The sequence below is a fragment of the Lynx rufus genome, unplaced genomic scaffold (genome assembly GCF_022079265.1).
Source record: "Lynx rufus isolate CCGP_SWC_20201006 ecotype Redwood Valley unplaced genomic scaffold, mLynRuf1.p SCAF_8, whole genome shotgun sequence".
In the NCBI taxonomy this organism is placed as follows: domain Eukaryota; kingdom Metazoa; phylum Chordata; class Mammalia; order Carnivora; family Felidae; genus Lynx; species Lynx rufus.
Genome location: NW_025814896.1, coordinates 26293640 through 26775488, shown reverse-complemented (window position 1 = coordinate 26775488; position 481849 = coordinate 26293640). Strand labels below are relative to the sequence as shown.

General features: G+C 48.4%; 8 protein-coding genes and 1 long non-coding RNA gene across 18 annotated transcripts; 6 read left to right on the top strand and 3 right to left on the bottom strand.

Annotated features, from left to right (window-relative positions):
• The first annotated feature begins 14453 nt into the window (after positions 1-14453).
• HCK (HCK proto-oncogene, Src family tyrosine kinase) lies at positions 14454-56991 on the top strand. 2 transcript variants are annotated; one of them, XM_047068258.1, is made up of 14 exons: positions 14454-14723; positions 28698-28947; positions 30511-30625; positions 33694-33736; positions 34090-34189; positions 35457-35555; positions 38945-39048; positions 42247-42396; positions 42937-43089; positions 44561-44740; positions 45773-45849; positions 51879-52032; positions 52880-53011; positions 56468-56991. In XM_047068258.1, the coding sequence occupies exons 3-14, from the start codon at positions 30512-30514 to the stop codon at positions 56665-56667; spliced, it is 1506 nt and encodes a 501-aa protein (XP_046924214.1). In that variant the 5' UTR covers positions 14454-14723; positions 28698-28947; position 30511; the 3' UTR covers positions 56668-56991. The 2 variants fall into 2 exon arrangements, with proteins under 2 accessions (XP_046924214.1, XP_046924213.1); XM_047068257.1 differs by lacking the exon at positions 28698-28947 and having other exon boundaries at positions 14455-14723.
• Positions 56992-60381: 3390 nt separating this feature from the next.
• Positions 60382-115029, top strand: TM9SF4 (transmembrane 9 superfamily member 4). Of its 2 annotated transcripts, XM_047068304.1 has the most exons (18): positions 60382-61552; positions 83494-83607; positions 88807-88906; positions 93738-93906; positions 94007-94136; positions 95279-95402; positions 96711-96829; positions 96959-97070; positions 98430-98500; positions 101096-101228; positions 102272-102353; positions 102449-102524; positions 105376-105459; positions 107002-107177; positions 107690-107753; positions 109046-109165; positions 110013-110102; positions 113070-115029. In XM_047068304.1, exons 1-18 carry the CDS (start codon positions 61538-61540, stop codon positions 113217-113219), a joined length of 1929 nt encoding a protein of 642 aa, XP_046924260.1. In that variant the 5' UTR covers positions 60382-61537; the 3' UTR covers positions 113220-115029. The 2 variants fall into 2 exon arrangements, with proteins under 2 accessions (XP_046924260.1, XP_046924261.1); XM_047068305.1 differs by lacking the exons at positions 60382-61552; positions 83494-83607 and having other exon boundaries at positions 88823-88906; positions 93782-93906.
• Positions 115030-131921: 16892 nt separating this feature from the next.
• Positions 131922-135067, bottom strand: LOC124503860 (putative testis-specific Y-encoded-like protein 3). The gene is given in 5 exon segments (XM_047069152.1): positions 131922-132069; positions 132071-132174; positions 132176-132570; positions 132845-132989; positions 134969-135067. Coding segments are annotated over 5 exon segments (891 nt in total).
• On the bottom strand, positions 135065-148583 carry PLAGL2 (PLAG1 like zinc finger 2). Its single transcript, XM_047067580.1, has 3 exons — positions 148490-148583; positions 142753-143129; positions 135065-140195 (listed from the first exon to the last, which is right to left on the bottom strand). The coding sequence occupies exons 2-3, from the start codon at positions 143010-143012 to the stop codon at positions 138965-138967; spliced, it is 1491 nt and encodes a 496-aa protein (XP_046923536.1). The 5' UTR covers positions 143013-143129; positions 148490-148583; the 3' UTR covers positions 135065-138964.
• Positions 148584-148737: 154 nt separating this feature from the next.
• Positions 148738-173514, top strand: POFUT1 (protein O-fucosyltransferase 1). Its single transcript, XM_047067581.1, has 7 exons — positions 148738-148923; positions 150579-150700; positions 154985-155167; positions 156545-156657; positions 167153-167345; positions 169159-169401; positions 172218-173514. Exons 1-7 carry the CDS (start codon positions 148791-148793, stop codon positions 172404-172406), a joined length of 1176 nt encoding a protein of 391 aa, XP_046923537.1. The 5' UTR covers positions 148738-148790; the 3' UTR covers positions 172407-173514.
• A 26216-nt stretch (positions 173515-199730) lies between these two features.
• Positions 199731-241603, top strand: KIF3B (kinesin family member 3B). 2 transcript variants are annotated; one of them, XR_006960182.1, is made up of 10 exons: positions 199731-199816; positions 222989-224457; positions 227477-227578; positions 227793-227915; positions 228034-228152; positions 234032-234145; positions 234823-234928; positions 237099-237277; positions 238164-238489; positions 239705-241603. XR_006960182.1 is itself a non-coding variant. In XM_047068554.1 (9 exons), the coding sequence occupies exons 2-9, from the start codon at positions 223054-223056 to the stop codon at positions 238258-238260; spliced, it is 2244 nt and encodes a 747-aa protein (XP_046924510.1). In that variant the 5' UTR covers positions 199731-199816; positions 222989-223053; the 3' UTR covers positions 238261-241603. The 2 variants fall into 2 exon arrangements, 1 of the variants encoding a protein (XP_046924510.1); XM_047068554.1 differs by having other exon boundaries at positions 238164-241603.
• Positions 241604-259885: 18282 nt separating this feature from the next.
• ASXL1 (ASXL transcriptional regulator 1) lies at positions 259886-336998 on the top strand. 4 transcript variants are annotated; one of them, XM_047069122.1, is made up of 13 exons: positions 259893-259998; positions 265742-265824; positions 266890-266892; positions 268259-268367; positions 325971-326091; positions 326169-326266; positions 326855-326948; positions 327409-327561; positions 328807-328970; positions 329066-329162; positions 330528-330633; positions 330918-331551; positions 332079-336998. In XM_047069122.1, the coding sequence occupies exons 1-13, from the start codon at positions 259942-259944 to the stop codon at positions 334995-334997; spliced, it is 4638 nt and encodes a 1545-aa protein (XP_046925078.1). In that variant the 5' UTR covers positions 259893-259941; the 3' UTR covers positions 334998-336998. The 4 variants fall into 4 exon arrangements, with proteins under 4 accessions (XP_046925082.1, XP_046925078.1, XP_046925079.1 ...); XM_047069123.1 differs by lacking the exon at positions 266890-266892; XM_047069125.1 differs by lacking the exon at positions 327409-327561.
• A 3559-nt stretch (positions 336999-340557) lies between these two features.
• NOL4L (nucleolar protein 4 like) lies at positions 340558-468223 on the bottom strand. 4 transcript variants are annotated; one of them, XR_006960275.1, is made up of 12 exons: positions 467903-468223; positions 418548-418703; positions 412714-412825; positions 403962-404071; positions 369023-369164; positions 352956-353233; positions 350745-350930; positions 350472-350663; positions 350069-350191; positions 349564-349765; positions 344630-345187; positions 340558-344525 (listed from the first exon to the last, which is right to left on the bottom strand). XR_006960275.1 is itself a non-coding variant. In XM_047069127.1 (11 exons), exons 1-11 carry the CDS (start codon positions 468221-468223, stop codon positions 344967-344969), a joined length of 2043 nt encoding a protein of 680 aa, XP_046925083.1. In that variant the 3' UTR covers positions 340558-344966. The 4 variants fall into 4 exon arrangements, 3 of the variants coding, with proteins under 3 accessions (XP_046925083.1, XP_046925084.1, XP_046925085.1); XM_047069127.1 differs by having other exon boundaries at positions 340558-345187; XM_047069128.1 differs by lacking the exon at positions 467903-468223 and adding an exon at positions 426653-427011 and having other exon boundaries at positions 340558-345187.
• LOC124503832 (uncharacterized) lies at positions 403240-407668 on the top strand. Its single transcript, XR_006960276.1, has 3 exons — positions 403240-403514; positions 403805-404003; positions 406893-407668. It is a non-coding gene; the product is annotated as an uncharacterized LOC124503832 (long non-coding RNA).
• Positions 468224-481849: the final 13626 nt, after the last annotated feature.

The window sequence follows — 481849 nt, the reverse complement described above, 5'->3', positions numbered from 1 at the left end:
GCTTAAACGATCAGAAATTGGCAGTCCTATTGGTGTGCCTTCCATTTCTGACTTGTCTATGTCAGACATTTCAGATGAAGGGCAAAGGGTCTTAGAGCCAGGCCAGCCTGTCCTGCCCGCTTCCTGTGATGGTGAGTTCCCTGTCTCCTGTGACAGCCCTTTTCATCCAGTGCAAGAGCTAACAACTGCCTCCTTGCCCACTCACCTCCTATTCCCCACCCCCAGGTCCCAGCATCACCTTTTCGAGCCCTGCATGACACAGCTGCTCCCTTGGACCCCGGGCAAGCTCTGCAGTGATGCACAGAAAATGACACAACCTGCAGAAACTTCTTGTTTATCTGACTCAAAGCAACTTGTTCCAAAAAAAAAAAAAAAAACCCAAAACTTCAAAACCTGGGTTTTGAAGCTTATCATGTAGACAAAGGGATAGGGCCTCTGATGTGCAGAGGATATTCAAATAGATAATAAACACCCATAGCCCAGTAGCAACTTGTACAGTTCACAGAAAAGAAAATACAGGGGTCACTGGGTGGCTCAGTTGGTTAAACATCCAACTTTGGCTCAGGTCATGATCTCACAGTTAGTGAGTTCGAGCCCCACATTGGGCTGTGTGCTGACAGCTCAGAGCCTGGAGCCTGCTTTGGATTCTGTCTCTCTCTCTCTCTCTCTCTCTCTCTCTCTCTCTCTCCTACCCCCTCCCCCACTCGTGCTCACTCTCTTTCTCTCTCCCTCTATCTCAAAAATAAATAAGCATAAAAAAATTTTAATGAAAATACAAATAACTCTGATATGTGGTAAGTGTCAAACTCACCCATAATAAGAGAAACACAAATTAATACTACATTGAGAAAACATTTTTAAAGTGCTGGGTTGGCTAAGCTTGGAGAGTTTGGTAACGTACATGTGGTTGCAGGTGCAAGGAAACAGTCACATATGGCAGGTGGAAGGGTACATTGGTATAAACCCTATTTAACAATATTTTAAATGCACAGACCCCTTGATGCAACAATTCCACTGCCAAGAATTTCTCCTACAAGTATACTCACACAAGTGGAGAAGATGGATGTGCAAGGAAAATCATTGAGATTAGAAATAAACAGGGGTTGCCTGGGTGGCTCAGTCAGTTAAGCGTCCGACTCTTGGTTTCAGCTCAGGTCATGATCTCATGGTTTGTGAGGCAAACGTGAGCCCCACGTGGGGTTCTGCACTGACAGTGTAGTGCCTGCTTGGAATTCTCTCTCTCCCTCTCTCTCTGCCCCTCCTCTGCTCTCTCTCTCTCAAAAATAAATAAATAAACTTAAAAAAAGAAAGAAAGAAATGTTCAGGGATAGGAGACTGGTTAAATAAACTGTGGCTCACGCAGACAATAGAATGTCATACAGCCATTCATAAAAATGAAGAAGCTGTCTATGAACTGATATGAAATTATCTCTAAGATAAAGTAAGTGAGGGGGAAAAGGCAGGGTGTAGAGCAATGCACTTTGAATAGTGTTGTCTTTTTGCGTAAAGAGGGTGGGAAATGTCTTTGTGTATATGCATGGAATAGTTCTGGAAGAATATACAAAACAGTTGTAGTTGCTGCCTCTGAGCTGGAAGAGTGTGTAGCTATATAACAAGGAGAGAAGGAAACTTTGTTTCATGATGTGTCTTAAATGTTGTACCATGAATGTGAATTATAGAAAAGCTTTAAAAAAAAAACACTATTGTGATATTTATCATACTCTGTAACACCATCTGTTTCCATGTCTATCTGATCTCCATCCTCCACCCCAACACACACACACACACACACACACACACACACACACACACACATCTTGTGAGGGGAAGAGGGATAGCTGGTTCTGACTCATTCCTGCACTCCCTGGAGCCCAGCGTAGCACCCAGCACAAAGCAAATGCTCAGAAAATTTGAATACACATTCACAATGACTACCTTCTCCAAGGAGACCCCGGTTAGTCTAGCCTCCTAGTATCTCTGCTCTCGTGCAGACCATTCCCACATTGAACAGGGATGATCCGGAGAACTAATGTGATGCTTCACCCTGCTCTCCGGGATCCCTCGCCCTGGGGGAAGCCAGCCACCGTGTCATGAGTACTCATGCAAGCCTCATGGAGAGGTTCACTTGGTGAGGAACTGCCACCTCCTGCCACGAGTCGTGTGAGTGAGGCATCTTGGAAATGGATCCTCAGCCCCAGTCAATCCTTTGGATGATTCCAGGCCTGACCTTGATGGCAGGCTGGTGAAAAACCCCAAGCCAAACTACTGACCTAAACTGCCTCCAAATTCCTGACCCCCCCCCAAATTGTGTGTGATAATTACTGTTTCTAATGTTTTAAGCTGCTAAATGTACACAGCAATATACACCCAATGCAATCAATAAATCTTTATTAAGCCTTTACTGAGTTTCAGCTCTGGGGCAGGGGGATTGCAAGAGAAAAAGGCATGACTTCAGGGGAGCAGGCCATGTGCACGTTCATTCCTTCAGCTAACATTTACTTTTTTAAAGATTTTATCTTTAAGTAATCTCTACACCCAATGTGGGGCTCGAACTCACATCCCCGAGGTCAAGAGTTGCACGCTCCACCCACTGAGCCAGCCAGGGGTCCTTCTGCTAACATTTATTGAGCACTTACTATATACCTGGCCCTGTGCTGAACGCTGACACAAAATGTTGGCAATTAAAATACCCTCTAGGACAAAAGGGAACTTTCTAGAGTGATAGAAATGTATATCTTATCAGGTTGAAGTTACATTGGTGTACGTGCATCTATAAAAACTCAGCAAATGAACACTTAATCTTATGCACTTTGTTGTATGTAAATTTTACACGAAAAATACTGTAAACAAACGTTGAATTCCAGTTAATAAAATGTGAGCCGAAAAGTGAAAGTAGTCAGAGAAAGACAAATCATATGACTTCACTCATATGAGGAATTTAAGATACAAAACAGATGAACATAAGGGAAGGGAAGCAAAAAGAATATAAAAACAGGGAGGGGGACAAAACATAAGAGACCCTTAAATACAGAGAACAGAGGGCTGCTGGAGGGGTTGTGGGGGGGGGATGGGCTAAACTGGTAAGGGGCACTAAGGAATCTACTCCTGAAATCATTGTTGCCTTGTATGCTAACTTGGATGTAAATTTAAAAATAAAAAAAATTTTTTTTTAATTAAAAAAAATGAAAATGTGACCTGAAGTAATTTACTTTGAAATACATTTTATTTATTAAAAAAAATATTTTTTTAACATTTATTTATTTTTGAGACAGAGAGAGACAGAACATGAACAGGGGAGGGTCAGAGAGAGAGAGAGAGGGAGACACAGAATCTGAAACAGGCTCCAGGCTCCAAGCTGTAAACACAGTGCCCGATGTAGGGCACAAACTCATGAACTGTGAGATCATGACCTGAGCTGAAGTCGGACGCTTAACCGACTGAGCCACCCAGGCACCCCTGAAATACATTTTAAAAAGGGGGGTGGACATGGGGCGCCTGGGTGGCTCAGTCAGTTGAGTGTCCGATTTCAGCTCAGGTCATGATCTCACAGTTTGTGGGTTTGAGCCCCGCGTCAGGCTCTGTGCTGACCGCTTGCTCAGAGCCTGGAGCCTGCTTCGGATTCTGTGTCTCTTTCTCTCTCTGCCCCTCCCCCACTCACATTCTGTCTCTGTCTCTCTCAAAAATAAATAAACATTTAAAAAATTTTTTTAAAAAAGGGGGGGCGGAGTGGACAGATGGCTAGATGGACAGACATGTGAAGAAGCCTGTAGAATATTAATGGCGGAACATAAAGTGGTAAGTCCTGTAGGGGTTTTGTTGTAAAAGTCTTTCAATTTTGCTACATGCCTGGCAATTTTCATTAACAAAATGTTTGGGGAAAAGACCTTCAATAACCATATATGTCAGTCCTCTCATTAATTATTAGTGTTTCAATTACACAAAATAAAAACAAATACAGTCTGGTTTAAAAATGGAAAAAAAAAAAAAAACAACTGAGAAAAAGTCATCCTCTCTTTCCCCCTGATTCCAACTTTCCTTTCTTCTTCAGCGACAACGTCTGTTGTTGCCGGCTGTGTAGTTTCCAGACCTTTCTCTTAGCATCTCCATACATATATGGGTAAATACAAAACCGTGTTGTTGTTGTTGTTGTTGTTGTTTGATGAGTGTGTTTTCATCCTATCCTGCCAATGTGTCTTGGGGATCTCTCCACCTCAATTCACGCAATGGCCTCAGTTTTAAATTGCTGAGTAGAGGACGTGCCGTGTTCAAGACGCGAAGCTCGGGCACGAGGTATTGCTCAAGAGCAGACGGTAAATCCGAATTGCTGGGACACGAACCCATTCTCTTGGTTTCTGGGGCGTGGCCGCACCCTCCGGGAGCCCGGCCAAGGCTGAGGGGGCAGGGCAGGTCTTTTTTTTTTTTTAATTGTTTATTATCTTTGAGAGAGAGAGAGACAGAGAGACAGAGAGCAAGCAGGAAAGGGGCAGAGAGAGAGGGAGACACAGAATCCGAAACAGGCTCCAGGCTCTGAGCTGTCAGCACAGAGCCCGACGCCGGGCTCGAACTCACGGACTGCGAGATCATGACCTGAGCCTTAGTCGGCCACCTAACCCAACCGACTGAGCCACCCAGGCGCCCCTGGGCAGGCCTTTTATGTCGGGGAATGCTGGGGGGGCGGCAGGCCTAGGGGACCTGCCTGGGTTTGCGCATGCGCAGGGGCCCAGGAGGAAGTCAGATAAGCGCTTCCCCTTTTCTTGCCCTCCGGGGACCCTGGGGGAAGGCAGGGGGTTGTGAAACCGAGCTGTCCCCCAATCCCCCTGGGGCGGGGGGGAACCCGTCAGCTGGAGGAGGCCACGCAGCTGGGGGCAGAAAAACAACTTCACGGGCTCCCCTCAGCACCCCCATTCCCACGCCACACCCCTGGGCACAGGTCAGCTGACGTTAGGATGGTACCTGCTGTAGGGATCCAAGGCACTCATGGTGTCCGCGGTCACCACAGGAGAAAGCCCCAGCTCCTTATCAGCGTCTGCTGCCATTTCCAGCCTAATTTTCCACCTGTCTACGCCCGAGGGCTTCAGGCACCAACAATAGGGTTCATCATTCAGGCCAGGCTGTTCCTCCCTCCAGCCTTTGCCAGGCTGTCTCTTCTGTCTGAAATACCCATTGCCATGATCTTCTGTTAGCAACCTTGAAAGGTCAACCTATCGCCTCCTTCAAGAAGTCCTCCTTGATGCAGCCCAGGCTGGACCAGTGTCCCTCCAACTTTTGGTCTTAACAATATCATGGGCCTCACTCTCTCCCACAGCATTTTCCGCTCTGCATCTAAGTTATTGGTTTAAGTTTTTCTCTCCCTAATTGGACTGGATGTGGCTTGAAGGCCAAGACTATCTTGTCCATCTTTTTGTGCTTCCAGCCCCTGGCAGAGACGTACATAATAAGTCCTTAATAAACACTAATAAAATTTATCAAAGTACAAAGGGTTTGGATCTCAGTGCTATCGTTCACTGGCTGTTTGCAAACCTCGAGCTTCAGTTTCTTCATCTGTAAAATGGGCACACGAATAGTACCTGCATGGAACTTGCAAATAAGCAGAAGAGACAGACGATAAACAGATTAACTTATTATAAATAAGTATTACAGTGCCTGGTGGTGACAAGTTCTCTGGAGAAAAATAAGGCAGGGTGAGAGGAGAAGATGGAGAGTGGAGGAACTCTTAAGAAGGGGTGCCAAGGACCTGCTGGGGGCTGTTGTTGAGTTTCTTAAGGGCTAGTCTTCTCAGATTTTCATTTGCCTGTCTTGGGAAATGAGTGCAGCACTGACCTGCCTGGGAGGGTATTGCTGTGAAATGAGCATTGGCTACTTTGCAAATTAAAGGGGAAATATCTGAGTCCTGAAATAATGATTGTGGCTCTCTTCCCCACCCCCCCATCCTGTTTTGAATATGGAACAATCAACAGTGGTCCCAAAGAATTCGAAATATGAAATGCAAATGACCCCTAGAAATAGGAAAATATATTTTTGGAAGAGTCAAATGACTCACTGTAAAGTGAAGCCCATGTTGTTCCCTAGCTCCTGCCCTCCCTCCAGGACTGAACTCTGGGGTGTGTCCTCTGGTCCCAATTTGTCTCTCTATTCCTCAGTTTCCAGGGCACACTTACTGAGTTTGTGTACAGATTACAAGCACCGGCTTTGGAGGTACACCTGAGGGTCCCAGACTTGGGAATCCCAAGCTCTCCCATTTGCTGGCTGTGTGACATTGGACAGGTGTCTATACCTCTCTGAGCCACCCCCTTATAATCATTCCTATCTCAAAGAGATTAAATGAGATGATATAAGTGAGGGCATAATAATGAGAGCTTTTAAGGCAAGTTTTAATGACCTGGTGAAGTAAGTACTCTTACCATTCCACTTTGCAGATGAGAAAACAAAGTCACGGCTGGTTAAAGGCAGTCAGTCCAGCCTTTGCTTCCATCTTTCCTCCATCCTCGACCCCACTGTCAAGTACATACCAAACTTTTCTTGACTTTTTAATCCTCTGGAAATCCTACCCAGCCTCAATTGTATCTTGTCCGTGAAGTCTCTGATTTTTAAATTGACTTAATTTTTGAATAGTTACTATAGTCAAGTGATGCAGAATTAAAGAGTACAGAGGGTCTACCAGGACCTGTAGGTCTCCTTCCCTGTTCTGTCACCCGGCTACACAATTTCCCTCCCTGGAAGAAACCATGGGGACTGTGTTCAGGTGCGCCCTTCCTGACTCAGCCCGACATGTGCTGGTAAATTCCCATGTATGTTTGGTCTCTTGTTTGACACAAATGGTAAAATACAAGAGCTGTTGTGCACTTTGCTCCCTGCCCAATCCACTTATCCACTTATCCCCTAGTAGTACCTAAGGAGTTTCTTCATTCTTTAAAAAATATAAATGTTTTTTTTTTTTCAACGTTTATTTATTTTTGGGACAGAGAGATACAGAGCACGAACGGGGGAGGGGCAGAGAGAGAGGGAGACACAGCATCGGAAACAGGCTCCAGGCTCTGAGCCATCAGCCCAGAGCCCGACGCGGGGCTCGAACTCACGGACCGCGAGATCGTGACCTGGCTGAAGTCAGACGCTTAACCGACTGCGCCACCCAGGCGCCCCAAAAATATAAATGTTTTTATTGAATTATGACTCACATAGCATACATTCATCCATTTTAAATGTACAATTCAGTGGTTTTTTGGTATATTCTGAGTTGTGCAACCATGACTGCAATCAATTTGAGGACATTTTCATTAGCCAACTCCCCCTCAAAAAAACATACCCATTAGCAGTCACTCCTTATTTTACTCTAACCCCCAGCCCTAGGCAACCACTAGTCTACTTTCTGTTTCTGTAGATTTGACTCTCCTGGACATTTCATATAAATGGAATCATACAATATGTGGTCTTTTGTGACTGGCTTCTTTCATTTAACATAATATTTTCAAAGTTCTTTTGTGTTGCAGCATATATCAGTACTGCATACCTCTTTATTGCCAATTGCCAACTAATATTCCATTGTATGGACATACCCCATTTTATGTATCCGTTGAGGGACATCAAAGTTGTTTCCACTTTTTGCTACGATGGATAATGCTGCTATGAAATTTTCATTTACAAGTTTTTGTGTAGACATATATTTTCAGTTCTCTTGGGCATATACCTAGGCATGAGATATCTGGGTCATACGGTAACTCTATGTTTAACCCTTTGAGGAACCTCCACACTGTTTCCCAAAGGCACTGTACCATTTTACATTCACATCAAAAATATATTTGGCTTATAATTTCTTCTTACTCTCATCAACACTTGTGATTGTCTTCTTGATTGTAGCCATTCTTTTTTAATGTTTATTTATTTTTGAGACAGAGAGAGACAGAGCATGAATGGGGGAGGGGCAGGGAGAGAGGGAGACACAGAATCCGAAGCAGGCTCCAGGCTCTGAGCCATCAGCCCAGAGCCTGACGCGGGGCTCGAACTCATGAACCGTGAGATCGTGACCTGAGCTGAAGTCGGACGCTCAACCGACTGAGCCACCCAGGCGCCCCGATTATAGCCATTCTAATGGATGTAAAGTGACATCTCATTGTGGCTTTAATTTGTATTACCCTAACGACTAATGATAAGGGGCATCTGTTCATGTGCTTATTAGCTATTTGTATAACTTCTTTGGAGAAATGTCTATTCAAATCTTTTGCCCACTTTTCAATTATGTTGTCTTTTTATTGTTGAGTTGTGTTACTTATGTATTTGGAATACCAGTCCTTTACCAGATCTGTGATGTGCAACTATTTGCTCCCATTCTGTGGGGTGTCTTTTCATTTTCTTATTATCTCATTTGCTACACATGTTTTTAGTTTTGATGAAGTCCAGTTTATTTTTGTTGTTGTTATTTGTGTCACATGAAGAAGGCTTTGCTTAACTCAAGGTCATGAAGGTTTACTGCTAAGAATTTTATAGTTTTAGCTTATATCTTTAGGTCTATGATCCATTTGACTTATTTTTGTGGATGGTGTGAGATAGGGATCCAACTTCATTATTTTGCACGGGGATATCTAGCTGTTCCAGCACAATTTATTGAAAAGACTCGTCTTTTCCCCATTGAATTGTCTTGGCACCTGTGTTGATAATCAGTTGGCCATAATGTAAGGGTTTACTTCCAGACTCTCGGTTCTGTTCCACTGATAGGTATTTCTACCACACTGTCTTGATTATTGTAACTTTGTAGTAACTTTTGAAATTAGAAATTGTGAGTCCTCCAACTTTGGTTTACTTTTTCAAGATTGGTTGGCTGTTCTGGATTCCTTGCATTTCCATACAAATTCCAGGATGAGCGTGTCTATTTTTTTAATAGATGAGAATTATGTTGATCAATTTGAAGACTATCCTCACCTTAACAATATGAAATCTTCCAAGCTATGAAAGAATGTCTTTTCCATGAGATATCTTTCCCACCCCATGAGATGCCTTTGTTGAGGTCTTCTTCAGTTTCTTTCGAGGGTTTTTTTTTTTTTTTAGGTTTTGAAGTACCTTGCACTGCTTTTGTTAAAATTATTCCCAAGCATTTTATTCTTTTTGGTGATATTGTAAATGAAATTGTTTTCTTAATCTTATTTTCAGATTGATCATTGCTACTCTATAGAAATAGAGTTAGTTTTTTAATTAATTTATTTTTGAGAGAGAGAGAGAGAGAGAGAGAGAGGGAAACAGAGGATCTGAAGCGGGCTTCACGTAGACAGCAGGGAGCCCGATACAGGGCTCAAATTCATGAACCACAAGATCCTAACCTAAGATCAGACGCTTAACTGACTCAGACACCCAGGCGCCCCGAAATACAATTAGCTTTTATACATCCCTATTCTTTTCGACAATAGCTTGGTACTCCATTATTGTCTTATCAGTTATTTTCCCAGTCCCCAAATGATGGATATCTAGGTTCTTTCCAGTCCTTCCCTAGGACTATTCCTTTTCTAGGTTATGGACTAGTCCTTTTCGAGGTTATTTCCAGTAGAAGTGGCACTGTAATAACTTTCCTTGTACATACCCATGAAGTCTCAGGTATTCTGATCTTTTCTCTCTCTGAGTTTTTATGATTGTCAGTTGCCACCAGCTTGTCCCAAGCTCACTGTCATATTATCCTTGGATGACTGCCTCAGCCTGCTCACTGGGTTCCCTGCTTTCCTCGTGCCCCTCCAATCCATTCTTCACCCAGCAGACAGAGAGATCCTATTAAAATACAAGCCAGTGTGGCTTACTCCTCTGCTCAAAACCCTCCCGTGCCTCTCATCTTGTGTCAATTAAAGTTTCATATCAACATCGAGACTTCACGGCCTCACAATCTGGCTTCGTTACCTTTCCAATGTCATCTCCATCACTCTCTTCCCTATACCCACTCTGATCCAGCTACGTGGGCCTCCTTTATTTCTTAAACACACCAAGTGTGGATGCACCTCTGGACCTTTGCCGTTATTGTTCCTTCTGCTTAGAACACACTTCCCCTATATTGTCACATGACTCGCTCTCCCAACCCAGTGAGTCTCTGCAAGTTCTCTCCTCCTGAGGTCTTTCCGACCACTCTGTCTCAAGTCACATCCCGCCCTCTTTCCCTGATTTATTTTTCTTGGAATTCTTATCACCCCTGCGTGTAAGATGTTGATTGATTTTCACAACGACTCGCTTGAGATAAATACTATTGTTATTTCCACTCGACAGGTGAGGAAACTGAGGCTCAGAGGGGTGATTTGATTCGTTCAAGATCACTCAGTTGGTACATGGTAGTGACAGGGTTTGAACTATAGACTGACTCCAAAGATGCAGCATTTAACACCACTTCTTGGGGTCTGCTACATTCCCCGTGGCAATGAATGAATAGGCAAAATGTTTGCCATCCTGAGTACTGGTAAGGATGTGTTTCCGGATAAAATTTGTGATTGTACAAATGTTTTTTTAATGCTAATATGAGTTAGATAAGAAATACTTTTTTTAATTAAAAAAAGAGTGACAATACCAAATTGGCAAGGATGTGGAAAAACTGGAAATCATACGTTGCTGGTTTGAATGCAAAATGATATGCACACTTTGAAAACTGATTTAGCAGTGTATCATCAGGTTAAAACTTACACGTACTATATGACCCAGCAATTCCAGTCCTAAGTATTTACTCAAGAGAAATGAAAACATGTGCAAAGTCTTGTACCTGAATGTTCATGCAGCTTTATTCATGTAACCAGAACCTGAAAACAGCCCAAATGCCCATCACAAGTAAATGGATAAACAAATAGTGATACATTTATACTATGGAATACTACTCAGCAGTGAAAAGGAACAAAATACTGCAACATGTAACAACATGGGAAATCTCAAAAGCAATCCGTAAGTAAAAGAAGACAGACAAGGGATGCCTGGGTGGCTCAGTCAGTTAACTGTCCGACTTTGGCTCAGGTTATGATCTCACAGTTCATGGGTTCGACGCCATATTGGGCTCTGTGCTGACAGCTCAGTTTGGACCCTATTTTAGATTCTGTGTCTCCCGCTCTCCCTGCCCCTCCCCTGCTCATGCTCAGTCTCTCTCTCTCAAAAATTAATAAATGTTAAAAAAAATAAAAAAGAAAACAGACATAAAAGAATCATACTGTATGATTGTGTTTATAGAAAATTCTAGAAAAGACAAAGCTAATCTAGAATGACAAAGAGCCAAACAGTGGTTCCCTAAGGCAATGGGTGGGAGACATGGACTCCAATAGGCATAAGGGAACTCTCTGGAGTGAGAGAAATGTTCTGTATCTTTTTTTTTTTTTTTTTAAAGTAGGCTTTACATCCAGCGTGAAGCCCAGAGCGGGGCTGAACTCACGACCCCGAGATCAAGACCTGAGCTGAGATCAAGAGTCGGATACCCAATGAACTGAGCCACCCAGGCACCCCAAAATGTTCTCGATCTTGATTAGGGTGGTGGTTACACAGATGTATACCTTTGCCCAAACTCATCAAGTTGAATGTTTTAATGGTGCATTTTATTTATAAAACTATGCCACAGTAAAGTTTATAGGCGCTTTGGAAACACATACAAGGATTTTTATTGCAGAAGTACTTCAATAGCAAAAAAAAAAAAAGGGGGGGGCGGGGAGGCAGAATTGGCTATTAAGAGGAGAATGTTTCAGCTATCTGTGGTCCTTTACCATCAGAATAACAAATTTGTGGAAGGTGTAGCTGATGCTAATGATGACACTCTCAAGTCCCCAGAACACGTATCTTTCTTCCTGGAGGCTCCCTGTGGTGGCTGGAGCACACATGGGGCAGGCCAGAAGTGCTGGAGGATTAATACCTCTTGGGAGCATCCCTCAACCAACGTCTGCCAGGAGTTGTTATAGAAATGCCCAGGCTCCCTCATCACCTAGGCAGGATAACTCTGAAGTGAAAATAGTACACCATCTCCAGAGTTCCTGCTCCAGCAGGAGTGAGCTCCAAGAGCCCACAGTTGTAACTTGGTTAACAATGCTCTCTTTCAAAAGAAAAACAAACAAAAAAACCCAACTTTATCTTGAGAGAGAGCAGGAGCAGGAGCAGGGGAGGGGCAGAGAGAGAGGGAGAGAATCCCAAGCAGGCTGCGCTGTCAGCATAGAGCCCCATGTGGGGCTCAATCTCATGAACCATGACATCACGACCCAAGCCGAAATCAAGAGTCAGATGCTTAGGGTGCCTGGGGGGCTTAGTCAGTTGAGCATCTGACTTCAGCTCAGGCCATGAACTCATGGTTCCTGAGTTTGAGCCCTGCATCGGGCTCACTGCTGTCAGTGCAGAGCCCACTTCGTATCCTGTCTCTGCCCCCCTTTCTGCCCCTCCCCCCAAAAAATAAACATTAAAAAATTTAAGAAAAAGAAGAGTTAGACGCTTAATCGACTAAGCCACCCAGGCACCCCAACAATGCTCTCTTAGTTGGCTTTCTTCCCTCTCCTGTCTCATCCACCTGCTCCCTACCAGTGTTTTCTGCATCTCCCAGATAACCTACTTTCACTCGAATCTGTGTCTAAGGTCTGCTTCTGGGAAACTCAAATTAAGACTAATGGATGATACCAAGAGTCCGTCAAGATGTGGGGAAATGTTGGAAGAATGTTGGCAGCAGCCCTTCTGCAAGCATCCATCATTCTTGGCAAAGAAAGTCTTTACAAAATTCTTACAAGTCCATAGAAGGCATGGTAGTTGGGTACAATGTAGGTGTCCATGACTAGGGGAATGGGTAAATAAACTGGAGGATGTAGACAACGTGGGCTACTAAATATTAGTAACAGTGATGTTGTGGGGGGGGGGCACAAAACTGAGTCTCATTCAAGTACATTAAACACAGAATTAAATGTATTTTTAAAACTCACACATATGTATTTAAGCACATATACCAAACACGTAAGAGCAGGGTCATTATCTTTTGACTCATGGTTCTACCGCCCCATTCCCCCCACCCCCCACACACATTTGGTCATGTTTGGAGACATTTTTGATTGTCACAACTGGGGAAGGAGGTTAATCTAGTGAGTGCAGCCCAGGAATGCTGTTTATCATCCTACCATTCCCAGGACAGCTTCCCACAGCAAAGAATCATGCAGCACCAACCCACCCCAAAAGAATTATGCAGCCCACATGTCAGAAGTACTGAATTTGAGAAGCCCTGTGTAGCCCAGCACAGCATTGCTGAATGAATGAATGAGTGAATGAATGAGTGAGTGAGTGAATGAAGAGATGGTAGTGGTGGGAACATAGAAACGCACCAGGATTCTTACACATGTCGGAAGTGTGCGTGGTAGAATTTAGTGCGACAATATCTCTCTTTTTCCAGGAACAGGTGTGCTCTGCCCTTGCCGGGTCCTGAGCACGATCGTGTGGAGCCTCCAGCTGCCCTCCAAGCCCAGCATCCCGCCCCCTTAATTTTCGAAGTCCTCTGAGCTGCCGGAAGCCGGCCAAAAATGAGCCAGGGCGGTGCCTGCGGGTGAGAAAATTTGCATGAGGTTTGAATAGCGCAGGGCCTGCGGAGCGGAAACCGCGGACCACAGAAGTACCAGGAAGGCTTTGGACACGGCCTGGGGGAGGGATCTAGGCTGGGACACGGCCTGGGGGAGGGGTCTGGGCTGGAGAGAGTGGATCGGAATGGTAGGGAAAACCGATCAGAATGCTTGGGGCGGGAAGAAGGGGATTAGAATCCTGTGAGAGCGAGGGGGATAGGGGTTAGGATTCTTCTGGACCCAGTTGGAATCCTTTGATGAGAGATTAAAATCTTTGGAGGGTCGGATTGGAATCTTCGGATGGATCGGATTGGAATCCTGGGGCGGGGTGGATTAAAATCCTTTGTGAACAAGATTGGGGTTACCCAGGAGCGGGATTAGAATCCCTGGGGTTAGGGTTATAAATCTGGAGGGCTGGGTCAGAATCGTTTGAAGAGAAGGGTTGGGATCCTTTAGTTAGCTGGATTAGAATCTTTGGGGACAGGATTAGAAACCTCTGGTGGGCGAGATTACAAATTATTCAAATGTGAAATTCAAAATCCTTTGGGGCGGAATTGGGATTTTGGGAGGAGGAGAGGGTGTTGCGGTTCTTGAAGACAGGTTAGGATTCCTGGGGTGGAGTTAAATCCCTTGGGGACCGCGTTAGGTTTGGGGAGGGGGGGATTACAATGCATTGGGGGAGGTGTTGGAGGGGGTGGGGTTAAGATCTTTGTGGGACTGGTTAAAGTTCTTACGGGCGGGCTTATTATCCTTTAGGGAGCGTGTTAGGATCCTTAGGGGCAGGTTTAGAAACCTCGGATGGGCGACGGGATTAGGATGCTGGGAGGTGGGGCCTGGGATTAGAGTCCCTGCGGCGGGATTGGAGTCTTCAGGGGCGGGGCTAGGATACTTGGGGGCGGGGCTAGCATCGCTCAGGGCGCGGCTAAGGAGCCCAGATGGCCTGTGGGTGCCACGGCGTTGCTGGTCCCTGCCCGGGCGCACCGCCGGGGCCTAGAGGCGAGCGGGAGAGGACGCGGGCAGTTCTGCGCCAGGGGAGCCGGAGAAGCCCCGCGGCGCCCGCCGAGGCCCCTCAGGGCGTCATCCTTGCCTCTCGAAAGTCAGCCCGTCTCCCTTAGGGAACGGGCGCCCCGGGACGCCGGGGGCTGCTGAGCTGGGGGGGGGCTCGAGCTGCGAGGATCCGGGCTGCCCGCAGGACGAGGAGCGGGAGCCCAGGTGAGTGCGGCGGACGGGGGAAGCGGGGCAGCCTGAGGGTGAGCGCGGCCTGAGGGTCTTCGGCTGTTACGGAGGGAGGGGGGTGGGGGGCTGGGGCTGCACAGGGCGGGCTGGGGTGCGCAGCTGGAAGGTGCCGTCGGGGAAGCGGCGGACGGGCCGTGGGATGAGGGGCCCACGGAGCGGGGAGTGGGGCAGATGAGGGGCGGGATTGCCCTGCGAACCTGGAAAAGCTCGAGGGGAGGGGAGCTCTGGCCACCGAGTGACTTTGTTCCAGCCTCCACTTTTCGGGGCCGTCCAGGTTCCCCTTCTGCAAAAGACAAGAAAAACGAGAAGGAAGGGATGGGGCTTCGCGGAGACCGGGAGGGGAAGGCCCTTACGGTTCCTGGTGGGGGTGGGTGACGAGTCACGGCAGGTTGGCAGCCGGGTTGGCGACCTTCGTGGGGAAGGGGCCAGCTGGCCGTAGGCGTGACGTGCGAACCACACCCGGGCGGAGCTGCAGCTGGGCCGGCTGTGCTCCCTCCTCCTCCCGCGCTGGGCCCTGATCCCCAGCAGGTCTAGGTCGAACCTCAAAACCTCCTGGACAGACCGCAGGGTGGCTGCCGGTCGTTTTCCTCCTTGTGACACCTTGGGCAAGTCGCTCTCTTTCTCCCAATTCCAGTTTCCTCATCTGTTAGGCGGGGCTGTTGTTGTTTTCCCAAGGCCACAGGGAGCTGGAGTATGTGAAGTCATGTTTACTGTGGTGTAAGGGGAAGGGGGTTTCCGGGAGCAAGCTGCCTGTTGACCTTGAGCAAGGGATTTTGCCTTCCTGTGCCTCCGTTTTTACACCTGTCGGTTAGGGATAATAATGATAATGGCTCCCTCAACAGGGTTGTTTTGAAGGTTAGATTAAGTTAAGCTCTTAGGACACCACCTGACAGGTATGCATGCTTAATACACGTTAACTGTTGTCATAGCTACATTATGGTCTAGCCCAGTGCCTCGCAAACTTCAGCGGTACCCCGGAACCACCTGGAAGGTTTGTTAAGACACAGGTTTCTGGGTCCTGATCCCAGGGTTTCTGATTCAGTAGGTCTGGCCTGGGAGTCTGAGAATTTACATTCTGGAGTAATGCTGCTGCTGGTGGTCCAGGGACCAAACTTTGAAAGCCACCACGTTAGCCTTCGGCCAGGACAGAGAAAGGCCTCAATAGATATTGCTTCCTTTACCCATGGCTTTCTCTTCACTATCCTTTTTTTGTTTTGTTTTGTTTTCCTTAGGAGGGGAGGAGGGAAGGTTAAAATAAAGAAAAGTGAAGAAGACCCTATACCAAATATCCCAGGAACCCCACCACCCAGAATTAACAAATGTTAGCATTTTGTCATGTTTTTGTTTCTGATTTTCAAAAAATGAAATTATTAAAAGTAATGATAAAACGGAAGACTTTCCGCCTTGTATCCCTCTCAGTCCTGTTTTCTCCCTTCCCAGAGGCAACCATTGCCATGAAATATAATCCTTCCCGGTCTGTGCTTTCATGAATGTATTGCATAGAGATGGATGCACAAATTATACATAGAATTGTTTTCTGTGTATTGAAGATCTCCAAAAATGCTATCCAGCTGTGATTCCTCTACAATATCCTTTGTCCCTGCCTTCTCATCATTAAGGTGTCAGGGTCTAGCCAGGATGAGAAACAGAGGGAGGCCTAGTTCATTCCTTCTTTTTTTTTTTTTAATGTTTTTATTTATTTTTGAGACAGAGGGAGACAGCATGAACGGGGAAGGGTCAGGGAGAGAGGGAGACACAGAATCGGAAGCAGGCTCCAGGCTCTGAACTGTCAGCACAGAGCCTGACGCGGGGCTCAAACTCACAGACCGTGAGATCGTGACCTGAACCGAAGTGGACACTCAACCGATTGAGCCACCCAGGCGCCCCCTAGTTCATTCCTTCTAAGTGGAGTGTCCCAGCAGGTGACTGACTTCCCTACCTTAGTACCCGTTCCCCTGCTGCTAAACATTCAGGTGTGGAACAGGTGTTTACTATGACAAACCATTCTGCTGGGACCATCCTGGATGGATGGCTTTGGAGGTGTGGGGTGCAGGTGTTTCTTGGGGAATATGGAGAGAGGGGCCACAAGTCCTCTTGTGTATGAGGTGGACTAAAGCCGGGAAGGGTCACCTGAGGAGTCTGGGTCAGGGACAACAGCAGAGTCTGGGTCTGCTGACCTCCCAGGGCCACTCACTGTTCCATGTCTCCTGTTCTCCAGCAGGAGGGCAAAGCTCTTCATCTGCCCGACACTTGGTAGAATCTCAAACCATGGAATCACGGCTCCTTTATTTTTTTTTATTTTTTTATTTTTTTACGTTTTTTATTTACTTTTGAGACAGGGAGAGACAGAGCGTGAACAGGGGAGGGTCAGAGAGAGGGAGACACAGAATCTGAAGCAGGCTCCAGGCTCTGAGCTGTCAGCACAGAGCCCGACGCGGGGCTCGAACTCATGGACCGCGAGATCATGACCTGAGCCAAAGTCGGCCGCCTAACCGACTGAGCCACCCAGGCACCCCATCACGGCTCCTTTAAAAAAAAAAAAAAGTTTTTGGATAACAGATAGTTTGTTTTTGCATAGTCTTCTTTTCTGTGCCCTTTTTATTTAACATAATCAGTAAACTGCTGCGTATACAATTTTCATCCTAGTGATTTGCTTCGCACTACATTGTAAACATTTTCCTATGTCATTAAGACAGCCTTGGATTTTTTAAATTGTCATTTTATTTTTCTCAGTTTACTTATTTATTTATTTGTTTAAGTCATCTCTACACCCAACATGGGGCTTGAACTCATGACCCCGAGGTCAAGAGCCACATGCTCCTTCGGCCAGGCCCTCCAAAATATCCTTGGATTTTTAATGGCCGCATATCATTCTACTGTTTGGATGCACTATAATTTGTTTAACTGTCCTAGGAGAGCACTGTTAGGTAGTTTGCCATTTTTAAAAAATGTTTATTTATTTTTGAGAGACAGAGAGACAGAGCATGAGCGGGGGAGGGGTGGGGAGAGAGGGAGACACAGAATCCAAAGCAGGCTCCAGGCTCCAAGCAAGGGGTCCGCACAGAGCCCGACACGGGGCTCAAACCCACAAACCCACGGACCATGAGATCATGACCTGAGCTGAAGAGGGATGCTTAACCGACAGAGCCACCCAGGCGCCTCTGCCATTTTTTTAACTGTTCATTTCTTTTCAAGAGAGAGTGAGCAAGTAGGTGAGGGGCAGAGAGAGAGAGAGACAGACAGAAGATCTGACAAGGGCTCCATGTTGACAGCAGAAAGCCCTGATGCAGGGCTCAAGCCCACCAACCGTAAAATCATGACCTGAGCTGAAATTGGACACGTAACCCACTGAGCCACCCAGGCACCCTGTAGTTTGTAATTTTTGAATTTTGAGTCGAAATTCACATAGCATTACAAAATTAACCATTTGAAAACTAACATTTGAGTGGCATTTAGTCCATTCACCGTGTTGTGCAACTGCCACCTCTGTATAGTCCCCAAGTATCATCATCTCCCCGAAAGGAAGCCCTGTACCCATTAAAGCAGTCATGCCCATTCTTCTTTCTGCCCCACCCCCCACCCCCCGGCCCTTGGCCACCACCAGCCTGCTTTTTGTATTTTTGGATTAATTTATTCTGGCATCTTCCACCTAAGATAATGTTTTCAAGGTTCACCCAACTTGTGGCATGTATTCGTATTTCGGTTCTCTTTATAGCTGAATAATATTTCATTGTATGTATATGCCACGATTTGCTTATCCGTTCATCTGTAGATGGAAATTTGGGTTGTCTCAGCCTTTTGACTGTCGTGAATATTCACCTAGTGTATTTGTTTGAGCTCCTGTTTTCGATTTCTTGGGTATATACCTAGGAGTGGAATGGCTGTGTCCTGTGGTAATTCCATATTTAACATTTTCAGGAATTGCCAGATTGTTTTCCACCGCTTTCCACTCCCGTCAGCCATGTAGAAGGGTTCCAATTTCCCCACATTCTTGCCAACACTTGCTATTTTCCTTTTTAAAACATTACGGTTGGGGCGCCTGGGTGGCTCAGTCGGTTGAGCGTCCGACTTCAGCTCAGGTCACGATCTCACGGTTCGTGAGTTCGAGCCCCGCGTCAGGCTCTGGGCTGATGGCTCAGAGCCTGGAGCCTGCTTCCAATTCTCCCTCTCTCTCTGCCCCTCCCCCATTCATGCTCTGTTTCTCTCTGTCTCAAAAATAAATAAACATTAAAAAAAATTTAAAAAAAAACAACAAAAAACATTACGGTTATTATAGCCACCCTAGGGGGTGTGGGAATCTTAATCTCACCCCAACCAGGCTGCTCACTGGGGGCCCTTACCCCTGAGGGTGAGGAGAAAATTACATGCATTCAAGGGATCTTCCAGGCCTTGCACACTTTAAACGCTTCTAGAAAGTAAAGGCTTCTAAACCACTCTGCTGCTAACACATACTAAGTGCCTGGCACATGGTAGGGCCTCAGAAACATTGTAGGAATGTTGAACAACCTCTTCCCTCTCTTGCCTGAGATATTTCAGCATATAGGTGTATTTTAGTTAGCCCCACATAGTGATTCTTTATAATTAGCTGCCAACTTTTTAAAAAATATTTATTACAAAGAGAGAGAGAAGTGTAGGGGAGGGGCAGAGAGAGAGGGAGACACAGAATCTGAAGCAGGCCCCAGGCTCTGAGCTGTCAGCACAGAGCCCGAGGCGGGGCTTGAACTCATGAACCTTGAGATCATAACCTGAGCCGAAGTCTGCTGCTTAATGGACTGAGACACCCAAGCGCGCCTAATTAGTCGCCAAGTTTTAAAGTCAAGAGAACTCACACAAATCTGGGTTTCTGTCTTGTGAAAAACTGGCAGAGTTGGCAATAGTGAGGCTAGAAATTCTGTCTCCCATGCCCGTCTGCTATTCACTCACGGTAGCATCGGTGAAGCGGTGTGGGGCCGCCCTGTAGACTAACCCTGAGCTGTCGGCTTGCACCACCCTTTCTTGGATCACTTTCCTCCCGTGGGTGTCCCTGTGGGCCCCTGTAGCCATTTTAGTTTTCTTTTTTTTTAATTTTTTTTTTCAACGTTTATTTATTTTTGGGACAGAGAGAGACAGAGCATGAACGGGGGAGGGGCAGAGAGAGAGGGAGACACAGAATCGGAAACAGGCTCCAGGCTCTGAGCCATCAGCCCAGAGCCTGACGCGGGGCTCGAACTCACGGAGTGCGAGATCGTGACCTGGCTGAAGTCGGATGCTTAACCGACTGCGCCACCCAGGCGCCCCGCCATTTTAGTTTTCAAGTCCTGCCTCCCTATCATGACAAGGCCTTCCTTTTCACCGAAAAGGAATGTCAGGTCCAGAGAGGGTAAGTAGCTTTCCCAAAGTTACACAGAACATTAGTGCTGCCATGTCTCTTAGCCTCCACCTTTCTAAACAACCCCCGCCCCCGCTCCGTTTGTCCAGTTTCCTTAAATGGAAAGTGTGCCCTTGTTCCTGGCTGGTGCCTGTGGCCACACAGGCTGCACCCGCCGGATGGCACCGAGTAGGGCCTGCATTCCTAATACTGCCCTAAGACAGCCCAAGCTCTCACCATCACCCTGAAATCCTCTGGCCTGGGAGACGTAGGTGCAGCCAAGCGAATAGCAGACTTTCCCTCATCTCTGCCAGAGAAATGAAGAACCGGAGATCGGGCGTGGGAGACCTGAGTTTGGGTGCCGACGGTGCCTCAGATAAGTTATGGTGCATTCAGCCAAGCCGCTCACTCTCCTGAGTCTCAGTTTCCTCATCTGAGAAATGGGGATAAGGAGGATACAACCTCACAAATTCACGAAGCACAAATCCTTTGAGGTCAACACACAAAAAAACAATACTCCACAGTACACAAATTCACGTAGTACAAACCTTTTGAGGTCAATTCACGTAGTACAAATCCTTTGAGGTCAACACGCAAAAAAACGATACTCCGTAGTTTCCATGGACATAGGTCTCAGTTTGAGTTTCCTTAGAAACAGACCTTAGAAAAAATCTCATATGCATTTATTATTTAGTCTCTTTGGGAGAGGGTCCCAGAAAGCCCTGGTAGGAGAGTGGGGAAGTGAGACGGAAGAGAAGGCAGCCAATAAAAGTGTGTTATCGCACCAGTCACTAGTGTGGACACCTGGAGGGCAGGGAGCCCTCGAGCTCTGAGAGCTGGTGAACGTGTTCAAGAGGTGAGGGAGCTGGGGTATTTATGCACCTGCTGCTATCAGTCACTGGTTGAAGGCTGCTCCCGGGGCGGGGGGGGGGGGGATGTCTGTCTAACACTCCCACTTGCCAAGCTCACGGGCTGAGCAGACACCGATGGCCACAGAGAAATCTCTCAGGGGAAGAAACACAGGTGCTGCCAGCAGGAGTGTTCTGAAACGGTAACAGGCAAGGTGATGGGATGTGCATGGACAGGTTCACGTGCGTCAATACGCATAGGTGTAAACACAGAGGCAGAGGCTACCTGAGGGGAAAGGAGTGGCCATGGAGAGCCTGCAAAGGGAGTAATCCAATGGCATCTTAGATTTATCTGCAATGTTATATATAAGGCCGATGTACTGTTTACCAGGCGATGAAAGGTAATTTAAAAAACAAAATACCCTCCAAAACAGAAAAGAAACTGAGATTCTGTCAACTATAAAAAAGCAACTGTAACATGGTCAGAGCAGGCATTATGGCAGCTTCAAGGTTTCCCTCTGGGGTCGGGGGGAAGATTTGGGGGCAGTTGACCTTGGAGCATGATGAGAAGCTAGGGTGAAAAGCTCTCCCCACCCCTGGGGGCAAACTGGCCACCATGTCCTGGGTGAAGGGGGCAGACTCCAGTCAGTCACAGTCAGGGAAGGATGTTGCTCTTCTCCAAGCAGAGAGGAACAAACACGGATATCCCTTTCCAGTTTAAACCTGCATATGTAACTTGTTTTGATGGGGAAAGCTGGGGCTCCCAGGAAGCTGAAGGAGACTTAATTCACTTGTTCAAGAATTTATTGAGCACCTACTGTAGTGTCATTTTATACTGGGATACAGCAAGGCACAAAAGAATCACTGTTCTCATGTGTCTTACATCCTATGGGAGACAGATTATAAACAAATCCCTAGGTAATAAGTGCATTAGGTGAGAAGCAGACTCTCACTTCAGAGATTAAATATGCAAGAAAAAATTTTTAAATGTTTATTTATTTTGGAGAGAGAGAGAGAGCGTGAGTTGGGGAGGGACAGAGAGAGAGGGAGACCGAATCCGAAGCAGGCTCCAGGCTCTCAGCTGTCAGCACAGAGCCCGACATGGGACTCAAACCCATGAACTTGGAGATCATGACCTGAGCTGAAGTCGGATGCTCAACCGACTGAGCCACCCAGGCGCCCTGCAAGAAAAGGCTAGGAAAGCTAGCCAGCACACAGCAAGGCATGTTTGACTCCAAATGAAGAAGAAAGGGAAGGAGGGAGGAAAGGAAAGCAAGAAGAAGGGAAGGAGAGGCGGAAATATCTTAGACTACAGTGCAGTTCCAAGGAAGGCTTGGCAAGGCTGCCTGGACCCCTTAGCCAAAGCCCCCTGTCACAGGCCCCCCTGGCACGGCCTGCCTCAGTATCCCTGCCACACTCCGTCATTGGCCGGGAACAGCCCATGGCAACAGTGATGATGCACTTCAAAGCACAGCAGCTGGGGCCATTGGTCAATGCCACTGTCTGCAGTCAGAGATCTGGGAGACTCATCTTCATGGCCACCACATCAGCTGGTGGTCAAAGCCATGAAGAATTCGGCTGGGAAGGGCTAGAAAGTGATGGGAGTTGGGGGGGGGGTGTTCGCATTCTTAGCCAGGGTGGTGAGGGAAGGCCTCTCTGAGACAGAGAGGTCTGCAAAGAGACTTGGGTGGCATGAAAGAGGCTTTCCGGGGGAAGGACATTCCGGAAAGTAGCATGTGTGATGGCCCCAAGGTGGAAGCGTGGTTGGTGAATTGAGGGACAGCAAGAGGCTAGTGTGGCTGGAAAGGAAACATCAAGGGAGGATGACAGGACCTCAAGGTTGGGGAGAGCCCAGATCATGGAGCCTTGGCAGCCATAGAGGGGACTTGGCTTTTATTCCAAGTGAGATGGGAGCCCAGGAGTTGTTGAGCAGAGGAGGGATATGACCTGATTTACAGTTTAAAAGCCTTGCTTGGGGCGCCTGGGTGGCTCAGTCTGTTAAGTGTCTAACTCTTGATTTTGGCCTAACCCATGATCTCACAGTTTATGGGTTCAAGCCCCACATGAGGCTCTGCACTGACAGTGCAGAGCGTGCTTGGGATTCTCTCTCTCCCTCTCTCTGCCCCCCCCCCAAACAAATAAATAAACTTTAAAAAAGAAATAAACTGGGGTGCCTGGGTGGCTCAATTGGCTAAGCGTTTGACTCTTGATTTTTGGCTCAGGTCATGATCTCACAACTCATGGGATCAATCCTCGTGATGGGCTCCACGCTGACAATGCAGACCCTGCTTGGGATTCTCTCTCTCCCTCTCTCTCTGCCTCTCCCCCACTCATTCTCTCTCTCTCTCTCTCTCTCTCTCAAAAATAAATAAACATTTAAAAATAGATAGATGATAGATAAATAGATAGATAAATGAATAAATGAAAAGGTTTGCTTGTCTTTAAGAGGCAGGATTGGTATTCAGAGTTAGCTCTTTGTGACTTCAACTCCCATCCCATATTTTCCAAACTTGCCTGCCCCCTGCTTACCTTAGAGATAAAAGTATTCCAAGGAGGGTCACAATTGCCCTGGCATTCCGGACTTTAACAGGTGATCCAGAGGTAGCAATGACCATGCTAGGAATCTAGTACATGTTTGGAGCAAACAGGTGGGACAAATGCACCTCAAGGCCAGGCCTCTGGGCGAGTCGGGCAGATGACCAGAGGCCTTGAGTTCCTCTTCAGCGTGTTGCTCTGTCACTCGCTGTTGTGTAAACGTGGGCACAACACTTGCCCTCTCCGGGGCTGCTGTTCTGCCTGTGTAACAGAGGTCTCCCCGCCTCCTTCCTTTTGAAAAGTCCAAGTTTTGAGCTCTTTGATCAGAAAGAAGCTGGGGGTCAGGAAAGGGGAGAGATAAGGAGTTGGGGTGACCCCCGCACGTCCATTAGGGATAACAGTCACTTTGGGTGGTTCATTGAGAAGATCGTCAGGGAACCAGAGGAGAGGGCTCTGCAGGGCTCTGCACCCTTGCAAACTCTTTAGGAAATTGTCCCTGATGGGGGAGGACTTTTTCCCCACCTCCATGGCTGAGTTGTTCCGAGAAGGGAAAGTTCCTCTAGTGAACAGTCTTGAGCCCTGGGCCCCTTGAGGTCTGCCTTCCTGAACTTCCTGTTGGGGTTCCTCGCCCTCACCCTGCAGTTCCCCACTGCAGCCTCTGGGGCTGCCCACTCCCCACCCCACCCCCCTCCCGAGGATGAGAGGCAAGAGAGCTGTGTTCTCATTCTACCTGCCAGTGACCCCCTGGGGAATCTCTGTGCCATGGATCTCCATTTCCCTGTCTGCAAAATGAGCTCTTAATTCTGGTACTGCTGACTTCAACCAAGTATGGTCAGGCCTGTAGAAGGTTGAACACAATATATTTAGTCCACAAATATATATGGAGGTCCTAATACATGCCAGGCACTTCCTAGGCATGGTGTCGGTGCCATCAGCTGCTTGGGGTCCATATTGCATACATCCTCACCTATCCTAATGGGTCTAGTACCCTCTTCTCATCCATCAATACCTGCTGTCTACGAAGTCTTTGCCCTAAGCCATTTACACTGAAGTATGAATTGCAATCCCTTGTAAGAATTTCCTCTGCATGAGGCGGCACTCTTTGAGGTTTAAGGGGGGGGGGCAGAAATCCAACTTAAACTGGCTCAAGCAGAAGAGGGATATTGTTAGAAAGTCCGCAAACACTTCCACTTTAGGAAGGGCTGGATTCAAGGGCTTGGGAATCTGTATTCCTGCATTTCTGGGCTCTGCTTTGCAACTCTCTTCCAGCCAAAGGCCAATGGATGACTCTCCTTGTCCAGGACTGGGTCACACATCCAGCTCTGCTTCCGTTACTGCAATTCTGATTGGCCAGACTTGGTCAGACTTCAGCCAGAGGCTGAAGTCAGCCCTACCCCGCTGCACGAAATGAGAATGCGGGAGAGGTGGTGACAAAAGGAAGACTGGGGAGCTGTTCTCAGAAAAAGGGGGAGCAGAGACTATGTAGGAAAGAACTATAGCTGTCCCCTTCAGACAACTTATCCAACACCTCGCTTCATATTTGGAGAAACTGAGGCCCAGAGAGTTTGGGACTTGCCTGAGCTCACACGGTGAGCTTGTGGTAGAGGCGAAACCAGAATCCAGGGCTCCTCGGCCTCAGCCCTGACAGGCCTCTGCTTGACCCTAAAAACTCCTTGAAAACAGTCTCCCTCCCACTCCACAGGATGCCCAGGCAGTACACTGGCCTCTCTCCTTGGGCTTCACTCTGAGCACGCAGGAGGAGTCTCTAAGGCTCCATGGCCTACATGGAGTGACCGTGGGAAGGTCCCAGGGCAAGGATGCCGACCTTTCTCATATCCCTCCCATGTAGGACCAACAGAAGCTGAATGGGGAAGGAGCGAGTTTCAGTTTCCAGGATTTGGGCAGTGACCTGAGGACGTGCCTTTGTCAGGGGTCAGCAGTTCTCAACTGGTCTGGGGCCAGGCAGGCCACTTCTGCTCTCAGAGCCTGGTTTTGAACCACAATTAGACAAGAATCATGTGTACAGAGGTTTTCAAAAGCCTTTCACATCCCCGTCACACAGGATGTCAGGCCAAACCTGAGAAGCAAGAGCCTCCTATTTTACAGGGCAGGAAATGAAGTTCAGGGGAAGTGACTTACCTGAGGTCACATAGGGTCGGGGCAAAACCGGGATCCAAACCCGAGCATTCTCACCCCAGGTTCAGCCCTCACTCTACTACATTGGTGGATCTCACATCTTAGTGTGGATAAGAATCTCCTGAAGAATTGTTAGCAATGCAGATTCCGGGCCCTCATCCCCAGAGACTCTGGTTCATTCGGTCCAGATCATGGCACAGGGATATGTAAGAAACAGTGAGGACTGTTGGGGTACCAACGATAAAAATCCAGTTCAAACTGTCTTAGGCAATTGAGAATTTATTTGCTCACGAACTGGAAAAATCCTGAGGTTGGCAAGCTTCAGGCACAGCTGGCTTCAGGTGTTCATACATGTCTTCAGGAATCACTCTGTCTTCATTGCTCGGCTCTGCTGTCCTCTGTGACGGCCTCACACTAAGACAGTCCCTCACTTTAGTTTCCTACGTCTACACCTATGTCTGCCTCGACACCTGCACCTACATCTGCATCAGCAATCCTTATAGAAACAGAGTGCCTTTTTCCTAATTTTCCCAGCAAAATCCCAGGGCTAACTTTGATCACCTCAGTCAGGATCACTTACATACCTATAACTGAATCGACCACCGTTGGCTGCCAGGGGGACACAGAATTCTCTGATCGGCCAGACCTGTCTCAAGTTGTCGCTCCCTGAAGGCAAGAGTGGGGTTAGCCTCCTGAAACACCTTGCGCTGAGTGGGAGAAGGCTGGCTTCTCGAGGAAAAGCCAGGTGCTGTTATCAGAAGAGGGATGGATGCCGAGATGTTCACTGCTTCTCAGCTAGAATGATCACGCAATTCACCTGGGCCTTGTTGGAGTGCACGTTCTGATTTGGGCGATGCGGCTTGAAAGTCTGTATTTCTAACAGCTCCTCTGTGCTGCTGCTGCTGGTCCCCACCGTGATCACACACAGTAGCCAGGCATTCGGTTACAATTCTTTTGTTTTTGTTTTTGTTTTTAGTTTCTTAAACGTTCATTTATTTTTGGGAGAGAGAGAGAGGGAGGGAGGGAGAGAGACACAGAGCATGAGCGGGAGAGGGGCAGAGAGAGAGGGAGACACACAATCCAAAGCAGGCTGCAGGCCCCAGGCTCCAGGCTCCAGGCTGTCAGCACAGAGCCCAACGTGGGGCTCGAACCCATGAACCGTGAGATCATGACCTGAGCCAAAGTTGGAGGCTTAGCCAATTGAGCCACCCAGGTGCCCCTATATATCTTTTTGTTTTTAAGTTTATTCATCTGTCTTGAGAGAGAGAGAGAGCATGAGCAGGGGAGGGGCAAAGAGAGAGAGAGAGAGAATTCCCAAGCCGGCACCACACTGTCAGCACGGAGACCAATGTGTGGCTCAAACTCCTACACCATGAGACCATAACTTGAGCAGAAACCAAGGGCTGTAGGGAGGTGCTAAGCCAAACACTGAGGGGCACAGATCTATGAAGGACCAGCCTCTGCTGTGCTGTGATAATGGAAATGTTCTATGTTTGTGCTGTTTGATACATTAGCTTTGAGCCCAGCCACTTGGCTGTTGAGCACCTGAAACATTGGCAAATCTTAACGGAGGTGTGCTAACCATGTAATATACACACTGGGATTGGAAGACTTAGAGGGAAAAACAAGTATAAAGTATCTCACTGATCATTTTTAACTTTTTTTTTAACTTTTTATTTTTAAGCCTAGGCCCAACGTGGGGTTCGAACTCACAAACCTGAGATCAAGAGTTGCATGCTCTACCGACTGAGCCAGCCAGGCGCCCCTCATTGAGCATTTTTATATGGGTTACAAATCAATCATTTTTTACATATTGGAGAAAATAAATGTATCTTAAAATTAATTCACTTGTTTCTTTTTACTTGGAAAAATATGGCTGTAGAACATTTTTTTTTTTTTTTTTTTTTTTGCTGTAGAACATTTTAAATTACATACATGGCTCACATTACATTTCTAGGTCTGGTGGTCACGAAAAGAACATGTCTGAGGCCATTCCACACCAGGGAGTAGAACAGTTCTCCTGATTTAGGGGGACTGTCACGTTTTATGCAAATTTGACTCTTGCCAGCATATCACTTTTTAAAAATAATATTTTATTGTGCAAAAGTTGAACTAATGGGAACTCCAGTTTAACTTCTTTTTTTTTCTTTTTTTAATGTTTATTTACTTTTGAGAGAGACAGGGCATGAGAGGGGGAGGGGCAGAGAGAGAGGGAGACACAGAATCCAAAGCAGGCTCCAGACTGAGCCGTCAGCACATTGCCTGACACGGGGCTCGAACTCACAAACTGTGAGATCATGACCTGAACCGAAGTTGGACGCTCAACCGACTGAGCCACCCAGGCGGCCCTAAAAGGTTAACTTAAGTGTTGCTGTTATCTCTAAGCTTGTGGGTCAGAGGAATTGCCATGTGGTTTTGCTTTATCCCCCAGAGCATGTCCATGTTTGCTAGTAAACGGAATTGGTTATGGTCAACATTTTCTGTAGTGCTTACTGTGTGCCAAGAACCTTTACATTTATCAACTCATTCAGTACTCACCACCACCCTGTGAGGGAGAGCCCCACCATCCGGTCTCAGAGGTGACCTTGGATCATGCACGAATGTGCCCTCAGAGACCCATCCCTCTGTCCCCTGTGGCTATCTTGAATATGTAAATTGACGATATAAATGAAATTCAGTAGGTACTCAGAGAAGCAGAAGGAGCTGTTCTGCATCACAGCAGTGTTCTTCCCAGAACCTTCTTATGTAATCAAAATATATGCAATGTAATATAATTGTATCCCATACAGAACCACACACTATGCGTCTTATTTCCAGAACTGTAATGCATACGTATCACAAATCAAAGAGAGGTGTTTTAAATGCATACAAGTACATTATAAAGCAGTGATTAATTGTGATAATTTTTCAAATTAATGATCCAGCACTCCGGGAGTCTGAACCAATTCCTTACTTTATTCACAACAGACAGGCAAGTGAAGCAGAAACCGCTTAAGTCTTGAAGTGGTAAATTGTTGCCAGTTCCCACCAGGACAGACAAAAACATCCTTGTGATTAAAAATCTTTTTTTTTTTTTTTTTAAAGTAACTCCACTGAGCCTACGAATACGGACTTTTTTCCTTAAACCACAAACATGTGTTTATTTAGCCAGATAAGTATAACTGAGGTCTAATTGCTTTGGAAGAAATGCGTAATTGTGCAGAGATGAGGAAAACAATTACTCTCTTCTGTGGATGCCTATGGCGTGTCTTCTCAGCAAATACATGTGGGCATTTTGAGAGAAGAAGTAAAACATTTCTGCCACTTTCTGCAATTAAGTTTTGACTCTGATCAGGTAAACAGGTTTTAAGTATCTTTAAATTTCATGAACCCATCAGCAAAGTCTGTCATCCTTACCTCCCAAATGTCCCCCTGAATCTGTCCATTGCTTACAGATGTCCTCGATGGTCACCACCCCAGGTCAGGCCACCATCCTCTCATGCCCGGACTCCTGCAGTGGACAGGGTTCCCTGCCCTGCCTCCTACAGTCCATACGCCACCCGGTAGCCATTATTTGAAGTGCAAATGAATCCCATCATTCTCCTGCTTAAAACTTTACATGGTTTCTCATCTTTGGAATTAAATCCAGATTGCTGATTGGCTGTAAAAGATATGGCAACCTTGTGCCATACCACACTCCTCTTCTATGCCTGTGATCTCCAGCTACACTGGCCTCCTTTCAGTGCCTTATTCTCTCCAAGCACATTCCAGCCTCGGGGCCTTTGCGCTTGACGTTTCCCTCTGCCCCGAGCACCGTTTCCTTAGAGTGTTACACGACTTGGCTGCTTTGTGCCGTTCGGGTCCCAGGTCTGACGTCACCTCCTCAGAGAAGCCTTCCCCAATCATCCTGTCTACAGAAGCCCTGCACTGTTGTTTTCTGTCACATCCTTTTGAATTGTCCTCACACATTTCACTAAATTTATCTTGTTACGTATTTGTTTGCCTGTTTTTTGTCGGTGTCTCCCATTCATCTCCAGGGTGAGCTCTTTTAAGGGCATGACCTTGCTTGTCTTATTCGTGGCTTCGAAAAATACTCAATAAATCTTTGCTGAGTAAATGCAGGAGGGAATGACCAAATAAACCCACAAGAGGAAGAAAAGAAGGAAGAAAGAAAGAGAAAGGGAGGAGAGGAGGAAGGAAACTAGTGCAAGGCAATTGTAAAATGATACTAAGGGATATGGTGCCTTGACTATGATCATTTGGCTAGATTGTTTGAGCCATACGATGTGACCTCACCTTGGTCATTTCATATAAAATGATAATTTATTACATGATAATAGTGTGATTTCATTTTACTGTTTGCTCTGAGCCCCACGCTGGGCTGAGTATTTCCCCGCCTACACGTTTTCTCACCCTTCCAACACCCTGCGAGTAGGCTACAGTATTATTATCCCCACTTTGCCAATGAGGAACTGAGACTGGGGAGCAGGGCGAATGACAAGTGTGGTGTCGGTGGGGTGGAGGGGCCACGTGTCAGCTCAAGGCTTTCTGATCCCAGACCTGTGGTGCCTACCACCCACACTGCTCCAAGGCTCTGCATGTTGAATTTTGATGATCATCTGACTCATTGTCTGGATAAGTTCCCCGTGGCAGGGGTCCTCGGTAGCAGGACTGTGACAGCTAGTCAGCCCTGTGTGGGTATGTGGCCGACATGGACGTGGGGAAACCCAGAAGTGGCAAGGGCAGAGTGAGCTCGTGTGGCAAGGGTGGGGTGAGTGGGGCTGGTAAGGGGGGGGTTGGAGACAGGGTAGGGGAGAGGGAGCCAGTCTGAAGGCAGGGGGCCTGGAACTCACCATCCAAGACTCCCCTGTGTGGGGCTCGGGGCAAGCTGGGCTCACTTCCCTTCTCTCTGCCGCAGGATGGGATGCATGAAGTCCAAGTTCCTCCAGGATAGAGGCAAGGTCTCAAAAACCGAGCCCAGTGCCCTGCACAGCCCCGTATATGTGCCGGATCCCACGTCTGCGGGCAAACGGGTGAGTGGGGGAAGAAAGAGGAGTTCAGTAGCCTGTGGGCTGCCCCGTGCTGCCCCAACTCGCCCTCACATCCTCCTATGTTTCCGAGGGTGAGCAGGGTGTGTTGGGGTGACATGGAGCTTACCCTTCACTGGCAGATGTAGCCCCAGCTCTCTGGGCTACATCTGCTCCGAGTACCCAGGGCAGTGACGGCTCTCCCGGTCCCACTGCCCAGGCCCTGGCCTCTCAGCCTGGGCTCCAGGGACCAGGTCCTAGAGGGCACGAGAGAGGCCCCGAGCCTGGGCGGTAGCATGAGCGGTACTGAGAGTTGTGAGTGACCTGACCAGTAGCCAACAGTTAAAGTAGAGGCAGTGATCATGGTAACAATTGTGGTAACAGCAAGAGGGGTGGGAGTAGAACGGCCAGCGCAAAAGCAGTAAATAAGAGAAGCGGTTACACTCGTAGAGGCATCTGCTTGCTTACCTTCTGCTTAAACAGAGCTTACGAGGAACCGAGCCCCGGCCCAAGGGCTATACGGTTGTCAACACCCTGAAGCCTCACGGTCACCCTAGGTCACGATTTTTATCATGCCCATTTTCCAGGTGAGACGCAGAGCTTCATAACGTGCCGGAGGCCACGTGGTTAGTAAAGGGTAGAGGCGGGATTCAAACCCAGGCAGCGCAAGTTCCAACCGCTCGTGAGGCGTGGCGGTAAGGGCAGGAATAGTGGTGATCATGGCAGCCAGTGTAGCGGGAATCTCTCGCCGCGGCTTTTTTTCCAGGAAGCAACTTCATTCGTGCCGGCCCCGCTCAGTTGGGGTTTGTCCCCGAAGCACCGACCACCGAACGTCACGTGGCATCGTTTTTTTAGTGCATTTTCGATGTCTTTGTCTCCCACGGATGATAACGCGCACAAACGTGTAGTCTGATTAACTAGTCGCAGGTCACAGGGTCATGAGGGGTGTTGTCACAGAGGCGCACAGCCAGGTCACCTTGAAGTTGCTTTGTTTTGTCTTGTCCTTCTCCTTAGGGAGGGCACCCTCCCACAAACAGCAGCACCACTAGCGACGTAGTTGTGATGGTAAAATAGGAGACCGGCAATGCTAGACACGGGTGGTGCCAACAGTAACGCCACTGGCAAGGGTGGTGACGGTGGTTATAGCAGCAGGAGCAGTTGTAACAACCGTTACCATTCTTGGAACACCTACCGTGTTCCGGGCAACTGGGGTGAAGTGTTTCTACATCGTTAGTCCCCACCGAAAGCTGTGAGCCAGGACTTATGCCACTTGAAAGCCACTGTAAGTGAGGATCGAAGAGGTGAAATGCCTCCCCGGGGGTCATACAGCTGGGCAGCAACAGGGCCGGGTCGCTCTAACCCCAGGGCCGGGGTTCTGTCTCCTCTGGAGTCCTGGAGTCCATGCCCTTATCTGAGATCATCTAGGGAAGCACAGCTTCTGCTTACGGTCTCTAGAGGTGAGGGTGGACTGCTTCCTGGCCTCTCTCCATTCTGCTTGCCCTTCCCCAGCGTGATGTCTAGAATGGGACTAATTCTGGGAATGGGCAGATGATGGAATAGTCAGTCGCCTCCCTCCCTCTGACACTTGACCTCTATTAATACAGCCTGTGACTGCATGAGCTTCTCACCAGTAATGTCCTGAACTGACATCCTAAACCCTAAGTCACTCCTAGATCTGTTCCTTCCTAACCTGTGTGGCCCTGGGCCCTTTCTGTGGCTAGGGTTCCAGATTCTCTGAGTCCCTCTAGCCTGGCACCTGTGGGAGGCCGAGGGTTTTCTCCCACTAGTTTTTGGTTGTCTCCTGAGCATCAGGTTTAAGGGATGCTATTATCAGCCTTTCGTTGTTCTCTTGCAGAGCATTAGTTCAGTGATGAGTTAGTAAGTGTTCTTCAGACAGAGGGTTCCTAGGCCAAATCAGTTTATAAAACACTGGGCAAAACAGGGTCCTTTCTGGGGCACCTGGGTGGCTCAGTCGGTTGGGTGTCCGACTTCAGCTCGGGTCACGGTCTCACGGTTTGTGGGTTCAGGCCCGTGTCGGGGTCTGTGCTGACAGCTCGGGGCCTGGAGCCTGCTTCTGATTCTGTGTCTCCCTCTCTCTCTGCTCCTCCCCTGCTCACACTCTGTCTCTCTCTCAAAAATAAATGAAGATTAAAAAAATTTTTTTAAAGAAACAGGGTCCTTTCTTGTGGAAGTCCTCAGAGCTTTCATGAATCTTAATGCGCTTTGTGAATCTCCCCCCAAAAAGACATACTTGTCATCGTTTCCCACACCTGTTTCTGTAAGTTCACTTATATGTGCAACACACAAATACATTCCCCTTGAAAAGATAAATCATCCAGCCCCAGTTAAAGCTACAGTTTCTTCTCATCAGTGGCCCCCCTCCCCAGAGGCATCAACTGTTGTCAGTTTGGTGTGGACCTTTGCAAACCTTTTTCTATGAATTTACACTCACACACATACAGTAACATGTGCACAGAACATATTTAGGATGTGTGTGTGTATGTGTTCTTTATAAATGTATCATGTTTATCCTTCTGAAGAACTAGCTTTGTTCACTCAACAATGTATCTTTAAGGTCTATTTGCTGCAGGAATGAAGTCCCTCCCCCTCCTCCCCCCCCCGCCCCCCCCCCCCCCCCCCCCCGCCGCCACCGCAGCGTCTAAGGGCTGCTCAGAGCACCACAGTGGATGCCAGTTCCCTCTGGAGGAACAGTTTCTTTCATAATTATAATGGAGCCTTTATGCATGGGACATACTGGAAGACCTACAGTTTCTTCAAATGTATCATAGAAAACACTGATCTGGACCAACCCCTCACCATATGTCAAGGTGGGGGGAACAGGCCAGTGTCCCCCAGTATACCCAAGGCCAAGGCCACAACCCAAGCGACCTGGATCTTTGTGGTGCCTCTAATGCGCTGTGTGACCTCACATCGGTTCCCAGCCCTCTCAGGTCCTCCTCCCATGACACACAGGGCTGAGATGAGATGCTCTCGGGTATCCTTTTGGACACAGACCTCCTGTGGCTCCCTACACACTATTGGATTCATCCCCTTCTCCCATTTCTTCCCCGCAGCGGCCTGACAACAACAACGACAACCCACCAGGGCCGACGGAGGGTAAGTATTGGGCAGACGAGTGGCGGAGTCTTGTGTAAAGGGTTAGGTTAGGTTCTCAGTCAGAGCTTAAGGCCCAAATCCCAAACAGTCAAAACCACGCTTGCAAATCCTTTCAGTTGCTCCCAAAGTACTTTGTACAGGCTATTTTGTTTCTATTACACTGTCTGGTAACACAGACAAAACACCATTAGCTTTAAACTCCAGAATCCTGCCCCACATGGCAAGATGCTCATACCATGAGACAGATCCCTCAGTGGCTCCGGGGCTGGGTGCTGGTTGTTGGGATGGGAAACACCCAGGACTGTGGCGGTGCTCAGATAAAGCCTCACCATCCCGTGTCTCTCACCCTGCAGGTCCTGACGACATCACTGTGATTGCCCTGTATGATTACAAGGCCATCCACCATGAAGACCTCAGTTTCCAGAAGGGAGATAAAATGGTGATCCTGGAAGAGTGAGTTTCCCACTCCTAAGACGTAGCTACCTCCAACACTCAATGTGCTCTCCTCTGTGCTTCAATAAACAGCCTGATAGACTATCTTTAAAAAAAAAAAATGTCTATGTAGGGGCACCTGGGTGGCTCAGTTGGTTAAGCGTCCGACTCTTGGTTTTGGCTCATGTCAGGGTCTTGCAGTTTCATGAGTTTGAACCCCACGTCTGGCTCTGCACTGACAGCAAGGAGCCTGCTTGGGATTCTCTCTCTCTCTCTCTCTCTCTCTCTCTCTCTCTCTCTCTCTCTCCCTCCCTCCCCGACTTGCACTGTCTCTGTGTCTCTCAAAGTAAATAAACTAATAACAATTTTAAAAATACATTTATTTATTTATTTTTGAGAGACAGTGTGGGCGGGCAGGGGAGGGGCGGAGAGAGAGGGAGTCAAAGAATCCCAAGCAGGCTCTGCGCAGAGATCGACGCGGGACTGAAACTCACGAACCATAGGATCGTGACTTGAGCCCGAGCTGGACGCTTAACCGACTGAGCCACCAAGGCCATCCCAACAGGCTATCTTAAAGTAGGGAGTAAATGGCTGATAAGAACCTCATCATAATAGAGGAGAAAGGGTTTGCTATTAATCTGGACGAAAGCCACCAAAGAGGGCCTCGTGTACTTACTAGTGGTGCACATCCAGGTGACAATGAATGGGCGAAAGGCTTTCTCAAGGAGGCTTTCCTTGGGCTCCTGTAATTAAGGTACAGGTTTATCTATGGACCAGACCTGCTGAGGTACGTTTGCATTCAGGAATCTCCAGATCTCGGAGTTTGCTACCTCCAATCCCCAATACTCTTCACCATATGGGGGGGGGGGGGGAGGGACTGTAGTGTCACTGTGAGATGGGGCTCAAGAATGGGAGTGCTTGTCCTTGGTCAGACCACTCTGGTTCTTGGCCCACAATGAGTCCACCATGGGCACAGGGCCCCGTACCCTGAGTAGGGACCCCTGCAGGTCCCGGGGAAAAGAGTGAGGCCAGAGACCTAGGGCTGTGGGCTGTGGAATGCAGGGATAGGGCTTGATTCCAGACCCTCGGACGCACAGTGGGGACTGTTGTAAAGATCCCTACCCTAATCGTGGAGTGCGTGCTGGGGACTGGGACAGTAGCGGCCTTGCCCCTTACCCTATCAGCTTCCTGGGGTTGGGGGTGTATTCTAGGCCAAGGCTGGGGGGCCCAAGAGGACCGGGGGGATTCCCTCTGCTCCCTGACTCCTTTGCTTCCTCGTGTCCTTCAGGTCTGGGGAGTGGTGGAGGGCTCGATCCCTGGCCACCGGGAAAGAAGGCTACATTCCAAGCAACTATGTCGCCCGCGTTGACTCCCTGGAGACAGAGGAGTAAGTATTCCATTTTTCCTGCCCTACAGAAGGCAGTGTGGGCTCTATCAGGTTTGTTCCTGCCTCAGGGCTTTTGCACTCGCTATCTCCCCTCTCTGACACACTCTTCCTAGGGATCTTGGCTTGCCTGGCTCCTTCTCACCCTTCATGTCCGAAAGAGGCCTTCCTTGACCATCCTGTCTAACGTGGATCCCTCCGGGCCTCTGTCTCTCACGGAGACCTGTTTTATTCCCTTCTGAAAACTCCTCGCTAGCAAAAACAATCCTGTTTCTGTGGTTGCTCACACGTTCACTGCCTGCCTCCCCCTCCAGAATGGGAGCAGGGGCCTTGCCTGTCTGTGACTGCATCCTGGGCACAGGCTGGCATGCAGTAGGTACCCGATACGTGTTGGTTGAAGTACATGGCCTGTGCCAAAGAGGGTCTTCTGAGAGACGAGCCAGCCCACGCTTGTTCAGTCACCCTTCGTTTGGTTCATTCGATAAATACGCACCTGCACGTCACCAACCCTGTGCCGGGCCGGGGACTGCAGGAAGACACAGCCGTGCCCTCAAAGAGCTCCCTGTGACCCAGCGTGCTTGGCTGCAGGCTCTTCTTTGTGTCTGTCTTGACTCTGAAAACATAGACGGTTATATGTCATTTATGCACCCAGCAGCCCCGTTCCAGGGACACTAGGGGACTCGGACAGGGTTTTTCCCTGGAGACGTTCACAGCATGGTGGGTGGGACCGGCGAGTACAAAGATGGCCATGCTACAGGGCGACGAAAGGGTCCAGTTCAGGACGAGCCATTCAAAAAGTTAAGACACGGCAGTCCCTACGGTTTTCTCTCCTCTGCCTCCTCCCTCTAGTTGACGGTTTGAAATACTGACCAGTTAAAAATGACAATGTTTGGGCTTTTTTTCCCCATCTTAAAGTCATGCTCGTGTTAGTGCATATGGAACCTCTTTGCCTTGTGAAGTCTCCCTTCTTGTGGCCGTGAGGAAGGCCCCTCTCCTACCACGGACTCTTCTGTCCTGGACCACCCCCCAGCACACCTCCTGCCTGCTGCAGCTGGGTCTTGCTTCCTTCTTCCTCCTTCTAGGCTTTCTCTTGGCACATCCAATGCTCTGCTCCCGGACTCCAAGATCTGAACACTCACTGAATCCCTGCACCACACCTCCCAGCAGCCTTGGAGGAGGCATGGCTGGTGGTACTCCTCAAGGTCAACACGCTTGCCAAGTGGGAAAGGCAGGGTGCAGACAGCGTGTATGATGGGTTATCATTTGCAAACAAGGGCGATAACCTAAATGGTGGTTCTCAAACTTGAGTGCATCAGCATCACGCGGAGGGCTGGTTAAAATGCTGGTTTCTGATTCAGAACCTGGTATTTCCAGCAAGTTCTCAGGTGAGGCTGCTGCTTGTGTCCAGGTTCTCACCTTGAGAACCACTGACCTAAACAGACACAGCAGTCTTGCAGACTGCACTCACAGGTTCTTGTATCTGCATCAAGAAACTGCTAACAGAGGGTGCCTTTGGGGAGGGCCTTCCCGGCATTGGAAAGCAGAGGGGGAGGGGATCTGACTTCCTCTCCCTCCTTGAAATAAACAATGCTTTAAATGTTTCAAAATGCAAATGGAGGGGGAGGACATAGAAGAGAGTGAAAAGTCTCCCTTGCCCCCTTGTCCCCCCACCAGCCACTTCCCCTCCCCAGAAGCAAGCAGTTTTCTTACGAGTCTTCCCAAATGCTTCCTACCGTGTAAGAAAAATACATACAGCTCCCATTGTTTTTACACAAGTGGAAGGTACCACGCCTGCTGTTCTGCACCTTTTGTTCAGATCCGTTCACAGCTGCAGTGTCCATTGTGTAGACGCCCTACCGCCCCCTGTCAGTGGTCATCAAAACTGCTTCCAGTCTTGTGCTATAATGACTGTCCGTGTGTATATGTCATTTCTTCCTCATGCACGATCCCCTGGGATAACTTCCCCGGTGGGGGGGGGGGAGGGGGTTGCCAGGGAGACAGCTCTTACCGTGTACCCTGTTCCGTTGCTTGAAAATTTTACCACGGCAGGACTCACTCCACAAAATGAAAGCAAAGAAGGCGGGTGGGCAGTGTCTCAAGGTGATTAAGAGTTAGCCTGCCCAGATTTGAATCCTGCCTCCACCACTTCCCAGCTGGGTGACGCCAGGCAAGTAGCTTGCTCTCTCTGTTCCTCAGTTTCCTCATCCATAAAATGAGGATGATAAGGGCCACAGTTCCATGCAGTTGTTAGGTGGATGACAAGAACTTGATGAATGTTAGCTGTCTTTCTCCCCCCCGTTGATGCAGAGGAAACAGAGGCCCAGAGAGGGAAAGCGACTTGCTCAAAGTCACACAGCAGGTTGGTGGCAGGTCTAAGGCCAGCTGACCTTGGGTCTGGGACTCTTTCCTTAAGAGCACACAAACCACTCCTCACCCTGCTGACGGTAGGATTTGACAGCTGCTGCTTGGACTTTCCCACTCAATATCCCAAACATCCCGGGGGAAAAATGAAAAGATCCATGAATATGGGTCCAAGTATAAAATTATTTGAAATCTCCCATTTTAGCTTGAAAATTCATGCTGAATTTATTTTTTAATGTTTATTTATTTTTGAGAGAGAGAGAGCACACATGAGCTGGGGAGGGACAGAGAGAGAGGGAGAGAAAGAACACCAAGCAGGTTCCACGCCATCAGCACAGAGCCTGATGTGGGGCTCGAACTCACGAACTGCACGACCATGCCCTGAGCTTAAATCCAGCATTGGCTGTTTAACCAACTGAGCCACCCAGGCGCCCCTCTTGCTGACTTTGTATTCAACTTTACACACAGAAGAAGATACACCGTGAAGTTTACGAATCTCAGGCCTCCACTCACATGGACCTCTGAGACCCTGAGAGCATGGTCATGTGGCCTTGTGAAATTTGCAAAAGCCAGATTTTGACCACAGTTGGTTAAGACTGCTGTTACCTTACCATTCCCGTCTTTCTATCCATCACCATATCCCTAACACTGGGTTGCATTGGAATGACCCATGGGCATTTTGTATTTGTAATGCTGTATTCTTTTTCTTTAAAAACAGTTTTCTTTTTCTTTTTTTTTTTTTTTAATAGTCTTTTGGGGAGGGGGGCTCTTTCTTTTGGTATCATTTTTCTTAAAGAAATCTCCCCAAATTGCATAAGTTTCTATCTCAGCAAACTGGATTCACTCCTAGTAAAAATGTCTCTGTTTTGATTTCAAATCACCATTTGGGAATGGTGATTTTTCCCAAAAGAATCTTGTAGGAAAATGAACGCTGCAGGAAGCCAGGCACTCCGTCTCCTGGCGCCCCGTGGAGGTGGGACAGGACTGGCCTACTCCGAGGTTCACACAAGGCTCCCACCCCTTTCCACCAGGTGGTTCTTCAAGGGCATCAGCCGGAAGGATGCGGAGCGCCAACTTCTGGCCCCGGGCAACATGCTGGGCTCCTTCATGATCCGGGACAGCGAGACCACCAAAGGTAACACAGCCCTCCCCACCCTGCCCGCCCTGCAGGGGTACCCCAGGCATGACTGGCCACCACGCTCCCTCTGCAAATGCAATTCCCTCTGGCTGAGTAACTCACCCAGCCCACCAGACTGCCAAATTTTCTCCTGCCCTTTGCTCGAGCCTGGTTTGGGTCTTCTTAGCTTCTGTAGTTCCTGGTTGGGTCCCTAGAAGTAAGCCCCAGTGCTTGTGGACCCTTAACAAAAATATTCTAGTGAAGCTTGATCTTTACCAGCTTGTATTACTTAAAATACCCATCGCAGTATATCTTGTCCACAAAGCTGATTGCGCCTCCTTCCATAAGGAAGGGGTAGACCAGCCCGCAGGAAGAGCCCCAGGCCAGGCTCCTCTGAGACTGCTTCAACTATCTCTTTTGATGTTTTTTTGGAAGTTTTGATGTTGGCGACCTGCTTCCTGAAGTTCCTGGGCGGTGAGGTTGGTTTTCTGCAGGGCCGTTGCACGGGAAGCTAGAACAGTACCCAAAAACATCACATCACTCAAACTGGCATCAGTTGAGGCTAACTTTCCCAAAGGAAGGAGTAGAAATAAGGAGTCTCGTGATGTCAGATTTCATACATGGAAGCGTGTTTACTAATATGTTTAGACTCGAAGCTGCTTGGTTCAGATTAGTCAAGTAAATTGTACAAACTGTGACCCCACAGTACCCTAAGCAGTTTTGGGGACATCCAACAAAGGCGTCTGTGTGGTCCTCTAGTCTACGGCTGGATGTCTGAATTGGCCAAGCCTGAACATGGCAGGATAACGCCACTCACAATCAGTGTTTCAGACCAGTGAATATTTAGGCTTCATTTTCTCCTACCCAACAAGCCCCCTTCAAGCCCAGGGACAAGAGAAATAGGACAAAAAGGCAAAGCTGTACACAACCCCCAGCTTCTCCTCTCCAACTGCTCCCAGGGCAGCTGGGGGATTGGTTGAGCTGGTCCATTCTGCAGATAGAGGCTGAGAAGCCAAAGAAACAACCCAGACCTGCAGGGCAGAAAGGTGAGCCTGGTTCCCTCTCACAGCTCTCCAGAGGTAGGGCCGTAGGGACCCATTTAGCCAATTTAATAAAAGTGGCAGCACGAGTGCCCTGAATCCCGTCCTGCTGTTTCTTGGATTCTACCCCACCCCATCTAGCATCAGCCAAGCCAGCCTCACCTTGGCTGGGCAGAGTGGCAATGAGTGGGGTGGGGAGCCAGCGGCCTGGGTTTGAATCCTGGCGCTGCGGCTTACCAGCTGCATGGCTGCAAGTGAGTTAATGCACCTGCCTGGACCTCAGTCTCCTTGCCTGTAAAATGATGGTGCTATAAAACCTGTACCATGTGGGGTTATTCATTCATTATAATAAGTTATGTAATTCATTATATTCATATAATTACAATTCATTGTAGAGGCTATTATTCATATTTATTCATAGTTTATTTGGACAAAGTTCTTAGGACAGTGGCTGGCATATATGGTCACTTGTTATTCATGCAACAATTTAAACCCCTGCAAGATCCTGAGACACAGTGGAGCAATGGAGCTCCCTTGTGATGGAGCAAACTGAGAGACAGAGAGGCTAATAGCATGCCCAAGGACACACAGCTTGCAAATGGCAGAAGTATGGTCATGGACTGAAAGACTTGGGTGTTTCTGGTCTATGCGATGTCATGCACATTAGGTTCTATTCTTGCAGTCACAAATTACCACGAACTCTATGGCTCAAAACAAGATAAATTTATTATCTTACAGTTCTAGAGCTCAGAAGTCTGAAATCAGTCTCGCTGGCCTCAAGTCCCGGTGTCCGCAGGGCTGGTTCCTTCTAGAGACCTCAGGAAATCTGATTCCTTGCCGTCGTCAGCTTCTAGAGGCCACTGGCATTCCTTGGCTCATGGCCCCTTTCTCACTTCTCTCCAACTTTGTGTTTCCATCTTCGCATGTCATACCATTGACTTCAACCTTCCCACCTCCTCTTATAAGGACCCTCGTGCTTCCATCGGGCCCACCTGGACAATCCAAAATAATGTCCCATCTCCAGATCCTAATGGAACCACATCCTCCAAGCCCCTTTACTACATAAGCTAAGAAAGTCATAGGTTCCAGCCATTAGGACAGGGACATCTTGGGGGGCTGCTGTTCAGCCTACCACAATATTTCATGTTTACATTTCAATAATCAGACTGCATTTTGTTGTTGCTAATTTTTTGTTTGTTTCTGAGTAAGGTATTTACCAATCCGATGTGGTGTCTTGGCTTTTGTGATAGATGATAGATAGATATAGATGATAGATAGATAGATAAGTGAGAGCCAACATTTACTGAGTGTTCACATCTTGAGTGCTACGTTGCATTACTTCTTTTATTTATTTATTTATTTATTTATTTATTTATTTATGAGAGAGAGAGAGAGAGAGAGAGAGAGAGAGAGAGAGAACAAGCGGGGGAGGGGCAGAGAGAGAGGGAGACACAGACTCCAAAGCAGGCTCCAGGCTCTGAGCTGTCAGCACAGAGCCCGACGCGGGGCTCGAACTCACAGACCGCGAGATCATGACCTGAGCTGAAGTCGGACGCTTAACCGACTGAGCCACCCAGGCGCCCCAGCATTACATCTTTTAATCCTCAGGCAATGTGATAAAGTAGGGGGAGTGATGGTGACCAATCCCATCTCACAGATGAGGAAGCCGAGGCACACAGCAGTGACATAGCACTTGTTCAGAGTCTGTCTGCTGGACATGGAGGAGGCTGGACAAGAACCCAGATGGCCTGACTCCACAGCCCACTCTTTTTTTTTTTTTTTTTAATTTTTTTTTCAACGTTTATTTATTTGTGGGACAGAGAGACAGAGCATGAACGGGGGAGGGGCAGAGAGAGAGGGAGACACAGAATCGGAAACAGGCTCCAGGCTCTGAGCCATCAGCCCAGAGCCTGACGCGGGGCTCGAACTCACGGACCGCGAGATCGTGACCTGGCTGAAGTCGGACGCTTAACCGACTGCACCACCCAGGCGCCCCTTTTTTTTTTTTTTTTTTTTTTTAAATTACAGCCCACTCTTAACTCGACTCCACTGCCCAGGTGCCCACACAGTGTCAGCAGTGGCCTTACAGGAGTGTCGGGAGGGGGTGTCAGAGTGCTAACACGAGGTGGCAAGGCTGAGACCCCACTCCTGAAGGATTTCTCTCTGGCCAATGCAGGAAGCTACTCTTTGTCAGTGCGAGACTACGACCCCCAGCACGGGGACACGGTGAAACATTACAAGATCCGGACCCTGGACAGCGGGGGCTTCTACATCTCCCCACGGAGCACCTTCAACACCCTGCAGGAGCTGGTGGCTCACTACAAGAGTGAGTCCTGCCCAGGGCTGCGTCCCAACCAGCGTGGACTCGTCTCTCAAGAATCCTAGTGAAGGGTGCCCTGTAGCCTTTAAGGCCTGCCGAGCTCTTCCTGACCCTCCCCAGACAAATAGTTGCTGTGAGGGTTTTTTTTAATGTTTAGTTTTGAGAGAGAGAGAGAGACAGAGACAGAGAGAGAGAGACAGAGCGTGAGTGGGGAAGGGGCAGAGAGAGAGAGGAAGACACCGAATCCGAAGCAGGCTCCAGGCTCCGAGCTGTCAGCACAGAGCCCGACCTGCGGCTCCAACTTATAAACCACGAGATGATGACCTGAGCCAAAGTCGGACGCCTAACCGACAGAGCCACCCAGGCACCCTGACAAATAGTTGCTTTGATTCTCCTGAAGTCTCAGGCTTGTTGAGCAGGAGGGTCAAGGTGGCATCTTGGGAATGTCCCCGATGGTAGCAGCCACAGGCAGAGGACAAGGCAGGGAGGCCTCCAAGGGGAAGCCTCTAGCTGGCTGCCCTCCACTAACCAAGGGCTCTGTTCCAGAGGGGAGTGATGGACTCTGCCAGAAGCTGATAGTGCCCTGCGTGTCCTCCAAGCCCCAGAAGCCATGGGAGAAAGATGCCTGGGAGATCCCACGGGAATTACTCAAGCTAGAGAAGAAACTTGGAGCCGGGCAGTTTGGGGAAGTCTGGATGGGTAAGGATCCAGGGCCAGAGGGTGGAGGGAGGGCAGAAAGACAAGGAGGTCTTTGCTTCCAGGAATGGACTGAGGCAAAGTGGGGATGCCACCGGGTGTAAGGGGAGATTTGAATAATAACCATAAAGGAGCAATTCCTTTGATAGCAACCACATTGTCCTGCTATGCAAACACTGATTTGCCTTGGAGGCCAGGCTTGTTGGGGTCCAGGTCTTCCTTCTGGGAAGGAGGAGTCCTGGATGAGGAATCTGCTTCCTTGTGTGGAGCTGGAACAGTCCACCAGTCTGGGGTGGAGATAACCAGAGGCCTCCTAGGATGATGAAAAAGTGGGGAAATGTAGTTTGGAGATTTTCAGGTAAGTTCAATGTTGCCAACTGATGAACAAGCTGCCCTGAGTGCTCGTCATGTGCCCAGAGCCATGCGAAGGCATCGTGGGGCACCCAAAAGGCAGGCTGTCCTGCCCCTAATAACTCGAGAACATCAGTGCCTTCTCTGCAGGATGTGGGGTAGATGCCTGGCCAGTGCCCGGTGCACTCCACCATGTTCCAAATGGGAGCAAAGGTGACTTACAGAGATGCAAACAATTCAGCCAGAAAAAATAAGTTTAAATTTCATGTATTTCAAATACATTTACTAAGACCCTGTTGTGTGCCAGGTATTGAATAAGAGAATGTGGCAGAGAAAGTATGGAGAAGAATGTAAAATGGATCTGGGTGATAAGGTTAGAAAACCAAAAATATTATGTAAGGCCTTAGACTCTCACCACAGGAAGACCTCAGATCTGGATTCGAGCTTCCTGGCAGCCAAGGCAAAAATGGAAACACAAGTAATTATGAGATTTACAAGATCAACAAGATGAAGCAGGGGTGTGGTGGGTTGGGTCCCTGTGGTGGGAGGGGGAGTTGGGTGCTTGAGAGACTGATTGATAGGCAGGCTGATTGGTGCACAAAAAGGAAGGGGGAGTTTGGTGGATGAGGAGGTGGGCAAAGCGGGCAAGGCCAAATCATGCAGGGCCTTGTGGACCGTGATATGGCTGGTGTTTATTTTGAGAGCAGTGTTAAGATTAAAACATTTTAAGCAAAGATAGTGTGTGTGTATGATTATGTGTCAAAGCAAAAGTGATGTGTGTGTGTGTGCCCATGCGTGTGCAAGTAATAACTAAGCGTTGTTTTGAGGCGATTCTTGAATCCTGACAACAGCCCTTCAAAGGCAGTACTGATCCTTTCCACTTGGCACATGAGGAAACCACAGCTCAGAGAGGTCAAGTGACTTACCCAAGGGCACACGGCCAGGAAATGGTGAACTAGCCTTCAAGCTGCATCTTTCTGAGGCCAAAGCCTTTCCCTTTCTGAGGACTGAGATAAGCAGGGAAGGCTTTCTGGAGGAGGCAGGTCTGCAGCAGGGCCTCCCAGAGCTGTGGGGAAAGAGCAGTGGGTTCTGACCACCTTTCCTGTTCCCTCTCCTGCTCCAGCCACCTACAACAAGCACACCAAGGTGGCCGTGAAGATGATGAAGCCAGGGAGCATGTCCGTGGATGCCTTCCTGGCAGAGGCCAACCTGATGAAGACTCTGCGGCATGATAAGCTGGTGAAACTGTATGCAGTGGTCACCAAAGAGCCCATCTACATCATCACAGAGTTCATGGCCAAAGGTGCTGCCCTCTGGGGGCTGGGGATGCAGGCCATGGCTCATACTAGTCGATTACGGACTCAGAGGTGACTCTGACATGGCTCTTGCTCTCAAGATGCCCCTGGTCTGGCCAGGAGCTCTTCTTGAACTTGAGTACTTGGGCCTCCATTGGCAGTGAGTGGCCCAGCCCTCCTGGTTCATGGGGTAAAATCATGGTAAGGGGATGCCAGAGGACGGGGAGCTCACGGAGCTACAGGAGAGGGCAGTATGGCCAGAGCCCCGCTGGGTAATGCTGGAAGAGGCTTAAGCCTTCGAGGCTGGGGGCAGCTCCCTGCCTCACCAGCCATCCCTCCTGTGTGGACCATGCTCTGGAAAAGAGTTGGCCAAGCACTCGTTCCGAGCTGCCCGCACCCGGCCGACCTGTGATTTCTCAGGGAGTTTTTTTACGCCACCGCTCCACAACCATTTTCAATCCCTGCCCATTTTTCGATAAACAGCAGCACGTCAGCAACCTCATTTAGTGCAATCTGGAAACCTGAAAACGCTTTTCATTTTCTAAATACACAGTTATGGGGCGCCTGGGTGGCACAGTCGGTTAAGTGTCCGACTTCAGCCAGGTCACGATCTCGCGGTCCGTGAGTTCGAGACCTGCGTCAGGCTCTGGGCTGATGGCTCAGAGCCTGGAGCCTGTTTCCGATTCTGTGTCTCCCTCTCTCTGCCCCTCCCCTGTTCATGCTTTGTCTCTCTCTGTCCCCCAAAAAAATAAATAAACGTTGAAAAAAAATTTTTTTTAAATACACAGTTATGCCGGTGCCCTAAAGCCATGGCCCCGGTCCACCAGGCTCAGAAAGCTCTCTCTCCGTCAAAAGAAATAGTGATTGCCCCCTGGTCTAGGAATCACAAAGTCATCTTTAAAAACACTCAAACTGTATGTCTCAAACACAAGGAGTGGCAAGTAAATGTTTTTATTGAAGTCTATCACAACGAACAACTTTAACCATTCACCAAAACAGTGACCGCAGTCCTGTGGCTTCCCCCCCCCCCCCCCCAACAGGAAGCCTGCTGGACTTCCTGAAAAGCGCAGAGGGCAGCAAGCAGCCATTGCCAAAGCTCATCGACTTCTCAGCGCAGGTGAGAGTCCGATGGGGAAGTGGGGGGAGGGGACAGGAATTCAATGATTTATGTAACACGTTCTCATTGGACACGTGCTGTAATAATAGCACGCAATCATAGCTAACATGTACTGAGCGCTCAGAACAACAGTCCAGCTGACCCTCCAACAACGCGAGTGAACTGTGGCAGGTCCACTTATAAGTGGGTTCTTTTTTTTTTTTTTAACTTTTTCTTTACATTTATTTATTTTTGATAGAGAGAGACAGAGCATGAGTGGGGGAGGGGTAGAGAGAGAAGGAGACACAGAATCCGAAAGCAGCCTCCAGGCTCCGAGCTGTCAGCCCAGAGCCTGACACGGGGCTCGAGCTCACCAACCCCGAGATCATGACCTGAGCCGAAACTAAGAGCCGGATGCTTAACCGACTGAGCCACCCAGGCGCCCCGCGGATTCTTTTTTATAGAGTACAGTACCGTAAATGTATGTTCTCTTTCTTATGATTTCCTTAATACCATTTTTCTCAGGCTTGTTTTATTGTAAGAACACAGGATATAATACATATAACATACAAAACACGTATTAACCAATTGTTTATGTTATCGGTAAGGCTTCCTGTCAATAGTAGGCTATTAGTAGCTAGGTTTTGGGGGGAGTCAGAAGTTATATGAGGATTTCTGACTGTGTGGGGGTTGGCGCCCCTGACCCTGTGTTGTTCAAGGGTCAACTGTATACTTAAAAAAAAAGGGTTTTTTTACATTTATTTATTTTTGAGAAACAGAGTGAGACAAAGCGTGAGCGGGGGAGGGGCAGAGAGCGAAGGAGATGCAGAATCTGAACCAGGCTCCAGGCTCTGAGCGAGCGGTCAGCACAGAGCCTGATGGGGGCTGGAAACCACAAACTGTGAGATCGTGACCTGAGCCGAAGTCAGACGCTCAACCGACTGAGCCACCCAGGCGCCCCAACTGTATACTTTTTATGTGTCTTGTAGGTACTGGTTCATCCAGTCCTCACATGAACCTTAGAGAGTGGGATTTTTATGATCTGTTCTTATGGAACAGACTACTCCAAAGCTTAGTAGCTTGAATTAACAGCAATGTATTATTTCTTGTGATTCTGTGGGTTGACTGGGGTTGGCTGGGTGGTTCTTCTGTTCCACATGGTGAAACTGAGGTCACTCATGTGGATGCATTCTGCCGAGGACTTGCCTGGGGCTAGAATGGCCAACATGGCGGCTCATCCTCCGGGATCTCTCCTCTGTGGACCTTCGTCACTTGATAGTCCAGTCAGAGCTTCTTTACAGCATGGTGGCTCGGTTCCAAGAGGGAGTATTCCTTCCAACAGGTCTAGCTCTATGTGCAAGGCCTTATGAATCCTCTCCTCCTATCATGCTTGCTACTGTTTCATTGGCCAAAGTATGGCCCACAGCCCAGTCCAGAGTCAGTGTGGGAGGGGACTGCACAAGGGCATGAGTCCCAAGAGACACAGTCCATTGGGGGCCACCAGTGTAGCAGTCTGGCCACAGATAGGTAATTGTTACCCCATTTTACAGAATAGGAAATTAAGGCATAGAGAGGAAACTGAGGCCCAGTGAGGTTAAATAGTTTGCCTAAATCACTGTGTTGATTTGGGGGGATATGGCAGTGAATGAAATGGAGAGTATTTCTCTCCTCCCAGAGTTTAGAGACATTAAACAACTGAATCTCTGAAAGAGCCATTACCCAAGTGATCCTGCCTCAGCGTCAAAAGAAAGCAGTATCCAGCAAAACAAATAATGTATACACAAACCACAGAAGCACTCTTAAAATCCCAATTTCTTTCTCATCTTCCCTTTACTCTTTGCAGCTCTTCTTACCCGTGGCCTGAGTGCTTTTCACTTCTGTCCTCTGTCATCCTCTCCTCTCTGTGGCAAACCGGGAGGAAAGGGATGTTGTGGGAGTACATGGCTAGAGCATTTATCATGGTCCAGGAGCAACCCAAGAGGTCTTCCCAGAGGAAGAGGCTACTAGGCTGAATCCTTAAGGGTGAGTGGAAATTAGGCAGCTGAAATGGAGAGAGAAGGGTATTCTAGATAGAAGAAACAGCCTGTGCCAAAGCCCATGGGGGAAAAACAAAAGAGCTGGGCCTGGTCAGTTGGAACCTGGGACTGGCAAAGATAAAGAGGGTGTGGTTTGCAGCCTGGAGGGTGTTAAGTGAGACGTGCCTAGGGCCTAGGGCTGTGTCTTCTGGAGATCTTTAAGGCAGAACTCATTTGAGTATGAAAATCCCAATGGTGGGGGAGGGGATGTCCAGAGGTATAAAAAAAAAGAGGCCTTAAATTTTTTTCTAATGTTTATTTTTGAGAGAGAGAGTCAGACAGAGCATGAGTTGGGGAGGGGCAGAGAGAGAGGGAGACACAGAATCTGAGGCAGGATTCAGGCTCTGAGCTGTCAGCACAGAGCTCGATGCAGGGCTTAAACTCACGAACATCGAGACTGTGACCTGAGCCAAAGTCAGACACTTAACCGACTGAGCTACCCAGGCACCCCAAAACAAGGCTTTAAGTTTTGGAGCCTGGAATGCCAGAGGCACATGGAAATCAAGGCCTGATATTTATTTTTACTGTAATGGTCCCTGTCCCTAGGCAAACAATAGTCTGGCCTGTAACTAAATTATAACCATCAGACTGGCAAGTAATCTTGCTGGGGGAGAGTCAGGCTGGGCAGAAGCCACTCTCCCTGTTTCACAGATGGGAAAACAGAAACCAAGGGAGCGAAAGAGGTTCCTGGCCCTTGTATGTCCAGGGCAGAGGGTCTGGGGATAGGAAGGAGGCAACCTGGGGACCTGGTCTTCACCTCCAGTCCTAGAGAGGCAGATTGTGCAGTAGAAGATGCCCCAGCCCTGTCACCAACTGGCCGTCTGGGCCTCAGATCTACCATGAACCTGAGTGTCTTCATTTGTCAAATGAGGGAATTAGACCACATCTGTACTTTTCAAGTTCAAAAGCCCTTTTTTAAGCCATAATTCTGTTGATCAAATGAAATCTTATATAGCAGCTGAATATTTTGTTTAATTTTTTAAAAACATTTTTATTTATTTTTGAGAGAGAGAGAGAGAGAGAGAGAGAAAGAGACAGAGCATGAATGGGGGTGGGGCAGAGAGAGAGGGAGACACAGAATCTGAAGCAGGCTCCAGGCTCTGAGCTGTCAGCACAGAGCCTGACGTGAGGCTCAAACTCACGACCTGAGGCAAAGTCAGATGCTCAACCAACTGAGCCACCCAGGTGTCCCAGGAGCCAAATATTTTAAAACAGAGCGGCTCTGATTGAAGAGGGTGCCCTTTGCTTTGTCCCGTCACCCACAAGACAACCTTGAGGTATCAGTAGGATTCGGTTTGAAGAGCCCGGAGCTGGAACAGCCCTACAGACCCTTCCAGCCCTAATTCTGTGGGTTCCCTGATAACTCTCAGAAGTAAACCCAAGTTTTATGCTCAACATCAAGGCAGCCTGCTTGGTGCTTATGAAATCTCACCCCCTCAGCGACTCCTAGTTCTTAGACCACCCCTGAGCCCAGGGAACCTCTTCGTTACTCATTCAGGTGACAAACCCTTGAGAAGCAACGCTGTGTAGGTACATCGGCGGAGGAGTCACACAGGGTTTTGGTATTGATCCCAGTTCTGCCTGTGTAGCTTTGAGCAAGTTGCTTAACCTCTCTGAATGCCACTTTCCTCAACAGGGAGCATGAATAGCCACTGTTAAAGTGGATACTTACGTGCCAGACACTGTTGTAAACCCTTGATGCAGGCTTGGAGGATTAATCCTCACATGACCCCTCAGAAGCAGGTTCTATTGTCGTCCTCCTTTTACAGAGAAGAAAAGGAAGGCACAGAGGAGTGAAGTAGCTTGCTTGAGATCACAGAGCTGTGGGGCTCAGGCTGAGCTGGTCCAACTCCGGAGTCACTGAGGCATTAACCTCTACTATCTCCCAAATTGGGTGAATCCCACCTGCCCCACTGAGCATATGTGAAAATCAATAACGTGAATGTCTGCCTGTGGGCACTAAAAAATGGTAACTGGTAGCATGAGTGCCTGTTCTTTCAAATCTAAGGCCACAAATCCAGGTAGAGTAATGGATTAGTGCACAGATGCTGAGCTGGGCTTTTGGGGTTCCAATCCTGGTCTCCACTTGGACCAGTTACTTATTTCTCTAGGATTAACCTTTCTTGCCTGGGAAATATGGCTGATAGCAATCGTGCCTCCCCCCAGAGTAAATGCGATTTCAGCTCAAGTATCATCTTCTGATAAATGAATAAACGACAATGTTTTCCATGAACATAATAACCCTTGTTAACTCTTCTGTCGTCTAAGGACTCCTGATAAATGTCCCCCTCCCCCCGCCCCGGCAAGACCTTGTCTCATCTCACCCCTAGCCTGCGATTCCCAACAAAAGCACAGTCTCAAGTTTTTGCTGGAAAGCTTGAAGCCTCACACCTCAGTTCCAGTAGTCATGGGTGCCCCCTGCTGGCCACTTCCCAAAAGTGTGCCCCCCACTTGCCTCTGACCTTGAGTAGGCTTGTTTTGGTTTGGTCTGTCTTGCCATGCCCCCCTATCCCACCCCCAAAATCTCACCAGATTGCACCCAGCTGCAATCCTCCAAAACAATCCTCCAGTTCTGCAGTAATTAGAGGCAACGTGGGGCACAGGTATTGGAAATCCACAGACTGGTTTGAATCCGGCATTCAAAATTTTCCTGGTTGTATGATCTGGAAAGTATCCCCCCTCTATAAAACATATAAACGTATTATAATGAGACCTGGCCCAAGGAGCTCAAAGCCCAATTTGTAAACTGCTAAGTACTGTTTTCTGGGTGTCTGGGAGCTCATTATAAACCTCTTTATGAGAGTTAAACGCACAAACCCTTGTAAGTGAAAAATGTCTCTGAGGAAAAAAATCCCACATCTTTCTGTCAGAGGCTTCCAGGGACCCATTCATTGTGAATAAGAATCCTCCATACAGGGGCACCTGGCTGGCTCAGTTGGAAACGCATGCAACTCTCGATCTCGGTGTCATGAGTTCAAGCCCCATGTAGAGATTACTTAAAAAAGATTTTTTTAACTTAAAAAAAAATATTCCATATAGTCTATTATTCATTCAGCAGGCATAATGGCATTAAAATATGTATCAGGCCATGTCATACTCCTGCTCCAGTCCTTCTACCATCCTCCCATTGCACTCAGAAGACAGTCCAACCCCTCTTCAAACCTAGAAGGTTCTTCACAACCAGCCGCCTCCCTTTCAACTTCAACTCCATGTGGCAACTTCTGCTCAGCCCCCTGTTCCATGAACACCCAAACTCATTCCTACCTCTGGGCCTTTGCATATGATGTTCTTGCTGCCAGGAATACTCTTATTTCACACACTTAGTACCACCACTTGGATCTTTGCCAAAACTTCACCTCCTCAAAGCAGCCTTCCCTGACCACCCAATCCAAAACAGCCCTCTACACTTCATGTCCTGCTACTCTGCTTTATCCTTTATGGCACTTACCGCCACCTGCAGGGGCATTGCCTGCCTCAGCACCCGCTCAAGTAATAGGCCTGGCACCCAGGAGACACTCAGTAGATTTTTGTTGAATGAATAAATGAATTTTCCCCACCCAAGCTTGAGAATGAAGAAGGTACAAGAGATATACAGCAGAGTATGACATTAGCCTAGGTTGTCCCCAGAAAGAGGGCTGGGGATGAAAGTACCTCACAGTATCCTGGTGTGTGTATGGGCGGGGGAGGTTCCTGGGAAAATAATGCCATTGCTTTTTCCTCAAAGTAGTCTCTGGGAGTTTGGGAACCCTAGAGAAAAACCCCCAAAGAGAACCAGGCCCTGAGATTCCCCCCAGCCTGGACATGAAGGTAGAGAAATGCCAACCTGAGCTCAGGACCCTTCCATAAGAAAGGGGGAGCTGCGTGCACACACTTCCCCATTTTCTCAAACTTGGACGCTCCTCTTGTGTTTTGGGGTGGGACCCACCTTGGGCTGGGCCACTTGTGAGGATTAAGGTGTCTCTGTTTTGGGTGGAGATTGCAGAAGGCATGGCCTTCATCGAGAAGAGGAACTACATTCACCGAGATCTCCGAGCCGCCAACATCCTGGTCTCTGCGTCCCTGGTGTGCAAGATTGCCGACTTTGGCCTGGCGCGTGTCATTGAGGACAATGAATACACGGCCCGGGAAGGTAGGGAGCGCCGCCCAGGGACCGTGGGGCCCACTTGGGTGGGCTGTGAGTGCTGAGAGTTGAGACATGTGTCTGTCCTGGCACCAGCTCTTGTCATTAAGCTTGATGGAGTCCTTCTGGATAGAGTCTCCAGGCCTGTAGTCTCACCCAGTGGCTCTGATCAATTTTAGGTTGCACTAGCCAAGTGCATGTTGGATTTAAGGGGAGGGCAACTTTGTGGGTAATAGATGAAAACTGGGAAAAATCCAAATGTCCATAAGTAGTAGAATGGATATATAAGTTGTGGTACATTCGTGTAATATAATGTTACGCAGCAATGGAAAATTCCAAACCAGTGCTACATGCAAAAGTCGTTGCAGGATGGCTCCATTTATATACAATTCAGAAACAGGCAAACTCTCGTATGAATAGCAACATTATTCATAACAGCCAGAAAGTGGAAGCAACAACAGAATATTGTTCAGCCACAAAAAAGGAACGAAGTACTGATACATGCTAACCGTGGATACACTTTCAAAACATCATGTTAAGTGAAAGAAGCCAGACACCAGGATGGCATATTGTATGATTCCATTTATACGAGGCCTTGAGGACCCTACTCTTCAGGAGCTGTGGTTCACTGCAGTATCAGCTGAATCAACGAGGGGGCCCAGAGTGTCAGCTCCCCCGCCACACCCCACACCCCTCTGCCTGTTCCTCTCCACTCTAGATATCTGTCCTGAGGATAGATACCCCTTGCTTCCGCAGAGGCGGGACTGAAGGGTGTGCCCCTGTCCTGTTCCCTAGCACACACCCAGCCCTGACTGCTCCCAGACTCTCGCTGACTCTGCTCTGTCCAACCCCACAGGGGCCAAGTTCCCCATCAAGTGGACGGCTCCTGAGGCCATCAACTTTGGCTCTTTTACCATCAAATCAGACGTCTGGTCCTTTGGTATTCTGCTGATGGAGATCGTCACCTATGGCCGGATCCCTTACCCAGGTAGGGAAGGGGGCATCAGCTGCGACTGCTTCCATGGCCCAGCCTGGGTCCCTTCACTTGTCAGTGTGTCCATTCAGGCAGAGATCTTGATCCTTGCCCCCAACCTCCCCTCACCTGCCCCATCTCAGTTCAATGTACCACCATCCACCCAATTTCTTAGGCTGAAAATCTGGGGGCTTCCTTGGTCCTTCCTTTTCTCTCACGCCTTGCTACATGCAAGCAGTCACAAGATTCTGGCCATTTGACTCCAAAATACACACCCAGGGGCACCTGAGTGGCTCAGTTGGTTAAGCAACCGACTCTTGATTTTGGCTCAGGTTATGATCACGGTTCTTGAGTTCGAGCCCTGCAGTGCAGAGCCTGCTTGGGATTCTCTCTCTTTGCCCCTCTCCTGCTCATGCTCACTCTCTCTCTCTCTCAAAATAAATACACTTTAAAAAATACACATCCACTTTTTTTTTTTAATGTTTATTTTTGAGCATCACGATCTCACAGTTCGTGGGTTCAAGACCGGCGTCGGGCTCTGTGCTGACAGCTCAGAGCCTGGAGCCTGTTTCAGATTCTGTGTATCCCTCCCTCTGTCCCTCCCCCGCTCATGCTCTGTCTCTCTCTCAAAAATAAATATAAAAAAAATTTTTTTTTAAATTTTCCCCACCAGACACTGAGCTCTACGAAGCCAGAAAACACGTCTATATTCCTCATTAATATATCTGCACTGCTCACCTCTGTGCTTGGCACATAGTCGATACTTAATAACTATTTGTTGAATGGATGAATGTATCCCCAATGTCTATGGGCAGCACCCTATGCTGAATAGACCACGTAGGTACAGATATACCCAACATGTAGATTGCCCAAGACTCAGTAAATAATGTCATTTTATGTTCTTTTTTGGTCAGGATGTGTCCTTATGGATCTGTAGCTAGAATACTGGGAAGAAGGTGAAAGGTAGATATAAAGGGTCCCTGACTTTATGTTCTTGCCCCATCCACGATTACACTTTGAGAAATTCACTTCGCTTCTTCTACCCCAGTGTTCTCACTTTTTAAAAATATAGGCAATGACATCAACCTTGCAGAAGTGGTTATGAAGATTAGAAATAGGGGCAGCTGGGTGACTCAGTCAGTTAAGCATCCAACTCTTGATTTTGGTTTAGGTCATGGTCCGGGGCGTGTGAGTTAAAGCCCCGCACTGGCTCTGTGCTGAGAGTGCAGTCTGCTTGGGATTCTTAAAAAAAAAAACCTAATTTTAAAATTAAAAAAAAAAATTAAATGTCTTTAAAAAAATATTAAAGGGGGCACCTGGGTGGCTCAGTTGATTGAGCTTCTGACTTTGGCTCAGGTCATGATCTCACGGTTTGTGAGTTCAAACTCCACATCAGGCTTGTTGCTGTCAGCACAGAGCCCGCTTCAGATCCTCTGGCCCTCTCTCTCTGCCCCTCCCCCATTTGCACTCTCTCGAAAATAAATTAAAAAGACATTTTTGAAAAGATTAGAAATAAAAGATGTAGCTACTTGGTTCATTCATCACTATTGATCAAATACCTACTATGTGTTGGGCACTGAGGATACAGTGAGAGACGAGGTCTCTGCTCATAAGGAGCACATCCTAGCCATGGAGCACATCCAGGCTAGCATGTCATCCTAGGCTCTCCATCTCAGCTGGAGATCACTGCTGAGGAGAATATGAAGCAGGATGTGTGTGAGGGAGTGACATGGGGCACCTGTGAGAGAGGGTGACATGGGGCTCCCCAGCACCTGTCAGAGTAGGTCATATGTGACTTGAAAGACAGCTCAGTGAGGATCTAGAGAAAAGATTCCAGGGAGAAGGCATTGCTTTGCTAGCTCTTAGGCCTGGAGGTGTGCCTGAAGAAAAGCAAGGAAGCCTGGTAGCTGGAGACAAGGAATGAGAGCAGATGGTGAACAATGAGGTTGGCAGGGACCAGATCAGGTAGGGCCCATGGTCATAGTGAAGGGTGTGGATTGTGGATGTTAGTCTAAGTGTACGGGAGCCATTGGAGAGTCTGGGGCAGGGAAGTAGCATCATCTGATTTCCATCTTTTTTTTTTTTTAACGTTTATTTATTTTTGAGACAGAGAGAGACAGAGCATGAACGGGGGAGGGGCAGAGAGAGAGGGAGGCACAGAATCGGAAGCAGGCTCCAGGCTCTGAGCCATCAGCCCAGAGCCCGATGCGGGGCTTGAACTCGCGGACCGCGAGATCGCGACCTGAGCTGAAGTCGGACGCTTAACCGACTGAGCCACCCAGGCGCCCCTGATTTCCATCTTTAAGTGATGCTTTGGTTCAGCATGGAGAGTGGGTTGGGGGCTGGGGAGAAGGTAGCAGCCACAGCAGTGGGGACAGGGAGAGGTGGTGGAGACAGACGCAAGTTGGTGGGTTGATACTACATTTCAAAAGAAGGAAAAAATGTGACTTGCTGATGTGGAAGGTGAGACAGAGAGAGAGAGGGAGGAGAACCAAGGTCGACCCTCTTGGTTTTAGTGGAGCAGCTGGGTAGATGTTGGTCGATGGTCTAGGGATAGAACTTCAAGAGTTCTGGTTTAGCCCTGTTAAATTTGACGTGACTTGTAATATCCAAGTAAAGATGTTCAAAGAAGCACTTGGATGTATGAGTTTGGTGCTCCAGACTGGTAATATAAAATCGGGGATCATAGACATGTGGAAGATTGTTCTTAGGGATACCCCACATTGGGGCGCCTGGGTGGCTCAGTCTGTTGAGCGTCCGACTTTGGCTCAGGTCATGATCTCGTGGTCTATGAGTTTGAGCCTTGCATTGGGCTCTGTGCTGACAGCTAAGAGCCTAGAACCTGCTTCGGATTCTGTGTCTCCCTCTCTCTCTGCCCCTCCCCCGCTCATGCTCTGTCTCTGTCAAAAATAAATAAAACATTAAACAAAAATTTTAAGGATACCCCACATAAACATCAGTTGAACAAGGAAATGGTCCCACTCACAGAGTGACATAGAGACAGGCTGCCTGTTTTTTTCTTGAGAGTACACCAGTAAAAACCAGGCAATCGGTTATGGGACCTGAATCCATTAGGATGCATTAGGCTGGAAGTAACAAAATAACTAAGAGTGTGGAAACAGTAGGCGAGTTCTTAGTCCCCAGGATGAGGAGCCTGGCAGGATCATGTGTCTATGTTGAAGGAAAGCGGAGGGGTATATCTTCCAAGGCCTCTTTTCTCATCAGGGAGGAACACCTTTCCTGCAGTCTCCTGGGAGAATGCCCCTCAGCTCCCATTGGCCAAAACTGGGTGCCATGTCCCTGCCCTGCCTGCAGGGGAGGCTGGGGAAGGGGTACCTGGCTTTCCCAGTGGGAGGGGCTCAGCTCCCAGGAGAGGTAAGAAGTGATGGCTCCTGGGGACGCAACAGTGTCTGCCACCCCAGGATTCCCTGTCCCAGTCCCTCCCTTTTTCACTCCATGGCTCCTTCTCAGGGATGTCAAACCCTGAGGTGATCCGGGCACTGGAGCATGGATACCGGATGCCTCGACCCGAGAACTGCCCCGAGGGACTCTACAACATGATGACACGCTGCTGGAAGAACCGCCCTGAGGAGCGGCCCACCTTCGAATATATCCAGAGCGTGCTGGATGACTTCTACACGGCCACGGAGAGCCAGTACCAACAGCCATGATGGGTGGAGCCCGGGCAGGGCCGAGTACCCAGCTGATGCCCGAGAGGTGGTTCCAGCGCCATCTGCCTGGTGCCTGCTTGTCCTTCCCACTCCCGGACACCCACCCTCGTCCCAGCCACAGCGCCTCATCTGTCAGGTGGGTGGGCTGAACTGGACAATCTCTTTTTGACTCTAGCAATCTCCAGTCTGCCATCCTCAGGAGACCCCAAGTTGATATTTCTTCTAGTGCCTGGGACAGCTGGATTCCGGTTACAGCTGTGGTTTGGACGGGAAACTTTTAAAAATCATGAAATAAATATTTAAATAAAAGATACAAGTGCTAAAGGCTTTCCTGACAGCTTGTCTTGTTCTGCCAGTTCCTGAATATCTATTTGCCTTTTTGCTAGATGACAAGACAGAAAGGGGCAGGGACCCTTCCAAAGACCAGCAGTCTGAAGAGAAATGGGGTCCGATGCTCCAGCTTTTCTAACTGCCCCCCAAGTAGTCGCTGGCTATGTTAGTTTCCTACGGCTTCTGCAACAAACGACCACAAACTTGGTGGCTTCAAACACAAATTCATTATCTCACAGCTCCAGAGGTCAGAGTCTGAAATGGGTTTGGCAGGGCTACGTGCCTTTTGGAGCCTCTAGGGGAGAATTCATTTCCTCGTCTTTTCTGACTTCTAGAAACTGACACGTTCCCTGACTCGTGCTTTTCTTCCACTCGTCACTCCAAACTGCTTGTCGTCACATCTCCTTCCCTGACCGGCTCCTGCCTCCCTCTTTCACATGTAGGGATACCTGTTAGTACATTGGGCCCACGTGGAGAATCCAGACTAACTTTTCCCTTTCAAGATCGTTAACCACATCTGCGAAGCAAAGCCCCTTTTGCCATGCAAGGCAACATCTTCACAGGATCCGGGGATTAAGACAGGGACATCTTGGGCAGGGAGGAGGGGCCTTATTCTGCTAATCACATTGGCGCTGGGATGCTGGATGGGTTGTGTCTCCAAAGAGCTGAGTTTGCCAAGATGATAGGAATGATTTTTCATGACTGGAGCCCGGACTTTCCTGCCAAGCCACAGTGATGCTTGAGCTGGTTAGTCTGGGTCTCCCCTAGGGCTGCAGGGCTGTCCGAAGCCGGGGCATTTCCCATGGCCAAGCAGCCATCGTGGTTGTTAAGATGGTGTCCACCATCGTAGGAATACCAGAGTCTGGAGATGTAGTTGCTGGGACGTATCTGGTTCCCTGCGTGGGAAGTTCTCAGTAGAGGGGAGGGAGATGTGGGAAGGAAGTAGAGAGGACAAGGATCAATGGGCCCTTCCTGCATGTTGTCTCAGTTGAAAGTGCCTGACATTAGCTTTCGTTGGAAGGGGAACAACGGGAAGAGGTGGACAGCGAGATGGGGAGCCAATGACACCTTTCTATATCATTGCATCCCCTGAAAGATTTACTTCACAGCACCTGCCAGGGTCCCCTGGAGCCCTATCCTGAATTGCTTCTGTACCCCCGAGTAGCACAGAGGAACTGGGTATAAGCAGTGGAAAGCACATCTAGCAGTGTTTCAACTTACCTAGTCGGTAACTGAATTTCTCTCCTGCTATCTTGTTTGGGATATGTTTTTGGGTATCTGAAAGCGGAGCTCATCTCCTACAGTAGGAATTTGCACTCATGATTTGTGGTGCATTGGATTGCTGTTCAGTGATCCATAGGAGGGAGCCTATTGCTACATGGACAAGACCAGGGGTCAATTCCTACCCTCCTGCTCTTTCAGTTTAACTGCCCTATACTGTGATTTATCCATCTGGTCACAGGAAAGACAGATTAAAACATGGGGACATATACAACACCAAAGCACAGCCCATGAAAGAAAATATTGATACACTGGACTCCATTAAATTTAAAAACTCTGCTCTGAGAAAGACACTGTTAAGAAAATGAAAAGACAAGCTCCAATCTGGGAGAAAATATTTGCAAAACACATATCTGATAAAAGACCGGTATCCAAAATATACAAAGCATCCTTAAAGGCCAACAATAAGAAAACAAACAACCCAATTAAGAAATGGTCAAAGACCTGAACAGACACCTCACAAAAGAAGATATGCTCAGTCTGTTAAGTGTCCGACTTCAGCTCAAGTCATGATCTCAGTTTGTGAGTTCGAGTCCTGCATCCAGCTCCGTGCTGACAGCTCAGAGCCTGCAGCCTGTTTTGGATTCTGGGTCTCCCTCTCTCTCTCTGCCCCTCCCTGGCTTGTGCTCTCGCTCTCTCTCAAAAATAAAATAAATGAACATTAAAAAAGAAATAACAGATATGCAGGTGGCAAACAAGCCACCTGAGAAGATGTTCACCTGAGAAGACGAGAAGATGTTCAACATCATATGTCATTAGAGAAGTACAAATTGAAACAATGAGATATCACCACACATTACTTAGAATGGCCCAAATCCAACCACTGACAATACCAAAAGCTGGCAAGAACTTGGAGCAGCAAGAACTCTCATTCATTTGCTGGTGGGGATGCAAGATGGTGCAGTCACTTTGGAAAACATTTGGTCGCCTCTTACAAAACTACACATGTTCTTACCATACAACCCAGTAATTGCGTCCCTTGACATTTACTCAAGCATGTTGAAAACTTTTGTCCACATAGGAACCTACACGCTAATGTTTGCAGTAGCTTTATTTACAATTGTCAAAATTTGGAAGTGACTAGGATGCCTTTCTACAGGTGAAGAGATGAACAAACTGTGGTATATCCATATATTGGAATATTGTTCGGTGATCCAAAGGAACGAGCCATCAAGACACGGAAGAACCCTACACAACACAGAGCTAAGTGAAAGAAGCCAACCTGAAAAGGCTACACACCATGAAGTCCAACTGTGCCATTCTGGAAAATGCAAAACTTCAGAGATAATAAAAAGATCAGTGGTTGCCAGGGGTTTGGCAGAGAAGGAGGGATGAATAAAGAGGAACATAGGGGATTTTTAGGGTAGTGGAACCATTCTGTATGATACTTTTAATGGTGGATACATATCATTATCTGTCAAAACTCAATGCATAGCACAGAGTGTATTATAATGCAAATCACAGAATTAAGTTAATGAAAATAAAAATAATAATAGGCTCACCAATTGTAACATGTAGCATACTAAGGCAACATGTTAATAATAGAGGAAACTGGAGGCCAGGTGAGGGAGTATATGAGAATTTTGTGTTTTCTACTCATTTTCTGTAAACTTACAACTGCTCTAAAAAATAAAGTCTGGGAGCACCTGGGTGGCTCAGTCGGTTAAGAGTCCGACTCTTGATTTCAGCTCAGATCATGATCTCACAGTTCATGGGTTCGAGCCCCATGTCAGGCTCCACAGTGACAGCACAGAGCCTGCTTGGGAATTCTCTCTTTCCCTCTCTCTCTCTCTCTCTCTGATCCTCTCTCTTTCATGTTTTCTCTAAATAAATAAATAAATAAATAATAAGTAAATAAACGTTAAAAAATAAAGTCTGCTGGGGTGCCTGGGTGACTCAGTGGGTTAAGTGTCCAACTATTGATTTCGGCTCAGGTCACGATTTTTCATGGTTTGTGAGATCAAACCCCGAACTGGGGGCTCTATGCTGACAGCACAGAGCCTGCTTGGGATTCTCTTTCTCCCTCTTTCTCTGCTTCTCCCCCTCCCTCCCTCTTTCTCTCTCTTGCTCTCTCTCTCTCTCAAAATAAATAAACATTCTTTAAAAAGTCTGTTAAATAAAAAAGCGAAAGAAAAAAAACATGGAAATAAATTTTGTGCCACCAATGCTTTGGGAAGACTTCATGGACTCCTCCCCTGCAAGGTGGCAAAGGAAAGTGTAGATAAGATGCCCCATTCTAAGGGGGTACTTGGGTGGCTCGATCAGTTGAGCATTGGACTCTTGATTTTGGCTCAGGTCCATGATCTCATGGTTCTTTTTTTTAAACAACTTTTTGAAAAAGTCTCTGGTAACACTGGTACTGTATCCACTTTACAGCAATACATGGAATAAATGAACTTTCAGATCTTTCCCAATTTTAACACCATGACTCTTTTGAGTCCCCTTTCCAGATATTGGAAATTGAGGCTTAGCAAGATTGAGTAACTTACCTCCAGTCACACTCTTAGCTAACCAGGCCATGGTGAAGTCCATATTCAAAGATGTCTTCCTCCATGAAATACGCTGCTTTTCATCGTTTAATAAGTAGTGTATTGTATTGGGCACCTACCATCTACCTGAAGGATTATAAAATAAATGTAAAAAGACAATTGTTTATTGCATACCTACCATATAACATTATATCATTAGATCCTCATCATAAGCCTATTATTATAATCCCTACCTATTTTGCCAATGAGAATAAGGTAGTACAAGGTTAAATAAAAGAGCGGATCCTACCCTCATAGGAATCACAATCTATTAGAGAGGATATAAAATAGTCAAGCAAATAATCATATACTTAATTACAAATTATTCTCGTAGTTGGACTGCTATTGGAGCTCTGGTACCCATCCCACTCATTAAATCAGGGCCTCAGGTAACCCTGGCAACGGGTCTTCCTGCCAATAGTAAAGATGGCGTCCAGAGAACAAGCGCGTTTACGCACACCCCCATTACCCACAATACAGTGGGGAAGAAGAGGAGGAGCAGTCTCTGCCAGGAGTTAATATGGCCCCCATAGTTACACCATCCTTTCGTCACCTAATCAGCGACCTCCCTGCCCAGACCAGGCTGCCGATCAGGAGTTAAGTCTTCTCGCCCCCCTGCTGAACACGACTACAGGAGAGATCGAAGCCAGGCAGCACCCCACGGAGTTAAACTCCGTAACCAGGGAAACACCACTTCCGCTGACGTCATTACGGCGACACGTGGATCCAAGATGGCGGCGGCGATGGTGAGTGAAGGAGACTCCGGGAGCCAGAGCTGGAGCGGGGTCCTCCGGGGGCTCCCAGGACCTTCCAGCGCCCCATGCCTGGCCCGAGCCACCTCCGGGACCCCTAGCTCAGTCCTGAGGGACGTCCCTGACTGGGCTTGTCTCTCCCAAACTCCCTCTCCCCGACCCTGGCCCCACACTCAGGCTTGTCAGGGCCCAGAGTTTTGGGGGAGGCAGGCACTCGATAGGAGGGAAGGTCTCGGTTACCGTCTCGGCCGGTTCCTATTCCTGCTTTGGTCTCCACCTCCTGTGACCCCCTTTTTTTCTAATTTTCACTTCCCAGCCCCGACCCCTCTGAAGAGCCTCCTATTATTTCCATCCTTGCTCCTCCTCCTCACGTCCAGACTTTGGTCTCTCCGCCTTCCGCCTCCCCTCTGTCCTGACCGGTTCGCGGATGCGACCTCACCTCTGACCAGCCTCCCAGCCCAAACCCCGTCTCAGATCCTTTCCGGAGCCCTGTCCTCACCTCCACCTTCAACTGTTCCCACCGCGCACAGGTCTTGACTGTCGCTACCCTGGAGCGTGCCCTTACACTGCCCCCCGCCCCCCCCCCCCATCTTCTGTCTCCAGACCCTCCCCTAAACCTTTGTCTGGTCTCCTCTAAATCACCTGTCTGCCTCTCTTCGGGGGAGCTTTTATCCCATTGGTTCTCAAACTTCACTGTGCATAAGACTCGGGGTGTGCTTGGGGGAGGCATGTTAAAAATGTAGTTTCCTGAGCCCCACTCCCAAAGTTGTAATTCAGTAGGTCTAGGTAATGCCCAGGAATCTGCACTTTTAGAAGCACTCCAGTGATAATGATGCAGGTGATCTGTGAACTGCGTTTTGAAAAACACCTTACCAGCCTTGTCTGCTGCCTCCCTCCTGGGTGCCCCTGCAGGGCCACACAGCTCTTTAGGTGGAGGGTTCATTAGAATGGAGCTTGTTAGGATGAAGCCTGTGTGTGGATAAGAGTACAGGTAAAAGAGCTGTGCCTGGAATGTGGGTCAGAACATTATTGGCTCCTAGTACAGAACCCGGGAAGTAGATCTATGAAAGACTGACCTTCCTTCCAGAAGCTCAGCTCACATTCTCCTTGTCAAGAGACCAGAACCAGAATTGAAGTCACTTCATCCAGAGCGATTTTCTAGGTCTTCCTGTATGTTGCTTCCTCAGCAGATAATTTCATCCTGAGAGTAAATGCAAAGGAAGACAGAAAAAAAGGAGCTGACATTTAACTTCAGCAAAAAAAAAAAAAAAAAAAAGAAAGAAAGAAAGGCCGATAAGATTCTTGTGTAAATTCTTTGGTGTTGGTTTTCTCCAAACAATGGTATGTTAATGGCTGACAATGAGTTTCCCTCCTGTTAACCAATTGGTAACATCCTTTTTGTTTAATGAGGGATTCCTTATTTAGAACCTCAGAGGTCAGGTAAAAGATTTCATAGCCTTGCTTGATTTCTATGGTTTCAGACTCCAGTTTAAACCACAAGTGGTGTGTTGGAACTGATTTTTCTCTGGACTATGTTCAAAACAAGAATGGTGTAAGAATGTAACAGAAAAAGTCACACCCTCCTTTGCCGGAGGGGAAAAGTTCAATAAAGTGGCATTTATCACATTGCACTGGGGAAGTTCCTGCCCTGTTCAGAGGTTTTTAAAGAGGTAATAAGTTAGCCATACGTATTTCTGGCACACATTGACTTAATAAATATATGAGTGCCTGCTCTGTGGCAGGAACTAGGGATGTAGTTGTGAATTCGAGGGTCATGATCCCCCACCCTTGTGGAGCTTTTCTAGTTCGAGGAGAGGAGACAGGCAGTGAACGAGTGAACAAGTAGATGAATGACATAAGGTCAGATTGTGATAAATGCTGTGGAGACAGCAAGGTAAAGTGATAGTGTTTAGGGGCGATGGGGTGATGCAACTACTTTGGATTAAATGGTCAGAGAAGTCTTTTCAGAGGTGATGTGAGTTGAGACCTGACTGACAAGAAGGAACCAGCATAATGCAAAGAATGTTCCAGGCAAAGAAAATGGCAAGCATAAAGGACCAGCGTGGGAAAGAGCTTGGTATATTTGAGGAACACAGAAGGCTGGAGGGGCTGAAGCATGGTGAGGGGTGGGGGTGGGAGAGAATGATGCAAAATGAAACTGGAGAGGCAAGAGCAGCTGTGTTTCTAGAAGCACGCCTATCATTGCAGTGGATTGTAGTCTACAGTTTGTAGTCTGTGGGCTGCATTTTGAAATAGACTGTTCTATTAGGGTGCTTCCCTTTCCCACCCCTCCAGAACATTCCATTTGGGGAGCCGGCTTGTTTTCAGCCTGCAGGGAAACCATGAAAAGGAGTTGGGATTTTATTCTAAGTTCGGTGAAAAGCACGGTCAGTGATTTGGTGTTTGTCACATCACTTGGGAGTATCGTCCTGTGCTTTCATGGTGTATAGAGTAACTGATTTTAAGCTGAAGTTGTAATGTATACAGTGACTCACAGAGGCCAGTTTAAAGGGTGCACATGAGAAACTTCATGTTTGATGCAATAGTGAAAATGAGTGGAAGCGAGTGTATTACAGAGGGACGTGCGTAACAGGGCAGAGTGGGGTCACAGATAGACTTGAGTTTGGTCTGTGTCAAGCATTTATTACACGGAAGTCAGAACAGTCCCCACACCCTTGTATAATTAATGTTTCACAACCAGTGGGGATGGAGGTGTGTGGATGTGCTCTGGGGGTATTATATGGGTTTCTGTGGTAAGTCATACAACTAAAGAGGAACCAAGCTAGTGGATTCAGTGACCATGGGAACAGGCTGGGTTTTGGGTTTGTCCTTTTGTTTTGAAAGTTAGGGTTATGGGTGCAAGCTGCTAGAGATGTTTTATGGAATTTTCCCTCCCTCCCTTTTCTTGGTGAATGGCTCTTCTTCCTCAGGGGTTGGGCTGCCACCTCTCAGGTCTGTGTTTGCACAGTGGGTGTTTCCTAAAGCTGCAGGGCAAGACTTCTCCCACCATAGCAGTGGATGGCTGATGTAAATGGAAGTTCTGTCAGTTTCCTGCTTTCCTCGTACCCTGGATTTAGATGACTTTATAAAGTAACAGGATACGGAGTTGTTCTACCTGGGTCTTGGGTGAGAGGCAGGCCCATATCTCATTGTTGCTGGAATTACTGAGCATATGAAATATGTTTTGGGAAATATTTTGGTGGCATTTGGAAAATCCATTGAGTACATTTGTAGGCACCTCAGGAGTGTGGAGACCTCCAGTTGGAGAATAAAACTGTACTTCTCTCACGTGTATCATGGTTCATATGATCTGGATTTTATTGTTTTCCTTTCTTTATTGGATATAATTCATATACCATTAAATTCACCCTTTTGAAGTGGCAGTTTAGTGGTTTTTCATATATTCACAAACTTGTGCAATCCTCACTACCATTGACTTCTAGAACATTTCATCACCCCAAAAAGAAATGCTTTAGTAGTTACTTCCCACTCTCCTCTGTCCCTGTCAACCACTAATCTACTTTTTATCTGTATAAGATTTGCCTACTCTGGACAATTCCTATAACTGGAGTCATAGAATATGTGGCGCTTTTTTTTTTTTTAACATAGTATAATGTTTTCAAAGATCATCCATGTTGTAGCATGTATCAGTATCTCATTCCTTTTTGTGGCTGAATAATGTTCCACTGTGTGGATAGACCGCATTTTGTTTATCCTTTCATCTGTTGATGGACGCTGGGACTTTTGGCTGTTGTGAAGAACGTGGCAGTGAACATTTATGTGCATATATGTTTTTTTGTGCAAACACATATTTTCAGTTTTTTGGGTGTGCACCTAGGAGTGGAATTGCTAGCTCAGGTCACAGTGTTTTGAAGTTATTTGGGTTTGATCCAGTCCAGAAGCAGGGGAATGGGCCGAATGACCACAAGCTTCATTTGGACAGATGGAGGCGGTGTAGCCAACTACCCCCATCCCAGCAGTTCCAGTCAGAAGCACAGGAACTGTTTTTAATGGCTAAATCTGGATGGTAGAGGGCTGGAGTGCAGGAGGCCTGGACTCTGCCAGCAGTCCCATGTGTGGGAAAGTTGCTGTTTTGTCCGGGCCTCGCGTGTGGCTTGGTATCTGCTCGTTGAGAACAGCCCTGGAGCCCGAGTCAGCAGTCTGGGCTTAGTCCCAGCACTGACAGCGATCCACTTTGTGGCCTGAGGCAAGTCACTTTGGTGTTTTTTTGGTTTGTTTCCACAAGTGTCATATATGAGATTAAAGTTTGGACTTAATGGTTTCAAAATTTCAGGTTGAAAATTCTGTACTTCAGAATACTCAAATTTAAGTGTTTTTTTTCCCCCATGATCATAGTGTCTGTAGTCTTTCCCAGCTGCTGTCTACTGGGTGTGCTGCCTCTTTGATCTCTCCAGTTGCCCTACCTGGTATGGATTGGATTCCACAGGAGCCGCTGTGTCCTTGGAGTTAAGGTGCCGACCCCAGGCCCTGGTTCCGATGTGTTTCTCTGAGGAGTCCCTTTAAAGGAGCACCTTAATCCTCTCAGGAAGTACAGAGGAGACTGAGACAACATTAAGTTGCCTCTTGGTTTCTTTTTTACAACTTGGACAAAAGTTCTCCTTTGATCTTGGCATTAAAGAAACAGGTCACAGAATGCTGGAGAAGGTTGAGTTTTGATCTCTGGGCACTGGCAGGAAGGTGGGAAGGACCCAGGATGAGCAGGGCCATCTGGCCACGGACGAATGATAGCCACCTACCACCCCCCAACCTGCTTTGATCCCTGAACCATTTGCTGACACTAGTGTTTCCCAAATGGGGCACTGTTGGGGGACACCCAGGACTTCTCAGTTCCATCTCCGTCCTCTTCATTGCTTCCTTCTCTGCCTTCCTAACATGATTTCTCACCTATGCCTGAGCATTAAACTGACAGGCCTCCCACGGTTTGAAATCCTGAGGTTTTGTGTTCAGAGGATATGCTTAGTGCTACTAACAGTTCTTAAAAAACAAAATCAAATCATAAGTTGGAACTGAATTCTTAAGCCGGTTTAGAAGGAAGTGTGGGTGCCCTGGCAAGTCACTTAACATCTTCGGGCCTTACTTTCTACTCGTGGTACATTAGATGCTGTAAATTTCGCAGTCCATGGGCCACATCTTCACGTGGAGTTGATTTGGGGTGGGGTTTTTTAAATTTGTTTTGTTTTGTTTTGACTGGCACAGGCTTAAAATTTTTTGAGTTGGTTGCCAAAACATTTCATAATTGGGAGATTTCACATTTAAAAGCTTCTAGGTTTTCATTTTCTCTGGAGAATTTGGGCCCAGATTCCCTGTCAAGGGCGTTCTCCATATGGGGCCCAGCTCACCAATCCTCGGTGCCCTCCTGTGTTACTCTTGAGCAGCCTCACCGTTTAGGTCACGTGCATGGTCCCACTAAGTGTTTAAATTTGCAACCCCCGAATAAGTTGGTCTCTTTATAAAGTGTGTCCTACTCTGACATTCTGATTCAAAAGCTATCAAAGGTTTGTAGTAACCACCTATGTGACCTGACTTTAAGAGAAAAATTTCTACTCACATGATACATTTCAGTTGATAAACCATATGCCCATCCAGTATTCCATATAATCCTTACAAAAGTCCATTTTACAGGTGAAGAAACTAAGCCTTGGTCTAAGGACCTGGGCTAGAATCTGACACTGTGATTGATTTCATAACTTTGGGCAAGCTGTTTTTTTTTTTTTTTTTTTTTTTTTTTTATTTTAAAAAAAATTTTTTTTTCAACGTTTTTATTTATTTTTGGGACAGAGAGAGACAGAGCATGAACGGGGGAGGGGCAGAGAGAGAGGGAGACACAGAATCGGAAACAGGCTCCAGGCTCCGAGCCATCCGCCCAGAGCCTGACGCGGGGCTCGAACTCACGGACCGCGAGATCGTGACCTGGCTGAAGTCGGACGCTTAACCGACTGCGCCACCCAGGCGCCCCTGGGCAAGCTGTTTTTTAAACCTCAGTTGCCATTTTTAAAATTTTTGTGTGTGTGTTTAAAAAAAAATACATATATATACACATGTATGTACACATTTATCATTGTAACTTTAAAAAAAAAATTTTAATGTTTATTTTTTGAGAGAGAACGAGCAGGGGAGGGGCAGAGAAAGGGGACAGAGGATCTGAAGCAGGCTCTGCACTGACAGCAGAGAACCCGGTGAGGGGATGTGAGGGGATGAGGGGCTCAGGAGATCCTATCATTGTAATTTTTTTAAAGTATACAGTTAAGGGGCGCCTGGGTGGCGCAGTCGGTTAAGCGCCCGACTTCAGCCAGGTCACGATCTCGCGGTCCGGGAGTTGGAGCCTCGCGTCAGGCTCTGGGCTGATGGCTCAGAGCCTGGAGCCTGTTTCCGATTCTGTGTCTCCCTCTCTCTCTGCCCCCCCCCCCCCCGTTCATGCTCTGTCTCTCTCTGTCCCAAAAATAAATAAACGTTGAAAAAAAAAAATAAAGGGGCGCCTGGGTGGCGCAGTCGGTTGGGCGTCCGACTTCAGCCAGGTCACGATCTCGCGGTCCGTGAGTTCGAGCCCCGCGTCAGGCTCTGGGCTAATGGCTCAGAGCCTGGAGCCTGTTTCTGATTCTGTGTCTCCCTCTCTCTCTGCCCCTCCCCCGTTCATGCTTTGTCTCTCTCTGTCCCAAAAATAAATAAATGTTGAAAAAAAAATTAAAAAAAAAAATAAAGTATACAGTTCAGTGGCATCAATTACATTCACATTGTTGTGCAACACTCAGCACCATCCATCTTCAGAACTTGATATCATCCCATACTGAATCAGTTTCCTGATTTAAAAAAAAAATTTTTTTTTTAATGTTTATTTTTGAGAGAGAGAGCGAGCGAGCACGAGCAGGGGTAGGTGTAGAGAGAGGGAAACACAGAATCCAAAGCAGGCTCCAGGCTCCGAGCTGTCAGCGCTGAGCCCGGTGTGGGGCTCAAACCCAAGAACTGTGAGATCATGACCTGAGCCAAAGTCGGATGCTTAACCAACTGAGCCACCCAGGTGCCCCCAGTTTCCTGATTTTTAAAACGAGAATGATACTGTCCTCAAAGGATTGATGTAATGATTAAATAGACTATGAGATGAGAGTGCCTAGCACAAAAAGAGCTCTCTGTAATTTTTCAGTTCCAAGGTTTGAAGTCTTCCAGAGGGGAACCATTTAAGCCTGTTGGTTCAACTAACTGAGCGTTCTTTTATAAATGCCCAAAGGGGAGAGGGAAGGTGAGTGCATTTCTTGTGTTTTATTTCTGCACTTTATGGCCTGTAGGTTTAGGCCTGGTTGTCTGTTGCTTGGTGAGGGTAGTTATTATTTTCACTTGGACTCTTGCACAGCTGGCTGTGGGTTTTCCCAACTCCCAAAGAACAGCTTTGAGTCTTTTATGTATCTGCTCAACAGCAACTCTGTATCTATGAGCTCTGAAATAAAGGCTACATTTTCAGAGCCTCCTGTGGCTAATTTGGTTCTCCCTCCTCCCTTTTTCTTTTTCCTCTATTAGTTCTTTAGCTCCATGGGGGCTGCTTGGTAAGTGGTCTTAAGCTGTCATTAGCCATCTTGCATGTGTGGTTGAATTCTTAGGGAGCTTTAACTGATTGGGTAATTGATTTCAGTTAATTGTTGGCAAACTGTGCCCCAAAGCCATTTTCTTTTTCTTTATTTTTTCCTTAATCTGGGGAGCAGTTACTACATGATCTTAAAATGGTGACTGTATCTTTGAGAAGGAAATGAAAGAATCTAGCTTACTGTTCAGGAAGGCGCTGCTTTTGCAGCAGGAGAGGTGTGGAATAAGAACCAGAAAAGCTGTTCAGACAGGCCAGACTCGATCACTGGGGTGATGCTATTTATGGGAAAGAAGACTGCAAGGCAGGGGGCTCCAGAAGAGAAAATGTTAACTTATGGCTACAGAGAAGTATGAGTGAATGAACTAATTTTTAGTTCGTAGGGGGAAGAAACTTATTTTCCTTGGAAGAAGTTAATTGTTCACACCTTTCAAACTGGGTGGAGCAAATTTTAGGAGGAAAGGGGTACTTTTTAGTCCTACCAGTTCTTCATTGGGCTCTTGGGAGAGATTTTTCTGCCTGCCCAGCCCCCCAAGAATAAAATAGGTAGGGAGGGCAAGACCTTGATTCTTGGGTCTCTTGAGCTTTATAACTTTCCAGGTCACCCATATCTTTGCCAGTGATGGTGTGTTAGATTACAGCATGAAGGGCTTCTAGATTGCTATCGCCTTGTTTCTTGACATGCTACCTTTGCTGCCTCGTGACTTGGAAACCGAGTAAAGCAAAATAATGTTGAATGGACTGGTTCACATGTTAGGACTCCCACTCCTTTCTTGGCTCTGAACAGACATTTGCTAACTACTTAATTGGCTTTTCATACTGAACCACACACGGAAGTTGCTATGATGATAATTAAAAGTTACAGGAAGGTACAAAGGAATTTCCTAAAAAGCAGGTATTTTGCTACTTCCTAATTTCCTTACAGAAATGAACTGTGGATCAAACATCCTCTATCAGGTTGTCTGGGCTGCAGCGACAATGAAGTCAAAGAGTCAGAAAAAGTTGGAATGGTAACAAGTACAAGGGTCTTATCTCTGGGACGGGTGAACTTCTAGGTCCATGATCCTCCTGGGGTCATATTATCAGATAGTGTTTTGGAGTGTGTTTTCTGGGAACAGGTTCTAGATCCTTCTTTTTTTTTTTTTTTTTTTAATTGAAGTATAGTTGACACACGTGTTGTATCCGTTTCAGGCACACAACATTGTGATTGTTAACTCTAGTCGTTATGCTCTGCTCGCCATCTGTCACCTAACCACACTGTTCCAGTATCACTGACTGCCTTCTCTATGCTGTACCTTTCATCCCAGTGACTTAGAAGAGTTTCAGAGGGGTCTGCAGTACTCTCCGCAAGGTTAAAGATTACTGATCTTGTTTGGTTTCTCACACATCTTTGCACAGGGGCCATGCTAATCACCGTTATCGTTCCAGTTCTAATTAGTACATGCGCTGCTGAAGCCAGCACTGGTTATTCCTACATCTGTTGCCAGAATCCCCTCTGCACCGTCCTTGCCTTCTAGCTCCCGTTTTTCTGTACATCTTCAGAGGAATTTGCCCAAGTATTTTCAGAGGCAACCCATTTCCTTCCCCTTCTTAAAATGTAAATATTTATTTTGAATACGGGTGATCCATGTACCTGGAAAACAGGGTAAATAAGTTATCAATGAAAAAGTCACGCAGCTACCCTCCTAGTCCATTCGTCAGGGGTACATAGTCTTTGATGAAAAAAGAAAAGTTCCTCTAGAACATTTTTGTACACATAAAAATCTCTAAGACAACTTTTTATTATAACAAATGTTCAACATGTACAAAAGAAGAAGACACGGCATAAGGAGCCCCCATATCCCATCACTCAGCTTCAACAACTACCATTCTATTGCCAGACTTGTTTCCTCTGTGCCTCCCTTGAGCTGGTTATTTTTTTTCTTCAGGTTTATAAGGGTGTCATTCAACACCATAAAATGAGTGATGTTAAGTGTAGAATTCAGTAAGTTTTAGCGAATGTATAGACTTGTGCAATCGTCATCACAATGACACAAAGTTTTGGAACGTTTCTGTCACCCCAGCAGGCTCCCTTCCAGCCAAGGGGATGACACTTGGAGACCACTCCTGCTCGAACACCAGCCCGCCACTGATCTTTCTGTCTCTAGATTTGCCTTTCTTGGGCATTTCGCATAAGGGAATCCTATACCATATAGACTTGCATTTGGCTTCATTAACCTAGTGTAATGTTTATGGAGTTCATCAATGTTGCAACATGAATTGGTAGTTCCCTCATTTCTGTTACTGAATGGTATTCCATTGAGTGACTACTACATTTTATTTCTCCATTCACCAGTTGATGGTGTTTGGATTGTCAGCTTTGGACTTTGTGATTGAAGCTGTTAGAACATTCATGGACAAGTCTTTTTTTTTTTTTAATGTTTATTTACTTATTTTGAAAGAGAAAGAGCACGAGTGGGGGAGGGGCAGAGAGAGAGAATCCCAAGCAGGCTTTGCCCTGCCAGTGCAGAGCCTGACAGAGGGCTCCATCTCACAAATCATGAGATAGTGACTTGAGCCGAAATCAAGAGTTGGAGGCTTAACTGACTGAGCCACCCGCGTACCCCCATGTACTAGCCTTTGCATGGACTACTGTTTCCTCTTCTCTTGGGTAAATGCCTAGGATTGGAGCTGCTGAATAGTATACTAGGTTTATGTTTAGCTTTTTAAAGACACTGCCAAACTTTCCCATGGCTGTGCCATTTTACACTCTTATCAGTATATGAGAGTTCCAGTTTCTCCCCATCTTCGTCCACACTTGTTACTGTCTGTTTTTGAGGTTAGCCATTCTTAGGGATGTGTGGTCTACCTCATTGTGGTTTTGGTTTGCATTTCCCTAATGACAAATGATATTGAACATCTTCTCATGTACTTATTAGCCTTTCATACATCTTTGGTGAAATGTATATACAGATCTATTGCCTATTTTTATTTATTTATTTTTTAATTTTTTTTAACGTTTTTATTTTTATTTTTGAGACAGGGAGAGACAGAGCATGAACAGGGGAGGGTCAGAGAGAGGGAGACACAGAATCCGAAACAGGCTCCAGGCTCTGAGCTGTCAGCACAGAGCCCGACGCGGGGCTCGAACTCACGGACCGCGAGATCATGACCTGAGCCGAAGTCGGCCGCCTAACCGACTGAGCCACCCAGGCGCCCCTATTGCCTATTTTTAAATTGGGTTGTTTGTCTTATCATTAAGTTATAAGAATTCCTTATATATTCTAGATACAAGTCTTCTATCAGATATGTGATTTAGAAAGATTTTTCTTGTCTGTGACCTTTCGTTTTTTTTTTTTTTTTTCAAATTTTTCAAATTTGAAGTATAGTTGACCTACAGTGTATTCATTTCAATTGTACAGAATGGTGATATTTTATATACATAATGAAATGCTCACCACTATAAGTGTAGTTACGTTTGTCACCATACAAAGTTATTACAGTACTATTGACTGTATTCCCTATGCTGTGCTTTACATCCCCATGACTTATTTGTTTTATAGCTGGAAGTTTATAGTTCTTAATCTTCTTTGCCTATTTTGCCCATCCCCCTCATCCCATATCCTGTGGCAACCATTGATTTGTTCTCTGTGTTTATGAGTCTGGTTCTGTTTTGTTCATTTGTTTTGTTTTTTAGATTCCACATACAAGTTAAATCCTACGGTATTTGTCATTGTCTGATTTATTTCACTTAGCTTAGTACCCTCTTGGCCCATATCTTTCATTTCCTTAATGATATCTTTTGAAGTGTAAACGTTTTAAATTTTTATGAAATCCATTTTATCAAATTTTTAAATATAGATTGTGCTTTTGGTGTTGTATCTAAGACATCTTTGCCTAACTCAAGGTCACAAAGATTATCTCCTTACTGTTCTTCTAGAAGTTTCAGCTTTTGTATTCAGGTCTAAGATACATTTTGAGTTAATTTTTGTGTATGGTGTGAGGCTCCTTTTGCAGATAGCTACCCAGTTGTCCAAGAACCATTTGTTGAAAAGGCTATCCTTTCCCTATTGAATTGCCTTCTCAACCTTGTTGAAAATCAATTTAAACATATAGCTTTATTTCTGGACTTTGAGTTCTGTTCCTTTGGTCTTTATGTATATCCTTACCACACTGTCTTGATTAGTATAGCTTTATAATAAGCTTAGAATTTGTTCTTTTTATAAGTTGTTTTGGATGTTCTGCGTCCTTTGTGTTTCCATATAAATTTTAGGATCGACTTTTCAATTTCTACAAAAAAGGCTGCTGGGGGGCGCCTGGGTGGCTCAATCGGTTAAGCGTCCAACTTCGGCTCAGGTCATGATCTCATGGCTTGTGAGTTCGAGCCCCATGTTGGGCTCTGTGCTCACAGTTCAGAGCCTGGAGCCTCTTCAGATTCTGTGTCTTTCTCTCTGTCTCTGCCCCTCCCCCGCTCATACTCTGTCTCTCTCTGTCTCTTAAAAATAAGTAAACATTAAAAAAAAAAAAAAGGCTGCTGGGAATTTGATAGGGATTGCATTGAATATATAGATCAGTTTGGGAAGCATTGCTACCCTAACAATATTGAGTCTTCCAATCCATGAATATGGAACATCTCTCCAATTACTTAGAATGTTTTGTAATTTTCGGTATACAAGTCTTTTTTAAAAATTTATTCCTAAATATTTTATTCTTTTTGAAGGTATTACAGATGGAACTATTTTCTTAATTTAATTTTGGGGTTATTGCTAGTATGTGGAAATACAATTAATTTTTATGTTTACCTTGTAGTCTCTGACCTTGCTCACTTTATTAGTTCTAATAGTTGTTTTGTGGGTTCCTTAGGATTTTCTAGATATATAATATGTGATCTACAAATGAAAGCTCCTTTACTTTTCAGTATGGGTGTCTTTAATTATTTGCTTCAGTGCACACTGTCTGCATTTATGGCACAGTGTTGAATAGAAATGGCAAAAGTGGACATTCTTGCCTTATCAATCATTTTGGGAGGAATCATTCGGTCTTTCACCATTAAGAATGATGTTGGCTGTGGGTTTTTCATAGCTGCTCTTAGAATAGGAATAGGAAGTTCCTTTCTATTCCTAGTTTGTTGAGAGGTTTTATCATGAGTGTTGGATTTTGTCAAGTGCTTTTTCTTTGTGAAGATTGTGTGGTTTTTGTCCTTTATTTATATGGGGTATTACATTGAGTTTCTGATATTAAGCCAACCCTCCTGTATTCCTAGGATAAACCCCACTTGGTTAAGATGTATAATTTTTTTTATTTTTTTATTTTTTTTAGAGAGAGAGAGAGAGAGAGAGAGCGCGCATGCAGGAGCAGGGGGGAGGGGCAGAGGGAAGGAGAGAATCTTAAACAGATTCCACGCTCATTGTGGAGCTCAGTATGGGGCTTGATCCCACAACCCTGGGATCATGACCTGAGCTGAAATCAAGAGTTGGACACTCAACCAACTGAGCCACCCAGGTGCCCCATGTAGACCTTTTTATATATGCTGGATATGATTTGCTAATGTTTTGTTAAGAAGTTTTTCCATCTGTGTTCATGAGGACGATTTGTAGTTTTCTTATGATGTCTTTGGCATGCTTTAAAAAAATTTTTTTTAGATAAATGAGATTATGCTATACACACACTGCTGTGCATCATTTTTTTTACACTTCATAACTTATGTGGGCAGTCCTTCAAAAATAGTTCTACCTTCCATTTAAGTATATATTACTAAATTGCCTTCCCTAAAGACTGTACCAGTTTACCTATATCTAGTGTATTCAGATTTTTTAAAGCTTTGTGACTCTGACAGGTAAAAAGTCAGATGTTGTTATTTTGACTTGCTTTTTTAAAATTATTTTTAAATTTCTGTTTGGCCTTTTGAATTTTTTGTTTTAACTGCCCATGCATATTCTTTTCGGTTATTTGTCCTTCAGTGGTTTGTAAGAGCGCTTGGTATACTGAAGGAATTCATCCTCTGTTGGGTGTATGGTAAATATTTTTACCCAAATTGTCTTTTTCTTGGTCTATAATGTATATAATTGTACATTTTCCTTCCTTTTTCCTATATATATCCTTTTTCTTTCTAGCTTCTGGATTTTGTTTCATTCTTAGAAAACTTTCCATGTCAAGATTGTTTAAAAGTATATCTATATTTGCTTCTAACACTTCCGTTTCGTTTTGTCTGTTTAAGTCTTTTTTGCCTTCTCCAGTACCAGTTTGGAGGGCTCTGTATTTTAGTATTTCATAGAACGTAACCAGCATTCAGTCAGTGTTAGCTGCCGTTGTGATCAGTATCATCTTTACATGCTCGTCATCTCTGAATGCAGCTCACCTGCCTGAAAAGAGCATCCCTGTTCCTCTGCCTTCTCAGCTGGGTCAAGTTATTTAATCTCTGAGTCTCGGGTTAACTGGCAGTCGTCTGTGAGATGGTGACAGAAATCCCCAGGCAGTTGTCGTTGTGAGAATGGCACCAGTCAGTATTTGTAAAGTGGAAAGGACTGTGTGCCTCAGTGCCTTGTACTTACTTGGTAGGTGCCCAGTGGCTCTGTGGCTTGTTGCTTTTTCGTGTTGAGTTTTCCACCAGGGTGAGTATTGTTGTGGTTGTTGTGTCTTTTTGTTTGGTTTTGGTTTTGGTGTATGTACTTGTGCTATGGGTTCGAGAATTTGGAATAGAAGCGTATTGAAGCCTTTCAGGATTTGCTTTTCACTTCTCTGCAGCCTTAAGCTCTTAGGGAGCCCCTTAGTTGTCCAGGGCAGTATCTCTGTTTCACAAGAAGGTAGAACTGGAGTAACTTCTTAGATTTAATTGGCTTGATGACTACAGAAGGTTGTAATCCTCTGCCCTGGCTGCAAATCACATATTAGGTAAGGCAAAAAGGTCTGGTATCTGGCTTTCTGAGAGGGGAAATTCAGAACACATATATTTTTGATTAGCAAGAAATACTGATGTTAACTGTGGGCTTTTCATATATGGCATTTATTGTGTTGAGGTAAGTTCCTTTTATATCTTTTATGTTGAGAATTTAAATTGTGAATGGATGTTGAATTTGGTTGTATTCTTTTGCTGTGTCTTGAGATGATCATGTGGTTTTTTTTTTTCCTTTCATTTTATTAATGTGGTGTATCACATTGATTTGCTTAAGTTGAACCATCTTTGCCTCCCAGGGATAAATCCCACTTGATTTAGGTGTATGCTCTTTTTTTTTTTTTTTTTAATATTTATTTTTGAGAGAGAGCACGAGCGTGCGTGCAGGAGTGGGGGAGGGGCAGAGAGCGAGGGAGACACAGAATCTGAAGCAGGCTCCAGGCTCTGAGCTGTTAGCACAGAGCCCGACACGGGGCTCAAACCCACAAACTGTGAGATCATGACCTGAGCCGAGAGACACTTAGACTGAGATCGGACACTTAGCCGACTGAGGCACCCAGGTGCCCCTGGTGTATGCTCCTTTTAATGTGCTATTAGATTCAGCTTGCTAGTATTTTACTGAGAATTTTTGCATCTATGTTAATCAAGGCTATCGGCCTGTGGTTTTCTTGTGGTATCTTTGTCTGGTTTCGGTATCAGGGTGATGGTGTCCCCATAAAATGAGTTCAGAATTCTGCCCTCTTTTATTTTTGAAGAGTTTAAGAAGGATTAGTATGTATTATTTATTGAATGTCTGGGAGAATTCACCTGTGAAGGGAGCTCTTTGATTACTGGTTGAACCTCCTGCCCCCCTTTTTTTATTGGTCTGTTTTAGTTTTCTGTTTTTTCTTGATTCAATTTTGGGAGGTTATGTGTTTCTAGGAATTTACCTATTTCTCCTAAGTTACCCAATTTGTTGGTGTATAATTGTTTATAATAGTCCCTTATGATCCTTTTTATTTCTGAGTCACCTTTTATGTCTCCTCTTTCATTTCTGATTGTATTTGAGTATTCCCTCTTTTTTTCTCTCATTGGTGCTGCTAAATTTTGTTTAGTTTCATTTGTCAGTTTTTAGCTTTTCAAAAAGCCAACACAGTTCTGTTGTGGGTGGGGTTTTTTTTTTTTTGGTTGTTTTTGTTTTTTACTATTTTTAAAATCCTCCTGTTTATTTCTGTGCTAATCTTTATTATTTCCTTTCTTCTGCTAACTTTGGGCTTCATTTGTTCTTTTTCTGGTTCCTTGAAATGTAAAGTTAGGCTTTTTGAGATATATAAATGTATAATGTAGTTGTTTACCCCTGTAAACTTCCTCCTAGTACTAGTTTTGTTGCATTCCATAAGTTTTGGTAGGTTGTCTTTTTATTTTCTTTTGTCTGAGGTACTTTTAAATTCTCATCGGATTTCCTCTTTGACTCCATGGTTGTTCAAGAGTGTGTTGTTTAGTTTTCACATATTTGCTTATTTCCCATTTTTTTGTTAATGATTTCTAGTTTCATTGCATTATGATCAGAAAAGATATGTGGAATGATTTCTCTTAAATTTGTTAAGACTTGTTTTGTGAACCTAACATGTGAACTGTCCTGGAAAGCGTTCTGTGTACACCTGAGAAGAACGTGTTTTCTTCTGTTGGGTGGAAGGTTCCATACATGTCTGTTAAGTCCATTTGGTCTATAGTGTTTTTTGAGTCAGCTGTTTATTGATTTTCTGTCCGGATGTTCTGGCCCTTATTTTAAGCGAGATATTGAAGTCCCCCACTATTACTGTATTGCTGTCAGTTTCTTCCATCAGATCTGTCAGTATTTGCTTTATACATTTATAGGTGCTCTGATGTTGGGTGTGTATATGTTTCTAACTTAGATATAACTGTTATATCTTCTGGTTGAATAGACCCTTTTCTCATACAGTGACCTTCTCTGTTTCTAGACACAATTTTAAACTGTAAGTCTGTAGTGTCTGATAGAAGTATATCTACCCCTGCTTCCTTTTTGTTATGTGGAATATGTTTTTCTATCCCTTCATTTTCAGCCCTCGTGAGTCTTTAGATCTGAAGCGAGTCTCTTGTAGACAGCATATTGCTGGATCTTTATTTATTTATTTATTTTTATCCATGCAGCCAACCTGTGCCTTTTGATTGGGAATTTAATCCATTTACTCCCAGCTTTTTCTGATATGCATCAGGGTTGAGAACCACTATCCTAGATGTACAGATAGGGTATAGGGGTAATAGATATTCTCCAGGAGTCTCAAACTAGATCCTTGGACAGGCGGAAAGGTAGGAGGTTTCAAGAACTCCTTAAATTTAAGAATTAAAAAAAAAAAAAATCAGATTCTTAAGGATACAGCAGAGATTAAGAACCATAATATTCCAGGGTGCCTGGCTGGCTCAGTCCATGGAGCATGCGACTCTTGTTCTCAGGGTTGTGAGTTCGAGACCGATGTTAGGCATAAAGCTTACTAAAAAACAAAACAAAACCCATAACATTCAATCTTATGTGAGTGGATGGTTTTATATTTTTATAGATCAGAGGTTGGTTGATGCTTATTATTAGTTTGAGTACTCCCATAACATGGCTAGACAAGTAATTAGTGCAGGTGGACAGATGGCAGAAGCTTAAATGACCACAATTCAGCATGAAATGTACTATAGTAGTGCCTTAGACAAGTGCAGATTTAAGTATTGGCCAAATAACATAAGCACTAATTCTTGAACATGTACAGATGTGAAAGTTGGGTACTGGGTAGTTTCCTTTCTCTTGCCTCTAGTGACATCATAGAGATATTTACAAGGTACCTTGGAAAGAAAGGGAAAGAATAATTCCACAAAATATGTACATAAAAGGATGTTCACAGCATTATTTGAAATCGTGAAGTTGTTCACTAAAATAGCCAGTATTGGGGCACCTGGGTGGCTCAGTCGGTTAAGCGTCCGACTTCGGCTCAGGTCATGATCTCGCAGTCCGTGAGTTCGAGCCCCGCGTCGGGCTCTATGCTGACAGCTCAGAGCCTGGAGCCTGTTTCAGATTCTGTGTCTCCCTCTCTCTCTGACCCTCCCCCATTCATGCTCTGTCTCTCCCTGTCTCAAAAATAAATAAATGTTAAAAAAAAAATTAAAATAGCCAGTATTATTGGAATAGGTTAAATTATAATGTATCCACTTACCCAGTTATATACTTATTAAAGTAGTATATAACTAGGTAATTAAAAAGGAAATTGCGTATATTCCAGAATTTCACGATTTTAAATAATGCCATGGTGAGCATCCTTTTATGTACATTTTGACATATTTGTGGAGATCTGAGGGTCTTGAAGAACATTTCAACTGGACCTTCAAGTGTAGGTAGACTCGAATAAGGTGAGAGCAGGTGTGAAAAACAGCTTGAGCAGAGGCTTAAAGGCAGCCTCACCTGACCAAGTCTGCTCACTAAGGGCCAAGACAATCTTGGGGTTTTCCAGAAGGCTTAGAAACAAAAGGTGGAAGGTGCTGATGGAAAGGTATCTTGGGCCAGCAGGTGCAAGTCCTTCCATACCGACCTAGAATTACTCTACCCTAGGTGTTCAGAAGGGTGATTTTTTTTTTCTGTGTAATTTATTTTATTATTTTTCTTAATTGATATAAATGCTTTATAATCCCCTAAGAAAAGTTAGAAATAGAGATATAAAAAAAGGAAGAAAGTCCATTACACCCAGAGCCCGTTTTGCCTGCTACACATTTTCTCAAAGGTAACTTTTTTAAAAAGGGGAGAATCCTGCTATGCAGTGTTCTATCCCCTGCTTGTTCTACTTAGATCTAAAGCTTAAATGTTCCCACTCAAGAAATATTTCCTTTTTAGTGAGTATATAAATAGGTAAGTGGATACATTATAATTTAACCTATTCCACTAATATTGGCTATTTTAGTGAAAATTTCACAATTTTAAATAACACCATATTGAACATCCTTTTGTGTACATTTTGGCATATTTGCCATATTTTTCTTTTGTTAAATAATTTTTCCTTTTTATTTTGAGAAAGAGAGAGTGAGAAAGAGAGAGAAAACAAGTAGGGAGGAGCAGACAGAGGGCGGCACAGAATCCAAAGCAGGCTCCTGGCTCTGAGCTGTCAGTACAGAGCCAAACATGGGGCTCTATCCCACGAACCATGAGATCATGACCTAAGCCGAAAATCAAGAGTTGGACACTTAACCAACTGAGCCACCCAGGTGCCCCTGCCATATTTTTCTTAACATGTCTCAAAGTAGAATTGCAGGGTCAAAGAGTATGTGCTTGGGGGGGAGGGGGAATGCTTTTGATGGAGTGCCAGATTGCCCCCCCCCCCCCCCCCCCGCTCCAGAAGGGTTCTAGTTAATTATCCCTCCAGCCATATGAGAATATCAAAACAGTGACATTTTAATATCTAAAACTGACAATGTCATTTTGATGCAGCCCTTAATTCTCAACTGAGCTTCTGAATTGCTTTTGGTTGCCAACTTGTATTATTCAAAGATGATAGCACATTAAGGAAATAGCCTTTGCCATTTTTCATCGGTTGATCCTTCCTCTAAGATCCATTGATGTGTGGTATGTTGATGGTATCTTTGCGTGAGGATGGTCTGTCTTCTGCCTCGTTTTTCAAAAATTCACAGGTGGTTTTTTTTGTTTTTGTTTTTTAAACAACATTTGTGTGGCGGTTTGTGCCAGAACTGCAGGATTTTGTTCTCCTTGCATTTAGTGAACTGGAATTCAAGTAGAAAGAGGAATTAGGGGAAAGAGGACCTGATTTGTTTCTTTGACTCAAAGCACTCACATTCCTAAAGACTGGCCAGTGAGGCCTAGCACAGGGCTCCAAAGAGGAAGGGCCATAATCTTCTCACAACAGGTCAATTAGAGGAAATTGTCTGCTGGAGAGGAAATCAGATGCTGTAGCCAGCCTGGGTCCGTAGGCTTTCCGTCACAAAAAGAGAGAATAAATCCTGTTTGTTGTTGTTGTACTCAAGACAAACTCATACTACCAAACCCTTCCCTTTGTGAGTGCGTAAAATGTCTCTAGAGGGATTTTCAAGGAACTGGTGATAGCAGTTGTCTATAGGGAGCCCAAGTGGGAGGAAGATTTCTTTTTCACGGTATATCCATTTGTACTGTGTGAATTATTTACTGTGTATGTGCTACTTTTTCAAAACATTTTTAAGCTAGTTATTTTTAAAAGCCTTGCCTGCTTGTGGTTATGTAAAATGTTAACATTAGAGGAAACTGGGTGAAGAGTACATGGAACTCTCATAGTATTTTTACAACTCTTTTATAAATCTAAATTTACTTTAAAATTGAAAGTTTCTGGGGTGCCTAGGTGGCTCAGTTGGTTAAGCATCCTGCTCTTGGTTTCAGCTCAGGTCATGATCTCACGGTTCTTGAGTTCAAGCCCCATATCGGGCTCTGTGCTAACAGTGCAGAGCCTGCTTGAGATTCTCTCTCTCTCCCCCTCTCTCTCTGTCCCTCCTCCTCTTTTTTTTTTCAACGTTTATTTATTTTTGGGACAGAGAGAGACAGAGCATGAACGGGGGAGGGGCAGAGAGAGAGGGAGACACAGAATCGGAAACAGACTCCAGGCTCTGAGCCATCAGCCCAGAGCCTGACGCGGGGCTCGAACTCACGGACCGTGAGATCGTGACCTGGCTGAAGTCGGACGCTTACCCGACTGCACCACCCAGGCGCCCTGCGTCCCTCCTCCTCTTACACACACACTCTCTCTCAAAATAAATAAACTTAATAAAATTAAAAAAATTTTTAAGGGACAGAAAGGGGAAAGTATTGTTTTCTTATACAGAATCCTACCCTGTTGATAATTTTCTACCTTCTAGTCTGGTCATTTCTTTTAAATATCCTGCTGTTAACCCCTGACCCCATTGATTACTAAGTACAGTACAGCTGTCATAGTCATCTTTCACTGTTTTTATTGGGGTCGCACTGTTCCTTCGTAATTTCATAATGAACAAGCTGGCAGATACTTACAAACATTTACAGCAAATTGGGAGGGGGGGAACACTCTGAATATATTCTTTTTAAGGCTTTAACCAAGCTATGCATCTACAAAAAGTGCACCAAGCTCAGAACCTTAAATTATTAAAGCCACTTTTTCTCAGCTTGTGCTCCTGGTAAGAATGCAGATGAGGCCACATTTTTGGCAAGCCCCCTGAGCAATTCTGACTCCATATAAAACTGAGTTCCCAAAGAACCATCTGAGTGTGTGTGTGTGTGTGTGTGTGTGTGTGCGCACGTGTGCTGGTAACTTGAAGGATGGAGGGGCTGTGGAGGCAAGGTGATCAGAAGGCTGTGTCCAGTGAGCGGAAACAAGGGTCTGAAATGCTGTGACAGTACAGGGGGCAGAGAGACAGGGCAGATGCAGGAACACTAGTGAATCTGTGATCCGGGTGTCTGGACAAGAGTCCCTTGTCTAGACCAAATGGAGAGAGAGAATCAGGAAACTCTTCTAGTTCTTTGAAGGGGTGAAGCATGTTGTTAAGGGAAAGAGATGTTTCGATGGAGTGCATTTCTTGAGGCCAGTAATTGGTCACTCTTGTCTTTTCCCAGGTGACTATCCTGCAGGTAGGTCATTTACTGAGTGCCTGCTCTGTGCCAGGCACTGGGGACACACGGAGATCACATTCAAGTGGAAGGGGACAGACTGCACAAATAAACACATGCATATTGTACATATCAAGTACATAAGTCCATGAAGAGACATGAAGCAAGGGGGGTGGAGAATGGGTAATGGGAACTGTGGGGGTGCTTATTTTAAATAGGATTGTCAGTGAAGGCTTCTCTGAGGACGTGACGTCTGAGGGAGACCTGAATGAAATAAGGAATGAGATTAGCCATGCATGTATCTGTGGGAAGGACATTCTGAGCAGTAAAGGGGATGGCCCTGCGGGGTAGAGAAGGGCCTGCTATCAAGAGACAACAAGAAAGCCAACATAGCTGGAACTGAGTGAGGAGGAGAGTGGCAGGGCATGAGGCCCATACAGTTTGGAGAAGGCGTGTATGAAGCTGTATTGGTGATATGGGACCTTCCTGACAAAGTAAGCCCATTGCTACATAGAAAAAAGGGAATTTGTGGAACATTGTGGAGCTTAGCTTCCTGCTAGCTATACTGAAAAGTGATACAACATGACATGGTGGAAAGAACATTGATCCGGAAGTGGGGAAGTGTGGCTCCTGTATGACAGTCTTCCCTTTTGTCCCCATGTTAATTACTTCACTCATTTTGTGACTCGTTTCCAGAAGTGCAGAAGTGCAAGATCGTTGCCGTGTGGGACTCTTGGGGGCATGTGGAAGGCAGCACTTACAGAGTAGGGATGACACTGGGTCAGGTAAAGCAGACGTGAAGGTGCTATGACTTGACCTGCCCCAGGGAGATGTTCTCTTCTTTCCCCCATTCTGACTACAGCCTCTCTTCTTCCAAGCAGGATTGGTTGCCGTGGTCCCTGATGCTTCTCTCGCTCGCGTGTGATTCTCACGCCTTCTACGTCCCTGGGGTTGCACCAATCAACTTCCACCAGAACGACCCTGTAGAAATCAAGGTAGGTGCGTTTCTGGACTGTTGGAGCCTCTGTGCTGGCAGCCTGGCTGGAAGGCCCTGGTGAGATGGGCCCAAGCTTGCAGAGAACAAAAGCCCGTGCCAGTCGCCCTGGGAAAAAGCGGGTCTGCTGCGTGCTGCTTGGCTGGAAGGGGAGTGCTGTCCGGAGTCCACCGTTCCGGGCACTCTGCCTCTTCATCTCTCTCTCTTTCCCTGTCTGCAACTCTGCTTGTGGGAGTGTGTTCTCTCTGTGTCCCTTTCCGGCTTTCTCTTTGGTTCTGGCTCTGGCCAGCCTGTGTTTCTCTCTCACTTTCATCCTCACGTGTGTCCCTGTTCCTAGCTGTGAGTGTGTGTGTGTGTGTGTGTGTGTGTGTGTGTGTGTGTGTGTGTGTCTGTCTCTCTCAACCGACTGCCTCCTCTGTGGCACCTCTGCCTCCCTCTTTCATCAGTTCCCCTTCTCTTCTCAGTCACCAGTTTCTCTTGCATAACCCACATTGTCCGCACATACACAGCCTATCGTATACGGCTCTGTGTTTTTGCTTGCAGATTTTGCCACAGCTGGATTCCCCAGTTCAGTTTTTCTAAACTGTGTACTACCTGTCTGAGTGGGGGTATATGAGGTGATTTCAAGTAGTTGACAAATACGATTTATTTTAATAGCAATTTTCTTTTAATGTGTATTAAGAAATATAGCTACTACTTCAACTCATGATTTTATGGCTGCTCTTGGTTTTCCATTTTTAATAGTGATAATAGTATTAGCTTCTTAAATGTATTTCCTTAAAAAATGAATCAGATCCAAATAAATAGTGGAATCAATGGTAAATAGATAAGGCAAATTGGTGCATGAACAATTCAAGTGGAAAGAGAAGCCATCCCACCAGACACCTTTGCTTTTCAAGCTAGATGTCCACCTGTCGGTCAGTCAACTAGCCAGGGTGGGGAACGAGTCTCTTAAAATATGGTTGGTCAGGGGCAGTGGGCAGGCTGGCACTTTGATTAGTGGCTCTTTAACAGTGTACTGGTGGTGGCATTCTCAGAGCCCCAAGTAGGGCTAGGGGTTGGTGGTGGATCTTTTTGGGTCCGTACAAACTCCAAGGTAGAGATATGGTACAGATTTATTGGATAGTCTCTCAGGGTCAGCGCTCGGGAGGGAGTGAGGGAAGCAGGACTAGGCAGAGGGATTCACTGAGGCCTGCGGGAAGCTCTGGAACTGGAATGGCCGACCCTTCAGAGTTGTTCCAAGTTGAGGCAAGAGGACTGGTTCTTTGTATCCCTCAATGAACCAGTCATTGGATATGGACTGCCACCAGGGAGGGCGGGGAAGGGGCGTAATCTTGTGCGAGGGCTCCCAGCCAAAGGGTCTCTCCTCTGTCATCACCCAAATATAACCACTCTTAATACTTTGGTATTTTTCTGGGTCTTTTTTTTCCTGTACAGTGTTGACCGTGTAGGGCACTTGGCATCCCCTCGCCTCTGTAAATCCCCAGTTACTTGACTACTACACTGTTCCTCCCTTGGCAAAGTAACGAATAGTTGAAAGTTTTGAGTAGTCCTTCACATCCTTAGTGATTTTGTAAAAAAGGCTAACAAAACTTAGTTCCAAAAATAAATCCTGCTCCTAAAATAAACGTACATTTCCTGCCTCGTTATCGTGGTGATGTGAACCACATCTTCACTGGTCTGTGCAGAAGCAACTCAGTAAGATTGCATGAAAATCAAGTTTGTATCCTTTCCTGAGCGTCACAGTGTCCAAAAGGAGAAACAGAAGACAAGAAGGTCACAAAGGGCCGTCTACCTGATGTGCCACCATGTATGGGCCCCTTTGTTTGACACCACATTTTAGGTATTAGCAAAATGACATTGCTGTGTGTCGTGCTTATTTGGGGCATCACATACAAGCAGTTTGTGATTGTCCAGGAGTTGTTAATCAGTGAAGAGGGTAAATATATAAATAATACATTTGTTTAAAAAAAAAAAAAAACGAAAACTGCTATGAATCAAGTTGTAAAAGAGCTGGGATCTTATCTGTCTCAGTCACTGCTGTGTTACCAGCTCCTAATACATAGCCTGGCAGGGTGTATAAGTATGTCTGAAAGCATATAAATATGTTAAAAAGCATCTGCATTTAGAACTAAGCAGTAATTAATGAGTAGATGCAACGTTAGGTGTGTTGCATTATTGTGAGCATCTCTATTCCTCGGAGGTCAGACTGTTACTTTCAGGAACAGTAATTAAAGTAACATTTATTGAGGGTTATGTACATGCCAGGCATTATGCCTGATTTAACTCACGATTCCTCCCTCTCCGCCCCCCCCCCCCCAGCCCAGGAACCCTCTGAGGCAGATACTGTATATTTTACAGATTTACCGTATATTTTATAGATAAGGAAACCAAGGCCTAGGGAAGTAAACCAACTTGCCCAAGGTCATATGGAGACAAAGAAGTAGGATTAGTTCTTAACTGCTCCATCTCTTAACTACTGCAGTGCCCTTCCTCTCAGTGCTTTTGTCAAAAGCTGCCTCCAGAGCAAAGCTTGTGGCACAGGGAGGAGAGGGTGGCTCTGGCTTCCAGTCCTGCCAGGCTGGGGATGGAAGAGGGCACACTTTGGGTTGGGGGAGGGAGGGTGGGAGGGAACATAAAGGTGGGGCTCAGTTTCTTTGCAATGTGGATTCTTTTTTGATTATCCAGAAAGAGAGAATGGAGGAAACACAAAATAGCAGGCTGTTCTAATAGACAGTAACTTTTTGGCCATTTTGTCTCAAGCAATTCATGAAACGCTTAATAGATGTCCTCTGTCTCTTAGTCCGACATCTAAAAAGCTCTGAAACCCAGTTTTTGTGAGTTCCTTATAGACAAGACTTGGCCTGAAGTGTTTGACTTTATTTATCCCACTTAGTATGAACATTTTTGCATTTCTTTACACAGATAGTCATTAAATATGGGGTACTGCTCCAGACTCAGCTGGAGGGCATTGTCCACCCTGCCCTTTTAAAATAAAAATTTTTGTGGTTCCTGGGTGGCTCACTCAGGTAGCGGCTCAGGTCATGATCTCGTGGTTCATGGGTTTGAGCCCTGCATCGGGCTCTGTGCTGACAGCTCAGAGAGAGCCTGCTTCAGATTCTGTGCCTCCTTCTCTGTCTGCCCCTCCCCACTCATGCTCTGTCTCTCTCTCTCTGTCAAAAATAAACGTTAAAATGTTTTTAAAATAAATTCCTAATTTCAAAGCATGAGATTTTTTTTTAATTTAAATGCAAGTTTAACATATGGTATAATAATGATTTCAGAAATAGGATTTAGTGATTCATCACTTACTTGCAACACACGAAGCTCATCCCAGCAAGTGTCCTCCTTAATGCCCCTTGCCCATTTAGCCCAACACCCCTCCAACAACCCTCAGTTTGTTCCCTGTATTTTAGAGTCTCTTATGATTTGTCTCCCTCTCTGTTTCTATATTATTTTTGCTTCCCTTCCTTATGTTCATCTGTTTTATATCTTAAATTCCACATATTAGTGAAATTATATTTCTCTTTCTCTGACTGACTTATTTTGCTTAGCATCATACACTCTACTTCCATCCATGTTGTTGCAAATGGCAAGATTTCATTCTTTTTGATGGCCGAGTAATATTCCATTGTATATAGGGGCACCTGGGTGGCACAGTCAGTTAAACGTCTGACTTTGGCTCAGGTCACAATCTCATAGTTTGTGTGTGGGTTCAAGCCCCATCAGGCTCTGTGCTAACAGCTCAGAGCCTGAAGTTTGCTTTGGATTCTGTGTCTCCCTCCCTCTCCGTCCCTCCTGTCTCTGCCCCTCCCCCACTTGTGCTCTGTCTCTCTGTCTCTCTCTCAAAAGTAAATAAACATTAAAAAATTTTTTTAAAAAATATTCCATTGTGTATATGTATATATACACATATATACATCACATCTTTATCAATTCATCTGTCAGTGGACATTTGGGCTCTTTCCATACTTTGGCTATTATTGATAGTGCTGAGGTAAACATAAGGATGCATGTGCCCCTTCGAAACAGCACACCTATATCCTTTGGATAAATATCTAGTAGTGCAATTGCTTGGTCGTTGGGTAGTTCTATTTTTTCATTTTTTAAGGAACCTCCATATCAATGCATGAATTTTAAAAAAGGATTGTGGACCTGGATTCTAAAAATTACTTGTCCTTTTATAGATGATGCATGAGGAATGGTTGATAGTTTCTAAATAGCAAAGATAATTTTATTTACACGTAGACTAGAATTTTTTTTTTTTGCGACATTTTGTTCTGTTTACCTACGGTTTGGTGTTGTCTATGACTGTCACTGTTTTCAGAGCTATAGTCTGTGTGCATGTATCAGTTCCTAAACATTCTCCTTCATGGTCTTCTTAAACCTCATTTTTAATGGTTGCATGATATTTAATTGGATGAGTATATTATGGCTTACTGACCAGTGTGGGGGCTTATACTTGTTTTCCCGTTTTTCCTCTCTTCTGTCATGCAGCAAACATTTAATGAGCATTACTGTGTGCCTGGCTCTGTAGGTCCTTGCCCTCATGAAGCTTAAATCTTAAATTCTAGTGGGGGAAACTGATTTTTTAAAACAGGTAAACAAAATAATTATGTTGTATCAGACCTGTTACCTGGGAAACTACACATGTTGGAGTACAGCAAATGAAGGAATTCCCTTAGATGAAATAGTTGGGGAGAGACTTCCAGACGAGGGGCCTTAAGCTGGGACCTAAATGTGAGAAGGAGCCAGACAGGCACGGGGTCGGACCAAGAGGAGCAGCGGGCGCAGAGCCTGATGGGCTCGAGGAACTGTAGGCACTGTAACCACGCTGTGGTTATGAGCAAGGAGTCGACCTCTTTGTTCCTAAAGTTTATCCTCATTTGGAGTTATTCCTTAGGAAATATGCCCGGAAGTGAAATTATAGGGTCAAAGGACATCAGACTCTCAGCGTATTTGAATTTGGTTATGATTTTAAACAAAATCTGTGATGTAGTCTAAAGCTAATGACACATGAAATCAGAATTGTAGACTTTCTCATGTGTAGTATGCTACAGTTGCATCTGCTGCACTTAGTTTGCTTATTTGATAATGTTGCCGACTATACCAACAATGTGTGGGTACAGGTAGAACTATTGAAACAGCTGTCTTGGTTTCTGGATTGAGGAACAACAAACAGCCTCTCTTCTCCCACTAGGCTGTGAAGCTCACCAGCTCTCGAACCCAGCTACCTTATGAATACTACTCGCTGCCCTTCTGCCAGCCCAGCAAAATAACCTACAAGGCAGAGAATCTCGGTAAGTCTTTTCTCTCACTGTCAGCCTGTCGCAGATGGGAAGCCAGATCTTTGTGTAATGATGATAGCCGTGAACCCTGACTTTACCGTGTGCTGGACACCATTCTACGTGGTTTACGTACATATCAGCTCATTCAATCCTCGTAACATCCCCGGGGAGGTAGTTGCTGTTTTTATGCCTATTTTGTAGGTTAAGTGACTTGCCTCTGGTTATGTTGTTCATGGCTAAGCTGGGCTTGGAGTCCATGTGTTTGGACTTCAGAGTTGCAGGCTACTGCTCAGCCTGGCTCTCCCTTGATTTCTAGATACTCCCTTCTGTCTCTCTTGGCTTCTGTAACCTACTCTGCTTTTAATTAAAAGAATGAGTGACTACCTCTGGCCCTAAAGGAAGCAGAAACATCACCATAGTTCTTGCTAAGTGGTTGTGCAAGACTTGCCTCAAATAATGTGTGAAGCACCCAGCGCAGTGTCTGACATATGTGTTCCATAAATAGTAGCCATTTTATTCTAATTCAAATAATTCTTCATTTGGTAGAATTTTAGACTTAAAGCAAAAGACACTCATTCAGAAGCCTCTGTTCCTGACACAATTATTAGTACTTACTCTGTGCCCATCTTGGTTTTGGAAGGATGCTGTCCCTGACCTCAAGGAACTTAGGAGACTTTCCTCTTTTAGCTGAGGAGGGAGAAAGGAGAGAACTTTCTTGAGCAGGCCTCTGAAAGGGCTGCCTTCTCTGTCAGGGCTACCCATGGCTCAGATGTTTTAGTCAGCTTAACCAGAACCAGGCAGCACCTCCCAGCCCTCAGTCTTGCCTCGTACTGTTGCCTCAGGGCTGATTTCCACTGACTGTCTGGGCTGCCCCTCCTGCCTGTCACTTATGCTTCTTTTCTCTTTCCACACCACACCATGCCACGCCCAACCACCTGTCTCTGTCTGAGAAACGTGACCTGCTTTGTCTTCCAGGCCCCTTGCTACCCGGACCCTTGAGAGCAGCTCCTCCCTTCCCATGAGCTGGTGTGGATTCGTTGGCAGCCCGTGGCTCAGCACCTCGGTGTGACACTGGGTGATCTTAACCTCTCTGAGCCTCTGCCATATCTTCTATGAAGCTGGGGGATGTTCCTGCCTCATAGAAATGGAAACCTCTTGGGGCACCTGGGTGGCTCAGTCAGCTGAGCTTCCAACTTCAGCTCAGGTCATGATCTCATGGTCTGTGGGTTCAAGCCCCGTGTCGGGCTCTGTGCTGACAGCTTAGAGCCTGGAGCCTGCTTCAGATTCTGTGTCTCCCTCTCTCTCTCTGCCCCTCCCCCACTTGCACTGTGTGTGTGTGTGTGTGTGTGTGTGTGTGTGTGTGTGTGTGTGTATGTGTGTGTGTGAAATAATGGATAAACATTTAAAAAAAATTTTTTTAAAAGAAATAGAAACCTCTGTGTACAAAAGTTATCCTGCTGTATTGTATCATTCTGTCTTCAAGGAGTGGCTCCCTTCATGGCCTAGGGGCTCTTAGAGTGGAGGGATCATGCCTTCCATTCCTCTCTCTCCCACTTCTGACCCAGTGTAAGAATCCACTGGAGGATTCAGTCAATGTTAGTGTCCTACCTGAATGGAGCAGAAACCTCCTTCATTATATACCTGTTGGATGGCAAGCCTTGTACTTAGCATTATCATCATCACCACCGTTAGTATTTACAGGGCTCTTCTAGGAGCTGGGCATTGTTCTAGGCCCTTCTCTGCTTTAACTTAGTTAATTCTCACAACAGCCCTATGAAAGTAGCTACCCTTACTATCCCCTTAACATAGGTAAGGGAAGTGAGACAAAAGGAGGTAAAGTCATGTGCCCCAGTCATTCACCAATAGGGTTACCCCCATTTCATAGTAGAGGGAACAGCAGCTTCAGGGGTTTAAGACTTGCCAATAGGTGGAGAAACTGAAATATTAGCCCAGGTTTTTTTTTGCTTGTTTGTTTTTTAACTCTAAAGACGATTCTTTCTGTTGTCCTGGCTGTCTTCCCCAGAAAGGTTCATTTGGGCTGTCTGAGGGCTGTGCTCATGGTGATCGCACTGATGGAGGTTCATATCATGGCGTGCGAGGGAGTGTCTGTGGCAGATGCACTGGAGTACAATGTCAGGCTCTCTTAGAGGGTCCACGTTCATAGCTTGTAGCTCATTCAGCCTGGCTGGCTCTCTGCTCCAGCTATTAAAGGTTGAAAGGAATACTTCTGTATTAGAAATGAGCCGTTCCAAACCAGCATGTCCTCTTTCTTGGTTTAAATTTAATTTCTAAATATCAAGAAATGATACCTGCTGGCTTGGTCTGCAGATTGGTTTCTGTCTGTGTATGTCCTTCCTTTTCTCAAGTGAGCTCCTTGTAAACTAAAAAGAAGTGGGCATTAGGGCATGGTGTAGAGGAAGGGGCCCAAGAGCTTAGCACTACCACAGTCCCCTTGAATGATCATGGGCTAGTTAGTCACTGTCCCTGTCTGGTTCTAGCATGGCCGTCTGTGAAATGAAGAGGATGACCCGAATCATTTCGACAGTGGACCGTGCACGTGTCTTATTGGCATCCTTGTTCTCCACTGGCCAGTCGCTCCCTGGGTTTAATGGACTCAGCTGCCGTTACTAGGCTTCTAAAAGGGGGAGAAGGGGAGTCCCTCTCCTGAGTGGCCTCGTCCACACTCGTCACAGCTGCTACTTTGCATGGCTGTGTCGTACCCTCTGAGGTGGCGCAGCTCGTGCCCTGCCGCACGGTTTACAGGCCAGCAACTCACAGCTTCTATCCACAGCCCTGACCTGGCCTTTGAGCCCTAAATTTGGATATCTCACCTCCTGCTTGACATACCCACCTGACGTCTCCAAACTGAAAAAACGCCTTCGGTCTAAATTTGCTCTTCTTCCTGTTTTCCCCCTAGAACTCGGCTGTGGAAACCTCAGTCTACCTGATGTGCACCACTCCTCACTCATCCCTTTTGTCAGTCAGCATCAGGTCCCCTAGTTTTGCCTGCTCGGTAGCTCCTGAATCTGTGTACATGCTTCCAGCCTCAGCATAGCCCTGACCAGCCACCGTCATCGCTTATGTGCATGACTGACTGGGATCGCCCCAACCAGTCCCTTGCCTCTTCTGTGTTTCCTTGACAAAACAGCCAGAGTGATCTTTCTGTCATCAGAATCAGATACTGTCTTCCTTCAGCTGTTAGCAACCTTTCACTGGCGTTTCTTGCTCCCTGGATAAAGATCGGACTTCCAGCACAGCCCCCAGGCCCTCAGGTCCAGCTCTGGCCCATATCTTGAGCTCACCTTAAGTCACTTTCCCACGTGCCCTCTGCACTGCAACCACACAGGTGTCTCAGACTCACCACCCTTCTCCCACCCTCAGGAGCTTTTGCATGTACTGTTCCTTCTGTCTAGAATGTTCTTCCTCTGTCTCATTACATAGTTAACGCCTCTCTCCTTTTAGAGCTCACTTCAAACATCAGTTCCTCAGAGAAACTTTCCTAGACCTGCTCCCCCATGTCTAGAGCAAGTTCCTCTTGTTATACGATGTAGTCTCGTTATCCTGATGATTTAACCAAAGTCTGTCTTCCCACTACACTGTAAGATCCATGAGTATGTCTGTTCAACATTGCATCTTCAGGGCCCAGCACGTAACCAATACTAGTTAGGAACAAATGAACAAACGAATGAATGAATGAACAAATGAATGAACAAACAAACAACTGAAGGAATGACTGACTAACTAGGCAGAGAGTGCCGTATCCAAGCAGGTCCATGCTGGGAAGCACGTGTTAGACCAAGTGTTCGTGCAGGAGCTAGTCCTGCCTGTTGGCTTTGGTGGGTCTTCAGCTTGCCCCAGTTTCACAATGTCCCAGAAGAACTGTTAGTAGAGTTCAGAATGAAAGTGCCATCGGTTTTAGTTGACAGTCCCTAACTGCTCAGTGCCTGCTAGCATGACATCCGGAGGCCCCTCTGAAGCAACAGGCATGCAAAGGGTGTGCCAGTTCGTTAAGTAAAAACATGTTTTGGCTAAAAAATCTCAGGTGCTGGATTTCAGTCCACTTCCTCTCCCTGCCTGAGCTAGGATCTGAAGACACAGAAATGAATAGGACACATTGTCGGCCCTTAAAAGAACTCAGAGGTCGCAGAAATTTAATATATTAACACATTGTGCAAAGTCGCATCATTGACATGGAAAGGTGCAAAGGTGATGCTGATGATAAAAATAGTATTTGTTGTCTGCCTGCTCTGTGCCTGGTACTTTATTTTTCATTGTAACCCTGTGAGATGGTTACTATTATAATCCCCATTTTACAGGTAAGGAAATTGAAGTTTGTTGAGATTAAGTAATTTAACCAAGACTGCTAAGATAGTGAGTGGCAGAGCCAAGGTTCAATGGCCAGTCCTGTCTTCGCCACTGTACAAGACTGCCTGTATACAGAGGCAAATCAGGGAAGAGGGTGACGGGCTCAGCCCTGAAGAACTCAGAAAGCACTTCGCAGAGGGTGAAATAGAAACAGCTTGAAGAGTGAGGAGGAATTTCCCAGGAACATGGGGCAAGAAGTAGCACTCTGGGCAAAGGAAATGACATGAGGCCCAGAGGCATGGAATGACATGGCATATTTGATGTGCCCTGGAGAGTCTGGGGGTGGTAGAGCAGAACGGGGGTGGAACGTACAGGTGGGAGTAGGATGGGCAAGCTATCTACAGACAGGGCAGAGCATTGAGTGCCAGGTGCAGAACTGCCAGAGGCCCTGCAAGTCAGCCCGGTGTCCCCGTGGCTCTGCTGGCCTCAGCAACCTCAGGGCTGAAACTCTGAGATCCATCTGTCTCTCTTACGGCAGGAGAGGTGCTGAGAGGGGACCGGATTGTCAACACCCCTTTCCAGGTGCTAATGAACAGCGAAAAGAAGTGTGAAGTTCTGTGTAGCCAGTCCAACAAGCCAGTGACCCTGACCGTGGAACAGAGCCGGCTTGTGGCCGAGCGGATCACGGAAGACTACTATGTCCACCTGTAAGTTGTCCTCTGCTCCCTGCAAGCCTCGCCTTGGTGGATGGGAGGGCACTGACGGGAGAGGCGGCCCAGAGGGACTGAGCGGGCCTTCGGTTTCCAGCATTGCCGATAACCTGCCTGTGGCCACCCGGCTGGAGCTCTACTCCAACCGCGAAGGCGATGACAAGAAGAAGGAAAAGGATGTGCAGTTTGAGCATGGCTACCGGCTTGGCTTCACGGATGTCAACAAGGTAGGGTGTCTCGTCGGGCTGAAGGGCTGTGGGAGTTTCACCCTTTAAGGCACGAGCTCTTGGGGCCCCAGGGAAGGATATATTTAGCTAGAGGTTTATCACAAAGGTAGGATGGCCAGGGCAGCTTTCTCTTAGTGCCCCTAGGCATGGCCTGTCAGAGTCCGAGTGCTTTGGGCAAGGCTCTGGCAGATGCTACACAGGAAGTGGAAGGCACAGTCCCTAAAAAGTTAGATTCCACATTTATAAGACTAAAACAAAAGAAAAAACGCAGAATTCCGTCAGTATGTAGGAAAGAGAGCTTTGTAGTGGTCTAGAGCATGCTGGCTTCCTGGGTTTTGGATCTCACTTCCACCACCTACTAGTTGTTGAGTGACCTTGAGCCTACCTGTTTCCTCACTGTGCCCTCGATTCCTCGTCGGTGAAATGTATGTAATGGCCATACCCGCCCTTTGGGGTTGTTACGCAGTGTAAATCAGATAATTTGTGTGTCTGCTTCATAGCACAGCCTCTGAGAAATATGCTGATAATGACAATGGTTGTAATAGTGATTCTCCTATCTTTCTAATTTTCTAAACGAACTCCTACCGCGTGGGGAATAAAAGGCAAAACCATTTCTTTTGAGGCATAATCCCTGTCCTCAAAGGGCTTCTGGTACCAATTAGGAAGAGGACTGACCATGTAGACCCTGCATCTTAAGTCCTAGTTGCTGCTCACTGATGGTGCTGGCGCCATGACGACTGATGCCAGCGGAGTTCAGAAGAGCTTGTTGTGCGTTCAGGTTGTCATGGAGGAGGTGGGCCTTGAAAACTAGGTAGGCTCGAGCTGAGTGGAGTCGGGTGGTGTCCTAGCTGCAGCAGATGTGAGAACACAGCTGCGGAGTGGGGACTGTGCACGGGGCAGGGAGATGTCAGGGGAGACTGCGGGGGAGCTAGGTGTCTGAGAAGATGATAGAAGGCCTTGAATGGTGGGCCTAAGCCCAGGGACCCCTAGAGGGTTTCTGAGTGGGGAGTGCTGTGAGAGCAGTGTTTCTGGCAGGTTGAAATAGCTCGGCATGCTGGACGAGGGGAGGGACCTGCTACCTGGGGTGATTCTCTGGCTATTTCTTGACTGCTGGTATTTTGTTCTCTCCATCGCTGTTTTAGATCTACCTGCACAATCACCTCTCGTTCATCCTTTACTACCACCGGGAGGACCTGGAAGAGGACCAGGAGCATACGTACCGCGTCGTCCGCTTCGAGGTGATTCCCCAGAGCATCAGGCTGGAGGGTGAGTGGGGAGGTGTGACCAGAGGGGCAGGGCTGGATGGGCCTGGGCTTCCACACCCAGGGTCTTCTCACACTCGTTTCTGAGACGGCTGATAGGCCACTGTGTTATATGGGCCCGGCCAAGGTAGGGTCACTGCATTCCCATCAGAAAAGGTGACGAGCAAGGGGAGAGCTGCCATCTGTTGTGTCCTGGCCTGGCACCTTCCCAGTTTACCACCTCCCAGCACCCCCTGGAGGTATGTGGTGATCATAGATGAGGAACCAGAGACTCAGAGAGATTGGTGACCTGGCCAAGAACACACAGCCACTGGGACTTGGCTAGGCCTCTCATAAGAACCAGCCGGCTTACCCTCAGTTGGAAGAACAAAGGGGCAGGCAGAGCGGTCGGGCAGCTGGTTTCTGTGCTTCTTTTCCTCTGTGTGAGTGATTGGCGTAGACTAGAATTGGCCCAGGTCACCAGTTGTGCAGGAATCTGAGAGCCCAACCCTAGCTCTATAGGCCTGATAGGACCTGGTCCAGCTTCTCACCTGTCAGCCTTTGCTCACCATGGGACATACTTGGATTTAGCAGGCCTAGCCTTGGTCCAGGTGGTAGTGGGTTTCTGGCTTTTTTTTTCTTTGTTTTTCTTTTTAAGCTATGGAACCTCGTTTTTAGTCATACCCAGAAATCTCATGTAAGACATAGATCCTGTGCTTTCAGAGCACTGTGCTGCCCCTCCTTCTGGTGAGTGTCGTGAGCACAGCTTTACGTTTGCCGTGGGATTTTTTGACATCATCTCTCCCCTCAACTGTTTCCTTGAGTTTAGAGACTCTGTCTCCTTTTCTCCCCATTTTGTTTCCAGCACAGTACTGGGCACGTAGTAGGTTCTTACTGTGTGTTAAATTAGTGGACAGATAACAGGATGAACAGATGAATAAATGAAGAACGAAGCATCTGAGTGATTGCAGTACTGAAGTGTTGGGCCTTTGGAGACAGTGAATGAGAAAACATGATAGCATGAATCGGTGGTATTTTTCCTGTTTGGTGAGGGTGAGTGAATACGTGAATGTTTGAATTGAGTGAAGGAAGACATTAAATGAGGGTCTCAGACCCCCTCTTGCACACCCAGCACATGCCTCTCTTCATCCCCAACGGCCCTTAGGAAGGTCAGGGCTCTGGGATGCACAGTTTTACAACTGTCTTGCTTCTTCTCAGACCCTGGGTCCCAGCAGCAGGCCTCTGAGGGCCCCCTCCCCCCGCCCCCACAGAACAGCCCATGGGTAGTGTCACTGGCCCCCACAGGAACAGACTGAGTCTCTATCTCTCACAGACATCAAGGCAGACGAGAAGAGTTCTTGCACCCTGCCTGAGGGCACCAGCTCCTCGCCCCAGGAAATTGACCCCACCAAGGAGAATCAGCTGTACTTCACCTACTCTGTACACTGGGAGGTGAGAAGGGGCTGGAGCTCATGACAGGGGAGGTGGGTTCTGGTCTGGGCAGGAATTGTCTAACAAGAGACCTGACTCTTAAGTGCTTCTTTTCCACCCTATCTTCCCCCTCCCCCTGCCACCCTCCAGGAAAGTGACATCAAATGGGCCTCTCGTTGGGACACTTACCTGACCATGAGTGATGTGCAAATCCACTGGTTTTCTATCATTAACTCCGTCGTGGTGGTCTTCTTCCTATCAGGTGAGAGATCTGTGGGATGGAAGGTAGAGAGGACAAGAGGGTGAGGGAGGAAGGTCTGAGGCATCACATTACTTAAGGGGGACTTCTAGGGTGTTCCAGGGGGCCAAGTGTAGGTCAAAACAGACATCAGGGCTCTGTGCTAGGCATCAGGTGTGCAGAGGTGAAGAAGATTCAGTCTCTACCTTGGAGAGCTCCCTAGGGAGAGACAGATACATCTCTTCGTGCACACCTTCCTTGATTCATTCGACAAGATTTTGTTGTTGCCCATGCTGTGCAGGCACTGCCACAGGCCGGGGATGTGGCATTGAGCGGGTCCAGCCCAGTCTCTGCCCCCACAGAGTCTGTTCTGGTGGTAGGAGAGACAAAAAAGCAAAAACATGGTTGAGACCTGAGGGTGATAAGTGCTGTGGAGCAGATACAGGGTGACCAGACGCCCAGCTGTGGAAGGCTGCTTTAGAGAAACCCTCTCTGAATGAGGAGCCACCATTCAGAGACCCGGGGAAGGACTGGTCCAGCAAGGCCACGGCCCTGCAGTAGGACAGGCTTGGTGAGAGGCTGGCGAGCAGGGGGAGGGTAGTGGGCAGAGGTAGAGTAAAACTGGTCATTTCAGTATCATATGGGAAGTAAAGATAATGCCCGCTGCTCTGTATTTCACACTTACTGAGGGCTAGCTGCTGTGTTAATAAGCACTTTACAAACCTCTCATTCCTTCAGATTCCATGAGCTAAGCCTAAAATGTTAAGTTAGCTTGAGGTCATACAACACGTTCTCTTAACCACTATCGTGTGCTGCCCAGAGAGGCAAACGAGCTACTGTGGAGGTACAAGTGAGGGGACCTCCAAACCATTTGGTGTGTTGAAAGGCAAAGATGCCTAGAGTGAGTCTTGCAGTGGGGGTGGGAGTCAGGGCAGAGTGGGGCGTTGCAGGCAAAGGGAGCAAGGAATAGCCCCGGTAGAGGCGTGAGGTGAGAGTAGAGGAGGCTGTGAACGGATGACAAAAGGAGCAGGCAAGCAGGGCAGAGTAAGAGGTGAGTCTGGGAAGAAGTGAGGCTACAGAAGTCAGTAAGACCAAGCCACAGAGCAGCTGGGTGCTGTTCTCCCTGGAATAAAAAGCACTGTGCTTTGGCTGCCCACGCCTGTCCCCTGCCCTCTTTCCTGCCCTTGGGGAGGAAATCCTCCGTGTGCCCTTGTCTGGATAGCTGGGGTAGAGCTCTGCTCAGGAGAGGCAGCTGCATAGCCAGTTCCCACTGGAGGAAGTTCCCAGCCATCACTCAACAAAACACCAAGCCTAGGAGGGCATGCAGCCCAGGAGACCGTATTGGCAGTACTCACAGCTCTTCTCCCCACCCGTTTGTTTCAGGCATCCTGAGCATGATCATCATTCGGACCCTCCGGAAGGACATCGCCAACTATAACAAGGAGGATGACATTGTACGAGGTCTTGGCTGGGGAGGGATGGACTTGGAGAGGGAGGGCAGACTAGCAGTAGGGCTCTGGGCCTATCAGACTCTGTGTGTGTGTGGGGGGGGGGCTGGGGAGGGATGGGCTTGGAGAGGGAGGGCAGACTAGCAGTAGGGCTCTGGGCCTATCAGACTGTGCGTGCGTGCGTGCGTGCGTGCGTGTGTGTGTGTGTGTGTGTGTGTGTGTCTGGGGAGGGATGGACTTGGAGAGGGAGGGCAGACTAGCAGTAGGGCTCTGGGCCTATCAGACTGTGTGTGAGTGTGAGTGTGTGTGTGTGTGTGTGTGTGTGTGTGTGTGTGTGTGTTTCATAGAGTAGTTTGAAAGGGAAAATAAATGTTTAATCCCAAAATGATGGGGATAGGCTTTCTGATTTCCAAGCACAAAAGGATTGGGAGAAATCACAGAAAGAAAACTTAATGGATATGACATTAAAAATCTAAAAACTGGGGGCACCTGCCTGGCTCAGTTGGTAGAGCATGCAACTCTTAATCTCAGGGCCGTAAATTCAAGCCTCGCATTTGCTGTGGAGCCTACTTAAAACAAAAAATCTAAAAACTGTTCTGCATGTCAGAATACATACACACACAAAACAGAAAAGTGGGAGACAGTTGCAACAAACTTGAAAAAAGATGATACAGTTAAAAGAATTAAAAAGCCCCAGAATTTCTAATGTGAGAAGGAACAAAAATGTATAGATTATACATGGCTAGTAAACTTGCGAATAACCATTTTTACCTCAGGGATAACCCTCCCCCCCCCCCAAATACAGAGTCCAACAATAATGAGAAGACAGTGGGGCACTTGGGTGGCTCAGGTGGTTAAGCATCCAACTTCGGCTTGGGTCATTATCTCACAGTTTGTGAGTTCAAGCCTCTCATTGGGCTCTGTGCTGACAGCTCAGAGCCTGGAGTCTGTTTCAAATTCTTTGTCTCCTGTCTCTCTCTTCCCCTCCCCCTACTTGTGCTTGGTTGCTCTCTTTCAAGAATAAATAAACATTAAAAAAAAAAAAAAGTTTGGACCTTCAAATCAGCTCAAGTGTTTTTTAGTATAATACTTACCATTGGCACGGTTGACCTGAGCTAAACACCTTTGCACACCACCCAAGCAAGTATAAATTGGTAGTTTTCTGAAAAGTAACTAATCAGTCTATATACCATGAGCTATAAAATGATTTGTTTGCTTTGACCCAGTAATTCTTCTAGAATTTTCCTAAGGAAAACAAAAACACAAAGGCTTGGTCTAGAAATATTTATTATAGCTATATTTATAACTCGAATAAACTGGATATAGCCTGATATTCCATAATAATGGATTGGTTATGTTATGGTACAATTACACAATGAAAAATTGTGCAGACATTAAAATAGTAATGCAAGGAATATTTATTGGAAATGATGAAATGCTCATGATCAAACAACTGAAAATAACAAAGTACGCAGTAAATACAGTATGATTCCAATCCCATTGTTTAAAAATTATATATACACATGCACATATACGTATATAAAGGGCTAAAGGAAATGTATCAAAACAATGGCATTGTTTTATGTCTTTCTGGGTTTTTAAAAACTTTTGACTGTTCACTTATGAGTTTTATATCTTCTGTGTAGTCTTTCTGGATTTTTAAAAAATTTTCTACTTTTTGTCCATTTGAATATCATGCCATATGCCAAAAAAATATTTTTTCACTTTTTTATTACACAAGAACACATAATTTTTTTAAGTGTATTTTGTGAGTGAGTGAGAGACAGCATGCGCATGTGTGAGCTGAGGAGGGAGGGAGGGAGAGAGAGAGAGAGAGAGTGAGAGAGAGAGAGAATGAGAATCCCAAGCAGGCTCTCTACATTATTAGCGCAGAGCCCGATGTGGGGCTCAACTCAGTGAACTGGGAGATCATGACCTGAGCCGAAATCAAGAGTTGGATACTTAACCAACTGAGCCATTCAGGCGCCCCACACATACTACTTTTATAATCAGGTAAAAAAAGCTGGCGGTGGGGGGGTGGGACACCTGGGTGGCTCAGTCGGTTAAGCATCCGACTTTGGCTCCAGTTATGATCTCACAGTTCATGGATTCAAGCCCCGCATCAGGCTCTGTGTTGACAGCTCGGAGCCTAAAGCCTGCTTCGGATTCTGTGTCTCCCTCTCTCTCCCTGAAACCCCCACCCCCACCCCCCGCTCACACTCTCTCTCTCAAAAATAAACATTAAAAAAAAGCTAAAAAAAAAATTGCTTCTAAATCTCACCACCCAAAACCCCTCAGAGTTAACATTTCATTGTGTTGATGTTTAAATTATTTTTTCATGCCCCAGGCACGTGGAATTTGGAGAGGAGGTTTGCCTTTTATGTAGCTGTCAGCCTCATATTTGTGCCCTCCTTTTCCATGTGACAGTTCTCTGGGAAGTGCTATTTCATTTGCTTACACCCCTGTCAGAGTGGAGGCTGGTTGATACCTGAGGGACCCTCAGCCCTAGTCAGGTTGCATGGGTCCTTGGGGATGGTCCCTGCAGGAGCTGCCTCCTCCGAAGCCCAGGAAGCAGCCTCATTCTCTTACCCTCTCCTGCAGGAAGACACCATGGAAGAGTCTGGGTGGAAGCTGGTTCATGGTGATGTCTTCAGGCCCCCCCAGTACCCCATGATCCTCAGCTCCCTCCTGGGCTCAGGCATTCAGCTCTTCTGTATGATCCTCATAGTCATCTGTGAGTGGGCCTGGTGGGGCTGGGTGTGGGGTCCTGTCACCAGAGGAGCACAGGCCTGAGTCTGAGAGAGGAGTGGAGAAGGGGGGCATGTCAGCAACACAGGGCCAGACAGAGTCAGCCATCCCAGTGGGAAGGCTGGGTCCTCTCAGCACCAGGCTCTGGTGGTGTGATGCCCCTCAGAGTTTTCCAGCACTATTGATAGCCTACCACGCCCACTCCATCAGTGAAGCCGCACATCAGTGCTGTGACATCGGCCTCTCTCTACAGTCAGGCCTTAGTGACTAACACAAGTCCGCAATGGCATTGGGAACGAAATCAGGTCTTTTCTCAGAGAACAGCCCAAAAAACCCTAATATATGGTAATTATAGACGGTTCTTAAGTCAGTCTGTCTAAATTTTTTTTTTCCATTTTAACTATTTTTTGACGTATAACACTGTGTAAGTTTAAGGTAGACAACACAACAACTTGATATATGTATAGATTGTGAAATGATCACGACAGTACATTTTGTTAACGTTCATCACCCCACGTAGGTACATAATTTTTTTTCTTTGATGAGAACTTTTAAGATCTAATCTCTCAGCAACTGATCTGCCTAAATTTGTATCTCAGCCTCATGCCTTTAATCTTTGTAACTTTGGATAAGTCACTTAACCTCTGCGAACGTGTTTTCTCATTTGAGAAATGGATAACCAGCCTCTACCTTGGAGGGCTGATAGGGCAGATTCAGTGAGCTGGCGTTCATAATGCTGTCTGTCAGCTCAGTGCCTGGCTGGTTGCAAGTGCTCTGTGGGCTGGAAGCCACAGTTAAGACGTGTCCAGCCAAGGCCCAGTGCCACTGTGCCCCTCTGCATTGCAGCTGAGACCGGTCTTCCCCTGCAGAGAGGAAGGGAGTGTGCTGTCAGGAAGGCCAAGGGAGAAGGGAGCCTCATTTAGCCTCATCTGCCCTGGGCCCTGTGTGCTATCCTGGGATGGGGGCTGGGGCCTGGGACCATGGCCATCAGCCACCCTGACTCTCTCTCTTCCCCCACTCCCTCCACAGTCGTGGCCATGCTCGGGATGCTGTCGCCCTCCAGCCGGGGAGCTCTCATGACCACGGCCTGCTTCCTCTTCATGTTCATGGGGTAGGTGTGTCTGAGCAGGCTCTGGGGCTGGCATAGGCTGCCTGCCCTTCAGCCAGCAAATCCCATTGGTGTGGATCCCTCCCATTTCCCTGCAGGGTGTTTGGTGGATTTTCTGCTGGCCGTCTGTACCGCACTCTAAAAGGCCATCGGTGGAAGAAAGGAGCCTTCTGTGTAAGTGTCCTAACCTCCTGCCAGTGTTGGTGTGGAGCCAAGAAGCTTCTTCCTAGGCTCCTTAGCAGTGTAGGCAGTCTGTGGTGGGGGTTAGGACCAGAGGCAGAGCAGCAGAGTGATAGAGTTGGGGCGGGGGGGTACTCACCTGAGGGTCAGGAACACTGGGCTGTCGCCACAGGCACCTTGAGACCTCCAAGGGCCTTTTGCTGCATCTGTAAGAAGAGAGGATTGAATTGAGGTGATTTTTAGCTTACACTGTCTGATGGCTCAAACAAGAGAAGAAATAGAAAATTCAGAATAACAGGATTTGGGCATCAAGCCTAGGTGTCAAAGTTTAAGGCCAGAAACTGACCACCAGGGCTGCTGAGAGAACATCCTGCGCCATGGAGCAAAGACACGTACCCGCCAGGGGTAAAAGAGGCCTGGCCGTGGTGCTTCCAGCCTATCTTCTGGACTTTGTTGTCTCCATTTCCTCTTCGGGGAGAACAGGTCCTGCCCTTCTCTGTCCTCCTTGTGGTGAGGACAGTTCTTGGCAACAGAAAAGACCATAGAAACCCAGGAGGATGCCTGGGACTTGACCCTACCTCTCAGGGAGCCCTGAGCCCCCTCTCCCAGACAAGTGAGGCCCTCCAGGACCCAGGAACTCCCTGGTGCCAAACTCAGAGAAGCTTGTGGTCCCAGCTTTCTGAAACCCTTCTCTCTCTCTCTGTCTCTCTCTCTCTGTCTGTCTCTGTCTCTCTCTGTCTCTCTCTCTGTCTCTCTCTCTCTCTCTCTGTCGAAAGCCCAAGGGGAGCTCTAGCTGCGACACCCCTGGCACAAATTAAGCCCTCCCTGTAGAAGAGCTGTGAAGGGGACTGTTCTAGAAGGATCAAAGAAAGGTCCTAAATTCTTGATGCATTGAGTATTTTTCTCAGGCCACGGTGTGCCAAGAACTTAGGACCTATGGAGGCGTGGAACCCCGCCCCACCTCCCCTGGTGCGGGTCTTCCTCCCACAGCACCCCTGGGACCTCCCTCAGCCAGCCCCACACCAAACCCAGCCTCTCTGCTCCGCACCTGGGCCTTGCGTCTGAGGGCACCATCATTCACCTGGACCCCCAGGCCAGACTGTTGCGCCGCTTCCCAGCCTCCTGCTCCCTCCTGCCCACCTCCTCTCGGGCAACAAGTGTTGAGAGTTTTCCTGCCAGACAGTCCGTGAATTCCCTCCCAGCTCCAGCTCTGGCTCTAGAACTCTTGCCCAGGTTTAGGATATCTTTACCTCGCGCCCGGACCCTTGACTATCTTAGGCGCCCCTGGTGTCCCTGCAAGAGATGACCCTTCCCTGGGGCTCTGCCTCTGCCCACAGGGGAGCATGTGCTACGGCCCACAGCGGTGCAGATACTCATCTGCCCTTCTCCAGCCTGTCTTCCCCTGTGCCTGGCCAACCACCCCCTCTCTCCTCCCACCTCATCCATAAGGTCTAGCTCCAGTGTCACCCTCTAGAAGCCTCCTCCTCCATTCTGACCTCTGTGTCCTCCTTGACACCCCAGAGGAGCCTGGGCAGAGCCTCATGCCTACAAATAGTGCCATGGAGCTAGTTCTCCATTTACAGGTCTGTCTGCCTCGCTGGAACCTTCCTGTTCTCACCCCTGGTACCTAGCACAGTGCCCATTCTGTAAATTTCGGCCAGGAGGGCAGATGAATGCCCTGCTGCACAGTGGTATGAAGCAGGAACACGCAACAAGGGAGGAAATGAAGTGGGCCTTGAGGAAGGTTTCAGATGGGCGGAAGCAGCCAGCAGGGTGGTCTGGAGTTCTGGAATCTCCTAGTTCCCAGTCCTGGCTCTGTCCTTTCTCTTTCCCCATCTCCGGTGGCAGATGGTTGCACCTACCCCTCAGAGTTGTTGTGTGGATAGAGAAACTGAATGGAAGGCTCTTGGCACAGCATTAGCACTCAGGAGGCAGATACCCTGAGATGTTGATAACTCTGCTTGCATAACAGCACAAGGGCAGTGACCCGTTATGGAGGGCGGGGAAGTGGGGCTATGGGCCTAAGATGAAATTGGCATTGGAGGTTGAGTGCCGGATTGCAGGGGGCCTCAGGCAATGTGGTCAGTGGCCCTCCTGGGTGCTTGGGCGGCCACAGCAGTGAAGAAGGCTCCTGTAGGCCCAGGGCTTTGGTTCCGTTTGCCTGGGCCCCAGTCCAAGAGATCTGAGTGGATGGTCTACAACGCAGTGGGTCAGGAGCTGGGACTCAGGTTATACTGCTTGTGTTTGAGCCTCTGATCCACCCTTAGCTGTGTGGAGTCAGGGTGTGTATTTAACATTGCTGGGCCTCAGTGCCCTCTTCTTTAAAAAGGGTAATGCTAATTATCCATCGAGGTAGGCATGTAGTGAGGAGTAGGTGAGAGGATGTGTTGTGAGGCCAGCACCCACCGCCCCTAAGATTCAAAGCTTATCCACCACTCTAGGCTGTTTGGGTGAGGCCCGGACATAGGTGTTTTATAGAAGTTTTATTCATTCATTCCTAGGGAGTTGCATTCATTGCAACTAGGGAGCTGCCATTCCTGTTCAGCAAATGTGTATTGAGCAGCTACTGTGTTCTAAGGATTGGGAGCAGCTCAGTGGGCAGGGGGAGCTCCTGAGGAGCTTCCAGTCTCGGGGATAGGCAGACATTGACCAGGTAACAATATATATTCACAGACTGGGATGAGGGCAGGGGAAGGGCAGTTGAGGGAATGTTTTCTGGAAGGAATGGTCCTTGAGCTGAGTCCTGAGGGACAAGGAGGGTTGAGGGCCTCTAGTCTGGGGACCCCACTGGAACGGGTGGCAGCTCCCTAGTTGCAACCCCCAACTTGGTCTCCCTTGCTTCCAGACGGCAACGCTGTACCCTGGTGTGGTTTTTGGCATCTGCTTCGTTTTGAATTGCTTCATCTGGGGAAAGCACTCATCAGGAGCAGTAAGTAAGGGAGGGCCGGCTATGCTCAGTCCCACTCCCACAGGTCACTTCCTGCTGTTCCCTTCCCTTTTCTGAGTCCCCAGCATTCTGTTCCCAGTCCCAGGGGCTGTGGACGAGCTGGGGTTTCCCCAGCCCTGCCCGTCCGGCTGCCCATACTCCAGCCCTGGCCTTCTTGTGGGCTCTTGCAGACAGCTGGCCAGAGCTCACTTCTCTAAAGGGAGATTTCCACAGTCCAGGGGCCAGCTGGGGAATCTCCCGTTGCCTCGGCCAAGGGAACGTTGCCTGCTGTGGGTTTATTAGGTCAGTATCCCAAACAAGGCTCTCCGCCTGTCCCTGTCCCGCAACACCAGCCCCCGCAGGTTGTCCTGCCCTCAGAGCGGGGACCCTGCCAGCCCCGGCCATTGGTAGTAACTTGTGCGGGACTCATGGAGTAGGATTGCAGACTCAGCTGGGGGTGGGTTTTGATCCTGTGGCAGGATTGCAGTGGAGGGGGAGGGCAGGCATTTGCCATCCTGGCCTCAGTGGCGAGAGCCGCCTCCCCTCCACCTGCAGGTGCCCATTGATCAGAGGTCCTTGGGTGAGGCTGGGAGTCCGGGGTGCCAGTGGACTGGCTTCTCTGCAGCGGTTGGGGAAGCCGCCCTCAGGAAAGACAGAGTCATGTTCATCCTCTCACTTCCTCTTTTATACCTGTGTTCCTTCTCTCTTTCAACATTTTCCTCCCAGTTAGTTACCAACTGCTCATTATAAATACTCATTGTAGAAATTTTGGAAAGTACAGAGAAGTTGTAGTATATTTTTGCAGTCTTTTCAGCTATATTTAAAATAGAATGATATAACTTTAAAATTGCAATGTAACAGCAGGCATTTATATTGTGCTTACATTGGAATAAGTACTGTTCTCAACACTTTGTATATATTAATTCACTTCTTCCAGTTTGCATGACTCTTGTAACAACATAATACTGTGTAGAACAGGATAAAGAAAATGAAAAATCACTTATAATCCCTACATCCCATCTGAGGAAGTACTGTCAACTTTTCAGCATAGGCCTCTGTAGGCACATATACATATAAATACTGGGATGTTTCTATTAAAATGGAGTCCTATACATACAGTTTTATAACCTGCTTTTTTGGCTTCATAGTGTATTACAGTGTTTCATTTTAACAAAATTGGGAACACACGATTTGTACACTTTTGTTTTTTCCCTTTTGTCTTCGGTTAACATACCATGTAATTCTTCATCCTGGCCTCTTCACCACACCATTATGTTCTTGCTTCCTGCCTCCTCCCTGGATGACGAGCCCCTCTGGGATGCCGGGGCTCCTTCTTTAAGGTCCTCAAGCTGCCCTCCATGTTTCCTCAGGGCTGAATCAGCCCCAGGAGGTTCTGGCCAGGAGCCTTGTGGGGGATGTGTCTGCAGGATCTTCTCCGTTGTGGTGGCCTGCCTTCCGTGGGACCCATTAGGTCCCCCTCCTCCCTGCATAGCCCCTGGCCTGAGCTTCAGGGCCTTGTGGGGCCTCACGGTGCTGTGCCCGCAGGTACCCTTCCCCACCATGGTGGCCCTGCTGTGCATGTGGTTCGGGATCTCCCTGCCCCTTGTCTACCTGGGCTACTACTTCGGCTTCCGCAAGCAGCCATATGACAACCCTGTGCGCACCAACCAGATTCCCCGGCAGATCCCCGAACAGCGGTGGTACATGAACCGATTTGTTGGGTGAGTCTCTGGCAGGGGTGAGGCCAGGGAATTCTAGAGTGGGCAAGGCGGACACTGCCCTGAGCCATTTCCTTAGAACGTGGAACAGGGTACCCTCCCCTGGGATGTTGTGCCTGGTATTTTGCAGCTCCAACAGGCTCTCGTAGACTTCGTGAAAGCTTAACTCGACGCCACATTAAGGAGACCAAGTTGTAACCAGACTTGGTGTTGGCTTAAGAACCCCCAGGATAGGGAAGGGAGGGATGGAAAAGTGCAGATGAGACAGGGGAAGACCATCACTTAGATCTAGGCAAGTTATGCCACCTCTCTGTACCTCACTTTCCCCATCTATAAAATGAGGAGATTGATGCCCAGCTTGCCTCTCTCTCAGGAGGCTGTCATGGTCCAAAAAGTATGCCAGAGAATTAGAACCACCACACCTGTGTGAGCACCAATCTCATGCTACCTGGGAGAGCCTGGATGCCCAGTGGCCCGGCTCTCCTAGCGGTGTTAACCCTCCCCTTCTACCGTAGCATTCTCATGGCTGGGATCCTGCCCTTCGGCGCCATGTTCATCGAGCTCTTCTTCATTTTCAGTGTGAGTACTGCTTCTCCCCAGGGCTAGGTCAGCCCCAGGAGGTTGGTAGGGTGCTCCCCCGCCCCTCCACACACAACCTTCACCCCTACTAGCCTCGTCCCTGTCCCTCCACTTATGTGCTCTGCCTCTTACCACCTGAGAGATTTCAGACAGGCCCATTTATGCTCTCAGGGTGTCCACTCCTGCCCCTCAGATGGCTTGGAAGGATAAATGAGATAGGCCATCGTATATGGGGTCTGGTGTGTGGGAAGTGCTCAGTAAATAGAAGCTGTGTCAGTAATATGGCAGCCAGTCTCCACCATGACTAACATCATGGCATCTGATTTGATTTCCAGGTCCCTGTACATCTTTTTACCTGTTATGCTCTGAACTCTCAGGAAAGCGGGGGGGAGTGATTCCTAATTCTCAGGATTATTGTGAGGCTAGAATGTGACAATGTCTATAAAAGGCACAGGGCTTGGCACTCAAGCAGAGCTTGTTAAGTAGTAGCTGTTGGGATGATGTGACTCCTGCCCAGGCTTGCCAAGATGGAAGTTGGCAGAAGGGCTCTTTAGAGCCATCTGCACCTGGCTGAGCCAGCTCGGCACTCTGCACCTAGAGTGCCTTGCACCAAATCTATACTGGGCCAGCATCCGCTGCCCTGGAGTGGTCCAGCCCCTCCCTGCTGATATACTGGCCCAGCATCTGCTGCTCTGGAATGGTCCAGCCCCTCCCTGCTGAGATCCCCTTGGCCACCTAGCCCTACCTAGGAAAAGGGTCAGAGGATGGGTTGGCTGCCCCCCAGAAGGGGTACCTTACTCTTTTTGTGTGACCCTGGGCCAGTCGCCATCCTCTCTGAGCCTTGACTTCCTCATCCATGAATGGCCACGCTTTCATAGGCTTATATCTGGAGACGCACATAAAGCATGTAGCACCTTGTCTGGCACACAGTAGGCTGCCCGTAAGTGGTGGTGGCTGCTGTGTAATTTTGATTTGGGTGGGATTCATTATTTTCTACAAGTTGTCAAGTTCAGGCTGGGGCCCACCCATTGCAGGATCAGCCATGCCACAGCTCCTCCCTGAGAACAGCCTGGCTCCCCCTGTGCTCCAGGGAGGAAGGGCCAGTCAGACCCACATGCGAGGCCTACAGGCCCCAATGGTATCATGATGGTGTCTCCATTCCTGTCCTGATGGCAGGTGGTGTGCCAGTTGGAACTGAGGGGTGGCTTTTCGAGAACAGGCAGTATGTGCCAAGGGAAGGGGTCGCTGGGTGGAGGCAGGCTAGCTGAAGGCCAGCTGTGATGTGTCCACAGGCAATCTGGGAGAATCAGTTCTATTACCTTTTTGGCTTCCTGTTCCTTGTCTTCATCATCCTGGTGGTGTCGTGTTCACAAATCAGCATTGTCATGGTGTACTTCCAGCTCTGTGCAGAGGTGAGGGGAACGGGGCCAAGAGTTGGGGGTGAGGAAAGCTGGGTCTGGACTGGATGGGTCATGAAGCTGTCTGGGTTTCCCATGTGGGCCCCCCTCCTCTGGCTATGAGGTCTTAGGCAAGTACATCACTTCACTTAGCTGAACCCCCATTTATTCAGCTGTAGACTGGATTTAAGAATCCCTACCTCACAGCATAGTCACATGGAGTAGTCACTGCGACTTGACAGAAGGACACTTAGATTTGTCAGTACAGAGTCCACTCCAGTAGTGGTTTCTCCAGTAGCTGAGGCAGATGGGACGACCTTCCCTCCCTCTGCAGACTAGCTCTTGGTGGAGCCCCTTGGGAAGGGCTCTGGGACAAACAGCCTGAGCTGAATCCCTGGCTCCTCCATTAGAAGCCCTGGTTGGGCAGTTGGTTAACCATTCTGTGTCTTCTGTTCCTCATCATGTGACAGGATAGCAAGAGGGCCTTGACTCAGCTACTACAAGGAGTAGATGAGCTGATTCATGTATAACACTTAGAATGGTGTCTGGCCTGCAGCGAGCATTTGCTCAAGAAATGTTAGTTGTTATTACTGCTCTTTTGCTGTGGTCCTTGTTGATTTTTTTTTTTTAATTGAGGTATAATGTATGCAGAATAAAGTTCACCGATTTTAGTCTACAGTTCAGTGAATTTTTAGAAATGCATATGGTTGTGTAACCATGATCACAGTCAAGATAGAAAACATTCCCATTACCCCAAATATTACTGTTCTTATCTAGGGTCTTTAGCCCCTCAGGCAACCATGAAACTTGGGGAAGAGAGATTGTGCCTAGAGATGATAACTCTGCTCTGTTTCCTCCTCAGGATTACCGCTGGTGGTGGAGGAATTTCCTGGTCTCCGGGGGATCTGCGTTCTACGTCCTTGTCTATGCCATCTTTTATTTTGTTAACAAGGTACTGCCCTGTGTGAGGGAGCCCCCAGCCCTTTCAGGGCAGGTTGGTGGAGACGAGGGTGCTGGGGGAACGCCCAAGTGTCTGAGTCTTTCCCACCAACAGTGGGAAGAACCAAAGTCATTGTGTTCTAGAACATGCTGCCTTTTAGGACAGAGAGCATCTGTGTTCTGTGTGTTTGGGAGACAAAAGCCTTCAGGATAAGTGGCACAATATTGCATGCGAAACCTGTGAGATACAGCCAAAGCAGAACTTAAAGGAAATCTCTCACCTTACAGCACTGTTCACAGGAAATTGGAGACACTGATAATGAGGTACTCAGCTCAAACTAAGAAAGAAAGAGCAAGAATATGAAAGAACAAAGAAGGTAGATGAGAAGAGTTAATGAGGATAAAAGCAGAACATTCCGAAATAGGCTTTAGCGCCCAAATTTAGGAACTCGGGTTCACCCACTGGTGGCATAGAAGGACACAAGCAGATCCCCACTTGCCACAGTGGTTTTGGTAGGTCTGTGCATGACACATAAGCCAGATGGATGGGCCACTGAGAGGAGTTTGGGCTCACTGTGGTGGACCCCTCCCTTCCAAGGCTACCACCGAAGACGGCCTCACCCGCTGTGCCTCAGGTCTCCAAAATCCAAAAACAAGCAGAGTCCTCTCTGCTTGCAACCAGGGTGTCCTCCCAAACCAGAGTAACAGGTCAGTTGGTGGAGGCTTAGAACACCCTTTGGCCAAATCGTCAGGTTGGAAAGAACTGTGTGGATCATCCTATGGTATTCCTCCCCCGCTTCCGGTTTGCCGACTGTGCCCCTCTTTTCCAGAGATTCCAGCAAGTAACCATGTAGTTCAGGGGTCAGCAAACTATAGTGCGTGCGCCAGTGAGCCTGTTTCTGTAAATAAAGTTTTATTGGAACACAGCCATGCTCGTTCACTTACATATTGTCTATGGCTGCTTTCACACTATAGTGGCAGTGTTGAATAGTTGTGACAGAGGCCACATGGCCTGAGAAACCTAAACTATGTATTATCTGGCTTTTGAAGAAAAAGCTTGCTGACCCCTGCTCTAGCACCTCCAGTGACAGAAGACATTCCCTCCTGGCATTCTCAGTCTCTTTGGTTAGCTCCTGTCATTATCAAAGTCTTCCTTGATTCGCACTGGAATCCATCACCCTGTAACTTCCATCTTCAGGCCATCCTCTTTTTCCTGGAATCATCCAGAAGAAATCTAATTTCCCTCCTCTATAGCCTGTATTCATCAGAACTTTTGAGCGGAAAGTGACCAAAACTCATTTCCAACTGGCTTAAGCAAAAAGAGAATGTATTGACTGGTATAACTTGGGAAGTTTGAGAAGCTGGAGTTCTAGCTTCAGGCATGGTTAGATCCAGCATTTCAAATGGTGCTCCACATCCATTCCTCAGCTCTGTGTGTATTCTTGGTTTTAATCTGCATGCAGGATCTTGCCTCAAAGTGGAAAGATGCCAGTGGCAGCCCTAGAGCTAAAAGAACATCTTTCCTCTACCGTCAAGTTACCAGTCCCAGGGAAGATGCTCATTGGCCTGGGTTACATGCCATCCCTCACTGCTCCTCAGGTCCCATGGGATGGCGTCCTCTGATCGACCTGCTTAGGTTCTGTGTTAAAACTGACAGCCCCAGCAGGGCCACAGAGTAAAGGAGTGGGTACCCCAAAACACTGGGAAGATGGAAGATGGGAGACAGTGTTGGGCAAATGAAACCTAGCTACAGGGCCTCCTAGACTGCCCCCAGGGTCATATCATGATCTCCTTTTCTTCTTCCCTGTGCCCCAGTCTTTCTTCTCTGCTCTAAAAACCTCCACCCCAGCCCCAGATCCTGTCTGTAAAATGATAGCCTTGGCCGGCCTGAATTCTAGGGGCCTTTCCAGCTTTGCCTATTTGCCTTGTACCTTTCCTGGTTTTGCCACTGGGTTTACCTACCACTGTCCTGTCCCCTACCTCCCTCACCCCATCTCCAGACACGAGAAAGTATGAACCTGGGGAGGGTTAAGCCTGAAAACATGGCCTTCACCCCCCAGTTAGAGGATATATTGATTTCTTCCGAGCTCCTGGCATTTTGTGACCATGTGTCTGCCCATGAGCCCCAGCACGGGCCCCACTCAGGCCCGGGTGTGCCGAGTAGGTCTTGATACCAAGGTTCCAGATTAGCTCTGCCCAGCCCAGCAAACACCACCACAAACAGGTCTCTGGCATCCCTGCCAGGCCCCTAAACTCTGCAGGAGAGTCCAGCGTGCTCCAAGATGAATTCCCTGTGAGATGTTAACAAAAGTGACAGAAGCATTCTTAGGAGGAGAGGATTGTAGGCTGACTTAATGGTGGCTCCTGCTCTTTAATCCTGTCTCCCACCACCTCCTGGCTGCTGCTCCAGCCATCCAGGATTGTTGCCATGCTGTTCTGGGGACTGTGGAGGGTGAAGAAGTGACACAGCTGTGGCCATTCCTAAGGCATGCTGGCCCTGGCTCCTCTCTCTCTCCCAATGAGCTCTCAGGCCCTTCTCCAGGAAGATTCCTACCCCTACCCCCCCCCCCCCACACACACACACAAGAAATGGCCTAGGATAGTGGAATTGGGCCTTGGACACCCCAGCCCTCCAGCCCAAGGCTTAAATTCTACCTCCTTCTGCTTCCTAGCTGTGGAACCATGGGTGGTGTTAGACCCCTCTGTCCCCCGTCTGTGGCTGGTTAAAAACCTGCCATGGTGGTCATGAGCACTCAAGGCGGTACCCGGGCCCTGCTGCTGATGAAGGCTCGCCATGGCTGTGAGCTCCGCCTGCCCCTCCCTGCCAACTCGGAGCAAGCCCCTTCCCCTACCAGGCCTCCGCTTCATCACAAGATCAGTGAGAAGGGCGGGGGGGGGGGCGGGGGGGGTGGTGTCCAGGTTGGCCATGGCAGGCTGACACTAAGTGTCCACCCCTCTCTTCTCTCTCCACTCGCCCCAGCTGGACATCGTCGAGTTCATCCCCTCTCTCCTGTACTTTGGCTACACGGCCCTCATGGTCCTGTCCTTCTGGCTTCTCACGGGCACCATTGGCTTCTATGCAGCCTACATGTTTGTCCGCAAGATCTACGCTGCTGTGAAGATAGACTGATGGGGGTGGACCATGGCCAGGCCCACTCTGTCCACGGACAGGAAGCCACTCTGCGTGGGGAACTGCAGGCACGCAAATAAAATAACTCCTGCTCGTTTGGAATGTAACTCCTGGCACAGTGTTCCTGGATCCCGGGGCTGCGTGGGGGGCGGGAGGGCCTGTAGATAAATCTTGGACTTTTCTTCATCAATTTATTCCAGTTCTGTGGGGGATGAGGTTTTTGTGGGTTGTTTTTTCTTCAGTGCTACAAAAGTTCCCTCCAGCAGGAACTCTCAGACCTGTTTATTCAGGTTTATTTTTGGTTGGGGGTTTTTTCCTTAGTTTTTTTAACGTAAGGATCCAGGATGGATAAATCACCAAGACACTGGGTTTGGTCACTGTCTCCACCTCAGTTCCTCAGGCTGTTGGCCACCCCACAACTAACTGGAAGAGGAAACGCCTGGCCTTCTGGGGCTTCGGTGAGGTTTCCGAGCCTCTCATGGCCCATCCTCACCTCTGATGCCGCGACAAAGCCCAGCTCTAGCCCGGACGTGCATCCTCAGTGCCGACCAGCCTCTACCAGCCCTCTCCCTCACTCTTCTCTCCCCCCAGCCTCCTCCCAGGGCTGCCCAAAGCAGGGCTTCCAGCCAGGCCTCCAGGGTGACCAAGTCTTATTGCTACAAGAAAAACCCCGGGAAGTACTTGGGGCCAAGTGCCCCAGGACAGCAGGACTCACCCCTGCTCAGAGCAGCGGGAGTTTGCTGGACCAGAGAAGAGACTTGCAGTGAACTGTGCGTGCCAAGAAACCCTGGATCCAGGGCCAAGTATTTACAGAGTCAAGCCAAGCATCCACGTGTCTGTCTGGGACAAGGGTCCTCACCCCTCAGGATTGCTCCCCAGTTCTTTCCCCGGGGGGTTGCTGCTCTTTGCGAAGTGTGCTGGTAGCGGGCCCTCTCCACTCTCCCTACCAGCACAGAACAAGGCCGGGAGACCTCAGATGCCCTCCTTTAGGTGGCTGGGGAGAGAGGCATTCTATCCCTGACATCCCCCAGCCTCAGTGCTCATGCTCAGCTCTTTCAGCCAGACCCATCCCCTCCGCCTCCACCTCCATCTCCCGTCTGTCTGATTCTTGGCTCCTTGGGTGACACCTGCTTGTGGGAAGGAAGACGGAAGGTCAGTTCTGTCACTCTTTCCCCGATTCCCAGGAATAGGCAAAGAGCCAAGTTAGAGGGAGCTAGCTTTGCAAGCCTGGCTCCTCTGTCAGCACCCAACCCCCTGTGCACCCTGTGCATGTCCCAAACCAAACGTTTGTTCTTAAGTTGCAAGAGGCCAAACCCACCCTGGGGTTAGCGTTTAAGTAACAGCCGCTCACCCTTGCATCAGCCCCTTTGGGACTCCCACCACAAGACAAAGCTCAGGATGCTGGCTAAGCTCGGAACACACCCCACCCCCGTGACACCCTGCACCCCGACTCCAGGTTCTCCCAGCAGCCCCTACCAGCTCCACCAGTCAAACCAGTGGACTTCTCAACCTTGCTCACAGTGACTCCGTAGCGCCAAACGGTGTCCACCAAGAATCAGGTTGGAGAAAAGGGAACCCAAGCGGTAGAGAATGATAATGGAGGCTTTTGTTCATTCAAATCTCGGATTTTTTCCCTAAGAGATTCTCTTTTTTGGGGGTGGGGGGAATTAGGAAATGGACTCTTCATAAAAGGTTCAAACATCATCAATTTTTCTGACTTTTTTAATCATCATCATTATTATTTTTAATTAAAAGATGCCTGTATGCCTTTTTTTGGTCCGATTGTAAATAAATATGCCATTGACCTGTTGTCCTGTCTCTTGAATCTCTTCAAGGGGTTAGGAGCCTGAGGTGAGACATCGTCCCTATGTGGGTTGAGCTGAGTGGTTTCCCTCAAAGCTCAGTCTCATGTCAGGCTTTCGGGAGCTCAGGCCCCTGTTCCCCTGTGTGGTACAAGCCCATAGCGTTTCCCATTGGCTCGGTCCCTCCATCCTGAATCGCAGGCATCTGCCCTGGTCCCACAGGTAGGAAGTGGCAATCAAGTTTGAGCTTGGGTAGCAGTGAGACCTGGTTTTGGATTCCCAGCTCCAATATTTTACTGCCAACTCACTTCACCTCTCTGTCCTCTAAGACTCCTTCAAATAGAAACATAGGTCAAACTGTCTTATGTCCCAAGGGGAATTGACTGGTTCGTAAGTCATCAAGGAAAGGAGTGGTTCGGCTTCAGGTATGGATAGATCCAGGGGTTCAAAGGCTAGCCTTGGGATTCTCCCTTTCTCCATTTGCTTCTCTCAATCCCATTCTGTCCCATTGTCAAAAATCTTTCCTATGAGGGAGGCAGTAAGGGCATGTCACAGATCACACTAGGCTTACGTTAGCCAGTTTGGAAAGCCTAGAGGAAAAAGACCTCCCCTTCCTTGCCTCAGTATATTCAATTTAGATCAATCCCAGAAAAGGTTTCTGATGGGCCTGGATTACTGTTTGCACATACTTAGAGCATCACTCTATCCAGGAAGACAGGGTTCTGTTACAGGCTGCATGCTCCAAGGGTATTGGACACTGAGTTTTAGCCCCACCAGAATCCCTTGGAAGGGGTAGAAAGAATAATTAAGCACAGCAAGGGATGCAAAGCAAACAAAAACAACAATTACCTCATACCCTACTCCCTCCGCTCGTGCCTTGGTTTCCTCTCCTGCGGTGAGAAGGGCGCTGGGTGCTACTCATGGAATACTTCCAGTGTTCCAGATGCTGTTCCACTTTCCACATATTAGCCATTCATTCTTGAATATGATCCTCTGAGGCATGTTCTGTTATTAGCCCCTTTTTACAGAGGAGGTAACTGAGGTATCCTGTGGTTGAGGTAGCCTGCTGGGGGTCCCCTGGCAGGTGTGTACCAGAGTATTTTTCAGCTGAAAACTCCCAAACATGTTCTTCTGACCACTACCATAGCTGCCTTTTAAAAGAACCATCTATCCATCGGGTCTATCCATCGACCTGAGTTTCCTATGTCATTTGGAATTCTGCCCAACAGCTTCTAACCATCCACAAGAAAACACCAATCTACTTTCGGTCACTATAGAGGAGTTTGCATTTCCTAGGGCTCTATATAAATACAGTATGCTTTTTCTCCCATCTTTCTCATTCAGCAGAAGTCTTTTGAGACATCCGTGGTGTCGTGTGTCAGCAGTTGATTCTTTTTTCTTTCCAAGCATCATTCCTTTGTATGGATATACCAGAATTTATTTGCTTATCTCCTGATGAATGTTTGGGTTGTTCCTAGCTTGGGTCTACTACAAAGAAAGTTGCTGTGAATAAGTGGAGAAGGAAAGTGCCTAGACCATGTGATAGGTGTGTGTCAGTTAAACGTGGAAGCTCTTCCAAGATGATCATTTCGCTTTTCATTCCCATCCCAGTATATGAGAGTTCCAGTTGCTCTGTATCCTAATACCTGCTGTGAGTAATCTTTTTAATTTTAGCCATTCTAACAGGTGCATAACATCACACTGTGATTTTAATTTACATATCCCTAAGTGACAAATTATGTTGAATCTTCTCATGTGCTTATATGTCACTCGTATATCTTCTTTGGTGAAGTGTCCAAATCTTTTCCCTTTTTTTTTTTTTTCATTGAGTTGCTTGGGTTTTTAAAATTATTATTATTACTAACTTTTGGGAGTTCTTTATATATTCTGCATACAAGTCCTTCACCAGATCTACGCTTTGCAAGGATTTTCTCCCAGTCTTTGGCTTGTGTTTCCATTCTTTTAGCGGTGTCCTTTAGAGAAGAGCAGAAAATTTTAATTGTGAGGAAGTCTGGTTTATCAATTGTTCTTTTCTGGATTTAGTTTTTGGTGTCATATCTAAGACATCTTGGTCTAACACAAGATCACAATGATTTTCCTCCTCTTTTTTCTTTTAGAACTTCCATAGTTTTCGGTTTTGTGTTTAGGTCTATGATCCATTAGGTAATTTTTGTATATGGTGCAAAGTACGGATCCAAGTTCGCTTTTCTTATCATTTGTTGAAAAGGTCATCTTTTCTCTTTTTGTGCCTTTGACAAAAGTCAGTTGCCCATATATTTTTAGATTTATTTGTGGGATTTCCATTCTGTTCTATTGATCTATTTTTATACCAATACCATACTTTTTGTTACTGTAGCTTTATAATTCTTAGGATCAGGTGTTTTTAGTCCTCCAATTTTGTTCTTTTTCAGGGTTTGTAGGCCCTTTGATTTCCATATGAATTTTCAAATTATCTTAACAATTTCTATAAAAACATATGCTGGAATTTCAGTCAGGATTAATATGGATCAATTTGGGAATAATTGGCATCTTAATAATGAGTCTTCTGACCCATGAACAAGATATATCTCTCCCATTTATTTAGGTTTTTAATTTTCTCTCAGCCATATTTTGTACTCTTCAGTGTTTGGGTCTTTCACATCTTTTTGTTGGATTTTTCCTAAGTATTTCATATTTTTGATGGCATTATAAATGGTATTTTTTATTTCTGATTTTTCATTATACAATTGAATACAAATTGAGTTTTATATATTGATCTTATAGCCTGACAACCTTGCCAATAAATTCATTTACTAGTTCTAGTAGCCTTTTTTGTAGATTCCATCAGATTTCTACAGATACTCATGTTGTCTGTGAATAAAGACAGTTTTATTTCTTTTTAAAATTTTGAATGTTTTTTTATTTTTGAGAGACAGAGAGAGACAGAGCACAAGCAGGGGAGGGGCAGAGAGAGCGGGAGACACAGAATCCGAAGCAGGCTGCAGCCTTTGAGCTGTCAGCACAGAGCCAGACATGGGGCTCGAACCCACAAACTGTGAGATCATGACCTGAGCCAAAGTTAGACACTTAACCAACTGAGCCACCCAGATGCCCCTCTACTTTTTCTTTTTAATGCTTATTTATTTGTCTTGAGAGAGCACATGTGCAAGTGGGGAAAGGGCAGAGAGAGAGAATCATAAGCAGGCTGCATGCTCAGCACAGAGCCTGATGCAGAGCTCGATCCCACGGCTGTGAGGTCATGACCTAAGCCGTGAGTCAGACACTTAACTGACAGAGCTACCCAGGCACCCCATATTCTACTTTCTTAAGAGAGAAGCTGAGTCATTTATTTGAGGCCCTTTTTGTGTATGTATGTCTCTATTATGGGTGTTCAGCGCTCTAAATTTCTTCCTAAGTACTACTTTAGTGACATCCCAGAAATTCTGATATGTTGTGTTTTTATTGTCATTCCGTTCAAGATAACTTTTAAATTTCTGTTTGGCTTCTGTTTTGATTCATTATTGAGACAGAGAAGTGTTATTATTTAGTCTATAAATATTGGGAGATTTTTTTCCAAGGATCTTTCTATTACTGATTTTTATTTTATTTTATTTATTTTATTTTATTTTATTTTAATGTTTATTTCTGAAGGAGAGAGAGACAGAGTATCAGTAGGGGAGGGGCAGAGAGAGAGGGAGACACAGAACCCGAAATGGGCTCCAGTCTCTGAGCTGTCAGCACGGAACCTGATGCAGGGCTCGAACCCACGAACTGTGAGATCATGACCTGAGCTGAAGTCGGTCGCTTAACTGACTGAGCCACCCAGGTGCCCCCCGATTTTGAATTTAATGCTGTTATCGGCAGAGACCATAATGGACAAACACTGTGTATGACTTGAATCCTTTTGAATTTATTGAGATTTGTTTTATGGTCCAAAATATGCTCTATCTTGGTCCGTGTACACTTGAAAAGAATGGGTATTCTGCTGTTCTTGGGCAGAGTGTCCTATAAATGTCAGGACAAGTTGGTTGGTAGTGTTGTTCAAGTCTATGGTACCCTTGTTGACTTTCTGCCTGCTTGTTGCATCAGTGATTGAGGGAGGGGTATTGAAATTTTTTACTGTAATTTAGATGTGTATATTTTTCCTTGCAGGTCTGTTTTTGCTGTATGTATTTTGAAACTCTTTTAGGTGCATATTGTCCTCTGGATGAATTTGTTTCTGGTGATAGTCTTTGCTTTGAAATCTACTTTGATATTAGTTGAGCCAATCCCACTTTCTTTTTTTTTTTAATTTTTTTTTAATGTTTATTTTACTTTTAAGAGAGAGACAAAGCACAAGCGGGGTAGGGGCAGAGAGAGGGAGACACAGGATCCGAAGCAGGCTCCAGGCTCCGAGCTGTTAGCACAGAGCCCAGCACGGGGCTTGAACTCACGAACTGTGAGATCATGACCTGAGCTGAAGTCGGCGCTTAACCGACTGAGCCACCAGGGCGTCCAGCCAATCCTACGTTCTTCTGACTGTTAGCACAGCACATCTTTTTCTATCCTTTTACTTTATTTTTTTTAACTTTTATTTTTAATTCCAGTGTAGTTAACACACAGTGCTATATTCATTTCAGGTGTACAATATAGTCATTCAGCAATTCTGTATATTACTCCATGCTCATCAAGATAAGTGTACTTTTTTTTTTAATCTTTTTTTAACGTTTTATTTATTTTTGAGACAGAGACAGAGCATGAACAGGGGAGGGGCAGAGACAGAGGGAGACACAGAATCAGAAGCAGACTCCAGGCTCTGAGCCATCAGCCCAGAGCCCGACGCGGGGCTCAAACTCACGGACCGCGAGATCGTGACCTGAGCTGAAGTCGGACGTTTAACCGACTAAGCCACCCAGGCGCCCCAAGATAAGTGTACTTTTAATCCCCTTCACCTATTTTTACCCATCCCCTCACCCACCTCCCCTCTGATAACCATCTGTTTATTCTCTATAGGTAGAAGTCTGGTTTGTTTGTTTTCCTTTGTTTTGGTTTTGGTTCATCTCTCTTTTTTTCCTTTGTTCATTTGTTTTATTTCTTAAATTCCACATATGAGTGAAATCACATGATATTTGTCTTTCTCTAACTGGCTTATTTCACTTATCTTAATAGTCTGTAGATCCATTCATGTTGTTGCAAATGGCAGGGTTTCATTCTTTTTTATGGCTGAATAATATATAACTGCATCTCCTTTATCCATTCTTCTATCGATGGACACTTAGGTTGCTTCTGTAATTTGGCTATTGTAAATAATCCTGCAGTAAAGATAGGGTGCCTGTGTCCCTTTGAATTGACATTTTGATATTCTTTGGGTAAATACCCAGTAAGTGGGATTACTAGATCGTAGGGTAGTTCTATTTTTAATTTTTTGAAGAAGCTCCATTTTGTCTACCGGCACCAGTTTGCATTCCCACCAACAGTGCATGAGGTTTCCTGTTTCTCCACATCCTCACCAACACTTGTTGTTCCTCGTGTTTTTTTATTTTAGCCATTACAACAGGTATGAGGTGATACCTCATTGTGGTTTTGATTTTCATTTCCCTGATGATGAGTGAGGTTGAGCATCTTTTCCTGTGCCTGTTGTCCTATCCTTTTGCTTTTAACCCATTTGCATTTTATATTTAAACTGTTTTTTATAGGCAGCATATAGTTTGGTCTTGCTTTTTTTTCAACCTTATAATCTTTGCTTTTTAATTGGAGTGTTTAGACTATTTACATTTAAGGTGATTGTTGATTTGGCTAGGTTTAAGTCCATAATCTTGCCAGTTGTTTCCCATTTGTCCTAACTATTGTTTCCTTTTTCCTCTTTTTCTGCCCTCTTTTGGGTAAATCAAGTACAGTAGTAACCCCCCCCCCCCCCATTTGTGGCTTTGCTTTCTCCAGTTTCAGTTACCTGCAGTCAACCATGGTCTGGAAGCAGATAATCTTCTTTCTAACATATCATCAGAAGGTCAATGGTAGCCTAACACTACATCACAATGCCTACATTATTCACCTCACTTCATATCGACATGTAGACATTTTATCATTTCACATAGAAAGGTGAGTATGGTACAAAAAGATATTTTGAGAGAGAGAGAGAGAGGCTACAATCACATAACTTTTATTACCATATATTGTTATAATTGTTCTGTTTTATTTTTAGTTGTTATTATTAATCTCTTGCGTAACTTTAAAAAAATATTTTTTAATGTTTTCATTCACTTTTGAGACAGAGACAGAGCATGAGCAGGGGAGGGGCAGAGAGAAAGGGAGACACAGAATCCGAAGCAGGCTCCAGGCTCTGAGCTGGCAGCACAGAGCCCGACGTGGGGCTCAAATTCACAGACCGTGAGATCATGACCTGAGCCGAAGTCATACGCTTAACCAACTGAGCCACCCAGGCGCTCCTACTTTGTGTAACTTTAAAATTTTTTTTTTTTTTTTTCAACGTTTATTTATTTTTGCGACAGAGAGAGACAGAGCATGAACAGGGGAGGGGCAGAGAGAGAGGGAGACACAGAATCGGAAACAGGCTCCAGGCTCTGAGCCATCAGCCCAGAGCCCGACGCGGGGCTCGAACTCACGGACCGCGAGATTGTGACCTGGCTGAAGTCGGACGCTTAACCGACTGCGCCACCCAGGCGCCCCAAGTGTAACTTTAAATTAAACCTTATCATGGGTATGTATGTGTAGGGAAGAACATAGTATATATAGGGTTTGTACTCTTCATGGTTTCAGGTGTCCATTGGGGGTCTAGGAATGTATCCCCTGCAGATAAGGGGGAACTACTATATTTTTTTAAGTAAGCTTTACACCCAGTGTGGGGCTTGAACTCACAAACCCAAGATCAAGAGTCATATGTTCTACCAGCTGAGCCAGCCAGGCAGCCCAGGACTACTGTATTTTAATCTCCTTCATTGGCTTATTGGATATTCCTTCCTGGTTTGATATTTTAATGATTACTTTAGGGTTTGTATATATATCTTTAACTTATCACAGTCTACCTTCAAGTGATATTATACCACTTTACATAAAGTATAAGAACATTAAAATAGTATGCTTCCATTTCTCCCTCCCTAGCGTTCATATTATGATTGTCATTCCTTTTTATATAAATCCCACAATATACTCGTGCTATTTTTATTTAAACAGTTGTCTTTTAAGAATTTAAATAACAATAATAAAAAAATCTTAGCTAAGTACCCAGGTAGTTACCATTTCCAGTAGTCTTTGTGCTGTTGTATAGATCCAGATTTCCATCTGGTATCTTTTTCCATCTGCCTGAAAGACATCCTTCAATGTTTCTTATAGTGAGGATTCGCTAATGATTAATTCTTCTAACTTGTGTATGTCTAAAACATCTCAATTGTACTTTCCTTATTGAAAGATATTTTTGCTGGGTGTAGAATTCTAGGTTGACAAGTTTAACCGCCCCCCCCCCGCCCCCCTGCTTCCTAGTACTTTAAAGATGTTACTCTGCTCTCTTTTATTGCTTGTATTACTTCCAACAACAGATCTGATGTCCTCATATTTGTCCCCTCTATATGTAACAAGTCTCTTTTCTCTGACTGCTTTTTCTATATCACTGGTTTTGAACTATTTGATTATGGATATTGATGTAGTCTTCTTCATATTTCTCATGCTTAGAGTACATTGAGCTTCTTAGAACTGTGTGTTTATTGTTTTCAGTAAGTTCAGAAAGTTTTAGACCATTATATCTTCGAATGTTTTTTCTGTCCCCCATCTCTCTCCGTTCCTTCAGCAGTTCTTTTTTTTTTTTTAAAGTTTATTTATTTTGAGAGAGACAGAGATAGTGCAAATGGGGGACGTGGAGACACAGAGAGAGAGAGAGAGAGAGAGAGAGAGAGAGAGAGAGAGAGAGAATCCCAAGCAGGTGCCACGCTGCCAACACAAGGCCCGATGCAGGGCTCAAACTCCCAAATTGTGAGATCATGACCTGAGCCAAAACCAGGAGTTGGACACCTAACCAACTGAGCCACCTGGGCACCCCTCCTTTAGCAATTCTAATTGTCCAGTATGTTAAGCTATTTGAAGTTGTCCCACCGCTGATGCCCACCCACTGATGTTCTTTTCTTTTCTTTTGTTTTTTAAATTATTTTTTCTGTGTTTCATTTTGAATAGTTTCTGTTGCTATGCCTTTAAATTCACTAATCTGTCATGTCTGCTCTGCCATTAACCCCATCCAGTATGGTCTTCATCTCAGACATTGCCTTTTTAATCTCTAGAAACTTGATTTAAGTGTTTTTTATATCTTCCATACGTCTACTTAACTTTTTGTGTAGAATATGCAAAGCATACAATAATTTACCATTCTAGCCATTTTAAAGTGTATAATTCATTAAGTACATTCATAATATTGTGCAACCATCACCACTAGCCATCTCCAGAACTTTTTTTTAACATTCCAAACTGAAACTCTGTACTCATTAAACACTAACTCTTCATTCTCTTCTCACTGTAGCCCCTGGTGACCACTACTCTACATTCTGTCTCTGAATTTGACTACTTTCGTGGAATCATACAATATTTGTCCTGTTGTGTCTGGCTTATTTGACTTAGCATAAATGTCTTCAAGGTTCATCTACATTGTAGCACGTATCGGAATTTCACTCCATTTTAAGGTTTATATTCCATTGTATGTATATACCACATTTTGCTTATCCATTTGTCCACCAGTGGACAGTTGGGTTGTTTCCATTTTTGGCAATTGTGAGTAATGGTGCTATGAACATGGTATACAATGTATACAATGGTATATAAATATCTGTTCAAGTCCCTGCTTTCCAATTCTTTTGGGTATATACCTAGGTGTGGAGTTGCTGGATCATGTGGTAATTCTATGTTAAAGTTTTTGAGGAACCACCATACTCTTTTCCCCAATGGCTGTACCATTTTACATTCCCACTCTGAAAGTTCCAATTTCTCCACATCCTCACCAACACTTCTTTTCTTTTCTTTTTTTTTCTTTTTGATAATACCCATCTTTGTGGGTGTGAAGTGATATTTCATATTTTTTATTTGTATTTATCTAATGATGAGCAATATTGCACATTTCTTTATGTGCTTATTGGCCATTCGTATATCTTCCTTGGAGAAATGTCTATTCACATCCTTTGACCATTTTTTAGTTGAGTTGTTTGTGTTGTATTATTAAGTTCTTTATATATTCTGGATATTAATTCCTTCTCAGATATATGCTTTTCAAAATATTTCCCCCCATTCTGTGAGTTCTCTGTCCTTTCTGTTGATAATGTCCTTTGAGATACAAAAGTTCAATTTTGATGAGGCCCATTTTATCTATTTGTTTTGTTGCCTGTTCTTTTGGTGTGACATCTGAGAAACCGTTTCCAAATCCAACATCATGAAGCTTTCCCCCTGTTTTGTTCTAAGGGCTTAATAGTTTCAGGTCTTACAGTTGAGTCTTTGATCTGTTTTGAGTTAATTTCTGTATGTGGTATAAGGTAAGGGCCCAACTTTATTCTTTTGCATGTAGATACCCAGTTTTCCAGCACCATTTGATGAAAAGACTGTCCTTTCCCAGTTGAATGGTTGGCATTTTTTTGTCAAAAATCATTTGACTGTATTTGTGAGGGTCTATTTAACTTTTTAAATGCATGAAACACAGCTATAACTTCTAATGTCCTCAATCTACTCATTTTAACATCTGAATCTGTTGTGGGTTGGTTTTGATTGCTTGTTTTCCTCATTATGGATCATGTTGCCTGCCACTTCATCGACCTGATAATCGTTGATTAGATGCCAGACACTGTGAGTTTTACCTTGTTAGGTAGTGGATGTTTTTGTAATCCTGTAAACACTCTTGAGCTTTGTTCTGTGACAGTTAAGTTACTCAGAAACAGTTTATCCTTTTGGGTCTTGCTCATTAGATTTTTTTAAGGCAATTCCAGAGCAGTGCTCATTCTAGGGCTAATTATTGGCCGCTTTTTTTTTTTTTTTTTTTTTTTAACGTAGACTTCATGCCCAAGAAGGGGCTTGAACTTCATGACCCTGAGATCAAGAGCCACATGCTCTACCGACTGAGCCAGCCAGGAAGCCCTTATTGGCCACTATTAAGGCAAGACCTTTCTCAGTATTCTCCCCAATACTTCATGATACTCTCCCTGGTGCCATAGCTGTGGGAATAGACACTATTCCCCACTCATGTGAGCACTAGGCACTAGGCACTAGTCCCTTTAATTCCTCCTGATGGTCTTTACCTGGCCCTAGTTAGCTTCCTCACATGCTTGTGCTGGTTAGTATTCTGATGAACACTAATTGGTCAGTGTCCAGAGCCTTGAAAACCACTGTTTCATGTATTTTATCTGATTTTCTGGTTGTTTCAGGTGAGAGGATAAATCTGATCCTTGTTATTCCATCTTGGCTAAAAGCAGAAGTCTACTGCTACTTTTTTTTTTTTTTTTTTACCTGTAAGACCACAGGGTCTCGGTGAAGGACTGTATCAGTTCTGGTAAGTGAAAAGGTCACTCACACAGTAGGTTCTCATTTATCCCCTTTTCACCTACCAAAGGTGATTCTAAAGACCCTGACTCTTAGGAAACTTAGTTAGGCAGTGAGTTGGCTAGACTTAAGGAACTCTCAGGTCCAGAAACCTTGCATTTGGACCTGCACTAGCCCAGAAGTCAGCACCCTTGAACCCGGAGGGCCATCATGGGGTGAAAGTGCCACTGGGGGCATCCCACACGAGGGCTAAATTATGACTGTGAGCTCCTAGAGTTAATCCCACTGGACATCGTGGACATCCATTTCACTTTTCTGCTCTGATGCTTATCCCGAGCAAGCCGTGACATTGTGCTCTCTCTTGCCATAACTCATTCAAGAGTGAACATGTTGTACCCAGCTCTGGACAATTAGATGCAGGATCTGGAAAGTCTGGAAAGATGCAGCATCACAGAAAGTTTCTGTGAAAGGTTTTCTCCATTTTTTAAAAATTTTAAGTGTTTGTTTGTTTTTGAGAGAGAGAAATAGAGCGTGAGCAGGAAGGGGCAGAGAGAGAGGGAGACACAGAATCCAAAGCAGGCTCCAGGCTCTGAGCTGTCAGCATAGAGCCCGATGCGGGGCTTGAACTCGCGAACCGTGAGATCATGACCTGAGCCAAAGTCAGACGCTTAACCGACTGAGCCACCCAGGTGGCCCAAGGTTTTCCCCATTTTAAGGGAGTCATGGGAAGACACAATCGGCCTTCTCTGGAGTTACTGTTTCCTAAAAGGAGTCTTGGAGCTAGTGCAACCATCTTGGCACCACGTTGAAGATGAAACCAACAGGAAAGACAGCAGATCAGAGAAGAAGTCCTAAGTCCTTGAAAACATAATTGAGCTGCTAAATTACACAGCCCCCAAAGCCCATCTCACCTCTGGATGTCCACGTAAGGAAAAAAATCAATTAAGGTCAGAGTTTGTGTTAGATGCCACCAGAAGTATTGTTGGTGAGCCAGCCACCTGGCGGGCTGGAGGTATACATGGAGGTGGGACACCTTAAAGGAACTTTGTCCCTCTACTAAGGAACTTCAAGTTCTTTGTTAGATGAGAAACAGGCTGAAAACTGCAGAAAGACATGCCCAAGGCCACACAGTGAGGAATCAAGAGCACACAGGCCTACCAGCCTTCCAGCTGGTGCCTGGTGCCTACTCGACCACAGCCCTGTGCCCTTGAGATCCTGAGTCAGCATTGATGAGGGGGCTTGTAGGGTGGGGGCCTCAAAGTTCACCAACCCAAGTCAGCGTTCAGTTCTGCTGAGCAAGGGCAAGCAGATACCAGAGACTTCCTTGAATTTTTGTGTTGAAATCACGTCCTTGGAGGAAAAAAATCAAAGTCCCCCAAACCGTAATCAGGGCAGTTACAGGTAACGACTGATTGCAATAGTTTCGGAACAGATTTTTCTGATTGTAAAAACTTGTCCAAAGTTCCTCCCCAGGCCAACAAAGTGGGCGGACTCCTGAGAGCAGCAGCGAACAAAGACCTGAGGTCAGAGGTTCCTGGTGCTCTCCATGCCAGAGCAGGAAGGCCCTCCTCACATTGACCTCCTTCCTCCACCCTTGGAGCGTGTGTGAGGCAGGCAAGCAGCTCTGTAGGAGGAACCAGGAATGAGCCCAGACACTGCCTAGAAAACAGCTACAGTGGCCGCACAGAGTTCCTATCCCCACAGATATCATCTTCCCCTTGCCCATCTAGAAGACCCTTCTAAACTCTGAGGATGTTAAAGTACTTACTGATCCCACAAAGAGTGTCTGAACCCTGAGCTGTGCCGGGTGAGGGGTATCCAGCAGTGAATAAAACAGGTCCTCACATAGGTAGAGAAAAAGGTAGGTACATAAATGAATAAATGCATATAACGTTAGGTGGTTGTAAGTGCCCTAACAAGAGCCAAACCACAGAAAGGGAGGGACAGCCACGGTGGTTTTGAGAAGGGGTCATCAGGGAAGACTTCCCGAAGAGGTAAAATTGTAACCGATGCGCTGAGAGACCTTAATGAATCGAGAGCCAGCCATGCAAGGAGAAGGTTCCAGGCAGAGGGAGGAGCAAGCAACGTTCTGAGCCTGGTTTGAAGACCAGAGGGAGGTGGTGTTGTTGGAAAGTGATCTGGAGGAGGCGAGGCGGAGGAGATGAAGTTAGACAGGTGACAAGAGGTCAAATCATGAGGCTCTTGAAGGTCATGAGGAACATGTTGGTTTTTCCTCTTGCATGAGGTGGCAGCTTTGGAGGGTTTGGAGCAGAGGAAGGACATGGCCCAACCCTGGTCCTGAGCACCACCCTGGCTGCTGTATCCATGTCAGCCCATGGGACATAGCAGGTGCTCACTAAATGTCAGTGGTTGGATTCACTGCTTTCAGCCTCACCATTGGACTCTTGAGGCCACAGAGGGCACAGATCAGAATAGTCCTCTTGTGCCCCCCAGTGCCCCGTATGGAGGGGTACTCAGACACGTGAATGAGTGAGCAAGCAGGAGTAGGTTCTGGAGACAAGACTCAAGCCCCAGATGGGTGGCTGGGACACATGGTAGCCACAGCCCTTTGCTGAGGTCAGTCACAGGGTGAAAGAAGGGTGCCACCGGCTGTGCAGCAGGAAGATCAGGTAAATGTCTACTTTGGTAAGCACCGTCATCTAGGGCCTAAGAATGTGCAGGATGCAACTGGGCCCAAATTTAGGTTGCAGGAGCCAAAGTTGCACCTGCCAACCACCAGTGCAGGGCAGGCAGACGACATGGGGCACCAATTTCTAGGATCACCACGATGTTTAGAGGCTCACTCTAATTCCCCTGGGAGCATCACAGACAGGTGTTTGGCACAAAAAAAGAAACCCAGAGAATGTAACCCAGCCAGGCACTGGTATCCAAAATTTGGGTTCTAGGCTGTACTTGGAAGGTGGCAGATTGTTGTGGTCAAAGACGATCATGGAGGGCTTCCTGGAAGAGCTGCAGCCTGAAGTTAAACCGAAGACACTAGAGAGCTGGAGTTGCAGACACTCCCCTCTCCTTGTGTCCAGCTGCCCTGTGAACTCTCTTACCTCCGAACCACATCTAATATTCCTCCTCACTATCCATGGGCTAATTAATGCCTTGGCTTTGAATTCAAAGTTCCTATTTCCAGAAAATGGCCTTAACTTACCCCCCCTCCCCACCCCAGCCTTGTCTCTTCCAAGCAGCCACACCCAGGGTACATGCTATGCCCTGAACACATCACGCATCTTCTACCCCAGTGCCTTTGGTCAGGTCATGCCATTTGCTCTCTCAGGAATTCCCTCTCCAGCCCCACTTTACCTGAACTATTGCCTTTTCCTCATACCCCAGCTCCTGTGTCCCAACTTCAGGGAAGTCTCCACCCTCCGATCTATCACACACACTTGGGGTGAGCTGCATGCCAAGCTCGACTTGGTTGGGTTTAGTCTCTCTGGGGTGATCATTCTGTACCGGTTAGGCTACAGACTAATAGCGTAATTGTTAGTCGTGCCTCTTTCTCCCCCAGATGTGTTCCAACTCAACAACAAATTACATGGTTACCCTGCACTGCCCTCGCCCTTCTCTGCCCAGCTGAAATCCTTTGGGCAGGAACTATGCCTCATTCTTTGCTCTGTCAGGGCCCAGGGTAATACCCTGACACATCTGGATACAGTCATTCACTCACACAAGTGATTTCTGAGGTGTGATGGGGGCAGAGCAGCAGATGGAAAGGCCCCTGTTCTCCTGACCCATCAGAGGTGGAAGGAAGAAGAGAGGAAAACAAGACCATTTCAGGGAGTGACGATGATAGGGAGAAGGCCACGAAGAGGAGAGGAGGAGAGAAGATATAGAAGGAGGTAGATGACTTTAGACAGGCAGGGTGGGGAAGGCCTCTGGAGAAGTGGCATTTGACTGAGGCCTGAAAGAATTGAGGGAGCTAGAGATGAGAATATCTGCAGGTAGAGAATTCCAGAGAGAGAAAGGCAAGTTCAAAAACCCTGAGGCCGGGACGTGTTCAGTGTGTTTAAGGAACAGCAGAGAGGCGGGTGCAGGGTGAGTGAAGAGGAGATCAACGGGAGATGTCAGCAGGGGCCAGACAATGCTGGGCTTTGTCAGCCATGGCAAGGAATCAGGACTTTTTTTTTTCTGCCAATGGAGGGTTCTGGATCGGGGAATATCATGATCCAAATCATTTTTTCCCCAGACTGAGAGGTCTTTATTTTTCAATCACACAGATAGAAGACCGAAGTGCCATGACTCCTCTCCTGATTGGATAAAGCCACCCCATGAACATTTCTCTGTTTAGAGGCAGACACGTCAGTTACAGCGATGTCAGTTACAACATGGTCACCAGGTACCGAATCATCAAGACCTTACCGATATCTTTCTGGAGGTTACCCTCAGAACACGGTAACAGTTTCTAGTCGTAAGTCCTACAAAACCCTTATTCATACTACTTCTAAGTACAGGGCTATGTTAACAGGCCACAACAACTTGATAACAACCACAAATAGCCATCTGAATTTCCAAATGGTGTGGTGTAGAAACATTACATGGACATTCTTGTAAATGCTCTCAGCTAAAAGCAACAAGCAGGCCTGGACAGCTCAATTTCTCCACTGAGTGGAAAAGGGGAAGGACATGCCTAGGGTCTTACTTAAAAGCAGTGAAATGAAAAACACACAGCATTAACTTTATACATGCACAGGTCATACCTGGGCCAAGAGAACCTCTAAAGTTGCAGTGTTCAGTTAGTAATTCTTCTAATTCAAAAAACATCTTGGTGAATCAGAAAAGTTCAGAAGAATCAGGGGGCTCTCCTCCCTACACCCTGTGGGCTCTCAGCCACCCTGCCTTTCCAGCGGGCTCTGGCTTCGATTGCATTCCCCTGCCTAAAGCATCTGCCACTGTGTTTTGTGTCAAGCCCTCCCCTCCTCATACCCAGGTCCTGGAGAGCAGAGGATAAGGCCTTCCAAGGGAAGGGGGACTCCAGGAGGCAGCTAAGCTCTTCTACCTATACAATCCCACCATGGGGGGTTAGACCCAGTGGAAGGAGAAGAAAGGAGACCGGGGCTAGAGTTGGTCTAAAAGAACCCAGCCCCAAACAAAACGATGAAACAGCCCCGCCCCTGGGGACCCTTGCTGAAGGGGGTAAAGAGGCTGCAAAGATCCAGCCCAGGGGTCTACAGCACAGCCCTCCCTCTCTGGAGCCAAAGAGGGGCAAATTCAACAAGAAAGACAGTCTCCTTAGTTGTTCTTAAGAAGCTTGCTTCTTCAGTTGTTTGTTTTTGAGCTGTCATTTTAAAGAAAATGAGAAGAAATATGTGAGATCTGAGCAGGTATGGACAGGTCCTATGACTAGAAACAGCCCTGCTGTACTGCAACCTGGCAGCCTAAAGACGGGCAGAGACTGGAGATGGGGGCAGGGGCCCAGGGGATTCTGTGTGGGCCCAGTGACTGGGGAAGGTAGGCTTCTGGGAAAGAACCCCCATCATTGCCCCTGCCTTGAGCACATGCCCGGATATGCCAGTGTGGCAGAGTTCCTAGGGGGCTGGGGGTTTTCTTGTGCATTGGCAGGCGGTTGTTGAGGTCCTTACAGACCTGGGAGCAGGCAGCACCGGTGGGAGCCTGGGTGGAACTCAGAAGGGATGATGGCCAAACACTGGCAGGATATCACAGATCTTGATAAGCGGATAGCAGGCCGTGGGGTAGTACCAATGCAGGGGTAAGAAAAGCAGTGTGATCACAAAGAATGCCTTGCACACTGCTTCACAGCCTTGACCTCGTCATGTGGTCCTGCAGTCCTGAGGCCCTGAGGCTATGGAATGTCCAAGACTGGCTGACAGGCAGCACCAAATGCATCCCCTTCTTGGATGATGAGACTCAGCTTGCCACAGCCAATATTCTGGATGCATAAATACGAGCCCAACGTGTTGTGGCCTTGAAGTAGTGGGCCTCCAAGAGGCCCTGGTCCTCCTAGTGCTGACTTGTGGGTGCCCTTGTCAAAAGTGGGTGGGAAGGGGGCGCCTGGCTGGCTCAGTCAGTAGAGCATGAGACTCTCGATCTCAGAATCACTGAGTTCAAGCCCCACATTGGACATAGAGCTTGCTTTAAAAAAAAAAAAAAAAAAAAAGGTGTGGAGTGGGAAGGCCATGATCAGAAGCAGGCTGGGGCCACAAAGATAATGGGAGTACACATCCATAGCACTGGGTGCCTGGGTAGAACTGTGGCATGTGACAGCTATGTGATGCCCAAAGGCCGCATGGAAACAAAAGAGCTTGGCCACGGAGGCCACAATCTTGGAGCAGAGTCCACTGAATGTTCGGAGGGGCCAGGGTGCATGAAAGAGAAAGCAGACAGCAGAGCCATGTCATCGGCTTGAGCACAGGTCCACAAGAGGCAGAAGGCAGTCTTATGTAGCTGCCAGGTCCTAGCGCAGGGCAGACTGGTACCTGCAGGACATAGGAGGGGCCTCTGTGCGCCACCTTGCTAGACCTCTGCTGGCTCCGCGGGGGGAGGGGGGGGGGTGTCTCTCCCCCAGTAGGTAGTACTGCAGGAGTTTGGGCCACAAGTCCTCTAATAATCTGGACAACCTTGTCAGCCTCTGGGAGGTTGTTCTGTGAGAACCCGCTGAAGAAGCTGCGAACAGTGTCCCAGTTCCTGTGTACCAGAACAGGGGGTTCCTTGGCCCCGGTGCCATCGGATGAGACTTGCGACTGACACCACCGGTCCTGAGGATCTGCACTCATACTCCTTCACGAACACCTTGTTCCAGAAGAAGGGATGGTTCCAAAACTTGAAACTGCAGCGCGTCCTGGCATGCCTGAGCTCCCTCACCTCCAAATCCACCAAGTACCAGGGCACGTCTTCATCACGAGGACTGATCATGTCTGACAGATGCGGGTGGTTCAGAAAGGCAGTGACCCAGAAGCCAGACATACTCTGGATGATGAAGCGCCTACGTACCAAGTGCAGACGGCGCATGCGTCCAAACCTGCGCTCGAGCCGCAGGTAGGGCCAGTCCGCCTGGGCACTCACAGCCTCCAGCTCCCACTGGATGGCATCCGGCAGGTCCGCGGCTGGGCGTTCCAGGTTTATGGGCCCCGCTGCACCGCCACTCCCACCTCCGGGTCCTCCTCCCCCACCAGCCCCTCCGCACCTCCGCCCCTTCCAGGAAGATGGCGCCCTGCCCAGGCGTCACTTCCTCGGCCTTCCCGCCGCCTCCCGACCGCGACCCCGCCCCCCAACCTCGGCGCGGCGGGTCTCAGGGGCCTCGGTCCGACTAGGCCCGGTGACAGGCGGGGCGGTCCCGGGGGCGGGGGCGGGGCGCCCGCGTGCAGCGGCTTCGCTGACCCAGCGGCGAGGTCGGGCGACGGGCGCGTGGCGGTTCTAGGCCCCCCGCCGTCTCGTCCGCCATCACCTGAGGTAGCCTCTCGCCTGGAGGGGCTCGGGGTGCGTGGACGACACCGCGGGTCCCGCCGGAGGGGCGGTACGGCGGCTACGGGACCATGGCGGGAGGTGGGAAGGCGCGGTCTCCTCCTCGGGGCGCGCTCCGCTCCTCGCACCCTCCTTCGGGGTGTGATTCTCAGAGGTCCCCCTAGCTGCGAGGGACGAGGGTCTTGCCGGCCTGGCTGAGTGGCACGGGGCTGCCTGAAGGGGATGCAACCGCAAGCGCCGGACGGAACTGGCCCCAACATTACTAGGACAATGGCGATAGAGATGGGGTGAATTGCAGGGGTGTACCAAGCAAGGAATAGTTCCGAGTGGGCACCAAGGATCAGGCACAACTCCGGTCACGGACACATAGAACTTTCCATCACAGCGACCACGCCGGGCGATTACTCTTCCCGGCGGTGGACACTGGGGGCCACCGGGCACCCACACTCGACTGTGGTTTGGGGCAGCTGTAGGAGACTCGCAGCTTTGCACAGGGTAAATTATTCAAGCATATGCAGAAAAGACTATGCAGACTCAAACTGGAAGCCGCAGATGATGGTAATTACCTGGCACGTGGAGGTGCTGGAAGTACTTCTATAGAGAAAGGAAGAAACAAACTTGGGAGTACAAGGATCTGGGGCAAGGGAAGGTCTCAAACGCTGGCAACGGGGAGCATATTGGCATCTGTATGTACAAACTGTATCCTCCTGGGCTTGTAGACTGAAAGATGGACATTGTTTCACCTTGCCCAATGCCCAGAGGCTGCCTCTTGCTCTATACCAGACATTTCACAAAAGTGAACCCGTCTGAAATGCAGGGAATGTGCTTGGATAGGATAAGAGCCTGGATGGACCAGCCTTGCAGCCCTGATCCTGCAAATGCATCTGCACTCCTGTGGTCTTGGCTCCCAAACTTGTGGCTTATGGAGGTCAACACACCTAATTCCCCCTATGCCCGGAAGTCCCTGCTACCTCCTCCAGAAAGCTTTCAGTCTCCTCCCGCCCGATGAATAGGGTGGTGCTGAGCCCCCAGACCCATCCTGGGGTATACACTCCCTAGAGAGCAAGGTGTATTCCCTTGGGGCTCTAGCCAGGGATCTGACCCATTGGGGTGGACATTCAATCTTTGTCAAGTAAATGGAAGGCCAAAGAAATGAAGGGCTAGCCCACTGCCTTTGTACAAAACACCCGTAACACACGTTAACAGTTGTTAACGTCCCATGGACTCTTGGGCTGGACTCAGGACTGTGTGGCTGTGGACAGTGGCTCCAGACCACAGAATAGTTACTCAATCTGAGCCCTGGATAGGAGCATCTCAGTACGAGTTGCAGGGCCTATGATGAGGAGGACTACCTTCGTTAGACTGGCAAAGCAGCAAGGTCAGAAGCCACGTCAGCCTTTCAACAGTTTGAACCCAGTGAGTAGGTACAAGTGTGACAAGGTCAGGTCCCAGCTCTGTCACTTGCCAGCTGTGCACCTCGGGCAATGGATGACATCTTTTCTTGGACAACCAGTATCCGTTCTTCATCCTAACAGAAGCCCCAGTTTCCTTTGAGAAACCACTCCTATCTCAGCCTTGCGATTGCTGGCTGGCTTGGGGGAGAGCACAGAGCCCTTTCAAGGCCAGTGAGACAGGAGATGCCTGGGAGGTGGGGGGCACTTCTGTGAATACAAGGACTCCTCTCTCCTTTCTCTTCCTGGTCAGCACTGAGAATGACGGATATGGAGTCATGGCAGCAATTTACTCCTACACAAAGGGATGAGCCACTTTGTAGGGCCTGAGGATGAAGTCCCGACTACACAAGAGGGTGGAGAGAAATAGGAATGACCAACCATGTTTGAGTTGCTGGATCCATCCTAAAGACTGTGCTAGATCTGGCATTTTTAGTTACATGAAATTTTCATGAGGCCAATGAGAGTTTCCTCTTGCATCCAAGTTTAAGTGATAGCATGATGCCACTTAGCTCAAGATCTTTCATTTCAAAGTATAAAGTCTGTAGGTGCTAATGTGAAGGCTTGCTACTGTCTGCCCTACACTCACCATCCCCTGGGATGCTAAAGATGTCTGTTGTTTCCAGTTCTTCCCCAGGCACTCTCCAACCCTTTCCCAATCAGACAGGTTCACAACTTCCAAACGCATCATTCAGAAGTTTTTAATAAACAACTTCATTATAAAAACTTTTTTTGAAAATGTAATTCTGTAAAACATTGAAAAATCTACTTTAACAAAGATACGCCCTGTGCATTTTCTAATGGCACTTATATTTTACAATTAAAAACCTTGTTTTATATAAAGCCAAAAATACTCCAAGAGGTTATTCACTGTGTTTACAAAGTGCTAGAAGGTTTTTGTCTTGTATTTTTCTCTTTAAATAATCTGGCATTACGAAAGAGTGGCCCCAAAGCCTTGATCACCAGGAGGGAGGGAGGCAAACGAGAAGTGGTGTCTCAGGAGTTCTAGTGCCAAATACTTAGAGGTGGAGAGGGGCAGCTATGGAAGTGAGCTTGCATCTGAAGAAACTGGGCTGGGATACTTCTTCCAGACCCCTCCACAGAAGCACTAAATTATCACGGTGAATCCTTCTCCTGTTAGAACCGGAACACCCCTTCCCTTGCCACAGACCCTCCTCTCCAGTGGTGAAGGTCATAGCCAATTCCTTCCACAGCAGGTTCAGAGCTCCAGGAGAGGCCAGGGTGAGGTCCCAGAGGAATCTGGACTTTTCTGGCCAACACCTGCCTAAGGCAAAGTTTCTTATTACATAAATATCCTTGTTAAAAAGCAAAATATTGATCCTGTACAATATAAACTGTTAAAAAAAATCGTGCTTAAAGACAGCTCCTAGATAAGAGGGAAGGTAGAGGGAATGGGGAAAACAGCTACCAAAAAGAAAGGGGGGGGGGCAAGGATTCAGACTACTAGGAGAAGTTTAGGGCAGTGGAAAAATTTCAACTTAGGACAATATCTACGAGCAAAAAAGTAATCACACCTGCTTCCCGGATTTCCATTAAATGCCATTTGTATAAGGTTGGGGGGAAACTCATTGGTGCTCCTTTTCCCACCTCTTCCCTCTTTAAAAGATGTGCACAGATCCTGAGCTGACACAGCTGGGTAGGTCATCCCCTGGCCCCCAGGACTGCACTCAACCTTGACCAGCTGTGTGCAGGATGCGAGGTGCCTGCCCCCTGTTCAAGGCAACTCATCGCTGACAGAGGTTGGAGGTGGTGGGGAAAGGGGTCATTACCCCTTTTTCCTGGTCCCTGTTTGGTCTCTGCCACATGCCATGGCTCCTGTCGTGGGCAGACACCCCTCAGGCTCTCATGGCCTCAGTAAAGGTACTGAAGTGGGTTTGGTACTGAACGTAGGATAAAGCTATTCTTATCCTTTGAACAACCAGGCCAATAAGGCTTTTTTTTTTTTTTTTTTTTTTTTTTTTAATTTTGGGAAGGGAAGTTTAAGAAACAGCTGGGTGGCTATGGTCCAAAAAAAGGTGAAGGCAGATGTTCCTCTGTACCAGCAAAGTTCACAGTGATAGGGAAATTCCTTGTGTGGGGTGAGAGTACTGACGGAAGAGTAAAGGAGAAACAGGATGGAAGGAGAGGGGAGAAGGGGCAAGGCCCCACTTACAAGGCTTTAAATAGTTGCTCTGCCTGTTCTAGTTTCCCAGCATCACTAATGGGGGAGAGAATTCAAGGAAGGGACAGAAAAGGACAGGCAGGGAAGAGTGGACTCTTTAAGCCTGAGATTTTATACTCCATGGCCAGAGGCCCACTTGCCTCTATAAATGAGGTGTGCACGGAAGGTGGCAGGGAGCGGATGAAGGGTTGCTGGGTCTAGTGATGAAGACCAGAGACAATAAGGAGAATGGCAGCACTGAGTCCTGCTTGGATCCTCACGTACCATTTCCTATAATACGAGTCCCAATAACATGCACAGCATGCAGGAGGTGGCTGCGTACCAAGGTGGACGCTTTTAAAAATAAACCTTAATTAGTCCCTGGGACTCACTGAAACGAATTTTTAGAAGCAAATCACCTAGTCTGATCCTAACCTTGCCAGACATTTTTATATCTGGTTTGTTTTTTCAAAAGTATCCCAAGCTACCCTGCCTAAATCAAAACATGCTTATTCACTCCACATTGCTTCCAATCGAGGGCCAGGGAGCTACATTTTAAGGCTTGCACCTCAAAGAGTACTGGCCTGGGCTGAAGCAAAAGCCTGGGTCTTGGACCTGCTCAGTTCCTGATGATAAAGCAAAGTGATGTCTAGAAGGAAAGAGGGGGTGTGAGGACTGGGCGGAGGCCGAGGCAGTTCCTTGGTAGTTTGTCCTGAAACCCTAGTGGAAAAGCCAGCATGAGGCACTGCTGAGAAAAGTGCCCAGAAACTACTGGCTGCATGTGTAGAAGTTAACAGTAAAGAGGTAGAAGTGTGTTTCTGAATCAGACTGGAGGCGTCTCATGAGGGTCCGACATTGGTGGTCCCTGAGCTGCCTCCCTTCTGTGAGTGGTGAGAGTAAAGCCCGTGTGGAACTGAGAAATGAAGCAGGGATGGGGTTCGGCTGGGCAAGGGCTGTGCTTTCTGTGGCAGGGAGCCCCACAAGCCAGAAGAGTGAGTCATCTGTTGCGAGAAACCCTGCTAAGTATTGGGGGCAAATTGAGGGGGGGCCACAAGAGGAAGGTGGGATTACTTTGATGGGGAGCAGAGAGGCCTATGCACAGTGGCCCTGAGTCCACTGTAACTGCAAAGTAGAGGAGTGGGGAGACTGTGGATAAGAACAAAGGTTGGTATGGGAGCCAATGACGTACCCACAGGTTAGGACTCAACTATCTGCCCAGCCCTAACTTCCTGAAGACTGTTCTTGCAACAATTCCACAACTTCCTGGAAAAGGGACAAGCAGGAGAGACACATCAGGGGTTCATACCCTCTCCTTTGCTAGCCAACCAGCTTAGAACCCGAGTCCCTCCTTCCAAGACTAAGGATAACAGCTCATGATGTTTGGGGTGGGGGCTGGGGAATGGGGGCGATAGAAGCGGGCATGCCTTTCATTTCTTGCCCTCTCCTGTTCAAGAGGAGGAGGAGGGCTCATGATGTACTTGGAGAAAAACAGAATTGCAGACCTGTGAGAAACCTGCTCCAATCTTCTTGCCTGTCTTGCAGACACTGCCGAGGAAGGCAGGAACAGACAGTCATGGAAGATGGCAGAGACTGAAGCAGTCCAAAGTCAGTTTATTTCCCCACAGGGGAAAAATGTGACCTCAAGTGAAGAGAAGTCAGTGAGACCCGACTCCGCCTTGTAAACAGGGCTCCAGTTAACACCAGGTACCAAATGGTTCCGGCTGGTGCCAACTGGACTGGACTGGTGGGAATGAATTCACGGCGTGTAAACAATGTTCACTGCAATCATTCTAAGGCTAACAGCTTGGCAAGGGAGGTGAAATGGTGTGTCTGAGGCGACTGTGTAAACGGTACCGTTGCTGGACAACACTGACTGGAAATGGAGGTGCTGCTACAGGAGGGACGGGGCTGGTGGGCAGGACAGAGGCCCTCTCTCCTGCCTATTGGTGGGAAGCAGGCGACGGAGCCAAGTGACCCTTTGCAGCAGGGCCTGACCAACTGCCGTGGGGTCTGCAGGTTGGGACCAGAAGGCGGGCTTCTTGGGCTATTTCTCTCGAGGTCATCCAAAGTGAAACCCTTTGTGTCTCCAAGAGGCCTCCCCCTTCTCCAAAGAGGAGGAGGTTCTGACACTTTGGAGAGGGAGAGGGCGAAGTGTGGCTCCCGATTCAGATCAAAAAAAGTAAAAGTAAAAATACCTGAAGTTCTATGGTATGAGATCTTTTCATGGGGTTGGGGCTCAAGGCTCCTCCCAGAACTGATCCTGGAGCTTGAGCCCCCAAACCAAGTGCTCCATACAGATACTGGAATTTTTTTCTTTTTGAACCCAGCTCTGAAAGCTCAGCTGCCTTCATGGGAGATGCAGATGGGGTGGGTACAGAGGCTCCCTGACAGAGCCTAAGACTGGGCTGAGGGCCTCCTTGGGGGCTACTGGAATGCCTGGTGGAAACGAGGCAGGGTGGTGGTGCTCAGGCCAGAGGTGAAGACAGGAGGCAAGGAGTGCAGAGGTCCAAAGTTCAGTGGTCCGCCAGCTCCCGGGGAATCTTGAGGCTGAGCTTGCAAAGTGGTGAGTAAGGGCTGTGCCTCGGCCTGGGAGTAGCCCATGACCAGGCCTCCGGTGGCCCCGGGTGGGTTACACGGGGGTAGGTTGAGTGGAAGAAAGCCCAGTAAGTGGGAGAAGTCCACATTAGCAGCGCAGAGGGCCTCAGAGAGGTTGGCGGGGCTCTTGGTGAGCAGTGCTTCATCTAGGAGGGCCGCAGCTGCCGCCGGCTGAGGTGAGGCGGGCTGGGGTTCAGCGGACGAGAGAGACAGGCTTCCAGGAAGCTCCGCCAGAAAACTATCCACCTCCACTTTGGGCAATTTGTCGGGCAAGTATGAGGTAGATCCAAGCTGGTATTTTGGAGGAAGCTGAGCTGGGGAAGAGATAGGTGAGGATTCCAGGGGGTAGCTCATACCCATGGGCAGCGTATTGTGCACCAGGGAGTGTGGCATGCCCGTGCTGGGCATGGTAGGGATGTGGGCGCCATACATGCCCATGGGCAACATGCCAGGGAAGGCCTTGGCCCCCATCACGTCCCGAGAGGCCATGCATAGCACAGGGCTCAGCTCTTCCTTCACACTGACTGTGGAGCTGCAGCTGAGGAGGCCTAACATGTCCACTGGCTCTGTCTTGATTTTGAGCAACTCCTGCGAGTGGCTCTTCTTGACATGACGTGTCAGGTGGTCCTTGCGGCCAAACCGCTGGGCACAGTACTGGCACAGGAAGTCCTTCCGGCCTGTGTGCACCACCAGGTGCCGCCGCACATCCTTACGAGTATAGAACCGCCGGTCACAGTGGTCACAGGGGTGCTTCTTCTCCTTGGCACCACCTGCTACTCGGCGTGAGTGGGCCTTCAGGTGCTCTAGCAGGGCCTGGGTACTCTCAAAGGTCTGCAGGCACACCTTGCAGCTGAGGTCACCGCTGCTGGCGGCATGCATAGCCAGGTGGCGCCGGTAGCCTAGCTTCGTATTGTAATTCTTACCGCACTCAGAACAGTGAAGGGCCTCTTTGTTGGGGTCATGGGTCTGCAGGTGGTTCCGCAGATGGTCCTTGCGGTGAAACATCTTATCACAGTACATACACTGGTGGGGTTTCTGGGCTGAGTGGGTGGCCATGTGCCTGGGGGTAGGGATGGAGGATAGAGGAGAAAGAAAGGAGATCACAAGGGCTGGCCAGACAACTGAGGTGTCCATTAACAGGGAAGTAGATACAAAAATTATGGTAGAGACACGCAATGGAATACTATGCCAACTATATTCTATAGATATCCTCACCCACCTGCAAAATCACAGATGTACTCCTAGTCTTTGCAGCACTGTTTGTAGTAGTAAAAAATCAGCAACAATCTAAACGTCCATCAATAGGGAATCGGTGAAATAAATTATAAGTTCAAAAAATGACTCAAATAAAAAAAAAAAAAAGGCAGCTTTATATGTACCCACGGGGAACAAACTCCTAGGATACAATGAAGTGGTAAAAAGCAGTGGGACAGGACAGTGCATGCAGAATGGTACTACGCATAAGAAAAGAGGGAAAACAGATGTATGTTTGCTTGTATGTGCTTAAAAATATTTCTGGATATATAAGAAACACTGGTTCCTTATGGGGAAAAGAGATAGGGAAGCTTATGGGTTTGATGGAGAATTTTCATTTATACCTTTTGACACCTTGTGAATTTTATGTGAATGTATTTCCTTTTCAAAAAATTATATTTAAAAAATTTTAAATGACACCATAAAAGAAAATTGAAAAGAAAAAATCTAAACTTCTCTATCTGGAACAATCCCAAAACATAATGAGGGGTTAAATCAAAACAGGAAGTTCAGTTTGGTGTGTGTAATCTAATCCCTTGTGAAAATAAAAAGGGAAGGGAATACATATTTCAATGTCTTAGCATGGATACACAAGAAACTGACCCCATTGGATACCTCTGGCGAGAATGGTAGCTTCCAGCATAAGGACAATGCATTTTTCACTGAATGCTCATTTGTACCATTTAAAGTGTTTGCCGTGTAAACCAGCAACATTTAAAAGTGTTCCCATGGTATAGTACCTCAGTGTTCCTTGGTTTACCTGCTCCCATCTGGAGGGACAGGAGCTCAGAGTGCAGGAGTTACAATCCAGAGCTCTATGGGACTTTCAGAATCAACTCAGTAAGACTTCGAGGACCCACCATCTGCCAGGCCCTGTGTGAGTTGTCATTAACCTTGTTCTGCACAGGACAGCCCCACCCACGTCAGTAAGTGGCAGAAACTGAATTTGAACACAGTCCTTGAAACCTGGGTTCACTCAGGTATACCACAGCTGTCTCTAGTATAGCACCCAGTGACCCTTCCTACCTGGAAGGTATCGAACATAGCCATTACCCTCAGGCTACGTGTGAGTGCTCACACCACCGAGAGCTACTATTAACCTCCTGTGACATATCAGACACGGTAATGTACGAGAGGGAGGTGCTGATGGACCCACAGTCCATTTTCCTCATTTTACAAGTGAGGAAACGAAGGCACTAAGAGGTTTAGTGACTCGTCTAAGCTCACGCAGTGACTAAGGTTGGAGTCAGAGCTCCTGCCTCCCAGACCCTATAGGACCTTTCCTGTAGCCTCTCGCAGACACCCAGATTGTCACTAAGGAAGTCTAAGAGGATGGCCCCAACTGGAGTCCACCTCAGACACAGGAGCACACAGTTATCAAAGCATTCCTGAGGACCACAGAACTGTCATGAGGGCAATCCTGGTCATGCTGCCCTATTACCTGCTTTAGTTCCTTCCTATCAACTGTTTTCCAGATAAGAACTGAGGCTTTCTTTGGTCATCTTGTTCATGCATTTACTTGTCTGCGGTCTGTCCCCACTATTAAGATAGACTCAAGGAGCACCCCCATCTGGCTCACTACTCTGTCCAGGGCACTTAACACCATGTGTGGTATGCAGCAGGAGCTCAATAAATTATAGTGGGCTAGATGAGTGGATGAAGCAGTGTGCATCAGGCAGTCTATCTCATTTGTAAAGGGCATATTCCTGTTCCTCTGATGGAAAGGCAAGGATAAAGTCAAAATCACTTTGGGGCAGGCGCCCCTCCCTTCCAAGCTGCTCTGCCATATCTACTTTATACTAGCACTTTCACATTCTATTTCACTTTATGTAGGGCTCTTGGGCTTAAAGTTTCAGGAAAGCTGCTGACCGAGAGGACACCAGAGATTCCACAGAGACGGAAGTAATCATGTGAGTAGCAGGCTGGTTCAGAAGAGGCACTGCAGGACCAAAGATGCTATGGGACTTTGGGTAAGTTACTACCCCACTCTGAGCCTCCACTTTAAAATTTACAGATGGGACCAGAGGGTCTCCTTTTCCTTCTCAAGTTAAGACTGATTTCTAATTTCTGGCTAACATTATCTGGCATTACCTGGCAAAGGTGGGGAGAGTAGTATTGAAAACATCGTTTAATCTAGTTTGTTCATGACGGTTGATATTTCCCCATCAGAGTCTAGTGTCTGAATACAAATACCACCGGTAGCTTTTAGTGAGGGATTTCAAATTGTTGGTGTTCAGGGTACACTTATGGGCCAATAAACGTCTACTCTTCTGTCACAGATAAAGCCTCCCACTCAGTGGAGTCTTTCTGGCTTTGTCCTCTGGGAACCTCAGGGCAGGAAGAGGTATGGGAGCATCACCTACCTATACAGCTTGTACTTGGAGGCAAAAGCCTTGCCACAGTGCAGCTGAGGGCAGCTATATGGTCTCTGCTCTGGATGGGGGAGGCTGTGAGGCCTCAGCTTCTCCCCATTTGAGAAGGGCGTCCCCGAGATTTCGCATTGGCACTTCACTTGACTCTCCGCCTCCCGGCCCCGAGGCCTGGGAACTAGTTTCCAGCCCACTTCCTCCTCCTGCTTTGCATCTTGAATCCAGGGGGGGACGCTGGTGAAAAATGTGGTCATGGCAAGACTAATGGCGAAGGGCCATGTTATTCAGAAAGCCTCCCCATCAGCTCCACACGGGCTCTCTGCTCTGTCACAGCCTCCAACGCAGCAGCCTTCAGAAAACAATCTCTTCACCTGAAACATCAGAACACCTGGTGTTAGGGAGCCCAATACCATGAAAACATGGGCTCTGGAGGCAGACAGATCCCGTTCCGATCCCAGCCCTTCCACTTCAAAGCCACGTGACTTTCAGCCAATTACTTCCCTGAGCTATCTCATTTACAAAATGAGTTTAATAATCTCCTAAATCATAAGGATATTTCGAGGATTAAATGAGATAATGAATACACAGTATTCAGCAGAAGGCTGGGCACCTAATAAGTGCTTAATGGTAACTATTATTACTAGTTCTACCTAGGCTAATAAGAGACGAGATAATCTAAGGAAGTAAAAGCCCTAAACTCCAAATATTCTCTTCCGACTTCACTTTGATATCCTTTCCACTAAATTTAGAGATGGCAGCTCCTCCTCCTTCTCCTCCTCCCCCACTACTTTCCACAATTCTCCTCCTCATGAAGGTGCTAAAGAGCAATAAAATGCCCAAAAGGCAACAGAGAAGGAAGGAGAAGCTTTTGCTTAGGAAATTTACACCCTGGAAAGACAGCCCCTGAGCCAGATGTGTTTCTCAGTAGCACATCAATAAGAGGTTCTGCCTGAGGAGGCAACAGCAGACTCAGCATTTCTCCTAAACCATCCCACCCTCCACCACCTCTCTGGGTCTCCCAGGCCATGCTTCTTTAGCAAAGCCGTCCAACACGCCACGTGCCGAGCAGCCCCTCCTGCAGACCTTTGTAGCACATACATTTCTCCATTATGAGCAGGAAGCATACTAGCATTAGAACTCCTCCACCAAATTGATTCTTTGAAGGCTCAGATCACAGTTCTTTCATTTCCATACACTTAGCATCTAGAAAAGGACTCTCAACTTTCTTACCGTTCGATGAGTAAATTAGTCACTGAATGCAAGTTGATGCAAGGCTCACTTATGCTCACAAAGTTCTGGTTTAAACTGGTGTCACAGCTCTTCCAAAGTGGGGAGCCAATACCTTGAAGTCTGATCCTCTCTCTTGTTGAGGCAGGGGGAGGGGAGGGGTGTGGGAAAGGGGAAAACTGGAGCAAAGATGACAGAACTTTTCTCCTGACATTAATTCAGAGAGGATGGAGATTACTGTACTGACTCTCCAAAGGGGGACAACAGACCCACATTCACACTAATAAGATTACCAACTGCAAAGCAACTTGCTACAACAGGGGGATTCCTTTTGAAGAAGTCATGCCAAAATTTGGTCATGAGGCTTTCCCATGTGAAGGGAGCAAAGGACAGTGGGGACTGTCCACGAGAATCTGGGGAGGGCTCCAACCGCACAAACAGCTGTGGGCCACAGAATGCTTGCTCAGCTCATTAGCACCTGCTGCTTACAGTGACCATTCATCTAACAGACTGGCGGTGAACGAGATGATGGGATCAGCGGGTTCATGCCCCAGAGAGCTTTGCTCATCATTAACGTGAGCTACGTCCTGTTCAGGAACCATTCCTCTTGTTGAAGAAACACTGCAGTGTAATATGATAAACATTTCCCCATCACGAGTGGAGATCTGCCTAGAAAGATCTGCACAAAGGTGGCTGCATTTTGCATGAGTCACATGCCGGGGAGGGGTAGGCAGTGCTAAAAAGTAGTCCCACTTGAGCCTTCGAGTCATCGTGGCATATCTGCCTGCTTCACTATAAATCTCCAAGGCCTCTGACGTCTGCCTTTCATGGGTTAAGTCCCTCCTTCTCAAGGGTGGAATCACCTGTTTATAAAACCAGCGATTACTACACTACCTTGGAATCGGGCAGAGAGCAAGCGTGAATTCGAACATCTACTTTGGAGGGAATTTACCCCACCCTCAAAGTCAAGTTGTGCTCCCCGCTGCTATCTAAAACTGTGCATCTCAGCCTCTGAAAAGCTGGGAACGGCAGCCAGAGGGAAGCAGGTCGCATCACTTTGGCCGACACGAGAGGGGAGCCTAGCCCTGGAAATTCCACACAAACTCAGAAAGAGAACAGTACGTCCCCCACCTCCCACACATACACCTCTTCTGTTCTCCTGAACAAGCACAAACAAGACAGAGCAGTTTAGTATGCCGCTTCTGAAAGAGTGAGTAATGGGCTTCTAGGAAAGAGGCTGGTGGTGGCTAAGGAGAGCTCAAGAGGTTGTAATGACAGAACCAAAGGAGGGAGGCAGCCATGTGCTTGCCTTGATCTGCGTTTAATGGGGCTATGGCCTTAAAAAGAAAACAGCCAACACCCTGATCCTATTCCCCCTATCCTTTCAAAAAGGCACAGGGGAAGCCCTCACCCATAGTCACCGACAGGCTGCTGCCGGTGTTACCTTAGGAACCCTTTTGGGAATCTAGTGTCTCTCCCTCTGTCCTTTGTCTGCAAAGTCCTCTCCTCTAGGAAAATTCCTGGGCCTCTCTCCTTCAGACTTCCTGGGCAAAACTGAAAGAATCCTGCTTCTCTTTCAAAGCCGCTCTTCTTGTCTCACACTCTAACCTTAACAACTGTAGAGAAGCTGACGGAACCTGTTCCCATAAAACAAACACAATCAATCCCTCCCAGTTACTGGTATAACTCGGTGTATTTTCATCCAAAGATCGCTTCTGGCGCCTGATCTGAAGAGGGAGGTAGTGCGGAAAGAACCTTGGACTTGCTATCCAAAGAGCTGCCACTTACTGGCCTGTGAAAGCAGGCGCAGGTTACTTTGTTTCTCTGAATCTCAGATTCCTCAGTTTCTAAGATAAAGACGTCTTCTCCTTACCTAGAATGGTCTCACAGAGGACGAAGCGTCTGACACAAAGTGTGCGCACACATGCAGTGCCGTCTACACTGTGTCTGCCTCTTTTCCGCACAGGGCCCGAGCAGTACTTCTTTTTTTTCCCCCTTTAATGTTACTTCTCAGGCCTCTGAGTGAGTTTCCTTCCCTTCACATCGCCCCAGAACGCAGCCTTCCCCTTTTCCCTCGCCATCAGCCGCCAGCACATCCCCTCGAGCCAGTCGCCCTTGCGCTCCCTTCCTCCAGCACCGTATCCCGGGCCGGAGCTCTCTCTCTGAGTCCCTTCTGTTACTAAGGCTCTGCGCCCCAAACACAAGTGCTTTCTAAAAACTCCCGAAGGCCCTCTTTGGCAGCCGAAAGGAGACAAACTGCTCTCCAGTCTGTCTGTCCTGCTGTGTGCCATGATGCCTGCTGCCCTCTGACGAAACTAGTTTTTATGGTGTTACATCATCTCTATAGAAACTGCGTTCTTTCTCCATTATTAGCCTGTTTCCTCATCTGTAAAGCTAAAAATACTTACCTCACAGGCTTGTTGTGAGGATTATTTTAGTCAGGTATGCAAAGGGCTCAACATAGGGCTTGGCTTGCTGTAAGTCCCCAACAAAAGGCAGCTATTATCTTTGCCTTTGTACTGAGTTGCACGTTCCCACCTTCTGCTGCCACACTAAATTGTCCCAACCCTCCCCAAACCGTGGAGAAGCAGCCCCCCTGCAGCAAGGAAAGCGTTAATCTCTAAGTGTTCTTAACTAGAGAGACCCATAGAGGATTAACAGCTCCACTCCAGTGACTACCCTAAAATAGCTTTTATCCCTCCTGCCCAAGAGCTACTTGGGGATCTGAAGAACTCAATTCAACACCTGCCCAGGAGGAAACGTACCCGGGAACACACCCTGGAACGTTCTTTAGGGTGGACAGACTCTTCCCTTAAGCAGAGCCCAAAATAGCAACTGGGAAATTATAAATAGACCAAGAAAAAAAAACCCAGGTCTTGACCCCAGCACCAGAAACAAATCCAAAAGACACACCGACTGGCTGGAAAACAGTGAGAAAGGGGAAATGAGCATAGCTGCCCCCCTCACTCACTCTCTCACACACACTCCAGAGTGGTGGGAGAATTAAATTACAGGGAGGCTGGAGAGTCTCAATGACTTGCATCATTCCAAGAGACATCAAACAGGATTAGCAGGGGTTGGATTTACTCTCGGGCTGCTAGTTCTTCTGTCACTGTAGATGGGCCCTCTTCGGAGTCCCTTTGATTCACTATTTCCTCTGAATCCCGCTGCCTCCCACTCCTGCGGAGGCCTTGAGCAAATGGCTGCAGCTCACTACAGCCCCATTTTCATTAAGAGGAAACCTGGTTGGACACCCCCTAGTATTCCCAACCTCCCCCCGCCACACACAATCTAGTGGCCTCACCTTGGGGGGCAGGGTTAGAAATCCAAAGCCAGACTCTATCACAGTCCCAAGCTAACAAGATGGAAAAACACACAAGCCAGGAGATGGGCTACTCGTGCAGGTGAAAGCACCAGCAACTCCCCCCCCCCCACCTCCCCAGTTGTCCCCTCATCTTCCACCTTACAGGTCCCTTTCTCCCACCAAGCTGGGGCCATAGCAGGGGACTGGATTTGCAGGGAGTAACCAGGCTCCTCCGGCAGCTTCTATACCACTCCACTGTGTGGTAGGAAAGGTTAAACTCCCCGGGAGCTGGGAGAGATGGGAGTGGACGCCTGCCGGAGAAGGCAGAAGGCACAGAAATTCAGGGAGAAGTCTGGAGGAGGTCTCAGGGATGGGAAGGAAGGGCAAGTGTGATAAAGAATCATTAGCAACTTAACTGGGTCTCTAAGGGACCTCCCCCCCCCCGGCCAACAGAAAGAAAGAAAGAAAGAAAGAAAGAACGAAAGAAAGAAAGAAAGAAAGAAAGAAAGAAAGAAAGAAGAAAGAAAGAAGAGATGGGTTATAAAGGCTGGAGGATTCCAGGGATTGAAGACAGAAGTGAATTCTCTGAATTTCAATGGTCTCAAAACGGGTAACCAAATAGATGATAAGGTTTGGAAGTGTAGTCACTGAGGAAGGAAATATAGGTAGGGCTTATCTGGGTTCTCCAGAACCAGGTATTTGAGGTAAGTCTCAAAATGGGCTATGCGGTTCTGGAAAACGAAACAGAGAGTAAAAAGCGACTATTTGGAGCAGGAAAGGGGGTTATGTGGGTCCGAGTAGGCGTGTCTGAGGGGAGGGAGCAGGTGCAGCTTATCTGCGTCCCCCAGACCCGGGTCCCTGGTAAGGTCAGCAGCGCGTTATCTGGGTCTCCAGGGAGCCTGGGGGTCAAGAGTAGGGGACCCTCAGGGCTGCGTCTCCAGGTCTCGGTAGGGAGGGAGCCAGTGGGGTTTCTTCCGGTCCCCCAACCCAGGTATCGGTTCCAGGGAGAGATTTCGTCACCCTGGGGCCTATCTGGGCCCGAACTGGCGTGGAGGGGGCCCCCGGTCGGGGGTGTAGGCGACCGCGCCGTGGGGCCCGAGAGGAGAGGCGCCGCCGCTCCGGGTGTCGGGCGCGCGGGCGCAGCGAGACGGCCTCCCGCCCCACTCCCCGCCGTCCCCCGGGGCCCTCGCCGGCACTCACCGCGCTCGGGGCCCCGCGCCGCGGGCCGGGCCGCGCTCGGGCTCCGCCAGGCCCGCTCAGGCCCCGGTAGTGGCGGCGGTCGGGCCATTGTGCGGTGCATTGTGGGAGCCGCGCGAGCGGGCGCTCGGGCCGTGGAGGGGGCGGTGCCGCGGGCTCTCTATGGTCCCGCCCGCCCGCCGGCTAGAGAGGCCGGGGCGGCGCGCGGGCGGCGCGCGATGACCGCCGGGAGCGGGGCGGACGCTCGCGCCCCTCCTTCTCTCCCCGCCTGTGGGCTACCCCGCGCTCGGGCTCCGGAGCCGTCATGGGCGCCGCCGCGTGGGCACCGCCGCCCCTGCTGCTGCGTGTGTCTCTCCTGATTCTGATTCTGCCGCTCCCGGGGCTGCCCGCGGGCTCCTGGGACCCGGCCGGTTACCTGCTCTACTGCCCATGCATGGGTAAGGCCTCCCGAGCCCTCTGCTCAAATAGGGAAACTGAGGCCCAGAGAGGAGAAGGCCCTCTTCTGAGGCACTCAGAGATACCTTGACGTGTCCAGGACAGAAACCCAGCGCAGGGCATGGCCTGCTCCTCGCCTCCCTGCCCCAGTTGCAGTGGCCCTGAGGGACCTCTGTGTCCAGCCTTCCAATGTGGCAGATGAGGAAACTGAAGCCGGAAGAGGTGATGTGTCTTGTGCAAGGTCTAAGCCATCCCAGAGTTCAGTAAATGGAGTTTGCTGGGGCAGGACTTGATATGACTGACTCAACGTTGGCTCTGGACGATTTTTTCACCAACCAATAGTATTTATAGGACCCTTACTCTGTGTCCAGCCCTGTTTTCTGCTCTGCGGATAACAGCAGTAATAAGCTAGAAAACGCCGTGCCCCTGTAGAACCTTCATTTTAGCGGGGGAAAGACAGACAATAAAAGATACACAGAAAAAATAAGTAACTATGTGGAGTATCATAGAAGAGGATGAACACCGTGGGAAAATAAAATAGAGAAGAGCAAGGGGGAATCTAAAAGCTGGCTGAGGGGTGCAATTTAAATGGGGCGGTGGATCGTCATCGTAGAAGTCATTTCTTTTTCAGACCCTGCAGATCTTGATGATTTGGCTCTCTGCGCATCATTACCACCACTCCCTTCTCCCCAGGTCCTCCAGCTGCAGCCACTCTTTATTCCCTCTCTGTTTTTACACACATAATCAGGTCCTGAAGCCTGTGCTATTCCCTCTGCCTGGAACACCTTCCCCTTCACTTCTGCCAGATCAACTCCTTCCCATTCTTAGGTCGCATCTTAAATGTCACCAGAAAGGGCTTCACTGACCTCGATGCAAATAATCTCCACTTTATTGTCTATCAATCACCAAACTTTTCCTGTCTTCAAATCATCAGAATGTGTCACTGTATACTTGTTTACATGTTTAGTGTCTCTGTAGCTGGACTGTGATTGCCTCGAAGGCAGAGACCTTATCCTTCTTGCTCAATCCCGTATTCCAGTACCAAGCAGAGAGCCTGGCACATTGTGGCATCTCTCTATTTGTGGAATGAATGAATGGATGTCATGCTAGGGACAAGGAAAAGAATCAGATAGGGTCCTCACCCCAGGCCCCCGAGGTATTTACAGGCTGAAGACACAGCCAGTACAAAGGCCAGGAAGTGAGAAAGGACATTTGAGGAAAAGTGAAGAACCGGAAATAACTCCAGTCTGAGGTGGGAGGCAGAGGAGGGGATTCAGGATAGCAGAGGATTGGTGAAAGGATCCCAGTGAATGAGGCACTGGAGTTGCCCCTTTCACGCACAAGTGAGTGGAGATAGAGGTGGAAAGGCAATCCTGGATGAGAGAACCCCAGAAGCAAAGGCATGGGGTGAGGATGGAAAGTGTAGAGCATGTTTGGGAACACCAAGGCACCTGGAAGGTCTGAGGCAGAGGGGTAGGACCTAAGGGCCTTGATTGTCAGACCCAGGAGTCCACACCTGGATCCTATGCTGCCAGCTCCCCTGGCTCTCCTTGGTGTCCCGGTCCTCCTCACCCCTGGCTCTGCGTCCTTTCTGGACCCTGCATGCCCCATGCCCTCCATGCCCCAGGCCTCACCTCAACCACCATATACCATCCAGGGCGCTTCGGGAACCAGGCCGATCACTTCTTGGGCTCCCTGGCTTTTGCAAAGCTGTTGAACCGCACCTTGGCTGTACCCCCTTGGATTGAGTACCAGCATCACAAGCCTCCCTTCACCAATGTGAGTACCTCCCACTGACCTTAGCCCTTGTCCATCTTACCCCAATCCTGCTTACCTCCTCCTGACCCCAAGTCCTTCTCTGGGCTTTACCTCCCACTCCTCTGAGCCTGCCCTGCTCCCCACCCAGAACTGTCTTCCCTGGCTACCTGGCTAACACTTATCCAGTGCCTTCGGTCTGCCAGGCACTGTCCTGAGCACTGCAGGAGGACTAGCTCTTTTCTCCCTCGTTACATGCCTATGAGGAAACAGGTTCCCAGAGGTTAGGTAACTTGCCCAAGGTCACACGGCTTATAAGTAGTGTAGAGCTGGAACTCAAGCTCATGTCCGTCTGACTCCAGAGCCTGTGATAGGAACTTAAAGCTCCATTTCCACCCCTGATTGGTCCCATCCTCTGGGCATCCCATTGGTCAAAGGGTGATGGATGCTAGTGTCAGTCTGAAGGAGAAACTGAGGCACAGGTTAGTTAATAATGTGTCCAAGGCCATAAACCCAGGCGGTCTGGCTCCAGAGCTGCCTCACCCCATCATAGTGATACTCAACACCCTCTAATTCCTTGCTTTTTATTTGTGTCTTCCACTGATCCTATGTCTGTCTTTGTTCACACTGTGTCCCCCAGAGTCTGGCAGTAGGAATTGAATTAATCTGATGAACTGACTTTAAAAGTTTTTAATAAACTTTAAAAAACGATATTTAGTATGTACAAAACACTGTATTTCATTCTTACAGCTTTTTCTCTGCGTAGGTTTTATTTATTTTTATTTTTTTCTTCTGCATGCCTATATTTAGAGAGGTTTTTATCAGAAGTTAAAAGCCAGAGTACCTGAGATCATAGTTTGGCTTTGCCACTTACTGGCTGTGTAGACTGGACAGAGTACTTACTTGATCTCTTTGTGCTCAGTTTCCTCATCCTTAAAAGAGGCTGATAGTAATTGTGGCCACCTCCCATAATGAGTGAGTGATTGTAGCATGCCTTGAACATTGTATGCCTCTCTCTTAGAATCAACTAAGTTCATAGGGGCGCCTGGGTGGCTCAGTCAGTTAAGCATCCAACTTCGGCTCAGGTCATGATCTCGCGGTTTGTGAGTTCGAGCCCCGCGTTGGGCTCTGCGCTGACAGCTCAAAACCTGGAGCCTGCTTCAGATTCTGTGTCTCCCTCTCTCTCTGCCCCTCCCCCGCTTGTGCTCTGTCTCTCCAAATGAATAAATGTAAAAAAAATTTAAAAAAGAATCAACTAAGTTCATCAACGCAAAGTGTTTAGGACATAGGAAGTCCTCAGTAACTGGGAGCCACTGATGTGCTGATTTTTTGCACTCAGTGTTATAGTTTAGACATTGTCTGTTCATCTCACTCTGGCTTGTTTTCTTTCTCTGGCTTTGTCTTCTCAGCCAAAAATCTTTCCGAGTCTCTACTTCTTGCTTTTTTTGGGTTACTCAACCCGTCCAATTACTCTCCTCTTCCCCACTGGGGCTGTTCTCACAGAGGTCACCAGGGACCTCAGAATTGCCAAATCTAGGTGTCATTTCTCAGTCTTTCCCTCAGCTATTCTCCTGGTGACACCTGGTCCTGTGAGCCTTTCTCCTTCCTGAACGTCCCTACTCTCCTGTCTTCTAAGACACAGCCTATTCCTGCTTTAGCCCTGACCTCTCAGCATTTTCCTCTTTGTGTTGTATTGGAGGCTTTTCTCTCTCCACTCACTGTTTAAATATTAGTGTGTCTCCTCCTCCTGTTTGGGTATTAGCTCTGTGACCTCAGTTGAGTTATCTGGATTCTGTCTGCCTGGGTTTCTTCATAAGTACATTGGAGATAGTTATATTCCTACCTCTTAGAATTAGATGAGCAAGTCCATGAAATGTGATGAGCATACTAAGTCAGCACTCAATAAATATTAGTTGCTGTTATTACCATCATTTGCTTTGTTGTAAATTTCTGTTAAATCTTGTGGCTTTCACTGTTTTCCACGTACCTCCCAACTTACCTGAGGCCCAGATCCTCCTCTGATCACAGCCTGTGTGTCTAATTCCTAAGCCCTTGAGTCTATTTGGATGTCCCACAGATACCTCAAATTCACAAAGCCAGAACTGAACTTGGCATCTTTCCCTCACAAACCTGTGTCACCTTCTATATTCCCAGCCTTAGTTTATGTTACCTCCATTCACCTGGATACCATGCCAGGAATCTAGAAGTCATCCTGAATACCTCCTTTTACCCGCTACTTCATCTTCCTTTACCTCTCCTAACCTGTCCATGCCTTCCATCTTCACCTGGACTTATGCTCAAAAATATATGTTGAATGAGTACTTGAACAAATAAAGGGATCGTTGCAGTAGCCTCCTGATTCCTCTTCCTCCTCTAATCTTACCATCTATATGTTCTCTCCTCTGCCACTAGAGTGATCTAAGAGGCAAATCTCCTATTATTTCTGTTTAAAATCCTTCAGCAAGACCTAGTTGCTAATGGTTAAGTGCCCCAAAGTCTGTTGGAATGCCAATGGCTTGTGAAGGAAGGGTGCAGTGGTTAAATCAGCTTGGGAAATTATATTCTCAATACCCCAGCCTCCCAAACTGGAGATTCAAACTACGTATTACCATACTGCAAAGTCCTGTAGTAAAGAAATCAGCTTAACACAGTGTTTCCCAGGTCTGTGTAACTCTGGAGCCTTTTGATTGCAGAACTCTTTATTCTCCTGAACTAGTAGAACATGCTTGAGAACCCTGAGCTATAGGGTAAAGTCTACATTTTTATTCCATGGTGTTCTAAAAAACTTTTTTAAATCCAGAAAAATACAGAGATTAATACAGTCACCATCCATGTACCTACCACTAGAAGTGATCGTTGTTAACATTTTCTTCTTTGCTTCATCTTTCTTTTTTTTTTTTTTAATAAAAGAAATAAAATATTATTACAGATGAAGTTGTTAAAAGATAAAGCCTCACGTGGCTCCGGAGGCTAGTCCCGCTCCCCTCCCAGTCCCAGAGGCAACCGCTGTCATGGATATAGTGTCTTCAGTGTGACTCCTTCCAAGGTCTTTCTTGTACTTCTGCTGCGGCACTGAGCATCCTTACACCCATCTCCTGGTGCAAAGTGGGAGAGCTTCTCTAGGGAAAATACATAGAGGTGCAAGGAGCATTTTAAATTCTAGTAGATGCTGCAAAATTGCATTCTACGTTTATTTTATTTTTGGGACAGAGAGAGACAGAGCATGAACGGGGGAGGGGCAGAGAGAGAGGGAGACACAGAATCGGAAACAGGCTCCAGGCTCTGAGCCATCAGCCCAGAGCCTGACGCGGGGCTCGAACTCACGGACCGCGAGATCGTGACCTGGCTGAAGTCGGACGCTTAACCGACTGCGCCACCCAGGCGCCCCAAAATTGCATTCTAAAGTGGTTGTTCCAAAACGTATACTTTGACTACCAGACAGGTACAGCAGTCCCTGTTTCCCCATATCCTTTCCAAAAACTAAAGTTAAGTTTTTAGGTCCTGGGTGGCTCAGTCAGTTGAGCATCTGACTATTGATTTCGGTTCAGGTTTCACGGTTCAGAATATTGAGCCCCGTGTTGGGCTCTGAGCTGATAACATGGAGCCTGCTTGGAATTCTCTCTCTCTCAAATGAATAAACGTGAAAAAAATTTTTTAATAAAGCTTTTTAAAAATGTTTATTTATTTATTTTTGAGAGAGAGAGAGCACAAGCTGGGGAGGGGCAGAGAGAGAGGGAGACACAGAATCCAAAGCAGGCTCTAGGCTCTGAGCAAATTATTGTATTTGCCCAGAGCCCCACACGGGGCTCAAACTCACAAACCATGAGACCTGAGCTGAAGTCAGATGGTTAACCAACTTAGCCACTCAGGAGCCCCTAAAGTTAAGCTTTTAAATCTTTGCTGGTCTAATGAGTGAGAAGTGGTCTTGTAATTGCAATTTGTTTTTTTCTAATTACTAGGGAGTTTGTATATCTTTTGAGTGTATTGGCTATTTGGGTTTTCTTTGCTGTGTAAGTTGTTCACTCCTCTCCTTTGCTCACATTTTCTCTTATAGCCTATGTCTTTTTTCATCTAGATCAGCAAGCATTTTTGAACACAAGGGGTGTTACTATTTCTTTGTTAGTTTGCAGATAAATTCTCCCAGCCTGTTTCCGTTCTAAGTTTGGTGTCCTTTCCTAAAAGTTTTTCATTGGCTCACAGTCTGAGTCATCTGGGTCTTGAATGCATGCTTTTATTAAATGTCTTTAAAAGAGCCACTAGGATACTGAAGAGGGACCTCTGCCTCTCCTTTTCCACCTTTTCCTGTAGCTCCATGTGTCTTACCAGAAGTACTTCAAGCTGGAGCCCCTCCAGGCCTACCATCGGGTCATCAGCCTGGAGGACTTTATGGAGAAGCTGGCACCCACTCATTGGCCCCCTGAGAGGCGAGTGGCATACTGCTTTGAGGTGGCAGCTCAGCGAAGCCCTGATAAGAAGACGTGCCCCATGAAGGTGGGTCTGGGGGACCCTTTATGCTTGTTCCACGTCCTCTAGGCCCCTGAGACGCTGTGATGGCAATATGTGGGGGATGGCACTAGAAGGGCTTAGAGTAGAAAGATGGAGATTTAAGTCCCATTTGTGACATTTGTCAGCAGTGTCACTTTGGGCAGAGTACCTTGATTCCCTTGAGACTTTATTTTTCCAGCAAAATAAAGACACCAATCCCTGCTCTGTCTCACTCATAAATGTCATGAGGGTCAGGTGTAAAAGTGCTTGTAAACTGTGAAGTGCCACATCAGTAATAATAACTAATACCCATATGGCACTTACTACGTGCCAGGTACCATGCTTAGAGCTTTACACATGTTAACCCAGTTACTCCTCAAACTGCTCCACTAGGGAAGTACGATTAATATCCCCATTTTATAGACAGGACATGAGTGTAACACAAAGAGGTTTGGTATTTTCCCCAGGGTTACATTAGCAAACAAGTGGTGGAGCTGGGATTCAGCCCCAGGTGATTTGGCTCCATTGTCCACCCTCTTAACTTGTATACTTTCCTGCCTTTCAGTGGGTAAATAAGAAGCTGTCATATTTTATCAGGAGAAATTTATAATTTTCTGGCACTTTGGGAATAAGACAATCCCCAGTATGTCTGTAGGTGCTTATGCTAAAGTCTGGGGAGGGTGGTTGGAGGAGCCACAAAACTTGAGAAAGGAAGACTTGGCTTACAGCCCCAGCACTGGCCTCACCTTGGGCAAGTGTTTTACCCTGTCTGGACCCTGGTTTCCATCTTGAAAATACAGGCATTGAGGGGCACCCAGGTGGCTCAGTCAGTTGAGCTTGATTTCAGCTCAGGACATGATCTCACACATGGTTCATGAGAGTGAGCCCCATATCTGGCTGTGCTCTGACAGCCTGGAGGCCGCTTGGGATTCTCTCTCCCTTTCTTTCTGCGCCACCTTCTCTCTTCCTCTCTCTTAAAATAAATTTTAAAAGCATTTAAAAAGAAAAGAAGAAGGGCGTTGTATTAGCTGGTCTTAAAAGTCTCTGGAAGCTCTAGTCCAAGATCCAAGGCCCAAATCCAAGGTTCACTCCCTCCCCACTTACCCCACCAATGCTGCAGCTTCAGTGGGATATGGCATGTAAAGGAGGAAAGACTCCTTTAGACACTGGTGAACATTTCCTGCTGAAAACCAGATTGGAGGCCCAGCTGCTCTCCTCAGGTCTCCAGCCCAGGCTTTACAGAGTGGCATTCCTATTGGGCCATCCCATGAGGTGTTTCAACCTGTGTGCAGTCCACCAGAGTTCCCTCACCCACAATTCCTTGGCCCCATCCCCAAAGGGCTTTCCCTCCTCAGTAAGCCTTTGATCACTCTCTTTCTGCAGGAAGGAAATCCCTTTGGTCCATTTTGGGATCAGTTTCATGTGAGTTTCAACAAGTCCGAGCTTTTTGCAGGCATTTCCTTCAGCGCCTCCTACAAAGACCAGTGGATCCAGAGGTACTTGGAGGGGGCAGTGTTGCTGGGTTTAAGGGAGGGGCCTGGGGCCCATGAGCATTCAGCACCTTCCTGACCCTCTTCCCCTCCACCACACCCTGATGTATGAGACCAAAGGTGCAGCCGTTCTATCTGTTGAACTTGGGATCCTGTGTGATCTGTTCCCATCTCAACGCCTGACACGGTGGGACGTTGACCTGCCACAAGGTTGAGCAAGAGTTTATCGGCCGATAAAGGATGTCATAAAAAGATTATTGTGCAGTCACATGGGTCCCAATTTCCTCCTCTAGGCGTGAGAATCATTCCCCTCTTAACCTTCCTCCTCACAAGGTGAAAATTGGAAGCAGCGTCTAGAGAAAAGCAGCTTCAGGTGCAGACTGAGAGATGATGTCATCCAGATAATAATTGGATGTGCTTTATTAATTGTGCTACGGTAGGCCCTATTAAAAAAAAAATAGGTTAGCAGGGCACAGGCACAGGCTGTGAAATATTTATAGAGCGTCTGTCATGTATGAGACATAGTGCTCAAAAGCCAGAGGTGATATATAAAAATGAAGAAGACCCAGCCTCAGCCCTCAGGGAGCCACAGGCTGGTTACAATGATGATAACTATCAGAGTGCGCTTGCCTTGATGCTAGAGCATGGCAGGAATGAACGTGGGCTTGAAAGTCAGACAGGTTGAGAGCTGTGAGGGACATATGAATTCACACAGGGTCACAGCACTTGGCATTCAGTAGACCAAGGACAGACTGATGTAGAGAAAGGAGTCATGCCCATGATAAGTCAGACCTGGGCTCTGATTCACCCCTGCCTCTTTCTCAGGCGACCCTGAGCAGCCTCTCCAGCTGTCTGGCCTGAATGGAAGGAGCACTGTGGTATCTGCTTCCTAGAGCTTAGAGCGCATGGCACATAGTAGGGGGCCAACCAATGTTAGCTGTTACTGTTGTTATTCACATGCTTTATTTCATACAAGCCTTTGAGAAACTTCATGAGGTGGGTATTATGATCAATTTCCATTTGGCAGGTAAGGAAACAGCTCAGTGAGGTAAAATAACTTGCCCAGGGTAACTGAGCTGGTGAGAGGGCAGCTGCAGTCCAAATGTAACTCTTCAATAGATGAGAAAGCTACTGTTTATTTAGTGCCTGCTGTGTACCGAACACTGTTCCAAGTTTTCCTTTCACTACCTAAGTCTCCTAAGGTTACTTACTCGATACTTCCACAAGTCTGTATTATGACAGGCATTATTGTCTTCTGCGCTTTACACTTAAGGAGATTGAAGCAGAGAGGAGTGAAATGTGTCTAAGGTCACACAGCTTGAAGTGGCAAAGCTAGGATTTGAACCCAGGCAGTCTAATTCCAGAGCACCCATTCTTAATCACTATGGAGAAAACAGCTGTGCCTGGAACAGGTGGCAATTCCCATTTGGGACTTCCGAGCTAATTAAGGAGCTACTGAGGACACTTGGTCATGGCAGGTTCCACTCCTCCCTCATGGTTGGTCTAGGACATTCCCATTTGATCACCTACTTGGTTCTTCCTCTTCAGTTCTGAGTGACCTGGAGCTATTGCCAAAAGGTAGATCTGCCCTCCAAGGGTGGAGGTTTTTCTCCTATTGACAAAGTGCCAGGAAAAAAATATATGACACCAGCTCCAAAAGTAGCTCCAAAAGCAAATTCCAGAAAACCAGAAATATCACACAAGCCTGGTTGGAAGAGAAGGTACAGTGCTGCATGGATGCATCAGTCAGGGAATGTTGCTAAAACACTTGCTCAGTGCCTCACCATCTTGTTTGAGTTCACTGAGTTGTAGGAATTGCATGATGGCTTGGGAAAGCTTGGGCTTTACAGCCAGATTTCCCTCCCCTCCCCTCCCCTCCCCTCCCCTCCCCTCCCCTCCCCTCCCCTCCCCTCCCCTACCCCTTATTTAAGAAGCACCTGCTGGGTGCCAAGTACTGGTCTGGACACTGGGGATACTGGCAAGAATAAGACAGATAAGGTCCCTGCCCTGATAGAGCTGAGTCTAATGGGAGAGACAGTGAATAATCCTTTACAGAAGATAATTCCAGAAGACAAAGTACTATGAAAGACACACACAGATGTTGTGTGTGAGACCTTGTCTCAGTCAGCTCAGGCTGCTGTAACAAAATAGCACAGACTAGGGGCTTAAACAGCAGGTGTTTATTTCTCGTGGTTCTGGAGGCTGGGAAGTCTGAGACAGGATGCCAGTATTGGGTTCTTGCATTGGGTTCTGGTGATCTCCCTGGCTTACTGCCTTTCTGCTGTGTCCTCACATGTTGGAGTGAGAACAGGCTCACTTATAAGGCGCTAATCTCATTATGGGGGCTCTACCCTTATGACCTTAACTAAACTTAATTGCTTCCCAAATGCCCTACCTCCTAATATTATCACCTTGAGGGTTGGGACCTCAACAATGGATTTGGGGGGACACAAGCATTCAGTCCATGAGAGACCTGAAGAAAAAGACCCATCCGTGGAAAAAGCTGGAGAGAAAGGTAGTTCTTCATGGTGGGGACACGGAGAGCAGAGGCTCTGAGGCAGGAACAAGCTTAGTATGATCAAGGGGCAGACAGAAGACCAGTGTGGCTGGTGTGGAGTGAGTGAGGAGGAGAATGGGAGACTGTGCTGTTGTCTTTTGCTGCATAATAAACCATTCCAAAACTTAGTGGCTCAACAGCAGTGTATTATTATTTCCCAGAGTTCTGTGGGTTGACTGGGCTCAGCAAGGCAGTTCTTGTGTTCTTTGATTTTCCATGTTCTTTATAGAATCCCAACTGTACAAAGTTTCAATTCATGTTAAACATCAAATTTCTTGGTGTAAGTATCCTTTAGAATACCCATCACAGATTTGGTGGGAGATTTTTTAAAATTTTTTTAATAAAGAAGAAAATTAAATTTACTCCTAATCCACCACCCTGTCAAAAAACACTCTTTGCATTTTGATGTATGTACTTCCATTCTCCAGTGCTTTTTTTAAATGTCTTTTTAATTTTTATTTTTGAGAGAGAGAGAGGGAGAGCACGTTGCATGAGCGGGGGAGGGGCAGAGAGAGAGAGGGAGACAGAGAATCCCAAGCAGGCTCCGCGCTGTCAGCACAGAGCTCGCTAACCCTAACTCATGAACCGAAGATCATGACCTGAGCCAAAGTCGGATGCTTAACCGACTGAACCCCCCCAGGCACCCCTCCAGATACTTTTATACAAATCTACTTACCTATACAGATGAACTTAAAACGAAATTACTGCATGTAGTTTGTAATTGAATATTGTTTATCATTTCTGAAGAGTAATTAATATCAGTATTTACTAGGTTAGTAAATATTGCTGGCAGGATTAGTTCTAAACATAAAAATGTGAGATTTCAAAAAATGGTTACCATGGTGTATATATGCGTATTTGTGCCACTGGAGTGTGTGTGTTATTTATTCATTTACCATTGTAACCACTTTTTTAAGTGTACAATTCAGTAGCATAAGCACAGTGAATTGTGTGACCACCACCACCGTCCATCTCCAGAACTTTCTCATCACCCCAGACAGAACCTCTGTACCCATTAAACACTACTCCCCATTCTTCCACACCTCTGCCCATCCCTCTATTCAATTTTTCTGTCTTTGAATTTGTCTGTTCTAGGTCTTGTATAAGTGGAATTATATGATATTTGTCTTTTCATGCCTGGCTTATATCACTTGGTATAAGGTCTTCAAGTCTTGTCTGCGCTGTAGTATATATAAAAATTTTAGTCCTTTTAAGGCTAAATAGTTCATTGTATGTACAGACCACATTTTGTTTATCCATTCATCTATTGATGGACACTTGGGTTAGCTGGGCATGTCTTGCTTTTTGGTCAGCTTTCAGCTGGGGCTGGAGTCTGAAAGCTCAGCTGGACTGCGCGTCCACAAGGGCTCGCTCATGGCTAGCAAGCAGGTAATGCTGGCTGTCACCTGGGAGCTCGACTGGGGTAGTTGATTGGTGTGAGTACACTTGACCTCTCCATGTGACTTGGACTTGTGACAGCATATCAGCCAGGTTGCTGAGGATGCATCCAAGGGAATGAGTGTTCCAAGAGGTGGGAAGTAGAAGCTGCTGGCCCCCAAAGCCTGGGCCTGGTGACCGGGACAGTTTCACTTCTGCTCCATGCTGTTGGGAGGAGACATAGAGCCCACCCAGTGAAAGGCGATTTGAAGAATTGATCTGTTACACACAAGGAGATTGGAGAAGCGGGCAGGGGTCAGACTGTGCTGGGCTTTGTAGGCCCTGCTGATGCGGTCTGATAAGAAGCCTGAGTGCTTTGTAGGGGTGAGCTGGCGAATATACATATTTTAAACATTTTCTAAAATAGCGGACACTTGCTCGCTGTAGAAAGTTGTCCTCTGGGCCCGCGGGTATGAGTGTAGGGAGAACGGCATTGGAAAAGGTCAGGCTCTTCCCTGGCTTACTGTATGAGTAGGCAGATTGCTTCCCTTCCCTGGCCAGTGTTCTAACTGTAAAATGAAGGAGGGGAGCAAGATCAGTGGCTTCTGTACTGTTCCTCAGAATTCTTAAGAAGTGCCTCTAGTCCCACGAGGCTGGCAGTGCAGAGCCTGCTTGGATGGGCTCTGGTCCCCTCCCCCACTGCCTTTAACCAGTAATTCTCTTGTGTAACAACTGACAGTTTGGATGGCCACAGATCTAAGTGTATCAGGCATAATTTAAGCTACATGTTACAGAAAACCCCAAATAACAGCAGATTAACAAGATAGAAATGTATTCTTTCTTTTTTAATGTTTTATTTATTTTTTATTTTTTTAATGTTTATTTTTGAGAGAGAGAGAGAGAGGGAGAGGGCAAAGAGAGGGCAGGGGAACAGAGGATCCAAAGCAAGCTCTGTGCTGACAGCAGAGAGCCCAAGGTGGGACTCAAACTTACGAAGCATGAGATCATGACCTGAGCCGAAGTCGGAAGCTGAACCGACTGAGCCACCCAGGCACCCCAGAAATGTATTGTTTTCTTAAGTAAGAGAAGCACTAGGGTATGCAACCCACGGCTGGAAGGCAGCTCCCGTCTCTCTGCCCAGCCGTCCCAGTACTGACTTTTATCCTCAGTGTCCCCTCACAGGGCTGTTGAAGCTCCAGCCATTACATCCTTGCCACAGGCAGCTGGAAGGAAAAAAGGGCAGAAGGGGGCCACAGCCTCACCTTTTTAAGGAACCTTTCTAGAAGTCCCATACAACCCTTCTTGAATCTCATTGGCTAGTTCTTAGACACATGGCCTATACCTAGCTGCAAGAAGGACAGAAATCTTATTTGGGGCTCCCATATGTCCAGCTAAAAATCGGGTTCTAGGAGAAGGGATAAGAGGTATTTCTTCCCCACTAGGTGATTTCTGAGAATCCTTCTAGCTCTGCTGCTTCTGAGTCTGAATCCCCTGGTGGAGGTTTAATTCAACAGACATTTATTGCACGTCTGCTGTTGGAAGACTGTGGACCATCATGGTGAACCATTCTCATGGCATGAAGGTAACCGGTATTTGGAGCTCTTAGGAAATTCTATCACCATCACCACCATCGTCGGTATATTGCGTGAAACCCACTGCAACTTTTTAGAAATTCGACTTTATGTTTTAGAGATTTGGCCACATTGATTGTGTTAGCTTCTCTTGAAATTTTCCATTTTGCACGAATAAACACAACAGCTGTGGTGGGCACGCCCCTTTCTTCACACCCAACGCAAACACCTCCCAGCTCTCCAAGACCAGTCGCCACTCCCAAGCCACAGCTCCTACAGGAGGGCTCCCTGTCCCACTTCTCCTCTGCTGCCTTCTGCACACTGATGTGCTCAACAGCCGTCTTCCCTGCTCTCACGTCAGCCCTTATTCTTCCAGGCTGCAGCCTTCCTGAGAGGCCCTAAAGAGGTGACATGTAATTGGCAGGTCGGAGACTCAAAGGATGAGGAGCCAGCCAGGCAAAGAGCGGGAGAGAAAGATAGTCCTTCAAGATAGGAACATTAAGAGCAAGGCCCTGCCTTGTGCAGGGTGTCCCTGCATCCTCTGTACTCAGCATGGTGTTCACCCACTGTCCCACAGATGTAATCTGGGCACATAAGTGGATGCTGTGCATACAGAAACCCTGGCTTGGTGGGGGAATCTCAGTAGAGTAGGGTGGGGGGTGGGGTGGGGGGGAGAAGAACCCCAGACGTTTACTGCACCCAGCAACAAGAGCATATGCCTTGTTCAGCTGGACAGTGACCAGGCTAAGGGCCTGATCTAGGGCACTCAGGCATATGGAGCTAGTCAATCTTTCTTTCCAAACAAGATCCCTAACGTTCCCTTGCTTTCCAAACAACGCTTTCCTCTCTCATTGGGAGTAAATAAACACATCATTCTCGGCCTCTTGGTGCTTTGACTGCTCAGAGCTGATGTCCCAGTGGTGCAACCATGTGCCAGTCCAGTTCTAAGGAGAGGGGAGGGACATTCCAAATCTAGAAATCACGAAGGGTCAACTGCAGGTTCTCTCCAAGAGGGCAGAGTGAGCACAGATCCTGATTTATCCTAGTGTTCTAGCCTCCCTGGGAGATCACAAACTCTGGCTTTCCTTTTAAAATCTTTTGAGGTGACATCTAAAAGGAGTTTGGCTGAGGGCCTGGCAGTAGTAGGTGTTCAGCTCATACTCACTTCTTTTTCCTCTGACCCCTGACAGCCTGGCCTGGTCTTTCTGGTAAGACCCTTGAATTCTTCCCATCCACTCATTCATTCATTCTAAAGGTACTGATTGTACCCCCTGTGTTAGGGGTTGGTGATCAGAAACAAGACCCAGACCTGGCCTTTGAGGGGCTCGTTGATGGCACTGGGGGGCTGAGAGAGAGGTGCATAGTTAACACAGGTTCTGGGGACACCTTGGTGGCTCATTCGGTTAAGCATCTGGCTATTGTTTTTGACCCAGGTCATGATCTCACAGTTTGTGAGTCAAACCCCGCGTCAGGCTCCATGCTGACAACTCATCATGTGCTTGGGATTCTCTCTCTCCCTCTCTCTTTGCCCCTCCCCAGCTCGCTCTCTCTCTCTCTCTCTCTCTCTCAAAATAAATAAACTTAAAAAAAAAAAAAAAGGACAAGCCCTACATCAAGGCATCAGCGCAGAGCCCACTTCAGATCCTTTGACCCCCTCTCTATCTGTCCCTCCCCCACTCACACACACTTGCTCTCTGTCTCTCTCTGTCTGTCTGTCTGTCTCTCTTTCCCTCAAAAATAAACATACACACACACACACACACACACACACACACACACACACACACAACCCACACAGGTTCTGGAGCAGACTGCCCAGACTCAAATCCTAGCTTCACCAGTTCCTAGCTGTATGACCATGGGCCTGTTACTTAACCTTTCTGTGCCTCGATTTCCTCATCTGTAAAAAGAATAACGATAGTGCTTACTTCACAGGGCTCTTGTGAGAATCAAATGAGTTCATACATGTAAAACAATTAGAACATTGCCTGTTGCATAATAAGGCTTGATAAATGATTCACATGCACATATGTATAAAATTATTATAACAAAGAGCCAGGATGTCAGCAAACACTTGATTGTTGCTTCCTTGGCATAGGCCCTGGACCAGAGTGTGTGGGACTCACGGTGAGCATGACTGCCCAGGCTCCTACCCTCGTGGGCTGACGTGAGAGCAGGGAAGACGGCTGTCGAGCACATCAGTGTGCAGAAGGCAGCAGAGCAGTGGGACAGGGAGCCCTCCTGTAGGAGCTGAGGCTTGGGAGTGGCGACTGGTCTTGGAGGGTTGGGAGGTGTTTGCAGAACGAGGTGTTTGGGTTGGGTGTGAAGAAAGGGGCGTGCCCACCACAGCTTTTGTGTTTATTCGTGCAAAATGGAAAATTTCAAGAGAAGCTAACACGATCAACGTGGCCAAATCTCTAAAACATAAAGTCGAATTTCTAAAAAGTTGTGGTGGGTTTCGCGCAATATGACAATAATGATGGCAATAGAATTTCCTAAGAGCTTTCTATATGCCGAGTATTGTTCTAAATGCTTTGCTTATATTAATCCATTTAATCTGCTCAAGAGCACTGTGACGTAGGAGCTATTATTAACCCTATTATACAGATAAGGGAACTGATGTACAGAATGGTTAAGTCACTTGCCTAAGTTAGTAGGTGGCATAGTCAACATTAGAACAAGGCTGTCTGGCTCGGCAGCCTGTGCCTTTACGATTACACTGTGTAAAAAGCACACAAAATAATACCTTTTTGTACAAATAGTAAAAGTGTAGTCATGCACAAAACCACAATATCTTCTGGGAAGAGGAAGTAAAGGAGGGAAAGAGATGACAGGATAGACCTTTTATTTTGGTCTTTCTTTTTTAAAAAAACCTGAAACAGAGCAAAGTATTAACATCTGCTAATTTGGGTGGTGGGTATGTGGGTTGTAAAATTATTCTCTGTATTTTCCTGTATGCTTTGAAATACCTAATTTTTCATTGAGATTTTTATGGAGGTAATTATAGAGTCACACATCGTAAGAAATAATACAAAGACAAGAAAACAACAACAAAAAGAAAGACCGCAAAGAGGTCCCAGATCCCGTCCACCCAGTTTCCCCCAAAGCTGGCGTTTTGCAAAACTGTAGTGTAGTGTCACAGCCAGGATGATGACATTGACACAGCCCACCCACTGTATCCGGATTTTCCTAGTTTTACTTGTACTCGCTTCTCTATGTTCATGTTTGTAGGTTTGTGCGTATGTTTAGGTCTATTCAATTTTACACAAATTTTACACATAGGTAGGTTTGTGTGTCTACCATCACAGAACACCTGAACGATTCTAACTTCCCAAGGATTCTCTGTGGTCAGTTTATAACTGCATCCATGTCCCTAAACACGCACGCATGCACGCCCACATGTGCACGCACACCCTAGCCCCTAGCAACCACTAATCTCTTCTCCACTTCTGTTCTCTATTTTGTCATTTCAAAAATGTTATGTAAATGCAGTCACACAGTATGTAAGATTGAGGGCTTGGCTTTTCTCACGCTGCCTAATTGCCTTGAGATCCATCCCAAATTGTTGCCTGTCTCAGTGGTTTGTTCCTTGATATCTCCGGGTCGTATCTCATGGTGGGATATCCCACAGCTTATTTAACCTTTCACTTGTTGGATGTTCGAGTTGTTTCCAGTTTGGGGCTAATAGGAGTAAAGCTGCTGTGAACATTCATGTACTGGTCCGTGTGTGAATATAGGTTTTCGTTTCTTCGGGATAAATGCCCAAGAGTACAATTGCTGGGGGATATGGTAATTCATGTCTGTCTGTCTGTCTGTTTATTTGTTTAATGTTTATTTATTTTTGAGACAGAAACAGAACATGAGTGGGGGAGGGGCAGAGACAGAGGGCGACCCAGAATGCGAAGCAGACTCCAGGGTCCGAGCTGTCAGCACAGAGCCTGACGCGGGGCCCGAACCCACAAACCGTGAGATCATGACCTGAGCCGAAGTCGGACGCTCAACCAACTGAGCCACCCAGGCACCCCGCATGTCTGGTTTTATAAGAAACTGCCAGACTGTTTTCCAGAGTGGCTGTGCCTATTTCATAATTTTAAGAAAAGGTTTTTGGCTGACAGAGGAAAGGCAGTCCAGGTCGAGGCAAGAAACATACAGAGATCTGGAGCTGGAAAGTGCATTCAGACTTGTGGAACCAGCAGGATGTGTCGTGTTGCTAGGACAGACTCTGGGGTTAGCTGAAGAGGGAAAACAGGTTTGCTCCTCATTCAGTCAACAAACACTTACTGGGCTCTTCCATGTGCCAGACACTGTCCAGCACACGGAAGCACCGCCTTCAGAAGCCTGTGTCTAGCAGAGAAGACAAGGTGAAATAATTACAAGGTCCATAGTTGACAAGGGTGAAGGAGAACCTTCGGGAGGGTGTGACGAGGGCATCTGCAGACATCAGGTGCTTTCTGTGAAGGTAGGGACGTGCCTGTCTCGTTCTCCCCCTGGGCCCCAGCACATAGTAGGCAGTCAGCAAATATGTGTGAAATGTTGAGCGGATGCTCTCACGCAGTGTACCCACTCCCTGTGAGCATGTCCTGTCCACGGCCCTCTGTAAGCAGCTGTGTGTCCCAGTCCCGCCATGTGGGTAAAAGGGCAGAGGCGAGGCCCAGACACCCCACCCCGCAGTGAATTACCACACCACAGATTGGAAGCCAGCGTGACATACAAAAGGTTGGAATGCTCTACTGTAAATTTTTAATTGTTAAACAAGCAAAGAGGGTTGTAAATTCCGTGCGACGGGACAGTATTACATATTGTGCCTGTTGTCGCCGCCACGGTTTCTTATCAGCCCGTTGGGGTTTCACAGCCTCTCGTGCTTCTTGCATGTTAGAGGGGCCCCTCCGCAGGGTCTCTGGGGCATGGTGCGACACCATCCTCTTTCCTGTGGGGGTGGCGGCCAGCTCTCTGTGCGTCCTCCATCTGACTTCCCCTCATTCCGTCTCATGTCTAGATTTTCTCCAAAGGAACATCCAGTGCTCGCCCTCCCAGGGGCGCCGGCCCAGTTCCCCGTCCTGGAGGAGCATAGGCCACTCCAAAAGTACATGGTATGGTCGGACGAGATGGTGAAGACGGCAGAGGCCCACATCCGCGCCCATCTCATCCGGCCCTACGTGGGCATTCACCTGCGCATTGGCTCTGACTGGGTAATTTCTCCCTTCCTCCCATGGCTGGCTTGACGTGTCCCTGACTAGGGCCCATGCCTGTGGGCGTTGAACACTGAACCCACTGCACCGAGTCCCAGGCAGGGCAAAGAGGTCTCATTCAGCCAAGTCTGGTACTGTATTCCATGATCCTGCCATAGACACATCAGAAATGTGGCTCCACAGTGCTTACTTGCCAACCCTCATTTTGACAATTGCCATTTTTGTCCATCCTTTGCAGATGGAAAAAGAAACATCAAGGTAGACTCCAAGTCAGGCAGTAAGCCAGAGAGAGACCCGCAGCTCAGGAGTCCTCTGGTCCAGCTCAGCGTTTAGCCAGTAGACTCTGTTGAAAAACAAGCTCTGGAGATTGGGTGGGGCCCCCAAGAAATGAAGATGTCATCCTCCAAATTCAGAGGCTGCTTAAATATGCAGAAACCTCATCAGATTATCTTCTGTGTGGAAATAACAGAGCAACGTAGACAGTCTCCTTAATTTACACCAGAAGATGTATGTGTGTATGTATATTAGAAATGCTCATTGTGGAAGACTTGAAAAATACTGACGAGTATAGAAATTAGATCAAAATTCACTCAGGGTCCATTGAGGAAGTACAGGTGACCCTTGAACAACTTGGGTTTGAACTGCGCAGGGGCACTGAAATGCTGATTTTGTACAGTGCAGTGCTGTACCTGTGTTTCCCTTATGACTTTCTTGGTAACTTTTTCTTGTTTCTAGCTTCCTTTGTTATAATACAGTACGCGGTACGTATAACATACAAAATATGTGTTCATTGACTATGTTATCAATAAGGCCTTTGGTCCACAATAGCCCATTAGTAGTTATGTTTTGGGGAAGTCAAAAATTATATGCAGGTTTTTGACAAAAATTATAAGCATGGGGTCGGGGATAGTGTCCCTAACCCCTGTGTTGTTCAAGGGTCAACTGTAGTCACACGCGTATGCCCTTGACTCCCTTCCCGCCCTCCTTCCACAAAGAAAAGGAGCCAGGCTCGGAGTATCTTGGCCCAAAATATCTTGTGAATGGTTTCAGCCAAACCTTTAAGAAACAGTTTCTGTCCATATGTGCTTAGAACATAAAAAGATATAAGATGCCATTTTTTATAAAGCTAGCATAGCACTAAAGCAAACTCAGATAAGGTCAATTCAGAAGAGTAGATAGTGCCCATTGTCACAAACACAGATGCCCAAATTCTAAGTAGAATATTAGCAAGTAAACTCCAATAACATATTAAAGAGCATGTAACACAAGTAAACTTCATCCCAGGAATGTAATTCACCGTATTAGCACCCAAAGAGGAAAAATCACATAATCATCTCAATAGAGGCCAAGAAAGTATTTGATGAAAGTCGACCCTCATTCATGATTTAAAAAACAAGAAAAGCAAGGAAAAGAAAAACTTCTTAACTAACTGGGAAAGAAGGGACCCACCTTAACTTGATAAAGGCTATCTCTCCGAAACCCACAGCAAACATGTACTTCATGGGAGCTATCAGAAGTGTTCCCACTGAAGTCAGAAATCAGATAAGGCTGCCCATTATCACCACCACGGCTCAGAATTCTGGAGTTCCCAGATAATATAGTAGAACTAAGAAAAAAATATTTTGTAAAAAGCCAGTACGCCACTACACGGCAGTAACCGCTGTTACTGTTTTGATGCGTTTCCCTCTTCCCTCGGTGCTTTTTTAAAAAACACAATGCAGCTTCTGTACAGCCTTTCTCCACTTAGCGGCTCCTGCCCCTGGGGTCCCGGGCCGTTTGCAGCCTTTAACCCTGTCCCCCTTCAACACTGCAGAAAAACGCCTGCGCCATGCTGAAGGACGGAACCGCAGGCTCCCACTTCATGGCCTCCCCGCAGTGTGTGGGCTACAGCCGCAGCACGGCGGCCCCTCTCACCATGACCATGTGCCTTCCTGACCTGAAGGAGATCAGACGGGCCGTGAAGCTCTGGGTGGAAGCGCTGAACGCCCGGTCGGTCTACATTGCCACGGATTCTGAGAGTTATGTGCCCGAGATCCAAGAACTCTTCAAAGGGAAGGTGTGTGTGGGCCCGGTGGGGGTGCGGCGGGAAGGGAATCAAAGAAAGCTCCAGGGTGGCCCCACGGCTCCCTCTACGTGCTTTATGTCCTTCTGACACTTAGGCATTTCCGCTCCAGTTCCTATCCTTCCTTCAAACCCTGGCCCAAACACCTTGGCCCATTCTCTCCAGTTTCCCCTGCATTCTTGTAGCTAATGTGTCCCTACTGGAGCTGTCACAGTATTTTATCACAGCTGCTCTCGAGGCACTGTCTAGTCTGTGTGAGACTAGAAACACGTCCCACTTCTTCCCAAACGTTGTGGCTTCTTGAAGGCAGGATCAGAGGCTGACTCACCATTCTGTTCCTCAGCTTGTAGAGGCCTTGCCGTCACCATTGTCTAGGTTAGTGCTTAACACGGTAGACACTCGGTGACTGTTGAATAAGGGCTTAAAGAGTGGGCCCTTGGGAGAAATCCAGTGTAACAGATTAAGAGCTGGACTCTGGAGCCAGAGAACTTGGGTGCTACTCATTGTGCAGTCTTGCACAAGTTACTTTAGTTCTCTGTACTTCTTTCGTTCTCTGTAAAATGGGACTGAGAGTAGTCCTGTTTCATAGGGTGATTGTGAAGATCAGATATGAAGAAAATAAAACCATTCCAGTGCAAAACAAGTGCTCAATAAAGTTAGCCATCACTGATAGTAGGAGTAGGTGGTTGATGAATAAAGGGAATGCTCTTTTGTACTTCGTAAATGCTTAAGGAAGTGGTGAATAGTAAATATTCAGTGTGTGACTAAAGAGTGGGATGTGCTTGGTGCTCTATCAGTGGAGGGTAGGTAAGAAATATCAATAAAGTGACTGAATTAATACCAAGCATTCAATAAGGTTTTGTGGAATGAATGAAAGCCCTAAACACCTGCACAGACCTTAAAAGGTTTGCTTTCTAACAGTGGGAACCCTTGGCTTTATGTGAGGGGCTCCCTTCTCTCTTTTAGCCCAGACACCAGCAGGAAGCCCTGACTTGAAAAGAAGGTGCCAAGTCAGCGCATCCTGGCCTGCCTCCTTCCCACCCGCTTTTTAGAAGACCATCAGAGCTGGGAGACCTTGGGGCTCCTCCAGCTCAGCCCCTGCATGTTATAGCTGAGGAAACCAAAGTCCCAAGAAGGGATAGAATTTACCCAGGAGGTCTCAAAGCTAATGATAGTGGGTATGACACGGAGCGGGTAAGTTTCAGGGCGTGGGTGGAATTATTCGGGGGATTTTGGCCATGATTATACTAGTATTATTTCTCTGCTACCATCCAAATAGCAAGATGATGATTTTTGTTAGATCAGAAATCTCTGTGTGACAGCAAAGCACTTTCAGCCCCAGCTCTGCCCCCACCCCCACTTCTGTACTAAGTTGAAGCATTTGGAGAGTCCCTGGGAGTTTTTTCGTGAGTTTTTAGAGTTGATATATTTGTTACACGTTAAGTCTCTTGCCATTTTCTATTTCCTGTTCATGTGCCACTGTTGTTGTCCTTGCCTACTCCTCAACCCCTCTGTCCATGGGGTCAGAGCCCACCCTTGCTCCTCCGTTAGGCTGGGCCACTGCTGAGCTGAGGATGCTGATAAATAAGATGTAGTCTTGCCTTCCAAGACTCCCAGTCTAGACTCAGGAAAAGAGACTTTGCACAGAACTCTAATATATGCTGCAAGAGAGGTCCGGGAGCTTGAGGAGAGGCAGGGGCTCATTCATTCCTGTGTCCAGTCAACAGATATTTATTGAGACAGGCCCCAGCCAGCAGTGACAAGAAGACCACCACAGCCTGGCCCCATCAAGTACAGGAGGCTGATCTTAATCAGAGTGAAAACTACAAGCTGAGATACGTGCTCCAAAGTAAAGGAATGTGGTTCTGTGAGAGTATAGAGCAGAGGACCCTGGCCTAGACCAGGGTCTGCAGAGGTGAGACTGGAGCTGCAGTGAGGGTCAGGTAAGAAGCAGACAAAAAGATGAATGCTTCAAGCAGAGGGAGAGTGCATGCAAAGGTCCTGAGGCAGGAAGGGCCTGGTGGATAGTGGCTAGAGCTCAAGGGATGATGGGGGAAGGTATGAGAGGTGGAGAGGTGGCTTGGACAGGGCCTTGTAGGCCACATTCAAGATTTTTCATCTTCATCTGAAGAGAAGTAGGGCACCATTTAAGGGTGTTCAACTTGCAGTGGAGGGAGGGACAGAGAAAAAGTTGCTGCTCTTTGGTTCCAGCTGCTCTGTGGTAAACACACAGAGGCAGTGAGGGGACCCATGAGGAAGTAAGAGATTGTGGTGGCTGGGCCCCTGGAGTGATGGTCCACCAAGAGAAGGGGTCACTTTTGGGGAGTATCTCGGGGACAGATTGAACAAGACTTTGGGGCTCAGAGGCATCCAGGCAGCAGAACAGGATGGGTGGAGCCCTATGTGATCAGATCACAGTTTGATGGGGAGAGCCACACCTGCTGGCCTAGGGCTTCATGAGAATGGTGGAACTCGAGCTGAGCCTTGAACTAGAATAGGAAAAAGACACTCCAGGCAGAGGGAACCACACCAGTGAAGGAACCACACTAGAGGGTGAATGATGCTGTATTTGGAGCTGAGGCTGGCAGTGGGGGAAGGGTGTGCCATGTGGGGGTGTGCTGAGACAGCATCTGGGCAACACTGCCGGCAGAATGCCCGACCCCATGTCTGAATCCTCTGTGCACCTCCTTTTGTGTCTGGCACTTCTGTGCAGGGGAAGAAAGCTGGGGGTATGGCTGCAGGCCTTGGCCAGACTAGCCACCTTTGCCTGCAGCCACCCTGGTGAAAACGTTCTGCCCTCCCTCCTCCAGGTGAAGGTGGTGAGCCTGAAGCCCGAAGTGGCCCAGATCGACCTGTACATCCTTGGCCAAGCCGACCACTTTATTGGCAACTGTGTCTCCTCCTTCACCGCCTTCGTGAAGCGGGAACGGGACCTCCAAGGGAAGCCGTCCTCTTTCTTTGGCATGGACAAGCCCCCTCAGCTGCGGGATGAGTTCTGATCCTGGCTGGAGCATGTCACCAGTCTAAGCTGGTCACACTTGCCAGGCCTGACAGCCAGCAGTGCTCCCAGGACCCATTCCCAAGGATGCAAGCTCTTCCCCCTCGCCAGAGACAGGAAAGCACCAGGGACTTCTGGAGGAGGAGGACTCCATCTCCCGGGGCACAGGGCTTTCAGGCTCCCGAGCCAGAGCGTCTCTAGTCCCTGTGTGCCTCTGCTGTTTCTCCTGGGGATTTCTCACACTGGCAAAGCAGTCTGACCTCCATCTTTTGGTCTGCCCTGCTCTGAGCAGCCTAGGGGGCTGAACTCTTCTCAGTGATTTTTTTATATAAAGAGAGACAGAGGTTCTTATAGTTTTGATATGAGGTCATGACTACCCTAGAACTCTCCCTCATTTTTAAAAATCAGTGAAGTTCATTACTGTAGGTATCTAAAGTGACCTTGAATGAGGATGAGGCCAGGGGTGGAGCGGTTGTATTGACCCCTTTTCCAGCTGACCCCCAAAGTAGCCCTTAGACTGGGTCAGAGCCAACCCCGCTGCCTGGCCAGAGCCATCATCTGCCCCTCTTCCGAGCCCATTTCCATGCTCATTGGGGCATGAGCACTTGTCTCATTATAAACACTATGCAAGTAGAAGTTAGGAATCATGATGCTGTGCACTGCTCTGCTGCAGACACGGAGTGCTGCCCACACAGCACGTTCCAAGTAAGGAGCACCTGCCATCAAACGAGACCATCATGCTATTGCTCTCAGAGTCTCCTGGTGCTTGGTGACCTGCCACAAACCTGGCTCCATCGAGATCTTGGAGCGTATCACCAGGGACCAGCAGTGGATGGCCTGGCGGTATCCTTCTGAAGGCTGCCCTCTCCTCCTTCATCTGTGTCCTAAGGGGCCTGGTTGTAGAATTTTGCCATTAAGTTGCTATCCAAAACCTGTCCCCGCAGCCTCCTGCCTGTGGCTGGAGCTCTGAGGCCATATTCTCACAAGGGAGCGTTTGCTAAGCCTCTGACCAGGTAGGAGATACCCCTGACCCAGAAGCCATCAGATTCCCAGTCTGCCCTTTCCTGTCCGATAAAATCTCTGCCAACCCCATGAGGCTTAAAGTATTACATTGTGCGTTTTTTTTTGTTTTTGTTGTTATTGTTGTTTGTGGGGTTTTTTTGTTGTTTTTTGTTTTTTGGGTTTTTTTTTTTTTTGACTTTCAGATGCTACAGTTGTGATAATCCATGACTCCTAAGATTCTGTGATGTTTTGGCCTTGTGGTTCTAAAATTCATGTCTAACACCTGCTGGTGTCTTCCCTGCCATGTGCCTTCCCTTGGCCTTCAATCCTGGGAAGGTGGAGGAGAGTCTAATGACAGCCAAGCCCAGAGCTCCGTGCAGGGCTTCTCCCTTAAGTTACCTTTGGGAAGAAACATTGTCTTTGTCAAGGCCAGAGGTTGCAGAGCAATAAGGATTTCAAACACCAAAGGTGGCCTTTGCTGCTTGGAGCTGCTGCCCGACTTGAAGCAGAGAAACTAGAGAAAGGGCTTGGGAAATGTGAGATGTTCTAAATCCTGGGTGGACCCTGAGAGATGGCTTGTCTGTTCAGACTTGTTCACAAGCTTCACTCACGGGTGCAGGGGCCTGTGCACGCCTGCCTCTGTGGGGTCGCTGGGGAGGGGCGGCTCACTTCTGGTTTTGTGTGCTGAATTTGTTCGCTGTTCACAGCCTCACACTAGGCACACGCTTTAGAGTCTGGGGCTCTGATGGGCCATCCAGATCACTTTGATTAGCGTTGGCAGTGGTAACAACTCGTGTTTCTGGCGAGAAGATGCCAGTGTTGTAGTCAGATTCAATTGTGTTCCACAGGCAGGCACTCTATTCCTCTTTGACCCAGTTGCCTCACCTATAAAAATGGTGATAAAAACCGATGGGGTTGTTGAAAGCCTCAAATCAGATAAAGCATGTATAAGAGGACGTTGTAAACTAGAAAGAACCAAAGGCGCATATATGGCTGCTGATTAATTTGATGGCCTGTTGTCGCACACCTACTCTGTGCCAACACTGTGCTTGTCAAGTGCTTTATGGGAATTTAGCCCCCACTCCAGCCCTGGGCGTAGGAACTGTTAATATCCTTCTCTTGCTGCACAGGGAAAAACTAACACTCGAAAAAATTCTCATAATTTTCTCGAGGCCACATAGCTGGTGGTGTTAAGCCAGGATCTGACCTCCCAAAGCAATTACCATTAGCCCCACACCCCCCCCCTTACTGCCGCCAGTTCACAGGATGTACTTTACGCAGTGGGGGTGGGGAGCGGGGTTCAGATGGGAGAATGATCAGCCACTTTAGTTCCCACTGGGCTCCTGCTATGGGTCTGTTACTGCCAGGAGGTTTTGGGGAAGGAGAAATCACCCAAAAACAAAGCCCACACGAGGCTTGTAGTTATTTCGGTATTTATTCCCACATTCTTTCATTCGAATCACCAACTATGTGCCAGGCTGTGTGTTAGGTACTAGAGATTCAGCAGAGAATCAGACATAAAGTCTGTTCTTAAGGGATTTGCATTGTAGTAAGTACACGACCCAATGCAGACATGTACTGGGGGAGGTACTGACCAACTGCTATGAAGAAAAATAAAGGGTCTGGGGTGTTCGCAGTGCTGTTCTGGATGAGGAGTTCAGGTAAAGCCTCTCCCAAGAGCTGCCAGAAAGAAGGAAGGGGCCACTCATTCAGATATCTGGAGGCAGCACATTCCAGGCAAAGGAAACAGCAGGTGCAAAGGTCCTGAAGCTGGAACGACTGAGTGAAGAGTGGCAAGGAGCTTGCATGTTTGGAATGGCAGGACTGAGGCAGGGAACAGAGCAGTAGATCAGAGCAGTAGATCAGAGCAGTAGATCCTGGAAGCCAGTGGTAAAGTCCAAACTTTTATTTGGAGAGATGGGGAGCTTTTGCAGGGTTCTGAACAGAGAAGGATCAAGATCTGCTTATAGTTTGAGGGACCCTTCTAGCTGCATGTGGAATAAAGGTGGGAGGGTGGAAGCATGGAGACCAATGCAGGGCTGGTGCTGGGATACAAGCCAGGTGGTGGGGCTCAGGCAAGGACCATTGCATTGAAGGTGATGGGAAGTGGGCAGATACTGGATATATGAATTATTTTTAAATTTCAAGCTTTTTCATTTTTTTAAGGTTTTATTTTTAAGTCATCTCTCTACCCCCAATGCGGGGCTCAAACTTAGAGCCCTGAGATCAAGAGTCACACATTCTACTTACTGACTGAGCCAGCCAGGTGCCCCATTAAATTTCAATCTTTTTTAAAGATAGGAGTCTTTGTATATTTTAATAATGCAATGTATACAATTTCATATGTTGTTTTTCACTTAACAGTATATCACATTTTCCATGTTGGTACACATCCTGAATAAACGTTTTTAATGACAAGATTCTATTGAGGGGCGTCCCATAGTTTAATGTCCTATTAGGAGAACTTAGTATGTTCCCAATTTTTCACTATTATTATTTGAATAATATTTTTATTTACTTTTTTTTCCTGTAATATGTTCATGAAGATAAATTCCCAGAAATGGATTTTATTTTTATTTTTTCATTTTTTTAAGTTTATTTATTTATTTTGAGACAGGGCACGTGAGTGGGGGAAGGAGCAGAGAGAGAGAGAGAACCCCAAGCAGGCTCTGCACCATCAGCACACAGCCTGATGCGGGGCTCCAACTCACGAACCATGAGATCATAACCCAAGCCAAGGTCAAGAGTCAGATGCTTAACTGACTGAGCCACCCGGGTGCCCCGCAGAAATGAATTTTAGATCAAAGACCTAAAGGTAAAAATTTTTATTATGGAAAACCTTAAATCTACATAAAAATTGTGAGTAATGAACTCCCAGATCAGCGATTCTCAACATTTCACGGGTCTTGTGTTATTTGCTCTTCCACCCCCAAGTCCACATGCTGGAGTCTTTCAAAGAAAATCTGAATATGTTTTGAAGGAAGAGCCAACAGAATTTGCTGAGGCACCGAATGGGGGGTAAGAGGGAACCAGAGTCCTAGGATGCGCTAAGGTTTGGGGCCCAGGCAATGGGAAGGAGTCGTCCCCGACTTACAGGCTGGCATTGAAGGTGGGCCACCTCACCTCCAAGTTCCAGGTGCTAATGGTGGTCCAAGCAGTTTCTTCGAGGTGGTCTCCAGAGACTCCTTAGCTGGTTGACAAGGCAGATTCTGGGGACCCGCCCACCTGAGGAATCAGAATGTTTTATAGGTAGCGCCTAGGTATCTGCATCTTTTTTTTTTTTAATGTTTATTTATTTTTGAGACAGAGAGAGACAGAGCATGAACGGGGGAGGGGCAGAGAGAGAGGGAGACACAGAATTGGAAGCAGGCTCCAGGCTCTGAGCCATCAGCCCAGAGCCCGACGCGGGGCTCGAACTCACGGACCGCGAGATCGTGACCTGAGCTGAAGTCGGACGCTTAACCGACTGAGCCACCCAGGCGCCCCTCCAGGTATCTGCATCTTAAGAAGCACCTACAAGTGATTTTGATGCCCAGTGGCCCAAGATCTATCTACTCACTTGTGGTCCTCAGACCAGCAGTATTGACATCACCTGGGGCAGCTTGTTAGAAATGCAGACTCCCAGGGGTGCCTAGGTGGCTCAGTTGGTTGGATGTCCGACTCTTGATTTCGTCTCAGGTCATCTCACCGCTTGTGAGTTTGAGCTCCATGTTGGGCTCCGAGCTGATGGCACAGAGTCTGCTTGGGATTCTGTCTCTCTCTCTCTCTGCCACTCCCCCTCTTGCTCTCTGTCTCTCTCAATATAAATAAATAAACTAAAAAAAAAAAAAGGGCAGACTCCCAGGCCCCATCCCAGACCAGCTGAGTCAGAGAATCTCTGGGAATGTGGCCCAGGATTTTTTTTTTTAAAGATTTTATTTTATTTTTAAATGTTTATTTTGAGAGAGAGAGCACATTTGAGCAGGGGAGGGGCAGAGAGAGAGAATCCCAAGCAGGCTCTGAATTAGTACAGAGCCCCACATGGGACTCCCATCTCATGAGCCATGAGATTATGACCTGAGCCAAAATCAAGAGTAGGACACTTAACTCATTGAGCCACCCAGACACCCTTAGATTTTAATCTGTCCCCCCTACCTGGGTCTTGAACTCACAACCCTGAGATCAAGAGTAGCATGCTCCACCGACTGAGCCAGCCAGGCACCCCTAGCCCAGGAATATTTTAACAATCTCTCCAGGAGCTAAAATCTGAGCAAAGCTGCCTGCAGCAGGATGTGGGGAGGGGATCATGCACTGTGATCAGCCAGCAAGTGTTAATGGAGGGCCTTCTCAGCAGGCCCCTCCCTGACAAGCCTTGAAGTTCCCACCAAGCGTGGTCAATGGGGTAGTTTTAGGTGCCTGGTAGTTCTCAGTTTGGGTTGTGACTAGACAGAATTTGATTTACTGAATTTCATTGTTTTAGGATGGGGTCAATTTATGTAAGTGAAACAATGGGAATTACATTTTTTAAATGTTTTATTATTTTTGAGAGAAAGAGCACGAGTGGGGGAGGGGCACAGAGGCGGCGGTGGTGGGGGGTGGGGGGCGGCCTGCGGGGACAGAAGATCCGAAGTGGGCACTGCACTGACAGCAGTGAGCACTCGGATTCAGGAACTGAGACCATGACCTGAGCTGAGGTTGGACACTCAACCGACTGTGCCACCCAGGTGCCCCACATTTACAAAAAAAAAAAAAAAAAAAAAAAAAAGTAACTCCGGTAGAGGCAGGTTGTAGATTAGGCAGAAATGAAAAAGCTGGTATTCAAAGGAACCAAAGCTGGGAAACGCTGTCCTGATACATCATAAATCCTTCAGAATATATGGAATGGAGTGAAAAGGAAGGGAGGAAAGACAAGGAAGGAGAGAAGGGATAGAAGGAAGAGGTGAGTTCTCATTTCCATGTTCCGATCACTTCAGAGAAGCTTAGTGAATAATAAGATTTGCCTGGCCCCAAAATAAAGATCCCTTTTCCTCCTCAGTTTTCTCTCTTTCATTAGTGGAGTTGACAGAAAAAACCCCATAGCCTAAAGGCAAATCCTGCAGTCTGGATTATGTTGTCAGAATTAATTCAAATTCTTACTTGAAACCTGGTTTATTTCAGAGCTGGGACGTTTCCCTTGAAATAACATTATTTAAGGACAAGCAGGTTTAGTTTGTTTTTACGTCTAATCCTTTATTGATCATCAGCTCAGGGTGCCAAGCCCAACCAGGTGAACAGCGGGACTGGACGGAAAGGGACAAAAGGCCTGCCCCAGAAACCGTCTCCTTCTCAGGTATGGTGACTCAGCACAAGTGGGGAACAATGCCCACCCAGGGGTGGCAGAGGAGGAGCCTGGGAAGATGCCCCATCCCTCTCTGAAAATCTGCCTCTCTTAAAAAAAAAAAAAAAAAAATTGGCAGTGCACCTTGCCATTTGACATGTGTTCTCTCGAGTGTGGGGGATATTTTCCTTTCTAACAATGTGCTCAATGGCTTAGGGGGTACAGGGCGCTAGCAAAAGAGAATTATCTTCTTGTTTTCTCACTCCTGCTAACAATGCCAAAGAGAAAGTCTCAGTTCAGTGCCAGCAGGTCATTAATTTCTGTACCACTTGCTAATAATCTGCCCAGGCAACAGAGAGCAGACCTCAGAGTCAGACATTAGCTAGCTAGAATTTAGTGACACTGTTTTGCTTTCATTTTGTTTATGTCAGAGATGCTTTGTATTTGCGTTTTTTTCATTTACAGATGTGGTTGACAGCTTCCTTTTAAGAAATGTATTTAGTTTACAAAAAGTGAGTTGATGTAGAGAAATGTATTAAGTAAATGATGTGGTGTGGATTATGAAGGTGAAACCTGGGAGACCTCACTGAGCCTCATCTTTATGCCAGGCCCTGGAGACCCTCCGAATGAGACCTACAGGGCTGTCAGAGGGGAGAAGCAAGTGCTGAAATTACTGTGAGAGAGAAACTCCACTGTGAATTCGTATTCCACTCGCCCTTCATGTCTCCGCGCTACTGTTTAGGCTTTCCCTCTGCTTATATCACACTCAGTAGTGTTTCAAGATCTTACTCTAAGAAATTTTCCTCTCCTGAGCTCCTAGGACCTTGAAATTGTAGTAATACCCAATATGTATCGTTTACCACTTGCCAGGCCATGTTTAAGCACCTTATATAAGCAACCATCTAGTTCACAGACTAACCCTATGAAGTTGATCCTCCTATTATCTCCATTTTACAGATAAGGGCACTAAAGCACAGAGAGGTGGAGTAACTAGCTCAAGGTCACACAGCTTATGAGGAACCCTGGAAGTAAGAGATTAAGAACCAGTGTCCTTGGGGCGCCTGGGTGGTTCAGTGGGTTAAGTGTCTGACTTCATCTCAGGTCATGATCTTGTGGTTCATGAGTTCAAGCCCTGCATCGGGCTCTGTGCTGCTCAGAGCCTGGAGCCTGCTTCGGATTCTGTGTGTGTCTCTCTCTCCTTCTGCCCCACCCCCGCTCACACTGCACTGCCTCTCTCAAAAACAAATAAAAAACATGAATAAAAAAAATTAGTGGCACCTGGGTGGCTCAGTCAGTTAAGCGTCTGACTTCAGCCTAGGTCATGATCTCACAGTTCGTGGGTTCGAGTCCCATGTCATGGCTCTGTGCTGACAGCTCAGACAGAGCCTGGAGCCTGCTTCAGATTTTGTGTCTCCCTCTTTCTCTGCCCCTCTCCCGCTTGTGCACTCTCTCTCTCTCTCTCTCTCTCTCAAAGATAAACATTAAAAAATAAAAAAAAACTGAGGGGAAAGACTGTGAAGTGAAAACCAGAAAGAGAGCTAAGTTTGTGGGGAGCAGTGAGCAGTGTTGTGTGGGGATCCAGGGAGTTGGAGAGCAGAGATGAGGTTGCACAGGAAGCCTTAGCCTTTTCCCTCAGGGAGCCAGAGAAGGCTTTTTAACCTAGAGTGTTTGATCACATTTTAATCAGGGCTAGTCTCTGGGTCAAGGGCAAGCAAATAAGGTGATGGTGGAAGGAGGGGCTTTTCAGGGCTCACTAAGGGGCCCCCTGAGCCATCTATGTGCAAAGGGGTCCCCGTGGTGCCCCTTGAGGGCAGAGCTCTGACTATGGAAGTTATTCAAAAATTTTATTGAAAATAAATTCATGGGGGCGCCTGGGTGGCTCAGTCGGTTAAGCGTCCGACTTCGGCTCAGGTCATGATCTCACGGTCCGTGAGTTCGAGCCCCGCGTCGGGCTCTGTGCTGACAGCTCAGAGCCTGGAGCCTGTTTCAGTCTGTGTCTCCCTCTCTCTCCGACCCTCCCCCGTTCATGCTCTGTCTCTCCCTGTCTCAAAAATAAATAAAATGTTAAAAAAAAAAAAAGGAAAAGAAAATAAATTCATGCTCAAGGTAAAGCATTCAAAAAGTACAAAAGAATGTACCTGTAGAGTGAAAAAAAAAGTGTCTGATCCTAGCCCAGAACCCTCCCCAGAGGCAAACAGTGCTAACAGTCTCTTGTAAGCCTTTCAGAAATTTTCCATGCTATCTCTGGAGCTATGTCTATGTATATATCCTCTAAAAAAAAAAAAAAAAAAACCACAAAGTCGTACTGTCTGGCTTTTGCTTTTTTCACATAACACATTTAGAGCTTTTTCAGTATCAGGTGTGCAGATCTTTTTCATTCTTTTTTCCCTCCTCATAATATCCCACAATATGAATGGAGCATAATGCATTTAACCTATTCTGAGATATTCGAGTTTGGTGTTTTGGCCACATGTGCAAATACATCAGTGGGATACGTTTCTGGTAGTGGACCTGGTGGGTCAAAAGGGTGTGTGTATGTGTTGGTGAGACGCCTCAGTTTGTCTCCACAGGATTGTTTGCGTGTCCTATCAACACTGGCTGGCTTCCCCCAGAGTGAGTGATTCAAGAGACCAAGGCAGAAGCTGCAGTGTCTTTTATGACCTGGCCTCATAGACCATAAGTCATACACCATCACTTCTGTCACTTTAATTGCTCACACACGCCGACCCTCTTCAATGTGAGGGGCAGAGGTAGGAGGAGGTGAGGATCATTGTGGGCCATGTTGGAGCCTGACTACCACAAGCTGTTTGTTTGTTTCAGTTAACGTGCAATAAAATTAACTCTTTTTTTTTTTTTTTTTGGTGGATAGGTCTAGGAATGTTAACACGTGCCTTTGTGTAACCACCACCGCAGACAGGAAACAGAACAGTTCCATCACCCCTCAAAAAACCCTTGTGTTTCCCATTGTAGTGACACACTCTCTCCACCCTTAACCTGTGTTAACCACTGATCTATCACTATAGTGTTTGTCTTTTGGAGAATGTCACATAAATGGAAGCCTGTAGCATGGCACCTTTTGAAACTGGCTTCTTTCGCTCAGAATAACGCCATCGAGATTCACCTAAATTGTAGCAGGTGTCAATAGTTCATTCCTTTTCGTTGCTGAGCTGTGTTCCATTGTATGGATGGACCACATTTTTGTTTATTGATTTACATATTGCAGGGTAAATCCAAATTGGGAGGGGAGATGAATAGAGCTGCCAGAAACATTCATGCACCAGACCCTCTCTCCCGTCCTTCTACTCTGATGACGACCGCTGTGTTAAACCTTTTAACATTGTGCCACAGGTCCCATAGACCCTGCTTATCTTTTTTCAACCTTTTCCCCTCTGCTGTTCATATGGGGCAATTTCTACTGACTGTCTTTGAGTTCATAGTTTCTTTCTTTCCTGTGACATCTCCATTCTGCTGTTGAGCTCACCTATTGAGTTTAAAATTTTTGTTTATTGTAGTTTTCCATTTCAAATCTATATTTGGTTGGGGCACCTGGGTGGCTCAGTTTGTGAAGAGTCCAAGTTCGGCTCAGGTCATGATCTCTTGATTCATGAGTTCAAGCCCCACATTGGGTTCTGTGCTAACAGCTCAGAGTCTGGGGCCTGCTTCAGATTCTGTGTCTCCCTCTCTTTCTGCCCCTCCCCTGCTAGCACTCTGTCTTTCTCTCTCTCAAAGATAAACATTTTAAAAAATTGTTTTAATAAAAAAATAAGATAAAATAATCTATATATTTGGTGTATATCCATATACCAAATGGAGATCTTAATGTATATCTGCTACTTATGAAAAAACTGAAGAAAGCCCAGAGTCTCCATCCTTACTTCTTGGAGTCTTTTATTTTTTTTTTAATTTTTTAATGTTTATTTATTTTTGAGAGAGAGAGAGAGAGAGAGGGAGAAAGAGAGAGTGCAAGCGGGGGAGGGGCAGAGAGCACAGGGCCTGACACGAAGCTAGACCTCACGAACTGTGAGATCATGACCTGAACTGAGGTTGGATGCTTTAACCAACTGAGCCACTCAGGCGTCCCCTGCCGCCCCTCACCCCGCTTTTTTTTAAGGAAGCTCCAGCCCCAATTTGGGGCTCGAACTCATGACCTTGAGATCAAGAGTCACATGCTCTACTGACTGAGCTAGCCAGGCCCCTCTCAAATTTACCGTTTTAATCAATTTTAAGCATACAGTTCAGCGGCAGTGAGTACGTTCCCATGGCTGTGCTGCCATCACCACTTAGCCATCTCCAACCCTTTGTCTTCTTCCCAAACTGAAACTCCATACCCATTAAGCACTAACTCCCCCTGCTCCCCCTGGAGTATTTTTACAGCAGTTGCTTTAAGGGCTTTTCCAGATCTTTCCAGCACCTTCGAGTTGGCATCCTTTCATTGTCTTTTCCCGAGCAAGCTGAAATGTTCCTGCTTCTTTGTATTGCGAGTCATTGACCCTGGACATTTTTAATATCATGTTATGAGCTCCGGGTTACATTGAAATCCTGCAGAGACAGTCGATGTGTTTGTCTCAGCAGGTAATTGGCAAAGTGGGTTTGAGCCGCAAGCTCTGCCTGCCTTCTCTGGGTTGTGGTTCCAGTGTCAGCCCTGTTTTCAAACCCTCTGTGACACCACATACATCTGTCCCGTGCGAGTGTCACTCACTGGCCAGAACTCCGGCATCAGCCTAGTTCATGATTCAGCTTCTCAAAGTGTGCGGTGAGCTGTTTAGGCTAGATCCACTCATGCGCGGCTACTGGGTGAGCCCAGAAGTCCATAAATAACTTTGTGGGGTCACTTTCCCAAAGTCCTCTTTCCTGGCAACTTTGTGGTTCCCTGAAGCTTCATTTACCTGACTCGGATGCGCATTTCCCACAGCTGCACCCACATCTGGGGCCAAAGCAGTATGGGTTCATCCCACCATCTTGGGAGCCACAACTCTTGGGCTCTTGGGAGCCACAGCTCCTGCAGTTAGAGAGGAAGGTTCTTCCTCATAGTTTCAGGCTCCTGTAGGCACCGGCCACTGCCTCTACCACCAGGAAAGCCTGAGGGCTAGGATACAAGAGAATGGGGAAAAGAAATGGGAATCAACCTCATCTCTCTGATGGTTAAGAGACCTCATTCCTGTCTCTGCAGCCAAAACTAGAAGGTGTCTCTCTTTTTTCTTTTTTTTTTTTTAAGTTTATTTATTTTTGCAAGAGAGAGAGAGGGAAACAGAGTGTTAGCAGGGGCAGGGCAGAGAGAAAGTGAGACTCCAGGCTCTGAGCTGTCAGCACCGAGCCCGACATGGGGCTTGAACCCATGAACCGTGAGATCATGACCTGAGCTGAAGCCCAGTGTTTCACCGACTGAGCCACCCAGACGCCCCTAGAAGGTGTCTGCTGTCACCCCCTCCACTTGCACTGATGCCCACCTCTAGGTTCGGAGCTTCACTGACACCAGCCCAGGGAACACCAGAAGGAAAACCAGGTGTAAACTCACTGCCAGGTTGGTGGTACTTCTTCCCCGGTCTGCCTGTGACTGTTGACTTTTCAGAGCCTGCCTGAACTGCTCCAGGCCTCTGTCCAGAGTTTGGAGCTACCTTCAGCAGCAGAGGTCGGGTGGAGACTCCTCACCATCCTACTGGAAGTTGAGGCATGACCTGGGTTTCATTACATCAGCCCCTCTGGCTGTCGAGCATACCGTGGACTGACAGGGCTGGGTTGGGCACAAGGAGGCCTGTGGGGCTGACAGGGGAACCGTCACAGAGATGCCCCATAGGTTGAGTCTTAAAGATGGGTGGTTGTTTTCAGAAGGCTGGATTGGGGATAGAGCTTGCAGGGCAGAGGGATCAGTGTGAGCGATGTCTTGGAGGGGTTTAAGAGCAGATCGGGGAGTCTGGGGCGATGTCTGCAGGACTGAGGCAGGGTGAAGGGGGAACACCATGGGAGAGAAGTCTAGAGAATAGGGTGGGACTCCATGTTGGGAGGTGAGTGGTTGGTTGCTGATTTCTATGTGTTGAAGAAAAAGGCCAGGTAGTGTTTTCCACTAGTGTGCACAGAAAGGAAGCCCCCACCCCCAGACCCGAGACAGGATGTGGGGATGTGCGTGGGCGTCTGAGGTCTTGGCAGGGAAAAATGGCATCTAGGCTGAAAAGGCCAATGTCCCAGTTCCTGTGGAGAAAGAAGGGCACAGTCTTACAGCTGCTGAAAGGGGACACCACACTGCTGCAGACTTTCTTGGGGCAGATGATCTGTGAGAAGGGTGAGGGACATGTCTGCTTCTGTCCCCAGGATGATAAACCTAACATTCCCCAAGGCCTTACTCCAAATTAAGTGGGGTTGAGAGGAGAGGATAGAGGACCAGGTGAGAGTTTAGAGGTGATAGTGACAAAGAGTTTCTACTACATCCTTTTCAAAAAATTTTTTTAATGTTATATTTATTTTTGAGAGAGAGAGAGACAGAGTGTGAGTGGGGGAGGGACAGAGAGAGGAAGACACAGAATCTGAAGCAGGCTCCAGGCTCTTAGCTGTCAGCACAGAGCCCGATGTGGGGCTGGAACTCACGAACCGTGAGATTATGACCTGAGCCGAAGTCAGACACTTAACCGACTGAGCCACCCAGGCACCCCCTACTACATCCTTTTTTATATATTTTTTAAAACCTCGAACCGCACACAGTAATATATTGTTGCAAATAAATTACTCAGTAATTTATTAAACTTGGTAGCTTAAAACAGTGGACATTTATTACTTCATGCAGTTTCTGAGAGTTAGGAATCTGGGATCAACTTCATTGGGTGGTTCTGGCTCAGGGTCTTTCATGAGGTTGAGTCAAGATGGCCAGGGTTGCAGTCATCTGAAGGCTTGACTGGGGCTGGGGGCACCTACTTCCAAGATGGTTCATCCATGTGACTGTTGGCAAGAGTTATTCCCCATGTGGGCCTCTCCGAACAGCTGCTCATGATACAGCAGTTGTTTTCCCCAGAACAGAGAGAGAGAGAGAGAGAGAGAGAGAGAGAGAGAGAGAAACTGAGCCAAAGCTGCAGTGCCTTTTAGAACCTAATCTTAGAAGTGGCACACCAACATTTTTGCCATATTCTATTGGTCATACAAGCCACTGCAGTTCGGTATGGGAGGGGACTATGCAAGGATTTGAATTCAGTGTGTGTGAGGGGGTCTTTGAGGGTGTCCTTGGAAGCTGGCTACCACAACATGTGAATGGATCACTAACAATTCAAGTTTTGTTGTTTTTTTTTTTTTTTTTGTAAATTTAAAAAGATCACTGAGACTTTGTTATTGAGGAAAAGCAAGTTGAGTTTTTCTATTTTCTTACTTAAAAAAAACCCACAAAACCTATATCTTTCTATTATACCCACATATGTAAATGTATAGAAAAAGGTCTGGAAGGATACACTTAAAACCGCTAACTGCATTACCTCTGGGGAGTGAGATGGAATGAAATGTTGTGAAAAGAAATGTATCACTTTTACACATATTTTTCTTTATGGCTTGGATCATTGGGTTACTGTTCAAATTTTATGTTGCTGGAGATCAAACCACCCCAAACTTAGTGATACAAAGCAACAATCCTTGGGGTGCCTGGGTGACTCAGTCGGTTAAGTGTCCAACTTCAGCTCAGGTCATGACCTCACAGTTCGTGAGTTCAAGCCCCACATCGGGCTCTCTGCTATTAACACAGACCCTCCTTTGGATCTTCTGTCCTCCTCTGTCTCTGCTCCTTCCCTGTTCACATGCACTCTCTCTGCCTCTCTCCAAATTAAACAAACATTAAAAAAAAAAAAAGAAACCTGCCACAGTTTTATAATTTTAAAATCTATTTCAGGTAAAAAGTGGGAAATAAAACTTGGAGGCTGCCTTTCCTGGGAGCATCTAAGCATATACTCACAGCTGCGGCATCTAGACTCTTAGGTCCTTCTGTTCTTTGTGACCTTGAGCTTGAGAATCTCAGAGAAATTGAGATAACTTGACAGTTACAACTCATACATCTTACAAGCTATACAAGCTATTCAGTGCACAATTCTTTTCTGTTGTTGTTTCTTTTCTATACCGGGAACCAAGCCCGTTATGTAAGTATTTATTATAGATTTATTTCTTCCCCATGCCTTGTTCCAAAAAGGATTTGAGGAAGCTTATAAGAATTCATACAGCATACTCATATGATCAAAATATATAAATAGATCAAGAAACTAAGGTGAAGGGAAAGGAAAGTTGAAACAGTAAGTTGAGACCAGAAGGGGAAGTTAGTTCTTAACAATATATGCTGCAAAGTCGTAAGTAAATATTTGACATTGCAGGGCCAGAAGGGACTAGATGTTATTTGACTCAGTTCCTCAACTGGCTCTTGAAATCCCTTCCCAACACCCCCAGTGAGTAGCCAGCCAGCTTCAGTTTGCACACCTCTGGTGATGGCAAGCTCACTACATCCCAAGGCAAATCCAACTACTAGGAAGTGTGAACCCAGTGGTCATAAACTCAGATGCTTCCAGGGGCTGGACAGGCAACAAAAATGAACGAGGCAGGTCAGTGGGAAGCTGGGGAGCATATGACAGAATGGAACACACACATCAGTTGTCCCTGGGGCAACTGTGACTCCCTCCAGCTAATGATTGACACATGGAAACCCAGGTCCAGTGTGGCCAAGTCTTGGAGATCCCAATTTATATGGGATCTCCCAATTTATATGGGTTTTTTAACATTCATAACTAATTCTCTATTTTATAAAGTGTTGAGTAGGCCAAATAAAACACAACTGCAGGCAGATGTTGCCTGTGGTCCTCCGCTTTGTGAGTCCAGAAAAGGCCAAAGTTGTGGGCTTTCAAGCTGCATTAGAACAGACTTTGACTCTGGCTCTGCCCCCTTATTCATTTGGTAATCGCTCCATAGCCTCAGTTCTCATCTGTAAAATGGGGATAATAATAGGTCCTAGCTCTTAAAGAGATAGCTATGTGGTAAGAAAGATAGGCTGTAAAGTACTTACCACAGTGCCTGGCAGAAAGGAAGCACCCAATAAATGCAGTGCTGTATATAAATAGTTTATAAATAAGAGAGGAGAGGAGGGAGGGAGGTAGGGAGGGAGGAAGAGATGGAAAAAGAAAGAAAGAAGAAAGAGAAGAAGAAAGAAAGAGAAGAAAGAAAGAGGATATTTATAAATAAACACGCAGTGCTAAATAAATGCAATAAATAAACACACTATGAGGGGCTTTTCTGGGCTTCCTTCCATCCACTGATCTCAAGTCTGCCTATGAAGGTTATTTTTTGATCAGGGTTGTTAAGAGGTTTTTGTGTCCAAACTCTGGGGACTTTGTTTTAATTTTAATTTAATTGTTTTTATTTAATTTAATTGTAATGTAATTGTGCAGTTGCATATATTTTCCCATCAGGTGCTAGAACACACAGCATATTCCTATGTCCAGGTGGGGGTGAGGAACGGATAGGGACAGAGATGTGCCGTGTGTGTGTGTTTGTGTGTCCATGTGTAGACGGGGTTCAGGGGAGAGAGCGTTCTGGCAGGGAGAACCCCTAAAACAAAGGCACAGAGAGGCCTGTGAGCTGGTAGAGCCAGGCCAGAGAGAAAAGAGAAGAAACCCACCAACAGTGACAGGAGGGGCCTGGGGCCTGTTCCTTTGGAGAGGAGGAGGCCTCAGAGAGTTGCGGGCAGGGGCCGGTCTGCAGGGGCAGGGGTAACTGAGAATTATCATGGTTTGCCAATCACTGAATGTGCTGAATGTGCTTCCGTGGGCCTTACCTCATTTCGGAGTAAAGCGTTTGTGTCTCCTGTCCACAAGACTGGCAGCCTCCGAGGAGGAGGGGAATAGAACATTTTTTAAATCTTGCTGCCTTAGAAACATGCCCATTACCTGCAGAGGGCTTGAGAGAGTGAAGGGCCTGCATGGGGGCCATAAGACTGAGTGCAGAGGTGAGAGTGTGGGCTCTGGGCTCACGTGGGGACTCTGTCCCCTTGGCCAGTTTTCCCATCTGTAGGGGGGTGATGTAATCATACCTTCATGCTAGGGGATTGTAAGGATTGATTTTTTTTTTTAATGTTTATTTATTTTTGAGACACAGAAAGAGAGAGAGGGAGGGAGAAAAAGAGAGTGGGAAAGGGACAGAGGGGGACAAAGGATCCGAAGCAGGCTCCGTGCTGACAGCAGAGAACCTGATGTGGGGCTCGAACTCACAAACCATGAGATCATGTCCTGAGCCAAAATCAAACACTTAGCTGACTGAGCCACCCTGGCAACCCTGATGTTCTTGACTTGTTGTAAATGCTCCATAAATGTCTCTTCTGGAACTTTCAGAAGCCTTCCCCTTGGTCTCCTTACCATAGGCCACCATCTTGCTTCTGTGGATTATCTGTCTCCCTCCCCATCTCATCTGCTCTTTCTCATTTCATCCCTTGATCCCACCACCCCGAGGTCTGTCTCTGTAATTCTGACTACTTTAAGTACCTCCTGTACATGGGATCATGCAGTACTTACCTTTGGTGTCTGGCTTACTCATTTGGCATCATGTCTTCAAGGTTCATCCTGCTGTAGCACATGTCAGGATTGCCCTCCTTTTTTCTTCCTTCCTTCCTTCCTTCCTTCCTTCCTTCCTTCCTTCCTCCCTCCCTCCCTCCCTCCCTCCCTCCCTTCCACGTAATTTCTAGACCCAAGGTAGGGCTTAAACTCAAGACCCTGAGATCAAAAGTCACATGCTCTACCGACTGAGCCAGACACGCACCCCAGAATTTCCTTCCTTTTTAAAGCTGAATAATGTTTCATTGTGTGTTTATATCACATTTTGTTGATCCATCCAAAGGACCCTTGGGTTGATTCCACCTTTTAGCTGTTGTGAATAATGCTGCTGTGAACATGAGTGTGCAAATATCTCTTTGGGACCCTGCTTTCAGTTCTTCTGGGTATGTGTCCAGAAATCCAATCACTGGATCATATGGTAACTCTATTTTTAATATTTTGAGGAACTACCATACTGTTTTCCACAGTACTGGCACCAGTTTATATTCCCACCAACAGTGTGCAAGGGTTCCACTTTCTCTGTATCATGACCAACACTTGTCCTTTTCTGTTTTCTGGCAATAGCCATCCCGATGTGTATGAGGTGATATCTCATTGTGGTTTTGATTTGCATTTCCCCTAATGATTAGTGATGTTGAGTTTCTTTTCATGTGTTTACTGACCATTTGTACATCTTATTTAGAGAAATGTCTATTCAAGTCCTTTCTTTGCCCCGTTTTTGAAATCTTTTAAATTTTTATTAAAAATTTTTTAATGTTGATTTATTTTTGAGACAGAGAGAGACAGTGAGAGAGAGGCAGATGCAGAATCTAAAGCAGGCTCCAGGCTCTGAGCTGTCAGCACAGAGTCCTTCATGGGGCTCAAACCCACGAACCGTGAAATCATGACCTGAGCCAAAGTTGGATGCTTAACTGACTAAGCTCTCCAGGCGCCCCAGTTCCTCCTGAATTTTTAAACATTGGTTGGAGTTGTACCTTCAGCAGATGAGCAGGAGGGCAGTCAGAGGAGTGAGGGGAGGGAGAACTCAGATTGAGGGCCAGGAACCCCCCAGTTCTGGTTTGTTCTCCACCACTCATTTGTCCCTGAGACTCTGGCCATTCCTCTTCTGTAAGTGAGGAGTTTATCCAGAATGTTCCCTTACATTTCTGGCATTCTTTCAGAGTGCCAGTAATCATGATGAGTTTTTGGAGGGAGGGTGGGGTTCATGGGGTTCAGAGACGACAGCCAAGAAAGAATTCTTGAAGACATTTTTGGTGCAAAAATGTGATTTTATTAAAGCATGGGGACAGGACCCATGGCCAGGAAGAGTTGCCTTAGAGAAATGTCTATTCAAGTCCTTTGCCCAGTTTTTTTTCTTTCAAATTTATTTATTTTTGAGAGAGAGAGAGAGAGAGAGAGACAGACAGACAGACAGAGCGTGAGTGGGGGAGGGGCAGAGAGAGAGGGAGACACAGAATCTGAAGCAGGCTCTAGGCTCCAAGCTGTCAGCACAGAGCCCAATGCGGGGCTCGAACTCACGGACTGGACTGCAAGATCATGACCTGAGCTGGAGTCGAACACTTGTCTGACGGAGCCACTGAGGTGCTCCTCCTTTGCCCAGTTTTTAATCAAGTTGGTTTTTTGTTGAATCATAGGAGTTCTTTATATATACTGGATACGATTTGCAAATATTTTCTGTAGGTTGCCTTTTCATTCTGTTGATTGTGTAACAGACTGTTTCTCAGTGACCACCATGGAACATTGAAAGTGTTCCTAATGGGGGGCGCCTGGGTGGCTCAGTCTGTTGAGCATCTGATTCTAGGTTTGGGCTCAGGTCATGATCTCACGGTTCATGAGTTCGAGCCCTGCATTGAGCTCCACTCTAGCGGTGTGAAACCTGCTTGGGATTCTCTCTTTGCCCTTCCCATGCATGCTCTCTCTCAAAGTAAATAAATGAACTTTAAAAAAAAGAGAGAAAGTTTTCCTAATGGATATAAATACCCTATCTCTCCCCTAATTCTATTTTCATGAACATTTCCCCTTATCATTATATGTACTTCAAAAACATCATTTTCAGTGGCAACCTAATGTTCCTTCTTACTGACAAATCTTAGTTACCTGACCATTCTCCTAATATTGGACACAATATTTCCCTATTCCAAATTAAGCTGGGATGAACATGTTAGTGTCTAAATCTTTAGGAGCATCTCTCATTATTTTCTCAGAATTGATTCCTTGGAGGGGCGCCTGGGTGGCTCAGTTGATTAAGTGCCTGACTTCGGCTCAGGTCCTGATCTCACGATTCTTGGGTTGGAGCCCTGAGTCGGGCTCTGTGCTGACAGCTCAGAGCCTGGAGCCAGCTTTGGATTCTGTGTCTCCCTCTCTGCCTCTCCCCTGCTCATGCTGCCTCTGTCTCTCAAAAATAAAGAAATGTAAAAAAGAAAAAGAAGAAGGAGAAGAAGGAGAAGAAGGAGGAGGAGGAGGAGGAGAAGAAGAAGAAGAAGGAGAAAATAATAATAATAATAATAATAATAATAATAATAATAATTGATTCCTGGAAGTGGAATGGGCTGACTCAGATGGTTCTTAGTCATTGTGTTAATTTTCCTTACAATTTGCCAATTTCATCCCATCAGCAGGGGATAAAAGTAATCCTCTCTCTGTCCTTGCCAACATTGAGTATTATGCTTTTAAAAATCTGCTAATGTGAAATATGAACGTTGATATTATATCAACATTAATTTTTTTAATGTTTATTTATTTTTGAGAGAGAGACAGAGACAGAGCGTGAGTGGGGGAGGGGCAGGGAGAGACAAGAGACACAGAATCCGAAGCAGGCTCCAGGCTCCGAGCTGTCAGCACAGAGCCCGATGCAGAACTTGAACTCACAAACTGCGAGATCATGACCTGAGCCGAAGTAGGACGCTTAACCGACTGAGCCACCGAGGCGCTCCTAGTATGTTTTTTAATAGTGTGTTGTGTGTTGCTATGCAGAGATGATACAAATAACTGTGACAAAACCCAATCCTGGGACTTTAATTCAGGTCCTAGTTCTGTCACCAGACATCTATGACCTCCTTAGGGCTCTGAGATTTTAATTATCATGGTTTTTTCTTTTTTTTTTAATGTTTATTTATTATTTTTGAGAGATAGAGACAGAGCGTGAGCGAGGGAGGGGCAGAGAGAGAGGGAGATCATGACCTGACTAAAGTCTGATGTTTAACCGACTGAGCCACCCAGGCACCCCTGTTTCCCCCCCCCCCCGCCCCGTGATTTAAGGTGCCTTACAGCTGGGAGAGCAGTTTCCCACCCATTCTTACAGCAACCCTCCAGGAGGCAAATGGGGAAATGAGGTCCAGAAAGGTGAACTCACTTGCCCAAGGTCATACAGCCAGTTAAGGGCCTGAGGAAGAAGCAACTAGCAGCCAACTCCATCTGGCTTTCTTCATAAAACATCAAAGATGGGAATTTAGAAGGCATTAGCTTGATTCTCAGCTGACAGAGCCTCCCTCAGGTTGCAGGCCTTCATCCAAACAACCCAGGCACTCAGCCAAGTGAGAACCATCCAGGGTATCTCAGATGCTTGGCCTTGGTCCAAGCCTGCCATCTTATTTCTTCCTGAAAGGGGCCCTGGGATGCCATCTCCTTGCATGCTAATAAATCACTCCCTTTACAGTCTTTTTTTGAAAATTGAGGTATAATTGACACTATATTAGTTTCCAGTGTACAATGTAATGATTTGATATTTGTATATGTAGCAAAATGGTCATCACAATAAATCCAGTTAACATCTAGTCACCACGCCCAGTTACAAGATTTTTTTCTTGTAATGAAAACTTTCAAGATCCTCTCTTTTAGCTACTCTCAAAATGCAATATAAAAATCATTGACTTCACTCATATGAGGACTTTAAGAGACAAAACAGATGAACATAAGGGAAGGGAAACAAAAATAATATAAAAACAGGGAGGGGGACAAAACATAAGAGACTCTTAAATATAGAGGACAAACTGAGGGTTGCTGGAGGGGTTGTGGGAGGGGGGATGGGCTAAATGGGTAAGGGGCACTAAGGAATCTACTCCTGAAATCATTGTGGAACTATATGCTAACTTGGATGTAAATTATTAAAAAAAAATTAAAATTAAAATTAAAGGGAAAAAAAAGAAAAAAAACCACTGACTATAGTCAACTGTGCTGTACGTGACCTCCCTAGGACTTATTCATTTTATAACTGGAAGTTTGTACCTCTTGATCCCCTTTACTCCTTTGGCCCACCCTCCACTCACCATCTAAGGTAACCAACAAGATGCTCTCTGTATCCATGAACCCACACTTTTGTTGTTGTTGTTTTTGATTTTGATTTTTGGTTTCCACATATAAGTGAGATCATGTGGTATTTATCTTTTTCTTTTTGACTTATTTCACTCACTTTTGCAGTCTTTTCACATGACCCCCTTTCAGCCCACTTTTCCAGATGGTATTAAGTTTCCAAAAAGATCAAACTCTTTCGATTTTTTTTTATGTTTTATTTATTTTTGAGAGACAGAGCATGAGCAGGGGAGGGTCAGAGAGAGAGGGAGACACAGAATCCCAGAGCCTGACACAGGGCCCAAACTCATGAACCATGAGATTGTGACCTGAGCCGAAGTTGGATGTTCAACCAACTGAACCACCCAGGCGCTCGAACCCATAAACCATGAGATCATGACCTGAGCCAAAGGTGGACACTTAACCAACTGAGCCACCCAGGCGTCCCAAGATCAAACTCTCTTAACCAGCAGAACTCCTTACATTTGCAATTATTGTTTCCCTGGAGGACACTATATCCCTCACCCAATAAAGGAAAGAAAGAGATCCACCATTTACAGAGCACCTAAGTGCCAGTCATTGTCCCACACCATACCTCAGTAATCTTTACAACAAATCTGCCCAGTAACATTAATAGCCCCATTTTGCAGATGAGGAAACTGAGTCCCAGAGAGTTAATGTGACTTGCACTGGGTCATTCAGCTATCTGGTGAGACGTGGAGCTGGGATTCAAACCTAAGACCATCTGGACCCCACAATCTAGGCTTGCGATTTTTCATAGCCCAGAGCTGCACTGTCCATATAAACTTAAATTAATTCAAATTGAGTAAATAAAATTCAGTTCCTCAGGAACACTAGCTACATGTCAACTGTCAATAGCCACATGTCAGTGGCTACCACATTAGACACTGCAGATATAGAAAATTTCCATCACTGTGGAAAGATCTTTTGGACAGTACTGCTCTAGAATATCAAAGAGCAGAAAGAAAATTTGGTGATTTTCCCCTCACAAGAGGATCCAAGCCACCTGTCATTTGTCAACCCTGTGGGGAGTCCATCAGAAGTTATTTTCCCTGGATGAGGTCACCATAAAACTGTCTATGAGTGTTCATGCTGTGTTTTACATTTCTCCTGGTTTGGAAGGAGATTGCAAGCTGGATCCATTCAGTCCCATCCATGCTAGGTACCAGCAGATCCCTTTCTTCATTCTCCTCCTGCCCCCAAATCCCTAGGTATCCAGTACTCTCCTCTGTCACAGCGCATTGGGATGTCTCCAACCATTAAAATGAGATGTCCCCACAGGACAAGACAGATGAGGACTGAGAAAAATTTCATGGCACAGTGGGCTTAGTTCTGGCTTGGATGGTCACTGGGTGACATCCTTACTCCTGGGGAGAGGCGTCCTTACTCCATAATGATGAGGGGGAGGACTGATGGAGCTCCTTGGCAAGGGGATGTCTGATCATAATGAGATATGTTTCTCCTGCCTACCAATAGAACTCTTTCCAGAGTTTGGGAATTCTCACTTTGTAAATAAAGGCAGAGCTTCCTGCTGTCATAGAAGCCCCAAAGTTCAGATGTTTATCTTTACAGCTTCTACTACAGGTAAGAGATGGAAACATGTGATCAAAGCTGGACCAATCAGAACGTGGGTGACCAAGAAGCCGGGACTTGGGGAGGGTGGGTGAGAGTGGTATTGAGACAGTGTCCATGGCCAGATGTCCATGGTAATAGCTGGGCACCCAGTGTCTTCACCAGCCCGGCCAAGTAGTACATACTCCCACATGACTTGGCCTCCCGCATTCCTGGCCACTTCGAGAAAATTCCTGGTGATTTTTTTCCCATTACCCTTTTAATAAATCCCATCTCTGCTGCTATCAGTCAGAGTTGGTTTCCTTTGCTTATGATGAACAGTAGAACTCACTGGAATTAGACCAGATCATTTCTAGCTTGGAATTTGCTCCAGCAGGCAGGGAAGGGTCTCTGCTCTGGTCCACATGATCTTTCTATAACAGGACCCTTTGTCCCTACCCCATTGGGCTCATTCCCCTTGTTGCATTCTTGCCATTTCTTCCCTCAAACTTAGCAAATCTCTGGAATCAGGAGGTTGGAAACCCTGCTCTGACTTGTCAATACTTCTTTCATTCTGAGTCCCATCTCCAGGAATCTGGGGACTCAGAAAGTCCTATCTCTATTTTCCTGCTGAAATAATTCTTCCCTGAACATTAAATGCCCCATAGTCCAGGTTGGATGGAAAAGGGGTCTCACTGTGAAAAAGGAAGGGAACATACTAGTAATATATCAAAAATATTGTCCTGCCACACCAGGCTCATCAGGCACCCCAGTTTGCCCAGATTGGGGGCTTTCTTGGGACATGAGACTTTTGGTGCGAAAACAAAGAAGGTCCTGTGCAAACCAGGATGAGTTGGTCACCCTACACTTTAGTACTGTTATTACTACTACTAATCCTGTTCTTCCACATAGCACTTTACAGCTTGCTAAGGACAGAATCAAGACCAGACTCGCATCAACACTGTTTTATCAAAGGTATTTTTTCTTTCTGATTAAGTGAAAACAAAATCTTATGGTTGTTGAAGATTTCATTTTCTTCAATATGAGTGAGCAGAAGCATCTTTTCATATGTTTAAAACCATGTTTTCTATTCCTTTTCTTGGAAATGTCTGTTCATACCCTTTTATCCACCTGTTTGTTTTTGAAAATTATAAAGCAAAAAGGACACCCAGTTAAATATGATGGATTGATGATACTTATATGAACCCCACTCATCCGATAATAAGGAATAAAAGAAATCATCAGCTCACAATGCTAATGGTACAGGAGGGAGATATTAATGGTCCAGAAACTTCAGCAAACTTTTTGCAGACAGAGACAGAAGGGCAAGTAGTAACCAACTTAACAGGGAGGGAGTTATAACCTAGAGTTTGCAGAAGGAAGTATTGATGACTGAAAGAGAAGTCCAGAATCCTTCCATAGAAAGGATGAATGCTAAAGTTGAGGAAATCTCCCAGAGAGTAGAACAAAACAGAACAAGACAAAAGCCCAAAGAGGGAAAATAAGAGAAAACCAATGAGAAAAAATTAAGGGCTCAGTCTATGAGGTTCAACTTCTAAGAAAATTTCCAGAAAGAGAAAACAGAGGTGAAAAAATAGGGAGGAGAAAATTATCAAAGAAATAATACAAGAAAATTTCCCAGAACAAAGAGATACAAGTCTCCAGATGGAAAGGACCCAGCTAACACAACAATGAGGAAAATCACTCACTGAGGGGAGTTATCAAATATTATAATGTTAGAGATAAAGAGAACAGCTTAAAAGCTTCCAAAGATTAAAAAAAGAATTAGTCATAGACAAAGGAACAGGATTCAGAACAGTGTCAGGGGTCTTAAATGTAGATACCAAAAGATAGTCATGCAATGCCTTAAAAATTCCAAGAGAAAATACTTGTCAACCTAGATTTCTATACTCTGCTAAACTATTAATCAAGTGTGAGAATAGCATAAAGACATATTTAGGTATACAAGGGCTAAACGTATTTGTTTCTATGTACCCTTCCATACTGAAAGATGTGCTACACAGAAATGAGGGAGTAAATCCATGAACCAGAAGACACTGGGTCTGGGGAACAGGGAGTCCAATCTAGGAGAAAGACGTAGGAAGGTCCAAGTATGACAGACAGTTCTGCATTAAGTTTGGAGAGCACCAGTCTAGATTGGAGCTGAGGTCTTCAGGAGAAAACAAAACAAAACTCATGGACTTTTTGTTGTATTTAAGCATCTGGAAAATTAAATTCTAAGCATTTACCTGATTTATTGACCCTTTAGAAAATAACAATAGCTATAAAGAATATTAATGAAAAAGAAAAAAAACAAGGCAATTTTTAACCTCAGAAAATACAAAAGATATAGAAGAAATGAAACATAAACGCAGTGAAACACAAACACATTATTTGATTCAGTAGAAAATAGCATTTGTAGTCCTTATAGGGTAAACATGATTTACTGACTTTACTGTATTGAATAACGGTGGGTAGGATAGTAGGGTAGGTAAACAGGAGAGAAGTAAACTGGGACCCAGAGGGTGATTCAGAGTTAGGTATCTTAGTTGGGACCAGCTAACTACGGTGACAAAAGCCTCCACATCTCAATCACTGAATCCAACAAACATTTATTTTCTTGTCTACCTTAAGTGATGGAGGTTGGCTGGCTTCCTGGCCAGCTGCCCTTTTTTTATTTTTATTTTTATTTTATTTATTTATTTATTTATTTTGAAAGAGTTCAAGCAGGGGAAGCACAGACAGAGAGAGAGAGAAAGAGAATCCCAAGCAGGCTCCACAGTGTCAGCAGGGAGCCGATCCTGGCTCAAACTCAAATCCATGAGGTCACAACCGGAGCTCAAATCAAGAGTTGGACGTTTAAGTGACTGAGACTCCCAGGCGCCCCCGGTGGTTTTAAAGGAGTTCCTTCCATTTTGCAGCTCACTCATCTCCTAAGCCTTGGAGTCCTTCACTTTTTTTTTAAGCTTTTATTTATTTTTATTTTTTAAAATGTTTATTTATTTTTGAGAGAGAGAGAGAGAGAGAGAGAGAGAGAGAGAGAGAGAGAGCAAGCAGGGGAGGAACAGAGAGAGAGGGAGACACAGAATCTGAAGCAGTCTCCAGGCTCTGTGAGCTGTCAGACCAGAGCCCAACCCGGGGCTGGAATCCACGAAGTGCAAGGTCATGACCCGAGCCCACGCTGGAGGCTTAACCAACTGAGCCACCCAGGTGCCCCTAAGCTTTTACTCTAATTCCAGTTAGTTAACATACAATGCTATACTTGTTCCAGGTGTAGAGTGGAGTCCTTCACTTTAAAGCAGAGACAGTGTGAACAGTGTATGGGAGGTTTTTATGGGTCACGCCTGAGAATGTACACATCATATTCAACTGGCCGGAAATTGGTGTTACCTGCAAGGAGGGCTGAGAAATGTAGTCTAGTTGTGTGTTCAGGAGCAAGGAAAAAAGTTCTGGGGAGCAAGCAGCAATACCTGCTACCGTAGGCAAAAATAGGGTGTGGGATGAGGAAGAGCATCTCAGAGCATTCATGCAGCACTCAACACATATTTACTGAGCACCTACTATAGACCAGACAGGGTTTTAGGCATGGCAGCTGTAGTGACAAATAGAGACTCTGCTCTCATGGAGCTTCTGTTTAGTGGGGAATGGCACATGGATTCTTACTGTGGGGGGGGGGGGCTGTGAGGGGTGCTGGAATCTTGCCTTCTAAACCAATGTGGCTGGAACAGACTTTTAGCAGTTTTGTAGGGATTTTGGATTTGATTCTAAGACCAGTGAGAATTCCATCAAAGAATGTTAAGCCAGGAACATGACATGATTTAGTTTACTATTTATTTGTTTGTTTATTTATTTATAGGCTCCACGCCCAACGTGGGTCTTGAACTCACTGCCCAGATACCAAGAGTTGCATGTTTTACCTCCTGAGCCAGCCAGGAGCCCCTGTTTTACCTTTTGAAGCGATCACTCTGGCAGCCTTGGGGGAAAATGGCTTGGCAGAGCAGGGCTGGACAGGAGTAAAAGCAGACGTTTCAGGCAATCTAGAGGGGAGGGGAGACCTGCCTGGCATGGTGCGGCGGTACTGAAGATGGAAAAAGGTGGAGAGACAGGAGAAATATTTGAGAGGTAGACTAAGAGATACGGTGACTGAGTGCATGTGAGGGCGTGAAGGCGAGGGAAGAGAAAAGAATGATTCCTAAGGTTTTTGGGGTTTTTTTGGCTTGAGTGCGTGACCCTAAGTGGGAGCAGTCTCAGTAGCGGTTTGGGACCCAAGCCAGATAATGGATGTGAAAGCGCTTTAGGAAAGGTCAAGCGGCGGCTGAAATCGCATGGTGAGCCCGAGGCAGTGAGTTCCATCTTACATTTGGGGAAACTGAGGCACGAGAGACCGGCAGGTGGGGTCAGGCCACGTCCCACACCTCTTCCGTGGATGAAAGGACAGAGGCGCGTGAGGTACCTGCTAAGCGCCCGTACTGTGCCCCGCCCCGCCGGCTTCCCTGTCCGCCGCTCAGGTCCCAATAAAGTTATTGAAATTGACACCGGTTGCCAAGGAAGTGGGTCGCCGAGCCGGGTTGCTAAGGAAGTGAGCGGCGACCATCTCTCCCCATCCGGGGCAGCGGGGAATGGCTGAGCCCGGGGCTTGCCGCCGCCCCCGCCGCCGCCGCCGCCGCCGCCGCCGCCGCCCGCTGTCGGCTCGCGCCTCAGGTGAGTCGGGAGGGGCCCGGGCGCCACCGGGGCAGGTCCGTCGCGCCCGCAGCCCGCCATCCGCCCGGAGGCCCGCGCCGGCGCCGCCGCCTGGCTCTGCTGCTTGGCGAGCGGGAGCATCCTCTGCCCTGACTCCCGGGCATCCTCCGGCCGTCCGGGCGGCCTCGCCCCTCCTCCTTCGGGCGGAGGCGCGGCCTGACCCTCAGACCTGGCCGCCAGGGGCCGGGAGCCATCCGGGGGCGTCTGGGGCCGCGGTCAGGGACCCAGCACTGGAGAGAGGCAGGGGAGCGAGAGCCTGGGGACCGAACCTCGACCGCTGCTCCGGTTCACTGTATGACCTTGGGCCAGTCCCTTTCCCTCTCAGGCTGCAGCCGAGTGTTTGTCCAGGGGTCTCCTAACACTTGCTGCTCAGAGTGCTTAAGAGGATGAGGTGGGTACGTTGAAAGAGCCCTAAATGGGGCGAGGGAGAATTCTTAGGGCCCCCTGACATGGGGACCAAGAGTCCAGTTTTAAATCGGGAGTGTCTGCGTTGGAGACCCTGCATCTCCATTTGGTGATTGTTTGGCCTCGTCTTGGGCAAGTTGATCTCTGAGCCTTCATTTTCTGTAAAATGGGTTAATGAACCTCTGTGGGAAGCCAATGAAACAGAGTATTTGTCAGGTAGCTTGGCACATAGTAAGTGTCCCACAAGCCATTAGGAGGCATGTGGGGTGGTGTGGGCAAGGCTTCCAGGAGGTGACTTTGAGACTGGTGGGATTTAGGTGTGTAGAGCGCCAGCCTGTATGTGTACTCCTTCCCTGTTGACACCACCCCACCCCCCGCCCCCAGTTTTACTTCTCCACGCTGTGCAGAGCAGGGAAGGTGGTGTGGACTTGCACAGGTAGCCCTGGGGGTGGAAACCCAGAGGTCAAGTCCTTGTAGATGGCTGAGGTTAGCTGTCATTGTCAAATACTTGGACCCTGTTGGCCCGTCCAGAGCAAAAAGATATCTTATGTCTTTTGGGACATGCTTAAAGCTTAGTAGCTATTTGCAAGTGTATGATTAAGAAACACTTTTCAGGTACATTATCTCATTTGATTTTCACGGAGGCTTTGCCAGGTAGGTGGTGACGTTATCCCCATTTCACAGGTGGGACTGAGGCTCAGAAAAGGGAATGACTTGCCTGGGAATCTTACATCTATTAAGTAGTGGAGCTGGACACATTTCCAGGTGAATCCTGTATTTTCTCCCCTGTACCCTGATGTCTCTGCTTTCTCAACCATAACTGTTACAAAGCCACAGAGTATTCTTTTGTTTCTTCTGATTTCTATGGTTAGAGGCTTTTCTTCCAGTGGCGAGGAGATAAGATCTTATATAAAACTTCATTTAAATAGATGCCTTCCAGGGACGCTTGGGTACTTAGTCCGTGAAGCATCTGACTATTGATTGTGGCTCAGATCATGATCTCACCGTTTGTGAGATCGAGCCTCACGTCAGGCTCTGTGCTAACAGCATGGAGCCTCCTTAGGATTCTCTCTCCCTCTCAGTCTGCCCCCCCCCCCGGCAAATAAATAAACATTAAAAAAATTAAATAGGTACCATCCAAAGTGTGGACCTCAAAAAAGAGCTGGATTTTTTTTTTAATTTTTTTTAACGTTTATTTATTTTTGAGACAGAGAAAGACAGGGCATGAACGGGAGAGGGTCAGAGAGAGGGAGACACAGAATCTGAAACAGGCTCCAGGCTCTGAGCTGTCAGCACAGAGCCCGACGCAGGGCTTGAACTCATGGACCACGAGATCATGACCTGAGCCGAAGTCAGCTGCTTAACCGACTGAGCCACCCAGGCGCCCCAAGCTGGAACTGTTTTAAAATTTTTAATGTTTATTTATTTTTGAGAGAGAGAGAGACAGAGTGCAAGTGGGGGAGGTGCAGAGAGAGAGAGAGGGAGAGGGAGACACAGAATCCGAAGCAGGCTCCAGGCTCCGAGCTGTCAGCACAGAGCCCAATGCGGAGCTCAAACCCATGAACCATGAGATCATGACCTGAGCTGAAGTCAGACGCTCAACTGACTGAGCCACCCAGGCGCCCCTAGAGCTGGAATGTTTAAAAGGCGACTTCTCTGTCCTTCAGTTCCCTCCTCTTTAAAATGAAAGAAGCAGGCTAGATAGTGTCTGAAGGCCCTTTCAGTGTTCTTGTGCAACTCTCCTTGCAAGCTACTGGTTTTAAAAGCATGGAATCAGGCTGTCTGGGTTCAAGTCTCAGCTCTGCCACCTCTAAGCTGCGTGCCACTGAGCAATTTACTTCCATCTCTGTGCTGCAGTTTCCCCACCTGTAAAATGGGGATAACGAAAGTATCTACTATGTATGGCTGTTGTGAGGATTCATTGGAGCCTAATACGTTAAAGTGCGTGGCCTGTTTGATAAATGTTAGCTCTTATTATTTGGGCTTCACCTATACTACATATTATATTTATATACTTTATATCCTGTTTATGATTGGTGAGTGAATAAATTGAAGTATGTGCATACTACCAGGCTTGTCAACTTCAGAAGGTCACTGCAAGCTTGAAACAGTAGTTGTCACGGTAGAATATTAATGTCAGTATTATTATAGGGTCGCTCCAGGAACGTGCAGTCCCCTGCCAGAATGGGTTGCAAAGAGAGATGAAAGCCGGTGGGAGGATGTCAACTCCCAATTGAGTAAATGTGTACTAAATCCCTCTGTGCCAAGCACAATAGAAGATGTGGAAATCAGTCCTGGGGTGTCCGGGTGGCTCAGTCAGTTAAGCATCCAACTCTTGATTTCGGCTCAGGTCACGATCTCACAGTCTGTGAGTTCAAGCCCTGCTCTGGGCTCTGTGCTGGCAGCATGGAGCCTGCTTGGGATTCTCTCTCTCTCTGTCTCTCTCTCTCTCTCTCCCTCCCTCCCTCCCTCCCTCCCTCCCTCCCCTGCTTGCACTCCCATACAGTCTCTCTCAAAATAAACATTTTAACGTTTTTTTTTTTTTTATTTTTTTTTATTTTTGGGACAGAGAGAGACAGAGCATGAACGGGGGAGGGGCAGAGAGAGAGGGAGACACAGAATCTGAAACAGGCTCCAGGCTCTGAGCCATCAGCCCAGAGCCCGACGCGGGGCTCGAACTCACGGACCGCGAGATCGTGACCTGGCTGAAGTCGGACGCTTAACCGACTGCGCCACCCAGGCGCCCCTCAAAATAAACATTTTAAAAATTAAAAAAAAAAACACAAAATCAGTCCCAATGCCATATACTTCAAGGACCTCAGAACGTAGTTTGTAGGTTACTAGGTTTTGAAATGATTCGACTTCTTTAAATGAATTCATGACTTGTGTTTAGCCCTACTGCAGAGTAAAGCTGTTTGTTCAGATCTCTTCTTTTTTGTCCCTAGGCTTCTGTTGGGTGCCTGGGTTAGCAGCTTTGTTTTATCCACTGGTGTGTGGGGCCCTACTTCATAATACAATGCTCTCTGTGTGGTTTACAGAAGTGCTTAAGCGTGCCTTCACTCATTTGGTCTTATTAATAACCCTGTGAGGAAGGTAGGTTACAGATTTAATTTCCCCATTTTGCAGTCCAGGCACCTGAGGGAAGAGAAGCCCTGCTACCAGTAAGTGGCCCATTTCACATGGGAATTGGGTCTTCCTGCTCCAGGTTCAATGCTGCTGCCTATGCAGCCTCAGTTTGATTCGCTCCACATTTGCTGAGCACCTGGTATGTGTCAGGCCCTGTTCTAGCCTGAAGATACGATGGTTTTGAGATGGATGAGATCCTTGCTTTATGCAGCAGACATTCCAGTGGCAGCAGTAGAAAAATAAACCAAGGGGCGCCTGGGTGGCGCAGTCGGTTGAGCGTCCGACTTCAGCCAGGTCACGATCTCGCGGTCCGTGAGTTTGAGCCCCGCGTCGGGCTCTGGGCTGATGGCTCGGAGCCTGGAGCCTGTTTCCGATTCTGTGTCTCCCTCTCTCTCTGCCCCTCCCCCGTTCATGCTCTGTCTCTCTCTGTCCCAAAAATAAATAAACGAAAAAAAAAAAAAAGAAAAAAGAAAAATAAACCAAGGCCACCAGTTGGAAAAGTGGCAGAAGGAACAGCAAGGGTAAACTGCTCCAACAGTGGCTGGAGCAGGTGAGTTGGGGTGGAAGGAGAGAGAGAGAGGAGAGGGGGGCTGATGGGGAGGGGTGAGGCCTCAGATCATACAGGGCCTTGTAGGCTACAGTAAGCACTTGTGGTTTGATTCTAAAAGCTTGGGAGGCCAGTGAAGTCTTTAGGAAGGGGAATGACCATAGTCGATTTTGGGTTTTTAAAAAAATCATTCTGGCCTCTGTGTGGCCAATGGATTTTAAGGGGAATAAGCATGGCGGCCAGGAGGGTAGTTAGGAGACTGGTTGAGAAGTGATGAAGGCCTGCTGCAGGGGTAGCAGTGGAGGTGGGTCCAAGAGGGTGGACTGGGGATATGTTTTGGAGGCAGAACCAGCAGGATGGTGGTTGGGAGAAGAGCTGAAGGAATCAAGGATGATTCCTGGGTTTTTGGCCTGAGCAATTAGGTAGATGTTGGGTGGTGCCATCTGCCTTTAAAATGATGAAAGGACTTTTTGGTAAGGTGCCCTGTGGGGAAGAATTCGCGGTGGTTCACTCCGAACCTGTTGGAGGGGCAGAGGTATAAACATCATACCTTACAGTTCGTGGGGACGAGATCCCAGAGTATGTGCAGGAGCGCAGACAGATGCATCTCTTCGAAGCCCTCACCTTGGACTTCTGCAAGCCCTACTTTTCTTGCACTCTGGCTCTTTGCCGGCTAGTGGAGTGGCAGGCGTGGGCTTTGCCAGGGCAGTGCCCATCTGTCTCATGCTGTTGGTGTTGCTGTCCTGACTCGAGATCTTGGCTGATGAAGGCTGGAAGGAGGCTAGCCAGCTCTGGGAGAGAGTGAAGCTCACTGTCAGAGCCTCACACGGCCACAGTTTCCCTGCCAAAGTGGTTCTTTTCCTTGGCCCTCAAACGACATTTCTAAAGTTTCAGAGCTTTTGATTTGGGAATCCCTTGTGAAAAGCTGTTGTGTTCTGCCAGAATTCCTGGAGGATCCTTGAATGGAGTATCTCTTCTGAGCAAGAGAATTCGAGCCTTTTTTCCCTATAGGCTAATACTTGCACTGGTAAATGTGGGCTTACGATGTTGCAAGTTCCACATGGTGAATAGAAGACTAATAATCCCACCGCCTCCACTCGTATAGCCTTGTTTGCTGTTTAAAATGTTAAAATGTTCTTTCCTGTGTGTTCTTATCCAGTAATGCCAGTCCATGGAGGTCATGTGGAATATGTACCAATCCCCAGTTTACAGATGAAGCATTGAGATGCCAAGAGGTCGTTGTTTTTGTCAGTAACGTTAGGCACCTGCTAGGTGCTGGGTGAGGGAGATTCTTGCAGCTCAGGGAGTGTGTTTTTCATGTCAGAAGTACCCTTGTCCCCTGGAGCTTGCTAGAAGCGCAGAATCTGGGCCTAGATCTAATAAACCGGGCTGCATTTTACCAAGACCCCTGGGTGTCTCCTGTGCAAGTTAAAACTTGAGAGGTGCGCTTATTTGGTACTAAGTGGCAAAACTAGGGCTTGCCTGTGATAACGATAATAAAAGTGACAGGAGGGGCGCCTGGGTGGCGCAGTCGGTTGGGCGTCCGACTGCAGCCAGGTCACGATCTCGCGGTCCAGGAGTTCGAGCCCCGCGTCAGGCTCTGGGCTGATGGCTCAGAGCCTGGAGCCTGTTTCCGATTCTGTGTCTCCCTCTCTCTCTGCCCCTCCCCCGTTCATGCTGTCTCTCTCTGTCCCAAAAATAAATAAACGTTGAAAAAAAAATTAAAAAAAAAAAAAGTGACAGGAATAGCTAACATTCATTGAGCCGAGCACTGTTGTAAGTACTTGACCCACGTTGTCTCATGCAGTCCTCATAGCAACCCTGACCATGGGTACTGTTACGAATCCCACTTTCCAGAAGAGGAAAGCAGAGGCACAGAAAATTCCCATAACATCCCCGGATCCTTTGCTCTTTCTGCCGCTGGGTTTTCCAGGTGAGCAGTCCGTCCCTGCTGTCTTGTCCAGAGCCGTTCTCTTCTGTACGTGATACTAATGTTACATGCTGCTGAGAAAGTGACTTGAAAGAATGTTTGAGGAAATCAGGGGAAGAACCCTTGAGCTATTTTAACTGAATGAGATGGATGTCAGTCACTTGACCCATAGTCAAGAAACAGATATGCAATTTATAAGATAAGCACCTCTCACACTTCTTAACAGTCCAACACTCAAGGCCGTAACAGCTGATGTGGGTAGGAACTGCGAGCCTGTACTGAGTCATTTGACCCTACACTGTTTCTTGATGGTGGTGATAATATCTGTGCGGAGAAGAGGGCAGCCAAAGTCCCATACCACCTGCTGACTGGCTGCAAAGGATGCCTCAGTTTTCCCTCTCTGCCCTGTGGCCTCATTGTTTTCCTTTCAACATCTCCTTATCTCAGAGCTTAAAGTCTTAGAAAGATTTCTTGGTCAAGGTATGCCCGTAGAATCTTAGGTTTCTTGGTCACAGGAAATTCTGGTGTGAAAAGGCAGTGGGATCAGGTGGGGTGGGGCAAGGATTCTGGTAGCAATTCTGCCACTTGCTGTGTGACCTCAGGCAAGTAATTCAACCTCTCTGGCTCTCAGTCACAGTCTCTCTCCCTCTCTCTCTCTCTCTCTCAGTCTCAGAGTCTCAGTCTCAATATATACAAAATAAGGACCTGGAACAACTTTCCAAGGCTGTTCCAGCCCTGCCTGGAAGACTGAGTATGGAGTTGAGTGGTATTTTCTTTCTTGGTGACTTCATGCTGGGCTTTCACCCAGGCCTTCCAGGGTGGGGCTTTTAAAGCACATTTCTGGGCCGCCAGAGATCCTTGATTGCTATCAGCTCATCTTATCAGCCTCACACATCTGCATTGCAGCTGGGGATGTTTCTGTTTAAGGCTCAACTAGTCCTGGTGACACATTGTGTCTCCTCACTTTGTCACACTGCAGGCATTGAGCTCTTCACACACAAGCAGATCTATCTTTAGTATGCTGATTTATTTAAATCAGAGTTTGCATTAGAGAGCACCAGTGATCATTATGGTGGGTGTGGTTTTATTTTTACAGTTTTTGGCAGGATATTTGCAGCACTTGCATTTTGTCATATTTGAACATGGTGTATAAGTGGAAGCGGGTCCAAGGGAACAAGGAATTAGAGCAGATTATCATGCTCTTACCTACTCTGGGGTCCTTCACATCACCTTCAGCAGAGGTTCCAGGAACTGCCTGCTTCGGGGCTGTTGTGTGGGAATAAAGTCAATGGAAACTAGAAGCTCATGGAATGGTTTCCAGCAGTGTAGTGGATTGCAGTAATCATTACTTTATAACACATTTCGGTAACCTAAGCAAAAAAAAAAAAAAAAAAAAAGAAAGAAAAATCTAGCTAGTAAATCACAAAAGATTCCATTCAGGTAAGATAAAATATCAGCTCAGGTTACTTAAGATAACCACAAGAAGATTGTTCTTGGTGGAAATAGTTACTGGTTTTGCAAGATCTGCAGTAACCAGTCAGATTCTAGCCTAAGAAATATATCGTGTTTTTCCTTCCTTATTTCTTCAGTTGGCAGCATTTTTTAATAGCATTTTTTTTCCTGTTTATAAAAATAATGAATTTCTGTTGAGGAAAAATGAGGAAAGTCCTGAAAAGATCCAACTTTTAAGATTCACTTTGGGGCACCTGGCCGGCTCAGTCGATGGAACATGGGACTCTTGATTTCGGGGTTATGAGTTCAAGGCCCATGCTGGGCATGGAGATTGCTTAAAAATAAAATCTAAAAAAAAAGAAAAAAAATGCTTTGAAAGATTCACTTTAGGCGTGTCTGGGTGCCTCAGTTGGTTAAACGTCTGAGTTTGGCTCAGGTCATGATCTCGTGGTTCGTGAATTCGAGCCCTGCATCAGGTTCTGTGCTGACAGCTCAGAGCCTAGAGCCTGCTTCAGATTCTGTGTCTTCCTCTGCACCTCCCCTGCTTGTGTTCTCTCTCTCTCTCTCTCAAAGAATAAATAAACATTAAAAAAAAATTTTTTTAAAAGAGTCACTTTAAGTCCTACTGCCCAAAACTAGCCACTATAACATCTTACTATCCAAAGACAAAGATATCCCTAAATATATTTTATCTAGTGGATGTACAATTCTTACCTATTTCCCCTATTGTCATTTAGGCTAGTTTCAATGTTAAATATTATAAATAATGCCACAGAGAACATCTTGATGATTATCTTTGTGTAAACCTTTGTCTGCATTTCTGATGATTTCTTTAGATTATTTAAAAAATTTTAATTACAAAGGCAGCCTCCTTAAATCACATTTTTAACAAGGCAATGTCTAAATAAAGTTGGAAAGGCAGACATTTTACTACAATTTGGTGGAGAGGAGTTGCCTATGAAAATGGTATTCTAGGGGCGCCTGGGTGGCTCAGTCGGTTAAGCGGCCGACTTCGGCTCAGGTCATGATCTCGCAGTCCGTGAGTTCGAGCCCCGCGTCGGGCTCTGTGCTGACAGCTCAGAGCCTGGAGCCTGTTTCAGATTCTGGGTCTCCCTCTCTCTGACCCTCCCCCATCCATGCTCTGTCTCCCTCTGTCTCAAAAATAAATAAACGTTAAAAAAAAAATAAAAAAAAAAAAAAGAAAATGGTATTCTAACTCAATTTCGGCATTCTTGTCTACTTGCAGATATGTTCTTAGATAAATGTACACTCAAAGCGTTACCTTTCATGTTGCATCTGGAAATGTTCATTTCATATTTCAGAACCATGTTTCCATGTTTAGTAGTTATGAACTAGTAAACTTTCCCTGGCATTGGGCATTTGTTTCCAGACTTTTACAATGACATAATGGGCTCTAATGAACATCTTTGCTTCTCTCTCTCAGCCTCATAAGAGAACAATTCTAATAAATAAATAGATGGTTTGGGGAAGGTTAGAATTTTCAAAGTTCTAAAGGAGAACCGTATGTTTTCCTTCTTAAAATTTTATTGGGATCCTCCAAAAGTGTTAAAAAAAAAAAAACAACTTTATTGAGATATAATTCCCATACCATAAAGTATCTTTTCATAGTTTTTCTCAGCCTTCTTTGCTCCTTCTCCTGCATTTTCTTTTTGATACAGAATTCCCACTGTATAAGACCCGGAACACGGGCCTATGCAAACCCTCCGTTCCCTGAGCAGGCTGTTGGCTGGTGACATTGACTGGAAATACTGTACATACATTATCAGGTTTGTGCACTGCACGAGCTCTCACTATGAGAGCAAGCGTATCAATGTGGAATTGGACAGTGCACCATGACAACTGTGGACTTTTGGAGAGGGATTTTTAAAAAACATTTAACTCATCAATTACTGAAATAAGTTCTTTGATTTATGGGAGATTCTGCTTCGTCAGCTTTGGGAACTGTTTGCTATAGAGGTGGCACATGTAGGGCGAGCTTCTCCAACATGAGTATACACGCAAATCATCAGAAGTCTCAATACAATGGGATTCTGATTTGGGGGGATCTAGATGGGGTTAGATTCTGCAGAGTTAAAGCAGGTAGAACAGGAGAAGATTTTAGGTCGCACTCAATACAGCATCCAAAATTATATTGAATGACATGGATTAGGATGAGGTTGTTAGCGTTATTCCCTTTTAAACTTTCTTCTGGCTATGTCAAGGAGAACATTTGTGTGCTTCCTGTTTGTTTCTTAACACTTGCTAAGTTGGTTTTCTAACCAAGAGAGATCAGAACGTCAGCCCTTAGGTAAGCCATAGTATCTAGCTAGAATTTAGTGACGTTGTTGTGTGTCCTTATATTTATTTTCATAGTTACCTTCTGTGTATAGTAAGTGATACTGATTTTCTATTCATGCTAGTGATACAAAGTTTCTTTGTGTTAGAAGAAAGTAGATTTAAAGAAAAACCTTGAGTAAATAATAGTACAGGTGGTTCATGGAAATGGTAAAAATCTTGAAGAGACAATCAGATGACTGATATTTAGGGCTGGTGTAGGAAAAAGGCCATGAACTTTGGAGCCAGGCAGACCTGGTTTCTGCGTATTTTGCCACTTATTAACCCGGTGTGCCATGTTACTGCCCTCTCCCCTGCTCAGGGCTTTTCTCCTCCAGATTGGGTCAGGGCAGAAGCACCTCCTGTGGGCCAGGCCCCGTAATGCTTGTCTCCTCTGATGCTCAGACAACTCCATGTGGCAGGGTATTGGTGGTCTTCCCATTTCACAGACAAGCAAATAGTCTCAGAAGGAACTTGTGCCGGGTTCCAGAGCTAGGAATGGTAGCACTGGGTTTCAATCTCACGTGTACCTGAATGTCTCTTTTCATTACTCCAGGCCACTTCCCTCTTTTAAATGTAGATTTTGCTCTGGCTCTCTACCCAGCTGAATGGCAGTCTGATTAAAATGAAAGGTCACTGAGGGGCGCTTGGGTGGCTCAGTCAGTTAAGCCTCTGACTCTTGATTTTGGCCCAGGTCATGATCTCATAACTCATGAGTTCGAGCCCCACATGGGGCTCCGTGCTGGCAATGTGGAGCCTGCTTGGGATTCTCTCTCTCCTCTCTCTCTCTCTCTCTCTCTCTCTCTCTCTCTCTCTCTCACAACAAATAAACTTCAAATAAAATAAACAGAAAATAAAATTGTTAAAAAAAGAAAAGTCATTATGCACACCCATGTTCACTACAGCATTACTCACAGTTGCCAAGAGGTGGGAGTTGCCCAAACGTCCCTGGACAGACCAGTGGATAAAGAAAATGTGGCATATACACACAATAGGATATTATTTAGCCTCAAAAAAACAAGGTGATCTTGTCACATGCCACAACACAGAGGCAGAGTGGTGGTTTGCAGGGGCTGGGGAAAGGGGGAAATGGGAAGTTTCTGCTTGATAGGTATAGAGTTTCAGTTTGGCACGATGAAAAAGTTCTAGAGCTCTGTTACAATGTGGATGTAGTTGGCACTGGATTATACACTTAAAAGTGGTTCAGAGGGTACATTTTGTATATAAGTGTAGGGTTTTTTTACCACAATTAAAAATTTCTTAAAAGTAGAAAAAGAAAAAAAGCCATTGGTCAGAAGGCATTTTTTTTTCATTTTGGAAAATGTCAAGCGTACATAAAAATAGACTAATATAATGAACCATGAACCCATTACCCACTTCCAGCAGTTATCAGCACACGGCACTTCTGTTCTACCTACAACCTCCCGTGCACCCCACCCCACTCTGGCACACAGTACGTAACTTTATCTGAAAACACTTTTACGTGTACGCCTAAAGTAAGAGCTTTTTCTAAAGAGCACCATTTTCACACCTAAAAAAAGGTAACGATAATTCTTTAACCACCTAATATCTGGTGTGCAAATTTGCTCGATTGTCTCATACATTTTGTAATAGTTGGTTCATTTGGCTCAAAATCCAAAAAGGGCCCCCATCAAGCACCAAATGTTATATTTGGTTGATTTAACTGTCTTACATCAAAAGAGTGTATACATTTTTATTTTTATTTATTTTTTTAATTTTTTTTTAACGTTTATTTATTTTTGAGACAGAGAGAGACAGAGCATGAACAGGGGAGGGTCAGAGAGAGGGAGACCCAGAATCTGAAACAGGCTCCAGGCTCTGAGCTGTCAGCACAGAGCCCGACGCGGGGCTCGAACTCACGGACTGCGAGATCATGACCTGAGCCGAAGTTGGACGCTTATCCGACTGAGCCACCCAGGCGCCCCAGAGTGTATACATTTTTAGCAGAGAAACAACTTCACTTCTTTCCTGGATGAGTACTTGGAATGAGAAGTTCCTGGAAGGAAGGCTGTTCTGGCTTCATAGTCTAGTGGTGGTTCAGAGTGTAAGTTCTGTGTGTTGGGCTGGTGTGGGCAACAGGGTGCACTGGCGGTGGGGGGATTAGTGAGACAGCCTGGGGAGGGGGTAGATGGCGCCCTCTGTCAAAAAGGAACCTGCATAGCTTTTACAGCTCTAGGAATGGATCCTGCTAATTACTCCTACCTGTAGCTAACGGTGTATGTTCAGGATATTCACTACGGCATCGTTTGCAGTAGCAAAAGACCAGGAACCATGAGAAGACGTCCCGGTAGTGGAATAATCAAACACCTTAAAAATTTATTTTATTTATTTATTTTTTTAAGTAAAGTCTACACTCAACTTGGGGCTGGAACTCATGACCCTGAGATCAAGAGTCACATGCTCTACTGACTGAGCCAGCCAGGCGCCCCATCAACCACACCGTGACGTCTAGGCAGCTGTTTGAAGGAGGGGGGTGGTGGTAGTGCAGAAATTGCTTCCAAGATCTATAAAGTAAGATGGAGAACAGTACATAGTATACTTCCACTTGAGTTAAAAAAAAAAAAAAAAAAAAAAGATGGGCGAGCAATACAGATACATTAATGCTTAGGTATGCATTGAGTATTTCCCCAGGGGTCGGGGGAAGATTACTTGCTCATTACTGTACAGCCTGAATTGTTTTAATCTATGCATATATTGATATACACATGCACATATGCATATATATGTGTGTATTAAGAATAAGTTTATAGGTAGGCCTTTAAATAAGATAAGCCTAGTTTTGAATCCTGATTGTTCTACTTAATTGCTCTGAGACCTTGGGCAAATTAATTTCTCTGAACCTCCCATCCTTATTTTTAAAATGAGGCTAATACCTATTCCTCATAAGGTGATGTTGAGGATTAGAAGAGGAATATACGTTAAGCTCTTGATATACTGTGAATTGCAAGTGTCGAATATGACAAAACCTCAGACCTACACTGATCCTAATAAGAAGTAGCCTCTAGATTTGACTATATTTTTATGAATGTATTTTCTGAATGTTTCACAACTGGATTAAAAAAAGAAAGGATTTCTTTCCCACTTTTTCCCTCTAAATAAATGCTTTCTTTGTCTGCCTGTTTGGGTTATCAAATGACAGGGCATGCATGGTGCCAGTTTGAATTCAGGGCAGGAATTTATTTGTTCAGGGTTCTTGTATGTAACCTTTGTAGGTTTCTTTCCAGATAAGTAGCCTGTCTTCCTAAAACACTTAATCTGAAATCAAGTTGCTAGACTTTTTCCCCCCAAGGAAACAATAGCTTCATTGCCATCCCCCTTCTTGATTATAAGAAACAAAATATATGCAGCTGTCAAAAAGGCCAAAGGAAGCAAAAAAAAAAAAAAAAAATCACTTGCAAACTCAGTCCCAGAGTAAATTAACTTTACTAATCTTGCACTAGGCTAAGCACCGAGCATTAATTTATTAGTTTATTTAATCCTTAGAACAGTTCTTTAAGGTATGTGTTATTAACTGCATTTTATGTAAGAAACTATGACTTAGGTAACTTTGTCAAGATATTGTAACTAAGTGGCAGTGCAGAAATTAAAACCCTGACCTGTTGGACGCTAAAGCTCATGCTTTTAGCGCAGAGCCTGCTTGGGATTCTCTCTCTTCCTCTTTCTCTGCCCCTCCCCAACTTGCACCGTCTCTGTCTCTCTCAAAATAGATAAATAAACTTAAAAAAAAAATAATAAAGCTCATGTTTTTAACCATGACTTTACCCTGTTTCCCTCACGTCTTTTTCTGTACATGTGCGTGTACACATGTAAACATAAATCACGTCACAGTAGCTCTTCTCTTTGGTAGCCTGCTTTTTTTTTCACTCAGCCAAATGTCACGAATATCTTCCTAGATGTAAATACTTAGAGGTTTATTGCCATTCTTAATGACTGCATAATTTCCCATTGTAGAGATGTGTTATAACTTAACCAGTCCTTTACTGATGAGTATTTAGGTGGTTATAGATGGTGCTGTAATAAATATAAACATGTGTGTGCATCTTGCATATATATTCAGGGATTGATGTCCTTAATTAGATCCTTAAAATAATTCCAAGAAATGGAGTTGCTGTTTGAAGGGAGTGTTACGTTTTGACTATTACACTTCAATGGATTGATTGACTGTTTGATTCAAGATATTGATTACTCAACTGTTAGCAAATAATCTGTGCCAGTTTGAGATGCTGTGGCTCTTATACGTACTGTAAGGGACAGCTTGAAAGTTTTTAGACAATTCACACAATTATGTGATTATAAACAGTACTGTAATAACAACAGACTGTATTTTATTAACCTTTGGTCTAAATGCCTTTAGGGCGGAGACTACATGACTTGCTACAATGACATTAGAATGTTAAAGAGTCTAGTACTGTAGACCTCATGGAAGCTCTTTTAGACACTTCACCATAAAGTTGAGATAAGTATTTTTACTCCTAGGGCCCTTTGTTCATCAGTTAAAACATTGCTTTTCCCTTCCTGCCTCTCTTTCTTCTTTCCTTCCTTCCATCTTGACGCCCAGCCTGGCTCTCAGACCCACGACCTTGAGATCAAGAGTCACATGCTCCACTGACTGAGCCAGCCAGGCACCCCAAAACATTTTTACTACCTTATATTCATGGTGGTCAGTAAAACTGGGTAGATGAAAGGAAGAAAATAATGAGTTTTAACAATTGGATATTACTTTACTAATTAATTTCACAAAATTTTTCCATCTCCTTTTTCCCCTAATTTTATTTTTCTGACCACACAGTATATTCCCACTAGTCAAAACCCAAGAGGTCTAAAGGGTATACATGCAAAGTCTCCCTCCTGCTCTTACCCCACGCCGTATAGCTCTTTCCTTATAGGCAGCCAGTGTTGTTATCTGGCTCATGAACATCCCTTAAAATATATTTTATGCACATATAAGCAAATATAGAACTGTTCCCTCAACACAAACCCAATGTCATTTTTTTTAAAGTTTTTTTTTTTTTTTTAATTTTTGAGAGAGAGAGAGACAGACAGAGCGTGAGCTAGGGAGGGGCAGAGAGAGAGGGAGACACAGAGTCCAAAGCAGGCTCCAGGCTCTGAGCTGACAGCACAGAGCCTGACATGAGGTTCAAACTCGTGAACTGCGAGATCATGACCTGAGCTGAAGTCTGGCTTTCAACCGACTGAGCCACCCAGGTGCCCCAAATCCAATGTCCTTTTAAACATTTTTAAAGATTTTTAAACATTTTTTTTTTTTTTTGAGGGGGAGAAAGAGAACTTGCACATGCATGTGAGCACAGGGGAGGGGCAGAGAGAAAGTGGGAGAGAATGAATCCCAAACAGGCTCTGTGCTGTCAGCGGAGAGCCTGACTCAGGGCTCAATGTCACAAACTGTGAGATCATGACCTGAGCCAAAATGAAGAGTTCGATGCTTAACTGACTGAGTCACCCAGGCACCCCCCAATGTCCTTTTAAAAGTTCCTCAGTGATGTTATTTTTCAACAAGAGATGAATAATCTTGTTTCAAAAATTGTGTAAGTCCCATTAATGGGAGACCCAGACTTGGGCTTGCTCTCTGATACTTCAAAACAGCACTGGTTGTGAGAGTAGTGTTGATGGTGATGAGGTAGATACAGAGTAGAAAACAGCCACTTCCCTTGAGAGAAACTTGCACAGGGAGTTGGCTTAAGCCTGGTTAATAGGGAGCTGCTTTATCTTCTTGCCCGAGAGTTGCAGTGTTTCTCAGATGGCCCACGTGATCTGTGGCTTCAGCTGCCTTTCAGATCCTCTGAGTCCTTGAACTCCAGGCCAGGGCGGTTGGCAGGTGGTTGCCTGGTCTGATCTTAGAGGACACTGCATTGGAATGCATTGATTAAAGATGCATTAGCATGCACTCTGTGCACCTGCAGATTGCTCCGCCTTGCAGGGCTGTTTCTGGTAAATTGTCAGACCTTTATTTTTTTCCCCTTTGAAGATACCACATGCTCACTAAAGAATAGATCACTATTGATGTTTTGATGGGACTTATTTTTATATAATTGTGATTGCATGCGTTCAGTTTTGTAAACTGCTTTTTCATTTGTGATAAGCATTTTCCATGCCATTACAGACCCTTGGTAAGTGTCATTTAAAAAGGTGGATTAGGGGAGCCTGGTGGCTCAGTTGGTTAAGCATCTGACTTCGGCTCAGGTCATGATCTCTCGGTTCGAGCCCTGCATCGGGCTCTCCATTCTCAGCGCAGAGCCCACTTCAGATCCTCTGTCTCCCTCGCTTTCTTCTGCTACCCTGCTCGGGCACTCTCTTTCTCTCAAAAATGAATGAAAACATTAAAAAAAAAAAAAAGATAAAGGTCTAGGGGCACCTGGTGGCTCAGTCGGTTAAGCATCCGACTTTGGCTTAGGTTATGATCTCGCAGTCTGTGTGTTCGAGCCCCGCGTCGGTCTCTGTGACGACAGCTCAGAGCTTGGAACCTGCTTCGGATTCTGTGTCTCCTTCTCTCTTTGCCACTCCCCCACTCACATTCTGTCTCTCTCTCTTTCAAAATTAAACATTTAAAAACAATTTAAAAAGATAAAGGTCTAAAGAAAACCTCCTCTTAAAAAAAAAAAAAGACTTGCATGGCTGGCCTTTTTTTTTTTTAAGTTTTTTTTTTTAATGTTTATTTATTTTTGGGACAGAGAGAGACAGAGCATGAACGGGGGAGGGTCAGAGAGAGAGGGAGACACAGAATCCGAAGCAGGCTCCAGGCTCTGAGCTGTCAGCACAGAGCCTGACGTGGGGCTCGAACTCACAGACCGTGAGATCATGACCTGAGCCGAAGTCGGACGCTTAACCGGCTGAGCCACCCAGGTGCCCCCAGGCCTTTCTTAATCAGATCATGTATACGTGAATTTGGTTATAGACAGAGATGCCTATAGGAGCCAGGCAGGAAATACAAATGGGCAAAGCATGTTGGGTGTGACTATAGAGAGCGGAGTTGGGGCAGATTGGAGAGGCTGGGCTCTCCAAAGTGGCAGGTGTTTTCTCAGTTCCTATTGCTACCATTTGGGTCATGGGCTAGGGGCTGTCAGATACTTCTATTCTTTAAGAGAAGCAGAAAACCTGTTTTGTTTTTTTTTTTTAATTTATTTTTATTTTTTATTATTAAAGAAACTTAAGTTTATTTATTTACTCTGAGAGAGAGAGTGTGAGCATGTGTGCAAGTGCGCACATGAGTGGGAGGGTGGGGTAGGGGAGGGAGGGGCAGAGAGAGAGGGAGAGAATCCCAAGCAGGCTCCACACCATCAATGCAGACCCCGACACAGGCCCGATCTCACAACCATGAGATCGTGACCTAAGCTGAAGTCAGGAGTTGCATGCTTAACTGACTGAGCCATTCAGGTGCCCCAAACCTGGTTTGTTTGTTTTTTAATGTGAAATTGGTGTTTGGTTTTTTTTTTTTTTGAGAAAACAAATTTTTACATATTCAGAGAATAATATGGGAAACAATCAGGATTGACAGCAGTTAACATTTTCTCTTATTTTCTTCAAGCCTCATTTCCCTGGGGTTTTTGTTTGTTTGTTTGTTTTATTTTGTTTTTTGTTTGAAGTAAACTCACCTCCCAATGTGGGGCTTGAACTCATCACCCTTAGATCAAGAGTCGCATGCTCCACCAACTGAGCCAGCCAGGCACCCCACCCTGTTCTATTTTTTTAAGAGGAATGATAAAATATTACAGATAAAATTGAAATATCCTTCCCATTATTTAAAATTTTTTTTCAATTTTAGAATGAGCGCATGAGCAGGAGAAAGGGGCAGAAGGGGAGAGAGAGACAGAGACAGAGACAGAGACAGAGAGAAAGAGAATCCCAAGCAGGCTCCATGCTCCAAGCAGAGCCCTCTGTGGGGCTGACCCCACGACCCTGGGATCATGACCTGAGCAGAAATCAAGAGTCGGACGCTCAATTGACTGAGCCACCCAGACGCTCCAAAATATCCTTCCCAGTTTTAATCCCATTCTCCACCTCTCACCCTGCCCAGTTTGGGCAGCTGCTATCATAAATTGTTGTATATCTTTCTATCCCATTTTTTAATACTTACAAATGCAGCTCTATGAACACCATATTATTTTATAAATTTTTTGTTGTTTTATAAATTTTTAATCATAATTATCACTCTGTACTTGCTTTTTCACTCAGCCCGTTTATTTATCCATGTAAACAAAGTCTAATTCAGGCTTGGCAGACTTTTCTGTAAAAGTTCAGGCAGTAAATATTTTAGGTTTTCTGAGCCAGACTGTCTCTGTTACAGCTACTCAACTCTGATATTTTATAGCTAACGCAGCCATAGGTAATGTGTAAACAGAGGAGGTATGGCTATGTTCCAATAAAATTTTATTTACAAAAACAGGATGTGGGCCGGATTTGGTCCCTGGGCTAGAGCTTGCTAACCCCTGCTCTAATGTATTCCTTTTTCCTACTGAATAGTATAGTGTGTATGATATGATTACACCATATGCTATTTTTCAATTCCCCTGGTTTAGGTTGTTTCCAGCTCTTCTATTTTAACATGCTGCAGGAAGCATCCTTGTCCATGTTTCCTTGTGTACACATTCAAAGGTTTTTCACTAGGACATACACATAAATAGAAGTGGAATTGCTGAGGCTTTTTTTTTTTTATTTAAACAAATAAAATGGGCCAAATAAAATGCTTCAGGTAGAAGAATGTAACCAGTTTGAGACCTCTGTCCTAGAATCTCTATAGGAAGCCAATAGTTAGTGAGAATCCAATCCACACTTACTTCTAGAATTTGAGGCAAGAATCCGTGACAACCAGCAAAGATGAGGGTGCATTCACCCAGGTATAAGAGCTGGAGAATGATCTGGAAGCGTGTGACCGCCATGAGAAATGCGTAACTGACTTCCTCAGCGGACAAAAGTGGTGAAGTTAGGAAGAAACTCAGCTTTTCGTGGGTAGTGGCCATTCAGATGGTGGTTGTTAACGTCGGAATGATCAGTTCTAACAGAAAAGCTATTCAGGATGAAGGTGACGAGCTGCTGACCTGTGGTTGCTTCTTTCCTGGCAATGCTGTGTGTTCCTTTAAAGATTTATCACTGCAATTAGACCGGCTAGAAGAAGAGTAAGGAAGGTAATAAAGCAAAGAAAGAGCGTCAGGGCATCCTTCCAAGAAAACCCTCTCCTCTGAGGAGGACCCAGAGCAAGTTTTTAAGCCCTGGTGGCAGGAAATTAAATTAGCCCATCTTCCTGAAGCAGTATGGCAACAATACATGACTCGTGCAGTCGAGCTCAGCGAGCTCAGCAAAGAAATGGTATTATTCTGTGTTCTGAGTTGAGATTTAATTAAGAGGACTCGGGCTTTGGGAATTCCTTCTTTTTGAAACATTTTAAGCATGATTGTAGGTCATTATCGTTCCTTTGTTTTTATCGTTTGGAAGAGCGCAAAAAATATACGGTCACCCTGCGGTGGACCTTTTCATTTTTTTAAACAGGCTCGGGGCCACCTTGTTTTGATAGGTAAAAGCTGGACAGCTCTGCCTCTTCTGTAATGCAGAAAAATTGGTCTCTCCTCTGACCCATTCTCCTCTTACCCCCCTTATATTTCCTTTAAAAATTTTTTATTTTATTTTGTTTAAAATTTTTTTTTAATATTTATTTTTGAGAGAGAGAGAGTGAGAGAGAGAGAGAGGCAGAGCATGAGCAGGGGAGGGGCAGAGAGAGAGGGAGACACAGAATCCGAAGCAGGCTCCAGGCTCCGAGCTGTCAGCACAGAGCCCGACGTGGGGCCGAACCCATGAACTGTGAAATCATGACCTGGGCTGAAGTCGGACGCTTAACCGACTGAGCCACCCAGCCGTCCCTTTTCTTTCTTTCCTTTTTTTTTTTTTTTTTTTTTTAAGTTTTATTTATTTAAGTACTCTCCACCCAACATGGGGCTCAAACTCATGACCCCGAGATCAAGAGCCACACGCTCCTCCCACTGAGCCGGCCAGCCTCCCTCCCTTATGTTTCTTACTCCAAGTCTATGGGATCTTGTCTAAACCATCCCATGTGCTGCAGCAGAGGCCTCCCCATGGGAGGCTCAGGGGCTTGGGGTTTGAGCTTGGCCCCTGACTTTTGCAGGTCTCTGCTGACATGGAGGTAGAGACAGGCAAAGGATCAGCTGCAGTGGTAGCTTGGAGGCCATTGCCCTGGAAAAGAAAGGGAGACCAGACCGGCCATTCTAATGTCTAGTTCTTTCTTATCATCAGACAAAATTGTAATAGCGTATAGAAAGTGATGAACGAGGGACTGTCTTACATGCTTTTCTTTAAATGGCTGGAGCTTCACTTCTAATTGAACATGGATTAAGTATTTGGATCTCAGTTTAATCTGATTTTTTTTCAGGGTGATAACTATAAAACTGAACAAGAGAATAAAAGTTAGGGTTCACTAGTCACCTCTGGAATGATCGTTTGACAAAGGTTTTGGATGAATCTGTATTAGTTAATTTTAATTACGCTTTATGTTAGTTCATAAAGTGCTTCCACCTTTGTAAGTACTGCCTAGTGTCACGATCATCCACCAGGAAGGAACATTATCCGTCTTTTACCAATTTTACAGAAAATGGGTTCAGAGAGGGTAAGAGGTTTTCTGGTTCTTCATTCTAGACATTATTTTATTACATCTAACTAGAGAAGTATGAAAAGTAAATTTTCGTGTTTCCGTGTGCTTAGCAGCAGAAGAATCTTTTATAAAAGCTTAGTGGGGGAACACGTTGACTCTCTATTAACCTGCAGCACATTTACCTAGAACGGCCCGTCACTGCTTCACATTCTGCCACTCCTTTGTTGGCAGGGAATAGGTCATCCTCACAACTAAAAAGAAATTGTTATCACTGTTCTAAGTGTCTATTAATATTACAAATGCATATATCCTGTGAGCCGGCAGGTGCACACCTAGAAATTTAACTTAGAGCTATACTTGCTCACACATGCAAGGATGTGGTTCCAGTTTTTTCACAATAATACCAGAAACAGCTTAATACTAGAACTTAAGCTGCCGTATGGTGGGATATTTTGCTGCTGTCATAAGGAATAAGGCAACTCTGTGTCTACTGAGCGAACAGACTCCAAGTTATGTTGTTATTGAGGAAGGCAAGGTGCTGGACACTGTTGTTCCTGTGTATAACCTTCTACGCTTGTGTTAAAAAGGAAGGGGGCAAGTGGGCGCCTGGCCGGCTCGGTTGGAGGAGCGCGTGACTCTTGATCTTCAGGCCCCACGTTGGGTGTGGAGATTTGCTTGAATAAAGAAACTTAAAAAAGGGGGGGGAGGGTAAGTATGTATTAAACATATTTGCTTGCTATGCATAAACTGGCTCAGGAAGATTAAAAAGCTAATAATACTTGCTGTGTGGGCAGGGACTTGGGTGGCTAGAGAACACGTGAGGCGAAGGGACCTGTCACTGAAAAGCGATTTGAATCAAGAAGCATGAGAATTACCTATTAAAAAAACCCCAAAAACCCACACCAAGGTTTTTGGGAATTTGAGGTCCTCATACATACCTCTTTACTCTGATCTGTTTGCTCTCTTCCCCTTCCCAGAGGACCCACTTAATCATCCTTTCTCTTGTTCCCCGAGTTTTCTGGCACCACCAGATGAAGTTACTTAAAAAACATTCTTTTTTTTTTTTTTTTAACGTTCATTTATTTTTGAGACAGAGAGAGACAGAGCACAAACAGGGGAGGGGCAGAGAGAGAGGGAGACACAGAATCTGAAACAGGCTGCAGGTTCTGAGCGGTCAGCACAGAGCCCGACGCGGGGCTCGAACTCACGGACCGCGAGATCATGACCCGAGCCGAAGTCGGACGCTTAACCGACCAAGCCATCCAGGCGCCCCTAAAAAACATTCTTAACACCTATTTTCTTATTTGCATTCAGATTGTATTAAGTTTGTTGACTGAATAAGTGCTTTCTCTGTTTGAATACATTTTGCACAAGCCATAGTTTATGATTTTAGGGTGGAAGAGAATTATGGGCACGAGATGGGAAATTCAAACAGCACAAACAAGTGCGCAGTGAAGTTTTTTCTCTCTCTTGACCTGAGAGTCCTCTAGGCCCACAGTCCCTCTGCTGAGGCTGCCACTGTTACCACTTTGTTGTTGTGGTCACCGCTTGTATGTGCATACTTCTAATAATATTGTTTTGCCTATCAGACATAAACATGCATCCACGTATCCCCATGCTTACACAGTGTTAACCATTCTGTACACACTGGTTCCCATCTCCTGTTTTCAGTTAGCAGCACATCTTAGTATAGGGTTACATTTAGATTAGCACATTCTTCTCAGTAACTGCATAGGATTCCCCTGTATATACTATTATATATGTTTAATTTATTTAATCAGCCCCTTCTTGATGGGCGGTCCCAGGCAGTCTGTAGCTGTAGTCTGCCGCTACCACAAATGATGCCACAATGAATATCCTTGTATCTGTGGGATAAATTCTTAGAAATACAACTGCTACATCAGAAGGTACTGCTAGATGGTTCCAAATTGCTCTCTGTAGATGCCATAGTAGTTCTGCAGGATGGAAGATCATCCAGGCTTTGAAAAGGTTTTGAGCTGCCACAACCTGTAGTCTGAGACAAAGTGCCAGGTGGAGGGAGGATGAGCTTGTGCGCACTACTGGTGGACTAAAGTTTTTCCTTTCCCGCCACAGCTCGTTAAGACCTGGTGAAGAACTACAGTGTGCATTCAAGTCATCAAAAAAATTAAAAAAAAATCTTTTTAATGTTTATTTTTGACAGAGAGAGAGAAACATAGTATGAGTAGGGGAGGGACAGAGAACGAGGGAGACAGAATCTGAAGCAGGCTCCAGGCTCTGCGCTGTCAGCACAGAGCCCGACGCGGGGCTTGAGCTCACAGACCACGAGATCGTGACTTGAGCCGAGGTTGGACGCTCAACCGACTGAGCCACCCAGGCGCCCCTAAAAAAATTTTTTTTAATGTTTGTTTATTCTTGAGAAAGAGAGAGACAGAGCATGAGTGGGAGAGGGGCAGAGAGAGAGAGAGAGAGAGAGGGAGGGAGACACAAAATCTGACGCAGTTTCCAGGCTCTGAGCTATCGGCACAGAGCCTGACATGGGGCTCGGACCCACGAACCGTGAGATCATGACCTGAGCCTACTGAGCCACCCAGGCACCCCTTCAAGTCATTTAATGTAGCCATCAGAAGCTTGGTAAGACAAAGGTGATGTGGGTGTGTCAGGTGCTGTTGAGCAGCCCCCGGTGACAACTGTATTGTCCTTACTTACTTTTGCTTTTTTTTCTAGGACCTTAGCCTCCTGAGACATTTTGGATTCATAACCCTCAGGGGTTGACCCGGCCAGAGTTCATCATGTCAAAGCTAAAAAGCTCAGAGTCTGTCAGGGTGGTGGTTCGCTGTCGGCCCATGAATGGCAAGGAAAAGGCGGCTTCATACGATAAGGTGGTGGATGTGGACGTGAAGCTGGGGCAGGTATCAGTGAAGAACCCCAAAGGAGTGGCCCACGAAATGCCCAAGACCTTCACCTTCGACGCAGTCTATGACTGGAATGCCAAGCAGTTTGAACTCTATGATGAGACGTTCCGACCACTCGTGGACTCTGTCCTGCAGGGTTTCAATGGGACGATTTTTGCCTATGGACAAACCGGGACTGGGAAAACGTACACGATGGAAGGAGTCCGTGGTGACCCTGAGAAAAGAGGGGTCATCCCTAACTCCTTTGATCATATCTTCACCCATATCTCTCGATCTCAGAATCAACAGTACCTGGTCCGGGCTTCTTACCTGGAGATCTATCAGGAGGAGATCCGAGATCTGCTCTCAAAGGATCAGACCAAAAGGCTTGAGCTCAAAGAGAGGCCTGACACTGGAGTGTATGTGAAAGACCTGTCTTCCTTCGTCACCAAGAGCGTGAAGGAAATAGAGCACGTGATGAATGTGGGGAACCAGAACCGCTCTGTCGGTGCTACCAACATGAACGAGCACAGTTCACGCTCTCATGCAATTTTTGTCATCACCATTGAATGCAGCGAAGTGGGCCTTGATGGAGAAAACCATATCCGTGTAGGGAAATTGAACCTTGTGGATCTTGCTGGCAGCGAACGGCAAGCCAAGACTGGTGCACAAGGAGAAAGATTGAAGGAAGCGACCAAGATCAACCTGTCCCTTTCAGCCTTAGGTAATGTCATCTCTGCCCTGGTAGACGGCAAGAGCACTCACATTCCGTATCGGGACTCAAAGCTTACCAGGCTCCTCCAAGATTCTCTTGGTGGCAATGCTAAAACTGTAATGGTGGCCAATGTGGGACCTGCCTCGTACAACGTAGAAGAGACTCTGACCACTCTGAGATACGCCAACCGTGCCAAAAACATTAAGAACAAGCCAAGGGTCAACGAGGACCCTAAAGATGCCCTCCTTCGAGAATTCCAGGAAGAGATTGCTCGGCTCAAGGCCCAGCTGGAAAAACGGTCCATTGGCAGAAGGAAGAGGCGAGAGAAGCGGAGGGAAGGTGGTGGCAGTGGTGGGGGTGGGGAAGAGGAGGAGGAGGAGGGAGAAGAGGGTGAGGAGGAAGGGGATGATAAGGATGATTACTGGCGGGAACAGCAAGAAAAACTGGAGATTGAGAAGCGGGCCATTGTAGAGGACCACAGCTTGGTTGCAGAGGAGAAGATGAGGCTGCTGAAGGAGAAGGAGAAAAAAATGGAGGACCTGCGACGGGAGAAGGATGCGGCTGAGATGCTGGGCGCCAAAATCAAGGTACCGGACCCCTCCCTGAGGCCCTTTCCTCTTTCAGTGCGTTCTGTTTTTGCCAAAAAAATGAGATGAGGGATGATGTCCCTTTCAGGTTTACGTTCCCAACAGCTTCCGGTGTCCGGTGTCCAGTAAGGATTTGTGGAACTGAAATAAAAACAATTTCTTCAAATTTAAAACACGAAATATTGAATGCATAGGAAGAATAATTTTTATATATGTGCAGGGTATAGAAACCAGCAATAAAACCGACGCCCATGCCCCCCTCCCCGCCCTGCAGTGTGAGAAATAGAACATAACCTGCATCTTTACGAGTTCTTCGTGTCCCCCTCCCCCAGAGGTAAGCATTGTCTTAGGTTTAGTGTTTTATTATTTCCTTACTCTTCTTTATAGTTTTCCCATTTATGTATATATGTCTAAAAAAATAGTTTCGGTTTCACATAATTTTTTACCTTTATATAAATGGAATCTCACGGCTGCAATTTGCTTTTACTTGCTCAACCTTATGTAATGAGATTTGTCCATATTGATGCCTGGAGCTGTGATTCATTCATTATTACCGCTCTGAGAATCATGTGGTATTCCATTCTCCTGATAGTGGGTTGTTTCCATTTTTTGCCACAAATGTTTTTGTACTTGGCTCCAGGAGAACGTGTATGAGCAAGAATTTCTTATCTGGCGCCATTAGGTCCTTGGGTATGTGCAGTCCTAATTTTACTAGATAATCACAAATTGTTCTCGGAGGTGGCCATGTGAATTGAAGCTTCTGCCAGCACATTATGAGCTTTGGTTGTGCCTCATCCTTACCGGCACTTGTGACTCTCCGACTTTTAATTTTTGTATGTCTGGTGTATATAAAATGGTATCTCGTTGTGGCTTTAATATGCAGTGACCTTGTGACACAAGATACAGAACAGTTCCTTATGCCCTTGTAGTCAGCCCCTTCCCTCAACCTCCAACCTCTGTGAGTCACTGGCCAAGTAGCATTCTAGAACGCGGGGACTCCTGTGCATTTTCTTTCTGGTGCCAATGGGCTGGACTCTGGGCTGCCACGGGGCTTTAATGGCAGAGGAGGGGACAGAGCTAACCCTGGCAATCTGACGACCATTGCCTGACCACAAGCCAGAACTGCTCTGAGGTGTTGGGTTCTTTCTTAGTGAATTCACGCAAAATCTGGTTTCAACTGTAAAATGTATCCTTGTTTATTAATTTAAAAATGACCAGTGACCTCTTCCTCTCCTCTCCTTTCCCCATCGCTGTATGAAGCCATGCTTTATCTGTGGCTTCACAGTAGCCATTTCACAGAGCTGGGTTCTGTTTTACTTCAGAAGCAGGGGTCTTTTCCAGAGCTTTCAAGACCTGATATGAACATGGAGTCCTATACAACACAAATAGAAGGTCACCTTGTCCTGTGGATTCCGTCACTACAAATGCCACTTCATGCCTCTTCACTCCTGCACTTGAAGTGTTAACAGGGTGTGCCCGTGTTTGGTTTGCATGCTGGGTTTTAGGATCACATCTATTAACCAAGCCCAGGAACACCTAGACGCTCTAAGCAACTTGGGTTATTTGGGCGACTCTCAGAGGCCAAGTGTGGCAAGACTCAATATAACCTCAAGGTCACATTTTGTTTATGGCAGAATGGTATTACTTCTGTCTCTTGAGATCTCTAGATGCTGTAAAATCATAGGACAAAAGTACTTTAGAGCTGGAAGGAGTGTGTGTGTGTGTGTGTGTGTGTGTGTGTGTGTGTGTGTGGCAAGGGGATGGTTGATAATCCAGTCCAGTCACTTCCAAACAGGCTCAAGGGCTCACTGAAAGATGGCTGTCATTAATGTTCATAAGTTTCTTTAAAACAAGGTTGTGGAGTTTGTGGATTCCATGCTTTTCAGGAGCAAATCATTCCCATGGCTTCAGGGACCATCTAAATGCTCAGGGTGTCCTATCTGTATAGCCAGCCCAGAGCTGTCTAACATCCAAGCCTGATGTCTCTGCCTACTGGACATTTCCAGAGATGACCACGGCCACCCAGAGCCTATTCCTGCCTACCTTTTCTCAGTCAAGCCAGAGCCCTAGGAGTTGTCCCTGCTGGCTGTCCCTCGTTCTCCCTTAAGGCCCAGTCAGTCCCAAGGCCTCTGAGTCCTGTGCCATCAGCTCTCTTGGACCTATCATCCTCTTTGTTCTCTCCCACCACTGCTGCCCTAGCCCAGGCCTGGATCCTCAAAACAGCCTCCTGTTCTGGTCTCCCTCCACCAGGCCTGTCCTTTTCCAGTCACCCTTCCTGTGGTAGGGGAAGAATGTTTCTAAAACACAAATCTGACTGTGTAACGTTATGCTTAAAGAACAGTCAGTATGATTTGTGTGCTTTGCAGGATCAAGTTTAGTCTTTGAGGTTTTTGAACTGACCCGTAGTTGCTTTGCCAACTTCACATATCAGTACTCCCTACCCTACCCTCTCACACACATAACATTTTTGTTTTCTTAGGTAATTCCTATTTTTACCTCAGCGCTCTTGAGACAGGAAGCTTTTCTTGACTCCCTCCAAAAGCCTGAATTCTCTCCCTCCCATGTGCCTCTCCCATTATTATTGTGTTTTCCTCATGATGGCATCTGACTCCATAGGGTAAGAGCCTGTTTACTTGTCCGCGGCCCTCAGTGAACTCTTTAGCCTTGTGATTTGTATTCAGTTGCATCCCCAGTACCTAGCACGTAGGAGGTACTCAATATGTTTTAGGTAGGGTCAATGCTTGGTCCATACAAACCAAAAAAAAAAAAAAAAAAAAATTTTTTTTTTCAAAGAAAGCTGAAATTCCTGTACGCCTGGGGAAGCTACATCTTCAGTGTTTCTAAGGTAAAGCTGCATAGCGGTGATAGTAAGGACACTGCCGAGCACAGTCTGTGTTCCCCCAGAGTTCACCCCTTTGGCTCAGTCCTGAGCTCGTTATGTTTTACAGGCTTCCCCAGGAGGAGATACGTTCTGAGGGAGATCAGTCACGAGATGGATTCTACTTTTTCTCTCACTCAGGCCATGGAGAGTAAGCTGCTTGTTGGAGGGAAAAATATAGTAGATCACACAAATGAACAGCAGAAAATCCTGGAGCAGAAACGGCAGGAAATCGCAGAGCAGGTGACTTTTCATTCCTTTTTGAGGAGAAGGGGGTGGGATACGGTGCATTAACGCTACAGAGAAAATGTCTCTTGTATTAGATTCTTCAGAAGGGGTGGAAACGAGGTGCTTAGCCCCTTCCTAGCAGGAGACTCTGATCTGGAGCCCCCCAGCCCTGTGTTCTTGTGCAGACATTGTCTCTAGGCAAGCTGATGAATTTTGTGATGTTGCTCAGAAACGTCGAGAAAGAGAAATCCAGCAACAGATGGAAAGTCGAGATGAGGAGACCTTGGAACTTAAAGAGACATACAGCTCATTGCAGCAAGAGGTGGACATCAAGACCAAAAAACTCAAGAAGGTATAAAGGAACGAGGCCGGGCAGAGGTGTCTTGAGACTTGGCGGTGGGGAGCGGGTAGGGAAGAACTCTGTTGTCTGGAGGGCTGCCCTCTTCACCGGCCTCTCGCCTCGCTTCCAGCTGTTCTCTAAGCTTCAGGCAGTGAAGGCAGAGATCCATGACCTCCAAGAAGAGCACATCAAGGAGCGTCAGGAGCTGGAGCAGACTCAGAACGAGCTCACCAGGGAGCTGAAACTCAAGTAAGTTCTGGGCCTTTCGTGGCACCCCCAGCCATTTGCTGGGTGGTTGCTTGTTCAGTACGAAACATGTCTCTGAGGACGGGGCCCCTGCCTACTTCTCTCTAGATCATCTCCTGCCACCTTGTCTGTTTTCTGTTTATTCTTGAGAAGGTCACTTTCTGTCTCTGAATCCCATCTGTTAAGTGAATGACTTCACCAGATGATCTCCAGGTTTCCTTCTACCCTACTTCTTGAAGCTTTTGAAGGCTCCAGCCTCTGTTGACAAGAAGGGATCTTTTATTAACTAGAATTTTCTGCATGGTATAATGAATACCCAAATACCCACCACCCAGATTCATCGATAAACAACCTTTTTTCATTTATCTTTTCATCGAAATATTCTAAAACCTCATGTAATGTTAACCTCATGTTATCTCATTCCTGCATACTTACATATATGATCACAGTGCTATTTTAAATTTTTAAAAAAGTTATTTATTTATTTATTGTGAGAGAAACAGTGACAGCATGAGAGGGGGAGGGGCAAGAGAGAGGGAGAGAGAGAATCCCAAGCAGGCTCTGCACCTGTCAGCACAGAGCCCACCGTGGGGCTCAAACTCACAAAACCATGAGATCATGACCTGAACCGAAAGAGAGAGTCAGACGCTTAACCGACTGAGCTACCCAGGTGCCCCCACAATGCTATTTTTAAAAATGCTTTATTGACATGTAATTTACATACCATACAGTTCACGTATTTAAAGTATACAAGTCCGGGGGCACCTGGGTGGCTCAGTCAGTTAAGCGTCTGACTTCGGCTCAGGTCATGAGCTTACCATTTGTGAGTTCGAGACCTGTGTCAGGCTCTGTGCTGACAGATCAGAGCCTGGAGCCTGCTTCAGATTCTGTGTCTCCCTCTCTCTACCCCTCCCCTACTTGCATTCTGTCTGTCTCTCTCTCAAAAATAAATAAACATTAAAAAAATGTTTTTTAAAGTATACAAGTCGGGGTGCCTGGGTGGATCAGTTGGTTAAGCACCTGACTCTCGATCTTAGCTCAGATATTGGTCTCAGGGTTGTGAGTTCAAGCCCCATGTTGGGCTCTGTGCTGGACGTGAAGCCTACTTAAAAAAAAAAAAAAAAAAGGTATATAAGTCTACAGGGTTGTAAAACCATCATCACAATTTGATTTCAGAACATTTTTGTGTCCCCCTTTCTCCCCAAGGAAACCCTGTATCAGCAGTCATTCCTTATTACCTGCCTCCCCCACCCTAGCCCTAAGTACCTACTCATCTACTATCTTACAAATTTGTCTATTCTGGACATTTCATATGAATGGAATCCTATATGTGGCCTTTTGTGACTGGTTTCTTTCACTTAACATGTTTTCAAGGATCATCCTTGAATGTAGCATGTCAGGACTTCCTTCTTTTTTATGGCTGAATGGTAATGGATAGTATGGATATACACACATTTCATTTATCAGTTGATGGACATTTGGGCTCTTTCCCTTCTTTGGTTATTATGGATGCTGCTGCTGTGAACATTCATGGACAAGTTTTTGTATGGACATGTTTTCATCTCTCTGGGATATTTACCTAGGAGTGGAATTGTTTATGTTGTACAGTAACTCTGTGTTTAACTGTTGGAGGAACTGACAGACTGTTTTGAATGGCTGCATCATTTTATATTTCCACCACCAATTTCTCCACATCCTTGTTGACACTTGTCACTGTCTGTCTTTCTGAGTGTAGCCATCCTAATGGGTGTGAAGTAGTATCTCTCTGTGATTTTGATTTGCATTTCTGTAATGACTAACCATGTGGAACATCTTTTCATGTGCTGTCTAGCCATTTGCATATCTTCTTTGGAGAAAAGCCTGTTCAAATCCTTCACCCATGTTAAAATTGGGTTATTTATTGGGTCTTTTTATTATTGAGCTACAAGAGTTCTTTATATATTCTGGCAAAAGTCCCTTATCAGATACGTGGTTTGCAGGTATTTTCACCCATTCTGTGGTTGCCTTTTCATTTTCTTTATGGTATTTTGTTTGCGGCACAAAAGACTCATCATGAGGTAGTCCAATCTATCTGTGTTTTCTTTTGTCGCTTTAACTTTTGGTATTGTGTCTACATTTTCCTATTTTGGGCATTGTGTATAAATTTATAATGGAATAAGGTGGCCATTTGTTGTTGTTCTTGTGTTTTTAATTTTTTTTTAATTTTTTTAAGATTTATTTATTTTTGGGGCGCCTGGGTGGCTCAGTCGGTTAAGCGGCCAACTTCGGCTCAGGTCATGATCTCTCGGTCAGTGAGTTCAAGCCCCGCGTCGGGCTCTGTGCTGACCGCTCAGAGCCTGGAGCCTGTTTCAGATTCTGTGTCTCCCTCTCTCTGACCCTCCCCCGTTCATGCTCTGTCTCTCTCTATCTCAAAAATAAATAAAAACTTTAAAAAAAAAATTAAAAAAAAAGATTTATTTATTTTTGAGAGATGGAGTGTGAGCTGGGGAGGGGCAGAGAGAGAGGGAGACACAGAATCTGAAGCAGGCTCCAGGCTCTGAGCTGTCAGCACAGAGCCCGACGTGAGGCTTGAACTCACAAACCGTGAGATCATGACCTGAGCTAAAGTCAGACGCTTAACTGGCTGAGCCAACCAGGCACCTCATGTTGTTGTTGTTGTTCTTGTTGTTGTTGTCATCGTTGTTGTTTTTTAATGTTTATTTTTGAGAGAGGGGGAGGGGGAGACACAATGTGAACAGGGGAGGGGCAGAAAGAGAGGGAGACACAGAATCCGAAGCAGGCTCTAGGCTCTGAGCTGTCAGCACAGAGCTGGATGCAGGGCTCAAACTTGAGAACCATGAGATCATGATCTGAGCCAAAGTCGGATGCTTAACCGACTGAGCCACCCAGGCGCCCCACATGTTGTTGTTTTTTTAATGTGGCCATTTGTGGCTGGCTTCTTTCACTTGGTATAGTGTTTTTAAGGATCATACGTGTTCTAGCACATACCAATATTTCATTCTTTTTTATGGTTGAATAATATTGTATGAATATATCACATTTTAGTTTTCCATTCACCAGTTGATAGACCTTTGGACTGTTTCTGTCTTTTAGCTATTAGGAATACTACTGTTACGAACATTTGTGTACAAGTTTTATTGTGGACTTATGTTTTCAATTCTCTTGGGTCATCTTAGAGTCCTAAAGTCTTAGGTCTTACATTTAAGTCTATGATCCATTTTGAGTTAGTTTTTGTGTATAGTCTGAAGTAGGGTTCCAAGTGCATTCTTTTGCATGTGGATATCCAGTTGTCCCAGCACCATTTATATAATTTTTTTTTTAAGTTTGTTTATTTATTTTGAGGGAGCATGAGCAGGGGAGGGGCAGAGAGAGAGGGAAAGAGAGAGAATCCCAAGCAGGCTCCACACTGCCAGCGCAGAGCCCGACTTGGGGCTTGAACTCACAAAACTGTGAGATCATGACCTGAGCTGAAACCAAGAGTTGGACACTTAACTGACGGAGCCACCCAGGTGCCCCTCTAGCACCATTTATTGAAAGGGTCTTCATTCAGTGTCTTTGAACCCTTGTTGAAAATCAGTTGACCATAAATGTAAGGGTTTATTTCTGAACTCTCAATATTGTTCCATTGATCTTTTTGTATGTCTTTATGCCAATACCATGCTGCCTTGATTACTGTAGCTTTGTAGTAAGTTGTCCTCCGACTTTGTTGTTCTTTTTCAAGATTGTTTTGGCTATTCAGGGTTTCTTGCATTTCCATATATATTTTAAGATCAGCTTGTCAATTTCTGTGAAAAAGCCAGCTGGGATTTTGATAAGGATTGTGTTGAATCTAGACATCCATTTGGAGAGTATTGTCATCTTAACAGTTAAGTCTTTTGATCCATGAATATGGGATGTCTTTTTATTTATTTAGATCTTCTTTACTTTCTCTGTTTAAATATAATTTTAATGTTTATTTGTTTTTGAGAGAGAGAGAGTGTGTATGTGTGTGAGCAAGGGAAGGGCAGAGAGAGAGGGGGGCAGAGGATCCGAAGCGAGCTCTGCTATGACATTAGAGAGCCCTATGTGGGGCTCGAACTCATGAACTGTGAGATCATGACCTGAGCCGAAGTCAAAGCTTAACCAACTGAGCCACCCAGGCGCCCCAAAAAGATCGTCTTTTTCTGTTAAGAATGTTTTGTAGTTTTCAGTGCAAAAGTCTTTGTACTTCTTTTTTTTGTTTGTTTTTTTTGTTTTAATCTTAATTTTTTTGTGAAAGAGAGAGACAGAGTGTGAGTGGGGAAGGAACAGAGAGAGAGGGAGACACAGAATCCAAAGCAGGCTCCAGGCTCTGAACTGTCCGCACAGAGCCCTACCTGGGGCTCGAACTCACAAACCTCGAGTTCATGACCTGAGCCAAAGTCGGATGCTTAACTGACTGAGCCACCCAGGCCCCCCTGCACTTCTTTTGATAAATGTATACCAAAGTTTGTTTTTTTCTTTGTTATTGTATACGGAATTGTTTTCTTTAAAAACATTTTTTTAACATTTATTTATTTTTGAGAGACAGAGACAGAGCATGAGTGGGGGAAGGGCAGAGAGAGAGGGAGACAAAGAATCTGAGGCAGGCTCTAGGCTCCGAGTTTCAGCACAGAGCCTGATGGGGGGCTTAAACCCACAAACAGTGAGATCATGATCTTAGCTGAGACACCCAGGCACCCCGACCCCTGGGGTTTTTCTTTAAAGACCTCTTCAGAGGGATTCTTTTCATGACCAAGTTTTAAATTTGGAAGGAGCCCTTAAAATTAAGTGAGTCTGCCCTCTTTCTGGGTATGTACCCCTAGAAAAAAAAAATCAGAACAGAATATGTCAAACTATTAATAATAGCTACCTCTGGATGGTGAAATTATATGTAATTGTATTTTTCACATTTTCTACCGTAAATAGAAGCTTTAAAATCAGAAAAAAATACAATATATGTCATGAAAAACAATTTCTTACATGTGTCAAATAAAATTAATAGAAAATTTAATCTCTCTGAAATATTTTTTCCCTAGGGAAGCCATTTTCATTGTTATTTCTCTTAGTTATATCTTTTGAATAAACAGTGAGTCAGCCTCTTTCTCAAGGTCAGTACCCTCCACCTCCACCTCCACCTCAGTGGTGTTTGTTGTGTGTCTCTCCCAGTTAACACCCCTTTGGCATTGTTCTGTCCTGAGGTTTTGAAAGCCTGAATACAGAGATGTGGCAGGGGACAGTTATCACCATGGAGAGACACAACCCAGTGGGTTCCAGTTTCATTGTTTGCCATGTTCCCTGGCACTGCTGAGGCAAAGACTCTTCTCAGGAAGAGGTCTTTATTCTCAGTGGTCTAAGGGACTGAAATCCACTCAGTCTTGCTCTGTGTCCTAGTGATTGGAACGGAGAGCTTTCTAGCTTGGGCAACAACCCATGGGATTAGAAGAAGGCCGTTTAATTCCTAATCGGTTTTCCGTATTTTGGAAGTTAATGTGCTGGGTTGGCAGTCCCAGTGGCCCTCTAGAAGACACTTCAGATAGCACACGTTCACTCCGATATGGCTCAGGCATGGTCACTTTTCTGCAGTCCTTTCACCTTCTCAAGCCGCTTCTCCTCGGGCAGAAGTGGCCTCCCTGTAGTCCTAGGGCAGCCCACTGTTGGGACCTGTCACAGCTAATACAGCTGCACCATTACCTCACCAAGTGTCATTCATCTCTGTATGCCAGCTCTCTGTATGATGGTGGACCCATCGTGCCTGCCCAGTAAATGTTTGCTGAGTGGCTTGACTCTCATCTAATGACCTCCTACACATGGGACCAGGTAGCCAGTACTCCATCTGCATTCTTTCTCTACCTGTGTTCACTCATGTATGTGTGTTCTTACAGGCATCTTATTATAGAAAACTTTATCCCCCTGGAAGAAAAAAGTAAAATTATGAATAGATCCTTCTTTGACGAAGAGGAAGACCATTGGAAATTACATCCTATAACCAGACTGGAGTAAGTCCCTACTGACTTTAAGGTGGGGAGGAGGGGAAGAATGTTGGCAAGCTGGCCTTGGCCCGAGGGGTTTGGTGAGAACACAGTGTGAATCATTTGAATTGGAACCAGCCGCATCTCTGACTCTGTGACTGCCAAGGTCCCCGAAGTAAAAGATGGCAGAGTGGTGTTAGGAATTGGGAGACTATCCCAGTGAACTCACACCCTTTCCCAAATTCCTGAATTTCCGCTTCCTGAGCTGTCAAGTGAAGTGTGCTAGGCCAGGTGAGGGGCAGTACCTAGGTGCCCTCTTCTGTGGCAGTCTGGTGGGGTGTTGGAGGGGATTTTCAGTCTGAGCCTGGGTCTTGCTGGAATCATGGGAGACTGTCTGCCGGGGACACGGGGGCGGGGAATATTGACAGCCATGTTTTACGCCTGCCACCTAAGAACTGGATGATGACTCACCCCTTCCAGCTTAAGAGATGCAGGACACTAAGCATTTGGATCGGAGTGTGGCTCAAACAGAAAATAGCAGCAGCTCCTGCCCCATTCGCCTGGCAGCCTTCAGTCCAGGGCTTCACTTGGTTCAGGTTCTGTCTAAATAGGCTCAGTGTCTTCTGAGAGTTGGTTCCACAGGATGATCCTGGGACTGTGGGACACACTCCAGCCAGGCTTTAACCACTGCAGTCCATTTCCAGGAACCAGCAGATGATGAAGCGGCCAGTCTCAGCTGTGGGATATAAGAGGCCTTTGAGCCAACACGCAAGAATGTCCATGATGATTCGTCCAGAGGCCCGATACAGGGTGAGAAGATCATCCATGTGTTTTTCCCCTCTCTCTTTTCGAGGAGTTTAGATTTATGTAAACTCTTACGCACCATTCTGCAAAGTTACAGAGTTTGTATCCTGACTCTTTGCAGAGGTTTCTGAGGACATTTATATTAACATAACAATGATGCCGAATAGTAAAGCAATATACTAAATAAATAACAACTAAAAAGAACAAATTATTATGAATAAAAAGGTAAAATCAAATGAGATTTAGAAAACTAGGACTAGGGAAGGAGGAGAGTACAAGCACACTGTCCTAATGGTCGATAAACATCAACACTAAGCCTGCAAATGGTTCTGTGCGAATGCTGGAGGGAATGCAGGTGTATAATGACTGGAGATGAGTTAAAGAACTTCTGGTACGTCCATTTAACGGAATGTGGCTCAGTCAGGTAGTCATTTCAAGTGACATAATTGAGGACTATTTAACGACCCAAACATATTTTACAATAATAATACTGTACAAGCTGCTATTTATAAGTGCTTGCTGTATGCCAGGCATGTACTCAGCGTTTTAGTGGTTTCTCTCATTGAACCCTCCCACCTCCTCTACGCAGCAGGTCCTGTGGATGAACCAGGAGACACAATGTATTGTTAAGCTGTAAAACAATTGGTGCTAGAGGTTTACATATGAATCAAACCAGCTGCAAAATATATCAAAATGTGAACTGATTACCTCTGGTTAATGGAAGTGCACTCAATTTAAATTGCCTTCTTTTTGCTTATCTGTATTTTAAAGTTTATTTATTTTGAGAGAGAGAGAGAGAGAGAACAAGTATGTGTGTGTGCGCGCACGCACACACATATACACACACATACACACACACACGTGAGCAGGGGGAGGCACAGAGAGAGAGGAGAGAGAGAAAATCCCAAGCAGGCGCTATGTGGGCCTTTATCTCACGAAACGTGAGATCAGGACCCGAGCCAAAATCAAGAGTCGGCTGCTTAACCGACTGAGCCACCCAGGCGCCCTTGCTTATCTGTATTTTATATTGGTGGGGAACCTGTATTATTTTTTTTTAATGAAAGATTTTTACTTGAGAACTTTAAACTGTTTTTGAGTCCCTTGGCCGCCAGAGCAAAACAGATGGGGATTAATTAGTTCATCAGGTGCTGTTTCTCCTGGCATCGAGTTATTTAAAATAAAGGAAGCAAAAGCAGAAAAGATACATCCGGTGGAGTTTTCTATAGTGGAAGGTGAATGATGTATCAGGTGGAATCCTCAGAAGCATTTTTTTTTTTTGTAGCAGTTTCAGAGGGTGTACACCTTGTCCATTATTTCATGTCTCAAAACAGCATGATTTCAAAGCCTACAAATCAAAACATGTGGGTTTCCAGGGCCTAACCTGATCCAAAGGTAGAAGTTAAGGCAGTGGCTCTCAGATGTTGTTAGCAATGGACCCACTCCATTAAGAGAGATTTTAAGCAGCATCTCCATATATGAAGTGGATCGAGGGAGCCACTCCATCTCCCCACCTTCTCCCTGCAGTGGCAACCTCCTGCCCCCTCTGGGACTCTGGGGCTTGGACTCCACCGGGTAGGAGGACCTGGAGGAGGAGATGTGTACCATAGGTGTTCTTCCCTCTACACACTCATCTCGGTGTGTGGGAGCCAGGGAAAGGCCCGCCACAGGATATCAGCTGAAGGAATCCAGCCATAAGGCCAGTTATGAGGCAGGACCCAGTACGACTTTTGAAATGTGGTTATATATGCCACACACCCTCCGTATATGTGCTCCAGGCCTGTCTCCTCCCCAAAAGGTTCATCAAAGCTGCTGTGGGTGGTGAGATGATCAGTGATTATGATCTTCTTCTTTATATTTCCTTATATTTTCCTATTGTTTGCAGTAAATGGGTTCTACTCTTTTCCCTGATTATTCCCCTTAGGGTATAATATATGTTCATTGTTTAAAAAAATTATTTTTTAAGGAACTAAAGGAAAGCCTAGAGAAGAAGATAAAAATCATCTGTACCATCACCAGGAAAAAAAGTTATAAAACTGTGTCTCTACAGGCTCTTGGTAGGCTCTGAGTAGCAAGAAATGTGCAGTTCTGTTTTTTGGAGGGGGGGCGGTCTAGATTGCTTGTGTTCTCTATGTCTGATCGGACGCCAGCCTCACTGGTTATGGCTCTGTTTCTGCAGGCAGAAAACATCGTGCTGTTAGAGCTGGACATGCCCAGCCGGACCACCAGAGACTATGAGGGCCCCGCCATCGCTCCCAAAGTCCAGGCTGCCCTGGACGCGGCTCTGCAGGACGAAGATGAGATACAGGTGGATGCGTCATCCTTTGAAAGCACTACAAATAAGAAATCCAAGGCCAGGTGAGTGACTTTTGATGACCTGTGGTTAAACAGAACATGTTTGAACAAGGACAAACGAAGGCTGAGGTTTATCGTGGAAGGCTTCACAGAACACGCCAGAAAGTATTGCCATATTGCTCCTGTGTTTATTATTTGTTCCACAAATATTTATGGCTCAGGCATTATGCCAGGTGTTATGAATACCAGAATGCCCAATGTGCCCAGTTCCTGCCATAGGATCATGGGTTCTAGTGAAGCAGGGGGCAGTTCTTTGGTCCCCACCAGGTACTAGGCAGTTCTGAGTGCTTAAAAAAAAAATTCTCTTCATGATTTCCTGCAAAGACTTAAAAGGGAAATATTATCATCAATCCCATTTTACAGTTTAGAAAACGGAGTCTTAGAGAGTTTGAGAAAGTAGCCACATTCAAGGATGTAAGTACAAAGCCAAGGTTTAAACCTCGGTGTGCCTGAATCCACCCAGGCTCTGAACCTCAGTGCTGAATTGACTTCATTTAAATAACCTGTTGAATAACCAAGTACTTAATTTGATGCTAAATTAGAAATTCTACCTTATTAAATTTTGGATTAGAAGTTTAAGGAAAACAAATGGGTAAAAAAGCAAAAATGGAAGAAATTCTACCTGCACACTTAATAGTTTTTACCAATTCGGAGAAGACAGTCAAGATCTGATTTAAATGGAAGAACAGTTTCTGAGAACCAGGTCCCTTCCCTGAGCTGTCACACCCTGGCCACGCACCGAGGGTCAGGCGCTGCCTGACAGTTGAAAGTATACCGGCTCTCAGGCCATTAAGGAAAGGCTCAGGGTCCTTGATGAGGTAAGGCATCTGATCTGTGTCGAAGATAGAGGCAGGGACGTGAAATGTAAACATGTGCTTGACCTTTGCAGGCCCAAAAGCGGAAGGAAGTCGGGACCCTCCTCCTCTTCCTCAGGAACCCCCGCATCTCAGCTATACCCACAGTCTCGAGGGCTGGTTCCAAAATAAAGCCAGTCCCTCCTCTCCCAGGGTGTAAATAGCATTTGCCTTCTGAGAGAAGAGACAAGCAAAAACCCGCCGAGAGGACTCAAGCCCAAACTCAGAACCGTGCCCCTGGGGAGAAGCTATGGCCTCTTTGCAGATGAACCACCTGAATCTGGTTGAAATGTGCTGGTCCTCATCTGGCACTCAGCAACTCTGGGAAACGCCCTTTAATTAGCATCTCAGAAATGCATGGGTAAGGTAAAGTGTGATAGTCCAAGTGGAAAGCAAGAGAATGACCAGTGACCTTGCTTCCCCTCTCCCTTGCCTTCTCCTCTCCCTTTGCTTAAAATCCCTTCCTCTCACCTCTCCTTTTCTAGCTTATTCTTTGTACTGAGCTCCTTTCTTAGTGAACATCAGGGCAGAATCGGGAGTCACCTGAGCAGGACCAAGTCTTTGGAGCCTCAGGATAAAATGACAGTGAGGTTGAAAAGTAAACGCCCTAGAACTTGAATAGGTGCTTGTTCCTGTGGGTGGAATGAGAATTCTCTTATGGATCCAAGCCCCCGATAGGCATGATCCGAGCACCTCAGTAAGAAGGGGATCTGTCGTTCAGGAACTGCTGAATAAGGAAACGTTTTCCAAGAATGTTGGAAGCAATAGAATAACATTCCCTTTGCCTCCTTGGAGAGTTTAGGGAAAACAGCTTCTTAAAAACCTTAAAACCACGACCATCCTGTCAAAGACGTAAATCTGTAAGCTGATGCCACATCCATACACTATGTCACTTTACTCTTCATCTGTCACCATCTTTTCCCTTGCACGCATCCTCTGAGTGTCCCTGCCCAGGCCCATCCTCTGCCTCCAGAGCATGCTCAGCCGTGGGCCTGTTTTGTGGGAAAAGGGAGGTCGGCTCTGCTTTCTCTGGTGGGACAAGAGCTGGGGCAACGAGACATACAGTGGCACTTTTGAATTCCCCATTTTGTTCCATATTTGCTTAAGGGTGACCAGGCAGTGCAGAGACAGAGACGTGAGACTCGGGGCAGTGGGAGAGGAAGATATAACGGACGGGAGCAAAGGAGTCCTGCCTGCCTTCAGCAGAACACCTAGAAGTGTGGCTCCCTGCAGCCAGAGCCCAAGGTGGGGGCCAGGAGTGGCGGCGCGATTGAATAGGCTCAGAGGAGAGAGTTAGGAATTCCCCTTTACATATACTAGTTTGGTCTGTAAGTTTTAGTTCTTTGTATTATTGAAATTCAAAGCTTCATTTTATGTTGGTCATTAGGTGAATGTTACTCATTTCTGCCCGCGCCCCCCCACCCCAGAGCGGCTCATAAGTGTGTGTGGGTGTGCAAGCACAGTGGTGCCTGTGTTCGTTGAGTGTGTCCATGTGTGTCTGTAAGAGAGAGACCAAGGACTTGTCCAGTTTTAGAAATACACTAATGTGCAGTTGTTGCCTTTGTCTGTATTAAAGGCCCATTGACTGACTAATCCAGGCTGGATGCGCTCCCATGTGAGTGTCTGAGTCCACGAGCCACGCCTAAGGAGACAATAGGAGTCCCCAGGTTGGCCACCCTGGTGCACCTTGCTGGCACGGTGCCCCAGGAAAGTGGCGACTCAGGTGGGCCTTGAGTTCTATTTTAACTCTGCTGCTGAGTTCCCAGGGCACATTTCTGGATCAGAGCCTGTGGGAAAGAGGAGGTACCAAGTGCAATGTCTTAGCAGTCTACAAATGGAGATCTGGCATCTGGCAGCTTATCTCCTGTTTAGTTACCATTCTTTCTGAACCTGGGGCCCTTGTCAGCGATTCCCAGAGCACAATGGAGCCTTCCCTCATCTTTCTCGGGATCAAACCCTGCTTCCTATTTATTAAGATTTACCTGTTTGAGTAGGAACCAAATGATGAGGTGGATAGTCTAAGATGGTTGTCTGCCAGTTACACCTGTCTCTTGCACCACATTCCCTCACAGCTAGTCTGAATTCCATAGGCAGAAAATATTCATCTAGCAAATCTGAGACCTGAACACCGCAGTTAACACTGTACCTTAATACTGATGTCTCAAGGTGGTTGTTCTGAGCAAGGGTGGTTGAGTGACCGTGGGACTCTTCTAAGAAGGTGAAAGAAGAAAGGCAAGTTGACAGGCAGGATTATTAAAACAAGCTTGCCTTACACGCAGCTGTGTTCGTCTGGCAGCCTGTGAAAACAAAAGTAGAACACCTGTGAGGAGGCGAAGCTGTCCCTCCCCAAGCAGTCTCCGGTGCTTTTCTTCTCTCCAAATGGATCCGATAAATATTTGAATAGAGCAGACAGGAGAGTGTCTTATTGCTACCAGGAAGCTGCTGCTTTGGGCTCTGAACTGAGCCAGCTGTGTAGAGGACCGACCTGGTTTTTGCGTCTGTAGTCATGCTAGAATGTTCCCAGCCATCTGAGGGTCTTCACGCCAGCAGCAGCTAGTGAAGTGTGGAAGCAAGTCTGAACAGGATCTAAGAAGATCATCTGGGAGAAGGAGTTTGAGACTGTGTGCGCAACCCCCATCCAGCCCCCTTTTGCTCTGATCAATAGGAATGTATCTGGCTTCATATTTTCAAGTCCCATGTCTCCCAGGTCCCTGGATTCAGAGCCCATGGCCACAAATCATAGGCATGAAGCACTTTCTTGAGACTCTGACCTAATGTTGGATTGTTCCCCGTCGAATGCCTGCATGCTGCTTGAATTGTACCACCCACACCTCCATGACCAAGGGCGTCAGAGAGTTCTGCAGTTCAGGCCTGGGCCACTCTCTGCTTTTCCTGTCTGACTCTTGTAAGTCCTCCCTCACTGAATGTAGAATTGTCGCCAAGTTTTTGAGAAGTGTCGATTCCCTGTGAACATGGGATATCAGTTCTGCCTCACGTTTCCCACTCACAGTCGAGGCTCGCTGTAAACAACACCTTGGGCCATCGCAACACCATCAGTGGACAAAAATGGGGCTATTAATACACTCTAAAAGCCATAATCAAAATGCTCAGAAGAAACTGGATACGGACAGTGGGCCTGGCTATTGTCTACTGCGCAAGGTTTTGCCTGGCACTGTTTGGAAATCTGCCACCTTTCTCCCAGCCCTTGTTTTCTTGAATGAAATGCTTTTGAGATTATTTATGAAAAGAGTGATCCTGGAGCAGGCAGGAGGCAGTGGGCTTTATGGCTCTTTGGAGTTGCTATTGATCTTGACCTTCTCTTTGGCTACCTTTAGACAAAGAATATGCCAATACTTGGGGCTCTAAGTTTTACAATTGATATTTATTTGTATCATCTCTTTGTCTAGGAATGTAAAAGTGATTCTAAACTAAGATGTGTAATAAAAATCAATCAGATTTATTGTACCTACAAAAAGGTGTCCTCATAAATGACTAACGCTTTTGAAAATGACAAGCCCTTGGCTGACACACTGCCACTTTCTTTAAACATTTAAAATTTTCCGGTGAAAGGAGGGTGGGAGTGGAAAATAAAGATTGAGTTGGAATGCTGGCATTACAAAAAAAATAGCAACAGGTAAAGGGACATAAAATGAAGAAAGAGCGACAGAGAAACGCCTCACATGGTTTTCCATGGAGGCTCCTGAGATAGGCCTGGGCAATAGGCATGACATTTCTTTTAACTTTTGTGTTTTGTGTTTAAAATTTTGTTAAGTTTGTTTCATATTATATTTTAAAATGTGTCCTTTTTTTTTTTTTTTTTTTAAACACAAACGTATTTTATGTTATTTACCATCAGGTAAAAAAAGAAATACCAGAAATGGGCCACGTGTCGGTCTTGTGGTCCGTCATACACTCAGACCTCTTGGAGTGTCCCCCCAGAGGGTTGAGAAGGGAAGCACAGACCCTGGACTCTGAGCTGGGTTTGAGTTCTGATTGTGTTTGCTTACTAGCTCTGTGACTATGAGGAATTTAATTTACCTCTTGGGCTGCCTGGGTGGCTCAACTGGTTGAGGGACCAATTCTTGGTTTCGGCTCAGGTCACGATCTCACGGTTCGTGAGTTCGAGCCCCGCCTCAGTTAGCCCCACATCGGGGTCTGTGCTGACAGTGTAGAGCCTGTTTGGGATTCTTTCTCTCTCCCTCTCTCTGCCCCTCCCCTGCTCCTGCTCTCTCTCTCTCAAAATAAATAAACTTTAAAAAAAGAAATTTAAAAATCCCTTTAAACAAATAATAATTTACCTCTCTGAACCTTGGTGTCCTTGTCTATAAAACGGGGTAGTAATACCCACCTGCCAGGGCCATTATGAAGATTAGCAGTGCATTTAAAGCAGCAGCACACAAGTATGTGGAGCAGAGCAGCCATTTGAAAATGTGGTTATTGCTGTGATGGGGCCCTGTGTTCAGAAGACACCATGAACAGTGTGTTCGGCAATGACTGGGCATGTTTAGAAAATCCTAGGCCTTTACAGAAAAATGGCTAACCATTTAACAAATATGTGTTAAGTACCTGCTATGTGCCACACTGTTCTGGGCCCTGGATATATAGATGTGAGCGAGACTGTCTTGGTCCCTGGCCACATAGAACTTGTACTTTGATGGAGAGGGAGGCAAGCTGAGTGTTAAAATGCACACACGTGTACAATTACACATTACGACAGATGCCATGAAGTGATGTTATAGCATATTACAAGAGAGTGATAGGTTTCTAATTGGGGTTGGGTGGGTAAATAAGGGAAGGGCTTTCTGAAGAAATGGCACTTAGAGATCTAAAGGATGAGAGATTTGGGGCGCCTGGCTGGCTCAGTCAGTAGAGCATGCGACTCTTGATCTTGGGATCATGAGTTCAAGCCCCACGTTGGGTGTAGAGCTCACTTAAAAAAAAGCGGGGAGGGGGGATGAGAGGTTAGCTGGGTCAGAGAGTTGGGGAGGGAATTTGTGAAGGTCTTGTGGAACAGAGAAGCCGAATTTCACAGGGAGGTATCTGCGTTCCTTTCTTACCCTCACTACAGGGAAGCCCAGGGAACTGTTAGGGAAAAAAATTACAGCATGAGACTTTAGAAAAACCCAACAGATTTAAAGAGCATAGAGAGAATAGCGTCCTATGTGACTTATTAGGCAAAGGATTTGTAATTGTGTTTCTTCATGATGCCCTCAAACTATGTATAATGTTCCTGTAACACCCTTTCCCCCTTTTCTTCCAAAAAGCTAACCATAGTTTGGCTTGACCTAAATAATTATTAGTTTAGAATAATTCAAAATCCATTAGCCAGAAAGCAAGAGTTCAAAGTATGATTTGAAAAATTCTGAGTGGGGGCACCTGGATGGCTCCGTCAGTTAAGCGGCCAACTCTTGATTTTGGCTCAGGTCATGACCTCATGGCTGTGGGATTGAGCCCTGCATGGGGCTCTGCACTGGGCATGGACCTCGCTTAAGATTCTCTCTCTCTCTCTCTCTCTCTCTCTCTCTCAGATCTCTCTCTCTCTCTCTGCCCCTCTTCCCTGGCTCGCACTGTTTCAAAAAAAAGATGATGAAGAAGAAGAATTATGAGTGTGTTCTTGAAAGTGACAGGATTCTGGATAGACCAGGGGCTAATTCATAGGGAGGCACAGGGCAGTGTGGCTGGGCAACTTGGAAATTCCTGTGACTCACCAGGTTGTCTTCTCATCTGCTGGGCTGTTTAAAAAAAAAAAAAAAAAATCAAGAAACTACACAAACCCTGTGTGATTCAGTAAGAAATACATGTTTGGTTTTTGTCCCTGAAGAGCTTCTACAACCCTTGGAATTTCTTGAGTGACAGAGGTGAGTGATAGAAGGATTTTGTGGTATTCCTAACAAGCTCCTTTCAGCCCTGTCTGAGCCTATGCTGATAAAATGACTCTAAGTGGGCCCCTAGATAGCTTCCTAATGGGGGCTGGTTGCCAGAGGAACCAATCGTGTGTGACTGAGAGGGTGGGAACTTTCAGCCCCACCTGCTGACCTGGGGGGGGGTGGGGGGGGAGAGGAGCTGGAAACTGAATTAATCACCAATACACAATGATTTTAATCAATCGTGCCTATGTAATGAAGCCTCCGTAAAAGCCCCTATATGATGAGAGTTCTGAGGGCTTCCAGGTTGGTGAACACATCAAGGTGCTGGGAGGGTGGCGTATCCGAGGACAGCTCAGGGACACCACACCCCTCCCCCCATACTTTGCACTGTGCATCTCTTCCATTTGACCGTTCTTGAGTTGCATCCTTTATAAATTGGCAGTAGTAACTAAAACACTCTCTTGAGTTCTGTGAACTGTTCTAGCAATTATCAAACTTGAGAGGGTCATAGGAACCCCTGCTGTATAGCCAGTTTATAGTTGGGCAGAAGCATAAGTGGCAGCCTGGGACTTGGAACTGGCATCTGAAGTGGAGCAGTCTTGGACTGAGCCCTTAACTTGTGGGGTCTGTGCTGACACTGGGGAGTGTAATAATTACAGGACACCCAGTTGTTGTCCGGGGAATCAAAGATTTGGTCGTCGAATGGAGAGGAAGAAACCTATCTATTTGGTTGTCGGAAGTGCTGTGAATAATAAGAACAGTTAGCTCTGGAAACTGTATTTTGAACTTCACACTAATGGCTTAAGTCTTGGGCATGCAATTTTGGCAAGCCCTCTTGTACTAGAGTTTCCATCTGGTTGAAGTTTACCTCGAGAATCTGGTTTCCAAGGACCACGTGGTGGTCACATCTGTCTACTGGGTTGTCAGTGGCATTTGTCAAGGACATAACTGTAGCTCTTGCAGCTGCTCCTGTTTCCTCCTCTTTTTCCATCACCAGAATTGTGGTTAGCCATCGCCAGGTGCCTCAGTTAGGTGAGCCATCTGGAGACCTGCTTTTGGAGGTGGGGGAACGGGCAGAGAGGTGGTTCACCCGCATCTTCAGCGGGCAGTGGAGCCCTCAGGAACTTGTTGGGTGCCCATTTTTGTGCCGCGTGTCTTGCTCTGCACTGCAGATAGGGAGTGGAATGTACCTGGGCCCTTTGAGGACACAGGACGTACAAGAAGGCCCGCCTCCTCTCCTTGCACCGCTCTCCCAGCCCTCTGAAGCTGGAGCCACACAAGCCCTCCTTTTGGTTTCTTGACTGTGCCAACTGCTTCCATGCCTTGGCACCTTCACGTGTGCTGTGCCCTCTTTCTGGAGACTTCTCCCCGCTCTTTGGTTGACTGCCTCCTACTCATCTGTCGGGTACCAGTTTAATGACCCCTGTCCCAAGAGACCTTCCCCAAGCATCCATTCTGGTTTCTCCCCATCTTCACCTGGCTGTGTGGTACCCTCTGTCTTGTTTCCCTCTTAGCCCTTTTCCCAACTTACAATTATGTATTTTTTTGCTTTGGTCTCCCCCCCCACCCCTACTAGACAGTAAGTTCCCCGAGGGCATGTCCTATAGTCTTCTCAAGCTTGACGCTTCTATGAGTTGGATGGTTCAGTATGTACTGACACCTACAGCCGCTTTTCTGTCAGAGGAAGAGGTGATGTGGCACTCCAGGAAGGAGGGGTGGAGAAGGGCTTTGCAAAGGAGGCAGCATTTGAACTGTGCTCTGTGAAAACGGGTAGGGCTTCACCTGGGAAGGAGGGAGGAGCATGCCAGACAAAGGGAATAATATGAAGGAGCTGCTGGGGAGTTCCTGGTGATTGGGGAACCTGAGAGTGATGGGAGTGAGAATGAGAACTGGGCTGGGAAGGGTCTTGACTCCATGACACAGGCTGAAGACAGAACCCTCAAAAGCCTGTGTGTGTGTGTGTGTGTGTGTGTGTGTGTGTGTGCGCGCGCGCGCACGCACGCATGCCCGTGAATGTGTGTGAAACATGGCCCTATTTACACTTGAGCATTTTCTCCTTAAGCCAGCGTCACATGCTATTATTTCTCTTTGAGATAACAGAAAGCAATTTCACTAAGTGCTGCTTTAAGTTGCCTGCTGTTCACAGGTTTTCCGGGCTCGGCTGGCAAATTCCATTCTGCAGGGAGCTTTCTCTGGCACAGCGACCCAAGGAATTCCAAGAAGCACTTGAACTTGACTTCAAGGTCTTAGTTTCCTAGGAATGGGACTGAGGCATTTTTCAGTGCAGTGGGCTCGAAGGTGGTCCCTTGGCTGCGTTTGGGAACTGAGAAATTGCTGTTGGTTTTGAAATTTCTCCTTGCCCAGTCAACAAAAGATTTATGTCTGCTATTCATTCAAGTCTGCGCTCGGTGTCATGGGCTACAGCTCAGGACCTTGCCCTTCCAGAGCTGCCAGTCCGGTAGGGAATTGCTGCCATTTACAAATAAGTCCAATTCAAGGTGGTCAGTGGCCCCTCTGAGGGGATGCAGAGGGGGTCGAGGCATGAGTGGGGGAGGGGCAGAGAGAGGGAAACACGGAATCCGAAGCAGGCTCCAGGCTCAGAGCTGTCAGCACAGAGCCCGACGCGGGGCTCCAACTCAGGAACCGCGAGATCATGCCCTGAGCCGAAGTCGGATGCTTAACTGACTGAGCCACCCAGGCGCCCCAAGTAAGGAGCATATTAAACGCAGTGATCAGTCTCTTTGCTGGATTATCTGAGGGGTGGCGAAAGAAGCCAAAGGTTTGGTATTAGATTAATGTATTCATTTTTTGAGTATCTACTATGTTCTAGGCATTGTTCTCGTCCCAGGGATCCAGGATACAGCCCGTGCACTCAGGAATGTCACATTCTAGTGGTGGAGACAGATGGTTAACAAAGAAGTATGTGTTGGGGCACCTGGCTGGCTCCATTGGTACAGCAATGTCTTGATTTCAGGGTGGTGAGTTCGAGCCCCACGTTGGGAGTAGAGCTTACTTAAACAAAAGAGAAGTATGTGTTATGTCGGGTGTCAGAGGAGTGAAACAAGGCAGGTCAGGGGTTAGAGCGCGCCAAGCTGAGGGAGATGGTGACTTAGATTGGGAAGTCAGGGAAGACTTCTCTGCAACAGTGACATTACATTTGAGCAGAGCCCTGAGTGAAATGAGGGAGCAAGCGTGTGGGTATCTGCTCCGGGAGGAAGAGTATTCCAGAGAAAAGGAACCATGGTGCAGGGGCCCAGAGGTGGGAGTGTGTTTGAGGACAGCAAGGAGGCAAGACTGGCTGGTGGGCAGTGAGGTTGGGAAGGTAGCCATGGCTCAATTCTGAATTGTAAGTGAATTTTATTTTTTAGACCATTGGAAGCTTTTGAGCAAAAGAGAGAAATCTGACAGAAATGCTTTTAGAAGGCTCTCTCTGGCAGCGTTGTAGAGAACAGGTAGGGAGCAACGGGCAAGGTGAGGGACGGCTTGAAGGGGTCCGGTAGTTGGGGGGAGGGACCATGCTTGGGATGAGGCGCTGGGGGAGGAGAGGAGAGGAGAGGTTGACGCCTCAGGGTGTGGGTTGATTGCTGGTAACTGGATGTGAGCGGTGAGAGTAGAGGCAGTGGTGGGACCAGCGGTTCCAGGGCGTTTGATCTGAAGCCAGTGGAAATTCCACCACTGCCACTTCCTTCCGTGTGTCCTCCCCCCTTTCAAAATAAAAGGCTTATTAAGGTATAATTCACCTACCACACAGTGCACCCATTTAAAGTGTATAATTCACTGGTTTTTAGTGTATTCACAGAGCTGTGCAGCCATCACCACCATCAATTTTTTTTTAATGTTTATTTATTTTTGAGAGAGAGTGTACATGAGTAGGGGCGGGGCAGAGAGAGGGGGGAGACAGAGGATCTGAGTCAGGCTCTGCGCGGTCAGCACAGAGCCCGACGCAGGGCTCGAACTCACAAACCTGAGCCAAAGTCGGACATTTAACTGACTGAGCCACCCAGGCATCCAACCACCATCAATTTTAAAACATTTTTCCTCACCCCCAAAAGTACCCATTAGCAGCTGCTCTGCATCTGTTCCCAACTGCAGAGCCTTAGGCGACCGCTAATCTATTTTCAGTCCAGGTCTGGCTCCTTCAGGGTCTCAGAACCCCATTTGGCTCATCTATAACTTCACGGGGCGATTGTGAGGTTTAAAGGAGAACATGAAGAGAAACATGAAGACATGCCTAACGGGCCAAGCCAACTGGTCTAGCTCTCGGTAAGTCCTCAGGAGATGCCGGTCCTCCCCGCTGCTCTGGCTGTGGTTCATCACCTTATGGAAGCAACATGGGCAATGATGAACAGGGTGGGCCCTGGGCCCACGCTGCTGGATGGTGAATTCTGAACTCACCATTTACTAGCTTTGCTATAACGGCACAGTTTCTTAACCTCCTTGGGCTCTCAGATTGCTCAACAGTCAAAAAGGGGTCATTGCAAGTACTTTCTAGGTTGCTGTGAGTCACTGGGAACAGAACCTGGCACAGAGCAAGCGCTCAGCCAATGGTAATTGTTGCAGCGTTGTTACCATTGTTAGTCAATTCTAAAGTCAGGCTAGGAATGGACATTTCTCTTTCTTTCTTTCTTTCTCTCTTTCTCTCTTTCTTTCTCTCTTTCTCTCTTTCTCTCTCTCTCTTTCTTTCTTTCTCTCTTTCTTTCTCTCTTTCTCTCTTTCTTTCTTTCTTTCTTTCTTTCTTTCTTTCTTTCTTTCTTTCTTTCTTTCTTTCTTCTTTCTTTCTTAAGTTTATTTACTTTGAGAGAGAGAGAGAGAACCAGCAGGGAAGGGACAGAGAAAGAGGGTGACAGAGGATCCAAAGCCAGCTCTGAGCCCAATGCGGGGCTTTAACTCAGGAACCTTGAGATCATGATCTGAGTGGAAGTTGGACACTTAACCAACTGAGCCACCCAGGCACCCCTTTATTATTTTTTAATATATTTTTCTGAGAGACAGAGAACTAGCGGGGGAGGGGCAGAGAGAGAAGGGGACAGAGGATCTAAAGCAGGCTCAGTGCTAACAGCACAGAGCCCGATGTGGGGCTCAAACCCATGAACCGTGAGATCATGCCCCAAGCCGAAGTCAGATGCTTAACTGACTGAGCCACCCAGGCACCCCTTTAAAAAGTTTTTTTTTATTATGTTTATTTTGAGAGAGGGAGACAGAGACAGAGTGTGAGTGGGGGAGGGGCAGCGAGAGGGGGAGACAGAATCCAAAGCAGGCTCAGGTTCCGAGCTGTCAGTGCACAGCCTGACTCGAGGATCGAACCCACATGTGTGGGTGTGAGATCATGACCTGAGCCGAAGTTGGATGCTCAACCAACTGAGCCACCCAGGTGCCCCGGCACCCCCCCCCTTTTTTTTTTAGAGAGGGGGAAAGAGAGAGACAGAGACAGAGAATCCTAAGCAGGCTCCACGCTGTCAGTGCAGAGCCCAATACTGGACTCAAGCTCATGAACTGTGAGCTCATGACCAGAGCCAAAGTCAGATGCTTAACCAAAGGAGCCAATGGACATTTCTGAATCCAGATGGTTGCAGAGCTAATGGAGAGAGAGAGAATCCATGGGTCTATTTTTAATGTTGTCTTCTTGTTGGATCTGTACCTTTGCCAAAGTCACTTGTTTTGTCTAAGCCTCAAGTTGCTTATCTGTAAAGGGGTAAAAGTCATTCTTACTTCACAGGGCTCTGTGGAGAATTTAGTGACCTACTGAGCACCTATTTGCCAAGCACTGTTGTGAACACAACAGGGAAAAAAAACCTTGCCCTCCTAGAGCTGTGTGGAGCTAGAGGAGAGACCCAGAAAGTAAGTAATAATCACAAGGGTCATAATAATCACAATAAATAAAATATACATGAAGAAGAGAGAGTATACGTAAACCACCCGGTGCCTGGCCTGTGGCGAGCACTCCGTGAATGGTAGCTATTACAATCACTAAGTGAGAGCATTTTGTAAAGCAGGGCAGCACAGCAGAGAGGTAGGTCTCCTTGTGACAGACTGCGTGAGCATGTTGCTTCATTTAAGCTTTACTTCATCTCTGCCCAATTAAGTTTCATTCGGCTCCAAGGCCCCTCTCGAATTGCCTGCTTGCAATCCTTGTCTCTTATGGCGTAGAGCTTTCTTCCCTCTTCTTTTCGGCCAGCATTTAGCAAACGCCACTTTTGCTGGATGCCGGGGCTGTGAAGCAGTAGGGGTGTGGTTAGGAGGGAGGTGGGGTGTGGTTGGGGGGAGCCCAGAGACCAGGCAGAGGAGAGCCAGGCTGTGTAAGAGTATGGCTGCCTTGGTTTAATACTGCCAGGAGAGACCCTGAAGTCTTCTAAACTAGGGGATAAAGTTAGCAGATAGACTAAGACTTCACATTCTTGCTTAAATACATTTCAATAAAAGTAGACATTTGCATTATGGTCAAAAGCATAATCTGTTTTTAAGCCCCATCAAGCGTGGAGATATGAGGACGTGTGGAAGTGCAAAGACCTCAGGGCAAATAATGTCTCAAAGTGAAGACGGTATGCTGCTAGATCAGCGAGAAATGCAGCAGAATGGAGCAGGGAGGTTTCGGAACTGGGTAAACCTGGGTTAGCACTTTTTGCCAGCAGCAAGCTATTCCACCTTGGTGAGAGGGTAAATATCAACCCGACAGCTTTCAGAGTTGCTGAAAGGATTAAAGAAAACATCCACCAAGTGCCTGACACTTACTAGGTGCATGATAAGAGGCATACATTATTATTATTTTACATTTACTTATTTTTGAGAGACAGAGATAGAGCACGATTGGGGGGGGTGCAGAGAGAGAGGGAGACGCAGAATCACAAGCAGGCTCCGGGCTCTGAGCTGTCAGCACAGAGCTGGATGTGGGGCTCGAACTCACAGATCCTGACCTGAGCCGAAGTCAGCGGCTTAACTGACTGAGCCACCCAGGGGCCCCGAGTTTCTTTTGTTAACTGCCTGCTTAAGCCATTGTTATCTGACCATTTTCCTGTAGAGGTGTTTCCTATTGACTTTTTAAGAATTCGTTTATTAAGGGGACACCTGGGTGGCTCAGTTGGCTAAGATCTGACTTTTGATCTTAGCTCGGGTCCTGATCTCAGGGTAGTGAGTTCAAGCCTCACTGGGTGTGAAGCCTATTTAAAACAGAACAAAACAAAACAATTCTATCAGGAATCTTAACTCTTTGTCGTATATGTGACAAATATTTTCCCCACTTCATTGTCTGCCTTTAACCTTGTGTGTGATATTTTGTTGCTGTATATGCACTTTTATTTTATTATTTTTTTAATTTATTTTTATTTTTATTTTATTTTATTTTTTTTTTTAATTTTTTTTTCAGCGTTTATTTTTATTTTTGGGACAGAGAGAGACAGAGCATGAACGGGGGAGGGGCAGAGAGAGAGGGAGACACAGAATCGGAAGCAGGCTCCAGGCTCTGAGCCATCAGCCCAGAGCCTGACGTGGGGCTCGAACTCACGGACCGCGAGATCGTGACCTGGCTGAAGTCGGACGCTTAACCGACTGCGCCACCCAGGCGCCCCTTTAATTTTTTTTTAAATGTTTATTTTTGAGAGAGAGAGAGACCCAGTACAAGTGAGGGAGGGGCAGAGAGAGAGGGAGACACAGAGTCCAAAGCAGGCTCCAGGCTCCACACCGTCCGCGCAGACAGAGCCCAATGCGGGGCTCGAACTCACAAACCATGAGATCATGACCTGAGCCGAAACCATATGCTCAACAGACTGAGCCACCCAGGCACCCCAATGCACTTTTAATTTTATGTAGTGAAATCTATCAGTTTTACCTGATGGGTTTTTTTTTTTTAACTTTTATAACATGCTTGGAAATCGTTCCAGTTCCCGAATTATAAAAATAGCCACTTTTTTTTTTTCTCTCTCTCTCTCAATACTTTCATTGTTTCTTTCATGACATATAAATCTTTGATTTAGGTGGAAGGTAGATTTAAGAAGAGGGGCGGAGCTCCAGTTTCATTTTTCTCCAAATGGCTACCCAGTGGTCCTGTTCTGTTTATTGCCTTCCATCTTTTCTCCATCAATTTGAAATGTTACCTTTATTATGCACTGCAATTCCTTGTACACTTGGTTCTATTTCTGTAGTCTATTCAGTTTAGTTGGTCTATTTTTTTCTTTTGTAAAAATTGCACTTAGTTGGCATAGCTACTGAATGCATTTTAATATGTCCCAACTCATTAATCTTCTTCAAACTCTTTTTGGCAGTAGGGCCGAATGGCTAAATTCGTAGAGCTTGGTTTCATTCAGCCAGCCTGAACTTTAATCCCAGGCCAGCCGCTCACTAGCTGTGTGATCTTGGGCAAGTTATTTTTTTCTCTCTGAACCTGTGCTTCCTCATCTGTATAATGTTGATAGGAATGGTACTACCTTAGGGTGTTTTTGTGCAGACGGGCTGAAATGATGCATAGCGAGCTTTTGGGATAGGCTCTGGCACGTGGTAAATGGTCAGTAAATGTTGCGTCCTTTTTGTTATGAAAATGGTGCATCTGTTTTTCCAGTTGAATTTTAGGGCAGGGCGGTAAATAGGCCTACAATCCCTGACCTCATCTGCCTTACAGTCTAATTCAGGAGCAGACACTGAAGAAGTCATCATCAGTGTCAAGAATGAGTTCTATTTTTCCCCATTATAATTTGAAAGAAGCATAGGGAGTATATCAGACTCCATGAGTTTAGGGCAGCAGGGAAAGCCTTGCTGAAGAAATAGGTAAGGGGGCATCCAGGATGACTCTGCACCCCTCTCTTGCTCCCCCTCCACTGCAGACCAGTTTTAGCACCCAATCCTGCTTGAATGAACCCATTCAACAACCTAAGAGCTCCCACTCTTGGGTCAGGCCCAGTGCTGTTGTGTCTGCATACAATTTATCTGGAAAGAGGGTCCCCTGCTTTTCAGTGGACTTCACAAAATTTAAGAACCATTCAGAGGGAAGGTACTATGTCTGTATTAGTTATCTACTGCTGTGTAACAAATTGTCTCAAAACTTAGTGCCTTAAAACAGTAAGTATTTATTATCTCATACAGTTTCTGTGGGTCAGGAATCCAAGAGTACCATATTTGGGTGATTCTGGCCCTGGATCTTTCATGAGGTTGCAGTCAAGAAGATGTTGGCTAGGGCTGAAGTCATCTGAAAGCTTGTCTGGGGTTACTGCCATGTGGACCTCTCCATAGGGGCTGCCTGAGTGTCCTCATGACATGGTGGCTGGCTTCCCTCAGAGGGTGAAATCCAAGAGAATAAGGCGGAAGTTGCCATGTCTTCTATGACCTAGCCTCAGAAATCATACAGTTATTTCCAAATATCCTTTTGGGTCTACAGTTCAGCCCTCTTCCAAGTGGGGACTAAAAAGGATGTGAATAATCAGGGTTGGGAATCATTGGGGGCTGTTTTGGAGGCTGGCTACCAGTGCCTTAGAAGGAGTTTGGAATGAGGGGTTTGAGTCTAAGTCTTGACTCCAACACAGCTAACTATGGGATTTTGAGAAAGTTCCTTTGATTTATTGGCTCTGATACAGCCAAGGCTGTGAAAGCCACTTATCTAAGCCCTCAACTTCACATACAGACATTAGCAATTATTGAAGAAGGGGAAGAAGAATAGCCATTTGGGGCAGGGTGTAAACTGTTTTCATTATAAAACATTGAAAAGGAAGAAGCCATCTACCAATCATCACATTAGTACCACCACTCTTAGAATTTTGGTGTTAAAATGCACTTTAAACTCACACGGAGACCAGAAAGATTTATAGTAGGAAGGAGTATAGCTCTCTGGCATTAAGAGAGATTAAAAATTGGGATGGGCTCCTTAATGAGGTCCTGAAATCTTCACTTAAAAACGTGAAAGAATCTGGCAGGTGGCTGATATTTCCCATAATTCTGGTAAAAAAAAAAAAACAAAACTAGGTCAGATCATCCTTTGAGGCCATTTGGGGGGGGGGTCCCACTTTGTTTTTTTTTTTATAGTTTATTTATTTTGAGAGAGAGAGAGAGAGAGAGAGAGAGCATGAGCAGGGCAGGGACGGAGAGAGAGGGAGAGAAAATCCCAAGCAGGTTCCACGCTGTCAGTGCAGAGCCCGACATGGGGCTTGATCCTGTGAACTGTGAAATCATGACCTGAGCCAAAATCAAGAGTTGGACATTTAACCGACTGAGCCGCCCAGGTGCTCCCCACAAATCTTTTTTTTTTTTAATTTTTTTTTTCAACGTTTATTTATTTTTTGGGACAGAGAGAGACAGAGCATGAACGGGGGAGGGGCAGAGAGAGAGGGAGACACAGAATCGGAAACAGGCTCTAGGCTCCGAGCCATCAGCCCAGAGCCCGACGCGGGGCTCGAACTCACGGACCGCGAGATCGTGACCTGGCTGAAGTCGGACGCTTAACCGACTGCGCCACCCAGGCACCCCCCCACAAATCTTTTTAAAGTAAAATTAAAGGAGGAATTTTTATTGAAGATGTTCCCTCACAGGGCGCCTGGGTGGCTCAGTCGGTCAAGCGTCTGATTCATGAGCTTGAGCCCCGTGTTGGGCTTTGTGCTGACAGCTCAGAGCCTGGAACCTGCTTCAGGTTCTGTGTCTCCCTCTCTCTCTGCCCCTCCCCTGCTTACACACACACACACACTCTCTCTCTCTCTCTCTCAGAAATAAACAAACATTTTAAAAAATTAAAAAAAAATAAAGGTGTTGAGCATGAACATTTTAATATTTTCAACATACTTGTATATGAGTAGCACATATTCATTCTAGGAGATTTGGAAAATACAGACAAGTATAAAGAAGTGAAAAACATTACATCTGCCACCATAATCTAAATGCTTTGTTTTGTGGTTGAGTTAAAAAAATACTTTTCAATTAAAAAAATGTAATATTGGGGCGCCTGGGTGGCTCAGTCGGTTGAGCGGCCGACTTCGGCCCAGGTCATGATCTCGCGGTCTGTGAGTTTGAGCCCCGCGTCGGGCTCTGTGCTGACAGCTCAGAGCCTGGAGCCTGTTTCAGATTCTGTGTCTCCCTCTCTCTGACCCTCCCCCGTTCATGCTTTGTCTTCTCTGTCTCAAAAATAAATAAAAACGTTAAAAAAAATAAAAAAAAATGTAATACTTCGTAGAAAAAAAAAGATAGGAAGAAAATCAAAATCTGACCTCAGTCTTACAACACAGAGGTAACCATTATTAACATTTTGGTGGAATAAAATGGAATTTAAACACCTTTTTCAGCCTCATGAGAGACTGAAAAACAGGAGTGGATTTGAACGATGGTGAATGGCAGGTAAACTGAGTTAGGGCTGCCCATGATGTGGGCAGATTCTGTGCCTAAAAAATGCCAGTGAGGTCATGAAGTCTGATCTTTACAATTTGCATAAATACGTGTGGGTGAAATTTTGCCTGGGTCTTTCCCAATTCTGCTTGGCACATTCCAGATAACTGTTTAGGGGAAACAGTTCAGTGGGAAATTAATCCTCAGGGATTTTGTCCAATAAAGTAATTATCAAGTAAGGTCATTTATTCAACAGACTGAGTGCCTACCATGTGCCAAGACTGTGCCAGATGTTGGGGGAGTGATGATGGACCCAAGAAGACGCTAAGAATACAGACAGTAAACCAAAAATCATACAAATAAGTGAAATGTGGGAGGAACCAGGAGAGAGACACATTTGCTGATCATCTGTTACTCTGGAAGTTTAGTAAATGGGGTCTCAATCATCTGGAACCTAGCAGAGGTAATTTGACCTCTGAACCTCAACTTCATTTGAAAATAGGGACAGAATTACTGGGAGAGAACGTTTGTTTGAGTGGAAAACTGTTCCAGAGCTTGGTTCACTGAAGTATAAAAAGGAGGCACTTTTTATACTTTAGGCTCTAAAGCTTTTGTGAGGCAAAGAGAGCTGCATTTAGTGAGTCTCCTGTGTGCAATTCACTTTAGAAAGATCCTATTTAGGGGCACCTGGGTGGCTCAGTCGGTTAAGCGTCTGACTTTGGGCTCAGGTCATGATCTTGCGGTGTGTGAGTTCAAGCCCCACATCAAGCTCTGTGTGGACAGCTCAGAGCCTGGGGCCTGCTTCGGATTCTGTGTCTACCTCTCTCTCTGCCCCTCCCTCCCTCATGCTCCGTCTCTCTCTCAAGAGTAAATAAACACTACAAAAAATTTTAAAAAAAGAGAAAGATCCTATTTAATCCCAATTCCACCTTTTGAGTTAATGAGAAGTTTCAGAACTTGACCAAAGCCAGTCAGCTAGAGAGGAACTGCAAAAGAAGATTCAGACCCAGGCCAGCTGATGTCCAAAGCTCATGGCAATGCATTATCTCACAGTGGGGTTCAGGGGTGTCCTTTTGGGAGTTCCTGAGTCTGCTGGTGCTGTGTGTTATTCAAATTCCTGAATGTGTGCTTTGCTTGTAACTGTGCAGTTTGAAAACAGTGACTCATCCCCAAACAGAGCAGGGTTGAATACAGTCCTGTTTATCTTACACTGCCCTGTGGCACCTGTGTTGACTTAAAAGCTGATTTGTAATAAAAGCACTGTTATAAAATGGAAAACACACACACCAAAACCAAAATGTATAGGTTGTTTTTTGGTGCTTCTGACAACAGAATAAACGTGAGTCTCATTTGCTTTAAAAAAAAAAAAAATCACAGCTACTTAAGGTTTAGTGACTCACGTCCATTTTCAACACAGTATTTCATACAGTCCTCTGAACGTACTCTTTTCACACTTAACTATGATGCCATCAGTTTCTGTTTAATTCTGTAAGGGCAGAGACCTTGAAATAGTCACATCTGGATTCCCCCCGTGGCTTGACCGAAATGTGGAGCCAGTCAGTATTGGCTGAAAGAATTAAAGTCATTTCCAGTGTACTAGCTTTTTTTTTTTTTTTTTTTTTTGGTCACTGTAAGAAGTTACCACAGGTTTAGTGGCTTAAAACAACATTCATTTATATCTCATGCTTTCTGTGGGCCAGAAGTCCGTGCATAGTGTGGTTCGGTTGGTTCTCTGATACAGCTAAAATTGAGATGTTGGCAGGACTACATTCCTTTCTGCAGACTTGGCAAGAGGAGGTTACTGCTTGCGAGCTTATTCAGGTTGTGAGAATTCTGTTCCATGACCTTATAGGACTGAGGTCCTGTTACTTGCTGGCAGGACTTGTTCTTAGCTTCTAGAGGCTGCCTACATTCCCTAGCTCATGGCCCCCTTTAAAGGCAGCAACACTGGGTTGAGTTCTCTCAAGCTTCAAATCTGATTCCTCTCCTGCCTTATCTTTCCAAAGCATCTCTTCTGCCTTCTTCTTCTGCTTTTAAGGGTATGTATGATTACACTGGACTCACCCAAATACTCTGGGGTAATCTTGTTTTCCAGTCCTCAATTCTATCTTCAAAGTCAATTTTGTGGTGGAATGTAGCATATTCACAGGGGCCCGGGACCAGGGCATAGAGAGTTTGGGGGTTGTGTGTTGGGGTAGACATTATTCTGCCTACCACAGGGCCTGTGATAAACATGTAAATTTTATGTTTTTAATGATTTTTAAAGTTTATTTATTTTGAGAGAGAAAGATAGAGAAAGCATGAGCAGGGGAGAAGCAGAGAGAGAGAGAGAGAGAGAGAGAGAGAGAGAGAATCCCAGGCAGGCTCCACACTGTCCACACAGAGCCTGAACGGGGGTTTGAACTCATGAACCACCATGACCTGGGCTGATATCAAGAGTCGGATGCTCAACCGAGCCACCCAGGCGCCCCTAAACATGTAAATCTTAGAGTGCATCTTCTCTAGTTACTCCTTGGAGATCAAAGGAGGGCGAAGCTACTCAAGAAGAAAACATTTGAAACAAGTCAAATGACTTGTCAAAGGTTACTGTGTCAGCTGTAGATTAAAAAAAAAACGTTGTTGAAAAAAAAATCAGGTCAAACAATTTTTTGGTGGTGGTGGTAGGGGTTTGTTCTTCCTTGTCCCCTTCTTGGGGTGAAGTAAGAAGGGGAGAGATTTTATTTCACCTTCTATAGTCTATTCCCTTTGCAGTATTTCGTTTATTGGACACGAACATCTTCTGTGTGAGGAGCATTAAAGCAGGAGCACTGAATTCTGTGGTGCCTCTTAGCACCGGCTCTCCCATGTGCTAACATCAGGGGATGGAAGGTTATTTCGTTACCCAGGGAAACCTTTCAAATTGTGGCCATTGACCCCGCCTCCCTAATATTTAAGGCCTGGCTGCTCATTAATCCAGTTTAGGACTGATTTTAGGAACGTTTCCGGACAAACAGGTACAAAAACCCTATGTGCTGGGCACTCTGAACCAAATTTCATTTCATATTCAGCAACCAAGGCTCAGAGAGGCTACATACATTGTCCACTGTCTCTCAGCGTGTACTAATTATTAAACACTTGCTCTATGCTAGGAGTCAAATTACATGGAAGTCTCCCTTCACACCTTCTTCCCAACTGCCATGTGTTTTATGCTCATTTTAATCCCAATAGTGCTCTGAGGTATTATTAGACTAATGTTGTAGATTAGAAAATTTGAAGCTCAGAGAGGTTGAGCCCCTACTTTTAGGTCGATACCCAGGGAGTGACCTAGCCAGAATTCCAGCGTAGGAGTGTCTACTTTTGACTCCAGGGCCTGTGTTCTCTCCAGGGTACTGCTTCTAAGAAGGCCTCAAGTGCATTGCGGTCAGTATGGCCCCAAAGTCCAAGTTCTTTACCCCTCATTATCACGAAGTTCACCAAGTGGTAACATTCTAGGCTGCGGGTGCAGCTTCTGCAAATATAGCTTCTGCAAACACATAGCGGCATTAGGGGCATGAGAGCAGAGGAGGAAATGGGGAACTGTTTAGGTCCATCAAGCGTGGAATAACCGTTTTACTGGTATGAGTGTCTCATTGTCTCATTATTATGCGGCAGTGAGTCATTCAGGGAAGGACCAAAAGGGAAAGTCCTGCCCCTTGTCATCTTTTTGAAGTGTCAGTGAGAACCGTTTAGGCGGGGAGAGGCATAAAGTGGGCCCTGGGAGTCGAGCTACCAGTTCTCCATCCTCACCCTTAACCGCCCGGGGGCCCGGAGGCGAGAAGCGCCGAAGGGGTTAAGTGTGGCAGGGGAGCCCAGCCACCGCCCCTTCCCAGCATTGCCTCCCAGAATGCCTCAGGCTCGCATCCAGTTCCCGCACCTCGCGAGACTCCGCCCAGTCTCTTCCCCGAACGACTGCCCGTCCCCCTTCTTTACCGAGGTTTGCGCGAGGCGGAGGAAGGGAGGGGAGGGCGGAAAAGACGGGCCGCGAGAAGTACGCCGGGAAGTGTGGTCCAAGCGCTTCATGCAGCCATATTCTTCCGGAGCCGGGGAGGCCAGAGAGGCAGTCGGGACTACAATTCCCAGCCGCCTTTTCGGTTTGTTTTTGTTCAAAAAAAAAAAAAACCCCACACTCCCCCTCCTCACTCTTCACACACACTCACACACACACACACCCACGGCAGACACGCACACACCCGGGCGCCGAAGGGAAAGCCGCGTCTCGCTTTCCCGCCCCGCCGGCAGTCCTGTCTCGGCCCCTCAGCAGAGCGGGAAAGCGGAGGCTGGAGCCGTGACCTCTGACCCCGTGGTTATGCGGAGCCGCCGCATTCCTTAGCGATCGCGGGGCTGCCGCCGCCGCCGCCGCTGCTGCCGCCGCCGCCGCCGCCGTGGGCGACTGACGCAGCGCGGGCGCGTGGAGCCGCCGCCACCCCTCCCCCATCGCCGCCCTCGCGCCAGGTCTCGCGCCAGCCGGTCCCCGCACGCCCGCCCCCTCTGCCCGGCCGCACCCGAGTCCTCGCGCGCCGCCGCCGCCACGCGCCCCCCGCCGCCGTCGGTGCCCCAGCCCCGCGCCGCCGCCACCCGCCCCGCCCGGAGGTCCCGCGTGGAGCCGCCGCCGCCGCCGCCGCCGCCGGGGAGGAGGAGGATGAAGGACAAACAGAAGAGGAAGAAGGAGCGCACGTGGGCCGAGGCCGCGCGCCTGGTGAGGCGGGTCGCCGAGGGGGTTCAGTGGGGGACGCGGGGGGTGGGCTCGCCGAGCCCCCTCCACCGGGAGGGGGAGGGGCGAAGCTCTGCCCACTGCAGGAGGGGGCGGGGCCACCAATTATCTAGGAACGGGACCCCCTCCCCCCCCCTCCCCGCCCGGCGTTGGGTGGGGAGAGGTCCCCCGCCGGTTGGATGTGGCGCCTTTTTCTGCGGCTCCCCCCACCCCTTAAATTCCTGCGGAGGGGCGAGCTGGCAGGCCGACTCCTCCCCCTCTGGGCGGCGGGGCCCCAGCCTCCCCTCCCTCCCCTCCCCCACTATTTGGCAGCGTCTGGGGGTCTGGGGAAGCTTCGTTTACGCACTCGGGGGAGTTAGGTTTCCGGGAAGGGTCGGAAGCTCCTCCCTCGCTTCCTGGTGGGTAATGGGGTGGTGCGTTTGACTCCAGGGGTGGGAAAACACCCCCAATTTTGAGGACGCGAGTGGCATTTTGAGCCTTCCCAATCTAAACCAGGTGTGTGGAGGGAAGCAAGTGCTTACTCCCTGCTGGAACCTTGAGTAGTGGTTCTCAAACTTTAGCGTCTTGGACATCTGGGAGGTTTTTAGGAATGCTCGTCCTAGGGCCCTACTTAAGATCCTCTGAGTCCGAGGTTCCGGAGTAGAGTCTGAGTGTCTTCATTTTAACCAGGTTCCTGTGTTGCCTGTAATGCAGGTGGCCCCGGACCACACTTTGAGAAACGCTGACTAGAGTGTTTTACTTCCTAAGCCAGACTGGAGCTAGATAGGCACTGTGCACAGAGTGCCTCTACTTTGCAAAGAATGTATGTGTGAGTCCACTCCTTAGCGTACTGGTGCATGTAGACATGAAGTGTTGGACAAAGACCAAGTACCTCTGTTTGAAGATACTGCTCGCTGAGAACTTAGCAAAGGAGAGAGTAATTTGAGTGTTGGAAGCTGCCTGGTGAGGAGGGTTGTGAGTTTTTTCACAGCGTCAGAGGACTTGTAAGTGAAATACCTTCCTTTTGGATTTGCACCCACAAAGCTGAGATACTGTGAGACGTGTTCTCATAAAATCTTGCGGATGACAATAGTAATAGTTCATACTTCTCCCAGAGATGTCACTTCCTCAAGTGTCACATAGCAGGGTTATAGTGTGGATAGCATACATTCCTCTTGGCACCCTGTAGTTGATACGTAATTACTATAATTGACTTTTTAATGGTGAATGAAGCTTCATCTTGTAGTCTTTTGCTTTATTTTGGGAAGTGAGGTTCCTGCCTCAAAGGTGTTGTGCAGACAGAGATGGCTGTGTGTTGAGTGTTGTTACAGGTCTGTGGTAGGTACGCCTTTTTCTTACCTGGGGTGTATGAAACTCAGTTACTGACTTACAAGAACTAAAGCTGTTGGGTTTATAAGAGAATTTTCACTGGTGTTCCTGATTGTCTTCCCCAGGCACTTGTTGCCCAGTGAACAGAAATAGCAGTTGTTTGTGTGCTCAAGTTTCATGCTTCAGTTAATTTGTTTTGGTTTGGCATGTGAAAATTGGAGATTTTGAAGTTCCTAAATATTTTTTTGATTCGGTCAAAATTGAAAGCTGTGGCTGGCTTTGAGATCTCTTGGAAATTTTAGGATTTCTCCAGTGTTGCTTCACTTGGAAACAAATTTAGGCCTGAAGGAGAGTAGGGGAGAGCCAAAGGATGTGCTTGCTCTCTTTCTCCTCGAGGTTGACTCTTGGGTGTTCATTGGAATTCTCCTCTGAGTCCCTGTTATGTAGGTGTTTATGACTCTGGGCACCAAGAGGAAATTTGCTTGCCAGAGTTACTTGTTAGAGGTAGGTGAAAGTACCTTTAAATCCTGTGTTATTTATGTTCTGATGGAATTTTAAAGTTTGTCTCAAAGCTCTGTTGGCTCTTACTAGATGAAAGACTTCAGGAACTTGGGGTCCACTATTCTGTTAAGCCTCTTTAGGTTCTTGAACTTAACTGTGATGTGATCTGAACTCCAGTATCCAGATTGCTGCTTCTGTTTTACCATTGGCTCAACCGCATGCCAGATTATCCAAGTTCTTTCTCTTTTTGTTCTCTTTTTGTTTTATGGCTCTTCGTTAAAGAATAATATGAGTGGGAATTACTTTGTAGTGCCCTTGAACATGTGGCAGAGGACTTTTGGAAACATGGTGCATAATTGTGCATATCTGTATTGTTTTTCTGTTAGAATTTTCTATCCCTTTGGATGGGACCACTTGGTGGGTGAGGGGTAACTTTTTAGCGTTCTCTCCCCATGTAAAGAAAATTTTTGCAACCTGGAGCGCTAGAGAGTTTGTGAGAGCTTATGCTGGACATAGAGCATCTTGACTAGAGAAAGCTGTAAGGGTAGGGAGGTTGATTAAATCTACTCTTTGGACAGGTGAATTTGGACTGCTTGCCATGGCAATCAGAGGCACTTGCTTTGGGGCGGTTTCATATTGCTCCTGACCTTGATTAGATTCGTGGCTAGAGTGATACTGGGAACTCTTTTAAAAACTATTTGGGTAGGAAAGAAGAGACTCCTGGAGAAGTTCAGTAGGGTAGTATACCTCAAGAGATTGATTTTTGCAGATGTTAGTTATGTTGTTGAGAAGTAGATACTCCTCTTTGAAACATTCTGTAGTATTGTCTTTTCTAGATATAAGAGGTAGACTTTAGACGGTTGGATAGTGTAAATCCTCTTGCTTGTTAGGAACAATTTGTTTGGGAGAAATAGCCAAGGGGATTTCCCTTTAAATTGAATGTCCTTAAATGGATTCTCCCTGGCTTTGAGACACTCTTCATTGTACGCTTTATCTTTCACTTTGATTCATGACTGACCATTCTTACATCAAACATTTTTTTTTCTCTTTGAAGTAGGAGAAGAGATACTTTTTTTTTAAAGTGTGCTAGAAAGAGACTAGGAATAGAACACTGCTGAATTGTTCTTGTACTAAAAGCTGGAGGCATATACAATTATAATAAAAGTGAATACTTTGTATCTTTTGATGTAACTTCCTTTTAGAGATTTTGTTTTCTCTCAGATTCTCAGGCTCATCCTGACTGTTGCTTAAATAATTGGTAACTGATTTTTCAGAATCATGCTTCTTTTTTAAAAAAATTATGGTACAGAAATTGACTAGCTCAACTCACATTTAGTATCAAAGAAGTGATACCTGTGGCAGTGAGCATTAGTAGCTTGTAACCAGGGTTTGTTGTGGATTTGTTCAAGTCAGCACTGCTTAACTTGGCTCTTAGTCAGGTTCTTAGAATACAGAGGTGAATAAGGTTTGCCCTTGAGGAGCTTATGGTCTTCTGGGAGTGGAGAAGGTCTAGACCCATGAGTGGCATTTTACTACTTGCTAGGTGCCATTGTAGATGTACAAATGATAAACAGACATCCTGGTTCATGCTTATTGTCCAGGCATAATTATGACTACTTTCTCTCTTTCACTCACAAGTGCCCTACTTTGGAAGGTAAATTATGTGTTGTGGACTAGGAGGACACTGAAAGCAGACATTTAACTCTGCTTGGCAGGGATCAGAGAAGACTTCCTGGAGGAAGGTGCTTTCCAAACTGAATCTTGAAGGGTGAGCGGAAGTTAGGGCCATCACAGATGATGTTAGCAGGAGCTAGTGACAAGAAATAGCAGTCGTGTGTGTGCGCTCGCACATGTGCTTGTGCACAGGGTGGAGAGTGTGGGAATTGGGTAGAATTACACACAGTTGTTGGAACGTGAAGCTTGTGGATTATCAGTTTGGCAGTGAGGTAGAGAGAAAGGCAGGCACCGGATTCTGAGGACCTCGTGTGCCAGGCACCATAGGCACTTACTTCCATTATCTCTAATCTGTTTAACAACTCTTACGGGAAGACATCAGTATCCTTTCATCGCAAGTGAGGGAATTTAGGCTCAAGTTGGGTAGATGAGGTGCCCAAGTTTAGCAGGCAAGAATTTGAATCCAGGTCCGTCTGGTTCTATATAGCCTGTGCTTTTCCAGTGAGGTGGTGAACTCTTCAGAAGCTTCAGCTTTTCCTGTATATGATTAGGTTGCTTTTGAAGGAGTTTAAGGTGGGAAAGTGATGAGGGCAGGTTTGTTTTGTAGGGTTGACCTCAGACTATAGCAGGTAGCTGGGATTTGGTCTTGTTTATGTTGAATTCCTAGAATTGTCCTTGGCACAAGTAAATATTTCGTGTATTTGTTAAGTGAAGGATGGCAGAGAAGGAAGAACGCATTTGAGGAAAGCGGGGCTGGTTATGGGAGTATTAGTGAAGGGCCTGTATATCGGGTCAGGGAAGGAACTGGGGGACAGGCGAGAGTAGGAGTGCTGCCTAGGTTTCTGCATTAGGTGAACAGACAGGTTGTCAATCAAGGGCAGAGATATGGAGGAAGAGGCATGATTAATTGGAGTTGCCAGTTAGATTAGAACAGATGATCAAGGGGGGAATGTCAGTACAGACCTGAAGTCAGAAGCTGGGGGAGAAACCCAGGCCAGAGGTAAATATTTGGGAGTTAGCAGAATATAGGTAGTAGTTGAAGCTACGAGAGGTGCTAATGCTACCCGAAGAGAATGTAAAAATTGAAAAGAGAGGTTAACAATGGGACCATGGTAAATAGGGGCTTTATTTCAGCACCTCCTTCTCCAAAGCATGACTTACTTCCATTAGTGCTAGGGGCTCATGTTCTTCCATAGGGAGAACCTTTAGCAACAGTCCTGTCAGACTGCTTGCTTTAGTTTTATTTGAGACAAAGTAGTACTTAGTTGTTACAGTGACTGTAAGGTATTGGTGTGGTTTGGAGTTACCTCAGCAGCTACTGGTAGAGACAGTACAAAGCTACTGGCAGCCTTTTTTCTCCCCGAGAAGGACAGCATTTCCAGAACTTCCCTGCACCTTCATGTGAGAGAGATGCGGTTGCTCACTAAGAAACTGCTGCCACGACCCTGTTGCAGATGATGCCAACGTAAATGGGATGCTCTGTTTCCCATTGCTTTGCCTGCCCCCATCATGCGGAATCAGAGCATCATGTTGCCAAATGGCAAAATGTACCGTGGCAGTTAACACCAGGATTTCACAACACAGTGGCAAAAACCATCACTTAAAAATACGGCTACTAGAGGCGCCTGGGTGGCTCAGTCGGTTAAGCGTCCGACTTCGGCTCAGGTCATGATCTCACACTCCGTGAGTTCGAGCCCTGCGTTGGGCTCTGTGCTGACAGCTCAGAGCCTGGAGCCTGCTTCACGTTCTGTGTCTCCCTCTCTCTCTCTGCCCCTTCCCTGCTCATGCTCTCTCTCTGTCTCAAAAATAAATAAACATTAAAAAAAATTTTTAAAAAGAAAAAAAAATACGGCTACTAAACAGACTTCCTTGGGAAAGAAAATCTGAATGCATTTCTGTCTTGTCATTTATTGTATAGCCCTACGTATTCTGTGGTTTAGTCATGTGAACAACGTGAGGTTAGGTGGTAACCAGGGTTGCTGAGGCCCCACCCACGTACCAGAGCATGTATGCTAAGAAGATGTGTGTTTTTAGAATTAAGAATTAGACTGTTTATGCTAATTTCAGTGACTTTTAGCAACTAGATAGCTATATACGTAATTTGGTTCCTGAAGCAGTTTTAACTGTGGAGGGACCAAATTGTCAGCAGTGGTATCTCACAGCAGAACTGTAGCCAGTGATACAGACTGATGGATATAAATGGAAATTACACACTGAAATCAGAACATTTGTATTTCTTCTTCAGGTACTAGAAAACTACTCAGATGCTCCAATGACACCAAAACAGATTCTGCAGGTCATAGAAGCAGAAGGACTAAAGGAAATGAGGTTTGTATTGTTCTTTTTTTTTCTTTTTTTTAACAATAGCAGCCAACATTTCTTAAATAATGTATTGTTCTTGCTGCTCAGCATGAGGATTTCATAGGACTTGTGTCTTTCTGTAGATACATAGGGACATGAGTAAGTGCACATATGCCTCCTCCCCCCCTCCTGCCCCACGCCTGGCGTGGTATGGAACTATCTCCCAGGCTGTGTCTCCTCTGAGTGGAGGGTGAGAGTGGGTGAACATCCATTTGTTTTCATTAGAGATGCAGCAGTTTCCCTATTCTTCTTGTTCTTCTTTAAATCTTGACACGGAATGTGTTCTTTGTGTAAGGAGTCTGCACATTTTCTTTTGTATTCTCTATTGCGCATTTTAGTAATAGAGAAGGGGCAGACCCTGATAGGCTCTGTCTTGTTTAAAACTTCCTTCTTTTTTTCCCTTCTGTATTTTTCTGCCCTTCTTTCTATATCTCTGAAGTCCTTTATTTTAGGATCAAAGAAGGGTGGTCTCATCACTATAACAGCCACTGACCTTTTTTTCCTCCCTACTGATTCTAGCCATTTATCGTAGGGGATATACTAAATTTTAGAGTGACCTTGATTTTAGGCTCCTGTGATGTAGTTTTCCTAAAGCAGCAACAAGTTAGAAACCAGAGGAGTCGCAGGCATGCAAATCAGCAGCTGTCTTTAATCCTTTTCTCTCTTCACTCTCACCCCAACCTGTTTTTTTGATTGTTTGTTTGTTTTGTTTTTAATTTAAATGAAAGAGGAGAGCACAACACAGTGTCCCTTCTTGGGACTCAGAACAAACAACGTATGTTTTTGCTGGTTCAGCTTTATCTGCTTGAAATTGACCTTTTAGGGTCAAAAGATGCTCACTTTCCAGTCATCAGTTCAAATCTTCTCAAGTTGACAGTTTGTGGGGAGGGAAGACCAGGATTACCTAGATCACATTCATTTAAATAGTACCTGTGCACTGTGTAGCGTTATAATTGTGCTTTATTTTTGTTTTTACGGGCTATTTCCCATCATGCTGCCGTCTGCACTGCTGTTGGACCACTATACCTATAGAAGGTAAATTAGTCCCTTTGGGACAGATGGAACTGAGAACCTTAAATTGTTTCTGCTCCTTGCTCTTATAGGAATTAGGGAAGCAGTCATGGTAGCTCGTGATGAGTGAGCAGCTCTGTAATTTGTAGACAGAGGTCTAGTGTGTGGGAGTCACTGTTCTGCTGAAGGACTCTGCCGGCATGCCACGCCCCCTCGTAGCAGAGATGCTAGCACACCCACCGGATACTCCAGATTCTGCACAAGGTTCCTTTTAGAGATTGGTTCTTGGTGAATTTTTTTTTTTTTTAGCATCCAGTGTGTTCCAAAGCAGAATAAGTAATAGGTTTTTTTTTTTAATGGCTTTTTTAGACTCAGAATTTATTTTTAACACTGCATAAATTAAGGCCTCTGGTTCCGAAAAATCTTAAGAGGCTTTACTTAAGATCTTTATATATTTTCTGCATACTGGGGAGAGGGAAGAGAAGGTGCTCAGGTGAACCCTAGCACTGACGTGCAGGTGCCACACTCCGTTAGTATTAATAACGGACGTTTGTCTGTGTTTTTGACAGCTGTTCTATTTTAAGATTTAGTAAGTAGCCTCCAACTCAGTTATCATTGTTTTGGAAGCAACTGTTGTAGCAGGGACTGTGAAATAGCTTAATAATTCTTTTTCCCTTTTTCTCTTTCTTGGTTTAATGTTTGAACATTGTTGGGTACCAAGTCCATTTGACTTACTTTTCTTTTTATGTTCCAACTTAAGTGATTGCTCCTGGGTAGATGTAGAATAAAACCCATCCTTTCCCCTTGAGAATAGAGGAAAAGCAAATGAAATATTCTTCTTTTGTGTGCTTATTAGAAAATATTTAACTGGGGATGAAAACATATGCTTATTTTCTTGGACGCTGGCATTGATTCTCTGGTCTTTGTGTTGATAATATGTGGCAGCTTCTGAGCATGATACATACAGGTTGGAATACAGAGGCAAGGAAACACAGATTTCTTTTTAATTAATATTAAAATTTAATAAAAATACTGGGTAATGTGTTTTTTAAAAAGACTAGTTGAACTTCAGCAGTCATTGTGTGCTTTTTCTAAGTCTCTTGACTTAGAAAGTCTCTTGAGAACTTGGTTGGTATTGTCAAAAGGCACTAAGGAAGTGTCAGGTGTGGAACAAGGGAATCACATGACATGTCTTATCCAGGTGTGATTGATGGGAACTTCATTCGTTGCTGTTTTACTACTTTCAAAGTGGAATTGTTATGGGCCCTTTTCTGCTATATTTCTTGCTCTTTTCTTCTTGATTTAAGAACGAGTTAGAGGGTATTAGATCTTTGAGTAAGTAGGCATATAGATTTATATAGCCCTCATCCATCCTTGTATGTTTTCACAGTGGGACATCCCCTCTTGCATGTCTCAATGCCATGCTACATTCCAATTCAAGAGGAGGAGAGGGGCTATTTTATAAACTGCCCGGCCGAATCAGCCTTTTCACACTCAAGGTAAGTAATAGCAACTCTGTTCTTAAACTTTTAGTGTAAGTCACCTGGTAGGTCTGAGATGAGGCCCATCAATTTACATTTCTAATAGGCAGGTGATTCTGATTCTGTTGGTGCTAAATGGCACCTTGAGATGTTCTAGGGCGAACAGGGTTTTAGGAATTATTTAGTCCTATCAGCTATTTTGTCTGTATTCATCTTTTCTTTGTCTATGTCTTTGCAGATTGTGTGCAATGGAGGGATAAGTATGTGTGGGGATAACTGCAAATGTGCTTTGATTAGGGTTTTGTTTGTAATAGTATTGTGAAAGATAAATTACCGGACAGCTAAAATAAGACCTACTGTATGGAAAATAACTGACGTGTGAACATACTTGTGGAAATTCAAAAACTCATTAGTGTTTTCTAAGTGACGCTAATTACAAAGGAAGAGAAGTTAAGTCAGGTAGAGTTCATAATAAAGCTTAAATAGAGCTGAAATGAACAGGCTAATTATTTTCCTATTACTTGTGATATACATGGCTGTCATTTAGGAGACTGACATGCTGCCTGCTGCGCTAAGGAGGCTAGCTTATATGGCTATCATTTAAACCAGGGGTTGACCTACTTTCTGTAAAGCGCCAGATAATAAATCTTTCAGGTTTTGGGGATCATACTGTCTCTATCGTAGTTCTTCACCTCTGCCACTGTAGCAATAGAGCAGCTATAGACCATTCATAAAGGGATGGACAGGTTGTGTTCCAATAAAACTTTATTTTCAAAGACTGTGAGAGGGCCAGATTTGGCTTGGGGCTGTAGTTTGCTGACCTGATTTAGTCATAAGATGACCTGTTGAGGAAGCTGAAAATTTGATGCTGACCCTTTTACTGCGTCCATAATGTGGTTATAAATTGCAGTAGTCTATATACAGACTTTTCTCTTTTAGTTTCCTTTTCTTTCCTTTTTAAATGTTTATTCATTTTTGAGAGAGTGTGAACAGGGGAGGGGCAGAGAGAGGGGGACAGAGGACAGAAGTGGGCTCTGCGCTGACAGCAATGAGCCAGATGTGGGGCTCGAACTCACGGGCTGTGAGATTGTGACCTGAGCTGAAGTCAGACGCTCAATCAACTGAGCCACCCAGGCGCCCCTTGTTTTATTTTCTTGATGGACTTATTTTCTTTAATTCAAATTAAACACTTGAGCAAATACCAGTTACATCACCTGCTATCATAAAATTTGATCTTTATGTATACTTTATGTATATTTCAGATGTATCTTATATTCGGATGTCTGTGCTGTTTTCTATATTATTTATAATATTTTGGCTTTTTTTTTTTGTTTTGTTTTGTTTGTTTTTTTTGTTGTTGTTGTTAAGAGGCAGCGTAATGTAGGGTCAGGAACCGAGCCTTGGTAGAGACAGAGCCCTGAGTTCAAAACCTAGGTTTATAACCTGGGACAGATTTAACTCTTCTTTATGGTAGTGTCTGCATCCCTGCTACAGAACCAGTCCTTAATAAATGCTAGCTTTTTTGGTGTTTCTTTAGGTTATCTTCAATTGCTCGTTAATGGCATTTTTCTATTATATATTGTTGTATATAACATAATGGTACATAGGTATGTATAATTATGATTGTATTGCATATATAACAAATATGCATGTTGATGGCATATTTCTATATTGGGAGGAGAAATACCTTTTTCTATGAACACCTTGAGGGTAAGAACTGACTTTTGTCTTTATAACTTGACCACATTTGCTTTATCCCTCTCTACATATGCATACCTTCCCCTCCCCCCCCCCCCCACCCCCAAACTATTTGCAAGTATTAGCCAGAACTGGTACTTCATTATTCTACATAACCATAATTTTATTATCACATTCAAGAAAACTAACATTGATACAGTAGTATTTAATATGTAATCCATATTCAAATTGTTCCTACTTCCCCAAATATTCTTTTTATTTTTTTTACTTTAAAATTTTTTTTTCAACATTTTATTTATTTTTGAGAGACAGAGACAGCAGGAGCAGGGGAGGGGCAGAGAGAGAGGGAGACACAGAATCCAGAGCAGGCTCCAGAGCTATCAGTGCAGAGCCTGATGTGGGGCTCGAACCCACAAGTAGTGAGATCATGACCTGAGCCGAAGTCAGATGCTTAACCGACTGAGCCACCCAGGCGCCCCTCCCAAATATTCTTTATAGCTTATATTTTCAGTCCAGTATCCAGTCAAGAATCATGCATTTCAGTTGGTTGACATGTCTCTTTAATCTTTATTAATGTAGAACAGTTCCCTTGCCTTGTTTTGTCCTTTATGGCATTGATAATTTTTGAGCAGTTCAGGTCATTTGTCTTGTGGAATTAAATACATTTTTGAAGGACTAATAAAAGTGTAGAAATCTTGGTTATTTCCAGAGCTTTTTGTTTGCACTGTCGGATCATGTCCACTGTTCCCAGGTTGTGGTACAGAGCCACTCAGCAATGGAGGGTGGAAGTGATGGGATGTGTGGTATAGTAGTGATGGGTCTGGGTCTTGCCTGTAATAAGGGACAGGAAGGCACAACTTATTTAATTACGTTTCTCATTTTTTCTTTGGAAGATTTCTAGTGATACCTCTGAAATCCTGTGCCATTTACTTTGCCTAAGTTTTATGTGTCAAGGAAAAGCATGTGCAGAATGGCTTCTAGATTTTCTGCCCTCTGCTTGGAAATATCTTCTAGTGGGGCCGTCGAGGTCAGAATTCTATCCATCCATGTGATTTTGCTACTTCGTGGAAAACAGGAATTTTTTTCAGTTCTGGATACATTTGTGTGGCTGTATCTATGATTACCAAAGGTTTACTGATAAGCTGGAGTCCTTTTGGGTATGCCACAGGGTTTCTTGTCTGATAAAAGTTAGTTTTGTGTCATGTGATGGTACATTTGACACTTTATATATAGATGTTTACATCAGTCCCCAGAGCTAGTCCTCAAGGATGGATGGGATAGATGAAATCTATCCAGGCTTTGAATTCTTTTTTTTTTTTAATGCTCATTTATTTTTTAGAGACACACACACACACACACACACACACACACACACACACACACACACAGAGTGCGAGTGGGGGAGGGGCAGAGAGAGGGAGACCCAGAATCCGAAGCAGACTCTAGGCTCTGAGCTGTCAGCACAGAGCTTGACACGGGGCTCGAACCCATAAACCATGAGATCATGACCTGAGCCCAAGTCGGATGCTCAACTGACTGAGCCACCCAGGTGCCCCGTGTTTTGAATTCTTGATTTGAATTGCTTTCCTTAAGCCTTTCCTGAAGTCAGCTGTCAGTGTCCATTATTGATTAGAGGTAGGATTCATACTGTTGTTTACACTTGGGATTCCCTGTTCTTATAAAGCCACTCAGCTTCTTTGTAGTATTCTACATTTTTGGACTTTGATGCTGAACTACTACTATGATTTTGTGACTTGGTGGTTGTGTCACTGGTGAGTGTTGCCTATATTGGACTTTACAGCACTTACTGTCTGCATAACTGCAGTCATGTGAACATCGTTCAGTTTTTTTTGTTTTTGTTTTTTTTTTGTGTGGAATGATTCTCACATCGATACATCACTTTTGTTACTTAGGGCTATTCGCACTTTATTATACCTTGTGTAAGATATAGGGCTTACCCTTCAGGGTCTTTTGACCCAATTAACAAGCCCAGTTGGATCTTTATAATATGTAGAGCATTTTTTTTTTTAAGTATAAAAAACATCTTTAGGAAATAGGTGACCGTACTTGAAGTATCCATCCATTAAAATCCACAGTTTGCAAATAAAAGAAAGGAAAAAGCAAATGGAGGAAGAGAGAGCAATGATTATTGCAGCCTCACAATGTTATTTATATAACTACAATTAAAATATTCAGGTACAACTCCACACTTACAGCAGTTTCAAAGCTATTTATGTTACTGTTAAATACCGAAAGAACAAATGAAGTAAGCCTAGACTTAGGTACGGTGAAATCATGGAGACTGTCATTTGAAAGGCAGTATCAGAGAACATTTTAATTTGACTTTTGATACATGCACAGCAAGCAGAGTGGTCTTTTAAAAATGCAAATCACAGGGCATCTGGGTGGCTCATTTGGTTAAGCGTCAGACTCTTGATTTCTGATGAGGTCGTGAACCCAGGGTTGTGGGATCAAGTCCCTTGTCAGCTTCTGTGCTGAGTGTGGAGCCTGCTTAAGATTCTGTTTCCCTCTGTCCCCCGCCCCCTTGCACATGCATGCTTATGTGCTCTCTTTCAAAATAATAAGTAAATACATAAATATATAAAGCAGATTACATCATGTCACTATCGTGTCTGGCCCTTGCCTACTCTGTGATGTGTTGTCCTGGTACTTTTCCCTTGGTCGTCACTAAAGCCGTCCTGGTCTTTACTTTGTTTCTCAACCCCTCAGACTTGTGTCCACCATAGGGCCCTGCACTTGCTAGCCCTTCTACTATAAAGCTCTATGGTGACTTCTTGTCCTTTGTTTTTTTACTGTTTATTTATATTTGAGAGAGAAAGAGAGAGACAGTGTGAGAGCATGGGAGGGGCAGAGAGAGAGAGATGGAGACGGAATCTGAAGCAGGCTACAGGCTCTGAGCTGTCAGCACAGAGCCTGATGCGGGGCTCAAACCCACAAGCTGTGAGATCATGACCTGAGCTGAAGTTGGACACATAACTGACTGAGCTACCCAGGCACGCACCCCTTTGTCCTTTGGTTCTTAATCCAAAAATATCTGTTCAGTGAAGTTATCTCTACCCATCTAACGCTACAACATTAGGAGGGTTTTTGTTTGTTTCATAGCCCTATCAGTTTCAGAAATTACCTTGTTGGTTTGGTTACTTGGTTATTGTTAGTCTCTCCGTACTAGTGTATAAGTGCAGGGACTTTGTTTTCATGGTATCTCCTGTCTCTGGCACATAATAGGTACTTAGTAAGCATTGGCTAGATGAAAAGTAGATCATGGTATCATCAAAACCTTAGCTATCCAGTTCTCCCTGTAATTCACCTTTCTTTTATATCAGTTTTATAATAGAATATGCATGTTTTGGGTTATATTTTCTTTTGCTCAACAAGTCGACTTCTAAGAACCGTTTTTTCCCCCTTGCCCTCTTTAGAGCAGTTCTACATAAATCTGTGAAAGAATCTGCTGACACTAGAGATAAATCTGTCCCAGACAATGGCCATAATCTGGTTCCTCTTAATTGCGGAAGGCAGAAACTGAGCCATTAGAAACAGTTTAAACATTTTAGGTATGTTTTAGATACGATGTTATTATTCCTTTTAGAGTTTTGAACTTTGATCGTCTTGGCTTGTTACAAAAAAGAATTTCTACTTTCATTTAAAATGGTAGTGACATTTTAAGACAATGTCTTTGATAGTCTGTGTTAGTCTTATCAAATCTATGATCTTTTAAATGCTTAGAATCTTAGAATTTTAGTGTAGAAAAGACTGTCAAATCATCCAGTTCATTTTCATTTTGCAGATAGAAAACAGAGCATCTAACAAATTAAATAATTTATCTGTGATTATACATCTGTGTGACAAATGCTTGTGGCCAAGTTGGGAGTAGAACCCAGGGTCCCACCTTTTGAGTTTAAGTTCTTTTCATTATGCCAATTTAGAATAAAGAATTTTTCTACAGGTTTTTTTTTTTTTTTTTTTAATTTTTTTTTCTACGTTTATTTATTTTTGGGACAGAGAGAGACAGAGGATGAACGGGGGAGGGGCAGAGAGAGAGGGAGACACAGAATCGGAAACAGGCTCCAGGCTCTGAGCCATCAGCCCAGAGCCTGACGCGGGGCTCGAACTCCCAGACCGCGAGATCGTGACCTGAGCTGAAGTCGGACGCTTAACCGACTGCGCCACCCAGGCGCCCCTCTACAGGTTTTTTGACCTTTGGTCATTTCATCTTTTTGGACCAGTTTGTGAGTTCCTTGATACTTCTCGAAGTGTCAGTTTTAGTGTCTTTAGTGAAAATCCTTATAATTGTTTGCTTACTAAAGTAGCTTTTCATGTTTGGAATGTGAATTTTTAGTCATGGCTGGTTGAATTTCTGCTCTCTGCATTAATTACATTGGCGTTTCTGATCATAGGTGTTCTTGTCTATGCTAGGATAAGTGATACATGGTGACAGTAAGAGCACCAGACTAGGAGTCAAGGTCTAGGTTCTAGTATAAAGCATCTCAGGTCTTACTGAACATGTCCATTTATCCTTCTTTGTCTCTAACGCTCAGGAGTTGAAATGGATTGGTCGTTTAAATACTTCAGGTGTAAAACCCTTTTATGTCGTGAAACGGAGCTGCAAAATACAAATAGGTGGCTGTGAAACTGCTCTGGTTGAAACAAGCATGAGGGCCCATCTTCTCCTCTCTTGTGGGTTGCAGTGTCCCCACCCATGCCCCAGGCACTTAAGGATCTTTCCCAGACCCTGGAACTCTGTTGAAAACTTCCTAGAGGGGCGCCTGGGTGGCGCAGTCGGCTAAGCGTCCGACTTCACCCAGGTCACGATCTCGCGGTCCGTGAGTTCGAGCCCCGCGTCAGGCTCTGGGCTGATGGCTCGGAGCCTGGAGCCTGTTTCCGATTCTGTGTCTCCCTCTCTCTCTGCCCCTCCCCCGTTCATGCTCTGTCTCTCTCTGTCCCAAAAATAAATAAACGTTAAAAAAAAAAAAAAAAAAAAAGAAAAAAAAAAGAAAACTTCCTAGAGTAAAAAATCTGTCAAGATCCTTCCTGTGCTCACATTCTAGCATCTAGACTATTTTGTGTGAAAAGTAAGTCGGCATGGAATAATTTTTTTTCTTGTTCCTTTGTGATGCATTTGGTATTTACTGGAGGCAGACCGTTTTATTGCGAGCCTTGTTCCACTCTGAACTGTAGGAGGTCTGCACAGAAGGCCCAGTTGGTAGAGCAGTGCCATTTGCTCTGGTTGATAGTAGCAGCAGTTTGGTTTCGATGGAGGCTTTGACCCCTGAGTTGGTAAGAGTTTCCTTATTTGTTTGAGTAATTCTCAAGGGATGTCTGGATCTGCCTGTGGAACAGGGGGTATTTTGTTGTTAGGATTCCAAGCCAGCTCAGAGAGAAGAGAGAACTTGATTGTTTTTGGAGCCCTGGTCACACTCTGGTTTTATGTCTAAGAGATGAACTACCTTTTGTCCTTCTACTTCCTGAAGTTCAAAGCCCTGTAATAATAAAGTGTGGTAAAGGTCAGCTACCACAGGTTTCGAAAGCACTGCCACCGGAACGGTTTTGTGGTCGCTCAGCGGGTGGGCAGGATGATAATTTCAGGGTTGCTAAAGTGATGTGTATTTTTGAAACAAAAGAATTATACTTCTAAAGTGTGACTGTAAAGCACTGGGGTTCTAGGAACATGAGGAAATTGTGCGTGCTCCAGACTTCCGTGGGACTGTGTTTGAAAATACACACTTTTCTTTGGGTCGGCCAGGATGAAAACTGGAAGTATGATCTCTTCTCTCAGTCGTTCAGATCAGACTTTTTGGGAGAGTTCTTTGAGGAGCTTGTTCAGGCTGACAAAGTAGCTGCTTCTAGTTTAGCGAAGTCTGGAAGAAAAGCTGGAAACTGACATTTGAGTGCTAATTGTATTGCAGACAGGCATCATACTTCTTGCATTGGCCTCTTGCATTGAAACGTAAATACTTGTATTCCTGTACTAATGGGGAAGCAGTCCGAGAGAGTTTAAGTAAATGGAACCAAGTCACCTTTGTGGTTATTTGAGAGATTTGTATCAACACGTGGGGGACAGGCTTAAGAGGTTTGAAGTTTTGACTAGATGAGTTGGTTCTCAAATGGGGAGAATCTTTAAATTCTTTGTGCATCACGAGGCGGGAAAGGAATGGGGAGCAAAAAAGGTCTGTGTTTCTGTTCTGGAAGATGCTTTTTTGATTCAGTTTGACTAGATGTGCTCTCACATGTGTGCCTTTATGCGTCAGCAAATCCCTTCTGTTTTAGTCTTTGACTCTGTGTGCCAGTTTTTCTTGGGTAAATTAACTCGGGACAATTCTCCTTCTACTTCTAACCTCTTGTACTTTTTTTGGTGTCCATCCCCATTGCCCATCATCTGAATTTAAGCTATCCTCATATGCCGGATACTGAAATCGCTCTTGCCTGGGCCCCTTGCTTTCACTGTTGTCCCCTCAGCGTCCACTTTGCTCCTTGATAATCCACACAGTAGCTGGAGAGATTTTTTATTTTATTTTATTTTATTTATTTATTTTTTAATTTTTTTTTTTTAATGTTTATTTTTGAGACAGAGAGAGACACAGCATGAGCAGGGAAGGGGCAGAGAGAGAGGGAGACACAGAATGTGAAGCAGGCTCCAGGCTCTGAGCTGTCAGCACAGAGCCTGACGCGGGGCTCAAACTCACGAACTGTGAGATCATGACCTGAGCTGAAGTTGGACACTTAACCGACTGAGCCACCCAGGCGCCCCGGAGAGACTTTTTAAAAAACATAATTTGACCACGACACATGTCTTTTTCGTGCCTGTCAGTGGTTTCCCATGGCATTTACCAAAAAAATCCAAACCTTGCTCAGCCACACTCCCCTTCTTTCTGTTCTTTGAACTTCTTAAGTTCTTTCCAGTTTTAGGGTCTCCCATTTGGAACTCTTTTCTGCTTTTCCCTGGTTGTAGATCTTAAATGTTCGTTCCTCAGGACCTGTATCTCTAAATTGGATTTTCCTCTTGGGCCCCGAATTTTACTTAACGCTTACACATCTATGATTCTATAATTATTTAGGTGATTGTTTACAGAGTGTCTCCTGACTAGGTGTTGGGGGTAGAGAATCTGCATTATTTTGTTCTTGGCCTCAAATATCGTCACCATCTATCATAGGAGGTGCTCAGTAAATGTTTGTTGGATAAATGTAGTGGAAAAACACATAGAAGGAGGTCATTACTACTTGACTGGTAGTAGTTCTCTATGCCAAACAGTCAAATTGGTTTAGGATAGTAAGTTTTAGTATCAAAATTGAAATATATAGTATGGAATGTTTATCAGGATCTCTTTTCCATGGAATGAAGGATTTGAAAATCTGTGAAATGTAAGCTTTCTTTTCTCAAAAAAAAAAAAAAGGCGCGGTTGCTTTTTAAAAAATTTATTTATTTAAAAAAATTTATTTTATTACATCTATTTGTTTTTGAGAGAGTGAGACTGAGCATGAGTGGGGGAGGGGCAGAGAGAGAAGGAGACATAGAATCCGAAGCAGGCTCCAGGCTCTGAGCAAGCGGTCAGCACAGAGCCTGATGTGGGGCTCGAACTCACGAACCGTGAGATCATCACCTGAGCCGAAGTCGGACACTTACCCGACTGAGCCACCTAGGTGCCCCAGTAGGCCCAGTGTTGCTTTTGAAAATTAGTGCCATATTTATTCCTGATCATCTGTATGTGCCTCCTCCCGCCGCCCTTGTTCTACTGCCTGTCTCTGGAAGCTTTTAGGCTCCTTTCCATGGGTGTATACTTTAGTGTGTGTCATTTTTCACCCCATGTGGCTTACTCAAATGTCTGATGACATGGGTTGAGGGCTTATTCTTTATTTAAGAGCCAGGCTAGTGGGGAGTTCAGTGTGGTGGTTTTGTGGCTTCACTCGTCTCCTGCAGCAGTGGGAGCAGTTGTTGCTTAAATGCATGGTACTAGATTAAGGGCGTCTGTCTCCTCCTAATGCAGACTTTTAACAATTCCTCATCCTTGTCTGCCGTAGTACCTGGTTTAAAATCTGAGCACTCTGGAATTTAGAGGATGAGTCTACTTGGTTCTTTTCAGTACCTCCCTCTGTAACACTTAGATTTCATCTTTCTTTGTTTTGCTGACTTGTTTCCTTTGCTTCTCTGTTTTTTTCTCACCGACAACTTCCAGATTATATCTCCACCCTGGGTATTTCCCCCTGAACATCAAATTTGTATCTATTAAATTGCTTATTCAGTATCTCTGTTTGGATACTAATGGCATCTCACAATTAACATGTATAAAACCAATCTCCGGATTTTCCCACCTGAAACCTGTTGCACCCTTTTTTTTGCCTAAATCAGTTAAGGGGAATTCCATCTTTTACGTGGCTTAGGTTAGAAATCTTGGAGTTGTCTTGACTCCTTTCTTATCATGGCACATGTAATCATCAATAAATCCTGTTTGCTTAACTTTCAGAATGTATCCCATTTTACCTCTATCCCTCACCCACACCCTGCTTTAAACCATCGTCTTTCCCCTAGATTATTATAATAACCTCCTCGTTGTCTCCTTGCTTCCATTCTTGCCACTCTCCTCAGCACTGGAGCCAGGAAGATTTTCATTTTCATTTTTATTTTTTATGTTAGATCATGTCATTCCTCTGCTCAGAACTCTCCAGGGTTTACCCTCCCTCGCGTTCACTTCGGGTCAAGGCCAAAATCTTTGGAGGCATTTGCAGTGCTCTTACAAGATTGGCCTGCACCCTCACTCTCATCCCCTTTCTTCTTACTCTGCCCCTGGGTCTCTCTGCTGGGTAAAACACAGTGGCCTCCCTGGTGGTCCTTGATCGTGTTGCCACTGTTCTCTCAGGGCTTTTGTCCTTACTGTTTCAGCTGTCTGCCATGCTTTCCCCCCATGTATGTGCCTGCCTTGCTCCCACAGCCCTTCAAGTCTTGCTCAGATTGTACCCTAATCCCTCTCCACCCCTTAATACTCCCCTGTTCCCTGCCTTTTGTTTTTCTACTTGATATTTATATCTACTTGGTCTGATATTAGGTGTGTATTTTGTGTTTTGCTATCGTTTGTCTCCTTTGAGGAGAGCCAACTTTGCTAGAGGACGGGTTTTTAATTTTAGTTACTGTTGTCTCTCAATAAATATTTGTGTAAATGTATCATAGTTTATTTCTTTTAATTTGATAATATAGTAAATTCTGTTAACAGATACTTTTTTCCAGTGCTCAAACGTCCTTGTATTCCTAGTCTTTTTAAACATACATTGCTGGATTTAGTATGAATCATTTATTTAGGATTTTTACATCTGTATTCATAAGTGATATATCTGTGATATTTTGATTTCAGACTTTGTTCTGTTTGGGTGTGAAAACAAGCCATGCTGTTTTCCCTCTCTTGATTCTCTGTAGTAGTCTAAGACAGAGATTTGTTCTATTAGTAGAACGTGTATAAAACTTACTGGGCATGATGTATTTTATTTTGCGAATATATTATCTTTACTCTTTTCTTGTGAAATGCATAATTTTTAAAACAATTTTTTTAATGTTTATTTTGAGAGACACAGACACAGCACGAGTTGGGGAGGGGCAGAGAGAGAAGGAGACACAGAATCTAAAACAGGCTCCAGACTCTGAGTGGCCAGCACAGAGCCCGATGGGGGCCTCGAACCCATGAACCATGAGATCATGACCTGAACTGAAGTTGGATGCTTAACCAACTGAGCCACCTAGGTGCCCCTAAAAATAATCTTCATGTGAATAGAATCGTGTTTTCCTCTGAGTTGTTGCTTTTTATCATTTCTGAGCTTGAAATGTGCGGATGCGTTTAATTGACACACATATTTTCTGCTGTGTGCTGTCTTACAGTGTGAATATACCATGATTTATGTGTCCATTTTCTTCTTGGTATGTTTTTGGGTTTGTAACACACAGTGCTGCACTGAGTACTTCTGTACGCGTCTCCCGGTGTGCATGTGGAGGAGCTTTCCCTAGGGTGTGTGTGTTGCTGGGAATGGGACTGACCAGTAGGCCTTGCACCTGATGGGCATTACTAGGAAGTACAGCTGCTTTTCGGAGTGAATATGAATTCCTGTTGTCTGACAGCCTGAGTATTGTGGATGTAAAATAGTATTTTGTGCTTTTCTTCCTGTTTTTTAAATTATGGCATAATTTTTAGTTCACATTCATTTTGACATTTTATTGGGCTGTTTAAAGAAATGCTGTAGTGGCTTTAACGCAGTTGCTCCAGTAACTGTTAATGCTAATGTGCTTCTCCCTCCCCTAAAAATTCAGCTTTACATTTGTATACAGTAAAATTCACCCTTTTTTAGGTTATAATCCTTTGAGTTTGACAAACAAATTACCATCATAATTAGGATACAGAGCAGTACCATCACCCCAGAAACTTCCCCCGTGCCCTTTTGTGATCTGCTTGTCTCTCCACCCTAACTCCTTGGCAGCCATTGATTTGTTTTCTATCCTTGTAGTCGTATAAATGGAATCGTATGTTATGTAGCCCTTGGAGTCGGCTTCCTTTACTTTGTATGAGGTATTTGAGATTTTGCCATCTTGTAATGTGTATCATATCAACAGTTTCTTTTTTATTGCTGAATAAAGTCCCATTGTGTGGATCTACGACATTTTGCTTATCCATTTCTCAGTTGATGACATTTGTATTGTTTCCTCCTTGTGATTACTTTTTTTTTTTTTAAGCTTATTTATTTATTTTGAGACAGAGTGTGCGGGGGGGGGGGGGGCAGAGGGATAGGGGGACAGAGGATCCTAAGTGGGCTCCATGCTGACTGGCAGCGAGCCCGATGGGCTCGAACTCACAAACCGTGAGATGATAACCTAAGCCAAAGTCAGATGCTCAACTGACTGAGCCATCCAGGTGCCCCCACAGATGACCTTTAAAAAATATTACAGCATTTCACGTGAAATGTAAGATTCTTATGATACTGTTCTTCCACTCACCCATTCCTAGCCTTTGCGCTGTTGTTATACATTTTACTTCTTACATTTTGCAAAACATTATTATTACCTTTGCTTTAAACAGTTCTTTTTTAAAAAAATTTAAGTGGGGAGAAATGTTATTTTTACCCATGTTTACCATTTCTGGAGTTCTTTATTCCTTCATTTTCTAAGTTTCCATTTGCTACCATTTTCCTTCCTCCAGAAGAACCTCCATTCACACTTGTCCTGCAGGTCTGCTGTGACAGGTTCTCTCAGTTTTTTTTGTATGACAGTCTTTGTTTTGCCTTAAAGAATATTTTAGCTAGATACTGATTTCTAGGTTTAAAGTTGTTTTTGTTTCTCCCTTTCAGCATTTCAAGTTTTTTTTTTAATTTATTTTTATTTTTGTGAGCGAGCGTGAGCGGGGCAAGGGCAGAGAGAGAGGGGGGTCAGAAGATCTCAAGTGGGCTCTGTGCTGACAGCAGAGAGCCCTGTGCGGGGCTCAAACTGACAAACCCTGGGAGCATGGCCTGAGCCAAAGGCAGACGCTTCACTGAGCCACCCAGGGGCCCCTCCCTTTCAGCATTTTAAAGATACCAATCCTTTGTCTTCTGGTTTGCATAGTTTCTGATGTTTGTGGCAGTTCTTATGTTTGTTCTTCTCTTTTCTGTTGAAGGCTTTAAAAATTTTCTCTGTATCTTAGATTTTGACAACTTGATGGTCATGTACCATGGTGAACTCAGATCTGTGGGTCAAATTTGAAATATTTTTTTTTTAATTTTTTTTCCAACGTTTTTATTTATTTTTGGAACAGAGAGAGACAGAGCATGAACGGGGGAGGGGCAGAGAGAGAGGGAGACACAGAATCGGAAACAGGCTCCAGGCTCTGAGCCATCAGCCCAGACCCTGACGCGGGGCTCAAACTCACGGACCGCGAGATCGTGACCTGGCTGAAGTCGGACGCTTAACCGACTGCGCCACCCAGGCGCCCCAAATTTGAAATATTTTTAACCATAATTTCCTTAATTTTTCCCCTGTTGTCCTGTTTTTTCCGGGATATATGTATGTTTGACCACTCTGTATCATCCTACAGATCACTGAGGATCTGTATCTTAAATTTTTCCAATCTTTATCCTCTGTGCTTCATTTTGGATACTTTCTGTTGCTACTGGCCTTTTTTTTTCCTGCAGTATCTAACTTGCTGTTAATCTCATCCAGTGAAATTTTCATTAGAGATAATTGTTTTAATCTTTAGAAATTCCACTTTTTAAAATATCTTCTGTTTTCTTTTCATGTTGTCTCCTTAGATTTTTTTTTTTAAGTTTGTTTATTTTGAGAGAGAGACAGCGAGCAAGGGAGGGGCAGAGAGAGAGGAAGAGAGAGAATCCCAAGTAGGCTCCATGCTGTCAGCGTGGAGCCTGTTGTGGGGTTTGAACTCACGAACTGTGAGATCGTGACCTGAGCTGAAAACTAGAGTCGGATGCTTAGCCCACTGAGCCACCCAGGCACCCCCGTTTTTTTTTTTTTTTTTTTTTAAGCTTATTTATTTTGAGAGACAGAGTGAGCAGGGGAGGGGCAGAGAGAGAGAGGGAGAGAGGGAATCCCAAGCAGACTCCACAGTGTCAGCGTGGACCCCGCTCATGTTGTTGTTTTTAATTCTTGGTCATGTTGTGTGTGTTTAGACTAGCTGTTTTAAGTCTTTGTCTCTTAATTCCATCTTGTCTGTCATAACTTGGTCTGTTGCTCTTGGTGGACTATTCTGCTTATTGGTCACATTTTCCTGCTTACTGGCATATCTAAGTAGTTTTGTTTGGATGCCGAACAATGTGAAATTTACGTTGTTGGGTACTACAATTTATCTTCCTTTCAAGAGTGTTGGGCTTTATTTTGGGAGATAGTTAGGTTACTCTCTTGGAGGCTTGATTTTAAGCTTTCTCAGGGCAGGTTTAGCCTTTAATGATAGTTTAAGTCTATTAGAAGGTATTTCTCTTCTGGGGTCTCTACTATAAATGCCTCAGATGTTTAACAATGTCCCTCCCCTTTGGCTGGCTGTCAACCCTCCCTCCCTAGGCTTTCTGCTCTGGGAATTATTCGTCATTCATTGCCCTGCCTGTGGAGTTTGAACCTGCACATATGCAGACACCCCATGCAGATTTCTGGAGGTCTTTTTCTGCATAGCTTCCTCCTGTCTGTGATTCTGCTTTGCAACTTTCAGCCACCTCAGCCTCCCAGAACTTTGATCTCTGTCTCAGCTCAGGAAAACCACTCTGCTCTGCGTGGGATCCCCTGTTCTTCTCTGTTGTCTGCATTGAACCCACAGGCAGAAAGCCAGGGCAGTTGTAGTAATCAGTTTATTTGTTTTTCTTGTCTTAGGGATAAGTCTTGAATGCCTGTTTTCTAATGTTGAAAACAGTTTTTTCATGTATTCTGTTCAGTTCTTAGGTCTTTATAGCAAGAGGGAAAGTTTGGCAACTATTAGTCTGTTGTGACCTAGAGCAAAAGTTTGCTTGCTTACTTACACATGTACGTGTGTGTATGTGTGTGTATTTTTTTTTCAGGCATGCAAGATTGTTTTATTTTTATTTATATTTTTTACTGAAGTGTAGTTGACATACAGTATTATATTAGTTTCAGGTGTAAAATATAGTGATTCTACAATTCTATACATTACAAAGTGATCACCCTGATAAATCTATCATCTGTCACTAAAGGTGTTACAGTATTATTAACTGTATTCCCTATGCTGTACATTACATCCTAGTGATTTTTTTATTTTGTAACTGGAAGTTTGGTGTGTTCAAAGACAAAATATTTCATGAGTTCTTACTGATAATTCCAATTCAAATTCAAGACTGTAGGTTTTTTACTTGAACTTTTTTAGTCTTGTCTGTGTACCTCCTTTCTGTCATGCGGAAATTATGGTTTCCTGTGAAACCACAGAATTCCTTGTTGCTTCTTCCAGCAGTTTCAGAACAACAATACCAGTAGCACCAACACCAGCAATATGATTGCTCTAAAGTGGTTTTGTTGTTGTTGTTGGCCTTAGGGCATATCTCCTGAGGCTGCTGTTTAAAATCACTCGATATAATTAATTTGTGGGTATGACATCAATTTGGTACGCAGTTTGGTTCATTACTTTTATGTGTCTTTTTTGTTTTGTTTTGTTTTTTGTTCAAGGTGGGAGGGATTGCTTTTATAAATTTTAATTTTGCTTTATACTGACATAAAATATGTGTGCTTAGATATACTGCATGATGTTTATTCAGTGAAGTCTAGCTCCTGTCCTGTCCCCTGTACACGTTCCTTCTTTCCCCTATGGGTGGCTAAGTGTTTTATTTGTTTTTTGTTTTTTCAGTTTCTTTCCTTTTTAGAAAGGTAAACAAATAACATATCTGTAGTTATATCTTCCTCCTTTCTTAGAATGGCATTGTAGGAGAAAAAATAAATTTCTCTTTACCCTTTAGGTTCTTGGCTGAGACGTTCTCTGTAGTAAAAGAGAGATTAACAGGAGAAAAACAAATTTAATTTAATTTCAAAAATATGAGGACCCCCACAGATATGAGACCCAAGAAAGTGACCAAAGGGTGGCAGCTTTTTATGCTTTTTAGATATGGAAGCAATGCATTTGTGAAGAATTGACAAAAGTTTGGGCTTGGGGTAGCAAATTAATGAAGTAGAGTACCATGGTTAGTTTATGTACCCTCTGTGCCCTGAATTCTGTATCTCTGGCACTAAGGGTGCCTTCTACCCTCCAGGTGCCAGAAGGGTGCCCTTCACAGGGGGAGTTTATTTCCTGCTTTCAGGGGGAGAGGAGGTCAGAGTGTCCTTGTACCAGCTGTTTCTCGAGTATCTTGAATTCAGAGTAGTCCACACGCCCCAGTGGCACATCCTAGGCCGCCTGCTGTCAGCAGCACACACATTTTTGCTCACTTTACTTTTTTCACTTAGCAGTATGTCCAGATTACCCCATAGCCGTATATAGAGAGATTCTTCATTTTTCTTCCAGTGGTGTAATGCATGTGGATTTACCACTGTCAGTGCTAATCAAACTGTGACCATAGACCAGTGTCAATTTGTGAACTATTGTTCCTTTCTGTGGTAGGTACAGGACTTGGGAGTGTGTAGAAACTTCTGTCACAATTTGATATTGCCGCAGCATCTAGGAGCATGATTGGTAGGTCAGCTTGGGTAGTTTTCAGGCTTGCACAGTGAGTTATGTGGGCTGATCATTTGCCAGTAGCACCACATGTAGATCTTTGATGGGTTGGAGAAAAAATCCCAAACTGATTCTTAAACTCAGATGGATTGAAGAGGAGTATATGCACTCTGTGTACCCTGTTGGTGAACATGACCCCACGAGGTTTTTTAAAAATTTTTTTTTGTTCTGTTTTGTTTTTTTTAATGTTTATTTATTTTGGGAAAGAGAGACAGTGCATGCAGGGGAAGGGCAGGGAGAGAGGGAGACACAGAATCTGAAGCAGGCTCCAGGCTCTGAGCTGTTAGCACAGAGCCTGACACAGGGCCCGAACTCATGAACCACGAGATCGTGACCTGAGCCAAAGTTGGATATTCAACCAACTAAACCACCCAGGCGCCCTGACCCCACAAGTTTTGACATGTGTGCTTTTATACTTTTCCAGTTCTAAGTATTTTGGAATTTCTCTTATGAAATATCATTTAAACTCATGAATTGTAGTGGTTTTAAAAATTTTTTTTCTTTTTTTTTTTAATTTTTTTTAACGTTTATTTATTTTTGAGACAGAGAGCATGAACAGGGGAGGGTCAGAGAAAGAGGGAGACACAGCATCTGAAACAGGCTCCAGGCTCTGAGCTGTCAGCACAGAGCCTGACGCAGGGCTTGAACTCACGGACTGTGAGATCATGACCTGAGCTGAAGTTGGACGCTTAACCGACTGAGCCACCCAGGCGCCCCTAAGAAAAATTTTAAATATATATTGTATCCTCCCATTTTACCCCTTTTACTAAATCAGTGTCGAAGAAGTGTTCTGTGTGTTTTGGATTCTGTTGAAACTTCTTTTCTGGCTTAATATATGGTTAAGTTTTTTTTTTTTTCCATTAATTTATTTTTAAATTTACATCCGAATTAGCATATAGTACAACAGTGATTTCAGGAGTAGACTCCTTAATGCCTCTACCCATTTAGCCCATTTCCCCTCCCACAACCTCTCCAGCAACCCTCTGTTTGTTCACTATATTTAAGGGTCTCTTATGTTTTGTCTCCCTCCCTGTTTTTATATTATTTTCCTTCTCTTCCCTTATGTTCATCTGTTTTGTCTCTTACAGTCCTCATATGAGTGAAGTCAATGATTTTTATATTGCATTTTGAGACTAGTTAAAAGAGCAGATCTAATTTCATTTAGCGTAATACCCTCCGGTTCCATCCACGTAGTTGCAAATGGTAAGATTTCATTCTTTTTGATTGCTGAGTAACACTCCATTGTATGTGTGTGTATGTGTATGTATGTGTATATATATATGTGTGTGTGTGTATATGTGTATGTATACGTGTATGTGTATATGTATATATATATGTATACGTGTATGTGTATATGTGTATATATATGTATATGTATATATATATGTATATGTGTATGTATATGTGTATGTGTATATGTATATATATGTATATATATACACACCACATCTTTGTCCATTCATTCATCGATGGACATTTGGGCTCTTTCCATACTTTGGCTATTGTTGATAGTGCTGCTATAAACGTGGGGCTGCATGTGTCCCTTCGAAACAGCACTCCTGTATCCCTTGGATAAATTCCTAATAGTGCATTTGCTGGGTCGTAGGATAGTTCTGTTTTTAATTTTTTGAGGAACCTCCGTACCATTTTCCAGAGTGGCTGCACCAGTTTGCATTCCTAGCAGCAGTGCAAAAGAGATCCTCTTTCTCCCAATCCTTGCCAACATCTGTTGTTGCCTGACTTGTTAATGTTAGCCATTCTGACAGGTTATATGGTTAGTTTTTTAAGTCTTCAGGATACACTTTAATGGTGTTTATATTTTGTGCTTATCTATTTTTGTATCACAGTATTCTGTATACATATCATCAGTCAAGTTTTTAAGTTTTAAAATCTCCTCTTTAATTTTTTAAAAATGTTTATTTTTGAGAGAGTGAGAGCAAGAGAGAGCAAGCGAGCAAGCATGAGCAAGGGAAGGGTAGAGAGAGAGGTAGACAGAATCTGAAGCACGCTTCAGGCTCAGAGCACTGAGTACTCATGTACCGTGAAATCATGACCTGAGCCAAAGTTCGATGCTTAAACGACTGAGCCACCCAGGCGCCCCTAAAATCTGTCTTTAATTTTTAATGTGCTTTATGTATCAGTTTGAGAAATAGCTCTAATTGTGGATTTGTCAATTTCTCCTTAAGATCAGATAATTCTTCCTTTCTCTCCCTCCCTCTCCCCCCCATATATGTATGTATATATATACACATACATATATATATATTTTTTTTTTAAGTTTATTTTGAGAGAGAGTGCAAACAGGGGAGAGGGGAGGGACAGAGAGAGAGGGAGAGAGAGAGAGTCCCAAGTAGGCTCTGCACTGCCAGCACAGAGCCCGATGTGGCGCTCAAACTCCCAAACCATGAGATCGTGACCTGAGCAAAAATCAAGAGTCAGACACTTAACCTACTGAGCCACCCAGGCGCCCTTTTCTGTATATATTTTGAGGCCAGGTTATTTTTTCTTTACTCATGTGTTATAGTACACTAACCACATGAAAGCTTAGTGTTTTAAAACAATAACCATTTTGATTGTATCTTATGAATCTGTGGATTGACTGGGCTCAGAAGAGTGGTTCTTTGGCTCTGTGTGTTGTCAGGCTGGTGTTGCAGACACCTAGGGCCTCTATTAGCCTGACATGTCTGAGACAACTCACACGTTTGGCAGGTTGGCAGCAGTGGCTAGAAGGCAGGGCTTAGTTTGGATGCTGGGATGGCCGGGCTTTCTCTCCACATGGCGTTGGGGCTCTTCCCTTTTCCACAGTCTTTCCTATGCTGTTTCCCTGGCAGGAGTAGCCAGCTTCTTTCCGTGGGAGCTCAGGGCTCTCGAAAGTACAAGAGCAGTGGTTGCTAGGCATTCTTAAGACGTAGGCCAGGACTGGCATAGGGTCACCTCCATCACGTTCTGTTGTGCAAAGCAAATCAGGGATCAGCTCAGATTCAGTGGGAAGGGACTATCTAAGGACAGAAATACAGGGATACTTCATTCATTGGGGTCATTTTTGGAGAGCAGCTACCACAGTGTACACTCAGGTTTTTGATTGTTATAGCTTTTTGGGTTGCTTTTGTGTTGCTAAAAAAAAAAATCCCCTCTTTGTCTTTTGCTTTATAAATTCTTTTGTCTTTGGGTGGGATATGTTTGCCATATCCTCTTCAAGTCTTTCACTTTGGACCTTTTTGTTAGTGTTTTGGTGTTGCTTTTATTTGTTTATTTTTTAAATGTTCATTTATTTTGAGAGTGTGCACACACACAGGTGCACACACGGGGGAGGGGCAGAGAGAGAGGGAGAGAGAATCCCAAGCAGGCTTTGTGCTGACAGTTTGCAACTTAATCTCATGAACTGTGAGAGCCGAGATCAAGAGTCAGACACTTAACCAACTGAGCCACTCAAGACACCTTTTAAGAAGCTTATAGCTGAATTGGGGTGCCTGGGTGGCTCAGTCAGTTGAGCAACCGACTCTTGATTTTGGCTCAGGTCATGGTCTCAGGGTTCATGGGATTGAGCCCCTCAGTGGGCTCTGTACTGACAGTGCTGAGCCTGCGTGGGATTCTGTCTCTCTTCCTCTCTCTGCCCCTCCCCCACTCCTGTTTCTTCTCTCTCAAAATAAATAAACTTAAAAAAAGTGCTTATGACTGAATTAAAATATTTAGTCTAGAATTTCTATATTTTAATAAGCAAATTGTGATTGGTAATACTGTATTTTTATCTTCTGTCTTTTAAAAAATACTTAACTGTGTTTTTTCTTGCATTGTTGTTCCTTTTCTGGCTTGTAATAGACTCGTTTAAAAACAGTTATTGTCACTTTCTTTTCTTTCTTTTTTTTTTTTTTTGTTAATGGTGGGCAGATATACATAAGATTTACCATTTCAACCTCTTTTGGGGGTAGATACCTTTTTTTTTCTACTTTTATTTTAATTCCAATGTAGTCAAATACAGTGTTATATTTCAGGTGTATAATATAATGATTCACCAATTTTGTTATGTCAGTGATCATCAAGATAAGTGTACTCTTCCAGTGCCTGGCTCGCTCAGTTAGAAGAGTGTGTGACTCTTGATCTCAGGGTTGTGAGTTTGAGCCCCATGCTGGGTGACTTAAATAAATAAAAACTTAAAAAAAGAAGTGTACCCTTAATCCCCTTTAGTATTTCACCCATTGTTCTACCTTTCCTCTGCTAACCATAAGTTTGTTCTCTAGTTAAGAGTCTGTCTTTTGGTTTGTCTTTTTTTTTTCCTTTGTTTTGTTTCTTAAATTCCACATACGAATGAACTCATATGATATTTGCCTTTCTCTGACTTGTTTCACTTAGTGTTATACTCTATAGATCCATCCGTGTTGTTGTTGTAAATGGCAAGATTTCATTCTTTTATATGACCGAATAATCCATTGTGTGTGTGTGTGTGTGTGTGTGTGTGTGTATATATACACAGTGTGTGTGTGTATATATATATATATACACACACACATATATATGTGTGTATGTGTGTGTGTGTGTGTATATATATATATATATATATATATATATATAAAAATATATAAACACCACATCTTCCTTATTCATTCACCTATCAGTGGCCTTTTGGGCTGCTTCTAAAATTTGGCTATTATAAATAATGCTGCAGTAAGCATACGGGTGCATATATCCTTTCAAATTAGTGTTTTTGTATTCTTTGGATACTCAGTAGTGGGATTACTGGATCATATGGTAGTTCTGTTTTTAATACTTTGAAGAACCTCCATACTGTTTTCTACAGTGGCTGTACCAGTTGGCATTCCCATCAACCGTGCATGAGGGTTCCTTTTTCTCCATATCTTTGCCAACACTTGTTTCTTGTGTTTTTTTTTTTTTTTTTAACGTTTATTTATTTTTGAGACAGAGAGAGACACAGCATGAATGGGGGAGGGGCAGAGAGAGAGGGAGACACAGAATCGGAAGCAGGCTCCAGGCTCTGAGCCATCAGCCCAGAGCCCGATGCGGGGCTCGAACTCGCAGACCGCGAGATCGTGACCTGAGCCGAAGTCGGACGCTTAACCGACTGAGCCACCCAGGCGCCCCTCTTGTGTTTTTGATTATAGCCATTCTGACAGGTGTGAGGTAATATCTCATGGTGGTTTTGATTTGCATTTCCCCAATGATGAATGATGTTGAGCATCATTTCATGTGTTTGTCAACCATCTGTATGCCATCTTTAGAGAAATGCCTGTTCTTCTCTGCCCATTTTTTAATTGGATTATTTGGGTTTTTGGTGTTGAGTTGTATAAGCTCTTTATATATTTTGGTTACTTACCCTTTGTCATACATGTCATTTGCAAATATCTTGTCCCATTCAGTAGGTTGTCTTTTAGTTTTGTTAATAGTTTCCTTTGCCGTGCAGAAGTTTTTTTACTTGGATGTAGTCCTAGTAGATTATTTTTTGTTTCCCTTACCTCAGGAGACATCTAGAAAAATGTTGGTACAGCTAATGTCAGAGAAATTACTGCCTGTGCTCTCTTCTAGGATTTTTATGGCTTTAGGTCTCACATTCAGGTCCTTAATCCATTTTGAGTTAACTTTTGTGTATGGTGTAAAAAAGTGGTCCAGTGTCATTTTTTTTGCATGTAGTTGTCCAGTTTTCCCAGCACCATTTGTTGGAGACTGTCTTTTTCCCATTGCATGTTCTTGCCCCCTTTGTCAACGATTAATTGACCATACAGTCATGGGTTTGTTTCTGGGCTTTCTGTTCTTTTCTATTGATCCATGTGTTTGTTTTGTGCCAGGACCACACTGTTTTGATTACTGCAGCTTTGTGGTATAACTTGAAATCTGGAATTGTGATACAGATCCAGCTTCGTTTTTCTTTTTCAAGATTGCTGTGGCTGCTCAGGGTCTTTTGTGTTTCCATACAAATTTTAGGATTGTTCATTCTAGTTCTGTGAAAACTACTATTGGTATTTTGATAGAGATTGCATTAAATCTGTAGATTGCTTTGGGTAGTAGGGACATTTTAACAATATTTGTCCTTCTGGTCCATGAGTATGGAATATCTATTTGTGTAATGTCCAGTTTCTTTCATCATTGTTTTGTAGTTTTCAGAATACAGTCTTTTACCACCTTGGTTAAGTTTATTCCTAGGTATTTTATTGTTCTTGGTGCAGTTTTCTTATTTTCTCTTTCTGTTGCTTAGTGTAGAGAAATGCAAGATTTCTGTATTTGACTTGGTATTCCTGTGACCTTACTGAATTAATTTATCAGTTCTAGTAGTTTTTTGGTGGAGTCTTCAGTGTTTTCTATAGTATCATGTCATCTGCAAATAGTGAAAGTTTTACTTCTTCCTTACCAATTTGGATACCTTTTATCCTCTTTCTTGTCTGATTGCTGTGGCTAGGACTTCTAGTACCATTGAATAAAAGTGGTGAAAGTGGACATCCTTGTCTTGTTCCTGACTTTAGGAGGAAAGCTCACAGTTTTGTTTTGTTTTGTTTTTTTACCAGAATGTGATGTTAGCTGTGGGTTTTTCATATATGGCCTTTATTATGTTGAGGTGTGTTCCCTCTAAACCTACCTTGTTGAGAGTTTTTGTCATGAATGTTATACTTTGGCAGATTTTTTTTTTTTTTCTGCATCTGTTGAAATGATCATATGGTTTTTCTTCTTTCTTTGTTTTTGAAGTTTGTTTATTTTGAGAGAGTGAGCGAGTGCGCATGAGCTGGGGAGGGAGAGAGGAAGAGAGGATCCTAAGCACACCCCATGCTGTCAGCACAGAGCCCAATATGGGGCTTCACACATGAACTGTGAGATTATGATCTGAGTGAAAACCAAGAGTTGGATGCTTAACTGAGCCACCATGGTGCCCCCTCCTTTCTCTTATTGATGTGACATGTCACACTGATTGATTTGTAAATATTGAATCACCCTTACATCTTGGGCATAAATTCCACTTGATTGTGGTGAATGGTTTTGTTTTTTTTTTTTAATGTTTGGTTATTTTGAGAGAGAGAGAACAGGGGAGGGGTTGAGAGAGAGAGAGAGAGAGAGAGAGAGAGAGAGAGAGAATCCCAAGCAGGCTCTGCACTGTCTGCACAGAGCCCGACTTGGGGCTCAATCTTACAAGTAGTGAGATCATGACCTGAGCCGAAATCAAGAATAGGACCCTGGAGCACCTGGGGTGGCTCAGTCAGTTAACCATCTGACTTCAGCTCAGTTTATGATCTCCCGGTCCATGAGTTCGAGCCCTGTGTCAGGCTCTGTGCTGACAGCTCAGAGTCTGGAGCCTGCTTTGAATTCTGTGTCTCCCTCTCTGTCCCTCCCTCCCTCTCTCTTTCTCTCTCTTTCAAAAATAAACATTAAAAAAAATTAAAAGAATAGGACCCTTAACTGACTGAATCACCCAAGGTGCCCCTGGATCTGTAAATTATAAACTACTTTTGTTTGTGTATCTTCAGGCCTCTGTTTTACTCTTCTTCTTAGATGGCATTTTAGCTGTGTGATGATTTGTAGTTGACTATTATTTTCCTTCTTAGGAAGAGGTTGTTCTCTTGTTTTCTGGCATGTGTTGTTGCATTTGAGAAGTCTGATGTCCAATTGTTGCTTTTTAATCATTCTTTTCTTTTTGGTTACTCTTACTATATTTTCTTGGTCTTTATTGTTCTGCAGTTTTGCTGTAGTGTATATTTGAGTCCCTGGCAATCTGGAGACCCCTGTCAATTTTGGCAAATATGTCTTCGAATATTACTTTTCCTGCTTCCTCTTCTGACACTGGTATTTCACCGTGTTAAAGTTTTTCATTGTGTATTCCATACTTCTCTTTCATATTTCCATCTCTTTATATTTTTGTGCTAAATTCTGTGAGATTATTTCAGATCAAGAATATAGTTCCCTAATTCTTTAGTTTTGACCATTCAGCTTTTATTTTTATTTTATTTATTCATTTATTTATTTTTGAGAGAGAGGAGAATGAGAATGAGAGAGAGCACATGCTAACATGGGACTCGATCTCATGAATGTGAGATCATGACCTGAGCCAAAATGAATAGATGCTTAACTGACTGAGCCACCCAGGTGCTCCCAAACAGTCAGCTTTTTAATCACATATTTTTATTTCTAGATTTTCGAATTGTTTTTTGAAATTTGCCTATTCTTTTCTCATTCTATTCTGTTCTTGTGTGGTTTTTTTTTAAATTTTATTTATTTTTTTAAAGTAAATTTTACACCCAATGGTGGGGCTTGAACTCACAACCCTGAGATCAAGAGTCGCATGCTCTACCAACTGAGCCAGCCAGGTGCCCCTGCCTTGTGGTTTTTATTTCTAACTTTATTTTGGTACCTTTTTTTCTTTTCTTTTTTTTTTTTTTCCGAGAGAGCTAGTGCGTGTTAGAGGGGCAGGGGCAAAGAGAGGGAGGGAGGGAGGGAGAGAGAAAGAGAAAGAGGGAGAGAGAATCTTAAGCAGGCTCCATGCTCAGTGTGGAGCCCCATGTAGGGCTCCATCCCATGACCTGAGCCAAGATCATGACCTGAGCCAAGATCAAGAGTTGGACGCTCAACTCACCAAGCAACCCAGGTGCCCTTGCATATTTTTAAAAAAAGATTTTATTTTATTTTTTAAAGTAAGCTCTGTGTCCAACATGGGATCGAACTCAGTGCTGAGGTCAAGAGTCCCATACTCTACCAGTTGAGCCAGCCAGGCATTCCTGTACATTTTAAACATGATTATTTTAAAGCTTGTTTATTTTACCTATATTTTGAGGTCTGAGTTTGCCTATTTGTTGTGTCTGCTAAAAACTCCCCTTCCCCTTTGGTGGTTCATTTCTTCATATACTTTAGAGTTTTGACTTACATGCTTATATCATCTGTAGAATTTATTTATTTTTTAAAAAAAATTTTTTTTTTCAACGTTTATTTATTTTTGGGACAGAGAGAGACAGAGCATGAACGGGGGAGGGGCAGAGAGAGAGGGAGACACAGAATCCGAAACAGGCTCCAGGCTCTGAGCTGTCAGCCCAGAGCCCGACGCGGGGCTCGAACTCCCGGACCGCGAGATCGTGACCTGGCTGAAGTCGGACGCTTAACCGACTGCGCCACCCAGGCGCCCCTAGAATTTATTTTTTAAGTGAGTCAGGAAGTTTTGAGTTTCTGCTGAACCTAACAGGTTTTCTTAGTGCCATACCTGTTCTTGGGCTCATTTCTTGGCTTGGGGTTTATGGACCACTTGAATAGTGTGATTTTGGAAGCCATACCTGTGATAATGGAGTTTCATTTTCCCAGAGGTGAAACTTACTCATCATGGGATGGAGATTGGAGTTAACGTTATGTGTAGTTCTTTGTGGCTTTTTGGCATTTTAATGCAACTAACTCATTTCCAATTTCTTGTCTCTTATTCTTGCAGTCCTGTCCCAAGCTCTAAGACCTGCATCTGGTTTAGGTGGCCCTGGGAGTTATTTGGACTTGAGTAGCTTAGTTGTTTGTTGCATCAGGGAATTTCCCTTTCTTGCTTTCAAGCTTGCCTATGTGCTGGGGTTATATTTGCCCAGCTTTTGTATATATTTGGGCTTGGAAATGAGTGCTTCTGTGTCTGGCCTGTCTGCTATATTCCCTGCAAGATCTGTGATACATTTGCTTACTTGTAGGTACCTCCTGTAAAACAGGTATAACTCACTAGAAACTAAATGTTCCTGAATTCTGTCAGAACTCATGTGCTGCTGGTGGTACAGCTGTGATGTCCCTAAGATTGTTTCACCTTGCACATAAAGCATTGTGTCAAGCTGCAAGGATATGTCAGTTGACATCACTGTTGGGTCCTTTGCAGCTTGATGGATCAGAGTGCCCTTACTGCCTTGTGCTGAAGCATAGTTCTTTCTCATCAGCAGTTCTTAGGGGAAAAAGTCATTGCAGTAGCCACTCTATTTTTCTGAGGAGTTTGCTATATCTGGGCATAGAGAAAAGACCTCATCGTTTCCTGTAATGTTCTAGTATTCAGCTGTCCTGCCTGAGTAGGCAGATGCCTAAATCTCTAATTACAGAACTCTAGATCTGCATATCCAATAGGACATTTCCACTCAAAGATTCCACTGTTACCAAAAATCCACCTCTTTCTTCATCTGTTGTCTAATTACTGATATCACAAGTTGGCCTTCCTCTTAGATTTCTTGTTTCTGTCCTTGTCTTCTCAGCAACTCAGACGAAAAACCTGACCTACACCAGACTTTTTTTTCCCCCTCCTGCATGCATTCAGCTGTTAAAAATCATGTTACTGCTTTCTGTAGAAGTCCTATCCTTTCTCTTTCCAGGACAGTATCAGGGGGACATATTTCAGCTTAAAATCTCATTCTCTCTCTTCTTATTCCCTTGTGATCAGTCTGTCTGTCTACTATATCTGCTTAGCTTGGACCAAGATCCCACCTCCACACCCTCCTTTCTCCTAAACTTTTGGTGGAGTTCCACAGAATGTGTGTCTGTGGCTTTGTGTGCTGGGGATATTTTTTCCTTGGGGATGTTAGGACATAACTAGAAACAGAACCAGAAATGCATTACCCGTTTTTCTTCTGTTTTAAACAAGTTAGTGAGTTCTTACGAAATTGTGTGTGTGGTGGTTGGTGTGGGGGAAGGGCTGATCTTAGAGACATGAGTGTTAGTCTTTAACAGAATGACTTTGGATAAATGAATGATACTTGTGAGCCTCAGTTTCACCATGTACAGTAATATCAAGGGGTTGAATTGGCTGATGATTCTAGTTAGCATTTATTGAGCTTTTAATTTACTGGGCCAATTAGTAGTATTTCATGTATTGCCAATTTTTCAAAACTCTTTATTTGGAAGTAATTCTGAACTCACAGAAAAGTTTCAAGGATAAAATAAGCAGTATAAAAAAGAATGCTTATTCCACTTGCTCAGATTCAAGTATTGTTAACACTTAACATTTGTTAGCATGGATATTGTATTTTTTCAAATGCTTTTTCTGCATCCACTGAGATGAATATATGTTTTTTTTCACTTTTAGTCTGAACATTAAACTAACGTTTGGGATGAAACTCATTTGATCATGATCTATTATTATCCTTTCTATAAAATATGGTTGGATTTGATTTGCTAAGTTTATTAACAATTTTTACGTTTATATTCATGATGTGTATTATAGTTTTCTTATAAGGTATTTGTCTGATTTTCATGAAAGTAAAAGTAATACTGTCCTTGTCTAATGAATTGGTGTCTTAGTCTTTTTGGGTTGCTGTAACAACTGAGCAGCTTATATACAACGGAAATTTTTTTCTCACAGTTCTAGAAGCAGGAATTTCACAGTGGCCCTCTTCTGAGTTGCAGACTTTTTGTTAACTCACTTTAATTGTAAACTTTGTGGGACTTTTTTTTTTTTTTTTAAGAGCACTAATCTACCTTCATGACCTGATCACCTCCCAGAGACCCCACCTTCTAACACCATTACATTGAACATAAGGATTCCAGCATGTGCATTTGTGGGGCACACATTCAGACCATAGCACTTGGGAAGTATTTCTTCCTTTTAGATTTTCTGAGTTTTTTTTTTTTTTTAATGTTTTTTCAATGTCTGTCTATTTTTGAGAGACAGAGCATGGGAGGGGGGGCGGGGAGAGGGTGGGCAGACAGTGAGGAAGACACAGAATCAGAAGCAGGCTCCAGGCTCCAAGCTGTCAGCACAGAGCCCAACGTGGGGCTTGAACCCACAAACCATGAGATCGTGACCTGAGCTGAAGTCAGACGCTTAACCGACTGAGCCACCCAGGCGCCCCTAGATTTTCTGAGTTTTTATAGAATTGTTATTATTTCTTCCTTTAATGCTTGATAGAATTCACCAGTGGAGCCATCTGAGCCTGGAAACTTTTAATTACAAATTCAGTTCTTTTATTCAGATATAGACATTTTTAGTTTTTCTACTTATTTTGATGTGAGTTTTTGTTTGTGTCCACTTCATCTAAATTGTCAAAATTTAAGGACGTTCATAATACCTGCAGAGTCTGTAATAATGTCTGCTCTTTTCCTGATATTGGTGATTTGTGTTTTCTGTTTTTACCTGATGACTCTGATCCATTTTAGAGATTATCTCAAAAATCAGCTTTTGGGGGCAGCTGCGGTGTCTCAGGTGATTAAGCATACAACTTCATTCAGCTCAGGTCATGATCTCATGGTTTGTGAGTTCAAGCCCTGTGCTGACAGTGCAGAGCCTGGATTCTCTTTCCCTCTTTCTCTCTGTCCTCCGTCTCTGCAACTTCTCTCTCTCAAAATATATAAATAAACTTAAAAAGAAATCAGCTTTTGATTTCATTGACGTCTTTTGTTGTCTGTTTTATTGATCTCTTTTTTTTTTTTATTCTTTCTTAGGCTTGAATTAGGTTTTTTTTTTTTGTTTTTTTTTTTTAACATTTTTTTTTTTTCAATGTTTATTTATTTTTGGGACAGAGAGAGACAGAGCATGAATGGGGGAGAGGCAGAGAGAGAGGGAGACACAGAATCGGAAACAGGCTCCAGGCTCTGAGCCATCAGCCCAGAGCCCGACGCGGGGCTCGAACTCACAGACCGCGAGATCGTGACCTGGCTGAAGTCAGACGCTTAACCGACTGCGCCACCCAGGCGCCCCTAGATTTTCTGAGTTTTTATAGAATTGTTATTATTTCTTCCTTTAATGCTTGATAGAATTCACCAGTGGAGCCATCTGAGCCTGGAAACTTTTAATTACAAATTCAGTTCTTTTATTCAGATATAGACATTTTTAGTTTTTCTACTTATTTTGATGTGAGTTTTTGTTTGTGTCCACTTCATCTAAATTGTCAAAATTTAAGGACGTTCATGATACCTGCAGAGTCTGTAATAATGTCTGCTCTTTTCCTGATATTGGTGATTTGTGTTTTCTGTTTTTACCTGATGACTCTGATCCATTTTAGAGATTATCTCAAAAATCAGCTTTTGGGGGCAGCTGCGGTGTCTCAGGTGATTAAGCATACAACTTCATTCAGCTCAGGTCATGATCTCATGGTTTGTGAGTTCAAGCCCTGTGCTGACAGTGCAGAGCCTGGATTCTCTTTCCCTCTTTCTCTCTGTCCTCCGTCTCTGCAACTTCTCTCTCTCAAAATATATAAATAAACTTAAAAAGAAATCAGCTTTTGATTTCATTGACGTCTTTTGTTGTCTGTTTTATTGATCTCTTTTTTTTTTTTTATTCTTTCTTAGGGTTGAATTAGGTTTAATATAGCTCTTCTTTCCTTCTACTTTCTCATGATGGAAGATAAAGTATTTGAGACCTTTCCTTTTTTCTAAGATAAGCATTTAATGTGTACAACAGAATTCAATATATTGTGTTTTTATTTTCATTCCATTCAAAATATCTTTATAATTTTCTTTTGATTTTTTTCTTTACTGGTTATTTAAAAGTATGATCATTTAATTTCCCTATTTTGGGAGACAGAGAACTTTCCTGTTACTGATTTCTAATGTAATTCCATTGTGGTAAGAGGATATATCTTGTATGGTTTGAATCCTTTTAAATTTTCTGAGGCTTGTTTTATGGCTCAGAATAAGGTCTGTCTTGAAAAATTTTCCATATGTACTTGAAAAGAATGTGTAGTCTACTGTTGTCACGTGCTGTGTTCTGTAAATGTTGATGAGTTTGTTGGTTGATAGCCTTGTTCAAATCTTCTGTATTCTGACTGATTTTGTATCCACTTATCCTATTAGTTACAGAGAGAATTGAATCTCTAATTGTGGATTTATTTCTTCATTTAGTATTATCAGATTTTATTTCATGTATTTTGAAATTCACTTAAAAATACATAAACATTTAAGATTGTCTTCCTCCTTTTTTTTTTTTTTTAAATGTTTATTTATTTTGGGGGGGGGGAGAAAGAGAGAGAGAGAAAGGAAGAACAAGCCAGGGAAGGGGCAGAGAGAGACAGAGACACAGAATCTGAAGCAAGCTCCAGGCTCTGAGCTGTCAGCACAGAGCCCAACTTGGGGCTTGAACCCACAAGCTATGAGATCATGACCTGAGCCAAAGTTCAAAGTTGGATGCTCAACTTACTGGCCCACCCAGGTGCTCCAAAATGGTCTTCCTCCTGATGAACTGACTCCTTTGTCATTTTTTTTTTTTTTTTTTTTTATGTTTGGTGATTTATTTTGAGAGTGAGAGAGAACGAGAGTGAGTGAGCAGGATAGGGGCAGAGAGAGGGAGAGATAATCTCAAGCAGTTGACCCGATGTGGGGCTTGAGCTCACAAACCATAAGATCATAACCTGAGCCGAAATCAAGAGTCAAGTGTTTAACCAGCTGAGCCACCCAGGTGCCCTCCTTTGTTATTTTGAAATGACTTTCTTTAGCCCTGGTAATATTCTTTGATCTGAAATCTACCTTCTTTTATAATGACACAACCACTCCTGCTTTCATTCAGTTAGTGTTCGCATGCTATGTATATTTCCATCCTTTTATCTTTCCAGTGGGGTGGGTTTGTTTGTTAGTTTGCAGGCATCATAAAGTTGGATCTCACTTTTATCCAATTTGATAATCTGCCTTTTCTTTGGGGTGTACAGACCATTTACATTTAAAGTGACTACTGATGTTGTAGAGTTTTTTTTTTTTTAATTTTTTTAATGTTTATTTATTATTGAGAGACAGAGAGCATGAGCATGGGAGGGGCAGAGAGAGGGGGAGACACAGAATCAGAAGCAGGCTGCAGGCTCTGAGCTGTCAGCACAGAGCCCAATGTGGGGCTCGAGCCCATGAATTGCGAGATCATGACCTGAGCTGAAGTCAGACGCTTAACCAACTGAGCCACCCAGGCACCCCTGTAGAATTTAAATCTACCGTCTTGTTAGTTGTTTTCTCTTTGTCCATCTGTTCTTCATTCCTTTTTTTTAATGTTTATTATTTCTTTTGTGAGAGACAGAGTGAGTGGGGCAGGGGCAGAGAGAGAATCCCAAGCAGGCTCTGCACTGTCAGTGCGGGGCCCGACGTGGGGCCCGAAGTCAGAACCGTGAGATCATGACCTGAGCCGAAATCAAGAAAAAGTCTCATGCTTAGCTGACTGAGCCACTCAGGCACCCCATGTTCTTTTTTTTTCTCTTCTTTTTCTGCCATTTGTTGGATTAAGAATTTTTAAAAAGTATTTTCAGTTCCCTTTTTGTCTCTGAGTTGTACCTGTCTTTATTTTGTTGTTTTACTGGTTGCTTTAGTGTTTATTGTATAGATATTTAATTTATCACAGTATATCTTCAGATGACATCATACCACTTTACCTGTATTCTGAGAACCTTATGAGTAGTTCACTTCCACTTTCCCTGCTCAATCTTTGTGCTGTTGTCATATGCTTCACTTCCATGTTTTTTTTTTTTTCACTTCCATATGTTTTAAACCCCACAGTACCTTGTTACTATTTTTCATTTAATCCATTGTCTTAAAAAACAAAACAAAACAGTGCACTTTTTTTCAAAATATTTAAGAAATAAGAAAAAAAGTCTTATTAGTACCTATATATTTCTGGTGCTCTTCATTGCCTGTGATTAGGGTAGATCCACATTCCTGTCAGGTACCATTTTCATTCTGGTAGAAGGACTTCCTCAATGTTTCTTGTCATGCTTGTCTGCTAGTGATAGTATTTTAATTTTTTTTTTTAATGTTTGTTTATTTTTGAGAGAGACAGAGAGACAGAATGTGAGTGGGGGAGGGGCAGAGAGAGAGGGAGACACAGAATCTGAAGCAGGCTCCAGGCTCTGAGCTGTCAGCACAGAGCCTGACGTGGGGCTCAAATTCACGAGCTGTGAGATCATGACCCGAGCTGAAGTTGGTCACTCAACCGACTGAGCCACCCAGGCGCCTCTACTAGTGATAGTATTTTAAAGCGTTTATGTATCTGAAAAATGATTTCCTCTTTTTAAAGAGATATTTTCTTGGTACGGAATTCGAGGTTGACAATTTTTTCTTTCTGTACTATAAAGAATTTGCTCCACTGTATCTAGCTTGCATTATTTCTGATGAGATATATGCTGTTATTTTAATCTGTGTTCTTGGATCAAATTTGGTAAATACTCAGCCATTAGTTTTTCAAATATTTTTCTCCTACACCTTTCCTTTCCCTTTGGGTATCTGGCAACGTGAGGTTGTAGCTTACTGATGTGCTGTTCATACTTTATCAGTCTTTTTACTCTGTTTTGGGTAGTTTCTGCTGGTATATCTTCATTCTCATTCATCTTTTCTTCTGCAGGGTTCAATTTGCTATTAATCCAGGCATTGCATTTTTTACCTCTAGAAGTTCTGTTTGGGTGTTTTTTATATTTCATACATACCTGCTTCATGTGTTCAGTGTTCACATGAAATACAGTTAGAATAACTTTTTATCTCTTCCTCTAGTTCTGTCATCTGTATCAGTTTTGGGTCTGTTTCTATTACTTTTGTCATTATAGGTCATTATAGATTTTTCTGGTTCTGTGCATTCCTAATAATTTTTGATTGAGTGAGAGCCACTGTGATTTTTACTTTGGGTTGTGTATATTTTTGTACTTAGGTTTTGAGCTTTGTCCTGGAATGCAGATAAAGTTACTTGGAAATGGATCCTTTTGAGTCTTGCTTTTCAGCCTGTTAAGTGGGGTTTATCCTTTCGGTGTTTATTTTTACAAAGCTATACAGATATATATGTTCTCTTATTTCCTTTTCTTTCTTCTACAAAAATAGCTTGGATATGTTCTTCTCATTCTTTCTTACTTACATCACAGTCTTTTCCTTACAGTTCTGACATTCTTACTCAGGTAACAGTTACTTCTGGCCTGACTACTGCCTTCGTCTCTTAATATTTGTCTGGTTTTCAGATTCTGTCCATCTCTCATGCAGTGTTCAGATTGTTGTCAGAATTATTCTGAAGCACGCTCTGATCATGTCACTGCAATGCTTTCCATTGCTGACGGCAGTGCGATTCACGCTTTAAAAAATTTTCCCTTAATGGCAATAAAAACATTTTGAGTTTACATCCTAAGTGTGTGTGTACTTGTTTATACCATTGTAACTGGATAGAAGTTAGCATGTATTCTTTCATAATATGCCCATTGTGAAATACAGTCTAAAACAAATTTAAGAGTATTTAAAAATTATAGTATATTGGGGCCTGAGCCTGGGTGGCTAAGTTGGTTAAGCATCTCGCTCTTAATTTCAGTTCAGGTCATGACCTCACAGTTGGTGGATTCAAGCCCCGCATTGGCCTCTGCTCTGATAGTGCGGAACCTGTTTGGGATCCTCTCTCTCCTCTTCTCTCTCTCTGCTTCTCCCCTGCTTGGGCTCTGTCTCACTCTTTCTCTCTAATAAATAAGTGTGAAAAAAAAATTTAATTCTAGTATATTTTAAAAATAGTTAACATGAAAGTGAATTTATTAATGATAGAGGATATATTATATTCCAGCCTTTGAAAACTTCAAGTAACTTCTTTTCAGGTATGATAATGCTCATCATTGATTTTACCTTGTAACATACCTGATGAAAAGTTTATATATTCGGTGTAAAAACGTCAGCCCTACTGTTTTCTTGGTGTCCCTGTACTCACATTATTATTATTATCATTATTGTCGTTGTTGTTTTTGGTATTCACATTATTAGTGTAAAATCTATCTAATGAGGCATATGAAACATGTTGAGAATAAGTATGTGAATTTCAGAATACTGAATTTTTTTTTAATGTTTATTTATTTTTGAAAGAGAGAGAGAGACAGAGCATGAGTAGGGCAGGGGCAGAGAGAGGGAGACACAGAATCCAAAGTAGGCTCCCGGCTCTAAGCTGTCAGCACAGAGCCCGACGCGGGGCTTGAACTCACAAACTGCGAGATCACGACCTGAGCAGAAGTCGGACACTTAACTGACTGAGCCACCCAGGCACCCCGAATTTCAGAATACTGAATATGACATAAGACTTACATAGGAATTGAAAAAGGGCAGCAGTGTCAATCCATATACTAAATGAGTGAAGCTTAATTTGTTTTATTTTTATGTTAAAAATATGTACGTTTCCTTTTGGCATTACTGGCCCCATCGATAGAGACATTTCTGCCTGATCATTGAGTCCTGCTTGATTATTCTGTATGGCTAAATATTTCATGTGTGTTGTGTCTGTTAGCTTTTACTGTGTAACGGACTGTCCCGAAATTTAGTGCCTTAAAAACAATTGTATACTTAATTCACAATTCCTTGTGAGCATTGTTGGGATAGGCTGTATTTTTGGTCTGGCCTGGTTTAGATTATCTGCAATTATCTGGCCTGGGCTCTTCTGTATGTGGTCAGCTGGAGAGATGGCTGGAGGCTGGATGCGTTAGGCAGAATTCTAAGATTATCCCTGATAACCTATATCTGTTATCATTTTTTCTGTCATAGGGGTGAGAACTGCAGTTTGCTTCTCACAATAGGATATGGCAAAGGTGAGGGGCGCCTGGGTGGCTCAGTCGTTTAAGTGCATCCTAACCGACTCTTGATTTTGGCTCAGGTCATGATCTCACAGTTCGAGAGGTATGGCAAAGGTGAAGAGATTTTACAGGTGTAATTAAAGTCCCTAGTCAGATGGCTATATCTTGAGTAGGCTTGACCCAATCAGGCAAGCCCTTTAACAGAAGACCTGAAGGTCTGAGATGGAAGAATTGAGCAATTCTTCCTGACTTTGAAGAAGCTAGCTGCCATATTGTGAGAGGGCCACATCACAAGAACTGTGGAGATCCTTAGGAGCTGAGCACAGGCCCCACTGATCACCTGGAAAGAATTGACCTTAGTCTTACAACCACAAGAAATTGTTTTCTTCCAATAACCATGTGAGCTTGGAAAAGGACCCTGAGCTCTAGAAAAGAAAGCAGTTCAGTTGACACTTTGATTTGAAACTTGTGAGCCCTTTAGCAGAAGACCCATAAACCGTGCTTAGGCTCCTCACCCCTAGAAACTTGAGATAATAATAAATGTGTGTTGTTTTAAACCACTAAATTTGTGGTAATTTGTTACACAACAATATAAAATTAATCTGCTAGATCGTATCTAGGATAGCCTTATTACAATTTTATCCTTTCCAGAGTGGAATAGAATCATATAATATATTCCCTTTAGAGATTGGTGTTTTTCACTCATCATGGTACTTGGGATGTATCCAAGTTGTTGTGTTTATCAGCACTGTTCTTTTATTGTTGAACTGGTATTCCATTTTATGAATACCAGGTTGTTTATCCATTCTTCCAGTGAGGAACATTTAGTTGTTACTAGTTTGGGGCTATTACAAATAAAGCCACTGTGAAAATTTTCTTACAGGTTGTAGTATGAAAATAAATAGCTATGAGTGGAATTGCTGGGTTACAGGATATGTGTATGTTTAACTCTGAAAAACTGCTACACTTTTTTTCCAAAGCTGGAGTACCATTTTTCATTCCCACTAGCAGTGTTGTGAGTTGTTGTGCTTTCTCAACAGCACTTAGTATTGTTATTGTTTTTCCTTTTCTCTCTTCTAATAGATGCACAGTAATTTCAAAGACTTACTTTGTGTTTTCCTAATGGCTAATGGTGTTCAGTGTCTTTTCATGTACTTACATTCCATTTCAATATCTTTTGGTGTAATTTATTTTTAAATCTTTTGTCCATTTTCTAATTGGGTTGTTTTCTTATATATTTTTTTTAATGTTTATTCATTTTGAGGAGACAGAGGGCAGGGGCAGAGAGAGAGGGGGACACAGAATCTGAAGCAGGCTCCAGGCTCTGAGCTGTCAGCATAGAGACTGACACGGGGCTCTATCCACAAGCTGTGAGATCATGACCTGAGCTGAAGTTGGACGCTTAACTAACTGAGCCACCCAGGCGCTCCTAATTGGGTTGTTTTCTTATTATTGAATTGTTTTCTTATTATTTCTTATTATTGAATTGAATTCAATTATTGAATTGAATTACTGAATTGCTCCCAATTGGGTTGTTTTCTTATTATTGAATGTATAGAGTTGTTGAGATACAAATTGTTGGATATGTGACTTGCAGATATTTTCTCAAGCCTATAGCTTATCTTTTTATTTTCTTATGCATGTCTTTTACAGAGCAAAATTTTTAATCTTGATGAGATCCATTTTATTGATTTAAAATTTTTATTTTATATATTTTTTGTGTTTGTGTGTATCATGTCTAAGAACTCTTTGTCTAACTCTAGATGATACAAATTTCTCTTATATTTTAAAAGTTTTATTTTATTTTTTTAAAGAGTTTATTTTTAAGTAATCTCTATATCCAACGTGGAGCTTGAACTCATGGCCCTGAGATCAAGAGTCACATGGTCCACTGACTGAGCCAGTCAATGCCCCTAAAAGTTTTATGTTTTACAAGTAGGTTTGTTATTCCTTTTGTGTTAGTTTTTGAATTAGGTATAAAATTACATCAAGGTTCATTTTTTGCATTGGAATGGCCGGTTTTTGAATTACCATTTAATTGTGAAGACTATCTTTTCTCTGTTAAATTGCTTTTACAGGTCTTCAAAAATCCGTTGGCCATATTTTGTAAAAGGTTCTGCTTTTGGACTCTATTCCATTTACCCCTATGTTTGTTCCTCTGTCAGTACCATACTATTTTGATTAGTGTTACATAGTCATGATAGGATGTAAAATTAGGTGGTATGATTCCTTCAACTTTATTATTTTTCAAAATTGTTAATAGCTATTCTAATTTATTTGCCTCTCTGTGTAGAATCATCTTAACTAGATCTACAAAATTTTTTTTTTTTTGCTAAGATTTTAATAGTAAATAATACATTAAACCAGTAGATCAGTCTGGGGAGAATTGTTATTTTGACTGTGTTGAGTCTTCCAATCTATGGATATGGTATGTCTTTTTATTTTGTTAGATCATCTTTGATATTTTAATCAACATTTTGTTGTGTTTGTTTCTGTTTTGTTTTTGTTTGTTTTTTTTAGAGAGAAAGTGCATGTGAATGTTCTTGTGCAAGCGGGGGAGGGGCAGAGGGGGAGAGAGAGAATCTTAAGCAGGCTCCACACCCAGCACAGAGCCTGTCTCAGGGCTCGATCTCACAACCATCACATCATGACCCGAGCTGAAATCAGGAGTTGGATGCTCAATTAGTTGACTGAGCCATCCAGGCACCCCCAGCATTTTGTAGTTTTTAGCGTACAGATTCTGTATGTGTTGTTAGATCTGTACCTCAGTATTTAATTTTGGGGGGGAGTTATTATAGATGGTATGGTGCTTTTAATTTTGATTTCTAATTACGGATTGCTACCATATAGACAGTAATGATTTTTGTGTGTTGACCTCTAGCCTGTTGAATTTGATAAACTTAGTTACTAGTTCTAGGAATTTTTCCTCTAAATTCCTTGGGATTTTATATATAGGCCATCTTGTCATCTGTGAATAGGGCCAGTGTTATACATTCCTTCTGATCTGTCATTTTCTTCTCTTGACTGATTTCACTGGCTAGGATTTCAGGCTCTGTGTTGAACAGCAGTGCTGTAAATGGATATCCTTGCCTTCTTCCCAGTCTTTGAGGGAAAGCATTCAGTTTTTCACCATTAATAGGATGTTAGCTGTAGATATTTTGTGGGTATTTTGCTGTTTATCAAGTTGAGGATGTTCCCTTCTGTTCATAGTTTGTTGAAAGTTTTTATCATGAATATGTGTCAAATTTTCTCAACAATTTTTCTGCATTAATGGATATGATTGTATGTTTTTCTTTATGTCTCATTGTTTTAATTTACAATTTTCTGATGATAAATGATGATGAATACATTTTAATGTGTTTATTGGCCTTTTTTATCATCTTCCTATTTGAACGTCTAATTATTTTGCCCATTTAAAAAAGAATTTTTTTATTTTGTAACATTGATAAGCTTTCAGAAAAGTTTTTAAGTACAGAACAAAGAACTTCTTTTTTCCTGAACTGCTTTAGAGCCTCATGTCTTAATTCCTTACTGTTAATACTTCAGTTAAAGATATCTGTTGCACTGGGAGAATTAATATTGTTAAAATGTCCATACTACTCAAAGCAGTCTACAGGTTCAGTGCAATCACTATCAAATTACTAATAGCATTTTTCATAAAACTGAAATAAATAATACTAAAATTTGTATGGAACCACAAAAGATCCTGAATAGCCAAAGCAATCTTGAGAAAGAAAAGTAAGCTGGAGGTACCACAATTCTAGATTTCAAGGTCTATACTGTAGAGCTGTAGTAATCAAAACACTATGGCCCTGGCACAGAAACAGATACACAGATCAGTGGAACAGAATAGCCCAGAAATAAACCCATGATTATATGGTCAATTAATCTATGACAAAGGCAAGAATATACAATAGGAAAAAGAGTCTCTTCAATAAATGGTGCTGGTAAAACTAGACAGCTTCATGTAAAAGAGTGAAACTGGACCACTTTTTCACACTATGCTCAAAAATAAGCTCAAAATATATTAAAGACCTAAGTTGTGAGACCTGAAACCATAAAAGTCCTAAAAATGTCTCATATGGCAAAGGAAACAAAAACAAAAACTAAACTATTGGTATTAGATCAAAATAAAAAGCTTTTGCACAGTGAAGGAAACAAAAAGCCAGCCTACTGAATGGGAGAAAATATTTGCAAATGATATATCTATTAAGGGGGTTAATATCCAGAATATATGAAGAAGAGCTCAATACCAAGAAAACCAATCTGATTAAAACATGGACAGAGAACCTGAATAGACATTTTTCCCAAGGAGACATACAGGTGGCAGACATAACATGAAGAGATGCTTAACATCACTCATCATTAGAGAAATGCAAATCAAAACCACAGTGATATACCACTTTACACCTGTCAGAATGGCTAAAATAAAAAAGACAAGAAATAGTGTTGATGAGGATGTGGAGAAAAAGGAACTCTCCTACACTGTTGATGGGAATGTCAGCTGGCACAGCCACTGTGGAAAACGTATGGAGGTTCCTTAAAAAATTAGAAATACTATATGATTCAATAATTCTACTTTAGGGTATTTACCCAAAGAAAACAAAAACACTAATTCGAAAAAAATAACGCAACCTTATGTTCATATGTTCATTGCAGCATTATTTACAGTAGCTAAGATATGGAAGCAAACTAAGTGTCCTGTCAATAGACAAGTGGATAAGGAAGACATACACATATATATACATATACAATAGAATATTATGCAGCCATAAAAAAGGATGAGATCATGCCATTTGAGACATCATGGATGGACTTAGATGGTATTATGCTGAGTAAGTCAGAGTGAGAAAGAAATACCATATAACTTCATCTCATCGAAAAACACCCAAAAAACATGAATAAACAAAAGCAAAATCGAACCGATAAAAATAGAACAAAGTGATGCTTGCCAGAGGGCAGTAGAGTGGGGAGTAAAGTGGGTGGGTGGGGGGGAGTGGGAGATCTAGGCTTCTTGCCAGTTAGGGAATGAATCAGTCATAGGAATTAAAAGCACAGCATAAGGAACATTGTGATACTGTAGAAGTGATGTATGGTGACAGATGGTAGGTACACTTGTGAATGTAGCATAATGTATAAACTTGTGGAATCACTGTTTTATACATCTGAAACTAATGTAACGTTGTCAACTAGACTCCGAAAAAAAAAAAAGGGATGTCTGTCAGCTACCTGTCCAAAATGCATCCATCAAATTCAGAAAATTACATTGAGAAATTTTTATCATCAGATTCCATTAAAGTTTTGCTAATTGTCCCTGTAATATCCTTTATGCCTAAAGGTTCTAGTTCAGAATTACATGCCACCTGGGGTTGTCATAAGTCTTTGGTCTCCTTCAGTATAGGACAGTTTTTTGGTTTTTTTTTTTAATCTTTCTTTGACTTTCATGACCTTGACCCCTTTGAAGCTTACAAACCAGTTATTTTATAGAATGTTGTTCAGTTTGGATTTTCTTGGGTTTTCTTAGGTTTTCTCATGATTAGATTCAGATACGTGTTTTCATCAGATATATCAGAGAAGTGATGCTATATTCTTAGTGCATCCTGTCAAAAGGCTCATTGTTTCAATTTGTCCTATTACTAATGTCCACTTATATCACTTAGTTAAAGTAGCATTTGCTAGGCTTAATCACTGTAAAACTCTTTTTCTCCTGGGGAGAAGCTTTGAAACTCTATTATCCCATTCTCCTTCTAAATTTCAGTTTATTTATTTATATCTGTATGAAATCACGGTTTTCTGTTTTGTTCAGTGGGTTGGAATCTATAAACTATTTAAGTGTTCAAATTGTTCCTAATTTAGCTGGTGGGGATTTTGTCAATCTGGCTTCTATGTCCCTTTGACAAATTCCCATCAGTCTTGGGGTGCTGTTGCCAGAAAGATGATGTAGGTTCACTGTGTACTTTCCCTACCCTCACCCTTACTATTAGCCATTTCTCCATGGAGCCCTGGTTCTTTTAGTATATAATGGTATCGAGAAACCAAGATTTAGGTTCTAGTGTGCTTGCTGCTATTGGGGTATTGCTGATACCAGTTCCTCTCAGTAGGAAGAGGCTAAGGAAAATCTGGGCATACTTACATACATACACATATATGCACTTACATCTATATGTCTAGCTTCATCTGAACATGTTAAAAACCATGAATTTACACCAATACCACAAATTCTAATACAAGTCCGGAGGATTCATTCTCATTTTTCTCTTTCCATATTTGTAACTGCCTTCACCAACAGTAAGAAATCTAGCTCCTATTTTTCCTGTTACTTAATATATTTTTACTTGTTTAACCCTCCATCCCCTTATATAATTTTATCTCCTCTCCCATCACTATTGCTGCCTTTCTCTGACAAAGATGACCTCTCTACCCCTCATGGACTCCCAACACTGTATATTGCATTGGTCTCCCAGGGATGATTGCTTCATTTGCTTCATGCTCTGATTGCCTACACCAGTGCCCTCTCATATAAATGCCCTCCTCACCCCAGCTGAGCTTTGGCATTTTGCCCCCTTGTCATACCTTCTTTGGGCATTTCACCCTTCTTGAGCTTTGACTCCGACACCATGCCATCCTTGTGTATGGAGACCTTCTGTGCCCTGCTCAGGCATGGTACCCTACTCTTGGCCTCCAGGGCTCTTATCCTGCCCCCCCCCTTCCTCCCCCTGCCCCCAGGTAAGGAAAGATTAGTTTGGGGAGGAAAGTGGCAGCTTTTCCTTTTAAAAAAATAGTTTGTCTTTTTATTTTTCATTTGTAGAGTTTTTTTTTTTTTTTTTTAAATACACTTTGGATGTAAGTCCTTTGTCAGATATATGTGTTGCAAATATTTTTTGCCAGTCTTTTGGCTGCCTTTTCATTTTTATTAAAGTGTGATTAGAGGTTTTCAATTTTGAGAAAGTCATTTTATCACATTAAGAAACATATAGTTAATGTTTTTAGAAATCTATCCAATAACACAAATATTATATTTCTTTCTAGAAACTATATTTTTGGTTCCTGTATTTAGGTCTGTGATCTAAATTAATTTTGTTTTTCAAGTTTTTTTTATTTAGGGGTACCTGGTTGGCTCAGTCGGTTAAGTAGGCATCTGACTCTTGATTTCGGCCCAGGTCGTGATCTCACGGTTAGTAAGTTCGAGCCTTGCATCCTGCTCCATGCTGATATCATGGAGCCTGCCTGGGAATCTCTCTCTCTGCCCCTTCCCTGCACACGTGCTTTCTCTCTCTCCAAAAAAAAAAAAAACCAAAAAAACAAAAAAACCTTAAAGCTTGCTTATTTATTTTGAGAGAGAGAAAGCATGAGTAGGGGAGGGGGCAGAGAGAGAGAATCCCAAGGAGGCTCCACACTCAGCACGGAGTCCTATGCAGGACTCAATCTCATGACCGTGAGATCATGACCTGAACTGATGTCAAGAGTCAGACAGACACCCTACTGACTGAGCCACCAGGCCCCCATTCCAAATTTTGTGGTGTAATTTGAGGTAGTAGTTCAGATTTGTGTTTTTATTTAGTTGTTTCAGTCTTATTTATTGAAATGACTTTCTTTTTTCCCCATTGAATAGTCTTGGTGCCCTTGTCAAATATCAGTTGACCCTTATATACGTAGGTATGTTTTGGTATTCTGTTCCATTGATCTATTATCTTTATACCAGTGTCATACTCTCATGATTTTTAATAAGTCAAGAAATCAGGTAATGTTAGTAGTATGAGTCTTCTAACTTCTTCTTTTTCAAGATTGTTTTGACTGTTCCTGGTCCTTTAAGTTTTCATATAAACTTTAAAATCAACTTGTCGGTTTTTGCCAAAACAATGCTTGTTGGGTTTTGATTGTGGTTGTGTTGAATTTGTAGATCAGTTTGTGGAAAATTAACATTTTGATGTTGATTTTTTTTTTCCAGTCCATGAATATGGTATATCCATTGATTTAAGTAGTCTTTTTTTTTTTTTTTTCCTAGCAGTGTTTTATAGTTTCCATTGGGGTTTTGCCTGTGTTTTGAAATTTTTAAAGTGTTTTTTAATTTTGGTGCTATTGCAAGTGGAGATGATTTTTAAATTTTTTTCAGTTTTTTCTTTAATATATTCAGTTGATTCTTTAAAAACCTTAATTTTACATACTTTATCACATTATCATATTTTCTCTGTCATTCTCTACATATTTTTTTTCCTGTATCAGAGTAAGTTGCAGACATAATGTTCCTTACTAAACAAGGAAAATTCTCTTTCATAACCACATTGCAATGATCAGAGTTAGAGTATTAATGTTGATACAGTATTGCTTGCTGGCTCATTTGCATACTTAATTCAAATTTTTCCTGTTGTTTTATTAATGCTAATTATGAAATTCTGGTTCAGGATACATCTAATCCTGGATCAGATGGTGCATTTGTTTGTCAAGTCTCTTTCATTTCCTTTAATCTGGAAAAGTTTCCACAAATTTTGTCTTTTGTGACCTTAGTATTTTTTAAGAATACAGGTCATTCACTTTCTAGAAAGCTCCCCAAGTCTGGGTTTGTCTAATGTTTTTTCATTATTAGATTTAAGTAGTAAGCTTTTGACAGGAATATTTCAGAAGTTATGGCATTCTCAGTGCATTGTATTAGGATACAAATGATTTCTATTTGATTTCTCCTAATGATAACTTCAGTCACTTGGTTGAGGTGGGGTCTGCCATTTTCTTCACTGTAAATAATAAGTACCTTGTAAAGAGATGCCTTGAGTGTATATAGTCTCATCAAACTTTCATCCATTAGTTTTAGCATCCCTTGATGAATGGGTCTTACCTGAAAGTTACTAGTCTGATGGTTGTCAAGTGGTGATTTTAAACAAATATTTGTTTATTTTGAGAGAGAGCGTATGCATGTGAGCTGGGGAGGAGCAGAGAGAGAGAGAGAGAGAGAATCCCAAGCAGGTGCCTCGCTGTCATTGCAGAGCCTGACGTGGGGTTCAGTCCTAACGAACCTTGAGATCATGACCTGAACCAAAACCGAGAGTCGGATGCTTATCTGACTGAGCCACCCAGGCATCCCTCAAGTGGTGATTTTTAAAATTAATTTGACATTTATTGGCATTCTACAGTAAGAAAGAGCCTTCTTTTCTCCCTCATTTGTTTATTCATTATGAATTTATGGATTGTTATTTTATTATTGAGTTATCTGTTACTGTTATTAACTTTGTTTAAAAAATTTTTTTAGGGGCGCCTGGGTGGCGCAGTCAGTTAAGCGTCCGACTTCAGCCAGGTCACGATCTCGCGGTCCGTGAGTTCGAGCCCCGCGTCAGGCTCTGGGCTGATGGCTCAGAGCCTGGAGCCTGTTTCCGATTCTGTGTCTCCCTCTCTCTCTGCCCCTCCCCCGTTCATGCTCTGTCTCTCTCTGTCCCAAAAATAAATAAACGTTGAAAAAAAAATTTTTTTTAAAATTTTTTTAAATGTTTATTTTTGGGAGAGTATGAGTGGGGGAGGGGCAGAGGGAGAGAGGGAGACACACAATGTGAAGCAGCCTCCAGGCTCTGAGTGGTCAGCCTAGAGCCTGATGCGGGGCTTGAACTCACGAACTGTGAAATCATGACCTGGGCCAAAGTCGGATGCTTAACCAACTGAGTCACCCAGGTGCCCCTACTGTCATTAACTTTAATGCAGAAATTGTACAGAAGTGGCCAGCAGGACTCCCTTCAGCGTGGCTTTTGTGTCCTTCTAACAGGTCCCCCTCATTCTGAACTCTTTTTCACTTCTTTGTTTTCTGGCCCAGCCATGTGTCTGGGCTTAGCTTGTATTTTCCAGCCCCAGCTTTGGTATCAGTCATTTTCCCAGGGAGCTCAGGATCCTCAGGAGCTATACATGTACACATCTGTGTCTTTTCTGTATTTGTCTGTTTTTACATATGTTGATTCATACTGGTACCTCTGATTCCAGTCTTTTACTGCAGGTTCATTCCAGCTTCACACCTTTCCGTATTTATAACTAGCTGCTCCAACAGTGAGAATCCTAGCTCCCATGATCTACTTTATTATCAGCTCATTTGCTTAAGTCAGAATACATCTAATGGTTTCAGAATTGCCATTCCATTCCACTGTGAAAAACAAATCTATTAAAAGGAGAGCTTATTATTTGTTTATCATTTATTTAGTTCTTTAGCCCAAGTGTACATAGTTAAAATAGTGTGTTCAAAAGTTACTTGGGTTAGATCCACCCCTGCCCTTCTTCAGTGTGGTTCTGTTAGTCATTTGAAATACTTTAAAGTTTTCTGCACATATGTATCACAATAATTTCTCTTTTCAAAGCTGTGGGAAAACAGGCACTCAGACATTGCTGTTATGAACACAAATCCACTAAACTTTTTCCAGGGGAATTTGGTACTGTTAACAAAATTTCATTTACATTTAACCTTTGACTCAGCATTTCTACTTCAGGAATTTACCCTGAAGAGGCACCTTTAATGATACAAAAGTACAGAGTCATGAGGTTATTCAAGACAGTAATATTTCTTTGTGAAATATTAAAAGCCACCTAAATGCCAGTACATGGGGGAATGTTTGCATAAATTTTGGTACATGTGTATGATGAAGTTTTATGCAGCTGCGAAGAGAATGAAGGTTATCTATGTAGTGATTGAGTGATTTCCAGGATATATGGTTAAGTGAAAACAAATATTGTCTGTGGCATACAATTTGATGATAAAAGGGGAATAAAATAGATGTGTATATTATCATTTGTTCAGAAAAGAAACACAAGAGAAATAAACCAGAAACTAATGGGATTGATTCCCTAACGGGGTGGGTAAGAATGGAGTGGAAAGTTGGTGGGGTGGGAAGAGAAGGGGATGAGGGTAGTGTTAATTCTCTGAGTGTAACCTTTTAAATAGTTTTGACTTTTATAACCATGCTGTGTTTCATATACTTACAAATAAATACATAATAAAGATGAGGGATAAAAACCAAAATGGATTACAAATAGAAAAGATGAAGCTAATGCTTTTTAACAGCTATGAAGTTCTTCTTGATGTGGTCAAACACATCAGTTTCAGTCTTCCTTCTTTTTTTTTTTTTTTTTAAGTTTATTTATTTATTTTGAGAGAGAGAGAGAAAGAGAGGGAGGGGCAGAGAGGGAGAAAGAGAATCCCAAGCAGACTCTGCAGGTCCCGACTCAGGGCTCAATCCCAAAGTTGTGAGATCATGACCTGAGCCGAAATCAAGAGTTGGATGCTTAATCGACTTCCACCCAGGTGCCCCTTCAGTCTTCTTCTGAAGGTTAGTCCTGGAATTGTTCTTTCTCCTATTCCTGGTATGTTTGGGGGGGGGGGTGGCAACTGTCCTGAGAAATTTCCTGGGGCACAGGACTTTTAGTGCTGAAACTGGGAAAGTCCCAGGCATATGGGGATAAGTTGGTTACCCTGTTTGACATACACATAGCTGTTTACCTGGGCTTTCCCTTCATCATCACCTTGGAAATTCTTTTCACCTGTATTCTGTGATATATTCTCTTTCCTAGATCTTGAGCAGGTATCATTTTTGTTATGGTTTAGTTTGGTTTGTTTTTTATTATTTATTTGTGTAATACAGATTCTCCAGTTACTTCCTGAGAATAGGTGCATAGGAGGTAAAAGTATTTGAAGCCTTACATATCTTTATTCTGTATTCCATACTGGATTATTGGTTTGACTTAAGAATTTTAGAAGAGGGGGTACCTGGCTGGCTCAGTCAGAAGGGCATGTGACTCTTGATCTTGGGGGTCATAGGTTTGAGCCCCACGTTGAGTGTAGAGATGAAGATTACTTAAACTTAAAAAGAATTTTAGAAAGTATTACATTCTTCAAAATGGCTCTTGAAGAAGCATGATACCATTCTGATTCCTTTGTATGTGATGTGTTCTCTCTGAATGGAAGATTTTAGGATCTTTTTTTCATTCATTGTGTAAGGGCATTTTGCCTTATTAAACCTGGAAACCCAGGTCTTTTCATTTTGGGAAAACTTCTGTCTTTTCTATTTTCTCTTGGAACTTCTATTTGATGTGGGACTTTCTTGATGATTTTCTTTTTCTTCTGAGTCAGTTCTTTGGGAAATAACCTATTTGTTGTTGCTGGGGGGTTTGTTTTGTTTTGTATCATTTTATATTTCTAGCAGATTACTCACATTCTCTGATGTTCCTTTATTATTTTTTTTTTAAATAGCATTCTGGGGCACCTGGGTGGCTCAGTCGGTTGAGTGTCCGACTTCGGCTCAGGTCATGATCTCATGGCTTGTGGGTTCAAGCCCCGCGTCGAGCTCTGTGCTGACAGCTCAGAGCCTGGAGCCTGCTTCAGATTCTGTCTCCGTGTCTCTCTCTCTCTCTCTCTCTCTCTCTCTCTCAATCTGTCTTTGCCCCTCCTCTGCTCACACACTTTCTCTCTCTCCTCTCTCTCTCTCAAATATGAATAAACATTTTAAAAAATTAAAAAAAAATAGCATTCTGTACTTTTTGTTTTGGGGCTCTTTGAGAACATTTACTGTGAAATCTTCATTATCTCTGCTTCCTTTCAAGTCCTTTTGTTTTTGGTGGTTATGTTTCATCTGACAATTGTGCTCAGATCTCTGGTGGCCCTTGACAGGTCATACGTGGTGAGAGGACTGGCAGATTCTGTGCTTGTGGACACTATTTGTTGGCTGGGATGGAGAGTGGGGACCCAGATGCTTTTTTGAGATCCACAGTTATCTACTTGAAGGTATTTTCTCTTAGGCTAGTCACTTTTTCCAGGAAGAGAAATCCTCTCCTCTCTTGCCCGCTAGCTGAGAGCAGGGCAGGGCTGGGATTGTGGGGCCGCCACTGTTCGGAGAGCTTTGGGAGCCAGGTTGGGGAAGGGAGCTGATGGTATCACTGTTTTGTATGTGGTCTTTGACTTACTGCTCCTGTTTAGGGCGTGGCACCTCATTTCCTCCCTGACTTCTTGAGCTGGAGTCTTCTATTCTGGACCCTCCATGGTTGAATCCAACTAGAATATAAATCTGTTTTCTTCTGAAGCCGGAGAAGAGTATTGCCTGACTGGGGACAGAGAGGGGACCTGAGGTGTCCAACTTCTGGTTCAGACTTCCAGCTAGTTCTCAAGTCTTAGTTCCTATGGCTCGCCTCTGTGTGGAGTGGTTCCTGGTACTTTTAATCACTGTCCTCTTGGGGGTTTTGCAGTACTAATTGGCGGCTTTTTGGATTTTCCCTCTGCAGCTTCAGACTTCAGCTTTCTTTTCCCTGCTGAGTCCATTACTTCCTCTCTTCCTGCTATCCATCTTCCAGAATTCTGTTGACATCTCTCATCTGCTGCCTTTTTCCTCCCCCTTTCCCTTTGTCCATTTATACCTTTATTTTTTTCCCTTATAGTCATTCTAATGGGGCTTCAGGAGGATGCAAAGAATTGTGTCCATTTTTGCCATGTTTAAATGGAAGCTCAGGTCTTTGTGCAGAGAAAATGGGAAATGACCTTGACTTCCATGCCTCCGTGCCAGAACGGACCCCTATCCCTCCACCTGCCACCCAGGACCTATGACCCTTGTTCCTTCCCAGTAGCAACCATTGTTACTAATGTGTGTCCTTCCCATTCATGTGGATCCATTAAAAATGTGTAGTCTGTTTATATAGGTGTATTTTTTATTTCTTTCAACTCCTGTTGAATAGTGTATCACACCAATATACCTAATGTTACTTATCCAGTCTCTTATTATGGATGTTTATGTTTTTTACTATTACAAATACCACTGCAGTAATAACTTTTTTACTTTTGTAGTCTCCATGTGCAAATGCATGAGAATTTTTCTAGAGGACTACTTACCTTGACATTTTAATGGGTAAAATGGAGGTGATTTGGAGGCTTTCTCTGAGGCTTTGAGGAAAACATTTTATTTAATTTGCTTTACACTTTATTTTATAACTATGGTGAGAAATAGAATTATAAAACTTCCAAATCTTTTAAAAAAACTGTACTGAGAAACATGCTTTCTTTACTGTCTGTATTATTAACAATTCTGAAATCTAAAATATTTTGAGAACTGGAAAATTTTTTTCCTAACTCATTTGGCAGTAAACTTGACCAGTCTTAAACTCCTTTGGTAGCCAAACTCTGATCCCGACTGACAAAGCTATTTATTTTAGTTGGTATGAGCATACATGTTCTTTCGAAAAATATTAATGTGTGTTAATATATGATACATTAAAACTATATGCACTATATTACCACCCAAAATTCAAGAAATCTTGAATTCTAAAACCTATCTAGATCTAAGGGTTTCAGGGGAGGGATCATGGGCCTGTGGTCAAGTCATAATCAACTGGAAACTTTGCAGTGGTGGGTGGCAAATCATAGATGAGAATTTATTTCTCATTGATGGAAACTTTTTTTTTTTTTGTCTTTAAGAACTCAGTTTTTTTTCTCTTTAAACTGTGTTCCAAGAGTGTTCATTTTTAAAATAACAGCTCTTTTCTTTCTTTGACAGCTATAATACTGAAATTGCTTGTGATAATGCAAATGGATTTCAAATTCAATAGAACTTTTTTTACATTAAGTATTTTAAAAAATGATGAAGCCTTTTTTCAAGCATACAAGGAGTTTACTTTGCTAGCTTTAATTCCTCTTTAGGATTCATATAACAAAATTAAAACATCGTTAACAGACCATTTTAGCCTCCATTGTCTAAAGTTGAATTTTACCTTTGGATCATAAACTTTCTGTACACATTAATAGTTTTTATGTGGTATTTACAAATTCTCATTAAATTCATTCATGTTTTCAGAACTGTTGGTTAAATTTAGTAAGACTTTTTTTTTAATGTTTATTTTTAAGATCGCGCAAGCAGGAGAGGGGCAGAGAGGAGGACAAAGGATTTGAAGCGGGCTGACTGTAGAGTCAAGAAAAATTATGTTTTATTGGAATTTTATTGAATCTACAAATCAGTTTGGGGAGAATTGACATCTTTACAATGTTGAGTTTTCTTAATATAGAAGATGGTGTGGCTCTCCATTTTTTTAAAGTTTATTTTTGAGAGAGAGAGCATGAATTGGGGGAGGGGCAGAGAGAGAGGGGGACAGAGGATCTGAAGCAGGCTCCACGCTGACAGCACCAAGCCTGACACAGGGCGGGACTCGAACTATGAACTGGGAGATGATGACCTGAGCCAAAATCCAATGCTCAACTGACTGAGCCAGCCAGGAGCCCCATCCATTTTTAAACCTTTCTCCATAAAGTTTTGTTTTCTTCATTAGATGATTGTATTTCACAAAATTCTTTTGTGAAATTTGCCCTTGATTAACTTATATTCTTTGTTCTTATAAATTACATTTTTTTCATATAAAAAATTTTAAGTTTATTTTTGAGAGAAAGAGAGAGAGTGGGGGAGGGGCAGAGAGAGAGAGAATCCCAAGCAGGCTCTGTGCTGACAGTGCAGAGCCTGATATGGGGCTCGATCCCACAACCATAAGATCATGACCTGAGCTGAAACCAAGAGTCAGATGCTTAACTGACTAAGCCACCCAGGCACCCCTATAAATTGCATTTTCTAATTGGTGATATTACTGCTAATGTTGGAATTGCTGGAGTTTTTAATATGATCTTGAATCTTAACAACCTCGCTGAATTTCTTACTGGTCTGAATCTCTTGGCTCCTCAGTGAGAACCTAATCTTGGGCAGTTAAAACTTCATCAGTTTTGGGGTGCCTGGGTGGCTCAGTAGGTTAAGTGTCCAACTTCAGCTCAGGTCATGAAATTGTGCTTCACGAGTTCGAGCCCTACGTCGGGCTCTGTGCTGACAGCCCGGAGCCTGGACCCAGCTTCAGATTCTGTGTCTCCCTCTCTCTCTGCTCCTCCCCCATTGGTGCTCTGTCTCTGTCTCTTAAAAATAAACATTAAAAAAATTTTTAAAAAACCAAAAAACTTCATTAGCTTTTTTTTTTTTTAAAGCAATCTCTACACCCAATGTGGTGCTCAAACTCACGACTTGAGATCAAGAGTTGCATTGTTCTTCTGACTGAGCCAGCCAGGCGCCCCAAAACCTCATCAGTTTAAATTTTAGTGTTCCATTTTATTCATGTTTGGGGCTTGTTATATTCACGGTGCCTTTTATTTTTTTAAACTCTGACTTGGGGCACCAGGCTGGCTTAGTTGGTAGAGTGCGACTCTTGATCTTGAGGTTGTAAGTTTAAGCCCCATGTTGGGGGTAGAGAGTCTTTAAAAAAAAAATAAAAAAAATAAAATATCTGACTTATGGGAAAATATTCAGGTTTATTTATTTATTATTATTTTCACCATTAGCCTCTTTTCTAGTTGCCTTGCCAAACTAATACACTTCCCGTGTTTTTATTTTATTTATTATTATTGTTTTTTTTGTTTGTTTACTTGTTTGTTTATTTGGAAGAAAGCAAGAGTGGGCAGGGGAGGGGCAGAGAGAGAGAGAGAGAGAGGGAGAGAGAGAATCTTAAGCAGGCTCTAGCAGAGCCTAACTTGGGGATTGATCTCACGACTGTGAGATCATGACCTGAGCTGAAATCAGGAGTTGGATGCTTAACCAACTGAGCCATCCAGGTGCCCTCATACATTCCATGTTTTAAAAACCCTTATTTGTGTTAGGAGGTGAATATGGGTAAAAAGTATAGGCAAGTATTCTTTGTGCTGTTTTTACTATTCCAGCTTTTTTGTATATACAAAATTATTTCCAAATGAAAGTGTTTAAAATGTATTTGTAAAAGTAACACATGCCCATGATCAGTATTTAAAAGTATCTGGAACAAAGAATTCCTACAACTATAACAAAAAGACAACTCAGTTTAAAAATGAGCAAAAGACTTGAACAGACACTTCAAAAAGGAAGATATGAGAATGGCCAATAGCATATAAAAAAGTGTTCAATGTCTTTAGTCATTAGAAAAATGAAAAACTTAAACCACAGTGAGGTACCACTGCATCCCACCAGCATGGCTAAAGTAAGATTGACAACCCAAATGGTGAGGATGTGGAGGGTCTGGAACTCCATACAGTGCTGCTGGGAGTGGAAATCTGTGGAAATGTCTGGAAGTTGTTTTTCTTTTTAATCATTCATCCCATACCAAGCAATTCTGTTCCTGAATATCTACTCACAAGAGATTAAAAACCTGTCCAGAAAAAGGGGTGTGCAAGAATGTTTGTGGTAGCATTATTAATAATTGCCCAAATCTGGAAATAATGCTGATGTCCTTTGATGAGAGAATAGATAAACACATGGTTGTATATGACCACTACTCTGTAATAACGAATAATGACCTGATGCCTGTGGCCACACGGATGAATTTCATCAACATTAGACTGAGCAAAAGAAGCCAGGGACAAAAGAATATGTACTGTATGATTCTATTTCCATGAAGACCACAAACAGGCAAAAGTAATTTTTGGTGATAGAAATAAGAATAATAATTGTGTCAGTGGGTGGGAGAGGCAATGTAGAGTTGGGGTTGACTAGGAAGGGGCACAAAGGAACTTCTAGGGATGTTGGACATGTTCTGTATCTTGATATGCATTTGTCAGACTCATCAGATAGTATACGTAAGATCTGTGTTTTACTCTGTGTAAATTATACCTCATTTTAAAAAGTAAGAGAAAGGACACACAGGGTGTATACATTGATCCAAGAACATTCCCGTATATTAAAATGCAATGCAGTTATCATATTCAGAAAATGTGGGGTGCCTGGGTGGCACAGTCGGTTAAGCGTCCGACTTCAGCCAGGTCACGATCTCGTCCGTGAGTTCGAGCCCCGCGTCAGGCTCTGGGCTGATGGCTCGGAGCCTGGAGCCTGTTTCCGATTCTGTGTCTCCCTCTCTCTCTGCCCCTCCCCGTTCATGCTCTGTCTCTCTGTCCCAAAAATAAATTTAAAAAGTTGAAAAAAAAATTAAAAAAAAAAAAAAGAAAATGTAACATTATTGCAGCCTTGCTGTATGTACTATGCAGTCACATTTAAATACCCCAATATTGTCTTTTATAACTTTTTTTTTTTTTTAGAAAGTGGGGAAGAGGGGGAGAGAGAGAGAATCTTTTTTTTTTTTTTTTTTTTAATTTTTTAATGTTTATTTTTGAGAGACAGAGCATGAGCATGAGCAGGGGGAGGGCAGAGAGAGAGGGAACACAGAATCAGAAGCAGGCTCCAGGCTCTGAGCCGTCAGCACAGAGCCCGATGTGGGGCTCAAACTCTTGAACTGTGAGATCATGACCTGAGCCGAAGTCAGATGCCTAACCAACTGAGTCACCCAGGTGCTGAGAGAGACAGAGAGACAGAGCGAAAGACAGAGACAGAGAGACAGAGACAGACAGGAGAGAGAGGAGAGACAGAGAGGGACGGGGGTGGGGGAGAGACAGAGACAGAGAGAGAGAGAGAGAGAGAGAGAGAGAGAGAGAGAGAGAATCCTAAGCAGATTCCATGCTCAGTGTGGAGCCTGATGCAGGGCTTGATCCCACAATCCTAGGATCATGACGTGAGCCAAAATCAAGAGTTGGACACTCAAGCAACTGAGCCACCCAGGCGCCCCTTTCATAACATTTTTTGTTTTTAAATGTTTACTTATTTATTTTGAGAGAGCAAGCATATGGGTGCACACACGGGAGAGGCAGAGAGAAAGAGAGGGAGAGAGAGAATCCCAAGCAGGCTCCTTGCTGTCAGCACAGAGCCTGACATGGGACTCGATCTAATGAGCCTGAGGTCATGACCTGAGCCAAAATCAAGAGTTGGATGCTTAACTGACTGAGCCATCCAGGCATCCTGCTTTCGTAACATTTTTAGTATTCAGGTTTCAGTGAAGGATCACTTATTACCTGTTAATTTCTTTAAACACAGTTTCTTGATAGAAAATATCCTTGTGAAAAAAAAAAAAAACCCAAAAACAAAAAAAACAAAACAGTCTTGAGTCCTAAGGCATATTATCTGATGCCTATAATTCTCAGCCCATTTCATTTTTGTCAGACATCTACAGTTAATGTTTGGAAAGTTATGGTGTCAAATGTGTAGAGTTTATAAAATGGAAAGATTAAGGATTTTTAAAAAGGCAGAATTAGAATTGCTAATCTTTCATTTTCTTAAAAGTTCTGTTTGCATTTTACAGAAAATGTGGCTTTAGAAACTTGGGATGGTAGTTTGAATTGCAAACAAATGGGCAGTATTTCTGTTTGTTTAATTAATGAGATTTGTAATCAACACTAGGTTCCCCTAGACTCTAGGGCGTCTGGAAAGGAAATTAGCTTTTAGTGACTTACTTGCCAGAGAAGCATTTAGCATTATAATTTTTCTTTTTTAATGTTATTTTCTTGATCACAAAAGGCAATATACATTAATTGTAGAAAATACCTCATGTTGAAAAGAAAGTCCTTACAACTCTGCCACCTAGAGGTGGCGATGACTAACATATGTAAGGAATATCATTAATATCATTGTTCTTTTTTGTTTATGCAAACACATTCACACAATTTTTTTAAAAACAGGTGACGGAATCATACCATATGAATTTGCTTAATTCACTTGCTGTATCATCATTTCTTGTCATTAAATACCCTGCAGCTTTATTTCAAATGACTGTCTATGGTAGTGTTCCTTGATGGAAATACTGGAATTATTTTTTTGTTTTAAAACTTTTTTATTGTAGAAATATAAGAGTAAACTGCTTACAACATAAATGTTCAGCTTGATGAATGTTGTAAAGTAAACATCCTTGTAACTGCCACATAGATCATCAAGACATCAAGCGTGGCCAGCAGCCCCCAGAACCCTTTCCCACTCACAGCTCCCTTCTTCCCCTCAAAGGTAGTAGCTACTATCCTTTTTAGAGGTTCTATTTTTGTTTTTCCTTATTGTTTCCCACCTGTGTTTGCATCCCCAACAGTGTAGTTTATTTTTGCCTGTTTTTGGAACTTCTTACAAATGGAGTCATTACAGTATGCTCTCTTTTGTGACTGGCTTCTTTCATTCAACATTTTGTTTTTAAAATTCATCCATATTGTTGTAGTGGCGGTAGTTCATTCATTTTTCATTGTATACTACCATGTTTTGATTCTACTGATGATGGGCATTTTGGTTATTTATAGCCCAGGTTACAAATGTTGCTGCCATGAACACTGGATCTGCTTCACGGTGTGTGTGTGTGTGTGTGTGTGTGTGTGTGTGTGTGTGTGCGCGCGCGCACGCGCGCACGCGCGTGTATTTCTCTAGAGAATCACATGTAGGAGGACTGACATTGCTGTGTTGTGGGATGTTTGTACCTTCAACTGTGCCACATAATGCCAAACTATTCTCAGATGGTTGGATCAGTTTTCATTGTGCCCATTCCTCATCCTCATTAGCACTCCTTGGTATGGTTAACTTTCATTTTAGCCATTCTTATGGGTGTGTTGATATCTCATTGTGGCCTTAATTTGCATTATAATGCGTTTTCCTTATTGTTAGGTTAAAGAGGTTTATGTGTGAATGTTGTTCATTTGGATATCCTCTTTGGGACAGTGCTTTAATTCATGGTCTTTTGCCTATTCTTTTCCTGGGTTCTGTTTTCTTCTTGATTTACGTAATCTAGATACATGTTCTTTGTTGGTTGTATCTTCTCCAACTCTGTAGGTAGTTTGCCCTTTTTACTTCATTAATGGTGTCTTTTGTGGAATGAAGGATCTTAATTTTAATGTAGTTCAATTGATTGACTTTCTCTTTTTAAGGATTCATGCTTTTCATGTCCTGTGTAGTCTTAGAAATGGAAGCGTTGGGTTAAGAGGACTTTAGATTTTCATTTACAGCTTACTCTCCCACTGGTAGCACATGAACCTTTGATACCATTTTCACTCTCACCAAGAATGTAGGCACGATTCCTTCACACTTACTAGAACTGGAGTTCTGGGGTCAGTTTTGCCCTTGTAACAGACCTCCTTGATTTATTAATGAGTATTTTATCTTCGTTTGCTCGTGAGACTCAAAGAGCAGGTTTGGTTCATCATTCTATGCACATGGCAGCCATTAAGCATAATTCCAAGATTAACACTAAAAATATTCTTTAGCTTTTGATTCTGAGGAGCATTTAGAGCTGGCAGGAAAAGAAATAAAGATCTAAAATGCCATTTTCTTTTTTATTAATTTAAGGCAACATGATTTTGGCTTAAATTAATGGAAATGATGAAGATTTAATACAAGGGGTCAAGGGACCCATGAAATTGATGAGTTAGAATTGTGTAGATTTCCTTTATAAATTTCTGGTGTATTTGTAAGAGGTAGAATCATGATTTTATCTGCTCTTCTTCACACACTTTATTCAAAGAAGACGACCTCCTCGTCCTGATTTGTCTCTGTTCCTCCTCTCCTCAGCCCCCAGTATTTATTCAGAGTCCTTCCTAATTGTGAGGTGGAAGATGGCCCCTTGGTGTTCCCTGGGTTAGCGGTGGAGTTGAACTAAGACTCTGCCACAGAGCCCGTTCTCCATTAGGAGAAGAAATCAGGAGTGGAGCTCTCCTGCACTCTGGCCTGCTTTCCTTGAACTCATGGTTTAGGTGGCCAGCACTTTCCCTGGGCCTCACCACAGTCCCAAGTCCTCTTCCTGCCTGCAGACTTCCCATCGTTGCCAGAATGAAATTCTGCGGCTCACATCGTGCCCCTCTCAGCGCCCTTCAGAGACTCGCAGATAGTCAGAATCTTGGTCCCGCAGCGCAGCGTCTCATCATTTACCTGGCTGCTCGCTCTTGAGCCTTATGCACCCAGTCCTCCAGGTGCTTGTTGAAATCTGTGCTTTCCTTGCATTTGGAATCTTCTCCCTCCTGTCTCCTACTGCCAAACCATCCACCTGCTAGCTTAATGCTAGTTTAACTTTTAAAACTCAGCTTAAGAGACACATCTCCCTGCAGGCCTTACCTCCGTGCCCTCTTTCCTCCGGCTCACTAAGTTAGGTGTCCCCTCTTCCGGACTGCCCCAGCTCTCTCTGTATGTCTGTTGCTGTGCTTTGTATTGTAGTAGATTTCATTTTCTTTCCTACTCCTTTGAGTTCCTTGAGGGCAGGACCCTGATTCTCCCTCCTTATACACCACCCCCCACCAGGAACTAGCATGGTGTAGCTTATAGGGGGCACCCCATAAATGTTTAATGAGTGAGTGAACATGAAATTGTGTCTAACTTTCGTGACGCACATATGAAAAGAACTTGCAGAGAAAGAGGTCAGTTAGAACGGGATAGGAACTTATCAGTATTCTAAATCTCTCTTCTCCAAAAGCAGTGCGCATTTAGGAGTGACTGCTGTGCCTGTAGCATCTGTCGGGTTTTGCTCACCTGAGTTGTGCCTTGCTGTCACAGAAGGATGCCCTGCAGTGGTCTCGCAGTCCGGCTGCAGTGGAGGGAGAGGAGCCAGAGGACACAGCCGACGCGGAGAGCTGTGGGTCTAACGAAGCCAGCACTGTGAGTGGTGAAAACGATGGTAAGTACCCTTCACAGGATGGGCCAGGAGCTGCAGGCAGCTTGCTAGAGACTAACCTTCACTTCCCCCTCTTCCAGTTTCTCTTGATGAAACGTCTTCGAACGCATCCTGTTCTGCAGAATCTCAGAGCCGGCCTCTTTCCAATCCTAGGGACAGCTACAGAGCTTCCTCACAGGTAGGGAGGAGAGTTGGTGGCTAGGCTGGGGCTAGTTGGGGCCAGGCAGGAGATAGGACTCTTCTTCTGTGTTAACTGTGAGCGTGTAGGGAGAGTGGAGCGAATCAGTTTGGTCTTCACCTGTTGGTACAGTTCAGAGTGGGCCATAGGAAAAGTGGGCTGTGGATCTGAGAGCAGAGTGGTTTGTTTTTCTTCATTACCACAGATAATATAGTTTGCCTCCTACTTCTGACAAACACAGGAATATCTGGGTCGGGGAAGGCACAGTGTAGAGTGGGGAGCAAATGAGCTTGGGAGTCAGCACTTGGAATTATGGCCCTGCCGCTCACCAGCTTTGGGACCTTGGGCAAATTCCTTATCTGTAAAACAGGGTAACAATACAGTACACTCAGCCTGGAGTGGTAGTTGGCAAGGTGCTGGCCACGGCTCAGTAACACGAGTCAGTGCCACTCCCCCATCACATGCCTGAGCTGGTTGAATATATGAACTCTGTTGTACGAGATGGTGGGTGGAAACGTGGTGGAGAGGGACCACTCTTGTGGCCCTGCAGGTGACTCGGGCTCCTTTTGTAATCCCTCGGCGATACAGGCAAACAAGCAAAAGAAAAAGACTGGGGTGATGCTGCCTCGAGTTGTTCTGACTCCTCTGAAGGTAAACGGGGCCCACGTGGAATCTGCATCAGGTATGTGCAACCTTGTGATATGATGCTCCTTCCTCAGGTCTTGGGGCCTGCCTCCCTCTGGCAGCAGTGTCTGACCTAGGTGGTACGGTGCCCGTCGAGGCAGGAGGCCCTCCTGGTGGGCAGCACGCTGTGGTGGTGAGGCCTGAGCTAGGTTCCGGTGCTGAGCTCTGCCGTGCACACCGCCTTTTGGTCTCCCAGGGCGGCATGAGGGTCCGATGAAGGAGTGTGCAGGTGCTTGGTAAAGGTGCAGTGCTGTGCAGATGAAGATGGCGGTTTGGCATTCTTTGTGATACCATAAAGCCAGACCATGCGGTGGTGATCTCTGACAGCCCAGGGTTGGGCCACGGAAGCACCCGCTATTGCTGGCAGTGTCTCAGGGAGAGCTGGGAGAAGTAGGCTTGTCTGAGAGCCCTGGGCGCGGCGGGTGATGCTTTTGACCAGTGGAATGCTGTGCCTTCAGGGTTCTCGGGCCGCCACGCCGATGGCGAGAGCGGCAGCCCGTCCAGCAGCAGCAGCGGCTCTCTGGCCCTGGGCAGCGCTGCTACTCGTGGCCAGGCCGAGGTCGCCCGGGACCCTGCCCCGCTCCTGAGAGGCTTCCGGAAGCCGGCCACAGGTGAGTGGCTTGGCACTCATTTCTCTGCCTGTAAAGGGGGCCCCTGCAGGCCTAGTGAGGAGAGGACATCTTCTGTTCCACTTCCTGTACCAGTTTATTTTGATTTCTTGGGTGGACTTCTAATTTTTTTTTTTTTAACCTCGTATTTTGGTTATTGCATGTGTAGATCTCTGCTAGACTAGAGAGAACTCCTTGTGGGCAGAGGTGACGCCACGTTGTTCCTTGTATGTCCCTGTAAGGGCGTGGCCCGTGCCTGCCGTGGTGCTGCTTAGCAAGTGTTGGAGTGAGTGAAAATTGCTCTTGAGCTTCTCAGGGAAGAATTCCAGCATCTATTTTCTTTCTTGGGTAGCATCCTGTCACGTTTGTTCTCAGCACCCAGAGTTGCGGTCAGGACCCCTTTTTGTAGCCTAGTCAGCATGTTGCGGAAGGAGGCCTGTGTTGAATTTGGAGTGCTCCTCCCACCCCTCGGGAGGGCTACAGGCTATTTGCAAGGCCACTATGCTGTTTGCGATTTCAGAATTTACTTCTCAGAGCCCACATGCTGGTTATTTGTAGACGGGCCACATGAAACCATTAAGAAGACTAGCCTTGGCTTCTGAAAATTCGACTAAACCGTTGCCCAAGTGGGACCTGGGTTTGTTGTCTTGCTGCTCTTCCAACTCCTCCGCAGTGCTTAACCTTAAGGTCTCATGAGTCTCTATTCTTAGTGATTTTTCTCAAATACAAGTGACATTTGCTGACGCTTCTGTGAGAGAGATTGACAGCTCAGCGGCTTTAAACGGCCCTTAGTACTTTGCCGTGTGGAGATCACCTCTCTCCGTCCCGTTGAGGGAAGGCGTCTGCAGAGTCGTCTGTAGGACACTCAGTAGATTCACTTTCAGACAACCGCCATCGTGTCTCCACTTGGCTTTGTGGAGCCTGTTCTCCAGCTTTGGAGGGAAGCTCGCAGCCTGCCCCCTGCCTGCTTCTCTGTGGGAAGAGTGTCCCTTTCAGCCTGTGTCCCGGCACGGCACAGAGTCTCGTCTGAGGATGCAAGCCCAAGCGTTCTCTTAGGTTTGGTGGCAACATCAGTGACCTGGACAGAGTGATTGTGACGTGCAGGTTAGGGCGGCCTGGATGTATGTGCGGATCAGTTCCGCGTGGTTTGGGGGCTGCCGGTAAACGTTCTCCCTCAGTTGACATTTGTTCCTTCGCTTTGAAAAGTTGAAAATCTGTACCTTGCTTCTCACTGCTTTACAATCACAGGTCAGATGAAGCGCAACAGAGGGGAAGAGATAGATTTTGAGACGCCTGGGTCTATTCTTGTCAACACCAACCTCCGGGCCTTGATAAACTCTCGGACCTTCCATGCCCTGCCAGCCCACTTCCAACAGCAGCTCCTCTTCCTCCTGCCAGAAGTGGACAGACAGGTGCAGAGGGGCGGCCTCCTCTTTGCTTCCCTCTGGGTGGGCTTCTGTTCTCTCTCTGAGTTTCTTTATTGTGCTTTTCGCCTCGATCCCTCTAGGTGGGAACAGATGGCCTATTGCGTCTCAGCAGCAGCGCACTGAATAACGAATTCTTCACTCATGCGGCTCAGAGCTGGCGGGAACGCCTGGCTGACGGTGAGTAGACGTTCTCAGACGGCTTGAGAGGCGCCTGCCGTGTGTGGTGTCGCTTGTCCTTGGTATTTAAAACCCAGACATTCATTTTTCACCAGTCTCTTCTTTTTCTTCAAGGGAGTATTCAGTGTAAGGTAGGCTTTCCTTGCAATACTAATGAATGTGGTGGGCGTTAATGTGCCCTATAGCTTTAAAGAAGGTACAGGGTGTTTGGGCTTTTGCCGTGTTGTGTGTATATATCCACCACGTCAGCGTCATTAAAACTTTCAACTCCTGTCTTTCTGGTAATCCTGGCATTGTCTAGATGGGTGGAGGAAAGTGCACCATGGCGTTGACCTATACGCTGAGCTCTTTTTGGACATTGCCACTTGAAGTGATTGTCAGCTTCTCTTAATTTAGTTTCTTGGGAGAGCTGCACGGGGAGTGTGCTGGGAGGTCCCCAAGACTCCCTCTGGGTTTGATGATTCACTAGGAGGACTCATAGGACTCTGCATGTAGTCCTACTCAGGACTCATGGGACTTCGCATATAGTTGTACTCGTGCCTGTGATTTATCACAGTGAAGGAATACAGAGCAAAGTCAGCAAAAGGAAAAGACGCTTGTAGTGAAATCCAGGGAAACCAGGCGCAAGCTTACAGAGTCCTCCCAGAGGAGTCACACAGGATGCGCTCAGTTCTCCCAGCAGTGAGCTGTTGACAGCACATGTGAAATGTGATCTGCTGGGGAAGCTTGTTGGAGACTCGGTACCTAGGTTTTTTTTTTTTTTTTTTTTTTTTTTTACTTGGAGCTGATCATGTAGGAAGCCTCTGCCTGGCACATAACTACATTCCAGATTCCCTGAAGGAAAGCAGGTGCTTGCCATAAACCATCTTGTTTGCATAAACAGTTTAGGCACAGTGAGCCTTTCATGTCAGTTAGCGGGGGTGGGAACCCTCCTGAAATCCAAGTTCCCAGATGTCAGCCAAGGGCCAAACTGGTAAGCAGGCCTTTCCAAAGATAAGCAGTCAGGCCTGCCCTGTTAACTTTTTTCTGCACAGGGAGTAAGAATGGTTCTTTTATTTGTTTCTGTTTTGCTTTTTTGATCCATGTGTTGCTTTGCTGTTGAATGACTTGATTATCTGTGGGAAGAATAAATTTCCCTAGTAATAGACATGTTAGTTCTGTCATGAGTGAGAGCATGGTGTGGCTCTGGAGGAGACAGAAACCAGCATGAAGAAGATAGGGTTAAAAAAAAGATCTCCACACTGAAACCAAAGTCATGTGTATTTTGAAAAGTCCTGATGTGGTGGAATTGCAGGATTTACCTTTCCATAAGATAGACGTTAATATCCTGAATGCATACACTCAAAAAGCTTTATTTCTCTTTAGGCGAATTCACTCATGAGATGCAAGTCAGGATCCGACAGGAAATGGAGAAGGAAAAGAAAGTGGAACAGTGGAAAGAAAAGTTCTTTGAAGACTACTATGGACAGAAGTAAGGCCCTCGGTGCTGTGAGTCCTGGTCTGGGCTTTGGAGGGCAGAGAAACAAATACTCTCGAAGTCGTGCATACCAGTGTGCGGGGTGAGGACAGGTTGACCGCAGTGGCTTGCTAGTCTCACTTAGCTTAATGCCACTCTTGAGAAAGCTGATAATACATTTTTCTATGGTTGGTATTATGGACCATGCACATTGATTTTGTTCTGAGATACCTAACATCTAGAATAAAATAGGCATGTCCTCTCTGCCCCGTAACTGATGGTATGAATTTGGTTTGCAGATTGGGTTTGACCAAAGAAGAGTCATTGCATCAGAACGTGGGCCACGAGGAGGCTGAAATCAAGAGTGACTTGCGTGTCCCAGGAGAATCAGTGCGGCCACAGCGTGGTCCAGCTACCCGGCAGCGAGATGGGCATTTCAAGAAACGCTCTCGGCCGGATCTCCGAACTAGAGCCAGAAGGAATCTTTACAAAAAGCAGGAACCAGAACAAGCAGCGGTTGCTAAAGACACACAGTCTGTGGTACCAGACATCCCCCTCTACAAGGACGGGGAGGCTAAGAGCGACTCAGCAGAGGCGGGAGGCCCCCATCTGCCTGGCATGGCCTCTGCAGCACCTGACCCAGAGAATCCCGAATTCCTGACCCAGCCTGTGGCTTCCCGGACCCAGACCGATCCAGGCGACCTGGCACGTGCTTCCGCATCTCCAGACAGGATTCCCAGCCTGCCTCAGGAGACTGCGGCTCAGGAGCCCAAGGATCAGAAGAGGAAGTCCTTTGAGCAGGCGGCCTCTGCGTCCTTTCCCGAAAAGAAGCCCCGGCTTGAAGACCGTCAGTCCTTTCGTAACACAATTGAAAGTGTTCACACCGAGAAGCCACAGCCCACCAAAGAGGAGCCCAAAGTCCCGCCCATCCGGGTAGGAGGCTATTTGGTTCCTGGCTGTCCTGGAGCCAGGATCCCTTTGAGGGCCAGGAGATGTGCAGAGCCCCTTTGTAGAGATGGAAGGCTCTGGGCCGTCGTGTTAATTACATGAGCGTAGAGCCCTCCGCCAGAGAACCATTCTTGAGACTGGTAGTCAGGGGGATAAGGTTCTTTTTCTTCCTCACTTCTTTGTTACTCTGTTGAAGTTATCTCTGGAGGTCAGAATCCTTTGGGGTTTTTAAATCTTGTATTAGGTGGTGGTAGATTCTTTGTGCAGTGACTCACACAGTCCCACCAGAAATTAAATTTAGAAGCATGGCATACAACAGCCCTGGAGCTGAATCTTCTCAGAATGGGGTGGTGTAACGGACAGCCATTTTACCACCATTATTTCATTTGTAAAGAAAATTATTTGATTCTTTAGGCCATGACTCCTAAGCTACTAGAATCCCAGTTTAGCCTTACAGTTGCTAGGTCAGGCCACCCAGTCAATAAAACTGTCTTCCAATTCTTCTCTTGCAGATTCAACTTTCACGTATCAAACCACCCTGGGTGGTTAAAGGTCAGCCCACTTACCAGATATGCCCCCGCATCGTCCCCATCACGGAGTCCTCCTGCCGGGGCTGGACTGGTGCCAGGACCCTCGCAGACATTAAAGCCCGTGCTCTGCAAGTCCGAGGGGCGAGAGGCCACCACTGTCATCGAGAGGCGGCCACCACTGCCATCGGAGGGGGGGGTGGCCCGGGTGGAGGTGGCGGCGGGGCCACCGATGAGGGAGGTGGCAGAGGCGGCGGCAGTGGTGATGGTGGTGAGGCCCGTGGCCACCCTGAGCCCCGCGGAGCCCCGAGCACCCCTGGAGAGTGTGCGGCAGATCTACAGCGAACACAACTACTGCCGCCTTGTTCTCTAAACGGGGAGCATATCCAGGCTGGGTTTGCCGTGTCCAGAGCCAGGAGAGAGGACCCGATCGCTCTCAGAAAGGAGGAGAGCTGCCCGCTACGGAGGCTTCCAGATGTCCTCACAAGTGGTCTGGAAGATGCCTCCCAGCTCCCCATTGCTCCCACCGGGGACCAGCCGTGCCAGGCTCTGCCTGCACTGTCCTCCCGAACCCCAGTACCAGAGAGATTAGTTGAGCAACCTGCGTTGCATCTAGATGTTAGAACTGAATGTGAGTCTGGTACCACTTCCCGGGAAAGTGATAATGAGGATCGAGGACCCTCTCTTCTCCGAGAGAATGATCCTGTGCAGTCTCTAGCGGGGGGTGTTGTACTGGAAGGAGGACCTGGCCAGACCCTCGACCATGACAGTGACCCCACCATGAAGCATCCTGTGAATGTGACCCCCACTTCCACCACTGAGTTGTCTTTGGCTGGTTGCCTGCAGGACAGACAATGTGATGATGAATTAGGACTTGGTGATTCATGCTCACCCACGAGGGAAAGTGCTACTAGACAAGAAAACCTGACAACTGAGGCCCTCGTCTCTGATGGTGCTGCTCCTTGGGTGCCCGGCCTGTCAAATGATGAGGCGGTCGGACGGCCTGAACCAGACTCCAGAGGACGTGTCCCATCTGCTGAGCCCCAGGCTGTGGAAGAATGGGAGAAAGCTGCCCCCCTCATTCCTGTGTCAGCTGGGGAGTTGACTGAGGAGGGGCTAGTTCCCCCGGAGCACTTCTCTTTGGTCTGGACGGTGCCGTTGCAAGGGCGTGCTGACAGTGCTGGTGGCCATCGCAAACTGGTGGCAGGTGAGAAGTTGAAGATCAACGGAGAGTCTGAAGCACTAAGTCCTCACGGCGAGTCCACAGACACGGCCTCTGACTATGAAGGCCACCTGTCTGAGGACAGCAGCGAGGCCGACCCCAGTGAGGCCACAGTGGTGAAGAGAGCCTTGGTGGCGGACACGGATGAGAAACACGATTGGAACCACTCTGCCTCACTCTCCAAGGTGAATGGTGATCGGAGTCTGGTTATGAGGACAGACAGCATGGCTCCTCCTCAGAGCTGGGTGTCTCGTGTATGTGCAGTTCCCCAAAAGTTTCCAGATTCCCTGCTGCTGGCCAGTACTGAGTACCAGTCAAGGCCCACGTTGCTGGGCAGGCCTGGGTCCTCCATGGAGGCCACTAACCCGCTCGTGATGCAGTTGCTGCAGGGTCACTTACCCCTAGAGAAGGTTCTTCCTCCAGCCCAAGGCAGTAGCAAACCCGAATCCCCACGACTCCCGCTTATGAAAGAGCAGGGCCACGGTGGCTCCCTGGGAGTGGGATCTTTGCAGGACCCTTTGGTAAACAGCTGTGCAGGTAGCAAGACCAGCCCCCGTTCTTTAAGAGCTTCAAAGGAGCTGCTTCTACCTGAGATCCGTGAAGTGAGCACTGGTCTTGCCAGGCTGGAGCCCACCCAGGCTCCTGGAGCTCCCCAGAAGATTGCCAAGACAGCCCCAAGTTTAGACTCCCTGTATCCAGTGACAAAGTTGATGGCTGCCTCTGGGAAAGTGGAAGAAGTGGATTCCAAAGAGCATTTCTCTCCCGTTGGTGTGGAAGATCGGAAGGAAGCCCGTGACCTGTCCCAGCGCAGTAATTCAAATGCTGCCCCAGGCAGAAGTCCAGGAAATCTCACTACCTCGAGAGTCCCTTGTTTCTCATCTCCAAACGTGATCTCCTTGGATCCCGATCAGACAGGTCAGGCCCTGGGTAATCAGAATGGTGCTGGAGGTCAAGGGAAGAAGCTCTTTGGCCCTAGGAATGAGGCCGCGGCCCTTCAGCGCCCCAGACCCGTGGAGCCAACGCCACTGCCCGCTGATGCCCCTCCTGGGTTTCCCAGTAGGAAGTTGGGGCCAAGCAAAAACTCTGTGTCCGGTGGGGTACAGACTGCCAGGGAAGACTGGGCTCCAAGGCCACCGCCTGCCTCTCTTGGTGGTGTCAAGAACGAGAAGACTTTTGGGGGCGGTCCTCTCAAGGCAAATGCAGAAAACAGAAACGCAGCTGGGCCTGGTCCTCGGGAGCTGGTGGATCACTTGCAAGGGATGCCCTTTGTTCTTGACCTGCCCTTCTGGAAATTACCCCGAGAGCCTGGGAAAGGGCCTGGTCAGCCTCTGGAGCCTTCCTCCATCCCCTCCCAACTCAATATCAAGCAGGCATTTTATGGGAAGCTTTCCAAACTCCAGCTAAGTTCCACCAGCTTTAATTATTCCTCGAGCTCCCCCACCTTTCCCAAAGGCCTTGCTGGAAGTGTGGTGCAGCTGAGCCACAAAGCAAACTTTGGTGCGAGCCACAGTGCATCACTTTCCTTGCAGATGTTCACTGACAGCAGCACGGTGGAAAGCATCTCGCTCCAGTGTGCGTGCAGCCTGAAAGCCATGATCATGTGTCAGGGCTGTGGTGCGTTCTGTCACGATGACTGTATTGGACCGTCAAAGCTCTGTGTATTGTGCCTTGTGGTGAGATAATAAATTATGGCCATGGGAAAAGTTGTATAGTTAGTGTGTGTATTTTGATAATGATTGATCTTCCATCTGTGTACAGAACCCCATTGATATAACAGACTCTGTTTCTCTAGGCAAGAGCACTCTTGCCCCTCCCTAAAACTTGTAGTGCTAAGGCCCCTCTGTCGCTTACCAACTCTGCTGGTCTTGCTGCAAGGGCTTCCCGCGGGGCAGCTCATTGGGCCGCCCGAGGCCGGCTGGCCAACTCAAGCTCTCATGCAGACAGAGCCTAGTGTGGCATGGGGAGCTTGCTTGACACCCAGAGGGACTCGAAACTGAAGAAAGAAGGTTGTGTTCTCCATCGAGGGAACTAACCTACCCGAACTGAGTAGAAATGTCAGTCTTCCACTGCCCCCTCCCTGCCGTGTTTCCTTCTGCTTGCTACTCCGGTCCTGGGGGAGTTAGTTGATGGCTGGGGAAGCCAGCACAGGGTTAAAATAACTCCCAGCAGTGCCCACCAGGGGGCCCAAGCACCTGCTGACCTCAGGGTCACAGTTCTGGCATTGGCCAGTTGACAGGAGCCGGTTTGACCTTTGGTTCTATTGCTGAAGCAAATTTGGGACTTTCCTGTCTCGGTACAATTCACTGGCCCACAGGAGCTTTTGGAACCTCGAATAGACTCGCTTGGACAACGGGGTCGGGCATAGGGTTGTGTTTCCTCTTAAAATGCCATCTGTAGACCTTGTAAGTCAGATGTCCAGATATTTGGCAGGTGAATTCCTCTGCTTGACACCCTCCCTGTCACTTTGGACTCCATGGGAGTGGGCATCTCCACGCACCTGTGTATGTGAAAGTCATTTTACATTTCAAAGCAGTGTGTGTTTCTTATTTTTATATTTTTAACTCTTTATCCTTGGATGTATAAAGTGAATTTTTTGGCTTCTGTAAGTATGCTCTATGCACCTCTAATGTTTTATCATGTATTTATATGTTGTACACAGTACTGGCCGATTCTGTAAATGGATGTATTGTACAGAGAACACAAGTGTCTCTCCCTTATTTTCCGTCTTCGGCATCATTGCATTAAAGTGGTGTACTTCTCTCCACCTGTGTCAGAGCCACTGCGCGCTGTGCTGCCCGACACGAGGGTGGAGTGACTGACTTGTGATCTGCCAGCGTGGCTCGGTCGCCTAGTGGACCTGCTGTAGCCTGCAGAGCCACAGCCAGCCCGCCCGCCCGCGCTCAGCTGAGCAGACGTGTCTCGCCCCTCACGTCTCTTCTCTTCCGACCTCCCACTGGCCGCTCGCTGCCGTACGTGACAAATCACCGCCACGGGCGTTAAGTGCTCTGGAGTCCAGGGTGAGTGCCCTGGGTGGCCCCAGGCAGGCTTTCCAGATCTGGCTCCAGGGTTACCACCTTCAGCAATAGCTGGGGCCGTGTCCTCCTGGGGCCCGAGGGCTCCGTCTGATGTACTTCTGACAGCAGGTTGCTGAAGAAACAGCCACGCTCGTTGCCTGCCTCTCTCCCAACACATTAACAGCGCAGACGTCTCCATAGTTGTCTTCCCTCACCCTGCTTCCTGCCTTACTTACACCTCGACTTGTGGCAGAGTTCAGAGCCCTCATTTGACCTAGGTCTCCCTATGTGAGTGCTTCTGTGTAAAGTAGAAAATTGGTGTGACTTCAGCAAGTGTCATTTCACCCGAAAGGTCTCCCCCCACCCCACCCCACCCCACCCGGGTTCATCCACTGTGGCATTTTTGTCATCTGAAGCACGAGTGAGAAGTTGGCAATCATGTGACTTAAATGCAGTATTGGCCAAGTCCCGAGTTGGCAGCTTCAAGAGTCTGTTTACCAAAGACAGGGAGCAGAGGCCCAAGTGTGTTTGATCCTCTTCTTCCTTCTGCTGTGACCTTTGGCGGCCTCTAGGCTACAGGCAGAAACTGGTCTGGTCCATGGGGCTGCCCAGGGACAGCACTGTTCTTGTATGTCTCGTGGTTTTGGAAAAATAAACGTGTACAGCCTGCGCTTGTGGTCTCCGTCCTCTTGTGTGGCCGCCCCGCCGGGCTGGAAAGGAAGGCCAGGAGTGCGAAAGCGGCACCGCAGGAGCGAACGCTGGCTCGCTTCCCCTCAGCTCCGGCTCCAGTGCTGATGTCCTCGGGCTGGAAGCTCTTCTGTGAGGTCATTGCCGAAGGCCCAGACTCGCCGCTTTTGCTGGGTCTTTAGACTCTGGGCGTGACTGCGTTGACTGGAAGCCAAAATCGAACGAGAACAGTGAGGGCGCTCATCCCAGCTGCCCTGCTGAGACACACTCGCCGAAGAGCTTTCTGGTGGCTGGTGGCCTAGGGGGGTGGTGACCAGTTGTGACCTTGAAAGATCTGTAAACACGAGCGCCTCTCTGCATAGCGGGCAGCCAGCAGGTGCTAGTGGCGTGGGCCTGAGGGTGACAGGCTGCAGGACGTCCCAGTCCATCCCCAGACATATCTGGAGTGCTGACACGCGCGAGTTTGTGCTGCTCGGAAACAACCTTAGTATAGAAACAAGCCAGAAGTAAAAAGACACGTGGCGGAAGTACAGATTGACTAAAATGTGTATCCGTTAGCTCGTTTCCCGTGAGTTGGTCGAGGCCGGCTTTCCGTGTGGTGGAGTACCTCCTGGGGCAGTTCAGGCTGCGGTTCTGTGCTGCTGCTGTCGATGGAAGGGCAGGTGGAGAAGTGAGGTTGGGTGGCCCTGTAGTGACCGGGTGGCCTCCTAGTGGCGATGATGTGTGTGTACTTGTGCTGTCGGGGCACGGCACCCGTTGGCTCGCTTAAAGGCCGCAGGAGCTTAGAATGCTTTAGAAAGCAGGCCTGGGACCTGACCTTGCGATTGTGTCTCGAGTGTCATGAAGGAGGCAGCCGAGGACGGTGGGTTCAGCACGCGAGCCCTGTTCCCCCTACTGGCTGTGCGGTCTCCGCGTCCGTCTCTGCCCGCGCTCTCGCCTCAGAATGGGGACGGCGATTCCTTCTTTGTAAAGTCGTTAGTGCCTGGCACGCGGGGAGTACTCCGGACTTTTAGTTTGCACCCGGCAGGACAGTGGCGGCCTGACCTTGGAGTAGAGGTCTGTGTGACGCCTGCCACCTGCCCGATCCTTGCCCCAGAGGGGGACTGTGGAGAGGCGGGCCTTGTGCGCCGAGGGGTGGGGTGGCGGCCTCTCACCGGACATGTGGCTTCTGGCCTCACGCTCAGACTGTAGTTGCTGAGTGCACAGCCCTAAGTTCAGAGACTGGGTGTCTGGCAGAGGAGACTGTTTGTACTCATGATCTGAAGGATGAGGAAACCTAACGTTTCAGGATACGGAGAGACGATTATTGTACTGGCCTGGTGAGTATCGTGACTGTTTTATGTCCATCCTGCTCTAAAGGAAGTCAGAAGCTGCTCGAGAGAGGGATGGGGAGTATGTGTGTGCTTCATAGAGTAGCCTGCCTAAAATCAAGGGCCCCGGGGACCAGAGCATCTGCCTGCTTGCCTCCTGAGAGGAGGTGGCACAGGCTGTGTTGCCCTTGTGTGTGGGCACCGTTTAAACTGATGGGGAGAGTGGGCTTTGTGACCCTGGAGACTAATACTTGAAACCAAATGTTGACGGTGACCATACTTCCTCCTGTCTCCGTGCATCAGTTTGAAGGCCTGGACTAACTACTGAAGGTGCAGGCAGAAGCTCTATAGGGAAAATAAGAGCGACTAAAAGAGCTGTCTGGGCAGTGGCTTTCAACCTGGCTGGGGACACAGACCCCTCGGAGAGCCCGACGGAGGCTCCAGACACCCTCCCCCGGGAAGGCACATCCACACCAACTTGTGTGAAGTATGTCATAGGGCCCATCGGTTCCTCAGGCAGCTGGGGACCCCTCATTTAGGAACCTCTTGGCTGCCGGGAACCCGAATAAAATCTGGGTTGATACAAAAGATCAGGGAGGGGAGAGAGGACTTTGCAAAGGATTCTTGGGTTTCTTGTAAACTGGGCTTCCCCGGTGCATCATAGTTACTTTTAAAATGCACTTCTGTGCCTGTTCTCCCCTCGCTCCCCTTCCCTGAGTAAAGGGAGGGTTGCCTGTTCTGTCATTGAGTAAATTTTAGTTCACTGTTCCGTGGGGGCATTTCCTATTTGACGTTGTCCTGTACGCTGTTAACAACAGTGGTCCTGGGGCCCCAATTAAAGAAGCCAGGCTGGGATCAAGCAACGCTTCTCCGTCCTTGAGTGACGATGTCTCCTCGATCTCCGTGCCGCCGTCCTGTGGAGCTGTGTGGCACTTCATCCGGAGGTAAGCGCTTTCCTGGTCTGCGTGTGTGGTCTGTGTGCGGTGGGCCTGGGCCCAGGGTATGCCGTCCCAGGTTGTGGGGGTGTCGGGTCCCTTGGTGATTCTCAGCAGTGGTAGTTTTGGTAGGACAGGGGTTTTCATGGTATCACTGAGGCATTGCCGCTGTTGGTCCCTTTGTTGTGTGAAGAGGGGCACCTAGCTGCTGTCTTTGGCTTTCACCGTCCCTGCCGTCCTTGTGAACAATCGCCCTTATGAACAGACGGGGTTCCCTGGGTGCAGTGTCTTTCAACTATTGTCCCCTCTCTTTTCATCTTTTTTTTTTTTTTTTTTTGAGAGAGAGAGAGTGAGCGAGCACAAGTGGGGGAAGGGCAGAGGGAGAGAGAGAACCTTACACAGGCTCCACATTCGGCACAGAGCCCGACATGGGGCTTGATCTCACAACCGTGAGCTCGTGACCTGAGGTGAAATCCAGGGTCGGATGCTTAATCGACTGAGCCACCCAGGTGCCCCCCCCTTTTTAATGTATTTTATATATTTGGGTTTTATACAGAATTTCAGCTTTCAAGATTCTTCTACCATTACAAAATATAAATGTTTTAAAAACTGTCACGTGTGTCTGTGTCTGTACGTACACACACACACACACACACACACACACACACACAACAGTAAAACTGACACTTACGCTTGTAATTCAGAATTTTTTTAAGAACTCATGACAGGTTAGCCCCAAGCCATATTCCTGCAAGTTTTCCTCCAGGGTTAGCCTAAATGATCTATGTAGGATGAAAAAAAGACTGCACACAGGTAAACTGCCCTTTTCCCTTAAGGTGGGATTGGGAGTTTGGGGTCGAGTCGGACGTCAAGTGCAGAAGGTTCAGGATCAGGGATGGTGTTTCCTCAGTTTTCCAAGCCAGCACTTAGCGGGGCCAATCCGTGTGAGTTTGGTCTCGGCCGGCGAAGAGCTGGCGCTGGGGCGAGGGCAGAGGCCGCGTGTGAGGGACCTTGCTGGGTGACTGGTGTGCACCCCCGGGAAGGTGCCTTCCGCACCTGACACCTGATGAGTACCAGTAAGGTTCGTTTCCTTCTCTTTCTGACGGGCTAGCTGTTGAAATGACAGGATTATTTGTTCGAGAACAGTTGACTGAGGGCCTGCGGTGGTGGGCTAGGGCGTGGGCCGGGAAAAGGTGGTCTCCTAGCAGAAGGGCATGTCTGTCGGTGCCGAACTAGATTTGCGGGAGAGAGTCGGCTGGCAGGGCTGTTGAGAGGACACGGTGGGAATGAAGCGTCTGATTTGTTATTCAGTGTTTATTAAGTAGATTCAGTCTTATATATGATATACAGATTCAAAAGAAAAGGGATTCCACATACTTATGAAATCAGTGCATTTAGCAAGTAATACCATGGAGATAACAGCTCGATTAACAGCTCATTGGTCTTTTGTTAAGTGAGGGAGAGGGACTTGGCCTGTGCTAGTCATTCCACAAACAAAACAGAATTTAGTTGCATCACATAAAGAAGACACAGTCTAAGAATTAAAATATTAAGCCACATTTACTGGAAAAAACTCACTATATAGAACACAAATAATTTTTATAGAGCGTTGAGGAGGAAGTCCTCACCTGCTTAGAAGAGCCACGTTAAGTTGCATAGGTGCATATCTGTAAAAATATAATTTAGAGGTGTAGCCATTGATTAAGTAGTAAAGAGTCACCTTTAAAAGTTGGTGCCGCCCGCTGTTTGTCTCAAGTGCCATATGCTTACCGTCTGGAGCCCCCTGCCCCTCCTCAGAGGGTGATGCCTCGCGAACAAGCTGCCTCCAGGGGAACCCTGAAGAAATGTTTGTACCATCTGCACTGGCAAGTCCTAAAACCTCATCTCGGATGGGGAACTTGCGCTCTTCCGAAACATGTCTGAATTATGCCAGAGGATTGACAGCCTCTTGGGTCGTCCCTGAATCCTGGGCGGCTTGACCCTGAAGGTCACAAGGGTCATCTTGACCTCCCCGCTTCCCGGGCTGCTGGAAGAACTACACCGGCCCACAGCCCTGCAGTCAAGTCCTGCTCGCGCTCTCCGAGACGCCACGCAGGTGCCCCGCCGGCAGCCCCTGGGAAGTGTCTGCTCTGACCCCTGCTCCTCAGTGGACCACGTGACAGAGGCCTGTGGGCCATCTGACGCACGGAGATTTTTCTGAGCTTAGAAAAGTATTTTTCAGCAAATCTGAGTTCTATGTGGCGTAGGGTTTTTGCTTTTGTTTTTAGGTGGAAACAGGTAAAAAGTGAGAGGTTTTTGTTTTGTGGCTTTGCTAAGCAGATGAGCTTAGTGAGGTGCCCCTTCCTCCTCAAGAGCGAGTCTTGCGGAACACACAGGGACGGGGGCATCTGTACATGTAAACAGTACACTTTCACTGAGTCCAAAATTAGGAGCAAAAATACAAAGGTTCACATTGGTCTTAGGTAGATACAGGCGAAAAAGGATTGAGCTGTTTAGCTCAGAAACAACAAAAACAAAGTTTCTAAAGCACCACTAAATTATATAAAAATCAGACCATGGACGGATTGAAACTGGTATTCTGGTGAAATACTTTACTATCTTGTAAAAAGTTTTACAAAAAATTACAAATTAAAAGTATCAACCCTCTGAGTTCAAAGCAGCATTTTGAAAATGAACTGGTAGTTAATCCTGTAACCACCCCTGGAGTCGTTAGTGGCCCTTGGGAATAGGGATGGCCGGGTTCCACCTGTTTGAAATCCTTGAAAACCCTGCTCGCCCCCTTCGGTCCCCCTCCCCCTCAACACTGCCCTTGGGTATAAACTGTCCTGGAGGTGATGGTAAAATGAATTTCAGATGGGTCACACCATTACTGGTCATCTAGTTATCCACCACTAAGACCAAATTCCCATTTCTCCTGATTCTACTCTTCTGCTGGGATTAGCCCCCTGCAAAGACTCAGGAATTGGTGTATTCTAACTCTTGAGTTACCTTCTGGCTTAGGATCCCCCATGATGAATCTGCGCCCCCGAGGCCCTCCGTCAGAATTTCAAATGGCTGCGGGGCAGGGCCTTGGAAGCTCCCTTTAGGAGAAGGCAGTCCCTGGGGTGAGGGTGAGGGTGCGGGTGCGGGTGGGACGGCAGGGACGGCAGTGAGCTAGGTCCAGCCGAACCAGCTCTTTGGTGCCCTCCAAGTCAGGAGTGGGGAGGGGTTGAAGCTGCATCTTTGAAAAACAAACGCAAAACAGAACAAGGTCCCTGACTGAACTAGCTAATGGAGTCCTGTTTCCACACAGTGACTTGCTCCTGATTTTGCCATGACCAGGGCTTCAGGCATAGCTTCACGGAGGGGCCCACCCAAGCGGTGGGGTCACCGCGACAGAATCCACTGTCCCGGAGGGGCCGCGGGGAGCCCCGGCGGGCCTTTACCACGAGCACCCGGGGCCTTCCTCTCACACGAGTGTGCCTGCGCTCTTGCCCAGTGCTAAGGCAGGCCGAGGTGGCCGGCTGAGGAGAGCCGACTTCCAACTGGAGCTTATACTGATCTTTAGCTCTAATCCCTTGCGTGTGGGTGGCGGCCGCAGCCCCTCCCAGCCTGCCTCTCTCCTGTGAGAGAAGCGCGCGCGGGTGCCTGGCTTGGGTCCTGCCTCCGGGAGGGGAAATGACACGCAGTTGGTATCAAGAATTCTAAGGCGGCGATTGTCTCTGCCAGTTTTCAACTTTAGGATTTTCGCAAATTGCCTGGGGGAACGTTTTGCAAAAGACCTGCTGATTACTTTGTAGTATTGTTCACTCACAAAAATAAATATTTACACAAATTGAACCGGGAGTAGCACTGAGCAGGTGGGGCTGGACATGTGGGTGGCCGGGTTGGGGGACAGGCCTCGGGCACTGGAGCTTGTGCTGTGCTAAGGGGGAGTCTCGGGTGTCCTGGCCCTGACCGGAGGCCGGGGGATGGGTCCGATGGAAGGCAGAGGTGCTGTGGCTGGGTAGGGCGTTGGAGGCCACTTGAGAGAGAAGAGACCACCCTGAACTGCTGGGGGGCTGGAAGTAAGCAAGGGGCGGGGCACGGGGCACCCTACCTTTCAGGGTTCCGGATCCAGGGCCCGCAGCTCGGGCCTGGATCCGAGGCGGGTTGGGGCCTCCACGCTGGAGCCCCTCCCTGGCGCTCCTGAGGGTGGTCTGCCGCTGGTGCCGGGAGGCGGTTGGCTGCAGAAAGCTGGTTTGGGAAGTGGCGCCTGCTCTGGGGTCGAGTGGCTCTCTGTGGCCGTCCTAGGGTCCACGCAGCCCTGGCTCCCCTGGGGCCTCTCTGCTCTGAGGGAGGAAAGGCAACAGAGGGCTTCTGCCGGCTCTGGGCAGGGGCAAGCAGCGGAGAGCTGCTGTCATGGCTACGGAGTGTTGCATGGAGAGGCCCCTTGGGCCTTCTGAGGTCTGGGTGAATCCCTGGTTTTAGCAGCACTGGTAGGTATTGCACTGAGCAAGAAGAAGTGCCTATCGGGGAGGAAGGAAACCGGGCCAGCCTTTTCTTTTTGTCCTTTTTCACACTCCAGGGATTACAGGTTTCTTCTAGGACTGGCCCCTTGACGAGAAGGGTGCGTCCTAGGTGAACCCAAGTGGCTTCTCCACTTCTGGTGGTTCCTTTACTCCAACCATGGGGACGGAGGATGGGAGCTGCCAAGTCCAACCAGGGGCTCGCAGCTGCCTTTTCCTGTTTGGTGGCTACCTGACAGCTGAGGGCTCACCCTGAAGAAACAGGCCCTTCCTGGCAGGTGTCTGAGGCATCTGGGCCTGTGTGGAGAAGTGTTCAGACCTGGCTCCCTGGGGGCAGGTGCCCGCGAGCTGCTGCTCATGAGGGTCCAAGCCCTCTCTGGGCTCTAGCTCCTGGCCACCCCTCTGGACTTACCTCCCAGGCAGACACATGGTGTGGGGGAGTTGGGCGATAGATAGCCATTCAGAACAGGCTCAGGGCACATCCTGGAAAAAGCCCACGCTGGAGTGTGAGGTAGAACACAGGTGACCGTGTGACGGGGGCTTCTGTGGGGTGGGGGTGGGGGAGCCATTTTTGCCTTTGCTTTGCATTGGGTGTGGGCGAGGTCCTCCGGCTTGGCTGTGCGGCTTGGCTGTGCCGGGTGCTCAAGGGGACAGCCAGCCCGGCACCTGCCCCACCTCACCCCGCCCTGCCGTCCCCCAGCCCGCGCCAGTGTAGTGATATGGAATGTTAGGTCACAGGGATACATCCTTCTGATCAGACAGACACAGACTGGCAATCTGTACAAACACAAAAGAATCCATTTTCAGAAAAATAAATTACTAAGGGGGGAGGAAGAAAGGGTCCACTTTGTTTTTCTCAATAAATATGCAATTCTGCTCACCTAAGACTTGAAAGGTAATTATCTGGGGGTGGGATTCTAACATCAGGGTCCACGAAGATGATTCTAAATAGAGCTGCGTCCCCAGCGCCTCGTCAGGGGAGCCCCAGCCCTTCCAAAGCTGCCCCATGGCCTCTTCCAAGCAGGTCAGAGCACCCGTGTGGTGAGATTCCAAAAAAAAGTGTCCTTGTGCCCAAAGTCGCAGGTGCTTGGCGTGTGGCTAGAAACCGCTCTTTTGGATCCCACCTCTTTCAAAAACCAAAATGTACCAAGTGGTGAGGCAGGAGGCCAGGCCGGGCCGGCCTCCTTCCCTAGGGTAGTGCGCTTCAGGTGCCGCGGGTCAGTTCTGCTGTAAAATGAGGTTTTCCAGTTCGTCCGCAGAGCGCAGCAGGAAGGCCGCGGACTCTCGGTAGCCGGCGATGAGCTGCCGCACAGCGCTGATCTCCGTGGGGCTGAGCTGGGCGGTGGGCATGGTCCTGCTGGTGCTGTTGCTGGAGGGCGTGGGTGTGGGCGTGCTGGAGGCGGTGGCGGCCCCGCCTTTCATGCTGAGGTCGGTGGGCCCTGCAGAGGGGAGAGTGTGGGTGAGGAGCGGAGGCGACACCTCCCATGGCACCGGAGGCCATCACTCTGTGTTGTCTTGGGGGCTTGCTGTGACTCAGGCACTTGGGCCTCTTGACGGGTGTATGCCAGTGCCCGGAATGGGGCCTGGTGTCAGCAGACGAAACGTGGGCTTCTCTGTTAACCCTCAGGGCGATGCTCAAGGAAGGGGACCTCATCGGTGACGTGGGGGGGGCGGGGGAGCAGAGACCTGGAGGTCGAGGTTTGCCAGAGATCACATGGTGAATGTGGGCCCTCGGCTCTGCCTTTAGGGCAGGGTGGGACGTGGTGGGGGCACGGGCTTTACATCAGCCAGCGTGGGGCTCTGACCCTCGCTCCCCGGCCCGGCTCCCACCTGCACGGCTCTCTGGGGACCCTCAGGCGGACAGTGCTCCCCTACCGTGCACACATCCCAGCTCTGGCAGCCGGGCGAGGGGGAGGCCTCAAGGCAAAGGACTGCCCTGCCTGTCTGCACTGTGGTGAAGCAGAGCTCCCCCTGGGAGAACGGCCGTGGGCTATCAGCGTCTGCGTGCGCCGGAGAGGTGTGCTGTTCCTCCCAGCACCGGGAGGCTGTCCGGGAGAGGGTAAGCACCTTGCAGCAGGCACCCGACACCCTGAGAGGCACGGGTGTGTGGAAAGCCCTGGAGTCCAGAGTGGAGCCGTGCGGGTGCTCAGACCGGGGTGGGACTTCTGTCCAGGTGGAGAAGGCCAGGTGCCCTGCTTGGCTGTGGGAGAGGTTGAGGCCAGGCCGGGCAGATGGTGACGGTGCCTTGCGGGGGCGGGGTGCCTGGCACGGAGTGCCACGTGGAGGAAGGTGCTGTGGGTGCTAAGCCTGTTTCCGAGGAGCCGCAGAATCCCCCTTCCTCTGAGGAGGTGTTCTGTGCCTGAGCAGGGGGAAAGTCCATGCTGTGGGGCAGGTGTGCGAGGGTCGGAGTGGTCGGGACAGGACCTAGGGGTGCTATCTGGAGAAGGCCCCTTCACCCTCCAAACGGTGGCGGCAAAAAAGGAGCCTGAGGTTTTCTGAAACAGACGGGAGGATGTGAGGCAGGGGCCACCAGGCCCTGTCTCCTCTCTGCCTTTCCCAGGCCACTCCACGGGTGCCTGAATGCAAGGCCTGCTCTGCCACTCTGCAGGCAGCTCAACGTCCCTGAGCCTCGGAACAGGAGGAGGCTGCTGGGAGGCTGAGTCCTGCCTGGGAAACACTCCGCGTGGCCGTGAGCTGCCAGGCCCACTGGGAAAGGGCTTCCAGACAGGTTTGGGGGGGGGGGCGGCTTTCTGAACGGGCTCCCAGGAGATGTGGAGGCTCCTGGGAGTTGAAAAGCATTCTTGAGAGGTGTTGAGCGAGGAGGAGGAGGAGCATACCTGGAGCCTCCTCGGGGGGCCGTCTCCCTGCTCCTGCCTACCCACCCTCCACCCCGGGTGGTCTCACCCTGGCAGGTAGGCGTGTGAGGCTGTCCTTGGCTATCAGCCATTTCCCCACTACCCCCTGGGTTCTGATGGCCAGCTTCACTCATTACTGCATCTGCAGTGGCACTTTTTATGCTGCTGCAGAGAGAGATGGACAAGCTCCAGTCTATGGAGACGTCGTGCCTGGAAGTGACCTGCTGGTTGACACTGGAAGCGGGACCTGCTGCTAAAGGAAGCTGGTGCAACCCGAGGCGGGGGGGGGGGGGGTGGGCACCTGTCCCACGGGCTGCTTCCTCTTTGACCTGAGCACGTGGACATCAAGAAGCAGGTCCTTGGAACTGGCTTGCTAAGGACCGTCCTTGGAATTGAGAGTCAAGGGAGCAGCTAAGTCTGTTCAAATGAAATGCAGGAGGAAGAAGCAGGGCTGTGACTTGCTGGAAACAGCAGCCAAGCAGGTGGTGGCCTCCCCTGTTGTTGGCCAGAGGGCTGCAGGGGACAGGTAGGGGGCAGGGGTGCCTCCGCAGACTCCTGGAAGCTGCAGGGCTGCCTCCGGGCTAGGGGAGGGTTGGTTTCCCCTGGAGCGGCTCCCAGTCTCTCTCAGACAATGAAGGCGAGAGCCGCCTGCCACAGTTGGTGTGACCGGGCCCTGGGGTTCCTCTCTCTCCCCTTGCCGAGCCTTGTCCTCTTGTCTCTCTTGGACAGTAGCTAGAGCCCAGAGAGGAGAATGTCCCTATTTCCTGCAGCCAGTCTGCTCTGGAGCCATCCTCCCGCAGGCGCTAGTGCTCACACTCAGGTGTGGTTGCTGGAGGGGCAGAAGTGGGCATGAGATGCCCAGCACCCCAGGAGAGGGGGCCAAGCGGATGTTATCTAAGCTCATTTGCATCTCCCAATGACAACCTGATGAGCAACGTGTGGAGTTCCGAGCGGCTAACACATCGCCCTGCCAAGGCACCGGTCTGACTGAAGGGTCCCTTGCAGGGCTGGCTGCTGCCGGGGAGGGCGGGAGGGCTGGGGCGGCTGCTTGTGGACAGCTGCTGGACTCCAACCCAGTGCTTGCAGGGCATGTGCTGCCCCAGGCCGGGAGGTAAACGAGCAGAGCTCTGCTACAGTGACCTCGCCACCCACCTCTAAGGAAGGAGGGTGCATACGGAAGGGAACGGAGGCCCCGGGAAGCACAAAGGGCAGAGCCAGTTGCCTCCCTCAAAGGAAGATCTGGCTGCTGCTGGAGCCTCTCTGGCAGGTGTGAATAGGGCGCAGAGGGGAGCAGGCCCAGCGCCCTCCCTGGCAGCTGCAGCCCGGAGACGGGTCACACTGCATGGACCAGGTCGGGGCTTGTCACCATTGCCTGCTGCCTGGAAAGGACTGGGCCTCACGCTCCTCATGTATATCTAGGGGGTCCTAACTTCTCTGCCCTGGGGCCTGTCTTCAGATACTCTAATAGGGTCCCTGCTCAGAGGTCAGATGGCTCTTCTTCCTGGAAGAAAAGCCACCCTTCTGGGACAGTGGTCCCACCTCTCACTGGGGCTGGCCACTCCGGCTTCAGCTTCAGGGATTAAGGCCAGGCAGCCTCTTATTTTAGGTTAAGAGGCATTAAGAAGGGATGAGAAGTTAAGCCCAGGCAGGAATCTTCCGGGGACCTGCACACACTTCCTGGTGGTGGGGGGCAAGGTGAGCGGAGGGGGCTTGGGCTTCCTGCCGTGGGTATGGGCCAGCCCCTCCCTTGCTGCCCGGGGAACGTTGAGGGGTCTCCTGAAATCAAGGACAAGGGCTTGAGAGCAACTCTCAGGCATGTTCAGCCAAGACCTAGAACCAAAGTTCCCTGGCCTATGGGCAGTACTTTCCTCCAACCTACTCCTCAAGCGACTTGGGGTCACCCTCAGTTCTCCTCCTCCCCCCTCTGGCTTTGAAGGACCCTCACTGCACACAGCCGCTGCCTCCTGCCCTTCTGATTCAGATCTCACCACGAAGACAGAGCAGAGTTCACAGCCCCGCTTTGCTTAAAACCTATCAGTGGCTTCCACCGCATACACAACCAATTCCAAGCACCCAGCCCTGAGGTCACCGCCCCCCCCAACCTACTCCCCTCTCGTTCCCCGAGGCCGCCAGGCTGCTCTCCACCAGCCGAGTCTGCTCTTCCCCTGCTGCTCCCACCCCGGCTTCAAGTGGGGCCCAGCGTGAATGGGCCTCAGGTCCCCACGCTAGTTCCCACTCAGGGTGATGCTTAACTCCACAGGGAGGTCCACGTCTTCTCAGGGACCGTTTCTCCGATACTGGGCTATGTCCTGTCTGCATCAGAGGCCCCTGGGAAGTACTGCAGGGGCACCAAGGGAATCACCAGCTTAAGGGGTTGGAGTTGGGGGAACAGACAGTTAACTGTCACCCCAGGTGACCTAGATGGGGCTCCTAGATGGGGCAGGGGCAAGGGCTGAGGCCTGGGGAAGGCGAGGACCTGCCCAGAGCCACTAGACAGGCCCCCCGCAGGCCACAGCTGCTGAACTGGGCTGTGCCCGGGCCTGATGCTGGCTCTGCTACCAACTCCGAGTGACCTGGGCCAGTGGCCACCTCGCCAAGCTCTGGTCACTGGGGGTAAAGCAGGTGTGTGGAGAGGATTCAACTCAGAGCAGGACCTTGGCTGCAACTCAGTGCTTGCAATGGCCTGCGAGGAGCCGGAGCTGGGAGAGGCCCAGCAGCGCATCCAGTCGAGCGCTGGGGCAGCCTCCTCGGAGGCGAGAAAGGACTGGTATGCTCTGTTTTAACCAGCTGAGGTTTCCTCACCGTCCAACCTGAGGACTGGCCAAGACTGTGAAATGGGGCGGGTGTCTGTGCCACGCGGCCTCTGCCTCCCCACCTGCCCTGCCCCCTTCTCCAGGCTGCGATACACACAGACCTGGGTTCTGGTCAGGGAGCCAGAGAGCCCGGGTCCCCCCACTCACCGTTACTGTGATTTCCTGTTTGGAGGGAGGCGGGGGGCTGCAGGTTGCTGCCCAAGGCCCCGTAACCGCGGTAACTGTAGTTGAGGCCGCCGTTGACATACACGGGGTCCTGGGAGTAGGAGGAGGCTGGCAGTGAGTAGGTGGAGTGGGTGATGGCTGCAGAGTCCCGGGAGTGCTGCTTGTCCAGGGCAATGGGCTCATCCTGCAGAGTGGGAACCGAAGGGTGCTTTGAGCTACGGGCCTCTGCTCATCTCTCTGGGGGGCAGATTCGATCCGTTCCTGCCTGGCTCAAAAACCCTCTCAGAGGCCGGGCTCCCGAGGTCTGTGAGGCCTGTGTGACCGGGCCCTCTGACTTTCCCCATCTGCCCCACTGCAGCTCCGTCTGGGTCCCAGGACGGCCTTTCCCTCTCTCCTGTCCCCAGCTGTCTCCAGCATGACTGACGGTCACCCTCTCACCCCTGCCACGCCAGGAACAACGCCCGGGCAGCTGTGGGTAAGCAGGTACCTGGGAGGACTGGTAGATCTCCAGGCGCATCCTTTTGGCTGCTTTTCTCGTCTCGCTCTCGCAGGCTGCCGCCAGGATGTTTTCTGCCATGGCCGAGGTCAGGTGGGGAGGTGTGGGTCTCGTCTGCAGGCAGAACAGGGATGGGGCCGGTGCTGGGGCTTACCGAGACCCTGCCCTGGAGGTGGCTGGGACAGGGCTGGCGTGTGCGCTCCAGGACCGTGATCTATGGAACCGCGTAATCTTTCTGGGCCTCAGCTTCCCTCCTCTGAGAATCAGGGATCGTGGTTCCTGCTCCCAGGGGCATTGGGAGGGTCAAGGGGAAGTGTCTGGCCAGGGGGGCCACCCAGGAGTCCCTGGGGGGGTGGCGCAGAGGGAGCAGGTGGACCGGGGACGAGGGGCTCACCATCTCCATGCCGTTCTTCTTCATGCGCCGGCAGGACTTGAGGTATGTGCGGATGCGCTTGCGGGCCCGCTCCTGGAACTCGGGAAACTGCCGGCTGCAGGACTCGATGATGGCCTGGATCTTCTCCTTGGGCTGCTTGGAGATGGGCACCATGCGGTCCAGGTTCTCGTCCACAAAGAGACGCACAAACATCTGTGGGAGACACCGGCTGTAGGAAGGGCCGCCGCGGCTGTGGCCCCGGCCCCCACCCCGCCCATCCCTCACGGCGCTCACATTGAAGGCCTTGAGGCGCTCAGGGTCCATGCCCTCAGAGTCGTTCATCTTATCGTTGTCCTCGTGGTCATCGTGGTCGTCATCGTCGTCATCCGCCGTGGGGGCCCGGCCCACCGTCAGGTCCTCAGGGCAGCCACTGACCTCGGTCTTGATGGAATCGTAGCTCCCGGAGCTGTAAGGGGGCGACTGAGAGAGGGCAGGGGCCGGAGGGTCAGACCAGGCCCGCTCGTGGTCTCCGACAGCCACGGAGAGGGCGGGCACCGGGATGGTGAGCGCACCTAACCGCCACGCTAGCCACAGTTTCGAGGTCCTGTGTCACTTCCCCTCTCCACTCCCTTCCTCCGCGAATGGAGATGCCCAGGGGCAGCAGCAGGCAGGGCAGCAGAGGCCTGGGCCCGTGTGAGTGAGTGCTCTACTCGGCGGCAGCGCCCACAGCACGACCCGCCGCATCGTGTGAGGGACGGGCACTCATGGGAAGGGTTCCCAGCCTCTTCTGCTTCTGCCAAGACTGGCTCTGGTTTTGGGGTTTTCCTCCCCGATCCCCAAGGAGCCGCAGCCCGAGCCGGCAACCGAGCTGTCACACAGGCAGCGAGTAAGCGCCGTCTGTCAGGGAGGAGGAACAGACGGGCTGGGAGAGGGAACCAGCCAAGGCGACAGGTCCATCAGGCAAAGCGCATTCCCGAAACTCCTGGGCTGGGGTTCCCCTGTCTGCTGCCACTCCTGGGGAGACACCGTGAGCCCCAACATGGGGAGGGGGTGTGTGCAGAAAGGGGGAGTGGGAACCAGGCCCAGCTCCCCAGGCAGTCACCGTGTCGTTCAGCAGAGGAGGGACCCAGCTGCCTACTCCCACCCCATGAACACCTCAGAGAATAAAGCCTCTTTTTGCGGGGATCACAGCTCTCGCTGAAGAACAAATGGATAAAGATGGACACTGACCGGCGCCCGGTCCTGCATCGGCTGCGGCCACCAGGACTCTCTGTGACCATCCCACGGGAGATGTGACCCACCTCCCAGGGCCCCCGGCCTGGTGCCCAACTCTTGATCCACACACAGACTTTAATGGGCAGAGACACCTAGGTCCTCCGGCCGGGTCACGACAGACTCGCAGTGGAGAGTCGAAAGACCTTCCAGGCCCTGGGCCAGTCCCATTGCCAAGCTGCTCCTCGGCCAATTCCTCTGCCAGGGCCAGGGGAGACAGAAACCACGAGACACAAGCTGCTGGTGGCACGGGTGCTCCCATCTCACTTCCTTGGCCCACACATGTGGCCTGAGCTCACGGCGGCAAACTCCCCCTCCGCAGCTCTTTGCTCAGTGCAGGTGGCAGCTATGTCTGACCTCCGTGGCCTAAGCTCAGGCACACAGTGACAACCGAACACCCGCTCATCAGTACAGAACCTTCCTGTGAGACAGGCCATCAGAGGCAAGCACTGGCACCTGCCCTACGCCCTCTGCAGAAGAGAAAGGCCCAGGGAGGGGAGGGAAGCTGTGTAGGGGTACCCGGCTGGAGCGGAGGGGCATAGGGCTCTGATGAGTCACCTCTGGCCCTCCTCCAGCCCCGGCAGGAGAAAACGCTCCTGCACAGAGAGAGTTCAAGTGCCCAGTGACGTACCGCACCACTGCAGGAGACCCCCATGGCCCAGAGGCAGCAGGCGCAAGCGGAGGGGGGTGGGGCAGAAAGCAGGAGGGAGTTCCCGGTGGTGGGGGCACCTGTACTGGCCAGCCTTCCCTGGTGGCCACCCCCGCCTCCCATCAGCTTGGCCTACTGAGTTTCAAACATTCACATCCCTGGGGCTTCAGAGGCCTCATACTTTTTCCGCACCATCTGTAAAATGGGGACAGGCGTGCAGAGTAGCCGAGAAAGGTGGGGACTTGGTGCCGAAAGCGGCCACTTGCTGCTGTAATTTGCAGCAGACACTTGCTGGGGGTTGAGGGAAATAGGCCACACGTCACCCGCTACCTTCATTAAGGTGGGGCCCACCCCTCTTTACAGATGGTGACACAGGCTCAGAGGAAGGAAGGCCTTGCTTGAGGTCACACACTGTGTGGTTTCTTATTCCAGAGCCTTCCCAGGAAAATGACAGCAGCCACAGCCTCCTCCCTGACTTGGTGTCACAACTCTGGGGACACACAATGTCATTTCAGCTTCGTGCAGCCCTGACGTGTACAGGAAGCAGGGGCTCACATCTCAGGTGGGCCCACAGCCCCACACACCTCAGGGGTGGTCTTCACCCCGTACTTGACGCGGCTCCGCAGTCCATCGGTGCCACAGCCGTCCGAGGGGTAGGATGGTGTGCCGAGTGCTGCGCCCGGCGGGAGCTTGTCACACAGGTTGATGGGCTGATCTTCGGAGGTGGCGGTGAAGTCCATGGGGGCCACGGCGCCGTTGCCATTCATCTCGGGGAAGGCGGGGTCGCCCTGCGTGCTGCTGGACGTGGATGGGTTCAGGGTGGAGGAGCCATTGCCGCTGCCACTCTCAGAGGAGGAGTCATCTGGAACAAGAGGCCTGGGTGTGAGGCTCCACCTCAGCCCCTCCTGCCCCCTAACGCGCCCTGGGGGATCGTGGCCATGGCAGCCACAGGGAATACTTGCCCCGTCTTGTCCTCACAGGCGTCTCTGGGCAAGAGGTGAGCCCTGCTGTCGAAGAGGCTAGCTGTGCCCCTGCCCGATGGAGGGGCAGGGCCCCTCTGCCTGAAGCAGGCCATCAGGAGTGGAGCGCCCGTAGTGATCTTCTGCACTCCACACCCGTGACACCACATCCAGGCTCGAGGGAGGCCCAGCCTCAAGGGCCTGGGACTGAGTGGCTGCAGCCTCAGGTCTGACCAGCCTGCTGCACGCCAGAGGTGCTTGGACACCCAGAGCTGGCTTGGGGCCTGACCGGCATCCCCCTCTTCCTCTAACTCGCCACTGCCCTGCCCCTGCACACCCTCTCCCCACAGTGGGCTCTCAGCTTCCTTCATCTGCCCAAGGAAAAAGGGATAATACCTCCATTGTGACCTCCCCCCTCCCCCCCCCCCCCCAGTTACCCACTCTTCCCACATGTGGGCCCTGCCTAGTCCTGGCAGCTTACACACAGACAGTGCCCCCCGCTCCCCCCAGAGCTGCCTTCTGTGCAAGGTCAGGTGGCCTTGGACATCCTGAGCCAGGGCTGCAGGCTCAGGGGGCTGCATTCCTGGCATCTCAATAGGCTATCTCTGCTTTCCAGAGGTGACAACCCAACAAAGCTCTGCCGAGGGCGCCCCCTGCTGCGGAGAGCACAATATTGCCTGGGGGACGTGGGAGGACAAACTTCCAACTGAGGGGCTAGACATTTTCAGATAAAATTCCAGGCCCCTCTCCCCAATCCAGGCCCAGCCTTCTGCTTGATCAACTGAGACGGCGGAGGCCAAAGCAGGTTGAGCTCCCGGGGTCACGGCCAGGTGAGTACCAAGCAGTTCCCGGTGGCGCCCAGGTGCCCCCGGGGCTCGGCACCAGGACCCAGAGCTGGTGGGGGAGGGGGGAACCACAGTGAGCCTAGACCGCATCCCAGGCCACCCCTTTCCCCAGGCCAGGGTCGCGCAAGACCCCACCCCCACTCTCCCAGCCAGCAGATTATGAAGATTTAGTCCCCGGGGCTGGGCATTGGGCACGCGCACCGCCAGAGCGTCCCCATGGCGACCGAGCGGCTCTAGCGCCCCAACCAATCGCTGGCCTCCCGGCTGCCCGGGGGCGGGGCCGGGCTGCCCATCAAGCAGCCGAGCCCGGGGCAGAGGGGGATGGGAAAGGCCGTGGTGAAGTGGCACCCCTCCCCCACTGGCTGCCGCAGGTCCCCTGGGCCAGGCTGCCCCTCCTTCTCCTCTTCCTCCGGGCAGCTCACGGCTCCCTTCATCCTCCTGCAGGTCAGCTCCAGGCTCTGCTCAAAGCCGCCCCACAGCTCCCTGCTTGCTGAACGACACCCCAGAGTCCCTGGGCCTGCGTCCTTGCAACCTCCAGGACCTCACCACGCGACCGCTGCCCCCCTCCTCCTCCATCACAGATGGGCCTGGTTTTCCTCCAGAAGGATCTCCAGCGACCAGCGCAGATGTTGGCGGAATAAACAAATTGCCCGGCAGTATTTACTGAGCACCTACTGCATGCCCCCACAGTCCCAGGCTGAGAAACAAAGTAACAATGACAACCAAGGTGCCAGCCCTCCTGGAGGGACAGATGCTCATTACCAAACCACAGGAAAGTGGCTGCCCTCCCTCCCTTCATCACACCCACCTCCACCCCACCCCTTTCCAGCACCAGCCTATTCTTGTTCCATAACCTTCCTGCTCTCCAAAGACCCCTGAAGACTATCCTCCAGACTCCCGCTGGGTGTGTTCTTAGTCCCCTGACTTCTGGAGTCCAGACCCCACCCTCCTGGCCACCGCGGGACCTCACATCTCCAGGCCTTTGCTTGGGCTCAGGCTCTGCTGTCTGCCTGCCATGTTGCTTCTAACTCAGAAAATTTCAGTCTACCTTCGAGGCCTGGCTCAATGCTTCCTCCTCAGGGCAGGCCTCCTCTTCCACTGTCCCTGGGAAGGAGTTACAGCCCAATGCCCGTCCTTCCTGGGGATACTTCGTGCCTCCTTTGCCTGGCCCAGGGTGAGTTCTGACGGCTGCCTAGAAGCCCCCACACATGCAGGAGCCTCTTCTGGAGCTGAGGAGCTGGAAGGCAGGGATGGGCCCCTATACTGACTGATCACGTGAACCCCTGTTTGCTCTGGCAGGTGCCCATTCTTAGCCCACCTTATAGGTGAGACTTCACACCCTGGCATCATTCCTAATAGGCCAGCTGCTTGACCTTGGAGGGCTTTGGCTTCCTCTTCTGGAAGGAGGGGTTGCTAGGAAGGCACCATGCTCTGCACACAGTGAGCCAACTGTCCCAACGCAGGGGCGTCAGGCCCACGGCCTCCTGCGGTGCCACACCCCTGCACAGGCCCACGGGTGGCACCCCAACCACCTGCCTCTCTGACTAGGTTTCGTCGTGGGAGGACGGACCTCCCTTGCCCTACACCTGTGGTGGAAGGGGGAAAGGAGATGCATACCTACTCCCAGCCTCCCACAGCTCAGGAGCCCAGGGTGGCCCCAGGGCTGTGCATCCTTGCTGCTCGGCCAGACAGCCACAGGCACTGGCTCCGACCGCAACACAGCACCCTCTTCCCAGTACTCCGAGGCTGCTCTCGTCCAGTAAGGGAAGTGGCTGCGCAGGTGGGACCAGGAGGTGCCAGGAGTCCAGACCAGGCATCCTGAGTTTTTAGAAGAAACCGGAAATCTGCACCATTATGTAAATATCCAGATTTTAAAATGTTAATGACTGACTTACATTGTTTCCATTTTGAAAGACCTTGCCAAACCAAATGTGGTCTATCCATGCAATGGAATATTGTTCAGCCCTAAAGAGGAATGAAATACTGTCACACGCTACAACACGGATGAACTCCGAGAGCATTATGCTGAGTGAAAGAAGCCAGACACAACGGGACAAATACTGAATGAGTCCCCTTCCACCCAGTGTGTGGATTAGACACATGCATAGAGACAGAAAACGTATCAGGGCCTGGAGGAGGCGGGACAGGGAGCTGCTGCTTAATGGATATAGTTTGGGGTGAGGAACACTGTATTTTGGAAATAACGGTGCTGGTTGCACAACACTGTCAATGTCCTTAATGCCGCTGAATTGTACGCTTAAAAATGGTTAAAACGTAACATAAGATTTTTATGTTATACATATTTCACCACAAAAGTCCCCCCAAAACCAAAAGAACCCCAAAACCTTGAGCAGGCCAGCGGGCCCCAGTTCACAAGCTCTGTTCCCACCTCCTCCCGCCACAGGCCAAGGCCCTCCCACCTCCGCACCTCGCCCGGGGGCAGGGAAAGCCAGCCACACACACAGCCCACCTCGAGCGTGTGCTCCCCTGTCATCCTGCCGGGGCCACCCTCAACCCGCGTGCCGACCACCCGCAGCGCCACCCGCTCACGGACTGCCTCCCACTCGGGTCCGTTTTTGGCCAACTGGAGAGGCCGTGGGTTTTAGGCAGAATGCAGAGGGGCCGTGTCACCTTGAAGATGCCACTTTACCTCCTTGAGCCTCGGTTTCCTTTCCAAATGCGTCTCCTGTCAGTAAACCGGGATGCATGAGGTGTAGACAATATTGGCGTAGAGAGTAGGCGCTAAAAAAGAAAAAGCTGGTTCTCTATGCCCCGCTGTCTTCCTTCATAACGCACCTGCTTCCTACACACAGGGGCTCCGGAGGGCCCCGCCAGAGCCCGGGTGCGAAATCTGAGGTGGGCCAGGGAGGAGGAGGCGGAGGGATGCTCTTCCCACCCTTGTCCCTTCCCTGCCTGAACACTTCCTGGTGTCAGGCCCATGAGGGGCACTGGGGACTCAGCAGTGAAAAGAGAGGGTGGTCGCTGTCCTGGCGACTCATACTCCAGTGAGCAAAAAACCAGACACAGGGCTCCAGAAGAGACTGGGCCCCAAAAAGACAGTCGTGAGCTTTCTGGCCCTTGAGCCCCGATGGCAGAGCCCCATCTCCAGAACTCCTCCCAAGGAGGGAGGGACACCAGGAGGGAGGGAAGGAGGGAAGGCTTTTTGTAAGAAGCAGCCCATGGAAGAAGCCTCACGGGAGGAGGCTGAGAAGGCCCTGGGACTAGGGAGAAGGCCCCTGACCCTGGCGGGGGCAAAGGTGCTGCTGGGGAGGGGGGTAAGTGACACACATCCGTCAGCAACCCCCCCCCCGCCCCGGCAGCGGCAGCTGCATGAATGGAGTTCAACCCCCTAAGTGGAAGCCAGACTCCCTCCAGAGGGGGCCCCTTGCTGCCACCCACTGCAGCTGCGCCAGCTGCCTACCTTTTCACTTGCTGTTCCCTCTTCCGACACTCTGTCCCCAGCTGCCTCTCCCCCTCAGGGATTTGCTTCAAGGTCACCTTCTCAGTAAGACCTCCCTGCCCCCGCTCTGACAGGCTGACCCCTTTACCTACTTTTCCCAGACCATTTTAATCACCTTCTGACATACTACGTCTGTGGCCTGTGCCCAGCACCCCTTCCCCACGTAAGCTGCCCCAGCCCAGCAGACCCAGGGTCAGCAGGGCTGTGCTGGGTGGGCCCAGATCACTCCCGCCTCTCCAGAACCCATACCCCTTTCCTCTGGGGAGGGCACCCCGAGTCTTCCAGGGGGAAGTACGTGCCCCATGCCTGGCCAGTCGGCACAGCCCATCCCGGCGGTCAGTGGGCATGTGACCAAGCTGGACCCGTGAAAGTCAATCCTGGGGCTCTGGCTGAAATGTTTGGAAAGAAGTGCTCCCCCAAGCCCCCAGGGCTGCTGAGCCCGTTTGGCAGGGCTGAATAGCTGTCAGGAATAAATCCCCCTTATATCCATCCCTGCCTAAAGCCAAAGAAGAACCTAGACTTTTCGGTTACAGGAGCCAACAGTTTCCTTACTGGGGAAGGTAGCCGGAGTCTCTGAGCGATCCACAATCCTCCCTCTGGGAGGAGCCCAGGGACTGGAGCCCAAGCCAGGCTGTCTCCTCACTGTGGCCCACCACAGCCCCACTGGGTCGGTCCCCCTAGCTCAGTCCTGAGGTGGCTGGTACCCACAGGAAGGGCTGGCGGCAGCCCCCGCCGCGCCTGGCACCTTTCGGGGAAAGAAGGAACAGAGAGAAGCGTCAGCACCCCAGGCTGAGGCAAGCTGGGTTCCGGTCCGCTCCCAATTCTTCCCTCCTCCCCACTCCCTCCAAAACAGTGTGATTTAAAGGAGATATAGGCACATATTCAAACGCGTGCCCGAATGAGGCCGGCGGGGCCAGGGCAGGGGGAGCAGGTGCGGGCCTCACTGTCTCCCGACCTTGGGCACAGCCCGCCTCCTTGGCTCCTCTTATCTGCAGTCCAGGGAGTTGCCGCTGACGCCCTGTTGGGCTCTGACACTTTATGACCCTGTGAAAGAACCCAGCTGGCCCCACGGGCAGCAGGGGCCCTGACACACGGGGTGTGGGAGTCGGGCCCTCCAGGGCGCAGGCCTCCGGCCACGGGTCTCCCCGGCGGACACGTGTTCTGGTCCAACCCGTCCCAGACCTGGCCGGAAGTGACCCTCTTGTGTCCTGCTGTGGCAGGACGGGCATCCCACCCAAGGCCAGGCCGCCGGAGCCTAGAACAACGCCAGCGGGGTGAGACTGCCCCCAGCCTGTGACTGTGTGTGAACAACAGACAGAAGGGCGCTCTGAGTGGCCGCAGGGGAGCCGCTGGGGGGTGCACCCCTTCTGAACGTTTCCACAAAGCCAGGCCTCCCCGGCTCTGGCAAAGGACACCTCCCGATTCGGGCAGGACGCGGAGCCCACCACCTGTGCCCGGAACGCCTCGGGCAGGGAAGGGCCGAGGTGCCCATCTATTTAACGTGGGGCGATGTGCTGCTATTCCAATGGGGGAATTAGCGATGAATGGGGGAAATTGTTCCTCCCTCTGTCCCGTCTCCAGAAGGAGACAAAAACCCCTTTTACCTCGGCAAACAATGCCCTTATGTGGGCGCCAGCGCCCCGCAGCCCGCACAAGCCCGGCTCTGTGCGAGCCGCCAATCGCCACACCGGGCTCTGGGGCCGCAGCCAGCGGCACCCTCTCCCAGTGGGTGACCCGCACCAGCTCCCAGGGCGGGCTGGGAAAAGGTGGGAAGGTACCCCACCACTGAGACCACGGGCCGGGCCTGTGGCCGCGCCACCCGGCATGCCCAGCGCGGGCTGCCTTCTGCGGCCAGAGGGGCGGCGGCTGAGGCAGCGCCCCCTCCTCCGTGGGCTTCTGTCACAGCGGCGGCCAGGAGGGGGAAAGGAGGGGGCATCGATAATTCACACACAAAAGAGCTGGGCTGGGGGGAGGAGGAGGGTAGAGGGCTGGAGCCGGCAGCCCCACCATGGGCTGGGAGGAGTAGACACCAGGGCAGGCGCAGGGAGTCTGCAGAGCCGGCCCTTCCTCCTCCTCCGCCCGCGCTCTGAATTTGGGTGTGCACCTCACCAGGGCCGGTCCCCGCCTGCTCTGACAAAGGCCAGTGGCCTGGGCCATGTTTACATGATGCATAGTTCCCAGGAGCACCAGGCTCCTGGCAGGCTACCCTGCTCTTCCTCCCGGAAGGAAGGGGGAGGGCCTTGGGGTCAGACGGGGGACACAGAGGAGTTGGACGAGGCGGTCTTGCTGGGATCCCACCATCCTGGGTGACAGGGCCACACGGGGTGCCCACCCCGCGGTCTGGCCGTCAGGCCCCCGGCTGCCCACCGAACTGTCCCTTCGAAGAATCCCATCCCACCCTTGTGGTTCCAGGGGCAGGCCGGCCCCTGCTCCCCACCATGCTCCCCACCGGCCTCCGCTCTTGCCTCCTAATGCCACGGACCCAGGGACGCCGGCACCTCTACTCCACGGCATCGCCTTCCTGCCCGGCCTTTTGCAGGTCGTTCCTTAGGCAGGCACCGATGCCCGGGCCCTCAGAGACTAGAGCAGTGCTGTCCAATAGAAACAGAACGTGAGCCAGCCATGGACTTTCCCGTTTTCTAGTAGCCACATTTAAAAAGTGAAAAGAAACAGAGAGAATGAATTTTAATAATCTATTTTATTTAGCCCAATATAGTCAAAATCTTATTTCAACAAGGAGTCAATACTGTGTTAAAACTGAGCTATTTTACATTCTTTTTTCATACGACGCCTTTGAAACTCAGTGCGTATTTCACACACACAGCACACCTCAGTTTGCAGGAGCCTTTCTAATAGCCATCTACAGCCATAGTATCAGACAGCACAGACCTAGATTTCCCCCTCAAACTGAAATCCTGTCTCTCAGTGCAGGAGCCCCTAGTGAGGTGTCTGACCCACAGATGAGTTGGGTCTTGGGGGCAGGGGGCCGGAGCAGGGCTGGCATCAGGGCACTGGGGACGGGTGCCACCTTCAGTGGGGGAGATACTAAGTGTCAGGCGCCAGGCACACTGTTTCCGATCTGCGCAAGCACCCCACGGCAGGCATCGGGGAGGAACCAGGGGCTCCCCAAGGGGAGTCATCGGCGATCACACCGCGTGTGTGGCAAAGCCCAGACGGGCCCCCGATTTCCCAAGGCACCTGCGCTCTTTCTCCTCTAGGCCTCCATTTGCCCATCTGTACTGTGGGACGGTCCCCACCTCTGCCGCCACCCCACTTCCTTCGGCTTCTCCCCCAACACGCACTGGTCAGGTATGCCCAGCGGGAGGTGCTCCCGCTATGGACAGACTGGGTCTGTGTCTTCCCAGGCCTGACATCTCCCTGGCCCCACCCTCTAGGTCAAGCACGGGCAGCGAGAAATCCATGCTAACTCAACGTACAAAGCTCCAGCCAATATGCCCATTGCACCCCTACGACCCCCCCTACCAAACAAATCGTGTGTTCTGAGAGCAAACAGAGCCACTTCAGGTGACCATGTGTGGATGATTCACGGGGCAGGGCCTGGGCCCCAAAGCCTGTGTGTGTGTGTGTGTGTGTGTGTGTGTGTGTGTGGCATCTGAGGGCCCTGGAAGGTCCTCCACCAGCCTTCCCGGAAGCCAGCCTGGGTTCGGTGCACCTCAGTCCTTAGGTCAGAGTGATGACGCCACCATGGCTCTGGTCACTTCCTGGTTCCCGAGAAAGCTGCCCTTCGACAGGCTGGGGTGGCAATGCCTCTCTTGCACAGCCCCCACCCACCCTGGGTATGCTCTCCAGCACAGCAGGGCTGTGTCTGCAGAGGGTCAATGGAGAACTGGGGTCTAACGCATCCTAGACCGAGCGGCAGGAGCAGCAGGACGTCTCTGATCTCCCCCACAGGCCAGCAGATGCAGGCTAATCTCCCAGGGGTGTGTGGGGGTCGCCCTCTCCCTTAGCAGGTCAACCTCACCACCCCAGGCCAGGGAGTCTGTCCTGCTCTAATGTCCTCACAGGCATCTGGGGGCCTAAGACCCTGGCAGCCCACACAAGGCCAGGGCTGTGCAGGCCCCGCCTGCTCCTGGGATAAAGGGATCCCTCGGTGCTGTCTCCCAGCCTCTCTCACCCCTCAGTGGCTGGAGGCCAGGACAGCCTAGCATTGTCTGTGCAGCCAGCAGCCCAGCTGATGATGGACACTTTCCTGTGACCCAGGACTGCCAGGGTGGCCCATGGCCAATCCCCAGAAAGACTTGGGCCCCAGTTCTCTGTTCCTTGGGGGAGGGCAGGGCAGAGGGATCATTCCGTGTGGATGTTTGGAGCCTTGACTAGGAACAAACAGCTCGTGCTCTGGAAGGAGGGAGTGTGACCTGTAGCCACAGAGTGGGGCCCAGACCCGGTTTCTAGCCTTAGCTTAGACAAGTAGGGTCAGGGGTGGCCAGGGCCAAGACGACCACAGGTGTGAAAGAGAGAAAGCTCAGTTTAAAAGCTCACTGCAGGACAAGTCCCTCAGAAGCCATCCCCAGTTGGCCACGGTGAAGGGGCCACAATCCTCCCCCAATGTGACAGTGACCAGGGCAGACACGCAACCATGAGCGTTGGGGTCCCCAGGGAGTCAGCTGTAAGCAAACCATAAAGCTCCAACCCCAGCAGTGGGCCTGCCAGAGGGCGGGCACCATCCACAGAGCACACTAAGTATCCGGAGCACAGGGGTGGTGTTGGGGACTGTCTGAGCCCGAATGGCCTGCTCCCAACTCCTACTGGGCCCTTCCCCACTAGCAGGGCGGCCCCTGTCCTCTCCCTTGCACGAGCAGCATCCACCCCTTGCTGGGAACCCTCCCGTGGCGTCCTCAGTGCCCAGGAGCCTTCTCCTTGGACAGCAGAACAATCTCACAGCTGCCTGCCTAGCTACCTGCCTGTGTGGAAGCTTGGAGACAGGGTCAGCTGGATCCAGAGGCAGGGGCTTGAAGGACTCAGGGCCCCTGGCACATATGAGCAGGGTGTGTGACAGGAGTTCACAAGATGCCAGGACAAGCTGTGAGTACCTGACCTCCCATCCCAGCTCTTTCCAAAGAAGCAAGGCTCTGGGTGGGTGGGTGGGTGTGTGTGTGGGTGTGTGTGTGTGGGTGTGTGTGTGTGGGTGTGTGTGTGTGTGTGTGTGTTGTACAGCAGGAGCAAGGAACACTGGTGTGACGCTGTAAGGGAGCTGTGGTCAGGACCACATGGGGATCATGTGGCAGACGGGACCCAGAGGGACCTGAACAGATAGAGAGACTGGACGGGACCAAGTGAGGCTGGTGAAGAGTCTGGAAATTGGGACCAGTGAGGAGAACCCCTCAGCCTTTCAAGGGAGGCCCTGACCTGCCAACAGCCCCTCAGCCCGCGTGTGCCAGTTGGCAGTGAGCCCGGGCGCCCGGCCCTCCAGCACAGCCCCCTGCACCAGGCTGGCCACTTATGAGGAAAAGGCCCCACACCCATTTGTTGAGCCTCTCCCGTCCCAGGCTTGCACTAAGCTCTGTCACTGCCTCACCCAGCTCTCATCTCTCTGTCCAGTGAGGGCAGATCACTGCCCCAGGCCCCACAGCAAGGAGCGAGGAGTTGTGAGTGGAGGCAGGACCGAGCCTGGGGCAGGGCAGCAGGGCTACGGCCGCCCCCTTCCCCTGCACACTGCGCTGCAGGGAGGTGGGGGAGGCACACTGGGAGAAGCCCCGGCTGGTGAGGAAAGGAGGGACAGCCCCACTGCTCCCCAGGGGACAGCCCCTGCTGCCCGGGCTGCGTTTCTGGGCGGTGGAGGGCCTACTTATCAGCAGGCAGGAAACCTTGGTCTTCTCTCAAAGAGCTCCCAAGGACCTCAGGGCTAATGGTCACATTAGCCTATCCTACGTCAGCAGAAGCCAGGAATCAGAGCCAATGACTTGCCGAGGACCACCGGGCAGGGACGGGACTGGCCAGAACCAGCTCAGGAGACCCATGGCACAGTGCCAGGGCCTGCCTGCAGGGGGCCACGTCCAACTGAGACCTGGCCCACAGACATGGCCCCAACTCTCTCCATCCTCCTGGCTGTAGCCTCCCTACCCCGTCTCTCCTGTTTGGAGGCTGGAGTCCTGGGGAGCTTCTGGAGACATGTGACCCAGGAAACCCCCAGCCCTGGCATTCAGCACCTTTTCCCCTGCCCAGCCTCCTCCCTGGGAGGAGCACAGACGTGCTTGCTACCTGAGCCTCCCAGGCACGCCTCAGGCCCCCTGTGCCTGCCTTCAACATCACACCAGACACAGCCTGCTTGCTCCCACGGGCCTCCTCTGGTCCCCCATCTCTGCCACTAGCTGCTCAACAGCCATTGGTTGAGCTGCTACTCCATGGTCAGAGCTGGGGGTAACGGCCAGAAGAGGACACTCATCCCGGTGCAGGGCCCTGACCCTGAGGATGCCCCCCGTGGCGCTGTCTGAAACAAGGAAAAAGAGGAACTCAAATGTCCTTCCCCACAAGTGGCCCAAACGCTGGCTCCAGAGTCAGAGAGACTTGTGGTCTGGGCAAGTTACTTCCCCCTCAGGAGAGGACATGTCCTTCCCTGTAGGAAAGGCATGGTCATAGCTCTGAGCACCCAGCAGGCTTGGGAATGGGGATTCCAGTCACTAGGATGACTGGACAGTCTTCAAAAAATGCCACATCACTGACAGGAGAGGCAAATAACATTAAGAAGAAAAAAAGGTGGCTGCAACACTACATAATCCCCCTGCCTTTTTTTTTTTTTTTTAACAAGACTTTTATTATATGCAAAGAAAAGACTGAGAAAAATATGCCCCAAATATTGGTATTTTTTTCTTTTCTTTTGCTCCATTTTTCCCCCTAAAATTTCTACAATAAATGTAATATTTGTGAAACCAGGGGAAACCTAAGATAGGTTTCTACAGAGGCACACCTGCCCTCAGGAGGCTTACAGCCTGGCAGGGATCCCACATTCTTGTGCCTGTCCCTCTCTGCCTGACTCCTCAAAGGCAGGAACAGGGGCTCAATCTTCCCATGACCAAACTGATAAGAGTCCTGAAAGAACTGAAGACCACCCCCCCCCCCCACCCCCTGCCAGTGCCTTTGGTCATGGGCACCGGAGGGGAGGCTCCAAACCCTCCCCATCTGAAGGAAGGGAGTGCCGGCACCGGGTCACCGGAGGGAGGGAAGAAGAGAGGTCCAGTGTGGTGTCCTGTGGGCCTATAGGAGCGGTCTCGTCTGAGAGGCACATACGAGGGGCCCTGAAATGCCCCAGGACACCACACAGCCCCTGGCCGGCAATCCCCACCCCCACAATCCTGCAGGAAGACGACCATGCAGGAAGAGGGAAGCGGGACCCTCTGCTCTCCCCTGGCGCTGGCTTCCTGTCTGCCGGAGAGGTGAGTAATGTCCGCTCCCCACCCCCTCGCATCCCTTCTGGAGGCCAGGCCTCACATTTTCCGTTCAGGAAGGGGCAGAGCAAGAGGCCAGTGAAGCACATCAAGGAGAAATCAAGGAGTAGGCCCTGGCCTGGCCCCGCCCTCTGCAGCCCAGACTGCCTGGCCCGCCCATGGCCCCCTGGGACCCTGGCCTGGCCGGCATCTGAAGCCTGGGGGGCCTGCCTGCGGGCTTGCCTTGCCCATGTGTGTGCTCTTGTTCACCATTTCATTCGCGCATCCATTTGACAGACCATTACCCCCACCTGCCCTGTGCCAGGCTCTGTGCTAGGTTCTGGGGTCCTAGCTTTCAGGGTGCTTATGCTCTCTGGGGGAGAGATGGACATTAGGCAGATAATCCCACTGACGGGACATGACTACAGACTGACAAATTGGTCCCAAGTCAACTCCAGGCTACAGTGTCTCTGGACAAAGTCTCAACAGCTAGCTTCTCCCAGGCGTCTTCTCTCTACCCCAGAAGGCACCCCCTGAACCAAGTGTCTTTCCAGGCACCTGTGATGTACACAGAGTTCCATTTGGACTCATAGGCCAAAGCCTCAGATAGCGCCTAGCTGCAGGTCTGGAAAAGACTCGGCCACGTGTGGGCAAGAGGCCGCAGCGGGAACAGCCTGGATCACTCTGGCCCCAAGAAGCCAGTGCTTGGAATACGTGAGGGGAGGCTCCTCTGGTTCCCAGGCCCCCCCCCACACCATCTTCTGGGGAACTTCACACATGGCCAATACCTGCCAAGGCAGAAACAGGAGGCCAGCCTCCTTCGGCACTACCCCGAGAAGGGTCAGATCACCCAAATTCTCTTCATCATCTCCTACGTCTCATGAGGTGGGACAAGAGTGTATGCTCACCCACGGCAGCGACAGCCCCCAGCAGGGAAGCACCCTGTGCGTGGTGTGCCCCTCCCCCACCATGGCCCAGTGTCTGCTGCTGTGATTTCAGGGAGCCAGGAACAGCACCCAGAAAAGAGATCCGTGAGTTATATCCTTGCAGGCAGTGGCGGGCTTGGGGGAAAAAGCACAACCATGCATGTTTCAGGGCGAGTGCATTCCCACTCCCTGCACATCTCAGAGGCAAGTTCCCAGGGGTGAAAGCTGGTGTGCTAATTCACTTCTGGTCTCGGCACAGGGACCTGGCCCGCCAAGACCCAGTCTTCATCTGCATTTGTTAAAATTTGAAAAGGGAAGGAGAGAAGAGGGGGTGGTGAAGGCAGGCGGGGGCAGGGGGGAGGAGGAGGAGGAGGGGAAAGAGGAGGGCCCAACACATACACCTACAGGTGTGAATGTGTGCAAGCTACCTGGCTTCCTGAAATGGTTCTGGGCCGTATCCCCAACAAGGGTGGGCCTATATCCCCTCCGGATGGGGTGCTCAGAGGTAGGTCTTGATGAATGTCTGTTTCTTTATTCATTCAGGCAACAAATATTTAGCAGGCCCCTATAACGTGCCAAGCATACAGCTGGAGTCACTGGGGACAGAGTAGAGAGCAAGATTGACATAGTCTGTGCCTTGCAGGACTCACAATGGGGGCTTTAGACCTCATCTTTCCAATTTGCCAGCTCCACGGAGGACCGAGGGCCGGAGACCACACAGCAAGCCACCACGGAGGGTTGTGGCTAGGTTCGGAGTCCAGGGTAGACCAGAGCCTCTGCTTGGCCTGTCCCCACCCCGGTCCTTCGTTAACAACAGGGGATACGAGAACACCCCGTAGTCTGACGGTCTCCCGTTGATTCACTGATGGGAGCAGGATCTTGGCTTGTGTCTGCACTGTAAGCACCTTCAGAGAGGGGAGCTGGCTGCGTGCCACTGTGGGGGCTGGGGGGCTGGGGAGGGCTCTAGGCCAGGTCTGTACCCAGCCAAAACCCTATGGGAACCCACTGCTCTGGAGAAACACAGCAGTCACCAATAGATCCAGGACCTGCAGGGGCAGCAGAGACCAGGCCAGACAACTGGGCCTTCTCAAGGCCTGCGACCCCCCGCACTGGGTCTAGGTCGGCCTCCGGCCAGCACATCAGCCCACAGCCTCCAGACACAGCCTCTGATTAAATAATTAAATTGATGGTATCACAGTCAACACCGTCCTCCCTGTCTCCAGCTCGGGCTGCCTGCCCTGATAAACACCCTGGCACTGTCAGCAGGCCAGCCTGCTTCAGCCCAGTGCCCACAACCAGGAAGGCCTGGGGCTGCGGGAGGGGCAGGGGGACTGCAGGACTACACCCAGGCCGGCTCCCCCTGGGAAGCTCTTGTGGGACCAGCTGCAGGATGTGCCGACCCCAGTCTCTGCTTCATCTTCGTGACCGGCCAAGCCCCCGGGCAGCGGGGCAAATGATGCTGAGGAATCCCTGCGACCCTCACAGAAATACTCCCTTCTGCTACCTGAGCCTGGAAACTCCCCACAAAGTGCCAAGTCTCCCTGGGAGATGTCTCCAACAAAAATCAGACTCCTAAAGGACGGTTTTGAGCAACAATAACATAAGACTTTTTCAAGAGTGAGTTGCGGGAATATGGCCCCCCTCATTCAGTCCTACTACTCTGAGTTTTTTAAAAAAATGTTCTGGATCCTTCTTGGGAAGGTATAACCCTATGCCCTTGGCTGAGCTCTGCTGGCACAGCCCTTGGTGTGGCCTTTGGGTGTGGCCTTTGATCGGCTCAGATGAGGAGGGAGGTCAGCTGCTGGGCACTTCCGAGCCCCAGAACCCCCAGCAGCATGTGGCTGCCCCCACCCTGTGGGAATACTGGGAGGCGGTTACTGGTCTGGGAGGCTCTGGTGGGGAGGCTCACAGCACGAGGGGGTCGTGCCGACCTCACGAGGTGTCAGGGCACAAAAGTCTTTTCTTTCCCAGCAGCCTTATACTCCAGGCCCGGCAGAACCACCCTCTGGGCTCCCCAGCCCCTAGCCCAGCTTCCCCAGCTGCCTCCAGGCTGGGTCTCCTCCCAGACAAAGCCGGATTCAGGCCTGTGAGGGCAGTCGGGAGGCAGGCGCGCGCGGGTTCTGCCATGGAGACGAACTTTGACCCAAACTGCAAGGCTCCTACCCCTTATTTACTCTTTAAGGCTAACCCGTTTCACAGAGTTAACATTACACCCCTTTTTAACCCTGCACTTCCCTCCCGCATTCCAGGCCCGACCTTTGACCCTTCCTAATTGCTGGCTCTACACCCCAGATCTCTGAGGCTCAGCCCTGGGCTCAGCCCCCGCCCCCAATCACCTCCCCAGCAACCCAGAGCCCCACCAGAGACACTGACCACAGGTGCCACCCGGGTCCCACAACTGCACGTGACTGACACAGGCACTGTCGTCTCAGAGCCCCAGCCCCTTGGGGGTTTCACACAGGTGCTCCAGAGTGGACCCCTGGGACCTGACTTCTGACCCCAAGACTCCCATGCCAAGAAGAAGGCCTCCGTTCCGAGGGAGGCCACAGGAAGCTGCCTGGCTGGCCCCGGAGGGCAGTGGGGGCCAGGGAAGAGGCCAGACGGCTCCTGAGCTGGGCCACTTCTTATCACAAGGGCCTGGGGACACACAGTGGACAAGCTTATTGCCTGCTGGCTCACAAGGTGACAGGCAGGGACCCTGTCCTATAGCCTCATGCTGAGTTGCAGAAGCCTAACTCTTGCTTTCACTGCTGAACTCTTCCGGGTCAGGCAACTATTAGCCTTCCCAGACCTGAATCACGGTAACTTCGACATCCATATCCCACCAGCCTGTGAGCGTCAGGGCAAACAGACAGGCAGGACGGCCTGTCAGGCTGCCAGCCCCTGAGAGCTCTCTCCATTTACCTTTGGGAGGACTTGCTCTCTCTGCAGCCAGGGGCTGGAGTGCTGGTGGAGATGCTGAGGAATCCAGTTGAGATGCTGAGGTCCAGTAGGACCCCTCGCCAGGCCCCAGCCCAGATTTCTAGGCCCCTGCAAGCAGGCACAGCCCCTTCCTCACTGGCCACTCAGAGACACTCACCGTCCTCTTGGCTGTGGAGGTTCTGAGGGCTCCGCATCCTCTCGTCCTGGCTGGGACTCAGGCTGGAGGCCAGGTGTGGGTCAGCTGACATCCATGTGGAGTCGTTCATATCAAAATCTTCACTGCTCACAGAAGTTTCATCCTGATCAGGGACAAAGAAGGTGGATGTTTCAACAGGGACAGGCTCTGTGCAGCCCCAAGGCAGCATTCTGGGTGAACCCTAGGGCCTGTGGGCATTTGGAAGGCTCCGAAGGCCACAGGGAACCCCCAAACCTTGCCCCCCGTGCAAGTGGTTCGGGCTCTGGTTCCTGTCGGAAGCCAGGGCTGAGGGCCGGCGCTGTCTGTAATTGAAGACAATTATGAGGTCTTGCATCCTGGAGGGGCGGATAGCAGGGCCTGGCTCTTACCCTTGTGAGCCAAGGTTGAAGCAAGCGCTGTAAACAAGGGCCACCACTCCCCGCCCGCAGCCCCGGGAAGAGGGCTCGCTGTGCACAGGGACGGGTGGCCAAAAGCGGGTAGCGAGACATGCGGACACTGCTGAGGCCAAGCAGACCGCCCCCACTAGGACTGCCTCCGACTCCAGCTCCCGTGGAGCATGCATGGAATTCCTTTCTCCCACTCCCCCAACCCAGAGGACATTTCTGTCTTCCTCCTTCCTAACCTTTGCTGTGCTTCAAAGATATGCTCTTGGGCAGCTTCCAGGGCTGAAAAGGCCAGCCCCAGAAGTGCAGAGAAGGAAGGGGGTGGGGCAGGCGAGGAGGGTTCGGATCAGACCGCAAAGGGGGTTTGGCTCCGGGGCCTGGGGGGCCGCCAGGGCCTTCCAAACAGCCGGAGGGCCTGTTAGAGAGGACCACGCCTGCCTCCTCTCCCCTTGCTGGCTTCAGTGAGCCCCTGGCCAGTCATCTGGGAACCCCCAGGGCGGGGCCCCTTCAATCCAGCCCTCCAGTGGGAAGGGACCCCACCTCCTTCTGGCCCAGCCTCTTTCAGGAGCAGCAAGCAACTGTGTTTGGGAGCTGGCTGTAAAATGCAAGAAAGATGGCCCAGCAGCTCCCCAACCCCCCAACTGGCTTTGCCCCCTCCCCTCTCCTCTCTAGCAGGATACAATGGCATCTGTGGGCCCCCGGTAAGGACCTCTGGCAGAGCCCCCCCCACCCCCCAAAAAAAGCCTCTCCAGGGCCCCCTCACAAACGACTCTTTTATAATGAGCAAACACACTTTGGTTCGAACTTTCTTCGGAGGCTGTCCCTGAGGCAGACACATCTGTTCTCCAAGTGCTAGGGAACCGGCGTGGATTATCCACCCCTCCCCCACTATGGCAGGCTGGCAGGGAGTTTCCTGGAATTTACAGCTTCTGTGCAGCCAGTGTGTGCCCTCTGCGGCCGAATCCACCACACCAGCTCTGCCCAGCTCCGGGGTCCCCACGAGGCACACCCAGAGCCTCAGGGGACAGAGACCAGGTGTCCTCTTGGGACTTATTCCCCTCCCACCCGCTCCCACACTTCCACTCACCCTGCCTCCCTCCCACTGGCCGCCCTGCTCCTTACGCACAAGCACATCCACCCAGTCTTCCTTGGGTGAAAGCCCACTCACTCACATTCACTCAGACTATGTTCTCACACCCAGAGGGACACACACAGTCAAAAGGCTCTCTCTGCACAAAAGGCACAAAGGGACAACAAAACTCTCCCGTGCGGCCCCCCAGGACGGAACCGAAGAGTGAGACGGGTGGCTGGCCAGAGAGCGGACCCTTGGAGGCACAGGGCCCATGGAGGCTCTGGGAGCCAGGGGCAGACACATCCTTGCTTGGGCCGCCTGCTCCTTCCCGGCTGCCCAGAGCACATTGTGCTCAGGGTCTGACCTGAGGTAGGAAGGCCTTTCCTGGCTCTTGGGTGTTGTTGAAACACCCATGATTTACAAGGCTGAATCTATTAACATCCGGAAGCACCACCTACTCAAAACGCTTCATGCATTCATTCAACAAGCATTTATTGAACACCTACTATGAGCCAAGCACTTTCTAGGCGTTGGGAAGTTCAGCAGTGGACAAGACAGAGTCCTAGTGCTCCTGGCACTCCCTGTCCCGCAGGGGAGGAGATGGATAATCAGCAGAAAAAACACGTAACAGCTGTGGTGATGGGCTCCGGAGCAGAACGAAGCAGAGCAAGCGGGAGAGGGGCCCGTGGGGCCGTGTTTGTCAGGTGGCCAGGGAGGGCCTCGCCGGTTAGGAAACATCTGAGAGGAAGCCCACAGGAAGTGAGGAAGGTTACCATGCAGGGGTCTGCACAGGGAGCCTTCCAGGCACTGGCACACGTTGGTGGGTCCAAGGAGCAGCCAGGAGGCCACTGTGGCCGGAGGAGAGGGGTACGCCAGGGGCAGCGGGGCCACACAGGAGTGTCCCCTCCCAAGGTGCGCATAAGCCTGGGCGGGGCTGTCCGCAGCCGGCCCACTAAGCACACGGTGTTCTCACCCGGGAGCCAGGAGCGGGGAAAAGTCAGAACCACTGGGCACAGCGCTCAAGGTGCCCACACTCTACCCTCGCTCCACCAACCTGAAAATGTGAACAGACGCCAAAGTTCATTAGGCGCCAAGTGCTCCCCTTTGATCGTCTCATGTCATCCTCCCCACAGGCCCACCTGTGGGCCTCATGAGGCAGGTGTAGTCATCAGCCCCATTCTACAGATGAGAAACGGCCGCTCCAAGGGGTTAGGGCGACCGCCCAAGGTCGTGAGCTTACAAGCGGCAGAGCCAGACGTGCGCAATCCTAGAGGCCCAGACGCGCCATCCTTCCCACCTGCGAGGCTGCGCCCAGGCTGTCCCCCTCACCCGGAACACCCACCGGCCTGTGGCACCGCACAGCGCAAAGTCCAAACGCGTACCTGTCTCACCCACCAACTCCGGCTGTCTCCATCACTCTTACACAATCTGTCCGCACCAGCAGCCCCCTGCAGTCAGGCACACGCCCCTCAGCTGCGGCATGTCAACATACTCTGGGCTTTGCCCTGACTTTCCCCAGAGAACCTGAAGTCCTTCCGAGGGTGGGGACGAGGCAGCATGTCTCCCGGACCCCCCGCAAGGCCTGCGAGATGCGGGGCACTGGCTGAACTGCCTGGCGAGATCCTGGCGTTTGAGGAGGATGCGGCATCAGCTCGACAGTGGCGGCCTCGGTCCCGCTGTCGAGGGTTCTCGAATGGAGACCATATGAAACCCGGATGGTGGCTGGTAGGCTGGCGGCAGCACACGGCCCCGCAACGTCTCCCCGTGGCACATGCCAGCCACCCCACGCAGGGCCTAGGGTTTCTCTGACTCAGATCGCTTAACTGTCCACCAGAATGACCCTCTCCACCCTTCCCTGCCCTGCCAAGTCGAAGTGGGAAGAGGTGAGCGAAACTTTACACTGAAGTTGACTGACAGCGAAAACCCAGTGCCCACCATGCCACCGGGGTCTTTGGGGGCAAGAGTTTCACGAGATTTCCCTCCCATGGTTCCATTAAAAAAGCAGGCGCCCACGTCAGGCCTGTCTCAGGATGTGGGACCCGCCCCTCGGAGATCGACCCCAGCTGCCCAAGGGCACCACAGCTAGCTGCAGAGCTGGGCTCTGAACCCAGGCGGTCTGTGCCCAGAGCCCACATCACAGAGCCGCCACACCACGCTTCCTCCCTTCAACTGAAAGAGCCAGACTCCTTAACGACAAAGTGTCTCAGGATGAGACCCACAGGAGACTCATGGGAGATGGAGCTATATTTACACATACTCCCACACGCGCTCCCTCTCTTCAATGAGTGGCACACATTTTCTGAACATCTACTATGTGCTTGTGTTGTGCCGGGGGCACAGATGACGAAGGCTCCTTTCCTTCAGGACCTTGTTATCTACGGAGAGACACCAGCCAAAAATTCTGCCCCACTTAAGTGCCAGGAGAAAGGGGCTACGGACCCCTCCCAAGCCACTGATGGACTGCCGAGCTCTCCCCTGGAGAGTGTTCTCACAGCCCGCGGGGTCTGCTGAACGACCCCTGGCTCTGAAGGCGGTGGCTCTGTGCAAGGTTCCAACACCGCTGCTGTAGCCGCTTTTTAGGAGAAACCAAGCGTCGTCAACCCGGTTGAAACACAGAAAACGAGTACGTTCTGATGGAGCTGCCACAGCTACTTTTGTGGGAGAGAAGCCTTCCCAGACCCCTTTGCAACCTGGCTGCTACAGTGCAGCCCCCAGCCGCAGAGGGCAGGCCGCGACCTCGCCCCCTCGATGGAGCCGAGGCTCCAGGAGCAGGCTAATTACACAGGCAGTCGCCGGTGCACGCGGCTCTGAGACCGTCCATGACTGTGTAGGGCGGGAGATGCACTCCTTTCCCGAGGGATCAGCAGGAGGTGGCCAGCGCGGCCTTGTGAGCCGCAGGCTCTTGGGCCTGTGGATTGACTTAGGGTGTTCTCCCCCTGCTCACCCAGAGGTCACGAGTTAGGCCCCTCTTGCTTTTCCCTTCTGGACTCTCAAGGGAATCTGATCTACTAATTTCTCTCTGTAAACAAACTTCAGTGAAATTTTCATTTTCATTAGAGAATAAAAGAGTGTATACAATCCAGTCTTTCTGGGCCACCTCTCCCCAGACCCCATGAGAGTGACCAGCCAGCTGCCCCCTTCCCCCAGCTCCTCTTACCTCAGACACCTTGAAGCCTACAGCCTTGCCACCTGTTGATAAAAGTCCATCATTCAGCACCAAAGGGCCTGAGCCATTGTGGGCGTCAAAGTGATAGCACCACTGCCTTTCTGAAGGGGGGGACCTTAAGAATATGTGGGGAGCAGGTGAGCAGCACCCAGCCAGCCCCTAGGACACACCCCAATCCTGGAGCCCTGACTCTGGGCAGAAGGAGAGGAACCGGACCAAACCCTCCCTGCTTATCTGCAGTCCAAAATTCATGGGCAGGTTCAGTTTCTCTCCACCCAGGTTCTGAGGCCCTTCCTCCTCTGCAGGCAAACTAGCACCAACCACTGCCCAGCCTAGGAGGAGGAGAAAACGGGAGAGCAGAGGGGAAATGGTGGAAACGCGCCTGTATCCATGGCGGGTAACTAGGAGCAGGTGCTATCAGTAACCTGATTATTTTACAACTGGGGTCAATTTCTTGGGAACTAGGTTCCTGGTGCCTCTGAAGTTGAGCCATTTGCATCCTCCAGGACAGGGATCCTGGGGCGTGCCTCACACAACATTTTCCAGGCCTTTCCTCTCAGCTGTAACTCTATCTCTACCACTTGCTTTGAGGGAAAAAAAAAAAAAAAAAAAGAGGAGGATTTGCTGAGAATTTAGTGCAATTGTAAGCCATAAGCCCTGACCAGGAGCCTTGGGTGTACGTTTCAGAGAAGGGGAGTGGGGGAGGGGAGGCAGGGATGTGCCAGAGGTGTTTCTGGGCCAGGCAGGAGACAGACCCCTCTGTCTAGCCCCCACAGTCTGTTCGATGAGAGGCTGAAGCTCCTGCCAGAAAGATCGCCAGGCTGGGACAGTTGCGCCAGCACTAGCTCTACCCCAAGGAGGCAGGCACCAAGATGTAGAAAGTAAGCACCTCCTTCTGGAACACCTGCACGTTCCTTCTGGGCCCTGGAATTCTTCAGTAAGAGGCAACTCTTCCCCTTGTCTCCATGTCAGCGAGCATTACACACACAGCCTTCTGAGCATGCCAAGAAGGTACTGAACCGCATTTGACCCCAACTTAACCCCTTCGGTTCATCAGATGGCTTATTAATGGAAGACGAAAACCCCCCAGGATTGAAAGTAGTGAAGGGATTGCACAAATGAAATCTTAGGGTGGTCTGAGCCGCAGCTCCTGGGAGCTGTGGGGTCCCAAGGCTGCCGCTTCATGCTCCACACTGAGCCCACCTGGCCACCAGGGGAGGAGGCCAGCCTCCTGGGGACACTCCCTGCACAATTCCACTCCTTCCTGCTAACATACCTTCTCTGCTGACTAGTCCTGTGAGCACAAGCCCTTCTGGGAAACGTGGAGTGGGGAGGGCTGAGGCAGCCAATCCCCTAACACCTTTCAGGTGTTCTCGTACACACGCATAGGGTCTGTCAGAAACATACATACACACATAGGGAGATGCTCTGTTGTCCTTGCTGTCACGAAGGCCTGAATGCTGGGAGTGAGCATTTTCAACACCTTCCTACTAGTGTGTCGAGTGTAAAATGGGCTTTTGTTTCCTAGGCAAAGGCAACTGGCTGTTTTCCCAGCACTCCTCACCACGAGGGCCTCACTGACACCCCAGGCCCTGGCATTAACAGGGGTCTCTTTAAGAGGGTGGCTGGAGAGAGGAGTTGCAGCAGACGGGGTTCTTCCAGCCAAAAGGAGAGCTGGAGAGGAACCACTCTGAGCTAATCCCCTGCAGGAGTTTCCTTCCAAGAAAAGGACCCAGACAAGACAAAAAAGTTCTTGAGAAACTCAGGGCAGCCCAACTCCACATGGCCCCAGGGTGGCTGAGGCCACAGAAGTTTCCCCAAATCCACCTCCTCAGCTGGGAGGAAAGTTCTGGGGTGTTCTGCTCCCGAAAGGTGCTGAATGGGGTCATGCCACACAGCTGAGGTGAAGTGGGTGTGGGAGGAGGTGCTGTCTTAAAACCTACTCTATAAAACAAGCCCAGCTTGAGATGGGATTAGACAGGAGCTTGATATTATTTAAAGACACATTTGGGCCCTAATGGTTTTCCAACGAAGGGGTAATTTACTATGTAAGGACTAAACTACCCCCAGGCCTGGGCCATATAGGGGTCTTTCCCCAGACCAACCTCCAGCCCAGAAGCAGGGGGCCAGACAGCACCCCTAAGTCCCATCACACAGATGGTTCTCCCCAGAGGAGCTGTGAGAGCCCCTGAACACCTCTCTCCACACCCCCACCTGGTAGGCTGGGGGCCCCAGGCTGGGGTTTCCAGCTGATTCTGGGATAAGTAGGGCTTTATCTCAAGGGAGAATCTATTTCAAGCCACAATCCTTCTCAGAAAGAGGAGGAAATCACAGAGTCCAAACACCATTTCAGGTGAAATCAGGAGGTTATTAATCTCCCCTCAGAGCAGACAGAAAGAAAAATCAATGTTTTAGAGGGGGGAAAAAGGTTCCATTTGAATTAATGGGTTTGTGGCTTCTCCATTGATCTGCGCCTCTTCACACTTTCTTTTTGTGCTTTTGTGCTCTTGGGGAGGGGGAAGGGAGAAGGGAATGGGGAGGAAGGGGGTGGGCCTCCCGGTAAGGAAAAGGACGGTCTAACCTTAACCTTTCTCCAGGAATAATGCTAATTAGCCAGGCTTAATGAGAACTTCCCCCAGGAAGCGCGGCCCAGTAGGGGCGACCGGACTCGGGCAAAACGCTGTTCCAGGTGGGAGCAGGGAGGGGGAGTCATTTCTGAACTCGAGCCGCTGGAATAAAAACTGTGGATGGCACACCCCCACCCTGCCCCACGAGAAGTGTCCGGTCCAGGAGGGCTAGGTGGAGAGCGGAGAGTGGCCGGCGGAGGCGTAAATTCAACTTAACGCGGACGCGCGCCCTCACTCCGGCCGGTTGCCCCCGCCCCGTGTGTCCCCTTCATTTAGGAATGCCCCTTCGCCAGGAGCCGCCGCCGCCCCCCGGCTTCCGCTCTGACGGTACACCTGAGCAGGGCACCCGGTCCTCTCGGGGGAGGGACAGGGGCCTGCCGAAGTGGGCTCAACTCTGCAAACCTCATCTCAACTCCCCGCGCCGTGGCGGGGAGCCCCTCCCTGCCACTCAACGCTTCCCGTCCTCATATCCCCAAACAGTCCACTTCCCTTCTCTCGGCGGCCGCGGTGGCGGCAACCCGAGCCCGGCCCCCACCCCGCCGCCTGCGAACGCCTTCCTCCCCGGGACGCGGTGCCGAGCCCGCTGCAAACGGTGTGGCCGCCGCACAATACCGCGGCGCGGCGCAGCGCAGCGCACACAATCACCGCCCCCCAGGACCGGCGGCGCGCACGGCCCGGGAGTGGGGTGCGCCCGGCAGCCCCCCAGCACTCGCCGCCAGGCACACCTCTCCGGGACCCCAAAGCCCCTAGAGTGCACCTCCCCTGCCCGTCCCCCCCCCCCACTCGGTCACACTCACCCGCCCCTCGCCCCAGCCCACTCCACCCAGGGCGCAGCCGCTTCCCTGCGCCCCCCTCCTCAGCCCCGGCGCAGGAAGCTCCCCCGCGTCCCCCTCCCCAGAACCCCCCAGCTCCCCCACCCCCTTAACCGCAGCTCAACGGCCGGCGGCATCGGCGGGAGAAGGGGGGCGGCGGCCGGGGGCCCGGAAACGGCCCGATCGCGGGGATCCGGGTCGGACTCCGTACCTGGGCGGGAGGCGAGGCGGAGACCGGCGGTCGGGCTCGGCGAGTGAGCGGGGCGGGCGGCAGTGACAGCCCCACAGCTCCAGCTGCTGCTGCTGCTGCTGCCGCCGCGGCCGCCCGGGGAGAGGGGCTGGCACCGCCGCGGCGCGTCACTGCCCGGCCCGGGGGCGGGGGTGGCCAGGGGGAGGGCCCAGGCGAGCGGCGGCGGCAGCGGCGGCGGCGCCGCGGCCGGGAGGGAGGAAGAGGGAGGGGGACACCGGGCACGGGGAGGCGGGGGAGGGGGGGCGGGACCGGGCACGGGGCGGGGGCCGGGGGGAGGGGAGCGCGGGGAGGGCGCACGCAGGGGGAGTAGGAGGAGCAGCAGGAGGAGGAGGTGGAGGGGCTGACGAGAGGGAGGAGTGGGCACGGGGGGAGGGGGAGAGAGGAAAAGGAGGCACCCAGAGAGAGGAGAAAGGAGGGAGAGGCCGGGGGGCGGGGAGGGGGGAGAGGAGGTGGAAGGAGGGGGTGCTGGGCCAGGTAGTGGGGGAGGGATGAGGGCGCACTGGACGCGCTGCCGTGCGCTCCGGGGGGAGAGCGCTCTTAAGGGGGAAGCGCTTCGAGGAAGATTCTTGCTGGGGGCTGAGCCCCGGAAAGAAAGCGGTGGGGTGTGTGCCCGCCCCTCGCTCCTGGAGGCCGCAGTCTTCGGGTCTGGGGGTTGGAAGGGGAGGCACCCGGCCCGCCGGCTCTCTGCGTTCAGGCCAGGAGAGGAGAGACTTGGCCCAAAGAAAGTGACTCAGGCACCATTAGGAACTCTCCGCGCCCTGGGGCCTTCGGGCAGCCCTGGACCTCCTCGTGTCCCCTGGTTCCCTGGGCACGCGGGTCCTCGCTGGGCGGGGCTGCTGGGTCCCCGGGCGGTCTCAGCGAGACCCTAGTCTGGGAGAATCAGGCACGTGGCCGGCTCTCTCCCGCCCCCCCACCCCTATCTCAGGGCCCCCCTTTTCTTGATCAAGTTCAAGATCGGGGCCCTTAGCGCGCTGCCCCCCCCGCCCCCTCCTCTCCCCTCCCCCTCCCTATATTCCGTACCATCTCGCCTCTTCACTCTTCCTTTGTCTCTTTCCCACCACTTAGTTTACACCCTCCCATGCTCCTCTTCTTCCTCCCTGGCGGGCGCCTGGGACTCCAAGATGCGTTCACCTGTCCGACCCAAACATTTCTGCGATCGGGAGCGCTCGCCGCCGCCTCACTCTCTGCTCCCTCCCGGCCACCCCCACCCAATCCTCCCGCCGGTCATTGTGCTCCTCCAGACCACACAGTACCGGCTCCTGACGGCGCGCGAGCTACAGTTGTAAAGTAATAGGATAACATCACGAATGCTGCTCCATCCCAGACCTGGGCGCGTACTGTCCGCGGAGACACGGCGTGGCAGGAGAGGGAAGACCCAGGCGGATCAGAGACGCCGTCCTCCGCACAGGCGGACCTTGTCCGCCTGGGGTGCTGGAGAAGACCGCGTGGGGCGTCGCGGGGTGGGGGGTGGAGGACCCTGGACCTGCGAGCAACCTCAGACTCAAGCCTAGAACAGAACTCGCTCGTCCCCAAACAGCACAATTAGACCCCAACAGACAAGATGGGTCAAGGGCAGACGTCCCCCTCCTCAGATTCACAACCTCCGTTACCACGCATCAGCTTTCAGGAAAAGCTTGTGCTTTAACAGGGATGAGGAGCTGCCCTCGTGGAATTCTGTGAGGAAATGGCCAAAAAACAAAACAAAAATACCAACAACGATCCCACCTCCGGGTCCCTCTAGTCGCATCCGAAAAAGAAGGGCAATTTCTACTGACTTCACGCTACAACTCATTCACAGTAGAACAGCAAAGAAAAAAAAAAAAAAAACAAGACAGCCATCTCGATTGTTTGCAATTTTGAAACAGACTGCCTTTAACCCTCCAACTTTTTTTCTCTAAAAGCCTTTTTCTTTCTTTCACTGAAAGCTTTGCATTGTGAACAATCCGAGGTAAACAAGGCTCCCTCTACAGGTGTGAGTGGGAAGTACAACACAGGTTCAGAGCTCAGTATTCACCCCTTAGAAAAATAGAAGGATGGCAACATATCAAATTAAAGGCAGACAGACTTGTCCCACACGTGCTAAAGATTTATTGTCAGTATAGAACTTACACTTTATTTTTAAAAGAGGGTCTAAGCATGTTACTCATTAGCGCCTTTTATTCCTAAAATCCAATGTGTTTTCAAACCAATGCACCCTTCCCAGTTTTCTCTAATAGATCTTCTTGCCCATTGTCGTGGGGACAGCCTGGAGGCTGCATCACCTGAATGTCCACATGTGTTGGTGCCCAATAATGATTTTTAGAATTTTAATTAGTGGCCATGACTCTCCAGTTCATCCAGGGAAATGCGGGCGTTTCCAACATGGGAAATGCCCTTCCTCACTTTGAAAATGAGATAATTCAGGCCCGGATTTCCCATCTCTTCCCACCACATTTCTAGAGACCTTTGACTTCCCTTGGCCTGATTCACTATTTCACAGCAGTGGTGGACATCTGGGCTTGAAATATAAAGCCAAATCCAGCTGAAGTTCAAAGGTGGAATTGAACCCAGATAACCCACCTCCTTTCTGACTAATAAAAGAGAGCCAGTACCGCCCAGGAGAGCAGAGCAGTGATTTTCTCTAGGCATGAAATGTGAACTCATTTACCATCCCTGAGATAAAACAGCCTCAGCCCCACTCAACCCACAGAAAGCAGTTGGGAGCCCTAGAGAAACCTGGCTGTTTAGCAGCACCGAAAATTAGGTGAATTTTCATGTGTGCTGAAGCCTGCAGAAATCTCCCAGATCCTTATTCCTGCAGGAGTGGCCACTCCTTGAGTAACCTTGTGCTGGTTGTTTTCAGTGTCCTTGTGCCTTAGGACAACTCCCTCGATCCTTAAAGTGGCCACAGCACGGGTCCCAACAAGGAATGGCATGACCTAGTTTCTTGACCACTAATTCTCCCAAGGATGCGACCTTCCTTCTTTTTGGCCTCAGTCTTGGTGGGAGAGTATGGCAGGGAAGGCTGCTCCCATCTGCTTCAGAGGGCAGTACTGCCTTCATGTCCCCTTCATGTCAGGCTCTACAAGCAGTGGGTGCTTTTTTTTTTAATGTTTATTTATTTTGAGAGAGAGAGAGAGAGAGAGAGAGAGAAAGTGGAGGAGGGGCAGAGGGAAAGGAAGACAGAGAATCCCAAGCAGGCTCCACACTGAGCTCGAGCTCATGAACCGTGAGATCATGACCTGAGCTGAAATCAAGAGTAGGATGCTCTACCGTCTGAGCCAGCCAGGCGCCCCAACAGTAGGGGTTTTTGTAAGTGGACAATTGGCAGGGCATTTGCTCTATAGGACAGTTTCTTTAAACATTTTTTTTTCAACGTTTTTTATTTATTTTTGGGACAGAGAGAGACAGAGCATGAACGGGGGAGGGGCAGAGAGAGGGAGACACAGAATCGGAAACAGGCTCCAGGCTCCGAGCCATCAGCCCAGAGCCCGACGCGGGGCTCGAACTCACGGACCGCGAGATCGTGACCTGGCTGAAGTCGGACGCTTAACCGACTGCGCCACCCAGGCACCCCATAGGACAGTTTCTTAAGCAGCAAACTCCTCCAGACAGACTCCTATATGACATGAGACATCCCCCCCACAAGTAGGGACCTGGCCAAGGGGATCAAGGGTTTGTTACTATTAGGAAAAACAGGAGCTTAGTCTGATCAGAGAGGATACTGTTCAAGCATCTCAGAGCATTTAAAAACCCATCTATCCCTATATATTACTTACTTATGATGGAAGAGAACATGTACCTGCACAATGGAGAGACTGGCAGGCACCCATAACCACGCGATCAAATTCAGGAGCCCCCTGAAGTGGGGCCACCTGACATGATGTGCTCACCTCCTGAAGAGATGCAATCATCACCCACGTTGTGTTCTCCAAAACGCATAACCTGAATCTGATTATGAAGAGACACCCAGACAAGAAATCTAGAGAGACTCTCTACAACATGACTGTCCTGGACTCTTCAAAAAGATTCATTGTTATTAATTCGGGTGTTCTAAACCCTGAGAGTAAAGAGAAATAACAACTAAATGCAAAGTTTGAATCCTGGTTGGATCCTGGAAACAAGGAGTAAGAAGGAAGATGGCATGAAGGAGAGGCACAGGAAGTTGGGGCGAGGGATCGAGTGGAGACGGGTTGAGGGTGGAGACAAGGGTGGGCTCTGGGCTGAGTGGTCAGAGAAGGACCCTCTCGAGAGTAAGCCAATGTGTGCCCTGACCCCAGGGTGGCTGAAGTGGACAACTGGGTGAAGACCTGGGGGCACAGTCTTCCAGGCAGAGGGAAGAGCTGGTGCCACGGCCCTGAGGTAGGAAGGGACTTGGCATGTTTGAGGAACAGAAAGGTGAGCAGTGTGACCAGAGTGAGATGGGCCGGGGTTGGGGGGGACAAAGGTGAGAGGGTATTCAGGGCCAAGCATGCAGGGCCATGTACACCATTGTAAAGTATGTGGATTTTATTCTAAGAGTGAGGAAATGATGCAATATGAATTATGTTTTTAGATCAGAGGGGATGAGATTATAAGGAAGCAAGAGTGACAGCAGGGAGACCAGTGAGGAGGTCCAATAGAGTCTAGCCAAATGGGACTGGTTCAAATTCTCGTTCTGACACTCAAGTGACTTTGGGCACCACACTTAAATCTCTTTAAGCCTCAGTTTCTTGATCTACAAAGTGGATAATAAGAGTGTGGTTAATGTAGTATTTGACACCAAATTTCCCCTTTCAAATTGGACACTGTGGTGGCCAGCCTCCAAGATGGCTCCGTGTGATCCTCATCTCCTGGTATCACACCCTAGTGCCCTGTCACAATGGTCACAATGAATAGGGCTGTGCAAGCTATTAGGTATTGTGGAAATGAGGGTGTATGACTTCTGAGGTTAGGTCACAAAATGCAGCTGGATATCCTCCTGAGGGGTAGTATTTGGCAAATGGCAGCTGTTATCATCATCATCAGGATTCTGAATTTTCACAATGATAACCCCCCAACCCCCTGCACAAATGCTGCACTGGTTTACTCAGCCACCAGTGACGGGTGGCAATTCCCATTTCATGGCATGCTTGTCAGTGCTTAGTATTAGCAATCTCTTCTGTCTTTACCAATCTGAGAGGTGAAAAATAGTATCTCTTATTTTCCTTTGCCTCTCTTCATTTGGCAGTGTGAGTGTATATTTATGTGTATCATGTATTTATCGGTCACTTGCATTTCTTAGAACAACCTGTTCATATTCTTTGCCCATCTTTCTATTTGGGTTGGTGGTATTTTTTTAAAAAAATTTTATTAAAAAATGTTTTTTGACATTTATTTTTGAGAGAGAGAGAGAGAAAGAGAGAAAGGAAGAAAGAAAGAAAGAAAGAAAGAGAAAGAAAGAAAGAAAGAAAGAAAGAAAGAAAGAAAGAAAGAAAAAAAATGTGAGCGGGAGAGGGGCAGAGAGAGACAGAGACACAGAATCCGAAGCAGGCTCCAGGCTCTGAGATGTCAGCACAAAGCCCAATGCACGGCTCAAACTCCTGAGCTGTGAGATCATGACCTGAGCTAAAGTTGGATGCTCAACTGATTGAGCTGCCCAGGCGCCCTGGTGGTCTTTTTTTTTTTTATGAAGGAAATTTAATCTTTTGTCATATATTTTGCAAATATGTTGTCCTTTTGTTGTCTTTTTTATTTTATTTGTGATGAGATTATTTTGCCATATGGAAAATTTTTATTTTTATATCCTCTCAATTTTTTTTTTCTGTTAGGGTTTAAAGGTTTCAGGCCAGAACAAAGGTTTTTCCCACTCTAAGATTATAAAAGTAATTCACCCATATTTTCTTGTAGAGCACTTATAGCTCCATTATATTAAATCTTTTTCTTTCTTTTTTTTTTTAAATAAGCTCTATGCCCAATGTGGGGCTTGAACTCAGGACCCTGAGATCAAGAGTCACATGCTCTACTGAGTGAGCCCACCAGGTGCCCCAAATCTTCATTCAATCTGTAATTTATCTCCATATAAGTAGTGAGGTCTACTACTAAACCTAGTTTGTATTTTTTTAAGTGGTTCTCCAAGTTGTCCCAATACCATCTTTTAAATAATTCATCTTTGTCCATGGGTTAGAAATGCCACTATTATAGTACACTACACTAATATTCCCTTATTTTTAGAATCGTCTATTCTATTTTATTGATCTATTCCTGTCCCAGTATTATAGCTCTAGAATATATTTTAATATCTAGTAGGGCTGACATCCACCTCTATCTCCCAAGAGCTGTCCAATTAAACCCAGGCCGTAACAGAGAGGTGCCCTAGGTGCAGACAATCATGGAGGAAGGAGGGGCTTGGGGTAGGAGGTTCTTGGAAGAGATGCCATCCATCTGAACCAAAGAAGGCAGGAGGAATGTGACAGGTGGCAAGTAGGGAGGGCATCTCAGCAGGAAGAGGAGCATGGATGGAAGCACCAAGGGCTTCACACATGCCTGAATTCAAAACACCTGATCTGTGGATTGGGGCCTAGCTTGGCTTCTCCATCTATTCTTGGCATTGGCTGATTTTTGCACAGCTGGCTGCAACCTCATAGTCAGTTTGACCACTTTGCTGAAATCTAGAAGAACTGTCCAATTCTATGTCCTCATTCCTTCTCTGTTTAGATAAATTTCCCATGTGAATATAACTAAAAGGGCCTGGCTTGTGGAAATGTACTTTCCTAACAACCACAACAAAAGGTAGAAATTACACTTTCACCCAATCTCCTTTTCAGTGATGTGTTGCTTTAAAGTGTCATCAGTTAATCTCTGTTCATGTCGCTCTCCTACTCCAAAACCTTCAATGGCTCCCAGTTGCTGGCAGAATCAAGTTGCAGCTCAATGGCCTCGTGTTCGAGGCCTTCCACAGCCCTGCTGGCCTTGTATCCTTCTGTTCTAAGCGGTGAACTCTGCTTCAGAGAGACTTACTATCTTCTGTTCCCCAATCGCCCATGTGTGACCCCCTTCATTCCTTTGATCATGCATGCTTTCAGGCACATGTTCTTTCCACAAATATGTATAGACCCCCTATCACATGCCATGCACCATGATAAGTATGGGAGACCCAGCAATGAACAATACAGATATAAGTCTGTCCACTCAGAGCCTGCAGGCCAGCAGGAGAGAGAGAGAGAGAGAGAGAGAGAGAGAGAGAGAGAGAGAGAGAGAGAGAGATTAAACAAATGACCACATGGTTTCTGGTCACAGGATGTACATTCAGTTTGTACTTGACAGTTGTGGGGCCTGTTGAGAACAAAGTCGCCGGCATGTAAGAAGGACATACTGGATCCTGGAGGGATCCACTGAGGAGGTGACATTTAAGTTGGGCATTGAAGGATGCATGCTAGAAAGGTGCTTTCGGCCATCAGCAAAGACCCCCTCCACCCTCGCCAAATCTGGAACCCTCTGAACCTGGAGCAGCCAATTTCGCAGACCACGCGGCTGGCTCTTATGACAGGTCTCCGTTACTCCCATTACCTAATGTGCTTGTACTTCCTGTTTCCTGCTTTATACCTCCTTTCCCCAACTGGACCATGAACTCTCAGGGCTAGGACAGGCTCTTAGGCGGCACAGTCCCCGGCAGAACTCCTCACTGCATCACTCAGGACCCCGTTTCACCCTCCGCCCAGTACAGCTCTGAGCTCCACGACGCAGCTCTGAATTAGGCACACCATCTGCAACCCAGGCCGCACTTTGTAACTCCCGCAGAGCACGCGCTCCCCCCTCCTCTCTCTTCCTGCATTCTAGCACCTTTGGAGAGGCTCAGCCAAAAAGCCAAGGCCGGCTGTAACCCAGCACTTCCGCTCCTAGGTACACACACAACAAACCAAAGGGGGACGGTCCCTACAGAACACATTCTAGAAGGATCACAGAACACTATTCGCAGGAGCCCCAATCCAGAAGCCACCCGAGTGAACGCTAACGGAGACCGGCTGGCCGTGGCTCCACACGTGCTGTGGAATACCCCTTGGCGACAGAGGGAGCACCACACAGATGATGCTCACAAACTCAGGCTTGTGAGTGAAGATGCACATGTTATATGATTCTATTCATAGTCACTTCTAGAATAGGAAAAACCAATGTATGCTATTAGAGGCCAGGGTGGTGGTCACCCTTGGTGGGGGTGGTGACTGGGAGGGGGCACAGGGGGTCTCTGGGGTGCTGACAATGTTCTGTTTCTTGATCTGAGAATTGGTCACAGGAGGTGGATTCAGTCTGGAGAAACTTACTGAGCTGTCCACTTAAACGATGTGTGCTCTTTTCTGTTTGAGTGGTATAGTTTAATGAAAGTTTGAAAAAGGAAAAAAAAAAAGCTGGAGCCAGTTACCATGGTCGAGCAGCCTGGAGCTTGGTGTGCTCAATTACTGCGACCCACTCTGTGCCAGGCACTTACGCTGGGTGGTAGTATATGTTACCTTATTGAATCAGCCAAATAGCAAGGTTGGTATTAATTGCCGTTGTGTAATGACAAGTAGGGGCTCTGGGAGGAAGATTAAATGACTCATCCAGTCACCCAACAGTGAGGAAGTTGGCATTCAGAGGCCAGGGGACATGCCCGCAGTCACAGAGCTGGAAGCTAGTGACCGTGCTGGGGTTCGAACCAGGGTATGTGGGTCCCCAGAGTGTGGGGAGTGCCCTGCTGAGGCAGGACCGCTGAGTCGGACCATGTGGTGTCATACTTCACCGACCTGCAGCACAGAAAGACAAAGCCCCAGAGCAAGTCTGGGCCCTCAGAGGTCTCCCTCAGGCTGAGCACTGGCAAGGGGCTGGGGCTGCCCCCCCCCCCGGTGGGACCCCAAGGCTTCTCCATGCAACCCCTGAGGGAAGCTGGGCCTGGGGCCTTTCCTTAGCTCTTCAGCAGGTGATGGGAGGAGAGGCCAGGGCCCCTCTGCCAGATGCTGCAGCTACCGGATGCTGCTCCAAGGAAGACAGGCTCGGCTGTGGGGACAGGTCGCCAAGAGAAAGGGGCGGGTGGCACTTCCCCTTTTCGGCCTGCACCCTCCGTGACAGAGCCCGAGGCTGGGAGGTGTGTGGGTCATGGCCAAGGGTTCTGGGGGCAGAGCTACAGCACGGAGAACTTTCTGACGGCTGGAGTCCTGTGCCTGGTGGGCAGCGCCGGGGTGGGGGTACAGCCGGGGAGCAGGTGACTGGGGTGTGTTCTGTTTATATTCAGGCCCTTCCTCGACATGACCTCAGGCAGGCAACCTAACCTCTTTAACTTTGTTTTCTCATCTCTAAGATGGGGGGACAACAGGGACTCGCTCTGAAGGGTGCTGTGAGGTTTAAATGCAGTGATGCATTTAAATAAGTAGTTTGTAATAAAGGCATCAGCCAAGATACTTTCACCGAGTCCCTGCTGTGTGCCGGGTCCTGCCCCACGTGCCAGGACTGCGGTGCTAGGATAAGGGGACCCAGACCCATCCCTCTGAAGCTGTTAGGGCTGGTGCCACTGGGGGCCTTGGCCTGTCTCTATATTTGCTCACTCTCACCTTCCTTTTCCTTTCTCTCCTCCTTCCTCTTCCCTTGGGAAGTAATAGCATAATGTTAGAGGGAACAGGGCTCTCTCCCACTAGCTCTATGACCTTGGATAAGTTACCTGAGCTCTCTGAGACTGAGCCTAGTTTCCCCAGCCACGTGGGGGACCTGGCACATAGAAGGCCTCCAACAACCATTCCTTCTCTCTTCCTTCCTCTCCTTCTTCTCTTCTTCTCCCTCCCTGCTTCTCCTCTGTTTCCCTCCCTTATTATTTTCTCCCACCCGATCCTTTGGCATCTTGATAACCCAAGTGCATTATCAAGCTCAATTGATCGTGCCCAGGCCATGGGAGATACTGTGGACTAACTTATCTGATACCCAAACTCGACATTTCTCCTTTCCTTTTCTCAACTAGAGAGGGTAGAAAAACAAAATTCTTTCTTTCAAAGCCTCCCTTGCAGCTGGAGGTAGCCACGTGACACTGGCCGATGTGATGTCAACAAAAGTCTATTGGCGATTTTCTGGGAAAGCTTTTGCTTTGCTGGACTAAGCTTATACCACCCCTTCCCATCTTCCTCTCACCTTGAATGTGGACAAGATGGTTGGAGCAACAGCAGCCAACTTGCAAGCATGAGGAAAAGGTCAGCAACATCAGAGGCATCAACAACATTGTAGACATTAACCCCAACAATGGCTCCTCCGCTCGTCTTGTTTCAGCAGTAAAAGAAAAATCTTCAAGTTTGGCTGTACAGTCAGCTGACTTTTTGCTCTTATAGTCAGGAGCATGCATCTCTGAATGATTCATGGATTCCTGTTTGTGGTTGGACTGGACAGCAAGGACCCCACTCCTATGTGGCTTTTTCTCTAGAATGTAGACTCGTTAAAAAGACTGAGGAAGGCGGCTATGTCCAGGCACCTGCTGTGCATGTGTGGTGCCTGGGAGAAGACAAGCTCTTATTTCCCTTCCCTATGAACTCTGCAGGAGGGGACGGTGCCAAGGCTATTGCACGGCTGTGCCTGGGCACTTCCTGAGCCACAGCACTGCACCAGTTAAAACATATCTTCTGTTTCTATGCTATTTTTTTCTTGAGGCACTTAAGAGACATTCCAAAGATCCAAGCCTTAAAACACCATGGGGCTAGCATGGGCTCAGTTACTCATTTCCACCGAGGAGGAAACTACAGGAGAGAGAGGAGTCCTGGCCTGAAGCCAGGCTGCTTGTGGTTATGCTGGGCTGAGCCCTTCTGCCTGTCTTTAGCACCTCAGCCCAAAGCTTTCTAGGCCCTGTTATTGGGGTCCTATGGAAGGGTGGAGGGGGTGCCGCCTGGGCATAGGAGAGGAAGGTGGGCAGAGCTATGGGCCCCTCTGCCAGCTTTGCCGGCAACATGCCCGCCTGTTGCTGCCCCTTGATATGCTGGACTTCCTCCCCAAAAGAACTTCCTTGAAGGAAGGGGTTCCTCTGTCAAAAGGCAAACTTTGGAAACCACTAAAGCCTGGCCTAAATCTGCTGTTTCAGTAACAGGGAAACTGCAGCACAGAGAAGTGAAAGTCAGATAGCTGGTCAGGGGCAGGGCCACACCTATAACCCGAGTCCCTGGACACCCTCTTGGGTGCTCGTCTCTGCTCGTCACCACCCCCAGTAAAGCCACCAGTCTCCTCTGGTGGAGGAAAATGCAGCCTAAGGTTTCACACTGAACACGACAAACTTCATATCCAGCTGGCGGGCCCAGAGAGGGCTGTCCTCTGCAGACCGCTCAAGCTTGTTCAAGCGTGTCTCCACCTCACTCCCTCTGTCCTAGCCCCCTTGCTGTTCCACCCCAGGGCCTTTGCACTTGTGTCTGCTCCACCTGGCAAGCCTTTTCTCCTTCACTGCCCCACGTCTGGCTACTTCTTACCAGTCAGGTCTGACTACTTCATATCCATCTGGGCTTGGATTGCCACCTGTTCAGAGAGGGCTTCTCACCCAGAGGTGCAGTCTATCAACTCTCCCTATTTTAATTCTCTGCCCCAAACTTCTCACTTTTGTGTATTTTTTCTTATTGATTTGTTTATCATCCCTACAGCCTGGGAGTTCCCCGAGAACAGGATCCTTATCTGTCTCTTTTGCTGCTGTATCTTCTTTGCTCAGAACATAGTGGGACATAGTGTCCAGAACATAGTAGGAACTTCAGTGACTTTTGAATGAAGGAAGGAAGAAAAAATGTTAAAGCTGTACAAACACAGGGTCACTGGGAGGGCACGGGTCTGGTGGGCTGTGAGCAGAAGCCGCGGGCCTGTGTCTCTTCCGTCTGAGTGGAGGTGGGGGGACGACCGGCTGCCAGGAGTCCGTGCCTGGTCACCCTGAGTGACACAAAGCAGCCGGCACAAATTCACAGTGCAGCACTGTGCCATCCCACCCTCAAAAAAGAAAAAAAGAAAAGGCTGCTAATGAGGTAAACACAATCATAACCAGGAAAATCTTGGCCATGCCTCTTTGCGTTCACCCAAAGCCATTATCTCTAATTGATCTCCAGACATCAGCTGCTGAAGCGTCTGAACTCCTCCCGCATCCCCCAGGTCTGGTTACAGAGCCCTGGCTCACCCACCCACAGGCCCACCCAGTGGGGTCACATCTCCCCCAGCAGCTCTTTGCTGGGGTGCCGGGACCCATCTGCCCCCCATGTGGGAAGGAGCAATCAGGGCAGTAAGAGTCGGGGGGGGGGTCAAGAACCTATGGAAAACCACGACCCACAGATGCTCAGCTGCCAGGGGCCCAGAGACCTATATTTCAGGGCCTTCAGTGGGAGGCTAGACAAAGCCACCAGGGGACTTGCCCCCCCACCAAATGTGACAAAAAACAGGGAGGGCTGGAGAAAGCACGCTGCCCCAAATAACCTACTTGCTCTAGATGGAAGATACCTTGAAAACTGAGGTTAGGAGTTCAGTTGTGAAAAACAGCAACGACAATGACCCAATGGGACTTGGTCACAAGACAGGGCCCCTCTGGGCCTCAGTCAGGCTGGGCCCAGAGAAGGGGGGGGGTGTCACAAGGTCAGCTGTCGGTTCAGTGACCATCTGGATGTTTTGAGTTGCTCCTTCCTGGCCCAGCCCAGCCCAGGAGAGACACCTCCTTTCCTGCTGGATCTCTCTTGTCCTTAAAGACAGAGCAGGAGTCAGCTCCCCAGGGTGCCTCCCAGGGGCGGTTTACAGTCAGAGTCTGAGGAGACAGAGCTGCTTCCCATTCAGGAGGCCCAGGTAGCGGCTCCTGACCTTGCTCCCAGCTTTTCCCTTGACACAGATAAAGCATCCCCGGGCTAGCCTAGCATGCAGGATTCTGCTCGTGGTACCAGGCGGCTCTCCTGCCTGTACCAGTAAATTATGGGCACTGTGTACATTTTTTTTCCTGGATAATGAAGTTGAAAGGCCAGGTCGGCATCTTCACATGTCAGGGGTGGATGTCAGCAGCCTGGAAGGGGACTGAGCCTTTAAAAACTGATGGGGACGTAGGGCACCTGGGTGGCTCAGTCAGTGGAGCATCTGACTCTTGGTTTCAGCTCAGGTCATGATTTCACAGTTTGTGGGTTCAAGCCCTGTGTGGGGTTGTCATGCTGGTATTCTCTTTCTCTCTCTCCCCATCTCTCTCCGCCCCTCCCCCCACTCACTGTCTTTCTTTAAAAAAAAATACAATAAATTAAAAAAATAAAAACTGATGGGGACAATGAGCTGTTTAGGTTTCAGGTATCTACTGACTCCATCAGGCAACTGGCTTTTGAGGCAGGATGTTGGTTGTTTTCTGCTTTTTTCCCCACACAACTTCAGGGAAGCAGGAAGGCAGAAGAGACACAGATCTCTCTGAACCCCAGGCTGTCCTAGCAAAATAGCCATAATGCTCATTTTCTTTGAGCACCTGGAAACTGCAGCAAGTTTCTAGAAAGTACCTGAGTATCCTCAATAGTATGTATTAATCTCTAAAACAATGCCCTATAACAAAGATGTTTAGGGGTACCTGGCTGGCTCAGTCAGTACAGTATGCAACTCTTGATCTGGGGGTTGTGAGTTCACATCAGGCATAGAGCCTACTTAAAATAAAATAAAATAAAATAAAATAAAATAAAATAAAATAAAATAAAATAACGTTTGGGAGTGGGCTCTTCACTCCCTTATTTGTCCTCTCAAAGAGAGGTTGCCAAGAAAACCATCCCTCTCAAATTTAGAAATGCCCTTTTTTGCTTGACACCATCCTTAGGAGGATGGGAATGCTGGGCTGTCCACGTTTATAGCCCCCAGATAACGCTGGGGTCATGATGCTCCTGGTTCATAGTCCACCCCTGTTTTTTGGTGAACAGAAAGGCCTGCAGTAAAAGTGTCTTGACTTAATATTTACTTGGTTAGATCAATAGTGCCTTGGGCATCTGGGTGACTTAGTCAGTTACGTGTCCGACTTCATCTCAGGTCATGATTTCATGGCTTCTGAGTTCGAGCCCCGCATCGGGCTCTGTGCTGACAGCTCAGAGCCTGGAGCCTGCTTTGGAGTCTGTGTCTCCCTCTCTCTCTGCCCCTCCTCCGCTCATGCTCTATCTCTCAAAAATGAATAAATGTTAAAAAAAAAAAAAAAACCAACACCAAAACCCAGTGCCTCTGTTATCTTTCCCCCACCAAGAATGGGATACAAAAATTTTCAGGCATTAAACATTTTTTTTCAAATAACTTTCTTTTCAAGCCAAGATAACTTGGAAAAGATGGAAAACAAGGAAGGGAACCATTCCTACCAGATATTAAATAGACAAAGAGTCCAATGGGCTGAATAGAAGTAGATTCTGTTTCAGATGGAAATTTAGTAAATTATAAAGGTGGCATCTCAAGTCAATGGGGAGAAAATAGACTCTTTAATAAGTGATGCTTCCACAGAAGGGTAAAACAGGATCTGTGTCTCAGAATATACCCGGATAAGCTCCAAATGGATCAAAGATTAATTGAAAAATAAAAACGTGCTTATTTTTTGCTCCTTCTGCTTAGATGGTCTAAAAGGAAGGAAACTCCAGTAGCAATAAGCACACCTAGCACCCAGATCATGGTTTTTAATACAATTCTTCAATAAAAGGAACCAGAGCTCCTTTGAGATACGGCCGATCTAGGATTGGGGCAGGAAATATACAAGATGGGCCTGGAGCATCTCATCGTGCCAGAAAGTAAATGAAACCCTACGAAGAACAAACCCCAAGACCCCTCCATCAGGGTTTGTCAGAAGAGCACAGGAGCCAACTGAAGGAGCTCCCAGTGACTAAAGTTGGAACAGTTTCAGCATCAAGATAAAGTAGTATTGGATTATAACCCAAAGTATAAAATAAATAGCCATATAAATTACTGAACGATTAAATAAATTTATAAATGAGGTAGAAGGGACAAATGTCCCATGTCAAAGAATTCCAAATGATATATGTAGATACCTCGCCCTCAAGTAAGGAAATTATAACCCCCACTCCTTAGGTATGGGCTGTACATAGTGACTTCCTTCCTGGAGAGGGGGGAAAAGTGCAGCTTTACAGTTTTGAAACCTGACAAACATTATCTCAGCCAGGTGTGACCAAGGCCAACAGCTATGGTCATGAATCATGTTGACAGTATGTACCCCTGCTATAATGTGGTAAAAATCACACTCTATGTCTGTGGTCTTCCTCTTAATAGCCCATAACCTCAGCTTTATATTGAGAAAAATATCAGACGAACTCCAGAATTCTACACAATACCTGACCAGTAGGTCAAAACTGTCAAGGTCATCAAAAACAAGTAAAAGCTGAGGAACTGTCATAGCCAAGAAGAGCTTCAGGAGACACGACAACTAAATGTAAAGTGGTATCCCCAATAGGATTATGGAACTGAAAAAAGGAAATTAGGTAAAAACTAAGGAAATCTAAATAAACTATGGACTTTAGTTAACAATAATGTGTCACCTTTTGGGATGAGCACTGGGTGCTGTATGGAAACCAATTTGACAATAAATTTCATATATTAAAAAAACAAAACAAAACAAAACAATAATGTGTCAGTATTGGTTCATTAGTTGTAACAAATGTATTGCAACCACGTAAGATGTTAATAGTATGGGAAACTGGGTGTGCGTGTGTGTGTGTGGGGGGGTGTAATGTGGGAATTCTATACCATCTTCTCAATTTTTCTGTAAACCTAAAACTTTTCTAAAAAGCAGTCTATTAAAAAAATGAAAACATGAAAGTACTAAAGGAGAACATGGAAGTGGAGTTACTTAGCTTTTTAAAGAGTCAAATGCAGAAGCCATTAAAGAAAAAAAGATAAATTTGAGCACATAAAGACAAAAATAAAAATGACAAAACACACACATCGTAAGCAAGATCAAAAGATAGAAGGTGAAGGTTGGAAAAAAGAGGCAATGGCTAACTCTGGGGAATCAAAAGAAAGAAAATGTAATCACAGTATGCTCATAGGCTTAGCTATGAATAATCTATGCACAGTCATAATAATATAGATAATGAAGTGATTTATCCAAATAGAGAGGTATGGAAAATATTGAGGGATGCAGGAAGGGGAAATAATATATGTATTTATGAAAGGGTATAATAGTATAAATATCTATCTTATACAGCAAGAAATTGAACAACATCAATCCAAACAGCCCAAATTAAAAAACCAAGAACTAGCAGCACGAGCATGTGTTATTTAGAAATAAAAGGTAAAACCAGAAGAGAGAGCTAAAAGATAACTAAGAAAAGAGGCTGTCTCTGAAAAGAAGAAATTAAAGTGGGAAGGCCAGGGCAGGGTCTGCTGTTTTTCTATCTGATTTTTAAAATATATATTCTTTTGATAAAAATAAAAATGAATACAAATAAACAAAAACAAAAAAAGATAAAGGGCCACCTGAGATGCTGTTTCTGAAACTGAACCACCCTGGAATTATGGGGGAGGGTCTGAGGGGCACAGGGCAGAATCTGAGGGCAACTACCCCACCTGCACATCATCTCACAGCAGAAATGCTCTAAGGATCATTCTTTGCCTGGAAAAATCCAAACAGCAGCCTTGGTCAAGGTCAATATTTCAGCTGCTTTTTGTTTTTCTTGCCGCAGCACAAACCTTCCACAGTGCCAGGGATTTACTGAAACAGGAAAAAGTTTGGGCTATAGCTTCTCAGATCTTGAAAATGGAGCCAGGGCCATTTCAGGTCCTTTTTGGACTCTCATGGAGTCAAGCTGCACCCCTTCAGTTCAACCACATAACAAGTCATAGGTGGGCTGATCCCAGAGGCTTGTTAAGGGTGTCTGAGAGGCGGGAAGCAAGAGATGAAGCAAGAGAAGGAAGCCAGGAAGGCCAGGACTTGGGAGGAAAGGAGGAGGCTGGGAACTGAGAAAGCAGTCCAGTATGCCTTGGTGGATGAGCCCAGTCGGGAGAGGAGGAGAAGGACTAAAATCCAGGTAGCCAAGGAGCAGATCCACATTCTTACAAGTTCTTCAGGGTCCACGCCACATTCTGTTACATGCACATTTCCAGAGAGCAAACAGAGATGCTCAAAGTTTGAAGATACTGGTCTAGAGAAGTGGCTACAGCAAGACAGTACCACAAATGACAAAAGGTGAAGAGAATGATGATGGGGACACAGAAGAAGGGTGCTGCCTCTCATGGTGAAGCCTAAAGGCGCTACTTATGTTCCACAGGACCAACCACCTCCTCAACCTCCCCCAAGGGCAGACTTCCAAGGTCAAGAGGTTCTGAAATCTTACTGGGAAACGGCCTTTGATCAACATGAAATATCTCACTTTGCCCCATTTAATGCTTTTTTTTGCCTTAAACATTTGCTTGTTTGACAGGAGCAACACTGCCTTCTCTTTCTCTTGATTTCATCTTAGTTTTTGTGTCATTAAAAAAATGTCTTTTGTTTGCCATTAAAAAAAACAAACAAACCTTATCTGAGCCTCTTTTTTTTTTTTTCAAATTCTCTGCAGTGGAATTTAACCCGTTTACATTTACTGTGATTTACTGGCATTTGGTCTTGTTCCTACTAGCTTATTTATGTTTTCTACTTATTATATCTCTTTTTAGTTGTTTCTTCTTTTATTCCCTCATTTAATTACTCTTGCTGCATTGGTCAAGTTTTCTTTATTTCTTTTATTTTCTCTAGGGATTGAAAAGTTCTAAATTCTAGTTCTGTTCCATGGAGATTACTGTTTAATTTTAAAGAAATACTTCAGAACCTCTGCTTTCTTAAGAGACCACCAAAGGTTACATACACTGAGCCACAGCAGGGGACATGGAAATGATTTTTTTCTGTTATTTTCCCCCTGAGTTCACATCTTGTCTGGGCTGCAAGACAGCCTGAGGAGGGGGAAGGAAGAGATTATTTGATCATTATTGTTATTTTTTTTAAAGTAATCTCTACACCCAATGTGGGGCTTGAACTCATGACTGCAAGATCGAGAGTTGCATGCTTTTTGGACTGAGCCAGCCAGGTGCCCCAGAGATCATTATTGTTACCAAGCTCTTAAATCTGGATCAGAGTCAGTGCTCATGGGTTCTCCACAGGTAAGAGCCCTATGAGTCAGGCACTGTTTAAGTTAAGCAACAGGCTCTCACTTCTTCTTTGGGGCCCCCCATTTCTTGGGGTCCTTCTGAGGTCGAGAGTGTTCATGAGAAAAGAAAGCCACAAAGAGGGTTAAGGACTCAGGGAGAGAAGGAACAGAGCCCTGATTTAATTCTTCCTTGTCCTGCAACCTGGTCCAATAGATAAAAAAGTGAATGTGGTTAGCCAAAAAGTGGACACAGCCCAAACATTCATCAGTGGGTGAAGGGATACATAAAATATGGTTTGGTAAGTAATGGAATATTAGTCAGCCATAAAAAGGAATGAAGTTCTGACACATGCAACAACATGAGTGGACCTTGGACACACATTACACTAAGTCAGCCAGACACAGAAGGACAAATATTAATTATGTGATTCCACTTATATGAGGTCCCTAGGTGGTCATATTTATAGAGACAAAAAGTAAAACCTAGGTGGTTACCAGGGGCTGGAGGAAGGGAGAACGGGGAGTTATTGCTTAATGGTTATAGACCTTCTGTTCAGGGTGATGAAAAACTTTTGGAGATAGTGGTGCTGTTCACATAACATTGTGAATGTACTTAATGCCACTGAACTGTGCATTTAAAAATGGTTAAAGTGGGGGTACCTGGGTGACTTAGTTGGTTAAGCGTCTGACTCTTGATTTCAGCTCAGGTAATGATCTCGTGGTTCTCGAGTTCAGGCCTCTCATCGGGCCCTGTGCTGGCAGTGAGGAGCCTGCTTGGGATTCTCTCTCTCCTCTCTCACTGCCCCTCCCTCCACTCTCTCTCTCTCTCTCTCTCTCTCAAAATAAATAAATAAGCTTAAAAAAATGGTTAGGGCTGCCTGGGTGGGTCAGTCGGTTGAGCATCTGACCCTTGATTTCAGCCCAGGTCATGATCTTATGGTTTGTGAGTTCAAACCTGGCATCAGGCTCTGTGCTGACAGTGCAGAGCCTGCTTGGGATTCTCTCTCTTCCCTCTCTCTCTGTCCCTGCCCCAGTCCCACACACACATACTCTCTCTCTCTCTCTCTTAAAATAAATACATTTTTAAAAATTTAAAAACAATGGTTAAAATGGCAGAGCGCCTGCCTGGCTCAGTCCAAAGAGCATGCAACTCTTGATATTGGCCGAGGTTGTTAGAGCCCCACACTGGGTGTAGGGATTAATAAAAAAATAAATAAATAAACTTTAAAAAATGGTCAAAATGGCAGACTTTAAATTACAAATATTTTATCACAATTAAAAAACAAAGTGAGGGGCGCCTGGGTGGCTCAGTCGGTTGAGCGGCCGACTTCGGCTCAGGTCATGATCTCACAGCCCGTGAGTTCGAGCCCCACGTCTGGCTCTGTGCTGACAGCTCAGAGCCTGGAGCCTGTTTCGGATTCTGTGTCTCCCTCTCTCTGACCCTCCCCTATTCATGCTCTGTCTCTCCCTGTCTCAAAAATGAATAAAACGTTAAAAAAAAAAAATTAAAAAAAAAAAGTGAATGTGGAGAACTTTTTGGAGTGTGCTTGTTTTCTCCTGCACTTAGGGAGGTTGGGACCTGAGAAAGTTCCACACTTGGATTGTGCTCACTTCCTGCCCCCATCCGTGCCTCGCTCCCCAGTGCTGGCTGAGGAAAGGGCTCTCCTGTGGCCTCACTGCCAAGAAAGACCCATGCTCTGAGCCTCCTCCTCCTCATCTGTCTCCTTTCTCCTACTTTCCCCAAACTGGCTGTGGCCTTCACCAGCTCAGCGTCTCCTAGAGGTGTCGACTCTCAGCTTCCCTCACCTGGGCCCTCTTTGCCAGGTGGGCTACGATGAGAGGCCCGAATCTCATTTTAAAATAAGCGAATGTCCCCTGAACCACCTGGCAGATTCCTGGCCCCTTCTGGCCTCTGTTTTCTGTCTGGGTCACAGTTCCATGGCTGTTGTCCTGTCTGTTAAGAAGAGTTCCTTGAGAACAACTATACTTCTTATTCAACTTTACGGCCCTGGTCTCTTGCACAAGGTCATCCACTGTGTCTATTAAACACAAGGTGCATTAACAGCAGGAGAGGTCACTCCATAGTTCTAACGTGCCGGGCGCTGTGCTAAGCACTGATCTTGCCTCGCATCATTTACCTCTTGGAATAACTCTATGAGTTAGGTGTATTATTACTACTCTCGAGTAATAAAGCACAGAGAGTGAAGCAATTTTCCCAAAGTCACATAGCTGGTAGGTGGTGGAATTGGTGCCGTCAACCTGCCTCTAGGGTGTTTGCATACGTGGGGGGCTGGCGTCCTGGCTAAGAACAGTGCTGCTCCAACAGGCCGGCTGCAAGGAGCATGAGGGCCCAAGCTCTGGAGACTCAGGGGGCTGTGGACCTTCCAGGCCCCACATGTTTGCTGGGGCCTTCAGGGTCCTCCCACACCCTCTGGGACCCAAGGAAAACTGTGCGCCGGGAGAAAGGCCGTAGAAAGGGAGGCAGAGGTTAACGGAGACAAGTAAGAGCTTCCATCACTGGGGCTTAAACAATGGAGCAGCACCACTACACCGGCTGCTGGGAGAATGATTAAAACCATTAGTAGGACATTAGAACAGCTCCAGGAACTGGAGAAGGTCTGACAGCCTTCCCACTCCAGACAGAGCAAGAAGAGAAACCACCACCACCACCAACAACAACAAATAGTCCAGGGGTCTCAGCCTCCACTTCTATAAAATGGAAGTATGTGTCAGAAGAAAGAATACAATCTGTCTCCCTCCTTCCAGATCGGGACATGATTTCTACAATAGGGTCTTGGGTCAAACACTGGGATCTAAGAAAAGATCAGGATAACATCACCCGTAACGTGCATATCAAATTATACACGTACCCCCGCAGATAACTGAGCATACACGAGGTAGGGGTAACCTTCCTCCCAAACCCAGCCCCCTGCCAAATTCCTCTTGTGATAGTTCCTTAAGCATCATGTATTTATTTTCTTTTCAAAAATTTTTTTAACGTTTATTTATTTTTGAGACAGAGAGAGACAGAGCATGAACGGGGGAGGGTCAGAGAGAGGGAGACACAGAATCTGAAACAGGCTCCAGGATCTGAGCTGTCAGCACAGAGCCTGATGCGGGGCTCGAACTCACGGACCGCGAGATCATGACCTGAGCTGAAGCCGGATGCTCAACCGACTGAGCCACCCAGGCGCCCCAAGCATCATGTATTTAAAGCAGATCCCAGTTCCCAGGCCAAACAAAAGACCCTTGACATGCTCTGCCAGAATCTCTGCCGAGGACATTTTCCCCCCTCCAACCCCATGGGCGACACACCTGCTTCAGATTCTAATGAGCACATCCTCATCCAGTAAGTGTGGAGAGAAGCAGGGCTTGGGGCTCTGGCAGGTGCACAGGTTCAGGGATGGAAGAGATCTGAGTTTCATTCATGTCAGTGGTTGTGTGACCTCGAGCAAGTGCAGAACCTTTCTGAGCCTGAGCTATGGAATCTGCAAAATGAGAATAATGGGACCCTGCAGGGCTGTGAGGGCAAAGGGTAAAGTGTGAAGTGCTGGACACAGAACAAGTGCCTAAATTAATAACCCAGTGCCTACAATGGCATCCACCTGGCTCACTTCCTTGTCCCTCCTCTAAAACCCCAGGGTGTTGATTTGGGTTTTCCTTATCTCTATCACTGAACTCTGAGAGCCAGCAGGGCATAGACTCGCCTCTGTTCACCACTGTTCCCTTAGCGCCTACAACCATGTCTGGCTACAGTGTGCAATGGATAGAAGGATGGATGGATGGGTGGGTGGGTGGGTGGATGGATGGGTGAGTGGATGGATGAGTGGGTGAATGGGTGAAGGAGCGAGGGAATGGCAGGAAAATTATATAACCAGTTTATTTGGTAGGTGGGAAATATCTTGGCCAAGAGGGTAAAGAGACTCTGATAACATGGAAAATCAGCATCAGAAAAGTAAAGCACCCACCCACCCTGCTCCTGGGTGGCTCAGTTGGTCGAGTGTCTGACTTCAGCTCAGGTCATGATCTTGCGATTTGTGGGTTCAAGCCCCCACCATCAGCTCTGTGCTGACAACTCAGAGCCTGGAGCCTGCTTCAGATTCTGTGTCTCCCTCTCTCTCTGCCCCTCCCCCACTTGCACTCTGTTTCTCTCCCTCTCTCAAAAATAGAGAAACATTAAAAAAATTTTTTTTTGAAAGAAGAAAAGCAAAGCACAGTGTTTGTGCGGGATAATCCCCTTTCTGTTCAACAGTCTGGAAGGTTGGACCCCAAAATACTCAGTGACTTGAGTGGTGGGATGGTGGCGATTTTTATCACCATGCTTTTGCTTTTGACTACTGAGGTCAGGTGCTACCTGTGTAATTAAAAGAAGTACGGGGACACCTGGGTGGCTTAGTTGGTTAAGTGTCTGACTTCTGCTTAGGGCATGATCTAACGGTTCGTGAGTTCGAGCCCCACATTAGACTCTCTGCTGTCAGCACAGAGCCCACTTTGGATCCTCTGTCCTCTGCCCTTTGTCCCTCCCCTCTTTGTGCTCTCTCTCTCAAAAATAAATAAACATTAAAAAACATTTCTTAAAAAAAAAAAAAAGAGGGGGGTGCCTGGGTGGCTCAGTCGGTTAAGCGTCCGACTTCGACTCAGATCACGATCTCGCAGTCCGTGAGTTCGAGCCCCACGTCGGGCTCTGGGCTGATGGCTCGGAGCCTGGAGCCTGCTTCCGATTCTGTGTCTCCCTCTCTCTCTGCCCCTCCCCCGTTCATTCTCTGTCTCTCTCCGTCTCAAAAATAAAAAAACGTTAAAAGTAAATTAAAAAAAAAAGAGGTATGAAACCAGTGGCCACATAAAGAGGAGACCCTAGCACTCCTCTTTGGTGCATCTTGCACACAGCCCTAAAGGGGGATGTGCCAGGCCAGCCGTTGTGGATGGCACTTGTCCTGTGAGTGTGGCACGTCTCCCTGAGACCTCATCTTATGACAGAATGCTACAGAGCATTCTCCGAGAGACAGTCCACAACTTATGAAATCCTCCTACCCTGTCCCGTATAAGAAAACGTTTTCCTCATCAGTACAACAAAATGTGATCTCAGTTTTATGTCTTTATTAGAGTTTTCCCAAGCAAGGGGGAAGAAAGATTTTATCAGACTACGGTCCCCTATTTTCAGCTCAATGTGGCCCCTGCTATGATAGCTCCCAGGCTCTGTGTCTTAGGATGGAGGTCCTGGAAGGCTGGTGTCTGATCCCCAAATGTCTTGCATGTTGAGGACACCATTAACATTTGCTGCATTGAATCAGACCTCAAGAAGAATCTTTTTCCTTTGTGTGAATATTGTTATTAGATTTTCATATTACCTAATATCCTCTGTGGAGAAGGGCCCACTTCCCGGCATATTAATTTGACACAATTGGACAAGTAACATGATTCTGTCCAGTTCGCAAGTAAATCCCACCACCTGTTCATTGTCTGCTAGAAGCAAAGCAAGGGCAACATGTTCTACCTGCCTTACTGTTTGTCTCCTGGATATCGAATGCTGGAAAAAATGAATTATTGGGATTTTTCTTACCCGGAGTTTTTAGATGGAGGGTTTTGTTTGGCATTAATAAATTATCACTTATCCAGCTCCCGTTACATTAGAATTAGGTTTATTTTCCGTAGGGCCTGCAGGAGTGACCTGCAAACACTTAGGCCCTCTGTCAGCATTTTGGGGCCAGAGGAGGCTTCAGGGAATGAAGCCGCTTTCAGAGCCTCGGCGGCGGCACACGAGACGTGACAGCGGCAGAGGCAGGCCCCTGGCTGCGTGTTCGCACGGCACGCCATTCACTGGCCCCGAGGGGAGCCCGACTCCCACTCCCCCCCCCCCCCGGGAACAAGCTACCGATTCCAATAAACGTATTTTTAGTTCCAACTCAAACCGAAGAATCAAAGACTTCTGGGTCCTTGGCCCTTCCTTGCTCCTACAGATAAATAATCTGATGAGCAATGCGATTTCTGGTTTCACCATGTGCCCAGCCATCGAACAGGGATGGCCTGAGAGAGTGAGGCCTTGCGAGCTCACCGCTATACGGGGAGTGCTGGAGCCCAGCAGATGCCAGACCCTAGGCTCGAGGAGGGACGCTGCTTCTCCTGCCCGGTGTATGCAAGGAAGGTCGACACCTTTGATCTCCTGCAGCACAGGGGACAGGAGAAGAGCGGATACTGTCCCAGGGCCCCCACCTGGGAAACCAGGAATGGAGGCGAGGAAGGCAGAGTCGACTCTGAGACACTTGCCGTCAATTTCAGTCCCAGCTGGACTCTCAGAGCACCCTGGAGAGAAACACCTTCCCACGACCCGCCTTTCCTTTGTGAGTGGCCCAAACCTCACCAGGGTATTTTATCCATCTTGTTTCATGAACTTTGGTTCATTCACAGATACCCAAGTGCTTCTTTGCCCAACACTTGTGTCTTCCGCCTCTTTCTTCAGGAACAGAATACCTCACACTCCCTGCAGCGGCCACATCAGCCTCTCAGGTTCTCAGAGGCACTGTCCTCCCTCAAGCCACAGGGCCTCGGCACAAGCGGTTTCCTTAGCCTGGAGCTCTTCCCTTCGGACCTCCACCTAAGCTCAAGCACCCCTTTCTGAAGCAAAGCCCTGCCTCGGTCCACCCCTCATGCCCATCTAAGAATACTCATGGACTGTGTGTCCTCCCGTGTGGCATTTGTCGTAGCTGCCCTGTGATAACCGATTCATCTTTCCCTCCAATTATTTATTGTTACCTCCTCTGAGCTGGGCCCTTGTGTGTGATTCTTTTTCATTAGTGTCTGTTTCCCCCAAATCATAAGAAGGGCTAGTAATGGTAGCTCCGAAGACTTGTGCATCCCTAGATGAGCTCACGGGGCAGGGCTCCATAAGTATTTGCTGAAGGATTAAATCCTTGCAAATGCACCTGGCCGATAGTTGTAATTCTCCACAGATAGCAAGAATTCATATCACGTAGCAAAATAGCACAGCATCCAGTAATGGGGCTACCCTGACCACTACTGGTCCTGGTGGCGATCTGAATCTAGCATCGTTCTGTGGGAAAGAAAGAGGCATGAGGCTGTACCGCCAGCTGTCTGAGTGGCTCTGCACTTCATGGTGACGGATGGGAATGGTGAAAAGAAGGTGAGAGAAGCCAGGTGCTTATGACTGTGTGGATGGTTACGGGAAAGGAAATTACTCTTCAACATAGTCAGAGGTCTCGCACTGAACCTGCATGGTGGTGTTTGGATTCTGTAACTATTAACAAAAACACTGCCATATTATTGGCATTCCTGCACAGAAACAATTTTACCGTTGTGAGTTAGAAACCCCCACATCCTTTCCCCCACTGACATTATTTTTGAGTACGTGAAGCTTCTTAGGGATGTAACCATCATAGAGGAGACTATGTCAGGCGAGAAGATGCGGGAGGCACAGAGACACAAACAGCCCTAGCATCCAGAACAAGGCTTATTTTGTTCAACCTTTATGGGCCGGGCACGGTACGGGGCTGGGAGGACATCCCTCCTCCTTGGGGGAGGGCAGAATGGGTCATGCTCAAGCAGGCCAGCTCAAATCCTCCAGCGGGTGCCACAACCCCAGATGCAACCTAAACATCCTGCTACATCACCTTGGAGCTGGCTGTGGAGCCATCACCCACTCTGCGTACACACACTCAGGTTGTCAAGGAGACCAGCAGTACGCGGGACAGCATGCACCCAGGGCCGGAAGTCAGACTCTCGGTGGGGGTGGGGACGAAGAACCCATTCCCCTAGGGAGGCCTCAAAGGTCTAGTAGGTTCAAACGTCACAACAGATGAGAAGATGTGAAGCTGTGTGAGAAATTATTACTCTGATTTTAGGCAGTGGTGAAGGGAGGGGGTGGCACTCACCTAGTCCTTCCTTGAAGGACAGTCATGCTACTTGCTTTGCAAAGGGCTAGAAGGTAGACTGTGTGGGGAAGCTGGCAAGAGTGGTTTTCTTTTCAGAGCCAGTTTCCATGGTGCCTGACAACACTTGGCAATCCACAGCTGGGGAGTCTTGGACAGCCAGGGGGGCCCAGGGCCTTATCTCACCCGGGCCACCCTCCAAGGCCTCTGGCCTCTCTGGGCCCCCAGAGTGAGAGGCCACAGGTGAGCAGCCAGGGCACCTCTCTCTCTCTCTCTCTTTCTCTCTCTCTTTCTCTCTCATGCCTCCCTGGGGAAAGGAGGTGAGTGACACAGCAGACAAAGGGCAAAAAGCAGAGAGAGAACAACCTAAGAGCCAAGGTCTACAGCTCATGCACACCCCCTCCTTCACCCCTGCCCTTGGGGAAAGTTCTGTGAAGCATGAGCTTCCTGAGTTTCACTGAAGACCTGGCAGGGCTGTCTGCCCAGCAGATCCCTAACTAAGAACACATTCTTTCCACCCCCACACTCCTCAGCCTGGACTGCAAGGACCAGATAACCACATACGGTCCCCTTCGATTCCCAGTGTGTTTACACCTGCTGTGGTCCCCATATCCTGGAAAGGACCAACCGCACCCAGACAGGTTGGGACGCTTCCAGGCGGGACGAGGAGAGGAGAGACATGCGCCTTACCTGTTCCTGGGAGTTCATCACTCGCAACTTCATCTGCTTCAGGTACGTGGAGGTAAGGGGCATGTTGTAATCGATAATCCCGGAGACCAGAGGAGAGGGAGGTTCGTTTTCTGGCAGGAAGAACAAAAGGAAGCCACTTTCAGTCTGGGCCAGGGGCCCCCTGGCAGGCACCACACCCTGTCACCCACACAGAGCCTAAGGAGGAGGAAGGAACACGCCAGAGCTCACAAGCTGGCGGCTCACCTACCACATCTGGCCTGTGGATGCGGACTGCGAGGCCCTGAAAATATTGTTCAGTTAGGTGCCATTGTTTAGCAAGCGTTCACATGCTAAAAATCGGGACTATCTGGCTTCCTTGGAAGCTGGGAGGTCTGGTCACACAGGGCCCACGCCCCCACCTGGCCACCTACCAGGGCAGCCTTGCAGCAGCCACTTTAGCCAGCGTGTGAACTCTCCATTTTGCCACAGTCCCTACCGGTTCCTATGCGCATTTTCACTTGATTATGACACTGGCCGGGCCCTCAAAGGCATTTTCATTTCCAGCTCTGGTCTAAGCCAGCTTCCTGGTGCACACCTGCCACCACCACCTGACCCCATCTCCCACCCCGACAGCGTCCCCCAAAAGCACTGTCAGGTACCATATGGCTCACAGGTCTGGGCCAGGCCTCCACTCCCAAATTCTGGTTCTTCCTTAATCACACGGAGAGGAGCTCTGTTCCCCCCATTTATTGCTTTCTTGTCCTGAAGATCAAAGTCACGCATGTTCTTTTTGTAAAGCATTTGCAAAATGTGGAAAAATGTAAAGGCCAAAAAAAAACCCAAAAACCAAAAAAACCACCCAAAACCAATAATTGCACTGAGCAGCTTGACATATGCTTCTGTTTATTTTTTTCTCTGTGGCTTCTCTTCTTTATGCACTTGATATTAAAATGCATACAGAAAATTATAGTTTGCTTAAAAACATTTTTTTCCCACTTAACATTGTCACGGTCATTTCCCCCACCATCAAAAATCTTGTTTTGCTTTGCAAACAGTGTTTTTATGGCTGTGTACTATTTTATCATAACTTGCTCAAGTCATTTGCTTATGATTGGCCATTCAGGTTGTTTCCTATTGGAGGCTATTATAAACAGTACTACAGGGAACATCTTTATTCATGAATATTGGTCTATATTTCTCAACGTTTATTTATTTTTGGGACAGAGAGAGACAGAGCATGAACGGGGGAGGGGCAGAGAGAGAGGGAGACACAGAATCGGAAACAGGCTCCAGGCTCTGAGCCATCAGCACAGAGCCCGACGCGGGGCTCGAACTCACGCACCGCAAGATCGTGACCTGGCTGAAGTCGGACGCTTAACCGACTGCGCCACCCAGGCGCCCCGTTTTTTTTTTGTTTTTTTTTTTTAATTTTTTTTTTTCAACGTTTATTTATTTTTGGGACAGAGAGAGACAGAGCATGAATGGGGGAGGGGCAGAGAGAGAGGGAGACACAGAATCGGAAACAGGCTCCAGGCTCTGAGCCATCAGCCCAGAGCCCGACGCGGGGCTCGAACTCACGCACCGCAAGATCGTGACCTGGCTGAAGTCGGACGCTTAACCGACTGCGCCACCCAGGCGCCCCTGGTCTATATTTCTAATTGTTTTCCAAAAAATGGAATTTGGGGGCCGAAGGGTAGGACTGTTCCAGAACTCTTAAAATCTCCAGCTAAGCTGCCTTCTGCAGAGGCTGCTGCGGTGGACGGTGCCCAGCCACTGTGTTCTGCGTCTGAGGCCCCACCGTGGGCGTCATAAGGGACAGACTAAAATGGCACAGTAATAAGTCAAGGAAGACGGGGAGCAGCACTGAAAGGGAGCCCCTTTTCCCATTCCAGCTTTCTCTGCAGATGCCCCCTGCTATGACCAGTCTCAAAACCCTGGAGTCACCTGCTGGGACCTTTCACACAAAGCGGGGCCTCCTTTGGTCGTCACTTGACCCAGCTTCACCCTCCGCCTGGGGCATAGTCTTGGTTACCTGTTCTCCGGCCTCCTCTTCCTGCCTCCAAGACTCCAGGCCTTTGGCCCAAAGTCCCCCCTGGTGCTCAGTTCTGTTCATGGGCTGGGATTTGAGCAGTGTGAGGAGGAGGAGGAGAAGCAGGAGCGACTTGTGGACTTGCCAAAGCTTGCCCTCCACCACTGCCACCACCACCATCGTGCCGGAGAGACGGGCTCAAGGGCAAGCGGGTGCCGGGGCCTCGGTGGAGGAATGCGGGAGCCAGGGCCCAGGCCAGGAAGGTCCCTTCGACCTTGGAGACACTATGCTGAGTAAAAGAAGCCAGCCACACAAGGATAAATACGCTAGCATTCCACTTGGCTGGACTATCGAGAGCAGGCCTGGTCACTGAGACAGAGAGTTGAACACAGGTTATTGGAGACTGGGGGTTGAGAATGGGAGTTATTGCTTCATGGGCACGTGGTTTCTGTTTGGGGTGGTGAAAACGTTTTGGAAACACACAGTGGTGAGGGTGGCTGAGTGGTGTGAATACCATTAATGCCACTGAATGTACACTTAAAAATTATTAAAATGACAAGTTTTATGTTATATTTTACAATAAAGAAAAAAGCCCCTGCAAACAAGGGGGTGAAGCTACCCAAAGGGGACAAGGGAGTCCCTGCCTTGACAAGGACAGAAACAGAGAACGGGGTCCACGGAGACTGGGTCTGGGGCCGACGGGTGTCATTTTGAGGTGGTATACTTCTGGTGACGGCACAGCTTGAATATCATCAAGGTTTATAAAAATGCACAACTATGGTTTGCTTTTTAAAGCTATGTTGTCGCACTCAGGGTTTTTGCGCTCCTTGAGGAAGGTCTTTGCTCTCTGAGGAAGAAGTGAATGTCACTAATAGAATATCTCAGAAAACTGGCTTAAAATGAGCTGCACTTTCTTTCCGTAGACACTTCCTCTTGGTTCCGTGGCAGAGGGTTCTGACACCGCTGCACGTTGGCGCCTTCGCACAGACGACTGGCACGGCGAGGGGACTGAAGTCGGTTTCAGCGTCCGTTAGTCCTCTTCTAGCTGCCCCACCCTCAACCCAGACTTGACCTCTTTAAGCCCAGGAGCACATTGGGACCTCCCTCCCCCACAAAGCGACGGGGTTGGAGGCCGTATGTGAGGCGGACATTTGAGCAACCACATTGAGAGGGCGTCACTCAAAAGAGCCATGGTTCCTGTTTTCTGATCCTGGGTCTCCAGACAGAGAACGCTGCCATTTCCGTTTCATTTCCTCAGAGACATGGTTGTCTGGTGAGAAGCTGTCAGACAACATGGTGCATGAGCAGGGCCACCCTCGTCCTGGAGATCACTGGTCAGAGCCGCAAATGAAGAATTCATGGAGTGTCATGGCAGCTCTCCGTGTTTGGCCATCCGGGGAGGCCAGGCACTGTGTTTTTTTCCCTGATGGTCACCCATGTCCTGCCTAAAATACCACGACTGCTTATGAGAAGGCACCTCTAATAAAGCCGGGTACAGCTTGGCTTAAGAAAGAAAACAGAAAACCAATGGCTAGGATGGTACTCTTGGGAGGAGGGGAAAGGGGTTTTCCTTGGCCTGTTCCGTCCCCGGCAGGTCCACAGATCAGAAACCACTTCCAGTGCCCAGAGGTGAGCCAGGAGGGCTCAAGAAGAGGAGGTAGGATGCCCCGTCTGGGGGGAACCCGGATGCCTTGAGCATGCACGCACAAATCCATCAGAGATCCAAGTGCAGTGGAATGCTCGTGCCTGCGGCTCCAGAAGCGAGAGTGCTGGTGGGGAGGCGGGACCTTGGCGGGCAGTGGGGAGGCATTCCAGGTGAGAAAACATGCCAGGGAGCTGGCTGTGGGACCGCAGTGAGGAGAAAGGCAGGCAGGGTTTCTGCCAGCCAGGAAGTTCCAGAGGTGGTAAGTGGCTCACATCAAGAGGATCAACTTGGTAGGAAAGAGGGGAGGTGCAGAAGCCAGTGGTAGCTCCGGGAACTCCGTGGAGTCACGTGCTCACAGGCCAGACGAATGCCAGGATGGGCATAAGCTAAGGTGGACGCATGAATGGGTTACAAGTGGCTTCCCTGGGCTCTGCTGAGGCAGGTCAGCCCCCGCTGGGGTCAACACATACAGTGGCCGCGCTCAAGCCACTAAGCGATACCGCTGGTGAGTTAGGAGATCGCCACGGTCGCAGAGCCACCATAATCCAGCAGGCTGCTGGTGAGAGAAGCAGAGGAATCACTCAAAGAAATGTCTCAACATGCTTTGCCAAGGAAAACTGACACCCGCCCAGGAGCTAGCCCTGGCTTTATGGGCCTCGAGAATAACCCGTGATGCGGAGGCTTGACCCAGGCCAAGCCAAGTGCTGGCCTCCACAGCTAGGCTCCAATGGCATGCATCAATCGAGGCAAGCTTCAGCGGAGGCAGTGGCCCTCGCTCCTCCACGTAGAGCAAACGCGGGCAATTCTCCTGAGCTTTCACCTACAGAACAGAACTCAGTCCAGAGAGGCCTGTGGCTTCAGCTGCCAGTGGCAAGAGCTCTCCCAGGCAGGGCTGGATGTTGAAGGATACGTGCGTGATGAGGGCCCAGAGGAGCCACGAGACCAGCCAGCCTGAGTGGGTGTTCAGATCTGGAAACAGAGACCCAAAGCCTGGGGCTGGCTCAAAAGGTGATGGAAAGCCTCTTTCCCAGGGGAGTGAATCAGTAGGCCAACAGGTATTCGAGGAGCACTGATGTGTGTACCTTCGGCGGGAAAGGTAGGGGGCACTCTGTAGGTATAATCCCTGCACTCGGTGGGGTGGGACTGATGCGGAGTCCATTAGAGGTCAGAGGAGGAAGAGTTCAGAGGCTCTGGAGTAGTTCAAGACAGCTTTGTGGAGGGAGGATCTGAACAATGTTCAATCACTTAGCTGACGGCTACTCAGCACCCGTTAGGAGCTCCACGAAGACCCTCCTGCTCCAGGAGGTGGGTACTAGTATTAACAGCCCATTTTACAGATGAGGCACCCTCCCCATGTCACACAGCAAATGAGTATGAGAACTGGGCCAGGCCAAGCCAGCAACCAGGCCAGCATTGGAAAGACTCTGCAGGGGCCTAGGAACCAGCTGCAATGGGGTCACATGAAGGGAGGAGAGGAAGGAGGGATGCGGGGGGGGGAGGCGGGGGGGGCACAGAGGGGGTTGGACTGAGACAGAGGAGTCTGGGCCTGGCTGTGAATGAATCACCACCTGAGTGGACAACTCTGTCTCCAAGGCAGGGACCCTTCGATAGGTAACTGGGTTGCCCACTGCTAACTCCTAGTTTGCTGCCTTGCAAATAATATTTTGCCACATCGGATCGGAGAAAACCGGAGCATGCCTCCAGAGGCCCTTTCCCCAGGAGCTAGGGCTGGTCTGAGGGCACACCCGGTTCTCACTCTGTCCCATCTCCGCCTGGACTTGCTGTGGGGTGGTGGAAAAGGAGTGTGGAGCCGGGAGGCCCTGGAATTTCCCATCCCTGGACTTCCTGATCCTCAGCTGCCTCCTTTGTTTGTGCTCCTGGCGTTGGGGGGAGGGCACGGGACTGTCCAGGCCCCCAGGCTCTGCCGGGGACAAACTGCTGAGCAGGGGAGGCTGCTTTGCTTCCTTTCTTTCTTTTTAACACGAGGCCAGGAAGCCAGGAGTTTTCCCAACAGCCCCTTGAGAAGTCTCCATCCTGTTCCCTGTCCCCCTCCTGCCCCACCTTCCTGGGACAGGAACCCAGGCCTGCCTCTGGGGCCTGAGGCAGGAGAGGGAGGGGGGAGGGCTGGCATGGCAGGGGCGCCTACGAAAGAGCGAGCAGTATGGCTTCATCCAGGGAGGCCAGCACTGCGGGAGACCAGCTCTGTGGGCTCTTAGCTGGGGTAGGAGAAGGGACGCCCTGCCAGCTGGCAAGGGTGGCCCAGGCAGCTAATGCCTCTGGCCATTAAGCAGACAGGGGAGCCTTTCCCACTCCAGAGCTCTTCACTGGCAGCTTCCAGAACCAAGCCCTTCCCTTTTGCTTAGCGACCAGGTTGTGGACCCAGGGTGCTCACCTAGGTAGGCTGACTGACCAGAGGTCTCCCTGCAGGGCCACCTGAACATTGGCATTCTTGTGTCTCAACACCATGGTGCACACACCTAATAGGGTGGGAGAAATGGGCTGATGTTCCCCAGGTACCTGCCATACCAGATGCCCCACAGAATGGGCTCCTTTAATTCAGCTCCAAGAGGGAGGCATTGCTCCCATCTTGCTGATGATGAAATAAGTTCTCCTGCCTTCTGGTAGGGCTTGGACAACTAATTTCACCATGACACTTGTCTGTGCCTCGTTTTCTTAGCGGCAAGGTGGGATGGATACCTCATGGATCATACAAGCTGTTAGGAGCAGGGAGGTCCCCAGCCTGCCACAGGACATACAACAGGGACGAGGCACCACACCCAGGTCTGCTGGACCCCCAGCCCAGGCTTTTCCGTGGATCGCACCGTCTCCTGCTCCCTCAGTGTCTCCTCTTCTCCCTGCATGGGAAGCTCCTCTCCTGGGGGCAGAGAAGTGGCATTCTGCCTGAGGACCGGCAAGGATGGGTACCACGCAGCTTTATGCCTCCTGCGCTCTGTCCTGCCTGGAGCACACCCCTGGGAAGGGAGGCTCCAGCACAGAGCACACGGAGCTGGTTTATATTCTAGGCGGTTCCCTCCTGGCGTGAGTACGCGCGCGCGTTCTTTCTCTCTCTCTCTCTCTCTCTCTTTCTCCCCCTCTCCCTCTCCTTCTCCACCTCCCTCCCATCACTCTCCTCCCTCCTCCTCCCTGGGGGTGGGGGCCTGATGGTGGCAGCCTGGAGAAGAAACCGGCTGCCGCTGTGCTCAGCGTCGCCCTCTTGGCTGCGCGCTGGCCATGCCGAAGCCCACAGATGAGGAGAAGGGGAGCTGCAGCCTGGAGACGAGACCTTGCAGCCTTCACTGAGGAGTTGGGGGGCGGGGGGTGAGGGACGTCCTACACACCGGCAGAGAGCAAGGGACCAGAACAGAGGGAGGCTGCAGACACCCCAGAGCGGCCCACAAATGCAGTCCCTCTTGGCCTGGCCTCTGTTCCCCTAGGCTAGTGCTTCAGTGTGACTCCGCCAGTTGCTATGGAAACAATTAGGCCAGAACAGGAGGGGACAGGCAGCCACCACCAGGGCACGTGCCCCTGGGACTCAGACCCTGACAGGGTGGGGGTGCAGCAGGGAAAGCCCTCCTGGCCTATTTGCAGGGACCAGACACTGCCCTGGCCCAAGGCTGCGGCCACTCAGCCAGGGCCAGGCCCAGTGGGGCGGGGGCCTCTGAGGCATGCGCGTTACCATAATAACTACAACCGCCACGGTTCCCTCCTCTTGTGCGGCAGCCGTGTGCCGGGGTACAGGGATTAACTCTCCAACCTTAGCCCCCAGACGTAGGTCCCATGATTCACTCCACTTCACAGATGAGGAAACTGAGGCTCAGAGAGACGAAGTCACTTGTTTAGGATGCACAGCTGCTGACTGGCAGAGATTCAGACCCACCCAGTGTGGCCTTGGGGGCTCTGCTCTTAAACCAGGAACCCAGCGTTTGTGAGGCATTAACCACGCTTGTTCCTGTCCCCCATACTTTAGAAGCTACCCAATGTGCCTGGTGAAGCAGCCATGGCCTAGCGACCCCATGGACAGGAAGGCTTCTGGATTTGGTGAGTCAGCAGAGATCACCAAAGTGAGAAAACCCCAAAACACTTGATACCTAGGCTCCAATTTCTTTGTTGTCATCTACTTTGCTTGAGCTTTGTTGTTGATTTTTCCTTCCCCAGAAATGGGGGGTGCCACTTGAGTATCACCCAAAGTGAACAGCCTGCCCTTCAGCCTGAGTCTGTTCCCATCCTCAGGCAAAACGCCCACTGACTTCAGCAACCTTTACAGACCTGATGCCCAGGAGCAGCCTAGAAGCCCTGATAAATCGCCCACCTAAGCACCATTTCTCAGGGCAGAGTTACAGTCACACCGGCCACGTGTATCGGCCCACCTTGCTGTGCCAAAGCCACCTGCGAACAAATGAGCCCCAGACTTGCTGGAGGCCTCTGGGCGTGCTCAGGGTGAGGGGCTGAGGAGGACTGAAACGGGGGTCCTTGCTGCATCTCAGGGGGCAGGGCAGAGCTGGAGAGCATGGACACTGGCCCAAGGAACCAACTTTGCCTGGTCACAAGTGCTCTGGGCATTTACATTCGAGTAATTCCCACAGATTTCCTGGACGTTCGCAGCGAGGGAATAAACACTGAGGGAGGACTGACTACTGGTAGGTGTGGGGCTACAGGGTACAGAGGTACCCGTGGTGAGGGGGGTGTTCCTGTCTTCAGAGAGCTCACAGTCAGGGCGGTGAGACCAGACCCATGAGGACACTGCCCCGAGTGAGGCTTGGGTGGCAAGTATTCAGGTGCTCAGGGACTAGGGCGAGGTGATCATTGCCACCAGGAACCTCAGTGGGAGAAGAGGGTCTTAAAAGGAGGTAGGAATATACCATTGGTTTTTTAAATGAAACCTGACATTTTTTTAAGCTGAAAAAAAAAACCCAAAAAACCCCAACCAAACCAACAACGAAGTTCTCTGGGCATGGACCCACACTGGCCTCTGGGAATTGTGACAACTGCTGGCCATGCACTTTTCCATCTGTGCCAGCAAAGGGAAGGCCCTACTGGTGGGAGGGCCTTTCCCTGCACAACCTCCCCCAAGGCACCAGCATGCCTGCCTTCTCCCCTACCTTTGGGCTCCAGGCCATTGGAATTAAAGTGCATCCTCTTCTGACACTCTGTGCAGCTCATCAGGAATCGAGTCACGGCTTCTCGCGGAAGGAAGGCATAGGTCTCTGCAATCTGGGGGAGAGAGGAGGTTTGCTCATCATATGGACCCAGGGGGAGGTCACTTGATCACCAGGTCACCGAGGTCAGTGCTCAGGTGGCAGGTGGTTGGCCCTTGCCAGGAAGGGAAGGGATTCGAGGAGCAGGTGGCAAGTGCCCTCAATTCTTAGCCATGGAAATGAGTGAGGACTCTTATGGAAAACCATTTGTTCTAAAATTTTGAACAAAGGAGCTTAAAAACTGAGAAAGCAAAACATGTAAACATTATCTAACCTATGTTTTAATAAGTAATACTCCTCTCAGAGCATTTTATTGTTGCTACTGAAAAATTAGCTTATAAGCATTGCTCTAGGGGAGGAGGAAAAATTTCTGTTCTTAGAGATGGGTAAACGGAGACCCACTTACAAAGCTACTGGCTCCGGGCCTATGAACAGAGCCCAAGGTTCTATAAGCTCTTCCTGCAATAACTCACAGATCAAGAACATTTTTAGAGAGAGCTGTGAAAGTCTGATGCCAAGGGATCAGGTTTTTCAGACTGGGCTGCCAATGACCCCTATGTTCCAGGTGAGGTCACAAGGCCCAGAGAGGTAAACCAACTTGCCCAAGGTCACACAGCTCTTTAGAGGCAGTGCTGGACCAAAAGCCTGTCCTCCATAGTTGCCTCCAGAGGGCCTCCCCTAGCCAGGGAGGAGAAAGCAGGTGTGGGAAGGAAGTTGGAATAGATGGGAGGGAATACAAGAAACAAGCTGAGCAGGGGAGTGGAGAAGTGGGTGCGGTCCCAGAAGCCCAGGCCATCTCCTCTCGCTCTGGGTTTTGGGAAATGGACTGGCCCTGGTTTGGCCGCCTCTTAGGCCCAGGTTCCCTCGGCTGAGGCCGGTAGCTGCCCAGCCGCTGGTGTTCGCACGTTTCCCAGAGCCGGAGCCCTTCCGCTCCTCTCCACTAAGGGGCAGCATCACCCCAGCATTCCTCCCTCCTCGCCGCAGCCCAGCCGGGAAAGTTGGCGGAGGGCTCTGGTCAGCCCTCAGGGGGTGGGGACTGCTCTCCAGGACCGCACCAGGTCTGCTGCTTGGAGGTGCACGAGCACCCTGTCCCATCTCTGTGGCGATCAGGAGGCGGAGTAGGGTAGGGCAGAGCGGGTAGGGCTGGGTGGGGGGGCAGGGTCCCAGCACGGGGGCCAGGCCGTGCCCCCTGCTCAGCTGGCCTGTGGACCTCCGGGGCTACTCCTGCTCGGTGGCCGGCTGCAAACGCAGAGTTAATTTTGGTGACACAATTGTTATTTCTCAGCTGATTTGATGCTCTGCAGAGCAGGCAGTCTCCTTGATGAGTTATCTCCCTTCCAAATTCCCTGTCTGATTGCCTTCCTCTGGAGGTCAGGGACAAGGGCAAACCCCAGCTCTCTGATTGGAGCCAGTGGATGGGAGGGCACGCAGCCCATCCTCCTCCGGTCTCAGGGCTGCGGGATGGGGGCCTTCCTGCCACACACGTGGACATCTTCATTCTCAGCCCCACCTGCCTGGAAGTCTTATGGGTGGCGGGTGGTGTGCACCTCTCAGGCCTTCAGGGTTGGGAGGGGTGGGCCCCACTGAAGGGCTGCTGGCTGCAGGAGTAAACGGGCAAGAGGGAAGGGCACCTGCTGGACAAAGAGGGGGGTGTGGCTGAGTCGGGCAAACAGGTGACCTCCGAGGTGCCACAACAGAAGGGGTGATATCCCAGGTCAGACCTAGGAGAGGTGAGCTGAGGGCTTGGGGGAGGAGGGTCATAGTCTGCTGGGAAAGGAGGAAAGTTCCAGAGGGAGAGCACGATTCACTATACAGAATCTCTGCCGCTGGGCAGAGAAATCATTTTCCCAGCGCTCAAGGAGAGCCCTCCCGGCCTGGCTGCACCTGACCCACCAAGGGCTCAGGGATAGTTCCCAAGAAGGGCCCAGCCCAGGGGCCAGGATGGTGGCCACAGCTCCCTTGGCCTCGGCAGGGACCCCAGCCATACGCAAAGCTGGCCAGGGGGCATGGGGTGCACACTTTCTGGACCTGGGTCCCACACAGGGGTGGCTGGGGTGGACCCAAGTACAGGTGAGGAGTCCTTGGAGCCGTCTGAGGGCCAGGAGGGAGCCCTGCTCTGGGTGGCTGGAATGTCTGCAGCCTCACTAAGTGCTCCATGGGGAGTCAGTGAGGTGCAGCGTCTAGCCCAGCTCCACGCTGCTGTAGGGGCTGGCATGGAGGAGGGGGCAATGTGTGGCCTTCGGCCTCCTCCGGGCATCTTTTGGTTCACTCTCCTGGCTTGTCCACGTGAGAAATGGGACATCCATTTCTGTTCTACAGCATGGATGCCCAAGGCCACAGGACTCCGGATGAGCTGAAGAGAGGAAGACAATCCTAGCTCATGCTCTAGTCAATAGGGTGGTGGTTTTCAGATAGTTTTAGAGCTCCGGACACAGTTCTGGAAGTAGTCTCTTATGCTGAAGGCCAACGTGTGAAACAGAGATGGAGCTGCTGTGTTTAAGGAGGGGAGCCCAGGACCACTGTCCCCACCCAGCTTCCCTCGGCTGCCTGCTGCTGCCTTGCTTTCAGGGCTTCCTGCCTGGACACTGAGACCCGTAAGTGCATTTGCCTTCTACGTTTTCCCTCATGGTAAAAAGGAGATTTCTCTGGCAGGGAGAGCAGAAGCTATTTGCAGAGTCGTTGACTTGTAAGGCCCCATTTCGCTCCCCAGCTCAGGGGCCGACAAGGACAGATGAGGCCAATTGGGGGGATTTGCACCACTTTACAAGATCGTGCCGCTGCCCTGCGGTGGATTAGCACTCGGTGGGCCTGGAGCAGCTGCTGACCACATCTGGCCCCACCTCCAGAGTGGTCAGGTCAGCCAGATCCGGACTCCATAGCTTGATCTAGCTTACCAGCACCCTGGGAGAGAGGAAGGAAGCAAAGAGTTTGCTCCAACCCAGATGGGTGCGGACACCAGAAAAGCCCCCTTGAAAGAGGCCCAGTCCTCTATGTGGGCTCAGAGAACTCTGTAGAACCACTTGGAACCCTCCCCAGACCCTGGCATAGGCAAGTCCCCCTGCGAAGCCTCTGGATCCTCTGGTCACACTGCATCAGAGGCAGCATAAGGCAGGAGCTTCTCTTCCAAAATGGGAATCCCCTGCATTATCCATTTAAATGGCCATCTATCCCTGGCTCATATAGCTTCAGTTTCAGAAAGCTCATTACCTGCCCTCTCTGATCTATTGCTGGATAGTGGTAGGTGCTAGAAGCTTCTTTTTCCCACAGAATAATGTGCCTCCTTCAATACCCTTGAACAAGTCTGCCCATCTCCCTTCCAGCCCCCTGCTTCCTGCAGGCACCCCAGGCCTATAAGAATCTGGAAGGTCTCCGGTGCCCTAGAGATGGCAAGTAAGTCCCAGGATTCAGGTTTGGCAAAACACACAGAGACAGGTCCAAAAAACCCTCAGCCGGGGGCCTGATGTAAACCCCACTGTGCCAGGCTGTGCCTCTCTGCAGTCGTCAGCACAGAGTTTCCTTGGGGGCTCTTTCCCTGGCATGGATGGGACTGAAGAGCTACGCTTGGGTTGAGGAAAATGGGAGCAGATGAAAAGCAGGGGGACAAAAGCATCCAGGCACCACCCCCACCCCCCAAAAAGGAAAGGGTGGCAAGAGAAGGGTGACAGATGGGGAAGAGGAGGGGGAAGGGAGAGGAGGCACACGGTGGGGAGGGAGGTGCAGCAGCCCCCTTGGCCTTCACACCCGCTGCAGGAGGGCCCTGGCCTGCTCCACTCAGCCTTGGCCCTGCTGCTGAAATTCCAGCTCTGTGCACAGCCCAGCTGGCCCACTGCCAGTCATGTGCCAGCTCCAGGCTGGGCAGCGGGAAGTGGGGCACGCGGCGGGCATATGGACGGGAAGCCAGGAAGTGCAGAGCAAAGGGCTGGACACAGGGCCCAGGGACACAGAGGCTGGCGGAACCAGCCCAGCCCAGCCCTCTCTACATCAGGGAGGCCGCAGACCCAGCCTTCGTAAATACCCAGGGAGTGCCTGTGGGTGAGGCTTGGTGCTAGACACGAAGGGGACCAGGGAAGTCACGTGGTCTGGCTGGCCCAAGCCCATTTACCTTGACCACAACAAGTCTTGGGGCTTACTAGCTGAACACGGGGTGTTTGTGGAGAGGCAGGATGTGTACCGGTCAGGGCACAGGCTCTGGGTCCAGCTGCCTGCCTCCAAGCATCAGAGGGGTGACCTCAAGGCAGGTTATGTATCCCTCTAAGCCTCATTTTCCTCATCTGTAAAATGGAGGTAACATTAACATATACATATGTCTGTGTGTGTGTGTGTACACACACACACACACACACACACACATATATACATGACCTCCATCACATATGTATGTATACATATGCACTCTTTGTACGAGTGAAGGCTCAGAGAGCTGGTGCACAGGAAACTGCTGAGTGCAGAGCCTGGCACACGCAAACTGCCCAGCACTGACAAATTTAATGCTTAGAAAATGTGTTGGGTCTCAGTAATACCAAGGGGCCCACAAAGGCCCTGGCTTGGCTGTCCCTCCCTTCGTCTATGACCCTCTGGGGGGAACACCCTCAGAACTCAGGCCGTATAGGAAAATTATAGACTTATACAGGCTACCTCCACAGCAGTCCAAGGCTATTTATATGAAGAATTTGGGGTAGGGGTAGAGTTCACAGCTGCCTTGGGTGGGGAAGTCCAGTTACAGAGGGGCAGGTAAGAAGCCAGAGAGAAAGTTGACACACAGGGGGCATGAGGACACCAGCTGTCTGTCACATAAGTGTTGTGTGACCTTAGATCAACTCTTTGGGTCTTGGTTTCCTTAACTGCAAAATGGGACCATAGTGCCTCCATCACAAAATTGCTCTGAGGCTTGAATGAACGTATAGTGTTTGGCTTTACTGGTTTAGTGGTGGGTCTTGGGTTCAGAGCTGTGCATGATCCGTGGCAATGGCAGTCAACAGGGGGATGGGACCAGAACGCAGGCAGGCTCCTCCTTCTCTAGCCACTGTCTCCCACACCTCCCCATGTGTGATGTTTCCTAGCCCTAGATCACCATCTCTGCTCCCTTCTGCCTACCCAAGCTTAGAATGCCAGCTTATGCACCATCTTCTCCATGAAGCCCTCGCTGGCTTAGCAATAATATGAACGCAAGGGTTCTGGAGGTGCCTTTGCTGAATGCCCTCAGGATTCTTGTTCCCTCAAAGGTAGGGACCAGGTCCTCAGACTTCCCCTGGGGAACTTGTTGTACTGACTTCACAGGGTGGTGGAGGACCAGACGAACTCACACAGGAAGCATTTAGGGCAGGCCTAGCACACAGCAAATGCCATGGAGGCATTTGCTCTTTCGATTATTATTATCTAGCCACCCCTACCCCCACAGTCCCAGAACAGGCTGCAAGGGGCTGGGGTGGGAGGTGGGGAGGGGAATGAGTGAAGCAGAAACCAGGAAGAGGGCTTTGCTCCTGCCCTCGTCCCTCTCCTTCCCTCCCTCACTCCCTTCAACCTGCCTCTCCTTTGTGCTCAGACCACAGAACCCGCCCCCTCGCCCCCCTTGAGCCATCTCTGGCTGCCATGCCCTTGCCCTGTGCCCCCCTGGGTCCCCAAAGGCCGTTTCATCACGCCTCAGCTCCCTGCCCCGCCCCCGCCCAACATGTGCGGAGCCCATGGCCTCCTGCCAAGGCCTGGGGCTGCCCACAGAGGCCCAGAGACAGAAATCTCACCGCTCGGTAGGTTTTCTTCTGCCCAGCGTGCTTGGGGGCTTTGCCTGGCTCCGCTGAGCTCTCCACATGCATCGAGTAGATGATGTCAAAGAAATCTTCCACCACAGCGACCCGCTTCAGAGAGATGCCCTCCGGCTCCGACAGGCCATCTGCCCCCTGCGACAGGGTGGACAAGCTGTGTTAGTGTCAGGGATGATGGCAGGGTGAGAGCTGGGCCCTGAGGCCTGGCAATGGGTCGGGGGCAGGGACGGCGCTGCTCCCTGACCCGCAAGGCCTCCAGAGGTAGGTCTGGAGGGTTGGGGGTGGAAGGAGCCTGCCGAAAGGGCCCCAGAGACAGGGGCACCAGAGTCAGGGCGGCTGCTGCTACCAAATCTACCAGAAACAATGGGAAGAGAACGACAACAACGAAAATACAAATTAAAAAACCAAGAGGCTCCATGTTCACAATTTCAGACAGATTGTGCCAGACTCAGGCGGGGAGCTCTCGAATCACATGCTGTGCCAAGACCATCCTGGAAGTCTCTGGGGAGGGGGGGGTGCTAAATAGATGCAGCCCCATCAGGAGCTCGCCAATTAGCAGTAACCTTTCACTGTGGTCCTGGGCTGGGGTCCCAGGGGAATGGCTCGGATCACCTGGGTGACTCCTGCCTCCACCCTGGCCTTTCTGAAAAGCTTTTCACCGCTGCCGGCCCTCCCCACTCCAGCAGCTGAGCGCCGGCAGCAGACCCAGGCTCTTTGTGTGTGGAGATACAGAGAATAACAGACACAAGGCCACGTGGAGGTGGCGGGGCCTCATGAGCAAGGTGGCCGTGGGCCCCTGAGCCTCTTACAAGGCTGGCAGGGGTGCTGTCAGCTGGTCCTGAAAAGGTGTGCCAGGATTGAGAAGGGGGTCCTGCTGCTGGGCAGACACCTGCTGTCTCCCACCAGCAGGGATGGGAGGGAACCAGGAAACTGCAGGGCATGAGGCTGGGGGTGGGGGGGGGTGGTGTGTGGCCGGGTCCATAAGGGAGCAGACTGCAGAGTGAGGTCTTTATTCATAGGGCACAGGATACACACATGCTCGGGGACACCCGGCTCCTAGCCATCATCTCCCTATGGGGAGACCTGGAGAGCTCTGGGGAGCTTCACAGATTAAGAGCAACCAGGTGTGTGTGTATGTGTGTATATGTGTGTGTGTGTGTGTGTGTGTGTGTGTGTGTGTGTGTGTAGGGGGAAGATGGGGGAAAAGGAGATAGGATATTCTCTAAAAGTGTCCAAAACACAAATCTCCCAGAGAATTCTTTCCTAAAGGATCTTGCTCACGGCTCAAGAACATCAGCTCTATGAGGATGTGCACTTCATCTCTTGGCTCTTGCCTGTCTCCCTAGCACCTAGAACAATGCCGGACACATACTAGGCTCAGTAAATAACCGAACGCCTGACTGACTATAAGCAGCAGCCAGGCAGGGTAGTTGAGACATACGCTTCCTCAGTTTGCGGCCCATCATCGAAGTGGCTGTATGACCCTCAGCAGTTATTTTGCTTCTCTAATCCTCAGCTCCTTTATCTAGAAAATGGGGATAACAGAAGCACCTTTCCTATGAGCTACAGAGAGGAAGAACTGAGATGCGTGTGGAACACTTAGCAGCAAGCCCAGCCCATAGGAACTGCTGCACAAATACTATAATTAAGAAGGGCTTTGTCGTTTGCAAAGTTTCCCCTAGCTATGATAGGGCTGAACATTGTGACAAGCCTGGGAGGTTGTTGGGGTCAGGACCTGCCTGTGGTATGGTGCCTGGTAAGTGGCAGAGCTGGTTTAAGACCTCGGTCTTTGCAGTCCAAGGAAAACAGAGGCGGTGCTAAATGGGACACTTGCTCACAGAACATTCTGGCCACAGACGGGGCTTGGTTTTGTCCAGCAACTTTCCCAATATGCCATGATGGGCAAATAGGGCTGTCCCTTTGCCAGTGGCCCACTTGAGAGCAGATGGGCATCTGGAGTGGAGGGTGCCAAATCCTACAGCCAGTGGGCAGCATCCGTGGGTGGTGACCCTGGGTGGTGACCCTATTGGCCCTGTACAGTTCCTCTTGCCAATGGCTTCCTTCCTAGTCAGGATCCATTTCAATGGGGACTTCTCAGATAGCATGCATCTGGTGTGTGGTGTGTGTGTGTGTGTGTGTGTGTGTGTGTGTGTGTGTAGGAGGAGCTGCCTGCTGGTCCTGCTTCCTTGCTGTGAGATTGTGGGCAAACTCTTCAGCCTCCCTGAGCTTCACTTATGAGCTGAGCTGTAAAATTCCATGACTCTTCTTTTCTTAAACTCTCTCAGGAGTTACCGTTACCTCTTTCCTGGGGGTATCTGAAGTCCCCTCTGACGTCCTGGGCCATCTGTAAATGGGGCTCATCAGTGACAAACTTGATCATTAGCTGACTTGTAACTACCCAGCATTTTGGGGATCTTCAAATACTGTTGTGACAGAGTTGGATGAGACAAATATTATGACAGTCCAGTAATAATATCCTTCTAACCAGAGGTTCATGTTGGCAAAAACTAACAAAAGGATCATAAGAATAAAAATATAACTGGGTTTCTATTTCTTGAGCTAGGTGGTAGTTTTACAGGTGTGTTCGGTTTGTAAAGAGCCATTAATCTAAACTTTACAATCTGTGTACTTTTCTATATGTCTGCTAAGCTTTAATAAAAAAAAGTATATTAAAAAAATATAATGAGGTGGGTAGTTCCACAACATTTTGATAATCTGAATCTAGAGGCATAATGAGGGGCTTAGCTGCTTAAAAGTGAATAGACCTCTCTGCTTGTAAAACCATTTCAAGCAAGAATGTAGACACCTCTGGAAAATGGAGATAAAATTTGGTGGGAAGGAATGTAGAAAGAAAATAATCTGATGAAAGACAGTATTTCAGGTAAGTGAAATGGAAAGTGTCCCCTAACCAGCTTGGTGACCTTGGGCAGTTCCTTCTTGACCTTTTTTTTTCTTTTTTTTTTTTAATTTTAAGTAATCTCTACACCCAATGTGGGGCTTGAACTCACAACCCTGAGATCAAGAGTTGCATGCTCCACCAACTGAGCCAGTCAGGCACCCCACTTCTTGACCTCCTGAAACTCGGTTTCCTCACCTGTAAAATGGGCCTACAAAGTCCTTGTTGGCTGTTCCAAAGATTAGGCTAAGAGTGTATGTCAGACGTCTGGCACATATAGGCTTGTAAATGTTCATCTCTTCCCTCTGGACCCACTGAATTTGGACATTTTGTGTTTAGGAATTTGCTCTTATGTCCTGTCCCTCTGATCCATTCAGGTTACAGCACGGGTCCCCCAAGGCAATACCCACCATCAGAGGAGATGCATAGTCCTATGCAATTCCTAAGTAATATGCTAAGGCTGTCACACAAACTTAAAATAAATTTTCTGAAAGTCAAGGTGTAACTAACCAACCCAGATTAAACAGCAAACCTCACTGCCCAGTGCCTGGCCCATCTCTGTCCCAGCCTTTCACCCCCATTCTAAGGCAGACACGAGTACCCAACAGCTTGGGTACCTGGTCCAATGTGACTACAAAATTGTCCCAAAGAAACTCTTCAGGGATCATTTTTAGTAGCTCCCGCTTTAAAGATCTATTGTGATATCCCCCGATGTTCAAACCTGGGTCCTATAACTGGTCTCTCTCAACTGCAGAGATGTACACAGGAAAGGAAAGGGCTTGTAAGCAACCCAAATTCAAACCACACAAGGTCTGCAGAGCCCCACCTTGAACTGTCCTCTGGTGAGCTGTGGCCACCTGGACACCATGTGTGCTACACCCTAAGGGAAGAACACCAGGATATCTGTCTGTCCTTCAAGGAGAACCCTGGGAAGAGAACAAAGGGATCCCACGGCAGTCACGTGCGAGACATCTCTGCCATGCCCTGCATCCATAGAGGTAATAACCTTCATGCTAAGTGCTGCAGGAGAGGCATGCCTTCCTTAGCTGAGAATCCAGACACAGTGCTATAAGGCAAGAGCTGGTAATTAAAGGAGCAGAAAGCACCTTCCCCATAGCCTTGGGATGCCCCTGCCAACCACTTCTGCTTTGTACCCAAATTAGCTTAATCTGATCCATGGCCCTAAGCAAGCTGGGCCTTGGCTTGACAAAGCTCACTTCATTTACAGGCTGAATGAAGAGGGGGCCCAGAGCCTCCTGACTCACCCCGGCTTCCTGGGACCGCCAGCCAGGAGTGATGGAACGGAACCCTGAAGCACCTCAAGGGAAAAGCCATGAGAAATACACGGTCAGTTGCGCAGGACCAACCTCTGGGGCCTTCCTGCTTGGGGAAGAGTATTGCCATGGCAACATACTACATCCTTTCGAACCAGCCAACTCCAAAACAGCCCGTCAGACCCAGGCCAACAAAAACAGGCATGGCAATAGTTTTAAAGATTTCACAGAGCTACGACCTTTCTTGGACATCACCATCTTCCTTTAAAGCAGTCCATGTGGATTCTAAACTAAAGGCCAGGTTGCGAATTATGGAGGAAATCACCAAACGTCTGTTTATATACTGCTCGTCTGTTTATATACTGCTCGTGTTTCAAGAATATTTACAGCAGTGGCCCCAAAGGGTGGTCCCCAGACTGTTTGAGTTCGCATCACCTGGCGACTTGATAGAAATGCAAATTCTCCGGCCCCACCTCAGACCCACCAAATCTCACTTTCTGGGGGTTTTAACAGGGCTTCCCTGATGATTCTGACGCACAACGGATTTTGAGGATTGCTGATTAGAATGTCTCCATGATTCGGACAGGGAAACTGGTATTGGCTCATTCAATATATGCTTGCTCTGTGCTTCTAGGCCTAATATTCTTTTCTTCTCCTTCACTGAAGGCCAGTTTTCCTGATGGTGAGAACAAAAGAATCTTCCTGGGCAACGTTGGTATAAATTCAAAACACCTGTCCAGAGACTTCATGCAAATTATGAGTAGAAAGGGCAGGAGTGCCCAGCGTCCTGATATCAGATTTTTAAGTCCTCCCTGGCAAAAGTAATTAACACTTCAGTGGGTCACCCCTTGACAGGTCTTTTCTGGCTTCCTCAGTTTCCTCAACTGATCTGAATGCTCAGGACCAGGAGGATTGTGACACCAGGACTGCACACCTACCCAGAAGAGACGAGCATATCTTGCCAGGCCATTAGGTCCCTGGCCAGGGTGGCCTCTCTCAGGTGAGCTGCCGAATCTGCCTGAGCCTTGCCTGTCTTCCCAGCAAGCCAATTAAATAGACCCCCATCCAACGGCTGATGGATTTCAGGTCTGTCATCTCCACTGGAACTTCGAAGTCACTCGCTGGTAATAAGTCGCACACCTATCGAGATGGGCTCACTGTTTCCGGTCATGAGGGTGCTGGCTAGTGCATCACCACAATAAGAGCAGCGTGTGCCTCCCAGCAATGAGGAGGCCATGGCTGAGGGGATGTGGCTAAATAGCACCGACATGTCTCAACTGGGTTCCTACAGCAGAGGAAGAAACCACATAGAAAGTCCTTAGGATGTGGCCTTTTGGTGCATTTCAGGACCGGCTCTTGACAAAGCGTACAAATCAACAAGATCGCCATCAGAGGAGAAAGTCAGTCAGCAGAAGAACCCACCCCGGGGGAGACACCTCTGGCTACCACTTATGTGGGACTGCAGGACTTCAGGGGGTTGATTGCACAGGCAAGTGTGAGGATGCTGTGCCGTCCTATCTCGGCCAGCCGGCTAAGTGGCTGCCATTACAGCCAAAGTTCCTGCAAATATCAGCTGCATGCTACTTTCAACTTCTGGAACTGGGGCTGTTCCTCCTGTCCCCCAAACCATACTTTAGTAAATTCAGGAAGGGCTGAGGTTTTGCAAGTGGGGGTAGCAGTTTGGGGACGGGGTGGGGAGGAGGGTTCCTACAAAGTCTCCTTCCGGCTCCTGGCAAGGCCGAAAGAAGACCCGAGGGGGAAGAGTCAGCCTCCTGCAAAGGGTTCTCAGAGGCAAAGGAAAGAGGTGGACGGGAAATTTATAAGCCACCCTAAACTGAGAGGCTGAAAAGAAGAAAACTGGAATGAAGACCCGCACCCAGAGAGCCAGAAATTTTCTCAACAGAACCCCACGAGAAGCCAGTCATCGTTAGTAAAGCTAGGCATTCAGGTGATCGAGGGGAGGGCATTGCCTAAATGGAACAAGGACGGCATTTGAATATCTCTCAGTTATAAATACTACCTACTGTGGGCTGGAAACCAAAACCAAAACCAAACAAAACACCAACCCTCTAACACAAAGATGCACCAGAATTTTAGGACCCACAGTTGCAATGAGCTCTGGAGACCTGGATGGTGAGGGAGGAGACCACACCCCTGATAAATAAATAAATACGTAAACAAGGCGCTGAGGACTCAGTGTAGCACCTGCCTCCTCTCCACCCCTTTGCACAATTTCCAACTGCTAGTGCGGGCCGCCACGGCGGCGCACCTGCCATCTGGAACAGGCCTCACATATTTCCAAGACCTCCTTTCTGCTTCGCTGAACCTCCATCTTCTTTCAAATCACTCCGGGGACCAAAATGCACACCCCAGGCCACAGAAAGGTGCCTGGGATCAGCCCCCCGAACGACAGCGCTACCTTTGAGGGATGCCATATCCTTCAAGCAGTTCTGAATATTTCTTTTTCTTTTCTTTATCCTTTCCTTTCTTTTTTTTTTTTTTTTGGTTAGCTCTGGGATGTCTGGAAAGGATGAGGGAGAAAGGGTGGGAAGGGAAAAGAGTCAAAGGGTCCCCCTTTTGGCAGGAAGGAGCAATGACCCCAGGTTAAGGGACGGAGGGAAAGAGCAGCCAAGGGCACTGTGGGGCAGGAGGAGGGGAATGGGGGGTGGGGGTCCGGGCCTGACTCCGGGATTCTGGGCTGGGGGTGCCCTTGAGGCCCCAGTGCCCTAGGGGTGAGGTCACAGGCCTGAAGACAATCCAGCCCTGACCCTGGCCAAAGAATTGGCCTGCCTGGGCCTCAGTTTCCTCCTGTGTCGAGGTGATACAATGTGACAGGACGGCTGTTGGAACGCGAGTGGCGTACAAATAGCGCCTACCCTGGGCGAGACCCCCATAAATGACCGCTGTCGCGACCACTCCGAAAGGGTGCGTTCCAGGACTCTGGGGACCCGCCTCCCTCGGGCGCCGCGGCCAAGGACCGGGAATGGGGTCGCTGAGGGGGGGCTTCTAGGCGGAAGGGGGCGGCTCTGAGCCAAGCAGGCCCTGCGGGCGGGTCCCTCCGGGGCCGCGGCGGGCGGCCTGGCGCGCTAACGAGCGGAGGCCCCAGGTGCGGGCCCCACCCTGCGCTGGGGTGGGGGGTAAGGGGGAGCTCGAGGGGGAGGGGAGGGCCCGCGCGCTAATGACTGTTGACAGCGCGCGCAGGGGCCGGCCGGGCCGCGCGCGCCGCTGACAGCTGCTCGGGCGGGGGGCGGGGCGCGGGGCGCAGGGCGGGGGCGAGGCCGCTCTCGCTTCCCCCCACGGCGCACGCGCGTGCGCCTCGGCGGGGAGGGGCGGGGAGAAGCGGGGAGGGGCGGGGAGGTGCGCGCGCGCCGGGCCCGGGTTCGGAGGGCCTGCTGGAGCGGCTCGCGCGGGCTCCTCGCGGGCAGGCAGGTAATGAGAGTAACCATGGCAACCCACCAGAGGAAGTGTATTCTGCAGGAGACGTTAATCCCCTCTCCCCGGAGCTGGGACAGCCTGACTTTCCATTCTCACACAGTAATTAGATACCAGCTGTCAGTGCAGGGGGGACGGCTCCGCGGCTGCAGCCCGGCTGGGGGGGGGGGGCGCACAAAGGGGGCGGGGGGGGGGACGCGGGGAGGAGGGCGTTAAAGACACAGGGACGCTTTCGGGCTGTGGGCCAGGGTGACGCGCCTCCCCCCCCGTCGCCAGCCTCCAGGCGCGCGTCCGCTCACCTGGAGACCCCGCCCGCGCGGGGCCCCGCCCACTCCACACGCACCTGCTGCGCGCCCGCGCGCCCGCCAGCCCGCCCTCGCGTTCCCCCCTCTCCCAGCCCCGCCTCCCCACTCCCAGCGCACCTGCCCTGCGCCCGCTCCCTCCCCCGCGCCCCCGCTAACCATCCCCGGGACGCTGCCCACCTGTCCTTTGTGCGGGCTGGTACCATTCGATCTGGCCAGCTCTCCTTCAGGGAGCGCCCGCTATGTGCCAGGCGCTGTGCCAAGCCTGATCTGTGTAATCCTCACAGACCCTGTGCGGTAGGAGCCTGTGCTGTTCCCCGCCCAAGGCGCAGCGGGGTGTGGCCATTTACCCGGGGTCACGCAGAATTGAACCCCCATCCCGATGCCCATTTAACCACCAAGCTACAGCGCCTCCCCATCGCCTCCACATCCGTTATAGCTTTCGGGGGCCTCAAGGAGACAAAACAGTCACACTGGTAGCTGGCATCGTGGTGCACTTAATGTGTGCCAGATATTCACTGCCTCATTTCACTTTCCCAGCAGCTCTGGGAGGTTTATTACTCTCATCGCAGAGGTGAGGAAACTGAGGCACAGAAAGCTGAGGCGACTGGCATGCCCCCGGTCAGGATGAGCAGAGTGGTGGAGCTGGGATTCAAACCCAGGCAGTCGGACGCCAGGATCCATGCTCCCAGCTACTGGGCACTATTAACTGCACCCCCAGGTTCCTGGTGGCTGGAATGCAACCCAGGTCTTTCACTGTTCAGCCCACCCACATCCCACATCAGTGAGGAGCTGTCTCTTACATAGCCATACCTGAGAAATCTAAGAAGTTCCTAGGCCTAAAGCTACTGCCACATCCCTAATTTCTATCAGGCCTCCCAGGAGCCGTTGCTGTCGCTGTAGGTAGACACTGGGAAATCATTCTAGGCCAGCCTCTCCGTTTCCCAGGTAGGAAAACCAAGACCACCAAGGCCGAAGTCTAGCCCGAGGAGGAGACATCCTGGTGGAGACTTTGGGGGGAGTTCAGTCCCCAAAGGCCCAGCTGTACCTCCTGCCTCCTACCCCACAATCAGGTCTGTGGTGGGCACATCAAGGAGGGGCAGGAAGTGCTGAGAAGCAGAGCAGGCTCCTGTCCCCAGTGGCAGCCGGTGTCTGGGGCTGGAGGAGGCTATCTGATCCCTTCCCCACTGCCCCGGCCATGACCTCCTCCCTCCCTCCATCTCTCCCTCCTCCCTCAAGGCCAGAGTAGCCAGCACCCTGGGCTGCAGCTGAGAACCCTGTGTTCCCCAACCTGGCCCGCATTCCTGGGGGAGGAGGGGTTGGGGGAGGCTGGGCCAAGGGCGTTAGGGACAGGGGTACCCCTGAGGCCGCCCCACCCTATGCAGGCCAAGGCAGGGCTGCCTCCAACCTCACCGTTTCCTGCCTCCGCTCTCCCCATCTCTCAGTAGCGGAGCTGCCTAAATTTGGCTCCAGGAGGGAATGGGGGAGGCGGCAGCAGGCGGGTGCTGTCAGAGGCCAGGGCGCAGCTCCCTGTCTAGCCGGCTGGCATTTTTGCTGTCTGGAGGAGGGCAAGGGGGGGGGCAGCAGCTCTCTCTGGGAAAGGGAGATGTTCGTACCTCCTGACATGCACTGAGTAATGTGCAAACGACATACAAACTGAGCTTCAAATCAGCATCCTAGCCAGGGAACAGCTTGGGTGCTGCTTTTGGGATGAGAACAGAAGGACCAGTGGCCCACTCCCTAGGGGCTCCAGTTGGGGCTGAGTGGAGGGGTACAAGAGTGTCCAGGGCTGGGAGTTGGGAGATTCAGTTTCTCACCAGGTATAGCTTTGGGGCTTCAGCGACTGGACCCTCTGGGTCCCAGCCTGAGGGCAGAGCTGTGGCTTTCTCTGCCTGCTCTGGCATAGTGCTTGGCACACGGTTAAGCACATGAGTTCTGCATCCACTTTGTGCAGGTTTGAACCCTGGCTCTCCACTGGTGAGCTCCTCAACAGTGTACCCAGGTGAATAGGTAGTGAGATTGCGCATCCCTTTTAGTATAGCCACTTCCCTTCCCGGGAAGTTGGGCATAGGGGCATGGCCTGAAGGAACACGGGCTTTGGAATCAGACCTAGATTCCAGGTGTGGCTCAGCCAGCAAGGCTCTGTGGGTCTCACTCCCCTTATCCGAGAAATGGGTTCAGGATCTCAAGGTCAGTTGGGATGTTCCTGGGGGGGGGGGGCCTGGCACACAGTGGGCAGGCACCCCAGAAGTCTTCCCACTGGCCTCAAGTCATGGCTCTCTGCATTCATCCAACCAATTTCTCTGTCCTGTCCCCATCTCCCCTCTCCTCTTTGCCCTCTATCCTGGTTTTTCTCTTGTCTCTAGATAGTTATAAAATTCTCGCAGTCTCTCTCCTCCCTTTCTCCTCACTTGTCTTAGTCACCTCAGACACGTCACTGCCTCTTAGAGTCTCAGTCTGCACATCTGCTAAATGGGGTTCATGGGAGGTGGATGATGAGCTCTGTCTGGAATCTGGGGTGCAACGGGCACTTGACAGGTGGCAACTCTTCTTTATGAGGCCTCCCCTCCCCATGTGTCATCCCAAATGACCAGGAGGGGTGGGCTGTGCCCTCAGCTCTATCGGGTACAGGGCGTTGGGGCCCTGCTTCTCAGTAACTCTGTTTAACCCCAGATAAGTGCTCTCCTGCCCCTCGGCCGGGGCTGATATGAGCTGAATCCAGCTTCCTGCCACCCAAAAGCCACTTCCTGCCAAACTTGAGCTGATACCAGAAGAACTTGTTTTCTGTGCACAGAGCAGTCCTTGGTGGGGCAGCCATCCGCCTGCCCGCCCCGGGTGTGAACATTTTTTCCATTTGCCTGTCTGCCTGGTGGGGATGGGCTGGGGAGGATGAGGACTCTGCCCTCTTCACCTCTGAACCCTAAACCTGCCCGTCCTGCCCTGCCCCACAGGAGCCGCCTATCCTGCCAGCCATCCCTGGAAGGGTGCCAAGTGCCCCTTTGGACCCAGACAGACATGTGTAGGCACATGTGATATACAGGCTGACACAGCCACACACACACCCAGTCACTTTGACAGAGTCCCCACAGCCATGGGCATTTGGGGAAGGGCTCCAGGAGACATGTGTGTGACACCGTCAGATATAGACTCGCACCTGGTCACTGGAGAGAATTCCACACAGCTATACCCAGTCTCAGAGCCACTCACACACATGCACACAGATAGGAATCTCCCATGGGGCTCCCCACACTTGCCCAGCACCCCGCTTCCAGATGCGCTCATTGATTCAACAAATACTCTTTAAGGATCTGCTCTGTGCCCATAGTAAGAATTATTGAAATGGCAACAGATAATTAGGTGACCTGTGGTGCTGCCTCAGTTGCCTTATCTGTGCAAGAAGGAAAAGAGCCCTACCCCACAGGGCTGTTGGGAGGGTTACTGAGCTAACGCATGCCACGGCCCTGGGCTATCGCCCCAAGTGACCAGGAGGAGTGGGGCTGTACCCTCAGACATGGCACCATCTACGTTAGGCTATCTTAGTTAGCCCGGAGCATCCTGTACCCAAGCACCATGCTGAGATCCCACGTACGTTACCTCCTGAGTCCTGGCTCCAGCCCCGGCAGCTAAGGTCACTGTCCCCGTTTTCACAGATGAGGAAACTGAGGCTCAGGGGAGAGGCCCAGAGTCCTCAGGGTGCCCCCACCGGCCCTGTCCCCTGCCACACTCTCACTTTGCTGCTCCAGCCTGCCCCCGCTACCCACCCACATGCCCACCCCCACCCGCACACACTGTTGCCTCTGCCTGGAATGCCCTTGCCACGGGTCTTGGCATGACCAGCTCCTTCTGAACTGCCTACTTACACAGCAACTCCCAAAAGCCCACGTCAGCCCCTGTTCGCTTCCCTCAGAACACTTATCATTTGTGAAACAGTAACCCCCCCCACCCCACTGGACATTAAGGGCCAAGAGCAAGGACCATTTTGTCCTGTCCTCTGGCACACGGTAGGTGCCCCCAACTTCAGAACTAAATGAATAATCCAAGTAGCCTTCTCTTCACAGCTACAGAGGGCAGAGCCTGGAATCAAACCGAGGCTACTCAAGCTAGAGCTCACTTTTCTGATACTGTACTTCTCACACCGCCAGCAGGCACTTCATAACCTGTGAATGAATGAATGAATGAATGAACGAAACCAAGATCTCAGGATCCCGGTCCAGTGCTCCCTAAGCTAAACCTCCTTCATTTCATGGCCGTGTGGACATGAGCCAAGCTCTAGCTGCCTTGGATGGTGGCAGGGCTGACGGGCCGCCTGAAGCCGGCTGTCAGGAGCTCGTCTGGCCACGGCCGCCAGCAGGGGAGACCAGCTGGCGGTGCAGGGTCCATCGGCCCAGGCCTGGAATCTGAGCCGTCCTGAGAGGCCCAGCTTCTCTCCAGGCCCCCACAAACTGGCCTTTGTTCCCCAGGCCGGCCGAGACCCAGCAGCTTGGGCTTTCTCTCTGCCCGCGGCACCCGCGCTGAGCCGGCAGGGTAAATGGGCCAGCCTCCCCTCTGTCCGTGCCCAGGACGTCGCTTCAGGACTAAATGGAGATGTAATTTTCTATACAAATCCATGACAATTTAGATGGAGTGATTGTAATTGGCTTTTCAATGGGGGTTTTGTCCAGCGCTGGTGGCTAGAACTGGGTGGCCTGTTTAAGGCAGGCTCCATTTAAATGACAATAAAGCAATAATATTGAGGACTTGTACAGTGCCCAGAGCCCCTCCTGGGCCCAAGTGGAGCCTCATGTTTATGGATCTGGTCCTTCCCCGGGGCTGTCTGGACAACTGGATGGGGGGAGCACTGAGCCTGGGAGACAGGCTGCCGCATCTTTGAGCTTTCAGATGCGGCTCTGGGACGGCTGGGGCAGGGTCCCCTGTCCACCACTTACCTACTCCCACATTCATTACACACTCACTAACTGGTGCCGCCTGGGGGCTGGCTGCTATTCCAGGTGTTGGGGATGCCAGGATACAGAGAACCCCCTAGGCAGGTCAGGGGGAGGACGGTACAATGGCTAGCACAGCGTGACCCACAGCCAGACAGCATGGTTCACATCCTACCCCTGAGCTCCAGCGCGTCGCTTAACCTCTCTGTGCCTCCGTCTCCCCAGCTGTAATGTGGAGTTGCCATAAAAGTTACCGTGAGGTCGAAGCACCTGGCTAGGCCTCAGCAGCGTGCCTGGCATAGGGAAGGTCCTGTACGGAAGTTACTGCCCTCGTTGATGAAAGGCTCCAGGTCTGGTGTCAGGCTTGCTGGGTGACTGTAGGCACGTGACTGAACCCCTCTAAGTCTCCACTGGCTTCTCTTTAAGGTGGGGCTCTTAGGAGAGCCAACCCCACAGGGTTGTGAGGATTTACGGAGAGAATGCGGGAAAGGGCTTAGCACAGAGCCAGCGCTTGCTCGATAAACATTAGCTCTCTTCACTGTGACGCTCTTCGGCCTTGAGGAGCTCGCCATCCAGTGATAATTATAATGTTGAATGTGGGAGACAGAGAGGGAGAGAAGAACGCTCACGGGAAGCCAGGATGGGGTAGTGCCTGCCGGCAGGGGCTGGCCTGGGAGGGGATGATCCCAAGGGGCCTCGGGAACAGGGTGGGGCATGGGGCTGTGTTAAAGAAGGAAGGCTTCACCAAGGACTTTGGGGCTGGGCCTTAAAGGATGAGTGGCGTTTTTGTCCACAGAAAGGGCAGTTACCAGTGCCAGGCTCTGTGGCCGCAGAGTCCCAGGCAGACCCTTGCGGCCTGGCCTCCTGAACAAGTGATCTGCACCTGTGGGGAAAGCTCAGGTGGGGGAGATGTGGGCAGGTGGGCAGGGAGGCCCTCCTGAAGGAGTGACGTGGAAAGCATTGAGGAAGGGAAACAGCATGTGCAAAGGCCCACAGGTGGGAAGGTGGCTGGCATTGTAGGCGGTGGCGAGTGGATAGCGTGGAGAGACGGGATGGGGGTTGTGGCTTCACTCACAGTGAAACAGGCAGCCACGGAGGGATTTTAAGTAGGCAGGCGACACCATCCAAACTACATTTTTTTCAGGATCCCTCTGGCTGCTTGTGGAAAATGGGCTGCAGAGAGGAAAGGGTAAGAGGGAACGTCGGGAGACCGTGGAGAAGCCATCGGTCACTGTGGGAGGGAAACGGCTGGATCCAGGAAGTGGCAGCACTCAGGAACTCTTGGATGGATGATGGGCGGACAGAGCTGGATGCGGGGCCAGTCCATAAGCGGGGTTGGTGGAAGGAAATGAGAGAAGAGAAATGAGGGCCGCCTCCCACCTCCTCATGCCAGGCTAAGGTTCTTGGGCTTTTTCCTAAAGGCAGCAGGAAACCAACATGGTTTTTCTCGAGGCAGGGAAAGACCATGCTGAGATTTGTGCTTTTGAAAGATCACTCTGGTGGCAAGCTGGAGGGGTGGGAGGTGGTGGGTGGGTGAGGCTAGAGGGAAGAGGGCAGGGGGCGGGGAGCGTGGTGGGTGGGGACTCAGAGGCCTCAACAGGCATTTTGGCCATTGCCCAACTCCAGAAACACACACTTCTTTCTCAGAGAGATCTAAAACTTAGTCCTAGGTCACAGAGCTTGTCAAGAGAGAGATGGGCTCTCACCCCAGAGCCCAGTGCTCTTTTCCCCTTTGGCATCATCTGCCTTGATTGCCAATAAAGTCCATCATGAGTAGTGCTTCAACCTCATTGTCAGCTATAGAGCCCTTACTATGAGGCCAGGAGGTGGGTACTATTATCGTTCCCATTTTACAGATGAGAAAGCCAAGGCTCTGAGAGGCTAAGTCATTCGCCCAAGGGCACACAAGCTGGGAATGGAGAGCCAGACTCAGACCCAGGCAGTCTGACTCCAGACCCACACACCAGATGTCCTAACCAGGCCACAGGCCAAATGAGGCCCATGGACATATTGGGGGGGGGGGGCATGTAGAGATTTATTATAATTTTGAATTTATTACTAAAACATTGGAAAATTTCATGGAAGGAGAAACCCTGAACTTTGGACGGAACTTCCCGATGTTGGCAGCCTCAGGACCCAGTCCTTGAACCTCGTCCATCTCGTAGCCTCGAGGGGAGGTCACACCTCCAGCCTGCAGCTCTCCTCTGCCTCCATGTGGCTGGCTGGCCAAATCTGAAAGCGACTGAGTAGGGCCCCTCTAGATGGCCAGGGAAAGGCATCCATCCATTCATCCAACAAGTGTTTGGACCACCACCCCCTCCACTGCCCAGCCATCCACCAGCTCTCCTCCAGCAGAAGCCTCCTCCATCCCCACTCACTCAGGCCAAACCCTGGAGCCGTCCTGGGTTCCTCCTGCTTTCTCCCACGTGCCCCACGCCCATTCCATCCACCAGCAAAGCCTGTTCGCTCCACCTTTAAACTACACCCAGAATCCAACTGCATCCTACAACTCCCCGGGCTCCTGACCTCCTGGCCCAGGGCCTGTGGGGCACCTGGGAAAGGCATGCACTGGCATTCAAGGGCCCTGGGGCCTGGCTCCCGTCTCCCTTCTCTGGGTCTCAGTTGCTTCATCTGTAGGAAGGGTGAGATAAAGTGTGTCATTTGACTCCTATTGTCCGTTTGTCCAGATTTTGGAGCTAGACACTTCATATTAAGATCCTAATTCCTTTCTGGCCTAGGAAGGACACCCTGACGGCAGGTCAGGAGCTCTCTGGGGTAGAAGCTGTCTTGTTTACCGCTGACTAGATCCCCAATATCTACCAGAGCCCAGTACAGACTAGTCACTCAGGAAACATTTATTGAATGAACAAAGGAATGAATGAATCCTCAAGTCACTCCAAAGGAACCCTGGGCATTCGCTCACTTACAGAGACCTTAATTTTCCCATCTGAGAAACAGAGTAATCTAATGCCTTGCCTTTCTTCTTGTAAAAATTAACATTTATTGAGCACTTATTATGCATCAAGCGCTGGTCTAAGCATTTTACATATATTAACTCATTTACTCTTTTTTAAAGATTTTTATTTTTTTAAATATTTATTTATTTTTGGGAGACAGAGAGACAGAGTCCAAGCAGGGGAGGGGCAGAGAGAGAGGGAGAAACAGAATCTGAAGCAGGCTCCAGGCTCTGAGCTGTCAGCACAGAGCCTGATGCGGGCTCGAACCCACGAAGTGTGGGATCATGACCTGGGCCGAAGTCAGAAGTCCAACCAACTGAGCCACCCAGGCGCCCCTTAATTTTTTAAAGTAATCTCTACACCCAATGCGGGGGTCGAACTTACAACCTCAAGATCAGGAGTTGCATCCTCTACCGACTGAGCCAGCCCACTGGTTTACTCTTCACTGTAACCCTGGAAAGTATGAACAGCTCCCTTTTATGATTGAAGAAACTAAAGCCCAGAGAGGTTAAGTGACATGACCAAGGTCACACAGCTTATAAGTGGCTGGGCCAGAGACCACCCTAAGCAGCCTGACTTTAAGAACTCTCATTCTTAAACACTCTTTCAGGCTGCTTTCAAGAAGAAATGAGGTTTGGGGAATCCTGCCCCAGGGAGGCAGCCCATGTTGCAGATGGGGGTATGTTGGGCAGGGATGCCAGCAGTTTCGTGGCTCCCTATTGCTGGTCACATGAGACCCAATACCCGCATCTGGACTCAAGGTCCCTGGATGTAGCCCCAGCCACATCTCCTCCTCACCCCGGCCCCAGCATAAATCTAATGTGCCAGCGGTCCTAGCTGCCTCTCTTCCCCATCAGACCAGGGCTGTCCTGCCTCTGTGCCTGGACACACACTGTTTCCTCTGCTTGAAGTGCCATCACCTAGCTCCTGAGCCATCCCTCCTCCAAGTTTCATTCAGTGCCCTTCTACCCACTCCCCCCTGCCCCATGAAGACTTCCCTGATCCCTAGCCATATGTCTTGCCTTTGATTTCCTGTAGCACTTTGCCCACAAGGATAATTAGTGTATCTGGATATGCCAGTAGGTATATGAACAAGGTCATTTTACAGATGAGGAAACTGAGGCACTAAGAAGGGAAGTGGGTTGCCCAAAGTGATATGGGATGCAATCAGGACTGAACCCACATTTGCCTGACCCAAAGCTAGACCTCTGAGTCAGACCATGTCTCCCAAAATCTGTCTTTGAGCCTTAGCTGCCTTCCTTACAAGGGGGGACGCAGCCCGAGGGCAAAGGCCACTCTGCACTTCTGGGACAGTGCCAGGCATATAGTAGGTGCTCACTCAAGACTTCCTAGTGATGGGATGGCCTTTGCCTTCTGCATAAGTAAGTGCGGTTTTAGAAAGAGATCTTCCAGGGACCACGTGCAGAGTTGGCATTCTCTCAGTAATCATCTGGCAGGGGCTCAAGGCACTCCGGAGGCACAAGGGGGATAGGACGGTGGGAAGTTGGCCGGGTCAGGAGTTGGAGAGACCATATGACCTTAGGTCACTGTAAAGTGGAGATTTAAATCTCACCATCAGCGTCATTGTGAGGAGATGCCTCTATATAGTGAGCAGTCAGTATACAGTTACCATGGTTATTAATTAATGGTTCATATTCTGGACATTTCCACCAGGAGTGGGGGGCACTATTAAAGACCAAAAAACAGGGGCACCTGGATGGCTCAGTCAATTAAGCATCCAACTCTTGGTTTCTGCTCAGGTCATGATCTCAGTTTGTGAGTTCGATCCCCACGTCAAGCTCCACCCTGACAGCACAGAGCCTGCTTGGGATTCTCTCTCTTCCTCTCTGCCCCTCTCTTGATTACTCTCTCTGTCTCTCTCTCAAAATAAATAAATAAACTTAAAAATAATTAAAGACCAAAAAACATATCATCCCCAGACCCAGCAATTCTACTCCTTGATATATACACTCACACGTGTATGAAATGGCCATCTACATTCAAGGATGTTCATTGAAGTATTTTTTATGAGAGAAAAATATTGGAAACAGCCTAAATGTCCATTAACAGAGGACCAGGTAAATAAATAATGGTACACCCATAAAATCGAATACTACACAGCTATAAAAAAGAATAAAGAAGTTCTTTATGTTCTGACCTACTTATGCATTGACAGTACATAAATTTACTGTTTAATGGAAAAACAACCTGAAGAATGTAAGTGTTAAAACTATCAAGCTCCTAGAAGAAAACGTAGGGATAAATCTTTGTGTCCTTGGATTAAGCAAGGGTTTCTTAGATATGACACCAGAAGAGCAAGCAACAAAAGAAAAATTAGACAGGGGTGCCTGGGTGCCTCAGTCGGTTAAGCATCCGACTTTGGCTCAGGTCATGATCTCACGGCTTGTGAGTTGGGCTCTGTGCTGACAGCTCAGAGCCTGGAGCCTGCTTTGGATTCTGTGTCTCCCTTTCTCTCTGCCCCTCCCCCACTTGTGCACATGCACTCTCTCGCTCTCAAAAATAAACATTAAAAATTTTTTAAAATAAAAAAAGAAAAATTAGACAAATTGGATTTCATAAAAATAAAAAACTTTGGTGCTCCAAAGGACACCACCAAGAAAAAGAAAACAGGGGTGCCTGCCTGACTCAGTCAGTGGAGTGTGGGACTCTTGATCTCAGGATCATGAGTTCAAGCCCCATGTTGGGTATAGAGCTTGCTTTAAAAAAGAAGAAGAGGGGCGCCTGGGTGGCTCAGTCGGTTAAGCGGCCGACATTGGCTCAGGTCATGATCTCGCGGTCCGTGAGTTCGAGCCCCGCGTCAGGCTCTGTGCTGACAGCTCAGAACCTGGAGCCTGTTTCAGATTCTGTGTCTCCCTCTCTCTGACCCTCCCCCGTTCATGCTCTGTCTCTCTCTGTCTCAAAAATAAATAAACGTTAAAAAAAATTAAAAAAAAATAAAAAAGAAGAAGAAGAAGAAGAAGAAGAAAATGAAAATGAAAAGAGAACTCACAGAATGTAAGAAAATACTTGCAAATCCTATATCTGATAAGGGATTTTTATCTACAGTATATAAAGAAGTCTTATAACTCAATAATAAAACAACAAATAATGCAATTAAAAATGGTCAAAGGAGGGCGCCTGGGTGGATCAGTTGGTTAAGCATCCACTTTGGCCCAGGTCATGACCTCACGTTCGTGAGTTTGAGCCCCGCATCAGGCTCTGTGCTGACAGCTCAGACCTGGAGCCTGCTTCAGAATCTGTGTCTCCCTCTCTGTCCCTCCCTGGTTTGCGCTCTGTGTCTGTCTCTCTCAAAATTAAATAAACATTAAAAAAAATTTTTTTTAATGGTCAAAGGATCTAAACAGACATTTCTCTAAAGAAGACACACAAACAGCCAATAAGCACAGGGAAATGCAAATCCAAACCACCATGAGATACCATTTCACATGCACTTAGAATGGCTCTAATCAAAAAGACCTACTAGTAAGTGTTGGCAAGGATGTGGGAAAATCAGAAGCCTCACGCACAACACTAATGGTAGGATATTATAAAATGGTGCAAACGGTCTGGCAGTTCCTCAAAAGGTTAAACATAGAGTTACCATATGACCCAGGAGTTCCACTCCTAGGTGGAAGATAACTGAGAACATATTCCCCAAAACTTGGACATGACTATCCGTAGCAGCATTATTCATAATAGCGCAAATGCAGAAACAACCCACATGTCAACCGACTGTTGAACGGATACATCAAATGTGCTATATCCATAACAGGGAATTTTATTTGGTAATGAAAGGGAATGAAATACGTGCTACAACATGGACAAACCTTGAAAAACTATACGAAGTAACAGAAATCAGACACGAAGGACCACACGTCGTATGATTCCATTTAGAGGAAATTCCAGGTAAGGCAAATCTACAGAGAAAGAAGCAGATCAGTGGTTGCCCGGGACTGGGGGAGCAGGGGCGGGGGAGTGAAGATTGATTGCTGATGGGTATAGAGTTTCTTCCTGGGATGATGATAAGCTTCTCAAATGGATTGTGGTGATGGTTGCACAACTCTGAACAGACCAAAATCCACTGAATTGTATTTTATTTTTTAATGTTTTTTAAAACTTATTTTGAGAGACAGAGCACATGTGCATCAGAGAGGGGCAGAGAGAAAGGAGAGAGAGAATCCCAAGCAGGCTTCATGCCGTCAGCACAGAGCCCGACAAGGGGCTTGATCCCACCAACTGTGAGATCGTGACCTGAGCCGAAATCAAGAATTGGACGCTTTACTAACTGAGCCACCCGGTGCCCTTGAATTATATTTTAAATGGGCGAGCTGTGTGGTGTGTAAAGTATATCTCAAAAAAGCCATTTTAAGAAAAAAAAGCAACCTGCAGAATATTTGTACAACATATTTTATGTAAAAATAGAAAGAAACCCCACAAATATATATGTGTGTGTGTGTGTGTGTGTGTGTGTGTATGTACACACACACACACACACACACACACACACACACAGACACATCTCTGGAAGGACACTCAAGAAATAATAATGGTTGCCCCTGGGGAGGGGAGCTCTCAGTGGCTGGCAGGCAGGAAGGACTAGGAAGTAGAATTTTTTTTCTCCCTATACATGAGTACCTGATGAACTGTTTCTGTTTTTGTTTTTTTTAAGAAATGAGATTCTATTACCTTTGCAAAATGTTACACTCTAAAACAAACAAACAAACAAACAAGAAAACAAACGCCCGGTGGTTTATTAGTGGCCCTCAGCCAGAGGATGGGTTGGGCCAGGCGGCTCTGAACACAGGAGATGGAGAAGAAAACCCAACCTGACAGTTTTCCAAGCCTTACCAACATCTAGCCTCACACAAGCCCTGCCAGCAGGTTTCAGCACCAGCCCCAGTTCCACCAGCAAATCCTGTGGCTCCTCCCTCAACCAAGCCTAGAATCTGCCCACTTCTCACCATCCAGGGGCACCATTCAGGGCCAGGCTGCCATCCCTTCTCACCTGGCTCGCTTGGATCATGGCACCACCCTACTCCCAGCTTCCACCCTTCCATCTGTACTCCACACGGATCTGTCCTTGCCACCTGCCCCCATACCCTGGGCATCAGCCCACTGACTGTTTCTCCGACTCCCCAGGCACTTCCTGCCTCAGGGCCTTTGCACTTGTTCTGCTGTCTGTCTAGATACCCACATGGAGGCTCCCTCACCTCCAACATTTCTCTGCTCTGATGTTGAACCCACGAAGCCAAGAGATCATGACCTGAGCCAAAACCAAGAGTCAGATGCTTAACCGACTGAGCCACCCCAGGTGCCCCTGTACCTTTTCTAGAAATCTAAAATTGTTCTAAAATAAACTGTTCATATAAATGTTTTAAATGTGTTGAATAAAAGCACAAATATACAAACTGAGGCTCAAACTTGTGGGCACTTGCCACAGCTACATAGCCAATGAAAACCAGGGACTCGTGGGCAAAGAGACCCAGCAGACAGCCCCCAAGAGAGGAGGCTACTATCACCGGACATCTATTTATTTTGCAATGAAGGGCAATGCTGTATTGGGAGAGGGGGAGTTTTTCTTTCCACATAGCACAGGGGGCTCAGGCATTCTACTGAGAATCCACACCTGGTCTTATAGAGCTCACAAGTGAGGCACACGCAAACAGGCACCTCCCCAGAAAATTGTCCTTTTCTCCTTGGTCCCCAGGAGGCCCAGACAGCCTCTCCAAATCATGATAAAGTTTGCCAAGGCTTTTCTTGGGTCTGTTGCTCAGGATCTCAAGCTGGGTCACACAAATCAGGGTAGCAGATGAGGAAGGGCTAAGAAAGAACAAGAGTGGTCTGGGCAGGGAAGAGAAAAGGAACGACTCATTTAAAAAAAATGTTTACTTATTTTTGAGAGACAGCGAGAGAGAGCACAAGGGGCAGAGAGAGAGACAGAGAATCCCAAGCAGGCTCCGCACCATCAGCACAGAGCCTGACACGGGGCTCGAACCCACAAACTTCTAGGGGCTGCCATCGGACAAGACGTTTCAGGCTTACGTGACCTCATTCCAGGCTCCCCAACCGTGCAAGGCTGATTTGGTTACTCCTCTCTCACCAGCAAGGAACCCAATGATTGGAAAAGGATGCAGAAGGGGGTTATGAAGCAGCCGCAGTAGGACGCCATCTCTCCACACCCTCCCTGCACTCTAGCCACGCTGGCTCCTCTCTGAACCACATCTAGGCCAAATGCTCCCTCCTGCCACCTGGCCTTTGCCCATACTGTACCCTCTGCCTGAATCACTCTTTTTTTCCCAATTACTAAGCTAACTTCTTTTGTTTTTGTTTGTTTGTTTGAGAGAGATAGTGAGCGAGGAGGCAGGGGCAGAGGGAGAGAGAGAGAATCTTTTTCAAAAAATTTTTAATGCTTATTTTTGAGAGAAAAAGAGACAACACATACGCGGAGGAGGGGCAGAGAGAGAGGTAGACACAGAATCCCAAGCAGGCTCCAGACTCTGAGCTGTCAGATGCAGGCTCGAACTCACGAACCATGAGATCATGACCTGAGCCGAAGTCAGATGCTCAACCGACTGAGCCGCCCAGGTGCCCTGAGAGAGAGAGAGTCTTAAGCAGGCTCCGTACTCAGCATGGAGCCCGACACGGGGCTTGGCCCCACGGCCCCAGGATCATGACCTGAGCCAATATCAAGGGTCTGACACTCAAACCAACTGAGCCACTCAGGCACCCCTACGCTAACTTCTATTTGACTTTGAGGCTTCAGCTCACGTGCTGAATTGTGTCTCTCCACTCCTCCCCACTGCAAATTCCTATGTTGAAGGCCTGACCCTGTACCTCAGAACGTGACCGTATGGAGACAGGGTCTTTAAAGAAGTAGTTAAGTTAAATGAGGTTATTAGGGTGGGCCCTAGTCCAATACGACTGGTGTCCTTTTAAGAAGAGGAGCCTGGGACACAGAGACATAGGGAGGGAGGCCCAGGTAAAGACACAGAGAGAAGACAGCCACTTGCAAGCCGAGGAGGGAAACCGCAGAAGAAACCAACCTCCAACAAAGCGGCCTTCGATGCATCGCCTCCAGAACCGTGAGAAAATAAACCTCTGTTGTTTGAGCCCCCAGTCTGCAGTATGTGACTATGCAGCCCGAGCAAATGACTGGGGCACCTCAGAGAAGCCCTCCCCGACGCCCTAAGCCTACGTCGGGCCCTTGTGAGCACCACTGCCTTCATGGCACCTCTCACAATGGCCATGCTGTTTACTTGTGCGACTATTTAGTCAGCGGCCATCTCTCCCGGTAGATGGTGACCCTCATGAGGGCGCCGACGGGGTCAGCCATGGTCTCCACCAGGGTCCAGCACAGTGCCTGCACACAGTAGGTGCTCCATAAACAAGTGCTGAGGGAATAAGGGATAAGCAAAGCTCCGTGGCCCTGGGGAGTTCTCTTGCCCCCCCTTTGTGCCCGTTTCCCTGATCATGAAACAGCAAATCCAAGGCTTCTGGAACTTTTAAACTTCATTCCCCTTCTGAAGCAAATATTAATTTGTGGAGTGGGGGTCTGCCCTGAGGCCCCTCTGCTCTGCCAGGCTTGGTTCTGCCCAGCAACTTTAAATCAAATCCTTGCTGGAAAAGGGTAAAATTAATTCGCAGAGTCTCCAGAAGGTTCCTCACCCTCCGCTACCTGTCCCTCTGTCTCCTTGAACCCCGTTCTTCCTTGCTCCTCAGTTCTGGTGCTGCCTGAATCTGGCCACCTCCCTGGGGTGCATCCAAAAACTTCACTCCCCCAAAACCTCACCCCTGGAGAACCTGGAGACGTGAACTGGAGGCTCAGAAAGGGAAAGACAGTGGCCCAAAGTCACACAGCCAAGCAGGGACTGGTGCATCTGTGAATCTCTGCTGAGGGCCCAGTCCCATCTCACAGGGCATCAGCCGTGGTATCTGCCCACAAAAGTGTCCTCAGCCCTGGGGAAACTGCCCTGCCCCCTCCCCTCCATTCACCCCACCCAGCAGATCTGCTCTGGACTGAGAAGAGACTGGCCAGAGCCAACCTCAGGCACAGCAGATGTCCTGGGGCACAGAGAGAATGCGGCCTGCCCAAGCCCACACAGTCAGGAAAGAGTGGGGCCAGATCTGGGTTGTGTAATATTGATCCCGCCCCTGCTGTAGGACAGAGCGGGGAATCTTAGGACTTGGGCAGTCCTGAGTTCAAATCTAGCCATGTGGTCTTAGGCAAGGGACTCCATGGCTCTGGGATGTTTTTCCTCAACTGTAACGTTGGGGTTCATGGCATCTACCTGGTGGGATATGAGGAAGGTTCAGGGAAACGATGTTAAGGTTAACATTCATTCATGCGTGTCAACTTTAAAGGTGAAGAAGCCATTAACCCAGAGCCTACCACTCAAAGTGGGGTCCACCCACTCAGTCCACTCCGTAAAGTGGGGTCCACCCTCACCCCCCGCACCCCGCCCCCAATGATGGGCCCCCTCGCTGCTGAGCTGCCCTGTGGTCCCATCTGCGGGGTCACCGACTCTCTTCATTCCTCAGTTTGTGGACAGTGCCGAAAGTATTCAGGGTAGCCAGTTAGAACTTCCTTAACTTCTCCTTGGTGTCTACTTACTGCTTCTACAGAGACACCCTCTGAAAGTAGGACCCTGGGCCTCCTCTGCAGGGACTTCGGGAGCAACCCAGCCAGCTTCCCAAATCTTCCCATTTGGGCATGCCCAGTGCTCGGGCAGTGACAGGATCAGGGGAGGCTCTGCTCCCTACCAAGCTCTGTGACCTCTGGCAAGCCCTGAACGACTGACAGGGAGCAAACTCTTGACATGGACCAGTTCTCTCTAGCTCTAGAAACAGGCTCTGTACATAAGCATTTGCCTCTGTATGCATCAGCTGGCTCTGGAAAGACAACGGGCTGGTCACAGCCGTGCCTTGGGAGAGGGGAACTGGGCAACCGGGGAAAGAAAAGGGGCAGGAAGGGAATTTTTACCGTAATTTTTAAAACGGTCAAGTTTCAAATCATGTGAATGCACTGTGTATTTAAACGAAATTACAAATATAACAGAATCTAGGATTCAGCACCCCAAGTTTGCACGGGCCTCTGCCATTACTGCAGGTAACTGACAACCGGCTAGAGAGGAGTGGCTGATACACAGCGAGCTGAGAGGGGTCATTTCACCTTACGGGCCTCGGTGTCTCCTCGGGATCGAGGTAGCTATTGAAAGCCATGCCATAATCTAACCCCAACTTGCTAGTCTCTCGAGATCAGCTCTGGGGGGCGGGCGAGAACCAGTCTATCACGGGAGCCATGGGCTGAGGGGATGAGCTCGTGAAAGCCCAAGTGGCCCAGCACTGTGAACGGGGCTATCAGGGACATCACCCAGGCAGCCCCCTTGTTTTACTGATGGGGAAACTGAGTCACGGAGCTGGAAACGGACTATGTGCCTAGATGACACCACCAAACTGGGCATAACACCACCCCACAGCCCAGCACCACGTGTCTCCTGACAGAGGCATTTGGAGGGGGCTCCGTCTATACTAAAATCGCCCCTGCCCCCTCAAGAGGCCACATGGGCAGGTGGAGATTCTGGCCGTACACGGCTCCTTCTGCAGCCCAGGGAGGATGGAGGGTCGGCTGCACTAGGCCTGGCTGGGCCTTGCAGGCTGCAGTATGGAGTCTGGTCTTTGTCCTAAGAGCCCCTGGGGAGCCACTGAAGGGTTTTAGGCTAGGAACTGATGCTCTCTGATTTATGTTTCAGAAGATTGCTCTGGCTGCTGGGTGGAGAATGGACTAGAGGGGCAAGAGAAGGAGCAGGAGACTGATGCACAAGCCGACACAGCCTGGGCCAGACACGGAGCAGTGGGAGAGCTTGAATGGGTCCAAGGAAAGTGAGCTGATCGCAAATGGCAAAAGTATATTTGCCCCTGGGTTGTAAGTTCCCGGGCCCTGGACATGTTTAACTGAGCCCAGGCCACAGCATGACAGAGCTATTATAGTAGGGACTTGATAAGTTGGACCATAATGCCAAGATTCCAGGTCACCTCCTCCAGGAAGCCATCCCTGACTTCCAAGGCTGTGTCGGCAGCCCCGAAGCATCCCATATCACAGCACTCATTATCCTGGGACACAATCACTGGTTTCCAGATCTCTGTGCCCTTTCCCACCAAGAAGGCAGGGGCTACTTTGCTTCTCTCTGGATTCCCAGTCGTCAGCAAAGAGCCTGGCACACAGTAGGACCTCATATATCACTCCCCCTCCCTTTCTTTCCCTTGTCTCCGCAATACCCCTTCTCTCAGGTCTTTCACCTGGGTATCCTTAGTGTCCAGCCCAGATGCTGGCACACAGTAGGTGCTTGGTAAATGTTTCTCTCTCTTTTTTTAAAGATTTTATTTTTAAGTGATCTCCACACTCAACACAGGACTCGAACTTATTACAACCCCACAAGTAAGAGTCACATGCTTTACCAACTGAGCCAGCCAGGCGCCCCTCAGTAAACATTTCCTGAAATGGATCATCTCTCCAGCAGATGTAACACACAGTAGGAGTTAAATGTTCGGCCCCTTCCTCTTAAGGGCGGGCAGCCTCTTCCTTCTTTGTTCAATACTGCACTGCTCTAAGTACTATTAGCTTTATTTTGCAGACGAGCTAATGGAGGCCTAGAAAGGTGTGGGGATCTGCTTGAGCCACACAGCTGTCCAACAGCAGAGCAGGGATTTGAACCCAGGCTGTCAGGCTCCAGGACCGTACCGTGTGGTCTCATTCTGAGGGCCCAGCACTCCACTGTTCCTGGCACATATGAGGTGCTGAGACGTGTCTGTAGCGGACCTCAGAAGGACACAGTCATCCCCAAACCAGCTGCTATAGAGAGCTGCAGCGCGATCCCACTCTCCTCCCAGGCTTGTGTCTCCCTCCCGCCCAGTGGGCCAGGCCGTCCCTGGGGGCTGCTGCCAGCCCAGGCCTGTCCAGGCCCCACCGCCCACGCGGCCTTCCCTGAGCCGCCAGCAGGCCGGCAACGTGGCCTGCCCCGGGGGACTGAGCCTGGGCCGCAGGGCAGCCCAGACAAAGGCCGGCAGCGTGCCCAATCCCCTGGCACTCGGTCTGCCTCCTCCTCCTCCTCCTCCTCCTCTCTCTCTCTCTCTCTCTCTCTCTCTCTCTCTGTCTCTCTCTCCCTCTCCAGGGCCCAGGTTGGGGGCACTGGCAGAGGTTATTTTCAAAAAGGAGGTGGAAGAAAGGATGAGGGACTGGACTGGACAGCCCTAAGGGCAGAGGCTGGAGCAATCAGAACGATGGTCCGGGGACAGGGCAGTCCCGCAGGGCTGAGCCGCCCAGAGATCAGGTGGGTGGGGGGGCTGGCACCCAGCAGGTGCCAACCGAGGTTTGCTGAATAATGGGTACAGAGTACTGTCAGGATCGGGCCCTGGCCACACAGCAGCACTGAGCCTTCCAACCAGAGGGGGCTTCAGGCTTCTACCAAAGAGAGCAGGTATCAAACTACGAATTCTCTCCCCAGTTTAGCTGGGAGGAAACTGAGGTTCAGAGAGGCAAAGTGACTTGCCCAAGGTCATAGTTGCAAGTGGGGCAAATGTGAGCCCCACCCAGGTCCATGTGATGGCAATAGACCTTATGCTTCCCACTGCCCTTATTGTCTCTTTACAAATAACAATAAAAATAGGGGGCGTCTGCGTGGCTCAGTCGGTCAGGCGTCCAACTTGGGATCAGATCATGATCTCACAGTTCCTGAGTTTGAGCCCCCACGGGCCTCTGTGCTGACAGCTCGGAGGCTGGAGCCTGCTTCGGATTCGGTCTCCTCCCCCCTTTCGGCCCCTCCCCCCTTCGCACTCTGTCTCTGTCTCTCTCTCAAAAATAAATAAACATTAAAAAAAGACAATAAAGGGGGGCCTGGGTGGCTCAGTTGGTTGAGCGTCCAACTTTGGCTCAGGTCATAATCTCACAGTTCATGAATTTGAGCCCCTCATCAGGCTCTGTGCTGACAGCTTGGAGCCTGGAGCCTGCTTCTGATTCTTGTGTCTCCCTCTCTCTCTCTGTCCCTCCCCCGCTCATGCTCGCACACTCTCTCTCTCTCTCTCTCAAAAATAAACATTAAAAATTTTTTTTAAAAAACAATAAAAATAGAAACAATAATTACTATTTACTGAGCATTTAATATGTGCCAGGCACTGTGGCTAGGGCATTACCTATATTGAATCATTTAATCCTCATAACAACTCTATGAGGTAAGAGCTATTATTACGCCCATTTTACACATAAAGAAAATGAGGCCCAGCAAGGTAAAGTAATGTGACCAAAATCAAACAGCCAGGATGTGGTGGAGTGGGGTTTCAATCCAGCCATCTGGAGCCTGCACACTAAACACCGTTCCATTCCGGATGGATGGATGGATGGATGGATGGATGGATGGAGCGGCTGATGGATAGGAGCTCTGCTTTGTGCACCAGGCCTGCAGCTGGACACCCAGTAGGTGCTTGGCTAGCAGTTGCCATGACAACGCTGTGCTTTCTCCTGCAGCCCCTGTAGAAGGGGCCTCGTGTCCCCAGCAGAACTGGAGCTTGGGGGCCATGGGCCCCGTGCCCGGGCTGCCGGGGCGGCCCGAGCTCCCTCACTGAGCTGAGCTGCGGCATGACGGATGCGCCCGCCGCCGCGGGGAGCCCGGGGTAGAGCAGTTGCCTGGAAACAGGCTGCTCTGGCGGCCCACACTCAGACCTTTGTCACCATCTCAAGGACCTTTTATTCCTCCTCCTTTCTCGCTGGAGCCAGACCCGGCACACAGGTGAGAAGCTGCAGCCAATGCCACCCGCACAGGGGACCCACGAGGGGCCCACGGCCCCAGGTGGGGGAGAGGGAGGCAGACGCAGGAGAGACAGGGGAGGCCAGAGGCCGAGCCAAGGCGGGGGAAATGGTGCTCCGCAGGCGGCCCAGCCACGGCCTGGAAAAATCCTGATGCTGGGATGATTCTCTTACTGGCTTTATTTCTCCCAGTTTCTCTGACAAGAAATGAGCTTTAGTCCTTTTTCTTGCGGCGCAATACTGGAAACATTAGCTTTTGGAACTGAGGGTGGTACCAGAAGAGATCTGGGCAGAGCTGAGCCTCTGGGCAGCGAGGGGGGGGGGGGGATGCTGCCCAGGGCAGGCGGACAGGTGTAGTGCCCCCCACAGAGCAGGTGCTAATTGGCCCTTGTGCTGGTGGGCCCGAGAGGGGATTAGTGGGGCCCAAGGGAACTGGCTGGGGACTGAGCCACACCCAGCCAAGGCCCCTGCCTGGGGACAGGGTGTGGAAGGGCTAAGAGCAAGCACTGGGGGGCCAGACCAGTCTGGGCTCAGGTCCCAGCTCTGTCCCTTAAGCGAGTCATTTCTCTGTGCCTCAGTTTCCTCCTAAGTGAATGGGGACGGCCTGCCTAGAAGGGCCGTCATGAGAATGAAATGATATATTCCTTACAAGGCACCCAGCATAGAGTGAGCGCTCCACGAAAGATCACGGGTGCCTTCTGAGGAGGACCGGAGGGTGCCCAGACCCAGCCGTGTCACAGGGACGATCTCAGTCTCCCCCAGGCACTCGTGGAGGCAGGTCTACAGCCTACTCACTGGACACACACAGTGCTCAAGCTCCAGGAGCAATGCGGGGTTTGCCTGGGTCGGACACCCAGGGAGGAAAGACGCCAGGCTGACCCCGTCAGGTTCCCAGGTGGCACAGCCACCATCTTAACCTCCCCCAACGAATGGGGCTGCGGCTAGACTTGGAACATCAGATCTCAAGCCTCCTGCCCCAAACCTTCCTTGGCCCTCCATGGCCCGGATGGAATCCAGGAGTATTTGCTGGGCATCAGAGGCCTCAGCGAAGTGGCCCTGTTCACTGCAGCTTTGAGCAGTGCTTCGCGCCTCTGCAAGGCTATCTCCTCTGCCCAGGACACCCACCCTCTGCTTAGCTCCAAGATGAGTTGAGCCTTGGCTCTAGGATTCACTATTCCCGAAAGCCTTCCCAACATGGCATTCTTCAGACCAAGCCAGGGGCCCCTTGTCCTGTGCTGGGAGACTCTCTATGAACCTCCACCCACAGCCCTGAAAGATGTCCTCTCTGGACTCCAGGCCAGGGGGGAGAACGCACCTGGCCTGACATCCGAGTCCTAGTGGGCAGAGGCCACCGCCCGAGTCTCTGCCCCACCTCAACCGGCCACATCTACCTGGTGGCAGCCTCTGTCCTGGGCCGTCCGCCTCATAGTCTCGGCCCCTGAGCAGACGGCTCATTTGTGCTGTCCTCCTGCGCTAGGCCCCGCCTCATACATACAGCCCCGCCACACAGGCACAGCCTGCCACACTGCCCTCCCCGTGCTGCCCAGCAGCCTCCTGTCCATCCAAGTCCACTTCAGACCCTCCCTCCTCTGGAGCCTTTTCCTGACCACCCAAACCACAGGCAGTCCTTCCATCTGCTTTTCCTGCCTCCCTTCTGTGTGCTCCTGAGGCAAAGGGAGCTAAGACAGGAGGCAGGGGGAGGGAGGGAGAAGAGGGGGAAGAGGAGAGGGGGGGAAGAAGCTCCACGTGTATCAGCACCTACAAGCCCTACACTAGGCACGTGACCACACAGTATCTCAATTATTTCATTGCATCACTTAGAGGAGCGAAATGAAGTTCAGGCTCAGGGAGACTAAGCTTCTCGATCGCCTGGGGGCCCGAGGCCTAGCTGGGCTTCTCCTGCTGCCTATGAAGCTAGAGTGGCCCTACAGGGTCCCCAGGGGGTTGTCACTGGGCTTACATTCCTTGTGTTCTCTCACCTGAGCCAGCACAGACCCAAGGCCGTGGCAGTGGTGACAACAATAACGGTAATAATACTGCCCGCTGATAACGACACCGTTCAGGTGCCGGTCTCCAAACCCACACAGTCCTACAGTTAAAGGTGAGGAAACTGCTGCCCAGAGAGGCAAAGCAACTTAGCCGAGGTCACACAGCTAAAAAGTCACAGGGCCGGGATCTGAACCTCATGGCTGAAAGGCCGTGACGTCCCAGAGCCCAGGACATTGCTGGGTCTCCCAGCTGAGCCGGCACCAGCTGTAGGCAGCTGTAGCCCCAATTCTGGCCACCAGGCCCTGAGCCTGTCCCTCGTGGCCACCCGCTAATTAGCCAGGCGGCTTCTGCTTGCTCAGTGGCTGCTTTGGATAATTCTCCCAGGGAAGGCCGAGCTTGCAGGAGCAGGAAAGGTAATTGCTAATTTGCACGAGAGGAGACAAAGGGGACAAAGGCGCCCTTGGCCGCCCAGCGCAGCCTGAGCGGGTCCCACATCCTCCACCTCACCCACTACCCACCGGGACAGACTCCCGGGACGTGTCTGTCCGCAGGACACATCCACAAAGCCCCCAGCCAGGCTGGGTCACTGGACCAAGCCCCAGGAAGAGCCAAAGAGTGTAACGGCCCCTGGCCTCCTGTCGAGCCCTGCAGGGAAGGGGTAGACAGGGAGCTCAGCGATTTCAAAACAAACGACCCCTGTAAGTGTTCTTCCATTTTCTGGGCACTCTGTACTGCTGCCCATGAACCTCACAACAGCCTGGGGGTGGTACTCCTCTCGGCTCCGTTTCCAGGTGAGAAAACTGATGCCCTGGGAGTGGTAGTGGCTGCCCAAGGCCACCCCGCTAAGAGGTGAGGGAGGCAGGAGGCGCCCTCCGCTGTGCCCTCAATGGGGACTGTCCAGTTCCCCTCTCCCATTTTGCAGCTGAAGAAACGGAGGGCTGGAGTCTATGTTACAGAATAAGTACAGGCTCTGGAGTCCCCGCTCTGCTCTCACGGCCTGTGTGCTTCAGGACATAACCTTGCCTCATCGTGCCTCAGTTTCTTTGTCTAGAAAATGGGCCTAGAAACCCCCGAGTTGTGTGGGCACTGAGGAAAGGCACGGGGGCCTTAAAGGCGCTGAATACAGAGGGGCTCCCTGACCTCTCCTTCAGAGGGTCACATGGTCGGTCTAGTGCCCCACAGCGGGCTGGTGCAGGGTGGCGCTAGAACCCGGGGCCCGTGAGATGAGGGTTGGGGCTGCAGCAACAGAGGAGCAGAAACTGGTGGGCAGAGTCCCCTGTCAAGGGCTAGGCGGCTCACTCGCGGCCAGGAAGGTGGGCCAAGGGACGAAGGGGCCCCTGCACAGAGCCCGCCTGCTGGTACCTGGCTGAGCCATGGCAAGCCCCCTGGGAGGAACGGCCTGGGCTGGGGCTAGGTCGGGAGCCACTCCAAAGCAGGGCTCCCCATGCCAGCCCGGCTTGCACTCCCCCCCCAGCTCAGCTTCCTCATTCATGATGCTCCACCCCCCACCCCCCAGAGCTGTCCTGAGGCTCGGGCGCTGATCTGGACGAGATAAGGCACCGGCCAGGCTGCTGGGAGACCAGTCTGGGGACCCAGCCCTCCCTGCCCAGCAAGGCCAGACACCGGATGGACAAACAGGCCGAGTGGACAATCACATGAGCTCAGACCTCTTCCTCTTCTTGGGGACCCCAGACTCTGCCTGCCTGCGGCCTGAGCTTCCCCACGCTCCGGGCCTTTCGACATCCTTACAACAGACCTCCTGACCCACCAAGCCATGCCTTACAAAACCTGCTCGGGGACCACAAATCTGAAAGTCGCTATTATTTTGCGGTCCCAGTGATAGGTAAGCACGTGTACACGCACGCTCATCATGCTCGTGGGGTCAGGCGCGGGCTCTGGACAATCTCCACTCCCCTGGATCCCCAGGGTTCCCTGAGCCAGAAGACCCACATTTTAGCTTTCTATCGGCCCTGCCTCACCGTGGCCCTGGGATCGCCCCTTCTAGGCCTCAGTTTACCCCTTTATAAGTTGGGATTATTCCTTCTGCCCCCTCTTCCTCATGGAGTTCTTAGAAGACTCAAGTGACAGGACAGATTCCAACAATGGTGAACATAGTTCAAAGTCATACACATGTTAAGTTCTGGTTTTAAACATTTACTGAGCTCCTCCCACAGGCAGGCACACAGCTGGGCACTTACACACATGCTTTCTGGGATGTCTCCCGTCTCCCATCCCATCAGCCCTGTTATACAAGCATCATATCACCATTCTGTAGATGACGCGGGGACACTCCGAAGATGATTTTCCTGAGGTCACATAGCCAGAAAGGGGTGGGCCCAGGACTCAAGCTCAGGGCCATCTGAGAGTCAGCCACACGGAGTGAGGAGTTAAGACAATGGTGTTCTCTTTTCCAAGGACCCATGGGTCTTAAAATCCACCCTACAGGTTGAACAAATGGGTATCAAGGCCCCTCTCACTAGCTCTCACTGGGACAGGCTATGAGAGCTCAGAAATAATTCTGTTCTGGGGACTAAGGTCCTGAGGGATAAACTGTGGTCTTTTGACTCCCAAATACAAGGAGTGGGGGCAGCTGGGGACAATGGCCTCCTGGCCTTTCCTCAAACCCACTTGACATACTCCTGCCTCAGGGCCTTTGCACTTACTGTTCCCTCTACCTGGAATGTTTTTCCCCCAGATACCTGCATAACTTGCTCCCACACCTCCTTCAGGGCTTTGCTCAGAATGTCACCTACTCAGTGAGGCTCTCTCTGACACCCTGATTAGAATTCTAATACCTCCCTCCCCAGCACCTCTGATCCTCCTAACTCCGCTTGGTTTTTCTCTACAGCGCTTAGCTGCATCTGACAAGCTGGGGAACTTTCCTCGTTTATCATGTGGTGTCAGCCCCCACTAGGCTGTCAGCTCTCTGAGGGCAGAGATTTTCATTTGCATCTCCAGAGCATGGCACACCGCCTGGCACAGCAGTCGTTGCATAGGTATTTGAACAACTGAAGAAAACTGAGGCTCAGAGAGGGACAGCATTGGGCCCCAGGCCACACAGGGAGCACAGAGGGGCCTGTGTAGGGGAAGCAGCGAGGGGAGGGGGGCGGTATGTACAATGTGTCTATCCAAGAGACCCCGGCTCCCGCCTGCACCCTCCACATCTCAGATCCCAGAGGCAGGACTCAGAATAGAACCTTCGCTGCCTTCTTGACTCCTGATTTAGGGAACGGGGTCCCCCTGAAAACATCAACTGCTACAGTGAGGCTGGTGGTTCCTTGCCTTTCCAGTGGCCTCCTTGGGAGACAGTTCTCCCCTTTCACATACAGGGTGCTGGGGGCAGAGGAGGGAGGGCACCACTCGCTCAAGGTTGCTGGAGCAAAGCCAGACTTCAAGCGCTGCTCAGGCAAGTCAGGCTCACGTACCTTCCCCCGTGTGGGCCCCGTGCTGGGTGCTGGGTCCAGGAGGCGAGGAAGGGACCCGCCTGTGGCTAAGGGAGGGAGCTGCCTGCTGGAAGTGGCAGGTAGCCATAGCTGGGAGCAGCTGCTGGTCAGTCAGCCTGCCTGGGCTTACATCCGGGTGCCGCCCTTTGCTCACAGCAGGCCTCGGGCAAGTTGCGTAAGATCTCTGCCTCGCAGGGCTGTTTCAGGAGCCCAGTGTGCAAACACACAGGAAGCACTTAGTGCAGGCCGGCACCTAGTGGGCACTCCATAAATGTGTGCTGACACACCTCCAACCACACTATCCCCATCTCACCCTCATTACCACTACCCCTGCCATCACCACCATCACCACCATCATCATCATATCACCGTCACCACAACCGCCTGTCCCCTGCGATGCATCCTGAGCCCTACCAGGGCAGGACACACATCTGTGGGGCTCACCACTGTACCCCAGGAGGCTCTCTCCAAGTTGTTGAGCGAACTCATGAGTGAATGGATGAATGAATGATGAATTGGCTTTTATGGAGGACAAAGCAGCTGACACGAGGAGGAGGAGACAGACCCATTCCTGTAGCCCCTCTCCAGCCCACCCCCCCCCGCCCCCTTGTGTCTGTAGCTTCTGCTCCCGTTTAGGCCATTGTGCCCTAGAACCCAGAGCCATCCTGGGCCTGAGACTCCAGTCTCTGCTCTGCACACACCAGACCAGACTCGGCTCCCTAAATGCCTCCCTCCCCATGGTCCCCTGTTCTGCAATGTCCAATAGTTCCCGCTGCCTGAGATCTGGCCTCCTGGGGTCCCATTAAGGGACCGGCCACCAAGCTACATCGCCCCAGCCCCAGACCTCCCATCAAAACAGCATCTCTCCCCCTCTTCCCACAGCTGTGTCTCTGTTCCACCTGGGCTTCTCAACATGGCCAGGAGCGAGTCCAAATGTCTCTGTGACCGCCTGCTGACCCTGCCAGCCGCCTCTGGCTCCCTCAGCCCTAAGACTGGAGGAGCCTGCTTGTCAGGCAGGTCAGACGGCCCTAGACGGGACCCTGACCATTGCACCAGCCCTCATGTCAGCCCCGCAACAGCCCTGGTCCTTTCGTTCTGCAGAGGAGGCAACTGAGGCACAAAATGGAGAATGAAAACGTTTGAGACATTTGTTTAACAAATATTTACTGAGTGCTGACTAGGCACCAGGTGCTAAAAACACAGCAGTGAGCAAGATAGCCGATATCCCGGTCCTCACAAAGCCCAAGAGGAACTCACACACAAAGACGGCACTGGCCAGAGGTTAATAAAAGCTCCAAAGTTAGAGGAAGGGGCAGAGAACATGGGGACAAAAGGCATTTGCAGGGAGGGCCTCACTGCAGAGGTGACAATGTAGCAGGGCCCAGTGAGGGCTGGGGGAGCAGCCTGGGGGACAGTGTGGCTAAAGGTAGTGAGCAGGAGCCCACAGGTAGAGAGAGGGGCCACAGCTGGGCCTAGTGGGTCCTGGTGTCCTTTGCTCAGAGGCTGATGGGGACCCACAAGAAGGTTTTAGCAGAGAAACAACATGGTCAAGTTTGCCTTTTTAACACAGCCATTTAGCTATTGTGTGAAGAGGGAGGAAATAGGAGGAAGGACAATGAGCTAGTGCTGGGGACAGGGTGACAAGAACTGGGGTGAGGGGTAGAAATGGCCCTGGGCTCCTCACAACCCCCAGAGGTTACCTCCCTGGGAAAGGGGGACCCAGAGGAGCCAGACATGGGGATGGCAGGGCTAGCTTGGGGCCACCAGGCAGAAGCAGCCCCCTTAAGCTCAGCAAGCCTGGTACAACAGGGCCAGGGGTTGCCTGAGCCAACCAGCTGGATGGCACATCAGGCCCTAGGCTGCCCCCGGCCACCAGCCCGAGTGGGTACCCGGGACTCCCAGCTCTGGGAGGGTAAGGATCATGTCTGTCCCGTTCACCACTCCCAACACGTAGTAGGTGCTTAGTAAATTTTTGAATGAATGAATCGGTGAGTGAATGGATTGCCTGCAGCCCTGTACTGTTTGCCAGTGGTTTCTTGTATTAGGCTGAGTTCCTTAAAATAATCGTAACCGCCGCTGATCTCAGAGCTTTGCTGCGAGCCAGCCCCCACCCCCCAGCTCAGCCTCTTATGCTGCATCCAACACAGCAGGTTCTATTGTTATGTCCGTTTTACAGAGGAAGAAACCGAGGCCCAGGGAGGTTAATCAATTCCCCCAAGGTCACTCAGCTAGCAAACAGCACAACTAGGATTTGAACCCAGGACTGGGTTATCCTCAGCTACATGTTAACACCTCCTACCTGGGGATCTTACAAATGACACCATCAGCTCAATTGTAAATCCCCTGAGGGCAGGGGCCCCACAAACAGCCTCAAGGCCCTGTCACATCTGAAGGGTTGCCTTGGATCCCCATCACAGGCTGAACTGCCATCCTGATAAGGAGCCGGGAACTTTTTCAGCAACGGTAGGGCTGAGCAGTGGCAGAGGAGGGAGGCAGGATCACCATCTTCTGAGCCTGGACAAGGGCTCTCTCCACAGCCTACCTCATCCTTCCCATCCCCACCGCCACTTCATGTCCCCAGCACAGGAACGGGGGATCGAGTCCCCAGGCCCCCAGCCCTGGATGAAGCAAGTGGCTAGTTCCTGGGGCCCAGTCAATGTCAGAAACCCCTCCGCATCAGAGGCCTTTCTGAAGACCCAGGGCCATTGGGCTGGCCTCTCAACTCTGCCTCTTGCCTAAAAGGGCAGAAGCCATGAAAATTGAGCTTCAGGACCTGCAAGGGAAGCGGGGCGTTAAAACCACACGCATGGCGTGCACGGCTATGGGCACGCCACAGTGATCCCAGCCACGGCGGCAGCAGCAGTAGGGACGGTCGGCACTCATGGAGCCCTCGGCCACGGGCCCACCTCAGCTAGGCTCGAAGAGTCCTGAGCCTCACAACAGTCCAGAGAAGCAGGCCCTCATATTACCTCCATTTTAGGTGTAGAAACTCAGGCACAGAGAGATTGAGTAAGTTGCCCAAGTCACACAGCAAGTGCATAGTGGATTCAGGATTCAAACCCAGGCAGCCCAGCTCAGAGCCAAGTATACCGGGGAGAACACTTAAGGGACTGGATCCTTCTGGGCAGGGAACTAGGTGGCCTGCGATGGGGTGGGCCGGGCACTTTGTACCCCCTTGGTGGCTGCTGTTTTGTGGTTGTTGCTTTAAGTCATGTATGCACATTACCTCGAAAACATACTTCTCTTGCACCCCTTTGTCCACAGCACGCTTTCCCCTGTCCCGGGAGGACATCTCCCATTTCTTGACTCACCTCCTCGTAAGAGCCTCCCTTAGTTCCTCCCTAGTCTCCACTGACCCCCCTCCGTGCCACCCAGATTAGGCACTGGCCATCCACCTCCTCCCGGGGCTGCTGGTGGCTGCCTGTGACGCTGGCATTGAGCTCTGCCTTGCCTCGTACTGGTGGGCACAAGGCTCCCCCTGGGTCAGCTGCAGTGCAGCGTGCCGGCCGACCCGCTTGCTACGTGGCCCCATGCCATAACCTGGCTCTCCCTGAACCAAATAATCCCTCGGTGACCCTGAGAGTCAACCCTACCAGTAGATCCTGTTTGCACCTAAACAGCGTGTCCCAGGGTCAGCACACTCTGCCAGACAGACTCACGGCCGCCTCTCCGTCCCGGGAAGGGGCACTGGGCAAGCCTGTGGAATACCACAGGGACCCCAGGATCTGAGACTTGTTGTCAAGAGGCTGAGTGATACGAGGAGCTGAGGACACAACAACCTCACCAGCTCAAGTCCCTGCTCTGCCTCTTATCAGCTGTGTGGCCTCGGGCCCGTTACTCAACCTCTCTGAGCCTCAACATCCTCATCAGCAAGAGGAGGATCACAAAGGGAGCCACGTTTGGACAATCCCATGGAGTCATGTGCAGACGGTGCTTAACAGAGTGCCTGGCTCTTCGTAAGCGGGCCACAAATACTAGCTGTGTCACGACTGTCATTGTTTTTGCTCAGCGGCAGAAGTTCCCTGTGTCCTTCGTGTATTTCAAACTATCCTCACAACTCTGAAAGGTGGCCGATATTAGTATCCCCATTTTATAGACGTGGACATAGAGGCTCAGAGAGGAGGGCGGGGTGTGTCTGAGGCTGCACAGCTGGTGGGTAAGGCAGGATTTGAACCCAGGGCTCTCTGGCCCAGGGAGCATGCTCGCTCTCAGCCCCAAAGTGGGCAGCCTGGACCCGGTGAAGCCCACTGCCTCTCCCGTACCTCTCCGCTCTAGCTTCTCCCGGCCCTGCCCCAGACCCTGTATCCCAGGTCCAACTGGCCCCAGCCACACTGCAGGTATAAGAGACAAAAGCTCCTGTTTCCTGTGCTGAGCACCTGACATGGAGTCTCTCTGCACCTCCCCATGGCAACCCTGTGAGAGCAGTCATACCACTGGGCCCATTTTACAGAGGAGGAAATTAAGGCTCAAAGAGGGAAAGGGACTTGTTTCAAGGCCGCCCAGCTGGTGAGTCGCAGAGCTCAGTTCAAACCTGGGGCCAGTCTGTGCTCCAAAGCCCCACTCAGCAGCACCGCTTCACCGAGTCTCATCACAGGCTCTGGGGTTATTGATTCAATCACAACCAGAATCCTAATTATAGCTCCCTTTCATCGAGGGCTCCACTATGTCCACACCCCGGGATAGTTGCCTCTGTATCAGACAACAGAGTTTAGAAGGGAGATATACGTGAAGCCACGGCTGTCATCACCCCATCCTGCAGATGAGGAAACTTAGGCTCAGAGAGGGGAAGTGACTCGCCCAAGGCTGCACAGCGGTGAATGGCGGAGCCTGGACTCAGCCCCTGCCTCCACATGCCCCACTCCTCCTGTGACTCGCAGGGGCCTTACATTCAACATAAAACCCTCTGCCCCAGCCCACTCCTGTCCCAGCTCCAGAGCTCCCAGAGAGGCCCCCCCATCCACGGGCCTTCCCAGAAGGAACCCTCTGAGGTGCGAGAGCTCTCGTCTCTCTTCCCCTTGGCCTGGGCATTTCCTACTGCCCCACAAAGTGCTTCTTAACCACCCGTGCTATGTGGTTTGGGGGTCTTCGCACTGGGAAGAGGGGTCTTGCAAGGGCCCTCGAGTTGGAGCGGCAGGCTCTGCTCTGTGGCCTGCCTGCCAGGCTTGGCTTTAGGACATCTTCCCAGCTACTCCACAGGATGTGGGTTATCACTCACTTCTACACAAGGGGGGCAAGAGATCGGAGCAGGCAAGCCGTTTGCCCAGAACCAGAAGCTGGCGACTGAGCTGGGATCCAAACTCAGGTCTATTGTTGGCCATGTTACTCTCTGGTCTTCCCTATTTTCGCTCTATCCGTAGACAGCCCCTATCGCCTGGGCAGACGCCTCTCCCTGTCCCTAGGAAAATGACAACGCTGCTATTTAAGCATTTCACATGATTCCCTCCCTGGGTTTTCCCAACAAACCTGTTGGAGGGAGGGGCAATCATCAGACCCATTTTTCAGGTGGAGAACTGCAGCACCAAGAGGTTACTTAGCTACTTGCCCGCACAGGCTCTGCCTGGGTTTGCTAACCTGTAGAATGGGGTCATAACCGCCTCCCAGGGTGGCTGAGGACCGCGCAAGACTGTGGAAGCCAGGGGCTCTTGGAGACACGCCCTCAGGACGCTTGGAGATGAGGCCCCAGTGCGCTTTTCTCCACCCGCCAGCATCCAGTCAGGGCCTGGCCTGCCAAAGGAAGGGCCCCATGTCTCCTTGAACATTTTCTCAGCCCGGGGATGCCGAGAAAACGATGAGTCATCCACCCAAGCATAGGCCTCCCAGGAGCCTGCAGTCGGGTCCCAGCCGGGGCGCGGGAGGTTCCAAGCTGGGAAGGGGGCCCCGTGGACACGATGACTCCCGAGCTGGCCCCCCGGAGCCCTGAGTCACCAGCTCCCCACAGCCCCCCACTGCCACATGCTGCTGGCCTTAAGGACAGCTCCCGGACTCCACCCACTGGCCCCTGAGCCTTCACCCCAGATCTGTACATCTGTCCACATTCCTGGTGTCTTAACCTCCCCTGCTTCCATGGAAGAAAACTGGGTCAACCCTGACCTTCGAACAACCCTTGCTCCCCACCTTCCCTGTCACTCAGTCCCAGTCACTCCACGTCTTGTCCTACGGGGGAGGCAACCCCTCTTCTTCGTCCCAGGCTGGCCTTCCCTCTCTGCACCTCACAACTCCTTCACCTCCTGTTTCCCCGACATGGAATATGTCTCCCTCCTGCCCGGCATTCCGAGGGTTCCTTCTAGAACCCAAATCTGACCTTATCTCCCCCTCCGCTAAAAAAACCCTCCTGTGGACTCCTGGCTTTCCGTCACGATGACACAAGGAGATAAGGATACACTAGCTCCTCTAGGTGGCTTTCCAGATCCTTCTCTCCCATCTGGCTCCAAGTGATTTCACCAGCTCATCCCCTCAGGACCCCACAGCGGTTCTCGAGCTGATCTGACCATTTGCCCACCCCCACCCCATGTGCAATGTTCTGCGGAGCACGCTGCTCCGGGAACGTGGCCCCAGTCGCCTCCGTCCACGGCCTGCGCTAACCTGTGAAAACCTGCCCCACCTCCGAGCTCTTGCTCGCATTCCCACCCCCTGGAATGAGCTCCTTCGTGTTCTGCTCTTGCTGAAAAATGTGTTCGGGCCCTCCAGGTCCAGCTCAAATGTCGTCTTCCTGAGGACTCCCTGGACTCTCTCGGGCAGGAGGGACGGTCTGGGCCTGGGGGCTCCTGAGGCCCTCCGAGCGCAGAAGCCATGCTCTGCTGCCCCCCACAGCGGGCAGTCCCTTTGGGCAGGGGCTATTCTATGTCCTGTGGACACAGCCGCGAACCAAACAGGCTGGTCTGCCCTGGCAGAGCTCACAGCCTTGTGAGGAGACAGGTACTAAACCTATAAACTAAAAAACATACCTAATGTCGGGGGCAGGGGGGATAAGAGCTATAGAAAAAGATTAAATAGAAAGGGGGGGGGTGAGAGGGCCGCCTGGGTGGCTCAGCTGGTTACGCGTCCGACTTCGACTCAGGTCGTGATCTCAGGGGTTTGTGAGTTCGAACCCCACATGGGGCTCTGCGCAGACAGGGCAGATCCTGCTTGAGATTCTCTCTCTCCCTCTCTCTGCCCCTCCCCCACACTCATTCTCTCTCTTTCTCTCTCTCTCTCTCTCTCTCAAAATAAATATAAACTTAAAAAAAAGAAAAAAAAGAAAGGGGTGAGAAAAGGGTCCAAGGGACCTAAAATGGTAAAACAGTCCTGACTAGGTGATTGGGGAGGGCCTCTCTGAGGAGGTGGCATTTGAGCAGAGACCCAAAAGAGGAGAGGAACCAGCCACATAGAGATATGGGAGAAGAGTATTCCAGGCTGGGGGGAGACAGCCAGTGCAAGGGCCCTGGGGCAGGATTGTGTTTGGTAGTGTTTGGAAGAGCAAAGAGGTCGCTGTGGCTGAGACCCAATGGGCAAGGGGAGAGTGGAGTGAGGTGAGGGCAGCAGGCAGCTGGGGCAGATCATACAGGGCCTTGGAGGCTTCAGGAGAGACTCTGGCTCCCGCTTTGAGTGAGACGGTTGTCTTGGAGGGTTCTGAGCAGAGGCAGGTGAGAATCTGATTTCCTTTCTGCAAAGTTTTCTCTGGCCGCGTGAGCCAGAGGGGCTACGGGGGGGGGGGGGTCAGAGTGAATGCAGTGGGGAGGCTGGAGGGAGTGGAGGTGGTGAGAAGGTAAAACCTGAGATGTATTTGCAAGGTCAAACCAACAGAATTTGCAAATGAGTTGGATGGGGAAGGAGGAGCAGGAAGAGAGGAGTCCTCAGTGGAGTGTGGGAGCAGGGGCAGGATGGGGCTGCCCAGACGGGGACAGCAAGAGAGCAAGTGAAGGGTGAGTGAATGAATGTGCAACCAGCCAGGTTTGGGGGCCTGCCTGTTCGCCCCCAGCTCTGGCACTCTCTGGGACCTTGATCTCGTTCTGTCCACTCTCGGCCTTAGTTTCCCCCCTTCCCAGGCTGGTGAGAGGACTGGATGCTGAGGGAGTGGATGACTTCGTGGGGAGAAGGGTCGGGTCTGGAGCAACAGTTGAGGTGAGGGGGTGGGGAAGCCAGCAGGGAGGGGAGGGGTGCCATCTGTCTCCCACTAGGCTGGGTCTGGGCAGGTGGGGGGATGCCTCGAGCTCTGAGAAGCTTTTGTGGCTTGCCATCAGACGAGGGGGCACCATGAGCCTGGGGTGCAGAGAGATGGAGAGCTACGGCCCCTGTGGACCCCTGCCTCCACGCCCTGTAGCTTTTAGGGTCGGATAGCCATGGAACCCAAGCCCTGCCACTGCCTCACAGAGGGACTCGGAATGTTCCCTGGCCCCCCTGATGTCAGGTTCTCACCCACTTCACAGAGTCTAGGGACAATTAAGTGAAATAAAGTATCTGGCACATGGCAGGGGCTAGAAAACCCAGGAGATGTGCTGAGACCCCTGCCCAAGCAGCCTCACTGTGTTCTAAGATCCCAGAGCCAACCCAAGTCGAACAGGACGGGAGCAGGGGTGGGATGGGGGGTGGAAAGGAGAAGGCCTCCAGAATGCTCATCCTACTACCTTTCTACCTGGGAGATGCCTACAGGCCTTGGTAGAGTCCCCACCCTCACCCCTCTACACCCCTCTCCTTGACCTCTGGGACCCAGCACCCAGCACCTAGCACCAGGAAGGGACTCAGGAGCAGGAGGGACCAAAAGAGCAGTCCCTGTGTAATAACTAGGGAAACGGAGGCTCAGAGCAGGGCAGGAGCCAACCAGAGCAGAGAGACCCTGAGCTTTTAAGCCCCCAGGCCCGGGGGTTCGTGCCACACCTATGCCCCTCATCAAGGCTCTTCCGGTGTTCTGTGCAATTCAATACACTAACCAACCCCGAACGGCACTGGAGACATAGAAATGACTCAGATACAATCTCCAGGGAACTAACAGTTACTGCCCACCAACTATGTGACAGGGATTTGGCTGGCTGCTTTATCTCCACTGTTCCATCTAATATCCATGACGTCTTTCATCACCATCCCCATTTTCTGGATGAGGAAACTGAGGCCCGGTGAGATCACAGAGCACCTAACATTTCCTAAGATATGCACATTCTTCAGGTTCTGCATTGATTCATGCATTAATCTTCATACCAGTGCTATGAGGGAGACAGAATTATCAGCTCCATTTTGCAGATGAGAAAACTAAGGTCAAACTGGTGAAAGGGCAGAGCTGGTATCTGAATCCAGGGGCCTGGGTCTTGAAACCCCAGGCCCTTCCCCTCCCGTGTATGTCAGGGTGGGGTAGGGGCAGAAAGTGGACTCAGGAGTCCTTGTTCTAGTAGGCTGAGCCCTCTCTCCCAGAAAGGCATACCCACCCTCCACGGTGCTTGAGGAAGGCTGGAAACAGGGAGGTGCCTTGGCCACCGTCATGGGGACAGGGACAAGGCATCATTTCTCCTGTCCACTGCCTCCCTCACACTTCACTTCCGCAGCTGCTGAGACTCCGGGGGCAGCGGGGGCCAGGACGGCAGCTTGGGCCGATTCTGTTATGATGAAGGACACCCCTGTCAGCACTGCACTGCCAGACTGATGGGGTTTCTTCCACAGGAGCTTGAACATGTGTGCACGCACACACTCACGCTCGTGCTCTGCCAATGCCCACACCCCAGGTGCTTGCACATCTGCCAACACAGACGCCCACGGTCACACACATTCACAAGCACGCAGTCTCCCCTCCACCTGTACACACACACACACACACACACACACACACACACACACACACACACACACACTGCCCCGGGCACACGAGCATCCCCAGCCTGCACATGGACAAGCACACTCACACCCACACAGTCACACTGCCACACACACACACACACAGCCTCCTCATGCACACACATGCTCTACCCCATGAGCACACACGCACCTGTGCACAACACTCAATCAATCCCACAATCTCTAAGTGGAGAGCTGGCTTGGAGAAGCCCAAGTTGGCCTGGGGCTGAGTCAAGCTCTCGACCTTCGTCCCTGGGCATCCCCAGACACAGGCTGCCCACCCCCCAGTCTTTCCAGTAGCATTTTTAGAGTCCCAGATGGGCCTCCTGACTTTCAGACACCCCAGGACAAGAAGGCAGTCTTTGGGGCCATGCCAGGTTTTAGCCAAGGAAGAAGGGGGTATCCTGTCCTCATGCCCAGCAGAGAGTGACCCAGGACCTGGAGGGGAGACCCCAGGAAGGCAGAGCCTGATCCTCCAGCATCACCCAGGCTCCAAAATGAGCCCCCAGAGTGCCTGAGACCACATTTGCCCCAATCACCGAGGCTTAATTGACAAAATTGCCCACTTCTGACACTCAGGAGAAATCTGAACAGGGCCCACACCAGATGCCATTGTCAACCTTCTCCTCAAAAGTCCCCCAGGACCCAGGCCTCCTCCCTTCTCCTCACCCCTTCTCCGTCCTAGTGAGCCCCAGGAAAGTCCCCTGACACCTCGTGTGGAGCCAGTCCTGCCTCAAGCACTAGCCTGTGACATCTTGAACAGAGGGATTCTCATAAACTATAATTCAGATTAAGGTGTAATGGACTGAAAGCTTGTCACGAAGGGACCTGTGCTTTCCAATGGATCAGGCTGCAAGACCCCTCAGATGAGGTAAGAATGGAGATGTGTGCAAGCAGTCCCCAAGCTCAGGGCCTGCCCCTGTCAGCAGCATGGCGCTAAGGAAGTTCTGAACCTTGCTGAGCCTCAGTTCACTTATCTGAAGGATAGCGAAAATAACGTCATTGACCCCTGGGGGCCATCCTGGGAATCTGACAAATTAGTGTGTGTCAGCACCCCGGCACAGTGACAGGCACATAGTAGGTGACTCAGAAATGGTCAGTGTGGTGATAACTTGGAGAAAAGCAAGAAACATCGAGGAATTCAAGCGAAGGTCATGGCGTATATTACACTGTGCGAAGTCAGAGGCCATTTCCCGCCCAGACCGGTGGCCGCAGGTGCCAAAGGTTTACACAAAAGCTCTGGGGAGAAAGACCGAAGACTGAGAAAACGCTCTCCACTAAATGAACGTTGTCTGCAAACTGGGAAAAGACCACCATTAGTCAATTTGGCCAGCGGAACACCTGGGGTCCAGCTCGCAAAAGCCTAATGTTGACAGTGGGGTTTGGCAAGCTGGCGTTTTCCCTCGGGGGAATGGGGCTCTAATGGGGGGATTCATGGCCTGTGATGGGCCCACAACACCCACTGCGGAGCACAGAAATCTGCATTCCAGTCCTGCCCCCTACCAATGGAAACCGCCTCTCTCGAGGCCTCAGTCTTCCCATCCGGAAAATGGTAGAGTTGAGCTGAGAACATCTATCTCCAAGGAGGTCCTGGGAGTTGACAGATGGCCCGGGGCCCTGCCCCAGTCATAACCTGTGGCCCTTGCAGGCCCCAGGGACAGCCCCACTCAAAGAGACCAGGGGAAAAGGAAAGGGGCTGGTTCACTTTGTGGTCGACGCTGGAACGAATTTAGAGGGTCTCGCGTCCAAGGGGTTTGCTTCCCCTGCGTGGCAGCGCACGGAGGCTGGAGCAGGCCAAACACAAGAAATAATAAATCCTAACCAGGCTCTGCCCAGTCAGGAGGCCCCGGCTGGCTCTTGTCATAAAAAGATCTTATCCCCAAGAGCGCCCCGTGCCGCTGGTGGAGGACTCCGCCCTCCTCCCCTCAGCCCTCAGCCCTCCGCCTCCACTTCTATTTCCTGTGACAACCTGCAAACTGAAGACCAACTTGCCTCTCCCCCGCGCCCAGGCTCTGGCTCGACCCCCGCCCCGCCCCGCCCCCGCCCGGGCCCCAGCTGCAGGAGGCCCCGGCACAGAGCAATTCCCCTCGCCCTCCTCTCCGCCCTGGGCCCGTCCGGACAGATTAAGCCTTTGTCACACACACCCAGAAAAGCTCAGGGCCAGATGGGACAGGACAAGTGGTGTCAGATCATCGACCCGCGGCCGGCCGGCCGGGACTAGGGAAGGGCCCCGACCATAGCACCGCATATGGCTGTGGGAGGAGGAAAGGGGGCCCAGGGAGGGGGCAGCCAAGGAACAACATGGAAGAGAGATGACATACCATGGCCACCCTTGGGACCGCACACCGCGCCGGGGGCCCTTGTTCAGCTGCTGGACGACCCAACTCCCACACCCCCTCTTGCCTGAAATCGGTCTGCCTGTCCGCCCTCCCTTGGTGGCTCCGTGCTCGGGCTTCTTTATCACATCCTTCGAGATGCCCACCTCCCCCACCAGCTGGGCGCCCAGGAGCAGGCAGTCTGACCCGCCCCAATACCCAATACCAGGCCTGTGGGCACTGAACAAACGCCTCAGACGAAGGTTTAAGGCCCAATGACCTTCACAAAAACCCACCCAGGACAAAACTACAGGATGTCTCCCAACTGCCACCAAAGGCAATGGCAACTTTGTGTGTGTGTGTGTGTGTGTGTGTGTGTGTGTGTGTGTGTAGGCCAGTGAAGGTAGGGGATGTCCTTTGCACCTTTCAAAGAAGGTCCCATTCAGCCTCTCCCAGGAAGAGGCCATGGCTGGCCCAGAATTCCCAGCAGGATTTGTTCCTCTTAGATCAGTGAAAAGAAAAATGGAAATATAAAAATAATAATAACTGAGCCCCAGGAAGGTGCTTGGAGACGGGGGGTGGCAGGACCAGGGGCATCTCCTGCGGCTGGCTCCAGTTGGCTGGGCAAGCGGCAGGTAACTAACAGGCTCTCTAGGGACCAGCAGGCCAGGCAAGAAGGCACAGGGAGCTGGAGGGGCAGGCTGTCAGAGGAGGGTACGTCTGTTCTGCTGTGTTCGTTGTCCCCCCTCCCTCCCCACCCCACCCCCCAGCCTGGGCAGGGAGACTTGGGTCCCCTTTCCCTGCCTCCCAGGCAGGTGGTCCCTTGGGGAAGGCTTATTATTGGTCTGGGAGTCAGGGTGGAGCCTCATGAGGCCCCTGATGCCAGGGGCAGACAAGGCAGGTCAGCATGGGCCTCATGAAGGGTCTGAAGAGACTAGCTGGGCTTCGAGGACCCGGAACCCAGGCCTAGCACTGAATTTCTGCATGTGGCCTGCATGGGTGCGTGCGTGTGTGTGTGTGTGTGTGTGTGTGTGTGTGTGTGTTGGTTCGAAATCACCCCTGCTCTGCCTAGACAGCAGTATCGCTAAGAGGATAGGGAGACTGCCCCAGGATGCCCACTCCCTAGGGAAGAGGTAAACCCACGCAGAGAAGCAGTGAGCCAGCTGCCAACTCTGAGGGTCACCTGCCTCCCAACTTCAGGAGTGGGTAGAGTGGGGGACCCTGCTGCCCGCTAAGAAGATTGAGCCAAGACTCTCAGCTCCCTGGGGAGGGATAACCAGGATGGGGTAGGAGGTGCTAACTGGCCTGGATGGCTGCGGGCACTGTCACAGGGTAGGGTAGGGGGCACAGATCCAGTCAACCACCTGGTGGGCCACTGACCTGGAAAAACCACACTTAGATTGGCGACACTAGCCCAAGATGGGGGAGAACCCAAGGGGGTAAGGAAGGCAGGGTGGGGAAGACCGACCTACGCTGGGAAAAGGCACTGACCCATACTCCCCTTAAGGGAAGGTGGGCACTGATTTGGGCTGGGGGGGGGGGTCCCTGCCTCCATCAGGGGAGGGGACAATGATCCAGACTCCCCGGGTTTGGGGGAGAGCACTGATTGGGGCTGGGGGGGGGTCCCTGACTCGCGCAGGGTGGGACACTGCTCCAGCCTCCCCCTCCGGGAATCCCGCCCCGGCGCACCCCTCGGCCCGGCCCCATGCTTCGGGTCCGGCCGGAGGCGGCAGCGGCGCAGATGGGCTGCTGGCGGCCGCAGCGGCAGCGGCGCGGTTATCAGCGCTCCTCGCAGATGGGCCGCCCGCCCTCCGCGCTCACGGCTCCCCACTCCCCGCGGCCTGCAGCCCCGTCCCCTGGGCGCGGGGGGGAGGCGCCTCCGGATCCGCTCCCCGGCTCCCGCCTCCCTCCCTCGCGGCCCCCTCACCCCGCGGGCCGGGCCCGGGCGGCCGCCGGAGGGGGAGGGGGAGGGGACAAGTGCACTTTTCGTAACGACCGAATCAATTGTGTGTGAAGAGCCCGCTCCGGCCGGGGACGGGGCTGAGCGCGGGGCGGGCGGGCCGGACGGGGGAGGAGCACAGAGGGGGGAGCGGGGGAGCGAGGGAGGGAGGGAGGCCGGCGCGGGGCGGCCCCGCTCGCTCGCTCGCTCGGGCCGGGCGAGGCCGGGGAGGGAGCGAGGGGGGCAGGGAGGGAGGCCGGCCGGGCCGGGCCGGGCCGGGGGCTGAACGCACTAATGGAGGGTCTCCACGACGGAAAGTTCAAAGCTCAGCAGCGCCCCGGGAGCAGCCGCCCCCCCCCCCAGCCCCCACCCGTTGCAGAACAATGAGGTCCCGGCGGGGGAGCCGCGGGGCCCGCGCCGCACGCCCTCTCCAGGGCGCCCCGGGCCGGAGGGGACGCCCCCGCCCGGCCGCCCGCCTCCTCCCTCCCGGCGGCTGCGGTTCCCCGCCCCCTCCCCCACGCCACCCCGCCCGGACCCGGCCGGCCCCGGGGACGGGGGAGGGGAGGGGATGGATAGGTCAGGCCGCCCCCGTCCCAGGGAGGGGGGGAGCTAGGGGCCCGGGGGGCGGAGGGGGCGCCCCACCCACCCGCGCGAGGCTGCTCCTGCGCCAGGCTGCGGCTCGGGCCGCCCCTCCCCGGGCCAACCCCGGGTGGGGTCTGGGAGACAGTGCCCTAGAGGGCCCCCCCCCACCCTGGCGCTGGGGAGCCGAGTGGACTCCCCGTCCCGTGGCTGCCCCTGCCCCCCCTCCCGCAGCACCACCCTCCACACACACACACACACACACACACACACACACACACACACACCGCCCAGCCGGCCCGGGGGCGGGAGCGCGAGGCGCCCGGGACAGGCAGCCCCGGGGCGGGCGGGGGGTTGGGGGGAGGCTCGGGCTTCGGAGCAGCCGCCTGCTGGCGGGGGGAGGGGACGGGAGGACGGAACATGCTGGGGTGAGCAGCCCGGGACAGCCCGCTCGGCAGGGCCACGGCCCGGGCAGCGGCGCAGAGGGGGGCAGGGACGCCCCGAACCCGGAGCGCTGCCTGGGCGGGCCGGGGCAGGCGGGTGAGCAGAGACGCGTGCGCCCCGGGCGGGCCAGACCCACGGACAACCTCAGGGACACACGTTCGGACACACATCCACACCCCCACACCCCGCCCCCGCCCGCCCCAAGCCCCGCGGCGGGACCGGCCCGCGGCCGCCGCGCGCGCACTCACCGAGCCCGTCTTGACCGGCACATACACCACTTGGCCCATCTTGGGTTCCCGGCCGCTGCCCAGGCGGAAGCCCTTGGAGCGCACCCAGAACTGGAACTTGCCTTTCTCGCCGGCCGCCGGGCCGCTGCCCGCGCCGGTCCCGCCGCCGCCCTGCAGGACCTCGGCGATCCGCTGGTATTTGCTGCGTGTCACCGTCTTGGTTTTGGCCGAGTCGCCGTAGGTGCGCAGGCACCAGTCCCGGAACTGGCGGCCCAGCTCCGAGTCCCCGGGGCTGCGCTCGCGCTCCCAGCCCCCGCGCAGCAGCAGCGTCGGCTTCGGCATCCTCCCGCCGCGCCCGGCGCCCTCGGGGGCGGGCCGGCCGCCGGGCCGCCCGGTGCCGGGACTGGGCTGGGCTGGGCCGGGCCGGGCCGGGGCGCGCCGCGGCCCGGGCTGTCCCGCGGTGTGGCTCCGGCGCGGCTGCTTGATGGGCACGGGCGGCGGCCGGACGCGCGGGGCTGCGGCGCGCTCTGTCCTGCTCGGGCGGCGGCAGCGGCGGCGTTGGCGGCGGCGGCTCCGGCTCGCCTCCTGCTCCGCCTCCTCCTCCCCCCCGGCCGGGATGCGGGAGCGATGGAGGCAGCTCCGGGCCCGGAGGTGCAGAGGGGGCGGGCCGCCCCGCGGGCGGCCGGGGGAGGCGGGAGGCGGGGAGCGGCTCCGGGCGCGGGGAGCGAGACCGAGCCTGGGCGCGGGCGGCGGCGGCGGCTGTCAGCTCGCGCGGCTCATCCTGCTCCTGCTCAGGCTCCCGCTGCCGCTGCTCTTCCTCCTCCTCCTCCTCCCGCGCCCGCCTCCACCACGCCGCGGGATCCCACCTGTTAGAGCGTCGCAGCCTTCGCCGCCGTCCCCCCCCCCCTCCCTCCCGCGCCCGCCCGCGGGGCCCAGACCCCGCCCCGGCCCGGCCCCTGGGGGCGCCGGGGCCGCCGCGCCCGTAGCCGCGGAGAGGGCAGGAGCCGCAGGCGCGCAGTGCCCAGCCCAGGGACCGAGTTCCTCTGTCCGGGCCTGGCCGGGAGCCTCGCAGGCCGCGCTCCGCCCGGACCCGGCGGTCTCGCAGGGAGTAGGGCGCAGACCCCGCCTGGCCACACGCGTCCCTGCCTCCCCGGGCGGCCCCGCCCGATTTTAGTCCAGCGCGGGCGGTACCGGGCAGGCGCCTTTCCCTCCCTCCCGCAACTGGCCTGATTTCTCCGGTGCGAGCCCGGCGCCAGAAGAGCAGTGTTCCCCCTGGGGAACCCCGAACCGCCGCCCTTTGGGGCCCCCAAACTTCCTTCCCTCTCCCCTCACCCTGAATTCCCCCGAAGTTTAGCCGGCCTTACTTCTGGCAGTCCCACTGCTCTGGGACAGCCCCAGGCCCCAGGAAAATCGTCAACATTGGCCCGTGGCCTCACTCAGGCCAGCTCCACCAAGGCTTCGGGCCACGCTCAGCACACCCACAAATTCGTTCCCAAGACACCCTGCTTTCATGCGTGCACCTAGAAGCTCTTGCTGAGTAAACTGAGGTAGTCCCCTATCCTCTTCCTCCCTGGGCGGGACTGACCTTGGGGTAGAGCTGACCCTCTCCCCCTTAATGAAACCACTAACACAAATAAAGGCCCAGGCCAATTCCCCAGTATTTCTGCCCTCCTTTCCTAACAGGTTGTGAGGAATTACTTGGTTTCTCTCCTTAGTGTTCCTTGGCGGCCACCCCCGTATTTCCAGGCCACTCCTGTAAGTCACCAACTCAAACCTGAGGCCCAGACTGTGACCTGTGCAGGGCCATTTTCTTCTTCTAATAGAAACCAGTGGCTACCCCCAGCCAAGGTCCCACACCCTGGAACCTACAGTGTGCCATGTACTGGCATCTCAGAGGCAGAGAGGATTGGCCCATTTTACAGATGAAGACCTAGGGCCTGGAGAGGTAGCCTGACCTGTTCAAGGTCATGCAGGGAGGAGGGGAAGGTTGCAGCCCAGGGCTGTCTGTCTCCTGCTACCACACCCCACATGAAGTCTCCCCCCCCCCCCGCCATCCCACTGGGAGGAACCCCCCCGCAATGTATGTGCCTACCCCACTTCTCCCAGTAGACCAGGGAGCTAAAGTCCAGCACAGGACCCATGTCTGACTCATCCTTTTATGCCCAGGCCCTAGCACAGTACCAGGTACACAGTTGGTGCCAATAAATGCTGAAAGAACCGAAGAGGTCTCCCAAGTCCCAACCTCGCACTGCATTTCACATAGAAGATTTATTTTTAGATAATTTACATTTCCATGTTACTTTATATACACCAACAACTCCACAGTCATTTTTCTTCTTCATCTCCCCAAAAGCTCTTTTTGGTTCCATGCTGGCGTGTCCATTTTTCAGAGATTACTACTGGGGCTCAGAGAGGGGAAGGCACCACCCAAAGGCCACCCAGCCCCAGAGGTATGCTTCTGCATGACTTGGAAGCCCCACGCCCTGACTTTTCCAATATACCCGTGGACACTTACCCTCACAGCTGACTTCCTTCTGGAGAGGAAAAGTGCCCTCACTTAGCGTTGTGAATGACCACCCTCAGCAAGGGTGCCTTGGTGCCTAGGTGGTGGGGCGCCCCATTGGAGCCCAGGTCTCTCTCTTCAGTTCCAAGACCCAGTTGAGTAACCACTAAGCCAGACCACCTGTCCATGACATCTGGGTCTTTGCCCACCTTTCAGAACCTAGAAACCTGCTTACCAATCTTGGGCTGGGTTCTATTGTGGCAGAAGATGTAGCACAGTGGAAAGAACACGGGCTTCGGGTAGAGTCAAACAGACTTGGGATGGGATCCTGACCGCTCTTTTCCAGGGCATTCTTCATGTCCACGGGTCCCAGGTGGCTGCTTCCCAACTGAATAAGCCCATCAGTCCACCCTTCACTGAACCCCAACTTCATCAACTTCATCACCTATTTAATGGCGTGGGTGTCGTGGATGTAATCATATACATGAGAGCGCCTGGTATATAACAGGTGCCCAATAAATGCCATTTTCTCCTTCATACGGTTGCAAAGTATTCAAGGAGGAAAATGGGGATTGTTGATACTTTTTGTGTTTCATTCATTCAACAAACATCTCTTGAGCAGTCATTATGCACCAGGTGCTGGGGATCTAGCCAGGGGATTCTGAAGGTCCTTGCCCTTGTGGAGCACACTAATGGGTGGGGAAGATGGCCACTGAACAGATCAGCCATCAATAATGACAGCTTTGGGGGGTGCACCTGCCTGGCCCAGTCAGTAGAGCATTCAACTCTTGATCTCCGGGTTGTGAGTTTGAGCCCCACTTTGGGAATAGAGATTCCTTTTAAAAAATCAAAGAAGAAAATCTTTAAAAAAAATAATTACAGCTTGAGGAAAGGGCCTTGAATGAAATAGGGAGCTGTGATAACAAATGGACACAAGGGACGGCTTTCCTTAGGGGATCAGGGAAGGCCCCTCTGAGGTGGTATATTTGAACAGTGACTTAAATGACAAGGAACCATCTAGGCTGTGTTCTGAGGGAAGAGCATTCCAGGCAGAGGGAATAGCATGTGCAAAGGCCTTGAGGTGGGAAAGATATTGGCATTTTCTAGAAGCTGAAAGAAGGCCAGGGTGGCTAGAGTGAAGTGAATGAGGAGGCAGGAGACCCTAGACTCTGGATTGCATTCTAAACGTGATGCAAAGCCACTGGTGAGTTGTAAAGAAGGGAGAGACTGAGGAGCAGAGGTGGAGTGAGGAGTGGAGGGCAGCCCAACGGTCTGTGATCAAGGTGCCTGGAGGTCAGAGGCCTTGCCCTCTCCTCCCGTGTGTCAGCTTACTCTATACTAGGCACATCTCAGCCTCATGCCCCAAAAAAGTACCGGTAAAAAAGTAGAGGTGGCCGAGCAGAAGAATGAGCCCAAAGCAAAGCCCCTTCTGCTGAAACGGATCCCTGGACTTCTAGCCTGTTCATGTCAGTGGCATCCTTTATCAGAGGTCCTGCCCCAGAGCATGCTGGGGGTGGCGGGGGGGGGGGGGAGGTAAGCTTCTCACAATGTCCATCTCAGGGAGGGGGACGGTCACGGTCCTAGGGGACAACTGCTCCTCTTTTCTTCACATTCCAGCCACCTGCCAAAAGGACAAAGTAGGCTGTCCCATTAATCATAGGTCAGTAGATCCCCTGGAGTTTTTCTTTAATGCTGACAGTACTATCCTGGATCACAAGAGGCCACCGATGAAGGGTCTGTAGAGAGTATATAATACAAACTCTGCCTTTTACAGATGGGTAAACTGAGTCCCACAGAGGGGAAGAGGCTCAGGGCCACAGGCATAGCCTTTACCTGATTTGGCCAGATCACCTGTATTTCACTGAGCTCTGACTCTGGGCCTGGGAATGGTGGGGGGAGGGAGAAGGGGAGAGTGCGGCGGGTGGAGGGGGGAAGGTGATGGGGTGGGAATGCCTACCACTCAGAGGTGAGGTGGTCCCTTGCTTCCCCCTGGCCCCCCGTAGTCTGCCTGGGCACACCCCCCTGCTGTTCCAGGGCCACCTCACCCAGAAAGGCTTCCTGACCCCTCAGTTTGGCTCAGGGACCGCCACGGTTCCTCACCCTCCGACCCCTGGGCTTTCCCCATCCCGGCTCTGACCACACAATTTCACATTTACCTGGTTTCCTGTACTTACCAGTGCCCAGCACAGAAGCTGAGGTTTAACAATCACTGAATACATTTTTTAAAAGTGAGTGAATGAACGAGTAAATGGGCCGGTCCTAAAAATGCACACCTCAAAGTTGATGGCATTTTTCACCATACTACACTGCCTCCCTCTTAACCAGTCAGTCTAGCAGCATTTAGTGTCTTCTCCCGGCATACTCTGCTGCTCAGTGACCTGACCTGGGTTCCTTGCTCTAAGCCTCAGTTTGCAACCCTGGTAAAGTGGGGATAAAAGTTACCCCTGACTCACAGGCCTATTGTGAGAATAAGCCCTCGATAAGTATTAGCTCCTAGCGTGACTATGTCTGCTTGCCATTTATTTATGTTTATGTTATATTTAAGTTTATTTATGTTTTGAGTGCCCTCTGTGTCGGATGCCACGCCCAGTGCTGGGATACACGAGGTGGACCTGGCCCCAGCCTTCATGAAGCCCAGGGAAGAGCTGACTTTCCAAAGATTGTGACAAATGGGTTGAGAATTAGAAAACAAAAAGGTGCCCCGAGAACATATGGTAGGGGGGCTCGGCCGAGCATCTCTGAGAAGCCCTGCCTGAGGGCTCCTTGGACAGAAGCACTCGGGGCAAAGAGAAGAGGAGGGAGAAAAGTGTCTCCACATCTACAATGGCCCATGGCATGGTGCCTGTGGAAACACAACCCAGTGGGAAAACATTCTGTCCACCTCACAGAGTTTGAAAACCTTTGGAGTCCAGTGTCTCCCTTTTCCAGAAACGAAGGCATAAAGAGACAAGGAATTTCATTCAAATGTCACCTCCCCAGAGGAGCCCTCCTTGACAGCCCTTTTCAAAATAGTCCCCCAGTGATTCTATCTTCCTGCCCTGCTTTATTCACCTTCCAAGACTCAGCACCACCTTCCAGTATATGTATTTGTTTCCTTGTCTCTGTTCATCTCAGTACTGGAATGTATGCTCCCAGAGGGCAGGGATTCTGCCTTGACTGCAGTATCTCCAAGTCCGGAATGGCCTGGCACATAGTAGGTGTTCAATAAATAGCTGTTGAATAAATGAATGACGAAACCCCAAGTGTGTGTGTGCGTGCGCGCGCGCGTGTATTGTAAATAAAAATTGAAATGAGATCCAAGATTTATGTCGAATTAGAAAGGAAGGGGGCTTTTCTTTCTGTTATTAATTGTGTCTTTTGCCAATCGCCTCCCTTCATCAAGCCTCAGTTTCCGCGTGTGTAAAATGCAGCTAGCACCTGCTTTGCAGAATCATTGTGAGGCGCCAATCAAATGCGGTGCAAAGCGCCCAGATGGGGCCTGGCGCGCAGTAGGTGCCCTGTGAGCAATTCTGTTTTTCTGATGGCGCCCTTGGCGGGAGAGGCTCATGGAGGGGGATCCCCTGGGCCTGAGCCTTCCTGCATGACACAGAGGAAGCTGACACTGGATCTGTCCCGTCACTTGAACTTGCCGGTAATTTATTGATGCTCGATGCTGGCACCTAGTAGCTTGCCGGGTCAGCCTCAGGGAGCAGGTGTGGGGCCCCCGGGGCCTCCCCCCAGCCTCAGCCAGGTGAAGCAGGATGGGGAGAACGGATCTGCACGGCCCAGGAAAGCGGATAGATTAGCCCTTACAAGCCCCCTACGATGTGCCAGACACTGGGGGACTGGGAAAAAATCCAGGTGTAGTCCCTGGCTGGCCTGAGCTCATAGAGGAGGAGAGGGACATAATTCATAATCTGAGCAATGACGAAACAGTAGTGAGGGCTGCATGAGAGACCATGTGCCAGGAACTTTTTACATATAACCACATTTAAGCCTCATGTGACGCCTTGTTCACATTTTATAGGTCAGAAAAGGTCTTCAAGGAGAGGTCAAATGATGGGCTCAAGGTCACACAGCTAGTGAGTGACGCAGGGAGAATTTGAACCCAGATCTGACCAGCATCCAAGGCCCAGGTACATGTGACTTGCCACCCTGCCCCCACCAGGCTGGCTGGGCTGAGGGGCATGTAAAAAACAAAACCAAAAAACCCAAAGAAAGAGCTCTGGGAGTTCAAAAGTGAGAAAGGAGGGGAGGCCCGTTCCTCTAGCTGGCTGTCAGAGGATGGGTGGAAATACCAAATAGGGGATGTGTTTCAGGGCAGGGAAACATCCAGAGCAAAGGCTTAAAGGTGGAAGGGGAACGGTGTGTTTGGAGTGTGGTTGGCATGGCCCTCCGGATGACCATGCGTGCCCCATGAGGGGGCAATGGGCACGCTGGGGCCTTAAATTCCTCATGGTTGGGCCATAGGGAGCCATGGGAAGCTACTGAGCAATGAAGCCACTGTTTCGCCCCGACCTGTGTATCCAAGGAGGCTGTCCAGTTAGGCCAGAGGGGGCCTGGCGTAGAAGCACCTCTGACGTCCCTCCACCCCCTTTCATCAGCCCTCTGGGCCTGCCGTGCTCACCGGTTCCGGAACATCCTGCTCACTCTCACCTCCGTAGCTTCGTTCTCCCAGGATCCTTCCTCCCAGAGTGCCCACTCTACCTGCCCCAGTCCTTCTCACTGTGCAAGTCTCCCTTCCAGGCCCCTTTCCTCCATGGAGCCCGCCCTGACCACCCCAGCCCTCAGCTGCGTGTCTCAGCCTCAGAGGCAGGGCTGGGCAAGGGCCCATCCCCCACCAAAAGCCACAACAGTCGCCACCCACAGCGGCCAGCTATTGCTTTCACCTGCCTGGCAACACCCTGTTGCCGGTCATCCGAAGTTCCTTCGAGAAACTGCCCCTGCCCCATATTCAGAGCATGTAGCTGGAGCATGACTGACCTGAACACTGGCCACGAAAAAATCCCATGCCCTGGACCGATGTGACTGTGGCCGGATTTCTGACAATATCATTCGAGCCCCTGGATTCAGTCATGCTTGAAGGCCCTTTTCATTTTCCCCTAGGTCTCCGTGTGCTGGATTTCTTGCAAACCAAAGATCCTGGTCAGATGTGCTGTCTGTTCAATGCAGTTTGGGCCTCCTCTGGTCTCGCCCAGACAGCAGAACCAGCTTCCTCACTGGACTCCTGGCCCGTAGGTTTTCCCCTCCACCCCAATCCAAAGGGTTGCTCCTCTCAATTATGGCCTCTATTATTCCCCCAGAATACAATCTGAACTCCTTGGCTTAGCATTCAAGGCCTTTCACGCTCCTATTCCAGCCCACCCCTCTCTGCCAGCCACGCCGTATTTTCCAGCCTGTGGAACAACGAACCCTTCACACGACTGACTTGTACATGCTGTTCCTACCCCTGGGGCTGCCCTTCCTCTCTAATTCTCTTCCTGCAGAACTCCTACTCGTCCTTTAAAACCCTATTTGACCGCGAACTTCTCTGCCATACTTCCCTTGACCCTCAGGCGGGGCAAGACGCCTCTTCCCCTGCCCGGTGCTTCAGGCTCCCTGACCGGTCTCCTTCAGAGCAATGGCCACACCGTGTGGTCACTGTCTTCCACTTGGCTACCTTCTCTCCAGAGAAGAAGCAGCTCAAAGGCAGGATCATGTCTTGTTCACTTACCTTCCAAGGGGCCCGTGAATAGTTGTCAACTTACCAACTTACTGATAGGAGTTCAACTCAAGGTTCTGAATCATTAGGTGACGATTTTTGCTGGTCAGGTCTTCCAGTTAAGCACTCACTGGCTTTTCTTTACTTCGGGACTTCTCAGAACCTTTCATGTGCTAATGGGCACTGGGAGCCTGGGTGCCAGCTTGAGATCACCTTACCCAGTTGCGGCCTTTCAGGAATGACAAGGGGCAAGAGAGGGACAAGGACTCATCTGGGCGGTTGACAGCAGAACTGGGCCTGGGGCCCAGCCCCCTGCTGCCTCAGCCCGTGCTCTCTCCCGTGCGCCTCTGTATCTCTCTCCGTTACGTCTCAGGCCCCGCTAGGTGCAAGTCACTTTGTAGCGAAATGTTAAGAGTGGGGGTCCCTGGAGTCAGACTGCCTGCATTTAAGTCTTGTACCCCCTCTCCCGAGCTGTGTGCCCTTGGCCAAATGGCTTAACTTCCCTGAGCTTTGATCTCCTCATCTGTGGGGTGTTGACAGTAACAGCACCTACCTCATGGGGTTGCTGTGAGGGTTCAGGCGAAGTAATCCACATAGAAGCACTTAGCACAGGGGCCGGCCCACAGTAGGCCCTCAGTAAATCGCCACCAGCATCCCTATGAGCTCAGCTTTCTCCGGAAGTACTGGGCACACTGAGCCCTGACATCTTGGGGGAGCCGTGGGTCTCTCTGGAGAAACCCAAGTAAATGCTACGTCCCGACTCAGTCCCCTCCACAGGGTTCGGAATCCGGATCTTAGCACCGGGCCTACTCATCCGGATGTCCGACTGCCGGGCTTTCCTCCTCCCTGATTTGAAAAAAGACATTTTTTTGTTTAGAGGAATTTTCCCCCACTTCATATTGGCTCCATAAATTGGATTTTGTTGAGTGGTTTCTGACAAGCAAGTCGAACAGGCATGTGTGTGGAGGAAACGCAAGGCCGCCTCTGGCCACGGGGGTGGATCTGAGGCCTTGGGTTCTGCTGGTTGCTGGCCGCGAGCTCAGTTCCCAGGCGGCTGCGTCCTGGGGAGCGTGTGTGTCCTTGGGGTGATCCAGAAGGACTTCTTCCCCAAGGAATTCTTTCCAGAGTTTTCCCAGAACCTTCCCCTGGAGGAAAGGCCCTAATAGCAAATGGCCTGTCTACCTCCCCCACCCCATCCTGCATTCAGATTCATGGCGGGGAGGGGGAGGTGTCCCTGAGTCTCCTACGCCCAGCTCAGTCCCCTCCACAGTAATAGTCAAGGACCATGAGGTGGATGTTGGTGCTTCTCCACTTCTTCAGGCATCCAAACAAAGGAAAGCTGGCACAGTAAAGCAGGAGGGGTTTCAGTTAGACAGCAGGAAGGACTTCCTCCTGCCAGCTAGCTCAAACCTAGGTTGTGCATGACCTTGGAAAGAGCACTAAACTAGGAGTCAAGACAGCTTTAACTGATGCTTGCTGTGGGAGTTTAGGTCAGTGCTTCATTTTCTCCTCTTGGCTTGCTCATAACAAGATGGGGGTTATAATTTCTGCTCACTACAGAGGATTTCAATTGAGACAGTGGGATGAGGCCTTGAGGCCAGTGGCAGGAGGCTGGAGCAAATGACCTTCTAGGTTCCTTTTCCTTTCTTGTTTGGAAGGGATTCCCAAGGTTATGGCTGCCCTGGCCTAAGGCCCAGGGACCCACTGGTGAAGTGTGTGTGTGTGTGTGTGTGTGTGTGTGTGTTACATAGTAGGTGCTAATTTAACATTTTATATTCTCCCTCTTCTCTTGGGATACTCACCAGATGCAGAAAGAGCCATGGGCAGGGGCTCCTGGGTGGCTCAGTCAGTTAAACGTCTGACTCTTGATTTTGGTTCAGGTCATGATCTCCCAGTTGGGTTCATGGGATTGAGCCCCACATCAGGCTCTGCACTGACAGTGTGGGGCCTGTTTGGGATTCTCTCTCTCCTCTCTCTCTGCTCCTCCCCTGCTCATGCCTGTGCTTACTCTTTCTCTCAAAATAAATAAATAAACATTAAAAAAAAAAAAAAAAGAGCCATGGGCACATGTTAGAAAGTCCAGGTTCCAACCCTGGGTCTGCCCCCAACTTGCTTTGACCTTGCCCATGTCCTTTACCCAACTGAATCTCAGTTTCCCCCCTCTGTATCCTAAGGAGTTTGGGTGGTTTCTGAGGTCACTTCTGTCCTGAAACCGTGAAATCCATGACTGACCCAGCAAGGTCTGACCCCCTGCTCTCCCATCTCCCTCAACAGCCATCACTGGACGTTCCAGATACACTGACTTCCTTTGCTTCCTTGACTTTACCAGAGCCTCGGGAATGAGCTCAGGCCCCTCTTACAAGCCATGTGATGCTGGACATGTCATTCCCTCCCACCACTTTGCCCAAACCCTTCCCCTCTTGCCATGAGTTCACCTAATTAAGTCCAACTCATCCTCCGAGCTGTCAGCCTGGGTGGAGTCCTTGAGGGAGGCCCGGGGCCCAGCCTTGCAGGCCGAGGAGAACCCGGTCAGCGGGTGCTGGTCGAGTGTGCAGCTTGAGCCCCCCACGTCCCCTGGGGCGGGACCCTGGGTGTGTCCTATTTTGTAATCACACCATTTGCCTAGTGCCCACTGGGCAAGCTCTGTGAGGGTAGGGCTGGGTCTCTCACCCCCACTATCAGGGCAGCTGGCTGGGCCCTGGGCCAGCCCTTAGTGAGTGCCTGTTGAACCTGCAGTGCGCCGGGCACTCTGCTGTCTCCAGACCCCCCAGCAACCACGAGCACCATTCTGCAGGTGAGAAAACCGAGGCTCTGAGTGGGGAAGGTCTTGCCCCAGGCCACACAGGTCTGTCCGATATGTGACTCCTCCAGGGATGGGATCCCAGGGCCTACGTGTCCCTCCTTCAGCAGCCAGCACGTGTGACGGACCCTGGAAGGCAGGTAAGATGGAGGGGGTGGGGAACATGCAGCATCTTGCCCAAGGTCTCACCAGGCATAAACAGTGTGAAGAAGGGGAGCTTCTCTGTGGCCCTAAAGTTCCAAACTTAAGGACCCGCATTAGGGCTCAAGGAGTCCAAGCTCCCCCTTTTATAGATGGAGAAACTTCGGCCCAGAAAAAGGATGAGCCTAGGGCCACGCGGCAGGTAAGGCGCGGCAGGGTAAGTACAAAGGCCCTGTGGCTGGCACAAAATATGAACGAGGCCAACAGGCTGAAAGAAGATGAAGCTGAAGTTTGGCTGGGCTAGGGGTTTGGGCTCTAGGCCACAACAGTGGGAAGTTATGGGACTGGAAAGGTCTATCTGTGGGCTGGCCTGCAGGAGGGCAGGAGGGGAACAGGGAGGCCTGGGAGGCAGACTCGGCCACTGCACTCAGCCTGCTCCTGTTCCTGACCTCCAGACCTGCTTGCCCACCTGCTGACCCCCTATCACCACTCCAAGCTCCCCATTTCCTCTCCGCGTCTGTCCCTCCCACTGCCTCCTCACTTTAGCACACCCCAACTCCATTCTTCCCACTGCTCAGCCAGAAAACTTGGAGTCACCTTTACCCTCCCCCCTCCCCTCTTTCTCACTGCCACCTGACCCGGCAGCAAATCCCTTTGGCTCCACCTTCAAAACAGAACCAGAATCTGACCGCTTCTCCCGGCCCTACTGCCACCCCCGGCCCCACCAGGATGGCTGCCCCCACCTTTTCCTGCCCCCACACTGGCCCACAATGTACCTCTGTGTACCTCCCAAAGGCAGCGGGAAGCAAACTGTCCCTCCCCTGCAAGGCTCTCACGCTCTCTCCTCCTCCCCGAGGTGGTATTCGTGCCTCAGGTATTTGCACGTGCTGTGCCCTCTGCCTGGAATGCCCTTCCCGGGGTTCTGCAGGACAGCCAGCTCCGTCACTCCCCCAGGCCATCAGATGTCACCTTCTCGGGAGGTCTCCTTCCGCCCTACTTAAAATGACAACTCCTGTGGCACCTGGGAGGCTCAGTCGGTTGAGCCGACTCTTGATTTCCGCTCAGGTCATGATCCCGGGGTGGTGGGATCGAGCCCCGAGTCGGGCTCCACGCTCAGCATGGAGCCTGCTTACGATTCTCTCTCTCTCTCTCTCCCTCTGCCCCTCTCCCCCGCTCACACTCTCTCTCTCAAATAAAATAAATAAAAGTTAAAAAAAATAAAATGACACCCCTCCTCCCAACACACATACATCCCTTTCTCACCTTCGTTTTCTCGGTAACTCACCTGGCTCTTTAAAATTCTTAGTTATTTACTTTTGAGAGAGGGAAAGCGAGAGCACGAGTGGGGGAGGGGCAGAGAGAGAGGGAGAGAGAGAGAATCCCAAGCAGGCTCCACATCCATCGTCAGTGCGGTAACTGACCATCGTCAGTTTCAGTAACGAGCGGAAACCACCACACCTAACCAACTACACCACCCAGGAGCCCCAATTCACCTCGCTTTCTAAGACACCACGTACTTGGCCTATCCAGTTGCTCAGTCTCCGCCCCTGACCGCCTCACCCCCCAGAAGGGCTTCTGCTTCCCCAGGGCGAGGGTCTTGGAATCACCGGTGCTGAGGGTGGTGTCTGGGTCACAACAGCTGCTAAATTAGGCGGACTCTCCCTGGGTTCTACTGAGATGGGAGGCTGCCTCAATTTCCTAGCACGGAGGAGGAAACGGGGGGTTCGGGGAAGGCAATGATCTGCCTGAGGCCGCAGGGTCTGGACACAGTGGGGCTGGGACTTGGACCCCGACAGCTCAGGCTGAGCCAGGGGCCTGGAGGGAGCGGGCTTGGGGCTTGGTGGGGGGGAGAGCGGCTCCTGCCAGCCCCCTGCGGTCGATGCCCTCCCCGAGGAGCCAGGGCGCCCGGTAGGGAGAAGGCTCCAGTGTGGTGGTGTAAGAGGGGCATTGGGAAAGGCCCGGGGGCACCGGGTCCATTCTACGGTTGCCCAGTCCTCGGAGCCTGAACGGCCATGAGTGAGAAAGGAAGTCAGCAGGATCCAAAATAGGTCTGTGTTTTGGGAAGTGAAACTGGGTGCTGGGGACACTCGGCCAGGGGAAGACCTGGGCCTCCTGGGTTGAGGCTGTCGGGGTAAAGAGTCTTTCCCTGCCTCCTCAGCCTGGGAGGGTGCGTCTCCAGAATGGGCTCAGGCACCTCTCACAAGCCACGTGACCTTGGGCCTGTCACGTCGGCTCTCTGACCCTCACTCTTCTCATCTCTAAAATGGAACTGAGGTAACAGGACCTGGAAAGGTGCGGCAAGACCATGCCCTGAAGCGGGAGGCTGTGGCTCAAAAGATGGTAACAGTTACTGTTGGTGTTCCAGAACCATCTTGGTGCCTCCTCCTCCAGGAAGCCTCCCCAGATCCTTGGGTCAGAATGAATCTCTCCTTCTCTTTAACTTCTCTATGTTTCTGTTCGCATGTGTCTTTCCCACCAGAGGATGCCCGTCTTTTCTAGGCGAGGACGCTATCTGAGTCCTCTAAGTGTCCCCAGTGCCCAGTACGAGGCCCGACATGTGGGAGATGCCACAGATTGAGACTGACTGGGGGAACCAGAGCGGAGGCTTATTTATGCCCTTGAGGGTCTGATAGCTGGACCCTGAGTACCAGCTCCTTGGGGTGGCCTGGAGTTGTGGCAAGAGGAGGGCTCTGAGGGTAGGTGAGTTATGTTTCCTCCGAGCCTCAGTTTACTCATCCATAAAATGGGGACACTTGGAAAATATGTCAGAGCTTCTTTGTCCTGGATCAATGAAACCCAGGCCACCCGAGATGCCACCCCAGACACCTCAGAGTGTTCCTGGGG

Excerpts from the sequence above, each read along its gene's own strand:
- KIF3B (XM_047068554.1), top strand. The coding sequence starts at position 223,054 with ATGTCAAAGCTAAAAAGCTCAGAGTCTGTCAGGGTGGTGGTTCGCTGT. Across the intron at positions 224,458-227,476 it reads TGCTGGGCGCCAAAATCAAG|GCCATGGAGAGTAAGCTGCT; the intron begins GTACCGGACCCC and ends TCTCTCACTCAG. Across the intron at positions 227,916-228,033 it reads AGACCAAAAAACTCAAGAAG|CTGTTCTCTAAGCTTCAGGC; the intron begins GTATAAAGGAAC and ends CCTCGCTTCCAG.
- NOL4L (XM_047069127.1), bottom strand. The coding sequence starts at position 468,223 with ATGCCGAAGCCGACGCTGCTGCTGCGCGGGGGCTGGGAGCGCGAGCGC. Across the intron at positions 369,165-403,961 it reads TGATGAACTCCCAGGAACAG|GATGAAACTTCTGTGAGCAG; the intron begins GTAAGGCGCATG and ends GTCCCTGATCAG. Across the intron at positions 350,192-350,471 it reads AGAAGAACGGCATGGAGATG|ACGAGACCCACACCTCCCCA; the intron begins GTGAGCCCCTCG and ends TTCTGCCTGCAG.
- TM9SF4 (XM_047068304.1), top strand. Across the intron at positions 95,403-96,710 it reads CCAGAGCATCAGGCTGGAGG|ACATCAAGGCAGACGAGAAG; the intron begins GTGAGTGGGGAG and ends TATCTCTCACAG. Across the intron at positions 107,178-107,689 it reads TACATGAACCGATTTGTTGG|CATTCTCATGGCTGGGATCC; the intron begins GTGAGTCTCTGG and ends CTTCTACCGTAG.
- POFUT1 (XM_047067581.1), top strand. The coding sequence starts at position 148,791 with ATGGGCGCCGCCGCGTGGGCACCGCCGCCCCTGCTGCTGCGTGTGTCT. Across the intron at positions 155,168-156,544 it reads AGAAGACGTGCCCCATGAAG|GAAGGAAATCCCTTTGGTCC; the intron begins GTGGGTCTGGGG and ends CTCTTTCTGCAG. Across the intron at positions 156,658-167,152 it reads AAAGACCAGTGGATCCAGAG|ATTTTCTCCAAAGGAACATC; the intron begins GTACTTGGAGGG and ends TCTCATGTCTAG.
- HCK (XM_047068258.1), top strand. The coding sequence starts at position 30,512 with ATGGGATGCATGAAGTCCAAGTTCCTCCAGGATAGAGGCAAGGTCTCA. Across the intron at positions 35,556-38,944 it reads GACTCCCTGGAGACAGAGGA|GTGGTTCTTCAAGGGCATCA; the intron begins GTAAGTATTCCA and ends CCTTTCCACCAG. Across the intron at positions 42,397-42,936 it reads GCTGGTGGCTCACTACAAGA|AGGGGAGTGATGGACTCTGC; the intron begins GTGAGTCCTGCC and ends GCTCTGTTCCAG.
- PLAGL2 (XM_047067580.1), bottom strand. The coding sequence starts at position 143,012 with ATGACCACATTTTTCACCAGCGTCCCCCCCTGGATTCAAGATGCAAAG. Across the intron at positions 140,196-142,752 it reads TCCAAGTACAAGCTGTATAG|GCACATGGCCACCCACTCAG; the intron begins GTAGGTGATGCT and ends CCCTACCCCCAG.
- ASXL1 (XM_047069122.1), top strand. The coding sequence starts at position 259,942 with ATGAAGGACAAACAGAAGAGGAAGAAGGAGCGCACGTGGGCCGAGGCC. Across the intron at positions 259,999-265,741 it reads GGGCCGAGGCCGCGCGCCTG|GTACTAGAAAACTACTCAGA; the intron begins GTGAGGCGGGTC and ends TTTCTTCTTCAG. Across the intron at positions 326,949-327,408 it reads CCACGTGGAATCTGCATCAG|GGTTCTCGGGCCGCCACGCC; the intron begins GTATGTGCAACC and ends CTGTGCCTTCAG.